The 525,163-nt window shown below is 38.8% G+C and overlaps 6 protein-coding genes and 1 long non-coding RNA gene across 22 annotated transcripts; 2 read left to right on the top strand and 5 right to left on the bottom strand.

Moving 5' to 3' along the window:
* Positions 1-56,855: 56,855 nt before the first annotated feature.
* On the top strand, positions 56,856-381,605 carry FOCAD (focadhesin). Of its 13 annotated transcripts, XR_010322852.1 has the most exons (45): positions 56,856-56,919; positions 79,119-79,207; positions 81,933-82,007; positions 84,218-84,372; positions 106,225-106,329; positions 133,063-133,164; positions 136,728-136,932; positions 140,757-140,963; positions 155,287-155,374; positions 158,688-158,890; positions 163,021-163,278; positions 193,840-193,944; positions 194,363-194,464; positions 194,978-195,108; positions 197,196-197,322; positions 247,255-247,389; positions 252,209-252,259; positions 253,200-253,283; positions 260,605-260,743; positions 266,169-266,354; positions 268,843-268,964; positions 280,622-280,714; positions 288,020-288,108; positions 295,362-295,406; positions 299,196-299,304; positions 302,258-302,374; positions 304,839-305,077; positions 308,260-308,349; positions 314,858-315,005; positions 317,397-317,516; positions 318,553-318,675; positions 319,139-319,216; positions 319,869-319,940; positions 321,454-321,556; positions 323,443-323,523; positions 338,797-338,925; positions 340,723-340,838; positions 344,594-344,854; positions 345,517-345,606; positions 349,995-350,172; positions 352,116-352,213; positions 359,729-359,974; positions 361,978-362,053; positions 373,080-373,188; positions 374,023-381,605. XR_010322852.1 is itself a non-coding variant. In XM_064290441.1 (44 exons), exons 2-44 carry the CDS (start codon positions 79,151-79,153, stop codon positions 373,097-373,099), a joined length of 5,358 nt encoding a protein of 1,785 aa, XP_064146511.1. In that variant the 5' UTR covers positions 56,856-56,919; positions 79,119-79,150; the 3' UTR covers positions 373,100-381,605. The 13 variants fall into 13 exon arrangements, 12 of the variants coding, with proteins under 12 accessions (XP_064146511.1, XP_064146507.1, XP_064146513.1 ...); XM_064290441.1 differs by having other exon boundaries at positions 373,080-381,605; XM_064290437.1 differs by having other exon boundaries at positions 359,729-360,024; positions 373,080-381,605.
* On the bottom strand, positions 364,367-396,909 carry HACD4 (3-hydroxyacyl-CoA dehydratase 4). Of its 4 annotated transcripts, XR_010322853.1 has the most exons (10): positions 396,809-396,909; positions 394,919-395,022; positions 389,010-389,137; positions 382,908-382,940; positions 378,995-379,107; positions 374,760-374,866; positions 371,826-371,951; positions 370,608-370,963; positions 366,285-366,478; positions 364,367-364,479 (listed from the first exon to the last, which is right to left on the bottom strand). XR_010322853.1 is itself a non-coding variant. In XM_064290446.1 (8 exons), the coding sequence occupies exons 1-8, from the start codon at positions 396,838-396,840 to the stop codon at positions 370,881-370,883; spliced, it is 726 nt and encodes a 241-aa protein (XP_064146516.1). In that variant the 5' UTR covers positions 396,841-396,909; the 3' UTR covers positions 367,400-370,880. The 4 variants fall into 4 exon arrangements, 3 of the variants coding, with proteins under 3 accessions (XP_064146516.1, XP_064146518.1, XP_064146517.1); XM_064290446.1 differs by lacking the exons at positions 364,367-364,479; positions 366,285-366,478 and having other exon boundaries at positions 367,400-370,963; XM_064290448.1 differs by lacking the exons at positions 364,367-364,479; positions 366,285-366,478; positions 371,826-371,951 and having other exon boundaries at positions 368,818-370,963.
* Positions 396,910-398,789: 1,880 nt separating this feature from the next.
* Positions 398,790-429,890, top strand: LOC135232313 (uncharacterized). The gene is made up of 3 exons (XR_010322851.1): positions 398,790-402,023; positions 411,386-411,584; positions 428,191-429,890. It is a non-coding gene; the product is annotated as an uncharacterized LOC135232313 (long non-coding RNA).
* Positions 429,891-430,050: 160 nt separating this feature from the next.
* On the bottom strand, positions 430,051-433,032 carry IFNB1 (interferon beta 1). The gene has a single exon (XM_003407336.3). It carries the CDS (start codon positions 432,865-432,867, stop codon positions 432,304-432,306), a length of 564 nt encoding a protein of 187 aa, XP_003407384.2. The 5' UTR covers positions 432,868-433,032; the 3' UTR covers positions 430,051-432,303.
* Positions 433,033-451,089: 18,057 nt separating this feature from the next.
* LOC100663685 (interferon alpha-6-like) lies at positions 451,090-451,779 on the bottom strand. Its single transcript, XM_010587902.3, has one exon. The coding sequence runs from the start codon at positions 451,721-451,723 to the stop codon at positions 451,175-451,177; it is 549 nt and encodes a 182-aa protein (XP_010586204.2). The 5' UTR covers positions 451,724-451,779; the 3' UTR covers positions 451,090-451,174.
* A 55,232-nt stretch (positions 451,780-507,011) lies between these two features.
* LOC135232350 (interferon omega-2-like) lies at positions 507,012-507,410 on the bottom strand. Its single transcript, XM_064290859.1, has one exon. It carries the CDS (start codon positions 507,408-507,410, stop codon positions 507,012-507,014), a length of 399 nt encoding a protein of 132 aa, XP_064146929.1.
* Positions 507,411-508,754: 1,344 nt separating this feature from the next.
* LOC100666154 (interferon omega-2-like) lies at positions 508,755-509,568 on the bottom strand. The gene has a single exon (XM_023545335.2). It carries the CDS (start codon positions 509,340-509,342, stop codon positions 508,755-508,757), a length of 588 nt encoding a protein of 195 aa, XP_023401103.1. The 5' UTR covers positions 509,343-509,568.
* Positions 509,569-525,163: the final 15,595 nt, after the last annotated feature.

The following is a 525,163-nucleotide window of genomic DNA, read 5'->3' as shown; positions in this document are numbered from 1 at the left end:
TAAAACTGCTGGAATGTAGCCACTGCTGGAGCCCCCAGCAGCAGCAGAAGGGTGTTAAATCAAGTCTTTGGCGTTAGCTCGTTGGGGGGAGGGGGGGGGAGCGCTTTCTTTCACTTTCTTCCACGTATTTTTGTGGTTTTTTACTGAAAAGGCAAGAACTCACACCCTACGAAACTTGTTTGTAAATGTGGCATTTCTCTTTTTCTTTAAATAAGCATCAAAATAACAATCGCTGAGACCGTTTTAACCAGAGACAATTCCCCGTCCCCATCCGCTCACAGGCACCCGCCCACCACCCCATTCCCCTCCCGCTGCCACCGCCACCAAAAATGTAAAATGAAATGAACAAGAGAGAAACAAGAATGCCATTTCCTTCCAAGGGAACGCCTCCTGCGTTGGTAATCCCCGGCTGGGAGGCTTCACAAAGCGGTGCCCAGGTGAAGGCGAGACACCTGGGAATGCCCAGTGCAGACCCTCGGGGACCAGGCTTGGGGTTGTTTTCTTCGGGAGGCTTCCCCTCCTGACAGCCTGCTGGGTTGCATCAGAACGTGGACTGTCCTCTGAGGACGCGCGGGGCGACTGGGAGTCTTAAAATAGCAGATAAAGTTAATACTGACTGCAAAGTGCATAAATTGGATTATAATCTTTAGGACCATTGGTGACAGCCAACGTGTTCCATCTCTGGGAATTAATCTGGTTAGGCTCCCGAGTGAAAACCAGTCGTAGGAATGATGCCAGAATTGCGCTCCTGCAAATGTCCCCACTCGAGTTGTGTTTGGTCTCAGTGGCCCGTCATGAAGCAGCGCGGCCACGCGTGGGGCGGGGAAGGAGTAATTGACTAGTTTCCTCCAGAAACGCAACTTTAAAAAGGAAACGAATAAGATCGAGACGATTGATCTGAAAGTGAAAGAGGGGTGTGGCTCTGTTTCGTTAAATAAATAGCCTTACATTTTCCTACTCCTTACTCCTTTTTTGCTATCTTTATTTTTTCTTTTGTCCCTTCTTCCCCTGTCTCCTCACTTCTTTCTGGACCGTTCTTTTGACTTCATTATATTCTCTCTGCCTTCCCCCTTTGCTTGCCTCTTTCCCTTTCTGCCTCAACTTTCTTGCTTTCCTTTTTCTTTCTTAAAACCACGAAAGGAAATTTCCTCGGCCCTTGGATTGAGGAGAGCGAATAGCGGAAAGGTTACCTGGGGCATCCGGAGTCCTGGCTGTTAATTTTTTAGTTCTCCCAGCTGCTTATAAAAAGATAGTGGAAATCGAATTGAACCACTTGGGGCCAATTTTAATTGCCAACCCAGCAAGCCTCCAACTCAGTCTGAACCCTTAAAACTGATACTGCCCTCCCCCACCTTTCCAGCCCCAATTACAACCAAGAAAATTTTTCTGCTTTGAAAACTCCAATTCCTCCCTTCTACAACAAGGATTAGCATACGTGGAGAAAACGATTGAAAGGGAAAACATTTTAATCCAAGTCCAAGGGCCGAGATTTCTCAAGTAACACCCGTGCACATAGATGCATATCACCTTGTGGTTGTAGGTGTGTGTGTGTCTAAGGACTAGAACTATGTTCACGTTCACATGTGTGCAGTATCTACGTGAAGGGTGGACCTACTTGCTATGCCTTATTAAACTTCTGATAAAATGAACTGGAAAGAAGTCCTCTAGAATGGTAAGATTGGAAACTGATGGTTGTCTGATGCACCATTAGTAAAGGCATTTCTTTTAAGGCCACAGCCATGAGGCAAAGAGTGTAGTTCAGGTCACAGGTGAAAAACAACAGTGTTTGACTAACCTCTTCCAATGCCAGGAGGGTTCTTTGGGGATTCTCTCTGTAACTTGTACTTGTGCCGAAGGATTTAAATCACCTTTTTGAGTTACGTATTTGTGGGATTCCGATTTATCGCAGCAGTCACAGATAAGCCATAGATTCAGAGAGGGTCCTTTCCAAATACCTTTCTTTTTTCAAAGAATACCTTAAAAACCTTATATAGGGTAGTTTCCAATATCCAGAGCCTGGAAATGTAGATCGCGTCAGTAGATGGCGCACAGAGCCCTTCCACGGACGTCCTTAAGTGACCTCTTTAGAAGGAAAAGACCAGGAGTAGAGAACTGAAAACACAATCCTGAATGAATACTCTAGATTCAACTTTTGGACAAACGAATTTATGCCAGTGTTTCAATTTATTATGTATAACCTAAAAAAAAAAAAATTATAACCAGTGGCTATTAAAAGCTATCAAAACAGAAATAACAGTAGATTAATTTCATTTCCAGCATATCTGGAGATCTTCACCCTTTTAAATGAGTACAAATGTGAGCAACAACCTTTTGGGTACTTGATAGTGAAAGTATAGAAAATGTAATTTTAAGACAAACTTGTTCAGTGCTAACTACAAAAAAAAAATCTTTGCTGTTCAGTGGATTCTAACTTGTAGCGACCCTGTAGGACAGAGTAGAACTGCCCCATAGAGTTTCCAGGGAGCAGCTGATGGATTCAAACTGCCCACCTTTGGGTTGGCGGCTGAGCTCTTAAGCAGTGCACCACTAGGGTTCCAAAAATAATAATAATAAATGTAATAAAGGAAGTGATGAGTGATAAAATTATCTATCCAAAAAGCAATTATCTTACCAAAATTCATGCTGTAGCATGGGGTTAGTCTTGAGGAGCAAAAAGCAAAAAAATTGACATCTTCATACCAAATAAAAAGAGTGGTGAAGAATAAAAGAGAACAGTGTCTACTCCAAATCTTAACTCCTGATCCCTACCGCCACCATTACCACCACAGCCATAATCCTTTGGCTCCAGGATTTTTATTTTCATACATCTTGTTTAGTTTGGAAGTTGAGGCTAATTTGGTTATTTCTGGTAGAACATATGAGGGCCTTTAAAGAGTAAGTAGAAGGTTAAAGAGCAGCTGGTGCTTTTTAATACAAGTTTATCTATTTGTTAGAATAGATTATTGATGTACAAACTCAAAAATGCAATAAAGAAAAATTAACCATTGCCCGTTATTTGCTGTGTAGATTTTGTGGAGAGGGAATGAACATGCATGGAAAAACCAGATATGGGAAAGACACTAAAAAGACATTTTGCAAAAATTAGAATAATTAAGGTTTTTTACCCCATAATGTTGCACTTTTTCTATATACTTTCATTTACCAAATACCATCTTTCACCCATTTCATGTGCCAGGCACATAGTTAGGCTCTAAGAATATAAGAATGACAGAATTCCTGCTGTCACAGAGCTTACAAACCTAGCCCAGGGGAGAAGTTTCACCAAAACCATTTTTTCTTCTTCTTCTTCATTCTTCCTTCTTCTTCATTCTTCCTTCTTCTCTTCTTTTTTTAACGTCATAGTACCTAAATTTGGGATGGAGATGTATGTCACACATAAGAAAGCAGGTTAAAATTTGATACAGACAGCCCAAGGACAAGAAAAACAGTGAAGCCAGGAGTCATTGCCCTCAATTCCATTTTTTAATACTTAAAACAAGCAAACAATCAAAAGCATATCATTTTTTCAAGAGCAGCCCATTCCTAATTTCCTTTTCCATGATCTAAAATGTTTTCTGTGTTCACCTCATTGCAGCTATTTAAGGGGAAAAAAAATCTCACAATGAAAAAAGCCCTTTCAAGATCATGGGCGTATTCTCTCACCTGAAACTGCCTCCAGTTTTCTTATGGAAATTTTCAGTTCAAAATGTTACATTTTTATATGTAATTCAGGATCCGTAATAGAGTATTGGGAGCCCTAGAAAAGTCAGAATCATTACCACTCTGAAAAAAACTATTGTTTTGCTATCCACTTAGACACCTAGTCTAGGACTATTTCCAGAGATGAGAAATACACAGAGCTTTTTAACTACCAGAGCCTCTCCATGTGTAAATTATTCCCTGAGAGTAATTTAAGCAATGTACTTATACATTCAGAAGATGCGTGCCTCCACCTTAATAATTTATTAATGCAGTGGGCTGTAGCCCTAATTTAATAAATAGTACTTCAAACCCTAAAAATTAATCAAGATTGTAATATAAGGCCAACAACATAAAATAAGATAAATATTGGGGTTCAGTTGGTATAGTGTGGTTGGAAGTATTTTTCTAATAGATTCAGGTAAAATACACATTAAATTGAAACTACTTGCTGCAAAGCAATGTATCTAAAAAGTAAACCATTTCGCTGTATCTTTTTGTGTCTCTGGCATTTCTTCAGAGGCTACTACATAATTTTCCATTTTTCTTTCCATAATGATTTGACATCTCTGATTTTCAGTGGAAGCTGTTTTCAGTGATGATTTCACCTCATCTATTCATATAGGAAACCCTGGTGGTGTAGCGGTCAAGTGCTACGGCTGCTAACCAAAAGGTCAGCAGTTCAAATCCGCCAGGCACTCCTTGGAAACTCTATGGGGCAGTTCTACTCTGTCCTACAGGGTCGCCGTGAGTTGGAATCGACTCGACGGCAGTGGGTTTGGTTTTTGGTTTATTCATATGTAATGAATGGGGACTTAAATTGATCATTTTATCCAAAAATCAAAAACTCTGTGTTTTGTCTTATTTGGTAAAAATGAAAAAAACAACATATCAGGCATATGAACTAATACTTAGAAAGAAGCTTAGAAAAAAGAAATGACTCCTTTTCGTGTACTGAATGATCTGGCAATGGCTTGAAAATAATACTAAGCCTGTAAAAAGTGAGTGATTTACTACTTTCTGTTAGGATCAAGTATCCTGGTTGGGTTAAACTATTTACAGTCAGCTCTAAATAATCCGTGAGTATATTATCCACTTTGTAGCTAATCCACAATGACACAATTTATGTGTATGTGTTTTATAATGCAAATTCATGTTAGAGGCACTTTTTTACCCACTATCCATTTTTTTTATCCATAATGTACATGACTGTATCTATAAATCAATTTTCATTCATAATTTTTCTCACAGAAAAGTTTATGTTTTAGCCCATCCTATGTCTTTTTGAGCCTTACTTTCTAGCTTTCCTTAGGCAATTTGTTGTTCCAGATGTAGAGTGCTGTGGCAAAAAAAAAAAAAAAAGTGTATATATATATATATATATATATATTGTTCTAGGAAGCAATACCAATTGATAGGAAGGAAGGAATATTCATCCACCAGTGTGCTGAATCAAAAGAATTTCTGAAAATTAGCAACATCATGATAAATGGAAAAAGATTGAAGTTGTCAAGGACTGAATTTTACTTGGATCTATAATCAACACCCATGGAAGCACCAGTCAAGAAATCAAATGACACGTTGTATTGGGCAAATCTGCTTGCTGAAAAAGACCTCTTTAAGTGTTAAAAAGCAAAGATGTTACTGTCATGGATTGAATTATGTCCCCCACACCCCCCCCAAAAAAAATGTGTGTATGAATTTGGTTGAGCCATGATTCCCAGTATTATGTAGTTATCCTCCATTTTGTGACAATTTTATGTTGTGGAGGATTAGGGATTGTAACACCCTTACTAAGGTCACATTCCTGATCCAATGTAAAGGAAGTTTCCCTGGGGTGTGGCCTGCACCACCTTTTATCTTATAAGAAATAAAAGGAAAGGCAAGCAAGCAGAGAGTTGGGGACCTCATACCACCAAGAAAGCAGTGCCAGGAGCAGGGCACATCCTTTGGATCTGGGGTTCCTGTGCAGAGGCAATCCTAGTCTAGGGGAAGATTAAGGAAAAGGACCTTCCTCCAGAGCCAACAGAGAGAGAAAGCCCTCCCCTGAATTTGGACTTCTAGACTACTAAAACCAAAAAACCAAACCCACTGCCGTCGAGTCGATTCCGACTCATAGCAACTCTATAGGACAGAGTAGAACTGCCCCATAGAGTCTCCAAGGAGCGCCTTGGTGGGTTAGAACTGCCGACCCCTTGGTTAGCAGCCGTAGCACTTAACTACTACGCCACCAGGGTTTCCATTCTACTAGACCATAAGAAAATAAATTTCTCTTTGTTAAAGCCATCCACTTGTGGTATTTCTGTTATAGCAGCACTAGATAACCAAGACAGTCACTTTAAAGACTAAGGTGTGCCTGACCCAAGCTATGGTATTTTCAGTTGCCTCACATGCATGCAAAAGCTGGGCAATGAATAAGGAAGACCAAAGAAGAATTGATGCATTTGAATTATGCTGTTGGCAAAGAATATTGAATATACCGTGGACTGCCAAAAGAACAAACAAATCTATCTTGGAAGAAGTATAGCCAGAGTGCTCCTTATAAGCGAGGATGGTGAGACTTCGTCTCGTGTACTTCGAACATGTTATCAGGAGGGATCAGTCCCTGGAGAAGGACATCATGCTTTGTAGAGCATCAGTGAAAAAGAAAAAGACCCTCAACGAGATGGATTGACACAGTGTCTGCAACAATGAGCCGAAGTATAACAATGATTGTGAGGATGGTGCAGGACCAGGCAGTGTTTTGTTTTGTTGTACATAGGGTCACTATGAGTCAGAAGCGACTCCATGGGACTTAACAACAACAACAACAACAACAACTTTACTAACTATAGCTCTGTTATGTGTCCTCTGTGAAATCAAGGAGTCCTGGTGGTGTAGTGGTTAAGCGGTTGGCTGCTAACGGAAAGGTCAGAAGTTCAAACCCACTAGCCGTTCTGTGGGAGAAAAGACCTGAAGATCTGCTCCCATAAAGATTTACAGCCTTGGAAACAGCATGAGACAGTTCTGCTCTGTCCTATAGGGTCACTGTGAGTGAGAAAGGACTCTACAACATATAACAACAACAGGAAATCGAATAAGGGAAAGTTAGTAAAGGACTATCTTCTGAACTGTAGTGGTAGCACTTTAGGGAAAATTGCAAGCTGTAACAAGGAAATAAAAGTCACTATGAGAGGCAAAATAACTTTACCTATTTCTATACAATTAGACCCTTAGTATTTGTTATTTTAATTTTTGTTTTATGTTTCATGACTTTGACATTTGACTTTACTGTTAATTCAGCGCATTCAATTAACTTTTATTGGCTGTCCATTGAAGGTCAGCCACTGTTCTTGGTCCTTTGGAATTGGGATACAAGTATAGGATGCCTCTAATACTCTCATTTATTTCAAGACACTTCACAATTATTGCCTTAGAGTTGATAGGTTGTTACAACAAATGAAAGATGTTATTAAGCATGTAACAATAAACTCTGGTCATTTCATTGTATCTCTTCAAGAAAGAAAAAAATATTTAGCCATGGCATTGGCAGTAACCCCTACTTTAAAACAAAAAACAAAACCAAACAAACAAACAAAAAAAAGATGGTTAAAATTATTTACTAAGGTCACAAAAAAGTACTAAAAGTATTTCCAAATCAAAATTTCATTTTCAATGTGTCCAGTTGGTCAAACTTGGTACATTTGACCCTCGAAAAGAATCTAGAAGTCCATAATGATACTTTAAAAAAATAAGAAGAAAGGAAAAGCACAAGCTTCTTTACAAAAAATTATTTTTGTTGTTGTTAGTTGCTGTCCAGTTGATTCTGACTCATTGCGACCCTGTGTGTGCAGAGTAGATTTGCTCCTTAAGGTTTTCAAGGCTGTGACTTTTCAGAGGCACATCACCAGGCCTGTCTTCTGATATGCCTCTGGGTAGGTTTAAACAGCCAGCCTTTTTTTTTCTTTTTCTTTTTTAATTGTGCTTTAAGTGAAAGTTTACAATTCAAGTCAGTTTCTCATGCAAAAACTTATACACACATTGGTATGCGACCCTAGTTTTTCTCCCTACAATATGACAGCACACTCCAACTCTCCACCCCTGTTTCCCATGTCCACTCAACCAGCTCCTGTCCCCTTCTGCCTTCTCATCTCACCTCTAGGCAGGAGCTGCCCACATAGTTTCATGTGTCTGCTTGAGCTAAGAAGCACACTCCTCACCGGTAGCATTTTATGTCTTATACCAAAAAAACCAAACCGATTGCTGTTGTGTCAATTCAGACTCACAGCGACCCTATAGGACAGGGTAGAACTGCCCCATAGAGTTTCCAAGGAGTGCCTGATAGATTTGAACTGACAGCCTTTTGTTAGCAGCCATGTCTCTTAACCACTGTGCCACCAGGGTTTCCTTTATGTCTTATAGTCCAGCCTGATCTTTGTCTGAAGAGTTGACTTCAAGGATGGTTTTAGTTTTGGGCTAACAGAGAGTCCGGGGGCCATGACCTCTGTCTCAGTTAGACCATTATGTCTGATTTTTTTACTAGAATGGGAAGTCTGCATCCTACTATTCTCCTGCTCCATCAGGGATTCTCTGTTGTGTTCCCTGTTGGGGCAGTCAATGGAGTCAATGGTGGTAGCCAGGCACCATCTAGTTCTTCCTGGCTCAGGCTGATGGAGACTCTGGTTTATGTGGCCCTTTCTGTCTCTTGGGCTCATATTTTCCTTGTGTCTTTGGTGTTCTTCATTCTCCTTTGCTCCAGGTGGGTTGAAACCAATTGATGCATCTTAGGTGGCCACTTGTTAGCTTTTAAGACCCCACTTGCCAAAGTGGTATGTAGGATGTTTCCTTAATACACTTTGTTATGCCAAGTGACCTGAAACCATGGTCCCCAGACCCCCACCCCTGATACTCTGTCCCTTGAAATATTTGGTTTTATTCAGGAAACTTCTTAGCTTTTGGTTTAGTCTAGTTGCGCTGACTTCCCCCGTATTGCGTGCTGTCCTTTCCTTCACCTTAAATAATTCTTGTCTACTATCTAGTTGGAAACCCTGGTGGGATAGTGGTTAAGAGCTGCGGCTGTTAACCAAGAGGTCGGCAGTTCGAATACACCAGGTGCTCCTTGGAAAACCTATGGGGCAGTTCTACCTTGTCCTATAGGGTCACTATGTGTCTGAATTGACTCGACAGCAACTGGTTTGGGGTTTTTTTTGTTTTTACTATCCAGTTAGTGAATGCCCCCTCCCTCCCTCCCCACCCTTGTAACCATCAAAGAATGTTTTCTTCTGTGTTTAAACCTTTTCTTAAGTTCTTATAATAGTGATCTCATACAATATTTGTCGTTTTGTGACTAATTTCACTCAGCATAATGCCTTCCAGATTCCTCCACGTTATGAGATGCTTCTCACATTCATCGTTGTTCTTTATCATTGCGTAGTCCATTGTGTGAATATACCATAATTTGTTTATACATTCATCTTTTGATGGGCACTTTGGTTGTTTTTATGTTTTTGCTATTGTAAACAGTGCTGCAATGAACATGGATGTGCATATATCTATTCATGTGAACAGTCAGCCTTTTCACTAGTAGTTGAGTACTTAACCATTTACACCACCCAAGGACTCCTTCAGAAAAATACTAGCTAATATATGTAAAAGAAATTATAAATTAAAAAATCATTATTGTTTTACATCATTTTGCAGCCTCCTGTGCAGTAATAGATTTAGCCAAAGCTCAGTAGTAGTAGTAGCAATAGATTTAGTCAAAATACTGAGTGGAAGATTTTTGAAGAATATAATATTCACAAGATCTCAATGTTTCACTTCACAGATTGCATATTAATTAAAAAGGGGGTGGGGCCTTTACAGTGGAGAAAGCTGGTGGACATCACTTAACCAACTTAACATTACCAATAATGGAAAGAGAGATATATCATGTGCCTATTGATGTGATGTGATGACAAGCATCCAGTGTCACCTATGTGGTATTCCTGCCAAAAGCATTTAACATGAGTCTATGATGAGGAAACCCTGGTGGCGTTGTGGTTAAGTGCTACAGCTGCTAACCTCAAAGGTCAGCAGTTCGAATCTACCAGGCGTTCCTTAGAAACTCTATGGGGCAGCTCTGCTCCGTCCTATAGGGTCGCTATGAGCTGGAATTGACTCTATGGTAATGGGGCTTTTTGGTTTAATTATGATGAAGAAATCAGACAGATTCAGATTGTGTGGGGAATTCCATGAGATAACTGGCCTAGACTCTTCAAAAATATCAATATCATAAGAGACCAAAAAAAAAAAAAAAAGCCCAAGAGACTGTTCCAGATGAAAACAGACTAAAGAAACGTGACAACTAAATACAGTAAAACCTAAGAAAGCTGGAACTGTGTAAGGTGGAAACCTGTCAAAGAAGGAAAACTCAAATATTTTCCACTAATGGAGAGTGATAGAAAAGTGTTAAGGCTGCACCCTGTCAAAGGTGGAAAATATGAGAGACCCAGAAAAACAAGGCAGTCCCTTTGAATTTTGGCCCTCACAAGTTTCACTATATAATGCTTAATACTTGTTTGGATCCTAGATCCCAAAACAGACAAATAAACAAACAAAAAAATAGCCTAAAGGCAATCCCTGGGGCAGTTGGAGAAATTTGAGTATGTACTATATACTAGATGATAATAGTGTATCAAGGTTAAATTTCCTGGATGTGCTAATAGTATTGTGGTTATGTAACAGACTCTCCTAGTTTTAGGAGATGCATGCTGAGGTATTTAGGAAGGTATCATGATGTCTCCAACTTAGTCTTAAGTTGATCAGTTAAGATAATAAATAAATAAGTACATATAACCAAAAAGAAAAAAACAAAACCCATTGCCATCAAATAGATTCCAACTCATAGCAACCCTATAGGACAGAGTTCAATTGTCCCATAGGGTTTCCAAGGTTGTAAATCTTCGTAGAAGCAGACTGCTACATCTTTCTCCTGAGTGCCTGGTAGGTTTGAACCACTGACATTTTGGTTAGCAGATGAGCGTTTAACCATTACATCACCAGGGCTCATACAGCACTCTCTTTCTCTCTCTCTCTCTCATATAAAGCAAGTAAATTGAGGTGACCATTGTCCTATCTTTGCTGTAGATTTGTATTTTTTTTTTTTTGCAAAATATAAATTAGGGCAAAAACGATCCTCAAGGCTCAGAGCTGATTTCTGAAGTCACAATTCTTTACACGTTTCTTCAATAGTATTTATTGTTGTTTCCACAAAAAAAAAATGTATGCTTAACATAGGCAAAAGTAGAAGGAATGGAAAGAGAAAAGATTACAACCTAAGGATTTTATTTTTAAAGAAGAGACAGTGGGTTAGAATTTTCTTTTTTTGCACTTTGAGGCTTCACCTGTTTAATTTTTTTCTCCTTTCTGCCTACCATCAAATTTGTTTGGATTGTTATTATGTGATGGCTTTTGATTACCTGACAAGTTTGAGGTCAGCATCTTTGGTGATCTTAGCTCTTCTCTGGCAACGAAGGACTCCAAAGCAGAGCAAGACAGAAGACAAGGGTTTCGTGCGCCCTGACGAACTAGTGACAATATTTTCATGTGAATGTACTTTCAAAAGTAGATGCTGTGTGTGAAAGTTTGCCCTCATGAGATTACAGCAATTTAAAGGTCATTTAATTTTACAGACTGCTTAATTGTGCCCCATTAAGCATTTCTCAAAAAGAAGATTTTTTTTTTTAATGGCATTCAAGGACTGCCAATATCAGCATTGTCTAATTTAGAAAGATTTTTTTTTTTTTCCCATGGCTTTTATCGCTGACCCAGTGCATAAAGCACTGACTTTCCTTTTTTATTGCTCAAGGGCAGCTGGATGAGTAGTCTTGGTTCATTTAGATACCATCTAATGCTTTTGTTCTCAGTTAATATTTTCTTTAAAGGTTGCCTACCTCTGACACCTGTCAGGTTAGCACATCTCAGAATCAGGAATATGAGCTTTTCTTGATCAAGTACAGCCAATTCCATGTCTAAAGTGAGGCCAGTGGCTTTGGACAAATAGCAGATGAATAGATTGTTCTTCAGGCTCTCATTTTAGACCTGGAATCCATATGGAGATTTTTTGCCAAACAGGTACCAGAGAGGGGAAGATGAACAGAGTAGGCGAGATAGAAACAGAGTAGAGAGCACTGTGTTTCTTTTCCCAACTTGGGAGAGAAGGCACAAAGGTGCCACTCATTCCTTAAAATGCCTGTCAGGGGTAAAGAAGGTCAATGAGCAAAATAAATGGAGGAAGACCAAAAAAAAAAAAAAAAAAATCAGGCCCCAAATAAAGAAAAAACTGAATAAAATCCAAACAGCTTTAAGGGAAAAAAAAATCCAACCTAGACCACAAAACAAAATTTATGGGAATTATAAACATAATAACAGTATTGCAGTTTTGTTTTTTTTTTTTTTGTACTCTAGATGCAAAGCTTTTAGAGACAAGTTTTGTTTTTTATTCAATAACCCCAATGTGGAAGTTATAATTGCATATAATATACTCCATATAGTTTCTCAATTAATTAGTTGTTATACTGTGGTTCTTACCCAAACTGTGGTTACTCTGTGAATAAAAAGCACCAGACGTGCCTTTTTAGAGATGTCGAACCTCTTAACCTTTCCTTCCTTCAAGACCTTTAATTCTTTTATACAACCCTATATTTAAAACCATGGACTGGTCTCGCTGAGTGCCAGACGTTTTGATTAGAGTGCTAAGGCAATGGTTTGACTGCAAGCCAAAACTAAAGTTGAGCCTTAAGGCAATGATCATATGCACATGGCAGGAAAAATATATAAAGATAGTTTCCAGGTCATAACACAAAATAGTCCCAATCATTTTGACTTCCTTGACTTACCAACTTGGTACAGATTTTTTAGCTAGACACCCAAGATTTGATTTTTGTTGTTATATCTTTCAGAGAATAAGAAGTTGTAATACCCCAACCCTAATTAAAAGTAAAACTGGCAATTACCATATCAAGAAAAAAAATTGCAGTGGAGTTGATTCCAACTCATAGCAACCTTGTAGGACAGAGTAGGACTGCCCCATAGGGTTTCTAAGGACCAGCTGGTAGATTTGAACTGCCAGCCTTTTGGTTAGAAGCCACAGCTCCTAACCACTACACCACCAGGGCTCTGATTACTATATTAGTGGATGAAATTGCTTCTACTCCTAGATTCAGCAGTCTGGCTAACCATTGGCAGAATATATTAGAAAAATATGAAACAGAAGAGAGCAACCAGTTTCCCTAACATCATTGCTATACTTAACAAATATTTCTGGTACATCCATTAGGTGTTAAGTACATCCAGAATTAAAATTTTGCAACTTGAAAGTGGAGTCAATGGAAAGATAATTTGAGGGGGGTGACATTTGTTAAAGGAAAGAGATAAATATAAGAGAAAAAAAAGAGAAAGCAGAGGAAAGAAATCCTTGGAATTATGTAGAGGAACAAGAAAATGTGCTGAAAGCAACATCCAATTGAAAACCTTACAAGTATTTAGTTTTTGAGTTCTTCCAGATGATATGTTTTCTAGAATGAATCTACTTACTAAATAACAAGAAACAATACTTATGAGATTTTATGGGTACAGTTAGAATTTCGTAACAGTTTAGGAATGGAGAAGCAAGGGCATTTATCATTATGCAGGATTCTGTCATCACAGCTAATACCATTGAGCTTAAAGTGTGCAGGTCCTCATTCTTCCCATTGGAATGAATCAGTACACTCCTGGTCCTCATTTTACATAGCAGCCTTTAACTTCATTCCTTTTCTCCATAGGCAAGTATTTGAGCATACTGGTCGTTTTGAAAAGCTGCTTTGTGTTTCATGGGTAGAGGCCCTGAAAAATTAGGTCTGAAGGTAATTGCTGAGGCTTCATTATTTAATTTTACATATTTGGAGTCAAGAGTTCATTGCATTTATATGTAGATACAGATAGTCACCAACTCCTGACAGGGTTCTCTTCCAATGACTCCATCGTTTAAGTCAGTTCTGACATAAGTCGAATACCTTTTTTTTTTTCAGTTTTCATAGCCTGCTACAAGGCAGTGTTTGGAAAAGTAAATGATAAAATTGAACGTCTGCGAGTGAACACCTGAGAATAACTTCAATAAATTATGCACTGCAACATTGTATGTAGTACATATTACTAACGATAAGTGATAAAATGTACAAAAAAAAAAAGACCATCGTAAGTACAGTTTGTGGGAACTAGAAAACGTCAAAAGTCAGTGACTACCTGTATATGAAAAATGCTGCAAAGTATCATTAAATTAATCTTAGCAGATTTTTCCCTTTTAAAAGTGTTGTTGTTCTTGTTAGCTGCCATCCAGTCAATTCTAGGTGACCCCACACGTGCAGAGTAGAATTCCTCCATAGGGTTTTCAAGGCTGTGACCTTTTGGAAGCAGATCACCAGGCCTGTCTTCCGAGATGCCTCTGGGTGGGTTTAAACTGCCAATCTTTCCGCTAGTAGTCAAGCACTTCACCATTTGTGCCAAAAGTATTGACCTAAATATAAATTGGCAAATCTCCTCCTTAATGTCAAAGATAAAATGATTTAACTTTTGAGTATAAGCAAGCCCTCTTGGCAAAACTGCAGAGCAGGGGTAATTCTGAGCCAAACACATTTCTCAGAGAGGAAGTTCTTCTTTCACATCAAGAGGTTGTCTCCAGTTGGCAGAGCTCTAAATTCCCAAAATAACAAATTGGAGACATTTTATTCTATTGGGGAAACAGGAAAAAATATTTCAGAAAAGTTTTTCATTAAGCTAATAGTAAAAGTTTCTTGAAATTGAGAAGAAAGAAGGTCCAACAGTAACTGTTAAACCGAAGGTTAAAGGAATATTTTTAAAACTCTGATATCGTTTTTCGGGTCCACCCTTTGTTGCTTTGATTTTTCAGTGCACGCACATGGTTTTCCAAGCACTTATTCTCCCTCAAACAATCACAATAAAACTGAAATCAAAGTCTGGCTTTGTTGATTCATGACAGTTCTCATCTACCAGTCACTTAAAAGCCATTTTCAGGAAAGAATACATTTTTCCAAAGAATAAAAACCTAAAAAGTAGGGGATTTAAAGAGAAGAAAAAAGAATTAGTAATCCAAAGACTATCATTGCTTGTTAAGAAAAAAACCTTCTTTACATGAAACAAATTCTTAACTTGAGAACATGAGGTAGTAATTGCAACATTATGTCACACTAAAATTATTCAGGAAATACTCATAAAAATTAAAAGAAAAGAAAAGAAACACCAGGCATCTTTATCTGCAATGTTTGAGAAAAATGTGTTCATGGACGAAATTCCATGGCTAAGGCAGAGAGATTAGGTGGTGGCCTGAGAGCTGAAATGAGCCCACAGACGTGTCTGGTTTGGTCTGCATTAAGTTGTTGGCTGGTTTATTTGTTTAAAATAACATAGTGGACAACATGGACAATTAAATTGTGCATAGCAATTTGAATTTACTGCTTCTGAGGGTAGTGGAAGGGGAGGATCAAAAGTTCTGGCCACCCAGGGCTCACAGATCTGAATGGTAACTCAGCTAAGTTCAGGTTGTCCCCATTAGACTAGGTACACTCTCTCTAGTTGCCTTAGCTCTGCTCAGCCTATTTCACTCTTTTACACAACCAGCCTAAGCCTTGAGGGCTTTTAGTGGTAGTGGAGGTGATCTTATCCCCAGGATTGTATTGTTGATCTAGAACAGGAGTGGGCAACCAATGGCCAGCAGGCCAAATCAGGCCCTGGGCCTGTTTGGGCTAAGAATGGTTTTTACATTTTTAAACAGAGAACTACAGTAAATAGAAGAATAATATTTTTGTGACATGAAAATTATTTGAAATTCAAATTTTAGTGTCTATAAATAAAGTTTTATTGGAATACAGCCAAGCTCATTAGTTTACATATTGTCTGTGATTGCCTTTGTCACTACAAGGGCAGAATGGAGCAATTGCAACAGAGACCATACACCCCAGAAGCTTAAATGTTTGCCGTCTGGCCATTTACGGAAAAAGTTTGTCGACTCCTGATCTAGATACAGCACTATCCAGTAGAAATATAATGTGAGTCACCTATATAATTTTAAATTTCTACTAAACCATTGCCATCAAGTCAATTCTGACTCACAGCAACCCTATTTAAAAAAGGAAAAATAAACAGGTGATATTAAGTTTAATGATGTATTTTAATTTATCTCAATATAGCCAACATATTACAACTTCAATATGTAATTGTAGAATTTGTTAGAGCAGTAATCAATATAAAAAATTATTAATGGGATATTTTATGTCATTTTTTCATACTGTCTTTGAAATTCAGTGTATATACACTATAGGACATCTCAAATCAGATTAGCCACATTTCAAGTGTTCAGTAGCCACATGTAGGCACTACCAATGAAATTTCGATAGCACGTCAATAGTAAATAGTGTAAGCCAATAAAAAATTAGCTTTGTTCCTTCTGGGTTTTGTCAATAAAAAGCCAATCACTGCTTATACTCCACAAGTACCTTTACACTTTCAGTTTGCTGGCACCCAATCTGTGAATTTTCTGCCCAAATAAATCTCATCTAATTCACCCATGCATCTGTCAGTTTGTTGTACTGTGGGGGCTTACGTGTTGCTGTGATGCTGAAAACTATGCCATTGGTATTCAAATACCAGCAGGGTCACCCATGGTGGACAGGTTTCAGCTGAGCTTCTGGACTAAGACAGACTAGGGAGAAGGACCTGGTAGTCTACGTCTGAAAAAAATTAGCCAGTGAAAACCTTATGAACAGCAGCAGAACACTCTCTGATATAGTGCTGGAAGATGAGTACCCAAAATACAACTGGGGAAGAGCTGCCTCCTCAAAGTAGAGTTCAACCTTACTGATGTGGATAGAGTCAAGCTTCTGAGACTGCCATTTGATGATGTGGCGTGATTCAACATGAGAAGAAACAGCTGCAAACATTCATTAACAATCAGAATGTGGATTGTATGAAGAATGAATATGGGAAAATTGGAAGCTGTCAAAAATGAAATGGAACGCATAAACATTGGTATCCTAGGCATTAGTGAGATGAAATGGACTGGTATTGACCATTTTGAATCAGAAAATCATATGGCCTACTATTCCAGGAATGACATCTTAAAGAGGAATGGGATTGCATTCATTGTCAAAAAAAAAAGACATTTCAGGATTTATGCTGCAGTACCACACTGTCAGTGATAGAATACCCATATGCCTACAAGGAAGACCAGTTAATATGACTATTATTCAAAGTTCTTACTGATTGCTAAGGCCAAATATGAAGAAATTGAAGATTTTTCCACCTTCTGCAGTCTGAAATTGATCAGACATGCAATCAGGATGCATTGATAATTACTGGTGAAAGTGAAATTAGTGGAATGTGAAAGTTGGAAACAAAGAAAAGGGGTTGGTAGTTGGAAAATATGGCCTTGGTGATAGAAAAGATGCTGGAGATGGCATGATAAGATTTTGCAAGACAAACAACTTCTTCACTGCAAACACCTTTTTTAAACAGCAAAAACAGTGACTATACACATGGGCTTTGCCAGATGGAATACACAGGAATGAAATCCAACTACATCTGTGGAAAGAGACAATGGAAAAGCTCAATATCATCAGTCAGAACAAGTCCAGGGGCCCATTGCGGAACAGACCATCAATTGCTTATATATAAGTTTAAGTTGAAGCTGAAGAAGATTAGAACAATTCTACGAGAGTCAAAGTATGGCTTTGAGTATATCCCACCTGGATTTGGAGATCATCTTAAGAATAGATTTGATGCATTGAACACTAATGACCAAAGACCAGATGAGTTGTGGAATGACGTCAAGGACATCATACATGAAGAAAGCAAGAGGCCATTAAAAAGAGAGAAAGAAAGACCCAAATGGATGTCAGAAGAAACTCTGAAAGTTGCTCTTGAACATCAAGTAGCTAAAGCAAACTGAAGAAAAGTTGAAGTAAAAGAACCCAACAGAAGATTTCAAAGGGCAGCTCAAGAAGACAAAGTAAAGTATTACACTGACATGTGCAAAGACCTGGCTTTGGAAAACCAAAATGGAAGAACACGCTCAGCATTTCTCAAGCTGAAAGAACTAAAGAAAAAATTCAAGCTTCAAGTTGCAATAGTGAAGGGTTCTATGGGCAAAATACTGAATGATTCAGGAAGCATCAAAAGAAGATGGAAGGAAAATAGAGTCACTCTGCCAGTAAGGGAAACCTGGCTGCTGTCCTCATGCAAATTACAGTGTAGTGGGGGAGCAAACAATTATAATGTGTCATATGTGAAGAACATGACAGAAACTGAAAGTTGCCTACCCAATATCTATTTACCATACCTTTCTTTTAAAGAGAACTCCAATTTTGTTGTGGCATATTGTATTTTCCCGAAAGGACCATAGCGATATTTTGATCCCACAGACTTTTCTAGAACCTTACCATCCCCAAATCAAGGGGTAGAATCTATCCCCCTACTCCCCACCTTAACCTATACAGGGCTTTGTGTTTGCCACAGTGAATAGGGTACCATACAAATGGTACCACTTCCAGGGCTAGGTCATAAAAGGTGGTACAATTTCCACACGGGTCTCTCTTGGGCACCTCACCCTGGAGAACAAGCCACCATGCTGTTGCAAGCCAAGGAATCACATGAAAAGGTCATGTGTAGGTGTTTTGACCACAATTCCAATTGTGTGAGTCTTCTAAATTAGAAGCCAGAATCAGCTGCCACTGAACATCCAGCCTCCAGGCTTCCAACTACACCAGCTGATCCCAAGTGGAGCAGAGAAAAGCTGTCTCTGCTGAGCTTTGCCCCAGTTGCAGTGTGTGAGCAAAATCAATGACTACATTTGGAGCCCCTAAGTTTTGAGTTGGTTTGTTACCCAGCAATAGATAACTGGAACACCCACTAAAAAAAAGAGAAAAAAGCCTCCATTTCTCAGCCTCCTTTGCAGTTTGGAATGGCTATGTGACATAATTCTGACTGGTAGGTAAGATGTAAGCAGAAACCACTGGATGGGGCTTCTGGGAAAGACTTCAGGACCTGGATGCTTACTTCTTCCTTCTACCTGCAATTCAGAAGGACAGGTAGAGCTCCAGCATTCATTTTGTAGGAAAGAAAATGAGGACTGTGCTCATTTCCAGAATACAAATCTGAAAAGGTGTTCGATGCCTGTAGTCTTCAGGGCAATGCAAATTAAAACGACAATGAGATACTATTTCACAAATGGTGAACAGTATAAATGACAAATGTTATTAAAAAAAAAACTGATAACACCAAATTTTGGTATAGATTTTAGTGTGGTATAGATTTTACACTCCTAGAACTCATATACATTTCTAGGAGTGTAAAATGGTACCAACACTCTGGAAAACTGTTCAGAAGTTTCTAATAAAGATAAATAAAACCTATTCTATGATCCAGCTTTCCAACTTCTAGAATTTTACCCAAGAAGAATGAAAACACATGTCCACAAAAAGACTTGTGTAAGAATGTTTGTAGTGGGTTTATTTATAATTGCCAAAAATAAGAAAGAATAGGAATGTCAAGTGACATAAAAATGATAAAATAGAGAAATTGTGGTAATACACTCCGATGGAATACTATTTAATAATAAAAAAGAATGAACTATTCATATATGTAACAATGTGGATGAATTTTAGAACATTATGTTTAGCAAAAGAAGACAAACACAAAAAGTACGTACTGTATAATTCCACTTACATGAAGTTCAGAAACATACCAAACCAGTGAGTGATGATAGAAATCAGAATAGCTCCTCCCTCTTGGAGGAATTGACTAAAAGGGGGTACAATGGAACTATCTGGGCTACTGGGAAAGTTGTACATCTCAATTGGGATGTTGGTTACCCAGATGCATACAGTTGTCAAAACTAATCAAACTGTACACTAAGATATGTGCTCTTTACTATATGCAGATTATACCTCAATAAAATTAGTTAACTTTTTAAAATATAGGCTTACTTGTCAGTGGCTTCTTTACTCCTGAAATGAACTCAGAGAAGCTAGGGCTTAATATTATCAATTTGCTGCTATAGCTAGTTTACAACAGCAATGTGTAAACTAATCCTAGGAATCAAAATATTTTTGTGACCAGGTCTCGCTGACCAGTAAAACATTATCTCTAATTCATTTACCCAAAACAACATATTCTAAATCAAAACATATTCAATGTGAATTTTCTTTCTCATTTTCCCAAGATGAGATAATCATAACAACATTCCTTAGGAAAATTCCCATATCAGCAACTAAGAGGGCTTCTTGATAAAAGTGATGTCTAAACCGAGATCTGAGTTACAGCAAAAGAGGGTGGCAGAAAGTGGTAGGCAGAGAATGGGATGGGATAAAGTCCCAGGGGATAAAAGAAAAAAAACATGTTTGAAGGATAAAGGTATATATATACATTTATGCATGTATACACATGTATATGTATATGTATGCATGTATACCTATGTGTGTGTATGAAGAGATCATATAGAGAGAGCTAGAAAAAGAATATGAAAAATGATCAGTGAGTCAGTTTCAATGGAAACAACCAACTGGAAGGCTGATAGAGTTATTTAAGTGAGAGAAATAGCGTCTTGACTAGGAAGGGATACAAGGGAACTTTGCGAGGTATCTTGGTCTAAATGAGTATGTACATATGTAAAAATTCATCAAGCAGTACATTTATGTTAGTGTGCTTTACATACAGTTCTGTATGTATATTATATTTCAATTAAAAAAAAATTAAAAGAGAGAGTGGCCTAGATAATGAGTTAAGAGGAAGTGTGGAGAAAAGTAGCTAGACTTGAGATATATTTACTTGGTAGATTTGACTAGGCCCGGTGACTATTTGGATGAATGGGAGAGAGAATATAAGGATGAAACACCCTTATTTCTGACTTGGACAGGTGGTATATGATGGTGCCAATGACTGAGATAGGAAGGCGAAGGGTTTGGGGAAGACGACACAGTCAGTTTTACATACGGTGGACTTCTGGATAACATTTGAGCTGGAGAGGCATCTATTTTTTTGTATCTGGTAACACAGGTGCTTAGTTAAATATTTGTGGGATAAGTAAACTCTCAGTAAATAACTGAATAAATAATTCTAGACCACAAAAGAGAGATCTGGGCTAAAGAAATATTTAGTAAACATCAGTATAAGGAATGTTTGTTACAGAATGCAATTTTTCTACAAAACAGAGGTTTAGCTGGGTACATGTTTCCCAAATACAGACTTTATTTTCCAGCCTTCTTTGTTTTTACAGCTAATTGGAGACCCTGGTGGCATAGTGGTTAAGTGCTACGGCTGCTAACCAAAGGGCCAGCAGTTCGAACCTGCCAGGCCTTCCTTGGAAACTCTATGGGGCAGTTCTACTCTGTCCTATAGGGTTGCTATGAGTCAGAATCAACTCAAGGGCACTGGGTTTGGTTTTTTGGTTTACAGCTAATTGTGGCCACATGGCTAGATTCTGACCAATGGAATTTAGCAGAAGTGATGCTTGTAACTTCTGATTCATGCCCTTTTTAGGAAAAAAGCACGCCCCCCTCCACTCACCATGGACTTGAATGTACATATGATAGTGAGCCAACTTAGACCATATGAATGAGGACTAAACTCAATGAATGTTAAAAGTTAAAAGGACGTTGGGTCCTCTAAACCATCGGGCCAACATATTATTCTTGGACCACACACACAAAATATTATATGAAAAATCATTATCTTGTTTAAGTATTTTTTGTCTGTTGTTACAGTAGTCTAGCCTGTTTTTGAACTAATACAACTATTATTTAAAACTAGGGAGAAGGTGACAAATGAGAAGTCCCAGGAGAGTGTGGAAAAAGATCAAGGAATGAGTGGTCAACTGTGTCAAAGGCTTTGACTGATCAAGAAAGTGAAGGATTGAAGAACATCCCGGCAGATGCTGAACTTCGTTATGCTTTGATCACAGCAACACTTGAACCAGTTCTGTCTCACTAATTAGGACTAAGTCAGTAAATTTCTTCTAATTTTTGCTTCTGATCTACTTGGTCTAATAAGCATTGCTTTATCCTTGTTAAAAATCTCACCCACACTTCTCATCCATGGAGAATTTTATCAATCTAGTATTGTATTAGACAGTGAATGAAGAATATGGGCAATGGATAAGGAAGACCCAAGAAGAACTGATGCCTTTGAATTACGGTGTTGGTGAAGAATTTTGAACATACCATGGACTGCCAGAAGAACAAATAAATCTGTCTTGGAAGAAGTACATCCAGAATGCTCCTCAGAAGCAAAGATGGTGCAACTTTGTCTCATGTACTTTGGCCATGTTATCAGGAGGAGCCAGTCCCTGGAGAGGACATCATGCTTGGTAGGGTAGAGGGTCAGTGAAAAAAAAAGAAGACCCTCAACAAGATGGATTGACATGGTGACTGCAGCAGTGGGCTCAAGCCTGACAATGATTTTGAAGATGGTGCAGGATTAGTCAATATTTCATTCTGTTGTACATAGGGTCACTATGAGTCAGAACAGACTTGACGGCACCTAACAACAACAATATTGTATTTGTTTTCTGCAAGGTGCTTGTACTGGATCCATTTTAATTCAAAACTAAAGAAGCTTGGACTAGAACCAACTTCTGTTAGTCAAAGTAACTAGTGCCTCTGACCAAAAATATATGGTAGATTAATTTAGCAGATAGTTAGGCCAAGAGTGGTTATGTTAGTCAATAGTCTTCTTGTACAAGGGACAGAAATTAAGGGGAATGAAAAGAATTTATTGGAAGGGTCCTGAGATAGCTCATAGAATCTAATCAACCAGGGCTGTTCTAGGGACCTAAAGGACTGGAACCAGGGGCTTGGTGCCATCCCAGTTCTTCCTCCTTTCCCTTTCCCTCTGGCTGTCAGCTTTATGCTTTCAGGCTTTTGAGGGCAAGGGCTACATTTTGTGCCTTAAGTAGTTCTACTGGGATTAGGTTAGTAAAAGGGTCCCAGAGTGATGTAAACAGTTAATGTGCTCAACTGCTAGTTAAAAAGTTTGATTAGATTCTATGAGCTATCTCAGGACCCTTCCAATAAATTCTTTTCATTCCCCTTATTTTCTGTCTCTTGCACAAGAAGACTATTGACTAACATAACCACTCTTGGCCACTCAGAAGAGCTTTGGAAGAAATGCCTGGCAATCTATTTCTGAAAAATCAACCATGGAAAACCCTATGGAGCATGGTTCTATTCTGACACACATGAGACACTACGATCTGGAGCTGACTCAACGGCAACTGGTTCATTACTGTTTAGGTGACTAACAGAGGAATTTGGGACAAAGAATATAGACCTTTTTATAAAGTTATTGATACATGTTAACAATTGTTTTCTAAAAGTATATATACATACCAGTCTAGACAGGAGTTTGTGAACATATTTATTTTTGAAACAACCTCACCAGCCTTGAATATTATAAATTTTATAGTCTTTGCTTTTTGATAGAGGAAAATGATATCATTGATGTTTGGCTTTGTATCCTTTTGTAGCTCTTAAAAGTGAATTGTTTCACATGTTTATTTGTCATTTGTATTTCTGCTTCAGAGAGTTGTCTGTAAACTGCTATTGTACATTTTTCCATGGAAGTTTCAGTGTTTTTATTGTTAATTTAAACAGCTACATGCTTTTTGCCAGGTATGTTGAAAAATTTTTCCACTTTATAATTTCCTTTTCAATTTTTGATGGTTTCTGTCATGTAGATTTTAAATTTTTCATGTAGTCAAATCTTTGATTTTGATTCCTTTGTGACGTGGTCCATGGATTTTTATGCTTACATAATGCAAAAGCTCAAGAACAAGTAAACACTTCTCTGAATATTCTTCTAGTTTTTCAACCAGCAGTTCAGCAAACACTGATTATGTTCCAGGCACATGTTTTAATATTTGTCTCTTTTTTCTACATTTAACACTTTTCACATTTAACATCTGGAATTTATTTTAGTGTATGTTGTAAATTGACCACTTAATTTTTCACAGTTAACCAACTTACTGAATAATTTTTCTTTTAGACTTGACAATGTGATGCCAACTTTATTATTTAAATAATTCTTAGAGACAATAGTATCCATTTATGGTTATTTATTCTGTTCCAAAGATATGCTTATAAATCCTTATACTAGTAGTACTCTGTTTTGTATATTATTTCTATACATTTAAATACCTGGTAGGGCAAGTCCTTGTATTAGGACTCTTGGTTACAAGTAACAAAAATTTATTAAAGCTACTTTAAGCAAAAGAGAGAATATCTATGGAAGAATTATAAGGATTGAAGAGTGTCCATTGGAATTAACAAATCCATTTCAGGCAAATTTAGCAGGGATAATGTCAGTGCATGCAGTGTCTTCTCAACCTTCCTTTCTTTAAGCAGATCCTATTTCCCTGTGCCCAGAGGCAAGGATCACTTTGAACTGCAGGGACAGTTACAAAGACATGCCTTTGGAATCTTTTGAACTAGGGAGGACACTCAATAGGTGTTCACTGTTCCCCTTATCAATTTTCTTTTTTCAAGAATTTCTTGGCTCTTCTATATTTTTTCTAGCTAATCAACTTTAGAATCACTGTTTCAAGCTCCAAAAGATATCCTATTTGGATTTTGATTGGAGTTGCATTAAACCTATAAATTAATTTGAGAAGAACTGACATCTTTATAATAGTCATTATTACCTAGGAACATGGTATGACTTCCCATTTAATCAAATCTTTTATGTTCTTCAGTAAAGTTTTGTAGTTTTTGTTATACCGTTCCTGTCCATTTCTTGTTATGGTTATTCTGGGGCATTTTATGTCATTCATTTTTAAGTCAATTACAATCTGACTTCTCAATATTAACCTTAATTATTTCAGATGCTAAAAAAAAGACGGAAGTAATGTAAATTATTGGAATAACATTGAGAAAGCCCATAGAATTGATAGAAGAAAATTAAAGAAATAGAATTAAATGAAAAAAATCAAGCTTCAGGAAAGAGAGGCAAGGCTGTTATCCAGAATAACTGGATCCATGGGCTGGAACAAGGTTGAGTCTCTTTCACAGGCTCTCATTCACCATTCCTCAACTCTCCTCTTTACCGGTCTCTGTATTTTGATTTTACTCTGATATTTCCATTATACAAAAGGAGAAAGGGTGTTTTCTTTACTGGCTCCCAGGAAAAGGTTCAGATTGACCCAGCTTGGGTCATATTCCTACTGTTGGACCAATCTCTATAGCCAGATCTTAGGTGATGCTATGACTGGCACAATCTGAATTATGTACCCGCCTCTGGGCACAGGGAAATAGGATCTGCTTAAAGAAAGGAAGGTTGAGAAGACACTGCACGCACTGACATTATCCCTGCTAAATTTGCCTGAAATGGATTTGTTAATTCCAATGGACACTCTTCAATCCTTATAATTCTTTTCCCCCTGAAGCCTTTGATGCTGTTGACAATTTGAAGTTCTCTCCTCCCTTTGTTTCAGTAATATATTTTTCTTGGTTTTTTTCTTTTCGCTCTTGCTGTTTCTTCTCATTCTCTTTTGTAGCCTTTTCTTCCTCCTCCCACCCTTCTTGTTAATTTCATCCAGGCTTTCATCTTTGGTTTATTTCTCTTCTCTTTCTAGAGTACATAATTCTGGATTATCTCATCTAATCCCATGACTTCAATTATCACCTGTATACTGTTGATTCCAAAATCCGTTCTTTTAGGCCAGATCTCACTTCCTATCTCTAGATTTAGCTTCCAGTGATACAGAACTCACTGTTTTAAATATAAGGAAGAATGGTGGGTAAAACTATATCGACCACAGCAGACACTGAACATACAGTGAATACTGTAGAAAATATTAACTGTTCTGCAAAACAAACAGTTTACGATCTCTTCCATACTTGTACTCTTTGTTGTGTTTCCTAAGTATTTATGTTTCTTGGCATTTCTACTTCACCTATAAGAATCACATGGAAACAAGAACATGGCATAACAATTAGAAAAAAATGCTGGAATGAGAGTTTGTAAATATTTGTTCTAAATCTTTTTTTGCAACTCAGCCTCATTGTATGTAGGATTCCTATTTTAAATTCTGTGGAATTTGCTAGGGAATGTTTCTGCTGGTTTTTGCCTGGGCTTGCTCATGTATACAATTGCATTCAGAGTCAGCTGGGGGCTGGGCTCAGCTAGAACAACTGGGAAGGTAGTATTCTCTCTGATTGAGTGAGTTCATCCTCAAGGGGACTAGACCATGCTCCCTCTTCTGGGATGGGCAATGTTCCAACAGGGCAAGCCCCAGCATGCAAGTATTTGTCAACTCTCTGCTTCTGTGACACTTGCTGATGTCCCATTGACCAAAGTAAGTTGCATGACGAAGCCAGCCTAGAGTCTGTGTGGTGGGGATATTACAAGGTTATAGATACCAGGAGGCAGATTCAGTGAGGGCCATTAGTGTAAGAATCTACCACAGCAGGGAACCACACTTTAAAATTTGGATAAAGTTGGTAACTTTGTAGGAAAATATAATTTACTAAAACTTACCTGAGATAAAATTTGTAAAAATTTATATAGACAAATTACCATGAAAGAAAAAATAGAGAAAATTATCAGCTAGCTACTCTTCAAAAAAAAATTTTTTTTTTGTAAGACTTAGATGGTTTTATAAAGGAATGCTGCCAAATTCTTAGGGAAAAGATGTCTCTAGTGCTATACAAAAATACTCCTGAATATAGGGGGAAAAAGTCTTAAAAGATTTTTTATGAGGGGAAAATTATATTAATACCTAAGTATAACAAATATAGGGTCACTATGAGTCGGAGTCGACTCGACGGCAGTGAGCTTTGGGCTATAACAAATATAGATGAGAAGGGAAAAACACCGGCCAATCATACTTAGGAAGATTAAATCAGAAGTTTTCTATTAAAAAGTAAAACCAGAAACAGAATTCAGCAGCTTGTTAGATAAATACTGCACCATGATCTAGAGGCATTAATTCCAAGAATGCAAAGTTGGTTCAATGTTGAGAAATTGTTAATATACTGATTACACTAATAGGTCAAAACAGGAAAATTATAGCATCTCCCTAGATTCTAAAGAAGTAGTTGATAAAAATCAAACATTTTTTTTTTATTTTAAAAAACTCACATTCATGTAGAAATAGACAATTCCTTACTTTGATTAAAAATACATCGATTTCAACCCAAAGCCAGTAACACTAATGAGAAACATTTGAAGAAGTCCCATTAAAATCAGGAGGTAGATGAAAATATCTACTATCACTAGCCAGTATTTTTCTGGAGATGGTTGTTATCACAATCAGAAAAGAGAAAGAAATAAGAATGTACAAAAATTGGAAAGGGAGGAGGTAAAAATATAATTATTTATAAATGGTATCACTGTATTCCTCAAAAACATAAAACAACTGAAAGACTACTACAGACAATAAGACAATTCAGTAAGTTGGCTAAGTATGAAATTAACATACAGTTTATATACATATGTCAACTATTAAGTTTAGAAGATGTAAGGGACAAAATGACCCCTTTCACAAAAGAAATAAAAAGGATAAGCAATCTTGAAACAAAATAATAAATGTATAAAATCTGTATGAACAAAACTAAACTGTAACTGAAGAGGCAAAAGAATTTTGGGCAAAAGGAGACATACCGTGTTCTGGAAGAAGACTCGCTATCACACAGAAGTCAGTCCAGTGAAAAGACAAAGAGGACCGAAACGATCTTGTGAGGTCGCCTTTTGGCAAAATAACAGATTGGCATATAAAATAAAGGGTATTACTTGTGAGTATGGCGCTCCATTAAACAACCACCTGTATGAAAACAAAAGGTCAACAATTACTCTAAAGCAAAGATGAGAAGCTAAAGAAGCAGGGAAACTAAAGTACTAGAAACGGAACAACTAGAACACAATTAAGGAGAATATTGACACACTGTGAAAAATGTAACTAATGTCACTGACCAGTCTGTATACAAATTGTCAAATGGGAACCAAATTTGCTTTGTAAACTTTCACAGAAAACACAATAAAAAATAATAAATAAAAGACAGAGGATTTTATTTTTGCCAACCTGATTCTCAAGATTATATTTAAAAGAAACAAACAACAAATATCTAAGAAAATGTTTGAAAAGCAGAGGATGTAAGATGGGCTAGCACTTCCATAGACTGGAAGAAATTGATGGAATAAATAAGAAATGAGAACAAATAAAATGTTAACAAAACAATTTAGTGAATTATAAAAACAGCATTTCAAATCAGTGGGGAATGATGACTTATGCAGTGGTTTTCACACAACCAGTAGACATCTAAAACAAATACGGAAAAAATAAATTTGCATCTATACCACATGCCTTACATTAAAATAAATTCCAGTTGGGTTAACTATTTAAATGGAGGGAACAAGTAGGAAATTATAAGAAAGCTAGAATAAATCAATGGAAATCATCTTTTTTAAAAAAATAATTGTGGAGCTAGAAAGCTATTTCTAAATATGTCATAAAATTCAAAAGACATAAAAGAAAATATTATTAAACTTGACAACATACATTTAAAAATAAAGTTCTTTAAGATAATAAAACGACAAAGTGAAAAATAAATGACAAACTGGGAAAAAAATATTTGCAACTCGTTCTGCAAGCAGGTGCTAATCTTCATACAGAGAGCTTTTATAGATCAACAAAAAGACCAACAGACTGTTAACATAAAATACAAATGACCCTTAAACATATGAAAAAATGTCCCATCTTATTCACAAAAACAGAAATGCAAATTAAAACAACACTGGAATATAATTTTTAAACTATCAGATTAGCAATGATTAAAGATTTGATTAGACAGTTAGCTCTCATACATTGCTAAACCAAAAAAAACCAAACCTGTTGCCGTTGGGTTGATTCTGACTCATAGCGACCCTATAGGACAGAGTAGAACTGCCCCAGAGCATTTCCAAGGAGCGCCTGATGGATTCAAACTGCTGACCTTATGGTTAGCTGCCATAGCTCTTAACCACTATACCACCAGGTTTTCCTCATACATTGCTAACCAAAAAAAAAAAACCAAACCCACTGCCATCGAGTGGATTCCGACTCATACATTGCTAGATAAGTGTAAATTGGCACTACCTAACAGAATTAAAAATGCAAACCAACAGGTCTTCTTCTGGGAATTTATCCCAGAATTTATTCATTCATGTATGAAATGATGTATGAAATAAATGACTTGTTATAGCATTGTTTGTAATACCAAAGATTTCATCAGAAGAGAATGTTCATGATAATACATCCCTATATCGGTATACAGCAGGTAGGAAGATGCTCTTTATGTGATATGGAACGATCTCCATGATCTAATGCTCAGAAAAAGTAAGATATGTAACAGCATGTGTAGTATGCTATTTTTTTTTGCATAAAAGCAGTAGGAAAAAGTGTAAGTGTAAATTGTGTTTATATGTGCGATTACGTCTAGAAAAATTTTACAAAATTTGCGTATTAGTTGACTCTAGAGAAGGAAACACTGTAGCTGGGGTATAAAGGTAGAGAAGAGCTTTTTACTGTATACCCCTTTGTGCTTTTTGTATCATGCGAATGCATTACCAATTCTGAAATGTAAATCAAATCAAATTTTAAAATGTTATTCCCCTCTTCTCATTTACACAGTAGTATTTGCTTATTATTGACATGACTAAATAACTCTGAGGCTACAACCTCAAATATGCTTCTTTTCTGAAGCAAAATATTACACGGTGTTCACTCACAGGTGGCAGTATGGTTGAAAAGTCCTAGAGAACCAGAAGCAGGACAGCTGGAAGATAGTACAGAAATCATACATAAGGCATTGGTCTCTCATTTGGGAGATATGACACATTACCAGAATGTCCCAAATGTCTAATTAGCTACCTTCAAAAGTTGTTAAACTGATGTCCTGGCATGACTGATGAGCCACATCTCTTTGAGATACAAACACGTAACGGTTTTATGTATGCCAACAATTGCCACCACTGCTCTTTGTCACTGATAGCGAACTTCCATAACAATATCTGATTTTGTAACTTTTCAGTCACTTTCAATTATTAACACCTCCCCCTTTTGGCTCTGAAGACTTAGTTGTGTTCGCTTCAGTTTATTGATTTATTATTCCATATGTACAAGCTTCTTGTACCATGTCACTCAAAGTGTACAAGGTGCCAAGAGGCTCTATAGTAAAGTGACTCCCTTCTATACCAGCCTCCAGCTACGCTCAGGGCTCTCCTTCACTTACGCCCAACTCTAGGGGACTGCATTTATTTCATTTGTATTAGTATTTCTCTAAATTTAATGCACATGAGAAACAACTGGGGTCTTCTTTAAATGTAGGTTATGATTTACTAAGTGTAAGGTAGGAACTAAGATTCTGCATTTAATGAACTCCCAGGAGCTGCTGATGCTGCTGGTCCATAGGCCACACTTTGAGTGGCAAGGGACTACGTGCTTGGTGCCCCTGGAGAGTTACAGTGTGCAACCCATGCAGAATTACATCAAAGTCCTGCACTGATCGTCTCCCCCATTGTTTCTCAAGATTTAAGTATTCTCCCAGATGTTCTATGTATATGCAAGCATATATAATGTATATTTAATTTTTTATATAAATGACACTATATTCCAAATATTCTCCATTTTGCTTTCTTCCACCCACTTCAATGCCTTAGCACCTATGCTGTGCTGGTACATATAAAAATGTCTTTTTTAATGGCAAAATTTTATTTTATTTTTTAATACTTAACATTGCACAGATGTGACTTATTTAGATAACGTGTTTTCAAGTAGCAGGAAAGCAGACTGCGTCTCTGATACTGCTACTCTCAGCCCTGCATTTTGCTCCCTTGGGCTCTTTTCTTTTTGTTCCAGCAACATCTGGCAAGGAGCTGCTCTCCTACCTCTCCCACAGTGAGAGTAGGGAAGGGGGAAGAAATGGTTGCTACTCCACAGTTCTGTACCACACCCCTCATACACACAAAAATGACCAGGATTAGTGCAAACCCTCTGTGGTCTTGGCCGGCCCCATAGCTGGCAGTTCTTTGTATTAATATATTGACAGTTTCTCACTCTGAGCTCTGAGAGTACATGAAAGACCCACCTGGGCCCTCCACACCACCCTTTTCCATGTATTAAGTATCCTCCACTTGACATTACTTCTTACCATTATCCAGAGAACTATTATTATTGTTGGTGGAGTGAAATAGGAACTATGTATTTCTTACGTTCTATCAAGTACATTTATTAATCTATTTATTAGTAATAGCATCAATAAATAATTATAATGATAATATTAAATTGTGGACCAAGGGGCTAAAATATGGATGAAGCTAGGTTCTAGGACTAGCTCTATTAGTAGTAAAAATCTGGTCTTGAGAAAATCTTTCTACTTTTCAGTGCTCTGGTTATGTAGAACCTATAGCTGAAATAAAAAATCTATAGAGAAGAGAATTAAGCTTACTGAGGCACTATTACTTTATGTTCATTATTGCTTTTTAATATCTTAACTTTGGTAGACCTCTGGAATTTTCTTTTTTTAATTCTTATGATTTATCTTTTTGGCTAATTATTTGCTTTCCTCTTTCCTTCATCATTTTACAGAATATCTGAGCTGATTTTGATACTTATTTATTTAAATTTTATTTCAATGTAAGTTTACTAAGGCTATACACTAAATATCATGGTAGTCAGTGGGATGCCAATGGTGTATAAAACAAATTTCTTGTTAAGTGCCATCAAGTCAGTTCTGACTCATAGTGACCTTACATACAGTAGAATGAAATGCTGGCAGATCCTGCGGTACACTCACAGTCGTTGCTATGTTTGAGCCTATTGTTGCAGCCACTGTGTCAGTCCATCTCACTGAAGGTCTTCCTCTTTTTCGCTGACCCTCTAATTTACCAAGATTGATGTCCTTCTCCAGGGACTGGTCCCTCCTGATAACATGTCCAAAATATGTAAAATGAAGTGTTGCCATCTTTGCTTCTAAGGAGCATTCTGGCTGTACTTCTTCCAAGACAGATTTCTTCATTTTTCTGGAAGTCCATGGTATATTCAATATTCTTCGCCAATACCATAATTCGAATGCATCAATTCTTCTAGGGTCCGGTTATCAGGGAGTTTACTGTCTGAAAGAGATACATAAAATAAGAAGACCATGTGAAAGATTCACAAATGATAAAAAGGAAGGAGAGAGTAACTTCTTCAGGTATTGAGGGTAGAGGCTGGTCAGAAAAAGGTTTACAAAGGAGATTACGTTGGAGTGGAGTCAAAATAGGGTTTTTTTTTTCTTAAAGAAAAAATTTGGGTGTTTTTCAATTATATCTTTGGACAATAAACCAGTGGTGAACCCAACTTTAGAAAGTGCAACAGAGAGATGCTTTGTATCTTGTCTGTTTTTCCTAATCCAGTTCTATGAGCAAAAGAAAAGAAAGGTAATTCCCCCCTCTCCTTCAGATCTATGTATTTTGTTCTTCTAGGAAAGGCAAGGACTGAGATTTGACCCCAGAATTCATATCTTTGGAAACTGAGAAAGAGTCTAGTTTTCAGGTCCATGAGAGTTTTATTGGTGTCAAAAAAGGAAATTCAGTCCTGCTGCAGGATGTGGGGGTGATTGCATGAATACAAGATGCTAGACACCTGGTGGCATTGCTTGTGGTTCTCTGTGAAGATCTCCTTAGCTGGGTCTGCAGCCTGTCACGTACATCCCAGGGGCGAGCTCCACAGGGCTGCCTCCTCCAAGAGTGAGGAATCAGGGCCTTCAGGAACATCATGTGGCAGAGGGAGAAATCATCTTTACTGACCCTATTCTGAGAGACTAAGGAGGGGCTATGCCTCAAAAGATGACTGCAATCATCCCTGATTTAATTTGAGTTAGAAAAGAAATGTGGCATTTCCTGTATCTGAGGATTATAAAGCAGCTGATATTAGTGAGAAAAGTAAATGATTTGAAAGTTCAGCGTAACTAAATCTCCTAGTAATCACAAGACAATGAAATATGGCTACATTTACAAGAAGTAGAGACCTTGAAGATTAACACGTTTGAATTAAGCTGGACACTTTTTCAGTCTGGGGTAAAATTGTGTTTGACTTGTGAGTTTCACATTACTAAGGATACTAGTAAGTGAGAAGTAGAAATTTCAGAGCTGTAGAGGTCCCCAAGTTAATTCCTATTGGGGGCCTGGGTCCACAAGAAACAAATGACATTTTCTAGCAAGACTTTCTTTGGGCATCACACTGCTTTCTATGTGAATTGAAACAGTGGGTCTGACATGGAAATCTAAAGCTGGCTGACATGGCTTGATCATAATGCAGCAGTTTGAATTAACCTACAAGTGCTATGTTTAAAAATTGAATGTATGATAGGCTTTAAGTCATACATTTTGAAAACACAGATGGGTTTCTCACACCAGGGTACCCCATCTCCTAAAAGCCTGGTTTGTCTTAATGAAAGTTAGGACACTTCTCATTCGGCTGCAAAAACAAAGCAGGCCTAATGGCTGTCTCCCGAAGGCAGCCTGATGCAATAGGACACACACCTGGCTCTGCTGTGAAGCTGCTCTGACCTGCTGGCAGAAGGAATGGTCCCTCTTGTGAGAGATATTTCAGAGGTAAAAATAAATAGAGAGTGAGAGAAGAAGTTGAGAAAGGTTCTAGGTTTCTTGTTGTGACTTGGTAAATAATATACCGTAAAATGAAGTAAAGGAATATAGGAAGAAACTAGATTTTATTATGAATATAATGAGTTAAGCTTTGGAGATGTTTTACTGAAGTTCCTGCAGGACATCCCTGTGGACACGTCCAGAGGTATCTAAATATCCATATCCAGAGGTGAGGAGAGGAGTAGGAGCTGGATACAATAATTTGTGAGTCATCAATTACAATAATAGTAATATTAATTATGGTTAACTCTTAACTAGGGTCTACTATGCCAGGCAATATCATAAACACTTTGAATATATTAATTCAACATATCATTTCTATAGCCTTATAATGTATATACTACTATTATCCTCATTCACAGATGAGGAAACTGAAGCACAGGGAGGTTAAGCAACTACACAGAGCACATCATGATAGATACGGAAATGTACCTCCTAGATCCATTTTCAAAGAAAGACTTATTGCCCACCTGTGGATAATGCAGTGAGCACACAGCCAGTAGCTTTCATCTCTCTGAGGGTCTGCCTTATTGGCAAAGAGCCACCTTGCTCAAGATCACATCTTTCCCAAAGAAGCCTGCATCTGGCAACTGAATGAGGCAAGGCATAAAGAGAACAAGATCCTTTCAGGCATAAAGAGAAAAAAAAAAATTTTTTTTTTTTTTTAATTAGAGAAACTAGCTACAAGATACAACAGCTGCCTAACAGGAGTTGTAGAAAAATAGCACAGAGAAAATAGTGGGAAAGAATTTATCAAAGAAATAATTTAAGACAAATTTCCAGAGCTGATGGACTTCAATTTCCAGATTGAGAAGACACGTTGAGGTTTTTCACACTATACTAAATAAACTATGAAAAAGAGTCACACTAAGGCACATCAAGATAAAATATCAGAATACCAGGGATAAAAATAAGATTCTAATGTTGCCAAAGAGAAAACACAAGTTAAAAATAAATAATGGGTATCAGAATAAGTTCAAATTTCTCAATAGAAGCGCTGAAAAGTAATGGAACAATACATCTAAGAGTATTAAAAAAAAAAAACTAAACCCATTGCCATCAAGTCGATTCTGACTCATAGCAACCCTATAGCACAGAGAAGAACTGCCTTGTAGAGTTTCCAAGGAGCACCTAGTGGATTCAAGCTGCTGACCTTTTGGTTAGCAGCCATAACTCTTAACCACTACACCACCAGGGTTTCTTTCTCTTTCTTTTTTTTTTAATTTAAAAGTATAGATATAATTATTTCCACCTGTAATTCTATACCTTGCTAAACTACCAATCAACAGGCAGAATGGATATAACATTTTCAGAATTCAAGGTTTAAAAAAGTTTACTTCCCATCCTTTCTTTTTTAGGAAGCTAGTGAGATTGTAAACTGAGTAAAAAGATGTAGGAGCAAGGAAAAGCAGATCCATTTGAGGAGAAAAATGAAGGAAATTTTGATGATGATGATGATGATGTTGATGATGGGAGGCCCCAGGATGATGTTGTACATCTGACATATACAGAAACTAAATAGGAAGACAAATAAATTCAGGAAGGATTTTTCCCCTTAAAAAATGAAACTCACAGATTACCTGTTGTGTTTAGACAAATTGAACAAAGATTTAGAATTTTCTTTTAAAGTCTGAGGGTAAATTAGTGATAAATACGTAGAGAGCTAAGCAAATGAAAGCAAGTGAGGCAATCATCAACATGAAGAAAAACAAACAAAAAAGGTGCACAAGAATGAAAATGTTTTTTTCGTATACAAGGTGGCTTAGTTGTGAGTAATATTTACATAATCATAATAATGTAAAAGCAATATTTAATTCCAAATCGTAACACAACTACATTGGAAAGATGGTGGGAGAGAAAATATGTATATATTTTGTTTTGAGGAGGGGGCAAGAGGAAACACATGTAAGAGATTAAATCACTGCTGCTTTTTTTGTTAAAAGCTGTTGTACTATCTGATTGTTTAAATTATGTGCCCATGTTATGTACTCTATTAAGTGGTTATTTGGTGATGATCATGAATATTATGTGTAGTATGAATGAAAGTAAATGCCTTAAGCTTACTCAAATAGGTATTTATGATTTAGAATAAAATTTCCACTTGGAGCTCATATACAGATTGTACAGATACTTGGTCTTAGGCAACTTAGATGGAAGTAAAGATGGTGCACTCTAGAAAACTGTCAAGATGATTCTATTGTTGACAAAAATGCTGATGTTGGTGATGCCTATGAAGAATTTGAATAATATTGCTTAAAGTATTCATTTTAGGCAGAAAACATTAAAAATAATATTAGATAATACAAAATTATAAATACACATGTGTAAATAAATACATAAATTATCTTTTACTCTTTCATCAATGTTCCTAAAAAGTTTATATATTTTAGGGGGCAAAAATCTACTTTTGCATCTTCTTATTAGGAAAATAAAAGATGGATTTAAATTTGAGGTCATTTTATATTTGAGCAAATTTGATAATTGTTTCCTACATTGTTCTCTGAAGCTACAACTAATGACATATAAATCAACGTAGGAACCCACGACTAATTAGTTTTTCTTCCTTTTGTCTATCTTATACAGTTACTGAAAACATGCTTATGTGAAATGTATGTGTTGTGCTGTCTCCTCCTGTCATCTTAATTAATTAAAAGTTCATTTAAATTTTTCATACCACTCAAAATATTCTGATAAGTGACCATAGCTCTATGGTTTACAAAAAGCTAAAATTCATTCACTCATTCACGTGAGATTGAAATTATCTTATATAATTCTCATTGACAGGCTGTTATGAGTAAATAAAAGTCCAAAGACGTAACCCAGAAGCAAGAGACCAAGTTTGTGCTATATAATTTTATAGCTGAGACTTTAAACTGTCAAAGAAAAAGTATCCAATAAATGGCTCACCTCCTGTGTTTTAACCCCATCCAAAGTTAATCCCACAGTTTTGGCCACATCCTTTACAATGGAATCTTTCATTCCAATTCTACAATGTTAGCTTGGGGTCCAGGAACATCCCTGAGAAGACAAAAAGGGATTACCAAGGAAACCACTATAGAAGTTTCAAGTACCTTTTGGGTGCTTTACAACTGGCAGCTGAAGACTTTTGGACACTGTTGTGATAGGGAGTATTACTTTAGGGTCAGGCTGTGACAAGATTATGTGTGAAAACCCTTGGACTTCCAATAAATAAAGAAGGCTAAAAAACAAACTGCTGAACAAAACAAAATAAAAATCAAATTACTTATCGTCTAATAAAAAAGGATTCTTTCTTCTTGCATCTATGGACGTGATCACTCTTGTAGATAACAGCAGTAGAACCAAATTGCTAATTTTTTTTTCAGTTGCTCATTGATTTCACTAAAAAGGGTTTAAGTGTGTTTAGACAGGGGTGAGGAGTGCACCTTTTTCTTCTGTTCTTCCTGTGATAGCCAAGTCTCACTAATAATTTTCATGTGGAATATGATTTAATTGTAAAAAAAAAAAAAAGTTTCCTGTAAATAAATACATTTCCTAGTTTAATTGGGTAGAAAAGAAATCTGCTTTTATTTACATCTCTTTTTGGTATTTTCTAGAATGAAGCGTAACCACAAAGTTCCCTTAGTTTTCTCTGCTTTCTGAGAGTTCATTACTGAATACTTGTGATGTTTAATCATCAGGGGAAAAAAATGGCCCCAGAATTCTCTGATCATTAGTGATTTAGTTTTAACAACTAGGTAAAACAAGAGGAGCCAAGATGAAGGGCATCCTCTTAACCTATTCAGATGAAAATATGATTCAAGAGGAAACATTTTATAAATGTTTATCGTTAGAAGCAAAGTTGTATTATCTACCAGCATTGTTACACTGTGCAATAAAATACTCCTGGTGATAAGCAATTTTTAACAACAAACTATTATTTTCTATATTCCCACGTAAAGTGACATCTATATCAAAAAATTACAGGGGGAAAAAAAGGAAGGGAAATTAGGATAGGCTATAAAGGTTGTAAAAATCCTAAATGGTGTGATTACAGGGCATGATGGTCACTGAATAGATCCATTAGTCGTAATTAAGGCTGTCAGAGCTAGTTAAATAGCTGTCTAAGAGGAGGTCACCTTCCAGATATGAACTGGCCTGTGCTGAGGACTAGCCTTGTCAGGAGGTTGAATTCTGACCCATCTGGACAAACCATACCAAAAAATCAAAATTGGTTTAATAGGAATGAAGTGGCAAGGCTCAAAAGTAACTTAGTGTTCCTGGACTGAAAGAAAATGTGTAGCCTGAGTAGTGATAATAACACAAGACAAATTTTATTGCCAGTCCGGTACCTAGTTTGTGCTGGGTATTAAAAAAAAAAAAAAAGTTTTTTTTTTTATTCTCTGTTTGCCTCTCTAGAGCCACTCTAAGCCTCTGTCCACCTAGCTCTGACCTCTATGGATTGTATTGAAAGAGATTCCTTCCCTCTGATTTCCAGTTGTACTCAGTCAATGGGAAGCTCTGTGGGAGACTGAAAGGTGGAAATACATATATATATAAAATATGAATATGTATGTATATACACACATCCATTTGGAAGAGACAATTTTTATTCCTGGATATTTAATTCCTTGGTTTTTTCCTTGTCAGTCTTGTGCTCTACCAAAGACCACAGCAGAGCTGGACTGTTGTTGTTAGGTGCCATCAAGTTGGTTTCAACTCATACCAACCCTATGTACAACAGAGGGAAACACTGCCCAGTCCTATATCATCCTCATAATCATTGTTATGCTTGATCCCATTGTTGTAGTCACTGTGCCAGTCCATCTTACCGAGAGTCTTCTATTCTTTTGCTGACCTTCTACTTTACCAAGCATGATGTACTTCTCCAGGAACTGATCCCTCCTGATATCATGTCCAAAGTATATAAGATGAAGCCTCGCCATCCTTGCTTCTAAGGAGCATTCTGGTTGTACTTCTTCCAAGACCGATTTGTTTGTTCTTTTGGCAGTCCATGGTATAGTCAATATTCTTTGCCAGCACCATAATTCTAAGGCGTCAATTCTTTGTCTATCTTCCTTATTCATTGCAGGCATATGAGGCAATTGAAAACCTCATGGCTTGGGTCAGGCACACCTTAGTCCTTTTTTTTTTTTTTTAAACATTTTAAAGAGGTCTTTTACAGCAGATTTTCCCAATGCAATACGTAGTTTGATTTCTTTACTGCTGCTTCCATTGGTGTGGATTGTGGATTCTGTTGAATCATGTTTCTTTGGAATAGGCATAAATATGGACCTCTTCCAGTTAGTTGGCCAGGTAACTGTCTTCCAAATTTCTTGGTATAGACGAGTGAGCACCTCCAGCACTGCATCTGTTTGTCGAAATGTCTCAGTTGGTGTTCTGTCAATTCCTAGAGCCTTGTTTCTCCCTAGGGTCTTCAGTGTAGCTTGGGTCTCTTCCTTCAGTACTATCAATTCTTGATCATATGCTACTTCCTGAAATGACTGAATGTTGACCAATTCTTTTTGGTACAGTGACTCTGCATATTCCTTCCACCTTCTTCTGATGCTTCCTGCGTCATTCAGTATTTTGCTCATAAAAGCCAAACCCAAACCCAGTGCTGTCGAGTCGATTCCAACTCATACTGACCCTATAGGATAGAGTAGAACTGCCCCATAGAGTTTCCAAGGAGCACCTGGTGGATTCAAACTGCCGACCCTTTGGTTAACAGCCATAGCGCTTAACCACTATACCACCAGGGTTTCCATTTTGCTCATAGGATCCTTCAATACTGTAACTGGAGGCTTGAATTTTTTCTTCAGTTTTTTTAGCTTGAGCAATGCCAAGCATGTTCTTCCCTTTTGGTTTTCTAACTCCACATCTTTGCACATGTCATTATAATACTTTGTCTTCTCCAGCCGCCCTTTTGAAATCTTCTGTTTAAGGGCTGGACTAGGGTGAGGCAAGTGAGAAAAGTAGGGCACAAAATTTAAGGAGGCACTCACAGAATTTTGCAAGGGCACTGTTGGCACTTGACAGTGAATGTCTCCTTAAATTTTGATTACTAATTCCTTACATTAGCCCTTCCTTTAGTTGAGCTGGTTTGAAGTGGGTTCTGTTCCTTATAATCAAATCAGCTGAGACCAAAATAACATAGGGAACAGAGGCCTGAGAAGTACCTGGAAAACACCCGACTATTCTAAATGAATTCAGGATTCTTGAGTCCAGAAATACTACATCCTGGGCAGAACTGGCTACATAATTTGTAAAGCCCAGTGAAAAATGAAAAGGCGGGCCCTTGTTGGAAATTTATTGAGAATTTCAAGACAGCAACAGTGGAGCTTTAAACAAAGCATGGGGACTTTCTGAGCATGAGGGAGCCCTGTGTAACTAAACAGGTCAGATGTCCATGAAGCCAGCCTACTTCTGGGATATTTGCAAACGAAATGGTTGATCTGTGAGGAATTGTGCAGAATTGAAAAAATACTAGAAAACAACATCAAAAGTCATTTAAAAAACTTGCAAGCCCTGTGAAAACAGGATGGGTGTCTTATGCATTCTTTTATTTAACCTGTTGTTTTTATTAAAGCACCTTACATATAGTAAGGACTTAACAGCAACAACAACGGTAATAGCTAATATTTATTGAGCTCTTATTATGTGTCCAGGACCTGGTACATAGTAAGTATTTATGTTTGTTAAAGGAATGAACGGATAGATGAAATCCAGACACTAAAAATTTTATATGAAGGACCTCATTTAATCCTTAAGCAACTTCATGAGGTAGATAACCCTATTGCTGTCCAGTCAATTAGGACTCATGGAGACCCCATGTGTTACAGAGAACTATGCTTCATAGGGTTTTCTTGACTGTAATCTATGAAAGCAAATTATCAGGCCTTTCTTTCGTGGCACCGCTGGGTGAGTTTGAACTGCTAATCTTTAGGTACTAGTCGAGTGTAAACTGTTTGCAACACTCAGGAAACTTCCATGAGATAGATGTCATTGTTGATACTGTTGTTAGGTGCTGACCAGTCGATTCCAACTCGCAGTGACTCTGTGTAGAACATAACGAAACACTACCTGGTCCCGCACTATCGTCACAATCTTTGTTGTCCTTGAGCCCATTGTTGCAGCCACTGTGTCAATCCACTTGTTGAAGGGCTTCCTATTTTCCCTGCACGTTAGTTAGCACGATGGCCTACTCCAGGGGCTGATCCCTCCTGCTAACTTGTCCAAAGTATGTGAGACAAAGTCTTGCCATCTTTGGTTCTATGCAGCATTCTCTTGTACTTCTTCCAAGAGAGATTTGCTTGTTCTTTTGGTAGTCCATGGTATATTCAATATTCTTCCCCAACACCATAATTCAGAGGCCTCAATTATTCTTTGGTCTTCCTTACTTATTGCCCAGCTTTCACATGCATGTGGATTGTGGATCCAAGCAAAATGAAATCCTTGACAAGTTCAATATTTTCTGTTTATCATGATGTTGCTTATTGGTCCAGTTGTGAGGATTTTTGTTTTCTTTGTGTTGAGGTATAATCCATACTAAAGGCTGTAGTCTTTGATCTTCATCACTAAATGGTTCAAGTTCTCTTCAGCAAGCAAGGTTGTGTCATCTGCATAAAGCAGGTTGTTTATGAGTCTTCCTCCAATCCTGATGACCTGTTCTTCTTCATATAGTCCAGCTTCTCAGATTATTTGCTCAGCATACAGCTCAGATAGATATGGTGAAAGGATGTAATCCTGACACACTTTTTTTGGACCCTAAACCATGCAGTACCCCCTTATTCTGTCTGAACAACTACCTCTTGATCTATGTACAGACTCCTCATGAGCACAATTAAGTGTTTTGGAAATCCATTCTTCACAATGTTATCCATAATTTGTTATGATCCGCACAGTCGAATGTCTTTGCAGAGTCAATAAAACACAGGTAAACATCTTTCTGGTATTCTCTGCCTTTACTCAAGATCCATCTGACATTAGCAGTTATATCCCTGGTTCCATGTCCTCTTCTGAATCCTGCTTGAATTTCTGGTAGTTCCCTGTTGATGTAGTGCTGCAACCCCTTCTGAGAGCTCTTAAGCAAAATTTTGCTTGTGTGTGATATTAATGATACTGTTCCATAATTTCTGCATTCAGTTGGATCACCTTTTCTTTGGAATGTATACAAACATGGATTTCTTCCAGTCAGTTGTCTTCCAAATTTCTTGGCATAGACAAATGAGTACTTCTAGTACTGCATCCGTTTGTTGAAGCATCTCAAATCGTATTCTGTCAATTCCTGGAGCCTTGTTTTTCACCAGTCTCTTCAGTGTAGCTTAGATTTCTTCCTTCGGTACCATCAGTTATTGATCATATGCTACCCCCTGAAGTGCTTGAACATCAACCAATCCTTTTGGTACAGTGACTCTGTATTCTTTCCATCTTCTTTTAATGCTTTCTGTGTCATTTAATATTTTCCCTGTAGAATCCTTCAATATTGCATCTCGAGGGTTAAATTTTTTCTTCAGTTCCTTCAGCTTGAGAAATGCTGAGCATTTTCTTCCCTTTTGATATTCTAGCTCCAGGTCTTTGCATTTTTCATTATAATACTTTGTCTTCTGAGCTGCCCTTTGAAATCTGTTCCACTCTTTTACTTCGACATTTCTTCCTTTTGCTTTAGCTACACTACATTTTAGAGCAAATTTCAGAGTTCTTTGTGATATTCATTTTAGTCTTTTCTTTCTTTCCTGTCTTCTTAATGACCTCTTTCTTCCTTCATGTATGGTATCTTTGATGTCACTCCACTACTCTTCCCGTCTTTGGTCATTAGTGTTCAATGTGTCAAATCTATTGAGATGGTTTCTAAACCCTGGTGAGATATACTCAGGGGTGGGATACAATGTAGGGTCACTATGAGTCAGAATTGGTTCCATGGCAACGGGATACTCAAGGTTGTACTTGGACTCTCATGGACTTGTCCTAATTTTCTTCAACTTCAAGTTGCATATAAGCAGTTGATGACCTATTCCACAGTTGGCCTCTGGCCTTGTTCTGACTGATGACATTGAGCTTTTCCATCATCTCTTTCCATAGATGTAATCGATTTAATTCCTGTGTATTCCATCTGCTGAGGTCCATGTGTGTAGTTGCCATTTAAATTGTTGAAAAAAAGGTACTTGCAATGATGAAGTAGTTGGTCTTCCAAAACTCTATCATGCGATCTCTGGTGTCATTTCAATCACCACCACGGGTCTGTCAGTTTGTCATATTGTGGTGGGTTGCATGTTGCTGTGATACTGGAAGCTTTGCCACTGGTATTTCAAATACCAGCAGAGTCACCCTTGGTGGACAGGTTCCAGCATAGCTTCCAGACTAAGTCTGGCTAGGAAGAAGGACCTGGCAGTTTATTTCTGAAAAAGTTGATCAGTGAAAATCTTATGAATAGCAGAACATTGTCTGATATAGTGCCGGAAGATGAACCCCTCAGGTTGGAAGGCACTCAAAATATGACTAGGGAAGAGCTGCCTCCTCAAAGTAGAGTCAATCTTAATGACATGGATGGAGGCAAGCTTTCCGGACCTTCATTTGCTAATGTGGCAAGACTAAAAATGAGAAGAAACAGCTGCAAACATCCATCAATAATAGGAACTTGGAATGCACAAAGTATGAATCTAGAAAAACTGAAGTTGTCAAAAATGAAATGTAACACACAAACATTAATATCCTAGGCATTAGTGAGCTCAAATGGACTGGTATTGGTCATTTTGAATTAGAGAATCATACTGTCTACTGTGCTGGGAATGACACACTGAAGAGGAATGGCATTGCGTTAATTGTCAAAAAGAACATTTCAAGATCTATTCTGAAGTACAATGCTGTCAGTGATAGGACAATATTCATACTCCTACAAAGAAGACCAGTTAATACGACTATTATTCAAATTTACGCACCAACCACTGAGGCTAAAGATGAAGAAATAAAGATTTTTACCACCTTCTGTAGCCTGAAATTGATCAAACATGCAATCAAAGTGCATTGATAATTATTGGTGATTGAAATGAGAAAGTTGAAAACAAAGAAAAAGGATTGGTAGTTGGAAGATATCATTATTATCTTCATGTTACAGATAAGGAACCCAAAGCTTAGGGAGTTAAAGCAATTTACCCAAAGTTACACAGTTGGTTAAACTCTGGGATTTGCACTTAGATACATACCTCTGATTCCAAAGTCTAACCTCTTAACTGCTCTGTCTCTAGTGGGTGCTCTGGGATGATTGTTTGGATTATCTTTTAGTGTTGGCTAAATTGTACCTCTAAAAACTCTTATTAACTTGACACCAGAAAATAATAATTATTATTTAAAAACTTAAAAATCCCAATTAGTAAATACTAACTGTACGAGAGACCCTGATTGTATACAGGACATGCTGTTCTGAGGCAGATATACTCTCAGTCTTATTTTTATTACCATTTCTGATCTTTTGTCAAAGAGTGTACAAAGGAACCCTCCTACACATACCCCACGTAGTTTAGCCTGGGGAGGCTGTCCTAGGGCTGACAAGATGAGTGCTGGCCAGCATACTCTGAGCTTGTATGAAAAGATAGCTACTAGGTCAAATAGTGCCTTATTGCCAGGAATTTAAATTGGAACAGAATTATTTGGAATTTAAATTGGAGCAGAATTAATACTAGGAGCAGAAACTAAAGGACAACATGAAATAAGATGAAACCATGAGCAAGCTGAAGTTATGAAGGAACAAAAACTATCAGCAAACAGAGAAAGACATCTGGTAGCACAAAATAAAAGCAAAACTGATGAGAAAAGCCATCAGAGAGAAAGAGAACATCTGGATAACTTCTCAGTTTGGGTTCCATTTTTGTCTGCCTGAAATTTTTGGTAGACATCCCTTTCTTTGAGTAACTTGAATTATTCTTGTCCTTAGTATCTGGGGAAACCTTGGTAGCATAATGTTTAAGTGCTACGACTGCTAACCAAACATTTGGCGGTTCGAATCCTCCAGGCACTGCTCCTTGGAAACTCTGTGGGGCAGTTCTACTCTGTCCTATAGGGTCGTTATGAGTCGGAATTGACTCAGTGGGAATGGGTTTTTTTTGTTTGTTTGTTTTAGTATCTGGATATTAGGATGTGTTTAACTGCAAATAATTGGGAACTAAATTTACCATTGCTAAATCATAAAAGTATTTATTGCTTACAAAGTATGGAGGGTAGGCAGTTTTCATGTTTAGTCAGCAGCTCAGTGGTATCAACAAGACGCCTCTTTTTCTATCCTTGTCATGTCCAACACGCTTGTTTGGCCCCCATGCTTATTGCCTCATTGTTACAAAGTGGTTGTGGCAATTCCAGGCATCATAGCCAAATGCAAAGGTCAGAAGCAAGGGGCAAATATGACTTCTTCCTTGTATAGTTTTTTTTTTTTTAATTCCCCTTCTGGTTAAAAACAAATAAACAAACAAAAAAACTTTTCTAGAAATCTTCCAGTTCTGTAAGTCTCATGGGCTAGAGCTGAATCATCACATGGCCACACATAAATATAAGGGAGACCAAGAAAGTATCTGGCAAAAGGGAACAAGATAGCCAATATTGGCTTAGGTTAGAGGTCATCGAACTACAGCCTGAGGGCTAAATTTGCACACTAAGAATGGTTTTTACATTTTTAAATCACTGAAAAAGAAAATCAAAGGAATAATATTTCATGACGTGAAAATTTTATGAAATTCGAATTTCAGGGTCACAAATAAAGTTTTATTGGAACAAAGCTGCATTCATTTTTATGTATCATCTATGTCAGCTTTCATGCTACAATGATACAGTTGGGTAGTTGTCACAGAGACCTTATGTGGTACTATCATTGCTTGATACTGCTGCTCAGCACACTACAAAACACAGTGATGAGTTATAACTCAACAGTGTTTCAAGTGTCATGAGTATTGCTGTGCTCTGACTTCTTTTTTAAATACTAGTACATCATCAAAACAAGACATTTTCAAAACAAGAAAAGTGAACTATGTATGTCATGCTTTCTATGTCATACTTTTAAGTGGAATATAGATTATTTTGCTAATAAATTAGATGGCAATGCATGTGTTTATTATGCGATGACACTATGTTAGGTGCCGTCAAGTTGATTTCAACTTACAGCAACCCTACATATAGCAGAATAAAAATTTGCCCAATTCTATGCCATTCTCACAATAGTAGGTATATTTGAATCCATTGTTACAGCCACTGTGTCAATCCACCTCATTGAGGGTCTTCCCCTTTTTCACTGACTCTCCACTTCACTAAGAATGATGTCCTGCTACAGGGATTTGACTGTCCTGATAACATATCCAAAGTATGTGAGACAAAGTCTCGCCATCCTCGCTTCTTGGAACTATTCTGATACTATATCGTGCTAAAGGATTACAATATACATTAACATTACCAGATTCATCACAATATTCTCAACTTACAAATAAGCAATGGTAAAAAAAAAATTCGGAAATTTAAAGTGGAATAATTCATCACAACAGAATTTCTTCACAAAAATAAAAAAGACTACAAACAAAGAAAGTTCCTGAATGGCTCATTTGTTAGCCAAGCAAGGACAGCTATTTACTGGTGGTAAGTTAATTAAATCATGTTTAATTACACAGAAGAAATGTTTACAGAAAAAATAAACTTGTTTAAGACTCTTAGTCTTCCAGTGATAACAGCTGCTTGAATAGTTGAGGATACTGGGAACAACATCAATAGTCAAATAAAACATGAAGTAAATGACTTTGAGTGGTTTTCAATGGGTCTTGATGAGTAGACAGATGTTACAAATACTGCTCATTTCTTATTTATTTGAGGAGTCAATACTGAATTTGAAGTGACTGAAGAATCAGCCTATATGAATTGTCTGCATGGAACAACAGTAGGTGCGCATATTTTCAAAGAAGTTGAGAAAACACTAATTCAGTACAATCTGAAGTGGAATCTGCTAAGATGTGTTACAAGTGATGGTGATAAAAATATGTGTGAAGCAGGAAAGACTTAGTAGGATAAATTTACAAACCTTGTGAAAATGTAAGGTATTCAAACCTATTTTTATTCATTGTATTGTTCATCATCAGATAATTTATGAAAAGCATTTGAATCTATCATGTGTTTTTGAACCAGTTGTGTCAATAGAGGAGCCCTGGTGGTGCAGTGGTTAAAGAGCTCAGCTGCTAACTAAAAGGGTGGCATTTCAAACCCACCAGCCACTCTGCAGGAGAAAGATGTGGCAGTCTGCTTCCATAAAGATTTACAGCCTTGGAAACCCTATGGGGTAGTTCTACTCTGTCCTATAGGGTTGTTATGAGTCAGAACTGACTTGGCAGTAGTTGGAGTGTGGGAGAGGGGAGGAGGGTACCAATGGTGAACTTCATTCAGTCTGGGAAACTTAACAATCATCAATTCTATGAACTTTTGTCAAAAATAGAAGTTAAATATCCTGAATTGTCCACACAGCAAGCAGTTCACTGACTTAGCAGTGGAAAGGTTTTAGTGCAATTCTTTGAACAGAGAGCTGAGACTAAAATTTTTCTGGATGAGAAGAACCGTGAATGGCTTTGGAAATCAGCTTTTGCTGCATACTTCATAATGTTTCTCAACCGAAAACCACTAGGCAAAACTTATACTGTGGTAAAGTCATTTTAAAAACAGCTAATAGTGTTTGAATCACAAGCAACATCAAGCTGCTTTATATACTTCCTGTGCTGTCAAAGTTAAAACAAGCAAGATCACCATTCTCATACAAATTTGCAAAGGATATGTGTTCCTTGCTTAAACTACAGTTCCAACAGCATTTTTCCAATCTCTATGCAAGTGCAAAGGAAATTTTCATATTTCAAAATCTATTTAACTGTGTAATTGAGGAGCCTAACCTTCAAATAAATGGAAGTGATTACACTGCAATGTAACGACATGGTTAAAGGCAAATATCAGGAGAAGAATCTAATAGAATTCTATAAATTCCTTCCAAGTGATTACTATTCTCAGTTAAAAACATATGCTTCTAGGTTGATATTAGAATTCGACAGTATCTATCTGTGTGAAAAGACATTTTCAAAGATGAAACACGTAAAATCTTATTATAGATCAGCATTAACAGATGCATATTTGAAATAGATTTTGATGATAGGAAGCAAGAACTTTGAATCCCAATTAAGCAAACTGTTATCACTTAATAAAGAATTCCATCCTTCTCATTAATAGATCTGCATTACAAAAAATTGTACTCAATTATTATTGTATTTTGAATTACGTCAATAAAAATTTGTGGAAATTTATTTTCTCTCTTGTGTAAGTACTTATATAATAGCCTCAATTTGCTTCTTCGTTCATAAACCTTAAGATATTTACTGTGTTGCCCTCTACGCAGTGGTTAAATGTTTGGCTGTTTGAATCCACCAGCTGCTCCTTGGAAACCCTATGGGGCAGTTCTACTCTGTCTTGTACTGTCACTGTCATGGATTGAATTGTGTCCTGCAAAAAATGTGTGTATCAACTTTGATGGGCTATGATTCCCAGTATTCTGTGGTTGTCCTCCATTTTGTGATTGTAATTTTATGTTAAGAGGATTAGGGTGGGATTGTAACACCACCCTTACTCAGGTCACCTCCCTGATCCAATGTAAAGGAAGTTTCCCTGGGATGTGGCCTGTACCACCTTATATCTCTCAAGAGATAAAAGGTAGGAGAAGCAAGCAGAGAGTTGGGGACCTCATACCACCAAGAAAGCAGCCCCAGGAGCAGAGTGCATCCTTTGGACACAGGGTCCCTGCGCCTGAGAAGCTCCTTGGCCAGGGGAAGATTGAGGACAAGGACGTTCCTCCAGGGCTGATGGAAAGAGAAAGCCTTGCCCTGGAGCCGGCACCCTAAATTTGGACTTGTAACCTACTAGACTGTGAGAAAAGAAATTTCTTTTTGTTAAACCCATCCACCTGTGGTATTTCTTTTATGGCAGCACTAGATGACTAGAACAGTTGCTATGAGTCAGAATCAACTCAACAGTGTTTTTTGTTTGTTTGTTTAGCCCACTGCAGAAAACATTTATTGACCCCTGGCCTAGATCAGTTGTGTTCCATCACCTGAGACTGAGGACATTACTGAGTTAAATAAAAACAGGGATTCTTTTAACATAAGAATCCTGCAGAAATAATGTTTCTTGATACTAGCAAGAATCTGATAGTATCTCATGATTAAGAAAAGTGATTGGCTACAGTTAATAGAGACACATGACCTCATCATCACTATTGCCCGAGTGGACACTGAGCAAATCATCACCTGGGAATGAGGCTATCCTAGACCAGTCAAGCTGCCAGATGGCCCAGGAGAGATAGCTAAACCAGCCTAGACCATAACTGCCTAGCTAATCCACAGGATCCTGAGAAAGAATAAATATTTGTGATTTTAAGTCACTAGGTTCTGGGGTGATTTGTCACCCAGAAAAAGCTGCTATAGTATAGCAAGGTAAATGTGCCAGATATCTTCTTTCTGTCCCTGCTCTGTGGCCTAGGAGGCTCACTTATATGAATAGCATCGTTGGGGTCCCTTGCTTTAGAAGATCAGAAAGAGAGAGGAGAATGAGATCAAGGTATTAATTCTCTCAGCTCCCTCCTTTTTGAGTCACTGTGAGCTAGCTGTGTTCCTTGACCAAAGGTCTGAATTCCTGTCAGGTAGCCCCGTGTACACAGTTTTCTCCATATTTGGTAACTACTCTCTCTCCTTCCCCTTTAGATTCAGAGGTGATTTTGGGGCCCCAATACTACTGAATCTCCCTTGTGAGCTCTTTACTCCCTGCCTGCACCTTTGTTTATAGTCCTTTATTAAATGCTTCTCTGATTTCCCTAGTTTGAATGTACAAGTTGTTTCCCTGACTGATAGAGTAAACCTCATTGAGAAGGTAGCACCATAGCAAAGACTTGAATGATCTGATGGGATGAGTCATGAAGATATCTGGGGGAAGTGCCAAGATCCTGAGTCAGCAAGGAGACCAGGGTGATTGGAGTGGAGTGAGCTGGGGAGGAGTGTAGAAGATAAGGTCACAGAGGTAACAGGCTGTGTGTATTGGGACAGGCGCGTGTGGTGCAGGGGAGGCAAACCATGTAAGGTCTTGCAGGCCTTTGTATGGACTTTGGCTTTTACTCTGAAAGAAATGGGAACCATAGAATCCCTGTACTCACATCTAATGAAATCTAATTGTATTTTCTGTTATGTGTGGACAGCAGAGCTCTGTGACTCAGAATTTCTCCTCCCAGTCTTGTGCTGACTGATGAATGTGTGGGCATGTTGAGCCAGCCCAGCATGCTTGGGCCTGAGTTCAAGGCTTTGTGCTTCTCCTGATGCTGTGGGTGACATGACCTTCCCTTACAGTACAGGATTCAGATGACAGTGTCTTTATTGTTAGCATATTCTTTTCAGTTCAGTTAATGATTTGGGAGTGGACACTTTTTTTCTTACTCTCTTTCTTTTTCTGTTGTTATTAAAGTCAATAGGCCCCTCTATACTGACTTCAAAAAGTGTCCTTATCTAAAGGGTTTCATACAATAGAGAACTAGCTGCTTAAGTACTTCAATGGAAATCATACAAGGAGTTTAACAGAGAAACACTGTCTGCCTACCCACCTCTTAAAGACGGTGATGATTTGTCTTGAATATTTTAAAAGGCAAAGAGTTTATTTATATGTACAATCTAAGCCTATCCATGAGATAATATGCAGTCGATTTGATGCCTGTTTTTATACTTCAATGGAAATTTTCGTTTGTGCTGGGTCTTCTGGTGTTAAGTCTAGATACACTCTGCTGGTTACGAGACTGAAGTTATTCTTCTCCCATGGTCCCATGAAGGTTCACACTTTCTCTGCTGTTACTCAGAAATTCTCCCCAGACTGACTCTTAGTGAGCCACTTATATAGACCTCCAAGTATCGGTATCAGATGTGGATGTACCCTATCATCTGTCTTAGGCTGGGTTCCCTACAGAAGCAAAACCAGTAAAGCGTATAAATATATATAGAGAGAGATTTATATCAAGGAAGTGGCTAACGCAGTTGTACAGGCTGGAACATGGGTCAGGCAAGAGACTTCTGATTCATGTAGCTGCAGGGGCTAGCAAACCCAAGGTCGGTAAGTCAGACAGCAGGAAAGCTGCTAGCTCAGGTTCCAAGAACCAGAGATCAGATGAACAGGAGCCAGCTACAGAATCCAGTGTGAGCAATAGCCCATGAGGCTTGCCAGAAAGTTCACTTATATTCAAAACAGGCCATTCCCCCAAGGAGACTCCCTTTCAACTGATTGGTTACTCATAGCAGATCCCATTACGGAGGTGATCACATTATATCAAATCTCATCATAGAAGTGATCACTTAATCATACAACTGCTAAACTACATCATAACTGCCAAACTGAGAATCCTGGCCCAGCCAAGTTGATGCACAACATTAACGATCACACTGTCCAATCAAGTTGACCTTTCTTACCTCAATCAAAATGTAACTACAAATTGTAGCTGTAGCTGTATTCCCTCAAGCCATTCTCAGCTTTCAGCTCCAAAGGAAACCAAGCTTATTTTGCCAATCTGATTAATTAAACAGGCAGAAGCCTTTTCCTCCCAGTTAACAACACAGGTGGCTTATTAGAACGAGTTCTAATCTTTGTGGTCTAACCCTGACCCTAATTTATTTTTAAATTCATAATGATTATTTTAAAAAATATTTAGTCCAGTACATAAAGTAGGCTGTTCCACCAGTGGAAAGAGCACTGAACTGGGAGTCAGGAAGCCAGAGTTCTAGTGCTTCTTCTGATACTTATTAGGCACGACCTTAAAGATGAACCTTCATCCCTCTAGAATCTTAGTTTCCCTCTGTGTAAATTGATGGGGTTGAATTAGACCAGTGAAATATCAGAATTTTTCACAATCAACATAGGACTTTAAGGCCATTTAAAACAAACAAAAAACCCAATAGCTACATTAAAAAAAAAAAAAAAAAAAACTCAAAATAACAAATTCATTGCCATCAAGTTGATTCTAACTCATAGCGTTTGTGGTGCAGTAGTTAAGAGCTTGGCTGCTAAACAAAAGGTCAGCAGTTCAAATCCACCAGCCACTCCTTGGAAACGGTATGGGGCAGTTCTACTCTGCCCTATAGGGTCACTGTGAGTCAATAACTATAATCTACTAATAATCATTTTATACAAAATTGAACATTTTTTCTTTTTTTATAATTTATTTTTTGTTGTTGAGAATATACACAGCAGAATATACGCTAATTCAAGTTTCTACGTGTGCAATTCAGTGACTTTGAGTGCAACCATTCTCACCCTCCTTTTCTGAGTTGTTCTTCCCTTATTAACATAAACTTACTGCCCCCTAAGTTTTGTATCTAATCTTTCAAGTTGCTATTGTCAGTTTGATCCCATATAAATAGGTCTTAAAAGAGCACAGTGCTTAGGGTACTGTTGTTTGATTTTAAGGAGACTTCAGGGGACATTTTGGTTTAAGGTATAAGGTTTAAAGATTATCTCAGGGCAGTAGTTTCAGGGGTTCATCCAGCCTCCATGGCTCCAAAAAGTCTGGAGTCCATGAGAATTTGAAATTCTGACAATATTGAACAGTTTTAACACGGATAATCAAAACATAATGTCAGAAAAAGGACAGTTCTTTAAATCGAATACATTTATCTTTTTGAAAACTCAATACGTTGTCCTTATTTTTTTATTTTACTACTTTTCAATGAGTAGTTTGTCATGGCCTGGCAGCTTGTAAGACCCTTTCTGTTTCAAAAGGTCTATGTAAGCCCAGTGGCTGCTGACTTGGCCTCCTGAATGAGCTGGCTCCTGAGACACTGGATTGTGGTTTCTCCCATGCCTAGCATGGTGTCTGGTATAGCAATAGATTAAACCAGTTAAAAGATGAAATGATCCCTGTTGAACTACAGATGTGTATGGAAGGAGTAAACCCCAGGACTAAGGGTGAGCCCTCGTACTTCCAGCTTAGCTCAAGATCTGTAGGCAGCAGTCAAATCAGTTCAAGGCTCCAATTAATTTAGATCTAATGCCACTAGCTGAGTGTATGACCTTGGTCAAGGTGCTTTACCCCCTGTGCCTTAGGTTCCTTGTTTACAAAATGAGGGTAATAACTGTACCTGCCTCATAAAGTTGTTCTGTGGATTAAATGAGGTTATATATTTAGAACAGTGCTGTTCACATAGTTAAGTGATCAGTTTTAATTTTGACTAATAAGTCTTAAGAAATATGGGAATAGAAGAAGAAGAAGAAGAAATTAAAATGGTTCTAAAAGAAGTACTGGTACATTTGGAATTGTTAAGACCTAAAGGGGAATACTATCACAGAAGGCAGTTATAAACATATAAAACTCTTTTCTCCCAAGGGGTAACAGAGATTGAATATATAAGAAGGTTCAAAATTAATTTAAATAAATTCATACAGAAATAATGCATCATAGGTTATTCAGAGAACTAGATACGGTCTGTTGCATATCCTTCCTAATAATGAGAAGAACACGCTCAGCATTTCACAAGCTGAAAGAACTGAAGAGAAAATTCAAACCCCGAGTTGCAACACTGAAGGATTCGGTGGTCAAAACATTGAACAATGCAGGAAGCATCAAAAGCGGATGCAATGAAGACACAGAGTCACTGAACCAGAAAGAATTGGTGGTCAATGTTCAGCCATTTCAGGAGGTAGCATATGATCAAGAACCGATGGTACTGAAGGAAAAATTCCAAGCTGTTCTGAAGGCATTGCTGAAAAACAAGGTTCCAGGAATTGACAGAATACCAATTCAGATGTTTCAGCAAACAGATGCAAAGCTGGAAGTTCTCAATCATCTATGCTAAGAAATTTGGAAGACAACTACCTAGCCAACTCACTGGAAGAGATCCACATTTGTGCTCATTTCAAAGAAAGGTGATCCAACAAAATGTGTAAATTATCAAACTATATTATTAATTTCACATGCAAATAAAATTTTGCTGAATATAATTCAGAAACACTTGCAGCAGTAAACTGACAGGGAACTGCCAGAAATTCGAGCGAAATTCAGAAGAGTGTGCGCAACGAGGTATAACATTGCCGTTGTCAGATGGACCTTGGCTGAAAGCAGAGAATACCAGAAAGATGTTTACCTATGTTCTATGGACTATGCAAAGGGATTTGACTGTGTGGATCATGATGAATGATAGATAACCTTTTGAAGAATGGGAATTCCGGAACACTTAATCGTGCTCATAAGGAACCTGTACATAGACCAAGAGGCAGTCGTTCAAACAGAACCAGGAGATACTGTGTGGTTTAAAATCAGGAAAGACGTGCATCTGTGTTGCATCCTTTTACCATCGTTTTGAATCTGCATGCTGAGCAAATAATCTAAGAAGATGGACTATATGAAGAAGAATGGGGCATCAGGATTGAAGGAAGACTCATTAACAACCTGCGATATGCAGATGACACAACTTTGCTTGCTGAAAGTGAAGAGGACTGGAAGTACTTACTGATGAAGGTCAAAGACCCCAGCCTTCAGTATGGATTATACCTCAACGTAAAGAAAACAAAAAATCCTCACAACTGGACCAGTGTGCAACATCATGATAAATGGAGAAAATATTGACGTTGTCAAGGATTTCATTTTACTTGGATTCACAATCAACACCCATGGAAGCAGCAGTCACGAAATCAAACTACGTATTGGATTGGGCAAATCTGCTGCAAAAGACCTCTTTAGAGTGTTGAAAAGTAAAGATGTCACCTCGAGGACTAAGGTGCGCCTGACCCAAGCCATGGTATTTTCAATCACCTCATATGCATGGGAAAACTGGGTAATGGATAAAGAAGACAGAAGAACTGACTGATTTGAATTATGGTGTTGGTGAAGATTATTTAATATACCATGGACTGCCAGAAGATTGAACAAATCCATCTTGAAAGAAGTACAGCCAGAATGTTCCTTAGAAGCAAGGATGGCAAGACTTCTCGCTTTATTTATTTATTGTACTTTAGATGAAGGTTTACATAACAAACTAGTTTCTCATCAGTTAGTACACACATTATTCTATGACGTTAGTTAACAGCCCCCTGACATGTCAACACTCTCCCTTCTTAATCTTCGGTTCCCTATTACCAGCTTTCCTCTTCCCTCGTGCCTTCCAGTCCCTGCCCCAGGGGAGTCTTGTTTTGTTCCATGGGCCTGTTCAGTCTTTGGCTGAAAGGTGAACCTCAGGAGTGACTTCATTACTGAGCTGAAAGGGTGTCAGGGGCCATACTCTCAGGGTTTCTCCAGTGTCTCTCAGTCCAGCAACCCTGGTCTTTCTTTTTGAGTTAGAATTTTGTTCTACATTTTTCTCCAGCTCTGTCTGGGACTCTCTATTGTGATCCCTGTCAGAGCAGTCACTGGTGGTAGCCAGGCACCATCTAGTTGTACCGGACCCAGTCTGGTGGAAGCAGTGGTAGATATGGTCCATTAGTCCTCTGGACTAATCTTTCCCCTGTACTTTTAGTTTTCTGCACTCTTCATTTACCCCCTAAGGGGTGAGACTGGTGGAGTATCCTAGATGGCCTCTCACAGGCTTTTAAGACCCCAGATGCTACTCACCAAAGTAGAATGTAGAACATATTCTTTATTATACACTATGTTATGCCAATTGTGCTAGATATTCCCTGAGATCACGGTCCCCACAGCTGGCAGTCCAGCAATTCGGTCCCTCAGGGAGTTTGGATGTCTATGGAGCTACCATGACCTTTCCTTGTACAGGTTGTACAGGCTTCCCCAGTACTGGCTTTTCACTTACTTTGGACACGTTATCAGAAGGGATCAGACCCTGGAGAAAAACATCATGTTTGGTAGAGAGTCAGCGAAAAAGTGAAGACCCTCAATGAGATGGGTTGACACAATGGCTGCAACAATGGGCTCAAACATAGCAACAATTGTGAGCATGGCACAGGACTGAGCAGTGTTCTGTTGTGTTATACGGAGGGCCTCTATGAGTCAGAACCAACTGGATGGCACCTAAACAACAATGAAAAGTAGAACTACTTCTTGGCACATTAAAATGGCCTTGGAAGCTTATAAAAACACCAATGCCAAACCCCAAAGCTACTAAGTCAGAATATCTAGAGATGGGCCCAGGCATCTGTGGCTTTTTAAAAAGATTCCCAAAATATTCTAAGGTGCATCAGGGTTTAGAAGTGACTGGGTAAGTCAGGTTCTCTAGAACAACTTAATTATTTTGTTGTGTATATAATTCCCACATTCATCATCCACATGGAGAACTCTACTCCTTCAGGACCTTTTCTTCACATTTTCTCTGCTGCCTCCTTCAGCTTCTGTTCCATGGTTCCAGGTGTCTGGTGCAGCCTTCTTTTATGGGAGCACACCCTCCCTCTCCTCTTTATAAGGAGAAAGTGCACATAAAATGTTAGCACACGTTCAAATACGTGTGAGCACTCAGTAGACATTACCAACCACACTGTGGTCCAGTCGATTCTGATTCATAATGACCATATAATACCGGACAGAGTAGAGCTGCCCTATAGGGTTTCCAATGCTAAATTTTTAAGGAAGCAGACTGCCAAATCTTTCTCTGGAAGAGGGGCTGGTAGGTTCGAACTACCAACCTTTGTTGGTTAGCAGTCAGCGCTTTAACCACTGAACCACCAGGGCTCCTCCACTAAATATTAGGCAATATATTACCAACTACTTGCCCAGTCGCCCCAGATTAAATCAGCAGAAACGCTATCCAACAGTGGATGTACCCCTGTAGCATCAAGAACTGCAATGTTCTTTCTTGGCCAAGTGAAGGCAAGACGCCAGGAAGTAGCTACAAAGGGAAGAATGAAGATCTTCGTTCAAGTCCACCGTTTGCAATATTTTTTCCGAATCCTCAGTGTTGTTGGATGGAGACGTGGTGGCTCAGTGATTACGAGCTACGACTGCTGACGAAAAAAAGGCAGTTCAAGTCCACCAGCCGCACCCAGGAAATCCTATTCAGGCAGTTCTACTCTGTTATTGACTCAACGCCAACGAGTTTGGTTTCTTTTTTTTTTTTTGGTTAATGTTATCAGAACTAATTTTTTTTTTTTTTCCGGGAAATATAATCTCCAAATACCAAGAGCTGCTTTACACCGCCAAAAGCTGCCTAGGGGCAGCCTGCCAATAATACTACCCCAGCACGGTGCAGCGGCTTGTCTAGCAGGTTCCTTTTATCTGATACCCCTTGGGCTAACCTCCCAATGCAGCTTCACAGCCTGTGAGCACCGCTCCCCTCGCCCCAAGGGCTGGGGCAGCTGCCGAGCCAGAAGCCCCACCACCCCCGCCCCCCCCGCCCCCCCCGCAGCCTTCCAGCCGCAGTGCGCGGCCTTGGTCCTGGGCGCGCGTGCGCGTGGGGGGAGGTGGCCTGGCCGAAACCAGAGGAGGCGGGGCAGGGCATCACAGCCTGCAGCCTATTGGCTCTTTCCCCGTAGTCTCCGCCCCCGGGCCTTCGAGACGGCGGGGCGGGCGACGTCAGGCAGCCGGCGCGGGGCTGAGCTTGTGGCAGAAGGAAGGTAAGCGACGTGGGGTGGCAGGCGACGGGTCGCGGGTCGCTGCCCCCGGTTCAGGAACCGCTGGGTCATGCCCCCCTGCGGCCTGGCTCGGCTTGCGTGAAGGGCGGACGAGGTCCTGCGGGCCTGGGAATGTACTGAGAGTTGGGACAGTGGAGCATGCGGTAGCAGGGCCGCGTCGCCGCGTGGGGGCCCAGGGGAGGGAACTGGTCTTGCTCATTGCCCTCGTCCTTTCCCACCTTGGCTCCGAGCTCCGGGAGGACCAGGCCTTCTGCGGTTAGAGAGTTCCGAGGGGCCTGCGCGGGGCCGGCTGTGGTGCCTGCGGTGGGGCTCTGCGGGATCCTGACTTGGAAAGTGGTCGGCGCGATCTTTGCTACTTAGCTGCAGCAGGTTGCAGTCCCACCATCCCTAGACGGGTTCCTTAGTCGGGGGCACCGTAAGGGGATCCTGGCCGCGACCTGGTTGCCCTGGGGCGACTGTCTTCTCTTCATTCTCAGTGACTCATTCGGATCATGCCCACTTTAATGCTAAGGCTTATGGGTGAGCAGGGCCTGTTTTCAGACCTCTAGGCTCTCTGCCTCTGTCCTCCCTTGAAGGAATTACCTGAAGAAATAGCGCGCGCGTGTGTGTGTTTTTTTTGTGTGTGTTTTGAATTGTCCACAACTGCTATGCGGAGATTTGCAGAGACTTGGCAGAGGTGTTACACTCACTCTCCATGACTTTTAATTTCAGCCCATGGCATCCCGATCCCTTAGTTCAGTTCCTAAATTTGGAGCTTTTGAAATCAATACAGTCATCCTCTGAAGTATCATGCGTGCATACATGCATGTATTCATTCATTCAGCAAAATTTATTGATGACTTCCTTGATGGACAGAGTCTTGTGTCAGAAACTAAAAAGGCATCCTCTGCCTTTTCTCCCAGTTTATCTGCTAGCTTTATTGTTCACATTTGAGATGGAACTTTTTGTTGATGGTTGAATATCAGGTTCTAGATTTGAGTACAAAAGCTTATGTTCCTGTATCATAAGATAGAGCTCTTTTGGGACCTCACTCAGTTTATTTACTTTCACCTCTATTAAGCCTTTCACTGTTAAGCTCTGAGGGGTAATCATGCTAAGTACACCCGTGAAGTCTTCTCCTTGGGTCTCTGTCCCCTGTCTGTCAAGCAAAGCGATGGGATTAGAAGTATTCTGTGACATTTGAGGTGTTCGAAGAAGGAGAGAAGGGGCAGATGGTATGTTTACTGAACTGTTACCACTGAACAACTATTAGCACTTGGGAACTGACTATTTTAAAATACAGGATGTGTTTTATGGTTATATATTTTAACATTTCTAAATCAGTCCAGATTCACTTTCTGACTAGCAAACAATTACATATGCACTATTTTGAGTCACGTACAATTTCTGTATACAAAGCACTATGACTCATCTAAATTTTGAAATGTAATAATCAGGAACTTTTGAATCTTAAATTTAAAGGTATGGTATAGAAACAATTGGATAAGAAGGCAATTTTCAAAGCATTTTGACTTACTTCGGTAGATTCCTAAAACGTCTGTCTTGATTTACTGCTTACTCTAATATTAGCTAGTTACCATCATCTAGCTAATGTCTTTCGATATCCTGTCTATGTCAACATTTATTTTATAAACCTAGAATTTACTGGGTATCAATTGATCTTGCCTTCTGTTGAGGCCTGATAATCAAAAGGTAAACAGATCATTAACTTGGGAATAAATATGCCCATAGAGATGTAACAGTGTTTTTCATTTGTTGATTGATTGATGATACTTACAAGTAGATCATTTGGCCTTTTTCCAGGTGTAATAAAAATCATTTCTAACATGGTTCTTCTAAGACATCATATTTGTAACCTTATGATACTTTTTGGAGATTGTCCACAAACCATTAGGTGAATTAAATTGTTCATATCACTATAAGGGGTTTGGAAACTTTAAGAAAATTTAACTTCTCAAAATTTTGCTTTTGCTAGATCTTTTCTAGTCCTAGAAATGGACCATATCAAGATGGGTAGTTTGAAGAAAAATGCAAGAGTTGAGGAAAAAGTGCTAATGGAGTTTTTTAAACTAGAAAGAAAAAGTATTGAAAAAATGCTGTTATAACTATCTTTAGAAGAAGTATAAGGAAATAATAATGTAAGGATTATTTGTGGATCTATAGCAAAATTTGATATTAAACAGTATTCCTTGGTTTAAACAATGAACTCAGTTTATCTAATAAAAGAAACCTGGGGTGATAACTTAAACTTTGATCAAGTGGGTGGTACTTGTCTCTTTAGGTGATACGAAATATATAAACATTATATTTTTTAAAAAGTACTAAACACTGGGAGATGTATAAGATAATATAATGATGTAGTTATATTCTAAGTGTAATACGCAAGTAGTCCCCGACTTAGGACGTGTTCTAGTTACGATGAACTACACTTAACTGCCTTCTGTTTTTTTTTTTTGTTGTTGTTAGTAAGGAGCCCTGGTGGTACAGTGGTTAAGAGCTCAGGCTGCTAACCAAAACGTTGGCAGTTCGAATCCACCAGCTGCTTCTTGGAAACTCTGTGGGGCAGTTCTACTCTGTCATATAGGGTCTTTATGAGTTGGAGTCGATTTCACAGCAACAGGGTTTTTTTCTTTTGTATTGTTAATAATATGTACTACATACAATGTGACAGTGTGTAATTTGCTGATGTTACCATTGTCACATGTATATTTGTAAATTGATATGTAATGTTTCCAACCACAAATGCAAAGATTAGATTTGTGAAGACACTGATAATAAAAGGCAATAATAATGAAAAAAAAAAAAAAAGGTGTTTGACCTCTCTCAGAACCAACTTATGATCGAGTTGTTGGAACGGAACCCTGTTGTAAGTTGGGGACCACCTATAAATGTTTTGATTCACAGTTAACGATAAACTGGATGGAGGTGCATGTACTATTTCAGTATGGTAGGGAACTAGATTTGCTAAGCAAATAGGACAGGAATGTTTATTAATTTTCCTTCTATTTTAATGATTTGAAACAAATTTTTCAAGCAACATGGATGAGCCCATGCATTTTCGAACAATAGTTTAATTACACAGTTTTTTATAAATTGGGGCCCTCAAATACTGCTTCTGGTCTCATAATTTTTTAACTTTTTCAAGTCAGATTGGAAATAATAAAACTACAGTTATAATTTTTTAATTTTGTTAATTTATATTGACTTTCATTTAACTAACCTGAATTCCCCAACCCATGATGGGGATGGCACAGGACTGGGCAGCGTTTTGTTCCACTGTGCGTGGGGTTGCTGTGAGTTGGGGGCTGACTTGATGGCAGCTGACAAGAACAACTTTAGTTTTATATATTTTGAAGATACTTCATAAGCCTTGACATTAATATTGTATAATTTTTATTTTTCATGATGGGAAAACATTTCTTTAGGCCAGAGGAAATCGAGACTTTGAACTGCATAGATATTTAGTGTGTTGTTATTATTTAGTTATAGATTTATCTTTTCACTTGTCTGTTTAAGAGTTCAGTTCTTTCTAGGACAGTAGAATATATTTTCTAATCCCTTTTTGGTCATAAGAATGGACTGCTTGCTAATTTGATTGATAAGCATGCTCAAGAAATGTTGCAATTGTGAATGCTGCGAATAGTTTCCTTAATGAGGTTTTTTTGGCTGCCAGGGTGAATTGGTAGCTTTTCCTCCAATCCTAACAAGCCTTTCTCTTTCTCTGCCTAGCCACTTTCACAATTTACTTTGTATTTTACTCTGTTTAATAACCCTTTTACAGGTTGGTATACAAATCAAACTTTTTAGGTTTTAATATATGCTATTAGGACAGAGGGAGCCCTGGTGATGCAGTGGTTAAGAGCTCGGCTGCTAACCGAAAGCGTAGTGGTTCAGATCCACCAGCAACTCTTCGGGAGAAAGATGTAGCAGTCTGCTTCTGTAAAGATTTACAGCCTAGGAAACCCTATGAGGCAGTTCTACTCTGTCCTGTAGGGTTGCTACAAGTCGGGAATCGACTTGACGCGCTGCGTTTGGTTTTGGTTTGGTTTTGCCAATTTGATCCCATGTATATAGATCTTAAAAGAATATAATCTAAGGCAGAGATTTTTTACTAGTTAAGCTAAACTATTGTTTGGTTTTAAGAAGACTTCGAGATATTTTTGGCTTAAGGATTGTTATGGATTCAAGCAGGTCCCCTCAAAAATGTGTGTCAGCTTGGCTAGGCCATGATTCCCAGTATTGTGTGATTGCCTACCATTTTGTCATCCGAAGTGATTTTCCAATGTGTTGTAAATCCTACCTCTATGATGGTAATAAGGCAGGATTAGAAGCAGTTTTGTTAATGAGGTAGGATTCAGTCTATTAGATTTGGTTATATCTTAAATCAATCTCTTTTGAGATATGAAAGAGAGAAGTGAGCGGAGAGATAGGGGGACCTCACACCACCAGGAAAGCAGTGCCTGGAGCAGAGCATGTCCTTTAGACCCGGGGTTCCTGTGCTGAGAAGCTCCTAGACCAAAGGGAGGTTGATGACAAGGACCATTCCCCAGAACCAACAGAGAGAGAAAGCCTTTCCCAACCAGAGCTGACACCCTGAATTTGCACTTCTGGCCTCCTAAGCTGTGAGAGAATAAATTTCTTTGTTAAAGCCATGCACTTGTGCTATTTCTGTTATAGCAGAACTAGATGACTAAGACGAGGCTTAAAGATTATTTGAGGACAATAGTTTTGGGCAGAATGATGTTTTTAAAATGGTTGTCAAGCAGGCCATTCCTCTGTGTCAGGCCCTCTAGGGCTTCCCATCTTACTCAGGCCCATCCAAAGCCCACAGCCGGCTGCAGGTGGTCACGTGATCTGGGTCTCTCCTTCACTCTGTTTTTTCTCACTGACTAACTTGCTCACTTGTACCAGTCACACTGGTGTGTTTCGCTAAACTTGTCAAGCATGCCTGTACCCCTAGTATGCCTTTCATCTGGAATGCTCCTTATTTCCTTCGGGTCTTTGCCCAAATGTCATCATATCAGAAAGGCCTTTACTCTTTGATAGATGCCAAAAATATGTAAAAACCGAACCAAACCCATTGTTGTCGAATTGATTCCTTCTCATAGAGACCTTGTAGGACAGAGTAGAATTGCCCCACAGGGTTTCCAATGAGCAGCTGGTGGATTTGAACTGCCGACCTTCTGGTTAGCAGCCGAGCTCTTAACCACTGTGCCACCAGAGCTCAATTTAGCTATTGATGACTAAAGTTTTAGGTTTCTACATATTATTTTGTATGTGCCTTTGGAAAATTAAACTGTTTGAACTGCAGCCTATGCAATTAAAAATACCCTTCTAGACTGAGGCTAACGTACTTGATTAAACTCAGGTTGGAGGAAGTTGAACACACTGGAGGAGCACTTGATTTTTTTTTTCAGGAACAGATGGATTAATCTCCTGGCAAACAATTTAGAATCAAAGGTAATTCTGTTAGCTTACTTGTTTGGAACTCTGCGGGACTATTAGAGCTTCTAATAACTCAAAGGTGTGACTTTCTCATTAAATAGCTCTTAATAAACAGTGTAATTGGATCAAGTGCGACTTTATTTTATCTTGGTGTATGCTGTGGTGAATCTGCCTCTTTAGACACTGATAAAAGACTGTGGCTTCAAGTAAGTAAATAAGATCACTTTTTTTTTTTTTTGTTGAGGCTAAAATAGTCTTATCTTTTTATTTGAAGAGAGTTAATAATTTCTTTTTAATTTGAGAAAGTAATATATGCCTAGTGTAGAAAAAAAAAATTAAATGTAGGAAATGTTAAGGAGGAATGTAACAATCACCCATAATTTTCTTGCCCAGAAACAATCTTAATTAACATTTTTGCATATTCACTTTGTCCTTTTTTTCCTTAATCTTATGTTTGTGTGCGTGTGTGTATTTAACATGGCTGTGTTCATGATAGTATATACTTTTTTTCAGGTTTTTTTTTTTAATTCTATCATAAGTATTACTTTATATTATTAAACTCTTTGTAAATGTTATTCTAAATTACTGATCAATATTTTATCTGCATATTCCTTAGTTTACCTATTATTTCAGTTTCTCATAAATAGCCCTTCAGTGAATAACTTTGCCCAAAAGTATGTGCGCTTTTGCGGCTTTTCTTTCTTACCTTAGTTTTGAAGTAACTTGTATAGAACTTGAAGAATGTAAGCCACACTTTGGGATATAGCCAACAAGTGCTAAACACTAAGATCAGATGCCCACTATGTAGTACCCTGACTCCCCACTCCTGTAGTGTGGCTTAGTTTTTGTCCTACCCCAGACTCTCAGCTTTATTATGCCAGGGTTTCCTAATGAAACTCAGTGTTGTGGCTGGGGCTTGGGGAGACCCTCCTGGTCCTGGGAACCATACTAGTTCTGCCTTGTTTCTGTGGCTTTGCTCCTGAGCCTATCTGCCCTCCCTTGAGGATCTTTGTATCAGTTTGGAAGTAAGCCACGTTGGGAGCAATTTCATAGATGGTATTTGAATTTGAGTTGAGATGGAGAAGTAGACCAGTCTTTGAGGATGAAATGAAGCTCTCTGAACGTTGGCTTTATTGTGAGTTGCTGGTCCATGAAGCTCTTGCTGCTGTCTAGTCAGTCATTTACTTCCAACAAAGTGTTAAAAAGTTCCATTAAGCCTATACATGTGAAAATTGTATGTAGTGGTTTTAAAATTTGTGAAATTAAAAAAAAAAAAATTCTCATGAGGAGTGGCAATCAGCTTGGAGACTTTTTTTCCTTCTTTTTTCGTTTGTTTAAATGAGATTCTTAAGTTAGCTTTATCTGATAGACATTCCAACACTGTACTCTGTCAACTGGATGCCAGTGTTTCTGTCTAAGATCCTTTTCTAATTCTTGAATACGATGCTGGGTGGTGGTGTGCTAAAGCGAAATGATTTACTAATGATCATCTGCTCAGGGTGGTTGTGAAGATTAATTAATACCTGATTATCAAATACCTTACAAATAAAAAAGGCTATATGAGTAATGCTAGCTGTCTAATAGAAGATTAGTAAAGTTACTTCTTTGTGTAATTACATGTTTAAAATGCTTTTTGCCCCAGTGGGAAATACAGAGGTGATGCTGTGGTTTTTAAAGAGTTGTAATACATAGGTTAAGAGCATAGCAGTGATAAATAATAGCTGTCAACTGAAGCATTCATTTAAGACTTTGTCAAGCAACAGAGATCCACTTTCCATCTCTGTTAGATACTGCTGAGAACAGTGAAGAATCAGTCTTGTGAACATTTGCATGTGTTCTTTTTTTTTTCTTAAGGAAATATACCAAAATGAATAACAGCGTGATAAAATCTCACTAATCTGCATTCTGCTGATTTAGGATTTGGACTTGACTGTACTACCTACATAAAAATTATTTTCTCAGTTAAAAAAAAAGGGTGCTGGGAAAAAGGATGTGTCTAAAAAGAACTAATTACTTCCAAACCCTAGATGTGTTGGAAAGCGAATTCAGGTTACTGTATTTGAAAATAAAATTGTTTAAAACTTATTTTTCTAATTCTTGTTTTTAATTTAGTCTCTTTTCCTTGTATCTTAATTACTAAGAAAGATATAGATTCTCCTCTCTTTCTTACTTCTGTTTTGGGAAGTTGACCTGAAAACAAACAGTAGGATCCTGACTCTTAATTTTTTAGGGTCTCTATTGTTTATTGTCTATAGGGTCGCTATGAGTCGGAATCGACTCAATGGCAGTGGGTGGGTTGGTATTGTTTATTGGGGAAACCCTGGTGGTGTAGTGGTTAAGAATTTGGCTGCTAACCTAAAGATTAGCAGTTCCAATCCACCAGGCGTTCCTTGGAAACTCAATGGGGCAATTCTACTCTTGTCCTACAGGGTTGCTATGAGTCGGAATTGACTCGACGGCAGTGGGTATTGTGTATTGGAGCCCTGGTGGTGCAGTGATTAAGAACTATAGCTGCTAACCAAAAGGTCGGCAGTTTGAATTCACCAGCCGCTCCTTGTAAACCCTATGGGGCAGTTCTACTCTGTCCTGTAGAGTTGCTATGAGTTGGAATAGACTCAAAGCCAACAGGTTTGGGTTTTGGTTATTGTGTATTAGTTACGGTACTGAACACAATAATTCAATGAACATTTATTGATTGCTTATGACAATTGCTAGGTCCTGCATGTAGGTGAACAAGACACGGTTGGTTCTTTGAAGAAACTCAAAAGTCCAGGATAATAATGCAGGAAGCTTGGTCAGTGATGTATCCTTCCCATTTGAGGTGTCTTTCAGCCTTTTCACTGGCGTCTAAGCAGACACCACCATTACACAGATGGATACTTTCCCCTTCAGAAGAGACGAGAAGGCCTTCTACATCTTGAGGACTGATTACAATCCTCTCAGACCTGGAAGGGACATTAGTAAATGTCTGTTCTCAACTGTCCAGTTTGTCTCCTCTACGCCATGTACGTGTATTCTCTGCTTGGAATATGAGGCCAAGTCATCGTTCAACCTGGTTTCTGAGGCAGCTGTGTGGATTGACAAAGAATGTGCAGCGGCTTCCTGCTTGATCTTCTTGCTTCTGGACATTTCTTTCTGAACATTTCACAGTTATTTCAAACTATGTTTCTACAAGTCAACACTTCTACACAGATACTTCCCTGTTTCATTGAGCTGTGTTTTGAACTGTCTCATCATGGGGCTACCTGACAGGCAAGCATTCATTTGTGGCAGTGTCTGTGTGGTAGTGTTTGAATTATCATTTGGGCAAATAATTTCACCAAATATTTACTTATTTTAGAAAAATAAATGGAAAATGTGAAACATGGAAGTGTGGATATCAGTGATAAGAAGCATAGATTTACTACAGAGTGACACTTAATTGCTGTGATGGAAGTGGTCAGTTTTTCTCCTTTGTTCCATACTCACACTTGTACTTAAACTGAGCAGTTGATGAAATATGAGTATAAAATCAAAGAACATATAAAAATGTGGGAGATGTCACGGTTGCTAGTGATGTTGTCACAAGAATGAGGGTTAAGTTTAGATTGATAATTGCTTTGTGTTCTAGACACGGAGCACCCCTAGAAGATATGTTTTTTTTTTTAAATAATTTTTATTGTGCTTTAAGTGAAAGTTTACAAATCAAGTCAGTCTCTCACATAAACTTATATACACCTTACTACATACTCCCAATTACTCTCCCCTCAATGATACAGCCGCTCCCTCCTTCCAGTATCTCTTTTCGTGACCATTTTGCCAGCTTCTAACCAGCTCTACCTTCCCATCTCCCCTCTAGACAGGAGATGCCAACATAGGCTCAAGTGTCCACCTGATGCAAGTAGCTCACTCCTTATCAGCATCCTTCTCCAACGCGTTGTCCAGTCCAATCCACGTCTGACAAGTTGGCTTTGGGAGCGGTTCCTGTCCTGGGCCAACAGAAGGTTTGGGGACCATGACCGCTGGGGTCCTTCTAGTCTCATTAAGTCTGGTCTTTTTATGAGAATTTGGGGTCTGCATCCCACTGTTCTCCTGCTCCCTCAGGGGTTCTCGGTTGTGCTCCCTGTCAGGGCAGTCATCGGTTGTGGCTGGGCACCATCTAGTTCTTCTGGTCTCAGGATGATGTAATCTCTGGTTCATGTGGCCCTTTCTGTCTCTTGGGCTCGTAATTACGTGTGTCCTTGGTGTTCTTCATTCACCTTTGATCCAGATGGGTTGAGACCAATTGATGCATCTTAGATGGCTGCTTGCTAGCGTTTAAGACCCCAGACACCACCCTTCAAGGTGGGATGCAGAATGTTTTCTTAGTAGATTTTATTATGCCAATTGACTTGGATGTCCCCTGAAACCATGGTCCCCAAACCCCTGCCCCTGCTTTGCTGACCTTCGAAGCATTCAGGTTATTCAGGAAACTTCTTTGATTTTGGTTTAGTCCAGTTGTGCTGACCTCCCCTGTATTGAATGTTGTCCTTCCCTTCACCTAAAGTAGTTCTTATCTACTATCTACTATCTAATTAGTAAATGCCCCTCTCCCACCCTTCCTCCCTCCCTCCCCCCTCTCGTAACCACAAAAGAATGTTTTCTTCTCAGTTTAAACTATTTCTCAAGATCTTATAATAGTGGTCTTATACAATAGAAGGTGTAAGTTTTACACATTTGACTGGATTACATGTTTTTAGGGTTGCAGCATACACAGAGATACAGACCTGTTTGCTTAAGCTTGTGAGCTACTTTGGGAACCTGATTCAACGGTGTATATTCAAACCTAGATATCCCTTTAAAGATTTACTTGGTTACCTGAGGTACGGCAAGATAAAATGGAAAACACAAGGCTTTGGATTCAGACTTAGAATAATAAGAGTAGAGTAATAATAGCTAACATTTTTAAAGTGTTTGTTATGTGCCTGGCCCTGAGAGAAATGCTTTACATGGATTATTTTAATTTTTACAAACACCCTCAATGTACTGTATATTAAGGAGCCATGGTGGTGCAATGGTTAGGCGCTCAGCTGCTACCCTAAATGTCGTTGATTTGAACACACCTGGCTCTGCAGGAGAAAGGACTTGGTGATCTGTTCCTGCAAATTGCACCCTAGGGAACCCTATGAGATTATTATAATCTGCCCTATAGGGTCTCTATGAGTCGGACTCAACTTGATGACACACACCACCACCACTACCAACAACACTTTCAAGCGGAGTGGTTAAACAAATATAAGATTAACCTTATATTTAACCAATGAGGAAACAGGCTTCGAGGTGTTAAGTGATTTACTTAATTTTAAATAGCTAGTGCTGGAGTTAGAATTTGTGTCCGGGTCTGTTTCTCCCCTGCAAAAGTCCGTGCCCTTTTTTCCCTGTGTCTGGTTGCTCTTTCACGAAGGTAGGTATGTGCTTAGTATTCAGATTAAAGGCGTTTTTCACTTTCAGCAGTTTTACGGTTTGCAAAAGAATGTATGACGTTGCTTTACCGTGCGCTGTGCGGTGTATTCATTTGAACATCTTCAGGATAGTTCTTCTAACAGTGCAGTGATTTTTTTTTTTTTTTTTTGTAGTTGTAATTGTACCTATTTAGGAATCGAATTTGGAGTTACTCTCCCTGTCCATTATGGGCTACATGGACTACTAGTTAACATTATGGACATTTGTTCTCTTCCCTATAAAATTTCTTTGCTTATTTGTTCTTCAGCTTTCATTAGTACTAAGTATGTGAGCTAAAATAACTAAACTGTAACTACTCCATTGTACATGAATTTCAGAATTTAGTTTTAATGAAAAGAAATGAGGCTGATTGGTCAGTTTGCAGCAATCAAAAAAAAATGTTGCCTTTAGCGTGTAATCAGTCTACAAAACTGTTTTTAAGAGTAAAGTTTTTATTTTGTATTAAATTTCCCAGGAGTCTAAATGGAATTATTGGAATGGTTATGTTTCTCCTTGAAAATGAAGGAACTAAGTTTTTAAATGGTCTAAAGTTAATTGAATCTAGCTAGCTGAATTACACTGACCTCTTTTCAGTATTACTTGTTCTATAAAACATTGGTAAAATGGGTAGCAAAGTAATAATCTTTCACTGCTTGTAAACACTTTCAAGTTGTTGCCACTCACTTTATGAAAGGTTGACACTAATAGTAGATTTCTATGCTTGTGGTAATGTGGGTTTCAGAATGTCACATCCCTTATTTCTTAAAAAAAATATATTAGGATCTGAAGAATAAATTTCGTATTTTGGTAACTTTATTCAAATTACAAGAGTACATGTTCTTATGAAAAGAATTAGAAAATAAGAACAAACAAAAAATCACCTATAATTCATAATTCCCAGATTTTCCTATGTGCTTATGTACCCTGGAGCCAGACCGCTTGGGTGTGAATTTCAAACTACTTGGGTTTGAAGGCCGCTTACTATGTGACCTTGGGAAAGTTACCTAACTTTTTCTATGCTTCAGTTTCTTCATCCATAAAATAAGTACTTACCTCATAGGGTTATTGTAAGGGTTAAATGAATTAATATATGTAAGATGGAGACCTGGTGGTGCAATGGTTAAGAGCTGGGCTGCTAACCAAAAGGTCAGTAGTTTGAATCCACCAGTCACTCCTTGCAAACCCTGTGGGACAGTTCTCTGTCCTATAGGGTTGCTATGAGTCGGAACAGACTCGATGGCACATAACAACTTAACAACAACATATGTAAGATGCTTAGAATATTGCCTGGCTCATAGTAAGAGACATGTAAGTGTGGTTTAAAAAACTTTTTATCATGAAAAATTTCAAAGATATATAAAAATACAGAGAGTGGTGTTGTGTACTTATCTTTTATCAGCATTTAACCATTGTTGTTTTATCTGTCACATGACCTGGAGTATTTTATATAAAATACATTATTTTATCGTAAATATTTCTGTTTTTACCATATTAATATTTGCTTAAAAGTAAATTATTTTAGAGAACCAGTGCAGAAAATTTGAGCCATTTTTGAGGAAATAGAAGTAAAATACCTATAAAATACATTTTTTGATGCTTTACAAAATTTCAGTTAACTGGATATTGCTTAAAGTAAGAATTTGGTGATTTTGCTACCGAATTTAGACATTTATTGGCAAGTATGATCTTTAAAATGAGTGGGCATCAGTTTTATTGTAAATATACTATGAATATATTATACATGGAGCCTTTATGGCACAGTGGTTAGGAGCTATGGCTGCCAAACAAAAGATCAGCAGTTCGACTTCACCAGCCACTCCTTGGAAACCCTATGGGTCAGTTCTTCTCTGTCCTGTAAGGTCACTAGTTGTCAGAATCAACTGGACAGCAAGGTTTTTTTGTTTGTTTATATTATAAATATGTATTTTTGTATGGACATAAAATCCTGAATTAAAAAAAAGTTTTGTACTGAAAAATTTGAGTAATTACTCTGTTGGCAGAGCAAAAACATTTTAAAATTGTATTGTTAAAAAATCAACTTATACACGCACTTCACTAAAGAAGATATTCAGGCAGCTAACAGATACATGAGAAAATGCTCTCGATCATTAGCCATTAGAGAAATGCAAATTAAAACCACGATGAGATTCCATCTCACTCCAGCAAGGTTGGCATTAATCCAAAAAACACAAAATAATAAATGTTGGAGAGGCTGCGGAGAGATTGGAACTCTTATACACTGCTGGTGGGAATGTAAAATGGTACAACCACTTTGGAAATCTATCTGGCGTTATCTTAAACAGTTAGAAATAGAACTACCATACAACCCAGAAATGCCACTCCTCGGAATATACCCTAGAGAAATAAGAGCCTTCACACAAACAGATATATGCACACCCATGTTTATTGTGGCTCTGTTTACAATAGCAAAAAGCTGGAAGCAACCAAGGTGTCCATCAACGGATGAATGGTTAAATAAATTGTGGTATATTCACACAATGGAATACTACGCATCGATAAAGAACAGTGATGAATCTGTGAAACATTTCATAACATGGAGGAACCTGGAAGGCATTATGCTGAGCGAAATGAGTCAGAGGCAAAAGGACAAATATTGTATAAGACCACTATTATAAGATCTTGAGAAATAGTATAAACTGAGAAGAACACATACTTTTGTGGTTATGAGGGGGGGAGGGAGGGAGGGTGGGAGAGGGTTATTTCCTGATTAGTTAATAGATAAGAACTACTTTAGGTGAAGGGAAGGACAATACTCATTACACGGAAGGTCAGCTCAACTGGAGTGGACCAAAAGCAAAGAAGTTTCCGGGATAAACTGAATGCTTCAAAGGTCAGCGGAGCAAGGACGGGGCTTTGGAGACCATGGTTTAAGGGGACTTCTAAGTCAATTGGCAAAATAATTCTATTATGAAAACATTCTGCATCCCACTTTGAAATGTGGTGTCTGGGGTCTTAAATGCTAACAAGCGGCCATCTAAGATGCATCAATTGGTCTCAACCCACCTGGATCAAAGGAGAATGAAGAACACCAAGGTCACACGACAACTAAGAGCCCAAGAGACAGAAAGGGCCCCATGAACCAGAGACCTACATCATCCTGAGACCAGAAGAACTAGTTGGTGCCCAGCCACAGCCGATGACTGCCCTGACAGGGAGCACAACAGAGAACCCCTGAGGGAGCAGGAGATCAGTGGGATGCAGACCCCAAATTCTCACAAAAAGACCATACTTGATGGTCTGACTGAGACTAGAGGAATCCCGGCAGTCATGGTCCCCAAACCTTCTGTTGGCCCAGGACAGGAACCATTCCCGAAGACAACTCATCAGACATGAAAGGGACTGGACAGTGGGTAGGAGAGAGATGCTGATGAAGAGTGAGCTATTTGTATCAGGTGGACACTTGAGACTGTGTTGGCATCTCCTGCCTGGAGGGGGGATGGGAGGATAGAGAGAGTTGGAAGCTGGCAAAATTGTCACGAGAGACTGGAAGGGCTGACTCATTAGGGGGAGAGCAAGTGGGAGTACGGAATAAGGTGTATATAAACTTATATGTGACCGACTGACTTGATTTGTAAAAGTTCACTTGAAGCTCAATAAAAGTTAATAAAAAAAATCAACTTATAAAGGCATTAACTTTGAAGACTTAGATTGGATAATGTAAAAATTGTAGAGAAAAATGAGTCTTTGGATTTTAAAAGATAAATTTTCATCTGTATACCTTTATTCATTTGTATAACATTTAGATATACATATATATGATACTTTTAAAAATGATTATTCAAGAGTAATTGGATAAATTATTATAACACAGCAGTCATTATTCAAGTTGGTGACTTTCTTTCTTTAGTGCCTGGTTCTCCTGGACAGCAATCACTTCTAACTTGGAATTTCCCGCCTCTGATCTTATTTTAGGCTCCGATTACAAAATCAAAGTACAAGTAGCATGTGATATTGACTGTGAAGGAACTAAATTGTAAAGGCAGGCATTTGATTGCAATTTGATGTACTTTTAGTAAATTGCATCCGGTGAGATCATCAGATCTTATATTCACCTAAACTTGCTCAGTACTTGAATTATAGATTGTAAAATTCCTGGGCTGTGATGCAGTAGTAGGAAAAACGCCAGTCATATCTCATGTTATTAATGGTCCAGTGGAAAGAACGCTCTATTGGAAGTCAAGAAACCACCCTTCTCACCTGAACTATGCCATGATGGTTTGCTTTTTTTGAAAGTTGCTTAACTTAACCTCTATGACATTTGGCTTGTTCGTTTCTCCAACGAAAATGTGGATGGGAGATGATCTCAGGTTCCTCATATTAGTTGGGGAAATACTACCATGACAAACCCCAATATGCAGTGGTTCAGACAAGATAGAAGTTTATTTATTTCTCACATAATATTGTCGTTCCAGGTTAGTATGCAGCTTTACTCAAAGCTACATTTAGGGATCTAGGTTCCTTTCATTTTATTTCTTCAACAGTGTCCTAGGGGCATTGTCTTTATGTGCATGTTGAATTGGTTTATTGCCAAGACCTTGTGGAAGAGAGAGTGGAGGATGCAGGCTCAGGCATGGAAGTGGCACAACCCTTCTGCTCAAACTCCAGCAGAGAGAACTTGTTCGTGTGGTCATATCTAATTATGCTTGAGGCTAGGAAATGTTATGAAGCCTGTCAGGCTACAGTTTTTTTAATACAGAAGAAGGAGAGAACATATTGGAGGATAGCTAGCAGCCTCTGTCATCCTCACAGACCCTGCTTTCTCTGATTATTGACTAAGCAACTCAGTCAGACCATTTAGTTGCCCTCTCTCAGCTTGATTTTGAAATAACTGGCTAACTTAAAAGTATTTTCTACTCTTAGCTTAGTTTAAAGATGCCTTGGTGGTCTCTGAGAATATAACGACTAAAAGTTGCTTTTGCTTGCACTTACTGTTTAGTCTTAAAGACTGTCCGTTGAGATTTCCCCGTAACCTTCCCATTTGTAGGAATCATGTGGTTAGGAAGGCTCTGATTATCAAGTCCTGTTACTTTGGGAACCCAGCTGCCAGATCCCAGAGAGAATGTGTAGAAATACTTGGGGACTGGGAAGCAGTAGAGGAATGGTGAAGGTGTAAATATTGGATAGTAGAGCAAGGTGGATGGTTGAAAAGGTTAGGCAGATTTTTTTCTTTTTTTAAAAAAGGGGCAGGGCAAAGCAAGTAGGAGAATCTGGAATGTACTTCTGAGCCAGAGTCCTGATGCATTTGTAACATCAGCTGTTATTTATTGATGGTGCTCATCAGCTTTTCTGTAAGCACCCTACCTCGAACAACAAAACAAAAAGTCAAAATATGTGCTTAAAATACTCAGACTGATGGTTCCACAGCTTAATTTTTGGAAGGAAGAAACTAAGGAAATACCATGACTGATAATTGGAATATTTTGTAAAGTGTTAGAAAAGAAAAAAGTCCTTTTAGAAAATAAAGACAAAAAAAGAACCCCCAAACAAAAAATGACCCTTTTGGCTCTAAAACACAAGGTTCTAATAATGTAAATGAAGTATACATTTTTTATTAATCAGCCTGCTGATGACATTGCTCATGTAAATTAGCTGCAGGAATATACCTCTGTAGTCCTGACTTGCTCCCAGATTGCTGCCCTTGAGCCCTTCCTGTATAGACTTTTTAAAGTTAAGTGTGCTCAAATGTGTCTTTGTAGCCATGACTTCCCCCGCCCTCCAGCTACCCCACAGGATCAGTTAATCCCTCTGCTGGCTTCCCATAGTTTTCAGGAATATAATTAGATTTTTTTTTTTCTAGTTTTTCAGATTGCTTTCCTTCATTTGAGATTTGACCATACGTACTTTTTTTGTGATATATAGTTGTATGTTTTCATACCCCAGGGAAACTATTGAGAAAGAAAATTGAAACCCAAAGTGCTTTATGTATAATACTCCTGGTCCTTTATTTCTTCTAGAGTGAAATTGATAGATTTATTTTCTTGGAAAATAAATTTTTATAGGGCTGAAACACTTTGGCAGGTGATAATTGCTTATGTTAAACAAATGCTTTAATGCACTTGGAACTTAAATCATTTATTTTCAAGCATCTGTAAAAAAAAGTCATTAAAATTCTGTTTCTGATTTAGATTTACAAAAGGCACAATGACAGGTTGGAGATAAATCTTTTTAAATCAAACAGTCTTTTTTATAATGTGATTTATGGAGCATATTGTGACCAGTTTCCTTTTAGTAAAGTTTAGTTTAAAGTATAAAATGCCCAAAGGAAGTTGAGATTAAAAATAAAGTAGGACACATAGCTACCCTGCCCGTGGTAAAGAAAGCATGTGTACTTCTATTTTTTGAAATTCTGTAAGAGAATATTTTGTTTTTATACTTTGAAAGGCCAAATGGTTGTGATTAACCTTGAAACGTAAGTCTCCAGCAGATGAAAGACACTTGCAATTTGTAGCCCAAGGATAACAAATCAAGGATGATATCAAAACATATTGTAGCTTGGGTAGTGGTTTTGAGAATGCATAATTGCCATTAGTTAGGAAAGATAAAGTTACTATAGATTTAAAAAACCTAGTCTTTCTCTTGGTGGGTATTCTTTCTCTAAAGTGTCATACTGAAATAAGGGCTGTCTTTTTTTTTTTTTTGTAAGCTTAGGTATTTGTCATCTATACTTAAGTAATTTTGATAAAAACAACACTTTTTACCCCAGTGGCCAACCTTCGGAAACCCTGGTGGCGTAGTGGTTAAGTGCTATGACTGCTAACCAAAGGGTCAGCAGTTTAAACCCGCCAGGCGCTCCTTGGAAACTCAATGCGGCAGTTCTACTCTGTCCTGTAGGGTTGCTATGAGTCAGAATCGACTCGACGGCACTGGGTTTGGTTTTTGGGTTTTTTTGGCCAACCTTCTGGAGGCAGGGTCATCTTTCTGAATGAGAATACTGGTTCGGCTTTTCTACTGCAAAAATAAGCTATTAGCTTAACCAGCTGCTCTTCAGGTCCCCAAAGCAATATTGGAATTCTAGCATTCTAGGCTAGGAATCAACTCGAGGGCACTGGGTTAGGCTTGGATTAGAGAGTATGACCCCAGTGTTTTCTTCTGTTTACTGTTGATGTTTGGGTAAGACTACTCTGTGACAGGCTGATAACTATCTACCTCTCTGGGCACTCTAACGTCTACCTTCTACTGAATTAGATTAGGTCATCAAAAAACTCTGCACTTGGACCCCATCTAGCTGAGGCTCTTTGAGTTACGTATTATTTTATACCCATGGCTTTACCCAGGGTTTGTTTAAAAAAGAAATAATATAAAATTTTGTTTTACTTACGTTGTTGACAGTATTGCCCATTATATCACCCCATATCTCGTGCATAAGCCCCCAAATGAGAAATTTCTTTCAGAGTTTAGGGTTAGGAAAAAGTTTGTTTTCTTTGATAAAGGATACTTTTCCATCTCTTAGATAATAAAAGAGGTGCAATTTACCTTACTTATTTTCCCTAAATGCTTTGTAAGAAAGGGCCAAATTTGAATATCAATTATAGCAATTATGTCAACAGTTTTTTAAAATTAATTTAAAAAGTCATCATGCAAACCAAGAATCAGCAGACTATGGCCTGTCAGCCATCTGGTTTTTAAATAAAGTTTTATGGCTCTTAGCCACGGTCATTTGTTTATTTTTTATCTACAGCTGCTTTCCTGCTAGGAAGGGCAGACTTGAGTAGTTGCCATCTGACCCTTTACAGAAAAAGTTTTTCAGTGCTAATGTAAACAATCACATAATGGTATAGATCAGACCATATGCAATAGTACTGAAGGTATATAAAGCCAGCTGATTACTGTAAGGTGTGGCTGGGTGGGAAGACATTAACAGAGGAGATGTGCTATGAAAGGAATTTCATCATTAAATAGTGGGAGCATATAGAGAAGGACATTTTATGTGGGAGGGAACAGCATGAGTACAGTCCTTAGAAATGAGCAGATTTTGGGCATGTGGAACCATTTCAAAGACTGTTTTTTGCTAAAATGGAATTGGACAGAAGTGAAAATGAAGTGGAAGGGATGAGGTTGTTCATAGAGGACTTAAAAGCTAGGCAGCAGAATTTGCATTTGATCTGACAGGCAATCGAAAACCCACTCCGGATTCTTCACAGGGAAATGATGTGATGGAAATAGCATTTTAGCACTATTAATTTAATGTATGGGATGAACTGAAGCATGGAGAACCCTCATGTGTACGCAGTTATGAAGTGAGCCTGGCAGGAAGAACTAAGTTGATGAGTATAGAAATGGGAAAGGAAAGGTAGACTCTGGGATGCTGGAAAGAATGCAACGGACTCTGTGACTAACTGGATTTAGAGAATGGTAAAGGAAGTCATGAGAGGAGAACTGGGAAGAACTGAAATGAGGACAGTTTTTATGAGAGGAAATATGTGTCTCGTTGTTGACATCCTGAGTTTTTGATGTTTTAGAGCCTTTTGAGGAGAGAGAATAGGGAAGCATTTGGAGATCTGGAACTAGATAAAGGACGATAGCTCTGGTTGAGTTTTTATAAAGAAAGGAGAACATAGGGCAGAGAGTCTTGGGAGTACTTTCAAGAAGCAAGATGAAGTGCTGGAAGAAGAGTGGACGGAATTAGGAGAAGCCAGTAGAGCAGCGTTTCCCAACGTGCGTCTCAGGGAAGACTGGTTGTGTAGACTGTTAACAGGATTTTCTAGAAAAAAAGGCTTCGGTGACCAGATAAGTTTGATAAACTCTGAGTTAAACAGACTTCTTGCTTTAGAATTTTTTCAATTCTTTAATATAAATATGTGCACTGTTATTTTTTTATCTCTAATTAAGATCACTCTTTGCAACATTAGATTCACTGGATGTCTATTAGACATACAAAACTTGCCTGTCCAAAATGGAATTCCTGGTTTTCCTGCCAAAACGTGTTTTCCTACCTCAGATGATGACAACTCCATCTTTTCCTTTTGGTAAAAAATGCCACGATGAGAAGTAATAAATTGTTTTGCTTAATGTGTAACATGGCCAGAGGAAGCTGAGATTAAAAATAAAGTTGCTCAGATTAAAAACGTTGGATTTATCCTTGGTCCCTTCCTGTCTCCTACACTCTCATCTAATCCATTAGTAACCATGTTGGCTCTAAGTATATCCAGAATCCAATGACTTCTCACCTCAAGTGATTCTATTAAGATCTTACCACTTCTTTCTGCAGTAGCTTCCCGTTTCACTCTGAATTAATGCATCTGTCCTTCCAGTGGCCCACAAAGCCTTTTGTGGTCTGACTCCTCATTGCCTCTCTGACCTAATTTGCCATTCTCTCTCTCCTTCACTCTGCTCCAGTCAGGTCTCTGCACTTCCTAGAACATGTCTTAAGCACTCTATTGCCTTACCCTTTTTTGTGCTCACTGTTACCTCTACCTGTGACATTCTTTCCCCAGATAAACTGTATGGCTAATACCTTCGCCTCGTTTAAGTCTTTGTTTAAATGCCACCCTCTCTGAGAGGCTGATCTTGACCATCCTATGTAAAATAGTGCAATTCCCTTAATTTGGATTCAATTTTCTATGCCTTACTTTCTTTTTTTTCCACAGGACTTAACACCCTCTAAAATGTGCTTTACTTACGAGTTGTTTTTTGTTGTCTGTCTCTTCCTATGGAGTCCTGATAGCACAGTGGTTAAGAGCTTGGCTGCTAACCAAAAGGTGGGCAGTTCAAATCTACCAGCTGCTCCTTGGAAATCCTATGGAGCAGTTCTCCTGTGTCCTATAAGATCACTATGAGTTGGAATCAACTCAGCGGCAACGGGTTTGTTTGATTTCTGTCTCTTCCTGCTAAACTGTAGGCTGCATGAGGGCAGAGATTTTTGTCTGTTTTGTTCACTGATATAGTCTAAGTACCTAGAACAGTGTCTGACATACAGTAAGCACCTAATAAAAGGTTTATTAAATGAATAAATTTCGTTATTGGAATGTGTAGTATTTTCCCCCCGCAAAATCCTCCCTCTCCTTTTTTTTTCATGAAGATTTCTTTATCTTGGATTTCCCTGGGACACACTTTGGGAAATCCCGTTGTGATATATTAAGGAAATCAAAGAAGACAATAATTTCAAGAAGGGTGTGCTTGACTCAACTGGGAAACTGAAGAAATTTTGGCCTGCTTAAGCCGATGAGTAGGTTTAGACAGGGGAAATGGTCTGCTATCTTAGCGCGGTGCATCTTTCAGTGCAGTGAAATGTCAAATGCAAGGGAATCAAGTTGGACATAGATGTTGAAGGAGGAAGCCAGGCTAAGTTAGTCATCCAGGCAGTTTAGCTTTGGAAGAAAAAGGAGGAAAGTAGTTAAAAAGAGCTGTGGGATCAAGACAAGGTGCCTCCTTTTTTTGAGATGAGGAGAGGCTTAAACTAGCCTTTTCTCTTGTTTTTATAGGGTAACCTAGGGTACTGTACTGGCATAAACTTTGTATTTTTTAGTCATGTTGTAATAAATAGGTGACCTACGGTATCCATTTTCAAAAAGTAATGTAATCTAGTGGAATCACTGCTGCAGAGGGAATGGATAAAAGTAGGATCTTAGGAAATCCTCTTACTAGTTTTGTGCCTCTGTTTCACCACCTGCCCTCCTCCATCTTTTTTTGCATGATGTTTTTTTGAGAGCCCAGTGGGAATGAGAGGTGTGATGTAAATATTAAAAGTTGGTGCTACTTGCTTGCTGTTCCTCGTTTTGGAGACAGTCTGCTTTAATGTGTGAGCTTCTACATAATTTCTATACTTCTTGAAAATAACTTACCTAGGTTTCACACATATCACTAGCAGTTGGATTAATGTTCAAATGAAAGCTTGTACCAAAGTGAGGCATAGTTTAAAACATTTTATGACAGTTTGACTCCTTCTCCCTTGCAAGTTTCGATGCATAGAAGAATTTCCGTTTCCAACTTGCGGTGGAATACTTTAATCATGTTATTTAGGCTTGAACTTTTGGATATTTTTTGGCCTCTGTAGTGTGAATTCATCTGTTTCAGGATTAGTTCTACTGGGAAAAGCCAAGAGCTGTTGGGCATTTTTAATTCATTTATTAGTCATGGCATTTGAGTGCTGAAGTGGTTAATAATGATGGGTATGCCAAGGATTACTTTATAGAGCCCTGTGCTTCATTTCCATTTCCGTCTTTGGATTGACTTACTTTAATATCATTTGAGAAAGAAATGAGATTGGTTTGAATTCCTCTTCAGGACTAACAAGTATTCTTTTGTTTTGGTTACAGAATTTATATACATACATGTAAGAAAAGCAAAAATGTCAGATGATATCAGGAAAAGGTTTGAATTTCCAAATTCTCTTATCCAGTCACAGGTAATTTTATCTATCCATCTATTTTTGCTTCATGGTAGTGAATGAACCTTTTGGGTGGATTGTTAATTAACTTTGTATTTTTAACATTAAATGTTTTATTCTACACGTAGAAATTTATATTGCCGTATTAAGTGACTTTGATATGAGTTAATTTAAAATATATGTATTTGAAACTAATCAATTTCAGCCAACTTCTCTTTATATTATACTTTTCTTCCTAGAGATGATAAAATCTTGATTAACTAGGAGACCCTTGAATATGTATTTTTTTCTGGTCCATAATTAATTTTGGGGAATAGAAGCAAATGGTTATATATCTATACAGTGTGAGGGATTAATATTTAAAAAGATACATTAAACCCCTGTATTACTGTTAAGGCTAATAGATTTTTATAATAATGACATTGAATCAGTAAAATATCCTGGATTTAAAGATTTTATTTATATACTATACTTACTAAGGCAGGAGTTTGTGATACTATATTTTAAGAGATGTTATCTCTAAATAATTTTAATTTTCAATAATTAGGGTTGAAACAAAGATGGTTTTCTAGTTAGCCCTCAGCAAACTAGAAGCATTCTTGTTAATCAAGGCATTATAATAGCTTATTGTCTTTTCTTGTGAGAGTAAACCTAAGGAACCAGAAGAAACCTGCCAGAAGACTTAACGACATACAGCATCTTGGATACTTTCAGAAGTTAACTTCGGAGATGCCTTCTGTGGGAATTGACTTAGCTGGGTAGTGGGGAACCCTTCCATGAGGAGTAGAACACTCCTTATGCAAGATTCCCTTCTACCTGACTGAGTTGGAGTCTTATCCTACTCTGTGCAGTGCAGGTCTTTACATGAAGAAGAAGATGAAGGCTTGGAAGATACTGTCCACAATTTTTATTTCTTTGTGCTTGGGGCCCCTTCATTAATACAGATAATCAGGAGATGCCTATATGTATTACTGTTAGAGTAAGTGAAATATGAGTTGGTTGCTGTAGGATGTCCATTTAAATTATTCTGTTATGGAAAACTTAAGTAATGATATAGCTGATTTGTCATTGGATTTTGTATTCTAAAATCAATTTTGGCTATATTCTGTGATGTCAGGAGGATACATTGAAAAGTAATTTAGTGAAATGGAACCTGATGGCGTGTGGGGGAGATGTATATCATCAAGCTTATATTATTTTAGCTCTTTTTCTAAATATGGACTGTAGCTTTATTTTCCTGTTGTTTCATATTGGTTTTATTAGATTCTTGTGATTGTACCCTGTCTTTTGTGAACACTTCTTGTTGTTTGGTTGTAACCACTGCTCAGTGTTAGCACCATATTTCCTTGATTCATACACATTTTTTTTCCACATTTTTACTTCTTTGAAATTGGATTGCATCTTATAGTTGATGGCAGCAGCTGTGACACAGTTGGCATTGCCTGCATATGCATGAACTTGGCCATAATTTTTTAAGTGAGTCTAAAAGAGCTCTTTCAATAATATAAAATAAAAACTCTTAATTATAAAAAGTATTGAATATCATAGATGCAGCCCTTTTTTCTTTCTTTGTGGTACATAAAATAATGGTGCATCTTGCAATTGATGGCCACTTAGTCAATGAAATATGGTATATTTTGTAAACAAGTACCCAAGCTATTCACTGATTCTCAAGTCTTTTTTACCAGCAGATATGAGACAGTATATTAAACTAAACTTAATATTCACGTAAATGGGTAACTTGGGCTGCAAGACTGAGACCATCAAGCATTAAGGCCATAAATCAGTTTTACCATGTGAAATACAAAAGGAAACGAGAAAGGAGTGGCTGCTATATTTTTATTTGTGCTTCTCTAGAGACTTCACAAGACTGACAGCTATTCGCAGATATATCATACATTGGTCCCAAGTGCAGGATGGATAGTTCTGCAATAGCCAAGTGTTTGCCCAATCTGTACACAGAATGACTGTCATTTTTGCTAGCCTAATGGTGCTAAGATAGCAGTGCTGGGTAGGGCTGAAGAACTAAGAGAATGAAATTGAGGCGGTAGGAGGTAATCATATTTGTGTATTTATGTAGTCAATACTCCTGTTAGAGTCGAGTTTAATTTTGTGCTCATTGACTGAAAAAGAGTATCGGAAAATTTTAGAGAGAAAATTTAGAGGCTGAAAGCTTATTAAAAGGCTAAAACCTATGAGAAAATAATAAATTAAAATCATAGAGCCTAAAGGAGGGAGAAGAGTGGTGGTTCAGATCTGCATGAGCTATAGTCATAAAGATGAGGATGAGTTTTTGCCATCTTTATTAAGGGCATGATGAAGCATAATAGATTTCAGTTAGATACAAAGTTGATTTAAAAAAAAACTGTGGGGTTTCCCAGTTTCCTCATGGTTTAATGGATTAAGCAGTCTCGAGTTACTGTCTAATACTAAACAATGGCAATTTGAATGGAAAATCTGGCAATTTTCTTAACATCTATGAACTGAAGTTTGTTTATTGGTTACCTGGGATAATAATACCTACCTTGGTGGTTATTTATAAAAAGATCATAAATTACGCACGTGGAGTGCCTAATTCGGTCCCTGCTGCATAGCGCATATTCAGTGAACGGGAATTTTATTTATTACCAATTAACTGCCTAGCATACTCATATCGTCTAATATTAATGTTACTTACCTTGAGAAGCGCTATTGGGAGAGAACTTCGGAGTGAATATATTTATTAGTTTTCTTTATTTTTTAGGCTGTGGGTCATCTTATTGCTGCAGTCCTAAAGGAAAATGGTTATTCAGAAAAGATCCACCAAGCTACAAACCAGGTCTGTATTTAACTTTGTGCTTTAGGTCTACTCAGATATTTCTAAATGCTGGAGTACGTATGCACTTCTCTTATTCCCCTCACAGCTCAGGTCACCATAGAAATGATTTTAAACTGTGCAAAGTTCATAGCCCTCTTTTTTCTTTTTTTCATGTGCCATCTTTTTATTCCATAGCATTCTTTAAAATTTGCTACAACAGACTTCATGAATGAAATATGGAGGGGGCAAAAGGAAGAATTCTTATGACTATTAATGGTAAACCAGATAGGTGGGATGAGGGAAGTCATGCTTTAGAGAAAGTTGATAGGGGTGCCTCTGAGGGAGTAGTACATTTGGTTAATAGAGAAACTGAACACAGTGGCTCTGTTTGGGTGTAGGAGATTTTTCATGCTTCAGGCCAGACCCAGATGTGAGTTCTAAGCGGAGAAGGTCATGCATTGACAGTGGGAGCTGGAGGAAAAATTCTGTACCCTTGCATGGGGCAGGCCAGTGCGCATAGTTGAAGTAATGTTTACTGAGATACACCACTTGGGTTTTGGTTGACCAGCAGTGTGTATTTTGACACGCTGATTGGGAAATTGTTTGAGAGGTACTTAAAGTTACATTCTATCGAGAACAAAAAAGACAGAAATAAGATTTTTTTTTTTACAACAGAGATAAATTGATTTCTTATCTCTCACATTCCTTTTGATTTGCTTCTCCCAGTTACATTTCTTTACAGCTTCTACTGACATGTTGGATTCAGTGTAGGGGCATACTAATTGGCGTTTATCTGGTGTTTGTATGTAGTCATAGAAGTTAGGCTTTCTGAGAACCCTGATCTTAATCCTGATAGCGCCTGGCAGATTCGAACTGCTGGCCCTTTGGTTAGCAGCCGTAGCACTTAACCACTACACCACCAGGGTTTCCATAATCACATTATGTACCCTGAAAAGATCTAGTGGTTTTACTTAAATGGCCGGGATTTATTGAATCTCAAATCCCTGTAACTAAATGTTTCCCTTTCTATTAATAAATGAATGCTTATTTCTACCAGGACCCAGTATAACCTGAGGCAACAGGTTTTTTTTTTTCCTTTATTTTCTTTTTCCGACTTGTAATGGAGAAATGACATGTAGAGCCCTTTGAAACCGTTCATACAGGTGAATAAATTTCCCTCTGGAAAAAAGAGAAATGGAATATAAATATATCCTTCCTGCAGTGATAACTGTAAATGTATTGTTCTTTTAATGGTGGGATCCTAGAGGCTCTCAGAGCCAGAGACAGTGGGAAAGTGGGCACAATATGATGTTGATTTCCATTTTTTCAGTTTTTATGTAGGCACTAGGGATCTTTTTTTCTGGGAATCTCTTTTTCCCCGAATTATAAATTTCCCTAATAAATCATGTCAGCGGGAAGGAAAAATAACTTCATTATACGTGTGTGTGTGGTTTTTAAATAAAAAAGATAAAGCCTTGTGTAAATCTAAATGGACTGAGCTCACATACATTCATGTATAGGTTTATCATTAGCAGTCAACCAATTTTGGGGCCATAGACTCCCAAGAAAATTAAGAAGGCTGGAACCTCTGCTTTTATAGGGCTTTTCTAGATGAAGAACTTATGTTTACTTACGTGCCCTTCCGGTGCTTTTCTCAAAGAAGACTGACTCAGAGTGTGAGCAGGGGAAAAAAATCACACCCTGTTTCTTGAGCTAGACAGTTTTTCTAGGCTTTTGTTGATAATCATGGAACTAGCAGTTTGCTTGTGGCCTGCACTACGTCTCTCTCTTCCTTCTGGGCGCACACTAGGCTTTATGCTTGAAGCATAAATATGATTTGGAGGTCAGTGTACACTGATATCCTGATACGTTCCCATCTGGCTAAATTGCTTAGTTAAAAGAACTCTGCCATAGCCAGATCTTAGTTTTGATCCCCCATTGGTTTTATTGTTTCACTTGAACTCAGGTCATAACTGTGCCTGCAGCCTGCCTTATTTTGCGGCTGAGATAACAGGTGAGAGAGAGTTGTATCAGAACATATCCATTATCTCTCTTGGAAAACCGACCTTAGTCTACAAAAAGAGTGACAACAGGCACAGCAGCCTTATCTTTGTCTAGGAAGGCTAGCCTACTGTGAACTGTGAATGAATTATCCTTTGATGAATAGTTGGGGTATGTGTGTGTGTTTGTTGCTTATCGGAAGTGACTTTTAATCACCGGTTGGATTTCAGACTCCTGCTTTGAACTTGCTGTGGGAGAAGTGCTGCAGTGACAACGTAGTGGTTCGAACAGCCTGTTGTGAGGGTTTGGTGGCACTTGTTGCTCAGGATCATGCAGAATTCAGCTACGTTCTCAATGGGATTCTCAACCTGATTCCCTCGACCAGGTACTTTTTCCCCTATGCTTGATCAATCAACAATTTAAGTTTTTAGAAAAAATCCTGTAATTTGCCATTAAGGGTCAACATTCATCCTATTTGCCAATTACTTTCCTTTTGGTTAAATTGTTATGCAATTGAAATTTCATATGCAGTGAAACTATGCTAATTTAAGCCCTACAGTTTTGGAATTTGTGGTCATTTGGTGTACTTAAACTTATCATTGCTCTGTTTATGAAGAAAAGAGCTAAGTCATTTATAACTCACAATAGCAGTGCAAGTGCTTGACTTAAGAAAGAAGGTTGCCCACAAGCATTACTACTTCTACATTTGTACAGTTTATTGGTAATTCTTGGCCAGCCCTTGGCATTAATACTATGTATTTTAAAATATTTACACTGATTTCTTTAAAAAGTATTTTGTGATTTAGACCTGTCTTCTCTCTGATTATTCCAAGTTAATAATGTTTTGTTTTTTGAATTTGCTTGGTATGATGATATTTAGTCCATTCACAGTCTGAGGGTAATGGAATCATTCTGAGATAGTCAAATGGTGAAATAGGACCATATGGAACCATTCCGTGGAAGTGAGCACTTCTCATAAAATGCTCTGTGAAAAGGAGATGCTACTTTGTTTTTAAAAAATAAGGCCTTTATTTATAAGCCCTCATTCTTGCCTATTTTAAATCATTTGTGCTTCACCCCACCCACCTCCATCAGTCCCATCTAGTCTCCCTTTTCTTTCTTGGTAGAGTTACTTGCTCTCTCCAATGTCTTTTGTTATCTCTATTGTATTATCACCAGAGTTGAATACTTAATTTTTTTTTCTGTCTTCTGTAGAGATGGATTATAGCTGCGACTACCATCTGTGTAAGATGCCTTCCTGTCCTTGAAGTCTATCAGGCTAACTAACCTGTAGCTCTTTAGCCTTTCTTCATAAATCTTACTCTGTTCTCTCAGATCATCTCTTTGTATCTTTTGAAACCTTTTTCAGTTTTTCATTATATTCTGCTGTCTATAGTTATAAAGTCCAAACTCTTTAGCATGGTATGTAAGCCCTTCCCAGACTATCTCCAGCCTACAATTCAAGCTGCCTTTCCTGCCATGAACCCTCTTCTTTAGACATACACAACTGTTCACTATTCCTGAGCCTTTGCACAGTTTCTGCCTCTGCGTGGACTCTTCGTCCCCTCCTTTTTCTGCCATCGTCATTGTTAGCCTTCAAGTCTCAGCTCAGATGTCACCTTCCTTGCCCAGCTGGGTTACTTACTCTTTCACGTTATATTTTTTATTTTACCTATATTTTAGTATCTACCACATTATCTGACATTTAGTAGGTGATCAGATATTTCTAAAAAGTAAGGGTTTGATCATAGCTAAAAGCATTAATTTTCATTCTTTCTACACACACACACACACACACACACACACAGAGTATACCTGTTAAAAAAGTAGTTTTGGGGAGACTTCTTAAAAGTTAAGATTTTTATGTGTTCCTCTTTTTCTCACTTATTGGATGACCTTAAGCAAGGTACCTAGATTTACTTTACTTTACCTCTTTTTATTGGTCAAAAGCAAATAGTTGTATTTGTTTTCCCCCAAATAGTTTGCAAATGCTTAAAAACCTGCAACCATAAAATCTACTTGCATTGTGTAACTGGGCTATTCATATTCAAACATTAGAGTATCAGGAGCTAAGGGTGATGTCCTCTGTCTATTTAAGGGGTAGTTAGAGCAGGCTAAGGATCCCTGGTGGCACAGTGGTTAAGTGCTCAGCTGCTAACAAAAAGGTCAGTAATCCCAACCCACCAGCTGTTCCACAGAAGAAAGTTAAGGCAGTCTGCTTCTGTAAAAATTTACAGTTTTGGAAACCATATGGGACAGTTCTACCCTCTCCTATAGGGTCACTATGAATCAGAATTGACTTGATGGCAATGGGGGGTGGTGGTGGTGGCAGAGCAGCCTAGGCTGGACCCTTAATTCCAGAAGATCATCTTAGAAAATTATGTTGATACAGGGTATCATTCACACATCAATATAAATCCATCATTACTATTGCGTCATCCGTATATATAACAATTTGTCACTGATCTTAGGTTTTTTTTAATTAACAATTTATTTATTTTTGAGTAGTTAGTACATTCACATGGTACATAATTCAAGAGAATGTATGAGGCAAAGTCTCTGTCCTCCCCGTTTCTCAGTTTTCCACAGGCAGAAATGTTACCAGGTCATATTATTCCTTCTAAAGATATTTTATGCATGTATAACTGGAAATTTATGTGTCTGTATTTTTCCTTTTTTAAAATAGAAATAGTTGCCTACTGTATATAGTATTCTTTACCTTGCATTTTTGAGTTAAATAATTATCTTGGAGTTCATTCCATAAAATAGAGAGCTTTCTGATTTTTTTTTCCAGCTATATAATATTCCATTGTGTGGACTTGACATAATTTAACAGTTCCCTATTGTTTCTCATCTTTTCTATTTACAAAGAATGCCTCAATAAACAATCTTATACATAATAGTGACTATTAGTATTCAAGGTCCTTTGGAAATATGGCCAAGACATGGTAGAAAGCCTTGAATTTTACTGTAATCAAATATGAGAACTTTAACAATGAACCAAACCAAAACCAAATCCAGTGCCGTCGAGTCGATTCTGCCACATAACGACCCTACAGGACAGAGTAGAACTGCCCCATAGAGTTTCCAAGGAGCACCTGGTGGTTTTGAACTGCCGACCCTTTGGTTAGCAGCTGTAGCACTTAGCCACTACGCCACCAGGGTTTCCTTAACAATGAAAAAACAAAAAAAAAGAACCAGGAAAAAAGTTTTTTTTTGAAGTTTCTTATTTGAGAATGTTCATGTTGTCTAAATTATTAGCCACAGAGTGACGTAGACTGAGTAGACCCTGAAGCTAACTGATTTAATTTTTGAATCAGTTTGATCGTAAAATGTGTTATATAAGTTCCAAGTTTTCATTATTGTTACCAGCAGTGGTAATAATTATTTGTGTGTCAGAAAACAGAATTTTCTTGATTTACTTTTTTTAAAGTAGCAGAACTTTGTGGTTTGTTGTGATTACAAAGACTATACTTTGCATTCTTTATTTTATTTATTTAGTTTTTAAAGAGAGAAGGAAAATGAGAATCAAAGAAACAAGCTAATTACAAACAGGCGACCCAGACAGCCCTCTCCTCCAAATGCTGCGGAGAGAATCTTCTGAGACAGAAAACCATCTCTATCTTCGAGATCTAAAAGCATGAATGACTGTCATTTCTCTATGCTTCTTGCCCGAGATACTTTGGGTCTTCAATTTCTAGTACTTTGGTTTCTGGATTTGTCTTTTTAAAAGAGAATTTTATTAAAATCACAGTGATTACTCGTCTTTGATTTAGAGGTGTAATTCTAAGATGTTATCTTTTTAGTTTGTGTATCTACTAGCCTAGCTTCCTTCAAGAACAGAAAGAGAGGCCTAGAGGAAGAGAGAAAGAGAGAGAGAGGAAGGGAGAATAAGTATGTTGATTATGAGAAGCAACCCACTATAGAATAGATCTTTAGAGAGTATAACTTCAGGAGCTCTCTTAGCATCTCAGTAGATGCTAAAACTACAAGGAAAGGTGGAAGGAAAAGGCCACCTCCCCCAGCCTTGTAACCTGCTCCTTAATTTTGCAGGTGTGGTCTGTAAAACTCCCTTGAAACACGTCTGATTCCCCTCTCCCCCCACACACCTCCTTAAAACCCAGCCCACAATTTGAGAAACATTGGTCTAGAGCCTGCTATGTTGTGTAGTCTAACTTTGAAAAAGACTTGACATTTGCAAAACTCTGGTTGTCTAAACTTAAGGGAGTGGCTGGGAAAGTGTCTGGCTCTGCTTGAGAGACTGTTCTCTTCAAAGGAATATTTTGATGTCCAAGAGTGTTCTCAGTTCAAAGCTGAGGCAACATGAAACAATTGCAAACTGGTTTTTATAGCTCCTGTAAACAAAGAAATGAATTTAAGGGCTCTAAAATGTTCTTTTAATCAGAAAGTTGGTTTGAAAAAAAAGTATTCCCTAGGGAGGGTAAAGGAGAGAATGGGACCGCAAGGAAACACACTGAGGAAATTATTATCACCAGTCGAATGTGAACTTTGAAGAAATTAACTAAAACTGAAAAGAAAGTGAATGATACATAGTAGCATGTACTTTTTATGTCCTTTAAGGCATTGTCTGTTTTGAGTCGAGATTGTTTTTGTTACATTGAATTTATCCTAAGGTAAAGATTTCCAAAGCAAGATGTTTCCTATTTTTATTTCATTAGATTTTCCCTCCTTAACTGCAGGAGCTTCTAGAAAGCTCATGCAGCCATTGTTACAGTTGCTTAGTAACGAGATTGTGAATAACAGCCTTACTCTCTTGTGGAACCAGGTATTCAGTTTTTGATATTGAGGTGTCATGACAGCCTGTAATTTCAGCTCAACTACTTCCCCCACCTTCATAAAAACATGCTTGGTAGGAGGGTTATGCTGTAGATAAACTGGGCTAGCACTTCCTTTGTATACCTTTTGTGCTTCCAGACAGGGAAGGGATATGCAATTGATGTATTCAGCATTTTTTGAAAATTAAGTGCATTTCCTGAGATACCTAAAATCTATAAAACATCTTTGAATGCAAAAGCTGGACAATGAATAAGGAAGACCGAAGAAGAATTGATGCGTTTGAATTATGGTATTGGCAAAGAATATTGAATATCCCATAGAAGAATGAACAAATCTGTCTCGGAAGAAGTACAGGCAGAATGCTTGTTGTAAGCGAGGATGTCTCCCATACTTTGGACATGTTATCAGGAGGGACCATTCCCTGGAGAAGGATATCATGCCTGGTAGAATAGAGGGTCAGTGAATAAGAGGTAGACCCTCAACGAGATGGATTGACACAGTGGCTGTGGCTGCAACAGTAGGCTCAAGCATAACAAGGATTTTGAGGATGGCACACAACCGGGCAGCGTTTTATTCTGTTGTACATAGGGTCACTATGAGTCGGAAATGACTCGACGGCACCTAACAATTACAACAATAAGGCATCTACTTTTTATGAAATTGTGCATTGTTGTTGTTGTTGTAAGGTGCGCTAGAGTTGGTTCCAACTCATAGGGATCCTTTGTACAACAGAATGAAACACTGCCCGGTCCTGTACCATCCTCACAACCCTTGTTATATTTGAGCCCATTGTTGCAGCCACTGTGTCAATCCATCTCATTGACGGTCTTCCTGTTTTTCACTGACCCTCTATTCTACCAAGCATGATGTCCTTCCCCAGGGAATGGTCCTTCCTGATAACATGTCCATAGTATGTGAGATGAGGTCTTGCCATTCTCGCTTACAAGGAACATTCTGGTTGTACAGACAGATTTGTTCGTTCTTCCGGCAGTCCGGGGTATATTCAGTAGCCTGCGATAACATCATTAATTCAAAGGCATCAACTCTTCTTTGGTCTTCCTTATTCATTATCCAGCTTTCACATGCATATGAGGTGTTTGAAAATACTATGGCTTAGTCCTTAAAGTGGCGTCTTTGCAGCAGATTTGCCCAATGTAATACATCATTTGATTTCCTAACTGCTACTTCCATGGGCGCTGATTGTGGATCCAAGTAAAATGAAGTCCTTGAAAACTTCAATATTTTCTCCATTTATCATATGATGTTGCTTATTGGTTCAGTTTTGAGAATTTTTGTTTTCTTTATGTTGAGGTGCAATCCGTACTGAAGGCTGTGTGTAGTCTTTGATCTTCATTAGTAACTGCTTCAAGTCTTCTCTTTCAGCAAGCAAGGTTGTGTCATCTGCATATCGTAGGTTGTTAATGAGCCTTTCTACAATCCTGATGCCTTGTTCTTCTTCATATAGTTCACCTTCTGAGATTATTTGCTGAGCATACAGATTGAATAAGTATGGTGAAAGAATACAACCCTGACACACACCATTCCTGACTTTAAACCATGTACTATCCCCTTGTTCTGCTCGAATGACTGCCTCTTGGTCTATATGCAGGTTCCGCATGAGTACAATTAAGCATTCTGGAATTCCCATTCTTTGCAATGTTATCCATAATTTGTTATCCACACAGTTGAATGCCTTTGCATAGTCAATGAAATATAAGTAAACATTTTTCTGGTATTCTCTGCTTTCGGCCAAGATTTGTCTGACACCAGCAATGGTATCCCTCATTGGAAATCCTGTTCTAAATCTGGCTTGAATTTCTGGCAGTTTCCTGTTGATATACTGCTGCAACTGCTTTTGAATGATTTTCAGCAAAATTTTACTTCTGTGTGATATTAATAATATTGTTAGATAATTTCTGCATTCCCTTGGATCCCCTTTCTTTGGAATGGGCACAGATATGGATCTCTTCCAGTCAGTTGGCCAGGTAGCTATCCTCCAAATTTCTTGGCATAGATGGGTGTGCACTTCCAAAGCTGTATCTGTTTGTTGAAACATCTCAATTGGTATTCCATAAATTCCTGGAGCCTTGTTTTTTGCCAGTGCCTCCAGTGCAGCTCAGACTTTCTCATTCAGTACCATCAGTTCTTGATCATATGCTACCTCCAAGGGTTGAACATTGACTGCTTCTTTTTGGTACAGTGACCCTGTGTATTCCTTCCATCTTCTTTTCATGCTTCCTGTGTGGTTGAGTATTTTCCCCATAGAATCCTACATTATTGCAACTTAAGGCTTGAATTTTTTCTTTCATTCTTTTAGCTTGAAAAATGCCAAGTGTGTTCTTCCCTTTTGGTTTTCTAACACCAGGTCTTTGCACATTTCACTATAATACTTTGTCTTCTCAAGACTCGCTTTGAAATCTTCTGTTCAGCTCTTTTACTTCACCATTTCTTTTGTTTGCTTTAGCTAGTCGACGTTCAAGAGCAAGTTTCAGAGTGTCTTCTGACACCTGTTTTGATCTTTTCTTTCTTTCCTGTCTTTTTAATGACCTCTGACTTTCTTCATGTATGATGTCCTTTATGTCCTTCCGCAATTTGTCTGGTCTTCAGTAAGTAGTGTTTAACGTGTCAAATCTTTTTTTTAGATGGTCTCTAAATTCATGTGGGATATTCTCAAGGTTGTATTTTGGCTCTTGTGGACTTTTTCTAATTTTCTCCAGCTTCAGCTTGAACTTGGATAGGAGCAATTGATGGTCTGTTCCTCAGTCAGCCCCTGGCCTTGTTCTGACTGATGTTTTTGAGCTTATGCATTATCTCTTTCCACAGATGTAGCCCCTTTGATTCCTGTGTATTTCATCTGGTGAGGTTGACGTGTATAGTTTTCTTTAGTATTGCGAAATTCTGTCATGTGATCTCGTTTGGTTTTTATCCCCAAGGCCATGTTTTCCAACTATCAATCCTTTCTCTTGTTTCCAACTTTTGCATTCCTATCACCAGTAATTATCAATGCATCTCGATGGCATGTTTGATCAATTTTATACTGCAGGAGTTGGTAAAAATCTTCAATTTCTTTATCTTTGGCCTTAGTGGTTTGTATGTAAATTTGAGTAATAGTCATATTGCCTGGTCTTCCTTGTAGATGTGTGAATATTATCCTATCACTGACGATGTTGTACTTCAGGATAGATCTTGAATAAATGTTCTTTTTGACGATCAACGAAGTGCCATTCCTCTTCATTTTGTCAATTTTGCATAGGATAATAAAATTTAAAAAATTCCCGGTTTTGACTGAAGCTGTTGGACTCTATGAGTCTTTGATCATAGACGCTCCAATTGTTAAGCATGATTCTGAGAATTATTTGGAGTTATGATTTCAGATAATGTAATCAGAAAATTTTTATCTCCCAGAGTCTTCTCATTTTTTGATGATCCTGTTCCTTGGGAAGCTTAATTAATTTGTTATCATGTCGGAAATGATGAGCAACCCAGAAGACATTGTATTCATATCTTTTCATATCACTGAAGCTTTTCTGTACTATTTAGCTTCTTTCTCTTTATTTTATTTGTCAGGAGAAGAACCAAGGAAGGACCTTTTCATGAGATTTCCTTCAAGGCTAGGGGAAGATAGTCTTGCTGGGCTGAAGGCAGTTTAGTTGGCATACTTTAATCCGCATCTGAGTGTCAGAGTACTATGTTTTTACACAAAACGTTTGCCTTCTACATTTGTTTGCCAACCGTGCCCTCCCACCCCTCCCCGCCGTGAGGTATTTTAGTAAGTGTCCATGCTCATTTTTTTTTACAGCGACATGTAAAAAAAATTGGCATAGAGTTGCTTAAGAAAACACCTTGTGGAGAGGTGGGCACAGTTGGCAACAAACAGAATGTGCACATTATTTGCATAAAAATACGGCATTACTTCATGAAATTTAATGGGTCTGTATCTATTGACGCCATTGCTCATTTGACTCCTACCTGAGTCTGACAGAATTACCTGACCATGTTGTTTATCTCGGCTTTTAAGTATTCTTCTTAAGTCTTTTAGCTTGTTTCCAGATGTTCTTTTTTCATTCATTTTTTTTTTCAGTCTTTTGCCTTTCTCTAAAATCCCAGAATCTCTCTGAATTGGCAGCTCATAACCAGAAAAGAGACTCCAGCCACTTCTCTTGTCTAAGACATTCTGCCCTATTTTTTTTTTTTAAACTTAATTGGTCATGTTGAAGTCTTCGTCACAAAATCTTCCATTATCAGAGTGATGTGTTTATGTCAAGTTGTTTCTAGGTGATTTAAGAAAAATCCATTGCTATCAAGTCAATTCTGACTTATAGATACCCTATAGGACATAGTAGAACTGCCCCATATGGTTTCCGAGGAGCAGTTGGTAGATTTGAACTGCCAATCTTTTGGTTAGCACCCTGAACTGTTAACTACTGCGCCACCAGGGCTCTGATTTAAGAAAAGTAACTACTAAATACATGTTACTTTTATAAAGAAAAAAGGCTTCAAAGGAAATCAGGTTGTTTTCTCGTACTTAGAAGGTAAATGAGTATACAGAACTTTCCCAAGCAAAAACCCAATTGCACTGCGTCTCATAGATTTATTTTTTTTAAAGAAACGTTTTTTTTTCATTCATTTAAGTATGGAACCCTAAAACTTTTATTTCCTGCTCCTCTTCCTGTATGTCTGTCTTAGCCATCTAGTGCTGCTATAACAGAATTACCACAAGTGGGTGGCTTTAACAAAGAGAAATTTATTTTCTCACAGTCTAGTAGGCCAGAAATCCAAATTCAGGGTGTCAGCTCCAAGGGAAGGCTTTCTGTCTCTGTGGGTTCTGGAGGAAGGTCCTTCTCATCCATCTTCCCCTGGACTAGGAGCCTCTCCATCCAGGAATCCCAGGTCCAAAGGATGTGCTCTGTCCCTGGCGCTGCTTTCTTAGTGGTATGAGGTCCCTGCCCCCCCACCCCCGACTGCTGGCTTCCCTTTCCTTTTTTTTAAAAAATAATTTATTTATTATGCTCTAGGTGAAAGTTTACAAATCAAGTCAGTCTCTTATACAGAAAGCCATACACACCCCGCTGTGGACTTCCAGCTGCTCTCCCCTTAATGAGACAGCATGTTCATCCTTTCCACCCTGTACTCCCCGTGTCTCTTCAACCAGCTCTTGTCCCCTCTTCCTTCTCACCTTGCCACCAGACAGAAGTCGCCCACATATTCTCATGTGTCTACTTGAGCCACAAAGCTCACTCCTCACCAGCATCATTGTCTTATAGTCCAGGCCAATCCCTGTCTGTGGAGTTGGTTTTGGGAATGGTTCCAATCTTGGGCTATCAGGGTTCCTCTGTTCTCAGTCAGACCATTAAGCCTGGTCTTTTTACAAGAACTTAAAATCTGCATCACATTGTTCTCCTGTCCCATCAGGGATTCTCTGTTGTGTTTCCTGTCAGGGCAGTGATCAGTGGTAGCTGGGCACCATCTAGTTCTTCTGGTCTCAGGCTGATGGAGTCTCTGGTTTATGTGGCCCTTTCTGTTTCTTAGGCTCGTATTTACCTTGTATCTTTGGTGTTCTTCATTCTCCTTTGCTCCAGGTGGGTTAAGACCAATTGATGCATCTTAGATGGCTGCTTGCTAGCATTTAAGAGCCCAGACTTTCCTTTTTATCTCTTGAGACTTAAGAGGTGGTATAGGCCATACCCCAGGAAAACCCCCTTTATATTGGATCAGGGATGTGACCTTAGTAAGGGTGTTACAATCCCACCCTAATCCTCTTTAACATAAAAGTACAGTCACAAGATGGAGGTTAACCACACAATACTGGGAATCATGGCCTAACCAACTTGACACGTATTTTTGGGGGACACAATTCAATCTATGACATTTTACCCTTTGGCCCTCAAAAAATCACTTCCTTGCAACATGCAAATCATATTTACTCCATCATATCATAGCAAAAGTCTTAACTCCAAGTCCAAAATCCAGAAATTCCTCTTCATCTGTGAAATCTAGTATACAAGTTTTCTGCTTCCAAAGGTACAATGGCAGAACAAGCACAAGGAAACACTTCTATTACAAATGGGAGCAACTGTAGAGAAAGAATGGATAACAGGCAGCAAGCAAGTCAGCAGAATACATTATATTAGCCCTCAAGGCTTTGAAAATAACCCCCTGTTCTCTTAGACAGTTTACACAATGGCCCTGCTCTCCAGACTCTAGGTATTGGCCACACTCTCCTGATTCTGAGTGGAGGCCGCTCAGCCCTGGGCCTCAGCTCCGCCTTCCAGGCACACAGGGACAACAACTCTGGTCCCTCGGCTTTAGGCTTACCATTCTCCTAGTTCATCTAGGAACACCAGAGGCCATGGCTCTACCCTTTGAAACCCTAGAGGTCCTGGCCATACTTTTTGAGACTGAGGTAGCCTGACTTCTTGTGTTCCTCGCCTCTTCAGCTTCCACTTCCTGATTTTCTGGCCTCTCAGCCCTTGGGCCTCACACTGGCATCTGCCCTGCTGGGGCAAGTGTTCCTAAGCTCAGTAGCTCCACCGATAAGTGCCTGGAGGCATTCCACTCTGCCAGGAAACCTCCTACGCACAGGCACTCAGCTCTCTCGCACTGTGGGTTGGCTCCAGCGCTGTCTGACACTGTCTCCTGGTTCTGCTGCTCCCGGTTCACGGCTGCTGCCAGTCCTCTGCTGCTGTTTCTCACCATCTGTGCCTTCTCCAGTGTTAACAGTTCTCCTCCCTTCTGAGTCTTCTATCCATTCACAGTTTCATAACCACTTCCACATTTTAGGTATCTGTAAGAGCAGCACCCCACTTTCTCGGTACCAAATACTGTCTTAGTCATCTAATGCTGCTGTAACAGAAGTATCACAAATGAATGGCTTTAACGAGAAGAAATTTTTTTTTTCTTACAGCGTAGTAGGCTAGAAGTCCAAATTCAGGGCGTCAGCTCCACGGAAAGGCTTTCTCTCTCTGTCAACTCTGGAGGAAGGTCCTTCTTATCAATTTCCCCTGGACTAGGAGCTTCTCCACGTAGGAACCCCAGGTCCAAAGGAGGTGCTCTGTTCCTGGCGTGGCTTTCTTAGTGGTATGAGGTCCCCCACTCTGCTGGCTTCCCTTTCCTTTATATCTCTTGAGACATAACAGGTGGTGCAGGCCACATCCCAGAGAAACTCCCTTTACATTGGATCATGGATGTGACCTGGGTAAGGGTGTTACAATCCCACCCTAATCCTCTTTAACATAAAATTTCAATCACAAAATGGAGGACAACCACACAATACTGGGACTCATGGCCTAACCAAGTCGATACATATTTTGGGGGGACATAGTTCAATCCATGGCAATGTCTTTGTCTCTGTTTCTTTTCTCATATAGTTTTATAATGAGTTTAGAAAATGATTTGATCACTAATCTAATGCAACAAAACAACCTTTTGCTGTCAAGTCCATTCCAGCTTATGGTGACCTAGAGTAGAACCGTGCTCCGTAGGGTTTTTAATGGCTGTGATTTTTTGGAAGTAGATCTCCAGGCCTGTCTTCTGAGGCACTCTGGGTGGACTAGAACCTCCAACCTTTTGGTTAGCATTCGAGTGTATTAACTGTGCCACCCAGGGACTCGAATCTAGTGTTTAATGGTCTCTTATTTGCTTGTGACTTATTGTGCTTAAGGCTTATGAAATATTCTTTTCAGGGATCTGAAGTCCTTTCTAGCTAAGGGACTTGGCCGTATTTGTACCATTTGTTCCCACTATACCCAGGGATGTCCTATTTTTTGGATGCTTTTGTCATTCTCTCCAACCCTAATGCTTGTGATTCTCATCCCTGGCCAGAAAATTAGTATGGGGTCAGCGATTCAAAGCCACCAGCGGCTCCACAGGAGAAAAGACCTGATGATCTGCTCCTGTAAAGATTACAGCCTAGAAAACTGTATTACAGTTCTACTCTGTCCTGTAGGGTTGCTATGAGTTGAAATGAGCTTGACGGCACATGACAACAGCAACTTTCTTGTACCTCATATTTGGAATATTTTGAAAGCAAATAACCAGGTATCATTTGTAGTCTTTTCAAAAGGAAACTGAGCACACGTAAAACAAATATAAAACAAACATGAACAGTGTTTAGTGTTTGCTATGGATTGATTATGTCCCCCAAAATTGTATGTCATCTTGGCTAGGCCATGATTCCTAGTATTGTGTGGTTATCCACCATTCTGTCATTTGATGTGATTATTCTATGTGTTGTAAATCCTACCTTTATGACATTAATGAGGCAGTTATTTTGATGAGGCAAGACTCAATCTACAAGGTTAGGTTGTGTTTTAAGTCAATTTCTTTTGAGATATAAAAGAGAGAAGGGAGCAGAGAGATAGAGGGACCTCATACCACCAAGAAAGCAGCTCCAGGAGCAGAGTGCATCCTCTGGACCTGTGATGGTGAGGTGCCATCATGTTTTCCATCATCATCATCATCATCTTTCTCCTCTGGCATATTGTTTTCTAAACTATTAATTATCTCTCCAAACAGCAGTATCAATAGAAACAACCAGTGCCTTGTTTGCTAGGGGGAAGGAAGTTAAGGATAGAAACCAACGTTTCTTGAGTGTAAACTGTGTGCCTTGCCTTGTGCTTAGAGCTTTTCCTAAAATTCCTTACTTAATCCTTTGAACAATCGTACTAGAAAAGTAGAATTCTCCCTATTTTGCTGATGAGAAACTGAGGCTCAGAGATACTAAGTGTGAGACTTGGATTAGATGGTGAAGAGATACTTATGTAATTATTCATATGTCAAACAGGAGAATTAGAATAGTTTTCTCAGATCTTTTTAGTTCTGTCAATCTATGTTTTGTTCACTTTCTCATTATTATGCCTTTTTGACTTACACTAGCTTCTTTGTGACGCGTATGAATGCAGAGAACCTCGAAGACACGTTTCATCTCTTTTATTTTTTTGCCGAGAACTAGACTGAATTTATTATCTTTGACTTTGACAGGAGTCCAGAGGTGGTGCAAATGGTTAAGTGCTCGACTGCTAACTGAAAGAGTCACTGGTTTAACCTCACCCAGAGGCACCTTGAAAAAAAGGTCTGGCAGCCTGCTTCTGGATGATCACAGCCTTGAAAACCCCATGGAGCGCAGTTCTACTGTGCAGCATGTGAGGTCGCCATGAGTTGGAATTGACTTGATGGCAACTGGTGTTTTTGGTTTGCGTATAATAGATGCGAGCAGTGCATAGAGGTGTTTTTGTGTTGTGTGTAGACCCTTTAGTTGAACAGGATCATTGCCAGCTTTTGAGCTAGCTTGTTTAGTTTAACTTCTTTGTGACATTGCTATTTTCTATTCTATCTATGTGTGTGGAATTTTCATACATATTTACAGACTCCCTTTTTGGACAGGTGGTGATGCAAATTCTAAGTGACAATGTTAAGTTATTTGCCAGGGATGTTACCCCATTTAGAGTTTATTTCCTGAGATATCAGTAAAGAGCCTTGTAAGCTCTGAGGCACGATAGAAATACATAAATTTTAATATAGTGCTCTCAAAAATGGACAAGCAGTACTTCATCACTGAACTTTTCTATGATCGAGATCTAATTTAAGGGAAAGTAATATTGAGAAGGTTATTTTAACATCTGCTTCTTTAACTTACTTTTTCCTTCTATGTTTTTTCATTTGTTTTTGAAATTTATTCAACTTTTATACTGAAATATCATAAATATTAAAGAGGAGCAATAAAAAATATAGAATAATTTTACTTATGAATATATGTATAGAAATGCAAACAATAACAAAATCCAGGGCAAAATTAAATCTTACAATGTATTTCAGCTATTATTTCTCTCCAAATTAATATATAATTTTATTTCAATATTAATGCTTTATTTGGTGTGAACGTAAAATTACTTCAAAGATCATGCTGGAGTGCGAGCACAAAAAAATAACCAAAAAATGTTGGAAAAAATAGATGTTAAAAAGAATTCTTACTCTGATTTTTAAAACTTTTTATGGAGATTTTAAAATGTAGGTAGAATGGTGTTATGAACCCTCAGATTCCTGTCACTCAGCCCCAACAACCATTAACCCATGACCAGTCCTGCTTCCTTTGTATTTATTTATTTTGTTGTTGAAAATATACACAGCAAAACATACACCAATTCAACTATTGCTACATGTACATTATTACATTCTTCAAGCTGTGCAATTATTCTCTCCCTCCTTTTGGGAACTCTTTTTTTACCATTAAGATAAGCTCACTTGCCTCTAAGCTTCCTGTCCAACCTCTCAAGTTGCTGTTTCAATTTGATCCTGTGTACATAGTTCTTTAAAAGAAGTCCTGCTCCCTTTATAGCTCCATCCACTTCCGTTCTGCCCATATTCTCTTGATGCAAATTCTGGATATGATAGCAGTTTTCCTGTAGACATTTAAGTATACATCTGTTTTTTTTTTTAATAACGCAACTATAATATCATTATTACACACATATAGATAGATTGATCAACCTTAAATGTACATTCAGTGTTCAGATTTCTAATTGTCTCATAATTTTTTTTTTCATTTGTTTGAATGACCATCTAATTAAGCTACACTTCAAAATTGCTTATGTCTTTTAACTCCATTTTAATCTATAGGATTTCGCTTTCTTGCATCTGTATCTATCTGTCTGCCTTTCTGTCTCTCTTTTCCTTACAGTTTATCAGTTGAAGAAACCTGGTTGTTTGTAGTGGTTCCCATAGTGTGGGTTTTGCTGATTGCATCCCCATCATATAATTTAACATAACCTAAATTTAACTATATTTCTTGTAAATTAAAAATTTGCTTTAAAACTTTGATTAGATTTAGATTCAACTGTTTTTTCCTTATGGTGAGGGAAGATTTCTTCACAGGTGATACTGTGTTCTTCTGTCAGGAGGCACATAATATCTGATTTCTTTTTAGGTAATGTTAGCAGCTATTGATGGTCAATGACTAGATCCACTACTTCATTAGAGGTTTTTGGGACATTATAATTCTATCACTGTTTTCTTTACTCATTATCCGAAATTTTGCCATTAAGAGAACGTTCCCCACATCTACTATTTGGTTACCCAGGAGTGTAGTTTGTATAGGAAAGGCAGAAGATTTTATATATATGTGTTGTTTTTGTTAGGTGCTGTCGAGCCTATTCCAACCCATAAGAGACCCTGTAGTACAGAGTAGTACTGCCCCATAGGGTTTCCAAGAAGCACCTGGTGGATTTGAATGGCTGATCTTTTGGTTAGCAGCCAAGCTCTTAACCACTATGCCAGCAGGGCTCCAGATGTGTGTGTGTGTACGTATCTTTATTTACTAAATTTCAGAATAATGATTTTTTTCTAGTCCAGCTAGATTGTGGTGACCAGTTAGATTTTTTTAAAATAAAGAATCATAATGAGTTCGTGGATTTAAACATATTTGATGTATTTCAGTCCTCTTCCCTCTTTTTTTCTTTTTATCATTTTTTGAAACCTTGTTACCTTCTATTTTTTATGATGTTTTTTAGAACCACTCCTTAGCAGTTATGAGAGAGGAATTTCAGTAAAAGTTGAAGTATCCTATTTATAACTATTTAGTGGATTTTTGTACTTAACGAATGAGTTAAGATAGAAGGAGGTGGAAGAAAATAGCATCTTCCAAGGGAGACACTGTGGTTACTTCATTGTTTATTTAAATTTCTAATTATCCCTCCTAACTAGGAGATCAGATTTCATCTATTTGTAATCTGAGAGTTCTTCCTCATCTTGAGAGTGTAAAGTGTTCCCTCCCCTTTTTTTTAACTAATAAAAAAATGGAAGTTATGCATACTTTCTGGAAGACTTGAACGATTATACTTACAGGTAGTGAAAGTAGTAAGTGGTAAAGCTCTGTTTATCACTATCTCTTCTATTCTCTTTTTAAATTCACTTTCTGATTTGGCACTGATGAAAACTTGAAATGGCGGGGCTGGGAAGTCTCAGGGCTTGTAGGGTGTTGCAGAGGGTTCCTTCAGGTCTTGTTCTGGGTTCCTTCTCAGGTAAAGAGAAAGCCAAGGTGATCTGAAACCAGGTGTGGGTACCTGGAATCAGAGACCAGCTAACTCCAGTGAAACTGAGTCCCATTTCTAGATCTATTAAAAAAGTATTTACAAGCCTGTACGCTCCAAGTTTGTATAAATTAAGCTGTACATTCATATGTATATTGTTCTAAAACTCGCTTTTTCCTACTCAGTATGTGGCAGACATATCTCGATACATACTATATGTTTTTTGCATCCTTGTTAACAGCTGCAAAGTATCCTAATGTGAGTGTATCATATCTTAATCATTTCCCTATTGTCAGATACATCAGTTTTTTTTTCCTTCTTCCGTTTTTTAAGTTAAACGCAGTGGAATATCCTCTTTTGGATGCATGTAGGAGTGTTTTTATAGGATGGATTCTTATAAAAGGAATTTATGGGTAAAAAGTATGTGCATTTAATGTTTTTATAGCTGCTGCTAATTTGCATTTCGTAAAGGCTGAATCAACTTATGCTCAATATGAGTGTGCTTCTTTCCCCATTTACTCATCAACAGTGAATATTATGAATTTCATTCTGTGATTTGCATGTCTGTATTATTTTCCCATTATTCTATTATATGATTTGCTTATTTTGTAACTTTTGTTGTTTTGTGAGTATTAACCCTTTTTCTGTCATACATATTGTAAGTATTTTATCTCAGACTCACTTGTCTTTTAACTTTATTGTTTCTCTCCACTGTTAAGCCTCCACACCAGCTTTGCTGAAAGTATCTGGGATTTTAGTTATAGATTTGTTGATGTGTTCTTTTTTAGATTTTTTTCCAAATTTTCTCTTAACAATTGCTTAAAGTTTTACAGCCACATTTGAAAAATGTTAAAGATTTGATTGTAAGTTCTTCTGGTGTCCATCCTGACTGAAGTTCTTTGTGGTCTACATCTTCCTGGTTCTTGAATTCTTTCTTATGATTGAACTTTTTGTTGTTAATAACAGCTTTTTTGAGATATAATTCACATACTATAATATCACCCCTTTAAAAACTGCACAATTCAGTGTATTTGTATACAAATTGAAATTGTATATGAATTAGTATATTTGTAAAGTTGTGTGATCATTACACTTTATCTTTCAAATAAAGACCTTCTTTAAGAAAAATTTTCAGAGTATTATGACTGGAAATATTTTTTTCTTCATATATTACTTTCATTTTTGGGGGGTTTTGAATTGCTGAGCTATAAACCTTTCCCTCCTAATTCTGTATACATTGCTTAATTGTCTTCTAGTACCAACGCTGCAGAAGAGAATATTATGCTAAATTAGAAATGTGCCATTCTAGTAGTCTTCATTTATTAGATTTTGTTTTACTGTTTCTGAGAGTTCATAGGATTTTCGTTTTATCTTTGGATTTGTGAAATATCACCAATTTTTTTTTTTCATGAATCTTGCCTAGCAATTGGTAGCTTTTTCAATTCAAAGACCCAAGTCAGTGAAATTTTCTTCTATCATTTCTTTGCTTTTTCTTTCTTTGTTTATTCTGTTTTGTTCTAATCAGTATTTTGATTTTTAACACTATTCAAACAATTATAATCTGCTTCTACAATCATTTAGATTCAATAAAAATTTTTAATTTTCCAAGATCAGATCTTGTATGCAAACTAACAAAGGCTAGAAAGCAAAGAGTTTTGTGAGGGAGTATGGGAAATAATAGGGATTTTTAGGAATCTGGGTGGGTGGTTTTGCGGTTAGTCTCAGGTGGAGTCCATGTTTCACCATTCATTAACTTTGACACCTTGTCCAAGCAAAAATCCAAAGTGAAAAACATTACTTTCTTTATGGTGCAGTTATAAGTATTAGACATATTATTACAACTATTTGAAAAAATGTCTAGGTACTTAATGACACAGGAGCCCTGGTGGCCCAGTAGTTAAGCGCTCAGCTGCTAACCAAAAGATCATTGGTGGTTCGAACCCTCAGCTGCTCTGTGGAAGAAAGATTACAGCCTTGGAAATGCTATGGGGCAGTTCTACTCTGTCCTACAGGGTTACTATGAGTTGGAATCAACTCCATGACAGTGTGCTTGGTTTTACAGACACACTCTTATTTGATTTTCAAAACAACGCAAGAGGTGAGCTTATTATCTGATTCTACAGATGAGGATATTGTAACTCCTAGGTGTTAAGTGTCTTTTTCAAGATTCCCTAGATAATTAGAGTGAAAGCAGGGATTAAAATAAAAAATTAATTTCGAATCAATCCCTTCAACCCATTTGAAATATTAAAAAAATTGTTCAATTGGATTGCAGGTAAGTGTGCAACAACTCAAATAGGTCTGTATGTGATTTGGAGCCCTGGTTGCGCAGTGGTTAAATGTTTACCTGATAACCAAGAGGTCGGCAGTTCAAATCCACCAGCTGCTTCTTGGAAACCCTATGGGGCAGTTCTACTCTGTCCTATGGGGTCGCTATGAGTTGGAATTTACTTGCTAGCAATGAGTTTGTTTTGGTTTAAATGTGATTTGGTTGGCTCCATAATCTTTAAAAATTATTCTCTGTTTGTATTGCACTCTAACTTAAAACACAGACTCGGTTATCCATACTATAAAACCTGGATTCACAAATAAAACCTGTAAGACTAGGCAAGACTCAATTTAAAGGTAAAAAACGGTAGTTCATTTGTCACCCTCAGCAGTTCTGTGAACCTTCTGGAACTGAATGCAAATGTGATATATATCCTTTTCTCTGGGGTTCTACTACTCTAATAAAGGTTGGGTGACCCAAATTGATTAAAACTAGTATCTTCCCTCTCTAAAACTCCAATCCTGTGACAACTAAATCATTAGATAAGGAAAACCAATAATATTTCATGCAGGAAAAAGATTCTTTAATGAATCCATTTTTCTTGGAAGAAATTTAGTCAGAAATTCATTTTAAATGTGTACCATTTAAACTAATCATTAAGCCCAGGGAGTGACCTTTTGAGGTAACTATGTGAGGCCTGGACTTTCTCCAGCCTTATATCAATGGAGACATTTCAGCCTAAATGAAACGTGGGCTGATTCCCAGATGCGTGAGCGTTGAAATCTAGAATAGAAGAAGTGGCCTTGTAGTGTAGTGACCCTGTCATGGAGGCAAAGCAAAGTAGACCCCCTTAGATCAGTCTCAGTCAGATACTGGATTCTCAGCACTGCTCCTTCACTCAAAGTCATGATGAAGATTTGGGTGTTAAGTGTAGATACAGATCTGGGGGCAGGGTCAGAGCTTCAGGGTCTTGCCTCATCTTGAGGGACTGTCTTTCAAAAGCGAAATTGTGACCTTGAGACCTAGTGAGTTAGTGTTAGAGAGGTGACATATTTGGAGGAGTCAGATCCCACTGAGGTTCTGAGTAAAGTCTGTAAACTCTGCCACCTGTGGGTAAGACCAAATGGTCACACGGAGGAGCAGATTCTTGATAAATTGGTGATGGAGCAGTTATGAGGCCCATGCTGAAAGATTTCCAGGTGTCTTTGTAAAGTGTGTATTGTGAAGTGCTGGAGAGTATTCTGGAAGATACCATTCCTTAAAGTCTGCAGAAAGGTTCTGATTCTGCAAAAATGAATGGTGTGAAGAATTGTAAAGAAGGAATGTATTTTAAAAGTTCCTTTTTTGGAAGGTTGTTGAGACAGCTTCCTAAGTTCTGGAGGAAGAGAGTTCTAAAACATGAAGGAATCAATGGAAAACATCCCCAGAAGAATCTGAGCAGTCCCAAAGGAAATGAACAAGACAAAAACTTTATAACCCACGGAGGGCCTCAAGGAGGTGCTATACAAACACACTTTCTTAAGAGAGTTACTGTTCATTCCAGTTTAAAAAAAAAAATTTTATTGAGTCTTCATGGGATTATCCGGCCGTTTTGTTGGTCAAGGTACCGTGGAATTGACACACTGCCAATGTAGAGAATGTGAGAAAAGCTAAATCTCAGCGTGACATCATCAGAAAACACACACGGGGAGAGAACCTTGTGGGAAAGGCTGCATGCAATGCTGAGACCTCTGTGTTCAGCGGAGGATCCACACAGGAGAGAAACCAGACATATGCAAACATCTGTCACAAGATTCATCTATTAGTCTAAACTGCATGATCATGAGAGGATCTGTAAGAAAGAGAAAACATACTGTTGTAAATGCTGTGGCAAATGCTTTATCTGCAAGAGAAACCTCAATGCTCACCAAAGAATCCACTCAGGAATCAAACCACATGCGCGTCTGTAGCAGTGCTGTGCGATAGAACTATAATCCAGCCACAAAAGTGAACCACACGTGTAATTCAAAATTTCTAGTAGCCACATTAAAAAAGATAAAAAGAAACAGTTGAAGCTAATTTTAATAATATATTTTATTTAACTCACTGTATCAAAAATTGTTTCAGTGTGTAATCAATATAAAAAATTATACATGCTAGGTTACATTCTTTTTTGTGTCCTAACTCTTTTACATCCAGTGTGTGTATTTTATGCTTCAGTACATCTCAATTTGGACTAGCCACCTTACAAGTACTCAGTAGCCACATGTGGCTATTGGCTCCTAGATTGGATAGCACAGGTATACTGTGTGACCAAACCTTCGGTCAGTTGGAAAACCTTAAATGTCATAAAAACTACACTAATGACATCTCACACAAAGGCCCCAAGTGATTTCTGATTAAGTCCAAGCCTAGTCTTGGCCCAAGAATAAAGTTAACAGTGATTTGTAACCTATTATATCTTGAATAGTAAATGACATACTGTATGTAAAGCACTTAGGAGAGTGCTTAGCTCATAATAGATGCTTAATAAATATTAACTGTGATTTAAAAATAATTACATTTTTTCATTATACAAATAACCTTTTTTTATTATTTCTAAGATTTCTAGTTCCCAAAGAAATCCTTACTTAAAAAGGGCAGGCTATTCTTCTCTTAGCAAGAGTAAGGAGAACATTTAAAATTCTACTCCCCACTCCCATTAACTCTCTTTTAATTGGAGGTTATTTGCTCCGTTTGGTCCCATGATCCACTTTTCTGAGTGTCTGATCCATTTCGTATGTCTGGGTATTTTCATGGACTGTTAATATAATATAAATGAAGGACTTGATAATTCAGTGTTGGTAATGTGGTCACAGCCTGCAATTATGTGGACTGGTGTTTGTTTTTTTCTGATGATTGTCCCCCAAGAATATGTAGGGAGGTGATTGATACGTTGATGGTTTAATTCCTTGATTCCATTTCTCCTCCTTTAAATTTGTAGGATGGAGAAAGTTTGCTTGTAGATCTCTCTCTGACTGTGTTATAGAGTGAGCTGGGTGGATGTGGGTGGCTACTGCTCAATGTGGATGACAAATGTCAATTATTTAAAAATGATAGGATTAAGCAACTGATTAGAATATTCACTTCACATCTATAATATTTAAAACCTTGTTATATTTCTTTACAGGAATACCCAGGGCTTGATTAAAGCCCTTGTGAAATTATTACAAATGCAAGCTCTTAAGGAAGGACAAAGTGGGGAGAAGAATATTCAGGATATATATACTATTAGGTAAGCCTTTTCCCCATTTTTTTTTTTTTTTTTTTTTTGCAAATGTGTGCACTAATCACTTGAGGACCTTGTTGAAATGCATTCTCTTTCCATAACTCTAGGGTGGGTTTAAGGTTCTGTTTTAAAGTCTATTATCTGAGATTAGTATTGCCATTCCTGCTCTTTTTTGGTAGTTATTTGCTTCATGTATTTTTTTCTATCCTTCGATTTTTAATAAATTTATATCTATGTATCAAGGTGTGTCTCTTGTAGACAGGATATTGATGGATCCTGTGTTTTTGTCCATTCTGTCACTCTCTGCCTCTTTATGGGTGCATTTAGGCCATTTACATTCACTGTAATTGTTGATAGGTGTGAGTTTATTGCTGTCATTTTGCAGTGCTTTTTTTTTTGTGGTGCAGACATTTTCTTTGTTCCTCTTACTCTCCTGTGCTGACTTCCTTTTGTTTGTGGATTTCTTTTTCATTTCTTCTGGTTTTGTGGATTTTTTTTTTTTTAATAATTTTTATTGTGCTTTAAGTGAAAGTTTACAAATCAAGTCAGTCTCTCACACAAAAACCCATATACACCTTGCTACAGACTCCCAATTACTCTCCCCCTAATTAGACAGCCCACTTTCCCTCCGCTCTCTCTTTTTGTGTCCATTTTGCCAGCTTCTAACCCCCTCCACCCTCCCACCTCCCCTCCAGGCAGGAGATGCCAACACAGTCTCAAGTGCCCACCTGATCCAAGAAGCTCACTCCTCACCAGCATCCCTCTCCAACCCATTGTCCAGACCAATCCATGTCCGAAGAGTTGGCTTCAAGAATGGTTCCTGTCCTGGGCCAACAGAAGGTCTGGGGGCCATGACCACCAGGGTCCTTCTAGTCTCAGTCAGACCATTAAGTCTGGTCTTATGAAAATTTGGGGTCTGCATCCCACTGGTCTCCTGCTCCCTCAGGGGTTCTCTGTTGTGTTCCCTGTCAGGGCAGTCACTGGTTGTAAACAGGCACCATCTAGTTCTTCTGGTGTCAGGATGATGTAGTCTCTGGTTCATGTAGCTCTTTCTGTTTCTTGGGCTCGTAATCGCCTTGTGTCCTTGGTGTCATTCATTCTTCTTTGATCCAAGTGGGTTGAGACCAATTGATGCATCTTAGATGGCTGCTTGCTAGTGTTTAAGACCCCAGACACCACTCTTCAAAGTGGGATGCAGAATGTTTTCTTAATAGATTTTATTATGCCAATTGACTTAGATGTCCCCTGAAACCATGGTCCCCAGACCCCTGCCCCTGCTACTCTGGCCTTTGAAGCATTCAGTTTATTCAGGAAACTGCTTTTGGTTTAGTCCAATTGTGCTGACCCCCCTGTATTGTGTGCTGTCTTTCCCTTCATCTGAAGTAGTTCTTATCTACTATCTAATTAGTGAATGCCCCTCTTCCACCCTCCCTCCCTCCCCCCTCTCGTAACCACAAAAGAATGTTTTCTTCTCAGTTTAAACTATTTCTCAAGTTCTTATAATACTGGTCTTATACAATATTACGTCCCTTTGCAACTGACTAATTTCACTCAGCGTAATGCCTTCCAGGTTCCTCCATGTTATGAAATGTTTCACAGATTCCTCACTGTTCTTTATTGTTGTGTAGTATTTCATTGTGTGAATATACCATAATTTATTTATCCATTCATCCATTGATGGGCACCGTGGTTGCTTCCATCTTTTTGCTGTTGTAAACGGTGCTGCAGTAAACATGGGTGTGCATATATCTGTTTGTGTAAAGGCCCTTATTTCTCTAGGATATATTCCAAGGAGTGGGATTGCTGGATCGTGTGGTAGTTCTATTTCTAGCTTTTTAAGGAAGCACCAAATCGATTTCCAAAGTGGTTGTACCATTTGACATTCCCACTAGCAATGTATAAGTGTTCCAGTCTCTCCACAGCCTCTCCAATGTTTTTATAGATTTTTTCATTGAGACTTTATGTTTTTCTTCTTTATTTTGATGAGTAGGTTTGTTAACTTTTTTGTGGTTACCTTGAAATTTATCCATATCTTGCTAGGTTTAAACCAGTCTATTATTACTTGGTATCGCCTTGCTGTCCTCTCCATTAGAAAGTTCTATACCTACACCATTTATTCCCTCTTTTATTGTTCTGATGTTGTCATTTACGGGTTAACCTCTCTGGTTCCCTGTCGCAATTCTTTTGGTTTTGGATAGTCCTTGAGAGTTCATTTCCTATGTTGGTATCTGGCTGATACAGTCTTACATCCTAGATTCAGGGTGTGGTCTGATGTTTGTTCTCAGACCAAAGGATTCCCTTTAATAATTCTTGTAAGTTTGGTTTGGTTTTTACATATTCCCTTAATTTCTGTTTATCTGGAAATGTCCTAATTTCACCTTCATATTTGAAAGAAAGTTTTGCAGGATACATTATATTATTCATGGTTGGTAATTTTTTTCTTTCAAGGTTTTATATATGTCATCCCATTGCCTTCTTGCCTGCATGGTTTCTGCCGAATAATCAGAGTTTAGTCTTATTGTTTCTCCTCTGTATTTGACTTTTTGTTTTTCTTGAGCTGCTCTCAGGATTTTTTCTTTGTCTTTGGTTTTATTGAGTGTGATTATGATATGCCTTGGTGTTTTTCTTTTGGGGTCTATCCTATATGGTGTTCATTGAGCTTCTTGGATGGTCAGCTTTTCATCAGTCATGATATTAGGGAAGTTGTCTATCAGCAATTTTTCAAAGATCCTCTCTGTATTTTCTTTTTGCTCTCCTTATTCTGGAACTCTGACGACACATAGATTTTTGCTTTTGATTGTATCCCGTATAATTCCCAGGGTTTCCTCATTTTTCTTTGTTCTTTTTTCTCATATTTCCTCAGAGTTGTAGCCAAGTGTTTGTCTTCAATTTCTCTGATCCTGTCTTCCATCATATCACACCTGCTTCTCAGCCCTTTTATGACACTGTCCATTTCTGAAACCTTGTTTATCTTTTAGATTTCTAATTGTTGTTTTTGTATGATTTCTAGTTGAGCATTTATTTTGGCATTTTGTTCCTGTATTTTTTTCCTGAATTTTTCCATTTTTTGGTCTGTATTTTCCATGAATTTATCTGCATTTTCCATAAATTTATCTATTTTTTCCTCATTTTTGTCTGCTTTTTGCTTCAACTCTTGAATAGCTCTGAGTATTAGAGATTTGAACTCCCTGTCAGGTAGTTGTAGTGCCTTTTCTTCTACTGGAAAGTCATCTGGTGTTTTATTTTGGATGCCTACTAGACCCATCCTGTCCTGTTTTTTAAATACGTTTTGCTATTGTCTGCTGTCTTTGGGACATTCAGTAATTATTTTTTTCATTTCTTGATTGTAAATTTGTTTGTTTCGTCCTTGTTTTTTGTTTTATTTGGTTATGTCTGAGCAGGCAGGCTGTGTGTGTTCTTTGTCATTTGCTTGTCTGTAGTTGTGATAGTTTTCACCTCCTTGTCCAATGGGCAGGGCCAGTTACTCAGGTATGGTGCAGCAGGGCAGATCCAGCTGATGGGGGCGGGGTGGCTGGGATGGGTTTTTAGTGGCACGTACTAGGGCTTCCAGGGTGGGCCAGGAATCAGTGCCGGGCAGGTTCCGGTAGGCCGTGTCTGTGCTGCTGAGGGGTGTGATGTTCAGCGCATGGTTCTAGGTAGGCAGGAAAGAGGGGGGAGGTTGTAATGTATGGAGCTAATATGGGTATGGGAAAGAGGAGAGAGAAACAGGAGCCAAAAACAAACAAACAAACAAAAGAGTGCAAAGGGAGCTTGCCATTGGAGTGGAGAGATGAGAAACTGAGAAAAGGAGAAAAGCAAAAATGAAAAAAGAAAAAGGAGAAAAATAATGAGATAAAAACTTGGAAAAGAAAAACAAAAAAAGGAAGGAAAAGCCCCCAGGGGTCCCACCAGTGTGGCCACAAAGACCAGGGACGTCTCCCAGGCTGCACAGTATAGCCTGGCTAAAGGGGGTATAAATGTCACACAGCACTAGGTATTCAGGAGACAGGAAAAGAAGATAAGTATAGACTGACAAGAACTGAGAAATGAAGAAAGAAAGGGAAAAGGAGAGAAGGAAAAAGAAAAAAAGAAAGAAAGGAAAAAAAAAAAAAAGAAAAGAAATACCCCCAGGGATCCCACCTCTGTGGCTGTGCAGATTGGAGTGGCTCCTAAGCCATGTGGTGCAGCCTGGCTAGAAGGGGCTCCCAAGTGCAAAAAGAGAAAACAGACAAACAAAACAAAACAGCACAAAGCAAAAAGAAACAAAAGAAACAAAACAAAAAGAAGAAAACCCCAGGGATCCCACCAGTGTGGTGTCGCGGGCCAGGAGAGTGGTTTCCCAGTTGAGTGGGGCTTCACAGCCTTTCAAGAAGAATCAAAGATGGCACAGGAAGCCAGGTGTTCCAGAGAAAGGAGGGGGTGGTGGTTGGAGGCGTGGAAGAAACCAAAAGAAATGGACAGAGGGAACACCAGCTCAAGGACTCAGCTGGTGGGGTGAATCCAAGCAGCCTGGAGTGGAAGCAGTTGCCTCCTGGCCAGGAGATTGTGGCTGGTGGGAAGCAGAGGAGGCCGAAGGGGGTGGGGAAGAACGGTGCGGATTAGGAAAGTGTATATGGCTTGTAACTAGGTGCTCTGTCTCCTGTTGGGAGCTCCTTGAAGCTGCTTTCCCATGCTCCCTGTCCGCCGCCAATCTGCGATGTGGGTGGGGCAAATCCAAGCGGCATGGATGCCGCACTTCTTGGCTAGGCAAGCCACTGCAGCCAGCCAGGAATTTCAGAGGCAGAGCAGCGGGGAGAGGATGAAGAGTGGGAAAGCATGTAACACTGGTTACTGGGCATTCTGTCTCCTGCTGGGAGCTCCGTGAAGCTGCTTTCCCATGCTCCCCGTCTGCCGATCCCTGACAGGAGTCCATGATGGCGAATCTGTGCTGCGTTAGCTGATAAGGAACCTCCGCACGTATCTCTCCTTGCTGTCTGTCTTCTGTCAGTTTCTTATTCCATTTGTTGTTTGGCAGAGTTCTCTACCTCCTCATTTGACACTTCGGGTTCCAAGAATGATGTTTGTCTCTGTTTTACTTAGTTTTTTGGGTCTTTGCTGTGGAGGGGCAGCATGGTGCTTTTGTCAAGCGTGTCATGTCGGCCGGAAGTCAGGTTTAAGGTTCTGCGTGTCTAACAAGCTCCCAGGTACTGCTGATGCTGCTGACAGCTCTGTTTTTCACAGTGTGGTGAGGGACCAGTAGCTCAGCATCACCTGGGAGCTTGTTAGAAACAGGAATTCAGGTTTCAGAGCCCACCCCAAACCCATTGCCATCGAGTCAATTCTGACTCGTAACGACCCTGTAGGATAGAGTAGAACTGCCCCGTAGGGTTTCCAGGGAGTTGCTGATGGATTCGAACTGCTGAGCTTTTGGTTAGCAGCTGAGCTCTGAACCACTGCTATGCCTGGGCGCCACTAAATCAGAATTTACATTTTAGAATGATTCTCCAAGTGACTCATAGGCACGTTAAAGTTTAAGAAGCACCGGTTTCAGTGATTTGGAAGAAAGCTCAGGTGAGCTACTTTGAAAAATCAGCCAGTGAAAACCCTGTGAAGTACAGGTCTGCTTGGACTCACCTGGGGTCACCATGAGTTGGGGTCAATTAGATGGAGACTGGACTGGTTTAGATGACGGTAAGAGGACATTTTCTATCATGCAGAAGAGCTAGGGGCACTCTCATTATCATGATTATCCTTACTGTGTGTGAGTGCTAGACCTTCACCTTAATGTTTCACCTATTTTCCTTTTTATAATTCATTTTCTCCTGTAGTTGGTCCTTATAACTGTAGTCTTGTTTTCAAAAGACCATTGGTGCCAGGTGTGGATAGGGAGCCTAGTTTGAGTAGCTGAAATCAATTGCTCTGTCGTGTTTGTCATTAGATAGGTGGCACATGAAGAGGTCCAGAATCAGTCATCTGAGTTGGCATAATCCGGTAATGTTTATGGAGAACCCTTATGTGAATGACTGTTTGGCACTATAGATCAGTAGAGTGTAATTGAGTGTATAAGAGTCTTAACTTCCTCCAGGGGGGATTGTGGATGGCAGAAACAGAGGAGAGGTGAGCCTGAAGAGCAGATTCCCCTTAAGAGAGCTGTGATTACCTGAGTCAAGCATAAAATTGTCATGCCGTTTTAGAGCTGCCTTTGCCATGTATTGGTTAACAATATCATCCAGCACTGGAGAGGCAACTGATGAGCTGTGTATGAAAGCATAAAAAGGGTATGAGAAGCTTAGAACTCCACTGAGAGGTGTTGCCTGCTTGTGAGGTAGGATTAATTTAAAATGGAAGTAGTATGACAAATAATCGTAAGTTTTCTGGGCATGAAGCTAATCTGTGCTTTTATGGTATTAAGGACTCTCCTAACAGATAGTTGGTATTTAAGTATTTCTCATTTAATTTGGTAATAATAGCAGATTAACTTGGATCATAGTAATATGCAATATATGGTCATTTTCAGTGGGCCTGTACTGAATTGCATAAGCCGTGCCAGTATGGGAATGAAGAGAGAGGGAGAGCCGAGGACCCAGAATGTTAACCAATGGATTCCCTTGGCCCCTGTGAGTTTCCTGAAGGAGTTCTATAGAGGGTATTTTTTGTTGTGATGCTTGAACCTGAGCTCAGTGGTTCTCAAACTTCCTGTGCATAAGAACCATCTGGGGAACTTATTAACAGTACAGCTTCTCAAGCTCACTTGCCAGAGATTCTCATTTATGAAGTAGGTTTTGTGTGAGACTCCAAGTCAGAATGTTCATCCAGCTGTTCAGTGATCTGGATATAGGTCATTTGTGGACCACATTTGAGACATACTGCTTTAGCCCCTGGGAGCTTGATGATACCACAAGTGAACTACAAGGACCCCCTTGGGGTAGACCAGAGGGTGTCTTGAGTGGCTTACGCCATCTCTCCCTGCCTCTGTTCTCTACTTAGGAAACAAGAGGTCTGTGTGTTCCTAAGCTTTAAGGCACCAAATTCATTTTACCATTTCAGCCATGGACAGTAGAGAGGCCAAGAGCAGGACCAAAGAGCAATTCTAAGGGAAAGGCAATCCAAAGACAGCAAGCTGGCTGTGGGTACAAGAAAGAGAATGTGAGAGATTTAAACTTCATTGTTCTGTGCAATGAAATAATTCCACGACCCTTTTGGCCTTAACCTGTATTAGTGCTCTTCACGGTCAGATGTTGGCTGAGTGTAGGAGCAGGAGGGGAGGAGAGCCTCTTAGGAACTGACATGGGTTTTCAGTGTTTATTGTACAAAAAGAGCTCATCCTCAGAGCTTCTGAGCTTCTGATATTTATGTCTGGAACAAGGCCTGGAAATCTGTTTTTTAACAAGGGCTTGGATGCAGGTGGTATTTTGACCATTCTCTGAGAATCGTTGAATTAGACTGTGTATAGCTAATAAAGTTCGTATTGCTTAACCAGGCCCTCCTTCCTAGACAGTCTTTCCTTTAGCTTTGTACCTTAAGCAAGATTGTTGTTGTTAGGTTCTGTCAGCCCCCTTCTCCTCTGCCACTTATGGTGACAGAACAAAGCACTGCCTGGTCCTATGCCATCCCCATGACTGGTTGCAAATTGGATGGTTGTGATCCATGGGGTTTTCGTTGACTGATTTTTGGACGTAGATTGCCAGGCCTTTCTTCCTAATCTGTCTTAGTTTGGAAGCTCTGCTGAAACACTTCGGCATCGTAGCAACACGCAAGCCTCCACTGACAGGTGAGTGTTGGCTGCACATGAGGTGCACTGGCATCTCAGCAATCAAGCCGGGGTCTCCTGATGGAAGGTGAGAATTCTACTACTGATCCACCACTGCCCCCTAAACAAGACTGTTGTTCTTAGGTGCCGTTGAGTCATTTTTGACTCATAGTGACCACTTGTGTCAGAGTAGAACTGCCCCATAGGGTTTTCTTGGCTGTAATCTTTACCGGAGCAGATAGCCGGGTCTTTCTCCTGTAGAGCAGCTGGAGGTGAGTTGGAATCGCCAGCCTTTTGTTTAGCAACCAAGTGTTTAACAATTGTGCTACTACTAGGTCTCCTTTCCTAAGCTGGGGATATTTAAATATTTCAATTCCAGATGCCTTTGAGAATGGGAGTACCTGGAAGAACTATGCAAAATATTTAGCTACTATCTGTGGTTAAGAGGCAGTGGGTGGGTATGATTAATTGAAAAGCATATGCGAAGTGTAAAACTGAAGGCCTGTGAGTCTAAACTCTGGCTGCACATTACAGCCCTCTGAAAAAACCAAACCTCTTGTCATCAAGTCAATTCCGACTCATAGCGAACCTACAGGACAGAGTAGAACTGCCCTATAGGATTTCCAAGGAGTGGCTGGTAGATTCAAACTGCCGACCTTTTGATTAGCAGCTGAACACTTAACCACTGTGCCACCAGGGCTGCTGAACCCTCTGAGCAATTTTTAAATTTGTATTCAGATACCTGGACCCTACTGAGAATGACTGGAGAGTTAGCCTCAGGTAGTGGTAGTTTTTCAAAGTTCTCTAGGTGATTTCCAACTTCCAGGTAGGGTTGAGAACTGCTGGCCAGTTGTTGTAATGAGGCAGCAGGGGTTCATTGTTGCCAGACTTTCAAATCTTCCAATGTAAATAAGATTTCTATATGAAGTCTCCTGACTTTTAAATATTAGCAACCAATTCAAATTTTTAAAACTATAGAATAGGCAGTTAAACACATCTACTCGTAGGATGCAATCAGTAGGCCACAAGTTTATAACCTTTGGTTTAGGTACTTAAATGTTTTCAAAAACTTTATAAGCCCTTTTCTACTTGTGAACAAGTTTCATCCTAATTATATATATTTTTTACCACTACTAATAATATTCTTTAGTTCAAGTCCCCACCTCCTTTATTTAGTCTGAGTTTTCTTTTGATTAGCTTGAACCCCACTTTTCTGTAAAGCACTTACATTAAAGTAAATTAAACATTCTCTGATATTGACCATATAGGAAGTGGGGTAGAGAGCCAATGTTTAGCTGGTATTTTAGTTGCAAGGAAGAATAACTAAATTTTTATGATTTGTAAATTATTAGAGGCTTATTTTCTCATTTACTTTGTAATATGCCATCTCCCCCCTTCCTCAAGTTTTATCATGTGCTTTTAGTTTTAGTTTTTCCTCTGCATATTCATATTATGGCAGCCTTTTTAAGATCTCTGTTCCCTCAGCTAAAGTGAGGAAATAGCTGTGAATTCATGAACAGTAACTGCTTGTTCCAGAATTCATGCAGCATTCTGATGTGCCAGACAGTGGCTGACATGCACAGATATCAAATGTTAAGAATCTTATTTGTGGGAAGGTTTGGTCTGATCAACCTCAAGCTGTACTTTCTGAAATAAGGGAATAATAAATGTTTTTGGCAGATGGTATACTCTGAAGTAGGCGATTAGACTGAGAGTAATGGACGGTTACACCCCAAGTAGATTAAAGCCATGTGCTCTATGTGTATATGTGTTCACCTATTTATGTACATGTTCTATAGTTTATTTGAATGCAGAGTTATTTTTAAGAACTTAAAGATGTGTGTCCTATAATAGTTCAGGGACTTGATACATCAAATTGATTCTTTTATTTATCTCTTAAGGCAAATGCATTCGTTGCTTAGGGCCATCAAACAAAGAAAAACAAGAGAAAGTCCAAGATAAATGCTAACGTAAGTGCCCTGGGACCAGTCTGTGGTTGTGGCTCTCAAGATGTAGCCCCATTCTTAATTTTGATAACTAGCTTTTTCTAAGATGAAACTGTTTTTGCGTTTTCTCTTATATCAATAAGGATAAGGATGAGATTGAGCAGCGACATATTGAGCACGTGAGCATTTCAGGCCTAGGGAAAAGCATGTGCACAGACTCTGTTGTGTGAAAGAGCCTGGAGGGCTAGATGAGCTAACAGGAGGCAGGGTGGCCGAAGCTTAGTGCTCAAGGGAGGGAGAGGGCCACATGGAGGCTCAGGAGAGGTAGACAGGGGCTAGACCACTCAAGGCTATGCCAAAGCCTTTGGTTTTTATTTAAAGAGTATTGGGAAATCCCTAAAGATTTTCCTTTTTAACTTATTATTTTGAAGTGGTTTCAAAGTTACAGAAAAATTGCAAGAGTAGGCCAAAAGACTCACATATGCCATTTATTCAGATCCACCATTTTTTTTCACTTTGCCATATTTGCTTTATCATTCTCTCTCTCTTTTTTTTTTAAACCACTTGAGAGTAGGTTGCATATATGCAATAGTGTATATTTTCTAAGAACAAGGATATTCTCTTATATAACCGAAATGGAATGGTCAAATTGAGAACATTTAACACTGATACAGTGCTTTAATCTACAGTCCACATTCTAGTTTTGGTAATTATATCAGTGATGTCCTTTAATACCTTTTTCATCTTTTTTAAAAAATTTTTTTAAGTACAGGTTTTAGTTTAGGGTCACGTGTTGCCCTTAGTTGCCATATCTTTTTGGTTTTTTTAAGTCTGGAATTCTTCATCCTTTCTTTGTCTTTCATGACATTGACATTTTGAAGGCCGGTTTTATAGAATGTCTCTCAGTTTGGGTTGGCCTGAAGTTTCCTCTAGATTAAATGGAGAGTATGCATTACTGAGAAACCCTGGTGGCTTAGTGGTTTAGAGCTATGGCTGCTAACCAGGAGGTCTGCAGTTTGAATCTACCAGGTGCTCCTTGGAAACCCTATGGGGCAGTTCTACTCTGTTCTATAGGGTCGCTATGAGTTGGAATTGACTTGACGGCAACGGGGTTTTTTTTTTTAAATATATTCCTGGCCGAAATACTACTTACTTGATGCCGTGTCCTTCTTAGGATATCATGTCGATGTTCCTCTGCTCCTCATTGATTTTAATTTTGATCACCAAGTTAAGATGTTGTCTGGTTCCTGTACTACATAGTTATCATTTTGCCCCTTGTAACTAATAAGTAACCCTCGGGGAAGACACTTTGAGTCACGCAAATATCCTGCTGCTCACTAAGCTTTTAAAACTTTTACCCACCCGCAAACCAGCTTTCACTATGATGATTGCAAATGATGACTTTCCAACTCCACCACTCGCTTTACGTTTATTAGTTTGCTACTACAGTGAGGAAGAACCCACTGAAGAGTTTTAAGCAGAAGAATGACATAATTGAATTAATATTTGAAAAAGATTGTGTAACTGCTCTGTAGTGAGTGGACTAGAGAGGAGCAAGAGAGGGAGTGGAGAGACCAGGTAGGAGGCTATTGCGGTACAACTGGTAAGAGATGATGATGGTCTTGCTCATGGTATTAGCAGTAGAGATGGTGAGAAATCAATAAATATGAGATATAGTTTGTTTTTATATAAAGTACATGATAGAAGAGTTAAAGCTTTTGTTTGGATTTATGTTTTGTGAAGATTACTCAGGCTGTTTTGTGAAGAATAGATTAGAAAGAAGGCAAATATAATAGTTTGAAAGTGGTGTTGGCAGTGAAGATAAGGATATGTTTTAGAGGTGGGAATCGCAGGAATTCCTGGAAATTGATGTAATCTACAGATTTTTAGGCCCTGCTCCTAGAAATTCTGATTTAGACACCTTGAGTGAGATCAGGGGTGGGTATCTAGCATCAATATATTTCAAAAGAGTCCCTAGGGATTCTGATGTGCAACTAGGTTTGGGATTCTCTGGACGAATGGTTAAAGTAGCAGACAATGTCAGTGTATTTTGCTGTTACAATAGAAAAAGACACTGAACTTTCTTTCCTCCCATGTCTGCATCTTTAAAATAGGTACAATTAAGCCATTAGCCAGGGATATCAAGCAAATAAATGAGACTCTGATTTAATCTTATTTTATTTGTAAGGCAAATCCAAGTTACTATGATTATTATATTGGCAGTATGGTTATTTTTTATTTTTTTTTATGGTTATACTTCACATGATACATGTGTTTTTCTGAAATTGAAGAAAGGTTAACTGAATTTAAAATAATGTGACTAAGTTTTGTATATTTTTAATGCCTTTTTAAAATTGAGATATAATTTATGTACCATAAAACTTATCCTTTTAACGAGCACAATCCAAAGGATACAATTCACTGGTTTTTAGTCTATTTACAAAGTTGTGCAGCCATCGTCACTGTCTAATGCCAGAACATTTTCATCATGCTAAAAAGAAACCTCAGACTCATTAGCAGTCATTCCCCATTATATCTTCCCCTCAGCCCTGGTAACCATAAACTACTTTCTGTCTCTATGAATTTCCCTGTTCTGGGCATTTCATATTAGTGGAATCTTAAAATATGTGGCCTTCTGTGTTTGATTTCTTCCACTTACCGTAGTGTTTTCAAAGTTCATCCATGTTGTATCATGTATCAGTACTCCTTATTAGTGCTCCTTTTTTATGGCTGAATACTATTCTATTACACGGATATACCACATTTATCATTTTACTTACTGTGGAATATTTTTGTACCCTTGTCAAGACCAATGAATTTCTAGTGTTTTTTTGCTTTTTACATTTATTCTTAAGGTAAACTATTTTTTGTAAGTTACTGAAAATCTCCTAGTCTTTAATGAGAGTAGTTATTTAGCTATTGTTTTTAATTCTATATAAATTTTCTTATTGCATTTATTCTTTTTTAATGAAAAGAAAAACTTAATGAAGTTGCTTAGAATCCTGTAACACTTTAATAATCAGCTATCAGAACCCATGGCCATTGAGTTGATTCCAACTCATAGTGACCTTATAGGACAGGGTAGAACTGCTGCATATATTTCCAAGGAGCTGCTGGTGGATTTGAGCTGCCAACTTTTTGGTTAGTAGCCAGACTCTTAACCACTGCACTACCAATGTCAAAGTGAACGTTTTGCTTTTGCAGGGCTGATTATTTCAATAGTTAAATATATTATCTAAAGGGATCCCTTGAGATGTAAATGTTTGGTTTTGCTTACCACAAAGTAAGCATGACACCATTATTAAATCATTTGTACTGTACAATCAGACTGCCACAAGGGGATTGGAACTAGTAGAATACATGAAGATATTTTGCCAAAGTTACAAAAATGTGAAAACTTAAGGGGCTAACATTTCTGGGCAAATACATCTTTTATAACCTTCTTTATTTTCCTTGTGATTTTTTTTTGAAAGTAGGAGTTTAACAAAGCTGAATTGCAGCAGTCACCTTACATATACTTAGCTCTAATTAACGGGCACTGATGCTTTTTTTTGGGTCAGAACCTTTTTTAAGACACTCAGAAGTTTGGACCTTCTCCCAGAAAATCTACATGTACATATGTACTCAAAACTTTGCGTATAATTTCAGAGGGCTTATGAATTTCTGCTTTATTGGGTAAGTGGAAATTTTTATAGAAAAATCAGGAGAAAGAAGATGGGAAAGAAGGGAGTATCAGTGTCAGATCTGCTCATGAAAGAGCCCAGCAGAGGTAAGGATAGGAAAGGAGCCGAGGCAGTAATTGGGGAGGCACAGCCAACAATTTTTTCCAAGGGCCATCTGTCTCTTTGCAGTTTGATTCTTTCTGTTAAACTGCGTGATTTGCTTTTGTTTTCATTTCCTCTTTTCTCTCCCCTCTCCTACCCAGGAAAGTCTTTGTTCACAGTCTAGGGTTCTAATCACCAGGGACTTACACCTGGGATTTATAATCAGACCTGAAAATAAGCTGCATGTATTGTGCAGTCTGCCAGAGAGCAAGAGCCACTAGCAAATGCTTTTTAAAATTTTTAAATCTAGACTTTAACTTAAAAACTGATAGGGTAATTTGTTGATAAATGTCTTTAAGACCATGAAAATGTTGTAATTTTTGCCTTGTTAGCCTATTTATTTTTAGTTTTTCTGTAATCATGGTATGTTCTTTAATAATAAAAGAAAGGTTTTGGACCCCTAAGTACTTTTGTTTTCTCCCAGCCATCACCTTGTACTTAAAATAGTTGCAGACTCTAACATTGGCAGACACCTTTGCATTAGAACACTGGCTCTCAAAATAGAAGTCCTGGGAAATGTTCAGTGTGATGACAGAAATCATTGCAATATGAAGTATGTTTTCAAAGAAATTTTATGTTCTCCCTATCTGCCTTATCAACACAAAGAAAAGAGTAATCTGTCAAAAATGTCAAAATTAAAATCACGTTTAAGTAATTTTCTTTTTCTAGGAGCTTGTGTGGAAACGATAAAATGCATTTGCCTTAAAAGATGTAAGATCTATAATGATTCACAATTATTGTTTAATTTTTCTTTCTGATTCATTTTTTTTCTTTTCGATTGTAATATTCATTGTGGAATCCTTATAATTTTCACTATGAATTTTTTAACTTAAAATCTGCAGAGCTTTTTTATTTTTTGAAAATTCCTTTTTGGCATCTAACCAGCACTTTCAAATCAACATTCAGAGCAGGTAGAGAAATGCTTTTAAAATGCACATTTGATGTGGTAAGTGCTGTGCTATGCCTCTGAAAGCGCCAGGGTCACAGCTGCATACATGAAAATGCATGGTGACTGCAGGCATTGTTTCCTCACACAGAAAAGGCAATCTGTGTCTGCTGCTGAATTTATGATGTAAATCAAATCATAGCTTGCCTGTATTCAGAGATGTAGCAAAAAAGGGTAAGGTGACCTAAAGTTTACAAATAACTTTTGGTTTCTGATTTGCCTACCACAAGACTAATTTTTTTACCCCCTCATTTCTATTGAGATTGATGTATTTACACTTGGAAAGGTGAATCCAGTTACATACCTTATTTTGTCACTGCCTCTGTGCCAGTCTAGTGGAACCATGAATTTATCATTCATCCCTTCCCTCGCTCCATTCTGCTAAGATGCTCTGTGCTGTTGACAACGTTATAAACGGGTGGGGAACACTGAAGTATTAGATACCAATTCTGTGTGCTTCCTCTACTGTTTTTTGTCTGAACAGTGTGGATTTTGGAGTAGTTACTATAAGGGACTATGACAAGTTCATTTTTCATGACTCTAAGAATTAAAAAGGTGGTTTGGGGAAAGAGTGAGAGATACAGAATGTGTGTGTGTGTGAATTACATTTATTGTAGGTGTGCATTCAGCACTGAAAGAGAAACGTACAAAGAGTAAGACAGACTTAGCTTTCAAGCTGTTTTATGTTCCAGTTAAAGATACAAACCTACCATATGGTAATCATAATAGTACTCACTTATGGAGTGCTTAACGCTCTTAGGGAAACCCTGGTGGCTTAGTGGTTAAGTGCTACAGCTGCTAACCAAAAGGTTGGCAGTTCTAATCCACCAGGCGCTCCTTGGAAACTCTATGACGCAGTTCTACTCTGTCCTATAGGGTCGCTATGAGTCAGAACCAACTGGTTGGCAAAGGGTTTGGTTAGTTTTTTTTGGTTTTAACCCTGGTAGAGTACTGGTTAAGAGCTCGGCTGCTAACCAAAAGGTCAGCAGTTTGAATCCACCAGGCGCTTCTTGGAAAGGGCTGTTCTGCCCTGTCCTGTAGGGTCGCTATGAGTTGGAATCAACTCGATGGCAGTGGTTTTTTTTTAATGTTAAAATGTTTTAATGTTAAAAGCAGTTAAAACATTTGCAAATCGTGAAATAGAAAAGCAACAAAAAATGTACAACAAATTGGATCATCTATGGCAGAAAAAAACACATAGTGAAGGAGAGATTAGCAGTGCTAGAGGCCAGTGAAGGGTGACCTGGCTGCCTGGCTTGTATTGATTTTGATCTTTAGAAACCATGTTATTCTCTTTTAAGGAGAAGGCAGAATCTATTAGGCATCTAGTTTATCTCTTTGAGATAAAAATAGGAGACCTTCTCTTTGAGGCCTTAGATTTTGTTAGACATTGGCCTTAGAGCCATTTAAGCTTAATATAGACTTATTAATAGTTAAGAGCCATTTTTACTGCTTTCTGCCTTTTCAGGTTTTGGCTCAACCACTAGTCCTAAACAGTACTAAGGTTAGTGCTTTAATGGGTGGTGTGAGTTGTATAACTTTAGCTCTGGAAGGTACTTAGTCTAATCTCCTCGTTTTACAGACGAAGAAACTTTGGACAATAGAGGTTAATTCTCTTGTCTAAGATCACACAATTTATTGCAGAGCCAAAATATAAATTTGGGACTCTTGACTCTTAATTCATTGCTTTCCCCCGCTATTTCACTCCACCTCTTCCTGTGTAGTTTTTTTCTGAGATACAGATGGACCTTGCAGCATAGCAGTACCTGATTTCAATAATGGTATGTAGGTGCTTCATATACAAATAATAATGTAGTAATGTTCCACATTTGTGTTTATTTATAACTGGTATGGCTGCCCAGCATTAATTTTACAAGTGGTCTATCATTTTGTATGGTCAACCCATGTATCATTTTTAATAAAAGGTTTTAGGCAACTTATTCTTTAGAAATTGAAAAACAGGTTTGAATGGTGGCTGCAATTTTAAGGTTTTGTTTTGATGTTCTTTTGTACCGCATTATTTCCTTTTTTGATCAGCGGTGCTTCTAACGAAGAGCAAAGTTGTCTTGATTAAATTGTGAATCCTTTCATTTACCTCGACCTTTCTCAGTCAGATGTACTTGAAAGAAGTAGAAGGGCTGATAAGCAGAGAGAAAAGAAAGAAAAGAAAAATCTTGAATAATCCATAAATTTAATAATCAATCCTTGAATACATCAAGAGTGAACTATACTTAGCCTTATGGCATTTTAAGTGCTCTAATTATGATATTTAAATAGGGAAATGACTCTATTTTCTATCATACCCAAATTAGCATGTATATTACTTAAAGCCATTTATTTTAGAACAAGTTTCTATATTTTGCAAAGGAATAATTTTGCATTTGTTTTCCATTTTAAATCTTCTGGATTACTCTTTCTAGCACTCGTCTGTCAGTTTGTTTTACTGTGATAGCTTGCATGTTCCCATGATTCTGGAAGCTATGTCATTGGTATTTCAAATCCCAGTAGGGGGACCCAGGGTGGACAGGTCTCAGCAGACCTTCCAGACTAAGACAAACTAGGAAGAAAGACCTGGTGATTTACTTCTAAAAAAATTGCGAGTGAAAGCCTTATGAATAGCAGTGAAACATTGTCTGGTAGAGTGCCAGAAGGTGAACCCCTCAGGTTGGAAGGTACCCATAATATGACTGAGCTGCTTCTTCAAAGTAGGGTTGACCTTAATGAAGAGGATGGAATCAAGTTTTTGGAATCTTGATTTGCTAATGTGGCACGACTCATTATGAGAAGACTCATTCTTCTCAGAATGAGAAGAAACAGCTACAAACGTCCATTAATAATCAGAATGTGGAATGTACGAAGTATGACTCTAGGAAAATTGAAAGTCATCAAAAATTAAATGGAACAAATAAAGATCGATATCCTAGGCATTAATGAGCTGAAATGAACTGGTATTGGCTATTTTGAATTGAACAATCATATATTCTACTATGCCAGGAATGACAAGTTGAAGAGGAAGGATATTGCATTCGTTATTAAAAAGAACATTTCAAGATCTATTCTGAAGTACAATGCTGTCAGTTATAGGATAATATCCATATGCCTACAAGGAAGACCAGTTAATAGGAATATTATTAAAATTGACACACCAACCCCTAAGGCCAAAGATGAAGAAATTGAAAACTTTTACCAACTTCTGCAGTCTGAAATTGATCAGACACACAATCAAGATGCATTGATTATTACCAGTGACTGAAAAACAAAAGTTGGAAACAAAAAGGAAGGCTTGGTAGTTGGAAAATGTGGCCTAGGTGATAGAAACGATGCCAGGGATCACCTGATAGAATTTTGCAAGACTAACGACTTCCTCATTTCAAATATCTTTTTTTTAACAACATAAACGGCGACCGTGTACATGGACCTTGTCAGATATAATACACAAGAATCAAACTGACTACATCTGTGGAAAGAGACGGTGGGGAACCTCAATATCATCAGTCAGGACAAGGCCAAAGGCTGACTGTGGAACAGACCATCAATTGCTCATATGCAAGTGCAAGGTGAAGCTGAAGAAAATTAAAACAACTCCACGAGAGCCAAAATACAACCTTGAGTATATCTCACCTGAATTTAGAGACCATCTCAAGAATAGATTTGATGTACTGAATGCTAATGACCAAAGACCAGGAGAGTTGTGGAATGACATCCAGGATATCATACATGAAGAAAGCAAGAGATCATTAAAAAGAAAGAAGAGACCAAAATAGATGTCAGAAGAGACTCTGAAACTTGTTCTTGAACTTTGAATAGCTAAAGCGAATGAAAGAAATGGTGAAGTAAAAGAGCTGAACAGAAAATTTCAAAGGGTGGCTCGAGAAGACGAAGTAAAGTATTATAATGAAATGTGCAAAGACCTGGAGTTAGAAAACCAAAAGAGAAGAACACACTTGGCGTTTCTCAAGCGGAAAGAAATGAAGAAAAAATTCAGGTGTCAAGTTGCAATATTGATGGATTCTATGGTAAAATATTGAATAATGCAGAAAGCATCAAAAGAAGATGGAAGGAATACACAGTCACTGTACCAAAAAGAATTGGTCAACGTTAAACCACACAGGAGGTAGCATATGATCAAGAACTGATACGGTATTGAAGAAGAAGTCCAAGCTGCATTGATGGCATTAGCAAAAAACAAGGCTCCAGGAATTGATGGAATACCAATTGAGATGCTTTGACAAGTGGATGCAGTGCTGGAAACACTCAGTCATCTATGCCAAGATATCTGGAAGACAGGCACCTGGCCATCTGACTGGCAGGGATCCATATTTGTGCCCATTCCAAAGAAATGTGATCCAACAGTATGTGGAAATTATTGAACAATATCATTAATCTCACACTCAAGTAAAATTTTCTGAAGATCATTCAAAAGCAGTTGCTGCAGTACATCGACAGGTAACTGCCAAAAATCCAAACCAGATTTAGAAGCGGACATGGAATAAAGGATATCATTGCTGATGTCAGATGGTATCTTGGTCATCTAGTGCTTCTATAACAGAAATACCACAAGTGGATGGCTTTAACAAAGAGAAGCTTATTCCCTGACAGTCCAAAAAGCTAGAAGTCTGAATTCAGGGTGCAGGCTCCAGGAGAAGGTTTTCTCTCTCTGTTGACTCTGGAGGGAAGTTCTTGTTATCAGTCTTCCCTTGGTCTGGGAGCATCTCAGCATAGGAACCTCAGGTCCAAAGGATGTGCTCTGCTCCTGGCATTGCTTTCTTGGTGGTATGAGGTCCCCATGTGTCCCTGCTGGCTTCTCTCTTTTATATCTCAAAAGGGATTGGCTTAAGACACTATCTAATCCTGTAGACCTCATCAGTATAACTGCTGCTAATCCATCTTATTACATCATGGTAATGGGATTTACAACACATAGGGAAATCACATTAGATGATAAAATGATACACAATCGTACAAGGGAATCATGACCTAGCCAAATTGACAGATATTTTGGGGGGACACAGTTCCATCCATGACAGATCAGTCTTGTCTGAAAGCAGAGAATATCAGAAAGATGTTTACCTGTGTTTTACTGGCTATGCAAAGGCATTTGACTCTGTGCATCACAACAAATTATGGATAACGTGGTGAAGAATGGTAATTCCAGAACACTTAATTGTGCTCATGAGGAACCTGTACATAGACCAAGAGGCAGTCGTTCAAACAGAACAAGGGGATACCGTGTGGTTTAAAGTCAGGAAAGGTGTGCATCAGGGTTGTATCCTTTCACCATATTTATCCAATCTGTATGCTAAGCAAATAATCCAAGAAGCTGGATTAGAAGAAGAACGGGGCATCAGAACTGGAGGAAGACTCATTAACATCCTGTGTTTCATAGGTGATACGTCATTGCTTGCTGAAAGTGAAGAGAGGTTGAGGCACGTACTGATGAAGATTGTCATGGTCATCTAGTGCTGCTATAACAAATACTACAAGTGGATGGCTTTAAAAAAGAGAAATTTATTCTCTCACAGGCTAATGGGTTACAAGTCCAAATTTAAGGCGTCAGCTCCAGGGGAAGGCTTCCTCTGTCTGTCGGCTCTGGAGGAAGGTCCTTGTCCTCAATTTTCCCTTGGTCTGGGAGCATCTCAGCACAGGAACCTCAGGTCCAAAGGATGCACTCTGCTCCTGGTGCTGCTTTTTTGGTATGAGGTTCCAAAATCTCCACTCATCCCCCTCTTCCTCCATCTCCTGACAGATAAAAGGTGGTGTAGGCCACACCCTGGGAAACTCCCTCCACATTGGACCAGGGACACGACCCTAGCAAGGGTGACACAATTCCACCCCAATCCTCCTCAACATAAAATTACAGTTGCAAAATGGAGTACAGCCACACAGTGCTGGGAATCATGGCCCAGCCAAACTGACACACACACCTTTGCGGGGGACATAATTCAATCAACGACAAAGATCAAAGACTACATACAGCCTTCAATATAGATTATACCTCAACATAAAGAAAGCAAAATTCTTACAACTGGACCAATAAGCAACATCATGATAACTGAAGAAAATACTGAAGTTGTCAAAGATTTGATTTTACTTGGATCCGCAATCCACCTCCATGGAAGAGCAGTCGAGAAATCAAACGATGCATTGCATTGGACAGATCTGCTGCAAAAGACCTCTTTAAGGTGTTAAAAAGCAAAATGTCACCTTCAGAACTAAGGTGTGTGTATTGGTTATCTAGTGCTGCTGTAACAGAAATACTACAAGTGGATGGCTTTAACAAACAGCAGAAATTTATTCTCTTACGGTTTAGGAGGCTAGAAGCCCAAATCCTGGGCGCCAGCTCCAGGGGGAGGCTTTCTCTCCCTGTTGATTCTGGGGGAATGTCCTTGTCGTCAGCTTTCACCTGGTCTGTGAGCTTCTCCACACAGTGATCCCTGTCCAAAGATAGTGCTCTGTTCCAGGCTTTTCTTTACCAATTTTTTTTTTTTTTTAAGGAGGTCTCTCCTTTTATCTTTTGTAAGATAAAATGTGATTCAGGCCACACCCCAGGGAAACTCCCCTTATATCAGATGAGGGATGTGACCTGAGTAAGGGTGTTGCATTCCACCCTAATCCTTTTTAACATAACCTCATCTTATCTCATTAACCAGGGGCAGAGATTAGGATTTACAATGCATAGGATAATCACATCAGATCAAGACAGCACTGAGAATCATGGCCTACCCAAGCTGATACACATTTTTGGGGGACACAATTCAATCCATAACAGTGTGCCTGACTGAAGCAATGATACTTTCCTTAACCTCATATACATGCAAAAGCTGGACAATGGATAAAGAAAACTGAATGAGAATTGATGGCTTTGAATTATGGTGTTGATGAAGAGTATTGAATATACCATGGACTGCCAGAAGAATGAACAAATCTGTCTTCTAAGGAGGCAGAATGTTCCTTAGAAGCGAGGACGGTAAGACTTTACCTCCACTCCTCTGGACATGTTGTCAGGAGGAATCAGTCTGTGGAGAAGGACATCATGAGTGGTAGGGAAGAGGGTCAGTGAAAAAGAGGAAGATCCTCAATGAGATGGATTGACACGGTGGCTGCCAATGGACTTAAAATAGCAACGACTGTGAAAATAGTACATACAGTAAAGGGCAGTGTTTTGTTTTATTGTACATAGGATTGCTGTGAGTTGGAAGTGACCTGACAGCACCTAACAACAGTGTAACTCTTGTGTTCCTCGTGTTAATATTTAATGACTCTGTTTCCAGGGGTGACTTGAAATTTTGAGTATGATTGACTGTTTGCTTTTGGTGTCGTGTAAGGAACGGTGAAGGTCAAATTATAGCCTTTTTAATATCTCAGTGCTGGTACAATGTTTTATTCACTTTGTGCCTCTCATAGTGCTTGTCATTTTCCTAGTGCAGTGGTTCTCAACTTGGGGTGATTTTGCTGCCCAGGGTACATTTGGTAATATCTGGAAACCTTTTTGACTGTCACGACTAGGATGGGGCTACCGGCATCTATGTAATGCATAGTCTAGTGACATCCTATAGTGCACAATGACAACCTCTCACAACAAAAAATTGTCTGGCCCAAAATGCCAGTAGTACCAAGATTGAAAAACTGTCGTGCATGGCAGGTGCAGAACAAATTCAATTGAATTAAAAAAACATCCATTCTATTGCTTACACGTAAAACTTTGTATAATAGTTAATGTATGTGTTCACATACCAATTATGATTATTTGTAAGAGAGAATTTAGATCCTTACTTCATTGTGCTTAAACTGTTAAAACAACATTTGGCAGTTGTGGATTTTAGGGTAGTTGTACTCAGTTGAAATAGTATAGTATTAGTAATCAAGTGTTTATCAATGGTAAGATTCAGTGTTCTCATTTGTACTTCCTTCCCCTTTCAGCATTTTCAGCTTTAGCCTTCCCTGCAGTGTTGTGTAATATTCGCTATTACAGTATTGCCATTTGGACCTGACACAGTTATCTGGAAAGTTAATTATCTAGATGGCTAAGTTATTAATCTGAATAACTCCTAGCCTACTATATTCTACTTGATCTTATCTTTAGAGTTGAAGTCTAAGATACAAAATAGTATATCCTGAATCCAATAGCTAGGTCTTCAGCTTCTCGCAGCAGAACAAGAGTGGTTCCCTCGATCCAAGTGAAGTAGAAGCTAAATTATAACATTGTCGTATGTTCATCGTTTCTAATTCTGCTGTAAATTTACCACCCCTTGTTTCTGTTGAGTTGGTTTATTTTTGACAAAACTGCATGTTTTAGAAAGGAGATGGATCTTTAGCAACTTTTTAGGGTAAGGAATGGGAAGGGGCAGGGAATTACTTACAAGTGAAGAATATTGAAAAGCACTTCATTGCTTTATGATCACATAAAAACTATGTGATAACTTTTTGGATTTTCCTCATAAATAGTCATAAATGCTACCATTTGCTGAAGGATTAATGGATGAGTTTTCATATCTAATACCTCTCATTTCAGTCTGGTGCTTGTCAGAAGAACCCATAGCTAAAATAATTGCAGTTGCTATCTTTTCCCTTTTTATGTGGAGGTTTTAATTGAACATGACCTCAATGTAAGGAGTTCAGCTGATATGGCATACCTGAGGGACTTTTAGGATTTAGAAATTAAAAACATTTGGTTTTTTAAAAATATCTATTGCAACTAGAGTGGAAGCAAATGAATTTTAGGTTGGTTTAAAAAAAATTTTTTTTTTTTTTAACTGCTGGGGGTTTGAGATTTGGAAAAGTGAGTTTGATGCGATTTTTGAGCTTTGGTATAAAAAGTGGCTTGGAAGAGCAATTCTTCATCAGCAGCAGTAATGTGATCAGTTAAAAATAGCCTATGCTTTAACAAATAGGAGACTAAGCATGTGAAGCTAGCTCCCAGTGGATTAGGTGAGGTTGAGGAGGACATAACGAGATGGTTTTATAATACCCAGCAACGCGGTAGTAGCACCAGAGAAGTGTTTAACATGATTGTTTCAATGTGGTGGATCTACCTTACTTTCCTGTTTTTAAAAGAGAGGGAAAAAAAAATCAGAAAACTTCCCAACCCCTGACCTTCCTTTTCTCTGCTTCGTACTTAATAGTGGTTCTCAACCCTGGCAACACATTAGAATCACCCAAAGAATTCTAAAAAAATTGCTAACGTATGGGCTGCACCCCTAGCAACTCCAATATAATTGAGACCCGGGCACTGGTATTTTTTAATCACTTCCCAATGAAATCTGACGTGCAGCCGGGGTTGAGAACCACTGCTTTATGGCAGTGAATCAGAATCATCTGGACTGTTATTCACTGGGTCTGGCCTGGGGCCTGAGAATTTGCTTTTCTGACAAGTTCACAGGTGATGCCGATTTTGTAGTAAGTCTATCATATTTTAAGAACCATTGCTATTAAAAAAAAAAAATCAAACCCATTGCTGTTGAGTTGATCTGACTCATTGTGACTGCTATAAAAGAAGGCTGTAAACCTCTAAGGGAGCAGACTGCCACATCTTTCTCCTGTGGAGCAGCTGGTGGTTTCGAACTGCTGACCTTTCGGTTACCAGTCAGTCGCCTTAACCACTGCGCCACCAGGGTTCCTTATAAAAGAAGGGAGTCTTAAAAATCATTTGGGTATAGCTGATAGTTTTTTTTTTTTTGTTAGATCACTGCTAGTGATATATTGTTGGGTTAAAACTTAAGATTAAAGAACAGCATTATGTGTATGGTTACTTTTATGTTGGAAAAATTGATACTTCCGTATTGCTTTTTTAAAATTTTTACAATAAGCATTTTTAATTTAATTAAAATTTTTTTTCCTTAGGGGAAAATGCCATATCAATAATAACTAAAAGCTGTGCGTAGTAATCATAGTTTCAAAAGCTGAAGAATTTACAATTTCTCTTAGGCTTTTTGAACCATTTAAAATAACTTATGTTTGTGCTTTTTTCCTTCTTTTAGGCCCATTGTTTGAAAATCCTTCAGATTTTGAATCTTATGTTTTATGGTATCTTAGTGGAAGTATGGCCATCTGCTGCATAATGCCTGTTTGGGCAACATCTGACTGCATGTAGTCCATGGCCCCATAGGGTTAGAGTTAAAAAAAAAAAAGGGTTAGAGTAGAGTTTAGAAATCCTCATTGGAGAATGATACAGCGTAGTTGATGTAACCGGATGTAGTGAATGCAACAGCTTCCCACATGGACCATGTATATCTCATGTCTCTTGTATAATGCAATTGTGCTGCTAGGCGTGTAATGGTACCCTCTCGCTGCTGTTGAGTCAATTCCGACTCACATCAACCACACAGGACAGAGTAAAACTGCCCCATAGGGTTTCCTAGGCTGAACTCTTTATGGAAGCAGACTGCCACATCTTTCTCTTGCAGAGCGGCTGGTGGATTCAAACCACTGACCTTTTGGTTAGCAGCTAAGTGCTTTAACCACTGTGCCACCAGGGCTGCTTATACTGGTACAGTACATATAAAGCCTATAATAGATATGTTTTGATAGTCATAATAAACACCTATGTTACTGGCTTATGTGTGTGCTCTATTGTACTTTCTATCATTATTTTAATGTGAACTCTCCCTAGTTACAGTTAAGAAGTTTGCTGTATAACAGTGTACGCTTCGTCTTGCAGGCAGCAGCATCCAGTCTCATGTATTACATGTCTCTGGAGTGCTGTAGCATTATCTCTCTGTTTGATTTGCTTTCAAAAACATTACCGTGAAGTGTATCATGGCTTCCAAATGCAGCAAAACCAGTGCTAGTAAGAGCAGCAGCAAGAGACGAAGGAGAAGCATTGATTTGGAAGTGAAACCAAAGGTTATTAAATAACAGCAAGGTGGAAAATCAGTGAATGATATTGCTCACAATTTAGGCATGTTCATACACGTCCAAATCACGGAACTTCCTATTTCACAGAGAGTATTGTGGACATTAAGAGGCAATGCATGACCGTAGTCTAAATAAAAATATCTATCCTTGTTCAACAGAAATTTCAAGCATTTTCAGTTTGGATAGTTTCTTGTTTAATATGGGAGAAATATCTTAACCTCCTTTATCTTAAATATTATGATGAGCCCTGGTGGTGCAGTGGTTAAGTGCTTGGCTGCTGTCATGGATTGAATTGTGTCCCCCCAAAATATGTGTCAACTTGGTTAGGCCATGATTCCTGGTTGTTCTCCATTTTGTGATTGTAATTTTATGTTAAAGAGGATTAGGGTGGGATCCTAACACCTTTACCCAGGTTACATCCCTGATCCAATGTTAAGGGAGTTTCCCTGGGGTATGGCCTGCACCACCTTTTATCTCTCAAGAGATAAAAAGGAAAGGGAAGGAAGCAGAGAGGGGGACCTCATACTACCAGGAAAGAGCCACACACAAAGCACATCCTTTGGACCTGAGGTTCCTGCACTGAGATGCTCCCAGACCAAGGAAAGACTGATGACAAGGACCTTCCTCCAGAGAGAGGGAAAGCCTTCCCCTGGAGCCAGTGTCCTGAATTCGAACTTCTAGCCTATAGGACTGTGAGAGAATAAACTTCTTGTTAAACCCATCCACCTGTGGTATTTCTGTTATAGCAGCACTAGATGACTAAGACAGCTGCTAACCGAAATGGTGGTGGTTCGGATCCAGTGGCTGCTCTGCGAGAGAAAGATGTGGCAATCTGCTTCTGTAAAGATTACTGCCTAGGAAACCTTATAGGGCAGTTCTGCTCCGTCCTTTATAGTGGTTATGAATCAGAATCGACTTAATGGCAACGGGTTGGTACCTTAAATATGCTGGAGGAACACAGAGGGATACACTGAGAAGAATGGGGATAAACAGGGCCAGAAAGGCAGAGACAGCACTTATAAGTTGGGGCAATACTAGAGGAAATGGAACCCTCCAGGAAGAGAGCCCAGAAAGAGAGCAGCAGCAGGAGGAGGTGGCCTATGGAGGGAGGAATCAAGGAGATGGATATGAAAGAAGCTGCTGGATTTAGGGGCATGGCCAAGGTCATAGAGCTATTAAGTGGCAGAGTCAGTTCTCAGAGCTGGATCTCTGAGACTGCAGGGTCCATTTTCTTATCCACAGAACAGTTAGATAAAGGAACAGTATCATTTCTATAGAAACATCTCTACAGCCAACACAGGAAGTGATAGTTTTATGACAATTAAGAATCTTGGGAAAAATAATCTCTATGTGGTGTTGACTCTTTTGCTACTATATTTGGATATTGAGAATATGTAGTCCTGAAATACAGCTTCCAATGTGACTTTCTCTGTTTTTCAGAAATCGTCCTCAGCCTTTGATCACTGTGCTGGAACATAGGCCTGACTGCTGGCCAGTTCTTTTGCAACAGCTGACAGCTTTTTTCAAGCAGTGCCCTGAAAGGTAATGTAAAATAAAATAAGCGAGGGGAGATGGGATGGGATATGCTGATTTTACAGCTTTTTTTAGCTCCTCTGACTAAGATGTTTTTTCCTGAAGTCAAGAAGTGACCTACGGCAAGATATATTCTTCTATTTTCTTTGTGAGTATGAAAGGGGGAAAAAAAACCCTCCAGATTTATTGGTTGTTGAAAAACTGAATATGAGAAAAGCTGTTACTAAAGAAGTTAAGCGTTGGTTAGTGGTTAGGCAAGTTGACTACAAATATTTGTAAACTACTGCACGGCACACAAAGGGCATAGGTTTCTCTAGCATTACACTGACTTTCATTTGATTCCACACGGAAAGCACTGCCTTTTCCTTGCCTTTGTGCTTTTGCTTGTTACCACCCACACTATTCTCTGGAATCTTCCTTCCTGAATAATGTCTCCATTTTAAATCTCTGTTTAGGCATTCTGTGCCCTATAAGGTCTTTGCTCACCACAAGCTGGATTAGGTGTCTCTCCTACATGCTCCCATAATAGCTTGCAGTTGTGACTTCTAACACCATTGATCTTATTACATTGTCTTATAATTACTCCTCTGTTAACTGTGAAACCTTCTTGAGGGCAGGGACTGTGTCTCATTATTCTTTGTATTAGTAGTGCCTGGCGCATTTCTCTTTGCCCCATAATATTGAATTTATGTAAATGAGGCCCATAGATTGGCAGGGCCCAAGTACTAGATTATGGAGTACTTCATAATATATAAGATTTCTGCATACACAGCACCACCATATAGGGCCATGATAGGGCACCACTATCCTGGGTAATCCAACGTCTGAGTTACATACACCACACCAGCTATGTTTGTGTTTTCTTACTCTTGAAGGTTTTACTGTGTCCTGTAGATCGAGTTTCTTAGGATACTGTTTCTGAGTCTGCGCCTTCAAGTTTAGATGGAATTTCTAGGCAAGCTGTTCTCCAACAGGAAGTTTTCAAGAGATATAGGGAACCTTGTAATCAGCTGACTGACTTAGGACCAGGAGTTATTGGGATGTATTGAATCTAAATAGTTATGGAAGATTTGTAGAATCTTCCTCCTTTAAATGGGAAGAGCTTAAGAGGGAGACTTGGCAAGTTACTTCACCCATTCTTTGTTTCCGATTCCACATCTACATAATGGTGGTAATACTATTTCCTATCTCCTAGCATTGTAAAGAGCCCTGGTGGCACAGTGGTTAAAGTGCTTGGCTGCTAACCAAAAGGTCGATGGTTTGAACCTGCCAGCTACTCTGCAGTAAAAAAGACCTGGTGATCTGCTCCTGTAAAGACTACAGCTTATGTGGAAACCAGTTTGGTGGGTCCTCAAAAAACTAAAAATAGAACTACCATATGACCCAGCAATTCCACTCCTAGATATATACCTAAAAGTCTTGAAAGCAGAGACTCAGAGACTTACACACCAATGTTCATTGCAGCACTATTAACAATATCCAAAAGGTAGAAACAACCCAAATGCCCATCAACAGATGAATGGATAAACAAAATGTGGTACATACATAAAATGGAGTACTACTCAGCCAGTAGGAGAAATGAAGCCTTGATACATGCTATAATATGGATGGAGCTTGAGTAAAATAAGTAAATCACAAAAGGACAAATATTGTATGACCTCACTTATATAAAAAGACAAGAAAAGGCAAATGTATAGAAAACAAAGTTTATTAGTGGCTACAGGGGGTGAGAGGGAGTGGGCAAAGGGTTAACAGTGATGGAAATTTCATGTTGAAAAAAAAATTTTTTTTTTTTAAGGGTAGGGTTGCAGAGCCCATTATTGTAATTGCTGTCAGTAAGTTGTACACCTGTAAAAAGTTGAATTGGCAAAAGTTGTATGACACAAAATTTACAACAATGACAAAATAATAATAATAATAATTATAAGAGTAGCTGTTGAGGCTATTAATGTACAATTGAAAACCTCATGGGATATGATTTCTTGGTTTGGAGGTTTAAGGTCATGAGTTCATGGGATAGCCCAGTTAATTGGCCTGATAACATGTTGTAGTGCTTCTGTTCTGCCTCCTAGTTCAGTGCATAGTGCTTGGGTTTTTAAAGACTTGCAAGCAGCCATCCAAGACACAACACTTTGTCTCTATTCACCTGGAATAATAGAGGAGGAAGGAGAGTCAGGAATATGAGGAGGGCATGGAATGTGTGGCTAATTGCCTGCATGAACAACTGTCTCCTTTGCCATGAGACGAGAAGAAATGGGTGGTGCCTGACTACCATTACTGAACATTTTGATCAAAGATTCCACAGAAGAATCCTGATCAAAAGGGAGAAAATGCATGAACCCCAGACTTCCTGGAACAATTAAGGTTGGATGAACCCCTGAATTTATTGACCTGAGATAATCTTTAAATCCTAAACCAAAAATATCCCTGAATTCTTCTTAAAACCAAATAAAAGCTTAGCTTAATTAGTAAAAAATTGTCTGCCTTCAGGGTCTTGCTCTTTTAAGTACTATCTATGTGGAATCAAATTGACATCAACAACTCAAAAGATGAGATAGGAAGTTTAGGGGGTGGTGAATTTATGTTAATAGGGAGGAACAACCCAGAAAAGGAGGATGAGAATGGTTACACAGGTTGAAGAATGTGATCAGTGTCACTAAATGGTACCTGTAGAAACCGTTGAATTGGTGTATGTTTTGCTGTGTATATTCTCAATAACAACAAAATAAAATTATACATGGAGCCCTGAAGGCATAATGGTTAAGAGTTTGGATGTGAACCAAAAAGTTGACAGTCTGAATCTACCAGCCGCTTCTTGGAAATCCTATGGGGCAGTTCTACTCTGTCCTATAAGGTTTCTATGAGTTGAAATCATTACTGCCTAGGAAACCCTATGGGGCAGTTCTACTCTGTCCTATAAGGTCATTATGAGTCGGAATCATTACAGCCTAGGAAATCTTATGGGGCAATTCTACTCTGTCCTACTGGATCACTATGAGTCCTAATGGACTCAACAGCACACAACAACAACAGCATTGTGGTAGGCATCGTATGAATCTAAAGACATAAAGTGCAATGACTTGCACACCATGAGGGCTAACAAGTTAGCAAGTAAATGTTAACTGCTATCATAATTTTCTTGGGATGTTTGTGTGGCTTTGTTTTACATAGAGCTTTACCTGTAGAGTTTTTCCAAAAATGGATGCCTGTGTCATACTCCTGGAGAGTGGATCCCGACATCTGTAATTCTGAAAAAGGTTCTCAGATGATTTTGATGTTAACCAAAGACTGGTTCTGAAGACATGCTATCCTAGTGTTTACAGACTTTTTTGACAGTGAATGTCAGGCTTATTTATGATCTACAGGTTTCGAGTCATTTTCCCTGATACACAAAAAACTATTTGACATATGTTTAGATAGGTCATTGTGGAATGGAAGAATCATGAAAAAAAGTTAAACTTGATGGTGTGGTAGTTTATGATATAGCATGAACTATAAGTTGATATTTGCCACTTGTCTGCTTGGTCTGATGTTTAACTTAGTGATTGGTTTATCACTATGTGAATTAACAGGTCAGAGATTCCATGTATCCAGATAATGGCACCATTTCTATGGTATTTATATTGTGAACCATCCCAGTTACAAGAATATGCTAAACTTCGACTAGCCCTGCTAAAAGTCTTACTGGAACCCTGCGTTCCTTGTGACAAAGAGCAACCATCAGTATTGGAACAACACATACTTCAACTGTGTTGTGACGTGGTTCCGTGTTTTCAGGTAAGGCCTTTCATCCTCCTTTATTGATATTAGCGTTAGCGTCTGCATCAGTAAGTGTTCATTGTTATTGTCAGATTGTTATTGTCATAGATAAGGTGATTAAGAACCTAAGTATCGTGGCAAACTCAGAGACAGTCCTAACTCAAGAAATGTGTGCAATATTTTGGAGGAGATGAAAGAAACAAATCTACATTTAGCATTAATATATGGTGTTTTAACTAAAGTCATAGAAACATGAGTCAACGTAGTTCATCTTGGGATTAGTAGGAATGAAAACTTTCCTTCATTAAATAAGAATGATTTTTCAGGGAAAAGAATTTTGAGTTAGTCTCTATATCCCTGTGCCTAGATACTATGAGAGTTAAAGGAAAAAAATGGTGTGCCGCTGGGCAGATACAGCACTGGGGGTGCAGGACTTGGCCAGTTTAGTGCTGGCGAGGTTCTAACTGTCACATGCCCCCTGACAACATATGTGGTGGCCCTGATGGATCCTGCTCTTGAGAAGCCCACAGTCTAGTAAGGAAGTTAGGAGAAGCATATAAATTCTTCTAATTCAAAGTAGGTTGATGAAAGTTGTTTATCAAAGGTATTGATAAAATGTTGAGGGAACTGAGGGGAGAGGTAAATCTGAGCAAATGTCTCTATAACTACAGATTAAAAAAAAAAATTCCAGTTGCCAGTGTGTTGTGATTTTAGTGGAATGATTCATTTATCAGGCCATCCCATTCCATAATCGAGGTTTGTTGTTTGCCTGAAATCTGAGCACCATGCTGCTTAGCTGATGGAGGAAATCTGTGCGTATTTTTCAGTGATCACTTGAGGTCACAGATGACCTGTTTTAAGTTTGCGTTAGCAAGAAATGACTAGAGTGAATCTTTTCCTTTGTGTCTCATAAATGGGCTTTTCCTATAATCGAGCCAGAGAAAAGTTAATGAAAATGAATTCTCCTATGTCTTTTTCTAAAGCTTTTGTTTTGTGTGGGCAGTAAAGCAATATATAGGCAGAACATCTTGAACTGGACTGTGCTTTTTTACACTATGCCTGTATCGCCCTGTTCTATGCTCTTTGGTAAATGATTGCCTCTGTCTTTATGGACCTGTATTGACAAGCCTAAATATTTCTAGAAATGAGCTCTGTGGAATATTTCTGATTATCTGTGACTTGTTAATATAATTAAGATAATCAGATTTGTCATTTGGAACTATTGAAACTAGTGGCATAAAACGTTTAATCACTTAACTAATCAGCTTTATTAGAATGAAGAGAATCATCTGGGAGGGCCCTTAGAGATAATATAATTCATTTTTCCTCCTATTAGAGGTGTTTCTTATATTTTCTAGAAGATGACCATTTCACAACTGATTGAATATTTCAGTGATGGGAGGCAGACTATTTTGCGAGGCAACCATTTCTACGATTTAAAAAACATCTATTGACCTGTATTTTCCTAAGACTTTACCCATTAATCTCCATTCTTCTCAGAACAAAACAAAATAAGGTTTTTAAAAAGCCCACTTGGATTATGTCTTGTTTTTTTCTCTTTTTTCCTTTCCTTTTCTTTGTTCCTTCTTCATCATTGTATTGACTTCTCCACAGGAAATGGTTTTTAGACTTTCCACTGTCCATTGCCAGGAATTGCCTAGTTTATTGGTGCTCAGAGTGTGCTGCCATGAAATGGTCTGCTTAGAGCTGAGTGAAGTTCTGTAGCTGTGGACTGACTCAGACTGAGTACTAGGACAGAATCACATTTACATTTATGTTTTTATTTTTAGAAATAGCCATGTCCCTCTGGTGACCTATTCTGAGATGGTAGTCAAACTCCTTTTTTTTTCTTCTCATACCAGTTGCTTTTCCATTTACTTTTGTAGAATTGTCTGTTTTGAGCTTACCTGCCTTAAACTTCCCTCTGTTGACTGTTGGCCCTAATAGTTCTTCTTTTTGATTGTGATTCCTGCCCTCTTACACATTATCCATTTGACATATATTTCTGTATAAAGATAGAACATTACTTTAAAAGTATTCTTGTTAAGAATTTTGCTGATATTAAATATCAGAGTCTCTGATGCTAACTTTTTGAGGTTGTTTAAAAATTTTTTTTTTATTATGGAAAATTTCAAATATGACCCCCCTAACAGCACTCATCACTCAACTTTAACAATTATCAACATTTTGTCCAGGATGAACTTCGTGTTTACAAATTTTGCCCTTGAAAGGACAATACAAATTTCACAAGAAAAGCAGGTATATATCACTTCTAATATTTAACACAATACTTTACACACATAGGAGTGAATTTCTTCTTTCTAAAAAGGAAAATCAGTTTTATTGAGGTATAATTGGTATACCATAAAATGCACCAATTTTAAATGTACAGTACAGTCAATGTTTTGTGTGACCATCACCACAGTCTAGTTTGACATTTCCATCATCCCCTCCCTGTAAAAAGAAAAAAAATCTTTCCTTCTTTTTTAAAAACAGACTCTGCATTAAAGATGCGTAACTAGATAAACAATAGGCATTTTATTAGTTTTGCAAACCAAATTTTCTTGAAAAACAAAGATTACAGGGTTTTGATAAAAAATCAATAAAAGGAATGTACTGTAGTGTCTTCATATGAATATTCTTAAACTTGGATGTTACTGAATACCCTTTGCCATTTCTTCTTTGATCAATATTTTTTTGTCTAGTATGCAACTCTCCCCTCTCTCACTTTTTTTTTTTATTTTAAGGGAATGCAGAACTGGGAGAAAGTCCTAACCCGACTCAAATAGCTAATCCTCACATCCTCACATATTATTGCCAAATAAATACAAGTCTTCACTTTGTTTTAAATCCCTTTCCTTTTCTTGGTGGCCTTTTGACTTTCCCTCTGCATGTTTGCAAAACAGCAAAATAACTTAGTTACTGAATTGTTAACGTTTACTTTTATAACTTAATATTTTCCACCATTTCCTCCCCTTTCATCTTTTATTATCTTTTTCCTCTTATTTGCTAGAAACTAATTTTTTTCTCTATGTATAACTTATAGTCATTTTGTATTATTATGGTAGTAACCGCTGGTGAAAGGTACAGCTGGTCAACTGTAGGCTTCCCTTTGATGAATTTAATAGACACAAGGCTTCTGATTGAAGCAGATGGTTCATTGTTTGTAATCTCTAGGAAATGCCAGTGTGACTGAGCAGGACCATATCCTTAATACCAGTTCAAGAATTTTGATCAGAACAGCTGGGTTTGAATTGAATTGAGATTTTCAAGAGCACCCAAGTCTTTCCTATCTAATACATTAGCCTGTTGAGAAGACACCCTGCCATTTGAATATGGCCTTTCATTACATCTGCCAGCTATGGAAATGATGCTCTCAGTTTAGACTGAGCAAATATCTTGCAGATGAAGGGCTTAGTAGTGCATTAGAATAACATGCTGACCCTTTACTACCAGGTATCTATGTTGGAATTACAGAAAGAAGAGTTTATTTAGAGAGCTGAAAAAACAGCTTTAATTAATTTCCTTCAACATGTTGGCACTGTCATGTAATTTGTCTTAAGACATCTGCACTCAGAAAAGCTAGAAAAATAAATGAAAAGAATTTGTACCAGCTAGCAGTAAAAAAACAGTAGCAAATTGTATTCTGGTTAGTGACAACAGGAGAAGGCAGAGTGGTATGGTTTAACCGGCATTGAGTTATATAACCTTTTCATCACATTTAAGCCTTTGTGGGTTTAGAGAAAAATATTTTATTTTCAAAGGCTTCTTGTATAGCTTAAAATTGTCCTTTGGTTTGTATGTTGTTGTAATATTATAAAATGACTTTTTAAAAAAAACAGGTAAAAGATTTGATACAGACAACAGAAGTGATGCTGTTTATTGAAGAAGTATATTTAAGCCTTTTGCGTCATCCCATCTTCTGGAAAATTCAGCTTACTCAGCTGTCCCTTCAGCTGCTTTGTGTCTGTGAAGTCAGCTTAAAGATAACTGGAGAATGCTCATCTCTAATTCACCTTTTAGAGCGTGGTGTTGAACTTCTGAGGGAGGTAAGGCTAATGTCGGTAGTAAGAAATTTTAATGTCAATTATCACTTAAACAGACCTTTCAGTAGCTGAGTAGAACATACTCAATTTATTGCATATCAGAGTTGTTTTAATCTGTTACTAATACTATTTAGTATAAAAATGAATCATCAAATACTGTCTGGTATCACTGTGGTATTTCTTCTGTTCATTCATGCAGAACACCAACATTGAACATTTACTATATGCCCAAAAAACTAAATCCTTTGCCCTTGAGTCAATTCTGACTCATAGTGACCCTATACAACAGAGTAGAACTGCTTCATAGGGTTTCTGAGGAGCTCCTTGTGCATTTGAACTGCTGACCTTTTGGTTAGCAGCCAAGCTCTTAACTACTGCACCACCAGGGCTCCTACTATATGCCAGTCCCTATAGAATGCACAGATGGCATTCTATGACCTCAAGGGACTTACAGACATGCAAATACGTAATTGTATTACAATAAGATAAATGCTTTTATGGAAGTATATTTAAAGTGCAATGGAAACAGTAGTTAAGAGAACAAGGGCAGGAGCTGAAATTTGAAGGCTGAAAAGGAGTTTGCCTGGTGTACAAGGCAGAGATTGGGAAAGACATTCCAGCTGGGGGCACAGCATGACCCCCAATACAGGAACATGAGAAAGCAGACATGGCCTCTTCAGAAAACAAGAAGGTGTTACGTATTGTTGAAGGATTAAGGTGTAGAAGATAAGGCTGGGCATAACATAAGGGGTTTTCATGCTACACAAATATTTACATCTTATCCCCTAGGCAATGTTGTTGTTAGATGCCATCGACTAGATTCTGACTCATAACCACGCTATGTACACCAGAGCAAAACACTGTCTGGTCCTGCACCATCCTCATAATTACTGTTACGCTTGAGCCCATCGTTGCAGTCACTGTGTCAGTCCATCTTGTTCAGGGTCTTCCTTTTTTTGCTCACCCTCTGCCAAGCATGATGTCCTTTTCCAGGGACTGGTCCCTCTTGATAACATATCCAAAGTATGTGAGATGAAGCCATGCCATCCCTGCTTCTAAGGAGCATTCTAGCTGTACTTCCTCCAGGACAGATTTGTTTGTTCTTCTAGTAGTCCATGGTATATTCAGTATTTTCTCCAACACCATAATTAAAAAGCATCAATTCTTCCTTGATCTTCCTTATTCATTGTCCAGCTTTTGCATGCTTGTGAGGTGATTGAAGATAACATGGCTTCTTGGGTCAGGCTCACCTTAGTCTTTACAGTGGCATCTTTGCAATTCCAGGCTATTAAAGAACTTTCAGCAGAGAGGTGCTGTCTTAGTGATCTAGTGCTGCTATAACAGAAATACCACAAGTGGATGGCTTTAGCAAAAAGAAATTTATTTCCTCACAGTACAGTAGGCCAAAAGTCCAAATTCAGGGCATCCGTTCCAGGGGAAGCCTTTCTCTGTCGGCTCTGGAGGAAGGTCCTTGTTCTCAATCTTACCCTGGTCGAGGAGCTTCTCAGGCTCAGGGACCTTGGGTCCAAAGGACATGCTCTGCTCCTGGTGCTGCTTTCTTGGTGGTATGAGGTCCCCCGTCACTCTGCTCTCTTCACTCTTCTGTATTTCAAGAGATTGCCTCAAGACACAATCCAATTCTGTAGGTTAAGTCCTGCCTCACTAACACAACTCCCACCTATCCTCCCTCATTAACATCACAGAGGCAGGATTTCCAACATATGGGAAAATCATACAATACCTGGAATCATGGCCCAGTCCAATTGATACACACATTTTTGGGGGGATATATAATTCAATCCATGACATTTCACCCTTTGGCCCCCCAAAAATCACATCCTTGCAACATGCAAAACATATTCACCCCATCATATCATAGCAAAAGTCTTAACTCCAAGTCCAAAATCCAAAAATTCCTCTTCATCTGTGAAATCTAGAATACAAGGTATCTGCTTCCAAGGGTACAATGGCAGAACAGGCACAAGCTAGACATTTCCATTACAAATGGGCAAAACTGGAGGAAAAGAAGGGGTAATAGGCACCAAGCAAGTCAGCAGAACACATTACAATAGCCCTTAAAGCTTTGAAAATAATCCTTTGTTCTCTGGGGCAGTTTACACAATGATCCTGCCCTCCAGACTCTAGGTATTGGTCACACTCTTCAGATCCTGATTGGAGGCTCCTAGGCCCTGGGCTTCAGCTCCACCTTCCAGGCCCACTGGGACAGCAACTCTTCTCCCTCGGCTTTAGGTGCACCATTCTCCTCTTCCATTTGAGTGGCAACTCTACCCTTAGAAACACCAGAGGCCGTGGCTCCACCCTTTAAAACCCTTGAGGTCATGGCTATACCTTTGAAACTGAGACAGCTCAGCTTCTCGTGTTCTTGTCTCTTCAGCTTCTGTTTCCTGGTTTCTTGGCCTCTTGGGTCCTTGGACCTCACGCCCACATCTGCCCTGCTGGAGCTAGTGTTCCAAAGCTCTGTAGCTCCACCAATAAGTGCCTGGGGGAACCGTACTCCACCAGGAAGCCTTCTGTGCACAGGCACTCAGCTTTCTAATTCTAAGTGCCTGGAGGCACCCCACTCCCGGTACCAAATTCTGTCTTAGTCATTTAGTGCTGCTATAACAGAAATGCCACCAGTGGATGGCTTTAACAAAGAGAAACTTATTTTCTCCCAGTCTAGTAGGTTACAAGTCCAAATTCAGGGCTTCAGCTCCAGGGAAAGGCTTTTTCTCTGTCAGTTCTGGAGAAAGGTCCTTGTCTTCAATCTTCCAATGGTCGAGGAGCTTCTCAGGCACAGGGACCCCGTGTCCAAAGGATGCCCTCTGCTCCTGGTGCTGCTTTCTTGGTGGTATGAGGTCTCCAGCTGTTTGCTTGCTTACCTTCCCTTTTATCTCTTGAGAGATAAAAAGTGGTTCAGGCCACACCCCAGGGAAACTCTCTTTACATTGAATCAGGGAGGTGACCTGAGTAAAGGTGGTGTTACAATCCAACCCTAATCATTTTAACATAAAATTACAATCACAAAATGGAGGACAACCATTCAATACTGGGAAGCATGGCCTAACCAAGTTGTTACACACATTTTTGGGGGGACATAATTCAGAGAGGTGCCCTCATATTTTTGTGTATGGAAGATCTGATGGGTGAGTGGAGAGGGATTTGGAGCAGGGCAACACCAATGGGGCAGGAAGTCAGGAGGGACTAATTAGGGAAAGAGGAGTGGGAATGCAGAGATGAAGGAGATGAAATCACTAGGGTTTTGTGATTGATAAGGATGGGAGTCTTTGGTAGAGCCTCAGCTCTCTATTTTGGGTGACTGGATGGTACCATTTACTTTGAGCAATGGTGGCTTACACTGGAGCTACCATTGTAATAAATATTATATAAAATTACATGTAATTTTATATAATATTAGTTAAATTTATATATGCATCGTAGGTAGTTGGATATATGGTTTTGAAAGTCATGATAGAAGCCTTGGCTAAAGGTGTAGATTTATAGACATCTCCTTTGAGCTGGGAGTTTTAGCCATGGAATTGAATGATAAGGCTTGCTTGGGCTAGAACTCTGGGGCTGTTGACATTTGAAGTATAGAGAAAAAGAGGAGCCTGAGAAAGTATGGCTAGGAGGATTGTATGACAAGCAGAAGTGAAGACATGAAAATCAAGGGAAGAGAATATCTCATTAAGGGGTCAACAGGATGGGATGGAAAGTACTCTTGGTATGCAGCAAATAGAAGTACATTATTCATATTGGAAGAAGCAAATTTAGTGCAGTAATGGAAGTGATGGTAGTGGGAGCCAAACTGAAATAAGTTAAGGAGTGAATGGCAAGTGAGGAACTAGAGGCAGTGAATGTGGACTTTGGTGGGAGGTGGAAGCTAAGGAAAGCTCAAGTAAGTCATTTGTAGTATACATATATATATAATTATGTATTGTACTTATGACGTGTAACGTAATTGTTATATGACATGTTCCTATATTATATTACTGTGCAATGTAATAGATATAGATTATTGTCTTATTTATCCAGGGCTGCTATAAAGAAATACCACAAATGAGTGGCTTTAGCAAACAGAAATTTATTTTCTCACAATTTGGGAAGCTAGAAGTCTGAATTTAAGGTACTGGCTCTAGTGAAAGGCTTTGTCTCTCTGTTGGCTCTGGAGGAAGGTCCTTGTCTCTTCTGAGCTTTTACTCCTTGGTCATCTTCATCTACCTTGGCATCTCTCTTTCCCCATCTCTGCTTCTAGCTTCTTGTTTAATCTCTTTATATCTCAAAAGAGATTGACTCAAGATATACCGTATATTAGTCTTACCTCATTAACATAACAAACAGCTCATTCTCAAATAGGATTATAACCACAGGCCTAGAGGTTAAGACCTACAACGCATATTTTTGGGGGACACAGTTTAATCCATAACATTCCACCTGTTGGGCACGTGTAAAACATTATTCATCCCATCCAGTTACTCCAAAAGTCTTAAATCAACTCTAAGTCCAAAATCTCATCTTCTGAAGCATGTAAATCAAGTATGAGTGAGACTTTAGGCATATTCTATCCTAGGACAAAATTCCTGTTCATCTGTGAACCTGTGAAGTCTAGAATACAGGTTATCTGCTTCTAAAATACAATGGGCAAACAGGCAGAAGCTATACATTTTCATTACAAATAGGAGAAATTGGAGGTAAAGAAGGAATAACCGGCACCAAGCAAGTCCAAAATCCAGCAGAACAATTTGCATTAGCTCTCAGGGCTTGAAAATAATCCTCTCTTCTTTGAGACCATCTAGGGATTGACCCTAACCTCCAGACTTTGGGCATTGGACATCCCCTCTGAATTCTGGGTGGAGACCCCTAAGCCCTGGGTTTCAGCTCTGCTTTCTGGACCCACTGGGATGGCATCTCTGCTCCCTTGGCTTTGGATAACCCCATTCTCCTAGTCCATCTGAGTGGCCACTCCCTCTTCTGTCCCTTGGGTTTAGCAGTCCCCCCCCCTCCACCGGCACACCTTAATTGCAGCCTCACACTCCAGAAGTGAGTTGCCGAAGATCAGAAGACCACGGCCCCTGCCCTCCCCGCCCCGCCCCGCTCTTGGAAATCCAGAAGGCCCTGTTTCCCTTGCCCCTTCCAACAGTTTTGCTGATCTCCAAGCTGTTCCAGGGATGATCCTTGTCTTTTCTTGAAGGACAACAGATGTAGCCTCTTTGGCCTAGTTCCTGCCCGTAGAATTCCAAGAGGCAGACAGCATTCTTCCCTTTCATTCTTTTCTGTCCCCTTCAGTCTAAACAGATGGGTTTTCAGCTGTGGTAGTTGGTTAGAGCCATCAGTTTCAGGCTCAATCTCTTTAATGAAAGATTGTGTAGCCACACCCTTGGTGAACATTCTAGGACAGGCTTCCTTATTTTGTACAGCAGAATTTTCCAAATCTTTTTGTTTTCATTTTGCGCAGTTCATTTTTAAGTCCATCTCTTTATTCTCACATTTTACTATATAAACAGCAAGGAGAAACCACGCAGCTCTTTTAAGGTCATGCTTAGAAATCTCCTCGGCTAGATATCCGAGTTTATCACTTACAAGTTCTACCTTCCACCAAACGTTTGAACATAATTCAGACGAGTTCTTTGCCAGTGCATAAAAAGCATCGACCTTCCTCCATTGTCCAATCACGTGTTCATCATTTTCTTTTACAGTCTAACTAGAGGCACGTGTAATGCCCACGTTTCTAACAATATTCTGTTGCTCATGCCCTGTGTATTCTCTAAGATGATAGAGACTTTCTCTGTAGCTCTCCTTGCTTTCTTCTGAGCCCTCACCGGAATTGCCTTTAACATCTAACTCTTCCAGTCTCTACTCATTACCCAATTCCAAAAGCACTTCCACACTTTTGTATTTGTTAGAACAGCACCCCTACTTCTCAGTACCAGATTCTGTCTTAGTTATCCAGTGCTGGTATGATTGAAACACCACAAGTGGGTGACTTTAACAAAAAGAAATTTATTTTCTCAGTTTAGGAGACTACAAGTCCATACTCAGGGTGTAGGCTCTCGGGGAAGATTTTCTCTCTGTGTGCTCTGGAGGAAGGTCCTTGTCTCTTCTGAGCATTTGCCCTCAGGTGATCTTCATGTGACTTGGTGGCTCTCTTTCCCCATCTCTGCTTCTAGATTGCTTATTTAATCTCTTTACATCTCAAAAGAGATTGACTCAAAATACACTTTACGCTAATCCTGCCTCATTAACATGAACACAATCCATTCCCAGATGGGTTTGTAACCTCAGCCATACAAACCAAAAACCAAAGGACTCATAATGACCCTATAGGACAGAGTAGAACTGCCCCATAGGGTTTCTAAGGAGTGGTTGGTGGATTTGAACTGCTGACCTTTTGGTTAGCAGCTGTAGCTCTTAACCACTACACCACCAGGGATTAGCCTCAGCCATAGTGGTTAGGAATTACAACACCTATTTTTGGCGGTCACAGTTCAATCCATAACAATTATATAATTTTATATTCTTATCACAGGTTAATATAGTATTAGTATTATGTAGATAAATATAGATTTACCAGGAGGTTTTTTTTATTTTTCTTAACTGTATATATAACGTACTTAGCAGGCTAAACCCTTTATTTTTCCCATGTGCTTTTACTAGATTCATGTGAGTAGTAAACAGTATTATCAATTATAATTTCTTAGAATTTTTTTCTTTTTACTATCACTCTCTGATGATTTTATTATGTATTCTTCCCCCTCCCACCATTTAGCATATATTTATTGAGCAGCCACCTTATGGCAAACATTTTGCTATAGGGATTAGGTAAAAACAGACAAGGTTCATACAGTTTATAGTCCGGTCAAATGGTTAAAACTAGTATGCATAAAAATCATCAGACAGAGTTTATTAAAAATGCTGGTGCCTGGGACCAACCCCTAGAGATAGTAAATTAGCAGGTCTAAGAGGACTGCAAGTATCTGCATTTCAATTTATGTTGCCATTGAGTCAATTCTGACTCATAGCAACCCTATAGGACAGAGTATAATTGCACTTAGGGTTTCCAAGGAGGGGCTGGTAGATTCAAACTGCTGATTTTTTGGTTTGCAGTCGAACTCTTTACCACTGTGCCACTTAGCACCCTCGAAAACCAATATCCAAACCCATTGCTCTTGAGTTGATTCTGACTCACAGTGACCCTGTAGGACAGAGTAGAACTGCACTTAGGTTTCCAGGGAGGGGCTGGTGGATTTGAACTGCTGACCTTTTGGTTTGCAGCCGAGCTTTTTACCACTGTGCCACCTAGCACCCTCAGAAACCAAAATCCAAACCCACTGCTATTGAGTTGGTTCCAACCCATAGTGACCCTATAGACAGAGTAGAACTGCCCCATAGGGTTTCCAAGGCTGTAAATCTATGTGGTTTTTTTTTTTGCATTTTTATTTTTCTGTTTTTATTGTACTTTAGGGAAAAATTACAGAGGAAATTAGTTTCTCATTAAACAGTTAATACACAAATTGTTTTGTGACATTGATTGCCAACCCTGCAATTTGTCAACACTCTTCCCTTCTGCGCCCTAGGTTCCCCGTTTCCATTGGTCCAGTTTTCCTGTCTCTTCCTGCTTTCTTGTCTTGGGCTGATGTGGTGTGCCCATTTAGTCTGATATACATGATTGAACTACAAAGCATGTTCCTCACGTGTGATGTTGTTTTGCCCTAATAGACCTGTCTAATCCTTGGCTGAGAGGTGATCCTCCGGAGTGACTTCAGTACTGGGTTAAAAGGGTATCCAGGGGCTATGCTCTCGGGGTTTCTCCAGTGTCTGTCAGACCAGCAAGCCTGCTCTTTTTTTTTTCTGGTGAGTTTGAATTTTGTTCTACATTTTTCTCCCACTCTATGCGGGACCCACTATTGTAATCCCTGCCAGAACAGTAGGTAATGGTAACTGGGCACCATCTAATTGCTCTGGGCTCATTTTGTGGAGATTGTGGTAGTCATGTTCCATTAGTCATTTGGACTAATCTTTCCCTTGTGTCTTTGGTTTTCTTCATTCTCCTTTGCTCCAGCCAGGATGGGAGCAGTAGATATAACTTAGATGGCCACTTGCAGGCTTTTTTTTTTTTTGTTTAAACCAATTGTACCTTGGATGGCCACTTGTAGGCTATTTATTTATTTATTTAGTTGTACTTTAGATGAAGGCTTACAGAGCAAGCTAGTTTCTCATTAAACAATTAATACACGTATTATTTTGTGACATTGGTGTTCAACCCCACGGCATGTCAAGATTCTTCCCCTCCTCAACCTTGGGTTCCCCATTACCAGCTTTCCTGGCCCCTCCTGCCTTCTTGTTCTTGCTCCTAGGCTGGTGTGCCCGTTTAGTCTCATTTTGTTTTATGGGCCTGTCTAATCTTTGGCTGAAGGGTGAACCTCAGGAGTGACTTCATTACTGAGCTGTAAGGGTATCTGGGAGCCATACTCTCAGGGTTTCTCTGGTTTCTATCAGACCAGTAAAGTCTAGACTTTTTTGTGAGCTAGAATCCAAGGCTGTAAATTTTGAAGGAAGCACGTATTTCTCCTGCGGAGTGGCTGGTGAGTTAGAACTGCCAACCTTTTGGTTAGCAGCTGAGTGCTTTACCACTGTGCCACCATGGCTCCTCAGCGTGCACCCTGTTGTTGTTAGGTGCCGTCAAATCAGTCCTGACTCATAGGGGTGCTATGTACAACAGAATGAAACACTGCCCGGTCCTGCACCATCCTCACAGTCTTTTGTTATGCTTGAGCCCATTTTTGCATCCACTGTGTCAGTCCATTTATTTGAGTCTTCCTCTTTTTCAGTGACCTTCTGCTTTACTAAGCATGATGTTCTTCTCCAGGAAACAGTCCCTCCTGATAACGTGTTCTAAGTATGTGAGACAAAGTCTGCCATCTTTGCTTCCAAGGAGCATTCTGGCTGTACTTCTTGCAAGACAGATTTGTTCATTCTTCTGGCAGTCTGCGGTGTATTTAATATTCTTCGCCAACACCGTAATTCAAAGGCGTCAATTCTTCTTCCATCTTCCTTATTCATTGTCTAGCTTTCGCATGCATATGAAGAGATTAAAAACACCATTGCTTTGGTCAGGTGCACCTTAGTCCTTGAAGTGACATCTTTACTTTTTAGCATTTTAAAGTGGTCTTTTGCAGAGATTTGCCCAATGCAATGCAAGAAATCATTTGATTTCTTGACTTCCGCTTTCATGGGCATTGATTGTGGATCTAAGTAGAAGGAAATCTGTGACAACTTCAGTATTTTCTGTGTTTATCATGATGTTGCTTATTGGTCCATCTGTAAGAATTTTTGTTTTCTTTGTGTTGAGGTATAATTCATACTGAAGGCTATGGTCTTTGGTCTTCCCCTGTAAGTCCTTCAAGTCCTCTTTACTTCACCAAACAAGGTTGTGTTGTCTGCATATCACAGGTTGTTAATGGGCCTTACTCCAATCCTGATGCCCCATTCTCCTTCGTACAGTCCAGCTTCTCGGGTTATTTGTTCAGCAAACAGATTGACTAGGTATGGTGAAAGAATACAACCCTGACGCACGCCTTTCCTGACTTTAAACCATGCAGTATGCCCTTGTTCTGTTCCAACAACTGCCTTTTGTTCTACGTACAGGTTCCTCATGAGCACAATGAAGTGTTCTGGAATTGCCATTCTTCGAAATGTTATTTATAATTTGTTATGATCCACACAGTTGAATGCCTTTGCATAGTCATTAAAAAACAGGTAAACATCTAACTAGGTGATTAAAAAAAATTGTTTTTGCATTTAAGACAAACACTCTTCTATCGCCCGTGTCAAGAAGCAGAACTTTTCCAGCCACCCCAGTAGTTCTTCATGTGCCCTGTCCTAATCACAACCTCCCTCCTCTGTAAAAGTAACTACTTACCTTAACTTTTACAGTAATCACTTCCTTAAATTTCTTTGTATCTCTAAATACCATGAAAGTTTTCCTTTTTTTTTGTTTTAAATCTGTCTTTCACGTATGTTTTAATCTAAAAGAGGCCACCTTTTATCCCCTCCCTCACCTCTTCGTTTTTTCTGCAGTTTTTCTGCTGAAAAACCCAGATTATTTGAACTGTAGAGTTTTCTACATTCTGCATATTGCTGATTGCATCCTGATAGTGTAATGTAATATATTTGTCTGTTAATATGTAGGTAGTTTTTTTTTTCTAGAGGCTTGAGGAAGTTCAGGATTTCTTTGTTTTGTTTTGCTTTCTGTTTTCAAGACTATAGAGAGTTGTGCTTTCTTTCAATAGGCGGCACTGATGTGTGTTCGTCTTTCTTTTTACAATGTTAATAGCTGTTGATGCTTAGTGCTTAGTTCCATTAATTCATTAGGAGTTAAAGAAGTGATCATGTTCTAATCCTGCCATTTCTTTATTTGTTAGCTGGAATATTTCTATGAAAAGGAACTCCCCCTCACCTATTATTTGGTTTTCCAGTGGTAGAATTTATATAGGAAAGTAGGGTATATGCTTGATTCTTTCCCTTTACTTAACCAATTAAAAAAAATATTACTTTCAACTCATAGATATAAACATATTTTATGTGTTTCAGTCTATTGCAGATATTATCCTCATTGAAGCTCAAATTATTCCATCCTTGGTCAGTGGAAATCTCTTCAAGTTGGCTCTTGAGTATAATTTTTAAAATATTTTTGGATATAATGTAGAATCACAAAATACTAATTTCATTTAGGATGATGAAATGATGTCTGTGAGAAAAGGTCATATTTACATTGTGTCTCCCTTCTGTTCAGTATTTTAACAGTTTTAGAAGGAAATAAAAGTAAGTAAAACTTAAAATAGTTATGAAATTTTTTGATGGTTAAGGTCAAAAAAGAAAACTAGGAGGATTAATTGGCAAACGTATATCCTTTAGGCCTATATGCACTATAATTTGAAAGAAAATAGAGTAGGATAAAGCAGTTTTATTACCTATTTTGAGGCTGTACCTGCATTCCTGTATCATGGGATTTATCAGCTTGATATTCATTTCAAATATTACATTAACTTCTCTTTTCCTCTTTATTCTTTTTCTGCTTTTTTTAATCAGAAATGAATCATTGCTCACTGAAAATGGATGTTTTTCTTAACCTATGTTAATTTCAGTGGATTTGATCTTAGTCAAGCTATTTTTAGGCCTATTCGAATGACCATAACTTAAGGTTCTTTCTCTTTCAGGCAAAAAAATGCGTTCTGACATTCTGATTAGCATAATTAAGCAAAAATGGTATTGATTAGGAAGAGACTGGGTAGCTCTCAGAGTGAAGAAAGGACTGAGGTCTCTAAGACACAGCTGTCAGATGACCCAACTCTAGCCACCTCTCTTCCCTGTTGTGAGAGGAGTTCATTTGGAATGCAAACCCAGAGAGCAGTCGTAAAGGACAAAAGGAGTAAAATAGGGAAAGTGGGAGAGGCAATGTAAGTATTATCAAATTGGCCACTGCTACAAGGAACCAGTTGCTTAATCCCACAGAATCGTCTGAGAAGCCTTATGAAATATGTCGTAAACCCTCTAGAAGGGTCTAGAATAAAGGAGAAATCATTTATCCACGGGCTTCTGTCACAGATTCCTGAAGACTTGTCCTTTGGGGTTTTGCCTCTCCTCCACTTCCAGCTCTCTTGCTGTACTAAGGCAGGAAGCAGGAGGTGCATGGTGGGCCATGGCAGGAGGATCTTCAGGTTACCCTTGTGCAGAGCCAGTAGCTGTACTATTTGAAGTGGCACAAAACAGAGGTCCAAAACTGGCTTTTATTAAAAGATCTCATTAAATAGTACCATCCTTTGGTGTCCTTTGAAAAAAAAACAAAAAACTTGTAGCCTTTCAGAATTGCAAGCAATTTAAGATTTATCTATTCTAATCTTCCACTGTCAGTTATCCTTATTTTTGGTGTCTTGATCACCAACTCTTCTTTCATCCTTTGTTCCGATTTGGCCAGTCTCTTCACCCTTCCTAGAGAATGCCATTTTTCATTTGTACCTCCATGCCTTTTAAGTTCCACACACTTAAAATGCTTCTGTTCATTTTCGGAACCCATAAAAAGCTACTTTGTTGGACCTTCCAGTGACAGCCTGTGTGAAAAGTGCTGTCTAGTGGTACCATTTGTGTGTAACAATAAACAACAACCTGTTGCTGTTGAGTCAATTCCGACTCATAGTGACCATATACGACAGAGTAGAACTGCCCCACAGAGTTTCCAAAGAGTGCCTGGTGGATTTGAACTGCCAATCCTTTAGTTAGCAGCCATAGCTCTTAACCACTATGACACCAGGGTTTCCGCATTAGTATATAGTAAAGCTTTTAATTTTCTCTGATCCTCTTAGTTGATAGTAAATTTGAAATTTAAATGATACTGCTGGTTTTCTTTTTGTTTTTTATGGACATGCAGAAAGTGAAATGAAATTGAGGAAAATATAATGGTGAAGAATGATATGATGGTATATACTATAAGTGTATCAGTTCCAAAATAGTTTTATTATCCTCACAGAGATAACAATTGCTTCATTGTTCTCAACTGTATTTCAAAATAGTGAATGCAGATAGTCCCCAAAGGCACAGATTGAAATGTATTTCATCAAAAAATATCGCAAATTAATTTTCTTCTTTTGGTATTTTTTTTTTTTTGGATTGTGGAAAGACATATATAACAAAACATTTATTGCTTTAATAGTTTTTACATGTACATTTTAGTGATGTTAATTACTTTCATCATGTTATGCACCCATCACCATTATCAGTTTTTGAATTTTTCCATCACCCTTAACAGAAACTCAGGCCCCATAAGGAATGATTCTCAGCCTGCCTCCCTCCCCCCTCTAGTAACCACTAATAAACGTTGGTCTCTATACCTTCGCCTATTCTATGTATTCCATGTAAGTGGGATTATACAATATTTGTCCTTTTGTGTCTGACATGTTTCATCCTGCATAATGTTTTCAAGGTTCATTCATGTCCTAGTATGTATCAGGACCTCATTTCTCTTTACGGCTGAGTAATGTTCCCTTGTATGTATATACTACATTTCGTGTATGTATTCATCTGTTGATGGACACTTGGGTTGTTTCCACTTTTTGGCTACTTGAATAGTACTTTTTTGCTGTTTTTTTAGAAGTCCATAAACAAGCACTGGTGGCGCAGTAGTTAAGAGATTGGCTGCTAACCAAAATGTCAACAGTTTGAATCCACCAGCCATTCCTCGGAAACCCTATGGGGCAGTTCCACTCTGTCTTGTAGGGTTGCTGTGAGTTGAAGTTGACTCGATGGCAGCAGGTTTGGTTTTGGTTTTTGGTTAGATGATTTTGCAGTGTGACTGCTTTCATTTTTCAAATGGTAAAAATGAGATATCCACTGAATAATGTGATAAAGAATAGGGTATTTATTAATTTGGGCCAGAGTTGATAGCATCTGCAAGATTATGATTTCTGTGTGTCAGACCAAACTGTTTTCTCTCAAGTGTGTCTTTTAACACATGGCTCTACCTCACAGATTTCCTTTTTTTTTTCCTTTCTCTGTCCTCATGATTTGTAGGTATTTCTGCTCTGGAGGTGCTTCTGTAAAATTTCACAGTGAAGTAATTTGAGCAATGTGTGCTGGACTTTTCTTCTTTAGTTCCATAATTCATTAAGTGTTCTTTACTTAGAAACCTCAAGTAACATCTGATGTTACTTGGATTTCATTTAATTAGAATTTAATGTACATGTCCTTTTTTTTCTTTTTCATTTTATTTATATACTTGTTGAAATTAATGATTATAAGTTTCTATGGTAATTGCTTTGCTACATTTAAATATGCTTAATAAATTACTGTAATTTAGAAATAATCTCAGTTACTTGGACGCTAATGTTTCTTTTATTATAATAACATGATTTATTAACATTTATTTTTGTGTAAGTCATTGTCCAAGTTATATAAATGAGTGATGTCTGTATTAGGTAAGTTGACAGTTGAGCTATTTTTCAGAAATAAAATATTCTTAAAATAAGTATTTCAAGTGACTTGCGTAGATGAACTATCTTGAAGACTTGATCTGTTATGTAACGACTTTTTTCTCTGAATTGTTTTGGTTTAAAGCCTATTGCTTTTTGCTCAGATGAGATGATAACATTATGAATTTATATGTAACTACTGTGGTATTCACCCATCTTTTCTTTAGTAGAGCAGACTTGCTATAAATAATTTTGTATCATAGGTTTGCAGTCTTTCATGTTAAATATACTTTTCTAGGTACGTGTTTTAAAGCTATCGCTCTGGGAACTTTTTCAGGAACTCTTTTTTTTCTTTTTTCTTTTAGGACTTTCCTGTTGAACTGGTCGTAATTGGAGTAGCTTTACTTCTTCTGCAGACTCCAGCAAGTCAGCAGAAGCCGATCTTAAGTCTAGGTAAATAAAAATTCACTCACAAGAGTAAAACGCAAATATGAGTGTTGTCAGGAGTCACTTGAACTTTATATCCTGTTATGCTATGAAATGCTGGATATTTTGAGTTTCTGTTCTAAAATTTTCCTAAGTAATCATCATCAAGTAGATTTTTTTTTTTCTTTTCCACCCAGCTGTTACCTTGTGCAAGGCTCCACATCCCACAATTTACCAAATATTTCAGCTGTCCATTTGGAGGTTATAGTCAAAATCAGACAGCAGTGACATTTGTAAATATATTGAAGGGCATATCAGCTTTTTCACCAGTTGTACAGAAATCTGAGAAACAATAGCACAAAAACTTTTGAAAGTGTTTACTACTCAGTTCTTTTTTAAAACTCTCTATACCTTTACTGGAGCCCTGGTGGCACAGTGGTTAAGAGGTCAGCTGCTAACTGAAAGGCCAGCAGTTTGAATCCATCAGGCATTCCTTGGAAACCCTTCAGGCTGTTCTACTCTGTCCTGTAGGGTCACTATGAGTCGGAATCAACTCAATGGCAATGGGTTTTTGTTTATTTTTTGGTGTTAACCTAGCTAAATCAAATCAAAGATAATAGTCTTCAGACTACCCAATATTGATTTAAAGAAAACCGGGGGTGGGGATAAGGAAAGACAAAAATGTTCTAGTTAAGAGTAGTGTGGTAAAGAACCAAGTTGCTAGAACTGGCAGATTGGCAATCAAGTCACACCTTTAAAATGTGCCTTTACGTTAATGTTCTCACTTTACTTGGTGCAGTAGAATCCGTATAGTAAAGGAGGATCTGTCTAAATTTATGTTATATGGTGCCATGATACTTTGATACATTCCCACTCTGATTTTAAAGAAATCAGAGGTAATTGAGGTAATTAACAATTGTATAGTTCATTCTTTTGGGTATTTTAATTCATCATGATTTTGAAGGTAGATTGCTTTTCTGCTTACAAAAAACCAAAACTAAACCCATTGCCATCGAGTTGGTTCTGACTCATAGTGACCATATAGGATAGAGTAGAACTGCCCCATAGGGTTTCCAAGGAGTGGTTGGTGGATTTGAACTGCTGACCTTTTGATTAGTAGCCAATCTTTTAACCACTACGTCACCAGGGCTCCCCTACTTACAATATGCTTTGGCACACTGGTGGGGGTCCTTGGCTCTTAGGCTTTGATTCTAACCTTGCTTTTGCCTATTGGCCCTATGCTCATTTGTACCCCTCTTCCCCAGTCCATTTCTGAACTGCTTTTGCCTTTGTTTTTCTCATAGCCGTGCATGTGGTGGCCTCCTACAGATATAACTTACCAGTGCTGCTACTTCTGATAGTCTTAGTCTTATGGCTTTAGCTTTATTACTTTTTTAATAACAACTTTATTGAGATATAACTTGCACGTTATAAAATTCACCATTTTTTAAGTGTACAATTCAGAGTTTTTTAGTAAATTTAAAGAGTTATGCAACCATCTTCACAATCCAGTTTTAGAACATGCTGACATCCCCAAAAATCCCCTTGTGCCCATTAGCAGTCAGTCCCCCATTCCCATCCTCAAACCCAGGCAAACATTTATCTGCTTTCTGTCTCTCTAGATTTGACTTTTCTGGACATTTCATGTAAATGGATATTATTTGTTTTTTGACAAAACAAATTTCAAAGCCTAGAGAAAGCTCATGTCTAATTCTGAAGCTACACTCCTTTATTGTGGCTCATGTATAATAGAAGGATGACATAGGGTCAAATTCTCAGATACTTTAATAACTTCTTGCAGAGCAGACTTATTCTTTCTCTTGTAAACCAGTGCCTCTGATTTGAAGTTACCTTAATTAGAGCCAATAAACCTTACTGAAAACTATTAAGCCAATGTGTCATTTTGAAAAGCAAGGAAGAACTATTGTTTTAGTACATTGGGAAAGGATGTTCAAAGTAATAGGATAACTAAGAGAATATTGATTATTTCAAACTTTAAAAATATACAGCATTTATTAAATATTGTGCTTCTTAAGCATTAACGATGATCTTGATATAATAGCAATTGATAAAAAAATGCCTGAGAGATTTATAATATATAGAAATATTTGTTCTATATGCTTTCTGTCTTTTAGTAAAGATAATATATTTTTATGATATCTCAGAGACAATTATGGATTAAGACCAAGGTTTAGGCAAAGAAGGTAGTTTAGTAGTGTTAGAATTGCAAGTGTTTGTACTTCATGCCATGTTTAGATTTGATTTCTAAATGATTTAAAATAAAATACTGGCAACTCATGACATGATTTAGGACTTATTGAATGTTTTTGGTGGGAGTGGGGAAATCAGCTGATTTGATATCATAGCTCTGAAGCGTATGAGTAGTCTTTTAGTAAATCAGGGTTCATCTAGTAAGTATACCATGAAAAAGTATATTTACGTCTTTCTCATTTCATTTAGTAGTATAGGAGACTATACATGTAACTAAATTATTGTGCATTTGTGTCTATGTATGTGATATGTAAATTGAATTTCAAGTTTAAAAAATCATTTGTTAAAAATGGGTTTAATTATTATGCTGTAAATGGAATGTGAAACTTTTTCAATCTGTTGAGCAATCATAGGTAAAGCAGAGCACCGGTTCATCTTGCTGTGTGCCCTCAAGTCAGTTCTGACTTGTAGTAACCAGACAGGACAGAGTAGAGCTGCCCCACAGGGTATCCTAGGCTCTAATCGTTACAGGAGCAGATCACCAACTTTGCTCTTCCACAGAGCACCTGTTAGGTTTGAGCCCGACCTTCTGGTTAGCAGCTGAGCGCTTCTCACCATTCGCCAGGGCTGCTTTCCTTCGTTTTACTGATTACTTAATTATCTGCTGATACAGTTCCCTGAGGGCTATGTCAGGGAAGAATGTGTCTTGGTATTGATATCCACTGATCAAGCAATGGTCTGCTGGCTATTCTGTGGCCTCTTGGCTCCACATGCTAAGGGTAGTGGTAGAATCTGACAGGATATAAAGGACAAAAGTTTGGTTGTCTTTTTTAAAAATTCATATTGACCTAAAAGAGGATTGATTTATACTTGATGATATATGCATTTTCTCTAACAGTATCATTAATTTTTTGTTTACAAATATGTTAACACCTCGTTTTGAAGAATAGTTAATTTTTATGATCCTTTTTTTTTTCCAGAAGGATAAAATTTATCATGTTAGTTACATATCTGACCTAGTTGTAAAGGGGCAAGAAAACTCTTTGACGTATCTTACTTAAATAAAATAGCATTTTGTTTGACTCTGGTATTGATTTGTAAAAACTTGAATCGTTGTTTTGATGAATAGCTTTGAAGCTCCTCTCTTTTGCTGAGGGTCAGAAAATCCCAAAGTCATCCCTGCTGCTAGCAATGCCAGTTCTGCAGATTTTATCATCTACTGCCTTGGAAGACTGCGTATCTGTGGCTGAAGAAGGGCCCTCTAGGCAGCAGTTGGCTCTAAACCTTTTGGAAATGATACAGCAGGAGTGCTACAGAGATGACAGCCAAAAGGTACTCAGTTCACCCTTGTTTCTCTTCAGTAAAGTGTCAATGCGGGATTTGTGTCTGTGCAGCTAACCTCACCTCCTGATGAAGTGTCTATTTGAGTGTAAACTCTGACATTGAGTGTAGCATTCTGTCATGCAGTGGTCTGGGAGCTCTTAGTACGTTCATCTGGAATACGAGGGGGAGGGTAGCCCTGTTGTGAAATAAGTTTTGGAAATGCTGTGCAATCTTTTTCCCTCTCTGAGATTCCAGGGCACTTAGCAGTCAGATGCCCTAAGGAATCCTGCAGAAAACTAATCCTGTTTAACCTAGTGCTTCTCCAACATATTTGAGCAAGAAATCCTTTTTTCTCATCATACTGTTTGACATGCAGTGGATTACTTGATCCGGGACAGTCCAGTTGTGGTAATGCTCCTCGAATGCTTGGAAATTCTAGGATCTGTAAGAACTAAGACTCATTTTTGAATGTGGCACCCTATGCCATATTGGCGCATTGGCTTTTGATGTCTCCCTTGTATGCCCCTACTCTGCTGCCTTCAAATGGAAGAGAACGAGCCTGTATTCCATTCCTATTCCAACCTGCCAGGTGTACCCCATTCCAATTTTTCAGTCTCACCCTTCCTGTTACAATAATGTAAAAGGATTGCCAATGTCTGATTGGTAGCTGGGTTTTAGGCGTGTATTTGCCAGACTTTTTTCTCTTTTAGTATTTGAGTTTCACCCTCCATAAAATACAGTATTACTTCTGAACTCTTATTCTCATGGGATTGAATTGAGGATTAAATAAAGGTGGTAAAGCATCACAAATACAAGCTAGAGCCACTGTCGTTGCTCCAGCTGCAAAAGCAGAGCTACCTCTAAGCATGTATTGTTATATGTTCTAGGAGCAAAAATCCAGTCATTTTTTTTTCTTGTTTGAGCATATAGCAGAAACTAGCCTGCAGTTATCAGCAAATTGAATGTATACGATAGTTTCCTAAATCCTAATTCTTCAACTAAAACTTTAGGTAATTGATTTGCATCAAGATAGGGAAGTTCTTCTCACATCAAACCTAATACAAATATAATATGCGGCCAAGAAATCCTACTAGCTTTTTGACCTCCCCTCTTCATTTGCCCATATAGAACAATGGTGAGATGCTGAATGGGCTGGGAGTAGGGCAGGGTGGACCGTATCTAAGAGTTCCGTTCCTTTAAATTACAAGTGATATTTACGGAGGATCACCCTAACTCTAATATCTAAGTCTTCAGCTACTATTTGCTCAGGTGTGTGGGAATCTTATTTATCCACACTAATGGCTAGATTTTCTCTTTAGCAGCTGGTGAAGAGGGAGGAGAAAGGAGTATCAGGGCTGTAAACATCTTATAATACTGTGCTTATTTATTGAGGCTTTGTTTAAGAAGAGATATCATCCTTTTTAAAATATTAAGCCACGTTTTACTGTTGGGTTTATTTCTACATCTGTTTGGAGTCTGTATCTAAACACAGCTATGAATTGAGCGTGTCCCGAACTCTTCGAGCACATAATGCTTTTTTGTCTTCTCTGCCAGAGCTACTCATTCAAGACCCAGTAAAATGTTCTCAAGCTCCCCAAGTCAGAATTCATTGCTCTGTCTTTTTTGTGTCCCAGCACTTTTTGCATTATTCAACTGCATTGTATCTTAATTTGGGGGTTTACATGTTTGTACCTACAATTATGCTGTGAGCTCACTGAGGGAACCACTGAGGGAACTCAGCCCTAGGCAGCCACTAATCTACTTTCTGTCTGCATAAATTTGCCTTTTCTGGACATTTCATGTAAATGGAATCCTATAATATGTGGTCCTTTGTTACTGGCTTCTTTCACTCAAGCATAACATTTTCAAGTTCCATCCATGTTGTAGCATGTTTCAGTACTTCATTTTTTTGTTATAGCCAAATAATATTCCAGTGTATGGATATACTACATTTTATTTATCCATCATAATCTGATAGACATTTGTATAATGTTGCTGCTTTTGACTTAATTTACAGTTTACAGTGATTTCCAAATTGCTTTCTTTTACACTCATATCTATCAGTCCTATTTTTCTCTCCTAAAGATGGCAGCGATAATATTTCCCTGTATCTTGCAACTTCAGGCACTGTGCTAGATGCATTATAGATATTGTCTCATTATCTGCTTCAGTAACTGTGCCAGGAAGATAGTCATCACTTCTATTTTACAAATGAGGGAAGCAAGGCTCAGAGGGACAGCATAACGGCTAATAAATATCTGGCATGGCTGTGCTGAGGTCAAGGTCTGTTTATATCTCCAAGTCCAATACCGTTTCTCATTTAGAGCCTAAAGAACTTGGCCCTAGTTTTTGATAAATGTCATCTTCTTGTGGGGAAAAGTACTTTTAGAAAGACAGGGTTATATAAGCTTAAATATTACTTAACTTCTAAAATTTATAATTTTTTTGAAATTCAAGTGGTTTTCAGTCTTGATTCTGATTCTCCAGCTCCCACCATCTCAAATAGAAAACAAGGATTAGGGATTGTTAATTTTCTTCTGTATTTGTCCTGGTATTTTTCTTGGCACATACAAGCAAATACAAAATATCAACTTTCTCTCTTTTTAAAAAAAGTAATTGGTAGCATTCCAGGCACAATGTCTGTATTTTCACTTGGGTTATATTTTCATATCAACAGAGAAAGAGCTTCCTAATTTGTTTTTTACAGTGCCATTTAACTTTTAAATAAGTTCTATATCCACTCTTAAGTATATATGCAAGAGAATTCAAAGCTTATGTCCACACGACAACTTTTACCCGAATGCTTGTAACAGCGTTATTCATAATAGCCAAAAAAGTAGAGACAGATGTCCATCAGTTGATAAATGAATAAAAAAATGTGGTATATCCATACAATGAAATATTGTTTGGCAATAAAAACAGATGAAGTATAGATATGTGCTACAACATGAAAGAACCTTGAAAACATTATGTTAAACGAAAGAAGCCAGTCACAAAAGACCACGTATTGTATGGTTCCCATTACATGAAATGGTAAGAGTAGAAACAAGAAGTGACTTAGTGATTGCCAGGGACTGTGCAAAGGGGAATAATGAGGATGAATGATTGCTAATGGGGATGGGATTTCTTTTTAAAGTTATGGAAATGTTCCAAAATTAGGTAGTGGTGATGGTTGCACAATTCTATGAATATACTAAGCACCACTGAATTATACACTTTAAAAGAGTGAGTTTTATGTTAACTTGAATTATATCTCAATAAAGCTATTATTTAAAAAATTTTATAAAGCTTAACTTTTACCTCTCATTCTTGCAATAACATGGTCCTCATACATATAAACCAGTATCCAATCACAGAGCAGTTATAGTCTAGGATTTCGAATGTGTCACATCATGCTAAATGAATTGAATTAGTAGCAGGCAATGTCTAATGCTTCTCTAATGCCTGTGGCTTCCCCTGAGCCATTTGTGCGTAGTAGGTCCATTCCCCTTGGGAGAATTCTATCCACTCCTGGCCCTGACTGTACTGCTTTATTCTATGAGGAGCCTTTTTTTAGATTGTCTTGAGTATAACATCTTATTTGGGTATGATTTCAGTTTGGAGTTGTCAGGCTATTTCTTATTATTGAAGTTTTTCACAATTATTAATGAATTCCCTAGGTTCCAGCTGAATCAGCTTTATTCCTATTAGCATACTGTTTGTTATAAACATGAATTATCCTTAGTCCAGGCCTGCGTCTGCCCAGGGTTGCCTCTTAACAGGACCTTTAGCTAGGCAAATGCACTGTTTTTCTTCCTTTCCTCTTAGGGTGAATACTTTTTAGTGATCATGGCTTTTTTCCAAGCTATGTTGCCTCTGGATCTTGTATATCGATCCATTTTCTTCTGTCTTAACTGAAAGAGAATGGTAAATATGAGGAAAAGTTGCGATATACTATCCTAGAGTTCCATCTAACAACTTTCTCTTTTCATTAATATCCTTAACCTGAAATGTGTGCAGAGCTGTTTTTGGCAAGTATTGAAAGTTTTGTATTCATTTTGTTGAAAGTTTTTACAATGAAATATAAAAATTAAATGGTTTTATTTCTGACAAATATACTTATCTCATTTATTTATGACTTTTCTGTGTTTATTTTTCAGCTCTCCTACAAGCTTGCATTCCCCATAACCAGCATGTATAGCTCAATATTGACAGCCTGGAAGATGCTTGAAGTAATGAGAGAAGAGTCTGCAGCCTGTGACTGGTTGGCTTCAGTGGAGTCATTGCTCCCTATTACTACAGTGATCCCTGTGCATGTTTTCCTTTTGCTGGCTTATCTTCTTGTTAGAGATAAAGGATTGAATCTTCACCAAATCCTGAAGGTCACTACAGAACTAGCCCAAGCAGATTCGTCTCAGGTAAAGCAAATGAATATGCCCATTCCTCACTTATTGACATGGTTAGGTTCCAAAGACCAGGTCGTTATGTGAAAATTGACATTATGTGAAGATGGAGGATGAGCACATCAGATCACAAAAGGGAGGATGACTATATCATTGCATAACTACCAAATCACATCATTACATAATTGCCAAATCACTGAGAATCATGGCCCAGCAAAGTTGACAAATGACTGTAACCACAGCCAGCATTAGTCTCGCCACTCACCGTGTCCATTACTGCTAGAAGTATGTCGTTAGTGCACAAAATAGTTGAATAGTGGATTTTTCACTGTTGTTGTAAATGTGAAATGTTGATAACAAGACAGTTGATAAGTGAGGAGTAAATGTAATGAAGCAGTAGTCCCTGGGTGGTGCAAACAGTTAATGAGCTTGACTGCTAACCAAAAGGCTGTATGTTCAAGTTCATCGAGAGGTACCTCAGAAGAAAGGCCTGGTGATCTACTTCCAAAAATCCCTATCAAAAACCTATGGAGCACAGTTTCACTCTGACACACATAGGGTCACCACGAGTCAGAATGGGCTTGACAACTTAGTATTTGAATTTGTAGGTTATTCTTATTTTGTGGGTGATCTATGTCAAAGTTTAAAATTATGGGTTTATTCCTTTTTTTGCCATCTTTATCTTCCCAATTTTTCTTCTTTTTCCTTAACCTGAATTGATGTATACTTAGTGATCCAAACGTTTCTTTTTATGAAACCACTTTGCAAGGAAGTCTGCACATGATGCATTTCTGGTTCTTCTGTGTTTTTTGGTGGATTTGCGAATTTGTAATACTTTCCCTAACTCTTGCAGCCCATTTCAAGAAGCATATTCCTTAATTCACATATTGATCTTTGGAAGTGGACCCAGATTAATCAGTTGAAGAAAAGGTGCCATACCATAGGCATTAATCTCTTTTTAGTTCCTTGCAGTCTGATTTTATCTTCATTTAGCCTAGTGGAAAGTACAAGGTCCTTGCTATGTGGTGCTGATCTGCATGCTGGGATGTGAAGGTAAACAGTCTTCCCTCCTTCCTGTACAGAATGTAGAGCATAATGAGGAAACAGACGTTGTTGTTGTTGTTAGGTACCGTTGAGTTGGTTCCGACTCGTAGTGACCCTGTGCACAACAGAATGAAACACTGCCAGGTCCTGCCCCATCCTTACAATCGTTGTTATGCTTGAGCTCATTGTTGCAGCCACTGTGTCAGTCCACCTCGTTGAGGGTCTTCCTCTTTTTCACTGACCCTGTACTCTGCCAAGCATGATGTCCTTCTCCAGGGACTCATCCCTCCTGACAACACATCCAAAGTATGTAAGACATGTTCTCACCATCCTTGCTTCTAAGGAGCATTCTGGTTGTACTTCTTCCAAGACAGATTTGTTTGTTCTTTTGGCAGTCCATAGTATATTCACTATTCTTTGCCAACACCACAATTCAAAGGCTCAATTCTTCTTCGGCCTTCCTTATTCATTGTCCAGCTTTCACATGCATATGATGTGATTGAAAATAGCATGGCTTGGGTCAGGCGCACCTTAGTCTTCAGGGTGACATCTTTGCTCTTCAACACTTTGAAGAGGTCCTTTGCAGCAGATTTGCCCAACGCAATGCGTCTTTTGATTTCTTGACTGCTGCTTCCATGGCTGTTGATTGTGGATCCAAGTAAAATGAAATCCTTGACAACTTTTCTCCGTTTGTCATGATGTTGCTCATTGGTCTAGTCGTGAGGATTTTTGTTTTCTTTATGTTGAGGCACAATCCATACTGAAGGCTGTGATCTTTGATCTTCATTAGTAAGTGCTTCAAGTCATTTTCACTTTCAGCAGTCAAAGTTGTGTTGTCTGCATAACGCAGGTTGTTAATGAGTCTTCCTCCAATCCTGATGCCCCGTTCTTCTTGATATAGTCCAGCTTCTCATATTATTTGCTCAGCATACAGATTGAATAGGTACGGTGAGAGGATACAACCCTGACGCACACCTTTCCTGACTTTAAACCACTAAGTATCCCTTTGTTCTGTCTGGACAACTGCCTCTTGATCTGTGTAAAGGCTCCTCATGAGCACAATTAAGTGTTCTGGAATTCCCATTCTCCGCAGTGTTATCCATAGTTTGTTATGGTCCACACAGTCGAATGAATGCCTTTGCATAGTCAATAAAACACGGGCAAACATCCTTCTGGTGTTCTCTGCTTTCAGCCAGGATCCATCTGACATCAGCAGTGATATCCCTGGTTCCACGTCCTCTTCTGAAACTGGCCTGAATTTCTAGCAGTTCCCTGTTGGTATACTGCTGCAACCGTTTTTGAGTGATCTTCAGCAAAATTTTGCTAGCGTGCTATACTAATGATATTCTATAATTTCTGCATTCGGTTGGATCACCTTTCTTGGGAAAGTTAGACATTAATAAGACTTTTTTTTTTTTTAAGCTAACCACACTCTCCCCTCCACTGGATGATATCTCTGGAATGCATTTCCTATGAGAGGACGATTTCCTAGTCCCGTAGGTATAGCATTTTTATTATCCACACTTTAGTACTACCTGTGGTTATGCTTCTTTTCAAGCATGGTGAAGAAAAAGTTCAGCTTTTAATGGAAAATTGAATCCCTAGAGGAAAAACAAAACACAAAAAAGGAGCCCTAGTGGCTCAATAGTTAAGAGCTTGGCTGCTAACCAGAAGGGTGACAGTTTGAACCCACCAGCCGCTCTGTGGGAGAAGGACATGGCAGTTGGTTTCTGTAATGATTACAGCCTTGGAAATCCTTTGGAGCAGTTCTACTCTGTCCTAAAATGTCTCTATGAGTCCGAATCGACTTGACAGCAGTGAGATTAGAGGAAGTAATTTGGTGGTAGGAGTAGGGAAAATGTGTTTGTTTAAGATATGAAGTTAACGTATTTGGAATTCCTTTTACCCCCAATATGTCATCCTCATTCTTTCTTTTTGTCAAGTAAACAACTGCTGATATCTCACAAAAAGTTTTTCCCCTGACCTGACCTCTTCAGGGCTGATTTTACAAGTAGATCTGTAATGCACTTAAAATATGTGTGTCTTATGGTGTATGCATAATGTGAGTTATTTCAACTTCCTTCCTACTTTACTTCTTCCTTCCTTGTGTCATGGTCCTTCATGTTTTCTTTCAGTGTCGACACCTTATATGGTAATCTCTTTAGAATAGTTAAATGCACAGATAATGCCTGAGGATTGTCTAAAGAAGGATCCACTGAAGTCTCAAAGTGGGTTACCTTGATCTGTATTTGCAACTGATATAAAACATATGTTCCATCAATGTATGTATTGATACTCAGGACAAACATTTGGTGTTTGAAATTTTTAGGTGCTACTTGTGATTACATGCATCAGAAACTCATCTTAAGCTGTCTTAGTTTTTAGTAGCTCTAGTATTCAGGAAAACCATGCCCTAGGCAGTGTCTTCAAGGTACAGTTTCTTTCTTCCCTCTGTAGAAGCCCAGAGCTTTGCCTGGAAGCCCAAAGCCTTATACCCTTGTGTTCACAGTCCAAAAAGAAAGTAGAGAATACTCAGATTGGCCTAGTTTTAGACCAAACATTATGGCAGGATAATGGAGCACTTAAATTGGCCATCCTGGGTGAAACTGTCTATGCCACTAGGATTACGTGGACTGGTTCCCCAAAGGACAAATAGCTCCAGGTAACAGAAGTATTGTTGTTGTTAGGTGCCATTGAGTTGCTTCCAACTCATAGTGACTCTGCGTATGAAAGAATGAAATGCTATTGGTTCTGCACTATCGTCACCGTCGTTTTTATGCTTGAACCCATTGCTGCAGTCACTACGTCAATCACCTTGTTGAAGGTCTTCTTTTTTGCTGGCCCTATACTTTACCAAGCATGATATCCTTCTCCAGGGTCTGGTCCCTCCTGATGATATGCCCAAATAGAGATGGGAGTATGCTAAATAGGCAAAAACCATAGAGCAGAGCTTCTCCACTGGTGTTCCAGAGCACACTGTAATGCCGGAAATGTGTTTCAGGCATGCAGAGATAGTACCCCTCTCAGTGTTCAGGCAGCCAGATTGGCCGAAGGCTGCTGGGCATCCCTGGCTAGTAGCCTCTGGCCGCCTGCTACTTCCTTTGTTTTTTCCAGCATCCTCATATACGTTATTTTTTCAGGTGTGCTTTGAAATGGAAAAGGTTGGAAAGTACCTGGGTGACCATCCAGATTCATTTATTTATTTAATACATGTTTATTAAGGGGCCCTGGTGGTACAGTGGTTAAAGCGATTGACTGCTAAACGAAAGGTCAGCAGTCAAAACCACCAGTAGTTCCTCAGGAGAAAGATGTGGCAATCTGCTTCCATAGAGATTTACAGCCTTGGAAACTCTATGGGGTCACTATGAGTTGGAATCGACTCGATGCCAGTGGGTTTTTGGTGGCGCAGGGAGCCCTGGTGGTACAGTGGTTAAGAGCTTGGCTGCAAACCAAAAGGTCGGCAGTTTGAATCCACCAGCTGCTCCTTGGAAACCCAATGGGGCAGTTCTGCTTTGTCCTGCAGGGTTGCTATGAGTCGGAATTGACTCAACGGCAATGTTTTTTTGGATTTGGTGGCACCATGTTTAAGCGGTCGGCTGCTAACTGGAAGGTTGGCAGTTCAAACCCAGCAGACATTCTGTGGGAGAAAGATGTGGCAGTCTGCTTCCATAAAGATTTGAGGAGCCCTGGTGGTGCACTTGTTAAAGCGATTGACTGCTAACCGAAAGGTCAGCAGTTTGAAACTACCAGTGGCTCTGATGGAGAAAGATGAGGCCATCTGCCTCTGTAGAGATTTACAGACTTGGAAATCCTGTGGTGTTGCTATGAGTTGGAATGGACTTGATGGGAGTGGGTTTGGGGTTTTTGGGTGGTGTAGCAATTAAGCACTTGGTTGCTAACTGGAAGGTCTATGGTTTGAACCCACCAGGTGCTCCACAGGAGAAAGATGTGGCAGTCTGTTTCCGAGAAGATTAAAGCCTTGGAAACCCTATGGGGCAGTCCTATTCCTTCCTAGAGGGCCAATATGAGCCAGAGTTGACTCAATGGCAACTGGTTTTTTTGGTTTTAAGAAAGGGTAGTATAAATTGAAAGTCAATACGTTATACTTCTGCTGGTTATCTTTTGGATAGGTTTGAAAGAAATGAGAAAAACCACCTTGTGTAATTATGCTATTAAGTTGAATGGCATGGTGAAGTGTTTAAATATCATTACCAAAATTCATGTTAAGCAAAAGTAGTATCATTAATAAGAACATACCGAAAAAGTAGTATCATTAATAAGAACATACCAAAAAAACCAAAACCAAACCCACTGCCGTTGAGTCAATTCTGACTTATAGCGACCCTATAGGACAGAGTAGAACTGCCCCGTAGAGTTTCCAGGGAGCACCTGGCAGATTCAAACTGCCAACCTAATGAGAACGTAAATAATGTTATTTAAGTTTTGGGAAAAGGACAAAAGAAGTAGATGGTGGAGGTTTTTCTTACTTTGCTATCAAGTAACCATATCATACTATTTGAATAGCTTTCAGCTACAGATTGAAGCAGCGAAAAAGAAAGAACTGAATATTTTGAAAAAGCAAGTTTTCTCATTATGAATAGATTCTTGGGGTAGATTCATTGAAATTTATCAGGGTTGTAATCTGTAATTGGTGGAATAATTTTTATTTCCTGAATTTAGGTGGGGTTGTTGATTTCATGAATGTTTTTCCTTTCTCACCTAATAGAAAGAAGGGCAATCATCAGCTCAAATGGGGGTGTTGATGCTATAGAAAAGTTTTAAGCACTAGTAAGCAGAGGCTAAGTAAATAGGTCAGTAAGTTTAGGAATTTGGAGGATGTCTTCCACTTCTGTTTTGGTGGTCACTTAACCTCTGTGGTAGAATTCACTCACCTATACCAACCAAAACCAAACCTACTGCCATCGAGTCGATTCTGACTCATTCCTACCCTATAGGACAGAGTAGAGCTGCCACATAGAGTTTCCAAGGAGCAGCTGGCAGATTTGAACTGCTCACCCTTTGGTTAGCAGCCGTAACACTTAACCACTACGTCACCAGGGTTTCCATGAGTTATTGTAATAATCCTACTATAAGACTCTATGAGAAAACAGAGTTTGAAATGTTCCAAAGAGATTTGCATATATGTGTGGGTATTATTGTTGTGTTATTAATTCTAATTGGTATTAATAGAAGCTATTTTTAGTGAGAAAGTAGAACTGTTGCTGTCGAGTTGATTCTGACTCAGCGACCCCATAGAGTTTCCAAGGAGCAACTGGAATTTGAACTGCGGACCTTTTTGGTTAGCAGCTGAACTCTTAACCACAACACCATCAGGGCTACTAATTAATAGATATACAAATTATTATCAACTGATAATGTTACATTATTATTAATAATGGTAAGAATAATGTGATTTTTTAAAAATGTGATTATGTTACTTCTTATCCATTATGGATTTTGATGCATCTCCCCTGCCACGCCCCCCCCCCCCCCCAAATTGATGGTCTTATTTGAATTTTCATCCCTAACCTCTCACTGGTCCCCCATGGCATATATTTTCCAATAGCTTTAGTACATTTAGGGCTATGGAAGGCTATGAAGCTAAGTGGTCCAAAGGGAGCCTGGCCTTGTGATTAAGTACCATCAGAGGAAGATACTAAAATGACTAGGTAGTTAACCAAAGTCATGACAGTAAGTTGACACTTGAAAACTTTTGTTTTAAATAGCAAGAAACTCTTTTTTTTTTTTCCATATCTAGAAATCCTATCAACAGTTCTAATAATCCTTATAGTTTTCTTTCCCAGACACAGTGAGTCTCAATTTACAAAAGATACAAGCTCAGGTTAGGCAGCACTCACTCAATGCCTTTTGCGTTCTTGGAGGGAATGTGCTGGAATATTCTGGGGAGAGATCCAAGAGCATCCTAAGTGAATTCCCATGGAAGTCTTGAAAGTTTTACACACGCTGCTTTAATTTAGAAAGCAGTTTTCATATTATAACTGGTCTGTACTTTTAATAAATGGAGCTCCATCTACTTCAATAGCATTTTCTCTGGAAATAGCAGTTGATAGGTTCCTGTCCTTCTTGGTTATGTTTAACTAACAATTCATGCTTCTCTGCTACTGGAGTCATGTTGTTTTGCCAACGTTTCAATGTAAATCATTCAGACTGCCTTCAGAGATGCCTGAATGACAGCTGAAGCACATGACTTCGTGGCTCATGTACAGTAATGTCCAGTTGGCCTTTTTCTTTCCTCTTCAGAGAGCTATTTCCTGTTTATGTGATTTGTGCAGAATCTGGCTACATCTGATAGGGAATCAGTGGTAATAAACACTAAGCATAGGCTCTACCAAGTTAAAGGACTGTGTGGACCCCAGGCCTAAAAGAGGACCTTTTCTGAACTTTTAATTTATGGCTCTCTTAAGAGTAAATTGGGCCCTGGTGGAGCAGTTGTTAAGTGCTCAGCTGCTAACCAGAAGGTTAGTGGTTCAAACCTACCAGCCACTCCACAGGATAAAGATGTGACAGTCTGCTTCCGTAAAGATTACAGCCTTAGAAACCCTATGGAGCAGTTCTACTCTGACCTATAAGGTCTCTATGAGTCGGAATCGATTCCATGGTGACGAGTTGTAAGAGTAATGATTTGAATCCTTAGCCAGTGATTGACCGACCTGTGTAATGTGATTGTGGGCAGTCAGGATGTGTCTGATACTAATAAAATCTCTTTAAGTAGAAGTTGGTAACTTTTTGTTAGTCAGCAAGTGTTGATTGACTTCCCGTCTCCATGCCTATGAACCCAGCACAGTGACATCACTTGTTAAGAGCCACATCTGGCCCTGTGCAAAAGTATGCCTCTAATACATACTTAACAGGTAATAGCACCAGTTCTGTTCCCATTTCCTCACATTCCCTATACCTGATGGTGCCTTGCTTCTAAGACTCAGCGAGAAACCTTACTTTTTCTTCAACTCTTCCTATCCTTTCCTTCCAGTTTAGGTTTTGTACTTAAAACTTTTTTCAACTCTGACCTTAGCTTCTAGTAATATTCCAACCATGGTCTGTCGGCAGCTTGAGATAAACTTCTCTCTGTATCTACCTGGAAACCTCCTTGGCATTGGAAGTGTTCCTCTAGGCCCGTCCACTTGAGAAGAAAGGGATAATATTCACTTCTCAAAACCTTCTCTACTATCTATTTTGCCTTTCATTCTTTATTGGATTCCCGTATAGTTGTTGGTATTCAGCTTTCTCCGTCTCAAATATTATATCCTAGAGAATAACAGAGGTGTTGGAAGAAGGTATTTTTCACATACCTTTGCAATAACACAAAGGCCTTGTCTTAGTCATCTAGTGCTGCTATAACAAAAATACCACAAGTGGATGGACTTAATGAAGAGAAGTTTATTCTCTCATAATCTGGTAGTCTAGAATTCCAAATGCAGGGCGCCCACTCCAGGGGAAGGCTTTCTCTTTCTGTCGGCTCTGGAGGAAGGTCCTTGTCATCAGTCTTCCCTTGGTCTGGGAGCATCTCAGCACAGGAACCTCAGGTCCAAAGGACTTGCTGTGCCCCAGGCACTGCTTTCTTGATGGTATGAGGTCTGAAACTCTCTGCTTGCTTCCCTTTCCTTTTATCTCTTGTAAAACAAAAGATGGTGCAGGCCACACCCCAGGGAAACTCCCTTTACATTGAATCAGGGATGTGACCTTAGTAAGGGTGTTATAACCCAAACAACCCACTGCCATCGAGTTGATTCCGACTCATAGCAACCCTACAGGACAGAGTAGAACTGCCCCATAGAGTTTCCAAGGAGTGCCTGGCGGATTTGAACTGCCGACCTCTTGGGTAGCAGCCATAGCACTTAACCACTACGCCACCAGGGTTTCCAAATAGTCCCACCCTAATCCTCTTTAACCATAAAATTACAATCACAAAATGGAGGACAACCACATAATACTGGGAATCATGGCCCAGCCAAATTGATACACACATTTTTGGGGGGGACATAATTCAATCCATGACAGGCCCTATACCAAAAAAAAAAAAAGAAAAAAAAATTGCCATCAAGTTGATTCCAACTCATAGCGACCTTACAGGACAGAGCAGAACTGCCCCATAGGGTTTCCAAGGAGCTGGTGAATTAGAACTGCCAAACTTTTGGTTAGCAGTCGAGCTCTTAACCATTGTGCCACCAGGGCTCCATAAATATAGGGGAAGAGAGAGACAGAGACAGAATCTGACAAAAGATTATATTCTCTTTTAGAAATCAAGGCTACTTGTTAGCAGTTTTAAAACCAGAGAAAATATGTTTTCTTCTTATGTTTCTATCTATATGGCTAAGGGTTTATGGCAAAATTAAATATTTAAGCATCTGAACTGAGCATTAATTACAAAGATTAGTAATATTTACGTAGGCTGAGATGGTTTAAAATAAAACTTTATAATTAGTATTATATTTTCAGTAGACTCTTAACTACTATGTGTAAAGCGTATTGATTTCTTTTTGACTGATTTATAAAATGGAATGTGTGTGCTGTACATAGTTTCTCTAAAGATCAAAGTTATAAACTTTGACTTTACTGAACCACAAGTTCCTTCCTTAAAACTTTAGATCTGCACTGATGAGCTAGCTAATTGAATTTAGTAAGACACAATGTTTCTGTCAGACTCTTGTCTTTTCTTTCTTCTTTGGAATTGGGGACAGTGTGTTTTTTGTTTTGTTTTATTACTGGCATTTACAACTCCGAGGTCTTTTATTTCCTTTTTTACATTTTTGTTGTTAAATCTAGTGAAAAAGGTCTTGCTTAATTGGAACAGTCACAATCTTTGATAATTTTGTTTTATCCTTTGTGATGTTTTCAGGGCCTAATTATTTCCATTTGTAAAAGCGTACACATTTTTTGGCTCATTTGAAATCATTTATGTGACTAGGTTCATGGCCCATGACTTACGGTCTTTTAAAAGTCATATGTTATCAAATAGTAAAAGGCTGACTTTCAGGGCAGAATTGTGTGATAGCTTTACTCAGGGTCACAAGCCATATTTTAACATGGAAAATGAATACGAAATGTGTGAAATTTAATGGTCTATAAGTTACTGCTGTGAGAAAAGGGGAAAATATATTTTATAAAAGAGTACTTGTACAAAGAGTCTTTGGACACTTCGCACTCTGTTCTATTTTTCCTGAGTTCTATGAATTGCTGCCCCCTGAAGCCCGTCCTCTCTCTGTGTTTTTCACACCACAAAAAGAAACCAGAATATATAGTACTTTCAATAAAGAACTTTATAGATAAGAAGTGTTATACTACTATTCCCTTGTAGCCATAGCGTCGATTATGCCTCCAGCAAAATCAGGATAAGCCTGTCAACATGAAGCAGTTAGACAAAGAGAAACACGACCAAAGTAACAGGTCAAGCTACATTTACTCCATCCCGTGGCAATATGTTCATTTCTTCTTTATGAACCCCAAGTAGATATCTGTTGGATGAAATGTTTTTAAATGGCCTTTGAACCTTTTTATGTTTTCTTGGTTGTGTGCATAAAGCTAGATCTTATACTCAGCGCTCATGTCAATTTCTAGTCTATCCTGGATATTAATATTGGGCTGAGTTACCGCTGAGGAGTCTAGAGACTATAAATTACTTAAAATTCTCATTGAAGGAATTATTTGATTGTGATTTTCATGTCAACTACCTGTCACTGTGACATTCACTAGCTTACTGGTATACTGAATGAAACAAAAGCCATTTGTATTAGTGTGTCACCGAACACTGAGCATCAGAAAGTATGGAAGCGAAGTTTGATGAGAATGGGCCCCAGAACTGCATTCAAAACAGTGGAATCTGTCTGCTTACAACTGAATTTCAGGTAACAATAGCTTTGTCTTCTTGTTAAAACTCTCTAAGGGAGCTACCTCTTTGGGATGGGCTTCTAGTGTTGGTGAAATGGGACTCAGAGCAGACTTTGTGGTAATGTCTTAGGCTAGGATCTCTAGAGAAGCAAAACCAGTAAAGTGTGTGTGTATATATATATATATATACACATGAGAGAGAGAGAAAGATTTATCTCAAGGAAATGGCTCATATGGTTGTACAGGATCTGTGGGTCAGGCGTCAGGTTAGAGGCTTCTCATGACCTACATAGCTGTGGAGGTTGATGAATACAAGATTGGCCTGTAAGACGATATGCTGCAGCCTCACAGTCTGTGGAGGCTGAAGAATCCTAAGATTGACAGGCGATACGGCAGGCCGCTGGCATAAGTCCCAAGAACCGGAGCTCAGATGCTAATAAGCTGGATGTAGAGTCCACAGCAAGCAAGCAAGCTTTGCCAGATCATCCATATATGTATTGGATGCAGGCAGTACCCCTGAGGAAACTCCCCTTACAACTGATTGGCTGATCATGTCAGGTCACATCATGGAGGAAGACTACATCATTCTATAACTACCAAATTACATCATTATATAACTACGAAACTACACCATTATGTAACTGCCAAACCACTGGGAATCATGGCCCAGCCAAATTGACATGCCCTTAACCATCATTGGCAAGTTTGAATTTTCATAACAGCCATGAGGAATTCTGCTCAAGGTGAAAACACACTGAAGCCCACCATTGCAAGAATAGAACTTTTTTATTTAGTCAGTGGGGAGGGAAAGGAGAAGGGTCTGTCAGGCCCCTGCCTACTGCCTCATGGCCTGATACCCTGCAGGAAAGCTACCAGTTGAGATTCCTTACCTTTCTTCAGCCCTTTTACAGTCAGTCCTTGAAATCAGAGAAGAATCTTATTTAAGAAAACGTTTCCTTACATCTACAGAAGCAACCCATGCCAGCTCTGTACAACCAGCTTGGCTTGGATTCATCAATATAAATGGATAATCAAAGCTCACCAGACATTTGTGAAAATTTAACAGCATGACTAACCAGAGCATCTGTCTCCAGAAGAAGAGAACTCAGGTAGCAGAAGATAAATTAAAAACAATCCAAGTCCTAAGAGAAGGTAGAAAGATATTATAGGCATGTTTTTATAGTCTATAAAAAACAGTGACACACCACTTTCGGAGAAGGACAGGACTTCCAGTAAGAAGCTCAATAGAGACACGGAAGACCTAATTGCTAAAATCAACGAACTTGACCTCATAGACTTATACAGAACACTCCACCCAACAGCTGCAAAGTATACTTTTTTTTCTAGTGCACATGGAACATTCTCTAGAATAGACCACATATTAGGTCATAAAACAAACCTTTGCAGAATCCAAAACATCGAGATATTATAAAGCATCTTCTCAGACCACAAGGCCATAAAAGTGGAAATCAATAACAGAAAAATCAGGGAAAAGAAATCAAATACTTGGAAACTGAACAATACCCTGCTGAAAAAAGACTGGGTTATAGAAGACATTAAGGAGGGAATAAAGAAATTCATAGAATGCAACGAGAATGAAAACACTTCCTATCAAAACCTCTGGGACACAGCAAAAGCAGTGCTCAGAAGTCAATTTGTATCGATAAATGCACACATACATAAAGAAGAAAGAGCCAAAATCAGAGAACTGTTCCTACAATTGGATCAAATAGAAAGCGAGCAACAAAAGAATCCATCAGGCACCAGAAGAAAACAAATAATAAAAATTAGAGCTGAACTAAATGAATTAGAGAACAGAAAAACAATTGAAAGAATTAACAAAGACAAAAGCTGGTTCTTTGAAAAATTAACAAAATTGATAAACCATTGGCCAGACTGACTAAAGAAATACAGGGAAGGAAACAAATAATCCAAATAAGAAATGAGGTGGGCCATATCACAGCAGACCCAACTGAAATTAAAAGAATCATATCAGACTATTACAAAAAATTGTACTCTAACAAATTTGCAAACCCAGAAGAAATGGATGAATTCCTAGAAAAACACTACCTACCTAAACTAACACAATCAGAAGTAGAACAACTAAATAGACCCATAACAAAAAAAGAGATTGAAAAGTAAATAAAAAAACTCCCAACAAAAAAAAACCCTTGGCCCAGACGGCTTCACTGCAGAGTTCTACCAAACTTTCAGAAAAGAGTTAGCACCACCACTACTAAAGGTATTTCAAAGCATAGAAAATGATGGAATACTACCTAACTCATTCTATGAAGCCAGCATATCCCTGATACCAAAACCAGGTAAAGACACCACAAAAAAAAGAAAATTACAGACCTATATCCCTCATGAACATAGATGTAAAAATCCTCAACAAAATTCTAGCCAATAGAATTCGACAACATATCAAAAAAATAATTCTCCACGACCAAGTGGGATTTATACCAGGTATGCAAGGCTGGTTTAATATTAGAAAAACCATTAATGTAATCCACCATATAAATAAAACAAAAGACAAAACCCACATGATCTTATCAATTGATGCAGAAAAGGCATTTGACAAAGTCCAACACACATGTATGATAAAAACTCTCACCAAAATAGGAATTGAAGGAAAATTCCTCAACATAATAAAGGGCATCTATGCAAAGCCAACAGCCAACATCACTCTAAATGGAGAGAGCCTGAAAGCATTTCACTTGAGAACGGGAACCAGACAAGGATGCCCTTTATCACCGCTCTTATTCAACATTGTGCTAGAGGTCCTATCCAGAGCAATTAGGCTAGACAAAGAAATAAAGGGCATCCGGATTGGCAAGGAAGAAGTAAAATTATCTCTTTTCGCAGATGACATGATCTTATACACAGAAAACCCTAAGGAATACTCCAGAAAACTATTGAAACTAATAGAAGAGCTTGGCAGAGTCTCAGGTTATAAGATAAACATACAAAAATCACTTGGATTCCTCTACATCAACAAAAAGAACATCGAAGAGGAAATCACCAAATCAATACCATTCACAGTAGCCCCCAAGAAGATAAAACACTTAGGAATAAATCTTACCAAAGATGTAAAAGACCTATACAAAGAACACTACAAAGTACTAGTGCAAGAAACTAAAAAGGACCTACATAAGTGGAAAAACATACCTTGCTCATGGGTAGGAAGACTTTTGTAAAAATGTGTATTCTACCAAAAGCCATCTATACATACAATGAACTTCCGATCCAAATTCCAATGACATTTTTTAATGTGACGGAGAAACAAATCACCAACTTCATATGGAAGGGAAAGAAGCCCCGGATAAGTAAAGCATTACTGAAAAAGAAGAAGAAAGTGGGAGGCCTCACTCTACCTGATTTTAGAACCTATTATACAGCCACAGTAGTCAAAACAGCCTGGTACTGGTACAACAACAGGCACATAGACCAATGGAACAGAATTGAGAACCCAGATATAACTCCATCCACATATGAGCAGCTGATATTTGACAAAGGCCCAGTGTCAGTTAATTGGGGAGAAGATAGTCTTTTTAACAAATGGTGCTGGCATAACTGGATATCCATTTGCAAAAAAATGAAACAGGACCCATACCTTACACCATGCACAAAAACTAACTCCAAGTGGATCAAAGACCTAAACATAAAGACTAAAATGATAAAGATCATGGAAGAAAAAATAGGGACAACGTTAGGAGCCCTAACACAAGGCATAAACAGAATACAAAACATTACCAAAAATGATGAAGAGAAACCAGATAACTGGGAGCTCCTAAAAATCAAACACCTATGCTCATCTAAAGACTTCACCAAAAGAGTAAAAAGACCACCTACAGATTGGGAAAAAATTTTCAGCTATGACATCTCCGACCAGCACCTGATCTCTAAAATCTATATGATTCTGTTAAAATTCAACCACAAAAAGACAAACAGCCCAATCAAAAAGTGGGCAAAGGATATGAACACGCACTTCACTAAAGAAGATATTCAGGCAGCTAACAGATACCTGAGAAAATGCTCTCGATCATTAGCCATTAGAGAAATGCAAATTAAAACCACGATGAGATTCCATCTCACTCCAACAAGGCTGGCATTAATCCAAAAAACACAAAATAATAAATGTTGGAGAGGCTGTGGAGAGATTGGAACTCTTATACACTGCTGGTGGGAATGTAAAATGGTATAACCACTTTGGAAATCTGTCTGGCATTTTCTTAAAAAGTTAGAAATAGAACTACCATACAACCCAGAAATCCCACTCCTCGGAATATACCCTAGAGAAATAAGAGCCTTCACACGAAGAGATATATGCACACCCATGTTTATTGCAGCACTGTTTACAATAGCAAAAAGCTAGAAGCAACCAAGGTGTCCATCAACGGATGAATGGGTAAATAAATCGTGGTATATTCACACAATGGAATACTACACATCGATAAAGAACAGTGACGAATCTGTGAAACATTTCATAACATGGACGAACTTGGAAGGCATTATGCTGAGTGAAATTAGTCAGAGGCAAAAGGACAAATATTGTATAAGACCACTATTATAAGATCTTGAGACATAGTGTAAACTGAGAAGAACACATACTTTTGTGGTTACGAGGGGGGGCGGGAGGGAGGGTGGGAGAGTGTTATTTACTGATTAGTTAGTAGATAAGAACTACTTTAGGTGAAGGGAAGGACAATACTCAATACAGGGAAGGGTCAGCTCAACTGGAGTGGACCAAAAGCAAAGAAGTTTCCAGGATAAACTGGATGCTTCGAAGGTCAGCGGAGTAAGGGCAGGGGTTTGGGGACTATGGCTCAAGGGGACTTCTAAGTCAATTGGCAAAATAATTCCATTATGAAAACTTTCTGCATCCTACTTTGAAGTGTGGCGTCTGGGGTCTTAAATGCTAACAAGCGGCCATCTAAGGTGCATCAACTGGTCTCAACCCACCTGGATCAAAGGAGAATGAAGAACACCAAGGTCACACAATAACTATGAGCCCAAGATACAGAAAAGGTCCCATGAACCAGAGACTTACATCATCCTGAGACCAGAAGAACTAGATGGTGCCCGGCCACAACCAATGACTGCCCTGAAAGGGAGCACAACGGAGAACCCCTGAGGGAGCAGGAGATTAGTGGGATGCAGACCCCAAATTCTCGTAAAAAGACCAGACTTAATGGTCTGACTGAGACTAGAAGGACCCTGGTGGTCATGGTCCCCAAACCTTCTGTTGGCGCAGGACAGGAACCATTCCCGAGACAACTCATCAGACATGGAAGGGACTGGACAATGGGTAGGAGAGAGATGCTGATGAAGAGTGAGCTACTTGTATCAGGTGGACACTTGAAACTGTGTTGGCATCTCCTGTCTGGAGGGGAGATGGGAGGGTAGAGAGGGTTAGAAACTGGCAAAATTGTCACGAAAGGAGAGACTGGAAGTGCTGACTCATTAGGGGGAGAGTAAGTGAGAGTATGGAGTAAGGTGTATATAAGCTTTTTTGTGACAGACTGACTTGATTTGTCAACTTTCACTTAAAGCACAATAAGAATTATTAAAAAAAAAAAAAAAAGCAGTGCTGTGAGAAAGACAAAATTGGACAACCAGAGATTTTGGAAATTAGAATTGTGATTCCACAATAGAAAGATGGAGACTGGATTAGTGATTTGTAGAACACTCAAGTAAATATTTCAGAATATAAAGCAAAAAGATGAAAAATAAAAAAAAGTTAAGACATTCGGGGTCCATCTGGGAGTTCCAACACCTTTCTAATAGAAATTCCACTTGGAGAGAACAGAGAAAATGAAGGAAAGAAACTTAAAACACGACAGCAAACCATTTCCTCCAGATGAAAAAAGACACAGATTTCAAGTTGTTCAGGCCCTCTGAATGTGAATCTGCCCAGGTGACAATAGATCAATACCTAAACATACCTCTGGAATTTCAAGAATAAACAGAAGCTTATAAAAGATATTATAAAAGAGCAGGAAAAGAAAAACTTACCTAAAATCAGACCCGCATTAGACTTCTTAGCAACAGCTCACCGGGTACTTGAATACATTGGAATAGTATCATCCAGCTTCTTGGCATATTCCTTCCTGTTATTCTGCCTTTTATGAGTGATGGTAAAATTTGAGGCTTTTCCAAATATGCAGGAATTCAACATTTCTCTCTTACTGATTTCATGGGGGAAAAGAAACTTCTCAAGGATATGCTCTAGCAAAACCAAAAATGAATCTAAGAAAGCATAGAGAAGAAATGTTGAATGATGATAAAAATACCCAGTAAAGCTTATGGGCAATATAGCATATTCATTTATGTAAAATATAAAATACTTGCCTGGAACTGAAACCCAGGCTGATTAAAATGTGAGAAGCGGTGGGGATGGATGGTGGGAGTGCAGTTGTGTGTAGAGTGAGAGCATATTAAGTGTGGTGGTTTTGCTTGAAAATTGAGTAATTCTAGACATTGACAGAAAAGTAAGTTTTAATATAAGTTTAAACCCTTATGAGTAACAACTAAATGATACATAATTTCCAAATGATTACTATAGCAAACAAATTTTAAAATCTAAAAAGTATGGTAAATATTAACATATAAAATAAGATGGTAGGAATAATAATACCAGCTACCATAATTGTGACTAAATAAAATAAAACAAATTCCCTTATCAAAATAAAGTCTCATATTCGGTTAAAAAATCCAATTCTATAAGGTTTCCCAGAGACAAACCTTATAACAAATGACAAGTTGAAAATTAAAGGGTGAAAATGAAAAGCTAGGTAGATGGTTAAAAAAAAAAAACGCAAGATGTAGTAATGTCACTGAAAATAAGTAATATAAAATCCAAGGAAAAAAACCTTACACAGGTCAAAGACGGGTATTTTATCTCTTGCTGTTGAGTTGATTCCAACTTACAGCGACCCTGTAGGACAGAGTAGAGCTACACCATGGGGTTTGCAAGGAGAAGCTGGTCGATTCGAACTGCTGACTTTTGGTTTGCAGCCAAGCTCTTAACCACTCTGCCAGCAGGGCTCTGGTAGAATCCCAAGTCAGGTTTCATTTTTTTTTTTTTTTCCTCTCTATTTTTTTTATTGTGTTGAGAATATACACACCAAAATAACAGCCAACCCACCTTGTACATTTACAATTCAGTGACATTGATTACATTTTTCATGTTGTGCCCTGGCTTTACTTTTTTTTTTTTTAAATAATTTTTATTGTGCTTTAAGTGAAAGCTTACAAATCAAGCCAGTCTCTTGCATATAAACTTATATACACCTTACTACATACTCCCACTTACTCTCCCCCTAATGAGTCAGCCTGCTCCCTCCTTCCAGTCTCTCCTTTCATGAGTCAGGTTTCCTTTTAGAAGCAGCTTCATTAAAGTTAGGAATAAGAAAACTATGTCTAGCATCAATTTTACTATTTGGATGGTAATTAGTACCTGGAGACATTTACTGTTTGGAGGTCCTGGCCATTATTAAATTCAAGAAGAGGAAATAAAAGTTACATATGTATTATAAAGGAAAAACTCAACGCTATTTTTTCAGTTAGAAAATGCAAGCAAATTTACAAAAAAGCTCTTACTTTAAGAATGGATATGAGAGTTCAATAGGTGACCAGACGTAAGATCAGCCTACAAAAACCAATTTTTTTTTTTTTTTTACAGAACAATAAATTAGAAAATATTGGCAGTACGGTCATGCCTTGATATCTATCTGGAGGAGATTGGCTTCAGGACCCCTGCATGTACCAAAATCCACAGATGCTCAATTTCTGTTTATAAAATGGTGTATAACCTGTGCACATCCTCCCGTATACTTTAAATCATCTCTAGATTACTTGTAATACCTAATACAATGTGAACACTACGTAAATAGTTGTTATACTGTATTGTTTTGGGAATCATAAGAAAAAAGAGTTTTCAGTTTAGTCTCTTCAGTACAGACGCATGTTCGGAACAGATGCAACCATCATAGGCCTAGCTATGTAGTACACGTCAGCAACAATATAATGTTTTTTTCCTGAATATTTTCCATCCGAGATTGGTTGGATCCCTGGATATGTAACCCACAGATATGGAGAGTCGACCGTATGGCATGTAGGACAGGGTAGAACTTCCCCATAGTCTGTCAGTCTTTAGGAAGCAGGCTGCCACATCTTTCTCCCTTGCAGGGCTAGTGGGTTTGAACCACCGACGTTTTGGTTAGCAGCCTAGTGCTTTAACCACTGTACCACCAGGATTCCTACAAATAGCATAGAAACTATAAAATAACTTGAGATACAAAATACTACTTCATATAACGTTTAAGATCTTACCAAAAGACATGTAATGGCTCTTAGCCCATGCCTTAGATGTGGTGTTCATGTTATAAATATTTATCATTGAGTGATTTGAGGTTAAGTGATTTTATGTTGGTAAGATGCTTAGTTTTAGCTTCCCATTAATTCGCTTTAATTGGTATGTGGGTTATGCTTCATGAAAGTAAGTTTGCTGCAGAAAGATACTCAGTTGATGAATTTCAGTAGTAGTAATGCAGGTCTAAAAGTGGAGTGTTTGTCATCTTTGTCAGCTTGCTCATGTTTTGAGCTTTTTGGAGTAAGTCATTACATATTTTTTTATAACCTTGTTAATACTTAGGAATAGTTGTTTCTTTTATTATTCTTAGTTTCTGGTACTAAATAGGTTTAAATGTAGCCTGTACTCATTCAGAAGCTGTTCAGTCTTCTTGAACAAAGTAATAGCTAATAAAAATACCCAACACTTGCATATGCTTATTAAGTACTAGCCACTATTCTATTTACTTTATTTGCATAATAACTAGCTCTTCGAATCCTCACAAACAGCTCATTGAGGTCAGTACCTCTAGAGCTTGGTACCACTACTATTCAGGAACTGAGGCACAGAGTTTGTGTATTTTCCCAAAGCCACACAGCTAGTATTTTGTAGCATCAGGATTTGAACCCAGGACATAGGGCTCCAGAGTCTGTGCTCTTTTTAATATGCTATATTGTCTCTCTATAAAAACTGGTTTAACTAAAAGTTTATCGATTGTTAAAGTTGGGCAGCCGTGTTGACTCCCTCACAAGCAGTCTTGAGACATATGCCCTCCCTGTGTCCGTTCAGTACGCTGGGCTTCTACCCTACCAATGACAGTTTTGAACTTTTCATGATGGATTACAGAGTAGACTCTCTGGCAATCTTCAGGACAGTTAATGTAATGAAACTGGGAGTTCTGAAGTCAGTTTCATTCAAATGGGTAGACATAGTTACAAACTAAGTGAAGCCAGACAAGTAGTTAAAAAAAAAAAAAAAGGCTTGGGATGATTTCTATGTTGCAGGCTTAACGTATATTGATTGGTCTTTTGGAGACCATGCATCTTGTCATCCTTGTTTATTACCTTTCTCGTGGTAGTGGGTCACTTCTGCATTTAAGACATTTGTGTATTTTTTTCTCTTTCTCTAAAGAAAACAAGCATATAAAGTTATATATAACCTGAATTTATTGTATCACCAGAAGCAAACAGCACTAAAGCTGAATGAGATAAGTCAGGATAAATTAGCATTTGGAAGTATCCTTTAGCTATCTTGAGAGTAGACTGTCTTCAAAGGAAGTTTCCAGTAAATTAGGATTAGATTAGAATTCATCAAAGGGATTCCTGAAGGGAAACCACAGCTTACTTGTTTTTGCTTTATAGTAACCTTGGAAAGTTCCAGGGATTGAATACATGTTTGTTGACTGATTAACACACAAATACATTAGATATGCTCTACTTACCACTCTAGAACTAATGAACTGTTGTCCAATATAGTCATGTACTCTCCAGACTAATACAGTGAACACTGGGGAGTCCAGGGATAGAGTTTAGATTCCATAAAATCTTATTAAAAGAAATCCTATTAATTTTAGGGTCAAGGGTAATTTGATATAAACCAAAAACCAAACCCAGTGCCATTGAGTCGATTCCGACTCACAGCGACCCTATAGGACAGAGTAGAACTGCCCCGTAGAGTCTCCAAGGAGCGCCTGGTAGATTCAAACTGCCGACTCTTTGGTTGGCAGCTATAGCACTACCAGTACGCCACCAGGGTTTCCAATTTGATATAGGCTAAGCTAAAACTAAAGCAGGCGTTGAAGCTTCTGTTTTTAGGCAGTTTACATTTGCTCATTTGCATTAGTACAATGAATGTGCCAATTTAAAATGATCAAATTATCTGTTCATTAAGCCACATCAGGAGGGACTGGTACAGGATAACACTTGGCTGATTAGTTTGTTACAGTATATGCGTGAAAGTAATCGGATTTTATTTCTTTAACATTTTTCTCTAATTCAGTCTTGCTTACTTTTATTACTTCCAAAAGTCTGAATTATTATTAACGATAATTATACTGGTGGCAGTTTGCTCTATTTATGTTTATTTACTGTCAAATTATATTTAATCTTAATGGTAGAGGTGCAGTTTAATCTATGTTAAGTGGAATTATCATGGAAATATCATTTAGTTTGAAATACTGTAGATATCTTGTTTCTATTAGGTCCTATTTTATTTATCATACGTTTTCAAGTCATTCAGGTATATTCATCACAAACCTCTTATATGGCAGGTTCTCATGTACTAAGATGAAAGGATATAATCTTTGCCTTCAGGAATCAGAGCCTAACAGGTTGGCAGAGACATTAAAAATTACTGTTCAGTACAAGGTGATAATTGCCATTGTGGAGGTGTATGTTAGTGTCCCTAGAAACAGAGAGAAAAGAAGGTGTTCTAGGCAGAAGGAACAACACATGCAAAGTCACAGAAGTGTGGCAGGCCACAGTGGGGTGACAAGACTGCAAGTAGTTCTGTATCAAAGTGAGATGTATAGGGTAAGGGAAATCGTTCCTGGAGTGTATTAAAAAAAAAAAAAAAAAAAACCAAAAAACTGTTGCCATCCTGTCAATTCCAAAACACAGTGACCCTACAGGACAGAATAGAACTGCCCCATATGGTTTCCAGGGAGTGACTGGTGGATTTGGACTGCAGACCTTTTGCTTAGCAGCGAAGCTGTTAACCACTGGGCCACCAGGGCTCCCTGGAGTGTATACTGGGCCAGTAGTTAGAAGCCAAATGGAAAGGAATCTTGTAATCAGGCAGGAGATGAGAATTTATCTAACATAGGGTCGCTATGAGTCGGAATCGACTCAACGGCAGTGAGGTTTTACTGGGATAATGAGATAGAGGGGAGATAAAGTTGTATTACAGGATGTGAAAATAGAAGCTTTGGTGGAGACCTTGAGATACTGAAGTGTGTTGTAAAACGGAAAACCCAGTAGAACTTGTAGAGTAGGAGGAATAAACCTAGATGGCAGAAAACCGCTACAGGTCTCAAACCCTTAGGTGTATCAAGGATATAGAAGTTAGGAAATGAGAGGAGAGGTGAAGAAAAAAGGAGGGAGGATTCATGGAGAAAGTTATTGGAGTGCTATGAGTCCCATGAGTGCCAACCCTTTGTCTCAAGCCCTGTGACAGGGGCTTCAAGTGGGAACTCCTCCCAACCCCCTCATCCTCGACCCAGCTTGATGTATATTCCTTGCAGTTGGGTGGGGAGAGGGGGCGGGGAGGTGGACAGGGAAGGATATAGTGGACTGATACCTGACTCTACCTGAAAAACCTAAAAGGTAAGTGATGAGCTAGCTAGCTGTTAGGATGGGGGACTTGTACTACAATGTAAGGGATTGGCTTGCGTGCCTGGAATTTGCTAAGGAAAAGACTTGTATTTCTTGTTGGCGGGGTGAGCAAGAGAACTACAATTTAACTGTCTTAGGTCTCATATTATAGGGTTGCTTAGAGGGATATACAGGCCTCTGCTGAAAGAAGCAGGATTTCTAGGGACTGTGGAGCAAGTTAACCTGAAAAGAGCATCTCACTTGGACCAGGAGTCTAAAGAGAACTTCATCTTGCAGGTTTGGGCTGCTTGCCTTGTAACAGTAAGAGAATCCCTCTGGGCAATGTGAGCTGTAAAGGCACTCCTAGCCTAGCAGTGCTGGAGTGCTGACATTGCCCCCCAGGAAAGTCGGCCAGGTTCAGAGAAGGAGGGTGGAAGTTAAGCCTACCAGCATCAATTAAAGGTGTAAGGTTAAGGGAACCCCAGAGAATTCCTCAGACTATCACTACAGCCCTTTGCTGTGGAGATTCTGGATTTAATCGTGCTAATCTCATCAGCAGGGGAGTAAGAAATGTGTAGATGTTCTTAGATTTAGGCTTCTGTGGTCATTGAATGATGCTGAACCGTTTATTGTAGTAGAGATTGCTAGATGGTCGGTTCATTTCACACCTCCTTCTCTAGTTTCCACTTTTGTATTTTTTGTGCTTTGCTGAGTTCTCAAAATCCACTTTGGCCAACGCTTTTCTTGGTGACATTATATTGTCTTTATAATAATGGTGCATTGCTGAAATGTTGTGAGGCATGAAAGTAACTGCAGTAACCACAGTTACTTTTTGTGTCCCCTCCGCTCCCCCTTTTGAAACATCAGTGAAATTTCATTTAACTGGCATAGAAAGGAGGGTCCTTATATATATGTTTCTGTTGCTGGTGGAAAATTCTTGGTGTCTGTTTTAAAGTGCTCAGTGAGTGTTTGATGAGTTCTTAGTTATCTTTTGAAGCCAGGGAGGGTTCAGGCAATGGTCTGCAAAATTGTTGAAGAACATCCAGGAATCATTTTTGAAACAGTAGAAAAATGAAGAATCACGCATGCATGTAGGTTGTCTTAAATCAAACCCTCGCTGAAGCTTTAGTGACACATACTGTTCACAAAAGACTTAATACACTCCTCCTAATCGGATGAATTGTCTTGTTGTGCAAAAATTGTTATTACACTGTGTGTGAAACCAACCATGCTGCAGGGGGAAAAATTAAATCGCCTGACTGAGAGGTCACTTGTGAATAGTAACAAAAGATCTATTACTGTTATTAGAGACTCCGGAGGACATTCACCCTTTTATGGTCTTTCAACTGCTGGAATGAAATATTTTAGTGGTAAATGACACCCTTCTGGGAAATCCTCCTGAAGATTCATTCTCTGCTGTTTCTAGGTTAAAAAAAAAAAGCGAGGCGATTACTTTGTTCCTTTCAGATCACTTAAAAAATTTACCTCATTTGAGTTGGTGTGATGACAGTTGCCTTTAAACGTTCCTCCTTACACCACTCGTAATCTGCGCCTGTTAGTACAACACTTTGTCTTTTGTAATGTCTCGTGGACACTTTATAATCTATGCAGCAGGGAAATTCATGAGAGCGTGATTGCTCAGGGACCAAGGTGTATGTGGTTTATATCAAGATCTGGATTAAGCGCTTTAAGACATGAAATGAAAAGTCTATCTGCTTATTTTTCTAATTTTCTTTTAAGAGTCTTTGAGTGCAAATAAGGGGGATTATCTGAGTATATGTTTTAGTTCTGTGTGGCAACCTTGCTGAGCGGTAAACATTTTAAGAAATATTTTCAGAAGCGAATGAATAGCTATTGATCTGAGGTGAAGCTTTATAACACAGTTATTAAATTGGGAACCAGAGTTCCTTTCCGATGGATTACTTTCATTATAAAATGTCAATCCATTTGGTTATAGTTTATTACCACGCTGGAATTTTCTGCCTCTTTCCTGTTGTCCTATCTGTTTGAGATTAGTTTTTGTGGGCATAAGGTAGGAGTAGGAATACTTACTCTAGCAATTAATTTGGGTAAGATCTTGTTTAGTTCTGAAGTCAAATAACTGACTTTTTCCTCTTCCCATTATTTGATTACAGCTTTTTTTTTTTTTTTTTTTCCTTTCTCTTTTAAACCTTCCTTATTTTATAGCCCGAAAGATATGGGACTGTTAGAGTGATGTGAACAGGCATATAAATTCTGTTGGATTTCTCAGTGCCTCCTTTTGTTACAGGTATTTTGATGGGTTCATTAAAACATATCTGTTGAAGTGAGGGTTGGGGAGAAGGAGGAATAGAGTAAGAGGAACACATTGTTAGTAGGAATAATACATAGATATTTGAGCTTCACCTGGAAATAAAAATAATTTTGCAAAATGGGAGATAGAAACCCTTTGTCAGATTGCTAATGAGAGGCTTGACCTAGCTGCTGCTGTAGCAGCATCTTTGGGGATGTGGAGAGATGCAGAATGCCCTGTTGCTAGGCAACTCTCTTGGCTGCCTTTGGAGCAGGTTCATATGTGCTAAGAGCTGATGAATCCTCATGTCTGCTCTTTGAAACTGTTCAAAAGCCAATGAAGACATACCCAGACATTTAGCATTTACAAGTGCCTGAACCCTTCTTGCCATATCATTTACCCATTAAAAATTAAGTTGATCATTTAGCATGTGCTGAATAGTCCTCTGTTTTTCAAGGTGGACCAAGGTTTGAACTCTAATAAATATTTTTTCAAAAAGGGGCTCAATAAAGAAGATGACTTAGCTCCTATTGATACTAGTTAAGTCATTCTATATGAAAGCTTATTTTAAATCTGAATCCTTTATTTTTGTTTTCTGCAAAATTGATAAGTTGTTGGAGCCTGCCTCTTCAGGCCTTTTAGAAATATTTTACACTATTTGCATGCCTTGTTTAGCCCTAAACCATTATTTTTGAAGATATAGGAATCTGGAACCCAGAACTAATTTTATAGGAGTCCTGACTAACCATCCCTCCCACCAAAAAAAAAAAAAAAAATTCTTAGATAGTAATCGTAAGACAAGCCACAGAACACAAAAGCCTAATAAGAAGCATCCTGTAAGATCCTACCAACCTCTAGTAATGTCTACTTCTCAGGGGTATTGTGAGGATTACAAGATCTTGCACATGAAAAACACTATAAAGCCTTCTCCAAGTGCTAATTTTTAAAGTGAATTTCAAGGGGTTGTCTCAATTCAAAAGGAATTTTGTTACTGGATTATTAGCTATTAGTAGTCAGGTTTGTTAGTATTTTTATAAGAGATGATGGTAGTGGGACTTAGCCTGCACCTATTTATATTTTGGTTGCGTTAACCTTTGATTTCTCTTAGCATCACATAATCTGGTATAATATCAAACTATAGAAGGCACTCAATAAATGTTTATTGTTTAAAGAAATTTGTATAAACCTCCTGCATAGGTTATCTAAATTGAGTTGCTTTATTTCTTATAATATTGCAAAATATTTTAGAGATTCTAACTCTCTTTACGTCTGTATTCTCTCATCTCTAAAATGGAAATAATGATAGGACTCACCTCGTTAAATTCATCATGTGGTTTAAATTAGATAATCCTGGTGTATAATAAGTGCTCAATGAAAGTGATATATTATTATTTTGGTTGATTTTTACAGTTTCCTTTTATTCATTTTACCCCAAATTCTGATGATGATCATGCTTTTGACAGCCTGGTAACCTTTGCCCAACAGGTAAAATTTTCTGGTTTAAGTTAACTTGATCATACAGCGCTACCTTTAAGGAATTTTTTTTTTTTTTTTTTGAGTGGTAGTCTTAATATTTATTTACAGCATTAAATAGCTACAGGATTAGAAAAACAAAATACTACAGGATCTATTTTACTGAATTTGAGAAGATAAGGAGGTTAGGAATCATTTATTCATCCTAAAAGCATTTTGTGTTGGGAACTGTAGATACAAGGGTGAATAAGATGTTATTCCTGCCTTTGTCATGGTAAAGAGACCAAGTGTGTGGGCTTTGGAGTTAAATTGCTTGAGTCCAGTCTTCACTAAACCATATATTAGCTTGGTTACCTTGGGCAAATTATTTGACCTCCCTGAGGTTTAGTTTCGTCATTTGGAGCATGCTGATAATCATGATTTTCTAAAAAGTACTTAGGAGAGTGTTTATAGAAGCATTCAGTAAATATTAGCTGCTATTATTAGGAGAGTCACTACAAATTAAATGCTCAAGCTGAACTGGAGTAAGGCTAGAGTATCATATCACCATAGAAAGAAAACTACGTGGTAGGCAATTATTCTCGATGCATTTCTTCCCTTGACCTTATTTGGTTCTCAAAGGCTAATCTTCAAGGCCCTAGAAAATTTATCTAGTTACAATGTTATGATATAAATGTAATTCAAACCTCAAAGGAATAAAGTTATACCATGTTTACCTTCCTTCTGATGTTGCTGCACACCTGCAGATTCCTTAGGACTGGAGAAAATCGTTAGTTTTTAGTACTTCTATGATGGACTGCTTTCCAAACGTTATTTAAAAAATAAGCAGATACCCTAAGTAGAAATGTCAGCTTATTGAGGAAGGTGGAATTAACTAATGCTCTAAAGCACAACAGTACATTGTGTCCTTTTCATAGAATAAATAATTTTTTAAAGTCTCTTTTATGGTAAAATATTAAAGGATGCATTTATGCTTCTGTTTCTGTGTACTATTTAAGCCGATTAGGTCTTTGTTATATAAAAATTCAAGCTTTATCTTTTTACTTGTAGCTTAACACATGCTTATTATCTCACCGCTGATTTTTAAATGGCAAACACTCCTGTGTACATAGAATTGAGTTCCATTTTTTCACAGGACAAAGTCTTAAGCAAAGATAGTTCAGCATTTATTTAATCTGAAGCTATGAATATAATAAGGATGAAGAAAGCACAGCTTGTAGTTCAGCTCTAGTTTTAGAAAACATCATTTTAAAAAGTTAAAGCAAGATATTGCTTTGGCTATTTGCCTCTCATTTCCTTTAGGTGATCATGTCTTGATTTATTTTCACTGGGATCTTTGATTGTTTTCTACTTTAAATAATTTATTTTATTTATTTCATACTATTTTTTAAAAAAGTAGAATAGTTATAAACATTAATTGTATATTCTTGTCTCATCTAATTAAGATGAATGATAACGAAGCCCCTTTTTTATTTCTCATAATTTATCAGTAGATAGTATAAAAAAAAGAATTTTTTTTTCCTACTACTCATGATTTTCATTATAGAACTGTGTGAAAGATTGTGCTGTTTTCTGTGCACCCTCAGAAAATGTTGTCAGTGTGTGTGTTTTTCATGGAATATGGAGTTGAATTTTTGTATTTTGCTCTTTATATGCTTGACTCCAGGAAGATGCTGGTTTATGCCTCTCTGGCTTATTTTTTCCTTTTTTGTCCAATTATGGGGAGAAGTGTTTGCTTTCACTCTTCTGAAGTAGGATGGTGGATTACTGAGACATAGGTTCTCATCCTCATTCTGTCCCCAGTGAACTTTGAGATTCCTTTGGGCTTCAGTTTCATCAACTTCAGTAAAGTTGTTTGACTAAATAAACTGGACAAAGCCTCTTCTGACTCTTAAAAACTAATCCCTTCCTTCTACATCAGTTTATCAAGGACTTGAACCCTGAGAGAAGGGGAAATGTTGACTATTTTAAGTTTTATGAAAACAGAAGGTCTTGAGACAGTGAATTGTAGGGCACTTACCAGCTTATTTTAAATTTAAGTTAGAGTCTGAGCATTCTCTTTTCAGTCTGAGCACCTTCTGGAGAGCAGAAGGTTTAAGAGCAGGAGAATCAAGAGCTGGTAATGACATCACATATACATATTCATGGAAAATATTTTTGGCATCAAGTTAAGTATGGGCTGGTGTTTTCCTAATAAACTATCCTCTTTTTTTCCCCCCACTCAATTGAGAATTTAATTTGGGCTCTAATAGTCTCAAGAGCTGTTTTCAGTCTAAGATTATTTACTGGAAAAGTTTCCCACTTTTCTTGATTCTGAACTGGTCAAAGAATAATAAACACCCTTATGTACTTCTTTAGGGCCTAAGCTAATAAAAGAACTGTACCCTTAGGCATAGAGTACTTTGTCTCCTGACAATATAATTAAAACATTTGTTTGAAAGCCACATGGCTAACTCTACTGATTTGTAAAATGCCACTAAGTTTACTGATTCTTTCCTGGAACTAAGTATCTGTCAGAGTGTCTCGGTAGAAATCTTTCCCCAAAAGAGAAATTCATCGAGATATGTACAAGGCAATCTAAGATAACCTTTTGTTTTTAATTAAAATGGGAAATAAGAAGCCAATTCAAAAATTCGTCTTCCTTCATTTGCTCAAGGTGAGGGTGATGGAACTTCTGTTCTAATAGAACCCTAGCACTTGTTAAAAACATCATAAATTCTGGCTGTGTGCTGTGAGGCTGTAGTAATTACGGGCATGACTCATGGTCAGGCTCGTTAATGAATTAATGTTTAACTGTCACTTTTTGGTGGTAGGGTTAAAAGGATTTTTTTCTCTCTTAAAATTGAATTAAAGTAGATGTCTTCTGAGCTTAGAAGGAGCAGACATTCTAAGATTAGCACAGACAGAGGAAATTTAACAAGTAATAGACAACAAATCTGTGATATGTAGCACATGGAAAATAAAATTTTATGGCACCACATTTGGTGCCGTCAGATACAGTGCCTTTCTCATAGTAGGTTTTCATTAAATTATTTTGAATTGAATTTTTTAACAACCTTCTTGAGATGTGATTGATATACCATACAGTTCATCCATTTAAAGTGTACAATTCAGTAACTTTTAGTATTTCACGGAGTTGTATGATCATCACTCCAGTCAATTTGAGAACATTTTCACTACCTCAAAAACAAACCCTATTCTCATTAGCAGTCACTCACGTTCCATTTTCTACCAGTCCCCCCAGCTCTAGGAGGAACTGAGACATGGACCCCAGCCCTAGGAAACCAGGAATCTACTTTCTGTCTCTATAGGTTTGCCTAGTCTGGATTCTATAGAAGTGGAATTCATATGCTATATGGCCTTTTGTGACTGGTTCTTTTCACTTAGCGCAATGGTTTCAGAGTTCATCCATGTTGTAGCATGTATCAGTACTTCATTTCTTTTTATGGCCAAATAACATTCTATTGTATGTTGATGGACATTTGGGTTGTTTCAACTTTTTGGCTGTTGCAAATAATTACATCGTGATTATTCATGTACAAGTTTTTGTGTGGACATGTTTTCCACACACAGGAGTAGAATTGCTGGCTTATACGGTAATTCTATGTTCTTTTTCAATATTGTGTTGATTATTCAGAGTTCCTTGCAAATTCCATATAAATTTTAGTATTAGATGTCAGTTTCTGCAAAGAAGTCAGCTGGAATTTTGATAGGGATTATGTTGAATCTCTAAAATGGGAAATATTGTCATCATAATAATGTTGAGTCTTTTGACCCGGAATTAACTGCCCTTCTCCTTTTATTTTGTTATGCATAAGGATTGAATTGAGGACATGGAGGGAAATTTTTGTTGGCCCCTTTATAATAAACTGGTTTTAGTTATTGAGTATTTGAATCACATAGTTGAAAATTGCATTATGTGGAGTTATTTTATTGTTTACATATCTTAAGTATTGGCTGTCCAGTAGAACTGTAATCTTTTTGGGGAGGGGCAGAATACACCTTAACTACTTCTGTATTTTTCTGAGTTTATTTCATGGTTGTTTACAAAAAACACGTTCTGATTGGTTTTTGAAAGCTCCTTATAAAAGAGATAGGATATGAGTAGTACTATGAAACTACTGTAGTCCTCTTATTTATGAACTTTGACATTCTCTGAGTCTTCTAATTCATGCATATTTATACAACTCGTTTGAAGAAAAAAAATATAGATTGCCTTATAGATCACTTTCTCTCAGATCAGTGCATAATTAATATGCTCTTTGAATTCATTTTAGGTTCCAAATCTGATTCCAGTTTTGATGTTCAAATTAGGAAGACCACTGGAACCTGTATTGTACAATGATATCTTGTATACTTTACCTTCTCTTGGTGTTCACAAGGTTCGTATACTAACCAATGTACTTGAGGGAAAAAGCAATAACATTTAATTCTGCTTGTGTTATATGAAATTTGAGGCCCTTAATTTTGCAGTGACCATTGCTTTCCTTATTGGGCCACATTTAATAGGTGATAATGTTTAAAGGCAAAAGGATTTGTTACATTATATATTAAGAATTAATTCTTTTAAATGCACTTAATATCCAAGTTTTCTCTTTGGCTGATATCTCAGATTAGGTCCTTATGCCCCCAAGATTGCTAGCTAGCCCCTCCCAAAGCTGTCCCCCACTGCAAAGATCAGAAGCAATGAGCTTCCATTTCAGTCTTTATTTATAGTAATGATTTTTAAAATGCTCTTGCTAACTTTAGAGTTGTCTGTGTTTACACTTATGAAACCAGATTTTCTTTAATATTTTCTAGGTGTGCATAGGACAGATTCTAAGAGTAATCCAACTGCTTGGAACAACCCCACAACTAAGAGCTGTCACTTTGCGCTTGTTAACATCTTTGTGGGAAAAGCAGGTAAGCTCAGATATACACTTGTGTGAGTATTGCTTCCACTAGGGAAAAATAATTTTGTCATTATGCGTGAAAGTGCTTTGATATAGTGATGTTAGTAAGTTAGTGGCATCAGTGATTATATTGAGAAATTTCGATTTATTTGTGATGCTTTTGAGCTGTGTATACAGACAGTAGTGATTGATTCTCAGAGAGTGAAAACATAAAAAATCCGATTCTCTCATTCTGAAATTTATCTTTCCATTTGTGTGAGAAAGTGATAGAAATATGGTTACAAGTGATTAGAGTCTTTGTAATTGGAGTGCAATTTACCCACGTTCTTCTTGTTTTATGAAATGAACAGTCCATGGATTCTCCAGCAATCATAACAGCATTCTTCTCTGCTGATTAGAAGAAATACATTCTAATTTGCAATGCAAATGTGAGATTTGGAAGTGAAAATGCCACATAAAAGTAAATAATGATTATTCAACTCAAGTTGGGAAGTTACCTTTTTTTGTGAAATTATCTTCATAGGATCGTGTCTATCCTGAACTGCAGCGGTTCATGGCCATGTCTGATGTGCCTTCTCTGTCTGTGGGAAAGGAGGTCCAGTGGGAGAAGCTGATAGCGAAAGCAGCATCGATTAGAGATATATGCAAGCAAAGGTAAGGTGCACTTAACCCTTGGGAATGTACATTGTGATGTATTATTTTGGGTTTGATTATTTTGTTGCCAGTAAGAAGCTAAGAAAGATAGTCTTAAGGAATGGTTACTGTCTTTTGGTTGATGATTGAGATGATAGATAGAGACTGGCAAAGGATATTTGAGTGAGAGTAAACTATTTTTTCAACTCAAGTTTTCTGATTGTAAAAGTTCATAGTATTGGGCAATAACTTTCAGAAGCAAGTACACCCCTCCATTTTACATCTAGTCTTATATCTTGGCTTATGGGATGTTTGTATCCTTTTCTGGGTGATAATTTAGTATTATAACAAAACATAGTATATTTTATACTTGTCTGCATATAAATCCCTGAAACCTAAGAAGTAGACTGTATTCATCAACTGGTCTTTATTATATTTGTCCTACATTATGCCTGATTCTTATAAAGGGTTTTAATAGGGAAGGCCTTATTTGTCACTCATTACATAGAAATATTAGGACTTAGAACAGTGAAGGGAATGATCTTAAATTTTTATGTATACTCTAAGCTTTTAGGAAGACATGAAGTATTATAGAGATGACTCTGCTGTTCTAATATAATAGATTAATAAGTGGGTAGGAAGTGACAAGACTGAAATAACACTTATCAAAGCTCCACCTTCCAGAATTTTTTGTATTGAGGGGGCACAGGGTGAAATAAAAGTGTTTAAAGGAGGAAATAGATTTGATGCATTTGAAGCAGTTGTGATTCTACTGTTCCATACGTTGCCCAAGCCACCGTATTGTACAGTGCCTGGGAGCATCAGTGTCACTTTTGTCAGTGACGACAGTGTGAATGATGCTTCTTGAAGTTATGCAGTGGGTTGGCCCAGATGGTGATGACATTCCTGTTTCAAGTAAAATCTTGGAGCAGAGTCCACAGGAGTCTAAGCTTAGCAGTTCTGTTTCTTTTCTAAGCTTTAGCCTTTAGCAACACAAAAATAACCTCAGCTCAAAAGTTATACACATATGGCCTGAGACCTGAGAGTTGGTATTCGCCTCTGGTGGTCGTCATGGAAAAGATTTTAGAGATGAAAGGGTGATTAGTTGACATTCTTATTTTGCATTTTAAAACTGAGGCTCAGGAGAGGCTAGATATCAGATCAGATCAGATCAGAGTACTCGTCTATTGATAACTTATTCAGTGTTCCTTTTAGTTGTCACCTCAAGATCTGCTGGGTTTTTCCGGTTTTAGAAAAGAGATTTCTGTTTGTGGGGCAGTGAAACAATAGGATCCAGTCAGGCCATTTTGTTAATTAGAGAAAAGTACTATATTATTGAGAGATAAAAGGGAATGTAGGAGACAGAGCTGAGAATTTCTTTATGAGTTAAAGGTATCCTGGGGATAGCATAAGGAAATGTCTGTGAAATAGAGAAGAGAGGAAGAAGAGGGGCACGAGTGAGTGAATCCAGCACCGTGCTGTCATGAGATAGGTGCTTGGTCACTGTAATTTGTATTATAGTGAAACCTCTGAGAACCGGAATTCAATGGGACTGCCTTCTTTTTCCGGGTCTCACAAATTTTCTGCCTTTGACATGGTGCAGTCTTATCACTTTTCTGTTAATCTCTATTAGTGGAAAATATATGAATTTTCCTTCTCTGACAGGTTTCTGTCTTACACATGTTCCAGCTTTTGCAGGCTGTACTGTATTTTTATTTTTTTTAAATCATGCTCATTATCCTCATCAGTGTCATCATTATTATGGCAGATGTAAGCACATAGGAGACCAGAGCTGTTAGTATCACTACTACCATAAATCATCCAGTGATGCCAAGTCCCTGCTTTTCTGGTCAGTATCTGGTCCCAGAGAAACCACTAGGCAGGAATAGCTCTATCATTACTAATAATCTTAAGAAGGTAAGTTGTCATTTCTCTTAACCATTATTATAGACTTGAGTTTTTCTCAATTCAGACAATAGGATGTGCAATTTGAGGAGAATAAAATTTGATAAAAGTGTCTTTTTTATGCATTTTCTTCAGACAAAAGACCTGGGAGTAGTAGTAATTCTTTGGTTTTAATTTTATTTTTAAATTGTTATTTCTTATAGACCGTATCAACATGGTGCCGATATGTTGGCAGCCATTTCTCAGGTGTTAAACGAATGCACTAAATCTGATCAAGCTACTCCGGCAGCATTGGTGTTACAAGGTCTTCATGCGCTCTGTCAAGCTGAGGTAGAATATTTTTGAATTGTTCTTGGATAATTTTGAAGAATATATTTTAAAAGGTGTAGTGCCTTCAAGGATGAATGATTAGATTTACGTAACTTAAAGTTTGAATGTTCATTCCCAGAAATTGTTGTTTGGAAGAGTGACGCAAGACTTTCTACTTTACAAGTTCTTTCTAGAGGGAACTCTTTTTTTTTTTCCAATTGTACTTTAGGTGAAGGTTTACAGAACAAACTACCTTCTCATTAAACTGTTAGTACATGTATTGTTTTGTGACATTGGTTAACAACCCCACGGGGTGTCAACACTCTCCCTTCTTGACCTTGGGTTCCCTATTACGAGCTCTCCTGCCTTCTAGTCCTTGCCCTTAGGCTGGTGTGCCCCTTTAGTCTTATTTTATTTTATGGGCCTGTCTAATCTTTGGATAAAGGGTGCATCTCAGGAGTGTCTAGAAAGGACTCTTGAACCATCTGATCATGTAGACTATCTCTAGAAGCTAAAGAATACCAGACTTCAGGCTTGTTCTTATTTATTTTTGTTAGGTTAAAAAGAAATTTAACCTTATAGGGGAACTTTTAAGGGCATTTGCTTCTTAGTTTTTTGATTAGAGAGCCTTAGAAAGAGATGAGTTGGGAAAATTGGCATGGGCTAGTGGCACTTTTAGAGACAGCAAAAAATATTGTTGGATTGAAGAACGGCAAAAGATCCTTTCATTCCTGGTGATTAGATTGGGTAGAATGGACCAGTGTTAGAACTGAGCTTTTAAATAATTTTCTGAACTTTAGACCACTCCTAGAATTACAATACAGTGGAGACAATCTTTACTGTTTTGGAGAAGTGTTGGAATTATACTAAAGATCATTCACCTAATCAAAATATTTGACACAGTGAACAGGGATACAAAGCTATTGTTTTTTAGTGCATGAGTCTGATTTGAAGAAAAGTAGAGTTGTCTTAAGGTTATGACTGATTTTAACAGTTGATGGTGATAAATATAATGGTATAATACTAGCAACTACCACAATGAATGTTTATATGCTTGTGGCCATGTGCTAAGAACTTTTCATACATGTTCCTCAATAACTCTACAGTGGTTTAGCACCATTTTACAGATGTGGAAAATGGAGCTCAGGGAGAGATTAGATATTTCACTCAGGATCTTGGTGACAATAAAGCTTGTGTTATTTTGGGTAAACACTTATTTCAACAGGTAGTGATCATCGTCACTGTTTAGGAAGTGATGTGTTCTGAGGACAGTGCTTTCATATCATGTGCCCAGTAGTTGTAAAAATTGTTACAACTTCACGGCAGAGCACTATTGCAGCACAGGAATGCTACAAATAACTTAAGTTTTAACGCAAGCTTGGAAAGAAGAAAGAATTCTACATTTTCACTCCCCAAAGGTGACCATTATTATCAATTTTGGAATATTTCTTTCTTATTATTTTTTCCAAATATGAATTAACTCATTTTTGAAATTAACTTTCTCCTCTTGATAAATAATAATTTAGTCTCACCATTTCTATAACTCCACTGTTTTCTACACCCATTCTTAGCTGTTATTCTAAGACTCTATGTTCTGTAGATGTTTATTACCCAGTGCTGTCGAGTCGATTATTAACTCATAAGAAATGCTCTGAGTATGGAGCTGACTTTTCTTATCCCATTTCTCCAAGGCATCATAGTTAACTGTGCTACTACTGGAGATATGAAAAATGTTGCCTGATATGGTAGCAACATGAACTTTGTCTTTAGGCAGTCCTAGGACTATACCTGATATATACCAGTCACTAGCTATATGTCCTTTAACTAGTTAACTTCTCTAAACCTCAGTGTCTTCAAATGAGGGTAAAATGACATTACACACATAGGCGACCTAGCATAATATCTGCTCTCTGAAAGTAAAATTTTCTCCTGACAAATTAGTGTGCAGTTGAATGTACTTAATGCCATCTATCAAGGAGGTTCTAAATAGTTCTTTCAACTCTCTTCTAAAATTCAAATGATCTTTTTTTTTCTTCATATGGTATCCTATCTCTGCACCGATGGAGCTACTGCTGCTTCTTTGTGTACTTAAAGGAGACTGCTTGAGATTGTTGAGTAATTAGCCCCAAATCTGTTTCCCCAACCCAAACCACTACCCACAAAAATAATTTAAGTCACTATTATACCACACTTCCTTGCCTCTCACATTCCCTTGCCCATGCAAATCTCTTTTCCATTATGTTTCTTACGTGTCCCTCTTTCTCTTTGAATCTTATGAAACTGAAATCCCATACATTTTTTTTAACCAAAGCTTACTTTTAAAAATTTTAACTGAAATGTTGCAAATGAAACAAGAATCAATACATTGTCATTCCACCAATAGCCACTAGCCTCCTTAAATCCTTTTTGTTACAAGGGAGACATTAGTAAATAATAAGGCAATACCAGCAATCAGTTAACTTCATTTTATTATAAAGAATGTTTTTTTCTTATCCCTTATTTTCCACTATCTTTCTTGTTTAGAGGATAAACCTACTGTTTTACTGATTCTTGTTGGAGATGAATAAGTGTTATTACAGTGGTTTATTTATAGATATTACAAATGTCTTTAGTTGTAGAACTTGTTGAAACTGACTACATCACTGTTAATTTTGGTAATAAAAATGTTCTTTTTTTTATGTATGGTAATGGAATAGCTTTATGTTCATCTAAATAAGTAGAAATAATCTATTCCCACTTGATGTGCCTTGATGTTAGTAATATATCTTTCTGTTTTGTTTAAAGTCTTCCAAGCTTTGTGTGTGTATGTGTTCATTATTTGTGAATCTGCTGCAGCTATGTCCTCTGATTTGTGTTAAAAGTTGTAAAATATACTTAATTCAGTGGCTCTTGCCAGGCCACATTTACTAATTTTGGGCAGATCTTTTGTTTTTTTTACAGCATGCTATCCACGGAAGCTAGCATGCATTCTGTGAGGTCATTTATTTTGTCTTCTAATTGATATCATATGTGAAGCATTGATGGTAGCCAAGAGTTTCAAGAACAAAAATATTCAGCATAGTTATTGCTGCTTTTGGTAGTGATTCATCTATACATTCCTCTTTAGATCATTGGCGATCAAATATAATTAAGAATACAGAAGCAAAGCCTAAAACAATGAAAACATCAATAAGGATAAGAGAAGGAATTAAATAACAGTGTCTTTAAGAAATTATCTCAGTTGGAAAATCATCGAAAATTGGACTTTGCAGGGCTATCCCTTCTTTGCCTTTGTGTCATAAGTAGAGCTATTTTACTTAAGGTTAACAGTGGACTCTTCATCTTTGAAAGTCATAATCATGAAATTTATTTGTTCTTGGTAGGATCAGATTATTGCCCCTTAATCATTTATTATGGTCACCAGTGAGATATTAGAAGAATGGATTCTATCTAAATGCCACTCTGTCAAGGTGTTTCCAATATGGGTTTCTTTGGTCCTACTTTTGGTAAACAAAAAATGAAGACAGAGAGTTCTGGGAATTTTGGCTGAATGTAAAAGTGAGGATGTAGTTTGGCAGAGTGCAATTGGAAAACAGAAACTTACTCTCTTTTATTTTTATTTGGAGGTAGTTATGGATTCACATGCAGTTGTAAGAAATAATACAGAGAGATCCTGTTTACCGAAAACATCTTACAAAGCTACAGTATAATCTCACAACTAAGATACTGATCCAGTCAAGATACAGAACATTTCCATTACCAAAAGGTCCTGCGTGTTGCCCTTTATGTCCACACCCACTTCCATACTTAACCTCCACCCCCTTTTTAACAAGTAGAAACCATTAATCTTTTCATCATTTCTATAATTTTGTCATTTCAAGAATGTTATGTAAATGGAATCATATGGTATGTAACCTTTTAGGATTATTATTATTATTATTTTTATCCTTAACAATATTGGTATGTTGAGTTGGGATTTCCCAAATTCCTTTTTAGGGCTGAATTACTTAAAAAAATAAGAGCTAATATTTCTTGGGTACCCACTGTGAGTTTGGACATTCTATGACATAACGGATTATTAGACTTCCTTTTATTATTAATTTTTTCTGTGAACGTGACGTTTGAACTCTTTTCCCATCCCATTTCCTTCATGATTGGTTGATGCATAAAACTTTATATTATTTAGGCTCTGTCTAAAGATTCTAATGAAAAAGAGGTTTTGAGTTACAATAGATTCATTTTAAGGTTTCTACCAATTATGTTTTATATTTTAAAGGTATGTCGAAGTGTTTTTATCTCACTTGTAAAGATATTAGGTTTTTATAATGTCATTTTGTGTTTGGATAATGAAAAAAACTTAATATCCCTCATCAACCATTCAGAAAACCATTTTCACTGTTCAGTATCCCTTTCCATTTTATTTTCTTTACACACATACACACATTTAGCAAGGTTGACATCTTTATTTGCTTTACATTTTGCTATATTTTATAATATAGAAAAATATATATTACAAAAATATATTTTATAAAATATATATTGTATGTTGCTGTATATTTTAATGTTCCGTTATTTTCTATTCAGTGAATGAATCCAATCAAATGTGCAATTTTAATTGGATTTTGTAAATTGCCTCCTATTTTTCTCTTTTTGTAAATAATATTCTAAGAAGTAATTACATATGCAATGTTTTTCCATTCTTTTGGATTTTCTTAGACTAGATATTTTGGGCTTTTAAAGATATTTCTGTGATCTTAGTAAATATTTCATTTATTTGTTGGTGGTAACTTTCCATGTTCACCTGATTATAAGAGGTAGAAAAGTACGTGGCCAATTATGGAGTGTAGCAATTTGTACCCTCGTTTATAGTGGCATTTGCTACTAGCAAGAACAGTTCAGTTGTGTTGTTTAGTCCAGGGAAGCGCTGCTTCTTGTTATTACCATTCTGCTTGTTACCAGGAGCCCAGAATCCCTTATGTCCAAAGATTACAAACTGTCCTAAAGGAATGAAAAAGTCTAAGCTGAATGTTCTTTCCTCACAATGAATTTGCTCCATGGAGGTTTAGCTTTGGGGCTTTAGAAATTTTTGAATAAAAGAGGAGGATGATGAATTAATTCATTATAGACTTTTAAGCAGATATAAAAAAGTTGAATTGTTTTGATTAGTTTTTTTTTTAAGTCATTTACGTACTGTTTTTATGAGTGCTTTAAAAAGATGATTTTGAAGTTCATCTTTTTGGCCAGAGAACTTATTTAAATCCTTAATCCTGCTTTCTTTTTGCTTTTATTTGACACCTTTTTTTTTCCTAGAAGATTGTCTTTTTTTTTTTAAAACTGTAGAAGTATATGAGTTTATGGTTGTAGGTATAGAAGGGGTACTATTTATCTGATAATCTCCTAAAAGTTCTTGCTTGTTCCACAAGATGTTCGAATAGCAGGGCTGGTAGCCTTTCAGAATTGTTCTACCAAGTTGTCATTTATTCATTCTCTGCTGAACAGAGGTAGTGAGGGGAGCAAGGGAAAATAAGGGTGGTGCGGCTTGCCCCTCCAGCCTGGTTCCTGCAACAACAAAAACTTGTGAAGATTCCCTAGATAGAACACAAAAAACATTAACCTAAAAAAAATAATAAAATTGGTAAACTTGAGCTAGGTACTATGTAAGACTTTCTGGAAATAAAGATTTATGAGGTATTTTTGGCCTTGTAGGAGCTCACACTATATCAGACAATGTTCCGTTGCTATTTATAAGGTTTTCACTGGCTAATGCTTTTCAGAAGTAGACTGCTGGGTCCTTCTTCCTAGTTGGCTTGATGAAAGTGAAGAGGACTTGAAGCACTTACTAATGAAGATCAAAGACCACAGCCTTCAGTATGGATTGCACCTCAACATAAAAAAACAAAAATCCTCACAACTGGACCAATGAGCAACATCATGATAAACGGAGAAAAGATTGAAGTTGTCAAGGATTTCATTTTAGTTGAATCCACAATCAACAGCCATGGAAGCAGCCATCGAGAAATCGGAGGACACATTGCATTGGGTAAATCTGCTGCAAAGGACCTCTTTAAAGTGTTGAAGAGCAAAGATGTCACCCTGAAGACTAAGGTGCGCCTGACCCAAGCCATGGTATTTTCAATGGCATCATATGCATGTGAAAGCTGGACAATGAATAAGGAAGACTGAAGAAAAATTGAGCCTTTGAATTGTGGTGTTGGTGAAGAATATTGAATATCCCATGGACTGCCAAAAGGACAAACAAATTTGTCTTGGAAGAAGTATGGCCAGAATGCTCCTTAGAGGCAAGGATGGCGAGACTGCATCTTACATACTTTGGACATGTTGTCAGGAGGGATCAGTCCCTGGAGAAGGACATCATGCTTGGCAGAGTACAGGGTCAGCGGAAAAGAGGAAGCCCCTCAACAAGGTTTATTGACACAGTGGCTGCAACAATGAGCTCAAGCATAACAATGATTGTAAAGATGGCTCAGGACCCAGCAGTGTTTCATTCTGTTGTGCATAGTGTCGCTATGAGTTGGAAACAACTCGACGGCACCTAACAACAACAACAGGAGCTCACAGTCTAGTAGAGGAGAACATTGTGTTATGTGCACTAAATGTACTTGAAATTCAGAAATAGTGCAGAGGAGAGATAACACATCAAAGGAGTACTTCCCTAAAACTTAACCAGCAATCCCATGTGACAGGAAAAAAATATTTAGGGCTAGAAGGAGAGAGGCTTAACGGCTCACTTTTACCTTTCTTTTTTTTAAAGAGTTCTTTATTGTGATATAATGCACATACCATACAGTTCACCTGTTTATGATGTATAATTCAATGGTTTTTTGTATATTTACAGAGTGTTGTGTCTATCACTATAATAAATTTTTGAACATTTTCATTATCCCAAAAATAAACACCACACCTGTTAGCCATTACTCCAAATGCCCCTATCCTCCAAGCCCTAGGCAACTACTAATCTACTTTCTGTTTCTATAATTTGTCTGCTCTGGAGATTTAATATAAATGGAATCATACAATATGTGGTCTTTTGTGACTGACTTCTTTTACTTAGCATAATATTTTCAGGGTTCATCTGTGTTATAGCACCTATCAGTACTTAATTCTTTTTATAATCGAGTAGTATTCCATTGTATGAAGATACACATTATATCTATCTTTTCATCATCATCAGTTGACAGACATTAGGGTTGTTTCCAGCTTTTGGAATAATACTACTACAAACATTTGTGTACAAGTTTTTATATGGACCAATGTTTTCATTTTTCTTCAGTATATATCTAGGAGTGGAATTGCAGGATCATATGATAACTTTATGTTTAACTCTTTTTAGAATTGCCAGCCAGACTGTTTTCCAGAGTGGCTACACTGTTTTACATTCCTACCAACTCGGTTTCTTCCTCCAGATCTCCCCAAATAACGCAGATACTCCTGCATAGGCATTACCACTGAAACATTATTAACTGTTGCCTTAATTCTTATTTAAAACTAAAGTATCAATTATGTGCGTGGTCACTTAAGAGTAAGAATACGATAGCCATGTAGGAGGGTTGCCAGGAAAGGGGAGCTGCCTTGGCTAATTGCTTCTTTCTAACCTTTTCTGGGGCATTTTTGCCTTTCCACTAAAAATTACTTCATCATCTGTATTTGCTTGATTGCCAGTGCTTGTCTTAATGGATGCTGTCTTTGACCGGTAATCAATAACAGACCTGAGTGGTTTATTGTTTATACTAAGGATGTTTGTCTTTATATAAAAAAGCCACTAACATTGATATAAATTGGTATAAAAACTTATGACCTTTTTGTTTGATTATCACAGGATTAATACTTTTAATTAATTACCAGTATTAATTAAAAGTAAGAATAGAGGTATCTATCCTCTTGCTAGGACAGAAAGATCTTGCAGTACCTTACCTCCTTTCCAACATGGCAATGGTCACTTGTTGCTAAGGAGCAGTTAGCAGCTTCCTTTAGATGAGTGTGTGCTCTTGAATTTGCTGCAGTTCCTGGGCTTCTAGATTTACATCATTTGTGATCCAGGTAGCTCTCAGAAGTGTGTCCTTTATTTTAGTTTTACAAACAATTTCATATAAGTGATCTTTGTAACTTTACTCCCCTTTATCTTCCCAAACCCCCATGTGAAGCAGGTGATAGTATACCTTTTTTAAGACTAAGAAAATGATTTTTTTTTTTTTAAATGATAGGGAGGGGTAAAGTGAATTTTCTGAGCTTGTTAGTGGAATAGCTGGGTCTTAAACACAGGTTCAAAAAATTAAAATATCTAGAATTTAAACTTTAAGGACCCTAGAATAAAACATAGGAGAGTATCTTTGCAACCTGGGGGAAGGCTAATGGTTCCCAGACTTTATTCAGAATTACCAGGCAAGCTTTTAAATATCCTGATGCCCAGGTCACACTTTATACTGACTGGTAGCCAGCTGTCAGTATTTTTTCAAGATGCCTCAGTAATTCTAATGTTTAACAAAGTTTAGGAGTCATTGGATTTGGAAAACGTTTTATGAACAGAGCACAAAAAGTATTAACCATAAATGAAAAAAAAAAAGTGAAGTGGACTTCATCAAACTTTAATAATTTTATTCATCAAAAGACAGTCATTAGAAAAATAAAAAGGCATGCCACAGACTGACAGAAATAATTCACAATGATACATATATCTGACAAAGGACTCATATCCAGATTACATAAAGAACTTCTATAAACTAGTAATAAAAAGATAAGCAACCCAATTAAAAATAGGCAAAAGATTTAGATAGAAACTTCACAAAAGAGATTATATGATTAACCAGTAAACACATACAAAAAAGGTCAACATGGTTAATTACTGGGAAATTATACACCATCAGAATCACTAAAAAAGGCAGGCAGCACCAAATACTGAAGAAGATATGAAAATTTTGGATTACTTGTATGTTGTTGGCAGGAATGTAAAATGGTACAACCACTGTGGAAAACTATTTGGCAGTTTTTTATAAAGATAAGCATCAACCTACTTTATGATCTGGCAATTTCATTCATGTATTTACCTAAGTAAATGAAAACATGTCCACAAAAATATTTTTCAAAAATGTTAATTGCGGCCTCATTAATGTTACCAAAATTTGGAAACAACCCAAATGTGAATGGCTAAACAAACTGTGGTATATTTATATAATGAAACACTATTCAGCAAAAAAAAAAAAGGAGCAGACTACTGCTACTTGCAAAAATATGGATGAATCTCAAAAAAATCCTCAGCGAAAGAAGCCAGACACAAAAGCTTCCATACTGTATGGTTCCATTTTTATGAAATTCAACGATAGGCAAAACTAATCTATTCTGGAAGAAATCAGAATAGTGATTGACCTGGGGTTGTGGTGGGGAGGGAGATAGACTGGAAAGGAACATGGGGAAACTAGGCAGTGGCCTATATCTGCCCAGTCCAACATAGTCATTAGCCACATGTGGTTAGTGAGCATTTGAACTATAGCTAATCCTAAATGTGATGTGCCTTATTATGAAGAAACAAAAAGGAATGTAAAATATCTAGAAAATACCTCATTGATAGTATTTTAAAATTGATTGCATGTTAAAATACTATTTTGGATATATTAAGTTAAATGGAATATGTTATTAAAATTAATTTCACCTGTTTCTTTTTGTAATGTGGCTACTAGAAATTTTTAAATTACGTATTGTTATGGATTGAGTTGTGTCCCCCCAAAATGTGTGTCAACTTGGCTAGGCCATGATTCCCAGAATTGTGTGATTGCCCACCATCTTGTCATCTGATGTGATTTCCCTATGTGTTGTAAATCCTACCTCTATGATGTTAGAGGCAGTTATGTTAATTAGGTAGGACTCAATCAACAAAAGTAGATTGTATTGAGTCAATCTCTTTTGAGATATAAAAGAGAGAAGAGAAGCCAGCAGAGAGACAGGGGGGCCTCATACTACCAAGAAAGTGCTGAAAGCAGAGCATGTCCTTTGGAACTGGGGTTCCTGCATGGAGAAGCTCATAGGCCAAGGGAAGATTGATCACAAGGACCTTCCCCCAGAGCCATCAGAGAAGAAAGCCTTCCCCTGGAGCTAGTGCCCTGAATCCGGACTTCCGGGCTACTAGACTGTGAGAGAACAAACTTCCGTTTGTTAAAGTCACCGCTTGTGGTATTTCTGTTATAGCAGACTAGATAACTAAGACACGTATGTAGCTCACATGATATTTCCATGAACAGCACTGATTGTGGTGGTTACATGGATATATATGTTAGTCAGAATTCATCAAACTGTACATGCAGGATCTATGGTTTTGTCTGTGTTCTTATACTTTAATAAAACTAAACTATAAAAGCTACATTTTTCATGCCAGTTACTACATTTGGCATTTGGCAAACATTCAGTCCTGTATTAAACTTCACAATAACCTTGTAAGATAGGTGTTACTTACTGATGAGTTTTGAAAGTCTAGGTAGCATAACCAAGTTGACACAGAAGTATGTGCCACAGAGATTTGAGTCCTTTTTGACTTAGCTATAATTCTTGTGCTTTTCCCACACTAATTATGTTGCCTTAATCATGATAAGAGTGTGAAGGGTCTTTGGGGAGAGTTTAAGTTTTGCTCCTTCAGCCATTGATTTCTCAACCTGTGCTCTGAGCAGCCGTGAGTAAGTCATAACATTTCGAAAAGATAATTCTGTAGCTGCATAGGAATCAAGTTACATTGCTACTGATGCTTTCAGAAGACAAAGAACTTCCAGCCTCAACAAATACCCGTAATTGGGGGAGATACAACTTATGGCATGTATAGAAGTGAAAACTAGTACATCATACTGAAAAAGGTGCCCTTTTACTTTCAACATGTCTCTCTGAAGTCTCGAGATGGGAACATGAGGCAGTGCTACCCCTCCTTTTTCTGAATCAGCTGTGAGTCTGTTGTAGCAAAAATTAATAGGCGTTGCAGGATCATGAAGAAAAGCTCTTTCATCTCACCCAGCTCCAAGAGGGTGTTATGTTTTCAAAGCCGAGTATTGTACAATTGAGCAATAGATAAGGAGGGGAAAGGCCTTTCCTGGGGATTCTTGACCGCTGGAAGAGTTCACTTCAGGCCATTTGTCACAGCAGTGATTTCCCCGGAAATACTCTGTGCCAACGTTATGTTTTGGCTATTTTATCCTCTTTTATTTTTTTATTTTCTGAAATCAAGGGGAAGGTAGTTGTCCTTGCCCTCTCCCATCATCCCCATTCTTTGTTTAGGGACTCCTTCGGCGCACCATGGGGTAGGAGCAATTTTCAATGGAACTCAGCAGGTTTAGGTTTTAGGGAGTTAGTGTGCTATAAAAATGGTCAATAGAAATCCTGTATTTTGTTTAAGCATTTTTTAGCGTGATAAATATAATTTAATATGGAAATGTGACCCATTGTCCCACGGCAGGTTTTCCCAGCTGTGTACAGTAAGGATTCTGTCGCCTACTGTGGATTCACTGTTTATTACACTCTGGAACCTCTTTTGTGGTTCTTGGGTTTTGTTTGTGGGGACATTTAAAGGTTATTGCTTGTCCAGCCTTGTAGAGGAGTTGATTAAGTTTAATTTGCTATGCATTAGAGAATGAAGTTGCTGGTCTTTTTGAACTGAGCTCTAGTTTATTTGTAGTTGGGGCCTGTTTTTTAATGCCTTAGTTCTTCCTGGGGGTGAAAACTCTTTTTGTACATTTGTTGAATCTATTTCCATGCTGAGCTTTTTATATACTACACAATGACTCTTTGCTGTTGAAAGTTGTAGTTTGACCTTATTTTTAACTTTAAAAGGACAACAGGAACTTGCCTTCCATTAAACATTTGTGGATATTATAACATTTACTTTGTCACCCGGCAAGTAGAGTTTTAAATATGGGTTTTCATTTTCAAAATAAAATTATAACTGGTGTGTTTGTATAAAAAAAACCTTTTGCTCTCAAATCATTTCCGATTCATACACATAAGGCATGTGTGAAACGTGTGGGAAATAAAAATACTGTTTTTTTTTTTTTTTTTTTAAGTAGAAAAGAATTGAGCTTCCTGTTATTCTTTAATTAGTTTTTTTGATTTTTTTTTTTAAAGAAATCATTTGGAGATCATGTGAAGTTGAGTGTTGTGTCAAAAGTGACAATAAGGTATTTATACATTGGGGTCTTGAATTTTTACCACTTCCTGCTTCTTACTTCTGTCCTTTACTCCCCTTTCCTCTGCTATCTTTCCTTGACCATTCCCAGGTTTGTTATGACCTTTAAGACACTTTACTCTGAAACTTTGGACTCTAAGCTTTTTGAAGTGACAATGTTTAGGAATTCCCTCTGCACTTTATTTAAATCCAGTTTTTTTTTCTTGTTGTTATTTATTTTGTGTTTAAAGAATTTTAGCCTGAATAGTTTTCTCACTTGAATTGAAATTGTAGTTTCTGAGGTTGATTAGCTGCTGTGAGTAGTCTGTGACCGAACATGAGCACTGTTCAGGGTGTCTAGCTGAGAGCTTCCGCTCTCAGTCACAAACCCAGGGCATTCTTTAAAAGATCAAACGAGTTGGACACTGGGAGGTTTTTAATGATGCCAGTTAACATCAGAGGAGCTTGGCTCAGTAGCTGCAAATTGTGCTCATCTGAATAAATGCCACTGAGCTGGAAATAATGACTTGACTAAAATGATGCTATTTGTATGCCATTCTGCCATTTCAGTGAATAAAATATGTTGGTTTAAGCTCATACACGGGGTGGGTTTTTCTTTGGGGGGTAAATGGGGACATGGGGTGTAGAGAGGGAATCACTAAAGGAGGGCAGTAGACTAAATGGCATTGATGTTTTGAAAAGCTTTTGGATTTTGAGATCTGATTGAAAGCAGCATTTTAGTACCTTCCAAGAAATTAGTGGGTCTATTTTTAAAATCATTTTATTCAGCATATATCCCTAAGTGACCTAGGATTAAGCTTTTATCAAAAATGGCATTGTTATCTGTGACGCTTAAACTCATTTCTGTGCAATGTAAATATGTCTGTAGGAACAGGAATATCTTATCCTCTCCTTGCCTGGGATAAAATATCACTGAGGCTCATTTCTAGAAACGCTGGGGTTTCCAGGTCGGATTTTACTTTGATTGATGACTAAAATCATGTATATTGTTGATGTTGATGAAAGGAAGTTAACTTACTTAAGAGGTATTTGGAATTAAGGCAGCAGGACTTTGATAAGTCTTTGCGTAATTAGAAAATTACTCAGAATCCCTCTCTTGCATGCATGTGAACCTAGAAGCAGTAAAAAAGCTAACATATGCATTCCCTTTTAAAAGTTGGTTCGTTTTTAAGTTTGAGAGACTTTTCATATGTGGCAGAAAAGCATTTCTTAGTCTGTGGACTGTACTGTTAGATGGATGTTATCCTAAAGCCTTTTTCATCCTGAGTATACATTAGTTATCTCTTCTGATTTAAATGACTTTATACCATATAGGCCTTATTGTCTAGTTTTTCAGCTGTCTTAAATGCTGGGCTTAATTCTTCTCACAATAACATGGTGGAATGTATTATTCCCTAGGTACTAAATTCAGCAGTAGTGAATAAGATGTCCTTGGGGATAACATTCTTTTTACTTCAGAGCCATGGTACACTGCCTGTACTTATGTAAATGGTCATTTGAGCAATTTACTTGCTTAAACAATTGTCAGGACCGTAAGACTTTGATCTGAAATCTTAGAAATAGAAATATAGGTCAAACAAAAGGATGGCATTGTACCTGTTTCATTTATGTCACCCTTATAACTTCTTTTTATAACTTCAGTCAGAGTTCATTTCCTTCTCTTTCATTTGCTTGACTTAGCTGCTCGGCTTGACTTACCCTATCCAAATTATGAACTTCATAGAAACATGAACGATGATGCTCTCTAGTGTGTAGAGTAGAACCTTCAAAAGTGTGCTTATAGCTTGGGCTACCAAATCAGTATCTCTAGAGATCAAGCCAAGGCTCTCTGTTTTTTTAATGAGCTCCCAATGACTTTGATGTGCACTGAGGTTGGGACCAGTGTCAAGAGCAGCAGTCTTTAAAATGGTTTGTGTGTAAGCACATCCATAGGCTATGGGAAGAAAATACCAGAATTTTTCTTATTTATCTCGTCTTAAAAATTAAACTTTACTAATATTTAATATAATGACTGGTGGTTTCAACATCAGATGATTATATGTTACCTACAGTAGCCAGGTATCAGAAGGAAATTGAAGAGTTCCACAATGGAGACTGGTTGGAGCACCATCTCTCCTTTATTTAGGATATAGCAGTATATTGTAGTTTATGCATGCCAGTTCAATGAGTTTATAGAATATATATATATATATGCACACACTTAAGTTCTGTGATTATATTAGCCACGTTGACATGCTGATTCCAGGCGTGGATTATTGCACAGTTTATCTGGAGCACTGTTGACCTTGAGTTTATGGAATTTCTTCATCCTTTCATGTTATGCCTAAGTAGCACAGCTACATATAAATTACTTGCTTTTTAACCATGTATTTTATTTCCCTAGTGCTGCCATAATAAAAACACAACAAACAAGTGGTTTTAAGGAACAGGAATTTGTTGTCTCACAGCTTTTGAGGCTAGAAGTCTAAATCAGGCATTGACTCTAGGGAGGCTCCTTCTTTGTCAGTAGCCCTGGACATTCCTTGGCACTCTTTGGCTGCTTGTGGATGTACCTTCACAAGGTGTCTTGTCTTCCCCCCGTGTGTGTGTCTATTCTGCGCTTTTTAGAAGACACCAATCAGAAGGGATTAGATTTAGGACTTATCCTACTGGGGACCTTCCAGACTAAGACAAACTAGGAAGAAAGGCTTGATGATCTAATTCTGAAAATCACCCAGTGAAAACCATGTGAATTACAATGGCCTGATCCCATTGTATGTGGGGTCACCAAGATTTGGGAGCTGACTTCATGGCAACTAAAAAGAACAACGACAGCTCTGATATGACCTCATTAATGTAACAAAACCTCTATTTCCAAACAGGGTCATATTTACAGGTACAGAGGTTAGGACTTCAACATAACTTTTGGGGGGACACAGTTCAATTCAAATCACCATGTAAAACTTTATTTTTCTGACATGTCTTTTTTATTAGTAACAGCAACAGCTTTATTGAGATATAAGGTGCCCAGGTGGCACAGTGGTTAATGCTTTCAGCTGCTAATTGAAAGGTTGGTGGCTTGAACACACCAGCCGCTACTTGGGAGAAAGATATGGCAGTCTTCTTCCATAAGGAGGTACAGCCTTGGAAACCCTGTGGGGTAGTTCACTCTGTCATTACAGGATCGCTGTAAGTCAGAATCAACTCTATGGCAGTGGGTTTGTTTTTTTTTTTTTTGAGCTATAATTCACATATCATGAAGTTTACTATTTTAAAATGTGCAGTTCAGGGATCTTTAGTATATTCACAAAGTTGTGCATAGGTCACCACTATCAAACTCCAGAACGTTTTCATCGCCCTCGTTGTAGGTTGAATAATGGCCCTAAAGATACCCTTGGAAACCCTGGTGGCGTAGTGGTTAAGTGCTACGACTATTAACCAAGAGGTCGGCAGTTCGAATCCGCCAGGCGCTCCTTGGAAACTACGGGACAGTTCTACTCTGTCCTATAGGGTCGCTAAGAGTCAGAATTGACTCGATGGCATTGGGTGTTGTGGGTGTAAGGATACCCAGGTCCTAATCACTGAAACCTGTGAATATTATATGCCAGAAGAGACTGAAGATATGATTAAAGGTCTTCAGATGGAGAAATTATCCTGGGTTATATAGATAGGCCCTAAATATAGTCAAGTTTTCTCATAAGAGTGAGACAGGGAAATTTCACTACAGAAAAGGAAGAAGGTAATGTGACAGTGGAAGAAGAGGGAGAAAAGGTGATGTGGTGTGAGGAAGGAGTCATAAGCCCACGAAGACAGTTACTAGAAGTTAGAAAACTAGATTCTCCCCTTGAGCCTCCAGAAGGAACCAGTCTTGCTGACACCTTGATTTTAGGCCACATATGACTCATTTTGGACTTCTGACCTCTAGAATTGTAAGAGAATAAGTTTGTATTTATTGTAAGCCATTAAGTTTGTGGTAATTTGTTATAGTACCCATAGGAAACTAATACAGCCTTAATAAGAAGCCCCATACCTATTAACAGTCACTCCCAATTCTGCTCTTACCACAGCCCCGGGCAACTACTAATCTACTTTCTGCCTCTGTGGATTTGTCTGTTCTAGACATTTCATATGGATGGAATCATACAATATGTGGCCTTTTGTGTCTGACTTCATTCATTTGGAATCCTGTTGGTGCAGTGGTCAAGAGCTCGGCTGCTAACCAAAAGGTCAGCAGTTCGAATCCATCAGCCGCTCTTGGGAAACCCTATGGGGCAGTTTTGTTCTGTCCTATAGGGTCACTATGAGTCAGAATTGACTCGATAGCAACAGGTTTTCATTCACTTAGTATAGTGTTTTTAAGGTTCGTTCATGTTGAAGCATATATCAGTACTTCATAACTTTTTATGGCTGAATAATATTCCGTTGTATCCATTCATCAGTTGATAGACATTTGGATTGTTTCCACTTTTTTGCTAATATAAATAATGCTGCTGTGAACTGTTGTACACAAGCTTTTGTGTGGACAAATGTTTTCAGTTCTCTAGGAGAGGAGTTGCTGGATCCTGTGGTAACTTTATGTTTAACTTTTTGAAGAACCATTGAACTGTTTTCCAAAGCAGTTGCATCATTTTATGTTCATACCAGTAGTGTAAAGGGGTTCCAATTTCTCTACAACTTCACCAGCACTTGTTATCATAGCAATCAAGAAATCAGATGACATATCGCACTAGGCAAATCTGCTGCAAAAGACCTCTTTAAAGTGTTAAAAAGTAAAGATATCACTTTGATAACTAAGGTGAGCCTGACCCAAGCCATGGTATTTTCAATTGCCCCATATGCATGTGAAAGATGGAAAATGAAAAAGGAAGACCGAAGAATTGATGCATTTGAATTACGGTGTTGGTGAAAAATATTGAATATACCATGTACTGCCAGGAGAATGAACAAATCTGCCTTGGAAGAAGCACAGCCAGAATGCTCCTTAGGAAGAAGAATGGAAGGACATCATGCTTCATAAGGTAGAGGGTCCCAAAAACGAGGAAAACCCTAAATGAGATGGATTGACACAGTGGCTGCAACAGTGGGCAAACAGCAATGATTGTGAGGATGATGCCGGACTGGGCAACGTTTTGTTCAGTTATATATAGGGTGGCTGAGTCAGAACCAACTTGATGGCACCTAACAGCAACAGTAACAGCAACAACAACAACAACTTCAGTACTCCCCCATGGATATTGTTCCAGTCATTAAATATAGCCCACAAACTTCATCATCTTTTTCAACAGCTGCTTAATATTTTGTTACATGACTGTACCATAGTTTATTTAATCAGTTCTCTATTGCTGTTCCTTATCAATTCTTCAATGTATGGACAGTAGTAGGTTGTTACATTTAAGGGAACAATTTCAGGGTATTCAGAAAGGGAAGGGTGGCTTGGAATCAGGAGAGAGGTGACTAAAAAACCACAGCATAGGCAACTGGAAGAGCGTGCAAGAGTGTGTGTGTGTGTGTGTGTGTGTTTTCAAATATAAGGGAGATTGTCTTTACTCATGAAAGTGAAGGCAAGCCTTATGTAGCAGGAGAGAAAGCAGATGCTAGTGAGATTTTTTTTTTTTTTTTTTTTCAGTGAGAGTAGATGATTGTGATATTGATGTCTCAGGGGTAGGGTGATGTTTTTCCTGGAAAATCCTTTACAAGTCTTTAGACATTTTACATTTGGCCATTCATTTATTCCACAAAATATACTTTGGGCGTATACTATATACCAGGCATGGAACTCACATTCAAGTGGGGAAAACCAACAGTAAGCAAACAGATAAATAAACTATACGTAATATGTCATAAAATAAGTAAAATAGGAAGGGCGGGATTGGAATTTAAAATTAGTATCTGTCAGGCTAACAGAGCCTCAGTTTATGTAGCAACTTCAACGTCCAGTTCCCATATTTACTGTTCAGTGTTGGCTTAAAAAAATCATCTTTGGGGAAATGTGTCATAATTTTCAATTTTCCTCATTGTCTTTATTCAGTCTGTAAGGAAATTCAAATAGAAGAAATTTCAACTGTGATAAACTAGGATCAAATCATGTTTTGGGAACCTGTCTTTTGCTATCTAAATCTTAAAGGTTTTTAGCATTTTAATATTCTATTGCCTACATTTTATGCAGCAGATGGAGTCTTTTGGAAATCAGCAATCTATTCTCCCCTCTCCCCCAGCAGTTGTGGTCTGCTTTCCCTTTTTTTTTTAATTGTACTTTAGATGAAGGTTTACAGAACAAACTAATTTCTCATTAAACAGTACACATATTATTTTATGACATTGGTTAACAACTCCAGGACATGTTCACACTCTCCTTTCTTGACCTTGGGTTCCCTGTTACCAGCTTTCCTGACCCCTCCTGCCTTCTCGTCCATGCCCCTGGGCTGGTGTGCCCCTTTAGTCTCATTTTGCTTTATGGGCCTGTCTAATCTTTGGCTAAAGGGTGAACCTTAAGAGTGACTTCATTACTGAGCTAAAAGGGTGTTGGGAGGCCGTATTCTCAGAGTTTCTCCAGTCTCTGTCAGATCAGTAAGTCTGGTCTTTTTTTGTGAGTTAGAATTTTCTTCTACATTTTTCTCCAGCTCTGTCCTGGACCCTCTACAGTGATCCCTGTCAGAGCAGTCAGTGGTGGTAGTTGGGCACCACCTAGTTGTCCTGGACTCAATCTGGTGAAGGCCGGGGTAGTTGCGGTCCATTAGTCCTTTGGACTAACCTTTTCCCTGTGTCTTTGGTTCAGTCTCCCTTGCCCCGAAGGGATAAGACCAACGGAGTGTCTTAGATGGCTGGTCACAGGCTTTTAATACCCTGGATGCCACTCACCAAAGTAGAATGTAGAACATTTTCTTTATAAACTGCGTTATGCCAATTGAGCTAGATGTTCCCTGAGACCATGGTCCCCACAGCCCTCAGCCTAGCAATTCAGTCCTTCAGGGAGTTTGGATGTGACTGTGGAGCTTCCAGGACCTTACCTTGGGCAAGTTGTATTGGCTTCCCCAGTATTATGTACTGTCTTACCCATCACCAAAATTACCAATTATCTTTTGTCTATTTAGTGTTTTTCCATTCCCATGCCTCCTCTCCCTGGTAACCATCAAAAATTGTTTGTTTTTGTGTGTAACCCTTTTCGTGAGTTTTTACAGTAGTGGTTTCATACTGTATTTGTCCTTTTGTGATTCATGATTTATTTCACTCAGCATAATGCCCTCCAGGTTCATCCATGTTGTGAGATGCTTTGCTATTCATCATTGTTTTTTATTGTTGTGTAGCAGATTCATCATTGTTCTTTATCATTGCATAGTACTCCATTGTATGTATGTACCGTAGTTTATCCATTCATCTGTTGGTGGGCATCTACCTTGTTTCCATCTTTTTGCTATTGTGAACAATGCTGCAGTGAACATGGGTGTGCATGTATCTATTCATGTGATCGCTCTTATTTCTCTAGGATATAGTCCTAGGAGTGGGATTGCTGGATCATATGGTATTCCTTTTTCTAGCTTTCTAAGGAAGCACCATATCGTTTGCCAAAATGGTTGTACCATTTTACGTTCCAACCAACAATGCATGAGAGTTCCAATCTCCTGCAGCCTCTTCAACATTTGTTATTTTCTGCTTTTTTGATTCATGCCAGTAATGTCGGGGTGAGATGGTATCTCATCATGGTTTTGATTTCCATTTCTCTAATGGCTACCAATCATGAGCATTTCCTCATGTGTCTATTAGTTGCTTGAATGTCTTCTTTGGTGAAGTGTCTGTTCATTTCCTTTGTCGATTTTTTAAATTGGATTATTGTCTTTTTGTTGTAGAAGTATTGGATATTCACGTAGATTTTAGAGATTAGACCTTCATCAGTCATAGCCAAAAAGTTTTTCCCAGTCTGTAGGTTCTCTTTTTACTCTTTTGGCGAAGTTGCTTGATGAGCTTCAGTGGTTAATTTTTAGAAGATCCCAGTTATCTAGCTTCTCTTCTGGAGTTTGTGTGTTGTAAGTTATGGTTTGTATCCTGTTAATATCATATGTTAGGGCCTCTAACATTGATCCTATTTTCATTTCTGTGATATTTATAGTTGTTGGTTTTGAATTTAGGTCTTTGATCCATTTTGAATTACTTATTGTGTATGGTGTGAGGTATATGTGTCCTGTTCCATTTTTTTGCAGATGGATATCCAGTTTTGCCAGCACCATTTGTTAAAAAGATGGCCTTTTCCCAATGTGATGGACTTTGGGCCCTTGTCAAAGATCAGATGACCATAGGTGCATGGACTTACATCTGAGTTCTCAATTCTGCTCCATTGGTCAATGTATCTGCCACTGTACCAGTACCAGGCTGTTTTGACTACTGTAGCTGTATAGAAGGTTCTGAGGTCAAATAGTATGAGCCCTCCTACTTTATTCTTACACAATAGGGCTTTATTTATCTGGGGCCTCATCCCTTTCCATATAAAGTTAATAATTAGCCTTTCCATCTCTTTAAAGAATGTTGTTGGCATTTGGATTGGGATTGCATTGTATTTGTAGATTACTTTGGGTAGAATTGTCGTTTTCACAATGTTGAGTTTGCCCCTCCATGAGCTGGTCTGTTTTTCTATGTATGTAGATCTCTTGATTTCTTGCAGTAGTGTTTTGTTGTTTTCTTTGTATAGGCCTTTTATTCCTGGTTAGATTTATTCCAAAGTATTTTATTTTTTTAGGGGCTATTATAAATGATATTTTTTTCCCCTGATTTCCTTTTCCTCATTCTCTTTATTGGCATATAGGAATCCAGCTGATTTTTTGCATGTTTATCTTGTATTCTTCTACTCTGCTGAATCTTTCTATTCCAGTAGTTTTCTTGTGGAGTCTATGGGTTTTCTACGTATAGTATCACATCCTCCGCAAATAGAGACAGTTTTACTTCTTCATTCCCAATTTGGATTCCCTTTATTTCTTTTTCTTGCCTTATTGCCCTAGCTAGAACTTGCAGCACAATGCTAAATAGGAGTGATGATAAAGGGCATCCCTGCCTTGTTCCTGTTCTCAAGGGTAATGTTTTCAGCCTCTCTTGATTAAGAATGATATTGGCTGTTGGCTTCGGTTAGATGCCTTATATTATGTTGAGGAATTTCCCTTCTGTACGTATTTTATTGAGAGTTTTTATCAGGAATGAGTGTTGGACTTTGTTGAATGCCTTTTCTGCATTGATTGTGATTCTTTTATTTATGTGGTGGATTATATGGGTTGATTTTCCAATATTGAACCATCCTTGAATACCTGGTATGAATCCTGCTTGTTTGTAGTGTATTATTTTTTTGATATGATGCTGAATTCCATTGGCTAGAATTTTGCCAAGAATTTTTGCATCTATATTCACAAGAGAGATTGGTCTGTAATTTTCGTTTTTTGTCATGTCATTGCCTGGTTTTGGTATCAGGGTTATGCTGGCTTCATAGAATGAATTCATAAGTATCACTTCCTTTTTTTATGTTCTGAAATAGTTTGAGTAGTATTGGTGTAAACTCTTTTCTGAATGTTTGGTATAATTCTCCAGTGAAGCCATCTGGGCCAGGGCTTTTTTTTTTTTTCTTTTTCCCAGATTTGGTGAACTTAACTAGAATTTTTGTTTTTTTTAATTTATTGTGCTTTAAGTGAAAGTTTACAAATCAAGACAGTCTCTCATACAAAAACCTCATACACATCTTGCTATGTACTAGTTGCTCTCCCCCTAATGAGAAAACACACTCCTCTTCTCCACCCTGTATACCCCATGTCCATTCACCCAGCTCCTGTCCCCCTCTTGCCTCCAGACAGGAGTTGCCCACATAGTCTCATGTATCTACTTGAGCCAAAAAGTTCGCTCCTCACCTGTATCATTTTCTATCTTATAGTCCAGTCCAATCCCTATCTGAAGAGTTGGCTCTGGGAATGCTTCCAGTCTTGGACTAACAAAGGGTCCAGGGACCATGACCTCTGGGGCCCCTCTAGTCTTAGACCATTAAGCCTGGTGTTTTATGAGAATTTGAATTCTGCATATCACTGCTCTCCAGCTCCATCAGGGATTCTCTGTTGTGTTCCTTGTCAGGGCAGTGATTGGTGGTAGCCGGACACCGTCTAGTTCTTCTGGTCTCAGGCTGATGTCATCTTTGTTTTATGTGCCCCTTTCTGTCTCTTGGGTTTATCTTTACCTTATCTCTTTGGTGTTCTTCTTTGTCCTTTGTTCCAGGTGGGTTGAGACCAACTGGTGCATCTTAGATAGCCACTTGCTAGCGTTTAAGACCCCGGATGCCAGGGCTTTTTTTTGTTGAGAGTTTCTTTTTTTTAAAATTACCTTTTCATTCTCTTCTCATGTTATGGGTCTGTTCTCTTGTTATGATTTTCAACATCATTTTGTGTTAGTTTGGGTAGGTAGTGTGCTTCTAGAAATTTGTCCATTTCCTCTGGGTTTTCAAATTTGTTGGAGTATAGTTTTTCATAATACTCTGTTATGATCCTTTCTATTTCAGTTGGGTCTGTTGAAATGTCTCCCATTTCATTTCTTATTTGGGTTATTTACATCCTCTCCTGTTTTTCTTTTGTCAATTTAGCCAGTGGTTTGTCGATTTTGTTGATCCTTTCAAAGAAACAACTTTTGGTTTTGTTGATTCTTTCTATTGTTTCTCTATTCTGTATTTCATTTATTTCTGCTCTAAGCTTTATTATTTCCTTTCTTCTGGTGGTTGTGGGCTTCTTTTGCTATTCTGTATATGTTTGAGCTGTGTAGCTAATGTTTTGATTTTGTCCCTTTCTTTTTTGACATGTGCATCTGTTGCTATAAATTGTCCTCTGAGCATTGCCTTTGCTGTGTCCTAAAAGTATGATGTGTTTTCATTCTCATTTGCTTCTAGGAATTTTTTCATTCCATCTTCGATTTCTTCTATTGCCCAGTGATTTTTAAGCAGGGTGTTATTCAGTTTTCATGTAATTGATTTTTTTCCCTTGCCCTTCCTGCTGTTAATTTCTACTTTGATGGCGTTGTGATTACAGAAGATACTTTGTATTACCTGAGTGTTTTGGATTTTGTTGAGGGTTGCTTTGTGGTCTAAGATGTGGTTTATTCTGGAGAACATTCCATGTGCATTGGAAAAGAATATGTACTTTGCAGCTGTTGGGTGGAATGTTATATATATATCTATGAGTTCAAGTTGTCTGATTGTGGCCTTTAGATCTTCTGTATCTTTGTTGAGTTTCTTTTTAGATGTTCTGTCCTTTATTGAGAGTGGTGTGTTGAAATCTCCTACTATTACTGTGGAACTGTCAATTTCTCTTTTCAGTGCTGTTAGAGTTTGTTTTATGTATTTTGGAGCTCTGGCATTGGGTGTGTACATATTTATTATGGTTATGTCTTCATGATGGATCATCCCTTTAATCATTATGTAATTCCCTTCTTTGTCTTTTTTGGTGGATTTTTTTCGGAAGTCTATTTTATCTGAGATTAGGATTGCCACGCCTGCTCTTTTTGGTAGTTATTTGCTTGATATATTTTTTTCCATCCTTTGATTTTTAATAAATTTACGTCTTTGTTTCTAAGGTGTGTCACTTGTAGAGAGCATACTGATAGATCCTGTTTTTTAAATCTGTTCTGTCAGTCTCTGTCTCTTTGTGGGTGCATTTAGGCCATTTACATTCAGTGTAATTATTGATAAAAACCCAGGGCCGTCGAGTCGATTCAGACTCATAGCGACCCTATAGGACAGAGTAGAACTGCCCCATAGAGTTTCCAAGGAGCACCTGGTGGATTTGAACTGCTAACCCTTTGGTTAGCAGCCGTAGCACTTAACCGCTACACCACCAGGGTTTCCAGTTATTGATAGATAGGAGTTTTTTGCTGTCATTTCGTAGTGCTTTTTTGGGGGGTGCTGACGTTTTCTTGTTCCTCTTACTGTTCTGTGCTGAATTCCTTTTGTTTGTGGATTTTTTTTTTTTCATTTCTTTTATTTATTTATTACCAAGACTTCATTTTTTTTCTTTCTTTTGATGAGTAGGTTTGTTAACTTTCTTTGAAATCTTGGAATTTACCCTTATATTCCTAGGGTAACCAGTCTTTTATTACTTGGTATTTCCTTGCCTTCTTGTGCATTAGAAAGTTCTATACCTTTGCTGTTTATTCCCTCTTTCATTGTTCTGACAGTGTTATCATTTACAGATTAACCTCTCTGGTTCCCCGTTGCAAATCTTTTAGTTTTGAATAGTCCTTGAGAGTTTGTTTCCTAGGTTGGTTTCTGGCTGGTGCAATCTTGCATCCTAGAATCAGGCTGTTGTCTGATGTTGTTTGTTCTCAAACTGAAGGATTCTCTTTAATAATTCTTGTAAGTTTGGTTTGGTTTTTACATATTCCCTTAATTTCTGTTTATCTGGAAATGTCCTAATTTCACCATCATATTTGAATGAGAGTTTTGAGGATATATTATTCTTGGTTGGTAATTTTTTTCTTTCAAGGTTTTATATGTATGTCATCCCATTGCCCTCTTGCCTGCATGGTGTCTCCCAAGTAATCAGAGCTTAGTCTTATTGTTTCCCTGCTGTATATGATTTTTTGTTTTTCTCAAGCTGTTCTCAGGATTCTTTGTCTTTGGTTTTAGCGAATATGATTATGATATGCTTTGGTGATTTTCTTTTGGAGTCTATGTAATATGGGGTTTGTTGAGATTCTTGGATGGTCAGCTTTTCATCTTTCGGGATACTAGGGCAGTTTTCAATTAGCAGCTCTTCAATGATCCTCTCTGTGTTTTGCTTTTTTCCTCCCCCTTTTCTGGAATGCCGATCACTTGCAAATTTTTGCTTTTGATTTTATCCTGTATCATTCTCAGGGTGTCTTCATTTTACTTCGTTCTTTTTTCTGATATTTCCTCAAAGTGGTGTCCAGTATTTGTATTCAATTTCTGTGATCCTGTCTCCGTTGTTTCAAACCTGCTCCTTAGACCTTCTATGAAACTGTCCATTTCTGAAATTTTGTTGTATATCTTTTGGATTTCTAATTGTTTTTGTGTGATTTCTAGTTGTGGATTAATTTTGGCATTTTGTTCCTGTATTATTTTTCTGAATTCTTCCATTGTTTAGTCTGTCTTTTCCATGATTTTGTCTGCCTTTCCCATGAATTTGTCTTTTTTCCTCATTTTTGTCTGCTTTTTGCTTCAACTCTTGTATAGGTCTGAATATTAGAGATTTGAATTCCCCAGCAGATAGTTCCAGTGTCTTTTTGTCTACTGGAATGTCATTTGGTGTTTTATTTTGTATGCCTAATGGAACCACCCTGTTACTGTTTTTTTTTTTTTTTTTCTTCTTCTTTTATTGATTGTAGATTTGTCCTGCTTTTTTGTTTTATTTGACTATGTCTGAGCAGGCAGGCTGTGCATACTTTGTTGTTTGCTTGTCTTTGGATATGATACTTTTCACCTCCTTGTTCAGGGAGCAGGCCTATTCCCTCAGCTATGGTGCAGCAGGGCAGATCTACCTGAAGAGAAGGGCCTGGAATGGGTTGTTTGTGGCACGTACTAGGGCCGACAGGACGGACCAAGGGTCTGTGCAGGGAAGGTTCTGGCTGGCCATGCCTGTGCTGCTCGGGGTTGTCATCCTCAGTGCAGGGTGCAGATAGGTAGGAGGGATGGGGTAGTTTGTGATGTGTGGAGCTAAGTTGAGTATGGGAAAGAAGAGAGAGAGGGGAGAGAAACAGGAGCCAAAAGAAAAAAAGTGTTAAGGAAGCCTGCCATTGGAGCGGGGAGACAAGAAACTGAGAAATAAAGAAAAACACAAAGGAAAAACATAAAAAAAGAATTACATTAAAAAAGAAAAAGAAAGAAATGCCCCCAGGTATCCCACCAGCAACCGAGGAAATGGCTCTCAGGCCTTGGGGCACAGCCCATGTAGAAGTGGTGGAGATGACAGACAGCCCCAGGTATTCAGAACAGGAAAAGAAGGAAAGTAGAGAGAGGTGAGAAGCTGAGAAATGAAGAGAAACAAAAAGGTAAAAAGATAATAAAAATTATAAAAATAAAAGAAGTACCCCCCAGGCATCCTATTGGTGACCAGGGAAGTGGCTCCCAGGCCTTGGGGCACAGCTCCTGTAGAAGGGGTGGAGATCAGACAGAGTACCAGATATTCAGGAGACAGGAAAAGAAGGAAAGTAGACCTGAGACTAGAAGAGCTAGATGGTGCTCAGCTACCACCAATTACTGCCCTGACAGGGAATACAACAGAGACTCCCCAGTGGAGCAGAAGAACAGTGGGATGTAGATCTCAAGTTCTCGTAAAAAGACCAGGCTTAATGGTCTGACTGAGACTAGAGGGACCCTGGAGGTCATGGTCCCTGGACCCTTTGTTAGCCCAAGATTGGAACCATTCCTAGGGGCAACTCTCCAGAGACAGAGTGGAGTGGAGTATAAGTTAGATAATGATACTGGTGAGGAGTGAGCTTTTTGGCTCAAGTAAACACATGGAACTATGTGGGCAATTCCTGTCTGGAGGCGACATGAGAAGGCAGAGGTGGACAGGAGCTGGTTGAATGGATGCAGGGAGTACAGGGTGGAGAAGAGGAATGTGTTGTTTCATCAGGGAGAGAGCAGCAAGGAGTACACAGCAAGGTGTGTATAACTTTCTGTATAAGAGGCTGACATGATTTGAAAACTTTCACTTAAAGCACAATAAATAAATAAAGAAGGAAAGTAGAGAGAGACGAGAAACTATGAAATGAAGAAAAAGGAAAAAAAGAAAAAAGATAATAAAAAAGAAAAAGAAATGCCCCCAGGGATTCCACAGGCGGCTGCGCAGTCCAAGGAAGTTGGTCTCAAGCCACACAGCACAGCCCAGCTAGAAGGTGCGGTGATGGCACAGAGCGCCAAGTATTCAGGAGACAGGAAAAGGAGGTAAGTAGAGAGAGATGAGAAACCGAGAAATGAAGAAAAAGGAAAAGGGAAAAAGAAAAGAAACAATTTTTTTTTTAAAGTCCCCAGGGACCTACTAGTGTGAGGGTATGGACTGGGGAAGCAGTTCCCCAGCTGAGTGGAGCTTCGCAGCCTATCAAGAAGAAGGAAGGATAGCACACAGAGTCAGGTATTGGAGAGAAAGGAGGGGAAGAGGTGAGAAACAGGGAAGAAACCAAAGAAGCTGAAAAGACCACCACCAGTAACCAAGAAATGGCACTGAAGGAGCCGGCTGGTGTGGGCCGGGCAAATTCAAGTGGAACAGAGCTAATTCCTCCTGGCTGAAAGACTGCAGCATGCTGGGAAGCAGCAGAGGCCAAGCAGGGGAAGAAGGGTGGACAGTGGGAAAGCGTCACTGGTTACTGGGTGCTCTGGGTGCTCTTTGTCCTGCTGGGAGTTCTATGAAGCTGCTTTCCCGTACTCCCCTTCCACCTGTCTCCGACAGGATTCCAGGATGGCGAATTCGTGCCGCATTAGCTGATAAGGGACCTCCGCTTTGTATTTCTTCTCACTATCTGTTCTCTGTCAGTTTCTTATTTTATTTGGTGCTTGGTTGAGTTTTTTCTCTCTTCATTTGATGCTTAGAGTTTGGGATTGACATCTGCCTGTGTTTTACTTAGTTTTTCCGGTCTTTGCTGTGGAAGGACGATGGGGTGCTTCCATGGTCTCCTTTCTTGAAAGGTTCCTTTATAATTACTGTAGTACAGGTATGTTCCTGGGAGTTTTCAGTTATAGTTATTTAATTACAATATATACTTCTGAGATTAAGAGGACATTACATGGCTCCCTTAGACATGTAGTGATTTTACATATAATTTTAATTTCAAACTCCTTATATAGGCTTAGGAATGATTTGGATTTGCTGTTCTTTCAAGAGACTTGGGTTCAGGGAGTTCACAATTATAATTTGCAGTGAACATTTCATTAAAGCTGTGGCCCACTAACTGGAGTGCACAGGGAATTCGAAGATTTTCTAAGGGATAGACGGGCGTGGTTGGTTTTAAGGGAATACATTTCTAGACGTTCAACTTCACTGTGTGCTCTTCACTAACATTTATCTGCCTGAGGCCTTACTGTTTTCACTTCTCACCTCTCCTTTCATGGTTACCCCTTTCCACTTTGTAAAAGGAAGGCATATCTCCACTCATCGTAAATCTTTGTAGTTCATTGCTCTAAGGTGTAAAAATTCCCAGGCATCAAAGGGACAATTGAAAATATTGATTTTGAGAAAGTATTTTTTAATTAAGTCACGTTGCTCTCTCTCATACAAACCATGCCATTTCTGATAATTTTAGAATCTTTTTTTTTAGTAATTATCATTATTTAAAATATACTTGTGTTACTTTGAATAATTGTTTATTAGTAATAATCCCAATAATGACTCAGTCTAGAATTTTTTAAAGCTTTTATAGTCTATGGTCATAGGAAATGAAAATAATTTAAATTTATATACATATTTTTGTTGTAGAGGCATACAATGGGTGGATGGGTGATCAATTCCAAACACAAAAATATATTGGAATAAAATTCTGAGGAGGAATCGAAACGAGATATAATTTCAAGGGGAAGAAGAATTATAAAAATTTTTCCTGTTATAGAAGACATTTTCAAATGTGTTTTTAAAAATGGATAATGATAAGTATAAAATTGATATGGCATCTTATTCAATTATGTAAATGTAATAGACTGTTAATAACAGTTTTATTTTAAAGTGTCAATATTTACCATATGTTGGAAACCTTTAGACTTATGAGGAAAAATTTTAGATGGCAACAGATAATTTTCAAAATTCTTTTGGGAATTGGATGAACAAAAAGTATTTGAAGACTTCTATCTTATATTATGTTTTGAATATGACTATTTTATTGTACACAATTAAATTGGTCTAATTTAAATTGGTGTAATGGGAAATTAAAAATTATACTAGTGTGTCTGGTACAAAATCATTCTTCAGTATTATCTCCTTAGGAGCTTCTTTCTGATCCCTGCTCTCTTCCTTAACCATGTAATTGCTCATTTTATTTCTAGTATGTAACTTAGGAAATTTCTTATAACACAAGGTCTTTAAGGTGATTGTTTATGTATCAGTCTCTATTACGTGATAATGAACTCCTTGAAGGTATGGGATGTGTTTTATTAATCTTTGTCCCCCAAAGGGCCCAGCTTAGTACCTGGTACGTAGTAGTCAGTCCATTCATATTTCTTGAACGGAATTAAAAAAAAAAAAAAAAAGATTAATAGTCCAAATCCTCTGAAGTATATATTCTTAAGGTGTTTTTCTCTGAAATCTCTATGTGCTGGTATGAGTCATTTCAAAAGTTACCATCTATAAATAATGCCAAAAAATAATGTGAAGAGCCAGGAAAGAGTTTTTGTTGTTGTTCAGATTTCATGTGTTTTTTTAAATCTATTAAAGAAAAAGGCTTAGAAAATATGTCTTTGTTTCCAAAATCAAATATCAGGACAAATGCTCTTTTTTTTTCCTGTTTTAACATTGATAAATTTCCTTCCTATTTTGAGATTCTAAGATAAATTCTTTAATAAATTTGAATACTTTTCTAGTTGAGGTATGATCTTTGAACTAGCAGCTTCTATATCACTAGGACCTTGTTAGAAAAGCAGAATCTCAGACTGTACCCCAGACCTACTGAGCCAGAATCTATGTTATAAGGAGACCCCTTCTCCACAGATTAATAGTTAATTATAGTTTAGGAAATGTTTGTTTAATCTATTATTAAGCTGTATCTAGTTATCAATCATATAGTCTAGTTCAGGGGTTGGCATATTGTGCTGACTGGCTAAATTTGGCCTGCTGCTTGTTTTTGTAAATAAAGTTTTATTGGAACACAGCCATGCCCATTTGTTTATGTATTTATCCAGCTCTTGACAGAAGAAGTTTACCTAACCCTGTTGTAGTTAATGGTGGGCCAATTAGCACCACTCATTCAACAAATTTTACTTTTGAGGAGAGTGCCTTTGTGTGTCAAGCACTGTGCTAGATGTTGCACTTTTGTAGGTTGTAAACCTTGTTTATAATTACTTGAACCTTGTTTTGGGGAAATATTTCTGTTGGGACTAATTGGCTTTTTCTAGCGCTGAAGAACCAACTAATTCCTAAAGAAAGCCTGCAGAAAAGAATTTTTTTTCTCTTAAACTTGTAGATTATAGGTTTTGCCTTTAGTTTTGATTTTAAGAAGGAGCTTGTTTGTTTCTATGGGAGGAGGCCACAGGTGTGTTTCTTTTGTTATTAGGAAGCTGTGGCTAGATCTTTGTAAGCCTTTCAGGCCTGAAAGACTGATCTTTGCTATTGCTGTTGTTAGCCAGGAAGAATTCATCACTTCTGTTAGCCTCGAATCTGTGAATGCACAGGAAGGGTGGGGACGGTAGAAGGATCATTTTCATTGAACACGTAATCATGTTAAGTTTCAGTAGCTGTCAACTTTGGCTACTTAGAAATGTATTCATGTAGCTCCAGCTTTGTAAAATGGACTAAACTCAATAGGTATTTCTAAAAGCCTCATCCTTGCAGTTTAAAATTGCTCTCTAAAGTGTTTTTAGAGCCTCTGAAGTGACTGCTTAATTCATCAATTTTTTTTGATACACAGCATGTTGATTTTTCAATATAAAATGACATTAAACTGCACTTCTCAATTTATACAATTCACTCATAATAGTCCTTTTAGCCCATTTGGAAATTTAGATAGATGACACTTTTTGTTTGCTAGTGGATGCTCAGTTTGTCTTGCTTTTAATTTTGTATTTGCTGAACAACTTTCTGGTAGTTTAACTTTTTGAGTTTTACGCTATTTGATTGAATTTTCATTATTTTCCTTTATTACATTGGAGTCTAACTTCCATTTGTCTGAAAAGGGAGAAGCTTTTAGGAAAAAAGGGGAACTGACCCTTTTTTTAAAATTATGCCCTTTGATATTGGGGGAAGTAAAGCACTAATCATGTTCATGTCAGAGGATATTTTTGATACGTTGTTACTGTTACTTTGAGTATGCTAGTTCATGCCAGAAGAATGTTCAACAAGAAGTAGATAAGTAATCCAGATAATCCAGGTAGAACCCAGCAAAACTGAAAAGTGAACATCTCAGCAGGGAGATCTTTGTGTCATTCTTTCAGATCCTGCAGAGAAATCAATGGAGTTTGCATTGGAAGACAGTGTTCCCTGTAGGGAAGTATTTCAGGGTACCTGCAGCTTCTCACATGAGGGAATAAAAGAGAAGTTTAACATCCCTGGCCACGGAGTAGTGAGTCCCCAAGGTCCCTTGGTAGTCTAGATGAGTGTGTTCAATAAACGCACCTCTGGTTTTTACTTGTATCACACAATTCTAACCCTCTTCAGATATTGGAGAACAAGTTTGTGCTGCAAACTATCAGTATTTTTTTTTTTTTTTGGAAATACAGAATAACGTAAAAAGTCTCTGTTGCCCCTCTTTTGGAAATGGCATAGTGATATTCCAAAACCAAACCAAACCCACTGCTGTTGAGTCAATTCTGACTCATAGCAACTCTATAGGACAGAGTAGAACTGCCCCATAGGGTTTCCAAGGGTGTAAATCTTTATGGAAACAGACTGTCACATCTTTCTTCTGTGGAGCAGGTGGTGAATTCGAACCACTGACCTTTTGGTTAGCAGCCAAGCACTTTAATCAGTGCATCACCTGGGCTCATAGTGATGTTAGGGATGGTTAATATCAGAGTAGCTTTACCACATCAAGTACAGATATTTTTGATTCACTAAGCCACAGTTTGGGAATTAGATATGGCCCTTTCCATTCTTGGCCATGAAGAGGACAAAACTTGAACAACTATATAGAAGCAACGGAATAACTGTTTTTTAGATTATAAGGGGTTAAAAAAGCAACTCAGTATTTATTTTTACTTTTTTCTTTTATATGACACTGTCTTGACAATAAACTAGCCTCAGACATCAAAAGACTGTGAAATAGCTTAAATAAACCTGAGCTAGTCATTTTTTATACTTACAGCCTTTAACCCCCACATTATTAGGATAAGAAAGAATGTTATTTTTCCCATTGTTTCTGCTCCATTGATTGTGTCTCCTAAACCCCCTCTTATCCCCCATTATTGTCTTTTAGCAACAGAAGCATCCTGTCTCATGAACTGTGTGTGCTGAATTCACTTAAGAGGGCGTCACTGCGTGGTGATGGCTGGAGTCCTTTAATTGGGAAGGCAGTTTCTTTTACCTTCATTATGAAAAGGGCGAATAAGGCGGTTCATAGCCTAAAGGTTTTTATAAAGCTTTCCCTCTGTTGGAGTAAAGCATAAGGACAAAAGGAATAGGCCGTTCTCAGGAATTTCTAGAACTAGCTTTTGGAAGTAAAGTTAGAAGATAGCTGTGTATTCCTCCACGAAAGAACGAAGTCATTTTTGTAGCGCAAGAGTTAGTGGCAAAGGCTCTGAGTCTTTTGGGATTCCTTTTTTTTTTTTTCCTGTTGGTTATAACAGTGGCAACAGTCTTTTGCAGTGTATAAAGCATGTTTGCATACATTGTCTCAATACAGCCTTTAGTGCTAACCTTGTGATATACATAGAGCAGGTGTTACTAGTATTATTCCTGTTTTGCAGCTGGGGAAACAGATTGAGGGAGATTAATGACTTTGCTATAGTCACACAGCTACCGAATGGGAGAGCCTGGGGTTTCTGACTCCAATCATGTGCTCTTTCCAGTACGCCACACTGCACAGGGTCTTTTTAATCTGTACTGTTTCCTGTTGCTAAGATTCTGGTGGAAGGGTAACAGGGGAAAAGCCTTATTCTGCGTTGGAGACAAAAACAGCAACAAAAAACATACAATGTAAGCACTTAGGATGGGATGAACACTCCACATCTCATAGACAAACTAAGTAAGATGTTCTGAGTCATTTGTATGTAAATGTTCATACGCTATATGTGCATAATTTCTAGGTATTGTTCCTCGTGGTTTATTTTATTACTATTATTTTGCTTGTTTTGTCCCCACTATTGAATGGTAGGTTTAGTATTATAGGCTGACAGTAAAAGTCTATTGTTATTTTTAAATTGTTCCTTTGCAGATAGTCTGTATATCCTTCCTGTAGCTTTGACAATTGTCTCTTTATTTTTGGTGTTTACAGTCAAAATGTATTTAGATGTAAGTTTATTTTTGCTTGTCTTGCTTAGGACTTAAATTTGAGAATTCATTCATTGATTCTGGAAACTGTCAATTATTTCTTTAAATAGTACTTCTTTTAATTTTTCTTTTTTTGAATAATTTTAAACATTCAGAAAAATTGCATAAATAGCACAGAAAGCTATATACATGTTCTGATTACCTCCTATTCACCTTGTTGTTGAAGGAGGGCTCCCCCCAGCCTAAATAATACAAAACGACTCAACTGGCAACACCTGTCACTAGACAGATGAGATGCACAGCCGCTTATTAGTTACATATACTGATAGCCCAAGGAAGGAGGACACTGCAACCATGTAGGGACAAACAGGGGTTGCATTGCAGAATAGAGTGAACCAGCAGGGGTTGTGGGAGGCAGGCTTTGTAGTAGCAAGAGGGAGAGGTGCCTTCTGGTTCCCATTGGATGGTGTGATTGGCTTGTTTGAATAATTTCATGGCTGGCAGAAAGGTGAAACCTGTTAGGTTGAGGACCTGGTGGAGTGAGCTGATCTGGCTGATAGGGGAACTACCTGGTGAAGAGCTTTTTCCTCAGGGTAGGGGTCATAACTGATGAGAGCAGGGAAATTCACAGTTAGGTTTTGGGGTACTTTGAACTTTGAATATTCAAGGCAGTATTTAGGACTTACAATGCATACAGTGGAATATTATTTGGCAATGAAAAAGAGTAAATACTGATACATGCTACAGCATGGATGAAGCTTAAAAACCTTATGCCAAGTAAAAGAAGCCAGTCACAAAAAACCACGTATTATATGATTCCATTTATAGGAAATTTCCAGAATAGGCAAATTCATAGGGATAGTAAGTAGATTCCTGGTTGCTTGGGGCTGGAAGGTTGGGGGAAATGGGGACTGATTGCTAATGATCATGGGTGTTGATATGTTTTATCACTGGTGATGTCAACCTCAATCTCTTGGTTAAGGTAATATATGCCAGTTTTCCATAGCAAAGTTACTATTCTTTTGTAATCATTAAAATGAGGGGAGATACTTTCAGACTCTGCAGTTTATTAAATGTTTCTCCTCAAATATTTCCTCATGAATTTTAGCATTCCTTCATCAGATTTTCCTGTAACAATTATTAGTGTGATATTTGCCTAATGGTGATTTTGTGTTTCTCTCATAGCTTCTACATTTATTAAATAAAATTTTTCTGAAAGGAAGAGCTGTCTTTTCTCCTCATTTAAATAAATTTATTCACTCAACTATTGATTTATTTCAACATGAATTTATGGATATTTATGTAATGCTATAAAATGTGTCTGTCAGTTCGTCGTACTGTAATGGCTTCTATGTTGCTGATACTAGCAGGGTCACCTATGACGGACAGGTATCAGCAGAACTTCCAGACTAAGACATACTAAGAAGAAGGACCTGGGGCCTACTGAAAAAAATTGGTCAGTGAAAACCTTATGAATAGCAGCAAAACATTGTCTGATATAGTGCCCAAAGATGAGCCCTCAGATTGGAAGGCACTCAAAATATGACTGGGGAAGAACTGCCTCCACAAAGTAGAGTCAACATTAATGACATGAATGGAGTCAAGCTTTCAGGACCTTCATTTGCTGATGTGGTACAACTCAAAATGAGAAGAAATATCTACAAACATCCATTAATAATAGGAATGTGGAATATGAAAAAGTATGAATCTAGGAAAATTGGGAATCGTGAAAAATGAAATAGAGTGCATTAAGATTGATATCCTAGGAATTAGTTAGTGGAAATGGACTGGTATTGGCCATTGTGAATCAAATAGTCATATGGTCTACAATGTAGACGATGACAAACTGAAGAGGAATGGTGTTGCGTTCATTGTCAAAAAGAACATTTCAAGATCTATGCTGAAATACAGTGCTGTCCGTGATAGAATAATATCCAATTCAGCTGTGAAGAAGATCAGTTAATACAACTATTATTCAAAGTTACCCATGAACCACTAAGGCAAAGATGAGGAAATTGAAGATTTTTTCCAACTCCTGCAGTCTGAAATTGATCAAATGTGCGATTAAGATGCATTGATAATTTACTGGTGATTGGAATATGAAAGTTGGGAACAAAGAACAAGGATCAGTAATTTGAAAATAAAGCCTTAGTGATAGGAATAACACCAGAGATCACATGACAGAATTTTGCAAGACCAAAGACGACTTCTTTGCACACCCTTTTTTTTCAACAACATAAATAGCAACTATACACATAGACCTTGCCAGATGGAAAACACAGGAATCAAATTGACTGTATATGTGGAAAGAGATGATGAGAAGCTCAATATCATCAGTCAGAACAAGACCGGGGTCCAACTGAACAACAGACCATCAATTGCTTATATGCAAGTTCAAGTTGAAACTGAAAAAATTTAAAGCAAGTTTGCAAGAGACAAAATGCAACCTTGAGTATATCTCACCTGAAGTTGGAGACCATCTCAAGAACAGATATGATGCATTGAATACTTGTGAGATGACATCAAGGACATCACACATGAAGAAAGAAAAAGGTCATTAAAAAGACAAGAAAGAAAGAAAAGACCAAAATGGACATCAGAAGAGACTCTGAAACTTGCTATTGAACATAGAGTAGATAAAGTGAATGGAAGAAAAGATGAAGTAAAAGAGCTGAACAGAAGATTTCAAAGGACAGCTTGAGAAGATGACGTAAAGTATTATAATGACATGTGCAAAGACCTGGAGTTAGAAAAGTAAATGGGAAGAACATGCTCAGCATTTCTCAAACTGAAGGAACTGAAGGAAAATTCAAGCCTCGAGTTGCAATACTGAAGGATTCTATGGGAAAATATTGAACAACACAGGAAGCATCAAAAGAAGATGGCAGGAATCCACAGAGTCACTCTACCAAAAATAATTGGTTGACATTCAGCCATTTCAAGAAGTAGCATATGATCAAGAACCAATGGTATTGAAGGAAGAAGTCCAAACTACACTGAAGACACTGGCAGAAAACAAGGCTCCAGGAATTGATGGAATACCAATTGAGATGTTTCGATAAATGGAAGTGCTTACTCATCTATGCCAAGAAATTTGGAAGAAAGCTACCTGGCCAACTGACTGGAAGAGATCCATATTTTTGCCTATTCCAAAGAAAATACCAAAATAGGGAAGTAAAAATGGAAATAAAAAGGACTGTACCATTATTTTTCATAGTTTTCAATATATCATTTGACCATTTAACTTTCCTAAAAAGCTGTCATTGCATGTCATTGTCCATTTAACTTTCTTAAATAGCTGCACCGAGGACACTGGCATAAAACAAGGCTCCGGGAATTGATGGAATACCAATTGAGATGTTTCAACAAATGGATGCAGCACTGGACGTGCTCACTTGTCTACGCCAGGAAATTTGGAAGACAGCTACCTGGCCAACCAACGGGAAGAGATCCATATTTGTGCCTATTCCAAAGAAAGGTGATCCAACAGAATGTAGTAATTGTTGAACAATATCATTAACATCGCACACAAATAAAATTTTGTTGAAGATAATTAAAAAATTGTTGTAGTAGTACATCAACAGAGAACTGCCAGAAATTTAAGCCAGATTCAGAAGAGGATGTGGAATAAAGGATAACATTGCTGGTTTCAGATGGGTTTTGGCTAAAAGCAGAGAATACCAGAAGGATGTTACCTGTGTTTTATTGAGTAAGCAAAGGCTTTCAGCTGTTTGGAGCATAACAAATTATGGATGACATTGCAAAAAAATGAGAATTCCAGAACAATTAATTGTGCTCATGTGGAAACTGTACATTGACCAAGAGGCAGTAGTTTAAACAGAACATTGGTTTAAAATCAGGAAGGGTTGTATCCTTTCACCAATTTATTCAATCTGTATGCTGAGCATATTATCTGAGAAGCTGGAATATATGAAGAAGAATATGACATCATTATTGGAGGAAGATTTGTTAATAACCTGTGATATGCAGATGATACAGCCTTGCTTGTTGAAAGTGGACAAGACTTGAAGCACTTACCAAAGAAAATTAAGGACTACAGCCTTCGGTATGGATTACACCTTAACATAAAGAAAACAAAAATCCTCACAACTGGACCCATAAGCAGCATTATGATAAATGGAGAAAACATTGAAGTTGTCAAGGATTTCGTTTCACTTGGATCCACAACCAATACCAATGTAAGCAGCATTCAGGAAATCAAATGACATACTGCATTGGTCAAACCAGCTGCAAAAGACCTCTTTAAAGTGTTAAAAAGCAAAGATGTCACTTTGAGGACTAAGATGCACCTGACACAAACCATGGCGTTTTCAATCATCTCGTATCTGCAAAAGTTGGACAATGAATAAAGAAGTCCGAATAAGAATTGATGCCTTTATTTATGGTGTTTGCAATGAATGTTGAAAATACCATGAACTTCCAGAAAACAAACAAGTCTTGCTTGGAAGAGGTACAGCCAGAATGTTCCTTAGAAGCAAGGATGGTGAGGTTTCGTCTTACATACTTTGGACATGTCATCAGGAGGGACCAATCCCTGGAGAAGGACATCATACTTGGTAAAGCAAAGGGTCAGCAAAAAAGAGGAAGACCCTCAACAAGATGGGTTGACATAGTGGCTGCAACAGTGGGCTCAAACAGCAATGATTGTGAGAATGACGCAGGACCATGCTGTGTTTCATTGTGTTGTACACAGGGTCGCTATGAGTCAGAACTGACTGGACCATACCTAAGAACAACACAGATTATAACTAATTCCTATTGTTATTTATTTTCATTGTTTAATTGCTTAAGCTTTGGTCATTGGAAACTTTCAGATTGACTCCTATGCCCTTTGAAAAAACCCTTTGTGAGCACTTCTTTACTTCATGGTGCTGTAAGATACTCTAGGCTCACGTTTTCCCTATCATGACCATGGAATCAACCACTTACCCAAGGAACATTCTAAAATTAAACTCCTGGAAATCTTGGTGGACATAGGAAGACTAACGCATTCAATGCTATGTGACTTTGAAGTATTTTGTTTTGTAACTCTTATCTCTCTGGACTGTATTTAAAGTAGTTTTCCTATCCACTGGGTTAATAATTTCAGTGAAGATATTTTTTATTTCTAGAAATTTTATTTGGCTCTTTTTCAAATTTCCTCTTTTGTTATCATGCCTTTGACTTTCATTGGTAATTAAATGACTTGTTTTATATCTTTAATTCTTTTAAGTACTTTTCTACTACTTTTTACTTGTTCTGTTACTTGAAGTTCTTGGAGGTCTAATACAGCTGTTATGTTGTTTGTCCTTACTCTCACTTGTGTTGGACCGAACCATTATATGTTTTGTAATTTTTTTAATCATAAATGTATTTTTAGAAGGGCTTGTTTTTTGTTTTTTTTTTTTCCGATGAGAATCCTTTGAGGTATGTCTCATGGGAGTATCTTTCCTGAGTGGTCCGGGTGCCCTAGGAATATCCCCAGCTGTCCACCAGTTTATATGTGAATTTCTCAGTTGAAGGGTTTCTAATTCAACCATTACACCAAGGGTACAGTCCATTAAGGGCCCTGGTTTTACACGAGAGTTTCAGTTTCAACTCCATGCCTTCTGTAGGCTAATGATCCTTTCTCCTGTTTGTTGACATTTAAAATCCATGTCGTTAGGTTATGGAAACTAACAACTTCCTCACAATACCTGTAGTCTCTGTGCAAGCGTTTCCCTCTTTGTTTCTGGTACTTAGTATTCTCTTTTCTTTCTTTTCAGCTCAGCTTTATAATTAGTAAGATTGTATGTATTATCAGTCATTTCAGGTGTGATCCTTCATATTGCTGGAACCAGAAGTCAATCTGTTTCTTTGAAAACAGACTAGTCATTGGATAGTGAACAGTGGAGGAAGAATAAGTGAGTAAGGCCAGGACCATGATCTGGTATAGTTCAACAGACTTCATGAGTCAAAAGCCTAGTGGATCAGATCCACAAACTCAAGGAGACTGTCATAGCAAGATGGGAATATGTTCAATTCAAGGAGCCTTCTAGAGCCAGAAGATCTCATAAGATGTAGTCAAGAACAGCCCGGGTTGGGTAGAGTCAGAGAAACCTGGCTTTTATACCTGAGATTTTCCATTTTTGTTACTATATGGGCAAGCCAAGGATTACAAATATCCCGTGTGAGTATACATTGCTCACATTTAAGGTTATGACTCATGGCTGGAATTCTGGAATATTTTACCATAGTCCACATATAGAATACCATTTCAGACATTGGTTTTCAACCTTGCCAAGAAGATGATTTGTTTTTTATTTTTTTTTAGAGAATACTTAGAGGACGTAGCCTGACTTCCCCTACCTCCAATGGAAAGGGAAGGGCCCACTTTGTACTCCTGTAATTGGTGGCCAGAGATCTTATAGACCCATAGAGTACATCAGAACATTTCCTCATGGTATGTTAATTTATACAAATATTTAAATGACAAAGCTGAGTGTTGTTGACCAACCTCACATCTGAGCTCTAGACCTTTTTTTTTTTTTTCTCTTTCCTACAGGATATTTCTCTCTAGCTGTCTTTCCATCAACTAAAATTAAACATAAATGAACTCATCATCTCCATCCACCATCTCCTGCAAATGTGCGCCTTCCAGCTTCCATCCCTGTTTATGTTGCTACTATTCACCCAGGTCTCTAGGCCTAAAATATCTCAGTTTCTGGTTCATTCCCCAAATTCTTTGAATTCTTTTCTTTTCAATCTCAGACTTGCCGTTTCTTAGTGTCCCAGTGCCATCAGTAGTTGCTAAATACTGATCATCTGTTATATACTCACTACCGTGTACGTGAGTGGGGAAAGAGAATTGCTAGACATGGTCATTGTCTTTAAGAACTTAATGTCTAGTTGAGGGGACAACTTACGTATACCAAAATATACTAGACAGTATATAATTAAATGCTAAATTGGATAACACAGACTTTTAAGTGTTAGAAGTTAGAGGAAATAAAAGGATAAAATGAGGGCCTGAATTTGCAGAGAAAAGTTAATGAGGTGTACTATTTGAACTAGGTTTGGAACAACATAGATTGGAATTGGATCGATATTTTAAATGAGGAGAAACATGAACAATTGGTGAGTATTCTGAGCATAAGATTGTTGAAAACTTTGGAGATTGTTTATGTGTTGGAGACCAGTGAGTAATAGGATTTAAGAGAGAGAGAGGCAGATGACTGCTTTGAGGCAGATGAATCTTTTCGTTTTGATTTTGTTTGTCTGCCAGCTCAGGAATCTCTAAATGCTGCCTTTTCCTTTCAGTTCTGTTCCAAACTAGTATCCTAGTTACTCTGTGATCCACCTGGCTTTTCCCACTGGTACCCATGCCTCAAATATGCTTTTCGTGTGTGTGTTGACTAATGCTTTCCATCTCCCCATGGCATGTCTGCCTGATTTCTGTCCGGATTTCAAGTTTCATCTCAAGACTGACCACCCCTTGATACTCTCTCTGATGTCTCCTACCCACTGACATAGCTTTCCTCCTTGGATTTTCCTTGAAGTTAGTTTCTGTTGAAAACAGTTCAGAATATAAGCATGTACCTTTTTATTTTCCAGTAATTTAGAGTTTTACACATTTCTTTTTCAGTAAGGTGGTAAATGCTTTGAAGGGTTATGATTATGTTTTATACTTTATTATTCTTCTTAGTACTGTGTACCACTCTGGATATGTATTTGGTGTTAAATAGGTAACTTTTCAGGAATTAGTTTTTTATTTCACACACTGATTATTTGTAATATTAGGACTCTAGGTGGCACAAGGAGCCCTGATGGCACAGTGATTAAGACGTTAGCTGCTAACCAAAATGTCATCAGTTCGAGTCTACCAGTCTCTCATTGGCAACCCTATGCAGCAGTTCTACTGTGTCCTATAGGGTCGCTATGAGTTAGAATCAACTTGATAGTAACTGGCTTAGGTGGCACGAACAGTTTGTGCTTGACTACTAACCTAAAGGTTGGTGGTTTGAATCCACTCAGTGGTATTAAAGCTCCTTCTTTGTGTACGTATGCCTACTATCATGCCTGACACATACTAGTCCCCTTCGTAAAATGTTTGTTTCACTTAGGGAATCAAAGATCATCTTTCTGTTGTTTGATGCAAAATAGAAGATAAGAAATAAAAGCACTGAATCCAAGTTATCTGAGAAATAATCTTTCTGTTTTCAAAAAAATAATATATCATGAGGTGGGATTCATACCAGGAATGCAAGGGTGGTTCCACATTAGAAAATCTGTCAGCATAATTCCCCACATAAATAAAACAAAGGAAAAGAATCACATGATCATCTCAATCGATGCAGAAAAGGCATTTGATAAAATCTAGCACCCTTTCCTGGTAAAAACTCTCAGCAAAATACGAATAGAAGGGAAATTCCTCAAAATAACTAAGGGCATACATGCACAAACAGCAACCAGCGTTATTCTCAGTGGAGAAAGAATGAAAGCCTTCCCCTTGAGAATGAAAATGAGGCAAGATTGCCCATTATCACTACTCTTATTCAATATTGTACTGGAAGTACTACCCAGAGCAGTAAAGCAAGAAAGGGATATAAAGGGTATCCAAATTGGAAAGGAAGAAGTAAAACTATTTCTATTCACAGATGACATGATCCTATACATAGAATATCCCAGAGACTTCATAAGAAAGCTATTAGATCTAATAGAAAGATTTAGCAAAATGGCAGGGTACAAGATCAGCACGCAAAAAACCAGTTGGGTTCCTCTTCACTAAAAAAGAGAACTCCAAAAAGGAAATCAAGAAAACAATACCGTTTATAATAGCCCCTAAAAGGATAAAATATCTAGAAATAAACCTAGCCAGGGATGTAAAAGGCTCATAAAATGAAAAGTGTAAAACATTACTGCAAGAAACTAAAAGAGACATACATAAATGGAAGAACATTCCATACTCATGGATTGGAAGACTTAACATTGTGAAAATGTCAGTATTACCCAAAGTGATCTATAGATATAAGGCAGTCCTGATCCAAATCCCAACACCATTCTTTTCTGAAATGGAAAAACTAATCACCAACTTTATCTGGAAAGGAAAGACGCCCCAAAAAGCCAAAGCAGTATTCAAGAAGAAGAAGAAAATAGGAGGCCTCACACAGCCTCAGAAATCAAAATAGCCTGGTACAATGACAGACACATAGACCAGTGGGACAGAATTAAAAACTCAGAAGTAAATCTACCCATCTATGGGCAGCTGATTTTCAACAAGTGGTCAAAGACTATTCAATGGAGAAGAAACAGTCAGTTTAACAAATGGTGGTGGCAAAACTGGGCATCCATTTGCAGAAAAATGAAACAGGATCCATACCTTACACCATACACAAAAGCTAAGTCAAAATGGATCAAAGACCTAAATGTTAAAGCCGAAACTATAAAGTTCCTGGAAGATAACATAGGGACAAACTATGGGACCTAATTTTTTACAGAAACAGACTATCAAATACAACTACAAATGCAAGAATAACAGAAGACAGATTAGTAGAACCTCCTAAAAGTAAACTAGTTATGCTCATCAAAAGACTTTATCAAAAGAGTAAAAAGAGAACCTAGAGACTGGGAAAAAACCTTTGGGAAAGATGTATCTGATAAAGATCTAATCTCTGCAATACATAAAAAACAACACAACTCAGCAACAAAAAGGCAACTAATCCAGTCAAAAATGGGCAAAGGACATGAACAAACACTTTACCAAAGACAACATCAGGTGGCCAACAAACACATGAAAAGATGCTTGTGATCATTAGCCATTCGAGAGATGCAAATCAAAACTACAAAGAGATACCCTCTCACCCCTGCAAAAATGACGCTGATGCAAAAAACAGAAAATAACAAATGCTGGTGAGGTTGTGGGTCAATTGGAACTCTTACACAGTACCGATGGGATTGTGAAATGGCATAGCCACTATGGAGAATGGTATAATGCCTCCTCAAAAAGCTAGGAATAGAAATACTTTATGATCCAGCAATCCCACTCCTAGGTATACAGGTTTATTCTGCTGTCTGAAAGTAGAGAGTTCGTAGGAAACCTTTCGCAAGCCAAAATGACAGAAAGCAAAGAAGAATTTATCATTAATTTATATGGGAAAAAATTTTGAATGTCCCCATACCCCAAAAATAACCTATGAAATCATAGCAAATAACACATAAAACCTAAAATGACACTAACATATGAGATGCAGTTCCCAGGGAAGGAGCTTGGTGATGTCTCTCTTGTTGCTCAGAGTATGCGCTGCCTCTTTAATGTCTTGCAGCAAAACAAATGCTAAACAATATCTCAGCTTTTTGCCTTTTCATAAAAGAAAAGTCCTCTTTGGATTTCTTTCGGTTAACAAAAACAGGTACTAATGTAGGTCTTTTGTAAAAGTGAAGTAACATAAAGCAAACTTTTGAAAAGTGAGGGATATCTGTGTATAAGAGGTATAAGGGCAGGCAATGACAGAAATAGACATGTGTACACCGGTGTTCATTGTAGCATTATTCACAATCGCAAAAAGATAGAAGCAACTGAAGTGCCCAACAGTGGATGAATGAATGAACAAATTGTGGTACATACATGTGTTGAAATGCTATGACAGATCTAAATAATGACGATGACATGGATGAATCTGGAGGACATATGCTGAGTGAAATAAGTCAATCACAAAAGGACAAATATTGTATGGTCTCACTTTTTAAACAGGGTATACATAGAGAAACCAACATTCTTTGGTGGTTACCAGGGATGGGAGGGAAAGGAAGAGGGAATCACTTTCTAGATTATTTTGGGTGATGGGAAAGGCTGTACTTACGGAATATGGGTGAAGTCTATACAACTTGATGAAGCTAAATGATGACACTGAGAAGTGCACAAGAATAAGATGATTTTGGTGAATGATATACCATATACAATTTTGAAAAAAATAAGTAATAACAACAACAACAAAAAAGTGTGTGGTTACAAAAGTAGATATATATATATATATATGCATATATGTTTATAGGAAGGCACATGTGAGTATATGGGTGTGCATGTATAGGTGTATCTGTAGGCATATGTATATACATGTTTTTGTATGCTATATGTACTGTGTATTCATATTTATAAAATAAAGTACATAGGGGGCATGTCTTAGTTATCTAGTGCTGCTATAACAGAAATGCCACAAGTCGATGGCTTTAACAAACAAATTTATTCCTTCACAGTTGAGGGGGCTAGAAATCCAAATTCAGGGCACCAGCTCCAGGGGAAGGCCTCTCTCTGTCAGCTCTGGGGGAAGGTCCTGGTCATCAATCTTCCCCTGGTCTAGGAGCTTCTCAGAGCAGGGACCTTGGATCTTAAGAACACGCTCCACTCCTAGCTCTTCTTTCCTGGTGGTAGGAGCTCCCTAACCCTCTGCTCACTTCCCCCTCCTTTTATCTCTTGTAAGATACAAGGCGATGCAGGCCACACCCCCAGGGAAACTCCCCTTACATTGGATCAGGGCTGTGACCTGAGTGAGGTTGTTGCATTCCACCCTAATCCTCTGTAATATTACCTTGCCTCATTAACCACAGGCAAAGATTAGGATTTACAATGCACAGGAAAATTATATCACAAAACGGAGGTCAACCACACAATACTGGAAATCATGGCCTAGCCAAGTTGACATACATTTTGGGGGAACACAGTTCAATCCATAACAGGGCACAGTTATGTATACTTCCTAGACAGAACGAAACAAATACCTCATGGGATTGGTTTACTGGGTTCGAAGGCTTTGGACATAGTCTCATAGGATAACTCGGTTTGGCATAACATGTAGTTCATAAATCTGAAGCTAATGTTCTACATCCTAGCTTGCTGAGGAGAGCCTGGGGTCTTAAAGGCTTGTGAGTGGCCATGTAAGATACAGCCATTGGTCTGTACTCATCTGGAGCAAAAGAGAAAGAAGGAAACTAAAGACTCAAAGAAGAAACTAGTCTGAGGACTAATAGCCCATATGAACCACAGCCTCATCTATCCTGAGAACAGAATAGCTAGATAGGGCCTATACCACTGCCAATCGTTCTGACCAATATATAGTTCTAGATAGAATGGGAGAGAAATGTAGAATAAAACTCAAATTCCTAAAGAAGGCCAGACTTACTGGACCGATAGAAACTAGGGGAACCTCCGAGACTGTTGCCCTGAGATACCCTATAAACTTGGAACTGAAGCCACTCCCAGAGGTCACCTTTCAGCTGAATAACAGATTGGCTCATAAGATAAACTATATCATACATGAGTACTGTTGCTTTTCTAAATAATCATTTATATGAGACCACATGGTCAACATTTACCCTAAAGCAAAGATGAGAAGGTCGGGGGAGGGGGCGGCAAGAATTAATGGAAACAGAAGAACCAGAATGGAAACAATGAGAATATTTGACACATTGTGAAAAATGTAACCAATGTCACTGAACAATATGTATAGAAATTGTTAAATGGGAATCTAGTTTGCTGTGTAAACTTTCACCAAATACACAAAAAATATTGTATTTATAAAATTAAATACCCTACTGCTATGTTCTCTCTTGAACCGCTACTTAATCTGTGTACTTAAGTGTATATGCCACCACTTCTCTGTTAGTTTGTCATACTGTGGTGGCTTGTATGTTGCTGGGATGCTGGAAGCAATGCCACTGGTATTTCCAATACTAGCAGGGTCATCTATGGTGGACAGGTTTCAGTGGAGCTTCCAGACTAAGACAAACTAGGAAGAAGGACCTGGTGGTCTACTTCTGAAAAAAATGGCCAGTGAAAACCTTATGAATAGCAGCAGAACATAGTCTGATATAGTGCCAGAAGATGAGCCCCTCAAGTTCAAAAGCACTCAAAATACCACTGGAGAAGAGCTGCCTCCTCAGTAGAGTTGACCTTAATGACATGGATGGAGTCAAGCTTTCGGGACCTTCATTTTCTGATGTGGCAGGACTCACAATGAGATGAAACAGATGCAAAGATCCATTAATACTGGAAAAATTGAAAGTCATCAAAAATGGAATGAGATGCATAAAGATCAATATCCTAGGCATTAGTGAGGTGAAATGGACTGGTGTTGGCCATTTTGAATTGGACAACCATATGGTCTACTATGCAGGCAATGACAAATTGAAGAGGAATGGTGTTGCATTCATTGTTAAAAAGAACACTTCAGTATCTATCCTGAAGTACACTGTCAATGATAGGATAATATCCACATGCCTACAAGGAAAATCAGCTAATTTGACTATTGTTCAAATTAACACACTAACCACTGAGGACAAAGATGAAGAAATTGAAGATTTTCGCCAATTTTTGCAGTCTGAAATTGATCTAACATGCCATCAAGATGTATTGATAAATACTGGTGATTGGAATGCAGAAGTTGGAAACAAGGATTACTAGTTGAAAAATATGGCCTTGGTGATGGAAACGACACCTGAAATTGCGTAATAGAATTTTGCAAGACTGATGACTTCTTCATTGCAAATACTTTTTTCACCAACATAAACATTGACTATCCATATGAACCTCATCAGATGGAAGACACAGGAATCAAATCAACTACGTCTGTGGAAAGAGATGATGGAAAGGCTCAATATCATCAGTCAGAACAAGGCCAGGGGCCAACTGCAGAACAGACCCTCAATTGCTCCTATACAAGTTCAAGCTGAAACTGAAGAAAATTAAAACAAGTCCACAAGAGCCAAAGTATGGCCTTGAATATATCCCACCTGAATTTAGAGACCATCTCAAAAATAGATTTAACACATTCAACACTAATGACCGAAGTCTGGATGAGTTGTGCGATGACATTAAGGACATCACACCTGAAGAAAGCAAAAGGTCATTAAAAAGACAGGAAAGAAAGAAAAGACCAAAATGGATGTCAGAAGAGACTCTGATACTTGCTATTGTAGCTAAAGTGAATGGAAGAAATAATGAAGTAAAAGAGTCGAGCAGAAGATTTCAAAGAGCGGCTTGAGAAGACTAAACTATCATAATGAAATGTGTAAAGACCTGTGCTTAGAAATCCAAAAGGGAAGAATGTTCTCAGTATTTCGCAAGCCGAAAGAACTGAAGAAAAAATTCAAGTTTTGGTTTGTAAAACTGAAGGATTCTATGGGCAAAATATTGAACAACACAGGAAGCATCAAAAGAAGATGGAAGGAATACACAGTCACTGTACTAAAAAGAATTGGTCAACTTTCAGCCATATCAGGAGGTAGCATTTGATTAAGAACTGATGGTATTGAATGAAGTCCAAGCTGCACTGAAAACACAGGCACAAAACAAGTCTCCAGGAATTGACAGAATATCAGTTGAGATGTTCAAATAAACGGATACAGCACTGGAGGTGCTCACTCTTCAATGCCAAGAAATTTGGAGGACAGCTGCCTGGCCAGCTGACTGGAAGAGCTCCATATTTGTGTCCATTCCCAAGAAAGGCGATCCACCAGAATGTGGAAATTATTGAGCACTATCATTAATATCACACACCAGTAAAATTTTGCTGAAGATCATTCAAAAGTGGCCACAGCAGTACATCAACAGGGAACTGCCAGAAATTCAAGCAGGATTCAGAAGAGGACATGGAACAAGGGATATCACTGCTGATGTTAGATGGATCCTGGCCGAAAGCAGAGAATACCAGAAGGATGTTTACCTGTGTTTTATTGACTACACGAAGGCATTCAGCTGTGTGAATCGTAACAAATTGTGGATAACATTGTGAAGAATGAAAATTCCAGAACACTTAATTGTGCTCATGAGGCAGTAGTTTGAGCAGAACAAGGGGATACTGCTTGGTTTAAAATCAGCAAAGGTTACACCAGGGTTGTATCCTTTCACCAAATTTATTCAGTTTCTCTGCTTTGCAAATAATCCGAGATTTGTACTGTATGAAAAAGGTGGCATTAGGATTGGAGGAATACTGATTACAACCTGTATTTTGGAGGTGACAGACTTTCTTGCTGAAAGTGAAGGGGATTTGAAGCACTTACAGCTGAAGATCAAAAACTATAGCCTTCAGTGTGGATTACACCTCAACATAAAGAAAACCAAAATTCTCACAACTGGACCAATAAGCAACATCATGAGAAACAGAGAAAATACTGAAGTTGTCAAGGTTTTCGTTTTTGCATCCCATGGAGCAGCAGTGAAGAAATCAAATGATGTATTACATTGGGCAAATCTGTAAAAGACCTCTTTAAAGTTTTGAAAAGCAAGGATGTAACTTTGTGGACTATGGTGCACCGGACCCAAGCCATGGTATTTTCAGTTGCCTCATATGCATGCTAAATCTGGGCAATGAATAAGGAAGACTGAAGAAGAATTGATGCCTTTGAATTATGGCATTGGCAAAGAATATTGAATATACCATGAACTGCCAAAAGAATGAACAAATCTGTCTTGGAAGTACAGCCAGGATGCTCATTAGAAGCAAGAATGGCAAGACTTCATCTCATATACTTTGAGGGTGTTATCAGGAGGGACTAGTCTCTGGAGAAGGACAGACGTTATGCTTGGTAGAGGGTTGTAGAAAAAGTCAAAGACCCTCAGCAAGATGGATTGACACAGTGACTGCAACACTGGACTCAAGCATAACATTGATTGTTAGGAAGGCACGGGACCAGGCAGTGTTTTGTTCTGTTGGACGTATGGTGGATATGAGCCAGAATAGTCTGGACAGCACCTAACAAAAACAACAACAAATATATATAATTCTTTTACTTCTCACATCTTTTTACTTACTGCTGCATGTAGTTTTTCTAAATAATTTTTGTTTGTAGATGGAGCTAAATTCTGTGTGTTTTAATTGCAGCCGTAGAGTATTGGAGACGAGATTGAAGTATATTCGAAAAATTAATCCTTGTTAAACCATCTGCTAATTTGTTCTGGCACTCTTCCTGCCTATCTGAGTTTTTAAATTTTAATGAGACATGTATAAGTGAAGAGATTTTCTGTTATAGTTGGAATTGAACTTACAAAGACATTCCAATATCCATAAAACCCGATGTTGAAGTAAACTAAGAATACTTAGGTTCGAGGACATTGGGTCAGGTCGAAAATGAAATGTCATTGGGGTAGGAGAGCCTTAGTTTTATCTTGTTATTTAACAGCCTCTTACTAAATAAGTAACTTTAAAAACAACATCTTGTTATTTAAAATAATGCTATTATTCTCCTGTCTCCTTTAAAATCTTGTAAGGTGGTTTAAGAGTGCTAGATTTGCATAAAGTAACATTCCAGTTTTCTCAGTAGTGATGTAGTTCCAGCAGGGCTGAAAAAACTATAAGAACTGTGACTTTAGAAATGTTCTAGAATTATCTCATCTTTCTTTGTTTCAGGGAATGTTTCTTGGACAATAGTAATATAGTAATCTGGAGTTAATTTGATGGGTCTTTTGTAGAATGGGGGAGGAATGGAGAGAGAGAGATTGTTTGATTGATTGATTTTGATTGATTTCTTTGTTTAACCAAAACAAAGTAGTAAAACAAGCAATTTTGTGAGGCTGGCTGGTTCTTCTTCAACAATCTATGTCAGTTTAAATAATTTCTTCTGAGAGGTGGTCCCTTATCAAATCTTAACTTCTGGGACTGTTCTTGTTCTTAAGCTTTCTGATAAGTCGGTGCTCTTAACTACTGGCTTCTTGTGTGAGTTGGGATTTCTTTAGGCATTGACTCTTTTTTGATTACTTCACAGGTTGTTTGTATTCGCTCTACTTGGAACGCTCTCTCCCCAAAGCTGAGCTGTGACAGGAGACCTCTCATTTTAAAGACCCTCAGTGAACTCTTTTCTCTGGTTCCTTCCTTAACAGTCAACACAGCTGAATATGAGGTACGCATTTGGAACTCGACAAGGTCCCTGTTTCTATATTGGAAAGATCTGTGTGGTGTTATAACTTTTGGAATAACTGTAATCTTTATTTCCCAAAAATCCTTTTGAATTTTTGGTCTGAGAACATGTTAATATCTTGTGGACCATTAGGAGTAGGATATTATCTACATTTATCAATTCTGTGTCTTTAAGACTTATTTACATAAAAGATACCAAGTTTTCTCACTTGCCAAGTAACAAATTTAATGCTAATGTGTTCTATTATGACAGTTATAACTGAGATTTTAAAAAGTCAGTATGTTCAAAATAGTATTTCTAAAATCATAGAATTCATAAGGCTGATAATTTAAATTGATTTTGTCAATGTTTTAAGTTCTATAAATAACTTACAAAGACTTTAACAAAGGGAGGGCAGACTAGATGCCCTCTATATTGGTATATTGTCAGTTGTGTTTTGCATCTAACTTTGCTGCAGAGATTTTTTTTTTTTTTTTTTACTTTCTTTATTTTTTAATTGTGCTTTAGGTGAAAGTTTACAAGACAAATTAGTTTCCCATTAAGCAGTTAATACACAAATTGTTTTGTGACATTGGTTGCCAACCTCATGATGTGTCAACACTCTCCCCTTTTCCACCCCAGGTTCCCTGTCTATTCATCCAGTTTTTCTATCTCTTCCTGCCTTCTTGTCTTTGCTTTTGGGCTGGTGTGCCCATTAGTCTCCTATGCATGAGTTGAACTACAAAGCATGTTCCTTATGTATTTACCCTATAAACCCACCCATTGCTATCGAGTTGATTTCAATTCATAGCAACCCTATAGGACAGAGTAGAACTGCCCCATAGAGTTTCCAAGGCATGCCTGGTAGATTTGAACTGCCGACCTTTTGGTTAGCAGCCATAGCTTTTAACCAGTACTCCACCAGGGTTTCTATTTGCCCTATAGACCTGTCAAATCTTTGGCTGAAGGGTGAACCTCGGGAGTAACTTCAGTACTGAATTAAAAGTGTGTCCAGGGGCCATACTGTTGGGGTTTCTCCAGCCTCTGTCAGACCAACAAGCCCGGTCTGTATGTGTGTGTGTGAATTTGAATTTTGTTCTGCATTTTTTCCCCTGCTCTCTCCAGGACATTCTATTGTGAACCCTGCCAGAGCAGTTGGTGATGGTAACTGGGCACCATCTAGTTGTTCTGGGCCTGCCATAGAGATTTGATTTTACATGTTAGTTCATATATTTTTTAAATATCATCTATAATTTTAAATAAAGACCATTGCAAAATCCAGCTGTCTTTGGAGAGGAAAATAATTTTATAATTTACTCAGTTTTGTCACTGAGATGAGTTGAAGCACTTAATGGAACAGTCTTTTCTGTAAGATTCATGCAGTACTGTTTAACATTTTCTTCAGTTACCTCTTGTTCCAGTGAAATGAGGAGTTAGAGGGTGGTGAATTGTATTTATGTCTCTAATTTATCAGCCATATTCCCTTTCATATTTACCTTTTTGCCTTTTCTTCAAAAAGGAGCAACTGATTTTTACTTGCAGTCTTGGTGAACTTTTATTTTGGTTTAGTGCTTCACAGTCTTTGATAAAATACCACTCCATAAGGTTTCAGTAATAGTCCCCTATGTGTTTCAGATCATATGATTAGACTGGATTATAAGATAATACTTCTAATCATTGTAAATGCTGCACAAGGAATAAAATCAAGTTCATCCTTACTGAAGATACAGTACCTAGCACAGTGTCTGGTACATAATATATGTTGAGTAAGTGGTTATGGAATAAATACGTGAATGAATAAAGAGGATCATAAGTTTATTCTCACATTTGGGCTTTTGATTTAGGGTATTAGAGAAAGAATCAATTTGTGACTCCTAGAGCAGATAGTGCACCAGGAGTCATTTTTATGGCTGCTGTTCACAGGTATGGAAACCTTGATGGCATAGTGGTTAAGAGCTACGGCTGCTAACCAAAAGGCCGGCAGTTCAAATCCACAAGGCGCTCCTTGGAAACTCTATGGGACAGTTCTACTCTGTCCTATAGGGTCGCTATGAGTCAGAATTGACTCAACGGCAATGGGTTTGGTTTTTGGTTTGGTTCACAGGTACTTGCTCTTATGTAGTCAGAGAGTTTACAGGGCTGCTGATAAACTAAGACTAAAAACTAAGGTAAGGGCATGTTGTGTATATTTATTTTTTGTCTTCAAGGATTGAAATTACATACTTTGTATTGCATGTACTTTAAGTTGTTCAGATTTAATTACAGACTAATTTATGAAGTGGTTTGTATGATAGTTTCTTTTGTTTGCTTACCCAGGGCTGTGAATTAGGGGTTTTTTTGTTTTGCTTTGTTTCTTTCAGATTTTATATTCTTTTTCACTGACATCTTATTTTGATTTATCTTCATGCCTCCATAATGTTAGGATTCCTCTCTTCTTCACACAGACTGCTTTGGTGCTATTCCGTCCATCCTTTCTCTTCTAGTGGGGGGGCTCCTTTTAGTAAGCATAGTCCCCATGGAAGCAGAAGTGAGCAAAACGGTAGAGGGAGACATCTCTCTCTCTTTTTTCCTTTCTGTCTCTCTTCTTTCTCTCCCCCTCACTTCACCTTCCCCCTCTTTGTTTAGATAATTTGTTGTCTTTTACCTGCTTAGAATTTGTTCAGATGTATGCCAGAGGTGAAGTTAATCCTCCCAAATCATCATTGCTATACCTGGGTACCTGAGGACGTTGTGCTAGCCCAGCCTATAAAGCCTTCCAGAACCTGGCCTCAGTCCACTTTTCTGCACTCTGCACTCCAAGAAAACTAAACCATTTGTAGTCTCAATTCCGACTCATAGCCACCCTATAGGGCAGAGTAGAACTGCCCCATAGAGTTTCTAAGGAGCACCTGGTGAATTCGAGCTGCCGATGTTTTGATTAGCAGCCATAGCAGTTAACCACTATGCCACCACGGTTTCCGAAGTTTGCTATAGCTACCTCCAGACTTTTTTTTTACTTCTTGTCCTTGGTTTATGTCATTCCCTCTCTCTAGAATTACCTTCTTTTTCATCTCTAATTTTAAAACTTCTTTTAGAAAATAAAGGATTGGTCTAACTCCTTCCAAACTTTGGGGATTTATCTGCAAGCAGGAGTCCGTTGTTTCTAAAGTACTTTATACTACTCTCAGGACATTTATTTCTATTTGCCCTGGTTGTGTAGTGGTTAAGAACTCGCCTGATAACCAAAAGATTAGCAGTTCAAATCCACCGATAGCTCCTTGGAAACCTTATGGGGCAGCTCTACTCTGTGCTTTAGGGTCACTATGAGTCAGAAGTGACTCGATGGCCACCTAACAACAATAACATGTATACTAATATTATTATGCATACACATTGTTATGCCTACACAATAGTGTATACGTATACTAATAATATGTGTATACATATATATTTTTTTCCATTGAACCATACACTTGTTGAAAATAAGAGTCCATGTTTCAATTACAGGGTATTCTCTGAATTGCTTTGCACAGTGCTTAGTTCTTCATTCATAATATATTTATTAAAACTGTACTAAGTCTTAGAGATATTAATAAATACTAATAGTCCTATTTTTTTGAGTACCTTTACATTCCTGGAAACCCTGGTGGCATAATGGTTAAGAGCTATGGTTGCTAACCAAAAGATCAGCAGTTCGAATCCACCAGGCAGTCCTTGGAAACCCTATGGGGCAGTTCTACTCTGTCCTGTGGGGTCGCTATGCATCAGAATCGACTCGACACCAGTGGGTTATTACATTCCCAGCACTATTCTAGTTACTTTATACCAATTAGTTCTAATATTTGATAGAAAGGTATTATCTTTCATTTTATAGCTAGAGAAATTTGGGTTTTTAGAGATTCATTCATTCATTAAACAAATATTTATTGAATATCTGCTATGTGCCAGGCAAGTAACTTGACCAAGATTGTAGTTACTAAATGGAAAGCTGTTGTCTGAACTCAGGACTTCCTAACTCCCCAGTCTATATTTTTCCATTATACCATGTTGTTAGTCCTGTCCCTCCAGAAGCTCCATGTTGGGAAAGGAGATGCAATGATAATTATAATAACACTTGATGAGTGTAGTTAATCAAAGGAGTGTAATGGTACTCTTGACTTGGTCTGTGAAGAATTAGTAAAATGTTGCTTCCCGTTGAAGTTTTGGGGAATATAATGTGCAAAACCAAGGGAATATACAAGAACCTAATATGATTTAGAAGAACAAGAAGTTAGATGTGACTAAAATGAAGGGGACACTGAGTACTAGAAGACAACGAGCATTTTATGTTCAACCTATATATTAAATATTTGTCATCTTTGAGGAACTGTTCTAGGCTCTGTGGTCTAGGCCTTTGAAATGAAAAAGACACAGTCACTGCACTAAAGAGTATACAGTCTGGTAACTAGCGAACCACACACACACGCACACACACGCACACACACACACGTAGATTGTCATACCAGATGCTAAGGTACGACGGCACTGGGTTGGGTTATGGGAGTTTAGGGAAGAGAGAACTCTCTCCTGGGTAGGGGATCTGGAACAGCGGCATGAAAGAGGGTAGGGTAGTGACATTTGTGCTAGGACCTGAGGAGGTCAGTAAGAATTGGTTAGACTTACAAATGTAATAATCTTAACATCTCAAAGTGTTTAAAATAGCCATGTGTTTAGATTATGGGTCTAAGTATTTTCATTTTGTGAATGATGAGTAAATACAGATTAATTCAATTACTGGTATAATTTTTAAAGTGACTGAATTTTTTTTCTTTTTAACGTATTCTGTTGTTTGCTGACTTTTCAGAATTTTAAAGTTCAAGTCCTCAGCTTCCTCTGGACTCACACTCAAAACAAGGTACTGTCACATGGGGTTTCAGTGAAACAAAACAAATCTGGGAAAAGAATTGTGAAATGAGACTTAGAATAAAAGATATAACTCCTTTGAAATGATGAATTCAAGATTTTAAAAAATTGTGACTATTAATAAGTTTAGGTTTTAAAAATTATTCTCAATTTAGGCACATTAACAAATTTTTGCCATAAAGAGAGCTTTTAATACTTTGTGAATCTGACAAATGTGAAGGACTGTTGCCATGATCTCGTATTTTTATATGGCCCTTTCCCTTTTCTGTTTTGCTCCTTCCCCCACCAAGAAGCGTACCGAATAAACAAAAAAGTTCAGTCCATTTTTAGATGCCTTTTCCAATCAAGGAGTAATATAGAGAAGAGGGTTTAAGTGGCGTTATACCCATCTCATGGGTGAAGGAGCTTAAATTCCAAAAGTCTAACTTGCCCCGTTAGTAAGTGGAGAAACAGAGCTGAAACCCAGGCCTGTCAGACTCTTAACCCTCATACCCCTTCCACTAAACCATTTTACCTAGTGGGAACCTGAGCAGTTATGAGTTCCTTTATGTTTAATGTCCAAACTAGGATAAAAATTTAGTGCTTCTAATCCTGTACCCAGTGGTATTTTCTTTCTGTTTTGAAACTGGAACATGTTCTCCAGAAAATTGTTTAATGCAGTAATTTTTCCCATTTATTCTTATCCCCCACCTCTGGTCCTTTCCCTCCTTCCTTCCTATTTGTTTTAGGAATGAGGATAATATTCCCTAATCTCATTTCTGAGGTTGCTAGTATATATCCTTTTGGCTGAAGCAAGACTTGGATACCACTCCTAAAGCACTAATTATAAAACCTTGAGGCTGGTGGAGGAAGGTTATTTTTCTTCTTCCAAACTTGATATTTAATGTATGTCTTTCCTTTTGTTTGTTTTCTTTTCTTTTACCCCCATCCAGGACCCAGTTGTTGCAAATGCTGCATATAAATCACTCTCACACTTTGGTGCAGGGGAGCACACCATCCTTCATCTGCCTGAAAAGGTAGGCATTTCTGCTTTCCCACCGTTCTCTCTCTCTTTTTTATTCAATAATTTTTATTGTGCTTTAAGTGAAAGTTTATAAATCAAGTCAGTCTCTCACACAAAAACCCATATACACCTTGCTACACACTCACAATTACTCTCCCCCTAAGGAGACAGCCTGCTCTCTCCCTCCACTCCACCGTTACCTCTTAATGCTGGGTTTTACTACTTTATTTGTATCCTCTCTCTTAGGAGATCCTTACCAACTGCTGTATATGTAACTCTAGATATGTTGTCTGTAAAAGATAAGAGTTTATGTTAATTATTTGTTTAATCTGTAAAAGATTGTAGAGGTCTTAGGCTTCACAGCTAATGAATTTAAATCTCTTTGGAGCAGATGGAAGACACGTATGGTGCAGATAAAGTCGCCTTAAGGTGACTGGGTGTCTGGCTGTATGCCTGTGCCAGTGGCTTGTTCCAGAAGGTCTGCACCACCGTAGGAACCACTTTGCCAAGTCAGCATGCCATTTTGGACTTCGAGGACTTCAAATCCAAGCGTGGCCTGCATAGACTAAGATTTTATACCACCTATGCAGCCAGCCAGCCAGAGATCTTTATCTGTGATGAAGAATTGAGATCCTATATGAAAAAAATCTGCTATTTATTAGTATACTGTGAAATGATGTATAGGTTAGCCCTGAAGAACTGGATGAAGAAAATATCATTATCTTCTAAGAATTAGCACATAGTATGACATTATCTTCATTTTCAACTAAACTAGAAATATGTAATAATTTCCAGTATCTAACTAATACAGTCAACTTTAAATTAAGAAGTCATGTTAAGGAGTTAAATGCCTGCTTTCATTCACATTTAGTGTTACCACCAATTGAAATGCATACAGATGTTTTTTGAATGCCCTTGGCATGTGAGGCAGACATTGTGTTAGATGAAGTTATGTGTACTGTTACTCAGAATCAATCCCTGAGGTGAGCTGGCAGTGAGGTTTGGCATGAATATCTAGGGAACCTCAGGTATTAACATGGGTTTGATTTTTTTCTTCGGAATTGATTTTTACACAGAGATTTCATGCCAGTAGGAACCAGGCAAATTTCTGCTGGAGCCACCACATAAAGGGGACTATAGACAGCTCTTGTAAAACCAAATCTTAAATAAGACAAGGTGTCCTAAGTTTTTGAGGACTCATGAAGTCTGATTGGTCAGCTTGGCACGCAGTTTAAGAAAGGTGTTCTGTGACCCAGACAATTAAAAGATGAGACTTCAGACTACACTGCGGTAATTAGCAGCACATATAACTGCTAAAAAAAAAAAAAGAAGAAGAAGAAGAAATAACTTTACAGATAAATTTAGTATGAAAACTCCTACGAATAGATTAGCTACAGCATCTGGAGAGATGCTTTTTTATTATTGTTATTTTTAATAAGCAACTGCTCGTTTATTAAATAACTCCCACATACTCTTAACTGCTTAAGCTCTGCCTTTTAAAATATTGATATGTTTATATTTTCCTATACCTTAGAGTCATTTTCAGTTTCTGATTATGTTTGTTAGAGTTTATTTATACTCAATTAAATGCTGTACTCAGTCAGATGTTAGCTAGTTCTTTAACCCAACTCTTCTAAACCCTCTAATCCCTGAATAGCCTTCAATAGTTCTGTATACCTTCCAACATGAAGGGTAGTGATGTACTTAGGGTTGGAGTTTCTCTATATGTTTAGGTTTTCACCATCAGAGTGCAAAGAACTGTACAGGAAAGCTTATATAGGCTTATCTTTTTAAAACTTGCTTTTCAATCTTTTTTCTACCCCAAGCCCCTGTTGGAATATGACTCACTCCCAGAACTAACAGTTGCTCACTATGGTGGATATTTTCAGCTGGGCTTGGGATGGGGAGTGCAAGTGGTTTGAAAAAGTCCTCTCCTCACTGGTGTCCAGATTCTCATGGAGAGTAATTAGTTACAAGCCTGCACTATGTATTTTCCTTCTTCTTCTTCCTTGTTCCTTCTTCCTCCTTCTCCATCCTTCCCCCTCCTTCCTCCTACTTCCTCTTTCTTCCCCCTCTTCCTCTTCCTCATTATTATTATGATTGATTACTGCTTTTTAGCTTGGCTGTTTAAATACCTAAAGACCAAAAGTCCAGAAAGTGGTCAAAGGGTTCATACACCACACAAGTGTCCAAAGGCTAAGGATACAACCAAATCAGCTTTCCACTTCTGTTTCATAGATGATGTCAATGATGTAAAAACAGGCTCATTTTCTATAAAAGCATTTTTTTCAAATACTTGGAAAGTCCTTGCCAGGTAGGGACTTATAAAATGCAAAAACCAAGATTCTTTGTTTTCAGAGATTGTCCACTCTGCACCAAGGACAATTGCAAGCTAACAGTCCAGGCAGAACAAAAGGAGCGAGAGGAACTGGCAGACATCAGAAGGAAGATTCAGGGTTGAGTGAAACAGTACCAGTACGTGAAATGGAAAATGTCACCTGAATGAGACACTATACGAGTTAGGGATTTGAATACCAAATTCATCCTTCTTGTAAGTGGTTTGTTGTTAGGAAATCCTGTGGACCTGACACTTACATTGGTTCAATAATTATTTAGTGGACATCTACTAAGTGCTAGACCCTGTCTTATGAGTTGGAAATGTTGAATGAATGCATAAGTTTTGTTGGTTTGTAAAAATGTCATTGTTAATCACGTTAAATTTGCAAATCTAAAAGTTGGTGCAAAAATTTGGGGGCTTCTTTGAAAGCCTGTTGATTCTAGTATTGAAAAATAGACACACATAATTTTTCACTTCTACTTTGTATTTCTTCTGTGTTTACTTTTTCTTGTTTTGTTTTAGCTATCTATCCCACTCCTCTGACTTCTCTAGCACTAGAAACAAAAAACAAAAACAAACAAACTCTACAGAACAGTTTTTCTTGTAAAAGAATCAGTAACGGACCGACATGTAGGCAGAGGGTTGACTCTTCTCTCTTGACTCAGGTTCAATACAGAATATTAAGCTATTTAAAAATTAAACTTTTCATTATAGAGATCTGCAGATAGATTGTTTTGTTGATTTCTGGAGTTAATTTCAGAAGTGAGTAATATAAAAGAACTGATTATACATCCAGGGTTGGTATAAATATGGCATAACCTCTTTGGCTTTGATTTAAGTGAATGTCATTGCATTCATCAGAAGCTGTTTCTCTTTTAAAATGAATTTATACAGATACTTGACATGGTCCAAATAAAATCTTCTGTTTACGCACAAACTCCTGGATTTTCAGAGGTTATATGTACAGAAAGGTGGTTGAAAGGTTATCAGGCTTGGAACCAAAGCACAGTGAGGCATTTTGTAAGGATAAGTTTTCCAGGATTCAATTTGAAGCAGATTTTAAAAGTAATTTGTCCTTATGTGTTTGGCTGTCCATTTGTGTTTTTCAGCAAAGCTTAGCTATAATTGGAAGGATTTTGTGGTGGTGGTGGTGTGTGTGTTTTAAATATACACATAATTTTGTTTGAGTGTTTCAACAACTAATATGATGTAATTGTGAATATAACTTCAACAGGTATTTTTCATATGACTTTTCTTGTCTCTCCCTAGTTGTATGCACATTGATCTTGTTCATTTGTTGCACACAAAGGGAAAAGGCTGGGGTTAGCATAGTGAAGCTGGAGAAGCAGAACAAATATTTAAGAGGTGAGCAAAAGAGGAGACAGAAGTATAATGGAACTGTGGTCTGACAATAAGTGCTCATTGTCAGGGAGAATCAACTCATCTTTGAGGAAACAAATTGAAGTAATGATTGGACCATAAATACATAAAGTATATCATTTATGCTTAAATTACAGTACAATTGTGATTTTTTTTTTGTTAAAATAGACACATATGTGAGATGCAGAAACATGCCCTCTACCTCATCACAGATAAACTAGTATAGTCACCCAGTTATCTGAGTGAGAAATTAGTTTAAGATGGGTGGATGGATCAGTTTTATTTTTTTACGTCCTTAAGTCTTTATTTAGTAATGGGCTTAAACATGGCAACGATGGTGAGTGTGGTACAGGAGCGGGCAGTGTTTGGCTCTGTTATACACAGGGTCTCTATGAGTCGGAACTGGCTGGGTGGCCCGTAACAACAACAGCTTTCTTTAGTGGCTTGCAGAAGTGTTGATGGCCTGGGTGCTATGACTCATTTTCAGTAATTTAGTTTGAGCAGGACTAAGGTGGAATCAAATATGTGCAAAAATGATATCCCTTTTATCCTAAGTAATTCTGGATTTGGAAGCGTTGGGTCATTTGGTATGGTTCACACAACCAGTTTAAGGTCCGTGTGTAGGTTCGTTCTTTCTTTTCTTCTCCTTCTCCTCCCCCTCTCCTTTCCCCTCCTTTTACATCTTCTTTTTATTTTGGAATATAGTCTTCCTCCCCCATTTGTTTCTTCCTTTCTTTTTAAAAAGCTTTTGTTGAGATAATTCACATACCATACAATTTACCCATTTAAAGTATATAGTTCAGTGGTTTTAGTATATTAACCCTGTATTTTTTGTACAACTATCACCACAATCTAATTTTACAATATTTTTCTCTCCCTTAAAAGAAACACTATTCACATTCAATCCCCATTCCATCATTCCCTTGCCCCAGCCCTAAGGAACCTTTCATCTGCTTTCCGTCTCTATGGATTTGTCTATTCTGGACATTTCATATAAATGGAATCATACAGTGAGTGACCTTTTATGGCTGTCTTCTTTCACTTAGAATAATGTTTTTGAGGTTCATTCATATTTTAGCATATACCAATAGTTGTTTCATTTTTGTGACTGAATAATAAATATTCCATTGTATGGGTATACTACATTTTGTTGATGCATTCATCAGTTGATGGACATTTGAGTTGCTTCCACTTTTTGGCAATTATGAAAAATGCTGCTATGAATATTCGTGTGTAAGTTCTTGTGTGTTTGTATGTTCATTTCTCTTGGTTATATGCTGTCTTGATCATCTAGTGCTGCTGTATCAGAAATACCTCAAGTGGGTGGCTTTAACAAAGAGAAGTTTATTCTCTTATAGTCTAGTACGCTACAAGTCCGAGTTCAGGGCGCCAGCTCCAGGGGAAGGCTTTCTCTCTCTGTTAGCTCTGGAGGGAAGGCCCTGTGATGCATCAGCCTTCCCTTCGTCTGGCAGCATCTTGATTTAGGACCCTCAGGTCCGAAGGGTGTGCTCTTCTCCTGGCAGTGCTTTTTTGGTGGTATGAGGTCCCCATATCTCTCTGCTCAATTCTCTTTTATATCTCAAAAGAGATTGGCTTAAGACACTATCTAATCTTGTAGACCTCATCAATATAACTGCCACTAACCCATCTCATTACATTAGTAGCGATAAGATTTACAAGACATAGGGAAATCTCATCAGAGGACAAAATGGTAGACAATCATACAATACTAGAAATCATGATCTAGCCAAGTTGACAGATATTTTGGGGAGACACAATTCAATCCATGACATATGCCTATGAATGGAATTGCTATGCTATATAGTAACTCTGTGTTTAACATTTTGAGAAACTGTCGCACTGTTTTTCAAAGTGGCTACACTATTTTACATTCCCACCATCAGTGTCTGATGATTCTGATTTACCTACATCCTCGTTTTGCCTCTGAGTTTTCATACTAGCTTAAGTGTTCACCTGTGCACTCCCCTTCTCTAAATCTCCTGTTACTTGTGAGTATGATGTATGTCAGAGCTTCACAGTACTGTGGTGCTCCACGGTGTCACAGATAGGTTACCAGTCTAGTCTCCAGCTGCATCGTAGCATCGTTGTCTGCTTGCTATGCTGTTCATATATTATTTTCAGCTTGTACTATGATGTGTAAAAAGTCAGGACACATGGTAGAGATCTAGAACTAACTTCTTATCGGGGACTTCTTTAGACAACTAAACTGGTTTAAATCTCTAAGACAACTTTTAATGACACTTTTTTTTTCTAGTGCTAAAGCTGGCAAATTCCAAATATGTACTCAGACCAAGGGTACTTAGAAAACTGTGCTTGTCAGAGCCAAAGGGTTTGCAAACGTTCCAGGGTTTGGGTTTCTCTGGTGTGCAGTGATGTCAATAAATGCTGTCATGCCATATCAGGGAGGCATACCTGATTGTTAGCTGTGTAATTATGGCTGGCTCAGCTCTCTGAGAATTAGGTGCTCAATAAGGAATTAGAATTAAGTCTTGTTTTGGAAAGCTTTTACTCCTTCTTCACTAGTGAAGAGAAGGCTAGTTATGTTTGAAAGAGTTCATTGGAGTTGAGCTTATTATACTTAAGAGAAGCGTTTCCTCTCTGTTGTCTGTTATCCCCCTGCAAGAATCCTGACTCAGTGCCGTTTCTAGATGGAACAGTGCTTTGGGGACCTATGAAGAAGGCAGTCTGCAGAAATTGTTAATTATTTCTAAAAATAACTCCAGGAGACAGGCTAATGGTAATGACTGGGTTCTGGCACTTTATGGTTATAGCAACCACTTTTACATATTTTGATTTCCTCCCCTAATGCTTAATTTTCTCCATGTGAGCATTATGATGGTGTGTCATTGAAAGTATTAAAAATTTAATTAATTGCTCAACAGTTATATCTTACAAAAACTACAATAGTGGTAATGTTTTTTCATTTTTTATTTTTGGTTCAAGGAAACTTAACTAATCCCAGAACAACCACAAAATCTTACAAATTGTAAATTAGACACAATAAAGCGTAGCTACCGATTATAGGTTTTAGTGTTTTAATATTCCATGACAACAAACTGCCAAGTCTTAAAAAAAAAAAAAAAAAAAAATCAACTGAAGCACTCTGTCCCTGCCTGCTCTCTGTTATGTTCTACTGGAAGATTTTACCCTTTGGCATAGAGACATGGGCTGGAACCACAAATTTAAAAAATAATAAGTATTCAGACAAGGCAAATGTTTAATTACAAGCCAAAAAAGTTGAATATATTGAATGTGTCAGTGTTTGCATTTTCTTGTCTCGTGGTGTAAAATTTTATTAGTTTTCTATAATAATCATTGCTTATACTGGCTTAGAGTGCTTTCTGTACTGTGTTACTCATTGTTTTTTACATGGAACTGAGATTGTATCTAATAAGATGACTAGAGCTTACCATTTAGTTAATCTGATAAACAAATAGATTTTTTTAAAAAATTAATCTTTTTTTTTTTTTTTATGTTATAGAGTGATGCAGTCTAACTCAACCTTTCAGTCTTGACACAGAGAGGACAATGAAAAGACTTCGCCTAATGTCTTAATATTGTCCTTTTATAATCTCATCACTTGTTATTATTTCAGGTAAGACCAGAAATTCCTGTTTCTGATGAGCTCGATGAAGATGAAGATGAAGAAGGTGATGAAAAGGAAGTGGACCTTTCCATTCCTGGCTTCTGCTATCTCAAACTGTTGTCACTTACTGCTCCTTCGGTTTTACCAGGTGACTATTTAGTGGCAGTGAAGTTGGCATTTTTCAGTGATTTTGCCTGTCCGGTTATTTGTGCTCTTATGTAATATATACATATTGTGGATGCTAACCAAAAGGCTGACAGTTCGAATCCAGCAGGTGCTCCTTGGAAACTGTATGGGGAAGTTCTACTCTGTCCTATAGGGTCGCTATCAGTCGGAATCAACTTGACAGCAATCGGTTTTTGGGTTTATAGCTTACTTTAATCTTAGGTACTTATTTTCTAACTGAAATGTTGAATGCACCCATCCGTTCTATAGAGACTGCTTGAGGTTGTAAGGTGTTCAAAGTACAACAAAGAGAAGGAAAGAAAAGAGTACTTAGACTTGAATAAAATTGAACTGGAAGATTGGTTTAAATAACCATCTCACTGACACAATTTGCAGTGGGATTCACTTAGTTTATATAATCAAGAAGCATTATTTGATGTAAATAACGCTTCTTGATTATAGAAAGTAGGTGAAAAGATCACTAGAATCTTTCTTCAGAGACTCAATGGATAGGTTCATCGTTATGTGTTTATTCTTTTTACAGTTACTCCAATGAGTAACTATAAAAATTTGAGAACTTTTTCTATAGGGAACTTTCTTTTTAAAAGCTTTTCTAATGCTTTTTCTAAATGGATCAAACCGTGTGATCATCCAATTTTGATACAAAACTTAAATGGGTCTTTACATTTTAAAAAATTATTTTAATACTTGCATGTGGTAATTACTGTATATGGATATTATGTTTAGAAATACTGACCAGCTTCTATTAGTATATATCCTACTCAAGAAATAGTGGATAGTATCCTATGAGAAATTTGTTTGGTTGTGGACTGTGATTGGGAATTTACATTATTTTGTTTCAAATTTTATTTTCTGATTATTGAAAACATTTCCCAGAATGAGCCATTGTGATTATGTAGCTTTTAAGTATTAGCCAACATTTTGCTGGACATCTACCTATTACCTTGTTTGATTCTAGACTCTGGAAAGCTACAAGGTAGGAACAGAGAAGAATAATCTAGGACCTCCCCTGTGGTTAGTTTTTTGTTAAGAAAAGAAAAAGCCTCCGGTTATCGAAGGTTCTTTTTCTGTCTTAGAATAAGCTTAGAGTCAGTGTCCTTTTGCATTTTTTTTTTTAATGACTTTGTTGTCTTACGTGCCCCGCTCCCTGCCAGTCTGTGGCATTAGAAGATGAAGAAGGGGAGATGACATTTGTTGCCAAGGCCTGCTGTTTTTTGTCCTCTCCTCTCCATATATGCAAGGCTATGGTGGCCATTTAACTGGTTCTTCTTCATTTTTTGTATTTAATGGTTACCAGGGCTTTTCCTTGAGAAAGAAGTAGAGTATTTGAGATCCACAACTATATCCGTTTGAGAAAATTAAAAAATTGCAGTCAGGAGACCTGTGAGTGGTCCAGATGCTATCTAACAAATCCTGTCTCCAGGGGCAAAGTACTTCATTTTTCTGTGACTCACTTTCCTTGTGATTACTGACCAGACCAAACCCATTGCCGCTGAGTCGATTTCCACCCATAGTGTCCCTACAGAGCAGAATAGAACTGCCCCATAGGGTTTCCAAGGATCAGCTGGTGGATTCGCACTGCCGGCCTTTTGGTTAGCAGCCAAACTCTTAACCACTGTACCACCAGGGCTCCCTGGGATTACTAGGGGACTAAAAAGAGAACCACAAGAAAGGCACCCTTAGAAACCCCGAGCAGGTACAGGGTGGGTGATATTTATTAGGTTGCTAAAAGCTGTAGGCAGAAAACTGGGTTGCACTGAAAGTAAGTGAATCCTGGTCCTTGTCTCCTATTTGTCCCTTTGAAATGAACAGAAAAGCAGCTGCAAAATAAATCCAGTAATTTGTGTTATTTTAAATAGGAATATTACTGCTTTTTCTTTTAACACTCTTATTTTGAAATAACTTTAGACTTACAAGAAGTTGCAAAAATGGAGTTCCTGTATACCTTTTACTCAGCTGCTTCCATTAATAACACCTTACTTAACCATAATACATTATTAAAACCAGGAAAGTGACATTGGTACAATTCTATTAACTAAACTAGAAGCCTATTTGGATTTTACCAGGTTCTTTTTTTTTTCTTTCATACTTTACATAAACTTTTTGAGATTGGCTTTTTTTTTTTACTCAGCATAATATCCTTGAAATCCATCCACATTGTTGTGTGTATAAACTGGTGTTTGCCTCTTTTTATTGCTGAGTTTATCCCATCACCTGATGAAGGACATTTGGGTTGTTTTGAAAATTTATATCTAACACTCTGTGCCCTACAAACTTTCAGCTTCTTCTGAAATTCACATGTGGTCATCTGGAAGGAAGAGACTAGGGCAAGGCTCAAAGATAGCGGAGAAACCCTCGCTTAGCACTGGGAGAACATGGGACTCCATATATTAGGTACACTCAGCCTGAAAGCATCTTACACAATAACAACCCACTGCCGTCAAGTTGATTCCAACTTATGGTGACCCTTTAGGACAGAGTAGAACTGTCCCATATGGTTTCCTAGGCTGTAAATCTTCATGAAAGCAGGTTGCCACATCTTTCTTCCACGGAGCACCTAGTGGGTTTGCACTGCCAGTCTTTTGGTTGGCAGCCAAGTGCTTTAACTACTGAGCCAAGAGGGCTCCTTCAAAGCATCTTGCTCACTTTTAAACCACTTTTTTTTTTTTTTTAGTTTGCTGAAGAGTTTGAGGGACAGACAAATTTCAATTCCTGAGTTAGGCTTTTCTTCTTGGCTCAAGAGTGGTTTTTAGTTCATGTACTGATGTGTACCTGGCCCTTAACATGTGTAGCTGTTGCCAGAATAGGATCCCTTCTGAGAGAACATGAAATGATCTTTTTTCCCCCCTCCTCACCATAGGGCCTCGATTCCCACAAGCAGATAGTTAATAGATACATTCTTAGAAGTATGTACTTATGCCCAGCTTGAAATAGTTACACACGTGCGTGTGTATGCAGGAATTGGAGTATATGGCCTGCAATTGCGTGTTACTCATTGTTTTCATTTAGGTGATGTATTGATCAGGGTCCTGACAGGAAAGGGAGGACACATTCAAAGAGAGAGTCATTGAGAATAGTTTAATAAAGGAACTATTTACAATTGTGTTATCAGGTTAAGGGAATTTTGTAAGGAATGGTGAATCATCCCAGAATGGTTAATGTCCCTAGACCTGAAGGGGCAAAGGAGGGAGCAGTTACCAGAATATGAGAGAGCATCTGTACCACAAGGTAGGGCTGCCTAACAGGAACTGTTGCCCTCAGAAGAGGGATGAAGGGAACTTGCAGCAATCCTGCAGGCATGTCTGGAGAATACATCCCCGACCTCACTCTGTTTCTACCTTCTGGTCTCCTGCCAGTCTCTCCGTTGGCTGAACCCAACCAGAAGACAAGGAAGCCTGTTGATGCAGTCCTTAAAGTTGTTCTCCAGGGCACAGAACAGGGTTGAGAAGGGTAAAGAGTGGATCAGGAGGCTCAAATGGAAAACATCCCACACAGGTGTTCTGTGGGTTATGAACTGGAGAAGCTTGATGCATCTAGGAGGTTCTTTATAGGAAGGAGAGAACTGTGCATATGTGTAATAGGTGCTCCAGTGAGTACTTGCTGCCTTTAATTTAATCATGGTTGCTTTTAAGGAGATTTTTAGATCTATTCAGAATGAAATTCCAGTTTAGTTAGGAGGAGCCTCATTTTTTTTCCTATAATAAGAGGTACATGCAGTGGTTTCCTTTCTTTGTTGTTTTTTTTTTTTTTTTTGCTCCATATGATTTGTTGTTTTAATGTTTTGGGTGTTTCTGTTTCTGCATTGGGCAGCCTCTAGTGGTACACAGGAAAATGACACTTAAATATAAACCTGTAGTCTTTTTAAATGTCTTGGGTATCTTATTGTCTTCTGGACCCACATTCCTGTGTTTTCTTGTTAACAAGTAAAATAGTAAGCCGTAAAGATCTTGGACTCAATCAGAAAGAGCACAAGCAAATAAATGATGAACTAACATTTCATTTTTTACACTCTGTACCAGTATTGTATTGTATAATACTGGTATATAAAAAAAAATTTATTTTTATTTTTATATACCAGTATTATACAATATTGGTACAGAGTGAGGGATAGTCATGGAAGTCACTCTCTGAAAAGACCTAAATGACACTGGGGCTAATATGTTCCAGATAGAAGGAACAGTGAGTGCAGTGGACCTTAGATATCGACTTTGTGTTTTTGAAGAATGGAAAAAAGGCGATATGGAAATGTGGCTTAAGCATACTTAGCAAGGAAGGCAGATGGTAGAAAATGGGGTCGGAGGGAGAGTCGGGGGCTAGATCATAGAAGGCCTTGATCATAGTCAGAAATTTGTTTTGTTTTTTATTGTAGCAATATATATACAAAACATTCAATATTTCATCAGTTTCTGCTTGTACACTTCAGTGACATTACTTACGTTCTTCAAGTTGTACCACCATTCTCACTATCTTTTTCCAGATTATTCCACCACCGTTAACATTCAATGCATTCTAAGCAAAAATCCCCCTTTTTCCCCTTCCCTCCTTCTCTTCTCTGGTAACCACTAATTACTTATGGTTTCTATATCTACAAGTAGGAATTGACTCAATGGCAACTAATGGCAAAAAACATATTTCATATAAGTTATATCATATAGTATTTATCCTTTTGTGCCTGACTTATTTCACTCAGCGTAATGTCCTCTAACTTCATGCATGCCAAGGCATGCATCAGGACTTCATTCCTCTTTCTGGCTAAGTAATATTCCATTGTATGTGTATATATACCACCTTTTGTTTACCCATTCATCTGTTGATGACCATTTTGGTTGTTATTTGGGTTATTGTGAATAATGCTGCAATGACTGTCGATGTCATAGTCAAAAGTTTTGATGTTATTCTATGTACCATGAAAAACCATTGGAAGATTTTAGAGGGGCAGATAACATTCTGGCTTCTGGGTAGAGGATGGATTGTAGAGGTGGTCATGAGAGATCAAATCAAGAAACTAGTTTTTACATTAGTCCGGATGAGAATGAGAGAAGATGGTGACTAGGCACGTAGCAATGAAGATGGAGAGAAATGGATGGATTTGGGATGAATTTTGAAGGTAGATCCAGAAGGACATGCTAATGGGTTAGATGTAAGGAATGAAGGAAAGAGAGGAGTTAAGAATGACTCCTAAGTTTTTAAGCTTGCACAACTGGGTGCCATGTTCTGATTTGAGGAAGACTGGAAAAAGACTAAGAGGGGGATAAGGATCAAGAGTTCTGTTTTTACCATGTTAAGTTTGGTCTGAAGTATGGCTGAGTTATATAAGTTAAGAATGAATGTTTCTCTTTAGCATCTTGTATTTAATCTACTTTTGATATCCTTTTATCCTCTTTCAGCCTTGGAGGAATTTTTTACATCACTTGTGAAACAAGAAATGGTGAATATGCCCCGTGGGGTGTATCACACTGCATTGAAAGGAGGTATCCGTTCAGATCAAGGGAAGACTATTGCAGGAATTCCCAATTTTATGTTGAAAATGTATGAAACAAACAAACAACCAGGTTTGAAACCTGGCCTTGCTGGTGAGTATAGTGCATAGTATTAAGGTTCAGGTTTTACATGTATGTAATGATTCAACTTCTGCTTCCAAGTAGGGTGTGATAGATCATGGTAGGGCATTGCTACTGCTAACAACAACTAGACACAGCTGTATAAGTTACAAAAATTATAAAAAATCACATTTTAAAAGGCATCAGAGAGCTGTGGAAACAAAGATGAATAGATGGACTAAAATTTCAGAATAGGGAGAAAATTCTACTTTTTTTTTTTTTTTAATGAACATTCACTGATTCTGGTCATAGATTAAGGACTGGGGCTTGGTCCAGGCAGAGGCTTGTTGGAGGAAAGAGAAGCCAGTGGAGCTTTCAGTGGTTCCATGAGGTGACAACTGCAGATTTTCTCCATAGAGCATTTGCTGAACATTGAGTTTTCACAGAAAGCTGATGAGTTAGACTGAAATCTTCTGGCAACACGAAATCTCCTTCAGCCTTGTGGTGCTTAGGAAACAAAGATGAGCTAGGAGAAGTAGGCTGAAAACAAAACACATATGAGAGGGAAGCCCTCAGGGGAGTAGTGCAATGATCCTGAAGATCTACAGCTGCCTTCCTCTGGGTGTACTTACCAGTTCTGGCCACAGTACTCAGTGCCTTTGAGTCGATTCTGACTCATAGTGACCCTATAGGACAGAGTAGAACTGTTCCGTAGAGTTTCTAAGGAGCACCTGGTGGATTTGAACTGCTGACCGTTTGGTTAACAGCCGTAGCACTTAACCACTACTCCACCAGGGTTTCCTCTGGCCACAGTAGAGGCTGGGAACTCAGGCTTGACTTGGCAGGAGGCTGGTGTAAGAGGCAGAGAAACCAGCAGAGATCTTGGCATTCATATGGTGCTAGAGTGACAAAACTGCGGACTTGAAGGGCTTCTAACACACAGCCTCCTTCAAGATATTCGTCAAATTTTGAAACTCCATAAGATGGGAGGAAACCCTGATGGCGTAGTGGTTAAGTGCTACGGCTGCTAACCAAGAGGTTGGCAGTTCGAATCTGCCAGATGCTCCTTGGAAACTGTATCGGGCAATTCTACTCTGTCCTATAGGGTCGCTATGAGTCGGAATCGACTCGACGGCAGTGGGTTTACAGGATGGGAAACTAAATAGCTAAGCTGAAAACCTCTGAAGGGTGGACCTGAATCTCCCATAATCTTTCGGGACGAAGGAGTCAGACTCCTTAGACTATCAGTTGAAAATGTTGGAGGAGGCATTCCCTAAGGACGGGGTGAACCAAATCTAGACTGAGATTTACCAAATCTGTAAACCCAAATCCATTGCCATCAAGTCAATTCTGACTCCTAGCAACCCTATAGGACAGAGTAGAACTACCCCATAGAGTTGCCAAGGCTGTAATCTTTACAAAAGCAGACTGCCACATCTTTCTCCCGCAGACTAGCTGGGGGGTTCAAACCACCGATCTTTTAGTTAGCAGCCAAGTGTTTATCCATTGCGCCACCAGGGGTCTAATCCTAATCCAGCTCAATCCCTGGTTAGATTGAGATGATCAGTCCCCCACCCTATCTGCCTAACAGAGGAAAGGAGAAACTCCTGTCAGGGAGAAAATAACATCTGTTAGAGCCTCTGTGGTTCTTTCATATGCTGTCCACCATACAATGAAAAAGTACTAGACACATACAAAGAGGCTCGAAATGAAGGGAACATTTCGTGAAGAAACGTAAATCATCTCAGTAGAAAAATAGCACAATTCTAATCTATATATACTAAGTAACACAGCTTCAAAATATGTAAGACAAAAATTGAAAGAACTAAAAGAAGAAATAGACAAACCCACAATCACAGTGGTCCTTGGATGTGTCTTCTCATTGGCTCAAAATTCCCAAGTAGTTTCCAAGACTACACTACCTCATCCTATAGCACTTGACTGCCTGCAACTGCTTTCCAGTGACGCTGAGGATGGGCTGGAGTGAAAAGTTGACCACAGCGAGGACCGGGAGGAGATGGGTTAAAGAAGCAGGAGGGAGGAAAAGAGGGGAGAATGAATGTGTATGAGCCCAGGTATGAGGGAAATCTTGGTTCACTTGTGGGTAAAATGAAAGAACCCATGTTATCCAGCATTCACAAAGGTTAATATGTATAAGCATTTCTCTTTAAATTTATTAAAACAAAAAAACTTAATAAAAATTCTAGAAGTAATTGCTCATACATTTTAAAATGAGCGTTTAAGACAGAGTCATGAATTATGAATTTGTTCATTTATTTACAAATGAATAATGTGCTTAAATAATAACTTGTAACTAAGAGATATTTCAAATATAGTAACTATTTGTATCTCTTCTATCTTTCCTTATATACCAAGAGTCGAAAATCATCATTTGCTTAGCAGATTCTCTTTTGATTGCTGAATCTCCCTATCCAGATTGATTAAGTATGGATTTGTGAGAATGTAACTAGTGAATTTCTACCATAAGAAATGTTTTTGTAAGTTTCTTTTTTTTTTTAAGGTGGTATGTTATTTTGTTATGATGTTTCAATGTATCAGAGTAAAGATGGCAAACCATTGAATCGACTGATGGCCAGTAGAGGGCGAAGTTTCAAGCAGACATCCCTTGCTCTTGTGCATGAGGTAGGTACCTCTCCATACTCCGGATAGGCTCTTCTTTCTTGGTATATGTCTTGGAGTTTCCCTCCTTCACTTTATGCTTATGAAATACTGACCACCAATAATATAATTTTTCTCTTTATTATAACTACATAAGTTGCTTTTAAAGGCAAACAAAATAGCTGACCCAACTGAATACTGAAATGTTTTAGTGTACTTCTGAAAGAAACTGGCATGCTTCCCCTACTGTTTAGCCTAATTATTAGGGAGTTGTGTCCAGGAGTTTGGCTTATTGCATCAATGTTTAACTTCCAGTGTTTAGAATAAATATCAACTCACTATTTAAAGAAATAATATTGCCTATTTCTTCATTCTAATCCTTTGCAGGTATGCAGGGCACTAGTGTTTAGATTTTGGAGTACTGGGAAATAACAGTAAATACAAAGTGATTAGGGTTTTAGTTTTTATTTTATTTTTCTTTTGACCTTTCCTTTTAAATGAAATATGTGATGCCGTTAGATGATTTGCAGAAATCTGACCATTGCAAATTGCAGCAATGGCAGAGGAAGAGAGAAACTGGAAGCACTTGGAAAATGTATGTTTTTGTTTTTTTATTATATGCAGTTTTTCATTCAGGTATATATAAGTTAAAATATATGCATAAATAACAACAAAAAAAAAATCACACCAAAAGGATTTATTTTATAATTCAGATATAACAGGTTTTATACCAGTTTTAACAGAAAGTATGTGTATTGTAAACATTTAATGGACTTAATATAAAAATAGTTAAAAAAAAATAGCACTTATAAAATAAGTATATATATCTTATTTGGATGCACAATTTATGAATCCCAGAATTGCCAATATGGCCAAATTTTATTCTGTGTTACACCAGTTACCACCAGTTTAATAGCATAGGAGAGTACACAGGGTTTTTAAAGACCTCTTTATGCCTGGAGCCCTGGTGGCGCAGTGATTAAGAGCTCAGGCTGCTAACCAAAAGGTCAGCAGTTCAAATCCACCAGCCACTCTTTGGAAACCCTATGGGGCAGTTCTCTGTCCTATAGGGTCACTGAGTCAGAAACAGCTCTACGACAACGGGTTTGGTTTTTTTATGCCACCCATTTTCCTTTTATATGTTTAGGTTGTGTTGAAATTACACAATTATTTGGTTCAGAACCTTTTTTGTCTGCTACAATTACTTCATTCAACTCAACTAAAGAAGGATCTCTGGGAAGAGGAGGATTTTAATTTCACAAAAGAGGGAAAAACATAGGCGATCTCTACATTAGTTTCCCCTTAGTGTGTTGTTAATTGGCATTACTCTTTTGTTTTTTAAGCTACATCCATAGGTAGTTGAAGGCTAACTAAAGTGTAAAAGTCTTAGCAGAAAGTTATTATCATTCAAAAAGTCACCATAAGAATTTAACCAGAAAAGAGTATTAATGTGGGCAACTGCAGAAGACACCTGATGAATAGAACTAATGCTATCAAAACTTATTTGAGACGTGCCACATTCTGTGGGGAAAGATAACTTGTTGCTTATGTTATAGAGAGCCTAGAAAATTTCAGAGGGAAGAGACAATAAAATCACTATTTTAGGACTCGACTGGAAGTCATATCGGGTAGAATTGTGCCATCTTCACATTACCAAATCTGTGGTAGGATTTTAGTTTGGATTCCATTTTCTGTTTACTGTAGTCCCCTATCCACCACATCCATTTGTAAAAAAACGACAAAGGTAGGGAATGAGGCATAAAAAAAATAGTTTATCAAATTGTAGCACAACAAATAATATGAATTTTAAGAGCTGGTTAATTATAATAAAAAATGCAATAGTAACAGCTAATAATTAGCTTGTGTACTTTTAAATTACTCTTTAATTTAAATTTATTTAACCGGGCTCCTATTGATGAGGAAGCTGACAGTGAAATTTCCTTCCCTGAAGTTTGCTGCCCACCTTGTCATCCTTTGGCATTTCTAGCTGCTCTGATCTAAATTAGATGATACTGATTTGTCCCAGTATGAGAACGGCACTTGTGCTTCATTATTTTCTCCACCTTTGGTCACAAAAAATGCAAATTTTCCTGATCCTGTGATGCCATTCAACCGTATTTCTACTTCAGCATTAGAAAATGAGCTCTTTTTTCATTTTTATTTCAAAGAAACCTTATCTGGACTTGTTGGCAGCGTGATGCTGAATGGACCGTTTTGTTGTGTACTTTTTTTTTTTTAAGTGATCAGCATTTGATTCTTTTTGACTTATAAATTAATTTTTTTATGACTCCTTTAAATTTTTTCACTAAATGCCCAAATGTACATGTGCTATGATCCATCGTTTGAAATACAAGAAGTGTAATTAACCTTTCTTTCAGTTTCTCCTTGACTTTAAAAACATACTTCTTATGAAGAATATGGAGTAGTGTTAGTAGTCATACGATGTGAAACAATTAGATGAAAAGTCTGATAATAATGGAGAAGAATGGTATCTGTGCTTATTACACATCCCCCCTAGAAAACACTGAAAAGTATGGTTTTGCTGTATTTTAGATACTCCGTAATTACCATGTGATGCGAGTTGTTATGGTAACTGGGTTTTCCTCCCTCCTATTAAAAAACAGAGTAAATGGTTGCTTGAGATGTGATTGAATTGTCAGCTTTCAAGCTAATGTTGCCCTGATGGGGAAAGGAAAAAGAGAGAGAGCAAGAATGAAAGGGGCTGGGGGTGGCGGGGGGGTTCAGGGGAGAAAAAGAGAGTAAATGAGAGAGGGAGATGTGTGTTGGGTGTGGGGCCAGAGGGGCGGGAGGAGAAAAAGAGAGTTTTAAATGTTCAGAATACCCCTACAAAGAGTTAAGTGTTGTCTTACTTAAAAAATGTGTCCTCCACAAGCCCTCCCTTCTGGTCTTTCAGTCACCATTTATCAGGGGACAGTAATAACAAAAATTATTTTGTACAAACAAGATTACTATTGGCAGAAAATTGAAGCCTATTATTTCTTATATATAAACAGTAGGACATTGAGTGGCTTTGGGGGTCTCTAACACTAAGTACAAATGGCTTTTCTTCTGGGAATGTGGAAGGAATGAGAGTGTGTGTGTGCATGTGTGTGTCAGAAAGAGAGAGAGGGTGACAGAACCAAAAGTAGTGGCTTAGTATTTATTCCTGAGTCCACGTAGCCACTGAAGTTAAATTTATTATTTGATAATAACATGTACAACTGGGGTGTATGAAAAAGCCTCGTTTTATAAGATTAGGATTTTTTAATTAGTAGTGAATACTTGGTTTATCTGTCAATTTTTACATTACCACTAGTTAAGACTCCGATTTTCTCTTCAGTTTTTTCTTTTAAAACTGAACAACATTTTTTAAAATTTTATTTTCACCCGCTATCCACCTTAAACCCAAAAAACCAAACCCAGTGCCGTCAGGTTGATTCCGACTCATAGCCACCCTATCGGACAGGAACAGAGTAGAACTGCCCCATAGAGTTTCCAAGGAGCGCCCAGCGGATTCGAACTGCCCACCATTTGGTGCTCAGCCATAGCACTTAACCACTGCGCCACCAGGGTTTCCCACTACCTACTTTTCCCCTTCTAATTTGACAGTCAAACAATCTCACCAAACTTTTTATTGCATGGCATTCAGTATTTAATGAAGGGCTGTTAAAATGAGTATTTTCTTGTAAATGGAATGAATAGTATTTGTTAAGATTACTCAAGAGGCAGAAAGCACTATCTAATTTCCTGGCAGTGTGTTCTGAACAATATTAACTAATTAGGTGGCCATGTAGTTCCTTCGAATAAAATACAGATCAGTAAGAAAAATGTGATCTACTTTTTCATTCTCTCTTCCAACATTCCTCTGTATTCATAAATTGTGTTTCTACGCAGAATATTTTCTGTTTGAGCTAGCATTTCAGGTATACGTAATTAGGACCTATAGGAAACAGCAAAAAAAAAATGTTTAGTCAGTGAATTTCAAAAGATTAAGTTTATAATACCTGCTTTAAAATTTTACTTTGTCCTTCCCTGCATTTTTGCCTGGAATTAAACAGTTCCTGACAAGAATGTTGTGGGCATGCTTTTATATAACTTCAAATAACTGTGTCATCAATAACTGATGTTTGAGTTCAGCGGAGCCTGTTAAAAAATGTTTTAGAGCATTGTGTCTCCAGAGTGATTGGGAAGTTGAACATCATAATTTTCTGTGATTATTTGCTTATGCAGTATGGTTTTCACATGACAAGAATTTGTCTTAAAGTGAATGCTTTACATTTAATTCAGTTAAACTCAGCAGGTACTTAAATGAACACTTAACGTGCAAGGCACTGTTATGAGTACCATGGGAGGGGTTTCAGGAGGAATAGGACATGATCTCTGCCCTTAGGATTGTATGAGATTAAGGTCCACAAACAAGTAACGTAAGAGGGGATCTGTACATAGGGGGCTGAAAGCACAGAGGTGGGGGAAATTATCTCAATAAGTAGAAATGAGAGGAAGAAAGGACATTCAAGGTAGAGGGAGCAGCAAATGCAAAGATCCTGTAGCATACAGGACAGACTTGGGAATTGGTTTATGTCTTAGTTATCTAGTGCTGCTATAAAAGAAATACCACAAATGGATGGCTTTAACAATTATTTATTTTCTCACAGTTTAGGAGGCTAGAATTCCAAATTTAGGGTGCGAACTCTAGGGGAAGGCTTTCTCTCTGGGCTCTGGACGAAGATCCTTGTCTCTTCTGACCTGCTCCTGGCAGATCTTCATGTGGCTTGGCGTCTTTCGTCCCCCAGCTCTGCTTCTTAGCTTGCTTCTTTTAATCTCTTTTATATCTCAAAAGAGATTGACTCAAGATACACCCTACACTAGTCCTGCCTCATTAACATAACAAAGACAACTCATTTCCAAATGGGATTATAACCATAGGCATAAAAACCCAGAAAACCAAATCCATTGCTGTCAAGTCAATTCTCACTCATAGCAACCATATAAGACAGGTTAGAAATGCCCCAGAGAGCTTCCAAGAAGCGCCTGGTAAGTTCAAATTGCTGACCTTTTGGTTAGCAACCATACCTCTTAACCACTATGCCACCAGGATTCCCACAGTCATAGAGGTTAGGAATTACAACACATATTTTGGGGGGCCGAAATTCAATCCGTAACAGTATATAACCCAATTAAGCCATAATACAGGTTAAATGAAAGAGAGAACCAGGAAATCAAATGGGAAAAATTGGTTGAGACTCTTGACCAGCAGAGCTCTTACGTGAGAACAAATTATTTCTTAGAGTGAATGGTCCGCTTTTGGTTCTAAAAGACTTTGAACATTGTACAAAAGTGTTTGGGTTTTTTTCTTTAATGAGCCACCAAAGGTTTCTGAAAAAAGTTCTGGGTTAATGTAATAGCAGCAGCATTTAGGATGGGTTAGAAGGAGGAAAGGTTTTAGGCCATTGGGAGATCAGTTATGTGACCTCGTAGTAGTGCAGATAGGAAGTAGTCAGGAGTAAACCAGTGAAGAGCTCTCGTGGTACAGTAGTTAAGCACTCAGCTGCAAACAGAAGGGTTGGTGGCTCAAACCCACCAGTGGCTCCAAGGAAGAAGAGATCTGGTGATAGGCTTCTGTAAAGATTTCAGCCTGGGAAACTTTATGAGGCAGTTCTACTCTGTCCAGTAGGGCCACTATGAGTTGAAAGCAACTTGATGGCACACAACAACAAACCAGTGAGGGACAAAATAGGGACAAATATAATAAACATTTCACAGGTAAACTTGACATTTTTGTTGAGGGGCAAAGGAAAAGCCCCGGATAAATCAGAATTTCAAATCTGGGGTGTCTGGGATGTTGATGGGTAATGTTGATAGAAATAGGAAAGATAAGAGGCAGAATGGATTTTGAACATTGATGACAAAGAAGTGCGTACAGAGCATAATAGAAGGTAAACCCAGTGCCATCGAGTCGATTCTGGCTCATAGCAGCAACGGTTATAATGGAAGGTAAGAGGTGAGAATTTGAGAAATACATTCTAAAAGCAGTGATTTTCAAACTATGTTTTTAAAATATTTTTATTGTGGTATTATTTACATACAGTAAATTTCTCCCCTTTTAGTGTCTAGTTCTATGATTTTTACATGAACATACATTCATGTAACCACCACCACAATCCAGATATACAGTAGTTCTGTCACCCTAAAAAATTCCTCCATGCTCCTTTTCAGTCAACGCCTCCGCCACCCCCATCTTGTGGCAACCACTGATCTCTTTTCTGTTCCTGTAGTTTAAACTCTGTTTTAAGAATTCCTAGGGACCATCACATGGAATGAGGGATGTCATCGCTGATGTCAGATGGATCTTGGGTAAAAGCAGAGAATACCAGAAGGATGCTTACATGTGTTTTATTGACTGTGTAAAGTTATTCGACTATGTGGATCATAACAAATTATGGATAACCTTGAGAAGAATGGGAATCCCGGAACACTTAATTGGAACCTGTACATAGACCAAGAGGTAGTCGTTTGAACAGAGCCAAGGGAATACTGCTTGGTTTAAAATCAGGAAAAGGTGTGTGTCAGGGTCGTGTCCTTTCACCATACTTATTCAATCTGTATGCTGAGCAGATAATCTAAGAAGCTGGACCGTATGAAGAAGAACGTGGCATCAGAATTGGAGGAAGCCTCATTAACAACCTATGATATGCAGATGACACAACTTTCTTGCTGAAGGCAAAGAGAACTTGAAGCACTTACTGATGAAGATCAAAGACTACAACCTTCATTACGGATTATACTTCAACATAAAGAAAACAAAAATCTGTATTACAACTGGACCAATGGGCAACATGATGATAAACAGAGAAAAGTTACAAAAGATTTCATTTTACTTGGATCCACAGTCAATGCCCATGAAAGCAGCAGTCAGGAAATCAAATGACACATTACATTGGGCAAATCTGCTGCAAAAGACCTCTTTAAAGTGTTAAAAAGCAAAGATGTCACTTCGAAGACTAAGGTGCGCCTGACCCAAGGCATGGTATTTTCATTTGCCTCATAATGCATATGAAAACTGGACAGTGAATAAGGAAGACCAAAGAAGAATTGTTGCCTTTGAATTATGGTGTTGGCAAAGAATATTGAGTATATCATCAACTGCCAGAAGAATGAACAAGTATGTCTTGAAAGAAGTCCAGCCAGAGTGCTCCATGCAAGTGAGAATGGCAAGACTTTGTCTCAAGTACTTAGGACATGTTATCAGGAGGGACCAGACCCTGGAGAAGGATATCATATTTGGTAGAGCAGAGGGTCTGCAAAAAAGAGAAAAACCCTTGACGAGTTGAATTGACACAGTGGCTGCAACACAGCTTGAGCATGGCAGCGATTATGAGGATGGTGCAGGACTGGGCAGTGTTTTGTTCTGTTCTACATAGGGTTTTTACATAGGGTCAGTATAAATTGGAACTGACTCGATGGCACCCAGCAATAACAAAGGGACCACCATGGGGTACAGTGATGGCTTAGTGGTAGAATTCTCATTTTCCACGTGGAAATTCAAGTTCTAGGCAATGCACCTCAAGCACATCCACCACCCATCTGTCAGCTGTGAAGCTGAACAGGTTTTAGTCGAGCTTCCAGACTAAGACAGACTATGAAGAAAGACCTGGCGATCTACTTCCAAAAATCAGCAAATGAAAACTTTAAGGATCACAGCAGACAGATTTCATTTTGCATGAGGTCGCCATGAGTTAGGGGTTGATTAAGTGGCAACTGACAACAACAACAACTATAAGGACCGCCACAAAATAGTACTGAATGATCAAGAAGGCTGGACTCCAAGCTCCCTGTCTTTGTCCTTATTTTAGCAGGTTTTACTTCTCTACTTTAAATATTGGTGTTTTACTTAGCATTGTATTTGGGGTGAGTGGAGGGTGGTGGGAAAAAGCCATAGCTGAATGTTTGAACATCATTGTTCTACACTGTTACCGCTACGACTCTTCTGAGCCACCATCATCTCTTACCTCCATTATTGCGGTGGCCCCTGAATAGGCCTCTCTGCTTTGACATTTGTTCCCTATAGTCTGTTTTCAACATAGTGGTCAGACATCATTTTGTAAGATTCGTCTCAAAACTTTATAATGGCTTCCTCTTTCCTAAGAGCGAAAGCAAATCCTACAAAAATTATCTAGAAGGCTCTGTGTCATCTGGGTCCCTGGTAATTCTCTGACCTTCTTGTCTTCCACTTTCCCCTTTGCTTACCTTGCTGTAGTTACTGGCCTTCTTTCTGTTCTTAAAACATGTCAGCCACAAACTACCTTAGGACATTTGCCTTATTTTATTTTTAAGTTGAGGTAAAATTCACAGAATATAAAATCAGCCGCTTCAAAGTATACAATTCAGTGGTATTTTGTACTTTCACCATGTTATATAACCACCACGTCTAGTTCCAAAACATTTTTATCACCCCCAAAGGGAACCCCACATACATTAAGCAGTCACTTCCCATTCCCTCTTCTCTCTGCCCCTGGCAACTACTAGTCAGCTTTCCATCTCTACGGATTTCCCTATTCTGGATTTCATATACATGGAATCGTACCATATCTGAACTTTTGTGTCTGGCTTCTTTCACTTAGCATAATGTTTCCAAGGTTTATCCATATTATAGCAGGTATCAGAACTTCATACCTTTTTATAGCTGAATAATATTCCATTGTGTGGTTATACCACAATTTATGTATCTGTTCATCCATTGATGGACATTTGGTTTTCCACATTTTAGCTAATAATGATACTATGAACATTTGTGTACAAGAGTTTGTATGAGTGCCTGTTTTCAATTCTTTTGGATGTGAACCTAGAATCAGACTTGCTGGGACATGTGGTAATCATTCTATGTTTAGCTTTTTGAGGAACCACCAAACTGTTTTCCACAGAGGCTGCACCATTTTATTTTCCCACCAGCACTTACCTTGGTTTTTACATCCTCATCTCCTTCAAGTTTTTGCTCAGATTTCCCTTTCTTAAAATCTACAGTGATGACCCTGTTTAACCTGTAACCTGCTCCCACGCTTATTTACCTACATGTGATTTCTTTCTTAGGCACATACATGATGTTTCATTATACTTACTATCTCCTATACATAGAAACGCTTCCTCTTCCGTAAGTCGTAGGACCTGCTCAGCTCAGTAGTCCCTCAGATAGCTGTCATTGTGAGGGGGTGTGTACTGACTTATAGAAAAAATAAATTTCACACATTCGTTAAAGCTTCGTGGTACCGTGGCTGAGAACCCTGCTCTCCCATCTGCCGAATAACCAGGATGCGGTTTCATTATTTGAAATTATTTTGTGAATTGGGTTTCCTTCAAAGCGATCTCAGAAATATAGCAAATTATATATAATTTTCCATATTTAACAAATGCTAATTGAATTATATTTTTCAAACTAGTAACATTATCCTAAAATAAAAGCAACAGGAGTGACTATACGTTGACAAGTAATAGCATCCTAAAATGCGTTTTTTGTTGAAAATGTTGAATTGTACTAAAAAACTAGCACCCTAAAATGTGTTTTTGTTGTCTTCTGCTTGTGACACAATTGGCGCATAAGGGCATAACTGTTTTCAAGCTGTTTCCCTAAGTATCTGTCGTTAAGGGAAAGAACAAGAGAGTGCATTTTGAAGAGATTTATTCACAGCTGACTCCATAGAACACCGCGACTTGGGTATAATCCCATGAGACACAGGCAGTTCGGGCTGGCGTCCACGCTCACCTTTAGGTGTGGTGTCGAAGCAGCAGAAGAATTATCTTTAACCTTCCATTTATAATCTCTTTTTAAATAGGCCTCCTGACATGAATGTGTTTGTTTTTAAAAGCTTAACATTTTGATTTCTTCACTTTTCCTTTACATTTTTTTCTATAATCCTTCCCTTTTTTTTACTCAAGTTTAAGAAGCAATTGAGACCATTGTCTTTCCAAAAACATCCAGTGTTGTTTGTGGCAATTTGTTGAGGCTGTGGATGTTCTCAGAAGTGCCGTGATGCCCATGGATTACTTGGCAGGAAAACGTAAAAAATATTTTGAGGTCCCAAAGTAAGAGACAAAAAAAGAAGCTTTGGTTGTGATATTTGAATATTGTTTCTGTTAAACCCAAGGACTCAAAATGGGGTTTAAAGGTAGTTAATGTATTTTTTGGAAAGGGAACAATTGATAGGAAGAAAGTTAAAGCCGATTCCCCACGTTTTGGAAACAGACCAGGGTCTCGGATTGATTTATACCTCTTCAGCTGGAAATGTGACCTAGTTGTAGTTGGCTCCTGAATAACAAGAGAAGCAGGCATTTGGAGGGCCTGTTCCTTTAAAGGATTTTTTTGTTTCGTTTTTTTGACATATTGTTAAGCCCCCTCCTTCCACCTAACAGAGCAAGTACTTAATCAGAAAAAGAAGAGACCGATCTCTATAATGTTTTGAAGTTCATTTCATGGTTAAGTGAGATTGTTTGAGTATCTAGTTTTTAAAACACAGTGGAATGAGAGGTGATAGCAGTCAGAATTAATCTCTTGGTTCTCTTTGTCCCATAGATTCTGCCATCACATCATAATTTGCCTTATAATCTATTTATTTGTGCCCATTTCTTGCTCTCCCACTATCTAGAAAGCTCCCTGCAGATACTGATTGGTAAGTCTATATCCTCCCACAGTACCTTGCACCACTCTAAGATTGGGATTAAAGAAAATACCAGAGACCATGGGAACCAACTCTGTTCAGAAAGGCTGTTATCTTCCCTATCACAAGGCACTTGAGAAAATTAATTCTTATAATACAATAAAATGCCCTTAAACACTCCATTATCATGATTCCGGTGTATTTGTTTGTCTTTCTTATTTTTGGTCTGTAGGACACAGACCACAGTTTTAGATTAGATGAGCTGAGTTACAGGAAACATGAAATGTGATGCACTGTGACTGTTTTTCTTGAGTGCTCTTTCTTTAACAGAAGCAGACCTTGGGAAGATTTGTTGTAAGATAACCGTACTAATAGGTAGAAACAGAAATGACTATGAAAACCAGATGTTTTGTCTGCGCCTCTATTCAGAAACAGGGTTTCAGTGTCGGCATGCATCATTTTTCTCTTGTTTACTCACATTGATTAAAGAACACTTATCTAGTGGCGTGCCCAGTTACTGGGTGCAGTCCTCATTTGCATGCTCTTACCGTGAGAGTTTCTACAGACCATGATATTTCTGCTGGCAATTTAAGCTCATTACTTCAAGAAATTGTCATACTGGAAATACAGGATATGAACAATATTTGTTTGTATTTAAAATTACTAGGGGGATTTGTCAGACAATACTAGTTTACTGACATTAGCAAGAGGCTTTACAGAGTTTCCTGCTAATTTTCAAGGACAGATTTGTCTTACACATACATCTTAACTTGTTATTACTGTAGGATTTTATTTGCTTTAATTTAGAAAATTCCAGGCTTATTTTATTTCGAGTTTGTACGACACCAAACTCTTTTCCTTTGAAAATATCCAAAAGATCTTATTTGTGGTTCTGATCCTGGACTGATTTGGTTTGCTTTAGAACCTAAACCACTTAAATAAAGGGAAAGAAAGAATTGATGGTAGAGTTTTAATTTTGGTCTGTTTTAATGCTGTGTAGTCTAATTTATGTCCTGGTACATTTTCCCACAGGTTCACATTCAGCTCTTGGAGTGGCACCGTGCAATATTTCTCCCACAGGCCTGGCTTGCATATATGAATCGAGCATATCATGCCATTTTACAGGTGATGAAACCATAGAATGGTTTTCTTTTGGGGAGTGTCTCCTTCTTATCTCAGATTTAATGCAAATATTTCTTTTAATATCAAAGCATATGGGAAAATAGTGATACCAAAAATATGATGTTTATTTTCGCTCATGAAGGAATGTGTGAGGCCTACAGGTAGTTGCACCCAAAATTTATCTGCTGACGCCTCCCAAACCTGTGTCTTCAGTCCAGAGCTCCCTCATGAGCACTGCTCTCCTATGTCCCACTGCCTTCTGGACGTCTTCTCTTGACTGTCTCAAGGTATCTCAACTTGAACACATCTCAAGCTGAGCTCATTATCATCCCTTGTACCTGTTGCTCCTCAGACTGGACTTGTTGGACTTGCTTAACCTTTCCTCTGAATTTTATGTGTTAGCCTTACAAAAGAGCCCTGGTGGTGCACTGGTTAAGCGTTCAGCTGCTAACCAAAAAGCCGATATTCTAATCTATCAGCTGCTCCTTAGAAACCGTATGGGGCTGTTCTACTCTGTCCCATAGGGTCATTGTGAGTCGGAATCAACTTGACAGCAATGGGTTTGTTTTTTTTTTTTTTTTGGTTTAGCCTTACTAAATACCTTTGTTTTCCCAAACTCAGCATGCCTTCCCCAACCTCTTGGTGTATGCACATACTGTTCCCTCTATCTCAGACATTTCCATTCTCTTTTTCCCCACCTAATTTCTACTTGTTCTTTACCTGGGAAGACACCCGTGTCCCCTCACCCCACTCCCCACTGGATCATTCAACCCCCTTATGTGCTTCCTTAGTACCCAGGCTCCTTTGAAGCTCTTATCACACTGGTGATATGCCTGGGGCCTCCGGTTGTCTCTCTGTTCCTAGTGGGCGGGAGCTGCATTCTCTTCTCTTTTGTCTTTCTGAAACATGACAGAGTATCTAAAACATAATAGATGCTCACTAAATAAATGAGACACACTCAGTATGACTTCATTTAGTCCAATAATAAGCTATAGATTATGATTTTTTAAATTTAGCAATTTTAATCTGGGAATATATGAAAAATTAACAATAAAGGAAAACAGCTAGCTCAACATTTTTTCCTAGCTTAAAATTAATCGTTAAGGATGACCAAAGGGGAGAAAAATCTGATGATAATCAAGCAAATTATGGCCCAGAGTAAGATTTTCATGGAGTCTCAGAAGTGTGGTGTTACAGAAAACATCTGCTATATAAAATGGGGTTTCAAGAGTGGGAGTGGCGGGGAGGGTGAATACAAAGTATGGGGAGAATGACTGAGTTTCTGGACATTGGGGTGTTCCCATTGACATTAAAACCTTGCTGCAACATAACTTACTGAGTCTAGAATTTATAAAACTAATACATTTTCAAAGATTCTGATGAATTAGAACTGAGTAGGGGACCAGGAATCTGCATGCCTAAAAAGCTGCCAGGTTATTATTACTATTTTTTGAATTGTGTTTTTGGTGAAGGTTTACATAGCAAGTTAGGTTCCCATTTGACAATTTCCACATAAATTGTTCAGCAACATTAAAAAAATAAATAAATAAACCTGAGGCTGTCAAGTCTATTCCAACTCATAGCAACCTTATAGGGCAGAGTAGAACTGCCCCATAGGGTTTCCAGGGAATGGCTGGTGGAGTTGAGCTGCCGACCTTTTGGTTAGCAGCTGAGCTCTTAACCACTGCGCCACCGGGGCTTCTTAGTGACATTAGTTACATTTTTTACAATGTGTCAACATTCTATTTAATTGTGTTCTAGTTGTTCCATTTCCAGTTACCCTACCTCCTTGTCTTCTAATCTTGGCTTTAGAGTGAATGTTGACTTTTTGGTCTCATAGAGACGGTTTTTCAGTAGAGCACCATTTTTACGGTTAATATCCTTTATTTTGTGAGGCACTGTGCTATTTCACTAAAAGGTATCTCAGGAGATAGTTTTGGTTCAAGCTTTAAAGAGTGTCTCAGCGCAATAGTCTCAGGGAGTTCTCCGATCTCAACTGTTAACCTGGCCTGTTTTAAGAATTTGAGTTACGTTCTACATTTTCCTCCCATTCTATCTGGGACTATCTGTTGTGACCCTGGTCAGAATAATCTGATAGTAGCCGGGCACCATCTAGTTCTTCTGGTCTCAGGGTAGATGAGGTTGTGGCTTGTGTAGGCTGTCAGCCTTGTAGAGTTATTTCTTCTCTGAAATTTCGGTTACCTTCTTACTGTTTTTCTCCTGACAAGTAGAGACCAATAGTTGTATCTTAGATGGCTGCTCACAAGCTTTTAAGACACCAGATACTATTCACTTCACTAGAATGCATAACATGAACTTTCTGAACTATGTTATGCCAATTGCCTGAGTTGTCCCATGAGTCTATGGTCCTAAGTTTTCAAACCAAGAAAGCCAATCTGTGTCTGAGGAGTATCTGTAGTTGTGTCTTCAGTGAATATATGTGCCTGCACACACACACCTGTATTTACATATACATGTAGATACTTCTGTCTGTTCTCATATATGTATACATCTGTGCCTATGCATATACCTTTATGCCTATACTATCTATATGTGGTCATACACTTGTTTTTTGATCTTTGTTGGAATTGTTGCCACCTTATATATGTCACACTTTAGTACAGGCATCCTTTTCTCTCGAGTGCTTCTCAGTGAGATCATTCACTTTGGTCATGCTCTGCTCTCTACATCCACATCTGATGCCACTTTCCCCATCACCAAAAATAACAAATACCTATGATCTAAAGCAAGTTTCTCCTTCCTCCCCTCCTCTCCTGATAACCAACCACCAACAAGCATTGGTCCCTTTATGTATATCTATTCTTGTCTCTTATAAAAGAGGGGTCATACAATATTCATCCTTATGTGCTTGACTTACTTCGTTTAGTGTTAGGCCCTCTAGTTCCACTGCCAGGTGATTTTAATCCAGTTAATCTACCAGCCATGCTTTCAGCAACACTATTTTAGATGTTTCCCCAAACTGCATTGGAATCCGTATTTTAAAGATGTTCTCTTGGAACCATTGCTTCCTTTTGCTCAGCTTACTCCATTTTCTTCTCAGTAGCCTCTGGGCACCCAGTGTGTGTTGAATAGATACGTGAGTGAATGAGTGAATGACTCATGCTTCTGCATGTTTTCTTAACATGATTATACACACCAGTTATAATTTTTGGTTCAAGAGAAGAGAGCCTGGAAGCTAGAGCATGCATTTTTCCATAAGTAATTTTGCAGTGTTTTCCTTCTGCAGACATTTGTGGAGCACTTTCCCTGGCCAGACCCTGTGCTGGGCATGGGGGGATATGAAGAGGAATTAAACACTCCTTCCTTATAAGTCCAGTTGGGGAGACTAACATGGCCACTAACAATTCCTGTACAATATCTTTAATGCTTTAGTAGAGAATGTACAGAGTGCTCCGGGCCAGCTAGAGAAAAGAGGAATTGCTCTTCCTCCTGCAGGATGAACTGAGAATTTTATTTAGCTCTTAGCATAAGAAAGACTAAATTGAATAGAATTATGATATAACTCTTGTAGATGACTCTCAACTGATAAAAAAAAAAAAACTTCATTATTGTTTTTCATAAACTAACATTTATTGGATAACTGGTGTGTGCCCAACACTTAAAAAACACTTAGTGCATATTATTTCAATTAATCTTTACAGAAAGCCTTTGAAGTGGATCTTATTAACCCCATGCATAATGAGATTATAGGTGCGGAAGCAGGGTTAGCTAGGAAAGCAAAGCAAATGGCTCAAAATCCAGTAGGCAGTAAATTAAAGAACTTGAGCTTAACCCAGATATTTCTGTCTACAGAGCCTCAGCCTTTTCCACTCCACCATGCATTTTCCCTAACACCATCATTAGCTGTAATAATAAATAATGCAGATTGGTTTAATGTTTTAAAGACAGATCTATTTATGAAAAGCCAGCTCTATGTTTTTAGTAAGACCAGTCAATTACTCTGCATTTCTGTACTGTTATAGGTAATGCTCTGTGTCTTTGTTTATTTATTTATCATTTAAGATCTCTGTTCTTTGGATTTCTAACACGAAGTCCAGTTCTGTTGAGAATTGGTGACAAAAGAGGTGAAGTTCAAAAGATAGACTATAATAAGAAGACCTTTAGTATTATTTGAAAGTACAGCAATACATTTTAGGCTATCACTTTTACTTAAAAGCACATTTGTACATTTTAACTGTGAAACAAGTTTTTTCATGAGTCCACACACTTAAATAGAGTTTATAGTATCTAAGAAGAGTTGGAGCAACTGCCAGACTCTGTCTATATCAAGTATTTTTTCCATAGAGGACACTTCTTTATGGGAGTTTTAATTTCTTCCATCTAGAGCTAGGCATATTTGTAGCAATAAACTAGGGACTGTGCAGTGTTTCGCTCTGTTGTGCATCAGATCGCTATGAGTAGTTGGAACCGAATTGATGGCACCTAAGACCGCAACAAACTGGAGGATTATTTGGAGGAGCCATTTTTTTTATTCAATTAAGCCTAGAAGACATGCTAAAAGGTACATTCTACATTACTTCTTGGAGTCCCTGAGTGGTGCAAATGGTTAAGCACTTGACTACTAGTTGAAAGGTTGGCTGTCTGAATCCACCAGAGACACCTTGGGAGATAGATCTGGCCATCTGCTTCTGAAAGGTCACAGCCTTGAAAATCCTACAGAGCAGTTCTACTCTGTACACCTCGGGTTCCCATGATTCAGAAGTAACTCAGCAGCAACAGACACCACCACTCTATTTCCTAGAGCTTGACTATGAGGTGAACCTGAACAAGACTAGTGGCTTCTGCCTAGGCATTTGTGGCTGGCCTTATCTAATTTTCTCACAAAAACTTGAGATTTTGAATTATGAGCATATCAACATGGTTGGCATGGGAGGTGTTTGAGTTTCTTCTCGTTATGATGAAAAATGCAGATGTGGGCTGATTGCCAGCTCAGAGACCATTTTGGAAAGGAGCTCTCTACCACTCTTTTTACCTTGTTGCCCTTGTGGGATGCTGAGGAGGTTAAGGCCACCAGCCTTTGGGTGAAGAGCCCTGAGGGCTTGTGAATATGACCTCAAACAGGAGAGAAGTGTAAAAGCAGATTAACTGTAGATACTTATTTCCTGAGTTGATCAGCTAGTTGCAAAATAATGTGAAATCAAAGTCAAGGCCAGGAACCATGAACCCAGTAAATAAGTCTATTTGTAAGGTTTTTTGTTGTCTTTAAAAAAATATTTAATTTTCGGTTTGGAGGTAGGTGAAATTGCTCACTATAATGAGCAAGCCCTTGGATATATATACTGGAGATATAAAGTAATAGGGATAGATTAATAATTGGAATCTATATGCAATCTAAAAATCTTAGTTCAGGTCTCTTTCAGCCAGTTCTCTATCAATGAGTGTTTCCCGCCTTAACCATAGCTGTTAGCTGGAAGCAGAGATGACTGAGCTGAGTGCCACTGGATCTCTCTGTTACTGAGAGGCTGAGAATTGGAAGGCAAAGTGGGTCTGAATAAATAGCCTCAAGTGGATTGGGTGGAAGGGATTAGGGAGACATTTCAGAAGAGGAGATTTAAAGCAACAGAGACTCTGAGAAAGCAAACAATAAGACGTTTACTTGATCACAATAGAATGGTTGTGCTGGTTTATGGCTACTAGCTTTCCAGTGTTTATTTTGAAACAGATTTTAACTTTCTAATTTCCTGTTCTTTGTCTTTTTTTCTGAAAGCATTGTGGGAAATAAATATCTTAGGAGTAATTAAAGAGGTAATTTAAGAAATGTAACTAGCAGAGGTGGGCGGGTGATAAAAATTATTTTCTATTTTGTCCATCCTCCTGGGAGGCCAATATTGAGATTAAATATTATATCAGTATCAACATTTTGCCAGTTTGGTCACCTCTAATACTAAGACTTGCTCTAAGAGACAAGAGAGGAGAGTGAAAGCACCAGAAATCTACCTTTGAAAATCTGGAGGCAGGGATGGATATGATTGAAGCAAACAGAGACTATGAAGGATATGAATAGAGTGCTTGTCAAATCTGAACTGGTGAGCCCCAGGGCATTGAGTGCCAGAACCAAACCCCAAAACCAACCCCAATGCCGTCAAGTCAATTCTGACTCATAGCGACCCTGTAGGACAGAGTAGAACTGCCTCATAGGGTTTCAAAAGAACAGCTGGTGGATTTGAACCACTGACCTCTTGGTTAGCAGCCTAGCTCTTAACAGCTGCACTACCAGGGCTAATACAAACACTCTGTGGACTAATTAAACAATCCTTGCCTTCAGTGAGCTCACAGGCTAGTAACTGAGAATTTGCGAGAGAAATACAAGGACATGTAACTGTAGATATTACATTTCGGGAACTTTGTACTCCCTGAGGTTATACAGACTAAAAATATGACTAGATTCAAGAAGGGCTTAGATGTATTCATGAAAGATTGTTTCATAAGAAATTAAGGGGAGTTGGGGGCTTTGGTTATTAACCTAGTAATGGTAGCTACTATTTGTTATGAGGCACTGTATTAAACACTTTACCACATTCTTTAATATGATGCTCTAATGCCATGAGACTGTTACATTTTATAATGAGAAAACCAAAACGTAGAAAGGTGAAGTAACTTGCCCAAATTTTTACACCCAGTAAGTGGAAATGTCATTAGACCAAGGTAGTCTGACCCTTGAGCACACATCCTTAACCCTTCAAGCTGCTTTACTTTCCTCTCTATTCCACAGAACACATCCTAGGACTCTCAAATGAGAAAAGGACAACCAATAGAAAAATGGACAGGATAGGCAATTCAAATACTCAGCAAATGTGTGAGAAGATGCTCAATCTCATTAGTAAACAGTGAAATGAAATTTAAAACTATAATGAGAGACCATTTCACACCTACCGGATAAAAAGCTTGACAATTCCATATGTTGGTGAGGACTTGAAGTACCCAAAACTCTTGTTTACTGCCAGTGGGAATGTGAACTGGCACAACCAAATCATTTCCATTAGGGAATTTTTTGATTGGGGCTTATGATATTGAAATCTGCTTTAGCAGGCATCCCAAAATGAAGTCCTCTGTGCCCAATTTGCTGACTGTGCAGCTTTTCCAGACCATATCTCTTTGGTGAATATAGAAGTACCCGTGCAGTGATATGATTCTCTCCCTTCATACATCCTCTTTCATCACTACTATCCTATCAGGATCATTAAAGTCCAATTGGAAGAGGCTACATCTGTTATCTAAGTGTTTTCTGAAGAAATTTTCGGATGTCAGCCATCGAGTTTGCATGCTGATTTATGCTCTGTTTTGCAGGGAAGAATAGCGGAGCTGGAGTTACAGTTAAAACACGGAAAAGAAGGACCTGAGGAGGTGCAGTACAAAAAAAATACAGCCTGGCTCTGGTAAGGGGGGGCATTCTGCTGCTCCTTGTTTGTCAGAGACGGTGAACAGTGAGAAGAAAGGTGTTACTTTAAAGGCTGCAAGTTGGGAGTTTAGCTGCTGTATGAACCTGGAGAAGAAAAGACAGACAATCGAATAGGTGTATTTTCTACCCACTCTTCAGATAAAGTTGTAAGGAGAGATTTACCCATAAACTTAAATGCCTTTTATTGTTTTCTAAAGCAGTATGGAGGAGACTTGGAAAATATTTATTTTTCCCTTTTTATTCCCCATAACTGGTTATTTTATATGCTTTTGAATGAAAAATTTTATTTTTCTCTTTCAATTCATTGACTTCCAACCTTACATTTAGTCAAGGAATTCCCCTGACCCCCCTTCTCACGTCCCCTCCCAAGACATTTTCACTTTACCATGTCAGGGCTTAATTTCTTTGGCAGACACTCTTTTGCGAATTCCCACTCTATTATCTGGAAATATGTAAGTGCTGGTACATTAAAAGCAATTCAGATTGTTACGTGGGTTAGGAAGAATATCTCGTCAGATTAATGTAACAGCACTCTAAATGTGAGTAAAGTGCCCAGAATCTAAATAGCTTTGCCCACAGCCACAGGTTGCTTTAATCTAAATATTCATTAAAAGGTTACTGTTTTTCGATTTATATTTACTGATAATTGGTGTATGTAGAAATGCTGAAGCAGTGTTTCTGTATTTGTGTGCACATGCGTGTGTGTTTAATTAATTCTATCTTAAGTTTCATTTCCCAGATTACAAAAGCAAACAAACAAACAGCGTTACAGTTTAAAATATTATGGTGCTGGATTTAAGATTAGGGATTAAGAATTTGGGTTTTGTTTTTATTTAGTATTATGTTTTGCGTATAGTTGTACTTGCATCCTCTGAAAATGATGGTCATGGTAGTATAATTGTTACAGTCTCCGAAATTTACAGTTGCCTTCCAGTCACCTCTGACTCATGGTGACCCCATGTGTGTCAGAATAGAACTGTGCTCCATAAAGTTTTCAACAGCTGTGACCTTTCAGAAGCAATCCTTAGGCCTTACTTCCCAGGCACCTCTGGGTGGGTTTAAACCACCCTTTTGCTTAGTAACCAAGTGATTAAACGTTTGCACCACCGAAGAACTTCTGCTCCAAAAATATACAATAATATATGTCCCAGGTGAAACTCATGGAGTACATGGGTGTGTGAGTATATGGGGGTTGTTCTCGTTAGGTGCCTTCCAGTCAGTTCCAGCTAATAGCAACCCTGTGTACAACAGAACAAAATACTGCATGGCCCTGCGCCATCTTCACAATCCTTGCTGTGCTTGGGCCCACCATTGCAACCACTGTGTCAGCCCATCTCCTTGAGGGTCTTCCTGTCTTTTGCTGGCCCTCTACAAAGCATGAGGCCTTTCTCCAAGGATTGGTCCCTCCTGATAACATGTCCAAAGTCTATGAGATGAAATCTTGCCATCCTTGTTTCTAAAGAGCATTCTGGCTGAACTTCCTCCAAGACAGATTTGTTCATTCTCTGGCAGTCCGTGGTATATTCAGTATTCGCCCAACACCATGATTCGAAGGCGTCAATTTCTTCCTCAGTCATCCTTATTCGTTGTCTAGCTTTCGATTGAGGCAATTGAAAACACCGTTGCTTTGATCAGGCACACCTTAGTCCTCAAACCGACATCTTTGCTTCTTAACACTTTAAAGAGGTCATTTACAGCAGATTTGCCCAATGCAATATGTCATTTGATATCTTGACTGCTTCTTCCATGGGTATTGATTGTGGATCCAAGTAAAATGAAATCCTCAAAAACTTGAATATTTTCTCCGTTTATCATGACGTTGCTTATTGGTCCAGTTGTGAGGATTTTTATCTTCTTTATGTGAGGTATAACCCATAGTGAAGGCTGTAGTCTTTGAGCTTAAGTGCTTCAAGTCCTCTTTGCTTTCAGCAAGCAAGGCTGAGTCATCTGCGTATTGCAGATTGTTAACGAGTTTTCCTCCCATCCTGATGCTGTGTTCTTCTTCATATAGTCCAAATCTCGGATTATTTTACTCAGCATACAGATTGATTAAGTTGGTGAAAGGATACAACCCTGATGCACACCTTTCCTGATTTTAAACCATGCAGTATCCCCTCGTTCTGTTTGAATGACTGCCTCTTGGTCTATGTACAGGTTGCTCAAGAACACAGTTAGCGTTCTGGAATTCCCATTTTTCCCAATATTGTCTGTAATTTATTATGACCTACATGGTCCAATCCCTTGCATAGTCGATAAAACACAAGTAAACATCTTTTTGGTATTCTCTGCTTTCAGCCAGGATTCATCTGACATCAGCAATGATATCCCTCGTTCCATGTCCTCTTCTGAATTCGACTTGAATTTCTGGCAGCTCACTGTTGGCATATTCTTACAAACATTTTTGAATTATCTTTGGCGTAATTAGTTTTACTTGTGTGTGATATTAATGATATTGTTAATGATTTCTGTTTTCTGTCGTATCGTCTTTTTTTGAAGTGGACACACTTATGGATCTCTTCCATTTAGTTGGGCAGGTAGCTTTCCAAATTTCCTGGCATAGATGAGTGAGCACCTCCGGCATTGCATCCGTTTGTTGAAACATCTCAATTGGTATTTCATCAGTTCCTGGAGTCTTACTTTTTGCCAGTTCCTTTAGTGAAGCTTGACTTCTTTCGGTACTGTTGGTTCTTGATCATATGCTGCCTTCTGAAGTGGTTGAATATTGACCCATTCTTTCTGCTACAGTGACTCTGTATGTTCCCTCCATCTTCTTTTGATACTTCCTGTGTCCTTCGATATTTTGCCCATAGGATCTTTCAGTATTACAACTCAAGGCTTGAATTTTTTCTTCAGTTCTGTCAGTTTAAGAAATGACAACCATGTCCTTCACATTTGGTTTTCTAACTCCAAGTCTTTGCGCATTCCATTATAATACTTTACTTTGTCTTCTCAAGCTGCCCTTTGAAATCTTTGTTTAGCTCTTGTACTTCATCATTTCTTCCATTCTCTTTAGCTACTCTATGTTCAAGAGCAAGTTTCATCCATTTTGGTCTTTTCTTTCCTTCCTTTCTTTTTAATGACCTTTTGCTTTCTTCACTTATGATGTCCTTGATGTCATTCCACAGCTCGTCTGCTCTTCAGTCTTTAATGTTCAGTGCATCAAATCTATTCCTGAAATGGTCTCTAAATTCAGGTGGGATATACTCAAGGTTGTATTTTGGCTCTCACGGACTTGTTTTAATTTTCTTCAGCTTCCACTTGAACTTGCATATGAGAAATGATGGTCTGTTCCACAGTCAGCCCTTGGCCTTGTTCTAACTGGTGATATTGAGGTTCTCATTGCCTCTCTCCACAGATGTAGTTAGTTTGATGCCTATGTATTCCATCTATCAAAGTCAACGTGTATGGTCACCATTTATTATGTTGAAAAAAGGTATTTGCAGCGAATACATTGTTGGTCTTACAAAATCCTATCATGCAATCTCCAGTGTTATTTCTATGACCAAGGCCATATTTTCCAACTAGGGATCCTTTGTTTCCAGCTTTCACATTCCAATGACCAGTAATTATCATTGCATCTCGATTGCATGTTTGATCCATTTCAGACTGCAGAAGTTGGTAAAAATCTTCTGTTTCCTCATCTTTGCCATTGGCGGTTGGTGTGTAAATTGGAATAAAAGTTGTATTATTTGGTCTTCCTTGTAGGTATATCACTATCACTGACAGCGTTGTATTTTGGGATAGATCTTGAAGTGTTCTTTTTGACAGTGAATGTGATGCCATTTCTCTTCAATTTGTCATTCCCGCCATAGTAGATCATATGATTATCCAATTCAGAAGGGTCAGTACCAGCCCATTTCAGCTCACTAATGCCTAGGATATCGATGTTTATGTGTTCCATTTCAGTTTTGATGATTTCCAATTTTCCTAGATTCATATGTTGACGTTCCATGTTCCAATTATTAATGGATGTTTGCAGATGTTTATTCTCATTTTGAGTCATGCCACATCAGCAAATGAAGGTCCTGAAAGCTTGACTCCATCCTTGTCATTAATTTTGACTACTTCGAGGAGGCATCTCTTCCCCAGTCATAATTTCGAGTATCTTCCAACCTGAGGGGCTCATCTCCCAGCACTGTATCATACAGTATTCTGCTGCTTTTCATAAGGTTTTCACTGGACAATTTTTTCAGAAGTAGACTGCCAGATCCTTTTTCCCTTTGTGAAGAAAGGTAATTCTAGAGCACTCAATTGTCTTCATGAATAACCTGTACCTAAATCAAGAGGCAGTCAGTCGTTTGAATAGAGCAAGGGGATGTTGTGTGGTTTAAAATCAAGAAAGGTATGTGTCAAGATTGTATCCTTTCACCATACTTATTCAACCTGAGCAAATAATCCAAGAAATGGGACTGTATAAAGGAACACTGCATCAGGATTGAAGGAAGGGTCATTAACAACCTGTGATACACAGATGACACAGCCTTGCTTGCTGAAAGTGAAGGGGACTTAAAGCACTTACTGATGAAGATCAAAGACTACAGCCTTCAGTATGGATTACACCTCAACATAAAGAAGACAAAAATCCTCACAACTGGACCAATAAGCACCGTCATCATAAACAGAGAAAAGATTGAAGTTGTCAAGGATTTCATTGTACTTGGATCTACAATCAATGCTCATGGAAGCAGCAGTAAAGAAACCAAACAACGTACTGCATTGGGCAAATCTGCTGTAAAAGACCTCTTTAAAGTATTGAGAATCAAAGATATTACTATGAGGACTAAGGTGTGCCTGACCAAAGCGATAGTGTTTTTCAGTCGCCTCATATGCACGTGAAAGCTGGGCAATGAACAGTGAAGACTGAAGAAGAATGGATGCCTTTGAATTATGGTTTTGATGAAGAATATTGAATATACTGTGAACTGCCAGAAGAACGAACAAATCTGTCTTGGAAGAAGTACAGCCAGAATGCTCCTTAGAAGTGAAGGATGGCAAGACTTTACCTCAAGTACTTTGGACATGTTATCAGGAGGAACCAGTCCCCGGAGAAGGACATCATGCTTGGTAAAGTAGAGGGTCAGTGAAAAAGAGGAAGATTCTTAAGGAGGTGGATTGATATAGTGGCTGTACCAATGGGCTCAAACATAGCAAGGATTGTGAGGATGGTGCAGGACCAGGCAGTGTTTTGTTCTGTTGTACATAGGGTTTCTGTGAGTTGGAACTGGCTTCACGGCACTTAACAACAACGATAACAGCTCAAGATACCTAACTAGACCTCCAGGTGGAGATATCAAATAGGTTGTTGTTGACTATGTGAGTCTGGAGTTTGGGCTAGAGATCAGGGATGGAGATATAAATTTAGGAATCATCAGCATATCGATGGTATTTAAAATCATGATGCTGGATGAGATCACCTAGGGAGTCAGTAAGGGTAGAGAAAGGGTCCGAGGACTGAGCCCTGGAGCATTTCAACATTTAGAAGTGGAGAGGATGAAGATGGAGTCAATAAAGCAGATGTAAAATTAGTGATCAGTGAGTTAGGAAGAGAACCAAGAGAGAATCATGTGATTCCTCAAGAAAGGAATGTCCAATTGTGTCAAATATTGCTGTGAGGCTGCAAAAGATGGAGACATAATCGAACATTAGATTTGGCCCCTTGACAGAAGCTGTTTTGGTGCAGTTGTAGGAACAAAAGCCAAATTGTGGAAAGGCCTAGAGAGAGTGCAAGGAGAGGAACTGGAGTCATCAAGTGTAGACTATTCTTTCTGAGGAGTTTTATTAGAAGGTTCCTAAGTGGTGCAATGATTTCCACTGGATTACTAACCTAATAGTTGGTGGTTTGAACCCACCTGGTGGTACCAAGGAAAAAAGGCCGAGATTACAGCCAAGGAAACCCTATGGAGCAGTTCTACTCTGTAACACATGGGATTGCTATGTAAAAAAAAAAAATTTTTTTTTTTTTGTAAAAAAAAATTGCTATGAGTCAGAATCAACTCCGACAGCAGTGGGTTGGGTTTGGATGCATGAGAAGCAGAGAAATGGAGCAACAGCTAGAGGGCTGTTTTTTTTTTCTTAAAGATGGTAGATATTGTAGCATATTCACATGCTAAGGGGAATAATATAAACAGAGAAGGAAAAGATTGGTGATGCAGCAGAGAGACCAGAATAGGTGAGGAGAGAGAGCCAGGGCACAAGTGGAAGATTTGGCCTTAGATAGATAGGTATTAAATATTCCACTTTGACCAATAGAAAGTTACATTGAATTCACTATACTCCATTTAGGAAGATGAAATCGGGCAATATGTTTTAGAGAACTTTGTTTTGAAATGATTTTTAAAAACACAAGTTTAAGGTCAGTAGGAGCAGTTTTCAACTATTTTTAAAACTTGGCACTTCATAATGATTCAATTTCCAAAGAGTACTGGGTAGCTAAGATTTTACTGTATTTTGAATGCAAATTATTTAAATGCAAATATAATTTATATTAAATGTAAAGATTTTATATGTGTAAATTATATAATAATTTATAATATACATAATGTTTATATAATAATAATAATAATATGTATAAATATGTGTAATATTTATAAACTCAGAGTATACAGTGAAAATGTCTGTGGAACCCTCTTCAAAATGTAAATTCGGCAGCCAGTGGTGGTTTTTCACTTCATCTCAAAGCTCCTATATTGAAAAAAAAAATTATGTTCAGTGATTATTTGAATTGAGCATACCTTCCTTCAAACCCACAAGCATAGTTGTTTTCCTTTAGCTTCAGTGTGATTATATAACCAAATGTTATTAATTTAATCTTATATGCACACATAGTGACTATTCCATATCTATAATTTTGAAATAGTAAAGTGATGTTTTGATGAGCTCTTATGTGAAAAACAGATAGAGAACAATAGGATAGACACTCGTATACCCACCATTCAGTTTAAGAGAGGACACTGTTACAAGGACTGCCTGCATACCTCTCTTCAGCTCCTTTCACCTCCTTCCCCGCCTTCACGACCTGAACTACAGAATAGGAAAATGACGCTGTCTTTGAAGTAAAGCACTGGAACTGAATGTACAGCTCTTTTCACCTTACACTAAAATTCTGTATACATAGTTTTAAGATCTGGAGTCATTGCCCGAAGGTTCTTATTAATTGATGAACAAGAGAAAAAAAATTGCATTCTTGCTACAACATAAACTCTTTAACACCTACTTTCCTCTTCTCTGCAGGGTCAGAGACATGTTGACTGATGAGATCACCAAGGCAGCTGCAAAGTGAGATTCTTTTACTCTCTTACCAGAAATTTTCTATGAACATTGTCTTTTTTTTTTTTTTTTCCTGGCAGGTACTTACTATTTCTCCTATTAGGGCATTTCATAACTTTAAGGAGTTATAGTACTTTTCAATTGTTTTTCAAAAATGAGTTTTTACCCTCTCCCATATTAAGTTCATTTTTATTGTATGTCTTTTTGTGAAAATACAAAGAAACTGGTATAAACATGTAATTTTTATATCAGGAATCACCAAGCTTGAGCCCTAGCTGTATACCTAACAAAATGCCAGGTGCTTTGGATTAGACTTAAATAATTTAGTTCAGGGCAAAAAAAAAAGAAATCCTTGGTAATGTGAGGTACGGGAATTCTACAAATAGATTATTAAATCTGAGCTGTGAACCAGCAAATAGACCAGAGTAGAACTTCCTCTCATTTTCATTCCCTTTATGTTACTGGTCCTGGATATTTAAAAATTGAATTTTTAAATACTTAAATCTGTTGTGAAGACCCAATAAAAAAAACAATTTCCATCATATCTTATGTTTGTTTTAACAAAAATTACTTGACTGTTACTGCTTTGAGGATTTTTGTTTCCTTAAACCAGTTCTCACTAAGAAAATTATACCCTAATGAACTTACTTGAGCAATCTCTTCAGGCATCTTTGTTAGCAAGCTAATTGTCCCCGGCAGTGAGTTACATGTCAGTTTATGTACACTTCTCTCTTCCAACATCGTCTTTAGTTGCTGCGGTTTCTATGTGACTTCCCTTTCTTCTTATCCTTTGACCTAGAGGATTTCATGTGCACTGGAAGCCCATATCATCTAGAAATATTTCACTACAACATAGTTAATGCCTAGCATTCACAGAAACGTCTCTAACTAAACAGGTTTTGCCTCTAAAAACAAAACAAAACAAAGCATGGTCTCCCTTCAAGTTAGCTTCCTACTGGTAATTTCTTAAGCAGGCACGTAACTGTCAGGTCTGATCTTAGAACAGGATCACCACTCAGTCTCATGTCTTCTGAATAAAGGGAAATAGAGGTGGTAATCCTCTAGTACTCAGTTCTGTAGGAGGCACTGGGAAATAGGTCTGTTGACAAAATGAAAACTAAAGTACAGAGAGGCTTGGATAGGGACTCATTTGTGTCTGCTTATCCAGTTCAGTGAATTGCAGACACAGTGGGAGAGCACTCAGCAGCCTATTGGTGGGGGGGCTGGGGGGGTGGGGAAGGGGAGCTGGGAGGGTGGGCTGTCTTTGACCTTTACCTTTCATAATTTGTTCTATTGTGTAGTCTACTTATATCCTGTTAAAACAGTGCCCTCTGACATTTGTAACAAAAGGCTTGAATGCTGAAGAAACTAGCAGCTTTCTATTAAAACAAACTATAATTTTGCCCCCCGGTAGCATTTGCATTTTCCTTTTGAAAATTTCAATGAAACTTTAATCATCAGATTTGCAAACCATCACTTCATGACTGATACCTAAGGAGATTGTGTTCACATTCTCAGCGGTACAGAGTAAAAATAATTGATGTTCTCATGGTATTATCTTTTCATCAAAATCTTCAAAGTATTTTATAGGCCTTACCTTATTAAAACAATCCTGACAATACTCGGCATGACAGCAAGTGAATAGGAGATATTTAAAGTCTAGAGATTAATGATGGAGCAGAGGGAAAAATCATTCTGCTGCCTTCTCTTTACATCTTCCCACTGGTTCCTCCAACCATGTGATGACCCACCACTACCTGCTGCCAGTTTAGCTTTCGATTCCTTGGACCATGGCTACCAGGAGCTGGTTTGGGCCACAGTAGGGCTTGTTTGGTCAAAGCTGTAAGTTAAATGTAGGAAGTAAAACACAAGTCACAGAGTTAGACTGATTTCCTCATTTTAGAGCATTTGGGGATAGAACTAAGGGAGAATCAGAACAGGGATAAAATTTGCTGATTGATGTAAATGTATTTTCATTGTTACTAATTAAATTTGAACCCAAGGTTGAAAGTCCCCAAATGATTGGGTCACTTTACTAATATGTAACCTAGTACTTTGTCCCTAAGAAAGCATTGTTGTAGCTCATTCTTCTTTGTACTTTTTAATTAGGTTAATGACATCACTTTGTTTCAAAGGACAATTTAATTAAAATGTCAGTGGTGTTGCCTAGATAAATACTATTCTGATGCTGACTTGTTATTACACAAATTAGTCACTATTGTGTGACTAGTCAGGGACAGTTATTTGATCAGCAAGGTGATGAGTTTTTGCTGAACTAGTTATAGATTTTCATCTGGCTAGCTCCTCCCTGAACTTGTTTCACTGAATATGTATTGAGTGTCTTCTCTCCATAAGCACTGTGTTGACTATATAAGGAATGCAAAGATGAGCAAGACCCATTCACAGTACTTTTCTGAAATGTGTAACTTAGCTGAGGCATGCATTGTGTGAACTGTAGACTAATTTTTTCTATTCAAAGACAATGCCGAAATTTTCATTCAATCTGAAACCAAAGGTCTACTTAAGAGTGGATTTAGATGAATTCTTCTCCACTTGACAAGAAGAGTGCACACTCAGATATGTCGTGACCATTGGAAGGAAGCAGGGATAGATGAATGGATAGGTGTAAGGACTTGATAATGGGAGGGCCTGAGTCCAGTTCTTACCAAATGGAAGCAAAAGTGCAAGAACACATGTGTACGCTAACCTTAAAGTATACACTGACTGCCATGTCCAGCCGTGACTATGGCCTGGACCTGGAGGTTCTAGCTGGTCCAGCATGGGCAGCAGGGCTGAAAGTCTTCCTCATCCCACATGTCTGTACTGGGTTAGGCAGGAAATGGTTCTTGGATGTATACACTGAACTCAGGTTCAGGTCTCAAGTCCACATTTATGGGAGTCCACAGACATTGGACTGAGAGTTGAACCATCTGATGGTACGAGTGCCCTATAGCCAAAGTTCTACTATGACAGAATTGGCAAGCCAAGAGCGTTTCATGTGCCCCATTTGGAAGTTTGTTCTGTAGGATTAGTTTAGAATTATGGAATAATACTAAGTGCACATTTTCAAGTGGTGAGTGTCTTAAAAAGCTTTTTCTTGATATTAAATTCAGAAGTCAAATATAAGAGTTTATTGCTAGTATTAGAAAACTTCCATTTGAATGATATAAACAGAAACTTTTATTCCTAATAGTCTAAAAACAGGATTTTTTTACATCTTATCTCGGGTCTCCAAATAATATTACAAACTGCCTTTGAGGTTGCTGGCTTTGGCATATTAAGAGAAAGAAGGAGAGGAAAGCTGCCAGTGTGTCAAGTTGCAAGTAAAGAATGCTGTCTAGAGTGGTTCACTGGAAGCTGGTTCCACACACCAGAGCTTCAGAAAAGCCAGAGGCCATTCTCTTCTGGTGGGCTTGTCTACATAACTCTTCTTAGTTGTGTTTTCAGAACAAACCAATAACTTTAAATTGGCCAAAGTAGCACAGAAAAAGATAACTTAGGAAATGTAATTTCTAATGATGAAAAAAAATTAGGATAAAAACTTAGGTATATGAGCGTGAATTTTTAACTTTCAAAAAGCATAATGACCATACACTGAAGAGGAGAGTTAAAAATCAGCACTAGCGTCAGAAGAAGGAAAAAAGCTGTTGGCACCAGGCAAAAACAGACCTGTGTTTATGAGGCTCACTGAAGGAATGGAAGTGCTTTGCCCTCATCTGCCCTCCCTATAATACCCACTTCTCTTCTCCTGTTCAATGCCCCAAAGTCCTTTCTTGGAATTTTTTTCTTTTTAAACAGGGACAGCCCAGTGGTCAAAGGGAATGCGCTGTTAGCCTTAAGCAGCCTTGCTCTTGTCGTATTCAAACACGAAGCCAGCCTCTCCTCAGACTCGGATGGGGCCTTGGAGGTGAGTTAAGGGTGATTTGGATTAGTTGGGCTTGGTTGTGTAACGTTTGAAAAGTGAGAAGTCTCTTTAAGCCTGGCTTTAGATGGCCTGGCCCTGGGTCTCCAAGGTTAGATTCTGTCATTACAGCACCAAGTTATGCTACTTGACGGGCCTTTATGCTGTGAGCCTTAGTGTCTTCCTGGCTTTTCTTCGCTGCTTTTCTGTTTTGCTTTCTCCATCACAGTTAAGCGGTCATTTCCATTTGAAGGTGCCAATTTTATGCAACAGGGATTGTCTTTTTGTGATTGCATCAGTGGTAACCAATCTTAGGAGGTTAACTAGGCTTACTGAAAGTGAACAATGCTGTCAAAAAATGATAAATAAGCAGTGTTTACTGACTGAAAAAAATTTGTACTTCGCATTTTAATTGTCGATGTCAATGACAAAGTGCCTATTCATTTTTGCAAGGCATTTATTTCTTAATTAAACATGTGGTGAGATGGCCAATGTTCATTTCCAGTGTATTTTTTCAGATAATTCATATCTGTCAAAATAAAAAGCCATGGATTTACTCTTACTTTAAGCCCCGTTATCTGGCAGCTATCATTATCTAGAGACAATATAGCTGAGCGGTTAAAAAACAGACTTTGGAATAGGAGATTCTTGTATTTAAATCCTAGTGCTTCCATTCTATGGCATATTGCTAGTAACTTTCCCTTTCAAACCCTGTTTTCTCATCTATAAAATGGGGTACAGACGCTGATAAGGCAGGATTATTTTAAAGATTAAATGTAAGGGGATTAGTGCCTTGGCTGATAGATGCTAAACACCCAGTAGATAGTAACCATTACCAGTAGCGGCAAGCAGCAGCATCTACATCATGGTATTAAACTCTTGTAAACTATCCTGAAGACAGAATTTTATGCTGGCTCATTAGAAAAGAGTATCTGCTTCCATGACTACAAAAAAAAAAGAAGTAAAATCATATGAAACATGATTGACAGTTATTTTAAAATAAAACTTACTTGCGTTCTTCTCAAACTGGGTTTGAGCCTTAATTTGTGGGCTTGCTACTTTTGCAGCAAAAAACGGGACTTTATTCAGTATTTTTCAGCTTGTCTCTGTCCTCTTAGAGTGTCTTATGGGCTATCTGTACTTAGCTCTTTTCCCCGGTGGGATTTTTTGGTTGCAAGCAAAGAAAATAATTCTGACTAATTTAAATGAAAAAGAAACTGAAAGGATATGGAATCTGGAAGTTCGTGGAATTAAAGGCAAAGATTAAAAACCAGGTTTTAGAAAAAATAGGAACAAAGGCAACCTGGAGAGTCCAAGCAACAGGTACAGACCACCCCTACCAGGACTAGATTTTCTTGAGTCATTTACTGTCCTTGCATCGCTCACTCAAGGGGGCCTATGCCCATCCTTGGCAAGTAGCTTAACTGAAGGTTTAACCAAGCTTCTAATAGTGGAGGAGAGAGAGTTCCCCAAAGGGTAATATTACCAGTAAATAAGAGAATAGGTGCTGTGTGGCAAAAATCGCAAAAAAGGGGAAGAGACCAAAGGGTTATTGCATGAAGGGTAAGAATATAGTTACCATATGAAAAGATTAACTTTAAACCCAGAATCTTATTTTAATAATGGGAAAGATGAAAACATTTTTTAAAGAGGACTACTTTAGCAGAGGCAACATGCTCAGTAGATCTAAACCTAAAAAGTTAACTCCCCTCTCTAGGGTCCCTTTACTTTTGTGATATTTATGCCGAGCTAAAAAAAAAAAAAAAAACCAGTTGTACAGAGCCCTAGTTGGTGCATATGGTTAGCATTTTCAGCCCCTAACCCAAAGATTGTTGGTTGGAATCTACCCAAAGGTGCCTTGAAAGAAATGCCTAACAATCTACTTTAGAAAAATCAGCCATTGAAAACTCTGTGGAGCACTATTCTGACACAAATTGGATCACGAGTTAGAATCAACTCAACAAAAACCGATTTACCAGTTGTACGGTAATAACTGGGGGCCTAACTCAGAGTTTTAAAGTTCATGTTCTTTCGCTCTTCATTATTTTTCCCCTTTTGTTCAATGCTGTAACACACAGAACACAACACATTGAGAAGCCTCCAGCCCAAAGGTCTTGATGACCTTGCCTGTGGCTATCAGTCAACACAAACTCAAGACCAGATTATTTTATTAGAGTTGAAGTTTTGAAACTTCATTCAAGTCTGCATGTGACCAAAAACTAAAGATCTTAAGAAGAAGCCCTTGTTTGAGTCCAGGAATTAATCCCAAGGAGAGACTCAACACTGCACTGGCCTCGTTAGTTTGTACCACCTGAACTTTACCATGTGAGTTAGCAAATGCTTTGGCCATCCATGGTCATGAATGATTTTTAAGACCAAATTCTACTTTTAACAAGTAAGGCTTTGTTGTTGTTTTGCTTTTGCTTTCTCTTTTCTTTTCCAAACTCAAGATCATTTATGTTTTCATACCTAATTTTTCAAATAGAGAGGCAGATGTCACGATTCTTGAATGATGACTATATGGTAATAGTAACCAGAAATGCTAGAGATGTTGATCAAAGTTTTGTAGGCTGCTTTATTGCTTCCTTTGTGAAACAAGAGGTCATAGAATTGAGAAGATTAGAATTGCATTCTCTACACACATCTTCCTTTAACCTCTACATTATTCTTACTATAATTCACTGAACTCAGGAGAACTCTGAAGGGCTCTTGGATATGGTCTGCAGCCTCATCCTCTCACATCTGCTAAGGCTTGTATAAGAGGTAAATCTTATTCCTGATGGGACACAGGTGACAATATGTATTTGCCAAATAACCATTTAGCTCATGTCATCTTAACATGTGAAGTTTACTTTTTGGTGATAACACTGCATTATTTAATATAGAAGAGGGTTACACACATAATGTTTAGGTATATTTTGTTTTTCCATTATCATCTCATGTTTTTCTTCATCTGCAGATTCAACCTAACTTCCTTTCAGTAAACGAGTGGGTTTCCATGGTGCTTGATACCCTTCTGGTCATTGTGGATAGTCATTACCAACCCAGAGGACGACTTTTCTCCTCGTTTTATTATGTAAGTCAGAGCAATAAAAAAAAAGCTCAGAAAACTCAAGGGTTGACTCTTTCCATACCAATTGTTCCAATGAAATTCTATGATATAGTATAATGATTTTCAGCCTGTCTGTATGTTAGACTTATCTGGGGAACATTAAATATATGTATATACATATATATATGTGTATATATAAAAGAAATACTTAACTGTGGCTTCACCTCCTATTTAATTGGTTGGAGATGGGCCCTGGGCATCAGCATTTCGAAAGCTCTCTAGGTTATTCTAGCGTTCAGTCACAGTTAAGAGCTGCAGCTGTGCTAGAATGAACATTGGCTGGAGAGTGGAAACCACAAGTTTCTAGTTAGTCTTGTCATTTTGGGCTGTGTGGCAAGGGGCAATTCATTTAATCTCGTTGTACCTTTGTTTCCTTATTTGTAAAATGAGGGGATTGAATTATATTATCTGTAGTGTTGGTAGCTCTAGCATCACATTTTATTAGTTTTGTGGCTGTTGGTCTGATACTGAACCCTGCTCATACTTATTTTTTTTACCTATAAAATGAAGGTAAAAATTAATGCTTTGCCCACTTTATCATGGATTGTGAGGACCTCGTTGTATAATTCAAATAGGAATGTTTTAAAAATGGTGAAATACTCTGTAAATAATAAAGGAATATAGTTGTTGATACTTAAAAAGCACCAGTTACTTAATCATTGTTTTTGTTCATGCTTATTTATATCTTCAGATTTGAAGTAAAACAAAAGGGCGTGTTTTTGTTTAAGTTTCATTTTTTCCTTTATTGGTTGTGGTGCATGCTTTATTTTTGTACCCACATGGAATTATTTTAGTTTTTACCCTATCACTATCCATTGCTTAGGGAATTATAGGGATCATGGGACAATCAGCTGAGTGGCAGAGGATTATACTTGATTTGAATAAAAATATAGCACAGATCCTGAACTGTTGCTAAGATCACAAAGTTAGCCTGAAACCCCATTGCCTTAGGTCTTCTCTGTACAACAGTTTGTGTGCCTCTGTCCCGTGCCCTCAGAGGACCTGGTATGTATTCATCGGGGCAGGGCGGGGTCAGGGTGGCTGGAGCTAGATTTTTAACCATACATTAGGAAAAAAATAAATTACAGGACAATGCAGTATTAAACTGGAAAGTAGATTTTTCCCAAAGAAGTTAATTTCTTTATGATGATTAGCTTTCTGTCAGAAGTGTTATTTTTTTTTAATGATAGATGAAAAAACCTGTTTAGAAGCTTAAATGGAAGTCTTTGCAATAACTCTCTGGTTCAGGTATTCACCAGGACAGGGTACTGTAGATTTCTAATAGTGCTGCTTAGTTCTTATAAACCAATAAAAATAATCACCTTACTAGCCAGCTCAGGGTTGCCTCTTAGCTTTGTGGTTTTACATTATTATACTTGCCAAAGCCCTATTTCAAAAGTCATTTCCTTTATTTCCAGTGTTGTAACATTTGTCAGCATAACAATGCTGTATTAACTTAAAGTATAAGTTAGCACATTTGCTTTTATAGTTATAGTGCTAAAGCTTAGAGAACAAATGAGCATAGAATTAAAAACACTTTTTAATGTGCTGTGACTGCAAGGGACAACACAGCCTTCATGGTGTGTCTGAAAATTTGCAGTGGATAATAGCGAGGAATGATAAACTGCCTTTCTTCTCCTCTTGAGACATATTTATAAATGTATATAATGTCTGGTAGAGCTTTCTAACATGGAATTCTTATAGAAGTTGTTCATGTTCAACCACCCTGTCGTTTTATTAGGGCTATTATTCATTTCTTTACCTGTAATTACATATAGGAAGGAGCATATACGTTCTCCATTTCATTTTGAATAGCCAGTTATTGCTTTGTAACCAGAGGCTTTTAGGATTTCAACTTCCTTTTTAATTAAAAGGAATTAGCCCCCATAGGAAATAATCCATCTACAGGGACGCATTCCTACCAAAAATTTTGGGAGGTCTGCCAGTAGATCCCTACACTAAACTTACACTCTTCCCTCAATACGAAACTTAAGCTTTATTATTATTATTATTTTCTTTTTCTTGCCCTCCTGGAAAACTCCTGGCTTTCTAGAATCATGTTTATAATGTGGCCTAGTGATTTGCCCAAACTTGGATAGCTTCACTTTGGATTTTTCAGTGTATATACATGTGGGCTTTTGAAAACACTGAAACTGTTTCAGCCTTTATAGTAAGGGAATTGGCACCCTTTAAATTTGCTTTTCAAATTTAAAAGGACGTGATTGTTTAGTAGCAAATTATTTCAATAAAATTCTATCCTATAGACAAACACTTAAAGAAATAGATTTTTTTAAATTATTCTTTTGGTTAGCGGGGTTGGGTCTAAGAGAAGCTTGTATTGTTGTCTTGTGCTTTTGTGATAGGCATGCTTCCTTCATGTTTTAAACAAAGGGCTATCCCCCTGTTTTCTTTCTTTGGCATGTCCTAGAAATCCTATTCCGGTGAAAACACAGCTAGTGCCATTGCCCGTTCTGCTGCCGCCACGGCTTTGTCTCTCCTCGTGCCAGTTTTCATTATCTCTTGCAAAGAGAAGGTTGAGGAAATCCTGAACATGCTGACTGCCAGGTTACCTGGGAAACCAAGTGCTGATGAGTCTCAAGCCGTGCAAATCCACATGGGCCTTGCTTTGGGGATGTTTCTCTCTCGTTTGTGTGAGGAGAAACTCAGGTACGCTTATTAAAATATTCTTGCTTTACCTCTTTGTGATTTAGGTGAAGGACTCTACACACATAAACAACATACGTAAACATTATAACTGAGAATATGTGGTGGCTAAAGTTTTTGAGATGGGCAAGTTGATCCTCTTTTCTCCTTTATGGGCAAATTTGCCACCCATTGATGTATTAAAGTGATTGATTACTTGCAAATCGTTTTATGCTTAGATGAAACCCTGGCTACATCTATGTAATAGATGTGAGGAAAAGTCTAATCTTATGGGTCTGTAAGTAAAGAAAAGCTGCTTTTTTTGGTTTGTACAGTATGGAAATAATTACTGATTCTTTACTGATAGCACTGTAAAATGGGAGGAAAGGATTGGGGTATCCTTTGTGCCTGAGGGATGTTGGGAGTCACTGAATCACCTGAGAACTGTATGTACCCACTTTTAAATATTGCTTTTGTCCTGTGCCCTGGCTACATTTTTATAATCCTTAAAGAGCCTTAAGCTGTGCATATTATAGTATGTGCTTTATTCAGTTTGATTGCTCATTTTTGGACTGCTAGCTTTACCCTTGAATGAAGCTAATGGAATATCAAAGGCCCAGGTGGAAAATTCCACTAAATAGGGAAATTTTCTTGTGTATGAATCTACTTTAGTTTTTGGTTCATATTGTTTATTGTTGATTTGACAACAAACCGTAGAATTTTACAAATCCAGACTGATTGTAGTGTGGTACAACACGATTATTTGGGTATCATGAATATTTGGATGACTCTGACTTGGAGTTTAGCCCCATTTTCCTGCGCTGGAAATAGATCGTAGGGAGAGGCATCCTGTTGTGAAGTTAGATATCCTTAAACTTCCCTGATGGGGAGAAATTAGCTGTCCAAAGGCAAGACCTGGTGTGGATGTAGATAAACTGGATGACAGTCTGCTATACTTAGATTTTCAGTTTGAAACCAGTGGTTAAGATTGTATTTGTAACTTACATAGTTTTGCACTAACACCAATATGTGAAACCTGTCTGGGAATTACTATTGATCTGGGGCAATACTACCTTTCAGATGATCATTTCAGCTTTTGGAAACATCTGTCAGATGATTGGGATGGTTAGCTTAGTGTTTGCGATCATCAACAAACTGTGTCCAGAATATTCGTTTTGTTCACTTCACCAGCATGAATACATATAAGCCTGGCTGTGAACTTGAACAAAACATTTTGCTTGTGAATTGACTTATATATCTGGTGTGTGTGATCAAACACTAAGTGTTTTTAAAGACTTAAAACTCGAAGGTGGTTTTTTTCCTCTTTGCTTTTCTCTTTACCATCTGTGTTCGTGTTCTTTCTTTAGTATTTTTTCAAGCAACATGTTTTACAACTAAAAATGAGCCATGGCATCTTAATTCCAGGCAACCCATTTCATCCTAGCCTGTCCTCAGCTCCTTTCTAGGTTAAGATGCTGATGGTTTTAGGGCTGACAAGCTTATTTAATCACAGTGCCTGGAAAAACCTATGGTGATTCACCTGAAGCACTGGTTCCTAGATTGCCTTCCACTCCATCTATCTTACTTGACCTTTCACCTGCAGGAAACCCTGGGGAAGGACACCAAGAGGTTCTTCCCATAGGGATTTGAAATACTTGCCTTTTGGCACTACTAAATATTTTACCAGATAATGACAATGTCACCAGATAATGATATTTTGAAGAACGTTTCCATTTTTCTAAAATAAAGATAAGTGTTTTGAGGGCTTTTGATTCTGAATAGTTAATGACATCAAATAAGTGGCCCAAAATGACTCTTCAGAGGAAGAGGATTAGGACAATATGTTGGTTCTCAGAGAGAGAAGAATCAGCTTATGGAAGAGAATTACAGCAGTCTTTATGGTTGTTGTTATTGCTCGAGCTAATCTTTATGAAAAAGTCTTCTGAATTTAAATTCCAATCTAGAATTTATTCAGAAAATATATTATTCCAAAGCTGCTTGGCTTCTGCCACAACCCCCAGAAGATACTAGTAGAATTTCTTTAGCATTTGTTTAGGATATTTAAGTATATTTTACTTCAGAGAACAACTATAATAAGACTTGCTTAGTTAAAGCTGTATGTGATATGTGTGTTTCTCTCATTGCAAAATGTAATCCTTCACCCCAAGAATAAACCACTGGAGTCTTGGTCTGGGAAGATGTTATTTAAAGTGCTCTCTGGCTGGTTGGAATTCCTGGGGTTGCATTCCACTTAGCAGAGTCTGAAGTAGCCTGAGAGTTGAGATGTAGGAACCCCTTGATCATAAAATGTTGATGATGGAGTTCACAACTCTGCCTGCAAACACAGTCATAGAACTGCCTTTTAAGTTTTATTTTCTCGTGCAGGTCTTAATTCTCACCAAGACAATTGTAGAAACCACACCAATTGCTGCATAAAACCAGAAGAATGTAGAGTTAGGGATTCTTTCTTTCTGTCCTTCTTTCCTAATGTAAGTAAAGGAATGGAACTTATAACTTCCATAATTCGGACGTGAAATCAGAAGTGACAGTCTTTGCAAGGAAGAGGTTTGGGAGGATCATTGATAACATCACCTTAAAAACTAAAAAACCAAACCCATTGCCATCCAGTAGATCCCAACTCATAATGACCCTATAGGACAGAGTAGAACTTCCCCTATAGAGTTTATAAGGCTGTAAATCTTTACAGAAGCAGACTGCCACATCTTTCTCCTGCAGAGTGGCTGGTAGGTTCGAACCACCAGCATTTCAGTTAGCAGTTGAGTGCTTTAACCCATGTACCAACAGGGCTCCTTAACATCACCTTAGTTGGGTTGTAAATATTCTAAAGAAAAATCACTTTTGCTTTTTTAAATCTACTTATTTATGTAGAATTCCAGCTTTAGTTATTATATTTCAGTGATTTAAAAATTGAAGGGGCTGAGAAAAAGCAAAAGTAGGAAGTCTTAGAGTTTAGTAGTTGGCAAATGATAACAATGTTCAGAAACCCAATTGTTGAATAAGTTCTCGGACTCGGTTTCTTTATAAACAAAATAAGTATATTATGAATTGTTACGTTTTTGTTATTTTTTAAATGTTGGTATTTCCTGGGGAATATTGAGAGGAAAATATCATGTATTAAGTGTTTGGGACTGTTGAGGTATTTTAAATGATTTACATTTTCCCTTGGTCTTCACCCTGATCCTCAGCGATATATCTGGCCAACAGATGAAGCTTCTGATGATGAAGTCTTTGGATGCTCTGGAAAATTGCTGCTTCGATCCCAGTCTTGAATACAAGTATGTTGCTTCCATTTCCTCTCTAGCAGATACTTAGAAACTGGTTCTTACTCTGCCATAAATCTTATAAGCTATGGTGCAATATTTCTGAGACCTGTCCTAGAGTTCCTTTGCCAAGAGTTTTCAGTAATAATAAAAAACCTGTAATGAAAACCTTCACTTGTCCCAAAAACCACATTTCAGTTATGGACAGTTTACTTAAATACAGCACCCAAAAAGTGTTATTTTGTGACTAAATCTTTATGTTCTTAAGACCTTAGTTCTGTCTTGTACTTGATCATATGGGATGTACAGCAGAACCTAGATGTATGGCTTAATCTTTGTAAAGATCTGTTGAAAACATTCTCTGAATTTGATTGGACTGAGACAAACCTTGGCCCATGATGTAGCTTTCCTGGTGAAATCTGAATGGCTGAGGAATCAAAACAGAAGTAAACAGGTTACACCAGGAGTTTCCAACCTCCTCATTATTAATAGATTTTTTTTTTTCTTACAGACCTCATGCTTTTTAAAAATTTTGTATATGAAACCAAATATCTTAATGTAATTTACATTATTTTCTCATTCTACTAATGAGAGGTATAACGATATGAAAAGGAATAATCTAAAATAGTGCTAACTGGATTTCTTTAGTGAGACATTTAATGTTTCAATTAGCCTTGTCACTTGTTTGGGTAAATATATGGTTTTGTTAGGCTTTCTGAAATTTTGACAACACTGAGGACCACTGTTGTACCTTTTTGGACTTCCATATATTAGGGAATCTCAGGTTTGGATCCTCTAGGGTTCGTTGTTAACTATGAAACAACAGATTAAAAGCAGTAACCTCCAATTTATTAAACTCATTTACCTTTTGCTATTGTGGACACTGTTCAAATATTAGTTAAATCAGTGCTTACATTCCTGGCTTTTAGGAGCTTATGATATAAAGCTACATTCATACCATGTAGTCTGTTAGGTTCAGACTAACAAAAGTGTAAATGGTAGGTGTAGCTGCAAGTGTCAAATATTTCATCATGAGTAAATAAAATCAATTGTACACTTACTTATTGGTGGAGTTTATGTGATCTTCTTTCAGATGCAGGTTAAGTTTGGATAGGAGCCATTGATACTCAGCCAGTTTATCAAGAAACACTTCAGTGATGAAGTGGCATCGTTTTTTTTTTTTTTTTTCTTTTATTGTTATGTGACCCTAATTGCAACCGCTATAATGTGACAGCACACTCTTACTTTCCACCCCGGGTTTCCCCTGTCTGTTCAACCAGCTCCTAGCCTTTTCTGCCTTCTCCTTCTGCCTCTGGACAGGAGCTGCCCATTTAGTCTCATGTATCCTCTTGAACTAAAAAGTACACTCTTCATGAGTGTTATTTTATGATTCATAGGCCAGTCGAATCTTTGTCTGAAGAGTCAGCTTTGGGAATGGTTTTAGTTCTGGATTAACACAAATAGGGGCCATGTCTCCTGGGGTCTCTCCAGTCTCAGTCAGACCATTAAGTCTGGCCTTTTTATGTGAATTTCAGTTCTGCACCCTGCTGACTGTTGTGTTTCCTGTTGGGGTGGTCACTGGTGATAGCTGGGCACCATTTAGTTCTTCTGGTCTCAGGATGACAGAGTCTCTGGTTTATGTGGCCCTTTTGTCTCTTGGGCAAATATTTTCCTTGTGTCTTTGGTGTTCTTTGTTCTCCTTTGCTGCAGGTAGATGAAGTGACATCGTAAGAGTGTGGTTTAAATATGTGAAAATAAAGAGTTTGGTGGCATAGTTGAAGTCTCTGGAATATAGAAAATAATTCATGAAAGAATAGGGCCATTTAGCGGAGGGTTGAAATTTGGGGCCTAATCCATATTATTAATGCTGCTCCCTTTTAAAACCAAGGAATAAGATTGTTTCTGTTAAACACACACACACACACAACACACACCTGTCTTTCTTCCTCCTACCTCTCCCACAGAGATGTTCATCATCTCTGTAGCTCGGGGTGTTGTAAAGTTGGGGAAAATTTTGCAATTAAGGTGCTGTGATTTCCAACCAGTTGGAGCAGTCAGGAGTGCCTTTTGTGGATTATCACCGTTAGTTTGCAGGAAAATTGTTTGAATGTAAGGAGGACCAAAGAGGTGGTGGGGTGTTGGGGGTGGGGGACAAGTAACTGACTTATCCATAGTATGAATATTCAGGGACTTAAAAAACCTCATATGCCAAAGAATATTTAACTTTAAGTTTTACCTTCTTTCTTGATTCTTACCTTTCTAATGCATACCTGGGTGAGGTAAGGGTGAGCCTAGATAGATGAGTGGTCCTGCAGGGGAAAGTATAATAGGGCCATCAGAAATTTTCTGTCCATTTAGGGAAATCTTGCTAGTCTCTCAGCCCAGTTGAAAGCTCAGGTCCTTCAGGAACCCCACCCTCTCTCCTCCCCAAAACCCCGTTATTGCTACAGTTGGGGAAATTCAGCACTTTGTCATTCCTGATGCTTGGTGGATGTTAGTCCTTGTGTACATCTCTCTTTTGTTTCAGGTTCGACTGTTTACTGAGAAGCCTCATACTATGTTAGGCATTTTCACAACTGTTTTTCATGTAATTTAGTCCTTATCACAACCTAAATACTGTTACCAAACCAAGTGTCATCATTACTTTGGTTTACAGATAAAGAAAATGAGTCTCAAAGACTAGGAGACTTGTTCAAGGTCACACCCTTAGTAAGTGGCAGAGCTAGGGTGAACTAGGTCATCTGACTTCAAAGCCATTTTTCTTTTTTCGTAGTACCGTGTAGAGGACACATGTCGATAGAAAACAAAGCGATTTGATGCTTGACAGTGTGGTGTTTATTTATTTGACATGTGTTCCCACCATAAGGAAACAAAAAAAATTTTTTTCTTCTGCCTTTCTAAATAGACCCAGGCATGATGACTGGCTCCTGGCATAAAGTATTATTCCCTTGTCTAATGAGATTGCAAGAGTCTAGAGCAATCCTCTCTCCAGTGAAATAGTGGAAGCGTTACCAGGAGGTAGTTAATAGATCTGGGAGCGTGCTACTTCAAGTGATAGAATTCACCCAGAGCAAATTCACCACGCTTCCTTGATTTAATGGACGTGTCCCTGCTGGGGGAACCAAGCACCTGGGCTGAGCCTGTTGGCGGTCCCATAACTTACATTTTGCTGCCATCTAGTGGATAGCTCATGGCACCATTGCAACCCTCACAGCCCTAACTATCCATCAGTGACCTGAGCTTTGGTTAATTACTATTGAGCTTTTATAAATACGGTAACATTTGTATAGCACTTTGTAAAGGGCAAAGCGCTATACAAATGTTAACTCTTATTAGAAGTAACTATCAGATGGCCTAGTACTTAATCTGCTTGATAGCTTACAATAAACAAAAGAAGCCAAGATTCATCTCTGGTTAATTTTAGAAAAGTATATCATTATATCTCAATATAGCAATACACATATCAGGATTTGCATAGTCTCAGAATTTATTTTTGCCAATGATATTTTAATATACTTGAATGAGAAGCTTAAATAAATGATGATATAATAGGGTGTTTTATAGTTTTAAAACTCATATTTTCTATCATTTGTTAACATTGTCATAGGAAATTTATGTTAGCAATTCCAAAACCTCAAATTAATACCTAATATTATAATTTATGTTTTTATTTCATTTTTCTGAGACACCAACGCTCAACTCTTTGTTGTTTTCAACGGACAGAAAGATGTGAAAGCTACCTCTGCCCAAGCTCTTAGTTTGGAGTTGGCAGACATGTCAAAGAAAGGCTAGAACAACGTAAATGTGTAGAAAATGCTTAGCTGAGTATCTGGAGAAATCTTTACGACTTACGGCAAAATAAATACGTTAAAATGCAGGGGATTCAGAAATCAGACGGAAACATCAAGGAATAGAGCTTTAGCACTACCTTATTGGTACATGCTGGACAATCGAGACAAAGGAGGAAGAAACCGTTTAGAAGGACAGTCGATGCATACACTCTAGCATATTTTACATTAGCACACGTATGTGCGTACATGTTATATATTTACGTATTACAAGTCAATTAACTACCTTTGTAGTAATGAATAGAATAGTGAACGGTGACCTTGCCCAAGAATAATTATATACCGTAGTGATTTTGAGGTAAACATGGACTAGAAACCCAAATGTGTTTTCCTAAGTGTTTGTACCAGTATGCCTTGGGATGGTAGAGGAGGACCTTCAGTCCAGGGGATTGAGATTTTTGAGTGCCCAGAATTGCCAAGAAAGCAAAACATAAATACATGCGTATTTATTTAGAAAGATGAGCCCCAAGAATCGCTTGAGTTTTGAACAGGAATTCTTTTTCCACATAGATTCCAACATCCCTCTTTCTTAAATTAGCTTGGTAAGAAATAGAAATCGAATTTTCTTGACTGAATCTTGAATAATAAGTTCAGTGAATTTTACCACTCATAAATTTTGCCTCCAACTAAATAGAAGAATAAAGGCTTGTTTTTATTTTCTGAAGATCTTCTCTCTGCTTTAAACCCTCTTGAAATTCTGCAATTGGTCAGTTCTTCAGCATTCATCAAATATTGGTTGAGTGCCGCCTATATGTGTCAAGTGGTATGCTAGATGCCATGATACCATGGAGGGGAAAACACAGAGCTTTTAGACAGGTGAGGGAGATAGTAATCAATCAGTCCCCCCAAACCATCCTCACCAGAGTTCGTAATTAAAATTGTATGAAGTAAAACTAGTACTGGGTGCTGTGGGAGAATATGAAAGATGTTTCCTGGTGGGCCAGGGAAGATGTCCCTGGGAAAGGGACTTTTTGAGATCGTAAGGATAAGTACCTGTTACACAGGCAAAGAGAGAGCAAAAGTCAGATTTGCCAAAATCAAATTTTGTCTGTGTCTTTGCTGTAATTCTGTCAAAGTTTTATGTATGTCAATATAGAAAGATAGCCCAAAAAAAACTTCTCTTATAGATCCTAAATTAAAACAAAGGCTTTAAATTTGCACTAAGTAAGCAGCTAACTGCTTTTCCTCTTTGGGAAATGTGATTTGTCTCAAAGGCGTGCAGTGTTCAGATGTGAGATGCTGATTAAACTGGTTGAAAATGCATTATGCTAGTTGAGCTTGTTTTTAAGTTCACGTTAAGCTGTAACAGCAGTTCTGCCTGACTAATGATGGATTATGACTGCAGTAGCTTCTTTACAAAGCATTTTCAAATGCCAGATTGTTATGCAATAGAAACTAGAAATACACACTTGAGATATGGGGCTTTCTTTTAGGCATTCTATCATGGCATCACACGGACCACCAAGAGTGGCCTTGGGCTTGGCAATGGAGCAGAAGGCTGGGAATCCAGCACTCGCTTGTTCTGACCGTGCTCTGCTGGAAACTCCCTGGGTGACCTTGAGCAAATCCTGTAGCCTCGCCATCCACTTGGGTGTCTCATGTCAGATATGGATGCCCTATTTTCTCCGAGGTGTTGGGGGAAGTAACTAAGACATTCATAAAACTATGTGAAGGTTCTTGATGTCAGCCAAGAGGATAGATGCTATTTGAGAGCAAAATGACATAACATGTAAGCGTTTAAAATATGCTGTTGGAGAAATGCCTGGAATGTCTTCTTAAGCAACAGATAACATGATGAGAGGCAAGCCAAACCAAAGAGAGAGGGTGATTTCTGAAAAACTCATCATTTTTTCAATTTTAAACAAAAAAAAAAAATTTTTTTTTTTTTTTTTTAAATTACCTCAAACTGAATGATCTTACCATACTGGCTTAAAGTTTTCTGAGAGAACAGTTCTTTCCTTTAAATGAATATGTATCTTTTCAGGAGAATTGGGGAGCAAAGCCCTGGATTCCAATTGAATGGTCATGTGGAGTAACTTGACAAGCCCGTCATTTGTCCATTTTCTCTTCTGACCCAGTGGTACTCTGAGGGATCAGAGGGGTGAGCAGGATTAGTGTCATCCACAGAGGAATACCCAGTTTCTTTAAGAAAGAAGTTCCACTTGTTAAAGTTGACTAGGAAACATGAAGCACTTAGCAGTACCCCGTTGTTGTGTGTTGAATTTACCTTCCCTGTTATAAGTCCAGTGTCCTCAGCTGTTGTTCCTGAAATGTAGCCTTTTTTTTCCTCTTTATAAAGTTAAATCATAGTGCACTCATCATGGGAGACTGTAGCATTTCCATAAGTTTAGAAATAGAGCTGATTTTACTTCACTTTTATGTCTCCTTTCCTCACCGTAGAGTTTAAGCCAAACTACTTCATGTTTTTGTTTTTCCCTAATGGGTACACAGCTGGAGCAGAGGCAATGGACACCTATTTTGATACAGTTCTCTTCTTGAGGGGAGAGGGGAGTCTACCTGTGACGGTTATGGGGCACACCTGTATACTAGGCAGCAGCATTTGAATCCAGCCACCTAACCTCAGGTGTCAGAGCACAATGGACTCTCGTGGTAAATGAAGAGGGATTACAAGATTTTCTTGTGGTTCTAACACATCTTCTTTTTTGGCATCCAAGCACGGGCTGTATACTGGGAGTTGGACTTGTGCTGTGTCTCATGAGCCACGGCAGCCAAATGGAGTCCCGGGTCCACGTGGCAGCATCCCTTCGAAAGCTCTCTACTTACCTAGATGACAGTGGGAGCCAGAGCAGAACGTTTCAGGAGGTAGGTGGTAGAGGTTATGTTTTTCTTCCCTTTGCTGTCTCTTGTTTTCCTGATGCTGTTTTATTTTCTACTTCTTATGTTTTAGTAACCATGTAAATTAAATTCTTCCTCAATTTCAACTGGCATAAGGAGAAAATCTGAGTGGCATACAACCTATATTAGATCATAAGGCTTTCAAATTCTGCAGCTATTTAAATCGACTTAGACGTAAATGTGGCGTATAAGATGAGAGCCTTTGGTGAATACAAAACCCTAAGTCAGCATCACTAGAAGGTACTTTTGAGGAAAAGCTGCCATTTCTGGAGGAAGGTTGAATGGCGATTTTCAGAATTTTGTTCAAGCCAAGTGTAACTTTAGAAAATGGCCTGGGATAATTTTAAGATACTACAGATAAAAAAGGTGTGTTTTTGGGTTTTTTTTTTAATGAAAAATTATTAAGGAATTTTCATTTACTGTGCTTAATGAAAAGGTTTTTCTGTAATGATGCAAAAATATGCAGCATTGCAGTGCGTGGGACGTAATCCATGTGTGTTGATGCCTAGATGGAAGGTTTTAGGCATGTGTCGTAACCATCTCCATTTTGCCCAGGTGAAACCAAAATGTCTGTGCTGTTCTTTGGGAGGAGCAGGGGGTGACCTCGTGGCCTAGCCAGATTCTCCCTCTCATTAGAGCAGATTCTATTTTATCCCCGTCTGCCCACCAGCTATTGATGAGTACATAATGGTGGCTGTGTCTCCCTGCTCAGTTCTCTGCGTTCAGCAACAGGATTTGTTGAATTGGTGAATTTCTTTGGGACACAGAGGGTTGAAGTTGCAAGACATGCCTTGCATTTCCATTTTTAAAGTGGTATAGAGCACGATTTAAAAGTATATATATTTTTTAAGCCAGAGGGGAGATTTTCCAAACAGACAAGCAATTTGACTAGTAAACGAAAGCAAAGCTTTTACAATTGAAGCATCTGTCTGCCTTGATGTTTTGATTTATAAGGCCAAAAGCAAACAGTTTTTTTAAATTATTTTTATTTTTTATCCCTTCTGAAATTTCATTACCCAATTCCTACCTTAGAAACCGCTTATATTTGTCAGGTTGTATAAACCGGTGCTACCAGTTGAAAAGTTTCCACTCTGTCTTAACAGCATCCTTGTAAGGGAGGGTTTTATCATGAAAATGTGAGGTAGCAAGGGAGGGATGGTAAACTTGATTTGCAAAAACTGAGGCTCAAATAGGTTGAGTGACTTGCCCAAAGTTACTTAGCCAATAAACAGTTTGAGAGATACGCTGAGTCTTTCTCCACTCCTGGTATTCTTATTTATTTATTCATTTATGTATTTATTCGCTTATTAAATTCTCACAACAGTGCTGTGAAGTAAGTAGTATTATCCCATTTTGCACAATTTATCGGACTCTAAGACTCAAGTTCCTGTTCCATTATGCTTTACTGCTTCTAGTGTTATTGTTCTTAGTTGCTGTCGAGTCAGCTCCAACTCATGGCAACTCTATGTACAACAGAGCAGAACGTTGCCAGGTCTTGCACCATCTTCATGATTGTTGATATGCTTGACTCCCTTGTTGCGGTCACTGTATATTTTGAGTGCCTTCCAACCTAGGGGGCTCATCTTCCAGCACTATTTTGGACAGTGTTCTATTGTAATTCATAGAGTTTTCCTTGGATATTTTTGAAAGTAGACCACCAGGTCCTCCTTCCTAGTCTGTCTTAGTCTGCAAGCTCTGCTGAAACCTGTCCACCTTAGGTGACCCTGCTGGTGTTTGAAATACTGGTAGCATAGCTTCCAGAATCATAGCAGCATTCAAGCTACCAAAGGTCCACAAACTGACAGATGGGTGATGAACTGCTTCTCCAAGGAAACCTAGAATGTAGTAGCAGTGTTTCACTTCCACTTTGTATTTCTTCTCCTGCTTGGCCTTGCATAGGGGTACATGGCACTGATGCTAAAAATCTGTTTTTGCTGTTGATAGATGCTGTGTTCCAACACGATGTGGGAGGAAACTTTTTTGATTTAAGAGTCTGAAGACCTGAGTCTGAATCCACCCTTTGTCGCTTGCTAGCTATGTACTTGAGCCTCAGAGTGCCTATCTGTAAAGTTGGAATAACAATACCCATCTCATGACCTTGTTATGAAATAGAGTAATGTAAGTGAGGCAGCGAAACAGGGCCCAGTCTAACTCCCTTCTGAAGTTTCATTACCCGGTTTCTACCTTAGCAACCACGTATGTTTGTCATGTATAAACCAGTTTTTTTAGTAGTGGCAGATATATTGAATCCAATTCTTATCCTGGGGAGAAGTTTGACGGAGTATTTGTGTTGCCCACACTGTGTTCTTTTATTTTTCTTCATGAAGAAACATTTTTCTGCTGTATTTTTCTCCTCAGGTCCTTGCCTATACCCTTAGCTGTGTGTGTACGTCAGCATTCAGTGCTGGAATTATCGAGGCAGCAGAGGCTGAAGATATTATGAACAAACTTCGGCTGTTAGTAGAGAACAACCAGCAGGTTGGAATGCATGCCCTGATTATTTCTCTCTGTGGGTCTCATGCTGCTGATAAGTCCGATTTTGACTTACTCTGAATTAGATTATAATAGGTTATTTTTCTTGTCACAACTGAGAAACTTCTAACTATTCTGTCACAGCTATAGCCAACAGTCACAGATGTCTTTTTCTCTCCTTATACCCTAACTCCGCTGTAGACCTTTCTTTCTCTTTGCCTGAGAGTACTGAAAGCTTTTTACTCTCTTCAGCCATTGCTCTGTGTTCATAAAATCTTAAAACATGTGACTAGAGAATATAAGAGTTATATAAGGCTAGAGCCTTGAGTGACAAAGTTTGGAAAGAGGGACTCCAATAAGCTCAAACTTCAGCGAATTAAAGGCAGAGAATCTCGGCTCGTGACTGCATACGTAGAGGAAAATTTAAATAAGTATAAATTAAATTAAATACCCTTACAGTGTTGCCCCTGATTACACATGCTGTAGAATTTCCCCATTTGAATTTCTTTTTTATGTTTCTCCAAACTCTTAATCATTGGCCATAGTGAGTTAATGTAGGATTCACTGGTTTTAAGCATCTAACAGTTGTCACTGTTTTTGAATGGTTGTATCCCCATTCACTTACATTCACATTAAGTTTTGCAACACCAAAATGTAGAAGTTTGCGTGTACTCTATCCATTCCGGGAAGTTTTCTTTTTTGGGGAGCTGACTGGCCTTGTGTGGCCTAATTGCCTTGGTATTTTCACCCTAACCCCTTCTGAGAATTTGGATTGTTTAAGTTAAGTCACTCAATAGTGAAGTATTATTTTCCTAAAATAAACCACTCACTGAAGCTGGATTCCTTGCAATTAGACTCTGCATTTTCTGTTGCAAACTAGAGTATAGATAATAAAACATCTGCAAATCACCGATTGTCAGATGGCAGAAGAACTTGTCAGTAGGGAAGAGAGTCCCCAGAAGTGCTTGTATTGCTATGTATAAACATCCCTAATCTGTATCTTTTTTTTCTTTTTCTCGCCCTGTTCTTATGTATTTAACAGACTTCAGGTTTTGCCCTGGCATTAGGAAATATAGTTCATGGTTTGTCTGTGTGTGGACATGGAAAAGCTGAAGACTTGGGTAACAAACTGCTTCCCACCTGGATCAGAACTATTCTATCAGAGGTAGAGGCCACCTCCCGCATGTTATTTTATATTTATATAAAGGAAACAAAACTACTTTATTGGGCCATTTATAGGAGCTGCTAAGATACATTGCTCGACAATAAAATGACAAGCAATTTTGGGATGAAAGACACAGCTATCAAATGTACTTTTAATTCCTTAAAAATGATGCATCTTATCAACTGTAACAGCTCTTTAAATTTTGTCCATGCCTTAATTTTGAAACAACATTGTGCATTTTGAAAAATAAAAACAACAAATATCCATCTATGATACAACAGCCTTAATCTGTTAGTTTATTCGTCTGCTGCCATTTTTGGTTCAATTATACAGGTTATGTTACCCTCCTAGTTTAGTATCATTTTGACTCAATGGTCTGTTTCTCTGTGGTATTGTTAAGTTTTATAGAATCCAAACCCAATGACTCTTTCCCACTTGATGTATTCTGATGCTTTGTTTACAGGGCACTCCCACGATGCTTTGTCTAGCAGCTCTTCATGGCATGGTGGCCTTGGTAGGCTCTGAAGGGGATGTAATACAGGTAAAAAAAAAAAAAAATGAAAGAACTATCTGTTGAGGGAAAGAAGTCTAAATGTATACATAGCCACAGCAGAAGGAGAATACCCATTATCTTGGTATGCTAAGAACAGAAGAATATACGCTCACTGGAATGACTGTATTGGGCTTTTCAATGCCTTTCTATGTGAAAAATTGCTCTTGGCTGATAATTCTTTCTTTAGAGATTTGCTTCTTGTTTTATTTGGTTTGTAGGGATTAAACTTGGTCAACTTATGTATTTTCTTCAAAGTTCCCTGCCTGAGAGAAGGTGATTGAATGATAAGAAATTTCTAAAGCTATTCACAAGAATAACTCCATTTTGTATCTATAATGTTTAAATTTATATTTATGTATTAAAAATGTTTTCAGTGGATATATGTATGTGTATGTTACCAATAATTCAAAGAACTTCCTTTATCGATTCAGTAAAAGTTGACTGAATGCTACACTGGTATAGGGAATCAATGATAAGTAAAGCATGGGCCCTGCCCTTGAGGCGCTCACAGTTTATATTTTTGAAATATAAGTACATTATGATGAATTATTCCCTAGCTTAGATGATGATAGCTCATACACAGAAATTATTTATTTATTTTGGTGGGAGTGGTTGAGGATATGTCTCCTTATTCTTTTAGCTGAAGTCAGAAGCCATCCAGACCTCTCAATTTCAAGGCAGACTTAATGAAGTCATCAGAACCTTAACGCAGGTGAGAAGAGGAATTTAAAATCCTTGGATGGGAAAACAGATATCCCCTTTGCTGTTTTTGTTTTTGTTTTGTTTTTTCCTGTCTCACAATACATAATGTTTTGTCTGGAAAGTGAGGACTTACCTAGTTACACTGAGTTCACAGGGGTTTTGGGAGCAGCTTACAGTTGGCCCTGTGATCGCTGCACATGCAACCTCTGGAATAAAGAAAGCTGGCATTTTTCAGTTAAGTTAATATTGGCTCCCATTAAAAATTAAAACCTGATCCTGCAAGGAATGTCAGGCCCTTGGAACAAGGAAAAATAGAAGGTGATCCAAGGGTAAAGCAGATATCTAGGTACAGTGGTCAAGAGGCACTAGTTCAGATGTCACCCATAAAATTATTGGGGTGAATCATTGTCATAGTTACTCTTGCATGAATAATAAACATATTTATCTGCTGAGAAAGTTTTACTTTAAAAAAATGGTCATATTCATTGCATACAATATGAAAGTACAGATCGAAAGAAACTTAAAAATTTTACTGACATCCCAACTCAAAGAAACCACTACTAATTTTCGGTTGTATTTTTTTTTAAAGTTGGGATTCTTACTGTATATAAGACATTGTATCCTTTTCTTTCACTTAACATACTTGTCTTCATTCTTGTGAAATGTAGCTGATTATACCTAACAAATAAAGTAGTTTTAGTAATTCATATTTTCAAAAGCAAACATGAATCTCTGAATAAAAGGAAACTCTCTTCTGCATTATAAATATGAATATTATTTAAAAAAAAGAATCCTGCTGAAACTTAAGTTGCTATGCTTTGGGAGAGAAAGCTATAAATGCACAATATTATTGGAACCGTGCGTATTATGAATGATAAGATGGTAATAAAAAACCGTGGTTACCACTGAATTGACTCTGACTCATAGCAACCCTGTATGACAGAGTAGAACTGCCCCATCGGGTTTCCAAGGCTGTAATCTTTACAGAAGCAGAGTGCCACATCTTTCTCCTAGAGCAGCTAATAAGTTCAAACCACCGACCTTTCAGTTAGCAACTGAGTGCTTAACCATTGTGCCATCAGAGCTCCTTAGAGTGGTAATAGAACCTCATTATTTAAAGTAGAGAATAAAACTATATTCCTATTTTTATGGGTATTCTAGTTGTAACTATCACCTCTTTTCTGTTACATATTTTCATTTATCATTTTCTGAAAATTCCTTTGAGACCACCCTGACTGAGTGAAACCTAGTACCTTTTGCTGTGATCGAGCAGTTGATTGATTGCTTTGTTCATTGATTCAGCAAACACTTGTTGAACACCTATTATGTCCCAGGAGTAGTATACTAAAAAAAAATACTAGACACATGGTATTACGTCTTGTTATAGAGCTTCTCATTATCAGGCAAGCCACCACCTCATAAAATATTAGGTGACTTGCTACTGTAGAGTAGCCTTTTATTAAAGATATTAAAGGGAATTTTGATCTTACCATATCATTAAAATGTTAAATTTTTACTCATAGGTCATCAGTGTCTCTGGGATGATTGGCCTTCAGTCAAATGCAATCTGGCTTCTAGGACATCTTCATCTGTCTACTCTCTCCTCAAATCAAAGTAGAACCTCTGGTAAGATTAGAGTCAAAGAACACTAGAGCTGGAAGGAAGGATAGCTAACTCAGTACTGTGCACTTTGTTAAGAACATTAATCTTCACAACAACCCTAAGTGGGAGGTATTACTGTCCGTATTTTATGTCAGAGGTAAATGGGGTGTGGGGAACTTTTGTGACGTAACCAGGGACAGGTGGCACTAAGTGGTGACCATATAGCTTGAACACAAATCTGTTGGCCTCTGAAGCGCCTGCTCTTTTCCCTCCTCTTCTCTACCTCCTTTAGAAATCAGTTTGGACATCCAGGCTAACCTCCGTATTTTACAAATGAAGACCTTGAGGCTCAGAAAGATTACATGAATTACATACAGTTAGTGTAGTAAAAATTCCAGAAACTAGGAACCAGCTCCTTGAAGCTTGGGGCAGAGTTCTTTTGATTTTACTAGTTGGTTTGTATAGCATTCACATTTCATTAAAATCTCTTCATATACAACTAGAGTTTTTATGGCCCCTGCTTTTCAGAAAATAATGGGGTAAGTACATTTAAAGGTATGCACCTCCTTGGTCTTGGAATTGAAGTTCTAGGTCTTAATATAACAAGGCTTTTTTGTCTCTCTAGCTTTTTGATAAAAGCAATAAAAAAATTTGCAATTTCCACATGCTTAATTTGTTTTTACTTGCAGATTTTATGGGAAAGGTATCACTGTTAATACACTGGGAGCTACATCTGCTCCTTGATCTTCATAGAATTTTGACCCACTGGCTATCTTGGACCCAGGTCAAATAGGTTTAGGTACCAAAGATTCCTCATTAAAACCTGGTCTCACATATCCACTGACAGGTAGTCTAAGGACAGCATTAGTGTGAATGAGGGTCGCTACAATTACTGTTTCCTTCTCTTTCGATCACTCCTTACCTATAGAAATAGGACATTGTTCCACAGCCTTCCCAACACAATGAACTTTAGACAACTGGAAGCTGTCATGTTAAAATGGGAAAAAGAAAAAACAAAACAGAATCATATTGGAAAGCGTTGGTAATGCCAGTTTTGAAGGGCAGGGCTCTCACAGAGCCCTGCTGAAAATAGCATGTATATGTCAGCGTTTTGCATTGCTCTGTAGGCTTTTCATTGTTATGTTATAGGGTACACAGTCTGGCCCTCAGATCAGATAGTAGTGAATCATCTTACACCCAGGCTCTTCTGAGCAAAATGATCGTATGTCTGGAAAAGTACGGCTACTTGTTCCTGGTGGAATTTTCCAGTTGAGCCATTTATTGCAGTAGAAACCATCTCATGAGACAGTTATCCAGGACAGGGAGGAAGAGGATTTAGGAGACTCTCAGGACTTAACTAGCATAAATGTCACTGCTTCACCGTTCCAGGTCAGCAACCACATCTGGTTATTTGCACATGTTGGTCACTTAGAGGTCTCTGCCTTATGAAGTAAGAGACTGGCTGCTATTAATACTGGTTGTTGAATTTGCGTGGTTCATATATCTGATTTCAGCATGTCCCAAAGTGGCCTACGGAATGGTGGTCTCAGTGCAGAAGCCCAATCGACTCCTTGCTGACCCTGACAAGGTCACTAGATTGGGGCTCATTGATGTGACAACATGGAAAGAATTTTTTAACCACTTCAGTAAAGTTTTCACCCTCTCTGATTTTGCAGCCTCTATGAGGTTTGCCACCGTTTTTGATTTGCTTTCAGAGTCTCAGTGATTACTTCAAGGCCACTTACTTAATCTAATAGAATTATTTGCAGCCACATAGTATTGTGCCAAGGTTAATAGCATAAACATCTCCGCTTTGTCTCTAGGTTGGTATGGCAGCATGAGATCATTATCTTTCCTTCATTAGTCCTGCCAAGTTCACTGGTTAATTTGATCATTTGCTGTCTCCACAGTTCCTACAGACTATAGCTATTTGCCTGAAAGCAGTTTTATAAGAGCAGCCATCGGCTTCTTCGTTATGGGAGGAAAAAAAGGCAAGTGAGCACCTTTCTTGAGTTTTATCATTTTTTCTACATATTGTACAAGTTTGTGTGTCTTTAGCATACCTTTGTAGAATTAAGCAATACAGATCTGAAGTGGCGAATATCTTGTTTTGCTCTTCAAGCTACACCATCTTTGCAATAGAGATAACTAGGAGACTAACGGCAGAAAATGTTACATAAACATAACACTTTGTAGTCTCTTGGAAATCACTGTACCTGAGCTTGGATGGCTCTGTAAAGACTTTAATCATCCATTTGGCCGTTTCAGAAGTCTAAGTGTACATTACTTTTCTTATCAATTTCAACTGAGTGTGATCTAATAAGAGAAAACACACCTGGGGCAGTTTGTATCCCAGGCTCTGTCTTGGAAGCAGGTCTTCTCCCTGAACCTTGTATGAGTACTTGGTGTTGCTGGAATCACGGGCTCCGGTTCCTCTTTTTAGCTTGTGTTCTTTTTTTCTGCAAACATGTGTCTCTCTGTAACTCTGTGCTGCTGCCACCCATATTAGAGCACAGACAATTTGAAGACAGAGATTGAGTGCCTTTGTTTTTAACTGTAGCCAGAATGATGCCATGTAAGTTATTGAATAAATGCTCTTTAATGATACACATATACTATTCAGAGCTGTTGGGGGAAAATGGGTCAAAACTGAACACTGTCGTGGCTTGCTAGTATTATCCTTCCTCGGGCAGGTCACTTGGGGCAAAACCAGAGTCTGTATTACAGCAAGACCATCCCAATCTTAGAAAAAAAAAAGTTAAAGAAAATTAAAACAAAAAACTAGAAGTAATCTGGAAAGAGCGAGTTCAATTAATGAAGGTCACGGAAGAATACAGTCTTACATCGGAAGGAATGTCAGAGGTCACTTTGTCTGACCACTGGGTATGTGAATCCCTGGAGGTGTGTGAATCTAGTGATAAAATCAACAGAGCTTCTAGACTGTAGACTGCACTCATAGCCTAGAAACAAATTTCTGTAGTTTCTGGAGCTCTAGAAATTGTGCTGTTATCCTAGAGTCATGTGTTGGCATTATTTGCTTTTACATAGCCTCGGTGAAAACTGATACATGGCTTATATTGCCATGAATTAAATCTGTTTAAAATAGATGTGTCATAACAGAGATGTTTTCATTAGTAAGAAATTAAATTCTTACTAAATGAACATCTAAAATTTTCATGGCCAAAACAAAGCTAGGAATGTATTTTTGCTGTATTTTTTGTCAGTTTGCTCACTAATGTGTCATAAAAATGTTAAGTGATGATAATGTGAGATATTTCCTTGAGAAAGAAGATAAAAATTCTCACCATCAAATAGATTGTTTTTCTTTTCTAGTAAATAAAATTTAGTTGTTTTGGCTCCCAGATCATTATTTGCTTGGCATAAATTAATTTTCTCTAAATCTGATGGGAAATTCTTGGTTAAAGGTGACATTTTTATAATTATGCCATCATGGCATAACAGGAAATGTTCTCCTCTAAGACTGAAAAATCAGGTGGAACTGGTGATGTTATGTGTGTAGTATTGCTGGAAGATCTTTTAAAGCAGATAAATGAAATATTTTAAATGCCATATTATCAATCAGATTTTTGGTATTTTCAGGTTGTGGGAGAGGGCTGCCTTCTTGTCAGGTTTGCTGACTAGATTCAGAGAAAAATCTATTCAGCCTTACACATTACTAATGATGACCCCAGAGGAGTGGGGGCCGTGGGAGGCTGACCTCGGCCTCGGAAGCCCATTTACAAAAACAAAACCAGACCCTGCTCTATGGGGCTAAATGGGATGGCCAAATGCGGAGGTGTGCATGCAAACGAGGGTTTTCTTCTTCAATATGCCCAGCTCATTTGAATTTTAATAACTCCTCTCTGAAGCAGCTTTTGAGTTTAAATGTCTGGATGTCACTCACCACAGCCCAGTGAGGCTGCTGATAGGAAGGATGACAATTTTGGTGAGCTCTTTTGAGGAAGAAATGGTTTTTGAGAATAAAAATCATGCCTGGCAGAGGCAGAAGAGAGGAAGCTATAGAGATGGCATGGCTTCATTGCCTGTGTCTACTAATTTTAATAACTCACAAGAGGAAAAAAAATGCTGTGGAGTATCCATGATCCACACTTATGCCAGGATGAGATTGGGCACCTCGATCTTATTTTTAGCTAATCAAATGTGAAGTAGTTAATATGTTAATCTGTTTCCTAATGATTAGGGCTTTTCTCACTTTGGATACTCTGACACTCCTGTGATAGAACATAAAAGATATTCATAGCGTCCATCCCTTCATATAGGCCTACATTTTAAAGTCATACCAAATATATTAAATTCCTTCCAGTTTTTAAAGACTTCAGTTAATGATTTTGCTATTCCATGTAACATTCTCTTTTCTCTCCTAATAGCACTGACCTTCTTATGTCAGATGTATTATGCCTGAACTTTTCTTTTTTTTTTTGTCATTTATACAATCACATCATCATTATCTATTTCTATGGGCATTCCTTGGCTATGCTAGGCCCTAAACATTTGGTTGCAATCTAATTCTTCATATCATGGGATTATTTTTTCCCTAAAGAGTCTCTATTTTTTTTTTTTTTAATTTTTATTGTGCTTAGTGAAAGTTTACAAATCAAGTCAGTCTCTCATATAAAAATTTATATACACCTTGCTATATCCTAGTTGTTCTCCCCCTAATGAGACAGCACACTCCTTCCTTCTACTCTTTCTTTTCGTGTCCATTTGGCCAGCCTCTGACCCCCTCTGCCCTCTCATCTCCCCTCCAGATAGGAGCTGCCCACATAGTCTCATGTGTCTACTTAATCCAAGAAGCTCATTCTTCACCAGTATCATTTTTTATCCCACAGTCCTGTCCAATCCCTGTCTGAAGAGTTGGCTTTGGGAATGGTTCCTGTCTTGGGCTAACAGAAGGTCTGGGGACCGTGACCTCCGGGGTCCTTCTAGTCTCAGTCAGACGATTAAGTCTGGCCTTTTTATGAGAATTTGGGGTCTGCATCCCACTGCTCTCCTGCTCCCTCAGGGGTTCTCTGTTGTGTTCCCTATCAGGGCAGTCATCAGTGATAGCCAGGTACCATCTAGTTCTTCAGGTCTCAAGCTGATGTAGTCTCTGGTTTTTGTGGCCCTTTCTGTCTCTTGGGCTCATAATTACCTTTGGTGTTCTTCATTCTCCTTTGCTCCAAGTGGATTGAGACCAATTGATGTATCTTAGATGGCCTCTTGCTAGTGTTTAAGACCCCAGACGCCAAGAGCCTCTAATTTTTGACTCTTTTATTTTTATTTCTTTTCTACTTATTTTTTTATTTTTTTCAATTTCTGCTCTTTATGTTTTCTCAACCTCTTATCATTTTCAGATTTAACTAAGTTTTCATTTACTTCTTTTTAAAAGCATATTAAAAGTAATAATTTATTTTCTGGTGCTAAAATAGGTATTATTATTTTTTTATATAATAGGATTATTTTTGTTATTCTGTTGCTGGGGAATGGGACTAACACTTTCTAAGCTCGTATTTTTCTGTTAGGCTTTAAAGTGCACAGTAAGAAATATTATGTGAGGAAAGGGTATTTAAATCCATGTAATAGAATCATTATTGCCTTCTTGATATGAATTCATTGGTCAGTGATCTGTGTAAGTACTGGCCTTGTGCATAAAATATAGGTAGGTATATTTTCAATTAGTCACTTTTGTTCTATTAGCATAAGATATAATTGTTGAGAATGTAGACTACCCTAAGGAACAGAATAGTGAACTCGGAGTGTAGAGTAAGTAATATATGAGAAAGTCGTCCTCTTTTCTGATGAAATTATAGAGTTGGTTGCCAAGACTATGTATTACTTTTAAATATTTTAACTTAAAAAATTATTATTAGGAATGAATATGTGTGTGTAACGCTCAGTCCACAGATGGCATAAAGGGGAAAGCAAGGATCCCCTATAACCTCACCACTTGGAGATAGCCACTATAGATGCTTTAATGTATGTCCTTCTAGATGTGTGTGTCTTATATTGTATCATGAAATGTCTATTATTTTGTTGTCTGGTTTTTAAAAGTTAACAGCTTCCCATGTAAATGGAATATAGCTTATGTAATCACCACCTTCCTCCCCCAAAAGGAGGTTTGTGAGAAAGTCTGAGAAAGAATCCTATTTGCATCACTTTCTGGACACTTGTCAGGATATGTTTTGGGGTGTTTGATATCTAGTTTTAGTTCTAAACATCATGAAAATATTTGAAAGAGAAAAAGTCACTAAGTATCCTATGACTTTCTAACAGCTATTACCACTTTCATTACTTTTTGGTTCCTCTGATGCACACACAATTTTTGCATATTTACAAGTACACATGTATGTTGTATTTTTTAATTAAAAAAAAAACAAAACCAAACGCAGTGCCGTTGAGTCAATTCCAACTCATAGTGATCCTATAGGACAGAGTAGAACTGCCCCATAGAGTTTCTGAGGAGCACCTGGTGGATTCAAACTGCCGACCCTTTGGTTAGCAGCCGTAGCACTTAACCACTATGCCACCAGGGATGGCTATAAAATATTCCATCAAGTTGATGAATCATAATTAGCTTAACCATGTCCCTATTGGTCATTTTTTAAATTTCCTTTATAGTTAACATCTTTATGCATGTAGCCTTCTCTCTTCTGCATAGAGCTTTCCTTAGGATAAGTTCTCAGCAGTATATTAGTGGGCAAGAGTCTGAGGACTTTTGCTGACTATAGGGATGACATGACTTCATTGCTCTCCGAAAGGATTGTACCCGCTTTCAGTACCTCAGCCCTATGTGAATATGCAAAGCAGTAGAGCATAGAGGTTAAAAGCACGGGAATCAGACTGCCTGGGTTCATATCTCAGTTCCATCAGGCAAGCTGCTTAAGCCTTCAAGCCTCAGTTGCCTGTGTAAAGTGGAAGAAATAATTGAATCTTCTTTACAGAGTTCTTAGAAGGATTATAAGTCACTTTATATAAACTTGATGGCAGTGGGTTTGGTTAGGATTTTAGTTATTTTATAGAATATCCTTCAACTTGGGTTTGCCTGTTGTTCTTCGTGTTAGAGTTGTCAGGTTATTCATTTTTGTTAGGAATATCACAGAAATGGCGTTATGCTCTTAGAAAACAAATAAAGCAGACACCCCTTCTAGTTACAATGTATTTTAAAGCAAACTAACACCTAGATAAGCAAATGGCAACAATAAAAACCAGTCAGATATAAAACGATACCTTAAGACTGCTTTAATTTATATTCATCACCAGAAGAAATGAACATTTTTACGTGTATTTACCGTTTGAAAGGTTTTTTATTTTTTTAATTTTGGACTTTTTTTTTTTTTTTTTTAGTCTTCACCTTTTTAAAACTTTTTATTTTGAACTAGTTTCAAACTTACAGAAGTTACAAAACAGTTACAGAATTCATATATGCCATTCACCCTGAGACCTTATTTATGTTTCACTAACTATCCCAATAATGTCTTTAATAGAAAAAAGGATCTAATCAAGAATCTCGTACTGTACTTAGTTTTCATGTCTTTTTAGCTTCCTTCAATCTGGAACAGTTCCTCAGTCCTTCTGTGACTTTCATGATAACATTAAAAAAAAATATATTAGAAGCTAGTTATTTTATAAGGAGCCCTGGTAGCGCAGTGGTTAAAGGGATGGACTGCTAACTGAAAGGTTGGTGATTTGAAACCACCAGCAGCTCCATGAGAGAAAGATGTGGCAGTCTGCTTCCATAGAGATTTATAGCCTTGTAAATCCTATGGGGTCGCTATAAAGTCAGAATTGATTCCAAGGCAGTGGAGTCTTTGAGTATTTCCTTACTTTGTGTCACAAGATGTTCTAGGTTTATCTTGTATTATCCTCAGCCCTGTAATTAACCAGGTAGCCCATGTTCCTTTTAGTAAAGAATGGTATTTAGAAGCTTGGATCTGAGTGTAAAGTGTCTTGTTGCTACTGGAGTAGTTGCTCCTAAACCCATTGCCGCTGAGTCCATTCCAACTCACAGCAACCCAGTAGGACAGAGTAGAACTGCCCCACAGAATTTCCATGGCCATAAATCTTTACGAAAGCAGACTGCCACATCTTTCTCCCTTGGAGCAGCTGGTGGGTTTGAACCAATGACCTTTTGGTTAGAAGCTGAATGCTTTAACCACTGCACAACCAGGGCTTCTATATTTTTTTTATAGTACTCTGCATTAGTGTAATTACTTACAGTTCTTTGTTTAAAGCCTGTCTTTCGCTTTAGACTGTATTTCCTCAAGGGCAGGAACAACATCTGTATTTCTTACCACTTTATCATAAATCCTTAGAACAGGCTACCTGGCTTGTTAATAGTCTTCAAATTTATATTGACGTATACCTTTAAGTATATATAGTGACTGGATAATACTAAACAAAGTTGCCTCTAAACAATGCTGAAGATGGAGAAAGTAATGTCCACACTACACAAGCCGGGTGCTGGTGACAGGGAATATACACACCGCCAGCTGTTGACCTCTTGTTGCCAGACTTTTGCTATAGGGGTTACACATTTGCATTGTGGCATTGAGATCTGATACTTCATGTAGCCAAACTATGTGTGATAATGGGTCCTGTTGTAATGCATTATGTTAAAATATACCATTTATATCAGGGTTCTTTGAATCTGTCAGCTGGATGAGAGATTTAAAGCAACTTTGTATCCAGATTTTAAAACATCTGGATCTTTTTAACGAGTAGTGTTAGACCTTCTTAGTTCCAAATCCATTGTCTATAAAGCACTCTCGTATTTCTTCTTATCTAGGGCACTTGTTTGAAAGACAAAGCATTGTAATAAGGGAGCTGATCCTTCTGCTTGTTTAGGTTGGGATTCTTTAGTTCCATGTTAAAGATCTCTGGGGAGGGACCATGTGATTCTTTTCTCCTTGAAACTTTGGAATTCCTTCTCTTCCCCATATTGTTGTTAGGTGCCATTGAGTCGATTCCGGCTCATAGCGACCCTATGTACAACAGAATGAAACAGTGCCCCGTCTTGTGCCATCCTTACAATTGTTGCTATGTTTGAGCCTATTGTTGCAGCCACTGTGTCAGTCCATCTCATTGAGGGTCTTCCTCTTTTTCGTGACCCTCTGCTTTACCAAGCATGATGTCCTTCTCCAGGGACTGATACCTCGTAATAACATGTCCAAAGTACATAAGATGAAGTCTCACCATCCTTGCTTCTAAGGAGCATTCTGGCTGTACTTCTTCCAAGACAGATTTGTTCATTCTTCTGGTAGTCCATGATATATTCAGTATTCTTCACCAACACTGTAATTCAAATGCATTAATTCTTCAGGCTTCCTTATTCATTTTCCAGCTTTCACGTGCATATTAGGCAATTGAAAAATACCATGGCTTGGGTCAGGTGCACCTCAGTCCTCAAAGTGACATCTTTCCTTTTTAACACTTTAAAGAACTCTTGTAGCAGATTTGCCTAATGCAGTATGTCATTCAATTTCTTGACTTCTGCTTCCATGGGTGTTGATTGTGGATCCAATTAAAATGAAATCCTTCACAACTTCAATATTTTCTCCATTTATCATGATGTTGCTTGTTGGTCCAGTTGTGAGGATTTTTGTTTTCTTTATGTTGAGGTATAATCCACACTGAAGGCTGTAATCTTTGGTCTTCATCAGTAAGTGCTTCAAGTCCTCTTCACTTTCAGCAAGCAACGTTGTGTTACCAGCTTACTACAGGTTATTAACGTGTCTTCCACCAAACCCGATGCCGCATTCTTCAGATGGTCCAGCTTCTCACATTACTTGCTCAGCATACAGATTGAATAAGTGTAGTGAAAGGATACAACCCAGGTGCATACCTTTCCTGATTTTAAACCTCTCAGTATCCCCTTGTTCTGTTTGAATGACTGCCTCTTGGTCTATGTAAAGGTTCTTCATGAACACAATTAAGTGTTCTAGAATTTCCATTCTTCACAATGTTATCCATAATTCGTTGTGATCTACACAGTCAAATGCCATTGCATAGTCAATAAAACACAGGTAAGCATCTTTCTGGTATTCTCTGGTCTTCTCTTCCCATACGTCCTACCAAAATGCATGGAACAACCAAATTGTTTCTCCATTCCTAACAGTTACTATATAGTTCCTTTCATTCTGCTTAGTGTCAGAACTAGCTCTCTGCAAATACAGTGAAAAATGTGATTCTAGTCATGCTGATTCTCTGCCCTTTTAAATGTGGAAGATTTATTGCCTTATAGCACTTAAAGATGGTTTTCAACCCTCTCCTCCATTTTACAAGTACCCCTTGTTTCTGACACATGATTTTATATCAGGTCAATTCTGGAGTATATAGAAGCAACATCTGAAGAGTATAAAAAAGAAGAGTATAGTAAAGTACAATCATTGACGAACGTTCCTTTGTCCTGCCAAAGGAGAGCTCATGTCTAGGCAATAAAACATCTGGAAAGTCATATTTCATTCTAGGACATAGAGTGAAGGGTAAGTTGAATGCCTTTCCTGATTCCCTAGATCCTCTAGAAAATGCAAGTTTTCTGGCGTATTTCAGAAAGACCTGGAATAAAATTTTATGTAAGACACTTTGATCTAAGAAAGTTTTTTAAAATAAAAATCTGCTCACTTTTGTTCTGTTGAAGTGATGTACGTCTTGTATACAATCTACTTGGTCGTGGTGTATAATCTTTTTTTTAACATACTGTTGGCTTTGGTTTGCTAGTATTTTATTGAGGATTTTTATACCTATACTCATAAGGGATATTTTTCTTATGGTGTCTCTGTCTTGCTTTGTTATCAGGGTGATGCTGGCTTTATAGAATGAGTTAGGAAGTATACTCTCCTCTTCCTTTTTTTTTGTGGGGGGCAGATTTTGACAAGGATTGGATTTAGCTTTTCTTTAAATGTTTGGTAGAAAACTCAGCAGTGAAGCCATCTGGTCCTGAACTTTTCTTTGTTGGGAGGTTCTTGATTACAGTTCAACCTCTGTACTTGTTATAGGTCTGTTCAACGTTTCTATTTCTTCTTTAGTCAGTTTAAGTAATCGATGTATTTCTAGGAATTTGCCCACTTCATGTAGATTCTCTAGTTTCTTGGTATATGATTGATAGTCTTCTCTTTTAATTTGTTTTATTCCTGTAAGGTCAGTAGTAATATCTCCACTTTCATTTCTGATTTTAGTTATTCCCATCTTCCTTTTTTTTTCCTTAGTCTAGCTAAAGGCTTTCAATTTTGTTGATCTTTTTAAAGAGCCAACTTTTGTTCTCATTGATTCTCTCTATTGTTTTTCTTATCTCTATTTCATTTACTTTTGCTCTATTCTTTATTATTTTCTTCCCTCTGCTATCTTTGGTTTAGCTTTCTCTTCTTTTTCTAGTTACGTGAGATGTAAAATTAGGCTATTGATTTGACATCTCTTTTTTAACATAGGTACATACAGTTATAAATTTCCCTCTGAGCACTGCTTTTGCTGTATGGCGTAAATTTTTGTATGTTGTGTTTTGTTTTGTTTTTTTTCCCATTCCTCTCAAAGTATTTTTGATTTTCCTTATGATTTCTTCTTTGACTATTTTAGCTGTTTGATCATATTTAAGACAGTTGATCTAAAATCTTTGTCTAGTAATCCCAATATCTGTGCTTCCTCAAGGGCAGTTTCTGTTAGTTTCTTTGATTACTTCATATTTTTGTTGTTGTTGAAATCTGGATGTCTGTAATATTACAAAGTGGTAACGCTGAAAATCAGCTGCTTCTCTATCCTTAAGGGGGAGTTTTTTTGTCACTTGCTATGGGTTGTAGCTGTTTGTTTAGTGACTTTTTTTTTTTTTAACTACCTTTATAAAGTCTATATTCTTTGTCATGTGTGGTCTCTAACATCTTATTCATTTAGCTTGTGTTCAGCTAGTGTTTCCACAGAGATTTTCTTGAATGCCAGAAGCCTAAAAAAGAGAGAGAGAACAAAAGACTGCCTCCACTTCCACTTTTTCTTTTTTCACCTTCTGCTGATTCTGCAACTTTTTCTACCTCTGCTTCTCCTTTCTCTGGAGTTGTTTTTCCTTTTGCTGGCTCTGCCTCTGCTTCTGCTTCCCCCTTTTTTCAGCTTTTGCTGGTTCTGCAGCATTTTCTACTGATTCTTCCCCCCTTTTGTTGACTCTGTCTTTGCTTCTGCTTCCTCTTCCTTCAGTTTCTGCTGATTCTGGCTCTGCTTCTCCTTTTTCTTTTTTTAATGCTTCTCCTTTTCGGTATATCTTTTTCTTTTTCTGTCTCTGCCTCTGCTCCCCACTTTTACAGTTTCTGCTCTGATTGGTCTGCTTTTTTCTGCTGATGTTGGCAGTGCTTCTCCTTTTTTCTATGTTTCTCCTTTTCTGCATCTGCTTTTACTTCATCTGACTCTGCCACTGCTTCCCCTTTTTTCAGCTTCTGCTAATTTTTTTGCTTTTTTCTGCTGATTTTGCCTGTGCTTCTCCTTTTTTATCCTTCTTTTTAGCAGCTGTTTTTCCTTTTGCCAGCTCTGCCTCTGCTTCCCCTTTCTTTAGTTTCTGCTGATTTTTCTGTATTTTCTGATGATTTTTGCCTCTACCCTTTTTTTTTTTTTTAATGCTTCTCCGTTTTTGCAGCTCTTTTTCAGACTCTGCCTCTCCTTCCCTTTCCCCCTTTTATAGTTTCTGCTGACTAATCTGCTTTTCTGCTGATTCTGGTTCTACTTCTAGATTTTTTTCTTTGCTTCTCCTTTTCTGCAGCTACTTTTCCTTTATCTGACTCAACCTCTCCTTTTTAGTTTTAGTTTCTGCTGGTTCTTCCGCTTTTTCTGCAGACTTTGCCTGTGCGTCTCCTTTTTTTTAATGTTTCACTTTTTTACAGCTGTTTTTCATCTTCTGACTTTGCTTCCCTTTGTTTTTGTTTCTGCTGATTTTTCTGCTTTTTCTGATGATTTTTACCTTGGCCTTTCCTTTTTTTTTTAATACCTCTCCTTTTTGCAGCTCTTTATTTCCTGACTTGCGCTCTCCTTCCCCCTTTTTCAGTTTTTGCTGATTTTTCTGTCTTGTTTTTGTTTTCCTGCTGACCTGACTCTGCTTCTTTTTTTATTTTATTTTTTGCTTCTCCTTTTCTGCAGATGTTTTTCCTTTATCTGACTCAGCTAGCCTTTGCTTCCCTGCTTCCCCCTTTTTTACTTTCTGCTGATTCTTCTGGTTTTTTTTTTGAAGTTTGGCCTGTACTTCTCCTTTTCTTATGCTTCTCCTATATTGTAGCTGTTTTTCCTCTTCTGACTCTGCCTCTGCTTCCTTTTTTTCAGTTTCTGCTGATTCTTTTTTTCTGCTGGTTTTTATATATGCTTCTCCTTTTTTTGCGACTGTTTTCTCTTTTCTGGCTCTGGCTCTGCTTCTCCTTTTTCTTGTGCTTCTCCTTTTTGTGCAGCTGTTTTTCCTCTTCTAACTCTGACTCTGCCTCTGCTTCCCCTTTTTTTCAGTTTCTGCTGATTCTTCTGGGGTTTTTTTTCTGCTGATTTTCCTGTGCTTCTCCTTTTTTGTAGCTGTTTTTCCATTTCTGACTCTGCTTCTCCTTTTTCTTGTGCTTCTCCTTTTTTTGAAGCTGTTTTTCCTCTTCTAACTCTGACTCTGCCTCTGCTTCCCCTTTTTTTCAGTTTCTGCTGATTCTTCTGGGGTTTTTTCTTGCTAATTTTGCCTGTGCTTCTCCTTTTTTTAATGCTTCTCTTTTTTTGCAGCTGTGTTTCCATTTCTGACTCTGACTCTGCTTCCTTCTTTTTTCAGTTTCTGCTGATTCTTTTTTCTGCTGGTTTTGCCTATGCTTCTCCTTTTTAGATATTTCTCCTTTTTACAGTTCTTTTTCATTTTCTAACTCTGACTCTGCTGCTGCTTCCCCTTTTTTTCAGTTTCTGCTGATTCTTCTGGGTTTTTTTTTCTGCTGATTTTCCTGTGCTTCTCCTTTTTTGTAGCTGTTTTTCCATTTTTGACTCTGCTTCTCCTTTTTCTTACACTTCTCCTTTTTTTTGCAGCTGTTTTTTCCTCTTCTAACTCTGACTCTGCCTCTGCTTCCCCTTTTTTTCAGTTTCTGCTGATTCTTCTGGGTTTTTTTTCTGCTGATTTTCCTGTGCTTCTCCTTTTTTGTAGCTGTTTTTCCATTTCTGACTCTGCTTCTCCTTTTTCTTCTGCTTCTCCTTTTTTTGAAGCTGTTTTTCCTCTTCTAACTCTGACTCTGACTCTGCTTCCCCTTTTTTTCAGTTTCTGCTGATTCTTCTGGGGTTTTTTCTTGCTGATTTTGCCTGTGCTTCTCCTTTTTTTTAATGCTTCTCTTTTTTGCAGCTGTGTTTCCATTTCTGACTCTGCCTCTGCTTCCATTTCTGACTCTGCCTCTGCTTCCTTCTTTTTTCAGTTTCTGCTGATTCTTTTTTCTGCTGGTTTTGCCTATGCTTCTCCTTTTTAGATGCTTCTCCTTTTTACAGTTCTTTTTCGTTTTCTAACTCTGACTCTGCTGCTGCTTCCCCTTTTTTTTCAGTTTCTGCTAATTCTTCTGGGTTTTTTTTTCTGCTGATTTTCCTGTGCTTCTCCTTTTTTGTAGCTGTTTTTCCGTTTCTGACTCTGCTTCTCCTCTTTCTTATGCTTCTCCTTTTTTTGCAGCTGTTTTTTCCTCTTCTAACTCTGACTCTGCCTCTGCTTCCCTTTTTTTCAGTTTCTGCTGATTCTTTTTTTCTGCTGGTTTTGAATATGCTTCTCCTTTTTTTGCGACTGTTTTCCCTTTTCTGACTCTGGCTCTGCTTCTCCTTTTTCTTATGCTTCTCCTTTTTCTGCAGCTGTTTTTCCTCTTCTAACTCTGACTCTGCCTCTGCTTCCCCTTTTTTCAGTTTCTGCTGATTCTTCTGGATTTTTTTACTGCTAATTTTGTCTGTATTTCTCCTTTTTTTTAAATGCTTCTCTTTTTTTGCAGCTGTTTTTCCATTTCTGACTCGGCCTCTGCTTCCTTTTTTTCTCAGTTTCTGCTGAACCTTTTTTCTACTGGTTTTGACTGTGCTCCTTTTTCGATGCTTCTCCTTTTTATGGCTGTTTTTTCTTTTCTAACTCTGCCTCTGCTTCCCCTTTTTTTTCAGTTTCTGCTGATTCTTCTGGGGTTTTTTCTTGCTGATTTTGCCTGTGCTTCTCCTTTTTTTAATGCTTCTCTTTTTTTGCAGCTGTGTTTCCATTTCTGACTCTGCCTCTGCTTCCTTCTTTTTTCAGTTTCTGCTGATTCTTTTTTCTGCTGGTTTTGCCTATGCTTCTCCTTTTTAGATATTTCTCCTTTTTACAGTTCTTTTTCATTTTCTAACTCTGACTCTGCTGCTGCTTCCCCTTTTTTTCAGTTTCTGCTGATTCTTCTGGGTTTTTTTTTCTGCTGATTTTCCTGTGCTTTTCCTTTTTTGTAGCTGTTTTTCCATTTTTGACTCTGCTTCTCCTTTTTCTTACACTTCTCCTTTTTTTTGCAGCTGTTTTTTCCTCTTCTAACTCTGACTCTGCCTCTGCTTCCCCTGTTTTTCAGTTTCTGCTGATTCTTCTGGATTTTTTTTCTGCTAATTTTGTCTGTGCTTCTCCTTTTTTTTTAATGCTTCTCTTTTTTTGTAGCTGTTTTTCCATTTCTGACTCGGCCTCTGCTTCCTTTTTTTCTCAGTTTCTGCTGAACATTCTTTTTTTTTGCTGGTTTTGACTGTGCTCCTTTTTCGATGCTTCTCCTTTTTATGGCTGTTTTTTCTTTTCTAACTCTGCCTCTGCTTCTCCTTTTTCTTATGCTTCTCCTTTTTCTGCAGCTGTTTTTCCTCTTCTAACTCTGACTCTGCCTCTGCTTCCCCTTTTTTTTCAGTTTCTGCTGATTCTTCTGGGGGGTTTTTTCTGCTGATTTTGCCTGTGCTTCTCCTTTTTTCATCATCATGAAAATCGGAATCGCCTCAGGGGCACTGGGTTTTGGGTTTGTCTCCTTTTTTATGCTTCTCCTTTTTTGCAGCTGTTTTCCCTTTTCTGCCTCTGCTTCTCCTTTTTCTTGTGCTTCTCCTTCTTTTGAAGCTGTTTTTCCTCTTCTAACTCTGACTCTGCCTCTGCTTCCCCTTTTTTTCAGTTTCTGCTGATTCTTCCGGGGTTTTTTTTCTGCTGATTTTCCTGTGCTTCTCCTTTTTTGTAGCTGTTTTTCCATTTCTGACTCTGCTTCTCCTTTTTCTTATGCTTCTCCTTTTTTTGCAGCTGTTTTTTCCTCTTCTAACTCTGACTCTGCCTCTGCTTCCCTTTTTTTCAGTTTCTGCTGATTCTTTTTTTCTGCTGGTTTTGCCTATGCTTCTCCCTTTTTTATGCTTTTCCTTTTCTGAAGCTATTTTTCCTTTTTCTGACTGTCTCTACCTCCTCCCTTTTTTCAGTTCCTGCTGATTTTGCTGCTTCGTTGTTGTTGCCTCTGCTTTTGCTTTTTCTTCTGCCTTTCCTTTTTCTGCTGATGATTTTCCTCATGCTGATTCTGCTGTTTCTTCTGCTTTCGCTTCTCCTTCTTAGTCATTTTCTCCTTTTTTATACATCATTTTTGACTTCCATGTTACTTCACTTGTATTTGGCCATTTGTGGATGCTCCAACCCACGCTGTACCTTACATTTTCAGTCATAGCTGCTCCTGTATCTCAGTTTCTTACTTCTAAATTACACCCTGCCCCACAAAAGAAAATAATATTAAAATAATGACACATATGTCACAGGTAGCTTGTTAACCTGTGGATTAGCGGTTACTGTCTTAGGTGCTCACCTCTGGATCTCAGCCATGGCAGAGGCTGAGGAACAGTAGAGGCAGCACATCACGTGGTGTAGAACACAACCATCTAGAGCCACAGGGAGTATAGGTAATCCATAGACCTTTGAAGGGAATGTACCTGACTAGTCAGTAATTGTCCTCTCTGATAGAAGTAGTTTGAGGAGTTTATGAGAGGAGGCAATAATGTTAGAGTAAGTTACTCCTTTGAGAAAACTGAATGGAAAGGCAAGAGAAAACGTGGGAGACAGCTAAACAGGAATGTGAAAAATGGAGGAGGACCATTCAGGCAAGAGGGAAAACTGGAGACAAAAAAAGGAGAGAAAAACAGAGGGTACAAGATTATATTCAAATGGGGTTGGGATTAAAAGCACAGATGGAAAGGTTAGCCACAACTAAAGGTGTGATACCAAATCCTTTGCAACTAGAAAACACAGAGAAAGTTGACATTTTCTATGTTCATGATACTATGGAGGTGTTTTATTATTATTTTCCTTTCTGTTGCAGGTCCTGAGTCTGTACCTCCTTCCCTTCTTAAAGTAGTGATGAAACCCATAGCAGCTGTTGGAGAAAGCTTTCAGTACCCTCCTGTGAACTGGGCTGCACTCCTCTCTCCACTGATGAGACTAAACTTTGGTAAATTTCAAGTGTTTTTAGGTCTTTGGGCTCTGTTTTTAGGACCTTACCTGAGTAGAAAAATAGATGCTGTGTCACATCATAATCACTAGTGACTGAATAGATCTCCGAGATCCTGAGTTTCATCTTCATGGATGGGATGGCTGGGTTACTTTCAATGAGTCTTTTTATAAATAACTGAGGGTGAATATCAGGAGATCTAAAGAAAGGCCAAATACACTCAGTCAAGACAGTACTCAACTGAGGTGTGCATATTATTAGGGTGTGTAGTATGAATCCCATAGAGCCTGGTCTGGTGATTATCAAACTACATTTCCCGGAAGTACCATATGGGATGCTGTATTCTATTGCTCTCATAACAAATTACCATAGACTTAGTGGCTTGAAACAATACAAATTTATTATCTTACAGTTCTATAGGTCAGAAGTTCAACAGAGTCTCACTGGGCTAAGATAAAAGTATAGGCAGAGCCATGTTCCTTTCTATAGACTCTTGGGGAGAATCCATTTCCTTGCCTTTTGAAGCTCCTGGAGGCTGCTCGCATTCCTTGGCTAGTAGTCCCCCTCATCCATCTTCCAAGCAAGCAATTTCAGGCTGAGGCCTTCTCCCGCTGCCATCTCTCTGGTTCTGTGCAGCCAGGAAAAGTTTTATACTTCTAAGGATTCATGTGGTTAGTGGGCCACCCAAGTAATCCAGGATAATCTCCCCATCACAAGATCCTTAAGCGTAATCACATTTGCAAAGTTACTTTTGCCAGGTAAGGTAACATATTTACAGATTTGGGGGTTAAGGATATGGACATCCTTAGGGGTCATTATCCTGCTTACCACAAATAATTTTGTGTTGTGAGGCAAACAGAATACACACCTCCATACCTCCAGTTCATTCACAGCAAATTCTTTTATACAGCATGGGGTTAGCATATGCAAATATAATTTCATGCACTTGCCCCCCACCAAAAAGAGAGAGAAGGAATATAATTTAAACAGTTTGTAAAATTGCATGTGTGTGTATGTTAGTTGTGAGCACCCTATTATTTATAGTACAGTGCTTACATATAGTATATAGAAAGATTTATACACTATAATTTATGTGCAGTTTAAGGAATAACCAAGGATAACTTTGACTATATACAGTTTTTTAATTAGCTGCTTTCATTTGAGTGTAAAACCCTATGTAAGATAGGATGTCATCATACTGCATTTCCACCGATTTCACCTGAAAAATATGTTGCAGTGCCCCTCCTTAACTTTTTGTGTATCATATTGAAAATCGTTGTGTTTTAATAAAAATCCTTAGGAAAAAAAAAAACAAGAAGAAAAGGACTGCTCGGGAAAATAACTCTACCGGTGGGAATCAGATTACTTAAAAGACTTGATCTCTAGTGAATGTGACTACATCTTGAAGTCATTCCAGACCTACAGAGATTTCTTTATCAGCTAGTTACAAGGTGAAAAGGAGGGGGAAACAGAGACAGGGAGACTTTTATGTGAAAACTTTCTCAAAAATTTTACAGTATTTGAGTGCTTGGGTTTCTCTTAATATTGTAAGAGAAATTTCACTAGCAAGTACAAGCCTCTTGCCAGCTCTAAGTTGACTTGGGACTCTGACCTTAGTGGGCACATTCTTTTGCCTCATAATTGAGAGGTCTCTTGAAATACTTTTTGGTTTATCTAAGTTCTCTTTTACCTGCAGAAGGCACACAAGCAGATACATTGTTTTGAGACATGGAAGCCTCAAAAGGGGGCAGGGAAGCAGCTATATTACAAAGACTCTTTTCTTCTCCTATCTTTCAGGTGAAGAGATACAGCAACTGTGCCTTGAAATTATGGTGACGCAGGCACAGTCATCACAGAACGCAGCTGCGCTGTTGGGCTTGTGGGTGACACCACCACTAATCCATGGGCTGAGTGTATGTGGAATTAAAGCTGTTGGGCAGCAGGAGGATATGGTTCTCTTTGGGGATGTTAACATTCATTCGTGTGTGTGTGTTCTCAAAATCAGGAGTAGACAAATGGGATTTTACAAAAACTGAGGGCTTGACAATAGCTGGAAACCCTGGTGGCATAGTGGTTAAGTGCTACGGCTGCTCACCAATAGGTCAGCAGTTCAAATCTGCCAGGTGCTCCTTGGAAACTCCATGGGGCAGTTCTACTCTGTCCTACAGGGTCACTATGAGTTGGAATCGACTCGACAGCAGTGGGCTTGGTTTTTTGGGGTTTTTTTGACAATAGCTGGCCAGCAGATTAGAAAGCACAGTGATTCAAAATCCTACCATAACCACTACCATTCAGGTTTGGCATTCTAAGGTACTGGCAAGCTTGAGCAATGTGCGAGAATTCCAAAGCGTGGAACGATGTGGTTTCTTTAGTGATCGGTCTAAATTAATCAAGACATAGGCCTTGGATATCAGCTGCTATTTTATTAATTGAGTGCTATGTGCTAACCACACTGCTTGGCCTTTATAGCCATTATGTGACTGGAAGCTCACAACAGCCTCACAGAAGGGGTTTGTAGACTGTATTTTACAAAAAAAAAAAAAAATCATCAGAGGTATTAAAGTTCCTTTCTCAGGATCATGCAGTTAGAAAGCTGGGGGCCATTTGCAACTAGGTATATTTAATTATGTGGTAGATGTAATCATTCCAATAAGTATTAAGAGAAAGGAAAACCCACATGGACTGGACTCATTCATATATATATGATCCCTCCATTTCACAGAGGAGGCAGCAAGTAAGCTGAGCCTTGAAAGTTTGATGAGATTCTGTTGGGCATCAGGTTAAAGGCACCCAGGGGTGTCAGCGGGGAAGGTGTAGGTAGATAGATTAGAACATCCATGCTAAGAAGTTTAGCTTGAGCAAAGTGCTGAAGAAGTGATTCAGCCTGGTATTTGTGATAAAGAGAGAGCCCAGCACCTTCCAGGATACTGGCCAAGGAGAGATAGGAAGAATGGGGTGAGATTGTTTAAAGATGTGAAATTAGTAAAGATGTATAATTTTGAGTACATTGCAAGCTAAGGCAGAAAACACACATTCCATGATTTCTTGGTGGTTTACCAATTGATTGTATTAAATGGTATTATCTTTGAACTTTCTCCATGATCTGGCCTGTTGTTCTTCTGTTCTAAAACCTCTTGCCATTCAGTTGACTCTAACTCATAGCAACCCTATAGGACAGAGTAGAACTGCCCCACAGGTTTTCCAAGGAGCAGCTGGTTTATTTTTCTGTTTTGGGAGTTTTTAGTTCATTAAGAATAGTCTAAAGCCTTCTTATTATTTCTTCAATGTCTTGACTTCAGTGCCTACTCCGCTGTGTTTTTGTTTTGTTTTGTCTTTTACCTTTCCCATTCTTCCTAATTCTCTTTAATGGAAGTTGGATGTTACTGAGGCCTGCATCCTGCCTGTCAGTTGTTAACAGTACCCTACCGATGTGCTCCAAGCAGCTGCCATAGAGCTGCCACTCTTTGAGCACTTGCCATGTTCCTGGTACCTGTAAACACTTATTGAGTACTTACCAAAATTAGAATTAATCTCTCAACGACTGAAAGGTAGATTTTTTTTTATAGCTTTATTGAGTTATAATTTACAAATAATAAAATAATCTATTTTAGTTTGATGAGTTTTAGTAAATGTATAGATTTTCAGCCATCATCAAGAATACTTCCCTAACCCCTAAAAGTTCCATTATGTCTATTTGTAGTTAATCCCTACTTCTAACCTCAGACCCAGGCTACCACTGTTTTCTGTCTATAATTTTGCCTTTTTAAAAGAAATTTCATATAAATTTCATTAGAAATTCTTTAGAATGGAATCATACAATAAGAAGTCTTTTGTGTCTAGCTTATTTTACTTCTTACAGTTAGATTATTTCCATTTGCCAGGTTGGTAAACTGAGGCAGAAGGAAGTTAAACAAAGTCTCCATAGCTAGTAAGTAGGAGGGCTACATCTGTCTGACTCCAAATCCCATGTCATAAGCACTATTAACTCCTTATTTTATATCAGGCATGGCTACTCTTTTGCATTTGTCCTTGGTTATAGATTTTTTAAAAATCTCTGTTAATTAACAAATTAAGTTTGTAAATAAATGTTATTATTTATATCTCCATACCTCCAGTTTATCCACAGCAACCTCTTTTATACAGCATGGGGTTAGCATATGAAAATGCCATTTCATGTACTTGCCCCCACCAAAAAAGATGGAGAGGAAGGACAATTTAAACAGTGTTGTAAAAATTGTGTGTGTGTGTGTGTGTGTGTGTGTGTGCAGGTGTGTTTACGGTGAGCACTCTTCTCTGTAGTAGAGTGCTTTCTTACATACAATATATAGAAAGACTTTAAACTGAGCTCTTCAGGAAACTCATGCAACTACATGGAGCTTTTTAGAAGTTTACTGATTTTATTGTCAGCTTTTATTTTTAAGACCATTTCTTTCAAACTTGCTGCCTTTTACTATCATGCTTATGTTTCTAAGAATTGTTGAAGTTCACTCTCTTTAAGTCTCTGGTACATAACAGAGCTATTATGCCCCTTCTTAGCTGTCATGAACTCTAAGAGGCCTTCTTTACTTCTGTATCTTCAAGTGGTTCTTTGCTAAGAAATGATTCCAACATGCCCTTTCCCCTTAACTTCTTTATGCTTCCTCAGAAAAAGAAACTAATAATAATATCAGATCCTCTTTTCAGTTGGATATATTCCAGCAATGTCTATAGGGTTATAGGACCCAATCCTAGATCCTTGGACGAGGCATTAACAGTCTAACTCTACTGAGTGCTTACTATGTCCTAGGCACTTTACATGTTTTAACTAATTTATTTACACCACAACCCATAATGGGTAAAAAAAAAAAAAAAGTAGACATTATTAATATGCCCCCATTTTTTGAAATTGAGGCACAGAGAAGTTAAGTAACTTGCCCAAGTTTCCACAGCTAGTAAATGGCACAACTAGGATCAAACTTGAGTGGTCTGGTTCCAAAGCCCAAGTTCTTACCCACTGTGCTGTGTTCTCTTAACAGCAGAGCAGTCTGAGGTGCCCGCCTAACTTCATTTGGGCAAAAGACAACTCCTGAGTTGTAAAATGTTAGGATTTCAGAATAGGTTCTGTGAAACCTGAGCCAAGGTTTAATTATTCAAACCTCTTAGAATTGGCTGCTCTTCCTTAATGGATGTAAGCTGATTGCTGACTAATAAAACCAGCAGATTATGTAAACATAGTCATTGTGAAGCTCATTTTTTTGTGGGCTAGTGTGTTTCCAATTAGTGGAGCTAATACTATCTTTCCAGCACTATTGAGCCTTTTTGCCTTCAGAGCTTTTCTTGCCAGGGAACGTGACCTTTTAAAAATGAATAGCAACTGTCATGTACTTTCAGAAGTAGCATTTATTCCCCTCACTGAAAAGATCCAAGATTTACGCTGAGTAGTTCACAGACGGATTGGCAGATACCGTATATACAGATGAGTCAGCCTGGATCAGAAGTAACTGCAGCAGCCAAAATTACACGCATTGGTGGTCCATTGGACCATGAAGCTCTGGGAAAATGAAGAAGGAAGTAACCTGAATGTTTTATCTCCCATGTAACTCTCAAACACAGTGATGCCCTGCAGGTTTTGAGCATTGCAAACCTGGACTTGCTTGTTTACATCTGACCTCTTCTGTTTTGCTTCTAGCTAAATATCAAGAAATACCTCCTGGTGTCTGTACCTCTGTGGATAAAACATGTCACTGAGGAACAGATCCTGGCTTTTGTTGAAAACTTAATGGTGGCAGTTTTTCAAGCTGCTCCCCACCTTTCAAGTACTGAGTTACGCCAGAATTTCTTACAGGGTCTAAGCCAGGCCATGAAACTGCCCAGCCCTACCCACCACCTCTGGAGTCTGCTCTGTGATGCTGTTGGGAAAATTTTTGACCTTCTGCCAAATAAGATTCGGGTGAGGAACAAAAATATTTACATTCCTGACAATTTATGTTTGGGATTTTTTAAAGCTTTTTTGGCAAAGCAGGGAGGTGTATGTTTTAAGAATGTGGGTGGGAAGGCCAGGAAGAAACAACGACATTTTTCGCTAGGAGTGCGTTTGCTTCCAAGACCTAAATTGAGGTTGCACATTTAAAACCAAAGTTTTGGGCAAGCTCAGGAGCAGGTTAACCAGTGCCACACCAGGAAATTTGCTGTCAGGCTGTTTTACCAAATGCCTATGGAAAAGGAACAACTTGAGAAACCCTTTCACTTTACACCTGGAGAATCCTTGGGCATATATTCCAATACATTATATATACAAAGTGATTAAATACTAGCCCTTTCCCTTCCCCAACAGACCTCTGAGTCATGGTTTTACAAAGAGGTTTCAAATCTATTTGTAATGACAGAATTCTGATAAGCAGGAAAAAATCACAGCCAAGCAAATACATAAAGTAACAGGAAAGATGTTTTTAAAATCGTAAAAATTGACCATATGTTCTAGATTGGTGAAAATAGAAATCTCATCAACTAGGTTTCATGGGAATAAACAAATCTAATAATTTGACCAAACATTCAGAATTGACATGTTATCTTACGATGTCTTTTGACATACTTGGGATTTTTCTTTACCAGAGAAATGATATAGAGCTGTATATCAGTGTAGCAAAATGCCTCTCGGAAATGACAGACGATCACGCCAATCAAGTTGCCCAGATTACTAAGGTAATATAGCTTTTTTTTTTTTCCCCCATTACTGAGGTAAAAATTACAATTGAAGAGATGATTATAGTGCCATTTTGGGTAAAGCTAGTTTTACTTCATATTTGTTACTCTTCAATTTCAGGAGCCTACCTTTCTGTTTGGCTCTGGGATCTAGTGTTGGCATAGTAGCTTGGTTGTTAGTTAATAAATGTGGTATGGATGGAAATATGGATGAATAACTTTTTAACTCAATTTCGCTCGTTTTGTCAAGAACATTTCAGTGTCACCTATGGCAAAAAAAAAAAAAATGGAGTCCCTGGGCAGTGAAAATGGTTAACACTCTCAGCTGCTAACCAAAGGGTTGGAAGTTCTAGTGCACCCAGAGGCATCTCAGAAGAAAGGCTTGGCAGCCTACTTCCAAGAAAATAAGCCTTTGAAAACCCTGTGGAGTACAGTTCAGTGACACAGATGGGGTCACCATGAGTTAGTGTTGACTTGATGGCAACTGGTTTTTATGGGCAAAAATAAGTACAGGAGAGCCTCTTCAATACAAAATCCATGAAAATGGGAACATCCTGACCAAAGAACTTTCTGGTGCATGGAAGCATAAATAGTCTGTTCTCAAACCTGATACTTGTCCTTTTGGAATGAAGCAAGGTGGCTGATTGAAAAACAAGCACTATTAGCCCTGGCACAGGGAATTAACAAGTACTCCCCGTGCCCAGTCAAACAGTGAATGAGCAAAAAGTAGCATACAGTAAGAATGCCAGATTTAGCAGGTAAAATACAGGTACCTATTAAATTTGAATTGCAGATAAATAATAATTTTTTGGTGTAAGTACGCATCCCTGGACATACTTATTCAAATGGCAGCCCTGCATACCAGGTGGCACCACAGGTCTAGAGAGCTCATATGGCTGGTGGACATCTCATCACTTATTTCTCTTTATGGCAGGTTTGCCTATTCATTTGAAATCCTTGAATTTCTGTATCATATAGCAGTGGTTCTCGAAGTGTGATCCCTAGACCAGCAGCATCAGCATCACCTGGGAACTGATTAGAAATGAGAATTCTCAAGCCTCACTCCAGACCTACGAAATCAGAAACTCTGGAGGTGGGACCCAGAAATCTGTTTTCTAACAATCCCTCCAGGTGATTCTGATGCATTCTAAGGTTTTTAAACAACTGTTATAGAGTATTTGGGACGTCAGCATTTTGGAGATTAGTTTGTTCCAAGCAAGGAGCAGCAGTATAACAAAATGTTGTAAGAGAGGACTCTGGAGCCTCACTGCCTGGGTTTTAAAATCCAGCTCTCTAATTTACTAGCAAAGGAGCCCTAGTGGCACAAGGATTAAGTGTTTGGCTGCTAATCAAAAGGTTGGCAATTCAAACCCACCCAGCTGCTCCATGGGAGAGAGACCTGGTGATCTGCTTCCACAAAAGATTATAGAATCGACTCATCAGCATTCAACAAAACAACAATTTACTAGCAATGTGACCTTGGTTAAGTTTCATAATCTCTCTCTGCCTCAGTTTCCTCACCTATAAAAGGGAGATAATAATAGCATGTACCTCTTAAATCTATGATAAGTAGTTGGAGCAGTGCCTGGCACAAGGCAGGTACTCAGGAATTATTTATTATCATATTACATTTATGTAATACAATAATATTACTGTATTCATGTAATATGTTGTTAGTTGCCATCAAGTTGATTCAGTCATATAGCATATGATCTATTTCTTGGTACCTAGAGCTAAAGGTTGCTATGTTACTCACTTGGGTTCCCAAAGTACCGTTTAGAACATCTGTTGGCCCCAAATGAGTTCGGGTGCTCCGCCAAGGTCTGAGTTACCTATTCATATATGGAGGTAAGAATAAGATAGTGGTGAAGACTTTAGACTCCCTAGGTTCCAACCCTTGCTTTGCCACCTGTGTCTATGTGACTTTAAGCAAGTTTCTTAATCGTTGTGCTTCAGCTTCCTCATCAGTAAAGTAAGGATGAGAGTAGTAATCTACTGCATATAGTGTGAGAATTAAATGGTTATTACAGTGGTTCTCAGGCTTTATGGTCTTAGGACTTTTGTGTCTTAAACAAGAGCTATTATTTATATGGGTCGTATATGTCTATATTTAAAAAAAAAACTAAAAACTAAAACCAAGAAAATTTTAAAATATTATATATTCTAAAATAATAAGAATAAACCCATTACATATTAACATAAATAAGAAAAAAAATTTACAGACCACAAAAAAATTAGTGAGTAAAATGGTATTGTGTTACATCTTCATAAATCTCTTTAGTGTTTGGCTTCTTAGAAGACAGTCTGTTCTGATGTTATTTTGGGGAAATATGTTAAGAAAATCTAGCCTCACAGATATGTAGGCAGAGAGGGGAGAAGTGTATAAGTAGTCTTTTCAGATAACTGTGCTTATCCTTCTTTGATATTGTCTAAAATTCAACAAATCTAGCTTCTTAAAGGTTCACTTCAAACCATATCAATGATTTTCATATACTCTGTTATATTAAAGTCTATTGGTTTAGCTTACTCTTGGCTTTTTTGGAACCCTGATGGTTAAGAGCTCGTCTGCTAACCAAAAAGGTCAGCAGTTCGAATCTGCTCAGCTGTTAACCAAAAGGTCAGCAGTTTGAACCCACCAGCTGCTCCTTGGAAACCCTATGGGGCAGTTTTCCCCTGTCCTATAGGGTTGCTATGTGTTGGAGTTGACTCAATAGCAGTGGGCAATGGGTTTGGCTTTTCCGCTCATGCATGATTTTGTAACATCATACCTTGGTCCTTTGGAAAATATTGGATCATTGAGTTTTAATGATCATCCACATGTTGGTACATTTCATTATACAATAATAAAACATATTTATTAATAGTACCGGCAAGATTATCAGAAAAGCCTTTACATATTGGGAAGCTGCCAAGCTTATAGTAAACCAAAAAACCCAAACCCACTGCCATCGAGTCAATTCTGATCATAGTTACCCTATAGGACAGGGTAGAACTGCCCCATAAAGTTTCCAAGGCTGTAATCTTTACAGAAGCAAACCGCCTTATCCTTCTCCCAGAGAGCAGCTGATGGATTCAAACTACCAAACTTTTGATTAGCAGCTGAGCAGAGTGCTTACCCACTGTGCCACCAGGGCTCCTTAGCTCTTAGCAGAAGATATAAATTTTCAAAAAATCTAATTTTTCACTTGAAAGCTCAGACTTTATTATTGGCAACAAATACTGTCAGATATTTTCCTTGAGGTGACAGGCACCCTTCCTTCAATTTTAAGAAAATAACCTATCAGTCACCCAGTTTGAATAACCATAGTTTATCAGTCATTCTTTCAAGTAAATGGTGTTCCATGAAGAGTGACTAGTTCCTCTCACAACTTTGTCTCACAAGTGTTTTCCCTTGAGACAACTGTCATACTTGGGTTTGGAGCAGATGCCCCTTACATGTACTTCTCATTTGTCCACACAGAATATTGAAAAAGATGTGTACTCGTGGGTAGAGGCTTAATAAAATTAAGGATCTTATTGCTTCAGTAGAACATTTTAAATGAAACTTGTTTGTCTGTCTGTTTGTATTTACTGTGAGTGGCAGTGAAGAACACAATGAATACTGGTACTGTTTCGTGCCACCATCTTGATTCATGCTAAGGTGCCAACAGTTTTACCCACCTTTGTTTTTGTACCATGAAAGTAAATGTGAACACAGTGGAAAAGGCCAAAAATGTTTTGGTAGTACTATAAAAATAATTTTGACCTCACAGATCCTCTAGAAGGAGCTCGGGGTCCACCGGAGGACAGTGTACCATACTTTGAAAACTGGTGTGAAGTACTTAGAATGGTGCCTGGCACAGGATAAGTACTGTATCTGTTAGTTATTGTTGTTATTATTTATGCATACTTACTAAAAAATCATCAAAGAGCCCTGGCGGCACATTGGTTAAGCGCTCGGTTGCTAACCAAAAAGTAGGTGGTTCGAACCCACCAGCCACTCTGCGAGAGAAAGGTATGGCAGCCTTCTTCAGTAAAGAGAGCCTTGGAAACCCTGTGGGGAAATTCTACTCTGTCCTATAGGGTTGCTTTGAGTCGGAATCAATTCAACGTGGTGGATTTGGGTTACTGAAAATCATCACCAACTAACACCTGAACACATTTTTGTTTTTGTAAAAAAAAAAAAAAAAAAAAGGAGGTGAGATTACAATCCCTTCTTGTATATGGACATTTTAATATAGCACAAAGGCACAGAGGTCATGTGCTGCAGGAAATGAACAGTTTTAGTATTTAGAGTAGTGAATCAATTTCACACTCACCCTTTCTGTTTTTGTCCTTGCCCTGAGGGTTCTGTAGCCACTTCAGACCATTTAATAGTAACTGAACAATTTAATTTGCCTTTTTTGCAGAGCAACATAGAAAAGGCTGCCTTTGTCAAACTGTACTTGATCTCTCAAGGACGATTCCCCTTGATGCACTTGACTGATTTGCTCAGTGCTGCTGTGCGGCACCACGAGAAGGAGACACTGGCCTGGATGATACTGCACAGCTTATACCAGGCGCGGATCGTGAGTCATGCCAACACAGGTGAGGCCAGCCCACGCAAACAGCAGCAACAGAGATGTCTGTTGCCTGTTGTCCCTTCTGAGTTGTAGTTTCTGAACTTCAAAACTAGGTTCTTGAAAAAGTCTTGTTTAGCACTGGGGTGACACAGGTTAGGCCTTCTTATCCTAGATGAGGAGCACCTTGAGTGGAAATGAGCAGTTATAGCTCACAACATCCCACTTTTTGGAGATGGAAATAAATTCTTTTGGGGTTCTTACATTGCATTTGGCCCTTAAGACCCTCACAGACAAGTTCACCAGGTTGCTTTTGCCTCTTTAGTTTCCTAAACAGAGAAGATGTAGATTGATTCTACCTGATGTTTTTAGGAACATATTTTTTGGGTAGTCATTTAACAAACAAAAAACAGCAGCAACAAAATTAAATAGTTGTTCTATACAAGGATTTCTCAGGGGTGAGAAGAATAAAATCTGGCCATCCTACCTACATCTGTAAGCTAGAAGCTCCAAGCTTGCAGCCTGGCTAATGAATTTCATGGTGTAATTTTTAGACTATTTTAGACATTGCACTTGGATAACTCCAGAAAAAGGTAGCTCCCCTGCTTCTCTTCCCATCTCTTTGGTCATATGCTTATAACTTCTCAAGTCTACATTCAGGTTCTGAATGGCACCCAGCTCAAGGGGATCAGATGTGGCTGAGAAACCCTTGTGACCCTAGACAAGCTACTTCTATTTTTGTGTCCCACTTTCCCATCTCTTGTATCTTCAAAGTTTTGAGGAAAGAACATGATTGTAATATTCTTTTCAAGACTGTACAAGAAATTATGATTCATCCTCCTCTTTGGCAGTTGAGACAGTTATTTCTGCATGAGTGCCTGCCCAGTGAAAACTGAACCTGTGATGAGAAACTGGATTCTTACTCTAAAACGAAAGTATATTTAGCAGAAAAATCTAGTAGGTGTTCCCAATTAAGCTTGGGGAAAAAAAAAACCAAACCCGTTGCCACTGAGTCGATTCCAACTCATAGAGACCCTACAGAACAGAGCAGAACCGCCCCATTGAGTTTCCAAGGAGTGCCTGGTGGATTCGAAGCACTGATCTTTTGGTTAGCAACTGTAGCACTTAACTACTACGCCACCTGGGTTTCCAATTAAGCTTGAAGACATGTGCAATACACTGAAATAAATTTGACATTGCTCTTAGATCTAACTAGCTGGCCCTCAAGTGTAGTTACTATTCTTTCGGTTATTCACCACATTTTTAAAAACCTTTCCAAATAGTCTTTACTATGCTGGGAATCTGCATTTTTAAAAAAACAAAAGGAAAAATCAATATTTATGCTGATATTTGTTCCCCAGTTACCATATAGAAGCTGGTTTTTATTTTTCTTTTTACATCTTTAAATAGGTTTTGTCTGTGATTTTGGCATAAATTGGGAATGCTTAAGCAAAGAGGACTATAAAAACAACTAATTGCCCAAGATTCAACATTACTGGCTAGTAATCATGCTACATTTCTCCTAACGTGTTTAATGTTGAGAGAGAAATCCCAATAAATGCGTTTTATCACTAGCAGCTTATATAGATTTGAAGACTAGATTAGCTTTTGAAACTAAAGACAAAATACCTTCACCTGATGTTAATAGGTGAGCTCTCACATGCAATTATAAGTCTCAGGTACTACAGGAGGACGTGGAGCTGTTGGAGGGAATCCTTACCAGGTGTTCTGCTTCAGTTGTCTTGGTTATTACTGATCTGTTTTACATTTCAGATTGAATCGTACATGTGAAGAATATTGAAATGGCAAATCTTTTGTTATACCTATATCTATGTTACCACAATAAAATAAATAAATAAATTTTTGCCTAAGCAGCTAGGTATGATCATCCCTGATAATTGAAAACTTTAAGGACTGACAGAAAAAAAGGAAGACCATGACTGTGGTAAGAAGATGTCTTTTTCATTTCAGGCGTGTTGAAGAGAATGGAGTGGCTCTTGGAAATGATGGGTTATATTAGAAATGTTGCTTATCGGTCAACATCTGTTCAGAATGTGGCCCGTGATGAGGTACAATCTACCAGAGTAATTTGTAGCTTCCTTGAAATGTAGAATGCTCACTTATGCTCTCAAAAGAGGAATATGTTTTTGCTTGTAGCTTTTCTTTCCCTCTTTCCTTTCATTTTTGAGAAACAATAGTGACAGCTCTGTGGGTCCATAAGGAAACGGGTGTTCTTACCATGCCCTTGGAGATAACTAAGGCTGTTCTGTAAAAGATATTTTCGACAGGATAGGTTCCTTGACAGGCAGAACACAAAGGACACTAGCTGGAGAGGGAACCCAGGGTGCTATGTACTTAGGTTTGATCCCACAAAAGACCTAGCAGTAGATACTCTGGCTTCTGTACTGGCCCAGAGCACAGCTTCAATCTCCTGGTTAGAAGAGGTTCCTGAAGTACATGCAGAGAGCTAGTATGTGTGCCCCTGCTTACATGCATGTGTACACATATTGGAGGTTAGTTCTTCTCATACTTGAAAAAGTACCTATGATTCAAAAAAAGGTTAAGAACCACTCATATTAAGTGAGATAAAAAACGAAAAAGATCAGGAAATAAAATGAAGACTGCTCTGCCCGCTTATCCTCATCTTCTTGACTTAGCAGGCTGCTGTACACTTTTTAGTAGTTGATTTTTTTTTTCTACAGGCATGTTTCATAGGTGTCTTGTTTACTGTGTGGGTAAAATTTGCATAGTCTGGAATGTTGTTCGAAATTCTGCCCAGCTTTCCTGAAGACTTGTGTATGTTTTTGGGAATTTTAATTAGTGAAATTAGACATATTAAGAGATTGAGGGGTGCTTTTTCATTTTTTTTAAAGAATATATTCTGTCCTTTTTTTTCTTCTGATCTTTTGTTGGTGTTAACTTTCTGTTTTCCTACAAAGCGTATCTTTCAAAATCTTAGAGACTACAGATAAGCAGAAAGAAGTATAATTTAAAGAACCACAGTAATCTAACAACAGACCCCTGGTGGGGCAGTGCTAATAGCACTTGGCCATTAACCAAAAGGTCAGTAGTTTGAACCCACCAGCTGCTCAGTGGGAAAAAGACCTGGCAATCTGCACCCATAAAGATTACAGCCTTGAAACTCAACAAAGACACAGAAGGTCTAAATACTACATTCAGCCAGCTCGACCTCATAGACATAGACAGAACACTTCACCCAACAACAGCAAAGAACACATTCTTCTCCAATGTTTATGGGTCATTCTCCAAAATAGGCCACATTTTAGACCCCAGTGCAAGCCCCCCAAAATTTAAAATCATTGAAATAATATAAACCATCCTCTCTGATCACACTATAAAAGTTGAAATCAGTAACAATAAGAACAAGGGAAAAAAATCTAATACATGAAAACTAAATAACGCCCTGCTTTAAAACTACCGGGTAATAGAATAAATAAGGATGGGATTTAAAAAATCCTAGAAATCAAATGAGGAATGAAAACACAACATGCCAAAACCTTTGGGACACAACAAAAGCTATGCTCAGAGGTCAATTTATAGCAATAAATATACACATCAAAAAAGAAGGAAGGGCAAAAATCAAAACATTAACCCTACAACTTCAACAGTTAGAGAGGAGCAAAAGAAGCCCACAGTTGCCAGAAGAAATGAAATAATAAAAATTAGAGCAGAAATTAATGAAACAGAGAACAGAAAAACAATAGAAAGACTCAACAAGACTAAAAGCTGGTTCTTTGAAAGGATCAATAAAATCAACAAAGCACTGGCCAAATTGACAAAAGAAAGCCAGGAGATGACTTAGATAACCCAAATAAGAAATGAAATGGGTGACATTACTACACAACCAAATGAAATAAAAAGGATCACAACAGAATACTATGAAAAATTATACTCCAACAAATTTGAAAGCCTAGAGGAAATGGACAAATTTCTAGAAACACACTACCTACCTAAACCAACACAAACTGAGATAGAAAATTTAAACAGATCCATAACAGAAGAAATTGAAGGGGTCATAAAAAAAACTCCCAACAAGAACAACAACAACAAAAAAGTCCAGGCCCGGACATTTCACTGGCGAATTCTACCAAACATGCAGAAAAGAGTTGACACCAATTCTACTCCAACTATTCCAGAACATAGAAAGGAAGGAATACTCTCGAATACATTTTATGAAGCCAGCATAACCCTGATACCAAAGGCAGGCAAAGACATCCCTAAAATCCCTCATGGATTTAGACACAAAAATTCTCAACGACATCCTAGCCAATAGAACTCAACAGCATATCAAAAAAATAATACATCACGACCAAGTGGAATTCATACCAGGCATGCAAAGACAGTTCAACATTAGAAAATCAATGTAATCCACCACATAAATAAAAAAAGGAAAAGAATCACATGATCATCTCAACCAATGTAGAAAAGGCATTTATAAATAAAGTCCAAAAACTTACTCCTGATAAAAACTCTCAGCAAAATAGGAATAGAAGATAAATTCTTCAACATAATAAAGGGAATTTATATAAAACCAACAGCCAACATTATCCTCAACTGAGAGAGTCTGAAGTCATTCCCCTTGAGAACGGGAACCAGACAAGGATGCCCTTTATCACCACTCTTATTCAACATCGTTTTGGAAGCCCTAGTGAGTGCAATAAGGCAAGAAAGGGAAATAAAGACATCTAGATCGGTAAGGAAGAAATAAAACTATCCCTGTTTGCAGATGATATGATCCTATACACAGAAAATCCTAAAGATTCCACAAAAAAGCTACTGGAACTAATAAAAGGATTCAGCAAAGTGGCAAGATAGAAGATCAACATACAAAAATCAGTTGGATTCCTCTACATCAACAAAGAGAACTTTGAAAAGGAAATCAGGAAAACAATACCATTTAATAGCCTACAAAAAGATAAAATAGTTAGGAATAAATCTAACCAGGAAAATAAAAGACTTATACAAAGAAAACTACCAAACACTACTTCAAGAAACCGAAAGAGACCAATGGAAAACATACTATGCTCTTGGTTAGGAAGACTTAATGTTGTGAAAATGTCAGTACTACTCAAATAGATAATATAGATATCAGGCAGTCCCAATCCAAATCCTAATAGCATTCTTCAGTGAGATGGAAAAACTAACAACCAGCTTTACGTGAAAGGAAAAATGCCCTGAATAAGTAAAGCATTATTAAAAAAACAAAGTAGGAGGCCTTGCACTACCTGATCTCAGAACCTGCTATACAGCTACCGGTGGTAGTCAAAACAGCCTGGTACTGGTACAACCACAGACACATAGACTAATGGAACAGAATTAAGAACTCAGACATAAATCCATCCACATTTGGACGGCTGATCTTTGACAAAGGACCAAAGTCTATTAAATGAGGAAGGGACAGTCTCTTCAACAAATTGTGCTGGCAAAACTGGATATCTATCTGTAGAAAAATGAAACAGGACCTATACCTCACACCATACACAAAAACTAACTTATACAACTGGACTAAACCAAAAGCAGTTTCCTGAATAAACTGAATGCTTCGAAGGCCAGAGTAGCAGGGGCAGTGGTCTGGGGACCATGGTTTCAGGGGACATCTAAGTCAATTGACATAATAAAATCTATTAAGAAAACATTCTGCATCCCACTTTGAAGAGTGGCGTCTGGGGTCTTAAACGCTAGCAAGCAGCCATCTAAGATGCATCAATTGGTCTCAACCCACCTGGATCAAGGAGAATGAAGAACACCAAGGACACAAGGTGATTACGAGCCCAAGAGACAGAAATGGCCACATGAACCAGAGACTACATCATCCTGAGACCAGAAGAACTAGATGGTGCCCAGGTATTGCCCTGACAGGGAACACAACAGAGAACCCCTGAGGGAGCAGGAGAGCAGTGGGATGCAGACCCCAAATTCTCATAAAAAGACCAGACTTAACGGTCTGACTGAGACTAGAAGGACCCCAGTGGTCATGGCCCCCAGACCTTCTGTTGGCCCAGGACAGGAACCATTTCCAAAGCCAACTCTTCATACATGGATTGGACTGGACAATGGGTTGGAGAGGGATGCTGGTGAGGAGTGAGCTTCTTGGATCAGGTGGACACTTGAGACTATGTTGGCATCTCCTGCCTAGAGAGGAGATGAGAGGGTAGAGGGGTTAGAAGCTGGTGAAATGGACATGGAGGGAGAGAGCGGGCTGTCTCATTAAAAAAAAAATAAAAAATAATTTTTTTAACGAGATAAAAATATATATATATATATATATTTTTTTATGCTGTCTCATTAGGGGAAGAGTAATTGGGAGTATGTAGCAAGGTGTATATAAGTTTTTGTGTGAGAGACTGACTTGATTTGTAAACTTTCACTTAAAGCACAATAAAAATTATTAAAAAAAAAAAACTAACAGTGGATCAAAAACCTATATATAAACCTAAAACTATAAAGATCATGGAGGAAAAAATAGGAATAATGCTAAGGGCCCTAATATATGGCAAATAGAATACCAAACATAACTAAAAATGCACACACAGCGGAACAGACCATGAATTGATCATATGCAAGTTCAAGTTGAAGCTGAAGGACATTAGAACAAATCTACGGAAGCCAAATAGGACTTTGAGTATATCCCACCTGAATTAGCAATTAGAGAGATGCAAGTCAAAACTACAATGAGATACCATCTCACCCCAACATTACTGGCACTAATCAAAGAAACAGAAAATAACAAATGTTGGTGAGGTTGTAGGGAGGTTGGAACTCATACACTGCTGGTGGAAATGTAAAATGGTACAACCACTATGGAAAATGGTACGGTGCTTCCTCAGAAAGCTAGAAATACAAATACCATAAACCCAAAACCAAACCTGTTGCCATTGAGTTGATTCCAACTCATAGCGACCCTATAGGACAGCGTAGAACTGCCCCCTAGGTTCCAAAGAGCAGCTGGCGGATTCGAACTACCAACCTTTTGGTTAGCAGCTGAGCTCATAACCACTGAAGCACCAGGGCTCCAGAAGTATCATAGGATCAAGCAATCCCATTCCTAGGTATGTAGCCTAAGTAAATAAGAACCATGACACAAATAAACGTATGCACACCCATGTTTATTGCAACATTATTCATAATAGCAAACAGATGTAGAAAGAACCTAAGTGCCCATCAGTGTATGAATGAATTAACAAATTGTGGTACATAAACACAATGAAATACTACACAACGATAAAGAATAATGACGAATCTGCAAAACATCTCACGTCATGGATAAATTTGGAGGACATTATGCTGAGTGAAATAAATCATTCATAAAAGGACAAATATTGTATGAGACAACTATTATAAAGTAACAACAAAAGGCTTACACACAGAAAAAAAAAATTCTTTGATGGTTACCAGGGATGGGAGTGGAATGGAGGAAAAATTACCAAATAGATAGTAAAAAAAAACATGTTAATATTGGTGAAGGGAAAAGGAATACATAATACAGGAGAAGTCAGCACAACATGATCAAGGCAAGGGAGGACACTGAGAGGAATTCAGGAATAAAGGGCAACTACGGTAACTACTATAGCATAGATAATCCTGTAACAATAGTATTATCAAGCAATTTATAAGTTGATACACGGGTAGATAGGTAGGCCAAGAGGTATGAGAGAGTGTAAGGGATCACACCCACCTGCAGATACACGTTTGGCAGTGCATATTTCTAAATATGTGACTGCAGGTGTTCCTCATATATTAATATAGACAATAGAGCACACAAGTGGTACAGTCAGGGAAACCTCTCAGACATAACTAAATACCTCACGGGATAGAGTTTCTAGGCTCAAAGGCAAAGGACCGTAGATTCAGGGGACCTCTGTGTTAGTTGCCACAACATAGTTCATAAAGACAATGTTCTACATCCTACTTTGTTGAGTAGCATCTGGGATCTTGAAAGCTTCAAAGTGGCCATCTAAGATACAACTATTGGTCTCTTCCAGTCCAGAGCAAAGGATAGTGAAAAAAAAAAACAAAGACTCAAGGGAGCAATGAACCCAAAGGAGTCATGGACCTATGGACCACATGAACCACAGCCTACAGGATCCCAAGACCAGAAGAACTAGATGATGCCCGGCTACCGCTACTGACCACTCAGAGTGGGATCACAACAGGGGACCCTGGACAGAGCGGGAGGAGAATGTAGAACAAAAAAATCAAATTCACAAAAAAAAGACCAGACTTATTTGTCTGACAGATACTGGAGGAACCCCCGAGATTATGGGAGAACTGAATCCATTCCCGGTGACCACCTTCCAACCAAATAATAGACAAGCCCGTAAAATAAACAGTAACACCTGATCAATTATATGAGATCAAAAGGACAATATTTGCCCAAAAGCAAACACGAGAAGGCAGGAAGAGGTAGAAAATCAGGATGAAAGGAAATGGGGAGTCTCGGGTGGAAATGGAGAGATTCCTGATACACTGTGGGGAATGAAGTCAAGGTCATGAAACACTTCATGTATAAGCTATCAAATGGAAATCAAATTTGCTCTGGAAACATTCACCTAATGCACAACAAAAAAAGGAAGAAAGTAAAGATAAGAAAAGTTTACATAATCCCACAAAATAGCAAAAAAAAAATTACAGCCTTGGAAACCCTATTGAGCAGGTCTACTCTGTCCTATAGGATCTCTATGAGTCAGAATCAGCTCAACAGCAACGGGTTTGGCTTTTAATCCAGCAACATAGAGGTGACTCCTGTCTATCATTTCTGTATGATTCCAGATTAGTCTAAAATCTTAATGGATGGATTCTACACACTTAAAGAAGTCTATGAGGAGAGCCTTTTTTTTTGGTTCAAAAATGGAATCAGGTGCTGAATGAAATAAATCAGACACAAAAGGACAGATGTATGATCCCACTTATATGAAATATACAGAATAGGCAAATGCATAGGGACAGAAGTTTATATGGAGTGGAGGAAGGAGGGGATGGCAGTTATTGCTGGAGGGGTACTGAGTTTCTGTTTGGGATGATAGGAAGCTTTCGGAAATGGGAGTGGTGATGGTTGCACAACATGGTGGATGTAATTAATGTCACTGAATTGTACCCTTAAAAATGGTTAAAGTTTCGAAAACAGCACAGAAGCAGCCTATACATATTTTTTTAAATCAGCTTTGCCTACATAACAATAAATCTAAATATTTCTCTTCATATCATTCTTAACTTTTTAATCTCTTTCAAAACACCAAAAACAGAGGCATATTTTGATCTCACTGTGATTAGGAATTAAATTATGCTTCTGCTGAAATGTTGGAGTAATAATAATGAGACTGTTGGGCCCTTGCCTTCATAAAAGGGGGCCCCCAAAGACCTTCCAAAGCCCAAAAATGTCTCTTTATTAAGCCTAGAAATTGAGTTTGCTGTCCATTCCAGTTCCTCTTCTTGGGTAGGTGTGGGGCAAGAGGAGGGGTTGGATGAGGAGGAAGATAACATTACATCATGACTGTGTATGTGAACATGGGCCACTTAGAATTGGTAAAACAAGTGACCCAACTTGGTTTCTCTTTCCATTTTAGGCTCTGGACTTCTTGTTGCTGATATTTGCAGCGGCAGTGGTTGCGTGGGCAGACCACGCAGCCCCTCTCCTCCTTGGCCTCAGTGCCAGCTGGTTGCCATGGCATCTTGGCTCAGCTGGGTCAGCACCCAGCTTCCTTGGCAGGAGTCCCATGCACAGGGTCACTCTGGAGGAGACTCTCACTCTACTTCCCAGTAGCATCCTTCTTCTGCTGCAGAAGGAGCCATGGAAGGAGCAGACTCAGAAGGTGAGGTTGGCAGCCCCCGCTTTCAGGGCAGTCTCTGCTGTGGAACTGAGGTGGGTGTTAAGTGAAACATGAACCACAGCTCCGGCTGTCATGTTCAGCCCCAAATCTCAGCCACAATTGGGACTCAGAGGTTGAGGCTGGCCCAGGCTCCAAGTAACTGCTAACTGAAAACAACAACAATGATGACAACGACCACTTGCCTACAGTTGGGGTGGGTGTAGAGAAAAGCTCATACCTGCATTCATTTATTGAAGGTGACGTGTGTCTTGATCCCGGGGATAAAAAGAGGAGTAAGTCAGAGAGCTCAGTATCTCAGAGTGGAGAGAGACAGGAAAACAAATTCAAGATCGCAAGATGGTATGATAAGTAGGATGCAGTGGTGATGGTCAGCAGTGCCTGGAGGTGGGCCAGAGAAGTCTGAGCTGAACCAAGAGTCTGGAGCATCTATCTTCTTGCAGCTCGTACCATCCCACAACATGTTTCAAGTACCCATCACCCCCCTGGCCTGTGCTAGATGCTGTGACAAGATTCAAAAATTATGTCCAATATCATCACCCCTTCCCTCAGGAAAATCCACACTGTAGGTTTTTAATATTGAGGTTCCCCAAGCTCCTAGTTGCCATACATAATGAAATATGGTGCTTCCTGGACATCTCATTATGTGGCTCTGACCTCTCATTAATGCAGTTGATTGCAAGATTCTTTTTTGAATCTCAATAAAAGTTGGCTTTTTATGAGGTTGAAACCCTTAAAATAGCTTTTTGTGGCTTATCCCTAAAGTCTGGACATTAATCTTTAAAAACATTTCTGAACTGTGGGCCCACGGTTTAGCTATGCATAACTCCACTGAGCATCTCAGTTAAAATACCTTTGTTTTCTCACACCTGATAAACATTAGTATTGCTGCCCCACAATGTATGTTTCATATTCCACTTTAAAACAAGTTCAAATGTGATGTCCCCTAATGTTATTTCTTGACTGGGACACCATGTTCACTTTGGACTAAAACATAGATATCCTGTATCAATTATGTATTTTTAGTGCTTGATTTATTTACTCATTACTAGGATATTATAGTTTTTTTTTTTCTTGAGAAAATGAAAGTAAACCAGGAAAAAATTAGAAATGAAAAAAAAAAACAAAAACACTAAAGTAGGGAATTAAAAATATTTTCTTGTTTTTCCTATTTTACTCTTTCTTCAATCCAGTCTCTATGTCCAAAGTTAAGATGCCTGGTACCTATGGCTAATGTATTTACGTTTGGGAACATTCAGTCATCAGAGAAATTTACCCTGTGTCTAATTCACAAACAATTTTGACTGCACCCTGGGAGATTAGTCAAACTTATAAGTACCATGAGTTTCTATGTCATTGGCAGGATTTATTCACAGTTAACACACTTGACTCTACCTAGTAAATTGTTTTATGGCTTTTTTTTTCCTTGCATTTCATTTTTCTATTTCATATTCATTTGAGCACAGACTATTTTCATCTACAGATACATATTTGGTTTCAGAAACAGGAACTTACATCTGATGGTTCTCCCTGTTTACTCCTCAGCCTAGGAGCCTAGGCCAAGATGCACACAGAACCAGGTGGGAGACAGCATGATGCAAAGGAAAGAGTGCCGGGTTTTGTAGCCAGGTGCACATGGGTTCACATCTTGGCTCTGGTATTCATTGCCAGTGGACTTGGGCAAGGTCCTTAACTTCTCTGAGCTTCAGAGTGATGAGGGACAATGTTCATGGTTCACAGGAGGCCCTCCAGGCCCATCTACCTCTCTCTCAAAACATTGACCAAGTTTTGGTAATACCTGAATATCTGCTGAATACTTGGGGAAGTAGGTTTGACTTTACCAGATCATTTGACCATATCTTATTCCTGGTCCCGTGTCAGCTCCACTCGCCCCTTCCAGATATCAGATATTGTACTGATACTTAGGTTTGCGGGCCCAAGGGACTGACTGATCTCTTCACTGATGTTGTTCTTCATTTTCACCCTAGTTCATTGACTGGCTCTTCAACATCATGGAATCCCCCAAAGAAGCCCTTTCAGCAAAATCCAGGGATCTGTTAAAAGGTACCACTGCCATGCCTTTTGCCAACCCTAGGCAAAAGCCATCCATTTGTCTGTGCTGCAGGGCAGCATGCTGTTGTATATTAGTTCCTGAAAGGGCCCGTCTTGGTATAGCTTAGGCAAGTAATCTGGAGCTATCATCAGTGTGACATTTTGAACCAGAAAGGTGGATTAAAAAGAGTTCCATTGCCATTAAATTTAACTATTATTTAAATTAAAAAAAAAAATTTTATTAGAATTGTAAAATATGATTTCAACTAAAAGTTAGAAAACTAAAAAGATGAAGCAAAGAGAACCCAGAGTCCCATTGTTCAAGGAGAGTTTTGATGTTTTCCCTAAGAAGTAGTTACCCCCTCTGTGTATGAGTAGTGTTTTAACACAGTTATAATCATATACTATTGAAAAGCCACACGTAAACAATTTGAATACTGTCTTTTTATTTTAACATTATTTCAAAAGCATTTTAACCTGTGCTTAAAAAAAAAAAAAAATTTTTTTTTTTTTTTTACACTAGCTTCGTAAGTACAATTTTTGACGACCGCATAGTGTTTTGCCAGGGGAATCAGACATGTCTCATGCTTTCAGACACGTAGGTGATTTTCTGTCTTCTATCATTCCCTGTTGACTTTGTTAAACTATGACTATAGGATTCACAAATATGAAGAATCTTCCTGTGAAAATTATGTAGATTCTTTTACTCAAAGCTAAGAAGTCATTTGAACATTGGCCATTTGTCCTGAAGGAGCTGGTACATGTCATCCATGTCTTGGAATTCGGGGGTCTGGAGCCTACCAGTGGCTGCTGCTGATGTCGCTGACATTGCTATGAAATGCTGCACTGCAAAGTCTCACTCGGTGGCCTTTTCTTGTGATCATTTATCTGGCCAGCCTGGCGGTCATACCATGACCATATTTCACTTTAAGTATGGTATACTGTATTGGTTTTCAAAAAAGAAAGAATTTGCTCATCTGTTGGTTCTTATCCTTCTCCCTACCCTCAAAGTGGGTGGAGGGCATGTGTGTCAGGTGATTCTGATAACCATAGAACACATACTTTCACTTGATCCTTCCCTAGGGGCTCACTGTTAGAATTTGCTATGTTCATTTTCCTCAGGCAGTTTGGACTCATTTTTAATGGCATAGGGTCAACAATACCACATTGATTGCTCCAAACATGTACTGTCTCAACTGATGCTCATGAGGCAAATAGTCACTTGGGTCAAGAAAGTACATGTTCACTTGATCATATGGCCAAGAGTTTTGTTAGAATCAGATACAATTATTGTGTAACTGGCTTACCTACATTCTCTCACACTATTATATTTTAAATAACACCTCAATATATTTATACTAATATTTAAAATAAGATATATAAGAAGCTACCTAAGGGCTGACATAGGACCTTCCTACTTTAAATTGATCCCAGAGGGTCCCATGACAGATAAGAAAAGGTGAGTACTTGTGGATAAATATTCGAATAAAATTTGATACAGTCGTGCTTGCTCCATTGAGCACATGAACCTAACTTCATTACAGGGTCAGTGTTTTGTTTTGCCTTTTAGTTAAACATTTAATGAAATATCTTACGTAGAAAAGTGCACAAATCGTAAGTGGGTTTTCATGAAATCAGCATCCAGATCAAGAAACAGAACATTGCCAGCATCCCAGAAGCCAGTTTTTTGTTTTAATTCTGCAGAATTTCCCATTAACTGCTCGCAGTGTAACTTTAACAAACTTTCCCCTCAACTTTGATATGCAGTTTTCTGCTGTGAAAATTATGCCAAGTTCTTGATGGGACTTCTTAAACCTTTAAGATTAGCCGAGTGAGAAAAAAGCTAAGTTCTATTCTGACACCTTTTCCATCAAACTGACCTTTTCAAATGCGGTGCCACCGAATGCAACAATGTGCTTTACTCTTTGTCCCCTCAGCCACCCTCCTGTCCTTGAGAGCTCTCCCAGAGTTCAGGAAGAAAGCCGTGTGGACCAGAGCATACGGTTGGTGACTGGCTTTGCAGTGGCCAGCAGCATTCTCAGGTGGATGAGGAAAACCACAGAGGTGGAAGGAGTTTTTCAGAATTCACGTGTGGGACCGCTGAGACACGACACCAAAAGCTAGGGGTCACGAGAGGGTGGCCACATAACTGACAGCTTGACTTGTGCTGCCAGGAGAGGTTGCATTGCTTCAGTACTCAGGCCAGTTGGGACTGAAACAGGAACTTGAATTTTCTTTTATTTGGCTACAGATCAATCAGGAGATTTTCTTTGTGAAAACTTGACTATATACAACTTCCTCTGCCCTAAATTCCAGTAAAATAATCTTGTGAATTTTGCATATGTGACTTTTACTTGCTCGAAGGCATGAGGTTTTGCCAGCAAAATCAAACTGTAGAGAGGTAACAATGGCATCATGATCCATTTCCCATGACGTCTCTAGAGTGTATTCATTAACGCAGTGAGTTAGTAAGTTTTATTCTTATTGACAAAATACTATCTTGTAACTGCTGTACACGTTTTAATAAAAAGTATGACACTGAACATTAGTTAAAGCAGATTCATTAGTTGTGGCAATAATTTCTTTATGGTTTAGTTCTCTCGAATGCAACTGAAAGTTACCCAATTCAGAGTAGCTTCAGCTAAAAAGAAGAATATTAGTTCATAAACGGGAAGTTAAAGGGTAGATCTGGTCAGGCACAGCTGCGTCCGGTGAATCAGCAATGTCATCAGGCTTTGTTTCTCTTAGGATCATACCACAGAGTTGGCAAGATGGCTGCCAGCAACTTCAAAATCACATACTTCCCAGAGGGTAAAAGTTTGCCCGTAGGTATGGCAGAAACAACATGGGAGGTCTCTGGTTCAGCTTAGGCTGCATGTGAGTATCTGAACGAGTATCCAGGCCGTGGGAGGTGACCTGAGTCATATGCCTACCCCTAAGTCCCTGGGTACAGAGGGCTAAGGCAGCCCCACCCAAACCATATGAACTGGGTTCCTCCAGAGAAGAAAGAGAATGCTATGCTGGGTAAGCAAAAATAACAAATATGTAAAGGTCAATTTTTTTTTCTAAGTCTCTATCTTAATCAGGGTGACTGATGGCCTGATGACAAGCAAATGAAGGTATGTGACAATATCCTCAAGTATTACATTTTACTCAAAGGCTTGAGATTCAGCCAGCATTTTCATTTTGATCTGCTTGCTGATCACCCTTCCTTCATGCAGCCATTAATCTGTATGACCCCAGGTAAGAATGATGTTACTCCCTCAGGATATTTCAATTTGTTCTTCTAAACCCAGAAGTCTTTGCTTTTTCAGACCAGATGTTCCAAACTATATACAAAAGGAAAAGCTCCCTTACAAGTCTTCTGTTAGTGTTTGAAAACCCAAGTTGCCAAGACAAATAGCATGCTGGGCTATACTAACAAATTAATGCATGGGGTTAAAGTCCTGTTATGTCTCTTAGAAGTATCCAAACACTCTGACTCTTGACTTGAAAAGTGTATTCTTCAGGATGTTAGGATCCATGCAAGTGCTTAAAATCTCCTTTTTGCTTTATTTGTAATGCACTGGCTCCATGGTAACCAACAGTCTGTTAATAACCTTTCTTTGAAGTTAATTGCCAGAAGTAACTTCTCCAAAACAATTTGAACCAAAGATAATATAATTATGTAAGGAATCAGATTTTGTCAGGGACTCAATTGCAATCTTGAAGTAACTTCGACACTTTGAGAGTAAGCAGCAGTTTTAGATTTTGGGTAAACATTTTAGTTAATTGCTGTTTTAGAAAAAAATCAGATCCTTTGGTTAAGAGAATAGGTCCTTCATTAAAGCCAGAGTTCCTGTTTTGTCAGCTTGTGTCTCTGAGCCAACCAGCCTGTTCGTAGCTGTGGGTATTTAAAATGTAAGCGGGGGACAGAATGTGGCTGGAACAGTTCACATCCTTCATCATTCTGTGGAAAGATACTTCACAGCATCATATGCAGATATGAGTGTGTATCATCATTACTATGGTCCTGGAGGAGGTGATATGCTTTTGTATTTTCTGGAAGGAATAACTGTATTCTAACCCCGGAAACTCTAAAGTCTCATCTTTCTTAATAAGTGACACATATAGTATTTATGAAATTGTGAGTATGCATGTGTCTTAGGCTGGGTTCTCTAGAGAAGCAAAACTAGTGAAGCGTGTATTTATATATATTTATATATATATAGAGAGAGAGATTTATCTCAAGGAAATGGCTCACCTGTTTGTAGAGGCTAGCAAGAAGTCCCAAGTCCTTAGTCAGGCATTAGGCTGGAGGCTTCTCCTGACTCATGTAACTGCATGGGCTGATGAACCCAGAATTGGCAGGCCAGACAGTAGGGTACTGGCTCACGGGCTGTGGAGGCTGATGAATCCAAGATCAGCAGGCAATACAACAGGCCACTGGTTCAAGACCTAAGAACCAGAGGTCAGATGACGAGCCAGATGCAGGATCCATAGCAAGGAAAAGCCAATGAGCTTTACCAGAACATCCATATATATTGGATACAGGCTACACCCCCTAAGGAAACTCCCCTTACGACTGATTGGCTGATCACATCATATCACATCATGGAGGTGATTATATCACAAAATGGAGGATAACCACATCATTACGTAACTGCCAAATTAAACATCATTACATACCTGCCAAACTACATCATTACCTAACTGCCAAAGCACATCATTATGTAACTGCCAAACCACTGAGAATCATGGCCCAGCCAAGTTGATACACAACCTTAACCACCACAGCATGTAATCTGTTAATCTTTATACATAGTACAATTTTTTTTTTAACTCAATTTGGGAAGCTTGTCTGATTCTTGCCAAACACAGGGAACTTGTGAAATAATTTTCAGCTAAATTATTAAATATAAAATTGAATAAAAATGACTATGCTGTCTCCCTGGGCTCTGCTTTTATTTTTAAGATTAAAAAAAGAAAAAGAAAAAACCTACCTCACAAGGTAGTTCTGAAGGTTAAAAGAGAGAATACAAAAGTGTGCTTTATAAATTCTACAATGTTATAGAAATACTATCACTTTTCTGTTTTACTGAAAATAAATAGTAGCTATTATTAGTCCTTGAACTCAGACCTGACAACATGTACATGGGAACCTGGGAAGGTAATACCAAACCAAAAACCAAACCTGTTGCCATTGAATCGATTCTGACTCATAGCAACCCTATAGGACAGAGTAAAACTGCCCCATAGGGTTTTCAGTGAGTGGCTGGTGGATCTGTACTGCCAACCTTTTGGTTAGCTGCCAAGCTCTTAACCACTGTGCCACCAGGGCTAGTTTCTTAATTAAGAAACTGTTCTCCTTAACAATGATAATATTCCAGCACATTAAGTAAAGATATTTATCTAAGTTTTTTTTTTTTAATTATTTCTTCTGAACATGAGGTACCCTTTGAGATTAGTCAGATATAATTAAAACTTAACACTTAATCTGATAGATGGCTTCAAATATTTTTTTTTCCTGCATGTAGTGTAATAATTCATAAAGCCAGAGTTGCTATTCATTCCTTGCAAACAGTTTTGTGCCTACTACATGCCACCATACAAAGTCCTAGGGTACAAAGTGAACAAGACATGATGGTATCCATGCCCCTATGAACTTATATTCAGAAAATTTAAATCAGTAAACCATCACCTAATAATACAGGGAGGTATTTAGGGAACATGTTATAAATGCACTACTTCTGTATACCAAAACCACCAAACCAAACCCGTTGCCCTCGATACTGACTCATGACAACACTATAAAAAAAAAACAAAAACACTATAGCCCTTTATAATTCACAAAGGTATACTTTGCATACCTCATTTGTGCTTCAAAACAAACTTGGGCAACTGAGGAAACTGGAACTTGAGAGTCAGTCTTTTAGTAAAATACTGGAGCTCGATCTCTAATTACATATAGGGCTCTATCTCTATACCACATCCTCTCTCAGAAGACCCCGTTTTTTATACTTTAGCACAATAAGGTGTAAATGTGTTTTCTCTACACACAAGCTTAAATATATATAAGGTTCTTTCTCTGGAGAAACATTTTAGAAACTAATGTTTGTATATCTACTTCAATTTCTAAAAAAAATATGGTTCTTGTGATACTTAAGGGTAGTCAGAATAAGGTCTGGTTAAAAAAAAAAGTTAACTTCTGTTAGGGACTTCACTGTGATGTGTTTCATTCTTTAGTAATGAACTTGTTTGCAGGAGGCCTGGTAAAGGCTTTATAGTGGTACTCGGTGCCTGGCACATTGTAGGCACAAGGTGTTTCTTGAATGAAAGTAGGCATGTATATGCCACAGACTAGGGATTAACCCACTAGCCTAAGGTTGACCTGTTTGTTGAACAAAAACATGATGAGCCCAGGATAAGGTTTTCTTAGAAAAACATACTGGAGTAGCATAGAACTCATCTACACTGAATGGATATGTTTGGAAGAAATGTTAGTTACTGCCTTCATTCAACTACTCTGATAAAGAAAAAGCCCAGGGGTTCTGATGATATTACTTGTATAATTTAAGTGGACTTTTGCTGAGTGATAAATTCTCTAAAGCAGTTTTGATGCAATACAGTTTCATCCTTTTTTTTTTTTTTTTCTCAGTACCAGAGGCTCTAGTGATGTTGATTATTCTTCCTTAGCTTGCATTACTTGGAACTTCAGACAAGGCAACTCGGCATTTAAAATTCCAAAAAAAAAAAAAAAAAAAAGATCATTTAAAAAGTTACATCTTATGCTTTCAAAATATCTAATGGTTCCTATTTCATCTATATTAATTAGATTTTGAGAAACAAAGCCTTCGTATATACTGTACAAAATGAAATGGCGATTTGATGGCTCTACAGTTAAAAAAACAGCCAAAAAAATTCAACTTTGGAATCTGAGTAACATCCTATGAACTGGATATTTTCTGTCTCAACTTCATTAAACCTGGATCTCTTAACCGGGGCGGGGGAGGGGGGAGCATGAACCTAAATGGGGAAAAACTATATCTTTATTTTCACTAGCCTCTAATGAAATTTAGTATTTCTTTCAATTATAAATGTAGACAACCAACCACAGTATTTATAATCACCTGTGACTTTGTAAACAATAGAAATTATAGATATTTTTTATTCCGAACCAGACCCATTGCCGTCAAGTCGATTCCAGTTCATAGTGACTCTAGGACAGAGCAAAGCTGCTCCATAGGTTTCCAAGGCTGTAGTCTTATTGGAAGTAGACTGCCACATCTTTCTCTTGGCGTGGCTGGTGGGTTCGAACCACCAACCTTTCAGTTAGCGGCTGAGCGCTTAATCACTGTGCCACCAGGACTCCTTATTTTTTATATTACATTACAGTTACGTGTATCTCAAATTATTGTCAACCCTCATCATTACTTCAGAATTATAACAATTATAAATTCATCTGTTTTTCTTCCTGGTCTTTAATTTTAAGAAGTAGGAAAGTTCTTAAGGTAATCTAGTTTAAAAATTAAAGTATTATTTAATAACAAAAATTTTAATTTCTTATAATTACCCAGTAAATTGTAGTTTCTCTAGTTCTTCGTTTCAGTAACTCTAGATGTATAATTCAGCAGTGTATGTAACCACCTTTATTCGCAGGAAGCTAGACTCAATTACCCGAACTTTGCAAAGGCATTCTATTCTCTTTGCACACTAAAGCTTTTAGTAATTTTTAAAAATTATTTAGAAGTAAAATAAGCAGCTTTAAAAGCAAAATAAAATGTAGCTTTTTAAAAGGATAATTTTACTTAATTACTTCTTATTTTAAAATTCCAGCTATGACCTTAAATTTATAGATATCAAGTATCAATTATTTCTTTTCAAATGTTTTATTTAGTGGCAATAAGATTGCCAATTTTTTTTAAGTACATTTTTATTACCTAGTTCTTATGTGGCAATATACTTAATACCCTTTTTATATAGTCACTGGATAATAAAATCTCTAATTCTTTCAAGAAAAGTAGCATCATTCAGAACAGTAAGTGCTGACTTTGGGTAGTAATTAGGGATAAGAGTTCACTAATAAATGATCTGAAATATCACTAGTTCTTAATTTTCTTGCCTATTGCAAATGATTTACTATAATTTTGTGCCTTTTATCTCCCTGTAAGGGATGTATGTCCTGATTTGAAAAAGAAAGAAAAAGATAAGGGGCATTATTTGTCTATTTCCCAAAAGTTTGATCTATTTTCATCAAGGTCCTGTTTTAATGTATCAGAACCCAGATAACTTATGTGATATTAATGAATATTCTTTCAGAGTTAGAAAAATGTTTTCATTTCCTAATTGTGGCTAATGCATAAGGTGGATGTTGCATCGTTAGCTCTGCAGACAATGATAGCTCTCTATAAAATATGGTATTTGGACAACTGCAGGGCAGAGTTTACATCCCTCCCTCCTACAGGTCTGCTGCAACTTGGGAACTCTATTCCTGAAAAGGAATAGATGTAATTAGGTATTAGTTATCAACTTTGGTTTCCCAATTTAACTAAATCTACACCAATTTACTCTCCTATTTTTTATTCACCTTATAGGAAGATAATCAGGCTTCACATAATATAAATGTAACTTGTATAAAATCCACAGCTTTGGTGAAGCAGGTTGTGCAGACTTTATGTTTTCAAAATACAGTATGTGAGAAACACATACAATGGTGCGTCTAGAGTCTTTGAGGGATATGCAATTATCTCATGTCACAGTCGTCAAATACTAGGTATTTTCCCGCCAGAATGCTTCCTCTGTTGTATTTAAAAAAATCCGCAAGCCCATCCTTTCTTATGTCACGCTGGAATGCTGGGCTTCACATTTTCTTCTTCGGGATGGGAAAGACTCCAAGGACATCTCTTCTTTCTGAGTACAGATGACTGTAGGTAAAATACATGCCTAACATGGAGAAGCAAGTGACAAAAGTAAGTAAGGTTCATTAACCATTTCCCTAGAAAAGACTCAAAGTTTAGAATATAGTCAGAGTGCTGCCTGGATGCCAGGGACAAGACACTGAGCGAGACTCTCAGCTGCAACGCTTAAAGAAGTTATTCACTGAAGATTTTCTGCAGAGAGGGAAGTAAAGCAAACTCTTCTCCCATTATTATTATTATTTAATGTAATGTAAGGAACTTTCTTTGGGGTAGCTCTCTCTACCACCGCTAAAGTTTCACGTTTATCTTCTCTCTATACATGTTATTCTGGTATGTTTGCTATCTGTTAGCTCTTAGAGAGAAACATCTTGGAGATTTGTGACAGAGCTGAGGAACTAAAATTTAATAATCGAAGTCTTTTCCTAATTTTCTGGTAAGAAATTTAAGTTAATCCATTAAATTTTCTCATTGGTAAGTTTCTGTTCCATAAAGTTTTCTTGAGCCTTTAGCGTGTACTTCCATTCGCTTGGCAGGAAGTACTGGCACGTGAGTCCAAATGGATAAGACACAAAATACATGTAAGTGAAAAGACCAGAAATTCCCAGGCATACTTAGTGTGATATCTAGGTTTTGTTTATAGATAGATGCCTGTGTCCACGGTTATTTCTATATTTCATACATCATGCAAGTTACATTTTCTGCTAATAAAATTGATCTGATGCACTACAAAAAGCATAATTTTCAGGTGCTTTACTAACAAAATCAGGTTTCTTTGGTCTCTTGTGTTCACAGACCTGTCCATTAAGGTAGATTGCAGCACAAAACAAAGAGCACAGGAAGAAAGCAAAAACAAATCAAAACAGACCAAAAAAAAAAAAATCACTTACCTATAAAGAGCATCATGAGATATATTTTCAGCACATATGGGAAATAGATGGATAAATCAAAGGGCAGCTTGGTGGAGTAAGTACCAAATGATTCAAAATAAGGCAGTGACTGATAGATGGCAAATGCTGTGTTAAAAAAAAAAAAAAAAAGTTTCTTCTGTAACTTGTTACGAGATACCTGCCTGAGTCTCCGTAGCTGAAGGATATTTTGAATTTGGTAAGGACAGTTTTGTGGCGATTGGCGAATCCTTTAGCTAAAGCTACAGTTTAATATGGAAATCTGCTGAATGACTAAATTAGCAAGGCTGTTACGGCAATGTGACTTGTTGAATTTTTGTCCGTCTTATACTTTCTTACGCCTACATAGAAATAGCCTACAGTTTCTTAAAATGGTACTTCAAAAAACACCTGTCCCATTAGCTACAAGTAGATGTAATGGACAAATGAATTTGGAAAATGCCGCACACGGTATTTTCTTCTTGGAGTTTCATAACACACATTAGCACGGTAGAACAGTAGAGATTCTGAGAAATTCTGCAACAAAGAAACCAGTTCGGCAACAAAGACACCCAGCAGTTCCTCCTTTAACTGACCTTGGAATTGCTACTCCTCCCCTCAATGAACACTGGGAGAGATGCCAGCCTGAATTATTTTGAGGGAGGAAGCTTGTGTCAGATAAAAAGAGATGGAGGTTCTATGGAAGTTTATCTCATGTATAGATTTGTGATAACATTTCATGAAATGATAACAGACTAAGGTTATATAAGGCGTCGCCATTAGGATAAGCTGGGCAAAGGAACACTATACTATTTTTTGAAACTTCTTGTTGTGAGTCTAAAATTATTTCAAAATTAAAAGTTTAAAATAAAAAGAGAGACGGAGGAAAAATGCACAGTGAGCCTCCTGTCTATCTGATTACCTCCTGTCTGCCCCCAGGTATCCACAGGTGTGGAAGCCAGACAGTGCAGAGGTATGAGCAGCACCAAGGCATGCCATAAACGAGTTCCTGGGCTGCACCTAAGTCTCTACCGTTTTACCAGTACAATTAGTTGATTTAGTTATTTATATGAACTTGGTTTTTGTCATATTTATTAGACGGGAAATTATAGTTATTGAAAGAAATTACAGTTATCAGAAGTTGAGTAAGTTTTCCTAACTGCATATTTTTATACTTTGGAACATTTGATATATGTATATTTCTAAACCAGTTGCCATCAAGTCAGTTCCAGCTCATGTTGACACCATGTGTTTCAGGGAAGAACTGTGCTCCTTAGGGTTTTCAGTGGCTATGATCTTTCAGAAGCAGATCACCAGGCCTTTCTTCTGAGGCATCTTTGGATGGATTCAAACCAGCAACCTTCCGGTTAGTAGCTGAGTGCTTAACCATTTGTGTATAAAGATAAAAATACAGTCACCCATGTTCCACCACTCCGAATTAATCACTATTGATATTTTATCGTATTACACTTCCAGAATTTTTTCTGTATATATCTTACTTTTTAATGGCATGAAAAGTTATGAATCTAAATTTAATAAAAGAATATGGGTCATATGGCAAACATGTAGGAACATGGCTTTTCTGGGAACGCTTGAAATTGTGGAATAACAAGAAAGGAAAAGTTCTCTATCCATTTATTCCTCCCTTATTTTTAGGAAGGGATTAGTCATCTTTCTACCTTATTCCTTTATATATTCCTTATAATATTTTTCATAGGCTATAACAAAGGAATGTACTTAATAAATGTTTCAATGAGTGAGGGATTTCAACTCGAATAAATAGGCCATCAGTTTTTTATGGATTTCAAGATTATTCTCCAGAATTTCTTGGTATAGTCCATTCTAAAATTTAATAATTCTTCCTTCTGAAAACAAATTCAAGAATTCTTTACTATGATTTAAACTCCTTTTCTTTTGTCTAATCATCAGTAGATAGAAAACATGGGGTTATAATTTATATACTGGCCTTTATACACTTTACAATTATTGCCAACATCACCATCATGTTATGGGCAATCTTGTTCCTTACGTTTTCCCTTAGTTACCTTAACATGCTTTCTTAATTGCTCCATGCCTTCAGTTTCGGAAACTTTAATCATGTCTGTTTCAGAAAGCTTTCTACCAGGCTGTCAAATCCATTACAGAAGGGAGCAAATATTTCCCAAATAACCTCTTTGCAATTATTTGATTTTTTTTTTAGGTTGACACGTAGGCTCAAGAATTAGTCTGCTTCATATTTTATTCGATAATTCATTCAATGTTTATGTAACGTGCATACTGGCTGCATGAGAGAAGCAAGGAAGCAAAGAAACAAAGACAACCAACCTCACACCTTCATGGAGCATACAAGCTAGTCAGGAAGATGGACATTAATCAAAGAAACATACAAACGTTGAATTAGAACTGAGACAGGTCCTATAAAAGAGAGATTCATGATGCTGTACTCGGGGGAGGTGACTTAGTTGAGGAAGTCAGTGATTGCTTCCCTGAGAAAACGACGACTGATGTAAAGTTAGTAGGATACACGGCAGATGCTAAGCGGGAAGAGTATTTGAGCAGAGGGAACTGAATTCCTATGTATTAAAGTAAAAACCACAGAATCAATAAATGTTAAACCCCCTTCCAATGAGTATGCAAACTCAGAGAAGTTAAATGATTTACCCCAAACCCAAAACTGAGGTAATGGAGTTCAGGACCAGGACTCAGAGGTCCTCAGTCCTGGTCCAGTATTTTGTCTGTTGTGCGGAGCTGCCTCCCCCTCTAACTTTGGTGCTTGAAGCTTTGCATCTTTGCATCAAGGGAAATACACCAGGAAAGATATATTGAATGAGATAAACAATAGCAAAAATAGAAATTTAATCATCAAAAAATTTAGCAAACCATTATAACTAGACTGCATTAGTCAGTATGCAATAAAGCAAGTCATTGCTTTCCTACCTTCAGCGAGAACACAGAGGGGATAAATCGGCATCCATAGTGTTTGGCTGAGCCACGTCAGGACAGCATAGGAGATTCCTATGACTGATAACATGCTATAGGTGTACCTGAAAGGGGACAGAGAGCTCATCAACATCATTTGCTGCTGATTTCTGGGAAATAACAGGGAAAGAAAATACCTTACTATAATTAAATGCACGAATAAAACTGAAAAGTGTGCAGATGACGTACTTTATTTTCTATAATTTAAGCAGGAAAAGAGGTGAAAAATGGAGGGACATTGTGAGTCTGGCATGTCTTATGGAATGGCCCGTGGATAATTACGGAGGTGAACAAAGCCAGAATGTAACTTATCCCCAGGACATTACGGTCACAAGTTTTCTTGATTAGTGACTTCAATTTCATTGAGAAGCCAATCCCATTTTATACAGCAAGCAGCTAGTTTTTTAAGATAGGCATACTTATAAATACCTAGGGAATGAATTTCAAAAACAAAACTGTGACTTTCAAACCCTTATTTGGCATCCCTCTGCTTATGTAATTATCCATCTTATGTGATCAGTTAAAGAACTAGCCTTGGGAGCTGGTTCCAGGACACAGTGGGCAGTTTTTAACACATTCTTTGTGATTTAGTAATAGATGAAAGAGTCTACATCTTTTTATTTCTTTGAATAGGCCAGTGGTTTTCAGGCTTGATCATACATCAGAACCATCCAGGGGATTGGAAAAGCACAAATTGCTGGTCCCTATCCAAGAGTTTCTGATTCAGTGGGACTGAGGTGTAGTCTGAAAATTTGCATGTGTAACAAGTTCCAGGTGATACTGACGCTATTGATTGAGAGAAACACTGGAATAGGCAATGCAAAAACAATCTAAAAAAACCTTGAAAACATGAATGAAGAAAAGTAAATCTTCCTCTCACTCCAGGACCCTAATTCCACTCCTCAGAGGCAATGAGCAATATCTGTTTATTAAATATTCTTTCAGAAATACTTATGCATGTCTACGTGTATAGATAATATATACACACACAGTCCCCTTTTTCACATAAACATAGCATACTATGCATGCTGTCTTACACCTTGTTTTTGGTTTGTTTACTATATCTTAGAAGATTATTCTATAGCGATACATATAGATTTGCCTCACACTATTTTTTTTTTTTATGTAGCTGCTAAAAAGGATTCCTCTACATGGAAGTATGTCATAATTCATTCAAGCTGGACCCCACTGCTGAGCATTTAGTATTTCCAATTTTTTGCTCTTACAAACAATTCTGAGTGGATATCCTTGAACATAGTTCTTTGTGCACAGGTATAATTATATCTTTCTACCTGTAAAATAAATTCCCAGGGTAGTACTGACTGATCAAAGGGAATGTGCATCTAAAGTTTTGGTACGTATTTCAGAATTTTCCTTCAGAATATTTGGCCCCATTGTGCACTCCTACCAACAGCCCTCATCCACATGGCATGTTATCCAACTTTCTGATCTTTACCAGTCTAAGATGCAGCACCTAAAGATAGATTGGCATGACACTTTATGTTTCTACAAAGGCAATCATAAAGCGTCTCCTCAGAAATTCTGTCTTTATGGAGCAAAACAGATGATCATTCTTCAGTGTGGTCTTAGGAAATGTTTCTCAGATTGAAAGTCCTCAAGAAATAGAGTGTAACTGAAGGGAGTCAGATAGAACATTACGACAGGCAGCATAAAGAGGGAGCCCCCTTCTGAGCTCTGTGGTGATAGTAACAGGGAGATCTCACTTACAAAGGGGCTGGAGAAATCCCAAGATGGAATCTTTAGGAGACATCAAGCCATATCAAGGCTTAAAGTACCTGGAATCCTGTGAAACTACTTTCTGTTCATGGAGAAATACTGTCCTCCTTGTACCCTCTTTTTCTGAAAACTGAAGAAAGGACTCTCTTATGTAATGGTGGGGATTAGCATGATCATGTTTGTATATTGAGAACTGTAAAACCAGGAAATATGAATGTGTGGAGATTGAGGACAGAAAGAGGGTTCAGTAATCACAGGAAATAGCAGACACAGGCTGCTGAGCTACTAGGGGTGGCCAGAAGCAAAAACAAAACAAAAAAAAACACTATTCAGAAGTTTTGGGCTACAAACCCAGGAAGACAGGGAAGGGTTTGGGGAATGAGCAGAGGGGTGTCATTAAGTTAACTTTCAGATGTTAAAGAGAATACTTTTCACTTAGGACATTGAACTTGGTGGAGGATTCATTTAGGAAGATAATATTCAACCAAGGATTAAGAACATTAATGTGCACTGGCTGACCTGGAAGAAAAACAATACGTGTGACAGGATTAATCGGCACTTATTATTATTATTAAGTGTAATTAAGTGCTCATTAATCCTGTTCATATGTATTACATATCAGGGCTTAAAAGTTCTTTTACCACATTATCTCATTTATTTTACTACATTTTCTCATTTGGTCCTTTTTTAAAAACGCATTCTAGGGTAGGTTGGGAAGATAGTCCTACCCCCATTTTACAGAGGAAAAAAAATAGAGTTTCAAAAGGTTAGGTCTCCAGCAAGTCCACTCCTAGGTATGTACCCAAGAAAATTGAAAACATGTCCACACAGAAGCTTACACACAGATCTCATAGAAGCGTTGTCCATAATAGCCAGAAGGTGGAAATAACCCTGATGCCCATCAATTGATGGATGGATAAACAAAACATGGTATATCCATACAATAGAATATTATTCAGCCATAAAAATGAACGAAGTACAGATACATGCTACAACGTGGATGGACTTTGAAAACATTAACGTGAAAGAAACCAGACACAAAAGGCCATGTTTATAATTTATGTGAAATGTAAACATCCAGACTAGGCAAATCTATATAGTCAGAAAGTAGATCGGTGGCTGTCACAAGCTGGGAGGAGGCAGGAATGGAGAATGACTGCTAACGCATACAAAATTTCTGTTTGGGATGATGAAAATGTTCTAAAATTAGATAGTGGTGGTGGTTGCCCAACTCTGTGAATATACCAGAAACCATGAATTACATATTTTAAAAAAGTGAATTTTATGGTACATGAATTATATCTCAATAAATCTGTTCTGTAAAAAAATGGTTAGGGAATTTTCCCAAGGTCACACAGCAAGTAAGTAGTAGAGATAGGATTCATCCTAAGATCTTCTGCCTCTACATTCCAATGTCCTTCCATGACACTATGCTACCACTCTCAATTCCCAAATAATATCACAAAGTAGTATTGTTCTCCCATGAGTCTATTAAGCATAGATGAGACTGAAGAGACACCAAGTCAGGCATCCCCGAGAACAGTAAATCAGAAAGCCCTGATCCCAAGAATAGGATCCAGTGTCATGACCAGGAAGTTTGCCGCAAGTCTACAAAGCTATAGTTAAAGATGAAAAGTAACTAAGTTATTACAAAGAATTATAGTCACTTTAATTCAAGAATATATTCTAATTCACTCTAGGGCTTAACCCTTTATTCAGATATATTTTAATCCAGCTAAGTGACTGGCAATGTAATAAAAAAGAATTTACATAACCTCAACTAAAACTCTAGGCCTCTTTTGTTACCTATGCACATCAACTCTTCCAAGTGGGAGGGGCAGTTCTCATCTGTGAAAGCAAAAAAGTGAGCCACTGGGCCAAGGGGACTGTTTTACACAATGAATGGTCTCATGGCAAAGTTTTAGAACTAGAAGGAAACTGAAGCCTATCAGGGGCAAGGCTCCCAGGGGGTCCACGAAGGGCTTCAGTTAGTCATCTGAACCCTGAAATGGTATACAAAATTGTAGAAGTGCGTTTTTTTTTTGTTCGTTTTTTTTGAGAGCCCCTACATTTAAATTTAAAGTATTTTTGAATTCGCAGGCATAATAAAAGTTCTGCCTTTCTTATTAAAGTAACATGTACTAAAGCAGTTGTGAGGAATGCCTTTCGTTAGCAAACAGCTGTGAGGTTTTTTCCAAGTTGGTGTTATGCCAAGCCTTCTGCTAGAATCCTGAATGCACTGATTTGCTCTTGTAAAATCACGGTAGGTTTTCATTATCTTTGATATGCCCATTATGGGAAGCACTAAAAATACATTTCCATATTAAGATAAAATAATTTGAAAAGGGGTTATGTTTTTCTGTTTCATTCAGAATAACCAAATGTTAGCAGTTAGTACGGTTTTCATTGTAGAAAGAAATCTGGCTTTATTTCAAGAGATTTTTTTTATTTCTTACCTAACCATATCCAATAGATTCCAAAAGATGAATAAAACACACACCACATATTTCTCTTGAACTTCCTCTTGACTGGTGATGACCACAAAGAGAATGATTATTCTCTCTGTGAGCTAAGAGAGAAACAACAAAGTCAAGAGTTAGGATAATCTGTTAGGCTAGGAAGGTAATTCTCTAATTTTAAATACCAAAGATCCTTTTAAAAGTATACTTTAACTGGAAATATATACACTAAACTGTTGACAATGATTAGCTCTGAGGGAGTAGGGTTATGAATTTTATTTCCTCCTTTTTATATTTTCCAAATTATATACAATAAATGAAAAGATAATGTATTTTATCAATATCGGGATATTTCCCTTCTTCTTGCCATACATGTACTGTGTTTTTATTCACTTCAGCAAGCTTCTACTGAGCATGCACTATGAACTAGAAAATAATAAAAAAAACTAAAAACCTGGTAAACCACTTGACACTGATTCAATTCCAACTCATGGTGACTGCATGTGTTTTGGAGTAGGACTGTAATCCATCAGGTTGTCAATGACTGTGATCTTTCTGAAGTATATCACCTGGCCTTTATTCTGAGGCACCTCTGGGTGGATTCAAACTGCCAACCTTTCAGTTAGTAACCGAGCGCATAGCCATTTGTGCCACCCAGGTTTGCTATATTAGATGCCAAAAAACCAAAAGCCAAGCCAACTGCTGTCAAGTCGATTTTGACTCATAGCAACTCAACAGGACAGAGTAGAACTGCTCCATGGGGTTTCCAGGGAGCAGCTGGTGGATTCAAACTGCCGACCTTTTGGTTAGCAGCCATAGCTCTTAACTACTGTGCCACCAGCGCCCCTTATTAGATGCTAAAATATACATAAAAATTAAAACATCACCCTGGCCCCAGAAAGGAGCCATGGTGACACAGTGGTTAAAGCAATCGGCTGCTTGTCTGCTTCCGTAAAGATTTACAGCCTTGGAAACCATACAGGGTCTCTATGAGTCAAAATTGACTCCACGCCATTGGTTGTTGTTGCCCCAGGGAGAGTAGCTGTGGTAGAAGGAGAGTGTGGAGCAGTAACTATAGCACTGTGTGAATAATGCTGTCATTCAAAGTGCTTTGTATGGCAGTACAGGTGAGGGAGATACTTCCTGCCCAGGAAAGGAGAGAGATTTATGAAGATAGGCAACTTTGAGTTGGATCTTGAAGAATGGTGAGGGGTTTGTCAGGCTGACTGGAGAGAAGAAGGGGCACATGAGCAGCCTGAGTAAAGAGAGAGAGGTATGAAAACACAGGGGCTCTGGGAGTTATGAGAACCTCTAGGGTGCTAGAGGGAGAGCGCATAGAAGGGAATAACATATGAAACAAAGTGTCTGGGGCTGGGCTGTGAAGCATTTTGAAGGGCAGGCTGAGAAATTTCAACTTCATTCTACAGAAAAGCTATCATAGTTTTTTGTTTTATTTTTGTTTTTAATGCAGGGGAGTAATATAATCCTAACTCTCATAAACAACTAGCAGAAAATGAAAAGAATTCACACACTTATGGCTTAGCTCCAACTACTGGCCTCAAAAAAATACATTCCTCTTACCCAATCCAAAGTTCCTTCTTATGTTTTATTAGTATCTCCTGTACGTTCTACATTTTTGTTTTCACTTGTTAGAACAATTTACTTTGCTCTCAATGGTCAAAAGATAATATACCTGAGATTGAAGGAGCATATTAGTGATGAAAGGGGGAATTGGTTTATATTTTTCAATAGCTCTATTTTTAAAAAGAATCAAGGAGAGAAAACACTTGGATAATTTATGACTTAAAATCATAGGCTGTTAGTCCTGGAGAATCATCTAGTGCACAGAAATCCAAGAATTGCCAACACTGGGCCACATGATCAGAAATCCAATGTATAAGATGTATCAGTGTGTTTGTGACAGTGGTGAGTCAGTGGTGAGGGTCCTTGCTTGGCTAAGGGGAACTGGATATGATTCAAATCTTAGTCAATCTCTATAAGCTACTGACATAGCTGTTTTTCTTGTGTTAGCCTTTTTTTTATAATGCCCTAGTTTCTTGATTTAATTTTGGTGGAATTAATCTTTTAAAAGTTCACATTATATAATGAATTATACTGAACTTCAATTATAATTGCTGAATAATCCAAGCTTGCTGTCATGACACATGGCAGCCTTTGGATACAAGATCTTAGCAGCAAACAAGTACTTAGGCACCACGCAGTCTTCCACTTGATTAAAAAAAAAAAAATAGTGCCTGCTAATTAGGAAAACCTTTTAGCTTTTGCTAAATATCTCAGGAGATATACATATATGAATGTGTGCACATATACACAGACTTCTAATTATATGGTTGACTTCAGAGAAAACTTAGATACTTCTTGATAAGATGGTTGAGTTTGGTTGTATCTGTAGGGTCCTCTCCAGACATAACACTCTTGATACTGGCCCAACTCCACCTTTTTCCAGAAAGGAATTGGAGAACCAGAGAAGTTAAGTGCCTTGCCCAAGCTAGGGGCAGGCCTGGAAACATGCCTATCCCAAGTCTCCTGGTTTCCAGAGTAGAATGTACAGGAGATACTAATAAAACATAAGAAGGAACTTTGGATTGGGTAAGAGGAATGTATTTTTTTGAGGCCAGTAGTTGGAGCTAAGCCATAAGTGTGTGAATTCTTTTCATTTTCCATGATGTCAGGCTGCCCTTTCAATGATGAAGATAGAGGGGGAAATCTTGTAAACGAGAGAGGCTAGACCTGGACAATGAAACTCATCCCATTGAAAATCATCACTTGGGCATCTGTGGCATGTTAGTGATAGAATCCCAATCGCACAGAAATCAGCAGTCAACACGCCAGTGAGACTACAGCACACATACACACATGTGGGTATGGGCAGGCTCTCCCATATATAATGCCAGTCTAATTAACAAATTATCTGATGGTTATTTAACTCTAACTTGGCCATTCAATGGCAGCACAACAGGGAATTTGGGTGGAGATAGTCTTAAATTAAGAAACCCCAATATTTATTGGTTACTTTGTGCCAGGCGTCAAACATGCATCATCTCATTTAATCTCCATAACGATCCTAAGAAGTAGGTGTTATTATTATCATCAGCATTTTACAAAAGATGCCAGATTTCACAAAGTGGAAGTGACTTGCCTATACAGGTCTGGAATCAAATTCTCACCATTCTGATTCTAAATCATTTACTCTTAACCATTAAGCTAAGACTTTCAGAACATTTTTATTCTATGGGCTACCCCAAGTGCCTAATATGCAGGTTATATTTTGTTCTTTACAAAAGCCTGGCCCCAAAATTAAACCTTCAAACAAGAACCTCCTTGATTTTCTAAACCAACACCAAAACAACTCTGAGGAAAAGAAAAGACCTTTTAAGTTTATTGATTTTCCTTATATATCATAATTTAAACAGTTACTTTACTTGGACCATAACGCTTGGAAGAACTTAGTGCTCTGCCACTTTTAACAAATCCTATGAGAGTATGATTACTAATGAATAGTCTTGTAATGTTTTAGTGCAACTCAAACAGGTAGAATAAAATGTACAGTAAAAAACCCTACGACCTAGGCCAAATTAAATACAGTGTTGCTGTGGTCTACTCAAAAGTATGGTAAATGTAAAATAAAAATACCTTATGTTTCTATGTTCCATTTGGGAATCCAAACCTCCAGGCTAAGCAATGACTAAAACTATGTTGTTCCTTTATAAATTGCAGCTAGCACTTCATTTACAAGCTATTAAAGGGATAAATGATACTTCAACTATACAGAGGATTCCAAAAATCTTAAAAATGTATTAATTTTGGCGTCAAAGACTATTATTTTACAAAATGATAACCCAAACTATTTCAATCCTGTGAACTTTTGTTGAGAACTTCAGAAACATACCTCATCTGTTCCAAAACCACCAGTTACTTTCTTCTATAAGACAAAAGCATTTAAACATTCGATTTTCATGTTTTGTTTACTTATTCATACATTCAATAGATACTGATTAAGTTCATTTTTCTGGGCCCCGGGGGATACAGCAGTGAACAAGACCAAGCCCCTGTTCTCATGGTGTTTATATTCTATTTGGTGATAAAGACAGTAATCAAATGTAGCATAATAGTTGAAGAATCAGGAGCTAAACAGCCTAAGTCCAAACTTTTCTTCCACCATTCACACCTATGTGACCTTGTATAATTTACTTAACCTTTGTGTTAAGTAATTACAATGAGGATAAAAATTAGTATCTGTTATTACATAATATTATATAAAATAAGGTTATTGTGAAAATTAAATGAGTTAATGCATGTAAAGAACTTAGAAAAGTGTTTGATACATGGCAAGCACTAAGTAAATGTAAGCTTTTCTTATTAAGAAAATAAAAACATAAATATAATGTAATAATATATTGACAGGATTTTTCTCTATATAAATAAGACTGTCAGTGAATCAAACAAAAAATCAACCTCAGCCATCTTTAAGATTATACTATGAATATAGCTTTATAATTATCACACCAAGGAACTCCATGGATCAAAAGTGAAAAAAAAGAAGAAAAATCTAAAATCTTTCCTAGAAAATGGATTGTATATATAATTTACTTCCAGGAGACTTCACAGTTTTGAGGATCTTATAGCTCAACACTATCTTTTGCACAGTTTTATCTCTAATCTAAGCCTCTTCCCAAATTGAAAATTGGACAAAAAACTCTATGTAATTTTATGGAAAATCAGAATATTATCTAATCTAGCAATACAAATGGCATCTGCTTAGCAGCTCAAGAGAAATTAGGGTGTTTTCCTTAAACAGTTTAAGACACTTATCCTTTGAAATTTTCTTTCACATTTGTGACTTTGAGATCTTTGGAATCATGTTTGGCAAGCTGATTCCTGCTTGCCCATATCAGAGGTGATCTTGGTAAATATAGAAATGGTTTGTGCAATCTGGGCTCACAAATGGAATTTCCATGGGCACAATAATTTTGGATAACAATTCCTAAGTGTTTTGATTAATAAATTTTGAAAAGTGTTTGATATTCTATAAAATTAATAAACATGTACAGTAGTGTCTATTGTGATGGAAAGGGAAGGATACAGAATTTATCCATTTTAATTCAGTTATAAATGAAGTCTTTGCATTTCTCAAAAGGTAATGGAGGAAGCTGTATTGTGCTGGGGTTTTCTACAATGCGTATCCGTCTAATGTCACCATACAAAGGTTAAGTTTTGGGATATTCTCTCCCCTCTTCTTGAGCTGAAATATCCTAAAACTACGTCAATAAAAACCTCTCTCTCGGGCTTCCACACAAGCGAAGTCTGAAAAAAGCTCTTCAAAATCAATATTTCAGAGTTGGTAGTCTTTCTGCTCTATAAAAGCCAGGTTGTTTTTATTAAATTTACTGAAATCAACTCCATTTCCCCACTTAGCGTTTTTTACTGGACTAATAAAATATGCAAGCTCATTTGGGAAGAAGGCGTTGGGAAAGAGAGATGCCTAGTTGTCACTTATATTATTAACATTTCTTATAATAATTATATGCTTTTGGATCTTTTACTTCTCCATTTTAAAATTAAAAATATCAAAAGTTACTACATTTCCTTATATGATTTCAATTGGCATATAATTATTTTCAAGAATAGAAAATATGCATGTAACTATGTACAGCTATTTATATTTTTGCCCTTTTCTCCTAAGTATATATCAAAAAATAATAAAATATATACCTGTATGTTGTGTGATTTTGTCTTATTTTCAATTTTTTTCCTTCAGCAATTGTGTGTAATTTTAGAAATTCATAATGGCTTTTCCCTAAATGTCAAAATAAAGATATATGTATAAAACTCCTAAAAATGCACAGAACAACAACAAAAAATTATGACAGAAAACAAACACACCCCCTATACACACATCACCACCACTTGATACATGTGATAACAATTGCTCAACTAGCAAATCAGTTCCTACTGCTAGTTAAAATTAAAAAACTGCTAGTTAAAATTACTTATCTTGATATTTTGGAAGACCCGTTTCCAAAGAGAGAAATCACCTGTGGCTTAGAACCTCCCAAAGGTAATGTCAGATAACATCACGATTGTGCAGACATAGTTTTCTGCATGCTGCAAGGCAGCTGAACACCATGCATCTTTTGCACGTATTGTAGGCAGTCAGCTATGACCACCCTGTAAGTAACTTAGCCTCTCTCTTAACCACAATTTCTTCATCTAAAAATGGGGAAACAGGAAAACCAAGAACGATTACTCAACCGTAGAGTTTTGTTTGTCTGTTTTAAAGCAGCAAGCACGGAATCACCTCACAATGAGGGAATTCTAAGTGTCTGCGTAACTCTAGTAGAGAAAAGGGGAGAAAATGGAACTTTGAATATGATGACAAGTGTTTTTGAAGCTTTCTCCAACACCATCTCTACTCTGAAAACCTTGGAAAATATGAACGCCATTTCTACTCTGAAAACCATGGAAAATATGATAAGTGAATAAAAGAAGTAACAAATTGATAAAATCTGAAATGCAAGAGATTTAAAAAAAAAAAAAAAAAAGATGGCATGCAAAGCAACCACAACAAAAACTAATGCTAATCACTCCAGGATGAGAATGGTAATTAACTCTCCTCATTTGGTGATCCCTTACTTGTTATCCCTCCCAACAACTAAAGTCTTAAAAAATCATTTGAGCTCCATTTACAGTAGGCCTTGCAACCTCATCCTTAACTTAAAGTGCAAATGTATATTGGCCCTTATTTTTAGTTACCAGACTAGGATATGGTTCTCTGATTACAATAATCATATTTCTATAAGGCGTTAGAGTTTTAATTAAAAGGGATGAAGAGCACACTTAAATATCCTGGAATTTTCTGCAACTCCAATAAATCGGATTCTAAGTAGTATAATATTTTGTATGGTTAGGCAAGCCTTGAAAATTTTGGAAAGCATAAAAAACACTCAATAAAATTTTCTGAGCATTTTCAAGGTGTTCAGTCAAGTTTCTTATAAAGTTACCCATCCTGTTTCTCACTGGGTGCTTTCTCTACATTGAAAATAACTAAAATGGCACTAGTCTTAATTTTGAAAATGCTGTTCCGCTCTGAAACTAATATTAGCCAACTCAGGCTCATGATCATTGGTACATTTGAGTTGAACTTGATCATGCTACAAACAAAATAATTCCATATGATAGAATTCACCTTTCATTTAACCTAGGTTGTTAATGCTATTCTCCAAGGCTGGCACTGTGAGATGCTGATACTGTACACATTTTGATACAGATTTCAAAGCATAGCAGACCTGTTAAACAAGGAATAAATGCCAATAAATCTGGTTCCCAAATAATAATGCTTCTTCTGGGACAGATCTGTATCCCTTTTTATTTTGTAAGGAAAGAAGTTTAAGGGAATTCCATCTAGGTCTTAGCTAGCTAACTGACTTCTCTGTTATTAGGAGTTCATAATCTGAATATTGCTCTTATTTTAATTTTATATTTGATATTTCAACACTTAAAATGTCATCATCCTAATGAATGCCATTTCTTGACTCGATGGCATACAGCAACAACAGCTTTTAGTTAATAAGTAAAATTTAAAATCTCCCCTGCATTTGTAATACTGAGATCTTAATAGGCTCCTGTTATGGATTCAATTGTGTTCCCCAAAAATATATGTGTCAACTTGGCTACACCACAATTCCCAATATTGTGTGGTTGCCCATCATTTTGTCATCTGATTTTCCTATGTTTTGTAAATCCTACTTCTATGATGTTAATGACGTAAGATTAGAGGCAGTTATATTAATGAGGCAGGACTCAATCTACAAGATTATGCTGTTTTAAATCAATCTCTTTTGAGTTATAAAAGAAAGACGCCAGCAGAGAGACTTGGGGGCCTCATACCACCAAGAAATAGTGCCGGAGCAGAGCGCGTCCTTTGGACCTGGAGTTCCTGTGCAGAGAAGCTCCTAGATCAGGGAAAGATTGATGACAAGGACCTTGCCCCAACGCCTTCCCCTGGAGCTAGCATCCTGAATTTGGACTTTTAGCCTCCTAGACTGTGAGAGAATAAATTTCTCTTTGCTGAAGCCATCCACTTGTGGTATTTCTGTTGTAGCAGCATTAGATGACTAACACAGCTCCTTAGGATTATACTGCTATTCACATCTTTAAAACTTCCATGGTATTTTAAAAAAAATTTAATACAGGGATTTATGCTACTCCTTCATTCAACAAAAATTTAAGGCATATGTTTATGTTCTAAGCACTTCGCTAGGTGCTGGCAATACAAGCAGTCCCCAGGTTACAAAATCAGAACAGGTACTTATGGTTCTTATTTTGCCTTACTTTAGTGCAAGAAGGAGCCCTGGTGGCAGAGTGGTTAAGAGCTCGGCTGCTGACCAAAAAGCTCGGCAGTTCAAATCCACCAGCCACTCCTTGTAAACACTATGGGCAGTTCTACAACGTCCTATAGGGTCACTATGAGTGGGAATCAACAGGTTGGGTTGTTCTTTTTTTTTTTTTTTTTTTTGGTTTTATGCAAGAAAAGGCTTGAAGCCTTTTCAATGATTTAAAAGCTGTACATGCAGCAAGTAAAGGTGATTGTGATGAAGAATTTGCTACAAGCAGGGGCTGGTTCAGTCATTTCAAGGTGAAGGCAAATTTACATAACACTAATTTTTTAAGGGGCAAGTACGAGTTATGTGTAAGTCAGATACTCCTAACCCGGGAACTGCCTGTAGAGTAAAATTCTGACGTATTTTAACAATGATGTTTTTACAGTGTGAACAGCCATCTAGGATACCCCACTAGTCTCACCCCTTTGGGAGCGAGGGAGAATAAAGAGAACTAAAGATACAAGGGAAGATTACTCCAAAGGACTAAGGGATCACATCTACCACGGCCTCCACCAGGCTGAGCCCAGTACAATGAGATCGTACCCGGCTGCCACCAGTGACTGCTCTGACAGGGATCACAACAGAGCTGGAGAAAAATGTAGAACAAAATTGGAACTCAAAAAGAAAGATCAGATTTGCTGGCCTGACAGAGGCTAGAGAAACCCTGAGAGTATAGCCCCCCGACACCCTTTCAGCTCAGAAATGAGGTCACTCCTGAGGGTCACCCTCCAGCCAAAGATTTAGCAGGCCCATGGAACAAAACAAGACTAAAGGGGCATAGCAGCCCTGGGGCAGGGGCTGGAAGGCAGGAGGGAACAGCATAGCTGGTAATAGGGAACCCAGGGTTGAGAAGGGAGAGTGTTGACATGTCGTGGGGTTGTCAACTTATGTCATAGAACAATGTGTGTACTAACTGTTTGATGAGAAACTAGTTTGTTCTGTAAACCTTCATCAAAAGTACAATAAAAAAAAAAAAGATTTTTTTTGATCACCTACTCTTTGGCAGGTATTGTATGTGCTGTCCTTTTCCCATAACAGCTCAGTGATTATTGATGGCATGATCCCACAGCTGGTAGGTGGAGGAGCCAAGCATCAAACCCAAGTGTGAATGACTCCTATCCTATATTTTTCCACTGTTCTATACCACCTCCCAGGGCAATGGCATAGTGAGAGTGGGGGAAGTGTCTGAGACATTTCCCGCCAGGGTAGGATCAATGCAGTGTTGCATAGATCAACAAGCATCAATACCCTGAATGTTTTCAAACAGCTATTCTAACCGCTCAGTGTTTTAGAGTGAGCTACTCCTTTCGTGGAGCCCTGGTGGCACAGTGGCTAAGAGCTTGGCTGCTGACAGTTCCAATATACCAGTTGCTCCTTGGAAACCCTATGGGGCAGTTCTACTCTGTCCTATAGGGTCACTATGAGTCAGAATCAACTTGATGGCAATGGGTTTGGGTTTGGCTTTTGGTTAATCCTTTCACAGAATTAATTCTTCATATTAATTACTTAAGGCAATGGTTGACTTTCACTGCCATAAAGTCAAGGGAAGCTGTAAATAGAGAAAAGATAAATTATAGATTATCAACAATAATAATATGATTAAAGCCTACCTGCAGAAACCTGGGGAGAAGATGGTTTGATTCAATGCCAACATATATGTGCAGCAACTCCAGAAGGGAAATGGATTGGCAAAGCTGCATCACAAGTCCAATAGCATAAAAAGTATCAACCACTGAATCTGTGCCCGGTGAAAATATATATATAATAAGTAAAAGACCCACAGAAAACTAAATCGCAGTCCAAATCTATGTAGCAGTTTGCAATAAAATTGAGATTATTTACTTCCTTTTTCATTGAACATGTCAGAAATTGTCCAAACAAGCTACTAAATGATTAAATTAAACAATACAATTGAAGAATGCATTTCATACTGTACTACATCTTAATTACTCCTCCTCCAAAAAGAAGTAAAAACTTGAGAAAGAAAATTTCATGGCCAAAACTACAGTATTTATTCTCCATATATGAGATTATAAGGCAATTCCTGCATAAAAAGTAACCAATTAGAATTTATACTACATCAAGAGTACATAGGTTGATGTGAGCTTATTAAAGAATGGTTATGAAGCTGCCATGCTCACAACTTTTTCCATTGTCAAGAAAATGGCAAAGATGAGAAGGCCATTATTTTAAGCTTTATGGAAACGATAGTAATGGTACTGTGATAGCAAATAATGTAACATCTTATGTGTATGTACCATTTGTGTCCTATACATCCTTGGCTAGTGTTTTTGTTTAACTTTTGTTAGTTTTAAACATGAGAATTTGGGCCTCTGCTTTGTACTTTTGGAGTTTTCATTGCAGGGGGCCTGAAATGAAATATGGCATTTAGAGAGGGTTGAAGTGGGAGAGAAAAAACTGGAAGGACCATTGTTTTAATTTTAAAATGAAATCCTACCACATTAGGGAAGAGTTTGCTGTCTTTATTGCCTGGCGAACAGTCACATGATATTAATTTACCAAGTGCAAACTAAGGGTTTTTCTTCTCAACAGCTCTAAGAAGCAACACTATTCTTATCATCCCACTTTACAGAGGATGTCTGAGGCAGACAGTCCATACTCTTATCCAATGCCCTGGCCTTGACATAACACAGAATTATCAATTACACAGCTCTGTGAAGGAGGAAGGTAGCTGGTGTTACTTGTTATTGTTGGGTGCAGTCCAGTTGGTCCCAACTCATAGCAACCCTATGTACAACAGAACAAAACACTACCCAGTCCTGTGCCATCCTCATAATTTCTGCTATGCTTGAGCCCATTGTCACAGCCACTCATCTTGTTGAGGGTCTTCCTCTTTTTCGTTGACCCTGTACCAAGCATGATGTTCTTCTCCAGGGACTAGTCCCTCCCGATAACATGTCCAAAGTATGTGAGACGAAGTCATGCCATCAATGCTTCTAAGGAGCATTCCAGCTGCACTTTTTCCAAGACTGCTTTGTTCCTTCTTCTGACCATCCATGGTATATTCAATATTCTTTACCAACACCATAATTCAAAGGCATCAATTCTTCTTCAGTCTTCCATATTCACTGTCCAACTTCCGCATGCATACGAGGTAAGTGAAAACACCATGGCTTGGGTCAGGCACACCTTACTCCTTTAAAGAGGGCTTTTGCAGCAAATTTGCCCAGTGCAATGTGTCATTTGATTTCTCGATTGCTGCTTGCATGGGCATTGATTGTGGATCTAAGTAAAATGAAATCCTTGACAACTTCAATCTTTTTTCTGTTTATCATGATGTTGCTTATTGGTCCCATTGTGAGATTTTGGTTTTCTTTATGTTGAGGTTCAATCCATACTGACGGGCTGTAGTCTTTGACCTTCATCAGTAAGTGCTCAAAGTTCTCTTCACTTTCAGCAAGCAAGGTTGTACCATCTGCATATCGCAAGGTTGTTAATAAGTCTTCCTCCAATCCTGATGCCCCATTCTTCTTCATATAGTCCAGCTTCTTGGATTATTTGCTCAGCATACGTATTGAATAAGAATTGTGAAAGGATACAACCCTGGTACACACCTTTCCTGATTTTACACAACACAGTTTCCCTTTGTTCTGTTCAAAGGACTGCCGCTTGGTCTATGTACAGGTTCATCATGAGCACAATTAATTGTTCTGGAATTCCCATTCTTGACAACGTTATCCATAATATGTTATGATCCACCCAGTTGAATGCCTTTACAGAGTCAATAAAACACATGTAAACATCTTTCTGGTATTCTCTGCTTTCAGCCAAAATCTATCTGATATGGACATGAGCAATGATATCCCTGGTTTCATGTTCTCTCCTGAATCTGGCTTAAACTTCTGGCAGTTCCCTGTCTATATACAGCTGCAACTGCTTTTCAATGATCTTTAGCAAAATTTTAGTTGTGTGTGATATTACTGATATTGTTCAATAATTTCCACATTCTGTTGGATTGCCTTTCTTTGGAATGGGCACAAATATAGGCCAGGTAGCTGTCTTCCAAATTTCTTGGCATAGATGAGTGAGCACTTCCAAGCTTGCATCTGTTTGTTGAAACATCTCAACTGGTATTCCATCAATTCCTGGAGCCCTGTTTTTCATCAATGCCTTCAGTGCAGCTTGGAATTCTGCCTTCGGTACCGTCGATTCTTGATCATATGCTACCTCCTGAAATGGCTGAACATCGAGCAATTCCTTTTGGCTCAGTGACTCTGTGTATTCCTTCTATCTTCTTTTGATGCTTCTTGTGTCATTTAATATTTCCCCATAAAATCCTTCAGTATTGCAACTCAAGGCTTGAATTTTTTCTTCAGTTCTTTCATCTTGAGAAATGCTGAGCATGTTCTTCCCTTTTGGTTTTCTAACTCTAGGTCTCTGCACATTGTAATACTTTACCATGTCTTCTCAAGTCACCCTTTAAAATCTTCTGTTCATCTCTTTTACATCATCATTTCTTCCTTTTGCTTTATTTATTCTATGTTCCAGAGCAAGTTTCAGAGGCTCTTCTGACATCCATTTTGGTCTTTTCCTTCTTTCCTATCTCTTTAATGACCTCTTGCTTCCTTCATGTATGATGACCTTGATGTCATCCTACAACTCGTCTGGTCTTTAGTCATTGGTGTTCAATTCATCAAATCTATTCTTGACATGATCTCTAAATTCAGGTGGGATATATTCAAGGTCATATTTTGGCTCTCGTAGACGTGTTCTAATTTTCTTCAGCTTCGACTTGCACTTGCTTATGAGTACTTGATGGTCTGTTCCCCATTTGGCCCCTGGCTTTATACTGTCTGATGATATCGAGCTTCTCCATCATCTCTTTCCACAGATGTAGTCGATCTGATTCCTGTATATTCCATCCAGTGAGGTCCATGTGTATAGTCACCATTTATGTTGTTTAAAAAAGGTATTTGCAATGAAGAAGTTGTTGGCCTTATAAAATCTATCGTGCAATCTCTGGCCTCGTTTCTATTACCAAGGACATATTTTCCAACTACTGTTCTTTCTTCTTTGTTTCCAACTTTTGCATTCCAGTCTCCAGTAATTATCAGTGCATCTTGATTGCCTGTTTAATCAATTTCAGACTGCAGAATTTGGTAAAAACAAATTTCTTCATCTTTGGTCTTAGTGGTTGGTGTGTAAAGTTGACTAATAGTCATATTAACTGTAGGCATATTGATATTATCCTATAACTGACAGTGTTGTACTTCAGGATAGATCTTGGAATGTTCTTTTTGACAATGAATGTGATGCCATTCCACTTCAGTTTGTCATTTCCAGACCATATGATTATCTGATTCAAAATGGCCAATAGCAGTCCATGTCAGCTCAGTAATGCCCAGGATATCAATCTTTATGTGTTCCATTTCATTTTTCATGATTTCCAATTTTCCTAGATTCATACTTCATACATTCCACATTCCTACTATTAATGGATATTTGCAGCAGTTTCTTCTCATTTTGAGTCATGCCACATCAAAAAATGAAGGTCCCAAAAGCTTGACTCCATCCACATCATTAAGGTCAACTCTACTTTGAGGAGGCAACTCTTTCTTCCTCAGTTGTATTTTGAGTGTCTTCCAACCTGAAGGGCTCATCTTTCAGCACTATATCAGACAAGTTCTGCTGCTATTCATAAGGTTTTCACTGGCTTATTTTTTCAGAAGTCGACTGCCAGGTCCTTCTTCCTAGTCTGTCTTAGTTTGGATGCTCAGCTGAAACCTGTCCACCATGAGTGACCCTGCTGGTATTTGAAATACCAGTGGCATAGCTTCCAGTATCACAGCAGTACGCAAGCCACCCCAGTATAACAAACTGACAGATGTGTGGAGAGCAGGTGTTACTAATTCACATTATTAGATTGCTGTTGAGCTACTTAATTTATACATTGATTCAGAAATTGTACTGAACCCTCAGTTGATTTCAGTCTGCTTTCCACGGGTTGTGCTTCTTTAATTATAAGTAGATTCTATAATTTACAATTATAATTTTACATATATATAATGGAAAAGCTGGTGGTGTAGTGGTTAAAAGCTATAGCCGCTAACCAAAAGGTTGGCAGTTCAAATCCACCAGGTGCTCCTTGGAAACCATATGGGGCAGTTCTACTCTGTCCTACAGGGTCACTATGTATTGGCATTGACTCGATAGCAATGGGGTTTTTTTGTTGTTGTTACTATATATATCATATAATTATAATTATAAGGGCTGCGTAATGAAGAAATACACTGCTGACTAAGGCAACTTTTCACTTTGGAAAGGCAACAGTATCCCCGGCAATGTTGGGTTCACAAGCATGGAGGCAGCATAAGAAAAAGTCTGTGGCTTGTGATTTATGTTGCAAATGACTTATAATCTCCCCACCCAGCCATGGTTTACTTCCAAGGCCTAGAAGGGACTTTTTTTTTTTTTAAATATAAAGGAAGTTTTCCCATTTTGTGTTTCCCAGCTTCTGTTTTCCTCCGCTTAAAGACACCCAGTGCTGAATGTTCCTGTGTGAAATTCAAGCCTTTGGTTGTATCTTTGGAGGTTCTTAACAAACACAAGAATTCATCCATAGATTTTCAGTAATAAAAAGCAACATAAAATAGTTCACGGGACTCCAGAAGTAGATTGCTTTCTTTACAATACAGAAGTCTGAAGTGATGAGCACAGCATAACTTTCCCCAGAAATACTCTACACGTTTGTTTTTAGCTGAAAACAGCAGTTGCTCAAATTGTCAAGTCACCCAACAGTTGTAAACTGTGATGACACATATCCGTGTGGGGTGGAACGTGAGAGAATGTTACTTTGACAGTCATTTAATGATTCATTTTTTAAAAACTGAAATGCTATCTAAAAACCAGTGTCTTTACTTTTTAGGAAACTAGAGGAAATTTATGACTGAACGATTAATGTGCACACTAAGACCTTAATGCCCAAAACTAATCCCATACAGGTGATTAGCCATCTCCAAAGTGTGTCATTTTCTTAATGGCACATTACTTCTCAAGGGGAGCAAATAAAGCCTGGGGAATGTGAATTCTGTCATTCACTTACTAGTGATATCCAATTACCTGAAACCTGGGGAATAAAAAGCATGGGGAGAATTTGGTTTAATTCCCAATTTCTGTGCGCAAAATGTCATTTACAGAGTTCCTCAAAACACATCAAATCTGCTAAAGTTTGGTGCAGGACGAAAAAGGAATAGCAAAAGGGTAACTTCCAAAGGCCATGCATGTGTTTTCAGGGTAAACTGCCTAGTCAGGGGGAAGCCAAGTCTCTTTCCCTTATCCTATTTCTCACCTCTTCAAAAAGGTTTTGTTTTTTGCAACAACCAAAAAGGTTCTGTTTTTTGCAACAACCAATAAATACAGTTAGTGAAAAATATAAATTTTGGAGGACTGAAGGAGACTGGGTGAGGAATATAGAAATTAAACAAAGATTTAATATAAGGAGGACCAGGTAAAAATGATGATTAAAATTTTAAAATCTAAAATTGTTTTGGAGTTTTACCTTTTCCAAATGAAAAGAATCTGGCTGTCATATTTGTCAAGATCCACGAGTGGCCACAGAACTGGATTAAATAATAGATGAAAAGATAGGCATTCTTCCTGTACCTACAAATACAGGAAAACACCATCAAACACTTCCTTTGTAATGATCCTTTCCATATTATACTGCCTATATATTTTTTTTTTATATATTTAACAGCCTACTATTCCACTGTCAAGGAGCTCTGGTGGCACAGTGGTTAAGCACCTGGCTGCTAACCCAAAGGTTTGCAGTTCGAACCCACCAGCCACTTTGCAGGAAAATGATGTAGCAATCTGCTTCCATAGAGATCACAGCCTTGGAAACCCTGTGGGGCAGTTCTACTCAGACCTACAGGGTCACTATGAGTTGGAATCAACTCAAAGGCAAGGGGTTTATTCCATTATCAGAGTCTTTTACTTCATTACCCCAAACTCACTTCAGCTTTTAAAGGGGCCCCACAATACACATTATCTGCTAAAGTGACTATCTTGCATTTGCTTAAAACCAAGTATGGTTCTATTTCAAAATTAATTTTCATCTTTGGTGAAGCCCTAACCTCGCTGTTCACCAAGGGTTACGAAGCAATCATTGCAAAGATGGCTTTAAATATTTTAGGGGGAAATTAACATGGATGGAGAGTGGTCGATGTGGTCAGATGTGTTTCAGAAGCTCAGCCTGCTAAGTGCAGAACCTAAGCTATAAAGGGTTTGTAGTAACAAGTGAGGAGTAGTACTGGCAGCAATCCTAACTGGTGGGCAACTGAACAAGTGGACATACCTGACTTTTGAATGCATGATGTGACTAAGGTCAGTACCTAGTCCCTCTCTGCTGTTACATTTTGAGGGCAGATGGAAAGTTTCCTTAGTTAGGCACATATAGAAAGCAGTTTAGTCACTCAGAAGGCCAGAAAGGGGAAATCAAGCTGGATTTAAAAATGTGTTGTGGGTTGTTGGGGAGATGACTAAAAGAAGATTGACAGATACGCTGTTGGAGGGAGTTAGGAAAAGAATGTCTGAAGTGTTCCTTGAGGGTCTAGACGCTTCACAAAAGTGGTGGGAGTGGCCCTGTCAGTGGTGACAACTCAGCTAAGGTTTTCTCTTTGATGGAGATGTGCAACCTCTGAGAAACAGGGCAAATAAGCTGGGAAGAGATACAGTTTGACTGTGTGGCTTTACTCGGGAGCCTACTAAATGTTATGAACTACTAAGGGGTGGGGAGGTGCATCAGAATCTAAACCAAACGGTTAAACATAAGGATTCCCAGACACCACCCCTGTACCATTGAGCCCGTTTCTCTGGAACAAGGCCTGGAGTTTGTGCCTGCGGTAAGTGTTTCTGCGGTTAAAAAAAAAAAAAAAAAAAAACCTTGCCGTCCAGTTGATTCAGACTCACAGCAGCCCCTATACAGCAGAGTAGAACTGCCCCCCTGCGCCTCCAAGGAGTGGCTGGTGGATTCGAACTGTCGGCCTTTTGGTTAGCAGCCTGAGTGAGCTCTTAACCACTGCACCATCACGGCTCCATCAGGTAGATGGAGCCACCCTTAACACGGCGCCCCAGAGTCAAATGAAGGGCTCCCAGGCGAGGGGCAGAGGGGGAGCTGGAGTGGGGACTGGCAGAGGGCGCCCAACGGGGAAGGAGTGGCGACGCAGCCTGTCCCTCCCGTCTCCTCATGTGTTAATTGGAGAAAATAACAGTGCCTTCCTCCCAGCCTTGTCCAGAGGGTTAAATTAGCTGCTATCCGGCAAGCGCGAGGGCGTGCATGCCGCAGGGCTGCACGGGGTACTAAACAGGTGCCCGCCCGCGCACCGGGACAACCCCGCCCTGAGGCCCCCTCCCGCCCCCTTTCCCCGGCCTAGGCCAGGCGCCGTACCTGGGCTGCAGCCAGGCCTGGGGCAGTGCCATGGCCCCAGGGCCGCCGCCGCCGCTCCACGCCGTCCGGGAAGGAGCGCCGCCGGGAGGCGGGAGGCGGGAGGCGGGAGGCGGGAGGCGGGAGGCGGGAGGCGGGAGGCGGGAGGCGGGAGGCGGGAGGCGGGAGGCGGGAGGCGGGAGGCGGGAAACGGGAGGCGGGAACGATCCCCGCGACCCCGCCCCCCCGCCCGCCCGCGGCCCAGTGCAGGGCGCTGGCCGGGCGCTGACCGCGCGGGAGGGCGGGGCCTCCCCTCACTCAGCAAGTTAGCAAAAAAATAAAAAGAAAAGCCGGCGGTAGTGCCAGAGGGCCGGCTGCACCCCGCGCTCCGGGCGCTGCACGTGCCCAGGAAGCCGCCCGCGTCCCCAGCAGGTTGTCGGAGCTCTCCTTCCGGAGCCCAGGGGCTTGGTGAAGTCCATCCCAAGACCTTCTGAGATGCGAGGACCCCAAGGTGGGCGCCTGTCTTGTTACCTCCAGGTGAAAGGGGTTCAGAGACAGAGCCGTGGTCACACCTCCCTAAACACCTTCTTGTCAGCCAAGGGACCTGACTGATCCGGGATCAGGCGTCTCTGCCCTCCCATCTCCCCAGATCCTCAATGGTGCTTCCAAGTTCTTCTATTCAAGTCCTGTTCATCTCGCTGCGCTATCCCCAGCACTCTAAAACCTTCTTCTGATCGCTCAGGCCTCTGGCGTTACTGCTTTATCCATGCTCAGATGACCCACCTTTTACCACGCTTGTAAAGCAAACACAAGTAAACAAAAACAGAAACAGCCAAGAAAGCACTTGCAAATAAGCGGGACAACACCACTGTGAGTTGGTAGGTGATACCCCCACTTTACTGAAGGGGAAGTTGAGGCTTTCAATGTTAAGTCACTTGCCGCAGGTCACACCACTGATACTTAGCAGTTTTAGAACTTCAAGGCCAGCGTGTTTTTCCATTAGGCCTTAGCTTCCTTCTTCGGGGGCCATTCGCTACTTCCACCTCCAACCTTCACATTTCTCTGTATCTTCACTCATCCCCCGCCCTCTGTCAGAGGTTCACCCTCCCCTGTGTGCACCAGTCTATCCCCAGATCTCACTCGGTTTATTACCCAGCTCGACTGCTAACCTAAAGGTCGGCTGTAGTTATCTACCAGCCGCTCCTTGGAAACTGTATGGGGTAGTTCTACTCTGTCCTATAGGATTGCTATGAGTTGGAATCGATTGAAGGCAACAGGCCTCTTCCCGCATCTTCACTCTCTCCTTTCCACTGGCTTTTACCACAGTTTTAGGAATCTAGTCAAATCTCTCCTACTCTGGAATTAAACATCTTATTCTTGCTGCTTCTCTCTTGATGTAACATCTTTTCCTCATAACCCCCAGCCCTGCTCCCCTATAATTAAACCAAAAAAACCCATTACAGGTTGAGTCTATTCCGACTCTTGGAGACCCTATAGTACAGAAAGTATAACTGTCCCATAGGATTTCCCCGAGCGGTTGGTGGATTGAACGGCCGACATTTTGGATAGGAGCCAAATGCTTAACCACTGCGCCAGCAGGGTTCCCCACTGTAATTAAAAAAAAAAAAAATTAGGTGCTTCTTAAATTTCCTTTCCATCTTCTTATTCCATTACGCCTTACACTTTGGCTTTCATTCCCAGCACTGTCCTGAAACGGCTCTCTCAGGAGGCAGGGTTAATTTCCTCACTGTGTCCCTATTCTGTACTCTAGCTTGTAGGAAGCATTTGATCTAAAGCACAAACTGATATGCAAGCAAATGCTTGTGGCTAACTGACCATCAAGGCCACCTGTGCTCAGCCAAACAGAGAAGACAAGGAAGAAAAGTCCTGGCTATCCTAGCATGGGGAAGGAAAGCATCAAGGAAATGCTTCATTACCAAATAGCCCCTGTGTCTACATCCCCATAATCCTCCTCAACAAGTCAGCTGCATTTTACCAACTTCTCTCCCTTTTTTTTTTTTTTTTTTCTCCCTTTATCTCCACGGCTATGCATGTTCCACTCTTGTCCCCTCCTGTCCTTCCTGTCTGTCTGGACGGGACCATTCTACTCAGTTCCTTCAAAGGTCTGTCCTTGGCTCTTGTTTCCATTTGCTACCATTTTATCCCTCAGCACAGACCTTCTCTTACACATGGCTTTATCCCCATGCAGATACAACACCTTCAACACCTTCTAGAGATTTCTCCATGAAAGTTATTATAGACTGAATTGTGCCCCCCACCAAAAAAAAAAAAAAAATGTGTCGACTTGGCTAGGCCATGATTCCTAGTATTGTGTGGTTGTTTACCATTTTGTGATCTGATGTGATTATCCTGTGAGTTGTAAATTGTAACCTCTATGACATTAATGAGGCAGGATTAGAGGTAGTTATGTTAATGAGGCAGGATTCTGCAGGAATAGGTTGTATCTTGAGTCAATCTATTTTGAGATATAAAAGAAAGAATAGATCATAGAGGAAAAGGACCTCATTACCACAGAGAAATAAGAGCCAAGGGCTTAGCGCATCTTTTGGACCCACAGTCCCTGTGCTAAGAAACTCTTAGACTCAGGGGAAGATTGATGACAAGGACCTTCCCCCAGAGCCAACAGAGAGAAAAAGCCTTCCCTTGGAGTTGGTGCCCTGCATTTGGACTTCTACCCTCCTAAATTGTGATAGAATAAATTTCTGTTTGTTAAAGCCAACCACCTGTGGTATTTCTGTCATAGCAGCACTAGATAACTAAGACAAAAGTCATTTTGTACCTTCCAAAGCAATATACTTAAAATAGACACACTTCATTCCCAAATTATTGCCTTCTCTTATTTCCCACTGGGAGACCACCATTTTCGTAGTCGTTCAGGTTTGAAATTGAGGAGTCATCATTAAGTTTTTACTTCAATCACATGCTACTGTCTCCATCCTTTTCAAGTGTCCAACTGACAACTAGCATTCCACTTCCATCCCTTATGACTCTATGCTTCGCATGGGCACTAGCTCCTAACTGACCTCTCTTAAATCCATTCTTTGTATCACCACTGGGTTAATTTTCCTAGAGCATCACTTGGATTCTATCTTTCTAGTGCAGCTCTTCTCAGGTAAAGAGCAAACAAATTTTTCTAATCAAGAAAGTAGGGAATTCTACCCTGTTTTCCAAGGGTAGAAAAAGAGAGCTTGTGAGAGGACACTTTTATGGGAAGTGAAACCCTCCCTTCCCCCCGGTGTGGCCCAGTACAGGTCCTGTCCAGGTCCTACCAGAATATCCAAGATAGACTCCATCTGCCCTCCCCCACCCAGTCTCCCCTCCTCCTATCCAGATTGCCATACATTAGCTGAGAACTACTGGAAGTAGTTCTTAAAACAGTCCTGACCCAGCTTTTCTCCTGGTCAAAACCCTTTGCTGGTCCCCTATTGCCCCTGCTATAGTTATGTCTCAACCTGACCTCCACATGCTGACAACTTCCATTCCCTATCTCCTTACCAAAATTACAGCAACTAACTGCTCTATGACCACATCAGACATTCTTTGGTCATAGTGCCTCTGAAATTTTTCTTTCAATATTTACAGGCCAAAAGTTTTATTTATTCTTCAAATCCCTTCACAGAGCCTGCTTCTGGGAGCCACACTTGGCTAAAGTATGTCTACGGTGGTACTTACTTTAACCAGTTGGCATCAACTCATGGGGACCCCATGTGTGTCAGAGTAGAGCTGTGCTCCATAGGGTTTACAATGACTGATTTTTCTGAAGTAAATCTCCAGGACTTTCTTCCGAGGCACCCCGGGTAGACTCAAACCTCCAACCTTTCAGTTAGCAGTTGAGAGCGTTAACTATTTGCACCACCCAGAGGCTTAGAGTGTTGTTATTGAGGTACAATACTTGACTGGGTAACAGAGTCTCAGAAGGCTTTACCTGTTACTAGCAGTGAGAACTTGACAACTTTTAACCTCTTTAAGTAAAGTTAATTTTGCCAAAAGTACGTAGTTTTAGAGAGGATTAAATGATTCAATATCTAAAAGCACCTAGTATAATGCTTGGCATAGTAGGTGCCCATAAATGTATTGAATGAATGAACAAAACCCAGTGTGAATTCTCCTCTCCCCAAATTTTAACCAAAAGAAAATGTTGAGTGCTGATTGCATTAATGAACTATGTACAGTGAACTTTTAATTACCTACCAGTACAGAAGAAGTCAGAGACCAAGGTAGTAAAAAACCACAGATAACTCAGAATGAATATATACTTATCTTTGGAAGGAATTCCTAAATTTCTTTTTCACATCAGTTTTGTTTTCCTTGGGGAAATGTTTAAAATTTTATTTTCATTTCTAAGAGCACCAACTGAGAGACTAAATACTTGCAATACATTTTAAGGCAGTAATAGACTGGCTCAAGACTTTTTAAAACCATATACAAAAAGTGATCAAGCACACTGTATTAATTTCCTAGAGCTGCTGTAACAAGTGCTACAAATGGAATGGCTTAAAATGACAGAAATTTATTCTCTCACAGCTCTCAAGGCTAGAAGTTCAAATAAGGCTGTCAATAGAGCCATACTCTCTCTCTGAAGACTCTAGGAGAAGATCCTTTCTTGCCTCTTTCAGCTTCTGGTGACCCCAACTGTTCCTTGGCTTATCAGCATAGCTCCTGTCTCTGCCTCTGTCTTCAGTGGTCTTCTCCCCCTATGTCTCTGTGTCTCTATGCGTATATCCCTTTGCTTTCTTTTATGAAGACACTAGTCATTAGATTTAGAGCCCACCCTAATTCAATATGACCTCATCTTAATTTGATTACATCTGCAAAGACTCTATTTTCAAATAGGGTCACTTTCCTAGGTACGAGGGTTAAGACTTCAACATATTTTTATGGGGGACACAATTCAATCCATTACACATACTATTTTCACAGTGATATTCGGAGAAACACGATGGTTGAAAATCCTGACTTTGGGCACATTCATGATGTTTTTGTAATTTTCCCCTCTCACTTTCTTGGGGAACTCATTTTTTGAATGCCAGTACACACTTTTTTTTTTTTTTTTTAGTACTTCATGTGATATTCACTGAGAGAAGAGGCTCTGGGAAAGTGCCAGGTTCTTCCATCTCCACCTGGAAGATGAACACTAACTCTACAGCTTCCCATTCCTCCACAATTCTCCAGACATTTCTGTCACCACATCCTCATCTTTGTGCCAGGGCGTAATAAGGTGAGCCTAGCTTGGTTCCTAGGGAACAAAATTCAAGGAAGCATTCCCTCTCAGGGTTGGGTGCGTGAGGCTAAGAAGGAATACTCCCTTAATTTTTACATCCTATGCACCTCCTAGCTTCATCAGTCCAGGTCCTGCCTGGTGCTTTGGTTTAAGCCTGTGGCAGAGGGTAGAGGGAGGGAGAATGGGGGCTTTTGCTACTGATATTTCCATTCTTCAGCTGCCTTCTCATAGAATCTCTTTCCTCTCATCCTAGAAACCTCCCCGACTAATTCCCTAGGCACATGGTTGTTCGTTTATTGTCATAACCTAAGTTTTCTTTCCCTGTTGCTTAGTGTAAAACTCAGTCCCCAGCTTTTCAAGTTTTGCTATCAATATGTCATTGGAGTCTTTGGGGAATTTAGAAATTCCTTTAATTCTTGACAAAGCTTGACTTTTAATACCATTGCCTTGCTAGGTATTGAAAAATTCCACTTTGAATGGCAAAGACTGAGAGTGAACTCACTCCTGCCCTTTGCTTCCTTGCTACAGGCCCAAACGTCCTGAGGCAAATGGATGCTTCTGGCTGGTTAGGAAGAAGTCATATAAAAAAAAAAAAAATGCAAAAGAGGAAATCACAATAGTATGTGTCAAAATTTTATCCCCATTTTTTACAGTTAGGGTTTTACTTAGATTCATATAAGCTTTCACTTTATATGTTCTTGTTCTGTGTCTATGATTATTGAAAGCTGTTTTTCTTAGATTGGTAACTGACTTTACAAACCTCTTATTTACCCACAGAAAGACAATTTAATGTGGTGACTTGGGGAGAGGATGTTTAGTTTTTTTAATGATGAGAACATTATTTGGGTTGCAGATATAATTTCAAAAGGAGATAACTTTTATATTGCTCTCATTAGGTAAAATTATTCATATTACATTCTGGTCATATTTAAAGGTAGGTTGTTTTGGGGGGGTTCTAAGATGAAAGGTTTTCAAAATGAATCAGTCTGTAAGCATTTAAGACTTTGTGGTTGTATGATACACCCAGAGTCAATAAGCAAAACAGTAACATCTTTTGTAGTAATATTTTGAACAAGGAAAGTTTAAAAAAGGAATATAGAAAGAAATAATGTAAGCACTTAAACATTAATTTATCTGAGTCATTGGCTTTTACTGTATATTTAAAGACCTGAACATAGCTCATATTTGTACACTTATGTAGCTAAACAATAGTAGAAAACTCTTGCCCCAAAAGAAATTACCAGAAAGAGTTCTCTCTCAAATAATCAGTTCCTGGAATCTAGAAAAGGGGCTTACTCCTCAGATCATGAAACTCCATATTGCCTTCTAAATTTTGGTTGTTCTCTCAGTTGAGAGGTGTTATATGAGAAGATCATAAAAGTTCTTTCTGGTTCTAATATTCTATGATCCTTTGATTGATTCCATATCCCAAATACACACTTTCTATAAAAGCTGCTCTTAGAAAAGTCGTCAGCTGTATAAGTGATGTTAAAGTTTGTACCTCTTTATGTATGTATTGGTTTTATATTTTAATTCTGCTGCTGCGTATACTTTTCACAGAATGACTTTTTATAAAAAATATTGTGTAAGACCTTGTGCTAGCTGGGCCCTTATTGGACATTTAGGAAATTGGTTAGATGGCAACAGGTTTTAACCTGTTGTTAAGCCTATTTAAATAATTATTCATTTCAGACATTGCATTTTTCAGTTTTGGGGTTTCCATTTGATTCTCCTCCCACCCCCCCCCCTTTTTTTAGTTTTAATTTACCTGCTGAGATTCTCTATACACTAACTTATTATGTCCATTGTTTTCCTTTTCCTCCTTAAACCTGTTTATAATAGCTATTTTCATGTCTGCTAATTCCAATATTTGTGCCATCTCTGAGTTGATTTCTACAGAGCATTTTTTCCTCCTGTTTTTGTGTTACATTTTCCTGCTTTTTTACAACTTCTTATTGCTGCACATTATGGATGCTGGTAGTTGAGAATCTAGATTTTATTGTCCTACCTTTATGAGGATTGAATTTTGTCCTGGCAGTTGGTTAATTTATTGGCAGATAGCTAGATCCTGTCTATGCTTGTTTTTTGTTTTGTTGTGCTTTGTTAGGGCAGGTCTAGAGTAGCCCCTAGTATAGAGTAGCCCTCCTAAGGCCTGATCTTTCCAGCATCTCAACTAAATGCCCCAGGTTATTTGGTGAAGTCTTTACACTCTGGTTCATTCTGATGTGTTTCATCTTTCTGCACTGGGAGACCTCTGGAATCACTGTCTGGCTCACAGCTTCTCAGTAGCTGTTGTCAGCCAGGCCTCACAGAGCATCGCCCTGAGCGTGCACAGCTTAGCATTTGGCCAAAGACCTATGCAGACATCTGGAGCTCTTTCACTGCACAGCTCCCTCCTTTCCAGTATCTTACAGCATAAAATCCAGCCAATTCAGCATCCTGGAACTCTGATTGCTGTTTCCTCTCTTCAGCGAGACTGCTCCTTTTTGCTTGGGATTTACTCACTGTGCCACAATTTGGAAAGTACCTCCAAGCAGAAAGCTGGGATGAATACACAGCTCACCCTGTGTGCTCCCCTTCTTTCAAGGATCAGAGCCATGTGCTGTCTAGTGCATGAAAACAGTTGATTCATGTATTTTGTCTAGTTTCATCATTGCTTATGGTGGGAGAGTAAGTCTGATACCCAGTATTCCATCATAATCAGAATCAGTCGTACAGTTTAATTTTCCACATAACAGACACTTAAAGTTCAGTCGCGAGAGCCTAAAAACAAACAACAAAAAAAAGGTTTTTGATAGAAGTTGTTGAAAAATATAACATCATTGACTGAGTTTTAAAATTAAACCCTACAATGCAGTTTAACCCTTTATCAAAAACTTAGCCACAATTATAAATTAAATTTGTTACATTATGCTATCGATAGTGATAACATTAGGTGCTACTGAAATGAGGACTTGACATTTATGAATGAATGAGCGTCTTTTGCTTAGCGCCTCCCTCCATGTGAGTGTTGTTTCCTCTCTCTCTTCCCTCCCTTCCCTCTGTTTTTCCACTTGACCTTTAGAAAATGAAGTTATCCCTGCTTTATTTTAGTTTGTGCACAGCATGAAAAATAAATGTGTTCCCCAAATTGCAATCATTTGGTGCATTCCAAAGCCTGATAGAACTGATTTTTGTTTTATCTCTTGTTTAGAATTATCTTCTCCACTGCTGCAGATTACGAACCTGTGGAATGTGTCCATTTCCTTTTTTGTATTGTGATGGAGGTTATACTCCTGTCAGTTCCCAGGACAGGTTAGATTAACTTCAACTCCTCAACTTATTTTTCCATTCAGTTCAACAAACCATCATGTGTCACAGGCCACCTTTGTGCCAGGCATAGTGCTAAGTGCTGGCATTTCCAGGATGAATCAGAGTATGTTGACACTTCTACAAAGTGGACAGTCATGAAAATGGCATGCTTAGTGTGTTTCTTGCGTAAAAACCCTAGCATTGCTTTGCTGTTCTGTTTGTCCTCAGAAAGTTCTCTCAAGGCTTCGTGAAACTTAGGGCTGCGTAAGAATGACATCAGTTTGGATGTTTCACAGTGTTTCAACATTTTTCCTTTTAATTTCCTTTATTGCATTGTTATTATTTTTTTTTGCTCCAATATGGTTAGATTTGTTTTAACTATTTGTGAACCTGTGACCCAATACAGCTGGGATAAAAGAATGAAGACAGAACACCAGACTAAAGATTTTGTTCTATCACTTCAGTTCTTGTGTATAAAATAACTTCAGATTGTCTTATCCTACAATAGTGGTGCCATTAGGGTAAAAGGTGTTCATATTTAACAGAGACAAGGCTGCATATGAGTGCAGGTTTGAGAGCTTTATCCCAATTCTGGCTGTGTACAGGGCTCAAAGCAAATCATTTAATCATGTGCAACCGATTTGCCTTAGCTGTAAAACTAGGTAAATAAACTGCCCTATTTTTATGAGACTGTGACCAAAACAAGACCAAATAATGATATTAGCATTTATAATAATAATTATAGCTAAATATATTCAGGGTTGACCATTGCTAGTCACTATTCTAAAGACTTTATGTGAATCAACTCATTCACTCCTCCGGCAAAGCTGCAGCGTGAGCACTGTTACTATCTCCATTTAACAGATGAGGAAACTGGAATACAGAGAATTTAAGTAAGTCGCCCAGTAAAGCTGGGATTTGAACTCAGACAGACTCAAATGATTGTCTTTACATACATAATAGTTTTCTAAATGATGAATTTAAAAGTTGCTTAGAACTCTAGAGCAGAATGTTGGCTAATCTTCACACTAGCCTAAAATTCTAGCCTGTCTTCCAGAGGGTGTGTTCCACCCACCACCAGCTTAATTTGATTACATCTGAAGCTGTTTCGATATCCATCCATCATCATGACATTTCCATGGCAGCTATCAGCCGTAGGGGAAAATCTTTATTATAAGCAATTGAATCTATCATCCTCAGGGCATGTTAAGGTGCAACTAAGGGGATCTCTCTCCCTAACTGTGTCTTGCTCTCCAGCTGTTGCCTTATCTCTTTCTGTTCGCAGTTCGAAGCCAAACTTGGTGTGCTTTTCACACTTCATCTTCTTGGGTTTTCTGCTTCATCTGACATTGTTAACCACTTCCTGCTTCTTTAAACCCTTTGTGGCCCACCGCTGTCTCTGCCTCTGTCCTAGCTCCTTCTCCCTCTCTGGATCTTCTTTCTCATTTCCGACTTTATATTTACTGTGACATATAGTGACTGTAGGTCTGCCTCTTTATCAGACCTTCAGCTTTCTGAACACAGGGATCTTTGCACACACATACCCCCCAGCCCAGCATGAAGCCAGGTGAGGAGTAGATACTCCCAAAATGTTGCCTCATGTTATTTAAAACAGCTCCCATTGAGAATGTTGGCAGGTAAGCCCGCAATGTCGCCTGGGGGTTGGTAAAAGAACCCTATTCCAAGAAAATCATGAATATTACTATCAAGGGAAATTTTTCCCCACATTTGGGAGGCTGTGTATGTTTGAAGACCCTGGAGAAGAATTTTGTGAGGAAAAGGGATTAAATTTATTCACAAAATGGAGATAGGACACTGTCTTGAGCAGACTGTGGAAAGGGAGCTTGGAAATACCCGGAAGTGGGAAGGATCCTCCTGTCCTCAGCTCTGCCCCTATGTCCTTAGTTCTTCCTCTCTCAGAGAAATCAAAAATGTGTTCAGAAATTTCCTTGCCCATCAGAAATACTGTGATAGTAGTATTGTTATCTCTTCCAAAAACATACTGTGTTGAATATCTTTAGTGATTCAGAGATTTAACATGTTTGGCTTTGATCATCGGAGAGCTACTTTGAGGTAGATGCCTGTGATTTCACCAGGACAAACTTACGTGTGCCCACCTCCCGGGAGGGTGGAGGGCAGGGCTGTGTCGCTTCCCAGTTAGTAAGTGCAGGCCCTCAAATGCATCACCCTCGAAAGGGGCTTTGTAGTTCCCTTTATGTGTGTATGGAGAAACATACACAATAGTGGTTTGGGGGTATTGCGGAAGGTCTTGAAGATGCAATCCTCACAAATGTCAGAGTATATTTAAAAAGAAGATAATATCGATGGGTGATGACTTGGAGTGAAAAATCTTTACAATGATGTCTAAACCATAATGACGTATTGTCAAAAATGTGTTAAGTGCAACGTTAAGAATTCTACCACCAAACTAGCATGAACAACATGATGAACATAATTAACGCCACTTAATTGTTCATGTGAAGATTATTGAAAAGTCAAATATTTTGTTATATATATATTTACTACAGGTTAAAAAAAAATCCTTGGGCAGGGGGGAGACGTTAAATACCTTTTTAAAAAAAACAAGATGAAGGTCATAGAAGCTCCATAGACACATCCTTATTCCCTGAGGGTTGGAATTGCTGGGCTGAGGGCTGTGGAGACCATCATCTAGCTCATAGCTAGCTCAATTGGCATAACATTGTTTATGAAGAATACATTCTACTTCGGCGAGTAGCATCTGGGGTTCTAAAAGCCTGTGAGCAGCCATCTAGGATACTCCACTGGTCTCACCCCTTTGGGAGTGAATGAAGAATGAAGAAAACTAAAGATACAGGGAAAGATTAGTCCAAAGGACTAACGGACCACGTCTACCACGGCCTCCACCAGACTGAGTCCAGCACAACTAGATGGTGCTTGGCTACCACCACTGACTGCTCTGACAGGGATCACAATAGAGGGTCCTGGACAGAGCTGGAGTAAAATGTAGAACAAAATTATAGTTCACAAAAAAAAAAAAAAAAAAAAAGACCAGACTAACTGGCCTGACAGAGACCAGAAAAACCCCGAGAGTATGGCCCCTGGACACCCTTTTAACCCAGTAATGAAGTCACTCCCAAGCTTCACCCTTCAGTCAAAGATTAGACAGGCCCATAAAACGAAACAAGACTAAAGGGGCATGCCATCCCAGGGGCAAGGACTAGAAAGCAGGAGGTGTCAAAAAAGCTGGTAATAGGGAACGGAACCCAAGGTCAAGAAGGGAGATTGTTGACATGTCATGGCGTTATTAACCGATGCCATAAAACAATATGTGTACTAACTGTTTAATGAGAAACTAGTTTGCTTTGTAAATCTTCATCTAAAGTACAATAAAAAATAAATAAATAAAAGTAAAAAAAAAAAAACACACACTCAAGGTGACTACAATGGTGGAGATGGACTTAGTATGGAAGAAACCTTGGGTAAGGCACTTATCTCTTTAAACCCTAGTTTCCTCATCTGTAGAGTAACAGTTCTGAAATCTCAGGATTGTAGTTGGGGATAAATTAGATTTGATGTGTGTGTGTGTGTGTGTGCATACAAACACTCTTAACTCAGTGCCTGGTGCATTATTACAGCTACATTCAATAAATTATTTTCTAAACATACCATTTACAAGAATGGCACACCCAATTCAGTCCCAAAATATTTTTGCTGCTTGTGAATAGTAACTGACATGTCAACATTTTTCTTCATGTAACAAGTACCACCTCATCCTAATAGTAGTTATGGTGGAATGAGGAATAACCCATTGCCATCGAGTTGATTCCAACTCATAGTGATGCTATAGGACAGAGTAGAACTGCCCCATAGGGTTTCCAAGTCTGTAGTCTTTATGGAGGGACCCTGATGGCACAGTGGTTAAGAGCTCAGCTGCTAACCAAAAGGTTGGTAATTCAAATCCACCAGCCACTCCTTGGAAACGCTATGGGGCAGCTCTACTCTGTTCTATAGGGTCTTCTGTGAGTCGGAATCGACTCTACTGCAGCGCAATCTTTATGGAAGGAGCCCTCCGTGGCATGATGGTTAAGTGCTGGACTGCTAACTGAAAGGTCAGCTGTTGGCACCCACCAGCTGGAGAAAGGTATGGCAGTATTTACAGCCTTGGAAATTCTATGCAGCAGTTCTATTCGATCCGATAGAGTCGCCATGAGTCAGAATCGACTCCATGGCACTGGATTTTGTTTGGTGTCTCATTTAATCTTCCTAATGAGTAAGAATGGTAGATATTATTGGTCTGGTTTTATAATTAAGGACACTGAGGCTTAGAGGGATTTGGTGACTACCCTGTCACACAGCAAAAAACAGTCAAGTCCTAGTACTGCCAGCCAGATTTTCTGACCTCTAGTCATTGCTCATTCCTCCCCTACCTGCCGCTGCCTGTTGAAATAATCAGTCACTGGGTTCACAACTCAGGAACTTAAGTATATCTAGGCACATGCCCCTGGGTTGTAATTAGCTCTCTTACTTACTAGAAAACAAAGCTTAAGTACTGTAAACTCTTTGCTTTCTGATATCCAAGGGCAGATTTCTAACTAGTGCTGTGCAGGATGCATTTATATTTTGGTGAAAATTAATTTCTAAGGTGCTGATTCTGAGTCACTATAGGTAGGATTTGAAAATACCTCTGAATCGACATTTTAAACAAGATTGAATTATTATTGCTTTTATTTTGTGGCTGTATTATAGTCTAATTTTTCCACTTAGGGCAATGCTTTTCAATTCTGATTTCACATAACTCTGCAGGCCTAAGTCTCACCCCTGGAAATCCTGAGGATCTGAGATAGGGTACCCCAAATATGCATTTTTAAAGCTCCACTGTGGGTCTTAATACATAGCCAGAGTTAGACCTCTGTGTCTTAGTGAGAAAGGGTTAATGATTGAATAAAACTATGCCCATAAAATGTAGCCTATAGTAGCCTAAGGGATCTATGGGATGTGCTCTAATAGTTCTTTAGTAAGCCCAAGAAAGGAAATGCAGGATTGTTTTTGTTCTTTTCAATTAATTCTTTATTTCCCAAAGCCCAACTTTAGAAATCCTTTCCTGGGCCCCTAAGGCCCTCAAAACATGGTAGATCCACTTGACATTCCTGTAACAGCTCCCTGAGGGCACAGACTATCCTTAACTGAGGCAGCCATTTGGTGATTCCTTAGATACCTGTCACACAAGTGGACGCGCATTCCCTGGGCACAGCCATTCATTGAGTGTGGGGTATGTGTGTGTGTGTGTGTGTATGTGTGTGTGTGTGTGTGTGTGTGTGTGTGTGGAGAAAGAGAGAAAGTCTGTGAGGTGCTAGACTCTGAGGAGATAGCAGTGAGCAAAGTAGACAAAAATGTCTGTCCTCGTGAAGCTCACATTCTATAAGAGGAAGTCAGGCCATAAAAAACTAAATTCATTGTCTGTCAGAAGGTGACTAGTGCTCTGGAGGAAACTAAAGCAGAGAAGCAGGATATAGGGTAATTTTATGGGGTAATCAGGCGATGCCTCACTGAGAGTCCTGCTCTTTGGTTCTGTCATGTGATAAACATTGTTTTCATGAAAATTGTGTTTTACATCAAGAATGTGCCAAGATAACTTCAGAAAGTTGCCTTCTCCTTTGTTTTTCCTCTCGCCCAATCATTCGTGGGAATCTAAAATTGCACAGTCCAATGTGATAGTTGCCAGCAGCATGTGCTATTTACATTCGAATTATTTTCAATGAAATGAAATTTACGAGTCGATGCCTCAGTCACACTAGTCACATTTCACGTGCTCAACAGCCACCTGTGGCTTTTGTCTACTATTCTGGGTAGCACAGAAGACATTTCCATTACTGCAGAGTAATCTACTAGACAGCACTGCGTGGATTAAAGCAGCTCAACAGGTTACACAACGGAAAATTGTTATCACTGGATATCAATAACATGGGATCGAGTACTGATTACAAGAGGACCTCTCCTGAAGAAAACATACAGGACTAATATAAAACATAATATAGAAGATAATCAGACATTTCTAAATATTGCTTCATTTTCTAAAATGTTCCCAGGACCTCACAATGGGCAGATCGGATAGAGGAGCTACAAGGCTATGGGGACCATGTTCTGAATCGGAGATGACAAGGAGGTTTAATTCCAAATCAGTTGGTACCGTTCCCCTAGAGTGAGAAGGATTCTGAGGCTTCAGCTGGCCTAGGTGGAGGGAGTGCTGTAATCAGCTAGCAATGTCTGCCAAGGAATGGAAGAAAGGTGAGTTGCCATCGCCATGTAAATACTAGATAGCTTAGGTATGTGTCTTGTTTGCTGGAGTATGAATGAAGCAGCATTTAAGTCTGGAGTGGATGAGGGTAAATTAAACCTGAATGGTGACCACAAGGAAACCCTGGTGGTGTAGTGGTTGAGCTATGATTGCTAACCAAAAGGTTGGCAGTTCAAGTCTACCAGGCACTCCTTGGAAACCCTATGGGGCAGTTCTACTCTGTGCTATAAGGTTGCTATGAGTCAGAATCAACTCAGCGGCAAAGGATTTTTTTTTTTTTTTTTTACCACAAGCTGACTAAAGAGGAGGCTGGAAAGAATGACGAGGTAATTTCTCCAGGTCAGTACTGTTTTTACAACAGATATTGTAAATACGTCCCTGGGTGTTGCAAATGGGTAATGTGCTTGGCCACAAACTGAAAGACTGGTTTCAAGTCCACTCAGAGGCATCTCGGAAGAAAGATGTGCCAATCTACTTCCAAAATATTAGCCATTGAAAACCCTGTGAAGCATAGTTCTTCTCTGATACACACGGGGTCCCATGAGTCAGAATCAACTCTATGGCAACTTTTTTTTTTTTATTGCTATTACTTACTGTAAATATATTTATAAAAAACAAAACAAAACAGCAATTTGTAACACCAAAAATTCTGAGATAGTGATTTCCAATCAAACTTCTAACTCCTGGGGAAGTCCCACAACCTGATAAGGTCCATCTTTATGGAAGAGGAACCTGAGAGAGTTAGATGGGCAAATCTTTCTGTATGGTTGTGAGAAGTCACACATGGAATGAGAAAACTATTTTCTGAAATGTGAAATGACTTCAAAATCCTAAACAAAGCAATTCTAACTGCAGGGCCAGCAAGCACCTACTTTGCCATGAAGGAAAAAGGGGAGCCATTGTCTCTTGGTATTGCTGCTGTCTGCCCTCCACGCTAATGTGGTGCATGTGCTTTGCTTAGTCAGCAGTGGAAAACCACTTCCCCCCTCTGTAGCCTTGAAAATGATAACCACTTCTTGTTCCAGCCTTTTCTTTCAGTTTTATTTTCCAGGTCTTAGCTCATGATTGCCCCCTGGGTTTCCGTATTTTTTTTTTTCAATTGAAACAATAGTTCCTGCCAAAAAGAAAGGACCTGAAAACATAGCTCTTCATCACATATTTGGTAAATCCCCTGCTCTCCATTGATATTCAGAATTTAGGGATTAAATTACAAGAGCACCTGAAAGTGCTGCTTTTTAAAATTTTTTGTACAAGCCTGGGTATAAAAACCGTTTCCATGCAATTTATTGAGGAAGACTTTTGAATGGAAAAGGATAGAGTCCACTGAAATGAATACTTCAGTGAAACTGATGTTTAACAGCTATCCTGACATAAAGAGCTGATTTCATTAGAGCGCTCTAAATTGTGGTTGCTGTTAAACATTTTAAAACAAATGGCTTTTCCTAACAGTAAGAGAAGATGACCCTCAAGTTCCTGTGTATGAAGAATTCCTTTGATGGCACCCAGGAAATTCTGGTTGTAGCACCCTCTCCTCCTTTCTCCGTCAAGTCTTTAATTCCTGCTTCTCATCAGCTTGAAAGTCTATTTGTATTTAACATAATGGAGACAGGTACACGGATGCTCGTAATAATTTTTCGGTTTTCCTCCTCTCAATCTTACATAGTCTCTCATTACTAGAGTTTAATCTGTGTTTGAGCAGAGGTAAGTGACCGATTTAGCCAGTTATAACAATAGCTAACATTTGCCAAGTACATTCTATGTATTGGGAATTGTGCCGACAGATTTAGGTGTAAGGAAGCTGAATCTCAGAAAGGTTAAGACATTTGTCCACGGTCACATAATCTATAAATGTTAGAGTTAGGGTTCAAATGAATTCTTTTTTTAATCCAGACCTTCAATTTTAGATTAATAGAAACTGCCTTTTTTAAACAAGCAGAAAAAGTCCTTTACATTCAATTACAATCTTAAAGAGAGATGGAAAGCAGATAAAATATAAAATCTTTGAGTGATAGAGCTAAAATTCATCTGAGCTCAAGCCTCTGAAATCTTCACTGGGTGCCTAAGAAGCCCTACAGACTGATTTGCCCGAACTCGCTAGCTGGTGATTCGGTGGTGGAATTCTCCATTTCTATCCAGGAGATTTGAGTTTGATTCCTGGCCAATGCACCTCATCTGTAGCCACCATCCACCTGTCAGGAGAGGCTTGTGTGTTGCTATGACACTGAACAGGTTTCAATGGAGCTTCCAGACTAAGACTAGGAAGAAGGGCCTGGCAATCTACTTCTGAAAATCAGCCAGTGAAAACCCTATGCGTCACTGTGGTCTGATTCACACCCGATCATGGGAATGGTGCCGGACTGGGCAGCCTTTCCTTCCGATATGTATGGGGTTCCCATGAGTTAGGGGCCAACTCAAGGAAAGCTAACGAACAAGCTAGTGGAGGAGAAAGGAAAAGTGTCCAAGCCTCCTGTATATTCTATGATGAAAGCTTGTGTGTGGGTAATTATGTTTTTAAAATTACATTGAGATATAACATATTACCCTTATGTGATTGTCCGAAATTAGGTTGCCTGGACTTATAACTATATCAAGCAGAGTTTTCTTTCATGGCTATCAGCGGCTCTGTGTAGTATATGGAGTGTCAAGATACAGGTAGGGCCAGTGATTCATTAGAATTGTGATAAGACTGGAGACAACATATTTTAGTCTTTAAAGCCGAGATGGCTTTATTATTATTTAATGATTATAGAAGTATTTCCTGCTCGTTGTTAAACATAAGACACAGAAAAGATACGACTAAGGAAATCCATTCATAAATCTATCTCGCAGCCACAGTCACTTAATTATTTTAATGTACATAATTCTAGACTTTATGCACACGCACATCTAGTTTCTCACAAAATGAGATTATACTCTGCACAGAGTTTTAAATGTTGGCTTTGTCACTTAATAGTATGTTGGCTTTGAAATACTTCTATGTACGTAAAGATATGGCTTAATCATTGTTAGTAGCTATATAGTATTCCATTTGAAACCTTAGCATAATTTGTTTAGTTCATCTTCTATAGTTATAAATTTATATTTTATTCCCAAATTCTGGACATTGTAAATTCTGCTCCAATAGACATATTTGTATAAGCACCTTTTCAAAATCTGTCTAATTATTTGTTTAGGAGAGAGTTCTGTATTTTTTTTATACAGAGCTCAATACAAAGGGGAACACCGACTTTTAAGCTTTTGGTAGCTGTTTTCTCTTTCCCGCCAATGTCAGTTGTTGCTAAATATTTGAATAGCATACCCGAAAATTATGTTATTTTGTATTCAGTGCTTGTTTCTTTTCCCAATGTTGAGTATTTTCTTCTTCGTATTATTATTACATTTAAAACATGGAGTCAGTGACCACCGGCTGCTTTTCAAGGCTAATGGACGGTGTTTGACATTCATAGCGCATTTTACAGATAATTTCCTACATCTTTCTAAAAAAGAAAATTCTTTCAAAATAAGTTAAAAGTAGGCATTCTTATTCTCACTTTACAGAGAGGAAAACTGAGAAGAAAGGACATCAAAGGGACTGAGCTTAGAGCTTCCATTTTCTGATTCTTCGAACTGGCCCTGGAAAATCTTTATGAAGCCCATGTTTATTTTTTAATCTCTCTTCTTTCTGTCTGTACTCTTTCTCCATCTGGGCTGGGATCCCTTATGTTATCCTTCACGCGCCCTCACAGTCACTTTCCCTAGGCCTTATCAAAACCTGCTTTCAGGTAGACAGACCAAATTTAGAGACGTTTAAGTATTTTTGTTATTGTTAGTTGCTGCAGAGTTGGCCTGGACTCATGGTGTCCCCATGCACACCTGAAGAAAATGCTATCCAGTCCTGCATCATCCTTGTGATTAGTTGCAGATCAGACAATGTTCCATTGTGATCTATGGGATTTTCATGGGCTGGTTTTCAGAAGTAGATTGCCAGGCCTTTCTTCCTAGTCTGTCATAGGCTGGAACCTCTACTGAAACCTGTTCAACATCACAGCAATACATAAGCCTTCACCGACAGATGGATAGTGGCTGCACTTGAGGCGCATTGGCCAGGAATTGAACCCAGGTCTCCCGCGTGGGAGGCAAGAATTCGACCACTGAACCACCGCTGCCTGCCATTGAGGTCTGTTGTTTTTGTTTGCTGTCCAGTTGATTCCAACTCACAGTGACTCTATAAGACAGAGTAGAACTGCCCCATAGGGTTTCCTAGGCTGTCATCTCTACGGGAGCAGATTGCCAAGCCTTTTCTCCCGAGGAGTCACTAGTAGGTGCAAAGCACTGACCTTTCGGTGAGCAAACAAGCGCTTAACCATTGCACCACCAGAGCTCCTTCCATTGAGGTCTACATAGCTAAAATACCTGCTCCCTGTGGCCATTTAAATCAATTCACAAACATTTGAGACAAAGCAATGAAATTTTAACAGCTGAATTTTAAACCTAAGGCAAAAAATGGGCAAGTTTTTTTTTTTTAATTGTGCTTTAAGCGAAAGTTTACAGCTCAAGTTAATTTCTCATACAAAAATATATACACATATTGTTTTATGACATTAGTTGCAATCCCCACAATGTGACAGCACACTCCCCCTTTCCACCCCGGGTTCCGTATGTCCATTTGACCAGTTCCTATCCTTTCCTGCCTTCTCATCCTGCTTCCAGACAAAAGCCACCCATTTGGTTTCATATATCTGAATGAACTGAGAAGCACACTCCTCACGTGTATTGTTTATTTCATAGTCCTGTCTAATTTTCGGGAATGGTTTCAGTTCTGGGTTAACAGAGCACCTGGAGGCCAAAATGGTCAAGTATTTTTAAGACACCAGGATCTCGGTGTAAATTTTGACTTCTGTTCTAAAAGAACTGAAAGTCTTTTGATTTCATGTTCTGAAAGATAATAAACGTAGCTTATCTATATTGCTACCACTCACCTCTTTTCTCCCAAATTTTGTTGAGTATTGTTAAAGATATAATTTTTTTTTAAACTTTTACCTATTTTCCATTCCTTCTTCCTTATAAACAGAGACAGTGTGTCCAGCTATAAATACTCCCCAGCCTCCATTTGGAAGATGAGGAATTCTGGGAAAGCATCCATTTTCCTTTTTTGCTAAAACATAGAGGCATTGCCTGGAGATGTGACAGCCATGTTATGAGAACATGAGGTGACAAGTATGACAGTGATGCAATAAAAATGATAAGAGAAGAAAGAGAGCACCGAGTCCCAGATACTACTGCTCTAGCTGCCTACTTATGGATCTATTGTAGATAAGGAATATAAACCACTCTCAGTGAGATAGGTTGACACAGTGATTGCAACAATGGGTTCAAACATAGCAAGAATTGTGAGTATGGCGCAGAATCGGGCAGTGTTTCATTCTGTTGTACGTAAGGTCCCTGTGAGTCAGAACCGACTTGATGGCACCTAACAATGACACAACTGTTCAAGTTACTGCTAATAAGGTTATTTATTACTTGTAGCAGAACACATTCCTAACAAAAACACAAAACAAACCCGTTGTCATCGAGTCGGTTGCAACTCGTATCGGCCCTATAGGACAGAGTAGAGCTGCCCCATAGGGTTTCCAAGGAGTGCCTGGTAGGCTTGAACTGCCTACCTTTTGGTTAGCAGCTGTAGCTCTTAACCACTACGCCAGCAGGGTTTCCGCATCCTTAACAGAAAGTTATATTATTTTCATTCTTCATTGTTAACTTTATATTATTGTTGTTGGGTGCCATTGAGTTGCTTTGGACTCATCGCAACTCCATGAAACAGAGTAGAACTGCCCCCATCGTGTTTTCTTAGCTGTAATCTTTGCGGAAGTAGATTGCCAGGTTTTTCTCCTGCGGACCCAATGGGTGAGTTTGAACTGCCAACCTTTCTGTTAGCAGCCAAGCACTTAACTGTTTGTGTCATCAGAGCTTCCTTGGTAACCTTATAAGTATAATTTAATAATACACTTGTGAGAATAAATATGAGTATAAATGATAATTTAAATCTCTATTTTTTATTTTATTCACATTTGCCATTATCTCATGAATCATCTATAACAACTTGTTTACTGTTATTTCAAAAAGGAAGAGGTAAAAGATAGAGGTTATCTGCCATCTTGAACCAGGAACTTCACATCGTTTTATGATTTTTAAGCTAATTGATTCAAGTTTCATATGACCTATCCCAAGAGTGCTCTCTTCATACAACCTATTCCTAGAGTGTTCCTGTGGGATACTCCCTTTCTCTCATATAGTTTAGATGCACCAAAAGCCAGTTCTTCTTCCAACTCATATAAACACAGGTAATTGGAAGATTTGATCCTTCCTTGGGCCCATTCCTTGTTGCCCTTTTTAATGTTGCCGATCAATAACACTGCCAAGTCAGAGGCCCTCCTATTGTTGCTGCAGTGCCGGGGCCATAGCCCAACAGAAGTCTCTCAGGGATTAGACAGGTAATATAAGAGGATACCCCCTAACACGACTACATTGGCTAACTATTGTGACCACTTACCACTATAGACCTGACTTGTAATGCTGAAAGTTTTAAGTGTGTATCCACATTTAGCTATTATTTCCAATGCATACCTCAAAAGTAAGGATGACTGGGTCAAGAGAGATGGATTCTCAGTCACACAAAGTGCCCAGAAGAAGCTTTTTCCCCTTTTGTGTGGTGCTCAGCCACCAGCCCAGGCTCCCCCATCTCTCGTGGTGAGCTTCCTCTTGGGGAGCCCTTGATGATCTCCTGGCAGAGTCTGTACCCATTAAAGCCAGAACAGAGTCTTTGGAATTTTGTTTCTTTTTGGCTGGGGCTATCTCAGTTCTGGGGGATCATGTATTAAAAAAAAAAAATTTTTTTTTTTTTTATGGCAAAATAAAATTACTTGCAGCCAGGAGATTGGACAAAGATTGCCTAGAGTGGAATAAAAGGGAATTTTAAAAAGGGTTCACTTTTCACTCAAATCTATAATGCATGCATTCACGTGTTTACTTATTCAACAGAGGTTAACAGGCTGTGTATTATACTGAAGTAGTTTTGGAGTCAGAAAGACCAACCTGGCCTTGAATTCTCCCCCGGTTTTTTTTTTTTTTTTCTTTACTAACCACTGAACTTAAAGCAAATTACTTAATTCTGTACTACTCAGTTTTCTCTTCTTAAAAATGATGAAAATACTATCTTACAGCAACTCAGGGGTTAGTGATGATATATATATAATAAGGATATGATACCAGAGTTGCCCACCACCCATGTCCCAAGCCAGGGAGAAACATAATAAGAGGAGGACAGAAAAGAGTCCTGGTAGGATTGAGTCTCCAGTTCTTGTTCTTGAGGTCCTCAAACTGCCCTTCCTGCAGCAATTACTTTAATGCTATCTCTGAGTAATTCCATCCTCCCAATAATCTGTTATTTATTTAAGGTGGTTGGAGTTGAGTTCCTATCACTTTCAGCTCGAAGTGCTCTGAGGGCGACTGCTGAAATTCTCGTCTTTACTTTGGGGGCATGTGGATTGTTGGGTGGGAATAAAGAAGACCTGAGCAGGCTGAGGGAGTGAAGGCAGGCTTGTCACTGTGATCAAACCAGGTTGGCCTCTGTGATTTAGTGTCTGCTTCACCAGCTAGGGAATCAACCTTGGAAGTTAAGAAGGACTCCCCTCCGTTCTCTGTTTTTTAGCATCTCTCTCATGCCTCTGTGATTGCACTTATCACCTTGCCTTGTAACTGTCCATATTCTTCAATGAGATTGAACTCCCTGAAGCAGGCACCCTGTCTTTAATGTCCTGTAGTGATAAGCTGTCCAGTTTACATGTGCAAAATGAATAATGTATATATAAATACAGAGAAAATTAAGGACTTCTCAGTTGTCACTGATGGGAATGTGTCCTAAATACAGTCACCACCCTTCCCCCTGTTAATCAATGAAAGAGTTACTGAATAGTACCATTGCCTTAACCAATTAAATTTTTACCTACCTTTGAATTCTGCCTCTGCTATTTACTAACCATTTAAGTCAGAATCAACTCGACAGCAACGGGTTTTTAGAGCAAATTAAGTTTTTAATGTTCAGATCTCTAATCTGCTCTCTGACAAGTCTATTTTTTGAAATTCACATACTGCCTTAAGAAACATGTGATACATGAAGAGGGTATTGTGACTAAATGGTAGGCACCTAAGTTAGCTATCTGACCTGGAAGGAAATAATATCACAACTGGTTGAGGATCATTGTTTTGGAGCACCTGCAGACCTTATGACTGTATGGTCAGACCTGGGGAAAAGCCTGTGAAAACACATTCCTTCTATTTTGGTTTAGTTAATGGTGGTCCAGATCACTGATAGCCCGTTCTTTTCTGGAGACAAAATGTGTTCCACATACGACTAGGTAGGTGACCACTTAAAAAGGTGACCACTTAGTATGGTGCAACTGGACAACTCATTCCACAGGGAAAGTCTCAGCCAAGTTGATCAATGAGAACAGTTATTGAGGTCAACAAATCAGTATTGTAACTTGTTCTTCCACAATTTCTCTCCATTACTATTTTCTCTTTGTGTTACAACCGGTTATCACTTCCAGCAAATCAGAAGAAAAAAAATCAGGAGAGGTTTTAGACTTGTTGATGGAAAACTTGCTACCTGTGAATGAGATAATGTCTCCTTGGAAGTTATCTCAGCTTGATAGTCCATCATCATTACTTAGAACCTTTAGAAGGTTTAGTGACTGAATGTCCCCATTTACTTAGTTTGTGAGTTACCTGTGTTTTTTCATTTCCAAGGAATGATCAGATAGGGAAGCAAGACAGAAAAAGGGACAGAGGCTCATTACGCTTGGTAACAGCTCCCTGTGATAAGACATCTAAAGATGTCATCTTTTTTATTTTGCCATTTATATGGCTGGGCTACCAGGGGATGGGGAGTGAGGGCCAGCCGAGAAGTCCTGTATAGAGGCACCAAACCTAGTGATATTTCCAGTGAAAGGCTGGATTCAGGCAATGATGGCTGTGAAATTGTACAATGAGAGATAGAAAGTTTATTGGATGTGGAAGATAGATAGAATTGATTCTAGAATCAGTTTGAAGATAAGATTGAGTCTAGGCCATTTTCTCATTTTACAAATATGTTTTAGATACCCACAGGCTTTGAGCTGGGTTCCATTTTATTGACCAGACAATTATATGACCATGCTGTTTTTAAACACATAAAAGAAGAACAATTGTATGAGTTATTTGAGATTTTGTACAGATTTTATGAAATCCTATTTAAGCATCACCCAAAAGAACCCAGTGTCCTCGAGTCGATTCCGACTCGTAGGAATGGGGTATTTTATAATAGAGGAACTATGTAATAAGTAAAGAGAATAATACATAACAATTGCCTGAAAAGAGGGGGTGGGTGGAGCTATCATTTATTGAACACTTACCATATGCCAGGCATTGTGCTTGACAAGAAGGCACCCTAGTCGCACAGTGGTTAAGCACTCAGCTGCTAACCAAAATGTTGGCTGTTCGAACCCACCAGCCACTCTGTGGGAGAAAGATGTAGCAGTCTGCTTCCGTAAAGATTTACAGCCTTGGAAACTCTATGGGACAGTTCTATTTTGTCCAATGGGGTCACTATGAGTCGGAATCGACTCCATGGCAGTGGATTTTGGCTTTGTCCTTTAACCTACTTATAAAGATTACAGAAAATATAATGGATAGACTAATAGCTTTTGAAGATTTCTATGACATTTTATTTGACTGATGTACACTTTTGCTTTGTGGCAGTGTTTTCAGGACAGTTTAAGTTGTCTGTGCTGAGCTCCATGCTGCTGCAGCTAGAGGAAGCTGGGGCAGAGAGGGTGGTCCCTCTCTCAGGAGGAAGGGAGTTTATAAACTTCATTCCACCCCTACTGAAAGTAGTAGCTAGGGGAGAAGGAGAAAGGGTATTCCATCTTCCTCTGCCACCAGAGCCTGAATTTCACCAGAGCTATGGCTGCTAACCAAAGGGTCAGCAGTTCGAATCTGCCAGGCGCTCCTTGGAAACTCTATGGGGCAGTTCTACTCTGTCCTATAGAGTTGCTATGAGTCGGAATTGACTTAACGGCACTGGGTTTGTTTTTTTTTGTTTTTTTGGTAAGACTCTCTAAAGGTGGAATTGTTGTTAGTTGCCATTGAGTTGTAAGCCCACCTTTTAACCTAGTGTCTGCTATTCAGTGTGAACTTAGGAAATGTTTGCTGAATTGCAGTGAAGGGCAAAATATGCACCTCTAAGAAGATGTAGTTTTTAAATAGAAAGAAGAGGGCAATTTAACTCTGAAGCCCTAGCTATCTTCCTATAAAGATTCAGCTGAGGGGACCTCATTACCACCAAGCAAGAAGAGCCAGGAGTGGAGTGTGTCCTCTGGGCCCAGGGTCCCTGAGCCGAGAAGCTCTTAGACCAGGGAAAGGTTGATGACAGAGACTTTCCCCTAGAATCAATGGAGAGAGAAGAGTTTCTCCTGGATCTGGTGCCCTGAATTTGGACTTCCAGCCTCCTAGACTGTGAAAGAATAAATTTCTGTTTGTTAAAGCCAAAAAAAGATTCAGCCGAATCCCCAACTTGAAGCATTCAGTGGTGAGGTTGTAAGCAGCTTCATAAATCCCTGACCTTGGTGAGGGCATAAACATCAGCTAGCACTGGAAGAGCAGGGAAGGGACAAGATGGTATGGGTATCTAGTACCTCTCCACACTTCTAAGGCCAGGCAGACATCTGGAACACCCTTCACAAAATTTGGGGTGAAGAAAAAGTACAGCTGGGTTGCTTGAAAAGGTGGTAAAAGTATGTGAGTGGGTGGGTGCTTTCTAATTTATTTTCCAATCCCCTTCAGCCCTATTTCAAGGCTCAAATAACCTAAACGTGTCACCTGGCTTCAGGCTTGGCTGAAGTAATCTTTGGGAACATGTTTCTGTTTCTCTTTCCCTCCTGCTGTGCTCTGAGCTGTCTTCTTTCTTAAGCATTTTTTTCCATTGTAGGACACTTCAGGCTCACCAGTGTGCAGAGCACAAGCTGTGTGGCTAGATGTGGCAGTCCTGGCTCCAGGCTTACAGGGGAGCAGGTACCTGCCATGGCAGATGGAGTTCGGCAGGTCCAGCAAAAGTCCTGCCTGTTACTCATGACCTCTGCCTGGGTCACGTATCTAATCTTGACCAACCACTGTAGCAATGGAGATACCAGTGCTCTCAGTGGCCCAGGCTGGATCAAATACCCATTTCCAGAGTTGGGCATTGCCCAACTTTGATAGCAGTAGGTGGTGACCTAGATGCCAGGCAGGCAACAACAGATGTTCAGAGTAATAGATAAACAGCTGAGCCCAGCTCTGATGCAGGGCAGGAGCTCAACAAAGTCTGCTTCTCCTTCCTGTTCACCCTTCCCCACGGCCTGTTTCATTACTTATCTTTTTTGATGTGTGAAACAATTGGTCTTGCTTCTTAAATAAATTTCGGGGGGGGGGGGAACGCTTTATAAAAATGTTGACATTGGAATTTCAGAAATGTCTGGTTTATACTTTGTAATCATGTATACTGAATATACTTTCCCTGTGTCTATAAATATGACTTTGGTGAAAATTACATTCATTTAGACCTCGTTATGAGTGTAATACTGTTTTCAGTCATCTAATTACTATGCATTTGCTTTTTGTGTGAGAGTTTTGGAAGGGTGCTCCAGAAGTCCATTTAATTTTGTGTAAGAAATTTCTAGGCTTTTTATTTATTGAGAATCTTCTATAGGCAAGACCCTGTGCTGGATCTCATCATACATCCTGTTACTGCATTTAGTTCTCACAACAGTCATGAAGGTTTTGGGATATGATTATCTGTGGTATAGTAGTTAAGAGTTTGGCTGCTAACCAAAAGTTGCAGATCGAACCCACCAGGCGCTCCTTGGAAACCCTGTGGGACATTTCTACTCTGTCCTATAGGGTTGCTATGAGTTGGAATCAACTCACCGGCAATGGGTTTATCTCTAATTTAAGTAACTTGCCATAGCTTATACAGCTAGAACCCACATTAGCTCTTAGGTTTGTATTATTCTATGTACATTCCACTTGAATATGACAAACTTTTTTTTCTTTAACAGCTGGACTTTTAACTCCACAGATATCCAATTCATGCATTCTTGGATTAGTAAGTCATTTTCTGCTTTGAAAACTACTTGTTTTACTGCTGGATTTTCAATTAAAAAAAAAAAAAAAAGAGCTAAATCAGGAAGTGACGGGAAAGAGAAATTTGCTGTGTTTCTGTTAAACAGTGTAGGTAGGCCTCTAGTTCTTACCCTTTCCTGTGAGATAATGAAAGCAACTGGTGACAGACTTGAAAAGGGAAACGGCAAACAGAGCCTCCTCGCTAAGGGATAAAGACATAGTGGTCGAGAGAAGGAAATGCAGACTCGCCAGGGAAAACTGTGACTCACGATTCTCAGACGGTTGCCTCCAAAACCCTTGAGGGAAAATACTCTTTCTAGAGGCTGGCGAGGGAGCAAATGGAAATTCCGTACTATTTTCTTTAGAGATAGAGAGACAGTCCGCATCTGAATGGGTATGGAAGGGAAACCAGCTGCTTGAGTAAAGTCAGCAGACCCTTTGGAAAAGGTCCCCACTGGCTACTGGACGATAGTGGCACTTAGAGCAAAGCCTGGAGCTAGTGTGCCAGCTTGCATGAACCACTGGGTCATAGATCTTTTTGTTCCTTCTCAACTTACGACATCCATGCTGTCTAGTTGGATAAAATAACGTTTTGGAAGATAGTAGATGATTAGGTACCTGGGTGGGGCAAATGGTTTGTGCTCAACTGCTATCTAAAGATTAGCAGTTAGAACCCACACAGAGGTACCAAAGAATATAGGCCTTGAGATTTGTTTCTGTTAAGATCACAGCCAAGATAACCCTGTGGAGCAGTTCTACTCTGTAACACATGAAGTTGCCATAAGTCCGAATTGACTCAATGTCAACTAGCAACAACAGCAACAAAAGGTAGTTAATTATGGATATTAAGCATAATGTCTCCAGAGTTAGACCTACATTCCAAGTATGTCTCTATTCTTTCTCAACTGTGGGCTTGGACAAGTTACTGAACCTCACCGAGCTTCCATTTCTCATCTATAAAAAGAGGATAATCTTGCTTTCCTCATAGGGTTCCCTGGAGGCTTAATAAAATGGCATATGTAACACACTTATCAGAGTCCCTTAAGAAATGTATTCTCTTATTGTCATTTTTGCATCATGTTATTAATGCAAATATTTGCATTGTAAATATATAACCAAAAAATAATTGCCTTCAGCACCAGGTTTGAAATCTGCAATTTGAAATGTACTTGGTACAGTACTTGATGTGTAAAGTGCTCTGGGCCTTTTGCAGAGTTTTGGTGTGTAAGGATATTGATTACCTTCTGTGGCAACGTTTTACAATATGAAGGACTATTGTGCATGTAACATAAATAAAAACCTCTAATAATCTAACTGCTGACAATGATTAACTTAGGCTATTTTTTTTTTATAAGGTAATTTTCTAAGGGTCTGTCAAATTAATCCTATCTAGGAATTTTATTAGATCTTAAGACATCAAGCAATTTATGTGGAGCCTGACAAAGGGACACAGGTGCTTGGACTCCATTTTCTTTCTTTTTTAATTAATATATTATATATATTTTTTTATTTTTTAAGAGCTTTTTTTTTTGGCTTTAACAAACAGAAATTTATTTTCTCACAGTTTAGGAGGGTAGAAGTCCGAATTTAGGGTGCTGGCTCTAGGGAAAGGCTTTCTCTCTCTCTCAACTCTGCAGGAAGGTCCTTGTCTCTTCAGCTTCTGCTTCCTGGTTCCTTGGAGATATCCATGTGTCTCAGCATCTGTCTTACCCCTTCTCGTCTCTGCTCTGTCTCAAAAGAGATTGACTTAAGACACACCCTAAATTGATACCATCTCATTAATATAACAAAGATAACCCTATTTTAAGAGCTTTAATGAGGCATAATTGCTATATAATAAGTTACACTTGTTTTAAGTGTACAATTTGCTCAGTTTTGACTTATGTATGTTGTTTTTGTTAGTAGCCATCCAGTTGTCTCCGACTCATAGCAACTTTGTGTATAACAGAATGAAATGTTGCCTGCATGATGGAATGAAATGTATACACTCCCTGAAACCATCACCACAATCAAGATAGTGAACATACCTATGTCCTCTCAAAAGTTTCCTCGTGCCCCTTTGTAATCTCTCCATCTTTCTCCTTCCTCCCAACCACACGCATGCTATCACTGATCTAGTTTCTGTCACTATAGATTAATTTGCCTGTTTAGAATTTTATATAAATGGAAAAATACAGAATGTAGGGTTTTTTTTTTTTTTGTCTGTCTTATACTCAGCATAAGTAGCCCTGGCGGTGCAGTGGTTAAAGCGCTCAGCTGCCTATAGAAAGGTTGGTGATTCAAACCCACCAGCCACTCTATGGAAGAAATCTGTGGCAGTGTGCTTTCCTGAAGATTTACAGCCTTGGCCTGTCAGAGACTGGAGAAACCCTGAGGGTATGGCCCTCGCTCCTGACACCCTTTCAACTCAGTAATGAGGCCACTCCTGAGGTTCACCCTTCAGCCAAAGATTGAACAAGCCCATGAAACAAAACAAGACTAAAGGGGAGCACCAGCCCTGGGGCAGGGACTGGAAGGCCAGAGGGAACAGAAAAGCTGGTAATAGGGAACCCAGGGTTAAGAAGGGAGAGTGTTGACATGTTGTGGGGTTGTTAACCAATGTCATAGAGCAATGTGTGTACTGACTATTTAATGAGAAAATTGTTTGTTTTGTAAACCTTCACCTAAAGTTCATTAAAAAAAAAAATTGGAAAAAAAAAAGATTTACAGCCTTGGAAACCCTATGGGACAGTTCTGCTCTGCCCTGTAGGATTGCTATGAGTCAGAATCCACTTGATGGCAGTGGGTTACACTCAGCATAATTATTTTGAGGTTCATTCGTGTTGTTGTATCTATCAGTGGTTCATTCCTTTTGATTGCTGAGTAGTATTTCATGTATGAATATATTACAATTTCTTTACAGTAGGCAAAATTTATTTGTCTATCACGAACATCTCAGTTGTTTCCAGTTTGGTTACAAATAAAGTGGCTACAAACATTCAAGTACAAGTCTTTCATGGAAATTTCATTTCTTTTGGATAAATACCTAGTAGTGGAATGGCTAGGAGTTCTGGATGGCACAAATGGTTAAGCAATGGACTACTAACAGAAGGGTTGGTGGTTCAGACCCACCCAGCAGCGTCTTGGAAGTAACACCTGGCGACCTACTTCTGAAAGGTCACAGCCTTGAAAACTCTATGGACTGCAGTTCTACTCTGCACACTTGGGGTCACCATGATTCAGAATCAATTCGATAGCAACTAACAATAACAGTGGAATGGCTAGGTCATATGAAAAAAAAAAAAAACCCCAAGCCCATTGCCATCTAGTAGATTCGGACTAACAGTGACCGTATAGGACAGAGTAGAACTGCCCCATATGGTTTCCAAGGAGCAGCTGGTAGATTTGAACTGCTGACCTTTGGGTGTATGTTTAACTTTTTAAGAAACTGTTAATCTGTTTTCCAAAATAGTTGTACCATTTTTGGTTCCAACCAGCAGTGTATGAGAACTCCAGTTGCTCTACATCCTTGCCAAAGCTTGATGTGGTCAGTCTTTTTAACCTGAGCCATTCTAGTAGGGGAGTAGTGTTGGCCCATAGGAGCTCTGGTGGCCAAGTAGTTAAGATCTATGGCTACTAACTAAAAGGCCGGCAGTTTGAATCCACCAGCCGCTCCTTGGAAACCCTAAGGGGCAGTTCTACTCTGTCCTATAGAGTTGCTATGAGTCGGAATCGACCCCATGGCATAGGATTTGGTTTCTTTTTTTTTTTTTTTTGGTTCGGTGTCCATAGTGGTTTTAATTTGCATTTCCGTAATACCTAATGAGGTTGAGCATCTTTTCCTGTACTGTTTCCCATCTGTAGATCTTCTTCAGTGAAGTGTCTGCTTAAATCTTCATTTTTTATTGGATTACTTGTTCTCTAAGTTTTGAGGGCTCTTGATGTATTTATACAAGTCCTTTATCAGATATGTGACTTGCAAATATATTCTCCCATTCTGTGATATGGTTTGTTTTTTTTCTCTTAAGAGGATCTTTTGAAGTGATCCTCATTTTTTTAATTGCTAGGCTAATTGTTCGGATATAATTCAGCATACATTTTGAGTTTCCTAAGAACACGCTACACAGAGAATTATAAAGCAAAGCATGAATTTGGAAACAGAATATCAATTGAAGCAGAATTTACTGATTTGCTGGTAACTGCTTGAGGGGAGCAAGTTTCTGGAGTACTCTCCATCAAGTCGAGGTCAATGCCTTTTGATTATTTCGATGCCAGTAAATTAGGAAAGTATGCCTCTCTGTACTGGCACTTCTAGCCCAATCTTGTAGTATGACTGTTTTAAGCTAACTATCCCTGGAGATTTTTGGCAATTAAACTGATGTTTAAAAAGCAACAGTTAGCATTGAAAACAAAAGGATAAATTCATAAAAACAGTTTATGTTTTAGGTTCAATAAGCATCGCTGCAACAAATGTAGAGAAAATGCCTATAAGCACCAGGTTCATCAGTCAGAACGAGGCCAGGGGACGACTTCAGAACAGACCATCAATTGCTCATATGCAAGTTTGAAGAAAATAAGAACAAGTCCAGGACAGCCAAAGTATGACCTTGAGTATATCCCATCTGAATTTAGAGACCATCTCAAGAATAGATTTGACAGGTTGAACACTAATGACCAAAAACCAGATTAGTTGTGGAATGACATCAAGTGTATCATACATGAAGAAAGTAAAAAGTCATTAAAGAGACAGGAAAGAAAGAAAAGACCAAAATGGATGTCAGAAGAGACTCTGAAACTTGAACATCAGTAGTTAAAACAAATGGAAGAAATGATGAAGTAAAAGAACTGAACAGATTTCAAAGCGGGGCTCAAGAAGACAGGGTAAAGTATTGTAATGATATGTGCAAAGACCTGGAGGTAGAAAACCAAAAGGGCAGAACACTCTCAGCATTTCTCAACCTGAAAGAACAGAAGAAAAAATTCAAGCCTGCAGTTGCAATACTGAAGGATTCCACAGGGAAAATATCGAATATTAAAAGTGCCCACTGCCATCTAAAGTACCTAAGCATCAGCTTTCACTGTAAAAAAAAAAAAAAAGTACCGTACACATATATGTTGCTATTACCCTGTATCTGTATATCCTTACCTTTAGGCAATATTTACATATTTGTATGTAACTTGGATGTTAGTGGGGTATTCCTACCTGTTAAGAGCTAGATAAAACTGTTCCACGTCTGAATCTGTGTCTTGTGGTAGCATAGTGTTCTCTCCATGATTTCCTTGGACCCCAGGGTGGGGGTGGAGGGTGTGGCAGGAAAGAAGATGGTTCTGCTGCCATAGGTCTGTCTTCTGTCCCCACTAATTTGGTTCATTTATGGAGGTCTGGCCATCCTGTGCTTGCTTCCCCACACTATGTCAGACATCGGCCCGAACACTTTCTACGATTCGCACAGGGAAATTCTATATACATAAAGGCTTTATGTGGGTAGCGGTCTTTACTGAAGATTGGAGGACAAGGAGGAGAGGGTTTCATCACATCAGTGCACATAATTTCAAGTTGCAGGTGAAACATCCCTCTTCTTAAAAGTCCTTTTTTCACCCCCACCAGGAATTTTTCACTGCCTGCCTTATTTATGCCAGAGAGCATCACACCATACTTTTCTCTGTTTCTTTCCTTCTCAGAAACAAGCAGGCATACAGAAACATGCTATAGGCATTTACTGTCTTTTTGGTTGCTATATCCTTAATTTCAAGATCTTGTCTTACATCTCAAGAGGCTTCATAAAATATTTTTTTAAAGAATATTCTCTCCCTAAGAGGTATTCTGTTCCCAGCTAAGGTAATAACAGTTTCACACCAAATACATGTCAAGTCAGCCCCAACTCATGGTGACTTTGTGTATGAGAGAATGAAATGTTGCCTGGTCCTGCACCATCATTGGCATGTTAGAGCCCACTGTTGTAGCTATTGTGTATTTTAAGTGCCTTCTAACCTTCAGGGCTCATCTCTCAGCTCTACATTGGACAATATTGTGTTGTGATCCTTAGAGTTTTCATTGGCTAATTTTCAGAAGTACATTGTCAGGCCTTTCTTCCTAGTCTATTTTATTCTGGAAGTTCTGCTGAACCTATCCACCATTGGTGACCCTGCTGGTATTTGAAATACTGGTGGCATAGCTTCCAGCATCGGAGCAACACAGAAGCCACCACAGTATGACAAAATGGCAGTAGGGTGGTGGGCTATCTGTTTAACATATGCAAATGCTCACAAATGTATCTGCAGGGTAGCCTACCCCATTTTCAGCAAAATTAATTTTAATTACCATTTATTTCTAGTGGTGATAGCTGTGCCATTGATGTTCTAGATGGGCCAACGTGCTCAGCTGTGGCACAGTTATTTATAATTCTGCAGGAAAAGCCTCCTCCTGTCTTCCTTATCCCCAGCACAAAGACTGGGCAGACCTTCCAAAGGCTCCCCCAACCTCTCGGTTTCTGGGTCAGGTCAGCTATTTGGTCCAGTCAGGGTCCATTGCTGAGAGAGTACTTCTTTAGCATCTTCTGGCTGCTCTAAACCCTGCCTAGTCTTTTCCTACATGCTGATCTTGTCCTTGACTCCCAGGCAAAAAGGAGCATTGCTATGGAAGGGCTTTTGGCAGAGCTGGGATATGGAATAGCATGTTGGGAACTGGGAGAAAAAGGAGATCTTGTTTTATGGGGGCCTTGGTTAGCCTGAAGATAATGGCAGCAGCCCACCAGGATGGCACTTCTTGGTGCCACAGTCCATGTGATACTCGCCTTCAGTCAGAAGAGGGAGTCCAGAGTTTACTGTCTGCATAACAGTATCATCTCTGCAACTCTTGACGGACACAGATTTCTTCTCCCAAAGGCTGACTCCTTTAAAAGGAACTCAGACTTCTGTACTACTCTAAGAAAAAAAAAAAAAGTCTAGATACAAATAAGGGCTTTTATGAATCTTCCCTTTGTACTTTTTTTAACCTCTGTTCACTATCTATGTGACCTCAGGGCAGTTACCAAACCTCCTGGAGACTTAGTTTCCTTTCTGTAAAATGAAAATAACGCAATTATGTCAACCTGAGGGGCGTTTGTAAAGAGGATTAAATCCGATTCTGTACCTAAGACCTGAGCACGGTGCCCGTTTCATTAGAAGCTCTCAGTAAATGGCAGCTGCTAATGATACTAACAGTAATGATAACCCCAGTTTTCAAGGGGTCAGTACAAAGACAAAGCCTCAGGTATTTGGCACATGCTGACCAGGTGTCCAAAAGGGATCCTGAGAAAACTGTATTTTCCCAGTGGAAGCCCTGGGAAAAGTCCATGCCCTCTTTATCCACCCTGAATGTCCTTTTCTCCCATGCATCCTGGTTTTTCGTTTGGCCTGACGCTGGACTTCATCTGCCAAATAAGTTTTGGATTTGGCCTTAGGGAGTATATGGCTTCAGAGATGCAGAGCAGTAGGCAAGTCTGTCCTTGGAATTCTGTATGAGCAAGGTAGGGAGGACCTTGAGCTGACTTAGTTTTCTAGAAAAATGGAAAGAAAACTTAGCCAGATGGCAGAGGGATAAAGCAAAATTCTCCCTCCCCATGGCACCAGTGCCATGGAAATGAAGGGTGAACCTTATCTCCCTAAGAGACCCAAACATCTGGGCTGTCCCCTGGAGAGCATGATAAAGGCACTGCTGCTACACAGTGCCATGGAAGTACCTGGGACTTCTCATCCTTACACAAAGCGGGCACACAGAGTTTTAAAATCCTGCTGAGGGCAGATAATTGGGATAGAGCTGGCACATTCCTCTGGCTACTGCTAAAAAAAAAAAAAAACTCATTGCTGTCAAGTTGATTCCAACTCATAATGACACTATAGGACAGAGTAGAACTGCCCTATAAGGTTTCTAAGGAGCAGCTAGTGGATTTGAACTGCCGACTTCATAGGTTAGCAGCCATAGCATGCCATAGCTCTTAACCACTGCACCACCATCCCAACTTCAGGCCAGAGAGCCTGGCGTACAGAGAAGAAGCAGTGGTTCTCCTTTCAGAGCCACCTGCCTGCCTCTTCCCATTTAACACCCTATAGATCCAAGTCACATTTATTCCCTTATAAGGTTTGGGTTTCCTTATCATCTCTTACCTTGTATCTTCCACGTCTTCCTTGGATATTAAATTCCTTGAAGGCAGTGTCCAGAAACTATACTATTCTGTAGGCACATTTTACACAGACCATCTAATAGATGCCCAGCAATTTTTAATATGGATGGCTATGAATATCCATAATATGGGTATGGATATCCATAATATCAAACTCAAATTAAAACATCCACGTTGACTTTCATTTCATAAATAATTTATTTTTCAAGGTGAGAGTTTAAATAAAGAATAAAAAATAACTTAATTCATAAATTAATTTTAAAAGCTTAAAGTCTTTAACTGTCCTTTCAAAGGCAGTGCATTTGCTGTCAGTCACTTGAAGAGTCTCTGCTGGTTGAAGAATGCCTGACATTGTTGTCAGCACGGTCCGGTCCCAGGTACACAAGCTGGCGGATCCTCAGTTTTGGAGGTAATCTGTAAGTCCACTAATGAAGGAAAAGTTTCGGAGGATTTCCATCTGAACTACTGTCCAGGCACAGCTGCTGTAGTCCTTGGCTTCCAGGTACTGGCCAATCCCTAAGTAATAGTTCTTCAGGTGGAAAATGGTCATGATGTTTCTCGAGGTGGGGTTCTCCTCCTCCATACTTTCCTCCAGGATTGTCACCAGACGGTCCCTCTGCTGAGAGAGCTCAGCTAGAAGGTTCTCAATGACAGTCTCATCCCAGCCAGTATGTGAGAAATTTCCAAGGAAAATATCAAAGATCTGCAGCAACATCTCATAGATGACCAATGCAGCATCCTCCTTCTGGAGCTGATCTGGTTGCTTAATTTCCTCAGGGATCTTGAAGTCCATCCTGTCCTCAAGGCAAGACTCAGGGGCCCCATTCAGCTTCCACAGGAGCTTCTGACATGCCAAATTGCTGCTTCTTTGTTGGAACTGAAGCAACTTGTAGCTCCTGGCAAGAGCTGTGGTGGAGATGCTCAACAGGAGAGCCACTTGGAGGATGCACCTGGTGGTCATGATGAAAACAGGAACAAGGTTGTCTAGCGCTACCTGCGCACCCAGTGAAGGTTTCAAGAGTTTGAATGCCTTTCCTCCATGGGTATGGGCTATTTATATGGGATAGAACAGTCCCTCTACTACCGAGGAATTTCCCACTTTCAGTTCTCCCTTTCAGTTTTCCTATGTCACTTTAAATTACTAGTAGACTCACTAAAACTCTTTTTCTGTTAGCTCCTTACTGTTTTATTATATATATGTATGTATACAAGAAAAAGAGATATACAAACTGTGAAGATTTCTAATGTTTTGTAAAGTTTCAGTGAATTGCTAAATACTAAAGAAAAAAATCAATAAGGGCAAACCATTGAGAACTCTACTATTACAGAGAACTTTAATTTGACAAGATTTTTTTGTTTTTCTCTTTAAGTATTAAAAGATTTACCTTTTGCCTTTGTTTATCTGGGAGTTACATTTTTCATAAGAATTAGATTTAGTTCCCCATTAAAAATTAGATTTAATTCCCCATTACACTATCACAAATAATAAAGATATACAGTTTATGACTTAAAAAAATAAAAAAGGACACCTACTTATCCTATCTAAAATAGAATAGTGTTAAATTAAGTTCACCTGAATTTTTTTTGAAGGACTTTAACCATGTACAAGACATGACATAGCTAATTGCTTACCTGGAAATCACAAGTATCTGGAACTCAACTAAAAGCTGGGGATTATACAAGATCTCTGAACAGACAATTGAATGTTACACAACCCATGCATAAAAGCTCATGGTTCCATTCATAGTTCTAATAAAATTATTTTCAATTTTCAGACAAACGTAGATTATCTTCTAACCTGAATTTACTGAAACCCCACTGTGTGCAAGGTATGTGTTGAAGATACATAGTTTTCACTCTCATGGATCTTACAGTTAACTGAGAAAGAAAAATATTCATCAAAGAATTATACAAACGTAAAATGCAACTGTGACAAGTGTTCCAGAAGAGAGATTTATGGTGCTGTGATATGGGATAGGAGCCCTGGTAGCAAAGTAGTTAAGAGCCCAGCTGCTAACCAAAAGGTCGACAGTTTGGATCTACCAGCTGCTCCTTGGAAACCCTATGAGGCAGTTCTACTCTGTCCTATACGGTCACTGTGTGTTGGAATCGACTTGACAGCAATGGGTATGGTATGGTGTCATGGACTGAACTGTGTCCCCACAACATATCTGTCAACTTGGCTAGGTCATCAATCCCTTGTATGATTTATGATTGTCTACCATTTTATCTTCTGATATGATTTCCCTATATGTTATAAATCCTATCACTATGATGCAATAAGATGGATTAGCAGCAATTATACTGACGAGGTCTACAAGATTGGGTAGTGTCTTAAGCCAATCTCTTTTGAGAGACAAAAGAGAGAAGAGAGCAGAGAGTCATGGGAATCTCATACCACCAAGAAAGCGTGCTGGGAGCAGAGCAAGTCCTTTGGACCTGAGGTTCCAGCGATGAGATGCTCCCAGACCAAGGGAAGATTGGTGATGAGGACCTTCCTCCAAAGCCAACAGAGAGGCAAAGCCATCTCCTGGAGCCTGCACCCTGAATTCGAACTTCTAGCCTATTGGACTGTGAGAGAATAAGCTTCTCTTTGTTAAAGCCATCCACTTGTGATATTTCTGCTATAGCAGCACTAGATGACTAAGACAAAATTTGGTACCGAGAGTGGGGTTAAGAAGGATCAGTCCCTGGAGAAGGACATCATGCTTGGTAAAGTAGAGGGTCAGCAAAAAAGAGGAAGATCCTCAAGGAGATGGATTGTCACACTGGCTACAACAATGGGCTCAAGCATAACAATGATTGTGAGAATGGCACAGGACTAGGCAGTGTTTTGTTCTGTTGTACACAAGGTTGCTATGAGTTGGAACCAACTCGATGGCACCTAACAACAACAATTTTGGAGATAAGTTAAGCATATCATAAAGACCAGAAGACAGGAAACCTATAGATGATGTGAAACCTGTAGCTCAAGGTTACTCCAAGCTTATAAATCCACATTTACCCAGATACTTCCAGCCTCTATTTCAACTTTTTACAATAGAATTAATGTTCGTGTACATAAGCATATACTGAAATGAACAAAAAAGTAGAACTGATACAGCTATCTGTAAAATGGTGGAAAAATTTTTTCAAGCATTTGGATATGGTGTTGTCAGGGTATGAGAGATTTCATGTAGATGAATCTATACAAGTCTCTCCTCCTCACCATCAGTCTCCTGGTCTAAAGAATTGATAAGTCCCCTAACTGATCTGCCCGCATCCATTCTGCCTTCTCTCCATTACTTTTTTGTTCAGTATGGTCGGATTCATATTTTTTTTTCAAAATTATTAATCAAGTTAATGTCACCTAGCTTAAAATTTTAACATGGCGCTACTACTCTTAGGATAAATACATAAATATAAATGAAAACCTCTTAATATGGCCTCATAAAAAAGCCCGTTGCCGTTGAGTTGATTTTGACTCATAGTGACCCTACAGGACAGAGTAGAACTGCCCCAAAGGATTTCCAAGGTTGTAATCTTGATGGAAGCCAGCTGTCACATAGGGTTTCCAAGGCTGTAATCTCTATGGAAGCAGGCTGCCACATCTTTCTCCTGTGGAGCAGATGGTGGATTCAAACCACTGACCTTTCAGTTAGCAGCTGAGTGCTTATCCACTGTGCCACTAGGGCTCCTTGTTGATAACCTAAGGGAATAAAAATAACAGTGGTGGCAGTAGTAGCAGTAGTATTAGTTAATATTTAAGCACTTGCTATGTGCCATTCTCTGACTAATCCTCATAATAAACATTTGAGATGGGTTACCATCATCCCCATTTTACAGAGGAGGCGGCTGAGGCTCAGAGAGGTTAAGTAATGTGCCCAAGACATACACAACTGACAAGATGGGTGGATTGCATTGAAATCTTCTCCCTTTCCAGTATACTAGAGTTAAAACAAAAAATAGAACATGATCAACTCCTTTAGGTAGGTACATAGTGCTGATGATGGTGGTTATGGTGACTCTCAAAAGGAATAAGTAATTACTTCCAGTGGAGAGGATTAGGAGGCACTCCATGTAGGCAGTGAGCCTAAAGAAGAGGTAGAATTGGCATAGGTAGAAATGGCTGTGGTAAAGGTGACATGGTGGAGGACATTCTAGATCAGCATTGTCCAACAGAAATATAATGTGAGCAACATTGTAAGTTTTCATATTTTTAAAAATTTTAGTTGTCACGTTATATAAGTAAAAAGAAAACAGGTGAAGTTAATTTTAATAATATATTTTGTTCAACCTAATGTATCCAAAATATCATCTCAGCATGTAATCAATATAAAATTATTACTGAGATTAAAAAAAAACTACCACCGAGTCAATTCTGACTCATGGTGATGCTATGTATGTCAGAGCAGAACTGTGCTCCACACGTTTTTCAATGGCTAATTTCAACGGAAGCTCACGGATCTATGCCAAGAAATTTGCTAAGAGACTTCATCTTATGTACTTTGCACATGTTATCAGAAGGGACCAGTCTCTGGAGAAGGACATCACGCTTGGTAAAGTAGAAGGTCCTCGAAAAAAAGGAAGACCCTCAACAAGATGGATTGAGACAGTGGCTGCAACAATGGGCTCAAACATGGCAACAATTGTGAGGATGGTGGAGGAGCAGGCAGTGTTTCATTTTGTTGTACATAGGGTTGCTATGAGTCAGAACCAACTAGATGGCACCTAACAGCAACAACAGATCATCAGGCCCTTTTTCCAAGGTGCCTCTGGGTGGGCTGAAACCACCATCATTATGAAACTATGATGCGGATTTTACACTCACAGTACGTTTGGACTGGTCACATATCAAGTGCTTAACAGTTGCACGTGGTTAATGGCTACCATCATGGATAGCGCAGCTCTAAAAGGAGAGCCAGGAGAATGGACAAGTTTGCAAGAAGCAAATACAAGGAGCTTCAACTTGTGGACAGGCTATGCATCAGAAGTCAAGGGGACTGAGGGTAGAAAATGAGCTTCAGATGTATTGTGGAGGGTCTTGAATGCCTGTGTGTAGCGTTTGCAATTAATTCAAGAGGTCCTTGGGCAGATAGGGGGCTGAAGTTTTGCTCTAGGCAGAGTGATAAGTGGAAATGTTGGAGGAGAATTGGAACAGGGAGAGGCAGGTAATGAGAAGTTCTGCCCAGGGCCTCTCATGGTTAAAAAAAATAAAGGTGGTAGCTATGAAAATGGAAGGAAGGGGATGGAGGAGGATAATAAAAAGAGAATTAGTTTTTCTACTTTCTGCTCTTTGTCCTCCTCCCATATCCTGCTATTGTGCACATGGAGTACTTCTTAATACTTCTCTTGCAGTTGTCTTTATAAAATTTCTGCTCTTTCCCTTGTCCTGGGAATTTAATGATAATAACGGCGGAAGTCCACCTTCGAATGGGTTAAATCTCTTCCTTTGTAGGGCACCAGGCGCTCCTTGCAAACCCTATGGGGCAGTTCTACTCAGTCTTTTAGGGTCGCTATGAATCGGAATCGACTCGATGGCATGGGTTTGGTTTTTTTATTCACTATTTTAGATTAATTTCCCTATTTAGTTAGAGTTTTATCACAATAACCAGGTTCATTTAACACTCTCTCTACCAGGGAAACATTTCTCAGACTGGCCCTGATATATGGCTCCATTGCATGGTAATACTTCAGTCCTTCCTTTCATTGTTTATTTTGTTACTTAAAGCTACTTTTCATTTCACCCTTCTGTGAGCATCCTCTACCAACTTTATGTGGTGCAAAGAACGATTTCCAATCCTTGTACCAGTTTCTTCTGGTTAATGAGGTGTTTCAGAGAGACAGTGATATTTAGAAAATCTTGAATGATATTTCACCTTTTGAAATCATTTGAATTTGGAGCTGCTTTGCTGTAAACCTTACAGACAGGAAGAGGCTCCTCCCTGCTTTTTCAAAACAATTGTCTATGCAGGACAATTGTGTGTCTAGAAATTAAAAAAAAAAAAATTCTCTACTTCTCATCTCTTCAATCATTTGACAGGGAAAATGGTCCCTATCAAAAAATGATAAATTAGACAAGATTAAGAGCTACTGGGAAGTCCATAAGCAGTAGCAGAACAGAAATTATGCCAAAAGTAATTTTTCAAGGATACCTTGGAATGGGCAGCAAAGTCTATAATAATTTTAATTATAATATATAAAAAAGGGAATTCTCTATCTTCCCTTTTTTAAAGAAAAGTTTATTAAAAATAACATATGTAGAGAATCATACACAAATCTCAATGAATTATTAGAAAACAAACACACCTTTTATACCTTTGTAAGTACAAACTAAGACATAAACATTACCAGCACAATGGATACCTCCTTCCTCATATATGTACATATATGAAAGTTGCTGGTTTTGTATCTGGTCAAACACTATGTCTAATTTTTTTTTCTTTCTGATTTTTAGATAAGAAATATATTGGGTACAAATTAAAAAACTGAAAGGCTAAAAATATTAAGTGTGGTGAGAACTGGAAGCAACAGGGACTCTCATCAATTGCTGTTGGGTGTGTAAATTCTTACAACTACTTTAGAAAGCATTATGGCATTATCTTCTGAAGCTGAAAATATGCATATCCTGTTGTTGTTGCCCCGTAGGGTTTTCGAGGCTGTAATCTTTTGGAGAGCAGACTGCCAGGTCTTTTCTCCTAGGGAGGGGCTGGCAGGTTTGAACCACTGACCTTTCAGTTAGCAGCTGAGTGCTTAACCACTGCACCACCAGGACTCCTTATACAAACTCTGTGACCTTATGCATACCCTACGGCCCAGCAAATTCACTCTTAGAAATTATCCTGGAAAAATTATGCAGATATGCTTCAGGATATATGTACAAGGATGTTTACAGCAGCACAATTCATAGTAGCCCAAACTGGACAGCCTAACTGTCCCTTAAAAGAAGCATGGGTACCCTGAGACCAGAAGAACTGGATGGTGCCCAGCTACCATTACTGAACACTTAGATCAAAGATTCTGCGGAAGAATCCCGATTAAAAGGGAGAAAATGCAGAACAGGATTTCAAATTCTCATGGAATCCAGATTTCCTGGAGCCGTGGAGGTTGCAGGAACCCATAAAACTATTGCCCTGAGATAATCTTTGAAACTTGAACCAAAAATATCCCCTGTAGTCTTCTTAAAACCAAACATTGTTATTGTTGTTAGATGCTGTCTAGTCAGTTACGACTCATAGTGACCTTATGTACAGCAGAGTGAAACACTGCCCAGTCCTTCACCATCCTCACAGTCGTTGCTATGTTTGAGCCTATTGTTGCAGCCACTGTGTCAGTCCATCTCATTGAGGGTCTTTCTCTTTTTCACTGACCCTCTATTTTACCAAGCATGATGTTCTTCTCCAGGGACTGGTCCCCCGATAACATGTCCAAAGTACGTGAGATGAAGTCTCGCCATCCTCCCTTCTAAGGCGCGTTCCGGCTGCACTTCTTCCAAGACAGATTTGTTTGTTTTCTGGCAGTCCATGGTATATTCAACATTGTTTGCCAACATCGTAATTCAAATGTGTCAATTCATTGGTCTTTCTTATTCATTATCTGGCTTTTGTATGTATATGGGGTGGCTGAAAACACTATGGCTTGGGTCAGGTGCACTTTAGTCATCAAAGTGACATCTTTGCTTTTTAAAAAGGTCTTTTAAAGGTCTTTAAAGAGGTGATTTGCGCAATGCAATACATAATTTGATCTCTTGATGCTGCCTCCATAGGTGTTGCTCGTGGATCCCTGTGAAACGAAATGCCTGACAACTTCAGTCTCTTCTCTGTTTATCATGATGTTGCTTATTGGTCCAGTTGTGAGGATTTTTGTTTTCTTTATGTTGAGATGTAGTCCATACTTAAGGCTGTAGTTTTTGATCTTCATCAGTAAGTGCTTCAAGTCCTCTTCACTTTCAGCAAGCATGATTGCGTCACCTGAATATCACAGGTTGTTAATGAGCCTTCCTCCAATCCTGATGCTGTGTTCTTCTTCCAGCCTCTCAAAGTATTTGCTCAGCATATAGATTGAATGAGTATGATGAAAGGATATAACCCTGATGCACACCTTTCCTGATTTTAAACTCCTCAGGCTCCTCTTGTTCTGTTCGAACAACTGTCTCTTGGTCTATGTACAAGTTCCTCATGAGCACAATTAAGTGTTTGGGAATTCCCATTCTTCACAATGTTATTCATAATTTGATATGATCCACACAGTCAAATACCTTCACACAGTCAATAAAACACAGGTAAACATCTTTCTGATATTCTCAGCTTTCAGCCAGGATCCATCTGACATCAGCAACGATATCTCTCTCGTCCCATATCCTCTCCTGAATTTAGCTTGAACTTCTGGCAGTTCCCTATTGATGTACTGCTGCGACCATTTTTGAGTTTATCTTCAGCAAAATTTTATATACATGTGATATTAATGATATTTTTTGATAATTTACTCATTCTCTTGGATCACCTGTCTTTGGAATGAGCACAAATATGGATGGATCTCTTCCAGTTGATCAGCCAGGTAGCTGGCTTCCAATTTTTTTGCAGTAGACAATTGGGTGCTTCCAGCGTAGCATCCACTTGTTGAAACATCTCAGTTGGCATTCTTTCAGTTCCTGGAGCCTTGTTTTTCGCCAGTGACTTCAGGGGAGCTTGGACTTTCTCCTTCAATACCATCAGTCTTGATCATATGTTATCTCCTGAAATAGTTGAACATTGACCAATTCTATTTGGTACAGGGACTCTCTGTAGTCCTTCCATATTCTTTTGATGCTTCCTGCATCATTCCATATTCTGCCCATAGAATTAACCTTTCAATATTGTAACTCAAGGCTTGAATTTCTTTCTTCAGGTTTTTCAGCTTGAGAAATGCCAACTGTGTTCTTCCGTTTTGGTTTTCTAACTCCAGGTCTTAGCATGTTTCATTATAATACTTTACTTTGTCTTCTGAAGTCTTCTTAAAATGAAACAATAGTTTGCTTAACTAGTAAAGAATGTCTGCCTGAGCATTATGCTCTTTTAAGGTCTACCCATATTGGATCAAATTGACAACAACAATTTGAAAGATTAGGTAGAACCCATAGGGGCACTGAATTCATGTTAATGGGGGAGGAACAATTCAGAAAAGGAGAGTGAGAATAGTTGCACAACTAGAAGAATGTAATCAATGTCACTGAATTGTACATGTAGAAACTGTTTAATTTGCATATGTTTTGCTGTTTATATTCTTAACAACAAGAAAAATAAATAAATAAGAAATATTTTTAAAAAAGTAGTATGGGTAAACATATTGTACTCTATATATGTAATAGAATCATAAATAGCAATAAAAATGAAGAATCGCAATTATATGGACAAACATGAATGAACCCAACAAACATAATGTTGACTGAAAGAATACATGAAAAATATATACTCCATTTAAAAAGATTACATAACCCATGAAAATTTAAAAACAGGCTTTAGGGTAAAATGATAAATAAAGGTGAGGGAGTGATTACTATAAAATTCAGGACGATGGTTACTATTGGGGGGAGGGGAAGGGACACATAGGGTAGTAGTGGGAGGCTTCCAGAGTGTTGCAGATTTTGATTATTTTTACCGTTCGGTGGTTTCACAAGAATTTGCTTTAATTTTTATTTAAATGTATATTTAGGTTTTATGCACTTTTATGTAATTGCTGTATTTCATAATAAAAGAAAGTTAATAAACTAGAATAAAAACTGTGCATGTGTGCATACTCTTATCTAAATCTTTTAGCTCATAATCCTGAACAATTTTAGCCACAAGGATATAACGTTGTCCTATACTTCTCTGTTTTTGAAATTATAACGAACATAAGCGGAATTGGAAAAATAGGCAGAAGGTGAGCAGAAATTCAAGTACACTGTGGGCAGTGCAGTATCCTTGTAACCTTCTATGACAATGATGTGTATCAGTGGTTCTCAAACTATAGTCTGAGGACCCCTGGGGTTCTCAGAGACTCTTTTAGGGGTCTTCAAGATCCTTCCTTTTCTAACTACATATCTGTGTGGGGCTGGATTCCGTTTATGTACTTCAACCAAAACAACATACGACAACAGATTGGATGTAGAAGCAGATATGAGACTCCAACTGTCTTCTATTAAGCCAGATATTAAAGAGATTTGCAAAACTATAAAACACTGCCATTATTCTAACTGATTTTTGTTTGGGAAAATATAGTTATTTTTCATAAAAATATCCATTTTTTGTTAACATGTAATTGGGTTTATTTTTGTTATTTTTAAACAAATAAATACGTAAAATTTTCTCAGTTTTTAACCCAAATCAACACAATCTCTTAATTTTTAGGAGTGTCAGTGGACCTTAAGACAAAAATATTTGAGAACTGTTACTCTTAATAATATTTACCACTAATTTGAGTGATTAGTTGGGGATGTGTCTCATAGGTTTATAATAACAATCTCTTTTTCTTTAATGGTTATCCTATTCAAACCACAGAATTGTTGTTATTGTTGGTTGCCATCGAGTCGATTCTGACAAGTGAGGTAGTTTACTTTATCACAGGTAGCAACGGTGGTGTAGCCCCAGATTATACACGGAGTAAAATTTATTAAACAGGATGAGAATAAGAGGCAACAGGGACACGGAAAAGGAGGAAGAGCTTGGTTCAGAAACAATAACCTCCACAGCAGAAACATGAGTGATAATCTCACCAAAAGTTCTAATTTCACTGGAGCAATTTTTCTTGGCCATCTAGAGAGTTCCTGTGAAACTTAGGAACCACAATGGGACATCCTGAATTCAGGGGAAGGGGGGAGAAGAGTCTGTCTGTCCAGTCTTCCACCTGCTGCCTCACTTTCACTCTCACTCTGTGCCAGAGCAGGGGTTCCTCTGTAACCACAGACCAACAGCTGGGAGGATAGACAAGTCAACTTGAAGCCTTGACCTGGTATGAGGTTAGCCAGAGAATGCTGCCTAAGAGTCCTTGGACCACTAGTTCCAGAGTCTTCTCTGCTCTTTTTCCCTTCCCTACATTCTGGATCTTGTCACAGGCCTTTGACTAGACTCATTCCTCAGTTTTCCTTCTGGTCACATCAGGATCCAGTGGGGATTCCAGCTCTTGCTAACTGTACCCCTCCTCCCATACATGAACACAAGCAGGGTGTCCTATATTCCGCACCCCCTGCTGCAGTTGGGAATGCCCTAGTCCATGGGTTGGTGGCCCAGGGACACACAAACCTACCCACCTAATATCTCCCACCCATTTGCTGCCAAGACTCCCGCTGCTAAAAACTCCAGATTGGCCTTATCAGATACAGAAGCCAGTCTGAACCAACCCTGGATTTACTTTTCCCTTTGGAAACCCTGCAGTTTTGCCAGCCAGGCTCACTGAATTTTCACAACCATTCTGAGAGGTGACTTGAGCCAGGCCCAGGATTGAGAAAAGAATCAAAGGAAGCAACACATTTACAGCAGTTCCTGAATAAGCATTAGTCTCCTTCCCTCTGCTACCACGTGTGTGTGTGGGGGGGGGGGGGGGTCTTTTGTTTTCTGTTTTAATCAAGGACTGGTTCCTGTGTCTGAGGCAGTTTCTGGCTGTTATTTAAAGTGAAACAGCCAAGAGTAAAAACCTCCAGATAGTTTAGACTTAAAACTAAATTTAGTTTTATTTCATCATCAGGAATCTTACACAGGAACAGGGTGATTCGAAAATAACAAGGAAGGTGATGCAACAAAGTGAAAAGGGAACTAAATATACGTTGGCTAACTGGACTTGAAGAACAGGCAGAGATTCCCCTCTAGCCCAGCTGCTCGGGTGAGATAAAAGCACAGAATCTTCACAGGGCAGAGAATTTTTCTGTCTGCCTGGAAAATACGTGTGTCATTCTGGTAAGCCTTTTCCGTTCCTTGAATCCAAGCAAGGATCAACAAACTGGTCAGGGAAGGTGTGTCCCTGTGGACATCTGATGTGTGCACCAAGTAGAAGTGGTTCTGTCTAGAACCTGGGGACATTTACTGCCACATGCTTGGTTCAGTCATCCCAGTAAATGGCTAATGCTGCCTCTTTCGTGCAGCAGTTGAGCTGGCACTAAAAGGCTCCTGGCCCACTCTTGCAATTGCCTCGTCTTCCTGCCCATAGACGTAGAATATTGAGGAATAATCTCTGACCAGATCCAAAGAGAAGAGCACGTAATATGTAAGAAGCACTTACTAAGTGCCAGGTACCATTCTGAGCAGAGTCCCAGGGTAGAACAAAGGGTTCAGTGCTTGGCTGCCAACAGAAAGCTTGGAAGTTCAAGGTACTCAGAGGTACCTCAGGAGAAAGTCCTGCTGATCTACTTCCAAAAAATCGCCATTGAAAACCTTAGGGAAAAAAGAGAAAAGAAAACCTTATGGAGCAGAGCTCTGCTCTGATACACAGGCTTGCCAGGAGCTGGAGTACCGCAACCGGTACAGTTTTAGGTACATAATATTCATCAAAGCAATTAATTCTCACCACCATTCTATGAGGAGGTATTATGATTATTGTAATTTTGCAGATGAGTAAATTGGGCACAGAGAGGTCTATTTCCCTTTTCTTTTTGAGAAATTGAATAGTAGGGCCCTGTCCTGGCATCCGAGTTCTAATAGGAATATTTAAGATCTGGTGTATTTTACTTTCTCTTGTTTCTAGAGCACCTGTAATGAGGGAACCTTGACTTTACTCCTAGCTCTTATTGTTTACTCATTTCTTATTTTTATAAAATGCCCATTTTTGTCCACCCTTTGATTTAGTCTTGCTTCCAAATGGTGTGTACACCTCTCTCTTCTCCCACTAATTCCTTGAATGTCTTCTCACCTCCTTCCATTAGTCCTAAAGTGCTGATTATTTAATTCTATTTATTTATTTTACCTCTCTTCCTACACTGTGCATTATAGCTCTTTGCAAATACTGAGCTTCCATTGGGACATTTAGCATGCTGTTCTGTAATTGATGAGTGGTTTTTTTCTCTCTCCCAGAAGGTTGGACTTTTTGAGTCCAAACTTTATACCTCCAAATCATTAGTCTGGTGCCTACTCCATGGTAGGAATGTAAGTATTGTTTATTGAAGAAATACTATCCTAGGAATATGTGCTTTGATGAGCTTCTGGCTGTCAAATCAAGGGGTTGTCCTAGTGTTATTTGCTGAGTTCGTTTAGTAAGTTCTCTTGACAAGAATTTGAGGACTTGCTGTATCTATGAGCACATTGCTAGGCAATGTGAACAAAGGAGGAAAAATAAAGTTCAAAATAGAATAGAGTTTCTATTGAAAAATAACTTAAAATATAGCCTCAGACAAAGTGCTGCCCCTCCTTATACTCTTTTCAAGGAGTCCTGGTGGCGCAGTGGTTAAGTGCTCAGCTGCTGACCAAAAGGTCAGCAGTGCAAACCCCCCAGCTGCTTCTTAGGAGGAAGATCTGATAAAGATTACAGCCTTGGAAACCTATTCGGGCAGTTCTACTCCATCTTATAGGGTTGCTATGAGTCAGAATCAACTCGTTGGCAATGGGTTTCTTACTCTTTTCAGTGCATCCAAAAGAAACATAAACTCATCATCAAAAGTCTTTAAAGAGCAATATAGGTCTTCACTGAAGTATTTTGAAGAGATGGAAAAATGGCAAATTATATCTTAAAACTATTTAGTAAAACGTATTTAGTTCTTGTTTTAGCAGGACATAGGAAAAGATGGAAACCTAAGCAATTCATTTTATGAGGCTGATGTAAGTTGGATACCAAAATCAGAAACAAAAATCATAGGCAATTATTACTTACAAAGATGAAGACAAAAAAAATACCATGTTAAATATTAGCAAATCAAATCCAAGAGTGCACTATATATCAACAACTAGAGTTTATGCAAGACATCAATGCTAATTCAAGATAAGAAAATTTGTTCCTCTCCTTTACTACATCACTGTGTAACAAGGAGGAAAACCATACACTGATCTCAATAGGTGCCAAAAATTTTAATTAAAAAGCAGTACCTTAGCCTAATTGGAGCTGTAGTGTCTCAGTAGTTAAGCACTCAGCTGCTAACAAGTACGGTTTGAACCCATCAGCCTCTCTGAGGGAGAAAGATGTGGCAGTCTGCTTCTGCAAAGATCACAGCCTTGAAAACCCTATGGGGCAGTTCTATCCTGTCCTTTAATAGGTAGCTGAATCGACTCGACGGCAACAGGTTAGTAATAGAGGCTGAAATAATGAAGGTATTTGTTTATCCTACATAATTGGAAGTCTTAGGGGCGATAGTTGCAGGGTTAAATCGGCAGCTCAAAGCTGTAAGTGTGTTGGACTTGTATCTCTATGATTCTCTTGGTCTTTTACTAATGGTCACAAAATGGCTATGCCAGATCTAAGCATCTAATCCTCAAAAGCATCCCTAGCAGGAAGGGAAAAATGAGAGCTGAAATCCCTTCCAGATGTCCCCAGTCAAATTCCCCCAAATCTCATTGCTTAGAATCGTGTCACAATAATAATAATAATAATAATAATAATTGTGTCACTTAGTGATATCTTCATGTTTTATTATGGACCTGGGCCTGAAGTGGCAAGGAGAACCTCAAAGAAAGGGACACAGGGATTATGTCTAAATGGGTAGCTAGTTGCCCAACACCCACTCTTCCCACTGATGTAAAATGCCATCTTTATTTCATGCAAAAGACTAATAAATTCACTTGTCTTATTCCTGGGACTCTATTCTGTTATCTTGATCTATTTGTCTATTCTTGCAACACAACCACTTGGTTTCAATTTCCTTAGCCTTAGAAGATAATTTGGTATTTAACAAAGGAAGTCCATTTGTGTATTTTTTTCCTTCTCAAATTTTCTTAGATCTTCTTATAAATTTTTTCTTCTTGACTCATTTTATAGTCAGCATGACAAGTTCTATCTAAAACCTGTGTTGAGATTTTGATTGGGAATGTATTGAATTTATATTAAAATATAATGCGGCAATTATAAGCAATGTGGTAGATTTTTATTGCCTAATAAAGAAAACCTCTAAGATAGTAAGTAAAAAAGAAAAATTACAGAGTGAAGTATGTATGTGTGTGTGTGTATAAAATAATATCTGTGTAATATACACTTGGTATGGAGACCCTAAAAAATTATTATGAAGTATCTGGCCTGAGTGAAAGAAGCTAAAGTGGGGTCCAGGCTTGGAATTCACTTTGTATAGAAAACCTGTAGAACCAGAAAACTACAGTGGTTAGGGCAGTTCTGTCTGTTATCTGATATTTGAAAGAATGTGGCTTTTCCTTCTAAAAAAGCCAAGGAGCTTTTATGTAACTTCTACATTTCCAGGGAAAACGTTCTGTAGCCACTCTGTGAACCCCTACAGTTGATAAGTGGTAACTAGGCAACAAAGCACCCATATCACCAAGTAGTAGCTATCTTACCTCACCAAGCACCAATCAAAAGTTTGTTAGCTTGTTTCCAAAGCAGCCTTAACACAAACAGCTCATCTCTACAGTTTGTTCCAAGGAGGCTTATAACAAAACTGTAAGCCACCAACAAATGTAGTGTCACTAAGTAGGTAAATAGTCAGTACAGCTATGTAAACCAATCATTATTAAGGTCCCACTTTGTTATCCCACCTTCAACAATGACGTATCTTTCCTTCCTTCTGTAACAGTATCTTAGCTGTTCCCTAACTATAATTCAGGAAATTCTACTAGTCCCACCTACCTGTTCACACTGGCAAATCCCTCATTGTAAAAATTGTCTTTATCTTTGTCTTGGCTTAGTTAAAAAAAAAAACAAAAACTCTTTTGACTAAATTTAAGTCTGGGGTCTTTTTCCCCTACAACTCACTAAATACTTTTATATGTGTGTATTTCCTAAATAAATGGTAAAATATCTAGAAAGATATAACAGTGTGGGTTTAGAGTGGATCCTCTAAGAAGTCAAGGCAGGACTCTCCATTTGATATGAATCATTCGAATTTTTAACAATTTTAATATGTATTTTATAAACATAGGCTTAAATCCTCTTTAGCTCTTTAAGCCACATTCATTCATCATGTCAGCTACTCATTCTCACATCTGTCATCTGTCTCTCTGCATGCTACAGCCTGCCTTGCTCTTCTTGCCTCCCTCTGAACAGTTAATATTAAGACTTTTTTCTCCTCCAAGTAGCTTGAGTTGTGCGTCTTCATTCTTTATCCAAATTAACTTAACAGAGATAGTTGAGTGGCACAAACAGCTTCACGGGGGGTAAGAAAGGGGCCGAGAATACTTATACCTGAATATTTTTCTCCCCGTTATATACATCTTTTAAACAAAAAGTTTATTAACAGCAGAAAGCAGTTCTTTAAAAGTATTATATGAAAGAAGCTACGATAAGTAAGAACGAGGAGGGAATGATAAGCGTTTCTAATCTAAGAAGTTTCCATGAGACCCTTAGATATTTTTCCTGTATTTATTTGTGATGACATGATGACTTCCTTGATATCGCCTTCATTTTCTCACTATTTTCTAAGACTCAGTCTGTGACTAATTCATTATTGACTTTACCCTCTTCATGATCACCAAGGACCTGATTGCCAAATTTAATAGACTGTCCTCAGTTTTAATAACAGTAATAACAGTCCTTTCTATGGGCCAAGTATAGTTCTATACTGCATAGATTATCTCATTTCATCATTTTGACAGTGCTCCAAGGAAGGCATTATTACCCCCATTTTATAGAGAAGTAAGCCAAGACTGCTCAAAACAGTTAATTTCCCAAGATGTTACAGTTAACCAGCAGAAATCTAGAATTTAAAGTTTAGTTCAGACTATGAACAAACACCATGCCCTCGCCCACAATGATCTGATGATTCTCAGAGGTCTATGCAAGAATTTTAACACTTTTTATTAAAAAAAAAAAAAAAACTTTAGCTTTTTCAACACTATAGGCTTCTAGTTCCTCTCCCGCATCATTGATTATAGCTTCTTTGTATCTTTGACCAGTTCCTTTTCTACTCCAGCTCCGGATATGTAGAGACATTAGTTGGAGACCAACAGGCACCCAAATTCTTTTATATAATTGCTATAACCTGTTCAGGAATCAATCATTATTTACCACGTACGTACAATACATTTTACACAGTTAAAACAACAACAAATGTCTCACATAAGAGCAATTCCCATGTGCCAGGCATTTTGTATGCATTACTCATTTAACTTCAACAGGTCTGTGAGGTACATCCCCATACTTCAGCTGTGGAAAACGAGCCACAGCCAGCTCAGGTAACTTGCTCAAAGACATGCAGTAAGCTGTGGGAGAGGCTAAGAAGGTTCCCGGTTGTAAGAAACCTATACGCAAAGGAGAAGACAAGACTAGAGAAAATTAGAAATAAGGCCATACTCACACAAACACTAATTATTATGTAAACACAGCTAATAGATATATGGACTTAATTTTTCACTTTTATTAGCAATCTTTAGTACCTTTCTGTACAGCCCAGCAAACTGGATGAGACATTCTAAAAAGGAAGTCATGATAGCTACTCTGAAAGAATGACTACTCTGCAAATATTTAAATATTACTCTGCTCAAAGTTCTGGGCTGAATGCCTTGGGGATAAAAAAAGATATGATAACAAAATCAACTGTTGTGGTTATGATTGCCACTTTAAACATATGTATTTCCCCACAGCCTCATGAACATTGGGTTTTATAATTAAGAAATATTTTGTTGATAAAAAAAAAAGATATGACATTACCTTGTCCATAAAGAATTTATGATCTGTTTGGTAGATATGAACAAGGGTAATTATTAGATTCCACCACCCTTCTGTCAGTTTGTTGTACTGTTGTGGCTTGCGTGTTGCTAGGATGCTGGAAGCTATGCCACTGGTATTTCATATACCACCAGGGACATCCATAGTGAACGGGTTTCAGGGAGTTTCTGAAAATTAGCCAATGAAAATCCTATGAATCACAATAAAATATTGTCCAATATAGTGCTGGAAGACGAGGTTCCTAGGTTGGGAGACACTGAAAATACACAGTGGCCACAACAGTGGACTTGAGCATACCAAGGATTGTGAAGATGGTGCAAGAACAGGCAATGATTTGTTCTGTTATACATGGAGACCCCTACACATCTGTCAGTTTGTCATACTGTGGGGGCTTGCGTGTTGCTGTGATGCTGAAAGCTGTCACTGGTATTCAAATGGTAGCAGGTAACATACGCTCAAGAAGAAGTCCAGCTGCACTGAAGGAACTGACAAAAAACAAGTTTCCAGGAATTGACGGAGTATCAACTGAGATATTTCAACAAAGGAATGCAGTGCTGGAAGTGCTCATTCGTCTATGCCAAGAAATTTGGAAGACAACTACCTGGCCAACTGCCTGGTCACATATAGAAACTCTCCCTCTTTTTCTCAGCTGTCTCCAATATTCTCCAGTGTCCACAGATAGAAGCTGAATTAACTTCCTGTGGCTCACTCAGTTCTTCACTAGACCTTGGAGCATTTCCAGTTGTTACATGCACCAAGTAGGTGATTTTGCTCATGCCCGGGGTTTTTCTCCACAGATCTCTTAAGAAGTCCCTGGATAGTACAAACAGTTAACATGCTCAGCTGCTAACTGAAAGGTTGGAGGTTTGAAGAAGAAAGGCCGGATGATCTCCTTCCAAAAAATCAGCCATTGAAAACCCTATGAACCATGGTTCTACTCTGACAAACATGGGATCACTGTGACTTGGAGTCAACTCAACAGCAACTGGAAGCTATGTCTTTGGAAATTAGGTTCATTCCCTTCTCAAAATGTCCATGTTCTATGACCCATGTTAGGTCATGCCCCCACTCTTTCTTCATTCAAATGACCTTGCCTAGGTTTGTTTTGTGGGCTTAGAATTTGAGTTAGGTTTCAAAAAGGGTGTGCAATCAAGAAAGTTGGTTTTTGAAAATTTCATTTATTTCCCACAACTTGAAAATGAACAGTAGTCTTAAACAAAATATAATACTAAATAAGTGTTTTATGAATAATAAATATTTAAATACTGTGAACCACATAAATATTTCAAATAATTTAAATAGGTAAACAAAAGTTTCTCAGCCATAGCAAATGAATCATGCATTTCTCTATTCTAAACAGCTTATTATAATTTATGACATTTAATATAGTTTTATAATAATCCCATAAATTTGTCAACACTTATTTTTTATCTGGAATGAAAAATAGATATGAAGATTGCACTTTGAGTATTAGGAAATAGCAACTTAGTTGATCAGATGGACTATTTTAAGAGTCAGCCTCTACTTTATGTCTGGAGTTTTCCTGTGAGCATGTTAATGAAGAGAAAGCATTTTCTGATTTCCACTCTGACAACCTCCCAGGCACAGAGGCTGTGTTCCTTCTCTTTCAGATACAGACCGATTCCTTGGAAGTAACTCTTCACAGAGTTCTCAGTTCCCAGGGGTATCTGTTCCACCTTCCTATCTTTCTCGAAACAGATCTCCAGGTCATTCAACTGCTGATAAAGTCCAAACAGGAATTTGTCCAGAAAGGTCTCATCCCAAGCCTCAAGAGAGTCACTTCTGCTGAAGAGGTTGAAGGTTTGCTGAAGCATCTCATACAGGAGAACAGCAGCTTGTGTCTTTTCCAGCTGGTTCATATCCATAAGTATCTGAGGAAATCTGAAATCAGTCCTGTCCTTCAGACATGACAGAAGGGAGATTCTCTCCATTTGATTCAAAAGTGTGAAGGTTTCCTGATTGCTATGGCTCAGAGGTAGGTCACAGCACCAAAAGCAGGCAGGTCTGCAGCAGAACATCACCAGGGCCATCAGCACAGAGATTGGGAGGGCCATCAGGGTGCTGGGTGATTCTGCAGGACTATCTGAAGTGGAAGCCTTGCCTCAGAAAGTTCTGAGGACTTTTGGTGAAGAATACCTCTTAAATGGTAAGTACAGAACTTACATTTTCTGGGCAATTCCATTTTTCTTCTTTATTTTCCATTTCTACTTTTTCTTTCCTTTTTTGAAAGTCAATTAAATATATAAATTTATTGACATGAAAGCTTGGATGGGAGACTCCAAACCAGGAAGTGCCAATGCAGTATCTACCCCAGCATTATTACAAAAAAAGAGAAAAAATCATTGCCCTCAAGTCAATTCCAATTCATAGTGACTCTATAGGACAGAGTAGAACAGCCCCATAGGGCTTCCGAGGAGCAGCTGATGTATATAAACTGCCCACTTTTTGTTTAGCTGCTGAACTCTTAGCCACTGCACCACCAGGGATCTGCACAGGATTATAGTATTTTTTTTTTCACAACTTCTGAGTTGTTCTTGGAGAGAAAAGCCTAGACAAAGTCAGGGAAGGGGAAAATACTAATAGAAAAGAAAAAAAAAAAAACTGTGATTTTCCAGGAAATTTAAACCAAACCAAAAAACCAAATCCATTGCCATCAAGTCAATTCTGACTCATAGCAACCCTATAGGGCAGAGTGGAACTGCCCCACAGGGTTTCCAAGGAGTGGCTGGTGGATTCAAACTACTGACATTTTGCTTAGCAGCCTGAGCTCTCAGCCACTGCATCACCATAGAAGGTTGTGATTTTACTTATTTTTCATATTTACATTTTTTTCTCCTTCTTTAGAAAATTTAAGGAGGCAGGGCCAAGATGGCAGAGTAGTCAGACAATTCCAGTGATCCTTCTTACAACAAAGGCCTGAACAAGCAAGTGAAACGATTATATTTATAACAAACTAGGAGCTCTGAACATCGGAGGCAAAGTTAGAAAATGGACTGAGTGACAGGGAGAGGGAGAGACAGTTCAGAAGTGCAGAGGAGTTGCCAGACCTGAATCGCTGGGAACCCTCAGGCACCATTCCCTGGAGCAACCACGGTGGGGTGGGTGGTAGCATTCCAGATGCAGTTTCCTCAGGGAGAGACAGCCAGCAACACAGCCTACTCACACCTCTGGAACCAGAGAATTGTGCTCTCGGCAAAAGCTAAGTACTCGCATATATGTTACCATCCACGCAGACCCCAAGTCGGCTTCAGTGGCTGTCAATTTCCCTGGGCCTGAGATAGGTTCTGCTGAGCATCCTGAGCCATTCTCCCACCCTTGGAGAAGGACTAGATTTACAATAGGGGGAAATGGTAATCCGCCAGCTCCGCAAACCTGGGGAGCTCAGGACAGAAGGGGCTCCTATCCAGGTATAAATGGTCCGAGGACATTGAATACCTTTCTCCCCTGCATGAACCTGTGTGGGCCTATTTCAGGAGAATAAGCCCTTGTTGGCAGACTGCAACTGTTTTAGCTGTGTGGTGGAGAGGTGGGTGTTTGACGTTTGACACTGCTTTGCTGATTAAACAGGGTCCTCACCTACCACATCAGGGGCCTAAGGACTGGTGGCAACACCCATGTCACCCAGCCACCCACGACAGGGGTTTGAGGATAACTGGTACCTCCCAGTCCCTACAACCAAAAACTTTCAGTGCTCATGGTCCGTCTGCAGAACCCTCCCACCTGTGCACTGTGGACAACAGGGACCTGCTTTCCTCACAGACACTCGGGGCATAGTTTCAGCCTTCTGCCTTGTTCAGAGTGTGACCCCCTGTAGCAACCAGATACCTGTACCTACACCAATCATCCCTGCCACTCTAAGACTGTAGGACAGAGCCTGTACCCCACACTTGATGACCAGCTACCTGGACACCTAAGCTGAATCCATACAAGAAAAATGAATGGGCTCCTAGGCTCATATACCTGTAACAGGTCTAGCCAACTGGTGACAGTGCGTTAGAGCTTCAAAGGTGAAAATAATCAAGCTAGCTCTCTCAAGCAGCCTATTTAGGCATATCAAACAAAACAAAGCAAGAAGCTAGGACACAGTAAGCAAACATAAAATAAACTAATACAATAACTTATAGATGGCTCAGAGACAATGATCAATATCAAATCACATGAAGAAAAGCAGACCATGATTGCTTAAACAAACTCTCAAAAAAAAGAACCAAGGGATTTTCTGGATGAAGGTGTCTTCCTGGAATTACCAGAGGCAGAATACGAAAGATTAATATACAGAACTCTTCAAGACATCAGGAATGAGATCAACAAGGAGATCAGAAAAAATGCAGAGCATGCCCAAGAAATTAAAAAGGTTATTCAAGAACATAGTGAAAAATATAATAAGCTGCAACAGTCCATAGAAAGACAACAATCAGAAATTCAGAAGTTTAACAATAAAATTATAGAATTAGACAACTCAGTAGAATGTCAGAGGAGCAGTACTGAGGAAGTAGAAGGCAGAATTAGTGAGATTGAATATAAAACACCTGGCACCAACATAGTCGAAGAAGAATTTTAAAAAATGAAGAAACCCTAAGAATCACATGGGATTCTATCAAGAGAAAGAACTTACAACTGATTGGAGTACCACAACAGGGAGGGATAATGGAAAATACAGAAAAAACTGCTGAAGATTTGTTGGCAAAATACTTCCCTGATATCATGTAAAATGAGAGGATATCTATGCAAGAGGCTCACTGAACTCCGAATAAGGTAGATCTCAAAAGAAAGCCACCAAGACATATTATAATCAAACTTTCCAAAACAAAAGATAAAGAGAGAATTTTAAGAGTGCCTTCAGATAAACAAAAAGTCACCTACAAACGGAAGTCAATATAAGCTCAGACTACTCGGCAGAAAACATGCAGGCAAGAAGGCAATGGGATGACTTATATAAAGCATTGAAGGAAAAATTGCTAGCCAAAAATCATATATCCAGAAAAACTGTCTCTCAAATATGAAGTCAAAATTAGTATAGTTCCAGATAAACAGAAGTGTAGGGAATTTGTAAAAACCAAACCAAAACTACAAGAAATACTAAAGAGAGATCTCTGGTTAGAAAATCAATGATATCAGATATCAGCCAAAGACTAGAATACAGGACAGAGCCACCAGATGTCAACCCAGATAGGGAAATCACAAAAATAAATCAAGTCAAAAAAACCCTCAGAACAGGGAAACAGCAATGCCATCATGTAAAAGAAGACAACATTAAAACAATAAAGAGAGACTAAGAAATGTAGTCATAGATCTTTCGTATGGAGAGGAAGATAAGATGATATAAAGAAATAAAACTTAGGTTTAAACTTTGAAAAATAGGCGTAAATATTCAGGTAACCACAAAGGAGACTAACAATCCTACTCATCAAAATAAAATACAAGAAAAAAAAAGAGACTCAGCAGAAACAAAATCAACAACAATAAATAAGAGGAAAAGACAATATATAGATATAAACTACTCAGCACAAAATATAAAGTGGGAAAAAGAAACTGTCAATGACACACAAAAAAAGAAATCAAGATGACAGCACTAAACTCTTAGCTATTCACGATTATGCTGAATGTACATGGACTAAATGCACCAATAAAGATAAAGAGAGTGGCAGAATGGGTTAAAAAACAAATTCCGACTATATGCTGCCTACAAGAGACACACCTTAGACCTAGAGATACAAAGAAATTAAAACTCAAAGGATGGAAAAAATGTATCAAGCAAACAACAATCAAAAAAGAGTAGGAGTACCAATATTAATTTCTGACAAAATAGACTTTAAACTTAAATCCACCACAAAAGATAAGGAAGGACACTATATAATGATTAAAGAGACAATATACCAGGATGATATAACCATATTTAGTATTTATGCACCCAATGACAGGGCTGCAAGATACATAAAACAAACTCTAACAGCATTGAAAAGTGAGATAGACAGCTCCACAATTATAGTAGGAGACTTCAATGCACCACTTTTGGTGAAGGACAGTACATCCAGAAAGAAGCTTAATAAAGACACGGAAAATTTAAATGCCACAATCAACCAACTGGACTTCATAGACATATAGAGAACACTCCATCCAACAGCAGCCAAGTATAGGTTCTTTTCCAATGCACATGGAACATTCTCAAGAATAGACCACATATTAGATCATAAAGCAAGCCTTAGCAGAATCCAAAACATTGAAATATTACAAAGCATCTTCTCTGACCATAAGGCCATAAAAGTAAAAATCAGTAACAAAAAAACAGGGAAAAGAAATCAAACACTTCGAAACTGAATAATACCCTGATCAGAAATAACTGAGTTATAGAAGACATTAAGGATGGAATAAAGAAATTCATAGAATCGAATGAGACTGAAAACACTTTCTATCAGAACCATTGGGAAACAGCTGAAGCAGTGCTCAGAGGTCAATTTATATCAATAAATGCACACATACAAAAAGAACAAAGGGCCAAAATCAAAGAATTATCCCTACAACTTGAACAAATAGAAAAAGAGCAACAAAAGAAACCCTCAGGCACCAGAAGAAAGGAAATAACAAAATTTAGAGCAGAACTAAATGAAATAGAGAACAGAAAAAACAATTGAAAGAGTTAACAAGACCAAAACCCGGTTCTTTGAAAAAATTAACAAAATTGATAAGCCATTGGCCAAACTGACAAAAGAAAAACAAGAGAGGAAGCAAATAACCCTGATAAGAAATGAGATGGACAATATCACAACAGACCCAACTGAAATTAAAAGAATCATACCAGATTACTATGAAAAATTGTACTCCAAAAAATTTGAAACCCTAGAAGAAACAGATGGATTTCTAGATACACACTACCTACCTAAACTAACACAAACAGAGGTAGAACAACTAAATAAACCCACAACAAAGGAAGAGATTGGAAAGGTGACTTAAAAACTACCAACAAAAAAAAAGCCCTGACCTGAATGGCTTCACTGGAGAGGTCTACCAAACTTTCAGAGAAGAGTTAACACCAGTACTACCAAAGGTATTTCAGAGCATAGAAAAGGATGGACTATTCCCAAACTCATTCTATGAAGCCAGCATATCCCTGATACCAAAACCAAGTAAAGATACCACAAGAAAAGAAAATTACAGACCTATATCCCTCATGAACTTAGATGCAAAAATCCTCAACAAAATTCTAGCCAGTAGAATTCAACAACATATGAAAAAAATAATTGACCATGACCAAGTGGGATTCATACCAGGTATGCAGAGATGGTTCAACATTAGAAAAACAATTAATATAATCCATCATGTAAATAAAACAAAAGACAAGAACAACATGATCTTATCAATCGATGCAGAAAACGCATTTGATAAAGTTCAACACCCACTGATGACAAAAACTCTCACCAAAATAGGAATAGAAGGAAAATTCCTAAACATAACAAAGAGCTTTTATACAAAGCCAACAGCCCACATCATCCTAAATGGAGAGATTCTGAAAGCATTCCCCCTGAGATCGGGAACCAGACAAGGATGCCCTTTTTCACTACTCTTATTCAACATTGTGCTGGAGGTCCTAGCCAGAGCAATTAGGCTAGATAAAGAAAGAAAGGGCATCCAGATTGGTAAGGAAGAAGTAAAAGTATCTCTGTTTGAAGATGACATGATCTTATACGCAGAAAACCCTGAAGAATCCTCAAGAAAACAACTGAAACTAATAGAAGAGTTCAGCAGAGCATCAGGACACAAGGTAAACATACGAAAATCAGTTGGATTCCTCTACACCAATGAAAAGAACATCGAAGAGGAAATCGCCAAATCAGTATCATCTACAGTAGCCCCCAGGAAGATTAAATACTTAGGAATAAATCTTACCAGAGACGTAAAAGACCTATACAAAGAAAACTACAGGACACTACTGCAAGAAGCCAAAAGAGACCTACATATGTGGAAAAACATACCTTGCTCACGGATAGGAAGACTTAACACTGTAAAAATATCTATTTTACCAAAAGCGATCATTAGATACAATGCAATTCATATCCAAATTCCAATGACATTTTTTAATGAGATGGAGAAACAAATCACCAACTTCATATGGAAAGGAAAGAGGCCCCGGATAAGTAAAGCATTACTGAAAAAAAAGGACAAAGTGGGAGGCCTCACACTACCTGATTTTAGAACCCACTATACTGCCACAGTAGTCAAAACAGCCTGGTACTGGTACAATAACAGATACACAGACCGAGGGAACAGAATTGAGAATCCAGACATAAATTCATCCACATATGAGCAGCCGATATTTGACAAAGGCCCCAAAACACTTAAATGAGGAAAAGGCAGTCTCTTTTACAAATGGTGCTGGCATAACTAGATATCCATCTGCAAAAAAATGAAACAAGACCCATACCTCACACCATACACAAAAACGAACTCAAAATGGATCAAAGACCTAAATATAAAATCTAAAATGATAAAGACCATGGAAGAAAAAATAGGGACAATGCTAGGAGCCCTAATACATGGCATAAACAGTATACGAAACATTACTAACAATGAGGAAGAGAAACTAGATAACCGGGAGCTCCTAAAAATCAAACACCTATACTCACGCAAGGACTTCACCAAAAGAGTATAAAGATTACTTACAGACTGGGAAAAAATTTTTAGCTATGACATTTCCAATCAGCATCCGATCTCTAAAATCTACATGATACTGCAAAAACTCAACTGCAAAAAGACAACCCAATTAAAAAATGGGCAAAAGATATGAATAGATACTTCACTAAAGACATTCAGGTAGCTAACAGATACATGAGGAAATGCTCACGATCCTTAGCCATTACAGAAATGGAAATCAAAACTACAATGAGATTCCATCTCACTCCAACAAAGCTGGCATTAATCCAAAAACACAAAATAATAAATGTTGGAGAGGCTGCGGAGAGACTGGAACAATTATACACTGCTGGTGGGAATGTCAAATGGTACAACCACTCTGGAAATTGATTTGGCGCTTCCTTAAAAAGTTAGAAATAGAACTACCATGTGATCCAGCAATCCCACTCCTTGGAATATATCCTAGAGAAATAAGAGCCTTTACACGAACAGGTACATGCACACTCATGTTCATTGCAGCACTGTTTACAATAGCAAAAAGATGGAAGCAAGCAAGGTGCCCATAATGGATGAATGAATAAATAAATCATGGTATATTCACAAATGAAATATTACGCATCGATAAAGAACGATGCTGAATCCGTGAAACATTTCATAACATGGAGGAATCTGGAAGGCATTACGCCAAGTGAAATCAGTCAGTTGCAAAAGGACAAATATTATATGAGATCGCTATTATAAGAACTCGAGAAATAGTTTAAACAGAGAAGAAAATATTCTTTGATAGTTATGAGAGGGAGGGAGGGAGAGTGTTTTTCACTAATTAGATAGTAGATAAGAACTATTTTAGGTGAAGGGAAAGACAACACACAATACAGGCGAGATCAGTACAACTGGACTAAACCAAAAGCAATGAAATTTCCTGAATAAACTGAATGCTTTGAAGGCCAGTGTAGCAGGGACGGGGGCCTGGGGACCATGGTTTCAGGGGACATCTAAGTCAATTGGCATAATAAAATCTATTAAGAAATCATTCTGCTTTCCAGTTTGGAGAGTGGCGTCTGGGGTCTTAAACGCTAGCAAGCGGCCATCTAAGATGCATCAATTGGTGTCAACCTACCTGTAGCAAAGGAGAATGAAGAACATCAAGACATAAGGTAATTATGAGCCCAAGAGACAGAAAGGGCCACATAAACCAGAGAGTACATCAGCCTGAGACCAGAAGAACTAGATGATGCCCACCTACAACCGATGACTGCCCTGACAGGGAACACAAAAGAGAAACTCTGAAGGAGCAGGAGAGCAGTGGGATGCAGACCTCAAATTCTGGTGAAAAGGCCAGACTTAATGATCTGACTGAGACTAAAAGGACCCCCGATGTCATGGTCCCCAGGCCTTCTGTTAGCCCAAGACAGGAACCATTCCCAAAGCCAACTCTTCAGACAGGGATTGGACTGGACAATGGGATGGAGAGGGATGCTGTTGAGGAGTGAGCTTGTTGGATCAAGTTGACACATAAGACTCTGTGGGCATAGTCTGGAGAGGAGATGAGAAGGCAGAGGGCGTCAGAAGCTGGCTGAAGGGACACGGAAATAGAAGGTGGAGAGAAGGAATGTGCTGTCTCGTTAGAGGAAGAGCAATTAGAAGTATATAGCAAGGTGTATGTAAATTTTTGTATGAAAGACTGACTTGATTTGTAAACTTTCACTTAAAGCACAATAAAAATTTTTAAAAAAGAAAAAAATATTTAAGTTTTATCTGTGCCTTTAAGATATCACCTGAGTTGGTCTAAAATTAACTGAAGATATATTTATTCTCATGATTTTGTTTGGTGAACAATATCAAAAATTGTTTTTCTTAAAAATATTGTTAAATTATTTTTTAAAAAATTATGGTGCACCTATGGTCTGTCAGGAACTTTGCGAAGTATTGATTTCCCTAAAAGAGTTTCAAATTCTCCTGTGTATGACTCTGTTCTCCACCAAGTACAACCTTTAGCTATTAAAACTTTGTCTCAGTTCCGATGTGGTAATGCAGATATTCTTATCTCCTTAGATTTTCCACTGACAAGTGATATTCCACCACATACTCAGGGGTAACTGGAGCTGTGATGGTATTCAACGCTTGTCATAACATGTCTTTATTGAATCTCTAAGGTACAAATTGCTTTTAATAATATTAATACTAATGAAAGTAATTGTTTATTTTATGAATCTCAGCAAAGTGTTTTACAAACATTGTTTCATTTAATCTTCACAGCTTCCCTATTAGATAATTGTTAGAATTATATTTTGTATATAAGGAAGCTGAAAACTCAAAGAGGTTGCTTCTCTCCCCAAATGCCGTGATGTATTATGTTATACTCCTCGTTATTATGTTTTATTATGTTATACTCCTCGTTAGCCTTAAGCATTCTCCTTTAGCTGTGCTCAGCTCGCTTGTAGTTAAGTAATCAGTCTAGTTATTGGTTTAACATCTGACTTCCCTGCTAGACTGTGAGCTCCCTGAGTGCAGTAATTCTGTATCCTGAGTGGTCAGCACAGTATCTGTCTCAGAGGAAGCAGAAAAGAGGTCTCTGTTCCATAAACCAAAAAACCCATTGCCATCGAGTCGATTTTGACTCATAGTGACCCTATAGGACAGAGTAGAACCACCCCACAGAGTTTCCAAGGAGTGGCTGTTGAATTTGAACTGCCAACCATTTTTTCAGTTAGCAGCCGAGCTCATAACCACTGCACCACCAGGGCTCCATCCCATAGCAGGTGCAAAAAAGAGCTAAATGTTGCAAAAAGTGAGTAAATCTAGAATTTAGAGACTGTATCAGAAAATGGTAGTCTTCTGAAGACAGAGATAATAAAACCAAATTTAAAATAAATACTTAAACCTCCCGAATAATATCTGTAAATATCTCAGATGGGAATAGGGAGTTTCAGAGATCCAGTTGAGCTCAACAAAACGCATCATTTAAAAGACTGGACTGGAACTTAGCTGTATCCTATTCAAGTTTGTTGTGGTGTGTTTGGAAAGAGGGAATGGTGCTTTTAGTGAATAGAAATATGTGAACCAGAGAGTAAGGACTAGGTAGTGTTTGTATGAGGCAGGGCAAACATCTCGGTCAGAAGGGACTGTGCAATCTAGTGTTTACAACCGTGGGCTCTGGGACTAGACTGCCTGGGTTCATGTCACACATCCAGCCTGCACTGGCTGTGTGACCTTGGGCACTTCAGTTTCCTCCTCTGTTGTATGGAAATGATAATCATACCTACTTTTTGTCATGTTGTCATGAAGATCAGTGATACAATGTACTAATAGCAATGCCTGAAACAAAGTAAACACTCAACAGCTGTTAGGTGTTTCCACAATGGAGAAAACCAACTCAGCCAACTATGAAAGCTGGATATAAGTTCCCCTGAGATGATCTCCTTCCCTCCCTTTAATTCTCAGCTCACCAACAAACTTTTTTATTTCTAATTTCATCTCTGGTGTGAACATGAACATGTGTATGGAGGGAGTTCCCTGCCCAAATGGCTAACATCTATTAAATTCCAGCATAGCTGACCTCTCTGACATTAATAAAATGTTCATCCAGTCTACAACACAGTATCTTTTGAGTGTGGGTTGGTGTGACTACATTTCCAGAGTCTGATTATCTTGGTGGATAATGAAAAAAGTAAAAAAATAAGTCTCTGTTCACTAGCCCTTTAAGGAACAGCCTGCCTTAAAAAACCAGCTGCCCTCTTTCTGGAGCTGTCTGTAGCTGCAACAATCTCACCCCTGGCTAGGTTGAAACCTGTCACTCTAAAGAGTCCTTAATCCCTGATTTGTGGCTATGTAAGTGACGTTTTGTCACTTGAGTAGAGATGTCACTTCCTTTTTTTTCATTTTCAGCATTTACTTTCCATTTGCCTTTTGTATTACTTTTTCATGACTTGCTTACTTTTACTTTCTAGGAAAGTTAAAAGGGAGGAAAATTCTGATGTCTTGAAAATCGTAGAAGAAATATGCTAGTTCTTCTTTTTACTTACATTTTCTCTTCCTTTTATTGCAACAAACCTCAAAGTGAAACAGAAAAGTTATCAGAGCATTAGGACAACTTTTATATAGGAAAATGACAAATACAAAGGAAGAGATAACCTTTTTTAAAATTATGTAGAAATAGCAAAGAAAAAAAATGGATTACTTAACCATTACTTTGACAGAGTTAGAAAAATGGGCTGGGCAGGGCAAAGAGGCTGCCACAAAGCAGCTATAAAGACAGGTGGACACATTCTAACTCCCTGAAGACCTGGAGGTAGTAGTGTTTGCGCTTTACTTCTCTTGAAGGCAGGGCTGAAGGTTTAGTCATCTTGGTTTAGCCTGGGCTCAGCTAACTGATGTGTAGTAAATGTTCAGTAATTTTCTCAATTAAGTAGAATAAAGAAAACCAAATTTGTCAAATTAAATATCATTAAGCTATTTAAGGTTTATCGACTTGACCAAAATGCAGAATTCTTCCCATTATGAAGAGGGGAAGCTGTAAGACATATTGTACAGCAGGAGAAAGAGAAGATGACTACAGACCATTCTGGGCCATTTATATATATATATCTTAATCATTTAGATGATGCTTATTTTTTTTTTTTAAGTTGAAAGGAAAACCTAGATTAAATAATTTAGGCTCATATGCCCAAGAATCTTCCTTCTGCCCTTTGCACTAAAGAAAACACAGGATTGTGTGAAGGGTTCTGGTGAAGGTGTGCTGACATGTCTCTTACTTTCAGGGACCTTCTTTCATTTATGCCTCTTAAATAATGAGCCCAAGAGTTTTCGTTTTCTACATTTTGCCCCAATCTTTCTAATTCCTCATTTTGGGCTTTTCCTTCTGGAATGTACTGTATTCACAAGTTCTTAGTGAGGACTGTTTGGAGCAGAGCGCAGACCAGACATGGTTCTAATGGTGTGGTCAACAGGCATTTATTGCTTATATAATAAACAGGATATGGATGAGTCGAAGAGCATACATCAGCAGCATCCACGGTTCCCCGAAGTTAGGTTCCCATGCTAGGGGAATATTAGATTGGATCCAAGCATACCCCACTTCATATGTTGGGAGGAGAACCTCTAAGGTCCTGTCTCCTGGGGTTAAATACTAACAGGACAGCCATGTCTACATGTCAAAATGCATGTACAGAGAACTGTTAGGGGAGAGGGGATAAAAAGAGGGTGTAATAAAAAGTAAAAGGGGATAGTAAAAATGGAAAGCCTCCCCACAGGCAACGGACATCATTTATTGCCTCTGTTTAGGGTAAATGACCATTCCCTGACAGCTATTCTAGATTTTACTGGCATCAGGACCAATTCTTCCTCCTTTACGAAGCTTAACAGAGTTCTGGGTTTCATCAGAGGCCAATCATCTCAACTCAAAGGTCTTCTTCTTAGAACTTGCCGTTTGCTCTTTGAGTCTCTTCACTGATAGCATTGATGATGATCTTCCAACCCATCTGCTCCCTTGGCTGTGACCTTCCTCAAATCCTTGGCTTGGGAAAGCAGGAGACCTTCACAGCTCTGGGCCAAATGAGGAGACTTTCTTCTGTCTGAAGGACAGAAAGGACTTTAGGTTTTCCCCAGGAGATGGTGAATGGCAGCCAGCTCCAGAAAGCCCAGGTCATCTCTGTCCTCCACGATATGTTGCAGCAGATCTTCAACGTCTTCCATACAAAGGAACCCTCTACTGCTTGAACACAACCCTCCTGGACCAACTCCTCATTGGACTCTATCAACAGCTGGAAGACCTAGAGACCTGCTCAGTGCAGGCAATGGGAGAGGGATAATCTGTCCTGGCAATCAAGGGCCCTGTACTAGCTGTGACGAGGTACTTCCAGGAAATCCACTCTCTATCTAAAAGGGAAGGAACACAGTGACTGTGCCTAGGAAGTTGTCAGAGTAGAAATCAGGTGGTGCTTTCTCTTCTTTTATGAGTCCACAGGAAAACTTGAGAAGAAACCTGATTCTGAGTAACCAGTGTCCTAGCTCAGACTTTCAATTGTTTGGTCATCTCAAAAGCTGTTATCATCATCATTATTATTTGGCTTCAGCTATAAAATAATTTGAATCATACCTGGCATATTTGTGTCAGTAATATTAAGTTTATCTAAGTCTAAATATTTTTCAGAATTTGGAGAAATGTAATTGGTGCCCTGTGGCTAAACCTCATGTTATAAAATATATATTTATTTAATTATTTTTATTAATTTTTGGTGTTTTTGAATTTATACACTCCATTGTTTTTATAAGAATATGTTCACGTTTGCCTCCTTAATAAAAATACCACTTTTTAAACTTATAAATTTATTTTAAGACATTCCTATTCTTTTTAAGGAAAGAAAACCTCCTCTAAAGTCTTAATTCTGCAAATTAAATAGAAAAATATGTGGTACAGCTCACTCATTCATTAATTCACTGGCCTAGGGGATAAAGTCTTGAATAAGAAATGAGTAGTTCCTGCCCTTATGGAGCTTACGTTAGAGCAAAGGTCTAGCCATTAAGGAAATAACAACAATGTAATTACGTATTTGCATCTGGAATCTAGGCTATAAGGGAGAAGTAAAAGATGCTATGGCAGTGAGGGTCATGAGTAGCACATTTAAGCTACCTCTAGCCTTCCCCCAAGGAAGTAATATGAAATATGAGCCTTGACGAATGGTAGGTAAAGTGTGGAGGGATGTTTTTCCCAGGGTGAGAAAACTGTGTAGAGAGTTGCCCTGTAGCAGGAAAAGGCCTGGTGCATTTAAAGAAGTGAAAAACGGCCACAGGGGTGGGCTGTAGTGATGGATGGAGAGAATGACACGTAGTAAAGCTGGAGAAATGGAAATGGTCCCCATGATAGACTATGTTCAAGATTTTGGACATTATTTTAAGAATGAAGTTACTTTAAGGTTTAAACCTGGAGAGTGACTTGACCACAGCAGATGCAGGGAAATTTGAGAGGATAGCAGTTCTCCAAGTGCAGTCCATGGACTCTTGGGGGTCCCCAAGACACTCTCAGGGGGTCTACAAGGTTAGAACTACTTTATAATAATATTAAGGCACTATTGGCCTTTTTCCATGGTAACATTTGCACTGATGATGCAAAACAATGTGAGCAAAACTGCTGGTGGCTAAGCGTCAGTCAAGACACCATTGGTCGACTAGTCATTGTTATATTTTTCACGGGCAGGTGCTTGCAGTTAAAAAAAAAAAAAAAAAAAGCCGGTTTCACTTAAGAATGTCCTTGATGGAGGGGTAGAAATTTCAAGCACTTAACTACTTAACTACTCCCTGAAAGGCTGATGATTCGAATCCACCCACAGGTGCCTTGGAAGAAAGGCCTTGCAACCTGCTTCCAGAAGATCGTCACTTTGAAAATCCTGCCGAACGCAGCTCTCCTCTGCACACAGGATCATCGTGAGTTGTAGGTGGCTCAGTGGCAACTGGTTTGGCGTTTTGTTTTCAAATGTAGGTGATTTTGTTTATAACATTGCTGATTCTTTTGCACTTATTTATTCCTCAGGAATATATAAACTCATATTTGGTTCTCCATTCCCTACTTTTTATAACATAAATATTTTTTCTCTCATCATTTTCATTGACTTTTTAATTTTTTTTCTTTATTTAAGGATAGTTTGCCAAGTTTGTCTCTCACACTGCTGCTGAGTTATCATTTCTATTCTTTCTTGCAAGAAATCAAAAGATACATTACGTTGGACAAATCTGCTAAAAAAAAAAAAACCAAACCCATTGCCGTTGAGTCGATTCCAACTCATAGCGACCCTATATGACAGAGTAGAACTGCCCCATACAGTTTTCAAGGAGCGCCTTGGTGGATTTGAGCCGCTGACCTTTTGGTTAGCAGCCATAGCTCTTAACCACTATACTACCAGGGTGTCCACTAAATTGTTGAAAAGCAAAGATGTTACCTTGAAGACTAAAGTGCTCCTGACTCTAGCCATAGTGTTTTCAATTGCCTCATATGCATGTGAAAGCTGGACAATAAGGAAGACCAAAGAAGTGATGCCTTTGAATTGTGGTGTTGGCAAAGAATACTGAATATAGGTGAACTGCAAAAGAAAGAACAAATCTGTCACGGAAGAAGTACAACCGGAATGCTCCTTAGAAGCAAGGATGGCAAGACTATGTCTCACATACTTTGGGCAAGTTATCAGTCCCTGGAGAAGGGTATCATGTTTGATAAAGTAGAGGATCAGCAAAAAAGAGGAAGGCCCCCAAGAAGATGGATTGACACAGTGGCTGCAGCAATAGGCTCAAGCATAACAAGGATTGAGAAGATGGCGCAGGACTGGGCAGTGTTTCGTTCTGTTGTACATAGGGTTGCTATGAGTCAGAATCGACTCCACGGCACCAAACAACAATTCTTTCTTGCTGCCATTGTGGATTTTAATTCTGCTGTTGGATTTTTAGTTACCTTGCAATTTTTCTCTATTTCTTAGATCCCTATTGTTTTTCATTTGGTTATAATTTTGTATTCTGCGTATATGTGTGTATGAATGCAAACGGAAGCCTAACCATGCCCCCACTATCCCTTGGGATGATTCTTTGATGAGCAAGTTAATTAGCCCTCATATTCTTTCCTTCCAGAAGCAAAAACACCCTGATCGTAATGTGATCTGATCTGAGGGGCACAAAAATGGTAATTTCAAAGCTTCAGCTGTTTCCTTATATGAAGACATCAATGGGGAGATGGATTTGTAACAGATGCCCAGCTCTATTGGATATAGGCCTTTGATTCCACGGTGTTAGGGAAATAAAATACAATTGTAGGAAACCATTGGAGCAGATTCTATTGCATCAAAGAAACTGCTTTCGTTATTAATATGGTTGCTTCCTACCATCACTAAGAATGTCATTGGGAACTCTGTGTGTGTGTTTAATATTCACTGAATGATCCAAGTGATCGTATATTCAGCACCTCACACTGGAGTTGAGATTCTAGAAGGAGACTTGAAATGCCAAAGCCCATTCTGAACTATACTACTAAAATTCTTTACTTTCTCACACCTCCAACCTCAGCCCCCACCTAGCATGCGTGTTTTATATTGCATAATTCTGATTTTTTGAAAAGGTTTCTTGGAATTACTACGTTAGACTGACTCTAAGAGTATAAGGAGTGTGAATTCAGGATTAGACCAACCCCTGTGGCTAGGGAGTATGATTTCCCTGAAGTGTGGTGAGAGAAGGGGGTGCCATGGTAAAATCTAAAGGAGCCATCTTCCCAGAGGAAGATGGTAGATGGAAGATGGAAGAAATAAATCTTTTTCCTGACCTGTTAACTGATACACTATAAAAATGTATTTTCTGGTATTATACAATCCTTATATTTCTAAGATATTCTTCTTAATCATGATGAAATATTCTATTAGTATAATTTTGAATTCTGTCACTGTGGAAAGCACATGGATTTGGAGAAAGATAGATTGGGTTTGAATCATAGTTCTGCCACCTTCTAGGTCCTGAAGCCTGTTGCTCTTGCACATAGTATGTGCTCAAATGATAGTTATTACTATTTACTGACCGGCAGTAGAAAATAAGATATTGTTTAAGCAGTTTAGCAGGGTTTTTTTTTTTTTTTTTGGTGAAAATATACACAGCAAAACCTGCTCCCATTCCACAGTTTCTAGACATAATAGTCGGTGACTTTGGTTACATTCTTCACTTGTGTTAACATTCTCATTAATTCTGTTCTATTTCTTTCACTCCTATTAAATTCCCTGCCCCAAACCTTCTTACCTATGCTTTAAAATAGCTGTTTGGAGCCCTGGTGGTATAGTGAGCTTGGCTGCTAACCAGTAGGTCAGCAGGGGCAGTTCTACTTTATTCTATAGTTTTGTTCTACATTTTTCTCCCATTCTATCCAGGACTTTCCATTGTGTCCCGATCAGAGCTGTCAGTAGCAATAGCCAGGCACCATCTAGTTTTTCTGGTCTCTGGCTAGAAAAGGCCATGTTTTATGTAGGCTATTAGTCCTGTGGACTAGTTTCTTCTTTTAGTTTTTGGTTTCCTTCATTCTGTTTTGATAAAGATGGGAAGAGCCCAATAGTTGTATCTTAGATGGCCACTCTCAAGATTTTAAGACCATAGATTCTCCTCACCAAACTTGGATTTGGAAGATTATCTTTATGAAATATTGTCTTGTACTGGGTTCTCTAGAGAAGCAAAACCAGTGAGTCTATATATAATATATATATACTATATTATATGTACAATATATATTATATATATATTTTTATATATATACATTCATAGAGAGAAAAAGGGAGATATTTATATCAAGAAAATGGCTTGTATGTTTGTAGAGGCTGGAAAGTCCCAAGTCTGTGGGTCCAGCTGGAGGTATCTCCTGACTCACATAGCTGCAAATGCTGATGAACCCAAGATCAGCAGGTCAGACAGCAGGCTGCTGGCTCACAGGCTGCAGAGGTTGATGAATCCAAGATCAGCAAGTAAGATGGCAGGTTTCTGGCTTAAGTCCCAAGAACCAGAGTTCAGATGATGATGAGCCAAATGCAGGATCCAGAGCAAGCAAAAGGCAGGCAGCAAGCTTCACCAGGAGATCCATATATATTGGATATAGTCCACACCCTCAAGAAAACTCCCTTTTAACTGATTGGCTGCTCACAGCAGATGTCATCATGGAGGAGATTACATTATATCAGTTCTCATCACGGAGGTGATTACATCATTCTGTAACTGCCAAACCACATCAGAATTGCCAAACCACTGAGAATCATAGAGCAGACAAATTGACACTCAACCTTAACCATCACAGTCCAACCCTTGTTAACCCGGCACTTGTACACATCTCCTTAAACCATAAATAATCTCTAAAGATAATTATAACAACTAACACATATATAACTGAAAACACATTATCCCTGTTTGCATCTTATATTTTATGTGAAGAAAACAAAAATATTTGACACACTCATACAAGGAAGAAATACTCATATCAATTACAGTCCTTGTTTCTGCAACCGATCATCTGGTCATAGCTGGTATTCAGAACTAACTACCTTCTTCCACCATCCATTCCAAATTCCCTTTACTTTCGCAAGCACCTCAGCTGGTCGTGGTTCTTGACCTGGTGAGATGATCCAGACCTTCATTCCTGAAGGGTCAGGGGAATTAGTAGTCCTGTTGGAATTGGGTTGCTGTATTTTTTTGTTGACTTCAATCACAGGGCATGGTAGTACTAAGAGGTGCCCTAAGGGATCTCCTGCATTCCAGACATACTCTTCTTTACCTCAACCTTGTAATATCAATCAGATTTCCTCTTGGTAGTTAAGATCAATCACACCAGCCAATATATAACTCCTTTTTTTGCCTGATGGCCCACGGGCACAGAGTCCATAATGGTGGGAAGGCATTCTTAACTTACAGTTCAATGGAATCAGTGATGTGCCTCCAGGTGGGGGCATTCCGCTGTTTGGGACTAAGGTCTCTAGACCTGCATAGCATAGTGTTGCTAAGACCTCCAGACATGCAGGGAATAGTGTTGTGGGAACAGAAAGCAAAAATTCTGTGAGTGGGTCACTAGGGGTAATAGTGAGTGGTGTCGCTACCATTTCCACCCCTCAATTCCTGGACCCATGAATCTTGGCTATGGGAGAAACAGCAGCATATACTGGAAGCTGGTTTAGAGCATACACAGCCTCCTGGATAATATTGACCCAATCCTGCAAGGTACTGCTGCCTAGCTGGTGCCATAATTGTATCTTCAGAAGGTCATTTCATCTTTCTATCAAGCCAGATGCTTCAGGATGATGGGAAACATGATAAGACCAGTGAATTCCATGAGCATGGACCCATTGCCACACTTTATTTGCTGTGAAGTGAGTCCCTTGATTCAAAGCTCTGCTGTGTGGGATACCATGACATTGGATAAGGCATTCTGTAAGTCAGTGGGTGGTAGTTTTGGCAGAAGCACTGCATGCAGGGAAGGTAAATCTGTATCCAGATTAAGTGTCTATTCCAGTAAGAACAACACTTTCCATGATGAAAGTGGTCTGATGTAATCAACCTGCCGCCAGGTTGCTGGCTGATTACCTTGAGGGTCACCTACTGTGGACTCAGTATTGGTCTCTGCTGCTGATATATTGGGCACTCAGAAGTGGCTGTAGTCAAGTCAGCTTTGGTAAGTGGAAGTCCATGTTGCTGAGCCCATGCATAACCTCCATCCCTGCCACCATGGCTACTTCGTTTATGAGACCATTGGGCAATGATGGAAGTGGCTGGAGAAAGAGAATGACTTGTTTCCACAGAACTAGTCATCCTATCCACTTGATTATTAAAATTCTCCTCTGCTGAGGTCACCCTTTGGTGAGCATTCACATGAGACACAAATGTCTTCACTTCTTTTGCCCATTCAGAGAAGTCTATCCACATACCTCTTCCCTATACCTCCTTGTCTCTAATTTTCCAATCATGTTCCTTCCAAGTCCCTGATCATCTGGACCAACCACTGGCCACATCTGGCCATTTCTCCTTTCAAGCAAAGTGAACAACCAGGTGCACTGCCCAACGTTCTCCCCATTGGGAGGATTTCCGTTCACCACTGTCCTTCACAGAGGTCTCAGAAAGGTGCTGTAGTGCTACCCCTTTCAAGTGGTTCCTGCATTTCATTCAGAATCATCTTTAAACCCGGCACGAGTTTTCTCTTCCTCAGTCAACTGATCATAAGGAACTCCCCATGAGACAGTAGATGCAGACTGGGGGATGGAAGGTAGTGTGACAGGAGTGGAGATCATGGGCATTTGGACCACCTCATGCAACTTATTTGTGCCTTCATGTCTTGCTTGGATCCAATCTCGTATATACCGCTTCCTTTTAATGATGGAGTGCTGCTGTGCACATCTGACTTTGTTGCTCTGTAGATCAGACAAAACCCAGCTCATGATGGGCAGCTCAGGCTGCATGGTGACTTGGTGGCCCATGGTTAAGCATTCAGTCTCTACTAAGGCCCAGTAACAAGCCAAAAGATGTTTTTCAAAAGGAGAGTAGTTATCTGCAGAGGATGGTAAGGCTTTACTTCAAAATCCTAAGGGTCTGCACTGTGATTCACCAATAGGGCCCTGCCAAAGATCCCAAATAGCATCTCTATCTGCCACTGACACTTCAAGCACCATTGGATCAGCTGGATCTCATGGTCCAAGTGGCAGAGTGACTTGCACAGCAGCCTGAACTTGTTCCAGAGCCTTCTCTTATTCTGGGCCCCACTCAAACCTAGCAAACTTTTGAGTCACTTGGTAAATATTCCAGAGTAGCACACCAACACACCCAAATGAGGGATGTGTTGCCTCCAAAATCCAAAGAGATCCACCAGGCATTGTATCTCCTTTTAGCTGTGGGAGGGGCGAGATGCAATGACTTATCCTTCACTTTAGAAGGAATATTCGACATGCCTCACACCACTGGACTCCTAGAAATTTCCGAGGTGAAAGGCACCTGAATTTTTGTTAGATTAATATCCCACCTTCTAGCATGCAAATATTTTATCCATAAGTCCAGAGTCATTGGCACTTCTTCCTTATTAAGTCCAATCAGCATAATGTCATCAATGTAATGGACCAATGCGATGTCTTGTGGAAGAGTAAGGCGGTCAAGGTCCCCTGCAGGCTAAATTATGACATAGGCTGGAGAGTTAATACACCTCTAAGGTAGAAAATGAAGGTGTATTGCTGGCCTTGCCAGCTGAAGGCAAACTGCTTCTGGTGGTCCTTCGAAACAGGTATGCAGAAAAAAGCATTAGCTGGATCAATAGCTGCATACCATGTACCAGTAGATATATTAATTTGCTCAAGGACTGAAACCACATCTGGAACAGCAGCTGCAATTGGAGTCACCACCAGGTTAAGTTTTTTGAAAATCTGTTGCCATTCTCCAAGATCCATCCAAATAGGCAAGTTGAACAGGTATGTGGTGGGAATCACAACCCCTGCATTCTTCAAGCCCTTGACGGTGGCAGTAATCTCTGCAATTCCTCTAGGAATGAAGTATTGCTTTTGATTTACTATTTTCCTGGGTAGGGGCAGTTCTAATGACTTCCCCTTAGCCTTTCCTACCATAATAGCCCTTACTCCACATGTCAAGGATCCAATGCGTGGGTTTTGCCAGTTACTGAATATGTCTATTCCAATTATGCACTCTAGGACTAGGGAAATCACTACAGGTTGGGTTTAGGGACCCACTGTGAGTCAGACATGAGCTAACACTCCATTAATAACCTGACCATATGCCCCCACTCTGACTGGTGGGCTACAGTGATTTTTGGGTTTCCTGGAATTAGTGTCAGCTCAGTGCCGGTATCTCGTAATTCCTGAAAAGTACTTTGTCCCAATGAACAGCCACTCTCATAAAAGACCATAGATCCCTTTGGGGAAGGTTGGGAGAAAGGCTGACAATATAAATTTTTGGCAGTGTAGTAGGGTCCTTCCTCAAGGGGATCTGGCCTTTCCATCACTCAAGAGGTTGTGGGTCTGTAAACTTGCTCAAGTCTGGGAATTGATTGAGGGACTGAGGCTGTCTACTCTGGAGATTCGAGTTAGGCTGCCATTCACTTGACCTAGAATTCTTCCACTTGTACTGATCAAGAAAATATATCTATTTCACTCCTAGTGACACCATGACTAAGTAGCCAATGCCATAAATTCATACAGTCAGACTACTCTGATCACTGCTTTTTTTTTTTTTCAATTTCATTCCAAATTCATTTGGTTAAATTTTTTTTTTTTTCTTTTTTTTTTTTAATTTTTATTAAGCTTCAAGTGAACATTTACCATTCCAATCAGTCTGTCACATGTAGGTTTACATACATCTTACTCCCTTCTCCCACTTGCTCTCCCCCTATTGAGTCAGCCCTTACAGTCTCTCGTTTCGTGCCAATTTTACCTTCTTCCATCTCTCTCTATCTTCCCATCCCCCCTCCAGTCAAGAGTTGCCAACACACTCTCCCGTGTCCACCTGATTTAATTAGCTCGCTCTTCATCAGTATCTCTCTCCCCCCCACTGACCAGTCCTTTTCATGCCTGATGATTTGTCTTCGGGGTTGGTTCCTGTCCTGTGCCATCAGAAGTTCTGGGGAGCATTGTCTCTGGGATTCCTCTAGTCGCAATCATACCATTAGGTGTGGTCTTTTCATGAGAATTTGGGGTCTGCATCCCATTGGTCTCCCGCTCCCTCAGGAGTTGTCTCTTGTGCTCCCTGACAGGGCAGACATCGATTGTGGCCGGGCACCAACTTGTTCTTCTGGTCTCAGGATATTGTAGGTCTCTGGTTCAAGTGGCCCTTTCTGTCTCTTGGGTTCTTAGTTGTCGTGTGACCTTGGTGTTCTTCCTTTGCCTTTGCTCCCGGTGGGTTGAGACCAATTAATGTATTTTAGATGGCTGCTTGTTGGCATTTAGGACCCCAGGTGCCACAATTCAAAGTGGGATGCAGAGTGTTTTCATAATAGAATTGTTTTGCCCATTGATTTAGAAGTCCTCTCAAACCAAGTTCCCCAGACCCCAGCCCCTGCTTCGCTATCCTTTGAAGCTTTCATTTTATCTCGGAAACCTCTTTACTTTTAATCCTGTCCAATTAGGCTGACCTTCCTTGTTTTGAGTGTTGTCTTTCCCTTCACCCAAAGCAGTTCCCATCTACAGATTGATCAATAAAAAGCCCTCTCCCTCCCTCCCTCCCTCCCCCCTTTGTAACCACAAAAGTATGTGTTCTTTTCCGTTTTTTCTATTCCTCAAGATCTTATAATAGTGGTCTTATACAATATTTGTCCTTTTGCAACTGACTCATTTCGCTCAGCATAATGCCTTCCAGATTCCTCCATGTTATGAAATGTTTCAGAGATTCGTCACTGTTCTTTATCGATGCGTAGTATTCCATTGTGTGAATATACCACAATTTATTTACCCATTCGTCCGTTGATGGACATCTTGGTTGCTTCCAGCTTTTTGCTATTGTAAACAGAGCTGCAATAAACATGGGTGTGCATATATCTGTTTGTGTGAAGGGTCTTGTATTTTTAGGGTATATTCCGAGGAGTGGGATTTCTGGTTTGTATGGTAGTTCTATTTCTAACTGTTTAAGATAACGCCAGATGGATTTCCACAGTGGTTGTACCATTTTACAATCCCACCAGCAGTGTATGAGAGTTCCAGTCTCTCCGCAGCCTCTCCAACATTTATTATTTTGTGATTTTTGAATTAATGCCAGTCTAGTTGGTGTCAGATGGAATCTCATCGTAGTTTTAATTTGCATTTCTCTAATGACTAATGATCGAGAGCATTTTCTCATGTATCTGTTGGCTGCCTGAATATCTTCTTTAGTGAAATGTGTGTTCATATCCTTTGCCCACTTCTTGATTGGGTTGTTTGTCTTTTTGTGGTTGAGTTTTGACAGAATCATGTAGATTTTAGAGATCAGGCGCTGGTCTGAGATGTCATAGCTGAATATTCTTTCCCAGTCTGTAGGTGGTCTTTTTACTCTTTTGGTGAAGTCTTTAGATGAGCATAGGTGTTTGATTTTTAGAAGCTCCCAGTTATCGGGTTTCTCTTCATCATTTTTGGTAATGTTTTGTATTCTGTTTATGCCCTGTATTAGGGCTCCTAGGGTAGATCCTATTTTTTCTTCCAAGATTTTTATCGTTTTAGTCTTTATGTTTAGGTCTTTGATCCACTTGGAGTTAGTTTTTGTGCATGGTGTGAGGTATGGGTCCTGTTTCATTCTTTTGCAAATGGATATCCAGGTATGCCAGCACCATTTGTTAAAAAGACTATTATTTCCCCAATTGACTGACACTGGTCCTTTGTCAAATATCAGCTGCTCATACGTGGATGGATTTATATCTGGATTCTCAATTCTGTTCCATTGGTCTATGTGCCTGTTGTTGTACCAGTACCAGGCTGTTTTGACTACTGTAGCTATATAATAGGTTCTGAAATCAGGTAGGGTGAGGCCTCCCACTTTCTTCTTCTTTTTCAGTAATGTTTTGCTTATCCGGGGATTCTTTCCTTTCCATATGAAGTTAGTGATTTGTTTCTCTATTCCCTTAAAGTATGACATTGGTATTTGGATTGGAAGTGCGTTGTATGTATAAATGGCTTTTGGTAGAACAGACATTTTTACTATGTTGAGTCTTCCTATCCATGAGCAGGGTATGTTTTTCCATTTAAGCGTGTCCTTTTGAATTTCTTGTAGCAGAGTTTTATAGTTTTCTTTGTATAGGTCTTTTACTTCCTTGGTAAGATTTATTCCTAAGTATTTTATCTTCTTGGGGGCTACTGTGAATGGTATTGATTTGGTTATTTCCTCTTCGGTGTTCTTTTTGTTGATGTAGAGGAATCCAAGTGATTTTTGTATGTTTATTTTATATCCTGAGACTCTTCCAAACTCTTCTATTAGTTTCAGTAGTTTTCTGGAGGATTTCTTAGGGTTTTCCATGTATACGATCATGTCATCTGCAAATAGTGATAGCTTTACTTCCTCCTTACCAATCTGAATACCCTTTATTTCTTTGTCTAGCCTAATTGCCCTGGCTAGGACTTCAAGTACGATGTTGAATAAGAGCGGTGATAAAGGGCATCCTTGTCTGGTTCCCGTTCTCAAGGGAAATGCTTTCAGGTTCTCTCCATTTAGAGTGATATTGGCCGTTGGCTTTGCATATATGCCCTTTATTATGTTGAGGAATTTTCCTTCAATTCCTATTTTGGTGAGAGTTTTTATCATAAATGGGTGTTGGACTTTGTCAAATGCCTTTTCTGCATCAATTGATAAGATCATGTGGTTTTTGTCTTTTGTTTTATTTATGTAATGGATTACATTAATGGTTTTTCTGATATTAAACCAGCCTTGCATACCTGGTATAAATCCCACTTGATCAGGGTGAATTATTTTTTTGATGTGTTGTTGGATTCTATTGGCTAGAATTTTATTAAGGATTTTTGCATCTATGTTCATGAGGGATATAGGTCTAAAATTTTCTTTTTTTGTAATGTCTTTACCTGGTTTTGGTATCAGGGAGATGGTGGCTTCATAGAATGAGTTGGGTAGTATTCCGTCTTTTTCTATACTTTGAAATACCTTCAATAGTAATGGTGTTAAGTCTTCTCTGAAGGTTTGGTAGAACTCTGCAGTGAAGCCATCTGGGCCAGGACTTTTTTTTGTTGGGAGTTTTTTGATTACCATTTCAATCTCTTTTTTTGTTATGGGTCTATTTAGTTGTTCTACTTCTGTATGTGTTAGTTTAGGTAAGTAGTGTTGTTCCAAGAATTTATCCATTTCTTCTAGGTTTTCAAATTTGTTAGAGTACAATTTTATGTAGTAATCTGATATGATTCTTTTGATTTCATTTGGTTCTGTTGTGATGTGGTCCTTCTCGTTTCTTATTCGGGTTATTTGTTTCCTTTCCTGTTTTTCTTTAGTCAGTCTAGCCAATGGTTTATCAATTTTGTTAATTTTTTCAAAGAACCAGCTTTTGGCTTTGTTAATTCTTTCAATTGTTTTTCTGTTCTCTAATTCATTTAGTTCAGCTCTAATTTTTATTATTTGTTTTCTTCGGGTGCCTGATGGATTCTTTTGTTGCTCACTTTCTATTTGCTCAAGTTGTCGGGACAGTTCTCTGATTTTGTCTCTTTCTTCTTTTTGTATGTGTGCATTTATCGATATAAATTGGCCTCTGAGCACTGCTTTTGCTGTGTCCCAGAGGTTTTGATAGGAAGTATTTTCATTCTCGTTGTTTTCTAAGAATTTCCTTATTCCCTCCTTGATGTCTTCTATAACCCAGTCTTTTTTCAGGAGGGTATTGTTCATTTTCCAAGTATTTGATTTCTTTTCCCTAGTTTTTCTGTTATTGATTTCTAGCTTCATTGCCTTGTGGTCTGAGAAGATGCTTTGTAATATTTCGATGTTTTGGATTCTGCAAAGATTTGTTTTATGCCCTAATATGTGGTCTATTCTAGAGAATGTTCCATGTGCGCTAGAAAAAAAAGTATATTTTGCAGCAGTTGGGTGGAGAGTTCTGTATAAGTCAATGAGGTCAAGTTGGTTGATTGTTGTAAGTAGGTCTTCCGTGTCTCTGTTGAGCTTCTTACTGGATGTCCTGTCCTTCTCCGAAAGTGGTGTGTTGAAGTCTCCTACTATATATGTGGAGGTGTCTATCTCACTTTTCAATTCTGTTAAAATTTGATTTATGTATCTTGCAGCCCTGTCATTAGGTGCGTAAATATTTAATATGGTTATGTCTTCCTGATCAATTGTCCCTTTTATCATTATATAGTGTCCTTCTTTATCCTTTGTGGCGGATTTAAGTCTAAAGTCTATTTTGTCAGAAATTAATATTGCTACTCCTCTTCTATTTTGCTTATTGTTTGCTTGATATACTTTTTTCCATCCTTTGAGTTTTAGTTTGTTTGTGTCTCTAAGTCTAAGGTGTGTCTCTTGTAGGCAGCATATAGATGGATCGTGTTTTTTTATCCAGTCCGTGACTCTCTGTCTCTTTATTGGTGCATTTAGTCCATTTACATTCAGCGTAATTATAGATAAGTAAGTTTTTAGTGCTGTCATTTTGATGCCTTTTTATGTGTGTTGTTGGCCATTTCATTTTTCCACATGCTTTTTTGTGCTGAGACGTTTTTCTTAGTAGCTTGTGAGATCCTCATTTTCATAATGTTTAACTTTGTGTTTATTGAGTCGTTACGTTTTTCTTGGCTTTTTTCTTGAGTTATGGAATTGATATTCCTTTTTGTGGTTACCTTTTTATTTACCCCTATTTTTCTAAGTAAAACCCTAACTTGTATCCTTCTATTTCGCCTTGTATCACTCTCCATCTGGCAGTTCAATGCCTCCTATATTTAGTCCCTCTTTTTGATTATTTTGATCGTTTAGCTATTGATTTCCATGATTTCCTGTTGTGTGTATTATTTTGTTTATTTATTTATTTTTTAGAATTAGTCTTAATTTGTTTGTTTTTGTGCTTTCTCTGTTTGAGTTGCGTTGATATCAGGACGTTCTGTTTTGTGACCTTGTATTGTGCTGGTACCTGATATTATTGGTCATCAGGCCAAACAATCTCCTTTAGCATTTCTTGCAGTCTTGGTTTAGTTTTTGCAAATTCTCTAAACTTGTGTTTATCTGTAAATATCTTAATTTCTCCTTCATATTTCAGAGAGAGTTTTGCTGGATATATGATCCTTGGTTGGCAGTTTTTCTCGTTTAGTGCTCTGTATATGTCGTCCCATTCCCTTCTTGCCTGCATAGTTTCTGCTGAGTAGTCTGAACTTATTCTTATTGATTCTCCCTTGAAGGAAACCTTTCTTTTCTCCCTGGCTGCTTTTAAAATTTTCTGTTTGTCTTTGGTTTTGGCAAGTTTGATGATGATATGTCTTGGTGTTTTTCTTTTTGGATCAATCTTAAATGGGGTTCGATGAGCATCTTGGATAGATATCCTTTCTTCTTTCATGATGTCAGGGAAGTTTTGTGTCAGGAGTTCTTCAACTATTTTCTCTGTGTTTTCTGTCCCCCCTCCCTGTTCTGGGACTCCAATCACTCGCAAGTTATCCTTCTTGATAGAGTCCCACATGATTCTTAGGGTTTCTTCATTTTTTTTAATTCTTTTATCTGATTTTTTTCCAGCTATGTTGGTGTTGTTTCCCTGGTCCTCCAGAAGTCCCAGTCTACATTCTAATTGCTCGAGTCTGCTCCTCTGACTTTCTATTGCGTTGTCAAATTCTGTAATTTTATTGTTAATCTTTTGGATTTCTACATGCTGTCTCTCTATGGATTCTTGCAACTTGTTAATTTTTCCACTATGTTCTTGAATAATCTTTTTGAGTTCTTCAACAGTTTTATCAGTGTGTTCCTTGGCTTTTTCTGCATTTATCCTAATTTCATTCGTGATATCTTTAAGCATTTTGTAAATTAGTTTTTTATATTCTGTATCTGATAATTCCAGGATTGTATCTTCATTTGGGAAAGATTTTGATTCTTTTGTTTGGGGGGTTGGAGAAGCTGTCATGGTCTGTTTCTTTATGTGGTTTGATATGGACTGCTGTCTCCGAGCCATCACTGGGAAACTAGATTTTCCAAGTAGTCAGCTGGTGCGCTGGCTCCTAGTTCTGAAAACAGTCGCTGTCTGCCCGTATTTGTTCGTCCTCCGTCTCTAAGTCTGTGCTTGTTGTTCAGAGTTCATAGATTGTTATGTATGTGATCGATTCCCTTGTTTTTCCGAGTCTTTGTTGCAAGAGGGATCCGCGGGAGCGTCCACCTAGTCCGCCATCTTGGCCCCCCTCCTGATCACTGCTTTGACTATTCTGTCCATTATGGTAACCACACCCACCTTGTCTTTTTGATTGAGTGCTGATTGAGTGCTGCCACTTGGCCCTTATCACTGTGGGGCCCAATCAGCCCGGTTATGTAATTAATTAATTCAATTAGGGCAGCTCCCGCTGTCAATTCTGACTGACATAAAATAGCAATCACAGCAGTCTTCAAGGATACTGGGGCTCCCTTCACAAATTCATTCCTCACTGTTGCAGTAAAAGGTGTGTCCTCTGGGCTCTCCATGTTTGGGTCTGTAGATCTAACCTGATAAATCCACTCTAACATGACAATTTCCCTAAGCCTTTGGATACGTTCTTCTACAGTATACCAAGGCAGGTCTGGTACTTCAACTTGATTTAGGGTAGGCCACTGCGTAATCCATGCTTCAGCGACCCAACCAACCAATTACTTCCTTTCCGAAACTCTTGAACTGAAACATTGAATGAAGAATCTGTGCTTAGAGGGCCCATATCGATAAACTCAGACTGATCCAACTTTACATTCCCTGCACCTTTATCCCACACCCTTAATAGCCATTCTTACATACATTCCTCAGGTTTCTGTTCATATACATTAGGAATGTCAAGCAGTCCTTTTGGAATGTAACATAACTTCTCTTGAGTCACACTTTGTACTTCACCTTTTGGGTCTCTCTGGGACTTAGCTCTAGTTATAGATCTGGAAGCAAAAATGGGTGGTGGGGATGTGTTTTGAGAACATTTGGCATCATCTCATAAGGCATCTGCCTCAGCCAATGCCCCAAACAATGTCTCAGATACCACCTCAGGCAATATCTCAGACAAAGGATCTTCAGACTCAGTTGGGTTAATCTCATCAGATGGGGGTGGAGTGGATAATGGTTTTGTTGGCAGGGGAGATTCAACAGAATTTAGGGACTCAGTGTCCCCAGCTTCCTGATTATCTGCCCATAGGTCCCCATCTCAAGTTTCAGGATCCCATTTCTTCCCAATCAATACCCTCACTTTAACTTCAGACACCATTCAAGTTGGGAATTCAGTTGGCATTGTAATTCAGCCACTCTCATGATAAGACTCTAGGTTTGGTTTTTGACATCATCAGCAGTATTACTACAAGAAATAAGAGTTTCTTTCAAGAAACAAGTGACAACTTTGAGATCATTTATGTGGTGCTTGAGCTGTGACTCTGAAGCCCTGAGCTCACCTCTTTCTTTCACCACTTTGTGTAGAAAAAGTAGGACCAACCAACCATCTTCCTCATACTTCACATATTAAAAAAATTATAGAAAATATCAAACATGAGATAACCCAAAGCCTCTCCTCTCACCGATAATTGATTTATTGGTAGTGATATTTTGCATATTTCTATTGCTACCTCATGCCATGGATTAGCATTACTACCGGAAGCGGAGTCATCAACATCTAACCAGACTTGAGATCTAACTTAGAAAACTCATCCTTACAATTTCATTTCTCTAAAACCACTCTCGGTACCAAATGATGTAGGCTGGGTTCTCTGGAGAAGAAAAATCAGTGGAGCATATATACAGAGAAGGAGAGAGGGATTTATATCAAGGAAATGGCTCACATGGTTGATCCATTCCATTTATCAAAGTCTACTTTCAATTTATATGTTTAATAAAGATATGAGTTTACCTAAGTGTGTAAGTTTGCTTTGACTATGACTATGAGTTTTTTAAAAATAGTGTTTTAACTTCCGTTGCTTCCTAAATTTCCTCTTTTTTTTTTCTTGACTTGTCTGTAATTTATCAGAATGATTTTAAATGTCCAAGTGATTGCTTTTAAAATCATTTAAAAATAAATTTCATGTGATCTGAACATGTGACTCATAATAGTTTTTGCTTAGGAGAAATTATTAATATTTTTGTTGTAGTCTAATGTATGATGATTTTTTAATGAATGATTTGTAAATATTTGAAAGGATTTGTATTTCCTGTTCTAAATTGTAGTGTTCCAGAGTCTTAGCCACTAAGTTACCCTTTTAAATTCTATTTTCTAATTATTCTTGTTCTTACTCCTTTTTATATTATTTTTACAGACTAGTAGCATTGTTGTTAGGTATTGTTAGGTGCCATCAAGTCAGTTCTGACTCGTAGCGACCTTGTGCACAACAGAACGAAACACTGCCCGGTCCTGTGCCATCCTCACAATTGTTGCTATGCTTGAGCCCATTGTTACAGCCACTGTGTCAGTTCATCTCACTGAGGGTCTTCCTCTTTTTTGCTGACCCTCTGCTTTACCAAGCATGATGTCCTTCTCCAGGGACTGATCCCTTCTGGTAACATGTCCAAATTATGTAAGATGCAGTCTCACCATCCTTGCTTCTAAGGAGCATTCTGGTTGTACCAGTAGTAGTGTGACAACATTTCAATACTGCCCTCATGTTTCTGTTCACATTTCTATTATTGCTAGAAATTTTTGCTTAATTTTTTATATTATTAGAATTTTGTTCCATGTCTTTTATAATTTAATTTTAAATTCTATTGTTTTCCTATGTATATTGATCCCCTTTCTCAAATTTAACACTTTTTCATTATATTCTTATTATTAATTTTAATCAGTATAAGTATCTCATTTATATTACTATTTGCCACCTGTACTTACGCCCTCATTGTATTTTCTCGCTCTATTTTGTCCATAGAGATAGTGGTGATTCAGTGGCAGAATTCTCACCTTCCGTGCAGGAGATCTGCATTAGGCTCCTAGCCAGTGCATCTCATTGACAGCCACCAGCCACTTATCAGTGAACCTTCAGTGCCGCTGTGATGTTGAACAGGTTTCAGTGGAGCTTCCAGACTAAGACAAACTAGGCCTGATGATCTACGTCCACAAGTCAGCCAATACAAATGCCATGGATCACAACAGTCTGATTCATAACAGATCCCGGGGATGGCACGGGACTGGGGGCCACCTCAGTGTCAGCTAACAACAACAGCAACCTCTTTGCTGATCCTTTTCTTTGATTTTTTTTTGTTGTTGTTGTTGTTATTATTTGATTTTAGTTTTTTTCCCCCATTCAGGGTAATAATGGAATTTGGTTTATAAACCAATACAGAGGTTTTTTTTGTTTGTTTGTTTTTTTAAATAGGGAAGTTAATAGTTTATATTTATTAGCTTAACCTTTATGTTTTGGGTTCCCAATTTTATTGATATATGCTTTCTACATTACTTTTATGTGTTTTTGACACTTTTCCTATCCCTTTCAGCTTTTCCAGTTGTCAAAGACAATATATTTTTTAATTAGATTTAGTTAATATAAAATGTCTCTTAATTTTTTAATTTAAAATTCACAATCTTTAAAAAGAAATTTTTAAAAGTATTTCACTATTTTTAACTGATATCATTGTTAACCTTCAGCTCTTACTTGGAACTTGGGACTGTTGCTTTCAGTAGGCAGTAAAAAAGAGTGTGTAAAAGACATGAAGTGAATAGATATAAGGTGCATTTACCTTCATATTTAAGCAGGTGAGATTTTACAAGAAGTTAGTGAATAGAAATTGGCTCCTAATTATACTAACATTGAAAACAAAAAGATATTAATTTTGAATGCTCTTAGAATGACAGTACTTTAGATGTAGCATGCTAGATTAGTGCCATTTGTTCCAAACCTTCTTTTTTTTAATCATTGGAAATTTTTCAGAGCCATGTGGTCAGTAAGGTGGTGATCAACTTAGATTAAACAATTCTCATTTTTAAATGAAGCATATAACTGTAAAGCAGTGAGATTGATGTTCTTGCTTAGCTTGTCAACTGCTCTGAAGGCAGTTCTCATCATGGAATGCAAAAACTTTTTGAATAGTGATAATACAGCTGCCATCCTTAGTCATTATAGCTTTTGACATGTTTTTCAAGACATATTTGAAACTGGAGCAAGGTACATTTACAAATAAAGAAACAACTGAAAGATCTACTTCAGCTTCATGGAGACTCTTCCTTTCTTACGGCTTTAACCATGAAGGCAGATGACTACAGTTAGGTCTAACTGTTGTTGTTGTTGTTGTTGTTATTAGGCACCATCGAGTCGCTTCCAACTCATAGCAACCCCATGTACGACAGAACGAAATGTTGGCCAGTCCTATGCCATACTCACAATAGTATGTTCAAGCTATTGTTGAAGCCACTGTGTCAACCCATCTTGTTGAGGGTCTTCCTCTTTTTCAGCGATCCTCTACTTTACCAAGTATGATGTACTTCTCCAGGGATAACATATCCAAAGGAAGCAAGACAAAGTCTCAACATCTTCACTTCTAAGGAGCATTCTGGCTGTACTTCTTCCAAGACAGATTTCTTTATTCTCCCGGCAGTTCATGGTATAGTCAATATCCTTCACTAGCACCATAATTCAAATGTGTCAATTCTCTTTTGGCCTTACTTTTTCATTGTCGTGCTTTCATATGGATATGAGGGGATGAAAAGACCATGGCTTGGGTCACGTGTACCTTAGTCATCCAATGTGACATCTTTGCTTTTCAACACTTTAAAAAGGTCTTTTGCAGCAGATTTGCCCAATGCAATATGTCCATTTGATTTCTTGACTGCTTTTTCCTTGGGCGTTCATTGTGGATCCAAGTAAAATGAAACCCTTGACAACTTCAATATTTTTTATTTATCATGATGTTGCTTATTGGTCCAGTTGTGAGAATTTTTATTTTTTTTATGTTTAGGTTTAAATCCATACTAAACGCTGTAGACTTTGATCTTCATGAGTAAGTGCTTCAAGTCCTCTTCACTTTCAGCAAGCAAAGTTCTGTCTTCTCATTATCACAGGTCTCACTGTATGTAGAATGTAAGTAACCAATTTTTACCTTATCATTCCAGCATAAGCTTTCTATCTATTACTATAGACCTTTCTTTAGTGATCCATCATCCAGTGCTGGGTTGGATCAAGCGAAAACAATAAAAGCACAGAAATTTTAGGCAACATTCTGTCTTTGTGATACAGGCTTTCAGCTTTGGAGTTTTCCTTGATTAGTAATGCAGCCCTTAACCAAAGATTTGTAAGCCTGGTGTTTTACTGCCATCTACTGGATATAATTTAAATACTGACTTGGATCTGGTATATTGGTTTCACTTTCACGATCTCTAACTGTGAGGAATGCAGGAAATTAGAAACAAGGAAAAGATGATTCCCACTCTTGTCAGGTGGCAGGAAGTAGGAGGACATTCATTCATGGACACACCTAAACTGACTTCAGGAATCTTGAAGATACCCGGTGAGGAGAACTACTTTAGAAGCCTGAACTGCCAGTAGTGCATGGCTGGGCTTAAAGTGAAGGTAAGTTCATTTGTATGCACACTCAGGCTGGTGTCCACTGAGTCACCCTTGTTACAGCTACATGTCCTGAGATGAATTATTAAATTGAGAAGCATGCTACAAAATAATGAATAAAACATGCAGGAAAAATGTCTGAGAAGAAATATACTAAAATTTTCACAGTGGTTCTGTGTGGGTGATAGAATTTCCATTCTCTTACACTTTTTGGATTAAGCATTTTTCCATGACTATAAATTCTTGTTACCTGTTACCCATTGCCGTCGAGTCGATTCCGACTCATAGTGACCCTACAGGATAGAGTAGAACTGCCCCATTGGGTTTCCAATGTCTCTGGTCCTCCTTTTCCCAATTGTATAATGAGGGGCTAGACTTGAAGCTGCATAAGTACGCTCAGCGAGTACTAGAGGCTAGGCCCCCACAGGGATGGGGGTTAGCTTGAGGCGCAGCTGGGTGGTGCTCACTGGCGAGCGGCACCCTAAAGTGGGCTGATGTAGTGAACCCCTAGCCAGGCCTTCAAGCTTCAAGTTCACCGCCAGGCCAGAGCGCCTGGACCCACGAACAGCTCCGCACGTCAGCCCCGCCTCTCTGCGCGCGCACTCGCTATGTACCAACCGCTCTACTCCAGCCGGTGGTCCCACGTGTCCTTCGCCCCCACCTCCACCTAACGGTCCTGTACTCCCCATTCCCCCGGGCCAATCCACTCTAGCCAGGAAGGGTCTGCCAGGCGCTGGGCCAGGTGGGCATGGAGAGCCTGGAGACTCATGAGCTACCACATATACATCCAGTGACCTGGTCCCCTAATACCACCTCTAGGAGCCAACTAGGTGCAGACAAGGGGACGGGGAACAGACAGTGATGGGTGAGTACAGGCAGCTGAGCTCCCAGTGGCCCTCTTCCTTTACCTCCTCTCCTTTCCCCCCATACTGCATCCCCCCACCCACACTGTCCTTGCTGACAGAACCCTTGGAACCAAAGTCCAGCCTGTTCCTGGCTGCAACTATGGGTGGAGAAAGAGGAGAAGAGAGGAAGCCCAGGGAGCAGGCAGGGCAGACAGGGGCTAAGCGAGTGTAGAAGTGGGAGTAGTTCCTGTTGTTTGAGAGACACTCCTTGGAACACCGTGATTTCCCCTCATTTTATAGATGATCCACCTGCAACAATATTCAAGGTCACCCAGCTCTTTAGTGTGCTCATCGTCAGAGTCCTCCCCCTGTGTGGAGGCCTTTCCAGGCCTGGCAGACCTCCTGGGGGCTCAGCACTTTAGGCACCTTCATCTCTCCTGCTTTCATCCCAACACCTTTATGAGGCTGAGTCACTGGCCCCATTTGCAATCGAAGAAACCGAAGCTCTGAGAAGTCATGATGTGCTTGCTTGCCATATGACATGACCCAGCTGTGGGTTTGAACAAAGGTCAGTCAGACCCCAAAGGCTGTGCTTTGCGTAAGAGCCAGGAGGAGGTGGCGTCTGAGTCGTCCTGACATCTAGTTCAACATAGGTGGGAGGCTATGGAAAGGAGCACTGTAGGCAGGAGGGACTTGGAGGTGGGCAAAGGCTGGCATGGTCCCAGGGTGAGGAAGGCTCTAATGAGGCTGGAGCATGGGGCAAGGGGAGAATGCTGGGAAGGGTGTTTCGATCAGATCACACACGGCTCTAAATGCCAGGGGCAGGAGTTGGGGGCCATTGCAGCTTGGAGGTGGGCACGGTACCCAATCCAGCAGGCTGTCTTATCAGAACCACAGCATCCAAGAACTGGAGGAAGCTTAATGGGCTCATTGTCCACCACTTCCCCAAGCATGGAGCCCCCACCCTCAGCCAGGGATGAGGAGGCTGCCTCAGTGCCCTCCTATGTGCAGTGGGGTGGGCAGGCTTACCAGAAGGTCCAGAGCAGGACACTTGTCAAAGCCCTTCAGGAGAGGTAGGTGCCCAGAGTGAAGGGAATAAGGAATGCCCCAACCGCCCTGCTTACCAGGATGCTCTTGTACATGTAACTCTTGTCCATGTCCAGGCTGACACAGATGATGCAGCAGTTACCCACCAGCAGCAGTGAGGAGCTGGGTTGCAGACACCTGAGACAAAGCCTGTGTGTACCCGTGGGGTCCACCGGCGTGGTGAAGTCCGAGGAGGACAAGGTGCCACTGGAGGCCAAGCTGACAGAGGAGGCCTCCAAGAATGACAGGAAGGTCAACTCTCTGAGCTACGTGGGACGACAAAAGCCTTGGACCCTGGCACCCCAGGCCAGCATCCAGCTCTAGGGTCTTCTAGAAGCTCTGCTCTGGAGCCAAGGATTCTTGGGCCTTTTTGTGGGTTGGGAGTAGGGAAGGCTGGCACTGGGAAGGGGGGCTGGGGCAGGGCTGTCAAGTAGAAGGGGCAGGACAGTCTCCTCCTTTACGTGACCCTCGGAGGACTCTAGGAAAGGGCTCATGGTGATGATCACCATGTCAGAACTGAGGGACCTGGCATCTCCCTGTCAGACCTGGGGGACTCGGCCAAATGCACTCTGAGTATGTTGGCCAAGTCCCCTCTGCTGAAGTAGGGGACACACTTAAGCTGGTCATGGGACTTGCAGTGGGAGCTACTGCAATACTGGACTCCATGTTGGGGGCCTGGTGGCTGGCTGGAAGAGCCAGCTCACCCTGCAGTCATCAGACCAGGTGGGTGAGTGGGTACTCTGGGGTGCCTTTGGGCACAGGTGGCAGTGGCACAGCCATGCAGACGTGACAGAAGTGTGCAGAGGGCTGTCCCCAGGTGTAGGAGGGGCACTGCACCAATTGGCTGTGCTCCTTTGCAAAGGCCAGTGAGTCCTTTGGTTCTCACGGAGCAGAAGACTCCTAAGGCAGTGAGTGGTTGCTGGGAGTCCCAGTCAGCTTATTGCCCAGCAGGCGTCATGCCCAGCAGCTAGAGAGTTTCAGGGTAAAATTGAAGTCTAGGGGTGGCTTACACCACAGGTTGGGAGGGAGGTGCCTCCTGTTCTGGGACCCTCTAGTCTGTAGGTGCTCACTCACCCAGCCAGCCAGGCCTTTGGGAGGATGGCCCTGTGGGTGCAGAACACCAACGGCTGGTTAGAAGATGCCCTTGGCTCTCTTTAGCTACGTTTGATTCATGCATGGAGGGGTTGAGCTGGCCCCATGCTTGACTTTTGTGCCTTTGATAAAGGTTTATGTCTTCAAAACAAAGTCATAGCTAGCAATAGAATTTATGGTATAGAACCCAGTGGGGTCATCAGGAATCTTCGGCTTTGGTGTGAGAGGGGCAGAGGGATGGTCAGCTGTCCTCAGGAGGGGGCCACAGGCCAAGGGGGGAGAGAAAAATTCATGGAGATAGAACGCAAATTAGTGGTTTCCAGGGGCTGGGGGTGGGGGGAATGGGGAGTGACTGCCCAATGAGTATGGGGATTTCTTCTGGGGTGGTGAAAATGCTTTGAAACTTCATGTAGGTGGTGGTTACAAAACATTATGAAAGCACTAAGTGCCACTTAACTGTGCATTATAGAAAGGTTAACATAGTGATCACTCTTTTATTTAAATTTTAAAATATTAAATACAGAACATCAGAACTTATAGGAACCATGTAAGAAAGTCAAAAATACAGGGAAAAAAGTTGCTCTCGCAGAAGAAGTGCAGGAAGGCTCTGGCGCTGAAGCCGTCGCTGGCAGTACCTCAGGAACTGATGACGCAGGAGCTGGTACTGGAGCTGTCTCCAGCTCTGAGGCTGCTGCTAGAACAGTCTCTAGCTGTGGATCTGGCATTACAAATAGCTGTAGCTCCAGAGTTGGTACTGTAGCTGGTTCTGCAGTTGTCTCTAGCTCTAGAGCTGGCCCAGGCTCTAATTTTGGCACCAGTGCTGGAGCTGGTGTTAGAATTGGTGCCACAGGTGGCCCTGGCTCTGGAGCTGGCAGTGGAGTTGGCTCTAGCTCTGGAGTAGGTGCTAGAACTGATGCTGTAGCTGACTCTAGGCCTGGAGCTAATGCTAGAACTGTTCCTGAAGCTGGTTCTATGTCTGTAACTAGTGTAATATTGGAGCTGGCACAGGAGCTAGTGCTAGAGCTGGTGGTAACTCTTGAATTGAGGGTGTAGCTGGTGCCAGAGCTGACTCTAGTTCTAGGGCTGGTGCTGTTGTTAACGCAGAAGTAGAATGTAGCCCTGCAGCAGGCTGTATCTCTGGAGCTTCCTCCAGCTCCAGAGCTAATGCTAAAGTTTCTCCTTGAGGCAGCTCTACCTTTGGAGCTAGCTGTAGTTCTGTAGCTGGTGCCTGACCTAGTTCTAGCTCTAAAGCTGGTGCTTTTTCCAGCTCAGGAGCTGGAGTTGTAGATCTATAGCTGGTGCTTGACAAGGTTCTAGATCTAAAACTGATGCTGATTGTAGCTCAGAAACTGGAGTTGTAGTTCCGTATTTGGTGCTTGACCTATTTTTAAGTAGTCTAAAGCTGGTGTTGGTTTTAGCTCAAGAGCTGGAGTAGGTGCTAGAGCTCTATGTAGGTGTGGAATTGGTGCTATGACTGGTACTGGAACTGGCTCTAGCTCTAGAGATAGTTATAGCTTAGGAGCTAGGACTGACTGCAATTCTAGAGCTGCATCAGAGATGGCCCTGGCTCTGGAATCGATTCTTCAGTGTGTGCTGAAGCTTTCAATTTCTAAGTATGGAATTGATGCTGGAGCTAGTTACCTATAGCTTGGGAGTTGGGATTAGAGCTATTCCCTGAGCCAGTTCTAGGTCTGGACTTGTGTTAGAGGTGCTAGTAGGGATGGTTTCAGTTCTGGAGCTCCTGTTAGAGCTGGTGCTAGGGCTGGCTCTAGCTTTGAAATTGGCACTAGAGCTGGTGCTAGAGCTGGCTAGAGCTGGAGCCAGAGTTGGCTCCAACTCTGCAGCTGATGCAAGAGTTTGGTGCTGGAGGTGGCTCTAGCTTTGGACCTTATGCTAGTTTTAGCCTTGTAGCTGGTGATGAAATTTTCTCTAGCTTAAGACCTGGTTCAAGAGCTAGTGCTGTAGGTGGCTTTCCCTCTGTTGTTGGTTCTAACCCTGGAGCTGTTGCTAGCACTAGTGCTGAAGTTGGCTGCAGCACTAGATCTGACTTTAACTCTGAAGATGGCTCTAACTCTGCCACTGCGTCTGGAGCTAGTGATAGGACTGGTGATAGAGCTGGCTCTAGGTCTAGATGTGATACTAGCTCTACTTCTGGAGCTAGTGCCAGAACTTGTTCAAGCTCTGTGAATGACACTGGATCTATCTCTGCAGATGGTGCAAGAGCTTGTCCTGACATTGCCTCTAACTCTGTTAACTGGCACTAGTTCTAGCTCTGGAGCTGGTTCCAGAGCTGGCTATAGTTCAAGAGCCAGTTCAAGAGCTGGTGCTGGAGGTAGCTCTATATCTTTGATGTCCCCAGCTCTGGGGCTATTGCTAGAGCTGAATCTGTAGTTGGCTGTAGCTCAAGAGTGGTTGTAACTCAAGATGGCTGTAACTCTGGCACTGAGGCTGTGTCTTGAGCTGTTGCTGGATCTGGTTCTAGCTATGGAATGCTTTTAGAGCTGGGACTAGAATTAGCTCTAACTCTGGAGCTGATGTTGGCTCTAACTCTAGAAATGGCATTGTAACTATAGTCAGAGCTAACCCAACCTCTGCAGCTGATGCAAGACCTGGTGCTGGAGGTGGCTGTAGGTGTGTAGCTGGCTCTATTTTGGAAGGTGTTGTCTCTAACTCTGAAGGTGTTGTTGCAACTGGCACTGGAGCTAACACTGGCTCTGCTCTGGAGCTGGTGTTATAGCTGCTTCTAGAGCTAGTCCTATCTCTGGAGTTGGATTTTCAGGTGGTGCTGCAAATGGCTCTGGAGCTGCAAGAGGAGGCAAGTTCACCAACATGGTTACATTTTTTTGTACCTTTCAAAAGACAGAAAACATTCCACTTCCGTTAGGAGAATCCCAAGCCCATGAACTCCACCCCAGGAGTGTTCCCACACAGCAGTCCACCAGAAGAGTGGTCTGAGGTTACCGAAATGGCTAATTTTATGCGTCAAGTTGGCTAGGCTATGGTTCCCAGTGGTTTGACTAAACACAAGGCTAATTACTGTCATGGAATAGTTACATGTGATTAAATCAGTTGGCCTTCAGTAGATAGAGCAAATTACCCTCCACTACATAAAAAAAAAAAAAAAATTTATAATCTAATATTGCATTTAATGTAATGTAATGTAATGTAATCCTCTGCCATAATGTAATATAATGTAATCTCAGTTGAGGACATACTGTTGGAGGGTGGATCCTAAACCTGCATAACTAAGACAGTTACTCTGAGCTTTGGCCCAACACAAGCCTCTGGAGGCTTCTCTCTGGGTGGCCCAGCCCCATCCCTCTCCTCATATGTGCACATGAATGTAACCCCAGTCTTCTTCATCCTCTAAGTCACCCTCAGTTGACTCCAGGATCTCTAGCTGGGCAAGAAGAAAGTAGGCACAGTGCTCTAAGTCTAAGCCAGGCATGTTGAGCTACCTATAGTCCACTAGCACCTTGAAGCAGAGAAAGTCCAGAGGCTAGTAGAAATCCTTCAGATATTCATACATACAAATGCCCACGATGAAGAAGACTCTAGGAGTAGGCGGATGAAGAGCAGGATCAGAGACCTGGACTTCCTTTCACACTGCCCTCCCACAGCACCCCTGAAAAGGACTGAACTCCTGTATGCCCTTCTGGAGGCCAGCCTCACTCTACTCCCCAGCCCCACTCTGTCTGTCCCAGCAGTGGGAGGTCTGGTCACCAAGCAAGGAGCTGGCAAAGAGCTTCAATTCCGAGAAGCTCTCAATCAATGGTCTAAGCAATTCTCCCCTTCAGGGAAGCCTGACATACTTCTCTGTCTCCCCACCGGAAAGTACACTCCATGGTTCGTAGTGTTGCTTTGCTTTGCAGTTGTCTCACAGAGAAGCTGAGCTACTTTCTGGATTTGCTCTCCCTGAGTCCTCTATTCAGACTTTTGGCCCCACAGGAGACTTTCTCTGAAATATTCAGGTATTTGTTTGCACAGTGCACAGTTTCGGAAAAGGGGAGGGAATGAAGTTTCCCCTCCATGTCAAGAGCAGAGCAAACCTCACATAGCACAGAGGAAATATCATACAGCCCTAGCAGTGGACGATTCTGGGCCATGGTCCTCATGATTTTGAGAAGCCATCTGACAATGATGCGTTCCCTGAGATGGCAAGTTGCAGAGAAATGTATTTAATAGCATTAATCCCCTGTCCTTCTTGGTAGAAACAACTGTAATAAGCCTGATGATCCATAAGGCTTGGAGACAGTGTGGAAGCACAGTCAGGCAGAAGGCTACAAGAGATACCTGATAGTTAAAATCCTAAAGCCAGGAACAAAATGTAAAAATATTCATGGACTAATGTGAAGTAAAAATGGTATAAAAGGCTTTTTTCTGATATTTCTACATATATGGGGAAAGTCTCTTTGCACCTGGTCAAGGCTGGGCCTGGACAGTGAGAGAGGAGGGAAAGGGAGAAGGTAGTGGTTGGATTCCTTTGGGAAGGGACTGTGGGCCGCTCAAGAAGAAAAGCCCCAGCAGGGAGCTCCTGGGAGTTTCCAGGGTGGTATCAGGTTCCCAGGGCCTTGTCTGGCCTTCTCAGGGCCCACACCTCATGGTGTGGAGAGCGCACGGTGCCTGCACTCACCTCAAGAGATAACTGATCACTCAACGGTCAGGAACTGAGGCCCTCAGTGCAACAGCTAAAAGAAATTGACTCCTGTCCGTAACATGTGACTGAGCTTGGAAGCAGATTCTCCTTTAGCCAAGATTCAGTTGAGACCACAGCCCCAGTCTGCCGAGAGACCTTGGCACACAGGCACCCAGTTAAGCTGAGCCCACATTCCTGGTCCACAGAAACTGAAATATTTTTGTGAGCTCTTTTAGGGTGATGTCACAGTCATAGATAACTACGAGGCCCTAGAATCTGGGCCTGCCCTCCTTCCTCTGTCCCTCCCTTCCTCTTCTGCCATGTTCCTTCTGGCCACACTGGCTGCCTTTCTAACTTCCTTTCTGGGCCACTTCACTTACACCTCTGAGTCTCTGCACTAGTTATGCCTTCTCCCCAGTACAGTGTCCCCAGACCTGTACAGGGCTGGCTTCCTCTTGTCATTTTGTTCATAGCATCAATATCATCTCAGTGAACCCTCTCAGATCCCCCCATAGTGACCCGCAGCCCTGCTTCATCTCCACTATAGCATTTGCTCTTTGTTTCAGGTGTGTCTTTTTTTCCCCATGCTTTTATCCATCTCCCCTCCGGACTGTGAGCTTCTTTCTGCACAGCAGGGACCATATAGGCCCTTCTCAGCACCACACACACAGGGCCCCTGGCACAGGGTGAGTGCATGGGCCACAGTTGCTGAATGAATAAATCAGAGAATCTAGGACCCCGTCCCCACTTCCGGCTAGCTGAGATGGAGGCTAATAAGAGGTGCAAATCCAAGGCAGAGGGATGTCCAGAATGACCTCTGGGTCACTCTTCCCTGGCTCCAGTTGCTCCAGAAAAGCTCAGTGGGCATCCCTGGCAGAAGTGGCCCCTCCCCTTGGTGGCTAGCATTGTATCTCTGGCAGGAAAACCACACAACAAAACACATAACCTTTGTTCAGATATCCTTAAAATAACAGCTCTCCCAGGCCCCACGGGAGCAAAGGAGTGGGACCTGTCGGCTTTATGAGAGATATGGTGTTCTCGGAAGCCTGCCTTCCTCCTCTTTGCCTCCACTGACCCTGACGTGTCCAGTTCACCCACGAGGCATCTGTACTACATTTAGTGACATTCCAGCCACAGGAGGGCCCTGAGGCTCCAACAAGGACTGGTCTTGTCCCTGGACCCTGGCCTCCTGGCACAGTGCTCTGCCATGCTCTACCTAACCCCATATCCTCAGTCCCCCAGGTCCCAGTCCTGTCAAGGTCAGAAGCACCTCCAGGGAGTAAAAGGCATTTTCCAAGGGCCTTGCAGCACAGTGGGTCATCAATGAAGAGCCAAGGCCAAGAGGTACTTCTCTGAGCTTGAGGAACCCTTGGGGTCACCCACTCCAAGCACCCCATTTTATAGAGAAGGAGACTGAGGCCTACTCTCCTGAAGTTCCACTCCACATTATAGGAGGAGAGTCATCCAAATTCTGAGTGTCCAGAGTAGTAGACTGCAGGAGCCCAGGCCTTGTCCTCTCAAGGTTGCCTTGGGGATGGCATATCCCAGGCAGATCCCCAGGAACCTTGGGCTGCACCTGACCACCAGCCTGGCATCTTTCTCCCTCCCCATGGTATGGCCCATGGGCATGTTGCTAGGACACTGGATGCCACTGCTCATGACAGAGCTACCTTTCTTCCCCAGGCCACTTCCCCTGTGTCCTCTCCTCCTCTGACCCCACTTCCAGTGTCCTCACCTGTGTCTGTGTGTGTACATGTGCACACACAAACACAACTGTGCACATGTGGGGATGTGGAGAGGGAAACAATCCCACATTGGAAGAGGTTGGGCAGGGGTCCCCCATATTTTAGGGTCTTTCATTCCCAAAACAAACCCAGCAGGATGGGGTTGAGTCCTGGCATTCTGGCAGGAAACTTTCCTTATCCTCTGGACTCTGCCTGCCTCCTGTATCCTGAGGCAGTCCCTGCCTTTCTCTAGGCCTCAGTTTCTCAGTTGTACAGTGAGGGGCTTGAAGAGGAAGTGCATAAGCACAGCACTCAGCCAGGCAGCAGGAACAGGCCCCCCAAAACTAGATAGAGGTGGGTGTGGGCTGGGGCTTATGGCCACTGAGGCACCAAACCAAACCAAACTTGTTGCTGTTGAGGCAATTCAGACTCATAGCGACCCTATAGAGCAGGGTAGAACGACCCCAGGAGCACCTGGTGGATTTGAAATGCCGACCTGTTGGTTAGCAGCTGTAACTCTTAACCACTATGTCACCAGGGTTTCAGGCCTCCCTGATTTGGGCGGAGGAGGGTAGACACCACACTGAGCAGCCACACCTTGTATCCATGGCCAGTTGTGCACATGGCACATGGGGCCGCCAGGCCCACGAACAGAGCATAGGTGTGAGCACAGCCTAGCAACATAAGGGTGCACTGCCCACCAACAACTCTGTTCATGCGCATGGTCCCATGCAATCCCAGCCTCTGCCTCTGTCAGCACTGTGACTTCTCAAGCTCCCTAGGGCCCTGGGTTAACCACCACCACACTCAAGAGGGGCTGCAGGGTGCTGAGTCAGGTGGGCATGGAGAGGCTGCGTAGTTGGGAGCCACTGAATATTCCTTCACCACCCTGGTCTGCTCTCTGGAGCAGCCAGTAGGGAAAGCCTGCCCCACTGTCAGCCACTTCCTGCCCTGGCCTTTCCTCTCAGCCTCACTGAGCTACTCCATGGCCCAGGACCAAACACCATAGCACTGCTTGGGTGCCATGCTGTAATTGTCTCAGGCCACTGCAGCAGCTGGATCTCAGTGATCACTTCAAATTTCTCGGACCACACGGCTAAATGAACAGTTATCCTAAGGTTATTGGGTTGCCATGAGTCAGAATCGACTGAAGGGCAACTAACAACAACAACAATTCTTTAAGAAACAATTTATCTCTCTGAATATTTTTTGGAAACTCAGTGCGTACAATCTATTCTAAATATAATGTGATTTTGTTTCACGTATTTTATAGCTGATACAGAAACGTAGTGCAGATTGGTTTCTTGGGTTTGGTAAGCAGAGAAAGTCATGAGAATAATCTTCTTCATTTCCTGATTCTTCTCCGGGACTTGTTCAATAAGGGAAAAGCATGCTCCCCTCATCCTTCTGACAACCTCCAAGGCACAGCGGCGGCTGTATTCCCCTCTTCCTTTAGATAGTTTCAATTCCCAAATAGGGACAAGCCAGAAGATATTCTACTTTCATCTTCTCTACCTGTTGCTGATTGTGATCGAGGCTGGAGAGAAATTTATCCACAATGATCTTACTCCAAGCTGCACTGAAGTCTTCTGTGTGGATCAGGTTGATGACCTGCTAGAGAATCTAATGGAAGAAATGCGTGGGTTGTTGGATATTGATGATATCTCCTATTTTGTAATGAAAATTGAAGTAGGTGCTGTCCTTCTGGCATGACTGAGAAGGGGCCCTTTTCAGATATCTCAGAAGCATAAAGAGTCCCTGCTTTTCACAGCCGTGAGACCAGGAAGGGTTGGAGCAGAGCGTCGCCAGTGCCATCAACAGAGACCTGGCCATTGAGAATCTCAGTGATTCAGCGGGCCGACCGCGAGGGGGCGCGCGGCCACCGCTAAACAAAGAGCTGAAAGCTTCCCTCGCTGCGCACCAGCTGCCGGACGAGGGCGCCCGAACTCGCCTTAACAGACCAACGGGGACTTGGACTGTGTGAGAAATGCCTCAGGGCTCAGCACCGCGATCAGAGACTAGTTTGCAGCGGGACTGACGCCCAGGGAGAGAGCAGCCTGGCTCCGAGACCAACCAAAGCGCTGCCTTGTGAATAGAGAGTTCAAGCTTCTGTTTCGCACCTGACTGCTGAGGAGGGAGCTTTGCCACGACCTTTCCCCAGACGCTTTTCTTGGAGAGCAAGCTCGGAGCCTCTCGTTTTCTGGGCTTTTCTTCCGTGTTTTATTCTTTACTTTCTCATATAATGCTTTAGCAGGAGTTATTTTACAAAGGTATCCATTTATTGAGCGGTTTGATGGCTCGAAACCACATCATGCTGTATTTTCTGTAGATTTAAGATTGTTTCTGGGAAGGAAGAAACAAATTCAGAGAAAGGGGAAATATCTACAATCGAGACATGAATATAGGAAATATCGGGACCTTGCCGTCATTATATGCAGTCAAATGACGGGGACGCCCGGCCAGGCCAGTGCCTGGCTGAGAGTTGTTAGAAGCCGAGGGGAAAGGGAAAATGTGGGCCCCCTATATGCATGCTTTTATTGTTTTCTTTTTAATGGTTAATTTTTCCTACAATGTTAAAGTAGTTGAAAAAAATATTGAAAAGTAGGTGTATTACCACTCATAACGTTATTTAAGGTGCAATATTATATTTATATCAAATCCAGAATTAATTATAATTACTTTCCTCGCTCTAATGAAAGGAATTTAAGAATAGTATTTTCAAATATACCTCTTTGCTTATCTTGTTTTCAGTGGAACTGCTATGTTTGATAATTTCTTATGACCCAGTGATGATCTTAAATCATTTAACTTTCACTCACTGACATTTCTTCTGCAGCAAACATTTTCAAGGCCACTTGCGAATTTGAGTAAGATTTCACTAAATCAAATCCTCCATGAATAATTTTAGAAGATTGAAACCACGATACTGATATTTTATTAGAAATTACTGAGATGCTGACTCCTGCTCTTAAAACCATTGACAATGAAATTTCTACAGAATTTACACCGCCATGAGTTGGGGGGTCTACTTAACGGCAGCTAACAATATGCTATTGTATACACTTGTCATCTTTGCTCCATTATCATATCTCTGACCACAAACATTTGTTATGTCAATATCATATTTTTCTAATGTGTTAATTTCATAAGGTAGACTATAACCGGGTTTTCTTTTCATTTCGGTAAAGGCAATAAATCTTTCTTCTATGAGACCACACTTAACCGACACATTTGTTCATCATGGGCTATATCTCGTGTACAATCAAAAAGGTAAGATATTTTTCTTCTATATTCTTGATAGTATTTCAGATCTAAGATGATTTCCTAGTGGGTGGCTGGGTAAGATGATTTCCTAGTAGCATTATAAATTATTTTTGAATTTTATTGCACACGTAAGACACAAGTTCCTTTTCACGTTTATGTTTTAGCTAAATTTAGACACATCCCAGCATTTGGACTTCCAATCATTTTTCGTGATCCTTTAAGAGGTAAATTGTTTTCTCCCCAAATCCTAACAATGTCTGAGATCACTTGCAAAATATTCTGCCATTTTTGTTTGTCTGATTTTATCAGTTTCTGCAAAGCATCATCTTTTAAACTGTCAGTCTGAATAGTTTAAACCAAAAACCAAACCAAACCCATTGCTCTTGAGTCAGGTCCGACTCATAGCGACCCTATAGGACAGGGTAGAACTGCCCCATAGAGTTTGTAGGGAGCACCTGGTGGATTTGAACTGTCGACATTTTGGCTAGTAGCTGTAGCAATTAACCACTACACCACCAGGGTTTCCAGTTTAAACTGCCATTTTAGAAAACCATCAAGATGAAACATGGAATTTTTGTGGTCACAAATTCTGTTTAATGTACTTCAATCTTTGAAACATTTTATTTATTTGCAAATATTTCATTCTGTTTTAACACTGCCAAAATATATGCATGGAAAATGAAATAAAACAAGGATTCTTTGGAATAAATGGGCTAGTCACAATGAATCAACTCACCATTAGGATATATATTTTTTTAACTCAGATTTTGAAAAATCTTTTACCATCTTGTGAAATAGAGTTTCTTAAATATGTATCTCATTGCTGGTCTAGGGTGACCAATTTTTTAGACAACCAACACAGGACACAGCCAAATCAGTTCCAAAAAAATAGGATATAATTTATAATAATTATACATGTGAATTTCTTTAACATAAAAATGTGAAGAGCAGGTATTTATTTGAAATTGTATCTTATCCTGTGTTATTTACTTTTTTGTTACATAAATGCCCTTATATAAGCAGAACGACAATAGGACTAATTAAAAGTAACAATCAGTAGTAATAGTAGGACTATTTTGTAATGTTTCTATTTCTGATATAACAATTGTAACTCTTTTTAAACTATTGGATATAACATTTTTTTGGTTACACTATTCTGTATTAAGGCTTTTAAAAAGGTCTGAATACTATAGTACTAAGCAACAGATCGACTCGACGGCACTGGTTGCACTGGGTTTAAGCAACAGATATTACCTACATTTAATAAATAATAATGATGAAATGTTTCTGACATGTGGGATATTTTTACTCTTATTTTCCAATAATACTTCTCTAAATGGCCTGCAGTTTAGGGAGACATCCTTCCTTTACGTCGTAGTAAGATGGCATATAGTCAAATGTCACATTTATTTTGACTTGGAGCTTTGCTCTCATCAGGCTCACATTACAGTGACTCCTGGGGTCGGTCCAGTGTAATGACATCAAGCTAAATTTCCTCTCAGCAAAAGCTGACAGCAGTAGCTTTCTAGACTTGTAGGAATTAGTTTCTAGCTCTTCAAAAACATCCATCCACTTTGTATATACAGGTTGGTTTGGGTAGACCAGCTGATTGTCAGTTGGGCCTGTTGCATGTATAAAGTCATCCTAGAAGTTATTCATGTTGTTAACAGCCAACATTATTAAACACTACGGGAGTGGCGTCATGTCAGATGGAGCACACATGATCCTGAAGGCTGAGACCCAGTGCCTTCCTTCAGCAGAGGACTAGTAACAGAGGACTACAAGCAGAAAACCAGTCTATACTTGAGTTTTCCAAAGAAAGATCAGTACAAAATATTTGTATCCACTTTAAAAATGAATAATATAGAGTGTAAACTTTCACATAAAACACAATATTTTTTAAACGAATAACATAGAATACAAACCTTAATGTAAAAGTCACATCATACATTAATCATGAATGAATGCTACTGTCTTAAAAGAGGTAGGTGAAATTACCTTAAAAAAAAAAAATAGCATATCATTTTTTTTGTCTTTCAGTATCAGCACAGAAGCAGACAGAAGAACAAAGCCGGACCTTTATGGGGTGATGTTCTTTTCAGTGCTTGTCATCCCTTAGGCTAACGTTAATATGTGTTTTCAGTGAGGCCTCAGGTCCACAATCACTGAGATCAGTTCCTAGAACCGGCCCTTCTCAGAAAACAGTGTCCACAGAGGGCAGCCCCTTAGGAATGATATGAGGCCTGGGACACTTCTAATGCCTCTACCTGTCCATGGGAATTGAGCAAGGAGCTGGACCATGGGTCTTACCCACTAGGTGGCGGTGTAATAGGTTGTGAACTGTTGAATAGTTTCGTAGGCATAATTTTTGGGTCCTGCCTTTAGACAAATTGTTAACTTTCCATGAATTTCAGGCTTCTTGTTTGAGAGAGTACCTGGCCTGCAGACCTCACAGGGTTGTTGCCATGGTCACTGGGGTAATGTGTGTGAAAGCACTTTGCAATGATATAGCCCTATACATATGTGAATCTTTTGTTATTGTCATTGACCTTTTGACCTTGAATCCTAATTCATGGGTATTCAGGGTCTAATCTGGAAAGAGCCTATTCCTAATGAAACATTCTACTCAGCTTCCTACAAGATCCCTTGCTCCTCCCTTCGCTGGATGAAACCTGGGCTCTTATTTTCTCTGGAGCGCTCGCCTGAAAGGCACTGATGTGGCACTGGACCTACTTTCTCTTCAGATAAGGTGATTAATCTCTTCTGTTATTTAAGGTATTAAATTCCAGGACTCCAGTGCAGCCTAGGATCGACATGAAAGGGAGAACCCATAAGGAAAAGAAAATGAAATCAAGCCTTGGGGTGAGGGATAAAAAGAGCATATGGAATTAAGAATGTGGGAGAATGTGACCCCTGACAGGCTTGCAGGACTCACTTGTCCCCACTCTGCTCTTGCATGTACTTTGTACCTTCTGTCTCTTGTAGGTATGTGCACAAGCTTCCATTGGAGGGTAGCTTTCCACAGCATTTATAGCAAGATCCATGCTCCGAGAAGGGGCTTAGAGCAGCCATGGAAGCAGACGTTCTGTTGTTCATGGAGCCAGGGGAAGATGCTTCTCCCTCATTGTCATTTTTGAAATCCCCTGAGTTGTAGCTCACTTTGGCCTCCTTACTTCTGGTCACCACCCTTTGGCTGGATCATACCACCTGCTTCCTTTCCTTTATTTTGTCCTAACTACTAGATGCCTTTCTTCAACCAAAGCCTCCTTCTTACTGGATCCCACATTGCTAAGACTATCTTTCACCACTACCACTTATCTTTTCCCTTCTACACCCTGAGCACACTCAGATACTAGGCCCTATTTCCAATCCAGACCCCACTTTGTCTTTGGACTGCACCTCATCACTTGACCCTACCTTATGCCCTGCTGCCACTCTGTCAGAATCTCAACCACTCCCCTAATGTGACACACTCCATGGATTCCAACAGTTCATTTCACTGTCTCAATCTTCCAAGGTTTTAAGTGAGGGCCCCAGAAAAGTTTCAGCTATGTGAAGTCCTGGACAATGGCTTTCTGGGTAATTTCAGTAGTGTCCCTATCGTATATCCCTTGATATAAAGCAATCAAGTGGGTCTGAAAACTACTCAATGAAGGGTCCAGGGGTGAAACTGAGAAGGAGACAAAATGTGGCTTGGTGAGTGACTCATGAAAGGACTTTTCAAGAGGACCAAGGGAGAAGGTAGACCAAAAGGATCTGAAAATGCTGAGAACATAAACTCAGGTAACATGGCAGAACAGATTCATCAAGGTCGAATTCCTATATGTTTGCGTCACTTGTGGATTGCTGCCATTACTACACTGCCGCATCTTGGTAAGTTGCATATCTACAGGAAATCCGAAATTTGGCTCCTCATTGGATCAGGAATATCACAAGAATACCTCTTAGGAGCTTTCCTACCTTAATCTAGGTGTCTGACATTCTCTAAAAGGCCGTATTATGGGGTTTTGGTATACCATGGGCGGGACATACTCTTCTGGGTGGTTGAATAGAAAAATCTGTTTTAAGGTGACTAAGGCCCAAACCTGGCCACTTCCTTAAGTCCTTCTTTTCTTCCTCAACTACCATGTTTCAAGGACTGACTCAGAGCTCAGGTTGTGAAGCTATGGACGAAACCCTAGAGCAGGTGGTGAGAAAAGGCGATCAAAAAATTTTAGCGCCCAACCTGTATAACACTTCCCCTGCACCTCAATTGCGGGTAAAGAAGATAAAACGGCCATGAGATGATGCCCCTCTAATCTTGCTTATAGCCTTACATCCTCAGACCAGGAGGATGGTGAGGAGACAGGAATCTATCACAGACTCAAGAGAGAAGACCCTAAGAGACCTTTGGTTGGAGAAGGTCAAAGAAGGAATGCGGGATTGGGGAGCTCCCACTCCACAGAGAGGACTGTTTCCCCTCCCCCTGCCAAGGACTGGAGGTTAGCAAAGATACCTGGAACGAGATGCCCCAGTTTCTGCCACAGGCTCTTCCAGACTAACTTAAAAAACACCGTGAGGCATTCGTTTCAGCGACTTCAACCATGGAAAACTGGGAAGGTGCAAAAAGATTTTGTACACAAATCCATGACAGTGTCAGCTCTGTGCAGAGCCCAGGCACATTAAATATCAGGGCTGCCTCTGCGGGCAAAGGAAATTGAAACTCAGAAGGAGAAGTCGTTTACTGGTCATGTCCTAAATACGAAAATTGGGGCATAAGTGTAGAGTTAATACAAGGAAAGAAAGTCCACTCGAGGAATAATTAAAGGCCCCCCCAAAAACCCGTTGCTGCCGAGTTGATTCTGACTCATAGCGACCCTATAGGACAGAGTAGAACTGCCCCCATTAGAGTTCCCATGGAGCAGCTGGTGGATTCAAACTGCCAGCCTTTTACTTAGCAGCTGGGCTGTTAAACACTGCGCCACTACGGCTCCAATTAAAGGCCCAGGACTCCCTAATTCACTGAGAAAAGGAAAGGGATGAGGGATGAGTACCATATTTTACAGCCGTCGAGCAGGGTTTGAGTGTCCTTATGCTCTAAGCATCACATGCAGGCATAGACAGTTTGAAATCCCAAGAAAAGTGAGGTCCCAGGATGAGAAACTGTATTTAAGGCAGGCCTTTTCCATGTTCTCCAGAGAGCCTCTGTCCCCAGACAGGCCTTGCTGGCCTGGGCTAAGGAGACCAGGTCCATCAGCTGTCCTTAACCCTGCCCCTTCCTCTGTCTCTAGGGGTGTGTTTCCTCCAGTCAGCCAGAAAATCCTGCTCATTCCCTATTCCCTCCAAAAATTTTGTCAAAGAAATGTTACCATACAATTAGAGGAAATTGATTGGTTCTCAATTACCACATCCTCTCAAGTAGTTGGTCTCTCTTTCTTATAAGCAGGGATGTATATATATTTTCCAAATATATTGGTTTTTTCTAGAAGGAGAGTTGTGTCTTCTGCCTCAATGCTTTTGGGGAAACTTTGGGATTACCCAGGAGCTTGGGCTTCGAGAAACAAAGGGGTCAGCTTCAACCCATACTGAGAGCCAGTTTTGACTTCTTCAGGATGGCCAGTGTAGATGGTGCCATTGCAACCCACCATCTCAGATTCCTTCATTTGTATTTTTGAGTATATCTCAATTTTGTAATATTATAGTATTGCCATAAAAGTACAACAAAAAATACAAATGTTCAGGGGCTTAATAAAATCTAATAAAGACCATTTCCCAGGACCTAGACTTGTCTTCTGGTTTTTCGTCATCTTGAACCTTACACAGTAGTGGGATGGTGTGGTTGGGGTTACTTAGGTATCATGGTACCAAATATTTCCCACTCAGCCTTCAAGAACAGTAAAACACAAGAAATTTCACATGTCCCCAGAAGTGGAACTGAACTCTTGAGGCCCTGAATTCAGAAGGATAAGGAGAAATTCCCATGACCCTGAATCTGCTAGTGAGAAATAGCTCCCATCTGCCCTCAGATCCCCTCTCTGTTCATAATGCAGGCTGGGAAGGTGAGAGAGCAATTCTTAGCCGTAATGAAAATGTATAGCAGACCGTCAACTCCCACTGTCTCTTCCCATGTGACAGAGCAGAACTCATTTTTAATTTTCTAAAGCCACAAAGAAATTTAATAAATCTAAAACAGGCTCCTTAAAAAAACTCTGTACAAAAGCAAATAAAAAACCAAAACATTAAGAGCTAAAAATTCAATCTTATAAGTAAATAAAAACAAATCTATTTTAGATTATGAAAAATAATCACAAAATTTTCTTTAAACATTGGAGCCCTATTTTAAATCATAAAACTAAAAAGGCATTAACTTTGCATCTGACATAGCCTGCTTATTATTTTTTTTTTTAAAAAAGCATAAGCTTAAAAAAAATGCCCTTAAAAAAAATACTTCAAATAGTTAACATCTTAAATGAGGCTTCCAAAAACCAAACACATTGCCATTGAGTCAATTCTGACTCATAGCAACCCTATAGGACAGAGTAGAGCTGCTCCATAGGGTTTCCATGGTTGTAATCTTTATAGGAGCAGACTGTCACACCTTTCCTCCCTCGAAGTGGCTGGTGGCTTCAAACAGCCAGCCTTTCAGTTAGCAGCCAAGTGCTTAACTACTGTGCACAGTGGTTAAGAGCTCGGCTGCTACCAAAAGGTCAGCAGTTTGAATCTACCAGCTGCTCCTTGGAAACCCTATGGGGCAGTTCTACTCTGTCCTAGAGGGTAGCTGTGAGTTGGAATCAACTAGTTGGCAACGGGTTTGTTCGTTTGTTTAAACTAAAGGTACAACAACAGTGACTCTAAATATATACAAAAACAAAACACAGTTTTTAATTTATGTAAACACAGCAAAATATACAAACTAAAGTAACAGACAAAAAAAGCTGAATAAAAAACTTTAATACTTTATATAAAAAATACCTGTTTAAATATTTAGAAATCCATGTAAATTAAAACACACAAAAAGCCAAAAACATAAAAGTTTTATTAAATATTTTTTTTAATTAAAAAAAATTATGTTAACCCCTAAACTTAGCTAAAGGGAAGTGCCTGATTAAGCCTACAAAAATAAAAGTCATTTTTACAATTAAAAAAAAAAGGCAAAAATAAAATTTTAAATAAAAAAATAAAAACTGACAAATATGCATACAAAAAATAAAAAATTAAAAAGCCTATAAAGGTTTCAGATGACTGAAGAAATATATAAATAAAATATATACATACAGCTAAAATAAAAAAGTTTTTAATTAATACAAATAAAATTTTAAAGCCTTAAAAGTGGCCTGAATCAAAATAACAACAGAACACAGATCTAAAATTGTTTTAAAATTTAATAATACATAAAAAGGAAAGCTCAAATATTACCTCAAAAAAGTTTTTAAATATCTAAACTATAAAATTAAAAACTAATAAAATTAATTTTACTGCAACTTCAAATTATAACAAAGTCAAAATAGCCATAAACAGCACAATTAGCAAAAACAAAGCAGTCATTAAAAAATTCCTCTTTTATTTGGAATGGGCAAAAAATCCAAGCCTTGAGTTGTGATTTTGAAGGATTTTGCTGGAAAAATACTGAATGCTACAGGAAGTATCAAAAGAAGGTGGAAGGAATTAAAAAGAAATGGTCTGGTCGATACTCAACCATTTCAGGAGCTAGCATATGATCAAGAACCAATGGTTCTCAAGGACGAAGTCCAAGTTGCACTGAGGGGCTACTAACTGAGATGTTTCAATAAACAGATGCAACACTGGAAGTGCTCACTTGTCTATGTCAAGAAATTTGGAAGACAGGTACCTGGCCATTTGACTGGAAGAGGTCCATATCTGTGCCCATTCCAAATAAAAGTGATCCGAAAGATTGCAGATATTATCAAAGAATATCATTGATATTAAATGCAAGAAAAATTTTGCTGAACATCATTCAGAAATGGTTGCAGCAGTACATGGACAGGGAACTGCCAGAAATTCAAGCCGGATTCAGAAGAGGACGTGGAATAAAAGATATCATTGCTGATGTCAGATGAATCCTGGCTGAAAGCAGAGAATACCAGAGAGGTGTTTACCTGTATTTTATTGCCTATGCAAAGGCATTTGACTATATGGATCACAACAAATTATGGATAACATTATGAAGAATGGGAATTCCAGAAGACTTAATTGTGCTCATGCAGAACTTGTGCATACACAAAAAGACAGTCATTTGTACAGAACAAGAGAATACTGCATGGTTTAAACTCAGGAAAGTTGTTACGTCAGGGCTGTATCCTTTTATCATACCTATTCAGTCTGTATGCTGATCAAATAACCCGAGAAGCTGGACTATGTGAAGATGGACTCGGCATCGGGATTGGAGGAAGATGCATTAACAACCTGTGATATGAAAGAGAAGAAGACCCTCAACAAGATGGATTGACACAGTGGCTGCAACAATGGGCTCAAAAAAGCAACGACTGTGAGGATGATGCCGGACCTGGCAGTGTTTCGTTCTGTTGTACATAGAGCGCTATGATTTGGGACCAACTCGATGGCATCTAACAACATCTTTTGAGGAACCCTGGTGATGCAGTGGTTAAGTGTGCTCAGCTGCTAACCCAAATGTCAGAAGTTCAAACCCACCAGGAGAAAGGTGTGACAGTCATTTTCCTTAAAGATTACAGCCTTGGAATTGTCCTTTTAAGGTTACTATGAGTTGGAATCGACTACACAACAATGGGATTTTCTTGGGGGGTGAGGGTTTACCTCCTTTTAACCTCATTGATATCCACACTTTTACTTGCACTTTTATTTGCTCACTTGAAAGTTTTAATTCAAACATTAAACAAACCTTCTTAAATAAGTAAGTGTAAATGTTTAAGCATTTTCTATGTCCTACTCTTACACAGGAGCCCTGGTGGCACAGAGGTTAAGAGCTTGGCTGCTAACCAAAAGGTTGGCAGTTGGAATTGACGAGCTGCTCCTTGGAAACCCTGTGGGGCAGTTCTACTCTGTCCTATAGGGTCACTGTGGGTTGAAATCGACTCAAGTGTCACAGGTTTTTTTTTTTATATAACCTCTAAATATATTTAAAATGTTATATATATATGGTTGTTGTTGTTACCATAGCACTTGCTAAACTTTTTTTGTTGTGATTTTAGATAAAAGTTTACAGAGCAAACTAGTTTATCATTAAACAGTTAATATACAAATTGTTCTGCAACATTGGTTACCAACCCCGTGATGTGTCAACACTCTCTCCTTCTCCACCCCAGATTCCCTGTTTCCATTCATTCCATTTTCCTGGCTCTTCCTGCTTTCTCATCTTTGCTTTTGGGCTGTTGTGTCCAATTGTTTCATATACATGATCGACCTATGAAGCACATTCCTGACGTGTGTTATTGTTGACCCTGTAGACTTGTCTAATCTTTGGCTAATCCCAGGCACAGTCACTCTATTCCTTCTCTTTCAGATAGAGACAGATTCCCTGGAAGTACCTCTTCACAGCCACTTCAGGGCCCTCAACGGGCAGGACAGATTTTTCCTCTTCCATTGCCTGCATGAAGCAGGTCTCCAGGTCTGTCTGCTGTTTAAGGAGTCCACTGAGGAGCTGGTGCAGGCAGGTAGTGTTCCAAGCAGCAAAGGAGACATTTGTACGGAAGAGGTCGAAGATCTGCTGGGGCATCTTGTGGAGGACAGAGATGGCCTGGGCCTTCTGGAGCTCGCTGCCATCCACCATCTCCTGGGGGAACCTGAACTCCTTTCTGTCATCCAGGCAGAAGTCAGTGGGGCGTCTCTTCTTTTGGCTCAGGAATGATTTCAGTACTGAGTTAAAAGGGTGTCGGGGGGCCATACTCTGGGGGTTTCTCCAGTCTCTGTCAGACCAACATGCCTGGTCTTTTTTGTGTGTGTTGAATTTGAATTTTGTTCTAAATTTTTCTCTCACTCTATCCAGGACCCTCTATTGTGATCCCTGCCAGAGCCAGGTGGTGGTAAATGGGCACCATCTAGTTTTTCTGGCCTCAGTCTGGTGAACCTTGTGGTAGTTGTGTCCATTAGTTCTTTGGACTAATCTTTCCTTTGTGTCTTTGGTCTTTTTTATTCTCCTTTCCTCTAGCCAGGATGGAATTTTTTGTATATTTTTTTATTTCTCTCTCTCTCCCGTTATCTTATATAAAAATTCTTAGGTTATATTTATCTAAAAAGAAAAAACAACTAATTTTTGCTGAAAAAAAGTGCTTCTATCCATAAATCTTTTCAAAACTAAATAAACCCTATAAAATTAACCTTATCAAAATATTTTTTAACAATTCACATGCTCTCATGATCCGATATACAATAACGAATCCCAAATTCATACCTTCATCAATGGCATTTTTGGACATGGTAGACCCATGTATCCAACTGCTGGTAAGACTCCTGTCAATAAAACTACATGTCTCCCAGGCACTTTAGAAAGGACATCTAATATTTCCTTTTCTTCCCAGCATCTTTCATAGCTAAAGTTGTTGTGTAAGAACATCAATTTTTAAAAATTCTTTCAGTAGTATTTAATATAATTGAAATTAAGTAAACATCAGTATTGTGTTTATGTTTCTTTCCCTATACTACTGAAAGTTCTAGCACGGAAAGAATTGTGTTTGCTTCATTCACCTGGATTTGATGGCGATTATGTAATCTGCCACTTAGTTGACACATATGACGTGAATAGAATGAATGAGTAAATACATTTTACCATCCGTTCTTCAATTTCGTTTACAAAATCGGGGCTTTGATTTTATTCTTTAAGAATGAATTCAAGAAATTTTCTTTGATAAGAATTTATTACATAAGACATAATACAAATTTAATAAAATAAATAATAAAATAGAAAGGTGGATATGTTTTATAAATTTTAATACAATGTAAATGTGAAATTTTTTAAATATAAAAATGTATATTTACAAATATGGTAACAAGCCAAAATGAATCAATACACATAAAAGAATAAATAGACGGATAGTCAGGACAGTCATCTCCTAAAGACTGATGTCCTTGAAGCTGAATATTTTTCACATATACTTGCTTAATACTGCTGACAAAGTAATTGCTGGATTTAATTCCATAAATTGTGACTACAGCAGAAATAAGCATCTTCTGAAATGACCAAAGATATGCATGCAAGTGCGGTAGGGCATATCAGTCATTGTAAGTCAAGTCAAGATGAACTCATGTCACCATCCTTTCTTCTTAACCTTTCTTGCAAGGTTGTCGATGAAGAGAAGGATCTCCTGATTTCCACTCTGACAACTTCCCAGGCACAGTCACTGTATTCCTTCTCTTTCAGATAGGAACGGATTCCCTCAAAGTACTCCTTCACAGCCACTTCAGGGGCCTCAATGGGAAGGACAGATTTTTCCTCTTCCATTGCCTGCATGAAGCAGGTCTCCAGGTCTTCCTGCTGTTTAGGGACCCCATTGAGGAGCTGGTGCAGGCGGGTAGTGTTCCAAGCAGCAAAGGAGTCCTTTGTATGGAAGAGTTCAAAGATCTGCTGGAGCATTTCGTTGAGGAAAGCGATGGCCTGGGCCTTCTGGAGCTGGCTGCCATCCACCATCTCCTGGGGGAACCTGAAGTCCTTTCTGTCATTCACACAGAAGAAAGTGGGGAGTCTCTGCATTCGGCTCAGAAGGTCAACGGTCTTCCCACTAGCCAGGGTGTGGTTTTGAGGCAGATCGCAGCCCAGAGATGGAGCAGGGCCACAGCCGAACACCACCAGGGCTGTCAGTAAAGAGAGCAGGAGGGCCATTGGGAGAATTAAGGATGCTGCTGGCCCGACTGAGCTGGGCGTTTGGTTGAACCTTGGAGCCTAGGTTCTCTGAAGACATTCTTTCTATCACGGCTTTTATATAGGGAACATAAGAGTTTTCATTTTCTAAACCATCCTCAATATTAAACTTTTACTTCCCTTTTTTCGTTTTCATATAAGCATTTTCCATATGGCCTGAGAAGATGTCATCAATCTAAAGTCTAAATTTTTGCAATAGAACTTTAATTTTCTCAGTAAATTTCAGGTGTTCCAATGTAAGTGGATACTTGTAAAAAACATCTTTGTCATATAGTCCAAAATTTAGGTTGGTATGTAAATACTCTTATACACACCATATATATATATATACACACACACACATTGCTCTTCTTTATGCTGGGAACAAAGCCCTCATCCTGGGCTTTCTTTTTGCCCCCCTTACTTTATATAGGAAGTCAAAGTCAGACTCCCTCAGCCCCATGGGTGTTGTCACAAGTAAGTTCTTTAGGACAAAGCCTAGATTTTGTTCTCTGTTTTATTCATAGCTGAGCCTGATGATTATTAGTGAATAAGAATCTCCAACTGTTCTCTACCTTCTACAATACAATCATGTAGGTCTGCGTGCTTTTGCTTCACCAGGGCCACAAGGTTAGTAGTTTAATAGCCATTGCCCTTTCTTTCCACTCTTTCTTACTGGATGTCTACAGTCCTCCTCAGGCTGTGCCAGTACCCCCAGCAGGAATCCTAGTTCCTTGCAGGTGCTTATGGGTATAGAGATTCTAATTACAAGATGAATTTATTGTCAACCTTTCCCCAGCACTACCTCACTCACAAGGTAATTATCACAGAGTAATGCCCTCTCCTTTAGAGTGACAGAGTGTTCTTAAATGAAACTTTCCTGGACTCACCTTCTGAGGGCCACTGACCACATCCAGATGGCTTTAGCACCCTTTTACTGAGGAGAAGTTTTCTGGTTGTCAAAATCATTAATCCTTCAGAACGTTCACCTGTGCTCCTAGAGTACTGGTGTGAAGAACACTAGTTATCATTGGTGACCTCCGCCTCTCCTGACCTATTGTCTTAGTTATCGAGTGCTGCTGTAACAGGAATACCACAAGTGTTCAGCTTTAACAAAGAGAAATTTTTTCTCTCACAGTCCAGTAGGCTACAAGTCCAAATTAGGGCATCGGCTCCAGGGGAATTCTTTCTCTCTCTGTCAGATCTGGAGGAAGGTCTGTATCATCAATTTTTTCTTGGTCGAGGAGTTTCTCAGGTGCAGGGACTCTGGGTCCAAAGAACGCATTCTGCTCACATTGCTGCTTTCTTGGTGGTATGAAGTCCCCCTGTCTGTCTGCTTGCTTCTCTCTTTTATATGTCAAAAGAGGTTGGCTTAAGACACAATCTAATCTTGTTGATTGAATTTCTAAAACTGCTGCCTCTCCCTCCTCATTAACATCATAAAGATAAGATTTACAACACATAGGAAAATCACATCAGATGACAAAATGGTGGATGATCACACAATACTGGGAATCTTGGCCAAGCCAAATTAATACACATATTTTTGGGGAACAAAATTCAACCCATGACACCTATGTACCTCACACACGCAAACTCCACCCGCTGCCGTCGAGTTGACCCTATGTACCTAGCTACCAAATATGTCTACAGCCTTCAGATGCTAATAGCAAAAGTTTTTCTTGTAGATAGAAAAATAACCCAGTTGTAGTTATTTTACTTTTAGTAGCCAAATAATTTTTATTTTGCCAAATACAGTTTTATTAGTTAACTCTCTTACTTAAACTATTGAAGAGTTGTTGTGCTTGAAGTTTCTGAGCTAGACACAGTCTTTCTTTTAGATTAGTGATTTTTGATTTTAAATTTTTGTTAACTTTTTTCATGTTGTAGTTTACTGGGCAAGGTTGTCTTGCTGCCTCTGCATTACTCCATTTCATCCTGTGGTTAATTCAAAAAAAGGGAAGCAAAAGAAAGGCAAAGGGACTGTACCATTTTTCTCTATGATTTTCAGGATGTCAGATTTTGTGTTTATTTCCACTTTCCTAGAAAGTAAAATTTGACAGTCGTTTGTGGGCAAAAGGAAAACAAATATTAAGTCTGACTGTCACAAAAGTGAAAGAAGGGAAGTGACCTTTTAGCTGACAAAATGATGACGTGAAAACTGACAAAATTGGGGACTAAGAGCTATGGTAGATGGGAAGAAGGAAGGCAATATTGAAGTAAGCAAAGGCAGTAAAATGGTTGCTTCTGCCAGCGGCTTAAGTGGGTCAATAGCCTTCAGCTTTGCAAAACCAACTCTCTGATTTATCTTTTTTTTTTCTAATTTTTGTTTTGCTTTAAGTGAAAGTTTACAAATTAAGTCAGACTCTCGTAAAAAAATTTATAAACACCGTGCTAAAACCCAAAAAACCCAGTGCCGTCGAGTCAATTCTGACTCAGAGCAACCCTGTAGGACACAGTAGAACGGCTACAAAGAGTTTCCAAGGAACGCCTGGCCGATTCGAGCTGCTGACCCTTTGGTTAGCAGCCGTAGCACTTGAGCACTATGCCACCGGAGATATACTCCTAATTATTCTCCCCCTTTTTTATGAGACAGCACACTCCTTTCCTCCACTTTCTCTTTTCATGTCCATTCGGCCAGCTTCTGACCCCCTCTACTCCCCCATATCCCCTTCAGACAGAAGATGCCAACATAGTCTCATGTGTCTGTTGTTGTTGTTTTTAGGTGCCGTCAAGTCAGTTCCAACTCATACTGGCCCTGTGCACAACAGAACGAAATACTGCCCAGTCCTGCACCATCCTTACAATCGTTGTTATGCTTGAGGTCATTGTTGCAGCCACTGTGTCACTCTACCTCATTGAGGGTCTTCCTCTTTTCCACTGACCATGTACTTTGCCAAGCATGATGTCCTACTCTATGGACTGATCCCTCCTGAGAACATGTCCAAAGTCTCATGTGTCTACTTGTTCCAAAAAGCTCATTCTTCACCACCATCATTGTCTATCCCACAGTTCAGTCCAATCCCTGTCTGAAGTCTTGGCTTTGGGAATAGTTCCTGTCTTGGGCTAACAGTAGGTCTAGAGACCATGACCTTTGGAGTCATTCTAGCCTCAGTCAGACCATCGAGTCTTGTCTTTTTATGAGAATTTGGGGTCTGCATTCCACTGCTCTCCTGTGGCCTCAGGGATTCTCCGTTGTGTTGTCTGTCAGGACAGTCATCGGTTGTACCCAGGCAACATCTAGTACTTCTGGTCTCAGGCTAATGTAGTCTCTGCTTTATGTGGCCCTTTCTGCCTCTTGGGCTCATAATTACCTTGTGTCTTTGGTGTTCTTCATTCTCCTTTTCTTCAGGTGGATTGAGACCAATTGATGCATCTTAGATGGCTGCTTGCTAGTGCTTAAGACCACAGACACCACTCTCCAAAGCGGGATGCAGAATGTTTTCTTAATAGATTTTATTATGCAAATTGACTTAAATGTCCCCTGAATCCATGGTTCCCAAACCCCTGCCCCTGCTATGCTGGCCTTCGAAGCATTCGGTTTATTCATGAAACTTCTTTGCTTTTGGTTTAGTCCAGTTGTGCTGACCTCTCCTGTACTGTGTGTTGTCTTTCTCTTCACCTAAAATAGCTCTTATCTACTATCTAATTCTTAAAAAACCTTCTCCCTCCTGCCCTCCCTCCCCACTATCGTAACCATCAAAGAAGATTCTCTTCTCTGTTTAAACTATTTCTCGAGTTCTTATAATAGTGGTCTTATACATTATTTGTCCTTTTGCAACTGACTAATTTCACTTAGCATAATGCCTTCCAGATTTCTCCATGTTATGAAATGTTTCATGGATTCATCATTGCTCATAATCGATGTGTAGTATTCTATTGTGTGAGTATAACATGATGTATTTATCCATTGATGGACACCTTCATTGATTCCATCTTTTTGCTATTGTATGTAAACAGTGCTGCAATGAACATGGGTCTGCATGTATCTGTTCCTGTAAAGGCTGTTATTTCACTAGGATATATTCCAAGGAGTGGGATTGCTGGGTTGTATGGTAGTTCTATTTCTAGTTTTTTTAAGAAACACCGAATCGATTTCCAAAGTTGTCGTACTATTTTACATTCCCATCAGCAGTGTATAAGTATTCTAGTCTCTCTACAACCTCTCCAACATATATTACTTTGTGTTTTATGGATTAATGCTAGCCTTGTTGGAGTGGGATGGAATCTCACTGTAATTTTGATTTCCATTTCTCTGATGGCTAATGATCTGGGCATTTCCTCATGTATCTCCTAGCCACCTCAATGTCTTCTTCAGTGAAGTGTCTGTTCATATCCTTCGCCCATTTTTTAATTGGGTTATTTGTCTTTTTGTAGTTGAGTGTTTGCAGTATGATACAGATTTTATAGCTCAGACGCTGATCAGAAATGTCATAGCTAAAAACTTTTTCCTAGTTTGTAGGTAATCTTTTTACTCTTTTGGTGAAGTCCTTAGACGAACATAGGTGTTTGATTTTTTGGAGCTCCCAGTTATCTGGTTTCTCTTCTGCATTGTTAGTAATGTTTTGTATACTGTTTATGCCATGTATTAGGGCTCCTAGCATTGTTCCTATTTTTTCTTCCATGATCTTTACTGTTTTAGATTTTATATTTCAGTCTTTGACCCACTTTGAGTTAGTATCTCTGCATGTTGTGAAGTATGGGTCTTGTTTCATTTCTTCGAAGATAGATATCCAGTTATGCCAGTATCATTTGTTAAAATACTGTCTTTTCCCCATTTAACTAACTTTGGGACTTTGTCAAATATCAACTGCCCATATATGGATGGATTTATGTCCGGATTCTCAATTCTCTTCCATTGGTCTATGCATCTGTTGTTGTACCAGTACCAGGCTGTTTTGACTACTATGGTAGTATAATAGGTTCTCAAATCAGGTAGAGTGAGGCCTTCCACTTTGTTCTTCTTTTTCAGTAATGCTTTACTTATCCAAGCCCTCTTTCCCTTCCATATGAAGTTGGTGATTTGTTTCTCCATCTCATTAGAAATGTCATTGAAATTTGGATCAGAATTGCATTGTATCTATCGATCGCTTTTGGTAGAATAGAATTTTTACAATATTAATCTTCCTATCCATGAGCAAGGTATGTTTTTCCACTTACGTAGGTCTCTTTTGGTTTCTTGCAGTAGTGTCTTGTAGTTTTCTATGTATAGGTCTTTTACATCTCTGGTAAGATTTATTCCTAAGTATTTTATCTTCTTGGGAGTTACTGTAAATGGTATTGATTTGGTGATTTCCTCTTCAATGTTCTTTTTGTTGGTGTAGAGGAATCCAACTGATTTTTGTATGTTTATCTCGTATCCTGATAATCTGCTGAACTCTTCTATTAACTTCAGTAGTTTTCTTGAGGGTTCTTTAGGGTTTTCTGTGCATAAGATCATGCCATCTGTAAATAGAGATGCTTTTACTTCTTCCTTACCAACCTGGATGCCCTTTATTTCTTTGTCTAGCCTAATTGCTCTGGCTAAGACCTCCAGCACAATGTTGAATAAGAGTGGTGATAAAGGGCATCCTTGTCTGTTTCCCAATCTCAAGGGGAATGCTTTCTCCATTTAGGATGATGTTGGCTGTTGCCGTTGTATAAATGCCCTTCATGATGTTGAGGAATTTTCCTTCTTTCCTGTTTCGTTGAGAGTTTTTATCATGAATAGGTGTTGAACTTTGCCAAAGGCCTTATCCGGCATCAAAAGATCAAGTGGTTCTTGTCTTTTGCTTTATTTATATGATGGATTATATTAACTGTTTTTCTAATATTGAACCATCCTTGCATACGTGGTATGAATCCCACTTGGTCATGGTGAACTATTTTTTTGATATGTTGTTGAATGCTATTGGCTAGAATTTTGTTGAGGATTTTTGCAGCTAAGTTCATGAGGGCTATAGGTCTGTAATTTTCATTTTTTTGTGGCGTCTTTACCTGGTTTTGGTATCAGGGATATGGTGGCTTCACAGAATGAGTTTGGGAGTATTCCATCCTTTTCTATGCTCTGAAATACATTTAGTAGTAGTGGTGTTAATTCTTCCCAGAAAGTTTTCTAGAGCTCTGCAGTGAAGCTGTCTGGGCCAGACTCTTTTTTTGTTGGGAGTTTTTTGATTACCTTTTCCATCTCTTCTTTTGTTATGGGTCTAGTTTTTCTACCTCTGTTTGTGTTAGTTTAGGTAGGTAGTGTGTTTCTAGAACTTCATCAATTTCTTCTAGGTTTACAAATTTGTTAGAGTACAATGTTTCATAGTAATCTGATAGGATTCTTTTAATTTCAGTTGTGTTTGTTGTAATATCACCCATGTCATTTCTTATTTGGGTTATTTGCTTCCTCTCCTGTTTTTCTTTTGTCAGTTTGGCCAATGGTTTATCAATTTTGTTAATTTTTTCAAAGAACCAGCTTTTCATCTTGTTACCTCTTTCAATTGTTTTTCTGTTATCTATTTCATTTAGTTCTGCTCTAATTTTTATTATTCCCTTTCTTCTAGTGCCTGAGGGTTTCTTTTGTTGCTCTCTTTCTATTTGTTCAAGTTGTAGGGATAATTATTTGATTTTGGCCCTTTCTTCTTTTTGCATGTGCACATTTATTAATATAAATTGACCTCTGAGTACTGCTTTAAGCTGTGTCCCAAAGGTTCTGCTAGGAAGTGTTTTCATTCTCATTGGATTCTATGAATTTTTGTATTCCATCCTTAATGTCTTCTATAACCCAGTCTTTTTTGAACAGAGTATTGTTCAGTTTCCAAGTGTTTGATTTCTTTTCCCTGCTTTTTCTGTTATTTCTACTTTTATGACCTTATGGTCAGAGAAGATGATTTGTAATATTTTGATGTTTTGCATTCTTGTAAGGCTTTCTCTTTGACCCAGTATGTGGTCTATTCTAGAGAATGTTTCATGTGCGTTGGAGAAGAAAGTATAGTTGGCTGCTGTTTGGTGTAGTGTTCTGTATATGTCTATAAAGTGGAGGTGGTTGACTGTGGCATTTAGATCTTCTGTGTCTTTATTGAGCTTTTTTCTGGATATGCTGTCCTTCACCAAAAGTAGTGTGTTGAAATGTCCCACTATAATTGTGGAGCTGTCTATCTCACTTTTCAATGTCATTAGAGTTTGTTTTATGTATCTTGCAGCCCTGTCATTGAGTGCATAAATATTTAATATAGTTATAGCCTCCTGGTATATTTTCCCTTTAATCATTGTATAGTGTTCTTCCTTATTCTTTGTGGTGGATTTAACTTTCAAGCCTATTTTGTCAGAAATTATTATTGCCACTCCTGCTCTTTTTGATTGTTGTTTGCTCAATACATTTTTTTCCATCCTTTGAGCTTTAGTTTGTTTGTGTCTCTAAGTCTAAGGTGTATCTCTTGGAGCCAGCACATATATGGATGGTGTTTCTTAATCCATTCTGCCACTCTCTGTCTCTTTATTGGTGTATTTAGTCCTTTAACATTCAGCCTAATTATGGATAGGTATGAGTTTTGTGCTGTCATTTTGATGTCTGTTTGTTTGTGTGTTGTTAACAGTTTCTTTTTCCCAATTAATTTTTTTGTGCTGAGTAGTTTATATATTGTCTTTTCCTTTTCTTCTTTGTTGATATTTTTTTTCGGCTGAGTTTTTTTTCCTGTATTTTATTTTGATGAGTAGAATTGTTAGCCTATTTGTGGTTACCTTAATATTTACCGCTATTTTTCTAAGTTTAAACCTAACTCTTATTTCTTCATATCGCCTTGTCTTCCTCTCCATATGAAAGATCTATGACTACATTTCTTAGTCTCTATTATTTTAATGTTGTCTTCTTTTACTTAATGATGTTGTTGTTTCCCTGTTTTGAGTATTTTTTTTAATCTTTATTTATTTTTGTCATTTCCCTGTCTGGGTTAACATCTGATTGCTCTGTTCACTATTCTAGTCTTGGGTTGATACCTGATATTATAGATTTTCTAACCAAAGAACTCTCTTTAGTACTTCTCGCAGTTTTGGTTTTGTTTTTACAAATTTCCTAAACTCCTGTTTATCTGGGAATGTCCTAATTTCACCTTCAGATTTGAGAGACAGTTTTGCTGGATATATGATTCTTGGCAGCAAATTTTTTTCATTCAATGCTTCATATAAGTCATCCTATTGCCTTCTTGCCTGTATGGTTTCTGCCAAGTAGTCCAAGCTCATTCTTACTGACTGTCATTTGTAGGTGACTTTTCATTTATCCCTAGCTGCTCTTATAATTCTCTCTTTATCTTTGGTTTTGGCAAGTTTGATTATATCTTGGTGGCTTTCTTTTAAAGTCTACCTTATGTGGAGTTCGATGAGCATTTTGAGTAGATGTCTTCTCATCTTTCATGATATCAGGGAAGTTTTCTGCCAACAAATCTTCAACAATTCTCTCTGTATTTTCTGTTATCCCTCCCTGTTCTGGTACTCCAATCACTTGTAGGTTATTTCTATTGATAGAGTCCCACATGATTTTTAAGATTTCTTCATTTTTTAAAATTCTTTTATCTGATTTTTCTTCAAATATATTGGTGCCAAGTGTTTTATCTTCAAGGTCAGCAATTCTCCCTTCCACTTGCTCAATTTTGCTCCTCTGACTTCTATTGAGTTGTCTAATTCTGTAGTTTTATTGTTAATCTTTTGAATTTATGAGTGCTGTCTCTCTACGGATTCTTGCAGCTTATTAAATTTTTCATTATGTTCTTGAATAAGCTTTTCAATTTCTTCAACTGTTTTATCTGTGTGTTCCTTGCCTTGTTCTGCATATTGCCTGATCTCCTTCCTGATGTCTTGAAGAGTTCTGTATATCAATCTTTTGAATTCTGTATTCGGTCATTCCAGGAAGACACCTTCATCCAGAAGATCCTTTGATTCCCTGTTTTGACAGCTTGTTGAAGAGATCATGGTCTGTTTCTTTATGTGGTTTAATATTGACTGTTGTCTCCAAGCCATCTATAAGTTATTGTATTAGTTTTTTTATGTTTGTTTACTGTGTCCTAGTTTCTTGCCTTGTTTTGTTTTGATATGCGCAAATGGTTTGCTTGAGTGAGCTAGCTTGATTATTTTCACCTTTGGAGCTCTGATGCCTTGTCACCAGATGGCTAGAACTGTTATCAGGTATATGAGCTTATGAGTCCATTCACTTTTCTCATGTGAATTCAGCTCAGGTGTCCAGGTAGCTGGTCATCAAGTGTGTGGTACAGTCTCTGTCCTACAGTCTTAAAGGGGTAGGCATGTTTGGTGTAGGTACCGGTATCTGGTTGCAGCAGGGGGTCACATGCTGAACAGGGCAGGGGTCTGAGCACCATCCCCCGACTGTCTCTGAGGAAAGTGCATCCATGTTTTCTAGAGTATACTGGTGGGTGGGTTCTGCAGATGTACCATGGGCACCCAATGCTTTGGGTTGTGAGGACAGTGAGTTACCAGTTACCCTTGGACCCCTGTCGTGGGTGGCTGGGTGACCTGAGTGGAGCCACCAGTTCTTATGCCCCTGATGTGGGTAGTTGAGAACCCTGTTTAATAGGCAAAGCAGTGTGAAACATCAAACACCCAACTCTCCATCGCACAGCTTAAACAGTTGCAGTCTGCCAGCAAGTGCCTGTTCTCCTGAAATAGGCCCCCACAGACAATGCAGGGGGTAAATGTATTCAAAGTCCATGGACCATTTATGCCTGGGCAGAAGCCGCTTCTGTCCTCAGCTCCCCGGGTTAGTGGAGCTGGCAAATTATCTTTTCCCCTGTTGTGAATTTATTCCTTCTCCAAGTCTGGGAGCATGGCTCAGATCACTCGCATGGGCCTATCTCAGGCCCAGGGAAATCGACAGCCACTGAAGCTGGCTTAGGGTCAGGGGGTGCAGTAAAATACATGGCAGTACTTAGCTTTTTCCGAGAGAGACATTCTTCTCTGGTTCTGGAGGTATGTCTAGGCTGTGCAGCTGGCTGCTTTTCCTGGAGGAAACTGCAGCAGAACACTACTACCAGCCCCTGCCACCACTTCTGGGAATGGTGCCTGAGGAATCCCAGCGATTCAGGTCCAGTAACTCCTCTCTGCTTCGGAACCGACTCTCCCTCCCCCCTGCCACTCCGTCTGCTTTCTATCTTTGCCTTTGATGATCATGGCTCCTAGCTTGTCATAAATATAATTGTTTCACTTGATTTTTCAGTTCTTTGTTGTGAGAGGAATCACAGGAAGCATCTGGCTATTCTGCCGTCTTGGCCCCACCTCCTTTCTTTGATTTATCTTTCCTTTAACCCACATGTGTTCAGCTCTGGGACGAGAAATGTGTCAGATAATGTCTAAGTGCCCTTCTCTGAGCATTCAACCTAGATTAATAAATTCACTGAGGCAATGAGTAGAATGGTTTCAGAAACTAGAATTAAAAGAAAGGGAATTGGGTGATTCAAAGAGATTCTGTTCTTAACCTGGATATTAATAAAAATGGTATTTAAAAATGATAAGACCAAATTTTGTTGCATGCTAGGTATGGACTAGCATTTATTCTAAGATATTTACAAATATGAACACAATCCTCTCAACAGCTTTATGTGGTTTACACTCATTTATTAAATTGTCTGGAGAAATGAACCAGTCAGAATGTAACGAAGTTCTAAGGTAAAAACTATAGGAAGGGTTGAAATGATGATTTATCTGGAAGGGCCCATAAAAGGAAGTGAAGGATAGAAATGGGCATGGAATTTACGAATGAAAGAGAGACCCTGGCATTAAATCAGTAGTGCAGGGAAGGTGAGATGACAAAGGATTCTGGGTTCCGACTTAAATGCCAAAGTTTTGCCATCTCTTATTTTATAAGGGACAGAAGGCATGGTGTAAATGGATTAAACTGTGCAGACTCCTATAAATCTATTTACTTTTAACTCAAGTTTTCTTCTGTATAAACAAAAAGCACATAACAATTTCCACTCTGAAGATTACCCTGGAATATGGGCTCTGACTTTTCTGCTTCACGGCCTCCCTGATTCCATGGGTGACCCTCTCTAAGGCCAATCTGTTCTCATTACCAAGGACAACAACTCAGTTTCTCACCTTTTGTCCAAACTGAACTTCCTGTTGTCTACTGACTGGTAGATTTTTTTACTTGCTTTTGGGCCCCAATTCTCAGGAAAGGTTCCAAACACTAAGCTTAAATGTGTCCACCCAGTGCACTATGTACCTACTGGAAAGAAAAGAAAGAGAATTCATCCAGCAATGTCACTTTTCGATTAACTAAAATAAATCAATGAATTTCCACAACAGTCTTCACTGCCATTAGAAATTGTGATATTCCAGTATATACATTACTAACATTTGCTCTGCTGAGAAAGCTGTGCCTTACTTGTTGCTAATACTCAAATGCCATCCTGTGACCCTTTTGTTCAAGTGTTATTTCATTTTGTTTTTAGAAGGAGGTTGCAATATGACCTGAATTTAATAGCTTCCTTGGATTGCATTGGCTCCATGAATCATTTTCCCTGGGCTGTGATGACTTGCTGCATTCTAGGAAGGAAAGGAAAGTGTGCTGCTGGCACTGGAGTAACTCTCTTCCCCTCCCATACTCTATGGGCTGCTGTGATATCAGTGGCATGGGTGCTGGGGGCACTGATGATGTCCATGTCTCCATTGGAGAGCTTCATGCTCTCGGGCTTCTCCTTCTCTGAATCCAAATGATTGGAACACAATTGACTCACTGCTGCCTATTCTAGTCTTCCACCTCTTGAGGACCTGCCATGTTCTAGTCAACACTTTAAACATCTCAGTTCTCCTTCCAGGTTCTCAAACTGCTACTGACTCTTTCAATGTGCTTCAAGGTTCATGATGTCCACGTTTGTTTTTGAGCAAATGAGAGCCCTGTGTCAGCTGCATCTTCTGCTTGTAGAATCGGAAAGTGGATGCGCCTAGGTGAGGCATAGGTGAGTTCCTGAATTCTTCACCAGCTCATTGGATGTAGATGTGTGGGTAGTGAAGGTCCTATAGCTCCCTCTAGTTACTATGTTTTAGTTACTACGTTTCTGTCCCCAGCTGGTCACCCATGGGATCTTGTCTGCTTCAGCGCAGGGCATGGCAGGTAGGGACAGTCGAGGCATGGCAATGTTCACACTTTTGATCTCTGTGTCCCCAAACTCAGCTGCCACCAGCTGGCATTGCAATGTGACACCCTAAAGCCATTCTAGGGAACTGCAGCAATGATCATGGCCTCTTAGCCCCCTTCTCTGGTTGAGCACCTTTGTAGTTAACAACAAGCAATACTGGGGGACCTGTGTAGGCCTGGTGTGTGGTGAGCGCCTTGCTGCTGACAGGATCCCCAGCCCCCACTTGTTCTCCAATACTTTCAAATATATAACAGATTCGTAACTTATGGATAAGACCAGAATATGGTTATAGAGATTTGTGGGACATAGTGACAGTACATCACCAAATCATACAACTTTTACTTCCCAAACTTAAAATAAGACCAATTAAAAAGTAAAATTACTTGGGGGAAAAAAAAAGCATCATCCAACAGATGGAAGAGGTCATAATATTTGAAAAGTATTAAGCAATCACAGAGAGAACGAGCCAGGTGAATCCAAAAGGTTCATATCTTTGCCCTACTCTTATGCTGGTTTGCCCCACAGCAGTGGAGGAGGATAGAAAAGCAAGGAACAAACATAGCTTAAACATAACTTTGAATCCTCCAACCACCACCAGCACCACTCCGGTTATGGTGAGAAGCAATCTAAAGATTGGGTAACCTGAGGCAAAGTTTTGAGAGACCCCTCCTAAATTGAAGGCCCTCTTGTGCTTCCTGAGCAGTACACACACACACACACACACACACAAACTTCCTGATTAAATTCTTCACTTACCGTATTGCTTAGATTATCTTAAAACCTCTCAGATTCTGCCCAGAGAGATACCCCCACATGCTGAGCATTGGCAATCACTGTGTTCTCTGAAATCCCTTTACCCGTGTCTGCCCTCTGTCTTACTACTGAGTCAATGTCAAAAAGATGCAAGGTCACTATTCAAGCTGACAGTGAGAATTTTCTCAAATTTTAAAGCTAAGCCATCTAATCTCATAGTAGAAACACATTTGTAAAACCGGCAACTTAAGAAAGAGTTCATGTACCATCAGACAGGAGATACTTCCTCTGATTTCCATTGCAGTTCCACACCCTGATTGGCAGTCTCTACTGGCTAATTCCTTTCAGGAGTAGACTGCCAGTTCCTTCTTCCTAGCCTGTTTTAGTCTGGAAGCTCAGCTGAAACCAGTGCACCATAAGCTACCTTGCTGAAATTTGAATACCAGTGTCATAGCTTCCACCATAACAGCAACATGCAAGCCCCTTCAGTACGACAAACTGACGGACGGATGCTGCTGGTGCTTGAGTAATTTATGCCTTCCTGTACTTATTCAAACTCTATGCTGAGCAAATAATCTGAGAAGCTGGACTATATGAGAAGAATTTGGCATCAGGATTGTAGGAAGACAACTCATTAACAACCTCTGATATTCAGATGACACAACCTTGCTTGCTGAAAGTCAATAGGACTTGAAACACTTACTGATGAAGATTGAAGACCACAGCCTTCAGTATGGACTACACCTCAACATAAAGAAAACAGAAATTCTTACAACCAGACCAATAAGCAACAAGATGATAAACTGAGAAGAGACTGATGTTGTTAAGATTTCATTTTACTTGGATCCACAATCAACACCCATGGAAGTAGCAGTCAAGAAGTCAAACAACTCATTGAATAGGGCAAATGTGCTGCAAAAGACCTCTTTCAAGTATTAAAAAGCAAAGATATCACCTTGAACACTAAGGTGTGCCTGACCCAAGCCATGGTGTTTTCAGTCACCTCATATGCATGTGAAAGTTGGACAATGAATAAGGAAGACTGAAGAAGAATTGATGTCTTTCAGTTATGGTGTTGGCAAATAATATTGAGTATATTATGGACTGCCAAAAAAACAAACAAGTCTGTCTTGGAAGAAGTACAGCTAGAATGCTCCTTAGAAGCAAGGATGGTGAGACTTTGTCTCATATGCTTTGGACATGTTATCAGGAGGGGCCACTTCTTGGAGAAGGACACCATGCTTGGTAAAGCAGAGTGTCAGCGAAAAAGACAAAGGCCCTCAACAAGATGGATTGATACAGTGGCTGCAACAATGGGCCCAAGCGTAAAAATGATTGTGAGAATGGCACAGGACCGGGCAGTGTATCATTCTGTTTTACACAGGGTTACTGTGAGTTGGAACTGACTCTACAGCATCTGACAACCACCTGACAACTGCCTCTTAGTATCCCACAGTGTGTAGAGGATGTGATTAATCAGAAATCGGCTCAGCAGAGAGGGTTGGAGGCAAGCAACACATTTTTTTTTTAATTAAAAAAATTTTTTTTAATTTATTGTGCTTTAAGTGAAAGTTTACAAATCAAGTCGGTCTCTCATACAAAAACTTATACACACCTTTCTATGTACTCCTAGCTGCTTTCCCCCTAATGAGACAGCATACTCCTCCTCTCCACTCTGTATTCCCCGGGTCCATTTAACGAGCTCCTGCCCCCTTCTGCCTTCTCATCTCATCTCCAGGCAGGAGCTGCCCACATAGTCTTATGTGTCTATTTGAGCCAAGAAGCTCACACCTCACCAGTATCATTTTTTGTCTTATACTCCCGTCCAATCCCTGTCTGAAAAGTTGCCTTCAGAAATGGTTCCAGTTTTGGGCTAAGAGAGGGTCTGGGGACCATGACCTCTGGGGTCCCTCTGGTCTAAGTCAGACTATTAAATCTGGTCTTTTTACAAGAATTTTTGTTTTGATTATGCAGTTTTAATTGGAAAGCACTAATTTTTAATCAACTCAAAACCAATTTTCCAAGAATGAAAGAGACTCTCATATAAAGTATAAATTCAAAACTTAAAGAGATATGCATAGTGAAAAACATTATAAATGTGTATATATTGAGCTATAGCACTTTAGAATTTTTTAAAAATTTTTATTGTGCTTTATGTGAATGTTTACAAATCAAGTCATTCTCTCACACAAAAACTTATATACACCTTGCTACATACCCCCAACTACTCTCACCCTAGTGAGACAGCCCTCTCTCTCCCTCCACTCTCTCTTTTCGTGTCCATTTCGCCAGCTTCTAACCCCCTTCACCCTCTCATCTCTGCTCCAGGCAGGAGATGCCAACATAGTCTCAAGTATCCACCTGATCCAAGAAGCTCACTCCTCACCAGCATCGCTTTCCAACCCATTGTCCAGTCCAATCCATGTCTGAAGAGTTGGCTTCGGGAATGGCTCCTGTCCTGGGGCAACAGAAGGTCTGGGGCCCACAACCACCGGGGTCCTTCACTCAGACCATTAAGTCTGATCTTTTCATGAGAATTTGGGGACTGCATCCCACTGCTCTCCTGCTCCCTCAGGGGTTCTGAGTTGTGCTCCCTGTCAGGGCAGTCATTGGTTGTAGCACCATCTAGTTCTTCTAGTCTCAGGATGATGTAGTCTCTGGTTCATGTGGCCCTTTCTGTCTCTTGGCCTCATAATTACCGTGTATCTTTGGTGTTCTTCATTCTCCTTTGATCCAGGAGGGTTGAGACCAATTGATGCATCTTAGATGGCTGCTTGGTAGCATTTAAGACACCAGACACCATTCTTCAAAGTGGGATGCAGAATGTTTTCTTAATAGATTTTATTATGCCAGTTGACTTAGATGTCCCCTGAAATCATGGTCCCCAAACCCCTGCCCCTGCTACACTGGCCTTTGAAGCATTCAGTTTATTCAGGA

Source organism: Loxodonta africana, chromosome 9 (assembly GCF_030014295.1).
Source record: "Loxodonta africana isolate mLoxAfr1 chromosome 9, mLoxAfr1.hap2, whole genome shotgun sequence".
NCBI lineage: Eukaryota > Metazoa > Chordata > Mammalia > Proboscidea > Elephantidae > Loxodonta > Loxodonta africana.
Note: the sequence above shows the minus strand (reverse complement) of the source record. Positions and strands in the feature narration are given on the sequence as shown.

Excerpts from the sequence above, each read along its gene's own strand:
- FOCAD (XM_064290433.1), top strand. The coding sequence starts at position 79,151 with ATGTCAGATGATATCAGGAAAAGGTTTGAATTTCCAAATTCTCTTATC. Across the intron at positions 323,524-338,796 it reads CGTTATGGGAGGAAAAAAAG|GTCCTGAGTCTGTACCTCCT; the intron begins GCAAGTGAGCAC and ends TTTCTGTTGCAG. Across the intron at positions 359,975-361,977 it reads GGAAGGAGCAGACTCAGAAG|TTCATTGACTGGCTCTTCAA; the intron begins GTGAGGTTGGCA and ends TTTTCACCCTAG.
- LOC135232350 (XM_064290859.1), bottom strand. The coding sequence starts at position 507,410 with ATGGCCCCCCGACACCCTTTTAACTCAGTACTGAAATCATTCCTGAGC.
- HACD4 (XM_064290446.1), bottom strand. The coding sequence starts at position 396,840 with ATGGCACTGCCCCAGGCCTGGCTGCAGCCCAG. Across the intron at positions 382,941-389,009 it reads TTCTCCCCAGGTTTCTGCAG|AAGAAAGTAACTGGTGGTTT; the intron begins GTAGGCTTTAAT and ends TTTGTCTTATAG. Across the intron at positions 374,867-378,994 it reads AATCTATTGGATATGGTTAG|GTACACCTATAGCATGTTAT; the intron begins GTAAGAAATAAA and ends GTCCCCTTTCAG.
- LOC100663685 (XM_010587902.3), bottom strand. The coding sequence starts at position 451,723 with ATGGCCCTCCCAATCTCTGTGCTGATGGCCCTGGTGATGTTCTGCTGC.
- IFNB1 (XM_003407336.3), bottom strand. The coding sequence starts at position 432,867 with ATGACCACCAGGTGCATCCTCCAAGTGGCTCTCCTGTTGAGCATCTCC.
- LOC100666154 (XM_023545335.2), bottom strand. The coding sequence starts at position 509,342 with ATGGCCCTCCTGCTCTCTTTACTGACAGCCCTGGTGGTGTTCGGCTGT.